General features: G+C 45.3%; 4 protein-coding genes, 1 long non-coding RNA gene and 1 other non-coding gene across 18 annotated transcripts; 4 read left to right on the top strand and 2 right to left on the bottom strand.

The window, feature by feature from the left end:
* Positions 1 to 57,044: 57,044 nt before the first annotated feature.
* On the bottom strand, positions 57,045 to 166,303 carry LOC119161482 (rac GTPase-activating protein 1). Of its 5 annotated transcripts, none has more exons than XM_037413980.2 (17): positions 166,128 to 166,303; positions 161,867 to 161,963; positions 160,263 to 160,407; positions 140,638 to 140,698; positions 140,449 to 140,570; positions 138,695 to 138,866; positions 137,155 to 137,457; positions 108,899 to 109,088; positions 100,828 to 101,063; positions 99,337 to 99,512; positions 98,704 to 98,776; positions 98,488 to 98,596; positions 92,451 to 92,686; positions 85,292 to 85,388; positions 77,077 to 77,149; positions 72,214 to 72,285; positions 57,045 to 57,237 (listed from the first exon to the last, which is right to left on the bottom strand). In XM_037413980.2, the coding sequence occupies exons 2-17, from the start codon at positions 161,955 to 161,957 to the stop codon at positions 57,186 to 57,188; spliced, it is 2,208 nt and encodes a 735-aa protein (XP_037269877.2). In that variant the 5' UTR covers positions 161,958 to 161,963; positions 166,128 to 166,303; the 3' UTR covers positions 57,045 to 57,185. The 5 variants fall into 5 exon arrangements, with proteins under 5 accessions (XP_037269877.2, XP_037269876.2, XP_075735315.1 ...); XM_037413979.2 differs by having other exon boundaries at positions 92,451 to 92,689; positions 166,128 to 166,300; XM_075879200.1 differs by lacking the exon at positions 72,214 to 72,285 and having other exon boundaries at positions 92,451 to 92,689.
* Positions 166,304 to 166,515: 212 nt separating this feature from the next.
* On the top strand, positions 166,516 to 170,292 carry LOC142776132 (uncharacterized). 2 transcript variants are annotated; one of them, XM_075879203.1, is made up of 8 exons: positions 166,516 to 166,624; positions 167,536 to 167,665; positions 167,796 to 167,971; positions 168,429 to 168,488; positions 168,560 to 168,619; positions 168,684 to 168,788; positions 168,844 to 168,957; positions 169,260 to 170,292. In XM_075879203.1, the coding sequence occupies exons 1-8, from the start codon at positions 166,567 to 166,569 to the stop codon at positions 169,493 to 169,495; spliced, it is 939 nt and encodes a 312-aa protein (XP_075735318.1). In that variant the 5' UTR covers positions 166,516 to 166,566; the 3' UTR covers positions 169,496 to 170,292. The 2 variants fall into 2 exon arrangements, with proteins under 2 accessions (XP_075735318.1, XP_075735319.1); XM_075879204.1 differs by lacking the exons at positions 168,429 to 168,488; positions 168,560 to 168,619.
* A 2,559-nt stretch (positions 170,293 to 172,851) lies between these two features.
* Positions 172,852 to 365,610, top strand: LOC119161481 (uncharacterized). 8 transcript variants are annotated; one of them, XM_037413976.2, is made up of 6 exons: positions 172,853 to 173,009; positions 173,387 to 173,509; positions 173,950 to 174,086; positions 185,863 to 185,903; positions 209,283 to 209,425; positions 258,096 to 258,399. In XM_037413976.2, the coding sequence occupies exons 2-6, from the start codon at positions 173,390 to 173,392 to the stop codon at positions 258,186 to 258,188; spliced, it is 534 nt and encodes a 177-aa protein (XP_037269873.1). In that variant the 5' UTR covers positions 172,853 to 173,009; positions 173,387 to 173,389; the 3' UTR covers positions 258,189 to 258,399. The 8 variants fall into 8 exon arrangements, with proteins under 8 accessions (XP_037269874.2, XP_037269873.1, XP_075735323.1 ...); XM_075879208.1 differs by lacking the exons at positions 209,283 to 209,425; positions 258,096 to 258,399 and adding exons at positions 341,221 to 341,379; positions 365,406 to 365,610 and having other exon boundaries at positions 172,870 to 173,302; XM_075879207.1 differs by lacking the exon at positions 258,096 to 258,399 and adding an exon at positions 199,350 to 199,568 and having other exon boundaries at positions 172,871 to 173,302; positions 209,283 to 209,420.
* On the bottom strand, positions 220,516 to 223,125 carry LOC142776133 (uncharacterized). The gene is made up of 2 exons (XM_075879205.1): positions 221,058 to 223,125; positions 220,516 to 220,925 (listed from the first exon to the last, which is right to left on the bottom strand). The coding sequence occupies exons 1-2, from the start codon at positions 221,512 to 221,514 to the stop codon at positions 220,777 to 220,779; spliced, it is 606 nt and encodes a 201-aa protein (XP_075735320.1). The 5' UTR covers positions 221,515 to 223,125; the 3' UTR covers positions 220,516 to 220,776.
* Positions 365,611 to 382,632: 17,022 nt separating the features above from the next.
* LOC142776134 (uncharacterized) lies at positions 382,633 to 404,334 on the top strand. Its single transcript, XR_012887332.1, has 4 exons — positions 382,633 to 382,972; positions 383,492 to 383,570; positions 388,406 to 388,601; positions 396,252 to 404,334. It is a non-coding gene; the product is annotated as an uncharacterized LOC142776134 (long non-coding RNA).
* Positions 404,335 to 474,128: 69,794 nt separating this feature from the next.
* On the top strand, positions 474,129 to 474,201 carry TRNAT-UGU (transfer RNA threonine (anticodon UGU)). Its single transcript has one exon. It is a non-coding gene; the product is annotated as a tRNA-Thr (tRNA).
* The last annotated feature ends 94,125 nt before the right edge of the window (positions 474,202 to 568,326 follow it).

A 568,326-nucleotide genomic window follows, 5' to 3' on the forward strand; every position in this document is an offset into this window, starting at 1 on the left:
TAGCTGTTAAGGATTGTTTAGTTTCAATGAGATGGGCTAGTCTGCTATTCATTCTCTTAGCGGGAGGTCTGTGTTGATAGTCTTCGTAAAGCTGAAAGCATCCTTTTTTATTTGTTTTATCTGTGCATCAAGCTCCGGCGATGAGAGCGAGAGGACTGGTCTCTGTTGTTTCTAATTCGGCGAAAGAGATCCCAGTCTGTCCAAGCAAATTATTTTTGTTGTTTGCGATGTGAGTGAACTGGAAACTGTGTATTCAACGCGTAATGATCGCTGCCTAAATTTATGGCCGAGTTTCTCCACATCGGGTCCGTGACATTTTTGACGAACATCAGGTCCGGTGTGGAGCCTCTACAAGTTGAAGTGCCTAATCTGGTGGCGAAGGCATTGCCAGTGACCAGTGTTAGGCCCAGGTCAAGTGCGGCCTGCCCCAGCTCAACCTCCTTGCGAGTGTAATTATGGTGATATCCCCATGTTGAATGTGGAGAGTTAAAGTCACCACCGATTACTAAACAGTTTGCTGACTTCATTGCCAACTTCATGGCCAAGTGTTTGCCAACTTCAGAGCTTTTTTTTTTTTCAGAAGAGCTTTAAATCTTTGTCTGGTGTTGTTAGGACTACTGTAGAGATTAAGGATAAAGGTACTTTGACCAAACTTGGAGTGGTGAAGCATCCTATTCATGCTTTCGTTTCCAGACATTCCGGACAGCTGGCGTCCATTTCTCACGCAGCGCCTGCGGAGAGAAAAGTCTCCTGCTTTGACGGCATTCTAAGCAAAGCGCGGAGATACGCGGTCATTTTTGTGACATGATCTATTGAGAGACGTAAGGCTATCAACTTGAACTAAAGGTACTATGCTCACAGTAAAATACATACCAGCTGTAGACATGACGTTTCCTGTTTGTTGAAAAATTGTGGAAAAATCGCGGTGTCAATCTGCCCTTTTCTTAGGGCGATCAATGCAATTTTTTTTTCAGGAGAGGGAAAAAATGTACTGGCTCGGTTGCTCTCAGGAAGCGATGTCAAAACACACGCTTATTGGTTTCTTTTTGCTGTAGTCGTAAACGTTTTGGGACGGCTTTTTGCTCTCCCATAGTAGAGCGCCAAGTGCGCTAACTCATTACACTCCTTCCAAACACACATTTCACCAGGGTAATAGGACAGCTTAATGCTCTCCCATAGTAGAGTTCAGCGTACTCTAAATCGTCGAACATTTCTTTTAAACAGAGCAGGGCACCTGCTGCACCCAGGTTGTTTTTTATGTAGTCAGTGAGTGACGTGTCGCATTTTCACGACAGATGTATATGGTAGTAGCACATGCGCTATTCTGTTAATAGTGGTATGCGCCATAACATAGAGAGTATCGAGCGTTCTACCAAGCTCAGCTAGTAATGCCGCCTAGTTCAATGAAATATAACCAATAAAATATGTCTTGTTTTCATGCTGTTAGATCCTTGTATCGGAGCGTCGCTATCGCTCAGCCACGCGCATATGTAGCGACCCGAGAGAGGAAAGGGAACTGCATAATATGGCGTTTTTGACAAGTGCGAAACCAAGTGCATGCACCTTCACCCTCCGATCAATCGACATCTTCATTTGAGCGAGATATGCGTTGCACGTTCAGCCGCTCGTACGATCGTTCTGCGCACGTGCTATAGTTGCTTCAACGCGTCTTTGTGAAAATCGCTAGTATACGCAGGTCTTGCCGGAGCGGATCATAAACGCTTCGCGAAAGGTGCTTATTCCCGTGCTTCTATTGTAGAGCTCGTTTCGGGAAAATTCCGGCATCGGCGTTGGTGTCGGCGTCATGTGTTGTGAGCGAAAAATCCATTGCCGAAAAAATTGAGACATTTTTATATAAAATAAATGAAAATTTTCGGTTCGATTGAGAACGCAGCCTTGACCTGCGCGACAAGCAGGTGTCCGAATCTGCCACACAGTCATGCCCCTGCTTACAACTGCTTTGGAGAAGAAGAAAAAAGCACGGTCTGAGCCGAACACGCACATTATTCACAATGAAAGCTGCAACACCGTCCTTTGCACAGCCCTTTGTAGGCTAGTTCTTGTTGCCCTTCACTTGTGGCTCATACCCACTGCGGGGGATCAGCCAATAATTGAGTGGTCTTAAAAAGTATATTTCGATTTTGGAGTAAGGAAACTTGCATATTGAAAACGTTACAAACTTTACAATGAAATTTTGATGATCACTGATCTGTACTTAATATAGAGCTTTCGTATTAGTAATAGATAATAAGCGAGATCAAAACCTAACTTGAAAAAAAAAAGAACAAGAAGGGGAAGTTATGCGTATATCGACACAGAAGAATAATATCAGTTTGCTAGTCTTTCCGTTTCATTCAGATAATTCCGCACTGCCTCGCAAACTTTCGCACTGTCCAACCCAGAAAGGCGCGAAAGCACGTGGTTAAACCAAAATCAACCTTTCAAAAAGCATTAAATGTTATCTTCCGTAAAACTGGCATGCAAAAACTGAGTCGTCACCGACATGAATGTTGTGACAATGTTACTTATACTCGGGTTTTTCATGAAACATTCGAGTGCATGTGGACCCATACGACGAACAGCCACTGCTCTGGGTATCGTAGAGACTGCCGAAAAACGACCGTATGATTTAATCGTGGTTTCGATACCTCTCTTTGTAGTTCACCAGTAGCTAGTAATGATTTAGCGCAGCTAAAAGCGCTGCTTTGAGTGAGAAGCTAGGCAGATCCGTGCAAATTCTGATTTTCGATGTGTGTGTGCGTGTGTGTGTTTGGGCAGCCCCTTGAAACAGTCAATGTCCCGCGGCAATTTGGGCGTACCTGCATATTCACTCGTGCACCATTGCGCGTAGAAGCTGTGCATACACTGATTAAAATTCAGAAACCCATTAAACGCGCTAAAAACGAGCAACTACACGCTTTCGCAGGCTACGGCGCGCTCGCTCCTGATGCAGATGTTCCTGAGATATTCAGCACCATGTGACTACAGCGCCGCCGCTACTGTCACCCACCGGAGAATCAGTCAAGATATGACGCGGCCAGAGAACCATAAAGTTAATATGCAGAGAACACCTACCACTTTCATCTGCCGTTGCTCATCCTTGCATAAGGACATTTTTTGAAGGGCCGTGAATACAAGAAAATTGATATAATGTAACAAGTCTTTATTGATTGTGAAAGCTGATGGGCAGTAGAATGAGTGGGGAAAGTAAAAAAAAAATCAAAAATAATTTTTTAATCGTCGTCAGAAGTCTGCCTTACAGGCTCTTTTCTTGAAGTTAGCGCGATTATACATTTTATAGAAAAGTGATATTGATATAAGGTTTGGCAGTATTACAAATAAGCATGCTGACTAAGTGATGATGAATTTTCACCCCTCTGCTACGCACCCTTTGTGAAATAAAGGCCTGCAATCTAGACAGAAACACTTTTTATGTTAAATTTGAGAATTTTTATAACAAAGTATACATTACGCAGACACTCGAAATATTGCCACGTTCTATTTCTCAAGTTTTGTTATCGCCCCAAAACACTGCACAATTCTCAGCTCAAACCGTGCCTAAAGTTTTCGAGAAGCTTCCGTACTTTAGTAGATCATTTCGATAAGATCACGCCCACTCTGTGAACTCTACAGATTATTCTGGAACCTACGCCACCGCCAGCGATAACGCTAAAACATTCGATGGCAAGAGTATAAATGCCGACGCACTTCGCCGCTTGTGAGTAGTTGATCGACGGCCGACGCTGCGTTCGCCGCTTGAGGAGGTGGGCTAGAGCTTGTACCAATGTGACATTACAGTGTGTATTTTTCTTTTCTTCTTTAGAAACATGTATTTTTGTGCAATATTGTTCTTGAGCGCGAGAGCAAATTGTCCTCACAGGTGAATGCAAAACATCACCCTTCACTGTGAATGACCTCCCCTTGTTTGTTCATATAGCCTTACTGTTTATTTAAGTTTAATCTCGAAGGCAAGAATGTCCTGTCTTTGTTGAACAATTTTCGCATTGTACGTTACTGCATACACTATAAGTACTTTCGCTGTATATAAGAGCTTGCATTGTACATACGCATTGTTCAACATTGTCCATTTTTCATAGGCTTTGCATGATATATCCGGAAATCAAATTCTCTTAAACCAAGACTGCTACTGTAATCGGATTTTCCGTTTACCGGGCACAGGTTCGCCCAAATAAACAGTCAAATTCCAACACAAAGTTTCCTGTCTTCGGCCACGTCACGACCCCGTGACAATATACTTCAGCGTAAGGACCAGTATACGCCTATAGCCAAACAATTTTGAGGTACGTAGTATAAATATATTTTGTGTAATTATTTCATAGACGAATTCGAAAAACGCAGCACAACAGATATTTGCCATCTCCATCATTATTGATTTACTGTGTGTTGGGCTCGAACTTCGTGCGTTCCCCGAATACCTTATGTTACCCACCCCGCGGCCGGCGACCCCTCGCCAACAAGGAAGCAGGGCCACCGGAATGCGAGACGATGACTGTCTGCTGGCCACAAAGGACGCGACAACTCCCGTGCCGCTGTCGGGCTCAATGATGGCGCCTTACAGGAGACCAAGTCAGGCTGCAGGTGGCCGGTACACGTGGAAGGTACACGTACGCGTCCGCCGGACAATCAGAATCGGCGGAGGCGACGGCATTGGGGCAAGGGCCAATTGTATTGATGGCCTGTCAGCCCGGCATCGCGGGAACTTACTCGGAGGCGCTTTTCCACGACCTGGCAACACCCGTCGTCGACCATTCCGGGAACCGGTGTGAAAGAAACCCGAGCGACGGCGGAGAACCGATGAGTGGGCAAGAGGCGGTGGGTCTTCGAAGTTGTGGCGAGGAGAGACACATCTGTGTAGGCACTGCGCCGTGCTCCCGACCGGGTTGCAGAAATTAGGTGCCTGTTCTCTTCTTCTAACCACTACCACCACCACCATCTGTGCGTTCCGATTGGACTGTAAGAGTGGTTGAATGGGGAGACAGGGGATAAAACCAGGGGTGCAGGGACAGTGAAAGGAGGAGAAAAAGAGACGAATAAACGTCTCTATATCCAGATGATGTCGGAGCAGTCGTTTCCTCAAGGTATCAGCAGATGAAAAGTTCTCGTCTTCGGCTTCCTTGGCGGCAGCAGCAAATGTCGCGCAACAAGCGAGTGGAAAGAACCAAACGGAACGTAACTCTGTGCTTCCAAGAGAATTTTTACAGCAAAACCAATTGCGCATATTTTCTTTACCCAGATCAGGCAACAATATATAAAATTTTGAATGAAATTAAAGAGGTCGACCAACCATGCTGTGTTCGATCTTACGTGGAATCACGCAGCTTACGCCAGCTGCGTTGAGCGGACGAATCTATAGACGAAAAATGTCGGGGCCTGCAGGAATTGCGCCCAATCGTTCTGCGTTGCAAACAAGTATTCTGCCGCCGTCCGCGCCGGCTCAAGCGCTACATTTATATAGCTTCCCACTACTCGTGTTGAACATCCGTGTCGCTGTTGGCATCGTTACGAACAGTACACATTTGACTTTTTAACATGTCTGCGTACATTTGTACATATCTTTAGCCAGACAAAAAATACAACACAGCTATTTTTCATTAACACTCATACTCAAGGCACGAGTTACCTTCCGAATTTGTTTCGCAATCGGGGCTCTACGATTCGAGATGTATACCACGCATATATGGTCGCAACACATAGCACCTTCCTGTGCACAAGTACGCTGCTCCGAGAGCGTCATACCACGTACATTACTCCAGAACAACCACGGATCGCATTACCTCGCGGAATTCATAACGCTGTTCCAATTCTGTCATGAATACTTCATCCCTTACCAGGGACATTACGCCGTAGAGATTCACACTATATGTCAGACAGAGACGCGCGCACAAGGCGGGCCTCCAGAACTGGTTTATGAGAATTTTATTTCCAGATATATCTTGATTGATTGATATGTGGGGTTTAACGTCCCAAAACCACTATATGATTATGAGAGACGCACAAATATATCTTACATAGCTAATTATGTGCACACAGAGAGATAGACAGTGAAAAATCATGCGTACGTATATACGTGCCAGCTGTACTTACAGCGAAAATAATATATTTGCGAACGCAGTGATGTACAATGCAAAACATTGTACAACAAGGACAAGACATTTATTAGCATCGAGATGATTAAGCTTATATAAACAGGAAGGCCATATGCAGAAACAGCGGTTCACATTGGTTCATGGGGGGGGGGGGGGGGGTCCCGAAATCAAAAGGACACTGAAGACACGGAGCTATCAGCGAGTGTAAACTTGGGTGTTAAGAATAAAAGATTAACCATTGGGAGTACTTCGTACATGTGTTTGGATAGAGAGCATGGTGGGGGGGAGGGGGTAGAATAAGTGGGTAACGATTTAGAGTACTTTGTACTCTACTATGAGGAAGAAATCTTAAAAATTAAGTGTTCGCAAAAAAAAAAAAAGTTACTGAAAACAGCCTCAATCAAAATGATTATCACCCACGTCCACAAATGTGGTGCAACTTTTTTTCTTTTAAAACTAACAAATGCAGACAATTTTGTTTGCTACTATGACATTCATTTTTAATGTGCAATAATGCGTCGGTCACAAAGCGCAAACCTTTATATACAAGTATACTTTATATTTATTATCAGCGTGAAACAAGTTATGTAACTGCCTGCGCTTTTAAACCCCTAATGAGCGCAGCCTCTTATTTCTTCACAAAATCTATCCGGGTAATTTGGATCCGGAGAGGTTGTGTGGTAAAAAACAACAACGAACTGATAAGCTAACAAACATACACGCTAAATGTATATATTTCTGTTCACTTTTTTTATCGGAATAAGTTTTTAAAAGAAATAAAAAATGAAGCATTTACTGTGCGCGTTTTGTAATTTGTATACTGTCTGTAGTAGCACTGCTACTTGTATGGGCTGAATGTTTTTATTAGGAGATATGACCAAGTTCAGGGTAAAGAGACGGTTGCAGCGAAAGTTCTAACGCCATCGACGTGAATTTTCCAACCTTTCTTCTTCCTCCATGGTTCGAACCAGCAATAGAGGAGGCGCTGTTCGAACCGTCGGCCATGCGGAACCTTGCAACTTGGGCGAGACCCTTTGTGAGCGGTAATGTGATAAAGCAGGACGTTATATTGAGCTGTATTCTGGAGATGCGATTCGCCCTTGCCGACACTTGCGAAAGTGGTGAACATACCAGTGCCGCCTTTTTGCATTCTGGCTACCCAAAACATATCTGGAAAGCTTTGTGAAGCTGCTTAGATGTTGCATCTACAGATCAGTGACGAGTGCCGCTGCTGAAGTACTACGTTGTGTTGTGCCAAGTAGTGAATGTGTTGTGTCAGTTCAAAGTACAGCCGGCCATTTTTCTAACCTGAACGCGCGAGCGTTGACCGTCCCGTCGATAAGCGCCGTATAACGAAGCAGGGCGGCGAAAGGAAGGACAATACGCACATGTTCCTGATGAACAGCCATGTGCGACTGCTTTCTGCATGGCTGTTCAGAGAACAGGATGCCGGAAATCGGCGTTTATTGACCCAGGTCTAAAAAAAGATATGGGCGGCTGTATGTACCATTGTGGAATTCACTGTTGTGGATACCAACGCATTTGAATTGCAAAGTCCCCCCGCCCCCATAGATATAAACAGGGTTCTGCCGGGACCAGCGCGTCGGTTCAAGTTGACTGCAAGTTCTAACTAGCCGGGTTGGAATTGATGAGTTTTTTCAGTAATGGTGATCAATGTTGAAATTGTTATTTTGCTAAATGAGCACAGTAGCCTCCTTACAATAGAATAAATGATATCTATCTCAGTGCAGAAAGAGAGAAACTTCAAGAAATGTGAACGGTGAACATAATAATTTTAATTGTGTCGGGAAGCAAAAAAGTACACTGCATTTCATAATGTTCCTCCTGGATGTTTTCATGGTGTCCGCTGAGGCCTGGCAGATTTGATTGCCGCAATTGACCTACTTGTCTACTCTGGCAGAGCGAAAAATGATATTTGAGCACTACTTACTCCCAGTGCCTAGCTGGGATCACTCCAGGGTTCAGTGGCAAGTCACCGTCCCCTACTTAATTTTTCCATTGTTTCTGTGTTTAATTTCTTAAGGGCTGTCTCTTTCCATTAAGTAACATTGTAGCATGATTCCTTTTCACAGGGAGAGCTGTTATGAAATCACAAGAAGGGTCGCGTGTGGTGCCGTAGTTTCCTGCTGCCGTTGTTTTTAAGGACTATTGCCTGAAATAATAAATAAAAAATGGAAACAATAACACGGAGAACAGAGCGAGATTCGAACCCGGGTTCCCTGCATCACATCCCAGCATTCTACTGCAGAGCCACCCCGTGCCCGTAACTTTGTTGCAAGCTCTCCTTAGGCAGGCTTCATGTAGGGAAAGGAATAGCATTGGTATGAATAATAAAGCGTTTTAGAACAGCAAAGGATGTACCAGGCATCACAGCGTACGAATTGCATAACGAGTGCGTTGTTCAATGCTCCAACTCATTACAAAAGCTTGTTCTTGATCACCTATCAAGTGTGGTGCATACCCCCTTCGTCGTCACCAGCCACTCCATAAAAAATTTACACAAATTCTTTGCAAGTGTGTAGGGGATTTCACGCTTCTTCGAAGAATGACAAAGGATAGCATAATAAAGGCCATTCAAAACCGTGGGCCCGCCTACTGCACAAAATTTATAATTATTTGTGGCATAGTGGGCACCTATCTAAGTGTGCTTCTTGTAGTTACCCGAAAGAGTGTTTAGAAAAGACTCTGACAGGCCGCTCTTCCAGTCTTGGCCGTGACTATGTTGCATGTTCCGCGCAGATCTGGCGGCCGTAGTGGAAGTGCTGCTCTGACTTGCTTCAAACTGCTCCAAACAGTAATTTTTGTTAGGAATTGCTCCAAACCTGCTCCGAAATGACACCTATAGAATGAGAATAACGAATTTTTGTGTTTGATCGACTAGAGAAACTGAAAAAAGTATGTGTACTATCCCAGTGTGCTACATGTGTGCAGCATTATCAGCTCTGATCTCATTTGCGTGACAAAAGCTGGCATGTTAAAGCATATATCTCATTTGGCTGTTCTTTTTTTTTTCTCTGTTAGACATGCAGGCTAGTGTGGTGAAATGTGAAAATTAGTAGGATTGTGTTTACCTCATGCCGATTATCTACTGCTTACTTGGCAACACTTATATTGGACTGTGTTCACTTCTAAAGTATGGCACTCAGCTTTTTCAGTTTTTATTTGATTTGTGCCACAAATACTAGTATTTTTAATTGTAGCTTATTTCAGAGCACTTTTTTGACAACCTGCGATTGTTTGCTTCATGAAATTTATATTGATTGTTGTCTCTTGAATATACCATTAGCATTTACCAGATGCTTCGACGATGCTCTGAACTTCTTTATAGTATGGGCAATTTCCTGCTCCTAAAATACCAGTGGCTACTCTTAATTAGCATTTTTTTCTGCTCCGTAAACATTTACGGCTGCTCAAAAGTAGTACTCTTCTTGTGAAATATTAAATGTCACTTCCATCACTTCTAGGGTGCACGCCTTCGGACTTTGAGAATAAAGTTTTCTCAAACCAAACTTCCATCACTGTGGCTTTTTTGTTCTTTTTTTCAATGACCGGGAATGCTTGAAGCACGTGTTTAAAGCTCAAAGAGATCTCTGGAAGATTATTCAGCAATAAAAAGTTTTTTCTTTGTAGTAGTTTACTTGAGTGAATTCTGCCATGAAGGGACAGACAAAATCTAGCAGGGTAAAAGGAAGAAAGCACATCATATACTCATTCAGCAGCATTTGCCCTAGTTGTAGCATGTCCTTCATATATTTTATGTGTTGAAAGGGTTAAAATTGCATTTCACTGTCTAAACTTAGCAGACAAACGTTACTTTTCGAGCAGCCCCGCCGCGGTGGTCTAGTGGCTGAGGTACTCGGCTGCTGACCCGCAGGGCGCGGGTTCAAATCCCGGCTGCGGCGGCTGCATTTCCGATGGAGGCGGAAATGTTGTAGGCCCGTGTGCTCAGATTTGGGTGCACGTTAAAGAACCCCAGGTGGTCTAAATTTCCGGAGCCCTCCACTACGGCGTCTCTCATAATCATATAGTGGTTTTGGGACGTTAAACCCCACATATCAATCAATTACTTTTCGAGCAGGAAATACACTATCCCATCTTTCTTTCTGGTAATGAGAAAACATGAAGCCAGAAAACAATAAAATTTTCATTTGATGTTATGCAACCCTCATATGCAGCATTTCAGCACTATAAAGAAGAAAATATGTCCTACATACAACTGCCAGCGCACTTACTGTCCTCCATTGATCGAAGGACTTCTCAGTAACCTCGAATGGGATGTTGACACATGTCAGATGGACCACTTTGCCTGTCTGTCCTGCTATACATGTGATTCTCTGTAATGCCGAGAATATTTCAAGCAGCTTCTTGCCACTAGCTCAATAAGTAATATAAATTTTCGCTTGGAAGTGCACTCTTGATTAGACTTAAAGAGGTGTGTCATTGTTTTCATTTGCTTAAACTTGCCCTTTGTGGTCGCCATCTTTGACGCCAGTGGTGATAAAGATTAGTAAGTTTGGTCCCAACTAAGTTACTGTGAACGCTGCTTTGGTATTGTTCTGTCTCAAATCACGTAGCCTATAAATGTTTGAACAAATGTTGCCTGAAAGAAAAGAAAGAAAGGCATGCATTATAATGGGACAAAAGCCGTCATTTTTCTATGTTAGCGTATCCGTTCTTGTGCTAAAATCTTCCTGGGGCATTTAAAAAAAAAACGATTGAAGATGATGATGTGTGATTAATGCATTCACTGTTCGTCAAGCAGCTGGTTGCAGTGCGAACTTGGCTCAAAGACAAAAGGAGGCACAAAGAACACGGGCACACCAACTTTAAATGCAGGAGAGTTGGATGCTGCTGCTACTATCAGAACCATCGTTTAACCCCCAATTGAGGTCAGACGCATGCTAGAGAACCAGCCAAGCGCAAATTATATAGCAGAGTATATTGCCAGGGTCAAAATAATATATTTTTTCTCATGAAATTGTATTTTCTGGGATTTGGGGTGTGCTATTTTATTCAACCAGTATTCTGTCTATTTGCTATGAAAATAGTCACTGAACAAGTTTTTCCACAATGCTCAACAGCATGACATTATTTCTGCATCATCAACTGAGATAGGGAGTGCTCCTAAAATGGTTTGGTTCCATAAGGTTTGCAATCAAATGAAATATTTCTAGCTCTTCCCAAGGGCCCAAAATAATTATTCATGTCCTTTATGTAAATGTGACTTGCTTCTCCTGAAGGATGTAAAGTTACCTGCTCCGGATTTCTCCAAAGTTGAAAATTTTTCTACTCCAAAGTGCTCCAAAATGCAGATTTTTCTGTTGCAAAGTGCTCCAATATATAAATTTTTTAGTTCCAGAAATTGCTCCAAATCAGCAGACCTCGGTAGCATCACTGTATTTGTCTCTAGCAAACTTATTGAAAACAAAAAATTTTTACTGTTTTGCTTGTCAGCCTTTTTTATCCAATTTTTGCTGCTGTTATGCAGCCAGCTTGTACAGGTATATAATCTATACTTATTAGTATTCATCCCACAGGAAATGTGTGGTTTGCACAAAATGCGTTCAGTCATTCATTTCTAGATGTCTCAGAAGAATTGTCATTTGGGCTAGTTAAAATTGGTAATGTATGTTGGAGCGGATGGCACAAAAAAATGGGGGCATTAGGTGTATTACACAGTTTATCACATCATCAGTGCTGTGCGGTGTCTAGTACTTCCAGTGTCTTCGCTTTTTGTACTGCCCATTCCAAAATGCATGCAGATTTTTTGTGCACCACGAATTACTCGTTCACAGTGGTACTGGCAAAGTTAGTGGGCCTTTTGTTAAGGCGAGTCTAGTGTGTCCTCCAGTTGGTTTTTCTGTTCCTTTCTTAGCACCAGGAAGCACATTGCTTCGTCCAATCTATGGTTCTCTTGGTAGAAAGAGCTCTCAAACGACACTGAAAAGGTAAGCATTTAGTACCTACTAGTATATTGCGTGTTTGTATTTGACTTCACCTAGATTATCAAAATCTTAGTTATTTGTGTAACTCCGTGTTTTTAATACTTTACATGCATGATATGCCATAGTTTTTTTACTGCATCATTCAGAGGGAAATCTAATGCCTCAGTCAGTGTCGTAATTTATGTTGTACATTTCAGAGCACCAGACCACGAGCTGAAATGTTAGTGTGAGGCTTGTGTCCCTTGATAGGGTCCTGCGCAGCCCCTTTAGATGAATAAACATTGTGTAAGTTGGTATAGTAAGGAGCTGTGAATAGTTTGGCAAAGCTTAGTAAAGATAAGCTTAGTAGAGTAGTTCGTAGAGATAAGCGGTATGTGTGAATAGCTCATACTTCCACAGAAGGCTGCTACTCTCAGTTTCTGAAAATACCAGTTGACCGGTGTTCCCATAAATTCAAGCCATACGGTAAACCTTGCACATTACTTCTTGGCCATAATATTTCCCACTGAAATGTCTCGCTCTGTCCTTGTTTTCAATGATCCTTTTTCTAACTGGAGTTGTTTAATCAAAATAGCCAAAATGTAGACTTGACTACAAGTTAACCAGTGAAGACTGGTATTGTCAGTCCATAAAATCGCAGCGAGCCGATTGAGGAATTTCACAGTTGCGGCACCAGCAGTCTTTCATTTCTGAGTCGTCTTTATTTATTCTTCTGTATAATTCCTCAGTTCACTCAGAAGTAGTGTTAAAGTATGCATTGCACCCAGCTTGTTACACCTTTAATATATGAATCTTCCATGATGAAAATACGAAAACATTCTTAATAATGACTCTTGGTATATGTGCTGCTTTTGTTTTTCCTTGTCTTTTTAGCACTACTGTCAAATCTGATCATAGAGAGCCCAGGTACAACGAATTCTGCTTTATATTTATATTCAAAGCTGTAGTATCTATTTATGTGAAATGTACATTTTGTAATGATCTGTACTTTGGGTATATCGACTTTACCAAATCCGTAAGCACAGTTGTAGACAATGGCGAGTTTGTCCGTCTTTGAAACGAAATCGCTGGTGCTCCTCGCGCTGTGCCCCGAGCCTTCACTTTGAAGATTTTGTCATTGTCGATGAGGAGGTAGCAATGATGTAAGTCAGCTGGATGTGAAAATTGTTGCTGACGGGTTGGTTTCTGGCGACATGGAAGACATGGCGACATGGAAGAAATGCCATTTGAAAACGTCGCCTGCACCCAACATTTGCTGGAGCTATCTCTGCATCACATGTGCTGCAACACTGTATCCAAAAAAATGGACTTGAATTGCTCGATATTTCGCGAGTTGAAAATGCAATCATCATGGGTGTAGCAAGGCGCACAAAGCAAACCAAGAGAACCTGCAAATAACTGCTCATTGCACTGTACTGACTGTACCATTGTGGCAGACCAACTAGCCTGAATTTCTGGCTTAGCCACTCCTTTGTTGCTTTTTTGTACAGCCACTTCAAATCCACCACTGTGACATAAATGCGGCAGTCGCAGCTACCACAGCTGAAGGAAACTAAAGAGCCGAGAAGTTTCAAGCTGAGTAAATGCAATATCATTCATATTAACCCGTGTCAACGTTAGCAAAAGTGTTAAGGTACGCACTCACTTGGATAAAAAATTCTTGAATAGGGAGTGCTGCTAGAGCCAACTCTGTGACAAGTGGCCTTGTTTTCATAGCAGCTGCCCTGAAAACGAAGACAGGAAGTCAAAATTTTTACTCTACCGACACCCCCTGTTCAGATTTTTTTATCCCTTTAAGCTTCTCTTCTCCTCGACTACAGCTTTTATTGTGCTCACTCAATGTTTCAAGGCACAACTACTGATAGCGTATTTCAATCAGTGGCATAATTTGTGTGAACACCTCATTTGCATAAACTTAGTCGAAAGCATTCAGTTAGTTTGCTCATAGAAGGTACCAACTTTGTTTGCTCTATAATACACAAATATGGCATACTGTTTAAACTATGGGTGTAATCACCACGAGCACGAGCAGGTGTGGAACTGCTCGTTTCCCGACATGCAGGCCATGTCGCGCCAGACGTGGCATCGAGGCCATGCTTCCAGTTCCGGCTTGCGACGGACTCGCTTGGATGTGGCACCGAGACCACGATCTCCGCCGGTTGAACGGAAACAGCTGCTCGCCGGAAGAGCGAGTGTATTGACCCGGCATAGCAGTGCTGCTCCTGCGGTGAGCAAGCGAGCAGCCGGGCGAGCAGCTGTTGTTTCCGTTCAATTGGTGGGGATCGTGGTCTCATTGCCACGTCCAAGCGGAGCTGAAGCTGAAGCCTGGAGCTGAAAGAGTAGTTTTGGTGCCACGTCGGGTGCAACGTGGCCTGCGTGTTGGGAAATAAGCAGTTCCACATCTGCTCGTGCGTCGACGCATGACGTCGTCGTGCACACTAGTGATCCTACTGCTTCGCGCGTCTTTTGTCAACCTCCTGGTACTGTGGACACGTCCGACGAACAATTATTTTGGGATGGACCGATTGTCGCGCTTGTGTGGGCTAGGAGCATAGGGTTAGAACTTTCGTGACATTTTTAGTGTTTGGCCAATCAGAGTGTTTGTGATTGTATCCAGTCGATAAATGTTTCGTGTGTGTGCCTCAGGGCCCTGAACCACCACTTATATTTTAGTTTTTGTTCATATTTTATGTTTTGGCTTAGTGGGGAAGGTCATCTGTATTTGTGCAAATATGGCATTAAAGTGAAAACACTTTTGGTTGAGTATATTTCTCATTACTTCATTTTTATGTTTTATGAAAATGTCAGGATCTATTGTACATACTAGTAATATTAAGACCTGACAAATGCAATTTTTGGGAGATTTGAAAAGATTTGTAGAAACCTTTTGTAAACACTAGCAGACTAAAAGCTACATTAGAACCCATAGTGTTTTGAAAGGATAGTTCACGTCATGCTTACTTTTTTGCAAGTAGTTTACCAAACTAACATTGTATTGTAGACATATTGTGTAGCTCTCAATTACGTCAGTTGTTGTAGTTGACAACCATTGAGAAGGTATGCATTCTGCAGGGCTACAATGATTTTTCTATTCTGAGGAGCGAGGATAATTGTGCAGTTAGCATAGTGCCATTCTTGCAGAAAGGCCATGTCTGCATGCTGTACACAGTGATACGGAGAGCACCCAACTATTTCTGTCAATCTTGAAGCTAGCCTTCTGGGTGCATAAGCAGTTATAGCTCTCTAAAAAGAAAAAAATTAACATGATACTGCAGCATTGAAAACTGTGCCAAACTGAGTGTGTGTTGTGTGCGTGGTATTCAGTTTTTTTTTTTCTATCGTTTGTATACAAGACTAACACCATGTAGATGCAGCAGACTTGAAAGTAGCACAAGTGCTGAAAACCAGAGAAATATTGCAAAAAGGTTATTGTGACTTGTCCTGTCTGTCTTGATTTTCTTTCTCTTCATTCTCTCGCATGCATATTCTGGGGAGGTCACTGTGCTGCGGAAATTTTATCTAAACAACCTTGCCATGAAAGTATTGGACACAGTAGAAAGGGGAAAAAAACTATATGGACATGTTGTACAAAAAATGCCTTTATATTTTCTCATTGTGGGTTCTTGCATCTAAGGGCAACTGTAAAACTGCTGTTAGTATCAAGAAAACTATTGGTGTATCGAAGTGGGTAGTTTTGGGAGTACTTATTCTCTTTACACTCTGTCAGAGAGCTACACTTTTCAAGCTAAAGATAACAAATCTACGTGTTTTTATTGCAACAGTTACCGAAATGAGAATAAAACTTCGAAATATTCAATTCCAATTGATAAGTGTAAAACATGTTTGTTGCAAAATCTTATCTTAACATAGGAAAAACCAATGTGTGCTGCTGCTATCTACACTAAATGTTCTCTATATGCTCTGCCTGGTGTGGCACCCACTTCTTCTCTCTCTTGTGGTCATAGAACACTTAGATCTTTGTATGGGCTCATAGTTGCATGAAAAAAACAGTAGATATAATTGAGGTGTATGACAGATAGCAAAATTGTGTAAACTGTGCAAAATATTATACAAACTGAAAATAAAAAAGTTGTTGTGGCAAAAAAAGTAAGAAATGTTCTATCTGATATTCAACATTTATCAGTTCTAAAAGAACAGTTTTTTCTATTCCGAGTCATCAAATACATCTTTGTTCACCAATTACCCAGTCAGTACATATTAAGAAAGGTAAAAGCACACTGAAAAAGAGGGCACAAGGAAGGTACACTCGCACATAGCACAACCTGTGTGTGTGTGTCCTCGTTTTAAGTGTGCTTTTACCGTTTTTAATCAGGGAATAGGAACTTGCCCAGATGTCCACCTCAGTACATACTAGTGAAAATATTAGTAGTCTGTCTTAATATGTCCATACATATCTGTTTCAGTGTGTCACAATAGTCTGTGTCTATTATAACTGTCAAGTGAGTTAGTGTAACCCACATTAGTAACCCACATTATTTCCTTTGCACTGTCTTCAGTTCGGGTCATATTGGCATCTTTTCAACTCGAACGAGTAGATCAGAGCCAAACTTATACTTAGAGAGCAGATTGGTCGTGACGGTTATCACGAGCAATAGCGCATGCGAGTCATGATACCAATGTCTGGTTTGAATCCATGAGTACTGTACATCAAGCGTGCTGGCTGTTCCATCACCTGCTGCTCATTGACACGGTCGGAGCACCTAACGAAAAAAAATGTCATGGCTTGTTGGCTGTTAATAAAATCTAAACACTACCCATATGTGGACGCACCTGCACGTATCTCTACAGATGATGTGCGAAAGCAGTGGTGCAGTCAGGGTAGGTATTGCACTGTACAGGATGTAGCCGTTAAACAGCATGAGAGTTGTATCATGCCGATACGTGCAGCCAAAACATGCTGTCATGATCATGTCGGATGGCACACTAACTTCCTAATTATTCATTGATTACTTGTTCACAAACTAAACAATTATTTGTTCATGATTGGGTTGAACCAAACTGCAAAGAAGTGTTATAGTGTTCAGCTATATAGATGATAATCTTATTATCATTGACAAGTCATGTGCTGTGCAATTAAGTGAGCGCATTCTAAATGTGTCTAAAGCAAAAGGGATGGGACTAGAATTCAATTGCAAGGTATCTTGCTTTGATAATTTGCAGTTTCTTGACACATACTTTTTAAGTTTCACTGTGAGCATGTTTGTGGGCAGTATTCTTCGGGTTCTGCAAAACAAGTTCTATTTCGTGTTGGTGCATTCGAATAATGTGAAACGAGGAAAAAAAAAAACTTGTACGCATAAGATGAGCATTGTTTCTAGCTACAAATTGATCATCTCAAATTGGCAAGGTGATTCATACGTGTCGTTGCATCGGTTTGTGAAAATGTGTTTGCATGGCAAAGAAAGATAAATACGGATGTTCTCCACCCATGATAAATGAAGAAACTGGAAATATTGCAGTTATACCTTGTATGTATAAGAAGTTGCATAAGGACTGAGGAATAGAGGGAAGCGATGTGTGGTGAGGGTTGTGTTGCTGTCTCAAATAATCTTAGTCGCATTTGTTCCATAGTGCACAAAAGGACTTAAGGGTCTGCATAGGGCAAAAGAAAATGGAGTTAAAGGCGTGCCAATGACCACTTTCAAGCAATCCCAGAAACCCCCGTGGGCGCGCAAAACACGATGGGAATAGTCTCTACGTTGAGTGCGCCGGCTGTTTCGTCACCCTCGACTTGTTAGTGCTGGGAGCACCAAACGAAAATTGCATCACCGCTTGTTGACTACTATTAAATCATAAGTACTACACATGTCTGAAGGCATATGCATGTATCTCGACGCATGAAACTCGAAAGGAACCATGCAGTGAGTGTAGGTGTAACCGAGCGTATGTATATGGCTTTATACGCATGCGAGTTGTCACATGCCGATACATGCAGTCAAAACGAGCTATCGTGAGTAATGTGAGCTGCAACATCGAATTCATAATTATTCAATAATTACTTATTCACAAACTGAACAATTAATCATCTGTGATAAAGTTTAACCCAACTGCAGACAGGTGTTAGTGTTAATTAATAGATATTATTGCTTGATTTAATTGACAAATTATGCTTTGTGCAAATAAGTGAGCTCATTCTAAATGTGTTTAAGAAAAAAGGGATGGGACTACAATTCACATGCGAGGTGCCCTGCTTTGGTAATTTGTAGTTTCTTGGTACATGCTCTTAAAGGGACACTAAAGAGGAACAATGGGTTGGTTGATGTTGACAAACTGAACTCTAATGCTATAAATTTCACTATCATTAGTCCATTTTTTTGAAAAGAAAATCAAGGTTGAAGCTTCATTTTTCAATTTTGCACTGAAATCTCTGTGCGTTACATTCAAAATTTCTAAATGTATTTTCGTATTTTCACTACATTGGCTCAATGAAATATCCTCAAACTTCATATTCTAGGTCTATGGCATCCACAGATGTCATTGTGCTTCATTTTTATCGATTAGGAGCCACAGAGAATCCATTAGCTGCCTTCAAAATGTATGACGTCACGATGACTTGGTGTGGGACATTCAAGGTGGAGTCTCCACCTGTATTTTCTTTTCATGCATTTTCTAGCTTGCCAAGCCTCTTGTTGTAGTAAGAGTGGTGTTTTGAGCATCGTGAAACTGTACTTGACTAATGCGTGGAAAATCGTTTTGCTCTTTATTATCTCTTTGCTTCACTGTGCGCATGTTTGCGCACCTATAGTCCGAAGACAGCGAAACCATGGTGTTTAATTTTACACCGGCGTATCCGAATGTTCTTAAACAAGAAACATTGGCGTCATGCTTACGCATGGCATCAAGTAAAAAAAAAAACTTGTGCACATAAGATCAGCAGTAGTTTCCAGCTGCGAATTGATCGCCGCAAAGAGGCAGGGTATCCTGCGTATCATTGCATCAGTTTGCTGAAATTTGTTCGCATGGCAAATAAAGATAAGCACTGTGTCTGCTGCTACCAGTAAAAATTAAACCAACTAGAAATATCGCAGTTATTCTATGTATGTATAGGAAGTAGCACAAAGTGAATATTGTATACTGAAGCGACATGGAAATCTGTACGAAAGCGTTTGTTTGCCCAAATAAGTTTAGCCACATTTGTTCCGTAGTGCACACAAGATTGCAAAGGTCAGCATTGTGCTAAGAAAAATGCGGTCAAAGGCATGTCACTTGTTTCGTCAATATTTGTGCACAAGTTAAGTGCAAATATCCTTCTTTTGCCCACATCACATTGACCAGGTCGATGTATTAGCACGCACCTCAGCGAGCATCTAAGTTCATTGAATGGAGCCTGTGATTTTGCCTCTCTAAGTCAATAATGCAAATGTAATCCTATCTTCGAAAGCAGTGATTTTGTCACTGTGCTTTCAACAACGCAAGAAATTTTGGAGGCATATCTGGTCACAAATAACGCTACAATCTGTCCAAGTCTAATTTCTTGTGTAATGATAGAGAAGGTGAGCTTCATTAATCAACTGTAAATGCGCAGCTTGGTTGTTTGACTTTTATGCATTGGGGTGCAGCGTGTGTCATAAAGACGCACGCTGCACCCCCTTTTTTCAGATACTTCTCTTTTTTTTTTAACACGTGCAATACTTTTATAGTTGTGAGTGGGTGCTAGATGGTGTGTGTATTCTCGTACTTGTCCGGCTTCTTTATTTTTCTTCTCTAAGTATTATTCCAACCTGTAACTGTATGTACCAGAGTGGGGCATTATCGAAGATACTATGGAGTCTTGGTTTGGAAGACCTTTATTAGGCCCGAAGAACCGGCAGCCGACAGCTGAGATGATCGGACCAAGATGATGATGCTACGTGACAACGATGAGGATGCATGAGCAACACATGATAATGATGATAATGTACAGATGAAGAGGATTGGTATACTAAATGCCCACACTAATTCCCCCCACGTGAAAGCGGCCAGCCTGGCCGCGGCAAGTCAAGGGGACAAAGAACGTCGCATGAAGGGCTTCATACGGGAGACATGGACGACCTCAGTAGTTCGATAACGGCGATCAGCCGGGGCTACAAGTGGCGTCACGCGATAATTCACTGGTGAAGGTTCTTCAAGAACTGTGTACGGCCCGATAAACCGTGGCTGGAATTTGTCGCACAAACCAGGTGTGCGAATAGGCGTCAAAAGAAGCACTTCGTCTCCAGGTTGAAAGGATACAGCACGATGGGATTCATCATAAACCAGCTTTCTGTCTTGCTGTCGGGCTTCAGTGTTTATACGAGCACGTTGGCGGCTCTCTGCGAGCCGTAAAATGTATTCCTCTGAAGAGGATGGAGATGAATTCACATAGCAGGTAAAGAAAGAGACGTCCAGGAGAGAAGTAGGGGAGCGTCCATAAACTAGGTAAAATGGTGAGTAGCCGGTTGTCCGCTGAATAGCCGTATTGTAGGCGAAAGTGACGAATGGTAGGACTACATCCCAGTTCTTGTGGTCTGGTTGAATGTAGGCGGCGATCATGTCAGAAAGAGTGCGGTGAAATCGCTCAGTGAGGCCGTTAGTTTGGGGATGATAACTAGAGGCAGTCTTGTGAGTTGTGCCAGAAGCGCGAAGAAGTTCGTTCACTAGTTGTGAAAGGAAGGCCCTTCCACGGTCACTGAGCAATACACGTGGAGCACCATGACGCAGTATAATGGCTCGGAGGATGAAATCGGCAATTTCAGAAGCTGAACCGGTAGTGACGGATGCCGTCTCGGCGTAGCGCGTCAAATGGTCAACGGCTGTTACTATCCATCGGTTTCCAGCAGCACTGACTGGAAGGGGGCCATAAAGATCAATGCCTACAACTTCAAAGGGTGTGGCTGGGCACGGAAGAGGCTGTAGTGTACCGGCTGGAGCAGATGTGGGTAGTTTTCTAGATTGACAGGTAGTGCAGGACCCAACGTACCGAGCTACACTAGTGGTAATACCTGGCCAATAAAACCGACTTCGAAGGCGATCGTAGGTTTTATGATAACCAAGGTGACCTGCCGTCGGATGGTCATGAAGTGCTCTGAGGACTTCGGACCGAAGCGATCGGGGTAGAACGGGAACCCAGCGCTGACCGTCAGGATGGTAAATTTTGCGGTACAGCACCAAGTTGTCCAGCTTAAACTGCGAGAGTTGGCGACGAAGCCTCGCATTAGGTGGACGGGAACTGCCAGTGAGGTAGCCTATAATACGTCGACAGTATGTGTCAGCCAGCTGTCGAGAAGAAAAATCGTGCGGGTCGTCCGAAGGCAGCTGGTCCATAGAGGCGAGAAAGGAAACCGCCGTAGACGTGGTCTCCGAGGGCGTGTTGTGCAAAGTGATTGCGGAAACGCTGAGGGGAGCCGCTGGTAGTGGGCAGCGAGAGAGAGCATCGGCGTCGCTATGCTTTCTGCCACACTTGTATACGATGTCAAAATCATATTCTTGTAGGCGTAGAATCCAGCGGCCGAGGCGTCCCGACAAGTTCTTGAGTGTCGAAAGCCAACATAAAGCATGGTGGTCGGTCACGATGGTGAAATGGCGGCCATGAAGATAGGGACGAAATTTCTGCACTGACCAAACGATGGCGAGGCACTCCTTCTCGGTGATCGTGTAGTTCCTCTCGGCTGCGGAGATGACGCGGCTGGCGTACGCAACGACTCGCTCTCGCGAAGAGTTGTCGCGCTGGAGGAGCACGGCTCCTAAACCGTGGCCGCGAGCGTCTGTATGGAGGAAGGTCGGTGCACCATCGTGAAAGTGAGAAAGTACAGGATCGGTCGTGAGGGCACTCTTCAATTTGTCGAAAGCCGATTCACATTCCTGAGACCACTGAAAGGGCGTACCAGAAGCAAGTAGCTTATGTAGTGGTGCGGCTATGGAGGCAAAGTTTTGTATGAATCGCCGAAAGTAAGAGGCGAGACCAAGGAAACTTCGCAAATCTTTCGGCTTGTCAGGGCAAGGGAATCGAAGCACCGCAGCAGTTTTCTCAGGGTCTGGACGAATTCCGTCCTTGCTCACAACATGACCGAGGACCTTGATAGATCTGCTGGCGAAATGGCACTTCTTGGTGTTAATTTGAAGACCAGCGCCCGCAAGGCAAGTCAGGACCTCGTCCAAGCGTTGCAGATGTTGAGGAAACGTCGATGAAAATACAACAATGTCATCGAGGTAACATAGGCAAGTCTTCCATTTCAGGCCACGCAGTACGGTGTCAATCAAGCGCTCAAAAGTTGCGGGCGCATTGCATAGACCAAACGGCATAGCATTGAATTCGTATAGGCCGTCCGGGGTTGCAAACGCAGTTTTTTCTTTGTCCTCTTCGTGCATGGGGATTTGCCAATAGCCGGAACGCAAGTCGAGGCTTGAAAAGAATTCAGAACCTTGTAAAGAATCGAGGGCGTCGTCGATACGTGGCATGGGGTATACGTCCTTCCTAGTGATCTTATTGAGTGCTCGGTAATCGACGCAAAATCGTACGGAACCGTCTTTTTTACACACCAAAACCACTGGAGACGACCAAGGACTGGTTGAGGGTCGGATTATCTCCCGTTGCAGCATATCGTCTACGTTTTCCTCAATGATTTTTCGTTCGGCTAGGGAGACGCGGTACGGACGACGATGCACAATGGATGTTCCGTCGGTCTGAATACGATGTGCTGTAGCAGTTGTCTGACCCAGGCTGGATGAATGAACGTCAAAAGAGTTTGCATGCTTTTGCAACAAATCAAGCAGCTGCTGCTTCTGCGAGTCTGTCAAGTCCTTGTTGATGGCTGCTGTAAAGGCCGAGGAAGCAGCATGATCTCCAGGATGGCCTTTAGAGGAGGCAGGGGTAAGAGGCACGACGCACACAGGCTCCAGATCGGCAACGCAGGCGACAGTAGTGCCCCGCGGCAGTAAAATTTTATCTGGTGTGGTGTTCGTAGCAGCGAGGACAGCTGATCCATCGTTGAAGCGAGCCACACCTGATGCGAGAGCTATGCCTTTATTAAGGCAACGGGGCGATGGAGTGACCAAAATGTCACCAGAGTCGACGTCGTTAGACAAAACTGTGACTAATTGATGTTCGTTCGGGGGTAACTCGATGTCTACAGCAGCGATGAGTCGAAGTGGCCTGTAGGTTTCGTCACTAAGCAAGTGGTCTGTGTCAGTAAGATGGACGACACGTTGTGCACAACAAATAGCCGCGGAAGCAGACGAAAGAAAGTCCCAGCCTAAAATGAGTTAGTGGGAGCACGGGGATAGCACAGCGAATTGTATGTGATGAAGAATGTCGTCGATTAGCACACGGGCAGTACAGAGAGCGGAAGGGCGAATCATCGTTCCCTGGGCTGTAACCAGTGTTGGTCCATCATAAGGCGTCGTGACTTTTTGAAGACGGGTACACAAATCAGCACGAATAATAGAAAACCCAGCCCCAGTGTCCACCAAAGCATCAACGTCTACTCCCTCAACTGAGACTGCAATCATATTGTAAGGGCGCGCTGGAGGAATTGGAGTACTGTGTAGGAATGCAGTTTGTCCTCCAAAAACTGCATTGCTTAGTTTTCCGGACGCCGATCAGAAGCGAGGGAAGCAGGCTGAAGAGGAGAAGAGGAGCGACGGTAGGGCGATGGTGAACGGCGTCTGGTTGATCGAAGACTACTGCGCAGTTCACCGTATGCTGGCGGAGATGGAGACCGACGCGGCGGTGACGAATAACGACGGCCCTGGTACAAGGCTCCTGCGATATAGTCTCGCTCGCGTATGTCGTACCCTCGGCGCTCATCTTGCTGGCGCTTGCGGCAAAAGCGTGAAATGTGACCACGATAGCCGCAATAATAGCACGTAGGGCGAGTCGATCGATACGGAGGGTGGTAGCTTGTGTTAGATGCACCGGGAGAGAGAGCAGTGAGAGGGACAGATGATGGCTCAGGCGGTGGTGATGCAAAGCTCGTGGGAAAGCTTCTGGGAGGTGCGGCAGCAACCGACGCGTACGTTCGTGGTGGCGACGTCGAGCTGACGGTGCCTGATGGTGCGCCGACGGCATGCGAGAACGATGGGAGAGTACGATCGACAGTGGGCTGCAGGTGGGCCATATGGGTCATTGACGTAAGCTCCTCCCTGATGACATCCCGCAATGACGTTGAAGAAGGCTGAATGGTACATACTGAAGGTAGTGTGAATCCCATTGATTCTAATTCTTCGCGTATTATCACCCTTATCGTTTCTCGTAGGTTTGGATCAGTCGTAATACGGGCCGCGTCACTGTCCGGTTGTAGGCGCATCGACTCAAGTTCTTCGAGGCGCTGACAGGTTGTCGCAACGTCAGCAACGGTAGCCGGATTCTGGATTGCAAGGGCATTGAATGCGACGGGTCCAATGCCCTTAAGAAGCTGGCGTACCTTGTCTGACTCTATCATTGGGGTGTCAACCCGGCGGCAAAGTGAAAGGACATCCTCGATGTAGGATGTATACGACTCCCCGATGTGCTGTTTCCGAGTCGCAAGAGCTTTCCTTGCGAGAGCTGAACGGACAGCCGGTGTGCCAAAGACATGGCGAAGCTGATCTTTGAAGGCTGACCAGTCGGGGATGTCCATGAAGTGGTTGAGGAACCACGTCTTCGCGACACCCGTGAGGTAGAATGACACATAAGCCAGTTTGTAGGTGTTATCCCACCGGTTAGCAGCGCCGACCCGTTCGAAATCGTCCAGCCATTCCTCCACATCTTCCCCGCGCATACCAGCGAAGGGATGGGGCTCACGCTGGAGGCTGTTAATGACGTGAAAAGGCGCGGCACGCGGTGGCGGAGTGGGAACGGCTGCAGCACCAACCTCTTCTTGGTGCGACATATTTCCGGACACCTGGCCCAAGCGGCGACCTGAACGTAGCTCCAGGGGGTAGAGTGGTCGAGAGGATGGCGGGGGATCCAACAGCACCTCCACCACGTATGGAGTCTTGGTTTGGAAGACCTTTATTAGGCCCGAAGAACCGGCAGCCGACAGCTGAGATGATCGGACCAAGATGATGATGCTACGTGACAACGATGAGGATGCATGAGCAACACATGATAATGATGATAATGTACAGATGAAGAGGATTGGTATACTAAATGTCCACAATACATGTATTTGAAATATTATCTTAGATACTCTTTGAGTATCTTGTATCTGTATCGTAATACGTTTCTCAAGACGAGTATCTGTATCTGTATTTCCGATACATTCGCTAATGTATCGTGTATCTTAACATACAATTTACAGCGGTCGGAACGCTATACTTTGCGAAACATTAATCGCTGACCTAACTCCGCTGTTCAATCTGGTGCTGGTGCTACTAAGGCACCTGAATAAAAGTAAGGGCAATGACATTTAATCTTTTTGTCCCACTCCGACAGTCAGGGTAGGCAATGAGGTGTGCACGTCCCTTTCGGTGAAGCAGGGCTTGCGTAGTCTTTTTGTTTTCGAAATTTCTTCTCTCGGTAGTTGCGTTAGAGCCATGAAACTTAGCATTGGCCACTTGAAAGCGCCTCTTGCGTGCGGTTATGACAGCACCATTTCTAGTGCCGCTTTCTAGCGCCGAACTATAGCTCCGCTGGCACTGATGATGTATCTAAAATAACAAGCACTTACCTATCAAACGATATCTTGGAGGTCCATGCCGCTTTCCTTCTGCTGTTTCTATTAAAAGAGTTCTTGAAATTATAATAGGATTGTTACCACAAGTGCTTTTTCATTTGATTCGCTTGCATCTGATATTCACCTAGTGTTCTGAACTTTTTTTTCCGGTCTCGTGATTGCAATATGCTTTTTGTAATGTAAAGCCAAAATATTATCTCTGTTTTATCTTTAAATTTATTGGTCTGCTTTATTTGTTCTACTACTTATACATTTGTATTCTCTCAAGTTTGCCCTTCTGGCAAGGCGATTTGGGAAACAAATACGTCTTTATGTGGGCAGGCGTTATACATCACCAAACATTCTGCTTAATTCTTCATAACATGACCACATTCAGTTAATAATATTAATGACAATAATTAGAAGCTACCGGAAAGATCTTGGAAGAGGTATTCGAAAAACATTGTAAGGTCATATTGTCTGTTTCCTAAGAACGTCCCAACAACTCATTTCAAGTAACTTTTCAAAGGGACTGATTTCTTTATGCTCTTACTTTAACAGGTACGTTGACCATACTTGATGATTAATTGCCATAGCTATGAGGAGCGCCACCTATATCGGGTATCTTAATTTATTCACCATGACTGCTTGAAACGGAACGGCTTTTCTATTTTGATTGTAATTGTTTTCTTTTGTTAGTCTACCCTATATTATTTTTTATTTTTATTCTTGTTATTACTAACTGCCAGGTAATCGTAGCTATGGGCAGCTGTAAGTGTTATTGTCCCGTGACAACGTGTCTAACTATACGGCCATGCACTATTTTTTTGTTTGTTTGGTTGGTTGTTATGGGGTCTAAGACAAAAAAAACTTAGGACCGCTCGGCGCAAGCCACCCGAAATGTTTCGTAACATTGAGATTGTGGCGGATTGTGCTGCTAAAATTACGCGCAAATCCTGCTGCGACAGCCGCATGCCGATAGAGGTGAAATGCTAGAGCCGCATGCACTTCGATTTGATTGCACGTTGAAGAATACCACATGGTAAAATTTTCCGGATCCCTCACTTCGGTGGTCCTCATAATCGTATCTCAGTTTTTGGACATCAAAGCTGAACTATTATTTTTCAGATTACGTGCACTACACGTACTCTTACTAATTGGTGAGCTTACTCGTGTAATAGCGATAACACTGGAAGGTGCAATCACTGCTGTATAAATACGAGACGCGTTCTGCTGATATTCAGATTACCTAAGGCCTACAACACTTGATGTCGCTATCAGAGTACAGTGAACTTCCTTTGTACTTTGAATTGCATAGTTTTCTGGGAACAAGTCAGCTTATGGGGAATTTCATTTTTACCAGAGTGACTGGTGCTTTATTCAGAGTCACCATCACGTGACAACACAGTAGGTCTGAGGCGTTTCTCAGGTACACACGTCCTTTCACTCAAGAAAATTGATTGTACCTTAGTGAATATATAGATAATGAACGATTTATGCCAGCAGATACTCCGAATAAGAAAAGGAATAGCAGCCTCATGCGCTCTATGCAGGCCTCTCTATATACGCAATGTTCCATAAAAAATATCGCAACCAGCATTTTTGCTGCTGTACTTTAGTGATTCGGAATTGCAAGACGGTCATTTATGAACAAGCTGAAACTGCACACTGGTATTTGCACCATCGAGCGAAAACTTCTAATTGAAGCTCGTGTGGCGATCCGCAAGCTGGTAGGCAAGCTCAACAAGGACTCCCAGGAATTCCAGAAAAATGAGTGGTTCTTAATAAAGAGAAAGGAAGAGAAAAGTGAGCCCCGTTATTGTCTGCTTCAGTGAGCGACACTGCCACAGGGCTCACAAGGGATGGGGGTGAGGAGGGATAAAAGAGGGTAGAAGTAAAGGTATAGGAAAGAGGAAGAAGAAGCAACAACCAACTGAGAGGATAGGAGAGACAGGAAAGATGGAAGCACGGTCACTGGAGTCCGAGGATGGGGTACACTTGCGAGAGATGTTGTCGCCGTCTGTAGATGGCGTAGAGCAGGTCCAGTAAGTCAGAGCTTCACTGTCGTCGAAAGCCGTCGGCGGCAGGAGGTGATGTAGGGCGAGCCCAGTAGGCCAGAGCTGATTGATTTGTGGGGTTTAACGTCTCAAAACCACCATATGATTATGAGAGACGCCGTAGTGGAGGGCTCTGGAAATTTCGACCACCTGGGTTTCTTTAACGTGCACCCAAATCTGAGCACACGGGCCTACAACATTTCCGCCTCCTTCGGAAATGCAGCCGCCACAGCCGGGATTCGAACCCGCGACCTACGGGTCAGCAGCCATCACTTCTAGGGTGCACGCCTTCGGACTTTCAGAATAAAGTTTTCCCAAACCAAACTTCCATCACTGTGGCATTTTTTAAATTTTTTTCAATGACCGGGAATGCTTGAAGCATGTGTAAAGCACAAAGAGATCTCTGGAAGATCATTCAGCAATTAAGAGATTTTTTTTTTGTAATAGTTTACTTGAGTGAATTCAACCGTGAAAGGACAGACAAAATCAGTTGGTATATCTAGTATGTTAAAAGGAAGAAAGCACGTCATATACTCATTCAGCAGCATTTGCCCTGGTTGTAGCGTGTCTTTCATATATGTTATGTGTTGAAAGGGTGAAAATTGTATTTCACTGTCTAAACTTAGCAGACAAACATGACTCTTCGAGCAGGAAATACACTATCCCATCTTTCCTTCTGGTAATAAGAAAACATGAAGCCAGAAAACAATAAAATTTTCATTTGATGTTAAGCAACCTTCTTATGCAGCACTTCAGCACTTTAACAAAGAAAATATGTCCTACATAAAACTGCCAGCGCACTTACTGTCCTCCATTGATCGAAGGACTTCTCAGTAACCTTGAATGGGATGTTGACACATATTAGATGGACCACTTCGCTTGTCCTGCTATACATGTGAGTCTTTGTAATGCCGAGAATATGTCGAGCAGCTTCTTGCCACTAGTTCAATAAGTAATATAAATTTTCACTTGAAAGTGTACTCTTTGTTAGACTTAAAGAGGTGTGTCATTGTTTTCATTTGCTTGAACTTGTCTTTTGTGGTCGCCATCTTTTGAGGCCGATAGTGATAAACAATAGTAAGGTTGGTCCCGACTAAGTTACTGTGAACGCTGCTTTGGTATTGTTCTATCTCAAATTGCACAGCCGAAGGAGTGTTTGAACAAATGTTGCCTAAAGAGAAAAGAAAGAAAGGCATGCATTTTAATGGGACAAAAGCCGTCATTATTCCATGTGAGCGTATCCGTTATTGTGCTAAAATCTTCCTGGGGCATGTAAAAAGAAAACGATTGAAGGTGATGATGTGTGATTTACGCATTGACTGTTCATCAAGCAGCTGGTTGCAGTGTGAACTTGGCACAAAGACAAAAGGAGGCATGAAGAACACATGCACACCTACGGTAAATGCAGGAGAGTTGGATGCTGCTGCTGCTATCAGAACCATCGTTTAACCCCGAATTGAGGTCAGGCGCATGCTAGAGGACCCGCCAAGTTCAAATTATATAGCAGAGTATATTTTCAGGGTCAAAATAATATAATTTTTGTCCCATAAAATTGTATTTTCTGGGATTTTAAATGTGCTATTTTATTCTCTTTTAATCCTTCGTTCGTTTTATGCGTGTTGCCGATGGTTTTTAAGAGCCTCTCAGCCAAGGTAGTAATCAAAGCTTCAGGGTAATCATTGTCCCCGAGTCTATCAACTTGCTTCATCAAACTTCGTGCTACCATGTGGTCACACGACTTTTGGCAGCTGTTTAACATGCACGCATATGCGACACTTCTTTTCACAAGCTTGGAGTGACCCGAGTTATAGCTCAACAAACTTTTATCACCTCTAACATCATATTTTCAGCACGTGTGTCCTTCGCCTTGCAAAATCATCATGTCTAAACATTTTATGCCAGAACTTTCGGGCAACTCGTAAGTGAAATCAAGACCATGATATGTCGTTTTAAACATCTCGACGAAATTGTCAGGTTTTATGCTGGGACTTTTCGACCTATGAAAACAGAATAAGAAATCATCAACGTAACAGAAACATGCCATAGTGCCGTACCTTTGCAACCGGGGTTGTAAATCGCGGTCTCTTTTCGCTATGTACAAATTCGATAAGATCGGCGCCAGGCACGATTTGATGCAGATACCATCCTTCTGAACAAATATGTATCCATAAATTCCACGTACAGCAACTGTAGTGTATATATATATATATACCGGTGCAGCGATGGTGTTGTGGTTAGAATATCAGCCTCGCATGCAAGAGTTCCGTGGCTCGAATCCCGGTGCCGCACAGTTCCCAACCGAATAAAAAAAATCCGCGTGGTGATGCAATAGCATTAAGAGGCCTGGGGTGTAACCTCACCGGTTTCCACCATGGGTAACGCACTCTCTCACCAGAAAAGGATCGCCCAGCTTGGTGCAGTATGTGGCCACTGCCTCCCACAGGCATACGTCAATTAACTCGTTGCCCTCAGTCCCCAGTGGCTGCGAACCAACTGACCAAGGCGGGGATCAGATCTGCAACGCAACAGAGGGTGCTAAGAATCTCTGGATCCAGACAGCCCGCCATTGGAATCTGAACTTAACGACGTTTTTACGCTAGAACCTTATCTAGTGAGGCAAGTCTAGCTGGGTATTTGAGGAACTAGAAAGTGTTAAATGGGATATAATAGGGCTCAGTGAGGTTAGGAGGACAGATGAGGCCTATACAGTGCTGCAGAACGGGCACGTCCTTTGCTACGGTGCTTGGCTGACAGAAGAGAATGGGGAGTGGGGTTCCTTATCCACAGAAACATAGGTGGCAACATGGAGCAATACTATAGCATTAATGAAAGGGTGGTAGGTATCGTAATTAAACTCAATAAGAGATACAAGATGAAGGTGGTACAGGCTTATGCGCCTACGTCCAGCCATAATGAGGCGTCAGTTGCAAGCTTCTATGAAGACGTAGAATCGGCATTGAGTAAGGTAAAAACACAGTATACTATACTTATGGGCGACTTCAATGCGAAGGTAGGGAAGAAGCAAGCTGGAGACCAGGCAGTAGGAGATTATGGCGGTACGAATCTGAGGTCCGGTCCATTCAGTCATCACTTTCTTCAGCTTCTTTGCAGAGCATTGCTGACAACAGAATAGTCTGTACCAGTGTCTATTAGCGCAATGGCCTCGACGTTGTCGATCGTGACTAATATCTCTGAGGTAATGTTGCTACTACTGCACTTGTCCGTCGTTGCATAACCGCCGCCGTCCTGTCGGGCTAACAATGGAGAGTCTTCAGTAGGCGGTATATCAGCAGCCTCACCTCCAGAGGTCGCTGGCTCTAGTTTTCCCGCCGCGGGCTAGGTGAACGTGGTCTTCGGAGATTTGATGATGGACGAGGACTCGGCGACCGATAGCGCTTCGGTGCTGTCGAACATGACTCCCGTTGTTGCGTGTCTTGAGGTGAATAGCGTGAAGACAAGTACTCTTTGACTTCGTAGGGCCGTTAACCGTTCCGCGGGCACAGTGCATTGACTGGTAAACCACCAGTCCCGCTCGACGATACTGGCACGCCAGGTAAAGGTGACCTGCTTCTCTACAGTGGTAGCAGAGGGGCCGCCGGTCTACAGTGTGCCATACATCGCTCTTACGTTGTCTTGCTTCCGGCATTGGTAGCGGCGTACACGGAGAAAACGTCAAAGGCATTACAGCAGTCGTAGCCATCCGATTCATGCGTCCGAAGTCCTGTTGTACAACTTGCGCGTACGACAACTGAGGTGGAGGCTCCGGTTGTGCGTGCTGTAGTACCTGAGATTGTGGTATAAAAACCGCTTGCCGCACTTCTTCGCGCACAACGTCGGCAAGTGAGGACATCGCTGGATGACCTTGAGTCATTTGTATTTTCTGAAGTTCTTCCCTTACGACAGTCTTCATCATTTCACGCAAGAGGTCAATGTTACTTGTGAGGGTTGTCGACACCGCGCTAACAGATAAGACGCTTACGTCCCTGTTGTATTGGCGCGCGCGCTGCTGCAGGGTCTTTTCTATCATTGTCGCCTCTGATCTGAACTCGGCAAGAGAGCGGGGTGGATTACGCACCAGGCCTGCAAAAAGCTCCTCCTTCACTCCAGGCGTCAGGTGCCGCAACTTCTTTTCCTCAGCCATGTTCGGGTCGGTCCGGCGGTACAGTTGGAACATGTCTTCAATGTACATGGCGACGCTCTCGTTGTTTCGTTGGTTTCGCGTCTGAAGAGCGGCCTCTGCCTTTTCTTTGCGGTCCGTGTTTGGGTATGTAGCAAGAAACTCTCATCTAAACTCGTCCTTCGACAATAAAAACGCTTCGTGGTTTTTGAACCACGTACGCACAGAATCTTGCAGCGCCACATAGATGTAGCGAAGTTTCCTGTTTTCGTTCTAACCGTTCAGTCTGGCGACGCGTTCGAAACCGTCGAGCCAGTCTTCGGAATCCTCGAAAATATCACAGTGGAAGACCTCTGGTATTCGTGGCGGGTCCATGACGATGTGATATGGAAATGAAGTCGCTTGGGCAGCCATTGCAGGGGCTCCAGAACTTATGTCCTCCACTGGTCTCGAAGAATCGAAGAGGGCACCAAACTCGGGCTGCTCACCTCGTAGGTGGCGACTCGTGCGTTGGTGTATGGGAGTCAACTGCGTTGGCTCCAACCTTCGGGGTTCTGGGCCACGTTCCCCAACCTGAGATGGGCTTGGAATCATTACAAGCACCTCCACCAGTTTGTAACGAACAAATACAATGCCGGAAGCTAAAACAGCTATTTATTTCTGGCAGACTTGTGCTCGTCAAATGAATACACAAAGGTTGTCCTGAGCTCGCTAGTGAAAACCTCGTCAACATCTTCTTTATGCGTCTCGCCGCGTGCCGCTACTTCGAAAAACCACCAGCCTACTTTTCCCAGCGCGTGGTGTGGTGACACGTATAGCCAGCATTGCATGGCGAGTTTAGCTTGGCGCATTTGGCTTGTCAGTTGGTCTGGCAGAATTCAAAAGAGCAGGAAGCGGCGCAAGACTTCAGTAGGTGCCTAACAACATGCGGCAATATCTACCCAAAAACGGGGAGATCACTCATGGGTATTTTCAACGCACGAGCATAATGAAAAAGCTGACATTGGAAACATTGACCCAATGAATGCAAAAAATCAATTTCAGTGTCCTAGCAGGAATCAAACCACAGCATTCTGCGCACGGCAATAAATATTCTACCAGAGGCCTGCACACCAGGTTTCGAAACTTCTTTTCAAGTAGACCCTAAAGTTTGTGAAATGCATGCTTACAGTACTGGCTATACCATTATATAAACATTAGATGCACTCCTATGATACAGCTAGCTGTCATGTCGGGTGAGTGTCAATTCTAGTTAGGTGCCATCCGCTGAAGTTCAGTTAGCAGTGTCCAGGGCTACCTTCCTCGCGAGCAACAGCGCTTTTTGATATCAGCTTACTGCTGTGTTGCTAATATTCTTGTTAATATTGTTACAGAACTATAAATTGGCATTGTTACACAACTATAAATAACTCGTTAGATAAAACATATGTGGCTGTTTAACATACGTCTATGAGTGCATTTGTACACACCTTTAGTGCCATTTTGTAACGTTTCACTCAATGAAAAATTACAACACAATAATTTTTCAGGCGCATATTTTGCATAACATTGATTCTCAAGATATATGTGGGATATGCCAAATTTTTTACTACGATTAAAAAAAGAGGCTTATTTGCATATCTGCACCAGAATACTTGCACCCTTGTGCTGAAGCACACCACCCTAGCAGCTAAGCCCCTAAAGTGGGATAGTTTTGTCGGATAGTTTAAACTTGAAAGCAATACCAATTAGAAATGCTAAATCATGTCCTATTCTGATAAACTATTGTTCCAAAACTACCTTTCTTCATTTTACATTAATAAGCCCACTACTGGAAGAGAATGTTCACATGAATATGCTGAATAATTTCATGCGTTGTCCCAGAATCGGTACCACGCAATGTCGTAGAATTCAAAGTAGGCTAGCACTTGATCTTTTTTGTATTCAGATCATTGTAGCATACAAAGGTTTTGAAGCTTGCCAAGTTGAAGATTTGGTCAAATGGCCCATCCTGATTGATAAGTTAATTAGGCTTGAGCAGATGCCATCAAAATTTGTATTGTCATGGATAGCATACTTTTTTTTTTGATAACGTGAAATCCTGAACAAGAAACCCCATCCCCTTATGGTGATGAATAATTCAACATTTGGAGAGGAGGATCTTGCTCAGTCGAGGATCAAAATTGAAGCAGGCAGTGGAAGAGCCACTGATAATAAATAATACACACCCATGATTCTGGTGTTGAATACACACACACACACTTTCATTCGCCCTGATGATGATGATTAGTGAAGCTCTGTGGAGCAAGGGCCATGAGTAGCCAAAGAGTGCCATATCTTTTATACGATGTAAGCGATGACCAGTGATTGCAACGACAGGGTGTATTACAGCTGTTAGAGGCCTAAAACAACACGCGATTTAGAAGCATAAAAGGTGTGAATAAAAAAACTATAAAACTATGGTATGATGATGTGTGGTGTTCTATGGCGCAAGGGCCATTTGATGACCAAACAGCGCCACTTCAGTAGAATAGAGATGTGAACAATGATATGCTACGTGGCTGTATAGAGGCGTTAAAATTCCTTGTGCTAAGGCAGGTATAAGCATAGAAGTATTAAAATCATAACTGACGTGAAAGATGTGCAGCGAGAGTGAATGGCAAAAAGTGTTCATAGTCAAACAATGGTGGGGATGTATAGCCACTGCAGCAGCGACCTCTCTTTAGAGGTTGTGCTACGGAGTGCCTGGATATATGGCATTAAAAGTACGCATGTCTTTTAAAAATACCAGCAACAATTTACACGAGAAAAGTGGTTCCCCACCCTGCCGCGGTGGTCTAGTGGCTAAGGTACTCGGCTGCTGACCTGAAGGTCGAGAGATCGAATCCCGGCTCTGGCGGCTGCATTTTCGATGGAGGCGAAAATGTTGTAGGCTCGTATGCTTAGATTTAGGTGCACGTTAAAGAAGCCCAGGTGGTCTAAATTTCCAGAGCCCTCCACTACGGCGTCTCTTATAATCATGTGGTAATTGTGGGACTTTAAACCCCACATATCATCATCATAAGTGGCTCCCTACCGATGAACACTAATGGATGAAAGGGTGTCTGTTGTCGGTAGGGAAATAAAAAAGCTTCATACTTTCTGAGCTTATCTAACTCATTGCACTGAATGAGGATGTGGAGAACTGTAAGTGGTTCTCCAAAATATATCACGCAATGGCAGATCGCCACCGGACAAAAGATATGAATTTGTTGAGTGTGTCTTATTTATAGCCTGGTAAGTGTTACTCTTGTGTAGTATGATCAGCGCGACAACTCTTCGCTCTCGCGAAGAGTTGTCGCGCTGGAGGAGCACGGCTCCTAAACCGTGGCCGCGAGCGTCTGTATGGAGGAAGGTCGGTGCACCATCGTGAAAGTGAGAAAGTACAGGATCGGTCGTGAGGGCACTCTTCAATTTGTCGAAAGCCGATTCACATTCCTGAGACCACTGAAAGGGCGTACCAGAAGCAAGTAGCTTATGTAGTGGTGCGGCTATGGAGGCAAAGTTTTGTATGAATCGCCGAAAGTAAGAGGCGAGACCAAGGAAACTTCGCAAATCTTTCGGCTTGTCAGGGCAAGGGAATCGAAGCACCGCAGCAGTTTTCTCAGGGTCTGGACGAATTCCGTCCTTGCTCACAACATGACCGAGGACCTTGATAGATCTGCTGGCGAAATGGCACTTCTTGGTGTTAATTTGAAGACCAGCGCCCGCAAGGCAAGTCAGGACCTCGTCCAAGCGTTGCAGATGTTGAGGAAACGTCGATGAAAATACAACAATGTCATCGAGGTAACATAGGCAAGTCTTCCATTTCAGGCCACGCAGTACGGTGTCAATCAAGCGCTCAAAAGTTGCGGGCGCATTGCATAGACCAAACGGCATAGCATTGAATTCGTATAGGCCGTCCGGGGTTGCAAACGCAGTTTTTTCTTTGTCCTCTTCGTGCATGGGGATTTGCCAATAGCCGGAACGCAAGTCGAGGCTTGAAAAGAATTCAGAACCTTGTAAAGAATCGAGGGCGTCGTCGATACGTGGCATGGGGTATACGTCCTTCCTAGTGATCTTATTGAGTGCTCGGTAATCGACGCAAAATCGTACGGAACCGTCTTTTTTACACACCAAAACCACTGGAGACGACCAAGGACTGGTTGAGGGTCGGATTATCTCCCGTTGCAGCATATCGTCTACGTTTTCCTCAATGATTTTTCGTTCGGCTAGGGAGACGCGGTACGGACGACGATGCACAATGGATGTTCCGTCGGTCTGAATACGATGTGCTGTAGCAGTTGTCTGACCCAGGCTGGATGAATGAACGTCAAAAGAGTTTGCATGCTTTTGCAACAAATCAAGCAGCTGCTGCTTCTGCGAGTCTGTCAAGTCCTTGTTGATGGCTGCTGTAAAGGCCGAGGAAGCAGCATGATCTCCAGGATGGCCTTTAGAGGAGGCAGGGGTAAGAGGCACGACGCACACAGGCTCCAGATCGGCAACGCAGGCGACAGTAGTGCCCCGCGGCAGTAAAATTTTATCTGGTGTGGTGTTCGTAGCAGCGAGGACAGCTGATCCATCGTTGAAGCGAGCCACACCTGATGCGAGAGCTATGCCTTTATTAAGGCAACGGGGCGATGGAGTGACCAAAATGTCACCAGAGTCGACGTCGTTAGACAAAACTGTGACTAATTGATGTTCGTTCGGGGGTAACTCGATGTCTACAGCAGCGATGAGTCGAAGTGGCCTGTAGGTTTCGTCACTAAGCAAGTGGTCTGTGTCAGTAAGATGGACGACACGTTGTGCACAACAAATAGCCGCGGAAGCAGACGAAAGAAAGTCCCAGCCTAAAATGAGTTAGTGGGAGCACGGGGATAGCACAGCGAATTGTATGTGATGAAGAATGTCGTCGATTAGCACACGGGCAGTACAGAGAGCGGAAGGGCGAATCATCGTTCCCTGGGCTGTAACCAGTGTTGGTCCATCATAAGGCGTCGTGACTTTTTGAAGACGGGTACACAAATCAGCACGAATAATAGAAAACCCAGCCCCAGTGTCCACCAAAGCATCAACGTCTACTCCCTCAACTGAGACTGCAATCATATTGTAAGGGCGCGCTGGAGGAATTGGAGTACTGTGTAGGAATGCAGTTTGTCCTCCAAAAACTGCATTGCTTAGTTTTCCGGACGCCGATCAGAAGCGAGGGAAGCAGGCTGAAGAGGAGAAGAGGAGCGACGGTAGGGCGATGGTGAACGGCGTCTGGTTGATCGAAGACTACTGCGCAGTTCACCGTATGCTGGCGGAGATGGAGACCGACGCGGCGGTGACGAATAACGACGGCCCTGGTACAAGGCTCCTGCGATATAGTCTCGCTCGCGTATGTCGTACCCTCGGCGCTCATCTTGCTGGCGCTTGCGGCAAAAGCGTGAAATGTGACCACGATAGCCGCAATAATAGCACGTAGGGCGAGTCGATCGATACGGAGGGTGGTAGCTTGTGTTAGATGCACCGGGAGAGAGAGCAGTGAGAGGGACAGATGATGGCTCAGGCGGTGGTGATGCAAAGCTCGTGGGAAAGCTTCTGGGAGGTGCGGCAGCAACCGACGCGTACGTTCGTGGTGGCGACGTCGAGCTGACGGTGCCTGATGGTGCGCCGACGGCATGCGAGAACGATGGGAGAGTACGATCGACAGTGGGCTGCAGGTGGGCCATATGGGTCATTGACGTAAGCTCCTCCCTGATGACATCCCGCAATGACGTTGAAGAAGGCTGAATGGTACATACTGAAGGTAGTGTGAATCCCATTGATTCTAATTCTTCGCGTATTATCACCCTTATCGTTTCTCGTAGGTTTGGATCAGTCGTAATACGGGCCGCGTCACTGTCCGGTTGTAGGCGCATCGACTCAAGTTCTTCGAGGCGCTGACAGGTTGTCGCAACGTCAGCAACGGTAGCCGGATTCTGGATTGCAAGGGCATTGAATGCGACGGGTCCAATGCCCTTAAGAAGCTGGCGTACCTTGTCTGACTCTATCATTGGGGTGTCAACCCGGCGGCAAAGTGAAAGGACATCCTCGATGTAGGATGTATACGACTCCCCGATGTGCTGTTTCCGAGTCGCAAGAGCTTTCCTTGCGAGAGCTGAACGGACAGCCGGTGTGCCAAAGACATGGCGAAGCTGATCTTTGAAGGCTGACCAGTCGGGGATGTCCATGAAGTGGTTGAGGAACCACGTCTTCGCGACACCCGTGAGGTAGAATGACACATAAGCCAGTTTGTAGGTGTTATCCCACCGGTTAGCAGCGCCGACCCGTTCGAAATCGTCCAGCCATTCCTCCACATCTTCCCCGCGCATACCAGCGAAGGGATGGGGCTCACGCTGGAGGCTGTTAATGACGTGAAAAGGCGCGGCACGCGGTGGCGGAGTGGGAACGGCTGCAGCACCAACCTCTTCTTGGTGCGACATATTTCCGGACACCTGGCCCAAGCGGCGACCTGAACGTAGCTCCAGGGGGTAGAGTGGTCGAGAGGATGGCGGGGGATCCAACAGCACCTCCACCACGTATGGAGTCTTGGTTTGGAAGACCTTTATTAGGCCCGAAGAACCGGCAGCCGACAGCTGAGATGATCGGACCAAGATGATGATGCTACGTGACAACGATGAGGATGCATGAGCAACACATGATAATGATGATAATGTACAGATGAAGAGGATTGGTATACTAAATGTCCACAATACATGTATTTGAAATATTATCTTAGATACTCTTTGAGTATCTTGTATCTGTATCGTAATACGTTTCTCAAGACGAGTATCTGTATCTGTATTTCCGATACATTCGCTAATGTATCGTGTATCTTAACATACAATTTACAGCGGTCGGAACGCTATACTTTGCGAAACATTAATCGCTGACCTAACTCCGCTGTTCAATCTGGTGCTGGTGCTACTAAGGCACCTGAATAAAAGTAAGGGCAATGACATTTAATCTTTTTGTCCCACTCCGACAGTCAGGGTAGGCAATGAGGTGTGCACGTCCCTTTCGGTGAAGCAGGGCTTGCGTAGTCTTTTTGTTTTCGAAATTTCTTCTCTCGGTAGTTGCGTTAGAGCCATGAAACTTAGCATTGGCCACTTGAAAGCGCCTCTTGCGTGCGGTTATGACAGCACCATTTCTAGTGCCGCTTTCTAGCGCCGAACTATAGCTCCGCTGGCACTGATGATGTATCTAAAATAACAAGCACTTACCTATCAAACGATATCTTGGAGGTCCATGCCGCTTTCCTTCTGCTGTTTCTATTAAAAGAGTTCTTGAAATTATAATAGGATTGTTACCACAAGTGCTTTTTCATTTGATTCGCTTGCATCTGATATTCACCTAGTGTTCTGAACTTTTTTTTCCGGTCTCGTGATTGCAATATGCTTTTTGTAATGTAAAGCCAAAATATTATCTCTGTTTTATCTTTAAATTTATTGGTCTGCTTTATTTGTTCTACTACTTATACATTTGTATTCTCTCAAGTTTGCCCTTCTGGCAAGGCGATTTGGGAAACAAATACGTCTTTATGTGGGCAGGCGTTATACATCACCAAACATTCTGCTTAATTCTTCATAACATGACCACATTCAGTTAATAATATTAATGACAATAATTAGAAGCTACCGGAAAGATCTTGGAAGAGGTATTCGAAAAACATTGTAAGGTCATATTGTCTGTTTCCTAAGAACGTCCCAACAACTCATTTCAAGTAACTTTTCAAAGGGACTGATTTCTTTATGCTCTTACTTTAACAGGTACGTTGACCATACTTGATGATTAATTGCCATAGCTATGAGGAGCGCCACCTATATCGGGTATCTTAATTTATTCACCATGACTGCTTGAAACGGAACGGCTTTTCTATTTTGATTGTAATTGTTTTCTTTTGTTAGTCTACCCTATATTATTTTTTATTTTTATTCTTGTTATTACTAACTGCCAGGTAATCGTAGCTATGGGCAGCTGTAAGTGTTATTGTCCCGTGACAACGTGTCTAACTATACGGCCATGCACTATTTTTTTGTTTGTTTGGTTGGTTGTTATGGGGTCTAAGACAAAAAAAACTTAGGACCGCTCGGCGCAAGCCACCCGAAATGTTTCGTAACATTGAGATTGTGGCGGATTGTGCTGCTAAAATTACGCGCAAATCCTGCTGCGACAGCCGCATGCCGATAGAGGTGAAATGCTAGAGCCGCATGCACTTCGATTTGATTGCACGTTGAAGAATACCACATGGTAAAATTTTCCGGATCCCTCACTTCGGTGGTCCTCATAATCGTATCTCAGTTTTTGGACATCAAAGCTGAACTATTATTTTTCAGATTACGTGCACTACACGTACTCTTACTAATTGGTGAGCTTACTCGTGTAATAGCGATAACACTGGAAGGTGCAATCACTGCTGTATAAATACGAGACGCGTTCTGCTGATATTCAGATTACCTAAGGCCTACAACACTTGATGTCGCTATCAGAGTACAGTGAACTTCCTTTGTACTTTGAATTGCATAGTTTTCTGGGAACAAGTCAGCTTATGGGGAATTTCATTTTTACCAGAGTGACTGGTGCTTTATTCAGAGTCACCATCACGTGACAACACAGTAGGTCTGAGGCGTTTCTCAGGTACACACGTCCTTTCACTCAAGAAAATTGATTGTACCTTAGTGAATATATAGATAATGAACGATTTATGCCAGCAGATACTCCGAATAAGAAAAGGAATAGCAGCCTCATGCGCTCTATGCAGGCCTCTCTATATACGCAATGTTCCATAAAAAATATCGCAACCAGCATTTTTGCTGCTGTACTTTAGTGATTCGGAATTGCAAGACGGTCATTTATGAACAAGCTGAAACTGCACACTGGTATTTGCACCATCGAGCGAAAACTTCTAATTGAAGCTCGTGTGGCGATCCGCAAGCTGGTAGGCAAGCTCAACAAGGACTCCCAGGAATTCCAGAAAAATGAGTGGTTCTTAATAAAGAGAAAGGAAGAGAAAAGTGAGCCCCGTTATTGTCTGCTTCAGTGAGCGACACTGCCACAGGGCTCACAAGGGATGGGGGTGAGGAGGGATAAAAGAGGGTAGAAGTAAAGGTATAGGAAAGAGGAAGAAGAAGCAACAACCAACTGAGAGGATAGGAGAGACAGGAAAGATGGAAGCACGGTCACTGGAGTCCGAGGATGGGGTACACTTGCGAGAGATGTTGTCGCCGTCTGTAGATGGCGTAGAGCAGGTCCAGTAAGTCAGAGCTTCACTGTCGTCGAAAGCCGTCGGCGGCAGGAGGTGATGTAGGGCGAGCCCAGTAGGCCAGAGCTGATTGATTTGTGGGGTTTAACGTCTCAAAACCACCATATGATTATGAGAGACGCCGTAGTGGAGGGCTCTGGAAATTTCGACCACCTGGGTTTCTTTAACGTGCACCCAAATCTGAGCACACGGGCCTACAACATTTCCGCCTCCTTCGGAAATGCAGCCGCCACAGCCGGGATTCGAACCCGCGACCTACGGGTCAGCAGCCATCACTTCTAGGGTGCACGCCTTCGGACTTTCAGAATAAAGTTTTCCCAAACCAAACTTCCATCACTGTGGCATTTTTTAAATTTTTTTCAATGACCGGGAATGCTTGAAGCATGTGTAAAGCACAAAGAGATCTCTGGAAGATCATTCAGCAATTAAGAGATTTTTTTTTTGTAATAGTTTACTTGAGTGAATTCAACCGTGAAAGGACAGACAAAATCAGTTGGTATATCTAGTATGTTAAAAGGAAGAAAGCACGTCATATACTCATTCAGCAGCATTTGCCCTGGTTGTAGCGTGTCTTTCATATATGTTATGTGTTGAAAGGGTGAAAATTGTATTTCACTGTCTAAACTTAGCAGACAAACATGACTCTTCGAGCAGGAAATACACTATCCCATCTTTCCTTCTGGTAATAAGAAAACATGAAGCCAGAAAACAATAAAATTTTCATTTGATGTTAAGCAACCTTCTTATGCAGCACTTCAGCACTTTAACAAAGAAAATATGTCCTACATAAAACTGCCAGCGCACTTACTGTCCTCCATTGATCGAAGGACTTCTCAGTAACCTTGAATGGGATGTTGACACATATTAGATGGACCACTTCGCTTGTCCTGCTATACATGTGAGTCTTTGTAATGCCGAGAATATGTCGAGCAGCTTCTTGCCACTAGTTCAATAAGTAATATAAATTTTCACTTGAAAGTGTACTCTTTGTTAGACTTAAAGAGGTGTGTCATTGTTTTCATTTGCTTGAACTTGTCTTTTGTGGTCGCCATCTTTTGAGGCCGATAGTGATAAACAATAGTAAGGTTGGTCCCGACTAAGTTACTGTGAACGCTGCTTTGGTATTGTTCTATCTCAAATTGCACAGCCGAAGGAGTGTTTGAACAAATGTTGCCTAAAGAGAAAAGAAAGAAAGGCATGCATTTTAATGGGACAAAAGCCGTCATTATTCCATGTGAGCGTATCCGTTATTGTGCTAAAATCTTCCTGGGGCATGTAAAAAGAAAACGATTGAAGGTGATGATGTGTGATTTACGCATTGACTGTTCATCAAGCAGCTGGTTGCAGTGTGAACTTGGCACAAAGACAAAAGGAGGCATGAAGAACACATGCACACCTACGGTAAATGCAGGAGAGTTGGATGCTGCTGCTGCTATCAGAACCATCGTTTAACCCCGAATTGAGGTCAGGCGCATGCTAGAGGACCCGCCAAGTTCAAATTATATAGCAGAGTATATTTTCAGGGTCAAAATAATATAATTTTTGTCCCATAAAATTGTATTTTCTGGGATTTTAAATGTGCTATTTTATTCTCTTTTAATCCTTCGTTCGTTTTATGCGTGTTGCCGATGGTTTTTAAGAGCCTCTCAGCCAAGGTAGTAATCAAAGCTTCAGGGTAATCATTGTCCCCGAGTCTATCAACTTGCTTCATCAAACTTCGTGCTACCATGTGGTCACACGACTTTTGGCAGCTGTTTAACATGCACGCATATGCGACACTTCTTTTCACAAGCTTGGAGTGACCCGAGTTATAGCTCAACAAACTTTTATCACCTCTAACATCATATTTTCAGCACGTGTGTCCTTCGCCTTGCAAAATCATCATGTCTAAACATTTTATGCCAGAACTTTCGGGCAACTCGTAAGTGAAATCAAGACCATGATATGTCGTTTTAAACATCTCGACGAAATTGTCAGGTTTTATGCTGGGACTTTTCGACCTATGAAAACAGAATAAGAAATCATCAACGTAACAGAAACATGCCATAGTGCCGTACCTTTGCAACCGGGGTTGTAAATCGCGGTCTCTTTTCGCTATGTACAAATTCGATAAGATCGGCGCCAGGCACGATTTGATGCAGATACCATCCTTCTGAACAAATATGTATCCATAAATTCCACGTACAGCAACTGTAGTGTATATATATATATATACCGGTGCAGCGATGGTGTTGTGGTTAGAATATCAGCCTCGCATGCAAGAGTTCCGTGGCTCGAATCCCGGTGCCGCACAGTTCCCAACCGAATAAAAAAAATCCGCGTGGTGATGCAATAGCATTAAGAGGCCTGGGGTGTAACCTCACCGGTTTCCACCATGGGTAACGCACTCTCTCACCAGAAAAGGATCGCCCAGCTTGGTGCAGTATGTGGCCACTGCCTCCCACAGGCATACGTCAATTAACTCGTTGCCCTCAGTCCCCAGTGGCTGCGAACCAACTGACCAAGGCGGGGATCAGATCTGCAACGCAACAGAGGGTGCTAAGAATCTCTGGATCCAGACAGCCCGCCATTGGAATCTGAACTTAACGACGTTTTTACGCTAGAACCTTATCTAGTGAGGCAAGTCTAGCTGGGTATTTGAGGAACTAGAAAGTGTTAAATGGGATATAATAGGGCTCAGTGAGGTTAGGAGGACAGATGAGGCCTATACAGTGCTGCAGAACGGGCACGTCCTTTGCTACGGTGCTTGGCTGACAGAAGAGAATGGGGAGTGGGGTTCCTTATCCACAGAAACATAGGTGGCAACATGGAGCAATACTATAGCATTAATGAAAGGGTGGTAGGTATCGTAATTAAACTCAATAAGAGATACAAGATGAAGGTGGTACAGGCTTATGCGCCTACGTCCAGCCATAATGAGGCGTCAGTTGCAAGCTTCTATGAAGACGTAGAATCGGCATTGAGTAAGGTAAAAACACAGTATACTATACTTATGGGCGACTTCAATGCGAAGGTAGGGAAGAAGCAAGCTGGAGACCAGGCAGTAGGAGATTATGGCGGTACGAATCTGAGGTCCGGTCCATTCAGTCATCACTTTCTTCAGCTTCTTTGCAGAGCATTGCTGACAACAGAATAGTCTGTACCAGTGTCTATTAGCGCAATGGCCTCGACGTTGTCGATCGTGACTAATATCTCTGAGGTAATGTTGCTACTACTGCACTTGTCCGTCGTTGCATAACCGCCGCCGTCCTGTCGGGCTAACAATGGAGAGTCTTCAGTAGGCGGTATATCAGCAGCCTCACCTCCAGAGGTCGCTGGCTCTAGTTTTCCCGCCGCGGGCTAGGTGAACGTGGTCTTCGGAGATTTGATGATGGACGAGGACTCGGCGACCGATAGCGCTTCGGTGCTGTCGAACATGACTCCCGTTGTTGCGTGTCTTGAGGTGAATAGCGTGAAGACAAGTACTCTTTGACTTCGTAGGGCCGTTAACCGTTCCGCGGGCACAGTGCATTGACTGGTAAACCACCAGTCCCGCTCGACGATACTGGCACGCCAGGTAAAGGTGACCTGCTTCTCTACAGTGGTAGCAGAGGGGCCGCCGGTCTACAGTGTGCCATACATCGCTCTTACGTTGTCTTGCTTCCGGCATTGGTAGCGGCGTACACGGAGAAAACGTCAAAGGCATTACAGCAGTCGTAGCCATCCGATTCATGCGTCCGAAGTCCTGTTGTACAACTTGCGCGTACGACAACTGAGGTGGAGGCTCCGGTTGTGCGTGCTGTAGTACCTGAGATTGTGGTATAAAAACCGCTTGCCGCACTTCTTCGCGCACAACGTCGGCAAGTGAGGACATCGCTGGATGACCTTGAGTCATTTGTATTTTCTGAAGTTCTTCCCTTACGACAGTCTTCATCATTTCACGCAAGAGGTCAATGTTACTTGTGAGGGTTGTCGACACCGCGCTAACAGATAAGACGCTTACGTCCCTGTTGTATTGGCGCGCGCGCTGCTGCAGGGTCTTTTCTATCATTGTCGCCTCTGATCTGAACTCGGCAAGAGAGCGGGGTGGATTACGCACCAGGCCTGCAAAAAGCTCCTCCTTCACTCCAGGCGTCAGGTGCCGCAACTTCTTTTCCTCAGCCATGTTCGGGTCGGTCCGGCGGTACAGTTGGAACATGTCTTCAATGTACATGGCGACGCTCTCGTTGTTTCGTTGGTTTCGCGTCTGAAGAGCGGCCTCTGCCTTTTCTTTGCGGTCCGTGTTTGGGTATGTAGCAAGAAACTCTCATCTAAACTCGTCCTTCGACAATAAAAACGCTTCGTGGTTTTTGAACCACGTACGCACAGAATCTTGCAGCGCCACATAGATGTAGCGAAGTTTCCTGTTTTCGTTCTAACCGTTCAGTCTGGCGACGCGTTCGAAACCGTCGAGCCAGTCTTCGGAATCCTCGAAAATATCACAGTGGAAGACCTCTGGTATTCGTGGCGGGTCCATGACGATGTGATATGGAAATGAAGTCGCTTGGGCAGCCATTGCAGGGGCTCCAGAACTTATGTCCTCCACTGGTCTCGAAGAATCGAAGAGGGCACCAAACTCGGGCTGCTCACCTCGTAGGTGGCGACTCGTGCGTTGGTGTATGGGAGTCAACTGCGTTGGCTCCAACCTTCGGGGTTCTGGGCCACGTTCCCCAACCTGAGATGGGCTTGGAATCATTACAAGCACCTCCACCAGTTTGTAACGAACAAATACAATGCCGGAAGCTAAAACAGCTATTTATTTCTGGCAGACTTGTGCTCGTCAAATGAATACACAAAGGTTGTCCTGAGCTCGCTAGTGAAAACCTCGTCAACATCTTCTTTATGCGTCTCGCCGCGTGCCGCTACTTCGAAAAACCACCAGCCTACTTTTCCCAGCGCGTGGTGTGGTGACACGTATAGCCAGCATTGCATGGCGAGTTTAGCTTGGCGCATTTGGCTTGTCAGTTGGTCTGGCAGAATTCAAAAGAGCAGGAAGCGGCGCAAGACTTCAGTAGGTGCCTAACAACATGCGGCAATATCTACCCAAAAACGGGGAGATCACTCATGGGTATTTTCAACGCACGAGCATAATGAAAAAGCTGACATTGGAAACATTGACCCAATGAATGCAAAAAATCAATTTCAGTGTCCTAGCAGGAATCAAACCACAGCATTCTGCGCACGGCAATAAATATTCTACCAGAGGCCTGCACACCAGGTTTCGAAACTTCTTTTCAAGTAGACCCTAAAGTTTGTGAAATGCATGCTTACAGTACTGGCTATACCATTATATAAACATTAGATGCACTCCTATGATACAGCTAGCTGTCATGTCGGGTGAGTGTCAATTCTAGTTAGGTGCCATCCGCTGAAGTTCAGTTAGCAGTGTCCAGGGCTACCTTCCTCGCGAGCAACAGCGCTTTTTGATATCAGCTTACTGCTGTGTTGCTAATATTCTTGTTAATATTGTTACAGAACTATAAATTGGCATTGTTACACAACTATAAATAACTCGTTAGATAAAACATATGTGGCTGTTTAACATACGTCTATGAGTGCATTTGTACACACCTTTAGTGCCATTTTGTAACGTTTCACTCAATGAAAAATTACAACACAATAATTTTTCAGGCGCATATTTTGCATAACATTGATTCTCAAGATATATGTGGGATATGCCAAATTTTTTACTACGATTAAAAAAAGAGGCTTATTTGCATATCTGCACCAGAATACTTGCACCCTTGTGCTGAAGCACACCACCCTAGCAGCTAAGCCCCTAAAGTGGGATAGTTTTGTCGGATAGTTTAAACTTGAAAGCAATACCAATTAGAAATGCTAAATCATGTCCTATTCTGATAAACTATTGTTCCAAAACTACCTTTCTTCATTTTACATTAATAAGCCCACTACTGGAAGAGAATGTTCACATGAATATGCTGAATAATTTCATGCGTTGTCCCAGAATCGGTACCACGCAATGTCGTAGAATTCAAAGTAGGCTAGCACTTGATCTTTTTTGTATTCAGATCATTGTAGCATACAAAGGTTTTGAAGCTTGCCAAGTTGAAGATTTGGTCAAATGGCCCATCCTGATTGATAAGTTAATTAGGCTTGAGCAGATGCCATCAAAATTTGTATTGTCATGGATAGCATACTTTTTTTTTTGATAACGTGAAATCCTGAACAAGAAACCCCATCCCCTTATGGTGATGAATAATTCAACATTTGGAGAGGAGGATCTTGCTCAGTCGAGGATCAAAATTGAAGCAGGCAGTGGAAGAGCCACTGATAATAAATAATACACACCCATGATTCTGGTGTTGAATACACACACACACACTTTCATTCGCCCTGATGATGATGATTAGTGAAGCTCTGTGGAGCAAGGGCCATGAGTAGCCAAAGAGTGCCATATCTTTTATACGATGTAAGCGATGACCAGTGATTGCAACGACAGGGTGTATTACAGCTGTTAGAGGCCTAAAACAACACGCGATTTAGAAGCATAAAAGGTGTGAATAAAAAAACTATAAAACTATGGTATGATGATGTGTGGTGTTCTATGGCGCAAGGGCCATTTGATGACCAAACAGCGCCACTTCAGTAGAATAGAGATGTGAACAATGATATGCTACGTGGCTGTATAGAGGCGTTAAAATTCCTTGTGCTAAGGCAGGTATAAGCATAGAAGTATTAAAATCATAACTGACGTGAAAGATGTGCAGCGAGAGTGAATGGCAAAAAGTGTTCATAGTCAAACAATGGTGGGGATGTATAGCCACTGCAGCAGCGACCTCTCTTTAGAGGTTGTGCTACGGAGTGCCTGGATATATGGCATTAAAAGTACGCATGTCTTTTAAAAATACCAGCAACAATTTACACGAGAAAAGTGGTTCCCCACCCTGCCGCGGTGGTCTAGTGGCTAAGGTACTCGGCTGCTGACCTGAAGGTCGAGAGATCGAATCCCGGCTCTGGCGGCTGCATTTTCGATGGAGGCGAAAATGTTGTAGGCTCGTATGCTTAGATTTAGGTGCACGTTAAAGAAGCCCAGGTGGTCTAAATTTCCAGAGCCCTCCACTACGGCGTCTCTTATAATCATGTGGTAATTGTGGGACTTTAAACCCCACATATCATCATCATAAGTGGCTCCCTACCGATGAACACTAATGGATGAAAGGGTGTCTGTTGTCGGTAGGGAAATAAAAAAGCTTCATACTTTCTGAGCTTATCTAACTCATTGCACTGAATGAGGATGTGGAGAACTGTAAGTGGTTCTCCAAAATATATCACGCAATGGCAGATCGCCACCGGACAAAAGATATGAATTTGTTGAGTGTGTCTTATTTATAGCCTGGTAAGTGTTACTCTTGTGTAGTATGATCTGGATACTGGTGGCCACTTTCGAAGTATCGGTTTGATAACATGTAGTTTGTTTTCCGTTAGCCTATACCATAAGTACTGCCAGCATGCCCTGCGCACCACCGTAGGAAAGGTTTCATGTCATGTGCAGAAACGACCATGGATGTATTGGCGGGTGCGTGGTTGTGCGCAGATGCAGCTATAGGTGGCCCGCCACCACGTTTCCAGTGATCTCGCAGTGCACTGGCACCCAGCACACAAAAACAAGTTGTTTGAGGGCGTACATCGTGCATAAAAGAAAGGGACATAAGGACAAAATTTTTATGTTTTTCAGAGTTTTTAACGTTACGATGTTGAAGGAATCTGTGTATATAACTATGCATTGTCACTGTAATTCCTTGATATGCTTAACGGCCACAGATATTGCATGGGCTTCTGCAGTGAAAATGCTTGTTTAGGGGTGCAGAAAACCAGAATTTGAAAAGGATGGGTCAACAGCTGCATGGGACAGACCAGTATAAAACGCATCTGTAAAGAATTCTGAGCAAGTGTATTTATGTTGAAGTTCCTGGAAGTGCGTGTGGATGTGTGTAGTAGGTGTATGTTTAGTAACTACCACATTAGATACTTTGCAGTCAATAATCTGCCACGGCAGCGGATATCCTGCAGGAGCCATCAGACGGTCTTACAGAAGTTCCATGGCTGTTTCCTCAGAGCTCCTAACATGGAGTGAGTACGGCTGTCTGAATGAGATGTGGGTAATAAGAGCATTATAATAATGTTAATAATTGCATGCACCAGTAACACTTTTTGGACCATTAGTAAATAAGCTAAATTATCTTATGCACAATCCTCAATATATGTGAGAAAGTGTAATACTTATTATGAAAATAAAGTATGACAGCAGTCATTCACTGAATTTAAGATAACACGGTTGATCCTTCCATCCCGCCCGTCATAGGAATTGGTATAGCACGAAAATAAAACGCGGCTGTACAGACGTAATTGAATGTTTACTGTACCTTCATAAAGGAGGTTTTTCCAAATGTCTGTTTTAATGGTTGACAGCTACAGCACCATTTAATGTGGAATGGGACGGAAGAATGGGACAGATGGGCAGCTGTACGCTTTGAAGGTGCTAGTCGCAAAGGCCACAGTAATGATGACTTACTTTACTGCTGCAAGTGGGTGACACTACACCGCTAAAGAAGAGCACTTTAGGAAGAAAGTGCGAGATATATGACGCGTTTGTATAGCAGTTACAATCTGTGGCTGTTGTGTAGTGGATAGCGTGCTTGGAACTTGTGGTGGCGGATCGAGAGGTGATCGGTTAGATGCCCGTTGAAGGAACTTTTTTCGTTGACATGTAATTGGGTCTATTTTTTCAACGTCGTTTCCGTGATGGAAATGCATCGCTGAAGTCTTAGTGGACCCCGGCATGCTATGTGTTCCGCGTTAAAATTCGACAGATCCCATAAACTGTGGGAATCAGTTTCATACGAAGCTGTCAACGAGTCTATGCCACATTTCTTATTTTATTTCGGACATGCATTACGGTGTGTTCATGTAGATAGAGTAGTAGTGGTGACGTGATGCAACCTCAACATTCACGTTCTGGCACGGATGTGAATTTGATAAAAAACAAAGTACCCGCTATTGTGCGATGATGTGAACATCATTTGTTAGTTCATTCCTGCATTGCTGAGCAACACTTGGTTATAGCTTGCCGAGTCAAATGAGTGTGTATGTAATGTTTACGAAGTTATTAGAAGTGAAGCCAACGCTGAAGCTACAATTGATGTTAACCGGACATGACGTGCAGCACTATAACAGGAGCACATATGCAATGTTTATCTCGTTGTTATAAAGTCAGATGGCTAGCATTGTCACCATAATCACTTTGCACTGACTTGATGACTGCACAGTACCTTTTCCAAAGCAGATTCAATACCTGCATGTTTCTGTGGTAGAATACCTGACTGCTGCACAAAATACTTGGTTTCTATTCTTGCTGGGATCCTGATTTTTATTCTTTGCAGTTGTCGGCTGAACGCTGCCGATGCCGCATATTTTAAAACGTTGTCGCGTTTAAATTACCGATGTCATTGATTGATTTGTGGGGTTTAACGTCTCGAAACCACCATATGATTATGAGAGACGCCGTAGTGGTGGGCTCCGGAAATTTCGACCACCTGGGGTTCTTTAATGTGCGCCCAAATCTGACCACACGGGCCTACAACATTTCCGCCTCCATCGGAAATGCAGCCGCCGCAGCCGGGATTCGATCCCGCGTAAATTACCTATGTCTGTTGTCGCTGTTGCTATAGGTATAAATAAAAATTTTAAGGCGTATACCCACATACCACAGCCTGTGGTATAAGGGTATGTGACACACATACCCTTATACCACACACATACAAGAAAGAGTTTCATGGCACAAACATAATTTTCATGTTATATCAAGATCATATGCATATTCTCATACCCTTGCACCCCCTATGACCGATTTTGGTCTATACTAAAGTGATGAGTCAGCTACGATAGCACCAAGACGTTGCTGGCCGGTAGAGGAGGAGATAGAAATGCTCAAAGTACTTTGTGGTTTTATAAGGCCTGTTTTGCATTTAGAAACACATCTTTGTGAGTTACTATAAGTCATCATTAAAAAATCATTAAATGATACAAATATGTACTATTCGGGAGGCCGCCATCAATATATTTGTATTTATGCAAAAAGTTGCGAGGTAATGCATAAAAAGCATCGCGTGTTACATGCATTACGTGCACATGTTGTCTCACTGCATGCTGCTAAAGACCGACTCCCTTTTTATGCCATTGAACAAGTGCTCTGGGTATAAAAAATCACATGGAAGTGTGAGCGTGTTGATAAAATATATATATATATGTATACACACACCTATAGGAAGGCAGTAACTGATCGTAGAGGTAGAGAAGGAAGAAATAATTAGGGAACCCTAAAGCTTTGCCTTTAGGAGTTGAACGCGATACCGACATCCTGTTCTTAGTGCGTACTTCAAACACTTAGTGCATGAAACCTTTTCGAATTTGCTATGCACCCGCTACGTGGCCTTAAGAAAATAGGCGCAGCAGCTTATGTCCCTTTTGTAGTGGGGTACTGGCTTTCAGCCACGGAGAAATTATGATAATCAAATATTCTGACACCCGTTGGCAATGGACACTTGTACCACGCATTATTTCTGAAAACTTTCATGTTGCATTGCGAAGCATGTGTGTAGGATGTGCATGTTTGTGAAGCATGAGAGCTAATTTCACTGCATTTCTAAGCAGAGCAAGTTCTTCTCGATGTTTTCGCAAGCAGAGGCATGGTTGTGTAGTAGAACATCTGCCTGCCATGCAAACGACCAGGGTTTGGTAGCCACTTGGACCCAAACAACCCTGGTTTGGCCCCCGCTCTGCTCCAGGAGTTTTTATAATTTATCTATTTTATTTGCATTGTTCTCGATTTTTCGATCATGCATAAGATGATCATTTTTCGTTCAGAGCCATCGGTGCTGACGCCGGAATTTCTGCGAAATGTGCTCTCTAACGCTATCACATTAATAAACACATGGCGTATAAGCCAGGCCATGTCCCCAAATCATCATAGTGTCATATAAGCCGTCAGGACGAAAACCTGCCGGCCACTTCTTCCGCCGAAATCATCGACGACGTTTTCAACAAGACACCCAGACAATACACGGTCTACCAAAGCATATCCTAGCTGCACACAATGACAAGCATTTCCAAGTATACTGGAGCAGCAGACGATCGACCCGTACAAGACTGGTTCGACCTGTTAGAGCTCCTCACTACCGCTGCACCTTGGTCGGAATGAGAGATGATCACCAACTTTACTGACATCTTCAGAGCTTTCAAGTTCTACCTCACGCATATATTTGAAAACGACAAATCATGGGTAAAGATATGAGATGATTGCTTGTTTTAACGACTACAAGTACTTCCTTATTACCAACAATCTGGAGACAATCCAACTTAGCCGCCGCATTTCACACTCTTTTCTTAAGGGAAGATGCGGGTCGAAAAACGCGAGTTTTTTTCAAAATTACCGATTTTTTATTTTCGCCCGTTTTGATAAGGTTAATACCTCTACTGTTATGAAAAAAATAATACAGGTCGAGACCTAACTGTAAATGCTTTAAAATTACATCTAAAGCGCACAAGGTGCCTGGTAAAAGGTCAAAAGTGTGCAGTCTTCGAGCATCTTGCCGCCGATAATGCGCTGCCGCTAGCCATTGTTGATCGCATGAGCCGAAGAGTCGAGCCTCACTCTTCAAATAACAACAGTTTCTCTCGCTGATGCAGCACAATAAATAATAACTAGAATCACTCTTCTGCGCGTTTTTCGAGCGCCGCGACAGGCTTATCACATGGTACGAATCGGGGACCGCCATTGGCCGCTGCGCGCCTGTATGTGCTGTGAAACCTATCTGCGGGGTCCATGTCTTGTCGAGCAGCGCAGCTGAACAATGCTTTTCTCGTGTAATTATCTCTGTTATTAATGAAAACAGGCATTGCTCGCAAGTGAAAGCAGTTGTGTGGCGCGCTCTGTAGGAATAGGCTACTAGCAGTTGATCCGATTTGCGGCAGTTGTTGGCTTGCAAGAGCCAATCAAAGTCATTCACACCCATCAGCAGGAAAGTTCGTGACGCGGCAATGGATGACGTCAGCGCCAATTTTGAGAGGTCGAAAGAGCTCGCAGTGAGAGAACTTAGCAGGGACGACATTGCCATTATGTACGACGGTATGTGGCACAAACATGGCTGCAAAATGGCATGACACTTGACTTAGTTTGGATTTCGCAGTCCTGTCGAACTTCTTCCTGCACAAGGCTCTGCCAGATGGAGCGGAAATTTGGCAAGCATTTTAGGGCCCTGTCTGTGAGCGAAATGTCTGTGAGGAGTTGGCTCGAAAACGTTGAGAGGGACAAACTCGTGGTGCTGGGGTATTTTAGTCGCAGTGGCCACTACAAGAAGGATTGTTCTTTTTGGGGTGCAAATTTCATCTGATTTAATAACATCTTTTATAAACAACAACTCAATTTTAACTTTAAAACTCGTTTTTCTCAAAACAAATTTTGCCATTTTTTCCAATGTGCCCCTCTTTTTTTGGGCACTTCTAGTGCTCTGATCTGCATGAAATTTTGCCCAAATTTTTTCCAAAGTATGACAAATGCAATTATCTAGTTTAAATTTCAATACTTTAGTGTATAGTAAAGAAATTGTATGTATACCTTTACTAGGGTAGGTGAAATATAGACTTTTTATATCTATTATTTTTCACGCGTATTACATATTTTGTATGTGCTTCCTAATTAGTTATTTGCACTCTACACTTTATTCAAAGCATAATGAACTATGAATGGTTAAAAATTACAGAATTTTAGGGATGAAAAGGCAAAAGGGTTAGGGTTTTCACTTTGTCATGTTGCGGAGCTAAAAGTGTGTAACTTGCAAGAAAACTAATTATATATTTGAAATCAGCATAAACAGCTCAAGTTTCATTGCTCTAGGGTGAATATTAAAGAAAAAGTGTCTTCGAGTAGCATCTCTCTTTAAAAGACATAGCTTGCCATCAGGTTTCTCTTCTGCACGAATGTCGGCATTGTCAGTCGTAGCTCCAACATTGACCGATGTTGCTTACCCTACTGATGCCCTTCGTGCTTCGTCTCGCATACATAGTCTGGCTTGAAGACTGACCATATAGAAGCTCTTCAACTGCTGCTAACTCTCACCATTCATGTCATAAGGAAGCCTTGTTCACAGTAGACGAACTGATGCATGGAGAAAATACCGAACTACGCCATGACTACTCGAAGAGTCGAAACGAATCTTTACGCATTGGAACAGCTCACTCCCAGTCTCACACTCTTGACCCACCTTCTGGTTTTCCATTGTTTGGCTCTTCCATCACTCACAACACCCACCTGACATCTCACACGCCAACTACAGTTGAGATATAGCTGCCCAAATCGGAAAATACTCAGTCAAGCCCTGAACCTACCGTCCAGATTCATGCGCCAGAACAGCTCAAATCATTAGTTGCCCAAAAATACAGCAATTCTCAACTGAAATTTGACCAAACGATGCCTGTTGCGGTGTCACCATTTAGTGCGCATCACTATTCAGTGCACAGGCACCTAAAAATCCAAACAGAAGAGGCTAGGAAGCACCACCCCTCACAGGGTGCCGGGTGCCAGAAGCCTCCGTAATGAACGGTGGTGCAGGCACCACAGATATTCCTGCAGTAAAGTGTGTCCTACTAACTTCACTGCCCGAAAAGCATTGCAACAGCTATCAACTGAGCACTAAGTCTATTTTTCAAGAAAAATAATGTCCTCTTCCAGTAGGGCTGACACCTCGGCATTTTTCACAACACCAGCAAGGTCAGCATAAGCAAATTGACCAGGTTAAGCGACATGTTATCCTACAAGGACAACCGCAGTAATCGAAAGACCACTCGCAGCTCAAGGAAAGACATTTGCAAGCGAGTCAAGTGAAGCAACGACATTCAACATGTCTTGCTCATGGCAAAGATAGCATCAAACCCAGGACATTTTCGCAAGGGATGTAGAGCAAGTTTTCTTCAGCAGAGGTAAAAACAGAGCCTACAATCAATGCAATTGGAACAACAGGAGACGAAACGACACAAACGGCATAAAACCACACCCCGTTTTTCGGAAAGAGACAGGCATTGCCCCATCAGCCAACGAATATGCAATTTGGTAGTGCCCTATGCATACCATTCAGGACAAAGAACACGACGTCTGCGAAGCTCCAGCTACGAGTGTACCAAAGCGTGCCACCTTAGTTTATTCCTCGCCAGAACTGCTGTGTCATCACCAATTTCTCTATTCAAGCTGTGCTTCTGTTGGCCAGGACACAACAGCCAGCCTCGCCCATCAGAGCTCCACTAGATATCACCAGACTGCTGCCCTCTCCAGTGAAATGTTTGTGCAAGTTTATGTAACTCTCATGTGACATGGAACTACTGCATTTTTTGTGATTTATTTCTGATTGTAAGATTCCACTTGTTCATGTTTTATAGTTTATAGCTTGTGCACTCTTTCGGGGGGAGGGGGAATCCTGTGAAGTAGGAAGGTGGTAACTGATGGTAGAAGTAGAGAAGGAAGAATCGCAATAGAATAAACACATGACGAATAAGCCAGGCCACGTCTCTTAGTCATTGTGGCGTCATTTCATATATATATAAATTACGGCTGACGAGTGGGGTAGGTTCGCTCCCCCTACTCGCGAAAGAGTTGGTATGCCACTGGGCACTACACTCCTCAAGTACATTCCTGCCTTTCTCCAGCAGCGGATGACAGGCACCTCGCACACCAGACTGCGCTACTGGGAAACAATATTGTAGTTAATGGACCTGTTCTCCATGAAATTGTGCAAACAGGGGAACCTAGACATTCTTGTTGCATCAAATGTAAGCCTTGAAGCACTTATAAAATGAATGTCAGAGCTGCGTAATATTACAACTGAGTACTGACCAGTGCACTTGACTATCTTCTATCTCTCAAAAAGAAACTGCAATATTAGTAAGACTGCCCCAAAATATTTGAAGTGGAAGAAAAAAAATGTACGTGTAACTCAAATGGCACCAAATGAAGAAAAGGTAATAAAAAAAATCTTGTACTTCTTACTATTCACAGAACTTAACAATGGCCCCATTTATTAGTTGACATGTTTATTAGAAAACAAGTACAAGAGTCTGAACTTTTTTTTTCTGCTGTTCGATCTGAGATAGAATGATTGATCATGGAGCGTGGAGTATACCTTTAAAAAAAAAGAGAGAGAGAGAGAGCAAGAGAGAAGAAGAAAAAGAAGGTGAGGAAGCTAATAAACTGAGAGAACATTCCACTCTGAAGGAAATGAAACTTCCATTGGACACAAGCAGCTAGTTTCTTGCACTCATGTTTAAAGACTGAAGATTGTTCAAGATGTTTCTTTTTTTTTGTCGAACATTATGAACATGTGTAGTTACATGTGGTAAAAAGAATGAAAAATGAAATAGATTCTTCTAAAGAAAGGTCCTGGTGATCTAAACATTTGCATAAAAATCAAGACGAAGAAGCTTGCCACCACTCTAACAGGGGCTAAATTGGTGCAGAGCTAAACAGGTTGACATATTACCCTTGCAATTAATATAAAGTAGTTGCGCACTTACTGTCCTGCCAGAGCTAGACTTCAAAATTTGAAGACCATAAGCCACGCAATACAATCAACACAGGTGCTGGGTTATTGAACTCTACAGACAAAGCCATGAAAATTAAAATTCAATAGTGGTGCTTTTCCTTCAGCAACATGCTCATTATGCTAATACATGGCTTGATAATTAACTTACAGCCTTTTTTGCAGCAGTAGATGAACCATTAAATTGAGCATTGCTAAGTAATAAAACACTGAAGATAGCAAATGTGAAAAAAAAGGCACGACCTAGTTCCAACACTGGCTTGATAATGTAGGGAAAATTGTTGATGCCATGTTTTATTGAAACAAAGCCACGGATTCATAGCATCGGTCCTTATACACAGTCAATGCAGGCACTGGAGGGTGCCGGGTCACTTCACAAGGAGAAAAAAAAAGTAATGCAGGCTCTTGGGGTGCCCAGGTCATTTCATGATAGGTGAATAAAAACTTATCTTCTTTGGCCCTGACGAAGTCCTGAAAGTTGGAGGAAACAACCAGTCAATGTTAAGGCATCGCAGCCACTTTTATAAAGCAGGTAGCAATGGAAGTCGTACGATAAAATGAAGCCAATCAAAACATTGTCAGTCCAATTTTTTTTAGCGCGATGCAAAACATGCATTGTTTAAACAAAACTGAATGTGCACCCGCATTTAGTAAAATGAAGGGCAACTCTGAAAATGCGTGATCAACTGAATAAAAAAACTTCTCCAATAGCTGGCTCAAATATGTAGTTTAAATATGTAGAAAAAAAAGCAACATCCCATAGGCTTACTGAACGTGGAGAGCCATTTTTTTCAGCAAGGATCAGCATAATCTTGCGTTCAAAAACACTGTGCACTTGCAGAGCTCAGAAAGTATATTCAGTGCTGTTCCCGTAGACATTGCAAGCTTTCAGAATCTTAAAATGGCATTTGTCTAAGATGTTTCTGCTAAGCAGCTATGTTTACCACAACACAGAGTAAACAGAATCTGATACTTTTCAATCACAGTGAAATCTGTGTAACTGTAAGGAGCTTGTTAAACAGAGGACAGACTGCTTCAAATTCGGCTGGCTTTGTATTTTGATGCTGTACTCCTATAGTACATCTGTCCCTATAAACGAAATTCCTGTTAAATGGAACATATCTCGCAAGCGCTTTGAGGCCCTGTTTGAAAAGATTCGACTGTTTATTACCACAAAGTCTCATTTCAATAATAGAAGTGTAGTTAGAAGTTCAATAAGTTGACAACTAAACGATATTACTATAGCTCAAAAAACTGAAACTTAGGATCTTATGGTTGAAATTTACATAGCAGCATTAACTATCACCAGCTGATCGCAATTATTAGAGTGCAAGTTAATATACCTTTACTGTCATAGTGTACATCTGGATGGTATTCATAAAACAATAAAGGCAATGCTATATAATTTATCTATGCATTGAAACACCCACACCCATGGAATATCTTTGCAGTGATAACTTACTCTAAAAGCAGTAGTTTAGAACATTGTATAGAAATGCAGCAAGAAGATTTTCTACTCAGTGACCAATGTTCACAGCTTCAGTTGGCAACTAGTGCAATATACCTTCTTAAAGTAGACAATTGCCACCAACGGGCGTGCAAGCGTTCATAAAAGAAGTGTGTACACCGCAGCAGCTACCGTGATGAGTGCATGGGCCTTGCACTTTCGCTTGCCACTCGTGCCAAGCCAAAACTTTTTAGACTGTGAATTTGAAAAGGTGCAACTTAGTATGTACTGTGGCATTCAACCACAAACTTCAGTGTTTAGCTGAGACAACTTCTGAACAATTTTCATCAGTCCTACTGTAGGACCAGATGAGCAGCTCAGAGAATACTTTTTTTTTATGGTGCCAGTGCTTTACAGCATAAATGAAAAGAAAAACTATCTACGATTCGTGGATGCATTTGGAAGCGACTTACATCGACAGTGTCGATGAGCACAATGTGAAGTCTATATTAAAAGAGTACTCTAGAAAGTATAGTCTGCATTTAGTAAAATAAAATGCATCTACTAATCGGCATGTGCACTGCTCGCACCATATGTGTGACAGACGATAAATGCCTATTAACCTCCGTTAGCACAACAACTATAGGTTGAAATAATACTATGAGCGAAAAAGAAAAAGCAGGACAAAGAAGTGAATACACACACCATGGCTGTCACTCAACTGAAGGGTTATTGCATGTGCAAAAAAAAAAAAAAAAAAAAAAAAAGAGGGGGGAGGGTTCAGCATATGCATCAAAGAGGCACAAAAATTTAAGCAACCGAGGTGCACATTTCAAGTTGATTAATAATGAATTTCATGTCTTGTAACGACCGAGAAGGTAGACTTATACAAAGTGACAAAGAGTGGCATTATTTGTGACATAATATATCGCTAGAGGCCGGAATATAAGCAAATGCCTATTTCGTTTCTTGCATTTCTATTGTGCCACTTTGATATATGAGCATGAATTAGAGGTTGAGAAGGTCTTTCTTAGCGTTTTTATAGTGCCTATGAATGCCTATTTTTTAGTATTGCGCCTAAAATCCTATAAATGCTTATAAATACGCAATTTTCTAATTCGATGCCTAAATGAGGATTATTTGATCTTGAATTTTGTTTTCAAGTATAGGGAGACCAGTATTCATGTTATCAGGCAAAATAGGGCTTTCAGAACTCTATGGGGTGCAACCTATACTCCATCTTAAAGCTCCTGTCAGCACTGTCAAGGCTAGAAGGCTCCTTAGCCAATAGGAAAGCCTATTAACCTCTACACATGTATTCATCTGTGTCGCGTCACCTGATCAGCACTTCTTTGGCGTCTGCTCTCATGTGTAAGGAACAGGTCACATGAGAAATTTCAGTAAGACAGTGTACGTTGTTGCATGCCCAAAGAAAAACTTTGTGCCACAAGAATTCTTTAACTGGTTCATTACGCACTGCGAAAGCAGGATGCGAGGAGGTGAGCTTGAAAACTGCCACTCGATGCGGGTACGCTTTGCAAGCCAAATACCTTTCCTGCCGACTTTGGTATTGAAGCAACGCGGAGCCGAAAGATAACATGACACAGACGCATCAACATTTCATGCGCCTGTTAGGTTACGTTCGCAAAGCATGACAAAACCAGGTTGTGCACGCAAGCAGTGTTGTTTCAGTGTTCTCTGTATTGTACTGCCTGTTTATGTGGAATTAATCCCTCTATGCATACATGTTTGGAGAGGCTGGCATAGACCATGTACCTTTACCACGATACACAGCGTCGCACCGCTAGAACTGCTCTAAGAGACGATGCACCAGAAACACGCCAAGAATTGTCAGAGCAGGCACTAGCATGATGCGAGAACGACGAGAACACCAATGCAAACGAAAAGGAAGCAGCTTAGTCTAACATCTCGCTCAATACAGAGGTAAAAATAATTACGTGCACAGATTTCATTTGTATGTTTTAATAATTCTATCAACCTTGATACTTCTATTCAAGCAACAGATTCCACAAATTACACGCGTAGCATCGAATATTTCTCGCAGTGTCACATACTACTTTGATGTACAGAGAACCATTCCTTGCGGAGTCTGCCATTTTACCTCTTTACGGGGCGCGTAGTGGTGCAAATCTTGGAAGATGACACTGTGAGTGCCCAGTGCATGCATTTCTCTTGCCTGCTCGTAATGCTCAAACCTGATGAGGGGCCCATTAATGTGTTCATACACAGACGAGAAATTGATTGTGTGCGATCATACCTGGTTAACACGGTGCTACAAGAGCCTTCTGGCCTATGAGCGGTCTGGTTATTTGCTCCTTCTGCCCTTCTCAGCCATGTCGGAAATAAAGACACCCAGGAAGCGTGTTTAATCGACGATTGACACTGAACTAACCATGCTGGACAATAAAAGGAGAGATCGTGTTCTGCGAACACTGCGGAAAAAAAAAAGAAAACACAGCTATGCGAAACTGCAACTTTGCACCATAATAAAGTAAAGCATTGTTGCTTTCCAGTAGTAGACATAGGTCCCGAACATATTTCTTCGAAAATGGGAATTATTGCAAAAATTTATTGCGGCTATGTTTAATATATTGGGGGCCGAAAATTATGTTTTGTCTGCCTGTTTTTGGTGCCTAAAAACCCGATTTCGTAGTGCCTATAAATCCGGCCACTGTATATCACCTATGAAATTTCTCTCAGATAAGGTTGATGGTGCAAATTTATTGTGCTTTACGTCGGTTCCATTCAATTAATACATCAAACAGACTGGCTAATGCACATGCGAACGAACGAAAGAGAAATTGGCATTTAACTCCAACACAATAACTGGTAAAACAATAGACCATGTTCAAGCACATGAGCGCCACCAACGGGCATGAGAATCGTTCATGAGAATCGAGTTCATGAGAATCGTGGGTATGCCACAGAAATGGTCACAATGAGCGCGCGGGGCTGACGCTTTAGCCTTGCATTTGCGCCGTGGCAGAACTTTTTAAGTACAGTGAATTTTACAAGGTACAACACATCACTGTACGATTCAGTCATAAACTTCAGTGCTTAGCTGAGATATCTCTCAACAATTTTTATCAATCCCACTGTTGAACCAGTTGAGTGTCTCAGAAGTGTCAGCCGCCCCTTTTTTTGGGTGTGTGTGTGTGTGTCTTACAACATTTTTGGGGTATGTGTGTGTGTGTGTCTTACAACACACATACACAACCCATTTGCCTATGAACTGCAGGAGTGGTCTACGATTCATAGATTAATTTGGAATCAACGTCCATCAACACTGTCGATGAGTACAAAGTGAGGTTCTGATATTTAAAGAGTATGCTAGAAAGTATTGTCGGCATTTAGTGAAATAAGATACACTCACTGAACAGTGTGAGCATTGATCAAATTACAGTGAAACCTCATTATTCGAACTCTGTTATTTCAAAATCCCGCTTGATTCGAAGTAGTTCAGCGATCCCGTATTTTAAATGTAAGGTTGAGCGAGCAATTTGAAGCTGTGGTCAGCACCATTTCGGTTAATTTGAAAACTTTGGATGTAGTGTACCGATTCCCGATCCCAATTTAGCCACAGAACTGCAGAAACGACAGCCCTTAAGAGCCACTTAGTGATACTACTGAGTAGCAGCTGAAGCACCCCAGCCTCGATACTTCAGCAAGAAAAATGAAAATGTAAAAAAAAAAAACCTCTCGTTATCAACTGAAATGTGCGCCTGCCGAAAATAAGATGTGCTTCACTGCAACACAACGATGACTCGTGGGAAGCATATTGCATGCTTCTCACAACGTCAGCATGTCATGATTTACCCATTCTTTCTGGGAATATAATTAAAGGACAGTCTGGCAGAATTCACGATGTATGCAAACATCCGAGTGCCAATTGCTCCAGCAATTTGCGCACTTGCAGTGCTGGCAGAGTTCTTGCCTCCTACGCCTCCTTCGGAAACTTTGTTCGAAATATTCAACGATCATGTTTTCCAGCCAAAACATAGTGAATTTCGTCACACTGCCTATTATTAAATTCTTTATTTTACTAGAAAGAATAGGCGAATAGTCGCATCATGACGTGCTGATGCACCGAAAAGCGGGTGACACGCTGCTTGCGTGTCACCACTGTATTGCAGTGAAGATGTATAAATTTTCGCAGGCACACATTTCAGTTCATCACGACAATGTTTTTCTTTCTTTTTCTTCTTTTTTTTTTTGCAATTGCAACAGTGAGGCTCGGCGTTCCCAGCGAGGCTCGGCCTTTTTGCGGCGACCAATTCACAGCTGGAAACTACTGCTTATCTTATGTGTGCTTTCCCCCGATGCCGTGCGTAAGCATGACGCCAGTTTCTAGTTTAACAACAATCAGATCCGCCGGTGTAAAATTAAACACTGTGGTTTCGCTGTATTCGGACTATAGTGGCGCAAACATGCGCACAGTAAAGCAAAGGGATAATAAAGAACAAAACGATCTTCCACGCATTAGTAAAGTACAGTTTCACAATGCTCAAAACACCACTCTTACCGCAACACGAGGCTTGGTAAGCTAGAAAATGCACGAAAAGAAAAACGGGTGGAGACGCTATTTTGAGATTCCCACACCAAGCCATCACGGCGTCATTCATTTTGAAGGCAACTAATGGATTCTATGTGGCTTCTAATCGATAAAAATGAAGTACATTGCCATCTGTGGGTGCCATAGACCTAGAATATGAAGTTTCAGAATATTTCATTGAGCCAATGTAGTGATTGATTGATATGTGGGGTTTAACGTCCCAAAACCACCATTTGATTATAATGGACGCCGTAGTGGAGGGCTCCGGAAATTTCGACCACCTGGGATTCTTTAATGTGCACCCAAATCTGAGCACACGGGCCTACAGCCTTTCCGCCTCCATCAGAAATGCAGCCGCCGCAGCCGGGATTTGAACCTGCGACATGCCGGTCAGCAGCCGAGTACCTTAGCTACTAGACCACCGCGGCGGGGGCCAGCCAATGTAGTGAAAATACGAAAGTACATTTGGAAACTTTCAATGTAACGCCCAGAGATTTCAGTGCGAAATTGAAAAATGAAACTTCAACCTTGATTTTCTTTTAAAAAAATGCAACTAATGATAGCGAAATTTATAGCATTAGTGTTCTCAGAGTTCAGTTTGTCAACATCAACCAAGTCATTCTTCCTCTTTATTGTCCCTTTAAGAACATGTACCAAGAGACTGCAAATTACCAAAGCAGGGCACCTCGCAAGTGAATTCTAGTCCCATCCCTTTTTTTCTTGAACACGTTTAGAATGAGCTCACTTACACAGAGCGTAACTTGTCAATTAAATCAAGTGTGATGATGTTTATTAAAACGGAAAAGTCGCTACGAGGTCGCGACGGAAAATGACCGTACGGCAAGCCTCGCAAAGGCGGCACTGGTTCTCGCTCAATCAGAGCCCGGGGTTGTTTATTCTCTTCAGAAGGCGCATACGCGTTGGTGCGTATGCTCCACTAAAATACCCCCGTGGTTAAGAGTAGCCATCCTGGCGACTCAGGCAGTAGGCACAATGAGGGGGTCATCGTAGGGCTTGAGACGGTCGACGTGTACGGTCTCGCGTCCACGATGGCGCACATCTGGCAATTGTGTTAGGGGCTCGATGATGTAATTCAGCGGCGAGGTCGCTTCAATGACACGGTACGGACCATAGTATCGGCCAGAAGTTTAGAAGAAAGGCCAGGAACGTGCGGGGGCGCCCAAAGCCACACAAAGAAGCAAGCACCAAACGTAGGAGCTATGTGGTAAACATCGTCATGTCGGGTCTTTTGTAGACCTTGAGCTTCACTTGTCAGAGACCGAGCCAACTGACGGCAGTCTTCAGCGTATCTGGAGACTTCCGAAAGCGGGGAGCACTCAGATGCATTAGGGCGGTACGGGAGTATAGTGTCAAGTAGATGGGAAGGTTCGCGGCCGTACAACAGAAAGAACGGGGAAAAACCGAGAGTCGCTTGCGTCGCGGTGTTGTAAGTGAAGGTAACAAAAGGTAACACAGCGTCCCAGTTAGTGTGGTCGGAGGGGGTGTACATCCTCAGCACGTCGCCTAGTGTGCGGTTGAACCGTTCAGTGAGACCATTCGTCTATGGATGGTATGCGGTAGATTTTCGATGGATGGTGTCGCATTCAGCGAGGATAGCTTGGATGACCTCCGACAAGAACACTTGACCCCTATCGCTGAGTAATTCTCGTGGAGCACCATGGCGTAGAATGAAGAGAGCAACTTCGTGGGCGGTCGCTGCCGGTAGAGCAGCAGTCTCAGCGTACCGTGTCAGATGATCGATGCGGATAATAATCCAGCGGTAACATGCCAGTAAGGTGCCGCGGAGGTGTCTTGTTCTGTTGGCAAGTGGTGCAAGACCTAACGTATTTCTGCACAAAGCGATACTTTCCTCGCCAGTAATATTGTTGGCGCAGCCTTTCGTAGGTTTTCAGGACTCCTGCCTGAGGACTTTGGGGATCTGCATGGATATTCATGCAGATGTCAGAGCGCATATGAGTTGGGACAGCAAAGAGCCACTTCCGACCACCAGGCATGTAGCTGTGGCGGTACAGAATGTTGTCTCGCATGGAAAAGTGGGCTGCTTGCCGGCTTAGCGCTCTCGTGGAAGGGACAGCAGACGGATCGGTAAGGTAGTCGAGTAAAGAGTCAAGGTATGGACCTTTACGCTGCTCCGAAAGCATGTCAGTGGTGTCGAGTGGTGACAAGGTGGTAAAAAGGGGTGACAGAGAAGCCACATCTGGTGTTAATGGCGATCGCGAAAGTGCATCGGCATCCGCATGCTTGCGACCGGAACGATATGCGACACGGATGCCGTATTCCTGCAATCGAAGTGCCCAACGCCCCAGGCGTCTGGACGGGTCTTTCAAGGTGGACAGCCAACATAGAGCATGATGGTCTGTGACCACGTCAAAAGGACGGCCATAAAGATATGGGCGAAACTTCGTCAACGCCCAGATTATGACCAAACACTCCTTCTCTGTTACGGAGTAATTCAATTCAGCCTTCTTGAGAGCGCGACTTGCATAGGCGACTACGTATTCGGCTTGGGTGCCTTTCCGTTGTGCCAAAACTGCACCAAGACCGATGCCACTTGCATAGGTGTGAATTTCTGTGGCAGCAGTGGGGTCGTAGTGACGAACAATAGGTGGCGAGGTCAACAGGTGGCGCAGCTGGCGAAATGCGTCACATGCTGGGGACCACGCAGATATACCTTTGCTATTGGAAAGCAGACTCGTCAGCGGTGCGATCATGGACGCAAAGTTGCGCACGAAGCGACGAAAGTAGGAGCAGAGGCCAACGAAACTTCTTAGGGCTTCCAGTGATGTGGGCATTGGGAAGTCAGCGACAGCTCGAAGCTTATCGGGACCGGGAAGAACACCGTCTCTTGTGATGACATGTCCCAAGATGGTTAGTTTTCATGCTGCCAAGTGGCACTTCTTGATGTTAAGTTCTAGGCCTGCAGAAGTTAGACATGTCAGAGTCTCGTGGAGATGAACAAGATGCGTCGGGAAATCAGCTGAAAAGACTACGATGTCGTCCAGGTAACACGAGCAAGTTTTCCACTTGTGGGTACGCAAAATGGTATCGATCATGCGCTCAAATGTCGCAGGCGCGTTGCAGAGCCCAAATGGCATGACTTTGAACTCATATAGGCCATCCGGCGTTACAAAAGCTGTTTTAGGGCGATCACATTCAGCCATTGGCACCTGACAATACCCAGAACGCATATCCAAGGATGTAAAGTACTCGGCGCCTTGTAAACAGTCAAGAGCATCGTCTATTCATGGTAGCGGGTAGACATCTTTCTTTGTAATCTAGTTTAAGCGGCGATAGTCCACGCGAAATCGAGCGGTGCCATCTTTTTTTTTTTTACCAGAACTACAGGTAATGACCAAGCGCTTCGAGAAGGCTGTATGACTCCACGTTTAAGCATGTCATCTACTTGCTCCGTAATGACGCAATGCTCTTTGGCGGAAACGCGGTAAGGACGCTGTCGCAGAGGCGAATGTGAGCCGGTGTCAATAGTATGAGTGATAGTCGTGGTGCGGCCCAAAGCAGGTTCTTGAAAGTCTAAAGAAGAGTGAAACTTGTTAAGAAGAGCACTAAGTTGGCGGCGATGCGAGGGGAGAAGGTCTGCATCAATAGCATTGTCGAAGGCTGATGAACTTGATGGCTCTGACGCATGAGTGATTGCGGCAATGTGACATGAGGGTTTCGTCGGGAAGAATAATATCATCGATATGGTCGGCAGGCTGTACATATCCTAACGTTTCGCCACGAAGTAAGCCAATGGGTTAGTTGCAGTGGTTGGTAACTAGCATTACAGTTAAACCAGATGCAATTGTAAGAACGGCAAATGGGAAAACGATGCCCTTGCGTTCAGTGAAAACCGAAGATGGCGTTAACACCACTGTGGGGTCAGGTTGCGCCACACATAGGAACTGAAGCTTCGGGAGGCAAGGTAATGTTGTCGTCAGCAATGAGTTTGCAGAGCACAGGAGAACGGTCAGGCGATGGAAATTTACATGTTAGCACAAGGGACACTTTCGCACGGGAACAATCGATGATAGCTTCATGACGTGATTAGAAATCCCAACCCAGGATAAGTTCATGAGAGCAAGATGATAGAAGAAAAAAATTGGACAATGTACAAAACATCTTGGATGACGACGCGCGCCGTACACACAGCCGAGGGATGAATGTGTTGCGCGCTAGCTGTGGACAGCACCATGCCACAGAGAGATGTGGTCACTTTCTTTAGTTTCCGCCAAAATTTTGCGTTCATCACAGAAACGGCAGCCCCGGTATCAATTAACGCTAGTGTGGCGACTCCCTCAACATCGACAACATTTTGCGGCGAAAATGGAGGCCTTGAGAATTGCGCACAAGTTGCAGTTCTTGCCTCCTGAACTGCACTGATTAGCTTCCCTTCTCAGGAGGAGGTCGACGACGCATAGGTACGGACGATCGGCGATGAAGGGATGGGAAACGAGCAGTTGATAGACGGCGATCCGAGTCTGAGTGCCTCTGTTCATATGCAGACGCGGTAGGCCTGCTGCGGCGCGTAGGTAGGAGTTCCGAAGTATGCGTTTGCAGGCGTGGGACGGAGGCGGCAGAAGCGTGCAATGTGGCCAGCGATGCCACACGCGAAGCAGATAGGACGGTTGTCTTGGGTGCGCCACTCATTAGATGGATGGAAAAGGCGAGGTGGGGGCCTGTAAACTGGAGGCGAGGCTGAGGAGGTGGAGCCGATTAGGAGACTGGATGCGGTGGGGGCCGTGCGACCACAGCTGCATAGCTGAGAGGTGAAGGTGGCGCAGGTGGTTCATAGCCGGCAGTTGAGAGATCAGATGGTACCGAAGTGCATGGGTAAGGGGCCGGAACTGTGGGAGGGCATCGCAAATTTCAGTGCGTATGGCCTGCTGCAGTGTCAAAGGCAGGCTTGTGGTGGGCGCGTTGCTATGCAGCAGCAGGGAGAGCTGTCGGGCGACATCCTCCCTGATGAAGTCTTTAATCTAGTTTGACAGAGTTCCTTGGCGAACGTTGCCATTTGCGAGTGCGACGGCCGAGATCGAATCTGGTGGTGGGATACTCTGTCAAGCGATGGAACATTGACGACGTAATTCATCGAAGCTCTAGCACAGGCTTACGAAGACTGCCACCGTGGTCGGGCTTTTCGCCAGCAACATCTAGAATGCGCCATCCTCGATGCCCTTGAGAATCTGTCGAATTTTCTCTTCTTCAGGCATAGATGGGTTAACACGCCTGCATAGGTCGAGCACATTCTCAATATAACTAGTAAACGTCTCGCCAGGCTGCTGGGCTCGGTGGTGTAGATACTGGTCAGCGCGGAGCTTGCGGACCTCTGGTCGCCGAACGCTTCGGTCACGAGGGTGTTAAAGGTGGACCAGCTGGCGATTGTGGTTTCGTGGTTGGTAAACCATAGCTTAGCGATGTCAGTCAAGTAAAAGATAACATATGCGAGCTTAGAGTCGTCGTCCCACTTGTTGCTGGCACTTACGTGATCGTACAAGGAGAGCCAGTCTTCGACGTCTTTCTTACCACTGCCGCTAAAGATTAGTGGGTCCCGCTGACGGGTAGCGCCGGGGCAGGTCGACGGGGCAGCCGATGGAGCTGGCTGTGCTGGGATGGGCTGGTTGGCGACTGCGTCAGTCATGTTGTACGGTGGTCTTTCGGCCAACTTGCGAGAGCGGCGCTCCAGGTCTGCTTAGGGATCTCAGCAGCCTCCACCAAATGTGATGATGTTTATTCAAAAGGAGAAGTCGCAACGAGGTTGAGACGAAATATGACCGTACGGCAAGTCTGGCAAAGGCGGCACAGGTTCTCGCACAATCAGAGCACGGGGTTTTTCATGCTCTTCCGAAGGCGTGCACGCGTTGGTACGTATGCTCCACTACACATGTAATAATCTCTATATATGAACACCAACACCTCTCTGCAGTTGGGTTAAACTTCATCAAAGATGATTAATTGTTCAGTTTGTGAATAAGTAATTATTGAATAATTATTAATTCGGTGTTACAGCTCACATTGCTCACGACAGCTCGTTTTGACTGCATGTATCGGCATGCGACAACTCGCATGCGTATCAAGCCGTATACATACGCTCGGTTACACCTACACTCACTGCATGATTCCTTTCGAGTTTCATGCACAGAGATACATGCAAGTGCCTTCAGACATGTGTAGTACTTATGATTTAATAATAGTTAAGAAGAGGTGATGAATTTTTTGTTCGGTGCTCCCAGCACAAACAAGCATAGGGTGACAGAACAGCCGGCGCACTCAACGTACAGACTATTCCTATCATGCTTTGCGCGCCCACGGGTATTTCTGGTATTGCTTAAAATGGTCTATTGGCACGCCTCTAACCCCATTTTATTTTGCCCTATGCAGACCCTTGAGTCCTTTTGTGCACTATGGAACAAATGCGACTAAGATTATTTGGGGCAGAAAACACAACCTTACCCCCACATCGCTTCCCTCTATTCCTCAGTCCTTATGCAACTTCTTATACATACAAGGTATAACTGCAATATTTCCAGTTTCTTCATTTATCATGGATGGAGAACATCCGTATTTATCTTTTTTTGCCATGCAAACAGACCGATGCAACGACACGTATGAATCACCTTGCCATTTTGAGATGATCAATTTGTAGCTAGAAACAATGCTCATCTTATGCGTACAAGTTTTTTTTCCCCTCGTTTCACATTATTCGAATGCGCCAACACGAAATAGAACTAGTTTTGAAGAACCCGAAGAATACTGCCCACAAACATGCTCGCAGTGAAACTTAAAAAAGATGTGTCATGAAACTGCAAATTATCAAAGCAAGATACCTTGCGATTGAATTCTAGTCCCATCCCTTTTGCTTTAGACACATTTAGAATGCGCTCACTTAATTGCACAGCACATGACTTGTCAATGATAATAAGATTATCATCTATATAGCTGAACATTATAACACATCTTTGCAGTTTGGTTCGACCCAATCATGAACAAATAATTGTTTAGCTTGTGATCAAGTAATCAATGAATAATTAGGTAGCGTGCCATCCGACATTGATCATGACAGCATGTTTTGGCTGCACATATCGGCATGATACAACTCTCATGCTGTTTAACGGCTACATCCTGTACACAGTAATACCTATGCTGACTGCACCACTGCTTTTGCACATCATGTGTAGAGATACATGCAGGTGCGTTCACGTATGTGTAGTATTTAGAATTTAATAACAGCCAACAGGCGATGACATTTTTTTTTGTTAGGTGCTCCCATCGTGCCAACGAGCAGCAGGTGACGGAACAGTCAGCACGCTTGATGTACAGCACTCATGGATTCAAACCAGACATTGGTATCATGACTGGTATGTGCTATTGCTCGTGATAACCGTCGCGACCAATCTGCTCTCTAAGCATAAGTTTGGCTCTGGTCCACTCGTTCGAGTTGAAAAGATGCCGATATGACCCGAACTGAAGACGGTGGAAAGGAAATTATGTGGGTTACTTAGCCGTACACTGTCCTGTTTCAATCCGTAAGTACTGTACAAACTTTTCTCAAAGGGCTCCATGTGCCCTGCGTGACAAGGCATGCAAACAACGAAATGGAGCATAAATGAAATGGTTCCATGCATTGCAAAAGGAGCCTAAGGCTGAATACTAAACACTAACTCACTTGACAGTTATAATAGACACAGACTATTGTCACATACTGAAACAGATATGCATGGACATATTAAGACAGACTACTAATATTTCCCCCAGCATGTACTGAGGAGGACATCTGGGCACGTTCGTATTTCATGATTAAGAACGGTAAAAGCACACTAAAAGCAAGGACACACACACACAAGTTGCATTATGTGTGTGTGTGCCCTCTTTGTGTCCTCCTTTTTAGTATGCTTTTACCATTCTTAATATGTACTGACTGGGTAATTGGTGAACGATGATATATTTGATGACTCGGAATACAAGAAACTGTTTTTTCAGAACGGATAAATGTTGAATATCAGATACATTTTTTACAATTTTTTGCCGCAATAAAACTTGTTTAGTTTCAGTTTATATAATATTTGTGCGCTGGTTTTTTTTAGGGGCGAAGCTCCTTAGGGCGTGGGCTGTGCGTCCCCTGTAGCCTGTATGTAGCCACCTCTAGTTTAGTTCTTGCAGTGTTCACTAGATGGCGGTACCGTCCCCTGTATGTAGCCACCTCTACTTTAGTTCTTGCAGTGTTCACTAGATGGCGGTACCGTCTCCTGTATGTAGCCACCTCTCGTTTAGTTCTTGTAGTGTTTACTAGATGGTGGTACTTGTGGCTGATGATGAAAAGATGCAAGATGTTATAAACTAGAAAGCGGTACTTGTAGTTGATGAAAGACGCGAGATCTTATAAAATAGGAATGATGTCACATATGGCGCGTGTCATTGGTTGAAGGCAATCGTTCGATTTAGTGCGGCGACGTACGCTAGGGGGAGCGTTGTAATAAAATCCGTTCGCTGTTGGCGCGCGCTCGGAGTCGCCGGATGGATAAGGCTGCACAGCGGAGAGAGCGCAAGGCGGCAGCAGCGCGCGCTCGCAGACAGAATCCCGATGTGCGAGCGCGCGAGGCAAGGGACATCGCAAGCCATCCATCGTCTAAGAACAAATAAAAGTTGATTTGTGTATATACACACACAGCGTTTCTCACGTCTTTACATGATGATCGACTGGGCGAATTACACGGAAGATTCACAGTTTACCGATGAATCCCTCCGGAGCTTCGCCCATTCATCATCATTCACCCCGTGAATATGCCGTAATTTTTTTTTCCTTTGACACCGCTGCCGTTTGATCTAAATGAATCATTTACTCGGTAATGTTAAAGATGCTCTATAAATTTTTTTTCCCACACAATTTTGCTATCTGCCATACACCTCAATTGATATCTGCTGTTTCTTTTATGCAACTATGAGCCCATACAAGGTTTAAAGGACACATTAGTTTTTCCTACATTAAGATAAGATTTTGCAACAAACATGTTTTATACTCATCAATTGGAATTGAATATTTCGAAGTTTTATTCTCATTTCGGTAACTGTTGCAATAAAAACACGTAGATTTGTTATCTTTAGCTTAAAAAGTGTAGCTCTCTGACAGAGTGTAAAGAGAACAAACACTTCCAAAAACTACCCACTTCGATACATTAACAGTTTTCTTGATACTAACAGCAGTTTTACAGTTGCCCTAAGATGCAAGAACCCACAATGACAAAATATAAAGGCACTTTTTGTACAACATGTCTATCTCAGTTTTTTTTCCCAGTACTTTCATGGTAAGGTTGCCAGATTAAATTTCCACAGCACAGTGACCTCCCCAAAATATGCATGCAAGACAATGAATAGAAAGAAAATCGAGACAGACAGGATAAGTTGCACTAACCCTTTGGCGAGATTTCTCTGCTTTTTGGCACTTGTGCTACTTGCAAGTCTGCTGCAACTAGATGGCGCTGGTCTTGATTACAAAAGATAGAAAAAAAAACTGTATACCACACACACAACACACCAACACTTAGTTTGGCACAGCCTTCAATGCTGCAGTATCATATTTTTTTTTTTCGTTTTAGAAAGCAATAGCTGATTAGGCACCCAGAAGGCTACATTTAGGATTGACAAAAATAGTTGTGTGCCCTCCATATCACTGTGTACAGCATGCAGACATGGCCTTTCTGCAAGAATAGCACTATGTTAACTCCAGAATTATCCTTTCTCCTTAGAATTGAAAAAAAAAAAAATGTAGCCCTGCGGAATGCATACGTTCTCAATGGTTCTCAACAACAACTGTTGACATAATTGAAGCATGACGTGGATTATCATTTAAAAACACTATGTGGTGTAATGTACCTTTTAGTCTGCTAGTGTTTGCAAAAGGTTTCTAAATTTTTTGAAAGCTCCCGAAAATTGCATTCGTCAAGTCTTAAAACATTCTAGTATGTACAGTAGATCCTCATTTAGACATTTTGATAAAAAATTAAAAATGAAGTAATGAGAAATATACTAAACCAAAAGTGTTTTCACTTTAATGCCATATTTGCACAAATACGGATGACCTCCCCAGATAAGCCAAAATTTAATATATGAACAAAAACTGAAATATATGTGTGGTGGTTCGGGTCCCTCAGACACGGGCACGAAACATTTATCGACCTGATACAATCACAAACACTCGGATTGGCCAAACACTACAAATCGCACGAAAGTCCTAACCCTATGCTCCTAGCCCACCCAAGCACGACAATCATTGCGTCCCGAAATAATTGTTTGTCGGATGTCACTCATAGTACCAAGAGGTTGATGACAGACGCACGAAGCAGTGGTATCACGAGTCATACACGTGTGCACGATGACATCGTGCGTCGACGCACGAGCAGACGTGGAACTGCTCGTTTCCCAACATGCAGGCCACGTTGCGCCCGACGTGGCACCGAGGCTACATCTTCAGCTTCGGGCTTCAGCTTCAGCTCCGTTTGGCTGTGGCACCGAGACCATGATCTCCGCCGATTGAACGGAAACAACAGCTGCTCTCTTTCTCACCGCAAAAGCAGCACTGCGACGCCGGGTCGGGAGACTCGCTAGTCCGGCGAGCAGCTGTTCAACTGGAGGAGATCGTGGTCTCGGTGCCACATCCAAGCATTTCCGGCACAACCGGCGGAGATCGTGGTCATGGTGCCACATACAAGCGGGTCTGTCGCAAGCCAGAACTGGAAGCACGGCCTCGGTACCACGTCGCGTGCAACGTGGCCTGAGTGTTGGGAAATGAGCAGTTCGATGTCTGCTCGTGCGTCGACGCAAGACATCATCGTGCACATGGGTACGATTAGTGATTCTACCACTTCGTGCGTCTTTCGTCAAGCTCCTGGTACTGTGAGTGATGTTTGACAAACAATTATTTCAGGACGCACGGATTGTCAGGCTTGTGTAGGTTAAAAGCATAGGGTAAGGACTTTCGTGATGTTTGTAGTGTTTGGCCAATCAGAGTGTTTGTGATTGTTTCCAGTCGATATATATTTCGTGTCCGTGTCTGAGATCCCTGAACCATCACAATATGCAACTCAAATGTGTGATTATAAGTTTCTCATAGAGTAACATTCTGTCACACATTACACATTCTTACACAATATTTTTTTTTTGTAATCCACCTGTCATATCTGGCACCACATTACACTTTTGTGAACAATACTACAATAAAGTTTAAAGTACGACAGAAGCCCACCTGATCGGAATGACAAAAGGTAGAAGGAAAGAACAAAGACAACATATGAAAGGGTTTAAGACAATGCTTTGACTACTCCACAGAAGTCTTTCTCAGAGAGTAAAAACCCAGCATAAAGCTACGTTTCCTAGTGTGGAGCATGTCATGATTGCTCGCTGCAATTAAGAGCAATTGGCGTGGCTTGGATGAACGGTGACTTCAAATGAGGATGCATTTTCTTCCTGGCAATCATGTGTTCCAGTGTGCTTCTCCACAGTAAGCAGTTGCACAGTGCTTGGCTAGGGCATTCAACGCAATCAGTTTTTACAAACGTTACTTCTTTGTTCAGTGTCCTGGCCCTTTCCTTGTACTACTACAACCATGCAAGGCCAACCAAAAATGAAGCCAAAGACTGTGGTTAATTTTGCTGAAGTTCTTTCTGAAATTTGTGCTGTGCAAGTATGAATGAAGGCTAAATTTTCAGGAACTTTCATCCTAAATGTGGAATGCAATAGAAGAAAACTTTTCATAAGACTTATAAACATCAATTTCCTTAGTTCCACTTCTGGCTCATAAAAATGTAGCATTACAGACAAAAAATCACCATGAAGTATTGTACTAGCTTTCCTCTGTTCTTGCAAGCCATACAAAAAGAGATAGTACAGAGTGAAAATGAAAAAGAGGACCAAAATCTAAACAGTGGATGGAGCAAGCTTAGAGCCCAGCTCACGATCTTCATCATCTTGTTCAAAGGCTGCTTGCAGTATTTTACAAAAAAGCCCTTTGAGCCAAAGGGAAAGAATGTTGTTCAGCTCAGCGGAAAAATAGCATCACTTCGAGAAAAAAAAACGGGTGACAGAAAGCGGAAAAGAGGGGATTATGGGCACTGTTGGTTTGCAAACATTTTCATTTTTTCCGCTCTTAAATGAATCTTAAATGTGTGCTATCAGACTGGCCGAGAGAGCTCCAAACACATCATACATGTACCAACTATTATTCAACACAATAGTACTATGCATGCATCTCTAGCTTATTACACCCATTGTTTAAACAATATGCTATATTTGGGCATTTTAAAGCAAAAAAAAAATGGTACCTTCTGTGAGCAAACTAACTGAATGCATTCAACTAAGTTTATGCAAATGAGTTGTTCACACAAAATAAGTCACAGATTGAAATATACTATCACTAGTTGTGTCTTGAAACACTGTGCGAGCGCAAATAAGGCTGTAGTTGAGGCGAAGAAAAGCTTAAAGCGATAAAAAATCTGAACAGGGGGTGTCGATAGAGCCAAAGTTTTGACTTCCAGTGTTCGTTTTGAGGGCAGCTGCCTTGAAAAAAAAAAAAAAGACCATTTGTAATAAAGTTGCCTCTAACAGTACCTCCTATTCAAGAATTTTTCATCCAAATGAGTGCCGTACCTTCACACTTTTGTTAACGTTGACATGGGTTAATATTAATTGTTATCAAGTTGTTGCATTTACTCAGCTTGCAACTTCTCGGCTCTTTAGTTCCCTTCAGCTGTGGTAGCTGCTTCTGCCACATTAATGTCAATGTGGTGGATTTTAACTGGCTGTACAAGGTGGACCTTGTAAGTCACCTTAGAGCAAGAAAAGAGTGGCCAAGGTAGAAATTCAGGCTAGCTGGTCTGCCACAATGGTACAGTCAGTACAGTGAAATGTGCAGTTATTTGCAGGTTAGCTTGATTTGCACTGTGTGCCTTGCTACACCCATGCTGATTGCATTTTCAACTCTCAATTCAAGTCCATTATTTTGGATATCAACAAAGTGTTGCAGCACATGTGGAGGCAGAGATAGCTCGAGCAAATGTTGGGTGCAGGTGACGTTTTCAAATGGCAGTTATTTGTCTTCCATGTCGCCAGAAACCAACCCGTCAGCAACAATTTTCACATCCAGCCGACTTGCATCACTGCTACCTCCTCATCGACAATGACAAAATCTTCAAAGTGAATTCTCAGGGCATCAGTGCGAGGAACACCAGCGATTTCGTATCAAAGACGGACAAACTAGTCATTGTCTACAACTGTGTTCATGGATTTGGTAAATTCAATATATCTAAAGTACAGAACATTACAAAATGTACATTTCACATAAATAATGATACTACAGCTTTAAATATCAATATAAAGCAGGATTCGTTGTACCTGGGCTCTATACGAACAAATTTGACAGTAGTGCTAAAAAGATGAGGACAAGCAAAAGCAGCACATATATCAAGAGTTGATTATTATAAGAATGTTCTTGTTTTTTCATCATGGAAGATCCCAATAATAAAGGTGTAACAAGCTGGGTGCAATGCATTCTTTAAGAGTACTTCTGAGTGAACTGAGGAATTATACAAGCAGATTAAATCAAAGACGACTCAGAAATGAAATACTGCTGGTGCTAAACTGTGAAATTCCTCAATCGGCTCGCTGCGATTTTATGGACTAACAATAACTGTCTCCACTGGTTAACTTGTAGCCAAGTCTACATTTTGGCTATTTTGATGAAACAACTTCAGTTAGAAAAAGGATCATTGAAACTTACAAGGACAGAGCAAATCATTTCAGTGGGAAATAATATGGCCAAGAAATAATGTGCAAGGTTCACCGTATGGCTGGAATCTATGGGAACACCGGTCAACTGTCATTTTCAGAAACTGCAAGTAGCAGCCCTCTGTAGAAGTTTGAGCTATTCACACATACCACTTATCTCTACGAACTTCCTGTATCTGAGCTTGGCCAATATATTCATAGCTCCTTACTAAACCAACACAATATTTATAAATTAAAGGGGTTGCTCAGGACTATCAAGGGACACAAACCTCACACTAACATTACAGCTCGTGGTCTGGTTCCCAGAAATGTACAACATAAATTATGACACCGACTGGGGCACTGGATTTCCCACTGAATGATGCAGTGAGAAACTATGGCATATCATGCAAATAAAGTATTAAAAACACGAAGTTTCACAAACAACTAAGATTTGGATAATCTAGGTGAAGTCAAATACAAACACACAATATACTAGTAGGTACTAAATGCTTACCTTTTCGGTGTTGTTTGAGAGTTCTTTCTACCGAGAGAACCATAGATTGGACCAAGCAATGTGCTTCCTGGTGCTAAGAAAGGAACAGAAAAACCAATTCGAGGACACGCTAGACTCGCCTTGACAAAAGGTCCACTAACTTTGCTAGCCCAACTGTGAACCAGTTATTCGTGGTGCAAGACACATCTCCATGCATTTTGTAATGGGCAGTATAAAAAGCGAGGACACTGGAAGTACTAGACACCACACAGCGCTGTGTGATGTGTAATACTCGTAATTCCCCGTTTTTTTTTTTTTTTTTGCGCCGTCCATTGAAAAATGCATTACCAATTATAACTAGCCCAAATGACAATTGTTCTGAAACATCCAAAAATGAATGACTGAATGCATTTTGCCCACACCACACATTTCCTGTGGGATGAATACTAATAAGTATAGATTATATACCTGTACAAGCAGACTGCATAACAGCAGCAAACATTGGACAAAAAATGCAGACAAAAAATGCAAACAAGCAAAACAGTAATTAAAAGCCTCGTTACCCATTACATTTCCCATTACCCACTTTTCTTGCTTGAGCAAATTTATTTGTTTTGGATAAGTTTGCTAGAAACAAATACAGTGATGCTACCGAGGTCTGCTGATTTGGAATAATTTTTGGAACTAAAATTTTTACATTTTGGAGCAGGAAAATCTGCATTTTGGAGCACTCTGGGGCAGCAAAATTTTCTATTTTGGAGCAATCCGGAGCAGCTAACTTCACATCCTGAAGGAAAGCAAGTTGCATTTACCGTACATTCAAGGACATGAATAATTATTTTGGGGCTCTTGTTCAGAGCTAGAAATATTTCATTTTATTGCAAACCTTATGGAACCAAACATTTTAGGAGCACTCCCTATTTCAGTTGACTATGCAAAAATAAGGTCATGCTGTTCAGCATTCTGTAAAAACTTGTTCATTGACTATTTTCATAGCAAAGAGACAGAATACTGGTTGATTAAAATAGCACATGAAATAACATTCTAAATACACCCTTGCGGTTATCAGCAGATTTGGTAGATAAACACTATGACATACAATGCTAGCGCTACTGCGGCCCTTGTCCCCGTAAGGTCCATCATGTTGGCGATCTTTTTGAAGGCGTGCGCGCAACGCAGGGTCCGTACCGGCATGGCAGTCGCGATTCGCCAACAAGCACGCAGCTGACGGAGTCGCAACAGCCACAAGTCGGCAGTGTTTCAAGCAGCGTGTCAGCGATGATGTATGCCACGTAAGATTGGGGGGGCGCTTGGCAAGAAGATACCATGAAGGGGTAGCGAAAGAGAGAGAAAAAGGAGTGATCGTTGCGGTTTCAATAATCAAACGTTTCCAAGTCCGCTATTCCGGCACAGTTTCAGAAATTCTCACGGCTCCGTGTTCGTCGTACACTCATCCACAGTTTCCCTCCACAACTGAATTTCGACCTCTGGGTGGTTTAGGAGCCCTTTAAAGGAGTATGGTAGGGTAGGTCGACTAAGAAAGCAAATTTTTATTTCATTACTAAAAAATAATACACACTCCGAGGAGTGAACCCATGCTTTAGCAAGCACGTTATAATGCTCAAGCCCTTTAAAAATGGTACCAGAGATCGCATCCCCTGATAGATATGCGGACTCTTTTCCATCATTGTTTCCGCATTTATGCTTTTTTTTTTAAAAGTAACTATGGCTAGAATGGTTCAATGTATTCACTAGATCTCCCACCATATTGCATTTGTAGCAGAATTATTGTTGTTGGTTGTGAGCCCATTTCACCTGTTTTCTTATACAAAGGCCCATTCTTCTCACAATCAGTTTTTTTGAAAACTTTCCAAACTTGATCTACCTTTCATGAAGAACTACCTAAGCAATTGTGCTCGAATTTTCTGATAATATACCTAATTTCCTTCCAGATAGTCTGAAGCTAAATCTTTGAAAAGCTGTTTAATTTGCAAATAAGAAAAAAGATTGATGGGGAAAGTCTCTTTCCTGGCATCCGACAACTGACGGCAACACGTTTTTTTTTTTTTTTTCTACATAAATTTAAGAGTCACTTTTTATAGATTCAGATTAATACCAATATCATGTCGAATAAGCGCGCCAAATATCACGATCATACAGTTTTTGGTTTTTGAGAAAAGGTACAATAAATTTTGTGCATCAGTCGGACTAATCAGCTAACAAAAATACTGCAATATGTTTTGTTACATGTGGCTCGAAACGAGCTTCATCTGTTTTCTTGAATTTTCTAAAAACAAGCTCTTACTCGCAATGCTTGTTTGATGCGACAATTTCTCGAGCTCTAGGATAACTACAGCTGCAACATCTTTTGCAGCATAAAGCTAAATGCATAAAGCTTGAACTGCTTCAAGCAGGCTCTACAATTTTTTTAACGTGCCTTTCTTCTTGATCATTAGTAGCTGTACAGCAAATGCTGAATTTCAATAGGATGCAAATTAAATTGCTAATTGTTGTAAGTTCTGAAAACTGCCACAAGTTTTTGAATCCTTATTCATTCTGCTTTTGACTCATGCATTAAGCATAACGTTCTGCCCTGTTTATTATTATCTATTGTGCCATCAAACAACAGTAATTAACAACTATCTAAATAATTATTTTATTCTAAGCAAATCTCTGCATTTTTAAAATTGACACAAAAAATGCATATCTATATGCTTGAGGGCAGACTCATCTTAGACTTTTTTTTTGTTTATTTTTTCAGTGATATTGATCAAAGTGCACAGGCTTATGTGGTTTCTGCTACAGATTTCAAATATGTAATTACTGTTCCTGTAACTCATTTTGTTCCTGAAATAACTTAAGTTCACCCCCTAGTGTTTAAGGCCACCATAGAAAAAAAAGTGCTTTTAATTAAACATGATATTTCAGATATGCCAACATAGTATAGTGACTAGAGATTGAAAGCATGCAAGAGGGTTTTTTTTTTGTTTTTTGGACTTTCTTGGTTATTTTACAGCAAAATGAACCTTTCAGTTTCAAAAGTAGTTGGAATCGCGTTACAATTTTGATGAGTATTTAATTAGTAACACTTCTGCTCTAAATTCTGTACAGGTATAGGTTTCCACTGCAAAAAGGAAGGAAAATAGGAAGAAAAGAACGGCAGGGAGGTTAACCAGCATTGCAGCATTGCACAAAAAATTATTGCTGTGCCTGCCCTAGCGGCAGAGATATTGAGGCCTCAAAATTGAACAGTTGTAAATTTACTTTTCTGAGAAAAATGAAAAAAACTGAGAACACCTAGTCTGAGGTTCGAGTACTGCCAGTAGCAAAATGGCATACATAAAAAGATTGCTGAAGAACATATGCGTTCTTGTGGCAGGATCATTTAGTGCCACATGCGGAGCGAAGGATTATAGGTTTGATTATTGGTAACGTAACTTTTTCTTCAAGTTTTTTTTTTTTGTCATATGTTCATAGACATTTTACTTGGCTTGTGTGAATAGTGAATTGTAGGTTCGAAGCAAATAGTGATTTGGTTTGAATAATTTCAAATCGAATAGTATATGTATCACACATTATAAAAAATATTGCATATTTGTCATGACCCAACAAACCTGCACAATACTTTTTAATAATTGAAACAAGGCCTGCGCAAAAGCCATTCATTTTGGTTCAAAAAAAGGGGAAACAACTTTGAATAGTAGCTGGATTTGACTTTTGGTAAAAAGCATGTGATGACCTATAAAACATGCAAGTGATAAAACGTAAAATTAGTCAAGTTTTAAAATTTGCTATACTTGGAGCATATAAGCCGGTATAACAAAAATACGAACTTAATGAATGATGAATCGATGTGAGCATAATATGTTCATTTAACTTTGAATAAGGCTTCGTGGCAGAGTGAATCTTCCCTAAATAAGTGTATTCATGGCTTCACACCCTTTCACTGCAGTGAAACCACCTTTACAAAAAGTTGCATGTGAACATATACACATTTGGGCAAATGTTTTCACAGCTTAGCACACCTCCACCGCCGTGAAACCATTTTTACAAAGGGTTACGTGTAGACTAATGTAACATATATATTAATTAATTTCGAATCCTTTGAAATTCCCGATAACTTAAATTCGAACAGAATATTTGAAAGAATATTGCAGTATTTTAATTCGTTTTGAAGTATTTAAATATTTGCACAAGCCTACATTTTGCATAGTATAAGTGACAAAAATACGTCGGTGAAGTTTTGGTGTACGCCAGCATAAAACACTTTTACAAGAAAAAAAAGAAAGTAAAGAAAAAAAGGAGGGAGAGAGAATGAGATTGCGCTGTCCAAGTCAATGCCTGAGAAAAGCACCTGCGGCACAGAATCTGGCTCGCACAGTTGAAAATGAATCGCACTGACAGAGACATCTTTATCAGTCATGAGGCAGCACTCTTTTACAAGATGTTGCCGAGGCACAGTTCCAAACAGAAGGGTGTAGCGTGTTCAGGAGGGAATAAGCAGAAGGACAGTTATTGTCCTTTTCCAAGCCAATGCAACAAGTGATGAAAAGCTGCCTTCACTGATAATTGGCAAAGCCTAGCTGCTTTCAAAATGCACAACTGCCAAATGGAGTGATCTGTCGTGCCAATAAAAGAGTGTGGATAACAGCAGCTCTGTCTGACGAGTACGTTAGCACCATGGATGGCAATATGGCCAACGATAATAGGAAAGTTCTGTTCGTTGTGGACCATTGTCAAGGCCATGGCAAACTAGATAACTGAGGTATCTGCCGGCGAACATTACTTCTGTGCTGCAGCCGACGAATCAAAATGCGATTGAAGTTGCCCACAAGAGCTACAGAAAGAGCCTACGTCGTAGAATTTAACTAAGGAAGCAAACGAAACAAAGATTACTTGCTAGGAACACTACATCTCCCCTGATGTACTTCGCAGCGAGTTCATATGGTGGCTATTGCCAATTGCTTAGCACAACATGCACTGTCATATGCTGCCGGATGACAGAGGCAGCGACAGATGAATGCACAGAGACTCTACCAAGAGGTGATAAAACTAACCAGTAATAAATAATGCCACCAAAAGTGATGAGACCTTTCACGAGTATGCACTATCAGGGGTGCAACAGCCAAAATGGGACTTGGAGTAATTCTAGGGGCAGCAAAATGCTGCTTTTGGAGCACAAAAATCCAAATTTTAAACAGGTAACAGAAAAAAAATTCTAGTTTTTATAACGAAATTCGAAATTTGGAGCAGTATAACAAAGAAGGCTTGCTTTTCAAAAACAAAAATATATACCGTAAAAACCCGCGTATAGTTCGGACCCGCGTATAGTTCGAGGTGTAACTCGGGGATAGCAAACGTGAGAAAAAACATTTTCACGCGAATATTGTTCGAGGAAAACAGAAAAAATGCATTTATTTGCCTGCAGCAGCTCGATGTGCACAGCGAGTTGTGCAGCTCGTTGCTCCCGAACAAAGTCCGTCAGTTCTCGTTCCACGTCTGGAAATGCTCCATTTTTCGGTCCCCGGAAACTTTTTCTCTTGCCGCAGCATGCAAAAAGGGCTTCCTTCTGCTTCCGCCAACCGCAAATGCTCCGCTCATTCACGCCGAACTGCCGCTCCGCGGCACAGTTGCCGATGGTTTCGGCAGCAGAAATAACTTTCCTCTTAAAGGCAGCCGAGTACTGCCTGCGCGGTCCCGACATGGCTTAAAATCACGGAAGTAAAATTGTGGCCGTCGTGATGTGCGCCAAGTGATTGCAATGGCCACTGTTGCTCGCCTGATGCACGCCTGTACCTGTAGGTCTCTAGGACTAACGCCGCTCACGCTACCACGCCACCTAACGCAGAAGTGCGCAGACACCTGATAATGATGATAGCACCAACCAATGCCGAAACCAAAACTGAATTCGGGCCGAAACTTTTTTGAGATCCGCATATAGTACGGGGCTGAAAATTCGCACCCTAAATTTTAGAAAAAAACCCCGGGCTATACGCGGGTTTTTACGGTACAGTCTACCAGAAAATTTTAAGGTCCATGCGAACACACGGCCAAAAGCCTCTTCGCGACACTTCCGCTACATCAGCGGCGGTCGACAGCACCGCAGTTCCCAAGAAGCACCCCTCCCTTAATCTATAGCCTGTCTCTTTTCTGTCTGGGTAAAAATTATTTTTGCCTTTCACTTTTTAATGCAACGCACTTCTTGTCTATGTGCTTCTGCCTCGACAGCAGTTCATGAGCATAACTGTTATCAGTCGCAATCTTCATCAGAAAGTGACACCTAGCCAATGAAATTCCGTTTGAGGCACGCCGTGATAGCTTTGATCCTGCTAAGAAAATAGAAATGTGAAGGTCATATTGCAGATGAGCGCTTCACGTGAAAACTGCTAACAATGTGCTACGCGACAGTAGAAAATTAATTGAAGGGCCAGTGAACAACAAGACCCATTTCCGGCCTAGCACTGTGGTCGATGGTAGATGGCGCACCACTAGGTGGGGTGAATAGGCAGTTTGGCACGCGTTCGCGTGCCAAACTTTTGTGGTTCGCAAACTTTTGTGGTTGACTATACATACAATTCAATATCATCTAAATCATGCACAGTGCTTATGAGCACTGCTATTTAAATAAAAGCACTAATTTGAACCTGCCCACAGAGCAAGCAATGATGAAACCCTCATTAGCATTAGCAGCACCTTTAAAATCCTTTGACAGACTGTGCAAGTACAAATGTGAATCTGCAAAGCTGGTTACCTTAAAATTTGGGAGATTCGTAAAGCAGTAACTAGTGGAAGTAGAAAAAAAAAGGCATATAGTTTTTGTTCATTGTTTCCGAGGGTTTCAGAAATATCCTACGCAGCCACAAATATTAGTTGTCAATTTTTTAGACATCAGTGACCTTATTAGTACTCCCAATTATGCAGTAAATACAAGACTGAGTAATTTAGGAACTAAATCATTTTAAAATCATCGAAAGGGGGTATTTGCATGCTACTTGCAACGTTGCCTTTCTTGTGGCAGAAGGCATCTTCAGATGTGCACAAACATTAATTACAGCAGTAAATATAAAAATTAACACAATTAATTTCTTAACCAGAGGTGATAGCCGGTCGAGTCAAAATGGGCGAATTCAAGCCCTTCCTACGAATAGGCTATAGCCACTTTGAAATTTTGGAAAGTCGGCCACTGGTAATTACCACGGAGCGATGCAATCTGGTCAATTTAGCTGGCGAAACCAAACCCAACATGCCAAACAGCGCATCTACCATTCACTTCGACAAGGCCCTCAGTGACGACCGTTATGAACCGTCAATTTAGACATTTCGCTTCAAGGCTGCTTATCAGCGCTAGCTTATTCTTCGCCTCCAATGCGAGGGAAACAGTGTCGTCACTGAAGATGTTGTCGAAGTGAATGGTAGATGCGCTGTTTGGTGCGTTGATTTGGGTTTCTCCAGCTAAATTAGGCTTCGCGATGATTACCAGTGGACGCTTTTTCAAAATTTCAAAGTGGCTATGAACTATTCGTAGGAAGGGCTTGAATTGGCCCATTGGACTCGACCGGCTATCACCACTGGTTAAAAAGTTATTTGTGTTAATTTTATGATTACTGCCATAATTAATGTTTGTACCTCTCTGAAGATGCCTTCTGTCACAGGAAGGCAACGCTGCAAGTAGCACGTAGATACCCCCTTTCGATTTTTGAAGAATATCGGACACATTTCTTGAAACACCCTGTATGTGCCTTCAGCACAAAGCTCTCTATACCAGTTGCGAAGCATCACAGTTTACCATGGGTGTGCTTCATTTAAAACTTTTGTTTACAAGCAAAGCCTTTTTCCTTGAAGGCCTGAGGCACTTATTTTTCATTTTCAGACTGTTAAGATTATATAAGTACACAAACTTTCTAATAATAGTGGAAAAGCAGCAGATGTTTTCTGGTATGGAACTCCAAGAAGTATGAATTAAACAAATGACAGAGTTTGAATTAGAAGGATTTTTAAATACATTGAAAGAATAGAGGGCCAACCAAAAAATTGAATTTTGTTTGCATTAACTAAAAGTATATATTATCAGAGTTTGAATTATCACGAGTTTACTGTAAAGGGGTCTGCTAAAATGCCCCAGCAATCAGAGGCAATAACGAGAGATATTTAAATGATAGGACACACTTTTTTGCCCAATATATTCACTTAGAGTCTAAACAAATGAGAAGGCTTGCACTACTGATAATTAACTTGCCAGCTCTTATCTCAGGGGTGCCAATATCCTCATCAGAGTCCACATCCAACAGTTGTTCCCAATAGTCTGCCGGCACAGTCATGAGAGCTTCCATCACCTGAAAGCATGAAAAGCAGCGAGTCTCAAAAGCCTGTACCATGCAAAATGCCTTCATAGCCAAGTGCTTGTGACTTGCAAAATTTGTTATACTTTGCAACAACTTATCTTGACATGGGAGCGAAGGCTACAAAAGCAGACCTTCCGCACACTCGCGTTGCTCCGCAAGTAGTGTGGCAGCTCACAGCCGATTACGGCAATGCTCGCTAACATTGTTGATGTGTTTTAAGGGGGCACACTGTTCTTTAGGACCAAAAAGTGACAAAAAAATTCATAATTTTTCATACTGACACATTTGATTCCTGCAAGTATTTTTCTATCTCTATGCAAATTTTTACCAACCAGGAAGTGGTATTATTTTGTAATGTCATTCTGAATGCAGGTGCTGCATTACAAAATGCAGAACCTTCAAAAAATGGGGAACCTACTTCAAGGCTTCTTTATAATTAACCAGCACCTTGTGTCAAGCTCTTTTACCAATTTGAGAGCGCCTTTATGAGCATTGCAAAACATGCACACCATGAATGGTGTTTTTTGAAGAAACTAGGTGTTGCCAGTTTTTTTCCATTTTTCTCAGAAAAGTAAATTTAGGACTCTTCAATTTTGAGGCCTCAACATCTTTGCAGCTAGGGCAGGCACAACAATAATTCCTTTTGCAATGGAAACCTGTATGTGTGTAGAATGCAAGTAAGGGAGCAAAATTTAGAGCCCAAGCTTTTTTAATTAATTACTCATCAAAATTGTAACACAATTCCAACTGCTTTTGAAAATGGATAGTTCATTTTGCCGTAAAATAACCAAGAAAAGCCTAAAAACAAAAACTTTTACATGCTTTCAATCTCTAGTCATTATACTATGTTGGCATATCTCAAACATCATGTTTAATTAAGCACTTTGTTTTTCTATGCTGGCCTTAAGGGGAGATGCGGGTCGAAAATTGCCAGTTTTTTTTTTTTTTTTCAAAATTATCGATTTTTTATTTTTGCCTGTTTCGATAAGATTAATACCTCTACTGTTATGAAAAAAAAATAATACAGGTCGAGACCTAACTGTGAATGCTTTAAAATTGCATCTAAAGAGCACAGGGTGCCTATTAAAGGTCTAAAGTGTGCAGTCTTCGAGCACCTTGCCGCCGATAATGTGCCTCCGCTCGCCATTGTTCATCGCATGAGTCGAAGATTCGAGCTTCACTCTTCAAACACCAACAGTTTCTCTCGCTAATGCAGCGCAAGAAATAATAAAAATAAGCACTCTTCTGCATGTTTTTTGAGCGCCGCGACTGGCTTATCACATGGTACGAATCGGGGACCGCCATTGGCCGCTGCGCGCCTGTATGTGCTGTGAAACCTATTTGCGGGGTCCATGTCTTGTCGAGCAGCGCAGCTGAACAATGTTTTTTTCATGTAATTATCTCCGTTATGAATGAAAAAAAAAACAAGCTTCGCTTGCAAGTGAAGGCCGTTGTGCGGCACGCTCTGTAGGAATAGGCTACGAGCAGCTGGTTCGATTTGCGGCAGTTGTTGGCTTGCAAAAGCCAATGCATGCAAAGTCATTCACACTCGTCAGCCGGAAAGTTCTTGATGCGGGAATGGATGACGTCAGCGCCAATCTTGAGAGGTCGAAAGAGCTCGTGGTGAGAGAACTTAGCTGGGACGACATTGCCATTATGTACGATGGTATGTGGCACAAGCATGGCTGCAAAATGGTATGACACTGGACTTAGTTTAGATTTCGCAGTCCTGTCGAACTTCTTCCTAGCTTGCAGTTGGCACAAGGCTCTGCCAGATGGAGAGGAAGTTTGGCAAGCGTTTCATGGCCCTGTCTGTGAGCGAAATGTTTGTGAGGAGTTGGCTCGAAAAATCAGAGGGGGACAAACTCGCAGTGCTGGCTTACTTTAGTCGCAGTGGCCACTACAAGAAGGATTGTTCTTTTTGGTGTGCAAATTTCATCTGATTTAATAGTATTTTTCATAAATAAAAACTCATTTTAACTTTAAAACTCATTTTTCTCAAAACACAAATTTCGCCATTTTTTCCAATGTGCCCCTCCTTTTTCGGGCACTTCTAGTGCTCGGATCTGCATGAAATTTTGCCCAAATTTTTTCCAATGTATGACAAATGCAATTATATAGTATAAATTTCAATATTTTATTGTATAATAAAAAATTGTATGAATACCTTTACTAGGGTAGGTGTAATATGGACTTTCTACGTCTATTATTTTTCACGCATATTACATATTTTGTATGTGCTTCGTAATTAGTTATTTGCACTCTACACTTTATTTGAAGCATTAAAGCTATGAATGGTAAAAAATCACAGAAGTTTAGGGATGAAAAGAGGGGGGCAAAAGGGTGAAGGTTTTCACTTTGTCATGTTGCAGAGCTAAAAGTGTGCAACTTGCAAGAAAACCAATTATGTATATATTTGAAATCGGCATAAAAAGTTCCATAGACAGATCAAGTTTCATTGCTCTAGGGTGAATATTAAAAAAAAAGTGTCTTCAAGTAGCACCTCCTCTTAGACAATGCAGGTGAACTTAAGTTATTTTAAGAATGAGATGAGTAATAGGAAGACTAATTAAATATTTGAAATCCGTACAAAAACTGCATAATCCTGTGCATTTTGATCAAGAGCACCGAAGAAATAAACAAAAAAACGTCTAAGATGAGCTTGCCCCCTTAAGAAACGTGAATGGGAGAGATTGACTGTTCATTGTACATTTAAGTGTTATATTACAAGTATATTTTTCTTAGACAACTAAACGGCATGTTTGCGGCCATTACTGAACCACTACGTCACAGATGCAGAGTTTAACTTGGGAAACTGGTGTGCTGAAAAGGCGGCGCTGTCTAAGAAATTGAAAGGAAGGTATTTTTGTAAAGTGAACAATAACTATTTTTTACCCATAACTTTCTGCAACTGTTCAGTCTTGTAATGAATAAAACAGTCGCTATTCAGCAAGGGCACTCTGAAAACTATCAGTAAGCCTAAGTACTAATTTTTAGTGAAGTGGCAGGCATGCGCTTCGGTTCTGTAGCTTCTACGGTGCTGTGAAGGAACGTTGTCGCCGAGCATAGATTGCTAAATTTGATTTAAGGATAGTGTATCATTACGCTTTCAATACATCGGTATAAGATTGACCAATAGAAGCAAATTCTTTAAACTTGGATGCCTTGTGGACATCGCATCTGAGAGCAATATTGTACCTTTCATGGATGGAAGCGAGTTTCAGTCTATTGGAGCAGCTCAGGGAGAAAGAATAATGCAGTTTTGGAGTGCCTTTGGAGAGATAAAAGGGGAGTTTTGGAGACATGCAAGTTAGTTTTCAAGCAGATTTCTAGGGACACGACACACATCACTGTAAATTAAAATTTGATTCATATGCCGTGGGGATCAGGAGCACTGTAATGGTTCAGAACAACTCGAGTTCAGCGGTCCGCACGTCACCTTTCACGAGATTACCTTGCACTACAGGGGCATTAGACGAGGGTTTCCATCTCCTCACTATAAAGTTAATAGAGCCGAATCTGTCACGCTGCGAATGCTCCAAACGGATTCTTACCCCTCAAAAAGCTTCTCGAGTATGGTACATGCGGAGATGGACCCAACATGCCCCAACTGCGGACAAGTTAGCGCATTGAAACACATGCTCTGGCAATGCCCTGCGTTGCATGACTGCTGTCAAGTAGCCTGGTGGACCGCTGCTACCAATGACCCAAGCTATGACATCCAGCTCCTGGCTGTACGGAAGGCCCGTGAGAGGGCGAAGAAGCTCGGCCTCCTCGTCCCAACATGGGTCTAGCCAGGAGTTGGATGTATATGCATCTCATTCTCTTTCTTGTGGTTTCTACTAAGAATTCTATACTGATGACACAACCAGACTTATTCCAAATTTATAAATATATAACATCAAAGCTGAAAGTGCACTAACTAAAGAAAACAAGACAATCGATGCTTTAGATAGATACCACACTTCGGATGAATAAAAACTCTGTCAAAATAATAAAACATTAGAAATACCGTATTTACTCGCGTAATCCTCACACTTGCATGATTCTCGCACCCCCACATTGCCCAACAAAAATACGATTTCTTTTTTTTCCTCGAGTAATTATTGCACCCCCGAAAACTGCCACAATAAAGTCGTCTGCTCGTTCCAGCCAAAGATGATGACAGCGCGCGCCATCTCGCGCTATCTTTTAAGCATCAAGCATACTATTGCACGGATTTTCAATTGAATCCAAGCCAAGCAGAAGTGGCCAGTGCGTGTTGCGGCGTGTTTTGTATGCTGTGTCGGTAATTGTGGCACGTTATGGGGCGATACTGAAGCTACACGGCTGCTTCAAGTTGCAAGTGATAGATTATGCACTGATTGATATGTGGGGTTTAACGTCCCAAAACCACCATATGATTATGAGAGACGCCGTAGTGGAGGGCTCCGGAAATTTAGACCACCTGGGGTTCTTTAACGTGCACCCAAATCTGAGCACACGGGCCTACAAGATTTCCGCCTCCATCGGAAATGCAATATAGATCATGCACTAAACAACGGCAACAGGGCCGCCGTTAGGCCCTTCAGAGTCTACGAGTTTTGTGTTCGCTACTGGTGACGCCAGCTGAAAGCCACTAAGACGCGTTGGGCCCGTTGTATGCCTAAAACTGTGATTGATGGTAAACTTTATTTCTTCAGAAGGAAACTGCAGACGATTATGTTAAATAGCCATCAACCCAATATTGACGTCCTATGTTTACCTTTTGAGGGCTCCTGTTGAGCGACAAACACTACCACTACGCCCGCAACGCCCACAAGCTTTGTGTATGGCATTCTAATTCTCGACTATTTGCTTCCACTTTTTGTGTCTCAAATAAATCTTGCCTTGTGTTGAACCTCTGCTTTTATTGTTGAGGTAAGTCTTAATTAGTACTTCTTAAAGCTTGCTGTTAATTTCTGGTGTGAGAATCCAGTTTTGTGGCCACTTCCGTTTTCTTTTTCGCTCTGTACGTTTTCGTGGAAAGTTTTCCCCGCGTAATTCTCGCACCCCCCAACTTTGTATCGGTTTTCCGGCAAAAAAAAGTGCGAGGATTATGCGAGTAAATATGGTATGAATAAAACACTGCATCTCACAGGAACAGCAACTGAAGACTAGAGATGAGCTATTAAATGTTACCTTCATTTAAAACCCGATAACTCTCTAAAATGAATTTAAAAAGCTTATGCTCTGGTCATTAAAGCACCACATCTGACATGAGAACCGCAAGCAAAATAGAGACAAGCAATGCACTCGAGATTAGACGCGCCAAATTGGGGGGGGGGGGGTATGTGCATGCAATACCCCCCTCCCTCCCCCCGAACTGCTTGTTCGACCTGCTGTTGAATGCCCATGCAGAGAGGAAACTCGCCCCTTCAGCAACAGCCGTCGTGATCAGAGGCACGCACGCTATTTCGTCAACCATCAGTGTGCCACTTGTATACCCTTGTACATTCCAAGCTCTCAATGTGGAGAGAGTGAAAAAAAGCATTTCCCCTTGGAGCAGCTGTATTCTCTTACACCAGTGTTTTGTAGAGTAACGCGATATCGAATTCAAGAGATTTATCTGTCAGCATTCCTGCATATAACATTACAATTTATTACAATTTTTCTTTCAGTTTTTAAAGTTGGATCATCTCCATTGCAGGGCGTGTGATGCACTTGACGGTTCATTCACTCATTCATTCGTATCCCTTCACTCAGCTCCTTATTTCAGACAAAATGTCTTGAATACAAGGGCAAAATGCAGACGTGCACTGTCTGACAGGGCCCTAGCATCTTAGGTTGCTCAGCAACAGTGCAGCAAATTTTCGCAACACCACTGTTGTCTTTATATTTTGACTAACAGCTTCACTGTTAAAAAATAGAGTCGTGTAAAGGTCTGCACACAAATGCCACCTTAACAAGATTCACACATTTTCTTCACGAGGTGCAAGACTGGTGCACGGTATTAAGACCATGCATGGTGTGAGAACAATACATGAGCGGAAATACGACGTGACCAAAACTACACGAGATATGGATCCGGCTACATCCTTTCTGTATCCAACGCTTGTTGCTCAGTCGATAAGACTGCGAAATTTGACGTTGGGCATGCCGATTGCCATTTATGCACAGTTTGGAGTGGCAGGTCTACCCATGATCTTAAAGTAAGACTCTGCAACATTTTTTTGAACCTGGTCAGGAAACGCTGCCGACAGGTAGTCAAGGCTCCTGAAAACACACGAGCCAAATATTATAGCGCAGCACATGTCCTGAAATTTACAATAAATTCTCATCAAAATCAGCAAGAAATCGCTTTCTCTTTTTTCGACAAATGGTGCTGCATACTTAAAGATCGCTGTGTCCGAGGCCCTAGGAATTCCATTAGCTGATTTGAGCATGGTGTGCTCGGGAGTTACTGGGGCCGCCACAGAAGGCGCGACCTGTCCGCGTCGTCACACTGAAAAGCCGCATGTTCAAAGAAAAAAGGAGAGAGATAGAAAAAGTGCTCATGGTCAAGAGACACGCGTGAAGCATTTTATTCCTCCATGCCAAGCCTCCCTGTTTAGCTTTTAGCTCTTTCGTCAGGACGAGAGAAAGCCATTGCAGCATGCGACAAATCTTTAATTCGACTTGTACAGGACGAATTCCCAAAATCTTTGTGGCGGTCACTTCCTGAGGCAATTAACTCCTTTACTAAATTCATTTATGGCTACTTGAAAAAGTGTTGGAGGGCCTCTTTAATATAGTGTTGAGTTACTGCGGCGCCAAGAGCATGAAAACGGGAAGGTAGGTAAGAGACAACACAAGTGCTGATGAACAACCGTGTGCAAATTTATAGCAACGAACATATATCAGTGCTGCTACATAAAATGATTGGAGGATAAAAATGTGGCCATCACACTTTTTTCACGCCCTGCCACCCACATTGCATATTCAGAGCTGCACAACGGGAACAAGAAAGAAAACATGCACAGCAGGAATTCCTGCAAAAAAAATGCATTTCTACAGATAATTGCAACAAAGTAATTAGCCTTTATAGAGTTTCACCTGTGCCTGCTGCTCAGTTTCTGCCAGCAAGTTGGCCACTGCAGTCATATCATTTGAAGAAAATCCCACAACAGTTGGTCCAAAGACACGTGCCAAGTTACTGATAGGCATCTTTGTCTGATGATGGCTGGCCACATTCTGCAGGTGGAGCACCAGCGCAGCCAGTGTGTCTCTGTTTGGCTGTGGCAGCTGCATCACTGCCTGCCACATGGCCCACACGCGGTCTCCGTCATCTACTTCTGTGCCGCCCAGAAAAAAAAAAAAAAAAAACATCAGCATCCGCATACCAGTACAACCAAGTTTGTTGGGCAAATATGAGAAGAATATCTAACGTCTTGGATCAGAGAAAAAAAATATGAATCAAACAATATTTCTCAAATATTTTTTTAATACTTCAAAGTAAAACTACAAAAAAAAAAAAGGTTTGAGAGGATTCAAAGCATATGTTATTGAGATAGCAACATGAAAGTGTTTCTTTTGGCTAGCTTGATCAAGCACTGGTGGGTTGGTGTTTTATAGTTATCAAGAATGAGGCCATGCAGAGGCTGAATTGTATATATGTACATGATTTGGTGCAACCAAAGTGTTGCCGACAACACTTCACACATGAAATGCAAAGATGCTATTTTTTCAACCTCTTCTTCTCGATCTTCATAGAAAGCGCAAAACTACACACGGACAGCAAGAAAGAAAGACACACATTTATTAGGCTCTCTTTCTATTTCAGCTTCTGCGGAAGCTCAACTGGTGTGGTGGAGAAGGTGTGCTCCCTTCGAGTCCAGAGCTCTAAATCTGCTTTGTAAAGCCAATATATAAGTTTAGATGCTAAATAGTTTCGGTGGTTAAATTTCTGAACTTCCTGCCCAAATTTAGATTCAAATAAGCATAAGTTGAGCCCTTATCTCTGCCACATTAATTTTTTTTCATTAATACACTTGCGACTGTAACAGAGCTTGAAAGGCAACTTTGCCGCAACACGAGAATGTAATAGGGCGAAGCATGTTGAAATTTTGAAAGGGCCACTGCCGATGAGGCGTTGACTAATTGTCTTTGGGAAGTTCAAACTGTTTGAATAGTAATGTTGCAGTGCAAATCAAATATTCAATAATATTTAAAAAGCATTCGAATTTCGGGCATTTCCACAGCTTTATTAATTAGCCTATATGAACTTGCCAACATAGAAAATGAATAAGGTGAAGCTTTTTGTTTTTTTTACAGACAAGAATTTGTATTGCGTTAGTACCAGCTTTATAAAAAAAAATGTTGAGTGCTTCAGCCTAGGAAAGTTGGGAAGGTGAAAATGCAAAAGTATTTTAAAGAAGCCCACAGTACCGCATAATCAGTAATAGTGGATATTATTGAACTAATATAATAGTAACCTGTTACAACCATGCAATTAGTACAAGGCTTATAGGTGAGCTTAAAATTAATGTTGCATCAGGAACCGATGAAATAGGTTCTGTCGAGTTGAAATTGATATCACCGCTCATTTCGATGTGTTGGCTTATACTATAAACTTCACCCCCACTAACGGCATATTTCCTGAGCAGCCACAGGTTGCAATAGTCACTGCAGTACATAAAAGTGGTGATATAGATATTTAAGCGAACTATTACCCTATTTCTGTGCTTCCAATATTAAAAATTTTTGAAAGGGGAATTTCGCATAGACTTTCATCCTTTTTTGATAAGCATCAAATAATAACAAAAAGTCAGTATGGTTCTCAAAAAATGCTAGGCCTGCGCATAAGGTGCAGCACAGTCACAGCGAAAGCTAGAAGAGTGGCCTTTCAGAGACTTTTGTAAACACTCATTAGGTATATACTACTACAATCACACTTGCTTGATACCCATTATGGCATTATAAAGAAAATTTTTTTGGTAGTATGCTAGCATTCGCTATGCCATTTTTCGTCATTTTTCTGAGAAGTGTGGTAGCCACTAAACACTTTCAAGGAAATTTGTGCCAATTGCTCATGCAGTGGCTGACGACGATGACGAATTATGGCTAACTTGGCATGCGCCACAGTTAATGGGTGAACAAGAACAAGCTTTTGCAATGGGTTGGAGCATTGAATGACCCATTCGTTATGCTTTTGCATTGTACAACAACAGGTTGTTCTTTCGCTGTTTTCAAACGCTTTCAAAAGCTTTTGCAATGGGTTGGAGCATTGAACGACCCATTCGTTATGCTATTTGCATTATGCAACAACAGGTTGTTCTTTCACTGTTTTCAAACGCTTTATAAGTTACATTAATGCAATTGCTTTTCCCCACATCAAGCCTGCCTAAATAAAGTCTGCCAACAAGTCCCAAGCACAGGAGTGGCTCAGTGGTAAAATACTGGGCTGGCACCCAGTGGATCCGGGTTCGAGCCCCACTTTGTCGGTGGCACGTGACCAGAGTTGTGTTCTCATAACAGCTTTCGCTGTAAAAAATAAATCAACTGAACAAGCGCTACTGTATATCAATGATAAGATAATCGAAAATATAGAAAAAAAATACACACTTGGGCTCTTTTTCAATCTTCAGAAGGCATTTGACACCATACAATTCAGACTACTGATTAATAAATTATCCAGGCATGGGGTGCATGGAGTCGCACTACAGTTGTTAAAAAGTTACTTGGAAGATCGCTACCTGTTTTTACAAATCAACAACACAATATCTACAAAAATAAAATTAAACCAAGGACTGCCCCAAGGGTCCATACTGCCCAGTATTGCTATTTGCTTATATAAATGATATTGTCGATATACCTCATTCCCCTAAACTTATTATGTACGCTGACGTTACAATGCTTTCTTTACATCATACAATTTATTATCACTTGAAATAAGCGTAAATAACAATCTAAGCCACCTTGCAAATTGGTTAAAGCAGAATTACCTGCGCTTAAATGTGAAAAAAGAAAAAAACAACCCATATGATATTCCGACCTATAAATAAACCTATCATTAACATAACTGTAAAATTTGAAGGAAATTGCATCGCACATGTTGGGGAACAAAAATTTCTTGGCGTGTGGTTTCAGGAAGAATTAAACTGGAACACACATGTGAACCATCTAATTACTGCGTTAGTACGATAGTTGATTGTTTCATTAGAACAATGTACTTAATTCCACTAAGGTTAAAAAAAGCATGTACTGCAAGCTTTTCCATTCCAAAGTGACTTCTGGGATGCTAGTCTGGGGAACATCGCAAAGAAATTGCCAAAAGCTAATAAATATACAAAAGAAAATACTGCATTCTTTTGAAAAATACAGAAAGACATACAAGACTTACAAACTGCTCCATTATTCATTAAACATCCCATGCTCAAGGTGGATCAATTATATTACTTTAAATTGCTGCAGTTAATTCAAAAGGACAAGTTATACGAGGAAAGTTGCACTGAAACATTACACTACCATTAGCGAGAATAAAAGAAGAAAGCACTCAAAACAAGAACCAATTATGGAAAACAATGTATTGCATATCAAACACCTCACGTGATAAATGCCTTTGCAGATAAATTGAATTTTAAGGCAAGCCAAGCAGCCTTCAAAAAACAAACAGACAATTTGTTAGTAACCGCTGGTATACATTATCAAAACTATTAAGTGGAGTTTCATGCCGATATCAATCTTTAAATCATTTATTAATTTGTATTTTGACTGTAGTATTGTACAGTTTAATCTCGGTGGATCCGAATGCACTTTCTATTCGTCACTGTCGGAACGTTTTTGTAAATTTCACTTGGTTATTATGTATCTCTACGTGAGTGATGTCTAATTTTGCAAATGAGCTATGTTGACTTATTATCTTTGTTTCTGAGTGAATTTTTGTATGTACACTTGCAAGCTACTTGTAGTCAAGTTCTATGTAACCAATGTACTGATGTTTGTTTTTGACTGTGCTCATATCGAAGGTTGCCATGAACTGCAGAGGGACAGGGGCCTTTGTCGGGCTGATTGCCTTTAGCCCTCACCCCCGAATAGTTGTATTCTGTAATGTACTTATTGTAAATAAGTACTCCTACACTTACAGTCTCGTGCACTCTTTTCACACAATGAAAATAAAGGGAGTGGATGGTAGGTCACAGTGCATTTTCAATTGGAATTATGAAGTTGGCAATTCAGCAGGCAAAAACAAAACAAACATCAAGGAGCACAACTGCCATAATTTTCAGAGGCATCCAAAATGAGGAAGTGTTGTTATATATCAGTCATCAATCCACATTGTTACGTGAGTATGGGGGCTGTGTTTGCTGCGATAGCATACATGATGCACATATGCTAATGAATTCAGCACAAATAACACCACTGCAATCGCTTTCAGAAACACTGTAGTTCGAGCCTTTGCAGAGTTATGCAATATCGGACTCAAGAGAGTTAGTCGCCAGTGTTACTCTGTATAACATTACAATTTGTTGCTATTACATATGATGCTTCGCCCTTGCGCCTACTAGTAGCGTATGGCCATTTCGCCAGTGAATATGGCCAAATTTTATCCCCGCACGAAAATTACCAGAGGCAGCTTTTTGGAGGAAAGATTAAGCGGAAAGACAGGGAGGTTAGGTTTCTGTAAATCTCAAAGCGGCAATAGGCTCTTCACAGGAAGGACTTCAATATTTTTTTTTTTTTCATTTGACCTGACCACCAGTTTCCTCTATGAAGTTTAAGTTACTTCACTGTAATTACAATGCTCATTTCACAAAGTTAAAATTAATATCTTTAGTCATCCTACAATGTGTACCACTGCAGTAAAAATTGTGAAGACAGCAAGAAAATAACACACTTCCCTCAAGTTGGAGCTTTTCGGATATTTCCTCGAAATTTCAGTATAACGAAGTAAACAGCAGCTTTGCCATGTTTGCACATCATGGTAGTATATGCAGAATGCATGATCACTGGCAGACATTACCGTAAATGTCAGGGAAATGTCACTTGACGGAAGTTTAACACTAAACCGATAGTTGAAAGAAAATTTTCTGCATAGTTGTCAGCCCTCTTCTCCCCGTCGCTTTTCAATTGCTACCATCTTGTTGATGTTCCCAACTGTCCCAAGCTTCTACAGCAATGTTAGCGACACTAATCATCAGAGCCAAAACTGGGCAACCCTTATGCTTCGCCTTCAGAAGTTTGACGCAATATATCCTGTCCCTAGTGGGCATTTCAACCACTGAATGAATACTTTTTATAGTATGATGCACCATAATTTAAACTCGAGAAGTTTAAATTATGGATTACTAAAATGTAACGAATATGCTGGAAGTGGCTTGTATGACTGGAGCTTTCGCATATGGCTGCATTCTGTGTAAAAGGTAGCATGCTTTAAACTACGAGCAATTACGTGCGTGATATATTTTCAAACTTGCTAACACCCACTATGCGGTCTTGAGGAAATTTGTGCACTAACGCGAGTGCCTTTTGTAATGGGTGATCAGGTCTAAACTACAAGGTAGTTATGATAATAATCTATTCTGATGCCCGATGGCAATGTACGTTTGTACCACACAATATTACTGCAAAATTACATGTATTCTGAAGATGCATTCATGCTTTATAAAGCATGAATGTTATTGACTATCCATGAACAGCTCACACAAATAAGTTTTGGTTACAAGTGGAAAGATGATGGGGGAAGGGCATGGATAGAAACCTGCCTTTCAATAGTTGATAGCAGCAAACTAATTAAAAAAAAAGGAAGGGTTACTTTTGTTGCAGAACACAGACCTAGCATCTTCAGACTTTCATCTCTCCAAACCAATAGCAGAAAGCCTTCAGCTATAAAAATTTGATGACACATGTAGAGACAAAGCAGCAGCTGTGATTCGAGTGAAACAGTACATGCAATATTTTTGTTTTATAAAAGCATTTTATACACAAGTCTTCACAAGTGCAGCACTGTTATGACTTCGAAAGGGGGACCATACTCACTAGTTCAGCTGCAAGATTTTGTTCTAGTTGTTAGTGTATGAAGTTGGAGTGTTCTACAGTTTGATGTCACGAAATTATTTTTCCAAATGGCTTTTTCAGAGGCCTGTGAGCTTACGTGCTGCATTGACGAACGTTTTCCACAGAGACTTGACGATGAGAGTTTCACGTAGGGACCGCAGGAAATCCTTCAGTACACCACACACAGCGTGAATGTCAGCCTTTGACTAGAATAAAAAGTTGTGTGTGAAGTAGAATTACAAAGCTACTAGCATGCCTTAAAAAAAGAAGAGGAAGAAGGAAACTGTCAATGTAGAGAAAATTAAAAACATACCATGTTGGGTACACCCTTGCCTCGTTCGAACTGCTGTCTAAGTTCACGCACTTCTCGTTCTGCCCCAGGTATTCTGTGCAAGATAAGCAGTAAGAAAACTTAACGGAAATGGCAACACACTGTCATACAGACACATGTAGAAAAACACCGTATTCTCATCCTGTCCACAGCAGTGGAAAAGCCATTCGACCTAAGGAGTGCCTGACATACATCAATGAACCGAATATTGTCTCAAGTTTCAACTGAAGCCTTGAACAGTGGAGTTGGTTTTATGAGCACCAATCAGGCATTCAATCTAGCATTCGGCAAATTGGTTTCATAAAATTAAATCGCTTTTCCTGTGGACAAGGCCATACCTACCATTTAAACTAGCAACAGGCAATATGCATTCGGCAGGCTTCATACGAGCAAAACAGAAACTACCTCAGATGGCCGTCAGCCGCAACAACATACATTTTGTTTATTATATTGTCATATGGTTATGATGGTAAAGAACCAGGCAGGAAAATTGTCAAAGATAACATTATTTTGCAAACTTGTGTACAGTGAAAAAAACACAAACAAGTGACACATCTGCAACAATAGTACAGAAGTACAATGCAATGCAATAAAAAGATTACATAAAACATTTACCGATAGAGTCCTACATCTTGCATCCCTCTTTTTTCTACCTCCTGTATGCAATGAATAACAAGAGCTGGGACCATTGGCGGTGTAGGCGGCACATAATCTGAGATTATTCGGCCGTGGCGACCTGCTGTTCCGCCTTGTGTAGGGGTCTGGCTCGCCGGAATACAAGGCAAGGGCACCTGATAAGAAGGCACATAACCCATGCTGACCATTAGATTCATAGCATATAATTAAACACGAGGCCATGCCATATTGCTCTTTCATAAACCACGAGTGCATCATATTCAGCGGCATTCAGTTGCCTATAAAAAGTGGGTGCATGTTAAGACACGAGTACATGTGCTAAATTGAAGAATAGAAGTATTTGTGAATTTCATTTTTATAAAGAAATGGGTGCCGTTACAAGAATTGAACCTCACAATTAGCAGCGAAACACCCATCATAGCCACTGGGCTAAACACAGTGGGTGAAGCATGAAGGCACAGTCCACAGTGTGGTTTTGTTGATGGAACGTGAAAGCGACTAAAGGGACCCTGAAACTGTTTTGATGTTTTTTGTATAAATGCACTGAGCCAGTAAAGCAAGGCCAAAGGATCATTTGCAGACCAGTTTAAGCTCTATCTCCAATGAGCAGTAATTTATAACTAGACATGTAAATCTCTACAGACGGTAGCGGCACAGTTGAACGAGGTTTTAATTTCCCACTTCCATTCTACATAGGATTGCTCCAGGAGCGATGACCAATCCAATTGGACCGGTCCAGTCCAAATCGCTGAGCTTCTGATAGACAGCGAGTGTTGTCTGCCTGTGTTAGAACATGCTCAGTGTCGATGAGAGCTGCGTGACGGTGTTTATCTTGTTTCTTTTTCAAGACATCATGAATTACCCTAGCTGCATTGTGTGCTGCAAATACGGTGAATGGGGACTTGTAAAGCTGCGACCTCATGCAAGGCAATGAAGGCAAGAAAGAGTCACTTCAGCTCGTCGCTGCAGTGAACACCAATCAATGGCAGGATCCACATGTCCACCGCCGCAACTTCTCTTCCGAGGACAGCCACACTGCAAGTTTACACTTATCGGCGATTGTTCGGAAATGCTTTTTGTTTGTCCAGATACCTCTTGGAGCTTGCAGATTGTCTGCATACAGGAGAATAAAATAAGAACAGCTGGTAGGGCTGCAGCAGCTGGCAGAGCACATCTCAGCTACATTACACACTTCCGTGTCCACGACAGCACACAGCTGGTTTTGATTGCAGAGGCCACAGAAAGGGTGGCGCAGCTCAAACTATCAAGTGCACTATAGTTGCCAGATACTCTTGAGAAGGAGGGGCGACATAACTGTCTATAGCCGCCTTAATACAAAGTGCATCATTTAATTTTGTGGCACGAATTATTTGACAATAATTTAGCCTAAACCCTGACAATTTCCAAAGCAGTTTCAGGGACCCTTTAATTGAGGCGTCACACACAGGATAATGAGGGATAACAACTTGCCTGATCTTTACACTCAATGTGGCATACTGAGCGACAACGGTTGCATTTGTAGGCAGTCTTGTAGAACTTGATGCGTTTGCCACACGGCCCACAGCTCTCAGCCTTGATAACAGTCTTTGGGCAAAAAATATGCTCCCTAGAAAGCAGCCTCCCAGCAGAATTGCTCCTTCTTGGTGTTGTAGCATCCAAGCCTTTCTCGCCACGACGCTGAGCGACTGGAGTGCTGGGTGCAGAGCCTTTGATGCCCACGTAACCAAAAGGACAGCATTAGTTAAAAATACATACTAAGAAAGGCACACGCACACCACCTCCACAGATCATGTTTAGTAAAACTTCAGAGGTTCTACTGTAATAGGTTAACTTCTGGAGTGGAAGAAGTGAGATTACTGCTTATTGTATGAATGGAAGAACTGTCTCTCATTTGGTTAGTTTTTCATTTGAACGCTGTATCCCCAAGTATATCTCTCAAACAAAACTCTTGTTAAAGGAACACTGAAGGCAAATGAAAATTTATGTCAGGGTGAAAGCTCGATGTATGACAGCAACTAAAACAGCAATATTATCAACAGCAGTGCCTTACTTATCAAGAAATTAAGCTAACTGTAGCACACGACGTGCACTACGAGTGAGATATTTGCAAAACGATCCAGATGACATGAGAGTGTCCGACTACAATCAATCACTAGTAATCAAACTAGCTGCAATAAAATAAGAACATTCCGTGCATCAAGAGACGTAATAAAACGCTGCTTGTTTATTTCTGCTTGATTTATAGAAAAATGAACTGCCACTATACAGAATGGTGCGAGTGCTTCGAAAATTCAGTTTTCGGCTGGTTAGGGTGGTGCCATCTAGCAGGGCCGAGTAGAACCAAGCAAGCAGAACTATGACCTTCGAGATTTCAGGAAATTGTTCAATGGCCGTTGTTCCTACTGTGGCTCCCACTAATTTCGTTCTGCTGCTACCCGTGTCGGTGACTCTGTATTAAAGACGCGCAACATTGCACACAAATACAGTGACATCTAAGAGTCCACTTTGAAGCACGCTAACTCGGTGCGAACCATTACCACGCGATTTTATTTCAAAATTAGCACTTTCTTGACACAAAAGCAGCACTACGAGGCTTCTGGACCGCTATTTTAACAATCAATGTTGACTTCATACAGTAAACTCCCGTTACGACGAATTCTTGCTTAAGATGAACAACACAGGAGTGTTTGTTTGGTTTCCCATAGACTCAATGAAAAAAAAAAAAAATCTGCTTAAGATGAACCACATAACTGGCCTCTTCTGTTAAGACGAACTCTCGCAGTGACCAACAAGGATAGGGATTCTGCGCAACGAACATTATAGTCTTGATGGGAGCATTCAGGTGAGCAAGAGAAAGCAATATGAAAAAAAAAATAATAATAAAAAATCCTGGCGCAAAGACTTGAAGCAAATCGAAAGCAACTTGCGACGTAAAGCAAGAAAGCGAGATAAGCGGAAAAGAAAGGTTGCCTCATAAAGCTAGTATCTTCCTCACCCCTAGTCTGTAGGTGGAGAAAGGGCCAGCTTCATCAGCCTAGAAAGCAACAAAAAGTGTTTGCCTTTTCATATTCTCCTCGCGTTCTTCAGTTTCCCAACAGGAGTACAGTAGACAACAGAAGAACACAATAGCTTAGCTAGAGGGAAACACGCAAATGAAGGAGGGGGGGGGGGGGGGGAAAGCCATATCTAAGTGAAAATGAGAACAAAGATTGTCTGTACATTACCATCACATGAAACGAAAACCACATATGCAGCACTAGCAATCCAATCAGAGGAGTCAGATGCATTGTCATCACTGTCACACAATGGTGCCTGAGCGCATGCTGTGGTCAGTTTGCGTTGTTTTGCATAGGGCCTATGCGTGTCATATCTGTTTCCAGTGAAATGCAGCAAATTGTGATGCACCATTTTCATAATGAAAGTGCACGACAAAGGAAGGTCATTTTGCACACTAACTATAGCTGCGTCACGTCTTTTTGTGTGTGCCCGAGGCTTGTGATCGTGAGTAGCGTAAATGGAGATCTTCAGCTGCAGGGTGTTCCGAAAAAATTATTGTGGGCTGAAAATAAGAAATTATCCGAACCCCAAAGAAAAGCTTGCAGACTTTCATAAGCAAAGTGGCGTATATTGGCTTCGTCAAGGTAGCGATATGCAATAGAGGCATATGCATAAGTGATAGCAAAGCCAGAAAAACAGCCTGTCAGAAGGTAAACAGCCAGACAACTTAATTTTCCATTCTATAAAGGGAAATTGTTCTTCTGCCTCCCTTTTTAATATCGTCGAAATAAGATCAGGCTACAGTTTTATTGTTAAAACGTGGTAGCAATTAAACCATAAAAATATTTATTATGAACTTGCAAAATCAAGTGCTCGTTAGGTTAGTCTAAATACTCTACCTGAAAGCATAGCTTTTATCAAGCTGAGCCAAATAAATGCTTTTTCTTGTCCCTTTACTCCCCATTATAAGTATACTTCATTCAGTGCTTTCAAGCAATATATTTGGGCATACTTGGCATGTTAGCATTCCTTTTTTGGAGGCGCTTCTGATAAAAAAAAACGCCTTACAAAACAAACAAACAATCGCGGTGCCTTTGAGTTTGTCTTAAAGGTGTCTACTTTATTTGCCTTTAGTGTTCCTTTAAGTGGAATGTATTTTCACAGTTTCTACAGGTTTCATTAAATGAAATTCAACTGTTTTCTATTTCAGTCATTAACCCCTAGAACATCTTCGCTTGCCTAAATCCTTCAGACTGCAAGTCAATAAACAATGTAGCAGCTAACAAAAACTGCAGGAGAGCAAAAAAATTTTCAGGTGCAGATATTAGTGAAAAATGACTATTCGTAGAGTGACTTCAGCATACCTGTGAAATTCAAGAATTCTGAATCTGGGAGATTTCCGCAACAGTTAGTTGGCGTTCCTGTCAAAAGAATCTAGTAGTGAGCAAAGCTATGACCCGCACTTGGGAAGGCACAAAAAAAAGAACAAACAAGCAAACAAAAAAAAACAATGCAAAAAACAAAAGGGGGAGAAAGGGGGTGGGGGGAATCGCAAGTGCCAACATCAGCGTTGCGGTCTTATAGTGGCTAGGAGTAACACATGAGTGTAGGGTTTTTCACTAAGGTGAGAGTCTCAAAGAATGAACACAACTAGCAGAATCTATTTCGGTCAAAACAACTCGCGTGTGTCTTCCTGGGACACACGTGAACGGACGGGACGGCGCAGCTGGCTGCCACTAAGTGCAGGTCAAAGCTTTGCTCACTACTAAATTCTTTTTAGAGGATTGCCAAAACACGTCTGGCCCCTTTTTATTGCGATAGTAATTATATGGACAGTCTAGGCTATTTTTTTTTTGCCGTCGCCACCGCCACCGTTCTTGACCGTATATGTATACGTACCTATATATATAAACACTCAAGAAAGGAAAAAAGCCGTCCACACGCTTGGCGCCCAGCTTGTCGCGATGCGCCGACGCGTGCTTATCTCTCACGTGTATTTTGCCCCATGGATGGGGGGGGGGGGGGATGCTTGTGCGCGTGCTTATTGCCGGGCCCACAAAGGTTACTTTGGTCTCTGCACAGGCCCATTTTGCAAAAACAGCACGCTTTTCATACACAGCGAGGTATAAGAACTGGGTCACTTGTTAGTTTGTACTCATCTCTACCTGTGATTACGTATCGTGCACTGTTTTTGTTTAAACAGCGCATTACGTGTCGAGCGATAAACATTGTTAGTTCGCTCTCGTCCTGCGAGTATTGTTTTCGTGTGTCCTTTGTGTGTGAGCAGCACGCTGCACATTTTGATCTGCTTGCCGTTCTCAGCGCTACATTCCAAGTTGTTGCTGTCGCATTCATTGCTTCGCCCTTGCGGCAAAACTGTAAATTTATTTAATTTTTTACGTATTTACTGCCTTTAATCTACTGCTGCATGCCTTCGGAGCTTGTAGATCGTTATCGTATCGCCACGACCGTGATTTTGTGCATGGCGGTTGCAGCAAACGGTAGTTCATTTTACAATCCCCGTGCGCTAGGCTGCACACGTGCCTTCAAACTAAGTCATTTTATGCCATCTACGATAGCATCTGCCGCAGTTTTGTCTGCATAGTTTGCGGAAAGCAGAGTCGCTTTGACTGGTTGAGCACACACTTTCGGAGTTTTGCCAGTTATGTCGTTTCCATACATTATAGTGTCAAGAGCAACCACGGTTTCGTCCACAGCGGTTGTGGCAACAACACTCACACACACTGTAGAAGACAGCGCGTGCGCCGGTCGCACACGTATTTCCGAAGCTTCGAGTACGCTGCTCTTGGCCTTCGTTCGACGATTTCTGCACTCAAGTTCGTGTCGCCCTCTGCAATAAGGAAATGTGTTCAGAACATTCGAATTGAGGCCTAATGAGAATAGTAGAATTTGGCGGACAATTTTAAGAATTCATATCTTCCGCTGTTTCACATCACTGAGATTATACTGTACCTTTATATGAGCACTTCTTGAACTGATTTATAATAAAATGAGGTAGGTTTGAAAAGCCTGGAGCGGATTGAGCTACTTTTTTGTCAATGCGGCCAGATCACGCACAGAAATTTCAATTTCCGGGAGATTTTCATGACAGCCGTACAAACGGAAGAAACGGTCGAAATCTGAGAGTCTCCCGGCCAATCCGGGAGACTTGGCAGGGATGCTTCAGGCAAAACGATGAGATAAGATTAAGGAAAATGAATAGCAGTAAGTGGAGTCAAGCGAAAGGTTGAGCCAAAATGTGAGATTGTGTTAAATTTTTTCATTCATATTTCCAGTCTCATGACAGAAAAACCATGGTATGCAATTAAGACAGCACTGTTCAAGAGACCATAAAATGAAATAATAAGTTAGTTTAGAGTGATAAATTATACTCTGAAACTCCAGTGACGTGAATATTACTAGCATAACTTTATTAAATGAGGAAATAAATGTCAAAGGTTTACTTTTAAATTTACCTCCCAAAATCTCAGATGTCACAGATTTCAAAGTGTTTTTGCATAATTCGGCCAAATTAGATCAACTAAATTTTCTGAAACCTTGTATGTAATGTCTCTGGCTCCCTTGACAGACAATTTACTTAATTTTTACAGATTAGGAACTACTCAGGCCCAAGTAGACGCTATCAAAATCTACTATGTCACCACGTCAATTGGTGCAGGAACTGCAAGGTTGCACTGCTACTAACATTCCCCCCCCCCCCCCCCCCCCCACTGAGTTTTTGGAACTTCTGGCAGCAAGCGCGACATTTTTGGTATCATAAAGAAGTAAGTTGTAATATGATGAAAAAAATTATCTTTAGTGTCCCTTCATTATACTGCACAAGTTTAATTTATGACCGCTGCCAAAGGGAAGACAAAAAGATGTGCTCCTGACCATAATGCACAGTATGTATACAAGAGGACTATACAACAACAGCCATCCAAAGCATCAGACTTCTCAACAGTCAAGTATCATCACATGGCAGACTCCTCAGTGTGAACTTGAGGGGTTTTGTAATGCCTGGCTGATGGGAAGATGCGCAAAATGCCAAGAAAAGCTTGGGTGCTGCCAAAGACACTGGAATTTAGCACAATGGCCCTATCAGGGTTTAGGATTATTAGATGGCCATTTGTTACTACAAAAAGCAATTCAAGTGGGGACGGAAAGCAATCACAACTCATACTTTGCAAGTTTGCCGACTGATGAAAGCCATGCCTGGCATCAAATTACTTCTGCCAGGTCTAGTGGTTTTGAACAATCATGGAGAAATTTTCCACAAATACTGAAGAAACAGATCATCAGTTGTGGAGTGAAGCCAATTTTCTAAGTTACTATCATATACACTCGACTAAGGGCCACTCCCCCAACTTGGCAGTCCGAATTTCAAGCAGATGGCAGTGTTGTCGTGTCTCGGATACAGCGCATTTCATGGGAGTCACCTGATGGCAATAGCAGTCTTGAGGCTTCACGCAGTTTTAAGGTCAACGGGATTTATAATGCCGTGAATGGCACTGAGGGTAATTCATTACACGAACGTGTCGGCGACCCGAGCAGCGGCGATGAGCCGAGCACGAGCAGCGATACTAATGAAGATATCTAGTGAGGATGTCCACAGCTAGACATCAGATATCTAGCTGTTAAGTATATACGCATGATTACATAAGTTTTTCCAAACGTGGATAGAAAACTTAACAAAAATTTTACACTTTCTTGAAACGTACCCCATCAAAAACGCGGACAAAAAGTGTGGCCCTTACATGAGTGTATACAGTAATTGAAGTTGTTTGTCTGAATATGATCTGTGGAATGAGTTTCCTTACTAAGCAGAAGGGGCAGTTCAAAAACTCATTAACAAATTTGAATATACAGTACAAGTTGCATGTAGTCTCAGTCGTACCATATAGCCTTGTGTCCATTGTTTGGTAGGTGTATAAAATCATTCACAAATGCAGATTTCAAACATACCTGTATGCTACTACTACACACGCAGCAGCTGAAAGGAGGTTGCATGTGTAACACCATACAGTGATAACACTGAAACACCAGAATGTTATGTCAATAAGTCTTAAAAAAAAGAACTCGTAATACCAGTGTTGCACTTTGTTTCAAAGGGATGCGAATACAGAGATATACCATTCATACATAGTTTTACCCATCAGTGGGTAAAACTATCATGGCTTCCTCCTTATGCTGTTCAATATAGAAGAGCTATGGTAAGGGCCAGTGGGTTGTACACGGGGAAAATTTTCAGCACGCTACTAGAGAACGAAATACTTGTGTGTATATATTTAGTAAAGATTCCATAAGAACCGTAGTTAGTGCTTGTTTTGTACTTTGCCAATCACATCTGTTACCATTAGTTTCCTAGTAGTTCAATGAAAATTGTCCCCCAATAAAAAAAAACATGTTTGTTTTGGTTAGTATGCATCATTAACAATGAAGTGAAATAGAAATGTTTTCTGTTCTCGCTCTAAATTCAGAAACACGTAGTTTTAATGTGCTAAAATTTAAAAAATTCTAATGACAAACGTCAACAGCATTGGTCATGAGATTTGGCTAGGCTTGTGCGAGTATTTGAACGCTTTGAATATTTGAATGAATAGTACAGTATTCGAATTCATCTCAATTCGAATTCAAATTACTGAAAATTTCTAAGTACTAGAAATGAATGATTAGGTGTATATTCCGCTTGTAACCCCCGTAAACCTGTTTTACGGCAGAGTAGAGATGCGAAGCCGTGAAAGCACCTAGTTAAATATATATTAGTCCACATGAAACTTCCTGTAAAGGTGGTGTCACTGCAGTAAAGGGGGTGCTAAGCTGTGAAAAACCTATTTAAGAGAATCCCCACTGCTGCGAAGCCCCACTTCAAGATTAAATGCACATATCACCCTCACATCGATTTGTCACTTTTGACATTTAATTGATTGATGTGTGGAGTTTAACATCCCAAAACCACTATATGATTATGAGCGACGCCGCAGTGGAGGGCTCCGGTAATTTTGACCACCTGGGGTTCTTTAACGTGCACTCAAATCTGGGCACATGGGCCTACAGCATTTTAACCTCCATCGAAAATGCAGCTGCCGCAGCCTGGATTCGATCTCGCAACTTGCAGGTCAACAGCCGAGTACCTTAGCCACTAGACCAATGCGGCGGGGCCACTTATGACATTTAAAAGCTTGTTGTACCGGCTTATATGCTCCAAGTATCACAAATACTAAAGCATGAAATATTTTACAGGTTATCACTTGCATTCTGCCAAAAGTCAAATTGTGCCACTATTTAAAGTCTTTTTCCACTTCATTTGAACTAAAGAAAAAATGGCATTTGCACAGGCCTTGTTTCAATTTTAATAGTATATATATTGGGCAAGTTAGGTCATGACAAATATGCCCATTTTTTTTATAACATACGATATATATACTATTACATTTAGATTCTAAATTATTTGGCCAAAATCACTATTCGTATTGAGTCCAAAATTCACTATTCGCACAAGCCTAGATTTTGCCTATAACTTCTAATGTCAAGCACAACTCACCACTAGTGAATTTCGGTGTGACCCTGGTTTTCGGGGCAGTTTCTGAAGGAGGTGGTGGGGGTGCGGTTGGAGTTGGCGTCAAGGGCTGAGTGAACAGTCGGGAGGTTGCGACAAGGTCCCTTGCATCCCTCAAGGTGACAGTAGTAGTAGCAATCACGTTAGCACAGCCAGAGTCATTTTCGTCATGTTCCTGAAAGATAGACTGCTTTTAGCATGCACTATGATACACACGGCTCATATAATGCGAGAAGAACCAGGGCTTTATTCTATATTTTTTTTGTTGACCAAACAGCCAGCAAACGACAGTGCAGACCCGTTCACGTGACTTATTAAACAAACAGGAATAGCAGCCAGAATAGAATAATTACATTACCTCCAAAGGGTTGCATGATCTCCTCCCCTATCCTCAGCTCAGTTAGGATTACACACTCCAGCCAACACTGGACTTCTCGAAGTAGATAAACAGCATATTAAAGATGACTTTGGGACCCAAAGTTTTTTTTTTGTCCATATCAATCTAGTCCATATCACTGGCACTGCATTCTTCAGATACAGCCAAACCTCATCATAAAGAAGTATAATCTTCATTTAATGCAAAAATACCTCCTTTGCATTCGATATTTGTTTTAAGCATCCATGCTTATGAATAGAAAAAGATGCAGATGTGCTTCCGACAGAGTCTCCTGTCATTTTGATGGACTGTATGTAGCTTGCTATGCTGATAAGCAAAACTAACCACAATATGAGTATTCATTGAGAGCAGTTGCACACTTGTTGGAACAGTGCAAGATATTGCAATATTCACTACTGGTAATGACAGACTGGAGCAGAGAATATCATGACAGACTGGAGCAGAGAATATCGTAACTACCCACCTGAAGTTGCCCCATGCGTACAGTTACTTTATCATTTTATGAAAAATTGCAGGTCACCTGCATTCATAGTGTGCTCTCAGTCTGCTGCTGTAGTTTTTTTGTAGACACTGAAATTTACAAGCAGAATGTAACAGCCAATCTAAAGCTACCAAGCCTCTAAGATATCTATGTAAAAAATTTTGTAACTTAAGCAAGGCATGCTGTACAAGTTAGTCTCGGGCTACTCTTTTCATGGTTTCAAAATTGTTTAAAACCTCTGCGCTTTGCGTGCGTTCGTGTGTTTCTATTTTCATCCTGTCTTCATCGTGCAGCTTAACACCTTTTTGCAACTCTTAGTGCAGAAAAATTGGTCTACCTAACCTATGTTCGTTCTCTTAATTCACATAGTCGCCATATTGGGATTGCTTTACGTGCATGTTCAAAGCTGTTTAGAAGTGAGCATTCAGATTAAACTATAATAAACAAGACCATCTTGCCAGCAATCCTCAGTTGTTGTGCACTACATGTGCCAACACTTTTATAAGGCCTCTTCTCACAGCTGTGCTCACATAAATAGTCTACATGTTTTACCTTCTGCTGCTTTGTTCACTAAACTACACATCACCAACCCTTTCGTGACACAGTTTCATGTGCACACTGAGTTACACACAAGCCTTTAATGCATCTGCAGTGTCTTGCAATATTGCACACTAGAACAATCCAGACCCCATAGCATCCATATTTCACCATGACACATTTTCGAATAAGCTGAGTACAATGTACTTCTGTTACTGTATAATAATAGTCAAAGCAATGAAACTCTCTTTATAACGAGTTTGTGGACATTTGTTAACTTTGTATTTGATGTGACCCCCCTTCCCCTCCTCTTTTTTGCTCTGTGTAATATGTTGCCACAGTTATTAGATGCCCTTCAGTAGAACTATGTTATTATGATTAAGTAAAAAAACTAAAACAAATTTTTATGGCGCCCGTTTTGTTTAGAACAGCCGAAACCTTGCCAGTCTGAGTGTGATTACAAAGTGGTAATGCGGGAAATGCAGTGAAAAATTTGCCATAAAAAACTTATCTGCAGCACTGATGAAGTCTTGCATGCAACACATGTTGCAAACAGAGGGTAGGTGCTACTCAAGTTCACATGCTTCAGTTCGCTATGCATGCATCAAGGCTCGACACTGTTCTATTTGTTGCCACAAAAGCAGAGCTGCTTATCAACGTCACTACACTAGATCATCCTCACTCTCAAAACTGTGGTGTCACGCAGGACTGTGGACAACGGCTCAGCACAGATTGCGAACATCGTGAGAACCTAAGAAAATTCATTCCTAATAAAGCGTTGGTAGTAGCAAGTTTTGAAACGTACGACCCGAAGCTCGGAAGCCGAGTGTTCTACCCACTGAGTTAACCCAGAGCTTTCTCGAAAGACCTCCTAACTCTGCTTTATGACATCGTGCATCCTGACAGAGATTTTTATGCCACAACTTTCATCATGTTGTTCACATGTCCTTTGCTTGCAAAAGTTCTAGCTTACATTTTAACTTCCCCTTTATATTCAAAATATTGCTACGTAGCTGACGTATCAGCAGTCAGAAGACGACAACGAGGAAGTGGTCTGTTGGTTGTGCGTGCTGCTTCCATCTTAGCCGACGCCATACACATCAGTTTAAATATAGATTTTAAATAGACACACCTTGTGTCATTTTCACGTAACATCTTTGTGGTGGAAGTGCTGGGTACTTCCCCGTCTTCGTCACCAAGCTCCGCAACGGCCGCATCATCATAGGTCCAACCATGTCACAGGTTGAACAACCATCGTCTTCGCCACCTGCCCCTACCGTGACTTCTACATACGTCGTTCTACCTCCTGCTCGTGATCCCGGTGTATTTTCCGGTCAGGATGGCGTTGACGTCGACAAATGGATCAACCGGTACGAACGGGTCAGCGCAAGCTATAGGTGGGACCCGACTCTTATGCTTGCCAATGTGTTTTTTTACCTCGATGGCCCACCGCGAGTGTGGTTCGAGACGCACGAAGCGGAGATTACGAGCTGGGACTCCTTTAAAGAGAAGATCCGCTACCTTTTTGGCGACACCGTTGGGCGGCAGATCGCAGCGCGGAATCAACTGGCGGCTCATGCACAGACGTCGACGGAGTCGTACGTCGCGTACATTCACGACGTCATCGCCCTATGCCGCCAGATTATTATTATTATTACATTAAGTTTTATTGGTGCAAGGGCATCTAAGGCCAAAGAGCGCCAGTACAAGTGTTGTTTCAATTCGGTTATTAGTTTAAAAATTAAAACAAATGATTAAAACATGATTAAATATTAAAACAAATATCTACGAACCATTTAAAATGCAGTATATTTAAAAGAATGTCACCTTGTTTAAAAAGGAATGTCACTTTGCTAAAACCTTCATTTTGTTGGCTGAAATCTGTGCTGATAAATTAGTCTGCAAGGCCCAAGACCCTCGCAGCTGAAGTCCTTGCCTGAGCAAGAACTGCGAAGGCTAAGACATACTTTTTATGCACCAGGCAGTACCTCACACTTGAGGCGCAGCTGGTGCCTAGGATGGAATGATATCATTGTTAAAAATTTCACTTTTGCAAGATAATGAAGAAGTCTCTTAAGGTCGACCACTGCATCAAGTGATAAAAACAGCGCTGGATGAAGTGGGATATGATGTCGATAGAGCTCCCTGAAATGGGTCAGTCGTGCTTGGTGAAGCACAGGACATTGTATGAGAACATGCACAACGGTTAGACTCTCTCCACAGTGTATACATGTAGGTGGATCAGTGCCTGTCAAAAGGTGTTTATGTGTGGCATAAGTGTGGCCTATTCTGAGCCGTGTTAGAGTGACTTCAGCGAACCTGTTGAGTTTTTGGGGGATAACTTTCCTCAGCTGGGGTTTTACAAGGTGGAGTTTGTTGTCGACTTCTCTGTCCCATTCAGCTTGCCAGTGGTTGCGTAGACCTCTACGTACAACAGGTTTTAGATCTACACCCGGAACAGAGGTTATATCTATGGTTTGCCGACCAGCGGCTTCTCGTGCATTCTTGTCCACTATTTCATTGCCCGCAATTCCAGAATGACCTGGAATCCAGCAAATAACAATAGAAAGTTTTAAGTTGCAGGCTGCATAGATTTCGTTAAGGAGCTTGTTGAAAGTAGGGTTCTTGCTGTACTTGCCACAAGACAGGGCCCTGACAACACTTAAAGAATCTGTGTACACTATAGACTTTTGTATCTTGTGTTGTTTAATGTGTTGTATAATAAGCAGGATACCATAGGCTTCCGCTGTGAAAATGCTGGTATGTGTATGCATGGTTCTGGTGTCCGAGAACTTTTGTCCATAGGCTGCACAAGATACAGATGTTTGAGATTTTGAGCCATCAGAGAAGAACGCGGTTGAACGATATTTGTGTTCAAGGGCCAAGAAATGTTGCTGAATAAGTGCACTTGGACAATTTTCCTTTATGATGTCTTTGAAAGACCAGTCACAAGTGACTGGACATTGCTGCCAGAAAGGGATGTGTTCGACATGGTCACTTTCCGCCAAGTCATTGAAGAAAATTGCAAGTTTTTCTACTGCAGGTCTTATTGCCAATGGAAACGGTGGGGCGATAGAAGGACGGTTTAGGTATAACTGGGTAGTAGACACATCGTTCATAAGTGTTTTACATGGGTGCTGCTTCAGAGACATAATCTTAACTGCATAGTTGACTCCTAGATACGTGCGCTGATAGTCTAGTGGCCACTGATCTGACTCTGCATAAAGGCTTTGAATAGGGCTGGTACGGAAGGCACCAAGTGCCAGACGGATACCTAGGTGGTATACAGGGTCTAACATTTTCAGTGCTGTCCTTGAAGCTGACTGATATACTATGCATCCATAGTCTATGCGTGACAGAACCAGGCTTCGAAACAGAGATATGAGACAGTGCCTGTCTGTCCCCCAGGACTGATGCGATAAAATCTTTAAAAGGTTCATGGTCTTGAGACATTTTAACTTCAGCTGTTTTATGTGCTGGATGAAGGTGAGTTTGGAATCGAAAATTACACCGAGAAATTTTTGTTCTTTCGTGATGACTATGTTTTGTCCATTCATTAGTATGCAGGGGTCAGGATGCACACCTCGTCGTCTCGAGAACAGCACACTAGTAGTCTTGTCAGTGTTAAACTTAAAACCATTCTCGTCAGCCCATTTTGCAAGTCGGTTAACACCTAACTGTATCTGGCGTTCGCATACAGTCAAGTTACACGATTTGAAACTAATTTGAATGTCGTCCACGTATAGAGAGTACGATATCGCAGGTGGAATAACAGAGCGAAGAGAGTTCATTTTAACTATAAATAGTGTGCAGCTTAATACTCCTCCCTGCGGCACTCCATTTTCTTGAAGAAATGTGCGCGATAACACAGTACCTATTCTTACACAGAACTTCCTTTCAGACAGGTAATCTTTTAAGATGGTAAACAACCTGCCACATATTCCGAAAGACAGTAGATCTTGCAAGATTCCGTATCGCCAGGCAGTATCATATGCCTTCTCAAGATCGAAAAAAACAGACAGACAGTATTGATTGTGTACAAACGCGTCACGTATATACGACTCGAGGAGGACAAGATTGTCGGTTGTGGATCTAGCTGTACGGAAACCAGACTGGCACGGGTCCAATATGCCATTGTACTCCAAGTAATAGACCAAGCGGCGGTTAATCATTTTTTCAAACACTTTGAGTAGGCAGCTTGTGAGGACGATAGGCCTGTAACTATTTACCGAAGAGGGATCTTTGCCCTGTTTAAGGATTGGTAGTACTATTGCCTCTTTCCAAGCAGAGGGTATTTTGCCGGTACTGAAAATCTTGTTGTAAAGAGCTAAAAGGCAGTTTAGGGTTTCATCAGGGAGATTTCTGATCATTTCATAAGTAATTGTATCAGAACCAGGAGCAGAACTTCCACAGGAACCAAGGGCGAGCTTGATTGCCGCCAGATTGACGAGCACATGAGTGAGTCGGAGAAAGTGGCCCATGTCCTGAAAGGCATAGCAGACGACGCATTTAATCTTCTAGTTTACAACAACGTTGCCACCGTCGACGCCATCATTAAAGAGTGCTGGCGGTTCGAAGAAGCCAAGAGCCGCCGTATTACTCAGCGATTTACCCGGCTGCCCAACACGGCCGCGACCTCATCGTGTGAAGCCGCCCGCCAGTCCCCCATGTATGACAACGTCACACGCATTGTTCGTCGGGAAATCGAAGCCGCCTGTCCGGCTCCTCTTGAGCCACCCGTTTTCGCAACGCTCGCCTCTGACCAACAACAGCCGTCAGGGGCGTTAATACAAGCTGTGGTGAGGCAGGAGTTTGCGAATCTCGGACTTCCATCAGCATGTCCCTTGACTCGCCCTGAAGCCCCGTCCTACTCCCGAGGACACGCTCGCCGTTCACCTCCAACAATGCCCTTCCGTAACCCTTCGGAATGGCGAACACCCGACGACCAGCTTATTTGTTTTTCCTGCCACCAGCCTGGAGACGTTTCTCGCTATTGCCACCGCCGTTGGTCAAACCAACCACGTCAGACTTTCTCTACCTCGGCGCTCATGCATCCGACGACCCCTCGACGTTCAGTCGCCGCACCCTTCAATTTCTATTCGTCGTCATCTTACGAGCCTTCCACTGACGCCCCTTTGCCCGGTCGCCGCTACCCTGATGCCCCTTCGTCCGGCCGCCGCAGTTCTCGCTCCCCGTCGCCGCTATGTCGCCAATCCCGCTCTCCGCCACCTCGGCGCTTTTCCTCGCCGAGCTTCTCTGGACGACCGCAGCAGGAAAACTAGATATTGCAGCTTATAGAGGTGAAGCTGCAATACCAATGACGGCCGAAAATCCTCTACTGACGCTTCCCACGCACCATAGCCTGCTTGAAGTACAAGTCGACCATGTTCCTGTGACCGCCCTTATTGACACAGGTGCGCACCTGTCAATTATGAGCGCGTCTCTACGCCACCGCTTACAAAAGATTATGACGCCGTCTACGACGCAGGCAATACGTGTTGCCGATGGCGGTACTGTACCAGTAATCGGAATGTGCACTGCTCGTGTCAGCATTGCCGGTCGTCACGCCGTGGTCCTTTTTGCCGTGCTAGCCTGCTGCTCTCATGACCTCATACTTGGCCTTGATTTCCTTTCGGCACACTCGGCCTTAATTGATTGTTCGTCTGGTACCCTCAGCCTTGATCTACCAATCTTTGCCGACTACTCTGCAAAGCCCACCAGCCGCTTGAGCCCAACCACTTTCGTTCGCCTGCCACCTCGAGCCGTCACGTACGTGTCTTTGTCATCGACCCCTCCCGTTCCCGACGGCGATTATATCGTTACGCCAATTACTGACGTTCGGCTGACGCGCAGTGTTACTGTGCCCTTACCATCGCGACCATAGCGGATAACTGTGTGTTACTTCCGCTCCTTAACTTTGGTTTCACCCCTCAAGTGTTGCCCTGCTAGATGTCTCTAGCCCAGCTAACTGCCATAACAGAGGACGATGTCAGTGTTGTCGCTCTATCTGCTCTTGATCGAAGAGCAGTCTCACGGTCACCCATATCAGACCATGCTATTTTTCGAAACATGATTGGATCGGAGCTGTCGCCTCACCAGGCCGACGCCCTCTGCCAAGTTTTGGCCTCATACAGTGACATTTTCGACACTGACGATCGTCCCTTGGGCCAGACTAAAATTGTCACTCACCGAATTAACACTGGCGACTCTGCGCCCATTCACCGTCGGCCGTACCGCGTGTCAGCGTCTGAGTGAGCAGTGATTCAGAAAGAAGTGGCCAAAATGCTTAGGAAAAACGTAATCGAACCATCAACAAGCCCTTGGGCATCTCCCGTGGTATTAGTAAAAAAGAAAGACAGCTCATGGCGTTTCTGCGTTGATTATCGCCACCTCAACAAAATTACCAAAAAAGACGTGTACCCTCTACCACGCATTGACGATGCCCTTGATTGCCTCCATGGCGCCACCTTCTTTTCATCTCTCGACCTCCGATCTGGCTACTGGCAAATTGCTGTAGATGAAATGGATCGAGAAAAGACCGCCTTCGTTACCCCTGACGGTCTTTACCAATTCAAGGTCATGCCATTCGGGCTCTGCAACGCTCCAGCGACCTTCGAGAGAATGATGGACACGCTCCTACAAGGATTTAAATGGTCAACATGTTTGTGTTACCTGGATGACGTGATCATTTTCTCACCTACCTTTGCAACCCACCTTGAACGCCTTTCGACCATTCTATCCATATTTGGACGGGCCGGCCTGCAGCTCAATTCCTCCAAGTGCCACTTCGGTCTTCGTCAGATTACCGTATTGGGTCACCTTGTTGACGCTGCCGGCGTACGGCCAGACCCGGCGAAAGTACGCGCTGTAACAAACTTCCCAGTCCCACGCTCTGTCCATGATGTTCGCAGTTTTGTGGGCCTCTGCTCCTACTTTCGCCGGTTCGTGAAAAACTTTGCGGCACTCGCCCGGTCACTCACCGACCTTCTCAAACAAGACGTCCCATTTTCTTGGGGCCCTCCTCAAGCTGACACCTTCTCTCAGCTAATCACTGCTCTAACGACACCTCCTATTCTTGCACATTTCGACCCCGATGCTCCCACAGAAGTGCGAACAGACGCGAGTGGTCACGGAATTGGTGCAGTTTTGGCACAAATTCAGCGGGGCATCATCATCATCATCATCAGCCTGACTACGTCCACTGCAGGACAAAGGCCTCTCCCATGTTCCGCCAGTTAACCCGGTCCTGTGCTTGCTGCTGCCAATTTATATCCGCAAACTTCTCAATCTCATCTGCCCACCTAACCTTCTGTCTCCCCCTAACCCGCTTTCCTTCTCTGGGAATCCAGTTAGTTACCCTTAATGACCAGCGGTTATCCTGTCTACGTGCTACATGCCCGGCTCATGTCCATTTCCTCTTCTTTATTGCAACTATGATATTCTTAACCCCCGTTTGTCCCCTAATCCACTCTGCTCTCTTCTTGTCTCTTAACGTTACACCTACCATTTTTCTTTCCATTGCTCGCTGCGTTGTCCTCAATTTAAGCTAAACCCTTTTTTGTAAGTCTCCAGGTTTCTGCTCCGTAGCTAAGTACCGGCAAGATACAGCTAATATATAACTTCCTCTTGAGGGATAGTGGCAATCTACCTGTCATAATTTCAGAGTGCTAGCCGAATGTGCTCCACCCCATTCTTATTCTTCTAGTTACTTCAATCTCGTGGTTAGGCTCTGCGGTTATTACCTGCCCTAAGTAGACATAGTCTTTTACAACTTCAAGTGCACTATTACCTATCTCGAAGCGCTGCTCCTTTCCGAGGTTGTTGTACATTACTTTCGTTTTCTGCAGATTAATGTTAAGACCCACCTTTCTGCTCTCGTTGTCTAACTCTGTAATCATGAGTTGCAATTCGTCTCCTGAGTTACTCAGCAATGCAATGTCATCGGCGAAGCGCAAGTTACTAAGGTATTCTCCATTAACTCTTATTCCTAACTGTTCCCATTCTAGGCTTCTGAAAACCTCCTGTAAGCACGCGGTAAATAGCATTGGGGAGATTGCGTCCCCCTGCCTTACACCCTTTTTGATTGGTATTCTGTTGCTTTCTTTATGAAGCACTATGGTAGCAGTTGCTCCCCTGTAGATTTCTTCCAGAATGGTTATATATACTTCATCTACGCCCTGATTCCGCAGTGTCTGCATGACGGCTGATATTTCTACTGAATCAAACACCTTCTCGTAATCTATGAAGGCTATGTATAGTGGTTGGTTATACTCTGAGCATTTCTCTATTACCTGATTGATAGTATGAATGTGGTCAATTGTTGAGTAACCTGTTCGAAATCCTGCTTGTTCCTTTGGTTGATGGAATTCTAATGTTTTCTTTACTCTGTTAGCAATTACCTTTGTAAATAGCTTGTATATTACAGAGAGCAAGCTGATCGGCCTGTAATTCTTCAAGTCCTTGTCATCTCCTTTCTTATGTATTAAGATGATGTTAGCGTTCTTCCAAGACTATGGTACACTTCCCGCCAGGAGACACCTCGTAAACAGGGTGGCTAGTTTTTCTAACACAATCTGTCCTCCATCTTTCAGCAGGTCTGATGTTACCTGATCCTCACCAGCAGCTTTGCCTCTTTGCATGCTCTCCAAAGCTTTTCTGGCTTCTTCTATCATTACTGGTGGGGTGTCATCTGGGTTACTGCTAATTCTTATAATATTAAGGTCTTGGTTGTCTCGGCTACTGTACAGATCTCTGTAAAACTCCTCAGCTATTTTAACTATCCTATCCATATTGGTAGTTATTTTGCCTTCTTTGTCCCTTAGTGCATACATCCGACTTTTGCCTATCCCAAGTTTCCTCTTCACTGCTTTGACGCTTCCTCCGTTTTTCAGAGCGTGTTCAATTCTCTCCATGTTATACCTTCTTACGTCGCATACTTTACGTCTATTAATCAACTTCGAAAGCTCTGCCAGTTCTATTTTGTCTGTTGTACTTGACACTTTCATGATTTGACGCTTCTTAATTAGGTTCTTCGTTTCCTGGGAAAGCTTGCCAGTGTCCTGTCTAACTACCCTGCCTCCAACTTCCACTGCACACTCCGTAATGATACTCGTCAGATTATCATTCATTGTATCTACGCTAAGGTTGGTTTCCTAAGAGCCGAGTACCTGTTCTGCAGTGACACTCTGAATTCCTGTACTTTCCCTCTCAGTGCTAGCTCATTGATTGACTTCTTGCGTATCAGTTTCTGTCGTTCCTTCTTCAAGTCTAGGCGAATTCGAGACCGTACCACTCTATGGTCACTGCATTGTACCTTGCCAACCACTTCCACATCCTGCACGATTTCTGGGTGTGCAGTCATTATAAAGTCTATTTCGTTCTTATTTTCGCCATTAAGGCTCCTCCATGTCCACTTGTGGTTTTCTCGTTTTCGATAGAAGGTATTCAAAATCCGCAAATTATTGCGTTCTGCGAATTCTACTAGTAGCTCTCCTCTGGCGTTTCTAGTGCCGATGCCATAATCTCCTACTGCCTGGTCTCCAGCCTGCTTCTTCCCTACCTTTGCATTAAAGTCGCCCATCACTATAGTATACTGTGTTTTTACCTTACTCATTGCCGATTCCACGTCTTCATAGAAGCTTTCAACTGAAGCGTCATCATGGCTGGATGTAGGCGCGTAAGCCTGTACTACCTTCATCTTGTATCTTTTATTCAGTTTAATTACAATACCTACCACCCTTTCATTAATGCTATAGTGTTCCTCTATGTTGCCAGCTATGTTTCTGTGAATTAGGAACCCCACTCCCAGTTCTCTTCTGTCTGCCAAGCCCCGATAGCAAAGGACGTGCCCATTCTGTAGCACAGTATAGGCCTCATCTGTCCTCCTAACCTCACTGAGCCCTATTATATCCCATTTAACACCCTCTAGCTCCTCGAATAGTACAGCTAGACTTCCCTCACTAGATAAGGTTCTAGCATTAAATGTTGCCAAGTTCAGGTTCCAATGGCGGCCTGTCCGGATCCAGAGATTCTTAGCACCTTCTGCTGCGTTGCAGATCTGACCGCCGCCGTGGTCAGTTGCTTCGCAGCTGCTGGGGACTGAGGGCCGTAAGTTATTTGACGTATGCATGTGGGAGGTAGTGGCCAGATACTGCACTAGGGTGGCCAATCCTTCTCTGGTGAGGGAGTGCGTTCCCGGCAGTGGTTACCGGTGAGGCCGCACCCCAGGCCTCTTAATGCAGTTCCATCAACACGCGGATTTTTTTTTTTTTAATCCGGTTGGGAACTGCGCGGCACCGGGATTTGAACCACCGACCTCTTGCATGCGAGGCGGATGCTCTAACCACTACGCCATCGCCGCACCCGCACCGCAATTCAGCGGGGCAACGACCGTGTAATCGCGTACGCAAGCTGTCTGCTTTCTAAGTCTGAACGCAATTATTTTATAACAGAACGGGAATGTCTCGCTCTTGTTTGGGCGGTTTCGAAATTCCGTCCTTACTTGTATGGCCGCCCTTTCCGTGTCATCACAGATCATCACGCGCTGTGTTGGCTTTCTTCTCTGAAGGACCCCACTGGACGACTTGGTCGTTGGGCATTACGCCTACAGGAGTATTCCTACTCGGTTACTTATAAGTCTGGACGTCTCCATCTGGACGCCGATTGCTTATCCCGCTACCCTGTTGATCAGCCCGACGAACCAGACATCGAGCCTAGCCTCAGCGTCATGTCAATGTCCCAGTTTCTTCAGATACGTGATGAACAACGTCGTGTTGCTTCTCTGCGACAACTTATTGACCGTCTCGAATCTGCTCCGAACGACACGTCACTTCGCATGTACGTCCTCCTGAATGGCACGCTGTACCGTCGTAGCCTCCAGCCAGATGGCCCTGAGCTCCTTCTTGTCGTGCCGAAAAATTTGCGTTCAACCGTGCTGCCCGAGCTTCACGAAGAACCAACTGCTGGTCATCTGGGTGTATCTCGGACGTACGACCGCGTGCGTCGCCGCTTCTTTTGGTGCGGTCTCGCCCGGTCCGTTCGCCGTTACGTGTCCTCCTGCGATAAATGCCAACGTATGAAGCGACCTACTGCTGCGCCCCCGGCTGGACTTCTTCAACCGATCTCCATCCCAACCGAGCCTTTCTTCCGTGTTGGTATAGATCTTCTCGGTCCTTTTTCCGAGTCGAAATCGGGCAACAAGTGGGTCGCCGTTGCTATAGACTACGCGACTAGGTATGCCATGACTCGAGCGCTCCCCACCAGCACCGCTACTGACGTTGCGGACTTTTTGCTCCACGACGTCATCCTACACCATGGCGCTCCTCGCCAATTACTCACGGATCGTGGCCGCGCATTTTTGTCCTGTGTAATCGACGATCTTCTGCGCTCTTCCTCGACACACCACAAGCTGACCACGTCCTACCATTCCCAAACAAATGGCCTTACCGAACGGCTAAATCGGACCCTAACGGACATGCTCGCGATGTATGTGTCCTCCGACCACCATGACTGGGACCTGGCGCTACCTCACGTGACCTTCGCGTACAATTCTTCGCGCCACGACACCACTGGTTATTCACTCTTTTATTTGCTTTATGGCCGTGATCCGACGTTACCACTCGACACCTTACTTCCAACCACTACAACGCCGTCAACCGAATATGCACGCGACGCTATTGCTCGTGCCGACCACGCACGTCAGATCGCCCGCTCTAGACTTTCGGCTTCACAAGCCACCCAGAAAGCCATCTACGGCAGCCGGCATGCTGACGTTCACTTCTCACCCGGTTCTCTTGTTCTCCTGTGGTGCCCAGTTCGTCGAGTTGGCTTATCAGAGAAGTTATTGTCTTGCTACATGGGTCCTTACCGTATCATCCGCCAGGTAACCGACGTCACCCATGAGATCATTCCTGCATCTGAGACCACAAGCCTGCCTGCAACCACACCCAGTGATGTTGTGCACGTCAGCAGGCTAAAACCTTACCACCTGCCTAATGAAGACCGTAGTTAATGTGCACCGAGACGGCGCTTTTACCGCCGGGGGGGTAATGCTACGTAGCTGACGTATCAGCAGTCAGAAGACGACAACGAGGAAGTGGTCTGTTGGTTGTGTGTGCTGCTTCCATCTTAGCCGACGCCATACGCATCAGTTTAAATATAGATTTTAAATAGACACGCCTCGTGTCATTTTCACGTAACAATAATAAATCTTTTTCAAATAGTGCTTGCTATTCGATTCAACTAGCACTGAAATTTTAACTATTCAAACTTCCCAATGACAAATAATGTCAACATCCGATTTGCAATGACCCTTTCAGATTTTCATTACATAGAGATGATTAGAGACCAGAACTTCAGGCAAAATGCCTATTTATCATATAAGCATGAACTAAGAGAAAGGAACCATTTTAATCAAATATTTATTGTGCCTATGAGTTCCTGTTTCAAGGATCGTGCCTATATCAGCTTTTCATTACCTAAAAATGCTCTTTTGCATTCGTGGAGTACACGTTTTGCTTAAACGGACCCTGAAATGGGTTTTTGAAGTTTTGTTAGGCTAGAGCATTATCAAACCATTTGCAGCACAAATTTAGCGACATGCCCCATAATAAGATCACTACGAAAAATTACATAGTACTCTCCTCCTCACCCTTGCCGTGCCTCGTCAGCTCATGAGACATGCCGATATCATTGGCGATCGCAAAGCTCTCGAGCGCACTTGATGATATGAGCTGCGCCCAGTCTAGGCCTCGAATATTACACGCCGACAACATGCGTGCAATCTCAAAGGCGACCTACTGCGCCTCATCCAGTGCTCCTGGCATTACGCACACTGTCTGGCAACAGAGACGAAGATCGCGAAGTGACTGACATTGGCTTTGACAGGAGCTGCCAACGTTACTAGATACTTTCAGTTGTCGAAATCAGACGCGCCTGACCCCTTTCTGTTTCACCCGTGCTGGTGCGCGCAGTGCTGTCAGCCCGAGGGCAAGCGGTGTGAGCAGTGCTGGTAGAGGCAACAGGCAAAGGCGCCGGGAATGATCTCGCTGGCTTTGTATGAAAAATTACACCAGCGGCCACTAAAAGGGACCATGAGGCGATGTAAAGCAGCACCGGTGGTATACATACGTTTGCATCTGTTTGACTGAATTTTTCATCAATGTTTCCTCTTATGTTGCATATTTAGTGTTGACGCTGTATTCAGTGTTATTTAGTGGTGTCTGTGCCGTTGAAGCCCTGGCGTAGGACTCACGTCGTCTGTCTGCAGCCGACGCGTGGGCTCGCTGCTGACACTTGGCTTCGACGTCATTGTTGCATACGACCGGGTTTGCTTGTCCGCGCTGCCATTGCGTTTCGGCATGTAGAGCCCGCATTTCATCCGTAGCAGTTTCCCGTCAACGTTGACGTTTGCGCTGGGTTTCCTTAGACTGGAGCTTGGGGTCCGCTAGCTGACGTCTACGATGCACCTCAGCACGTCGAGCTTTCCGCTTCTCCACCCGTTGCTGCGCAATCTCGCCAGGCATCTGATGCTTCGCCAGGCATCTAATGCTGAGAGCTAGAGTGTATGTAAGAGGGAGAGGCGACAGCCTCTTACACACAGCCATTTATGCAGGTTCGAACGTGCTAGCGAGTTCCAGCGCGTTCTGACTAGGCACTGCTTCATCGCCCGACTGCAGAATCTCGTTCCCTGACATAATCACGTGCTTGACGAGAGAGTATTAGGGGGCGAGACTTTAGGTGAGGCCACAGTCTTCCCTAGCACCTAACACAGGCCGGATGCGCTAGCGCATTTTGGCAGTGCTTGGGTCAGCTGTTGCGCATGCACAATAGGGGTGGTCCCGCCACACATCAAATTGAAACACGCTCTAAGATGCTTCGCGCCTAATATGCCTTTGTGTTTTGCAGGCGTGTAGCCAGAAATTTTTTTTCTGTGGCACCTCTTTGATATGGGGTCAGTTTTCGTTCTCTATGCCATGAAGAAAAGAAATGGGGGGGAGGGGGACGACACAGGCCCGGTGTGCCACCCCCTGGCTACCGTTGGCGTTTTCTGACCAGGTGCAGGAGTGGCTATGACTCAGTGCGATTTTTGAGCGAGAAGCAGTAGCGGATTCAGAGGGGGGCGGCAGGGGCGATCCCCCCTCCAAGCGGGTCGGCACCCCATTCCCTCTTTTTAGTGCTTGCGGTCCACCTGCTGTCGCCAATTAGGACAAATGATTGGGACCACTTTGACCACACGTTAACAATATTTATGCTATGCCAGAGCTTTTGTGCTCGTAAAAACAAAAAAACAATGACCACACCCCCCTTTCGGTGTTACTTCAAACACCCCCCCCTAAAATGAGTGGTTGGATCCGCCCCTGGCGAGAAGCAGCACTTCTTCAGGCCGCTGAAGACTGCTTCAGGTCTTGGCGATTGGCGTCCGAGCAAAGAACTTGCCAGGTTTTGTGTCGTGTGTGACCTGCACTTCCAGTCTGAAGACCTCGTTGAATATTTCATCCACAACGTCAATGGTGAAGTGGTCACCATACCACGTAAGTGGACTCTAAAAGAACACACTGTATGTCACTTTCCCAGTTGCCCAAAATAATTATCAAAGCCCTCAGAGAAGCGCAAGCTTCCCAATGTGCAGCCAGCCCTTGCATTAAGCACCGCACGAAACGAAATGGAGGTGAAAATGAAAACGCAGTGTCCAATGATTCTGACCACGGTGAACAAGTGTTCTCCACAGATGATGCGGTTGCCACAAAAAGCCCTGCATAGCTCGACAAGTTTTCGAACACAGAGCGAGCAAAAGAGCGCAAGACAGAAAGAAAGAGCGCCGCGACATATTCTGGAAGTTTTTAGGTGATCTCGAGGGGTTCTGCCTCCCTCTTCTTGGCTGCGCAGACCGTATGCCTGCATTCACGCACTAAGTGAATTTTTCATGTTATGTGGATGCATTTTTACGCGAGGGATATGAATTTTAGACTAGAAAACAGTCACAAGGTAGCTAGCTGTACCAAACACGAAAGCGAGCCTTTTGTGAATATTGCCACGTGCTTGTGTATTTTTATGTCACCGGCCTGTTATACGCATACATAAAATACCTCGCACGAAAAGCCTCAGTGTCCTATTTTTTACAGAGTGCACAAAGTAAGAAAGATATTCCTTGAATACTTGGTGCTAAAAAGAGCAGTACAACGTAAGAGAACGAGACGAAGAGAAGCGACATTCATACGGTGGCGTGCTGCTGTAGCAACCGAGCTGATTGCAGCGGCAGCGCAAGCTCATGAGAAAAGACGGCAGAAGGCCACATATTCGCGCCGCTACCAGGCACAGTTTGAAAACTGACAGGATGAAGTAATGTTAGGTGCTGCCTCCCTTCCAACCGATGTTACTTCCACGCATTCCACGCTACCAGAGAATGTCATATAGTAAATGGGCGGTTGAAAATGCATTTGGCTTAGCCACATGTATCTGCCGAGATTCGCAGCTTCAAAGCATTCTAATAAATCACACAGTTTACGCAGAGAGCTCAAATCAATCTAGATGACGCGGAGACATTGGTCTACCGGCCCAATGTGTTTGTACAGTCATCAAAATCACTTCAAGATCCCTTCAAATGAGCTGTTCATATGGAGCGAAACAAGAAGCACTTAGTGTGGCCATATTAACTGGGTCATTCCACGCCAACTGTCCCAACCTTGGCGCTCAACCATTTGCGATTTACTTGAAAAAAATTTAGAACTACCTACCTAAAGCCAAAAGTATTTCCCCAGAACTTTTTTTACAAAAAAATTTATCTAGTACCGGAAGCCTCATTTGAAATTTTTCGGAAAGCTCGAAACTATAGCTCGTAAAACACGTTGCCTTCGATTGATCCTTTGCTTCATCGAAATCTTCCTACTTCTAAATGTTAGCATATAGCTTGTGGTATGTTGCACAAATCGGTACCACTTTCCGGTGCTGCGTAAGCATATACAGTCGAGCCCGCTTATAACGAACCTGAGCGTGATGCGGCATCCATTCGCTGTATCCCGAAGTTCGTAGTAAATGAAACACAGCTTTTAAAAAATTTTTACCTCAAGAAGTCCGTGATGCACGTGTTTTGAAGAGCAGAAGCGATAAGGGCGGTCTCGAGTTCACTTAAAAGGGCAAGGTGCACGTTCGCCGAGGCCCGTGGCATAAGCTGCATAAGGCACTGGCTCCAAAGTTTCGTCAATCTCGCAATCCGAGTCCTCCATATCGCTCTCGCCACGTACTTCATTCACATTGCCCAAATCTGTGCACGGTTCCGCCCTGTCGGCATCATCGGCCGTAATTAAACTATTGCAACAGACGTCCCACCCACTCTCCCAGGTCGGAGTCGACGACGTGCTGCCACAAATCGCTGCCGCAGTTCGGAAGCTTCAGGCCCGTCGTCGACGAAATTGGCCTCACAAAAACCGTTTTGTGCGCATGTAACCGTCACCGCTGCCCACGAAATATTCACCATCTCCAAAGCTGAATACCGGGACGCCTGAAGCAGCTTGTTGGCTGCCAGGTGGTCAACAGCTATGAGCAGGCGCTCCGCAATGTGGCACCTAACGCGCGGATTATGCTCAAGCCAAGCGGTCACACTTTCGACATATTGTTGAGCGGCAGGAAAAAGCGTGCTAGTCCTCCGTCAGCTATCATGACCACACACGCACACCAAGAGTGAGCAAGACGTGCACACACGACGCACATGCCAGAACGCGGGGAACAGCTCTGGGCCCATTTCCAGTCAGAAAACGAAACTAATTCAAGCCAGCGTGGCGGGCGTCGCGGAGCTGGAGACGGGCGAAAAGGTTGTGATCAAGAGAGGAGAGCAGACTTGCGAGAGAAGGGCAAAGAGTTGCAATAGAGATAGGGGGGATGCGGCGGGAGGGCGACCTTGAAAACCAAAACAAACGGGAAGGAGGCAGGTTGGGTAGCTTGCTAGAAAGGTCCACAAAACTCGCACGTAAAAAAAACCTGGAACGAGTGCCTGCGCGCGCAGAAGTCAAAGCATGACCGCCTGGATCGGTGTGCGCGGCGGTGTTCGAAGAATCGGCGGCCGCGGTAAAACAATCGTTTTGTTGCGTCGGCAGGTTTGCGTGGCCACATGAACTTCGATATTTCGCGATTCGTTCCGCCTAAATTAACAGCCGTTTTCGCGCTTCCGCACATGCGGAAGGCATGCTGAGTCTAGTGCAAAGTGAGTGAAAACTAGTTGTAACACGAAACGAATGGCAAATTATCAGAGTCGGTGGGGTAAAGTATGCGCGTGCACTAGACGCAGACTATCGGATACAGTCGGTGGCAAATGTCGGTGGTGATACAGTCGGTGGCGATGGTGGCAAATGGTCTGGTCACTCTAGGCCGGCCACGCCAACGACAGTACCGGCGATCAAAAACAGGGTAGATGGCCGACCGGTCTTCGAAAGATCAGTGGCAGTGTGAAAACACGGGCCTCATCTGGCGATGCGGGGTGCTCAGAGTAGCGGGGGGGACAAAGGACGGAGAGGTGCGTAACAAAAAGCAGTCGGGGCATGGAGGAAGGAAACACTTTCCTTCCTTCATGAATTGGGGAGAGCGGCAACTAGAGGATTGCGGAGGCAGGGTCGGCGTTGAACAATAAGAATGTATGGGCACCTCGCCGATGCCTGCTCGGTGGACGAAATTGGTTTCCCGAGAAGTCGGCAGACCGCTGACTGTAGGTCCCGCGTTATTGTTAATAATAAAGGTAGGGTAATACTACCTTGTAAGTAATTTGAATCGGCAGGGACAAAACTGATTACGTTGCCAGATAATCTCCACGTCTGTACAGCTTGTACTTACTGCTAGGATGCGTTTTTACGGCTATATAAACACGTTCAAACCCTGAGAGCAGTAACACAAAAATTTAAAAATATTTTTCTCACTTAAAACAAAAGTTAATTTGATAAAACTTTGAGTGAGTAGCCAATGAAGGTTGCTACTAAATCTGCTATTGCGCATATTTTTAGTAGGACCGCCCCGTTGAGGGCGTTGAATTTACGGCCGAAGATGTGCCAAAATGAACATTTTTGCGACTTTGTCACCACTTGTAAAATTTATTACGCACTGTATATGCTTGAAACTATTTTTGGTTTTTAGTAGAACATTCTGGCAACAAGCTTATGTCAACTATCCCATTTCCCCTAATTTAGTGGTTCTATAAAAAAATCACCAATTTAAACCAGACGCTGCATATTTGAGGTAATATAAAAAATAACACAAAAGCGTAAGAGCTGGTAAAACTTATTTTAAGTAAAACACCAACCATTGTTCTAAAGGTAAAAATTTGTCTTGACCTAATATTAAAAGAACAGGTTTTTTGGCAATGTGTTTTACGAGCTAAGGTTTGGAGCTTTCCGAAAAAATTCAAATGAGGCTTGTGGTACAGGAAAAATTTTTTGCAAACAAATTTTTGGGGAAATACTTTTGGACTTAGGTAGGCAATTCTGAATTTTTTTTCAAGTAAATCGGAGATGGTCGAGCGCCAAGGTTAGGGCAGCTGGCGTGGAATGACCCAACTACAACACGCTCACAGCGCACTAATTAAGTTTTTCGTTCATGTTTTTAGCTCCTGTTAAGGCACGATTATAGCATGACATAGGGTGTACGCACGCATGCGCTGCGTTCGTCGACGAAAACGGACCATAGATCGATGCACTGCCACAGTCAGCATATAACTGGACTCTGCACAATAGAGCAGCACGGTGGTTGCGTGAGCGAGGCTAGAGCGTACTCTAACGAGTGTAAGCAGGCTAGGCTAGTGCTAGTGTCCCTCCTCTCACCTTTAAAGATCTTCATCGCTTAGTTATTAAAGGGCCAGTAAACAGGCTCAAAAAAAAACGTTTTTTAAGCCCCCCCCAAACAGGCTCGCCAATTCGTAAAAAATGGACCGTGATGATCACATTTACCAAATATTACAGCGCTGCACGCTGCACGGACCCTCCATTTTGAAAAACAATCCTGCACCCGTTTTCCTCACCTGACCAATCCACCTCGTACGCACAGTCGGACGAAAGCTTCCCATGGTGAACGTTACGCACCTCTGAGCTTGTCAATTGGATCATTGCCCTACAAAACGGCGCCTTGGCTCTGCAGCGATGCAGTTTCAGCCACGCAGTCCACCTTTGCATTTTTCTGTGCCACCCTCTCTTATTTTGTAGAGCCCGAGACTCCGAGAAAAGTGATATCGCCAGAATGAAAGCTTCCGAAATAAAAAGGCATCTCACTACTTTAGTGCGAGGGGAAAACGCTCTTCGCTCTGCATTTCCTGGCCTTGCCGCTATGACACATGCTCGTGTGGAGAAAGCCCTGTTTGGTCATTTGTTTCAGACATATCATGAACGACAGGTCGCCAAAGTGGGCGGAATCACGACAACGGGCTACCCCTTTGCATAAAAGAGTGGTCAGAGGCTGTGCAAAAATTTGAAACCGAATGAAACAGATATTCTAACCCCTGTAACTTCTTTATTATAGCACATATTCTCTAAATTCTTGCGGCAGCATGTTCGCATAGGAAAAATGTGCTTACTTTTCATTAGGACCTCGGGGTTGTTTACTGGCCCTTTAAAAGCTTTGAAGCAGACCAGAGCATGGCTTTGCGAAGAGCCCATACGATTCTACATCACGATACACTTGAATCTGACGTGAAATATTTGTGTGTTCATGTTTGCTTTCTTTGCAGAAAGCATAAACTAGAAAGCTCGGGCACCACTCTGACCGAGAGTGTAAAGACGATTTCAAATGTGCAGGAAAGATTTGCCCCGGTCTCAAACTGACCAGTCGCTTACAGGGTCACCTCAATGCCATGATCTGTCTTGGAAAGAAATCCCGGATTTTTATGTGCTAAAACAAGTGTGTAAAGTTATGAGGGCTGCAGATTTGAAGGTTCCAGATGCAATTAGAGCATCGAAAGTGCCAGACAACAAGTATGTTCTAGTAACTTCAGTGAATGTTGAGCGTTCTTTTTCCACATCCAAACAAATACTAACCGGAAGACAACTTCAAGCCCGAAAACCTTGAGATGGTGCTGGTTTGCCACTGCTAGCCTTTCACAGTGTTCAATAAGCCTAGGTTTCACCTAAATATGTTCACATAATTAAGCTTATTATTTTCATAAAAATATAAAAATAACTTTCCTAAAGCATTCGATTAGCCTGCTATGTTTGTTAGAACTCGAAGATTTGTCCTGAAACACGCTGCTGAAGTAAGTATGAATTGTGTCTATATGCCTAAATGACAGTTTTCGTGGCCTATTATAGGTGCCTACAACTATGTTTTTTTTGTGCTTGAACTTCCAGTCTCTGGAGATGATAGATGTGACAGAAGTGGGGGCTTAATTAGTAATGTTTTGAACTTGAAATTCGGGCAGGAAATCGTAAAAATCGGACGCCGAAGATTTTTAGCATCCAATACTTCAGATGTTTTTGTGAGGAAGATTTGGAACTTCAGCAATGAAGACTCGAGTCCACCATATCACTCCGGCTTTCACAGCAGTTGAAAGAAGAAATAGCACCTATATGCCCTTCATGTGTAAAGTGTTGTTGGCAACACTTCAGTCGCACCCAATCAGGCACATAAATAAAATTCGGCCTTTGCACTGCCTCCCCCTAGATAAGACAACTATGAAACACCACCCTGCCAGCACTTGACCAATCTAGCCAAAAGAAACGATTTCATGTTACTATCTCACACGATATGCTTTGAAATCCTCTGGAACTTTCTTCCAGCAATTTCGATTTGAAGTATTCAAAAAGCATAGTAGAAATACTCGATTCTAGCAGTAATCACTTGAATATTTGAATTAGTTTTGCACTCAAAACTATGCTATTCGAACAGCACTGAAGAAAAAAAAATTGAATGCATATCCACAAAGCGAATGCTAATGATGGAGCGAAGCTCCATGGACAAAATTAGAAACTATATGAAGAGACTCTTGTACCCTACAAACTCCATGAGGTTCTCTCTCTTTTGCACGGCGGCACAGGGGCCGGGCATGAGTGTTTGCCGCCAGGCGGGATGGTCGTACAGGTCGCCGCTGTGCAGTGGCTTTCGTCCCTTTCGCCTCCGGATCAAGTTGGCGCAGCCATTGTTGTAAACTCTGTCGGCCGCATTTCTGCGCCCTTGCGTCCTTCGTAGTTGCAACCCTGCTTCTCGAGATCGTAGGTCGCGGTTGAAGTCGTGACGTTTCCACTTTGCCACTGTGAGCAACACATTGTTTGCACTCTTTTCCACGGTGGTGGTCAGACTGCGGGGAGCATGTGCCTTTATCAGCGACCCCTGGTAGCAATGTGCTGTCACTGAGTTGAGCAATGTGGTTGTTTTTCGCTTGGTGCGCCACACAACTGTGGACGACACAGCACAGATTGCGGACATTGTGAGTACCTAAGAAACTTGGCTCCCTATAAGTGCTCTGGGTTTCAAGAAAACTGTGAGTTAACCTACAGCTTTATGACATCGCGCATTCTGGACAGAAATTTTGACCCAACCACTTTCATGTTGAGCTTGGATACTGAAATTGTGGTCTAAGTATCTCTACGTGATGAAACAAATTGCACAGGCCTGCCACCTAGGAGGCATTGCATCCTGCCTGCATCTCTCTGGCCTCCACTAGCCTTGGTAGCTGTTACATGTGTGACGTCCCCGCAAACACGGACTGAACCCCTGTCCTTTCAAGATGTTTTCGCTCGTTTCTCAAACCCACGCATAAAAAAAAAGAGAAAAGAAAACCTTCGGTGTAACGAATGGGCATTCTGGAGTGGAGTACCTGGAAGGATTATTTCTACTATTCTCACGGGTTCCCCCGCGTAAACACGAGGACCGGGCGGCGCCTTGTCGTCTACAGACAGTGTGACAGTGTACGGTGGAGATAATCCGCACGCACCCTTCAGATTTGTGGCATGGGGGAGCAGCAGAGCACCTTTTGTTGGTTCGGGGAATGCGACGCTGCCGCAGCGCCTGTGCCGGGTCCAGTATGACTTTCCGTCAGCCTCCGTGGCTCCAGGGCTCATTACTGCGTTCTGCGCGGATGGCCGCCCGCGGCGGTGAATGACGAAGAAGCGGCGGCTACGGAGAATTTCGCGGGAGACACCGAGCTGCATGGAGACGTCGGGACTCGTTCTGGACATCGGCTCATCAAGTACCAGAAACCGGGACAATTGGTTCGGCCGAAAACATTTTGGCACAACATTGCAAACTCCGGACGTTGGCCATTATAGACGACGCACTTTGTCGGAAGCATCGGGACCATTCTTCGCCCGTAATTAAAGTGTCTTCGGACGGCTCGCCCATCTCCATCCCTGAGGCTTGAGTTTGTACATTGTTACTTGCTCGGCTTTGTTTGGGAGAGGGTTTTCCACTGGTGTGGGCCGCGGGAGCGGCCTATGAAGATGACACACACCGACTGACAGAGAAATATGCCGCGTGGATGGTGGCGATTGGTTTGGTGCCCCGGTAGGGCGGAGTCGGGTCCTACAAAAAGGGACTACGAGACGATACGAGGGAGTCAGAGAGACGATGCGATGAGCTCGAGATGGTAGAGAAGCTAAGATGGAAATCACTGAGAGGCACGACGTAGGGGACGATGAGGAAGACGATGAAGACGCTGACGAATTGGACGGATCAGACCTCGACGCCAAGAACCAACCTTCGGCCCCGATTCGAGCAGCCAACTCCGAGGCCCCGACTACATGGACATTCTGTGAGACGAACTTCACCTCCCTTACTTAAACGAGCTTTGCGGGAAAAGATGCGGCATGTTGAGACATTGCGCGGTTTTATTAATTCATGACTTTATCATTTGTGTCGTCGTGTGTTTAGTCTGTATTGAGGCACCCTTGTAATGTCACAGTTACTTCGCTTATGTATCCTGTAACGCGTGTCACGAGCATTTGCTGATGTGTTACGATTTCGTGTAACAGAGATGTTGTTCACGGACAGTATGTGTGTGCGCCATTTGCACTTGCTATTAAATTAAATGAATCGGTAAACAGAAACAGGTCGTAGCGTCCCTTACTTCCCAGCCCCAGCACGAATCCCTGTATGTGGAAAGTGATTGAGACACGTAGCCAAGAGAGAACAGGATAAAAAGGGGGTTGAGGGCTCTTCCCTCTCTTTGGCGATTGGGGGCGTAAGGGGGACGTCTCACATGCTTCACCCCACCACACACTCGTATTGCGGCAAAGCTGCATTTGAAACTCGGCTAGAGTCGCAAGTGCATTGATTTGAGAAAACGCTCGTTCTAACATGGAGATAATGTGGCAAGGGTGAAGGCTAAATTAATGCTGTTTTGGACCTGAAGTTAGGGCAGGAAGTCCGCAACATTGTACGCCGAAGATTCCTAGCATTCAGATTTTGAGATGTTCTTATATATTAACATCTATGAGACAGATTTAGAACTCCTGACTCCAAGGGTGCCCACCCTTGTCCGCCACATCCCTTCTGCTTCCACAGCAGTTGAAAGAAGAAATAGCACATATATGCTTTTTATGGGTAGAGTGTTCTTGGCAACACTTCAGTCGTACCTAATCAGGTACACAAACACAATTCGGCCTCTGCATTGCCTCCTTCTTCATAAGACAACTATGCAGCACCACTCTGCCAGCACTTGATGAATCTAGCCAAAAGAAATGCTTACACGTTGCTATCTCACAAACATATGCTTATAAATACTCTGAAACTTTTTTTCCTGCTATGTTGATTTGAAGTATAAGAAAAATATAGTAGAAATACTGGATTCGATTCGCACTCACTTCAATATTCTAATGCGCTTCGCACTCAAAACTTTGCTACTCGCACAGCACTGAAAAAAAAATTAACTGCATATCTACGAAGTGAATACTGATGGTGAAATGAAGCTCCATGGACAAAATGAGAAACTATATGAAAAGACTCTTGTACCCTACAAACTCCATGAGGTTCTCTCTCTTTTGCACGGCGGCACAAGAGCTGGTAATGAGTGTTTGCCGCCAGGCCGGCTGGTCGTACAGGTAGCCGCTGTGCAGCAACTTTCGTCCCTTTCAGCTCCGGATCAAGTTGGCGCAGCCGTTGTTGTAAACTCTGTGGGCCGCATTTCTGTGCCCTTGCGTCCTTCGTAGTTGCAACGCCGCTTCTCGAGATCGTAGGTCGCGGTTGAAGTCGTGACGTTTCTACTTTGCCACTGTGAGCAACACATTGTTTGCACTCTTTTCCACGGTGGTGGTCAGACTGCGGGGAGCAAACGCCTTCATCAGCGACCCCTGGTAGCTATGTGCTGTCACCGAGCTGAGCAATGCGGTTGTTTTTCGTGTGGTGCGCCGCATGACTGTGGACGATGCAGCACAGATTGCAGACATCGCGAGAACCTAAGGAACTTCGCTCCCTATAAACGCTCTGAATTTCGAAAAAGCTGTGGGTTAACCCACAGCTTTCTCGAAAGACCTACTAACTTTGATTTATGACATTGCACATTCTGGACCGAAATTTTGATACCACCACTTTCATCATGTTGAGCTCGGCTATTGAAATTGTGGTCCAAGTATCTATGTGATAAAACAGAGTGCACAGGAATGCCATCTAGGAGGCATTGCATGCATCTTGCATCTCTCTGATCCCAACTAGGCTAAGCTGCTGTGCACACCTGCCAGCTTTGGTAGCTGCTACATGCTTCACCTCACTACACACTCGTATTGCGGCATAGCTGCCTTTCAGGCTCAGCTACACTCGCAAGTGCATTGATTCAAGAAAATGCTGGTTCTAACATGGAGGTGATAGATGTGGCAGAGGTGGAGGCTAAATAATGCTGTTTTGGACCTGAAGTTTGGGCAAGAAGTAAGCAACATTGTACGCCGGAGATTTCTAGCATTCAAATTTTCAGATGTTCTTATATAAAGATTAAAGAGACACTAAAGGCAACTATTAAATCTATGTTGATTGTTGAAATAGTGGTCCAGGAACCTCTTAGTGTTACTTTTGTGCCAAGGAAGGACCTATATTTAAATAAGATCACGTTTTGGTGGTCTGCATCGGGTCAACGCACTTCAAATTACCCGCCTCAAGAAACAGACGACCGGACCGACTCACGCCACTGTTGTCGTGCACAACGTTGACCGGCTCTACTGCGCTAGTAGCAGCAGACCGAAAGCAGCGAGAGCCACAGAAGCAATAACGGCCATTGATCAATTTTCCGCCATTGGCTTCAAGATTGCACACGTTTTTTGGTTCAAATGCGCTCCTCTAAATACCACCTGCCCCGTGTACCCACACAAAAATTGAATTATTGAACCACTCGCGCCATTCCCCATAGTAACTCTGGCGGTTCTTTTATCCATGAATAAAACAGAAATGCACAAGCAGCATTCTATTGCGTCTTTTGATGCACAGAAGGTTCTTTATTTAGTGCAGTTAGATTGATTAATTGTGTAGTCTTTCTGATGTCATCAGGATAATTTTGAAAAGGTCCTACTGCAGTGCATGTGTTCTCGTGCATTTACCTTAATTTTTCGGTTTGTAGGGCACTGTTGTTTATAATAATGTTGTTTTAGATGTTGTCATACATTGAGCTTTTCACTCTGACGTAAATTGTTATTTGACTTTAGTATCCCTTTAAGGGGGGACGAGAGTTTTAAAAGAGCACAGAAATGTAAAAATGCTGACTTTCAAAAATTGAAATTTGAGGTATTTATAGTCGAAAGTATGATTTAGAAATTTTTTTAATTATGACAGAATATCATTTCTTTTTGTTGAAAGCTTAATATATGAAATTACAAAGGTTTTTAAAACTAGAAACATAATTTCCTTGGCATTGTTATTTTTGTGAAGTCAATCTGCTTTATGGAAGTTTTAAGCAAGTTTCTGTGAAGATATCTAAACAAACTTGGTACCATTCTCTTCTGCAGCACTTGAACTACCGGCTAAAGCTTGTTTCTTTTCTCTCGACCTTGATAGAATTGTAATTATATCATAAATGCCAGCTATTTGCTGGAAGCTCATTTTCACCTTCCAAGTTTAAAAATTCATTCTGATCTAAGAAATAACAGTTTTGACATCTAGTTTGCTATCGCCTGAGGGATGAACCTTTTAGAGGAAACATGTAGTTTTGAAAACTAACTTTTTTATTGCGAGTTACCATAACAACCCTTAAGAAAATACCTAATTATAATGCAGAAAGCTGTCATTACTTTTTTTTTCTAAACGAGATATTTCAAATCTATTTGCAGATTTGAAATCTCTAGTCAATGACACGCAGGCATGGCAATTTTCATGACAGTAGGATAATAAAAAACGTTTTTTTAAGACCCTCATCCCCCCTTAAAATCTGCAAGGCAGATTTGGAACTCCCGACTCGAAGCGAACACACCCTTGTCCACCACATCACTCCGGCGTCCACAGCAGTTGAAAGAGGAAATAGCACCTACATGTGTTTCATGTGTAGAGTGTTCTTAGCAACACTTCAGTTGCACCCAATCAGGTACATAAACAGAATTCGGCCTCTGCGTTGCCTCTTTCTTCATAAGACAACAATGCAACACCACCCTGCCAGCACTTGATCAATCTAACCAAAAGAAACGCTTTCAAGTTGCTATCTCACAAGCGTATGCTTAGAAATCCTCTGAAAATTTTCTCCCTGCAATGTCGATTTGAAGTATAAAAAACATATTCTAGAAATACTCAATTTGATTCGCACTCACTTTAATATTCTAATGCACTTCACACTGAAAACATTGTTATTCGCACAACACTGAAAAAAAAATTCACTGCATATCCATGAAGCGAATGCTGATAGAGCGAAGCTCCATGGACGAAATGAGAAACTATATAAAAAGACTCTTGTACCCTACAAACTCCGTGAGGTTGTTTCTCTCTTGCACGGCGGCACAGGGACTGGTCATGAGCGTTTGCCCCCAGGCCGACTGGTCGTGCAGGTAGCTGCTGCGCAGCGGCTTTCATCCCTTTCGCCTCCGGATAAAGTTGGCGTGGCCGTTGGAAACTCTGTGAGCCACATTTCTGAGCCCTCGCATCTTTCGTTGTCGCAACCCCGCTTCTCGAGATGGTAGGTTGCGGTTGAAGTCGCAACGTTTCCGCCTTATCGCTGTGAGCAACACCTTGTTTGCACTGTTTTCCATCGTGGTGGCCAGGCTGCAGGGAGCACGCGCCTTTATCAGCAACTCCTGGTCGCAATGCGCCGCCACCGAGCTGAGCAGTGTGGTTGTTTTTCACATGGTGCGCCGCACAACTGTGGACGACGCAGCACAGATTGCGGACATTGTGAGTACTTAAGGAACTTGGCTCCCTATAAATGCTCGGGGTTTCAAGAAAACTGTGGGTTAACCTACAGCTTTATGACATCACGCATTCTGGACAGAAATTGTGACGACAGAAATTTTGACCCCACCACTTTCATCATGTTGAGCTTGGCTATTGAAATTGTGGTCCAAGTATCTCTACGTGATGAAACAGAGTGCACAGGCCTGCCATCTAGGGGGCATTGCATGCGGCCTGCATCTCTCTGACCCCAACTAGGCTAAGCTGCTGTGCACACCTGCCAGCCTTGGTAGCTGTTACATACTTCCTTGGTTGTGCAGCATGTGGGTGGTATGTGGCGTTGACACTGCAGTGTACTGCTGACAGCCATGCTGAGCGTTTAATTGGATAGTTTACAATTGTTAAGAAGTGCTCAGGTGTACAGGATATTGCATTTTTCTAAGCACCTGGAAACGGGATGCAGATTAAATTCTGATAAGTACAAGTGTGCATCTGCCGACAAAAAAACAAACATTAAGGGAACCTAAAGCTTCGCTTTTAGGAGTTGAATGCGATAGCGACATCAAAAACTTGCTATGCACCCACTATGTGGCCTTGAGGTAATAGGCGTTGTAGTGTGTGTGCCTTTTGTAGTGGTGTACCAGCTTTCAAACACGGAGCCATTATGATTACATAGTCCGATGCCTGTCTGCATGGACGCTTGACCATCATTATTACCATAATATTTCATGTTGCATTGTGAAGCATATATAGAGGATGCGCGTGTTTGTGAAGCATGAAAGCTACTATCACTGCATTTCCAAACAGAGGAAGTTCTTTTCACTGTTTTCACAAGCAGAGGCGTGGCCGCGTGGCAGAACATCTGCTTGCCACGCAAACGACCTGGGTTCGATCCCCACTCGTACCCTAACAATCCTTCTTCGGTCCCCACTCTGCTCCAGGCTTTTTTTATCATTTATTTATTTGGAGCGTTTACGATTTTTCGGTCACGCATGAGGTGATAATTTTTTGCTCCCAACCGCCAACGCCGACACAGATGCCGGAATTTCTGCGAAACGAGCTCTTTAACGCTATCACGTTAAAATTAGAACAAACATATGAAGTGACCAACCTTGGTTTTTTTCTTGATTGGCGATCCACTGTCCGAAATTTGCTCTGCACTAGATCGACGTTTCCCTCGACCTTTGAAACGTGAGCTCCTGCGAGGCCTACTATCGCTGATGTCCAAGTCGTCACCAGAAGGCGAAAGGGCTGACCCGATAGACTCATCGATGGTGCCCAGCCTACATACATCACAAACCAGGCAGTGAACTTGTCTGTGCAAAATGCAGCATCCTATTTTTACACATGCAAAAGGTGTTCATCAAGTGGAAGTGTTTTCGTGAAGCTTTATTATCTTTCCCAAGCTAAATCTGCCCTACGAGGCCCCATAGTGCTACAACAAACTTTTGTTGTTCGGATGCTACAGGTTAATCTTGACTGCCCGAGAGTCGTGCGTGCACGCTGCCAATGTATATGCTCCAATATTTACCTGCAGTAAAGTGGTGCAACACGAGACAAGGACAAAGACGAGGGAACAAGTACAAGCACATACTACCAACTGATTCATTCGAACCAACTTATTTCCGCTGCAATTAATTGCAACTGGCCGACAGTTTTAGTAGGATTGTAGTTTTATTTCATAGTGTGGAAAGTAGCAATAAGCTAAGACCAAGAAGCTGTTTGCAGAAATGACACAACTGCAAGTTATTTAAATGTCTTAAACATCACAATACTGAATGCGCATTTGTGCAGCAGTGTAAAACACGTGGCATAACCAGGCACATTAATTTGTTTACGTAAAACAACAACAGCAATGCGATGCATTTGGAACTTTCACATAATGAGAGAGAGAATAATTTTATTGAAAATGCCTGCTAAATGAAACACCCATTGAAAAAAATTTTAATTGCACATAATGAATAAAAAAACTTGGCAGATCCCTTGTACCATACAAATCGATATTATACGAAGCATGCGGATGGAAGGTGACTGTTCTAATTTTTTAATTGACATAATGTTACGAAACGACATTAAAGACATGTACAAATGTTTTAAACATAGACGTACTATGTAGAACAATTGCATGTTTTATATAACCAGTTCTACAAACACCAACATGGCTATTAACACTAGAAGCAGTAAGCTGGTTTGCAACACTTGGGCTCGCCAGGATGGTAGCCCTGGACACGGCTACAAAAATCAACTGTAGTACATGGAACCTAACTACCATTGACACTAATCTGACGTGACTGCTGTATCATAAGAGTACATCTGTTTATAAAATTGCATAGCCAACACTGCAACCATAATTGATGTTTCACAAATATCAGGGTCGATTTGAAACGCAGTTCCGAGACCTTGCATGGCTCTGTGGTAAAATACTTGGTTTTTGCGCAGAATGCTTGGGTTCGATTCCTGCTGGGACTATAATACATATTCTTTGCATTCCTCATGTCAATGCTGCCCAATCCTGGGTAGATATAAACTGTCAATCATTTGTGGCACATACCTGCCCATGGTATACGGGTATGTGCCATATATGTCTGGTGAAGAGGGTTTTACGACATACGCAATGGGATTGTTACATTATTCACACCATGACCAGCAAGACATATTTGGCAAAACATCTTACCCTCGAACACTAATTTCGGTTTACCCCAAGTTGAGAATGATCATGAGAGCAGCCAAACGTAGGTGGCTAAACAGACACAAAAAGTGTCAACAGTACACAAAAAAATGCTTTGCATTTTAAAATCCACCTACCCATATAAGAAGGAATAGAACAAATGATAATACAGCAAGCTACAAATGCTTGATACAGACCTGTCTGAGTAATCGTGTTTGTCTTCAGGAGTAGGTCTTAGAAATGGAAGTTTTTCTATAGTCTCATCCCGTAGTTCTGTGTCGTTCATAATGAACTCTCTAATGAGCTCTATCTGTCGGAGCTGAAAAAGTAACAAAGACGTTTTTGAACAAACACTCATAGAATAGAATTTTAATATTATGCCTTACCTTGCTTTCTTTCTCTTCTTCACATTTTTCTCTTCGGTGAATTTCCTTTTGCAAGATTTGTCTATGGTGAAAAAAAAAGTGACAGAAGATCACTTCTGCTAATCTTAACAGCTTAGCGTAGATATATTCAGGTGAACGACAAAGCATTATACCATATGAATCCTGATAACACTATAAAATACAGACGATGCCTCAACAGCAGCCGTTTTACTGCACTACTGTTTTAAATGGAGGCCACGAGTATAAACGCAGTAGGCATGGGATAGCCACTGTGGTAGCTCAGTTGGCAGAGCATCCGACACTTTATTAAACGGTTGCAAATTTGGTCCCTGATCACAGCAAGTTATTTTTTCGTCCACATTTCTTTCTACAGAAGTACATTGAAATTACTTCTAATAATGCCCCCTATACTTCCCTTGACATGACTGTCTGTTAGATCTCATTAATATTATGTCCAACAAAAAAATAAAATGAGCCCACGCACTTACTTCCTTCATTCATAACGTATTTCCTTCATTCATAGCGAGGGTTTCATTTTGGCAGACGTAGTTCCTTCAGGTAGTATACGAGAGATTATTGCTCAGCTGCCAGCTTGCAATAAAGTTCATGTGGTACGCGATGGCAAACAGGCATAAACAGTTGTAGCACCTTCATTTTCATCATCACTTCTTAGTCACAGCGCTGCGCCTCTCGCGGTGCTCGTGCTCAGAGCTCAAGGTGCGTGCTAAACAAATCGAGTCTTCGCACCTGGTGGATAGAAAGCAGCCAGCTATGGCTGCTTTGCTTTGACTTTATAGAATAAAGTGGCAACCTAAAGAGCATGCCCTTCACCGAGCATCTCACTACCATGCTTCCGCGACTCCGCCCACCAGGGAAACCTTTCCACCTGGCCTACCCGCGAGGATGGTTCATGCAGCTGAACGCAACTCTCGCACTGAATGGCATCGCGGCACAGCCAACAATGCACGCCATGTCATTCTTCTCGACACCCTCCCGGTAAAACTGCGTAATCTTGCTGCCACATCAAGCTCAAGCCCTACGATGATCTATGCTCTACTGTGCTTGCCTCCTACGGGCACACCTACCAGCCACTTCCGGGAACATACAACTTCCAGGTTTCCCCTGCATTGCAGCGCGCGGTACCAACTGACCTGAATCCCCCCATTGACTTCGATCTAACTTCGCTGGCAACGTCTCCCTCCCCCTCTTGTCCAGCCACTAGAGCAGCAATTCCCACGCCTGAATATAGACCCGACGAGGTTCAAAACATTCGTGCTGCCAACGACCAGTCCGTTACGAGGTGCGTTTTTTCGAAATCCTCGACAGATGGTCCTTCAGGTACGCTTGCTATCCACCTGACTTCTCTAACCTCTATGGCCCACGACTCCTCGGACATATCAGGCTCCACAACAGCTACACCGCTGCACGCCCTGGAGTCAGTCATGACGACGAACATCGGCACACCCGCTATTCGTCCCCAATCGTGGAGGCTTCATTGTCAAAAATGTCTGTAGATGACTATATTGTCGCGATACTGAAGCACAAAGGCTTGTAAAACCAACTTTTTTATTAGGGCAAACTTGTGGCCACAAGTTAAGGCAACTGTGAGAAAACTGCGAGTGCGTCGAACCACACAGAAATTTCCGAGAACTTTTTTTTTCTTTTCTTCACCAGAAGCCAGAGTGCGTGACGCATGCGGGCTGGCCAGGTGCTCGTGCAACCTCGGTCTCTGTGCGGCTCAGTGAAAGGCACTTAATTTGAATGTGGCCAATATATCACGGCATTGCCCCCCTCCTCGAACGCATCGTCTCGATGCGCTAGACACTGAAAGAATGCTTGCATGATGGCCTTCGTCTTGCGATCATCTGTCATAGTAGGGCTTCATGTGGACAACATGCACCACCTCGGTGACATTGTGGCATCTTGGGCCCGTATGTCCAGCAGGTTTAACTTCGTAGGTGACAATGCTTATACAATGCAGTACCTCGTAAGGGCCAAAGTATCGGCAAAGAAGCTTTTCAGAGAGTCCACGGCGACGCACAGGGGTCCATATCCATACTTTGTCTCCTGGCTAATAATGTTATTCACTACGGCGCTAGTTGTGCCGGCTAGAATCGATGCGGTGTTGGCAGCGTATTCAGTATCTTGCCATCTGTCGTGCTTCCTCAACTCTTTGCAAGAAATCCTCTAGGTCAGGTGGAATTCTGCTTTCTTCATTTAGTGGTAACATGGCATCCAGTGGTGTTGTTACTGTTTGGATGAATAAAAGGTCAAATGGCACCACTCGTGTTTCTTGGGTGGCGGTATTATATGCAAATGTAAGGCAATATTTCATCCCAGAATTTATGCTTGACATTGACATAGATTGAAGGCATGTCAGTCAGAGTTCTGTTGAGGCATTCCGTAAAGCCATTTAAGGGTGGTATGCCATAGTATTTCTGTGATCGGTGTGTGTCAATTTCATCAGACATTGCATTAACTCTGCAGTAAAGGCTTTTTCACGATCTGTAACAACTACAGGCAAAGCACCATGTCTGAGCACTATGTTGTTGAAGAACTTCACAACTTCGAGAGCTGTCATACTGTACAAAGAGTTAGTCTCAGCGTAACGGGTAAGATCGTCTGTGGCGACAACTATCCATTTCTTTCCTGTAGATGAGGATGGGAATGGTCCTAGGAGGTGCACCCCGACTTGTTGGAATAGAGCATTCGGCGGGTCTATTGGCCGGAGTAGGCCTGCTGGTTTTATGGATGGAGTTTTTCGTCTTTGACATGCTCGGAAAGTTTTTATGTAGTGCTACACTGATGATAGCAACTTAGGACAGTAGTATCTCATCCGAATTCTGCCGAACGTACGGCTCACACCCAGATGCCCCGATGTCGGTTCATCGCCACATGTGTGCAAAATTTCTTCTTGCATAAACGTGGGTACAACTAGTATAAACTTTTTGCCATTGGGCTCAAAGTCTTGTAAAGGACATTTCCTTAAAGGAAGAATGAAGGCAGTCCTCGGGAAAAAATTCGCGGGATTCGAATAATGAGTCCTTGCAGCCGTTGTATAAGCAGTCATCTCGTTGTTGAGCAATTTCTGATATGTTGCCAATGCCTAAGAACGCCAAGTCTTCTTCCGCTGACCCACTTGCATCAACAGGTGCGCGCGACAGGCAGTCGGCATCGGTGTGTTTTCTGCTGGATTTGTAGACCACTGTTTTCTGCAGATTTGTAGAATACAGTCGAGCCCACATATAACGGCCCCACTTAAAACAAACTTTCGCTTAAAATGAACAATATCCACGTGACCGTGAAAATATACATTGGTTCAATGGCACAAAATCGCACTTACAACGAACGTCTCCGAGCGCCGCTGATCGGTTACAGCGAACAGAGTCGGCGCTCTGCCAACTTCCCTGGAAACCACTTTCGACCACCAATGAGGCATCGGCGAGGTGCCCATACATTGCTTATGTTAAACGCCGACCCTGCATCCGTGCCCCTCTAGTTGCCGCTCTCCCCGACCACTTTTTGTTACGCACCCCTCCGTCCTTTGTCCACCCGCTACTCTGAACACCCCGCATCACCAGACAAGGCCCGTGTTTTCACACTGCCACCGATCTTTCGAAGACTGGTCGGCCATCTACCCTGTTCTTGATCGCTGGTACTGTCGTTGGCGTCGCCAACCTGAAGTGACCAGACCATTTGCCAACATCGTCGGCCACCGACTGCATCTACCCTGTTTTTGATCGCTGGTACTGTCATTGGCGTCGCCGGCCTGGAGTGACCAGACCGTTTCCCAACATCATCGGCCACCGACTGTATCCGATTGTCTGCGTTTAGTGTGCGCGCGTACGATACCCCACCGACTCTGATAATTTGAGACTCGTTTCGTGTTTAGGACTTGTTCTCGCTCACTTCGCAGTCTGCTCAGTATGCCCTCCGCACGCGTGCGCAAGTGCGAAAACGGCTGTTAATTTGCACGGAACGAATCGCTAACTATCAAAGTTGGTGAAGCCACGCAACCCGCCGGCACACCAAAACAATTTTTTGAACAAGGCCGCCAATTCTTTGAACACCGCCGCGCGCCGACCCAGGCGGCCGTGCTTTGACTTCTGCGTGTGCAGGCACTCTTACAAGTTTTTCTACGTGCAAGTTGCACGTTCCGCAAACCTTTTAAGCAGGCTACACAACCTGCCTCCTTCCCGTGTGTTTTCGTTTTCAAGGACGCCCTCCCGCCGCATCATCCCCTCTCTATCGCAACTCCTTTCCCCTCTTCTCTCGCTAATATGCTCTCCTCTCTTGATTACAACCCCTTGGCTCGTCTTCACTGCTCCATGACGCCAGCGAGGCCAGCCATGCTGGCTAGAATTAGTTTCAATTTCCGTCTAGAAACGAGCCCAGAGCTGTACCAAGCGTTCTGGCATGCATGTTGCACGTGCGCTTCTTGCTTGCTCTCGGTGTGTGTGTGTGTGTGTGTGGTCAGGATGGCGGACGGGAGGCCTTGCACGCTTTTTCCTGCCGCTCAACAAAACGTCGAAAGTGTGACCGCTTGGCTTAGGGCGTAATCCGCGCGTTAGGTGCCGCGTTGTGAAGTGCTTGCTCATAGCTGTTGACCACCTGGCAGCCAACTTGCCGTTTCGGGCGTCCCGGTATTCAGCTTTGGAGATGGTGAATATTTCGTGGGCGGCGTTGACGGCTACATGCGCGCCAAACTGTTTTCGCGAGGCCGACTTCGTCGACATTGGACCCGATGCCAAGCCTGATTATTCCGAACAGGACCACTCCGGCGGCGATTTGTGGCAGCGCATCGTCGACTACGGCCTGGCAGAGCGGGTGGGACATCAGTTTCGATAGTTTAATTACGGCCGACAATGATGCCGACACTGCGGAACCGTGCACAGATTAGGGCATTGTGAACTAAGTACGCGGCAAGAGCGATTTGGAAGAATCGGATTGCGAGAATGACGAAACCTTGGAGCTAGTGCCTCAGGTGGCTTATGCCACGGGCCTCGGCGAAAAGCACGCTGCCGTTTGAAATGAACTCGAGACCGCCCTTATCGCTTCGGCTCTTCGAAGCACGTGCATCACGGACTTTTTTGGGCAAAAAAAGTTTGTGTTATCACTCGCAACTTTTAAAAGCTGAGTTTCATTTACTATGAACTTCAGGATACAGCAAACGAATGACGCATCAGGCTCAGGTTCGTTATAAGCGGGCTCGACTGTATTATATTCTTGCAGCCTAAGGATCCATCTTGCTAGTCAGCCTGACGGATCCTTCAAGTTTGCCAGCCAGCAGAGAGAATGGTGATTGCCGACTGCTTTGAATGGTCTGCCATAGAGGTAAAGTCAAAATTTACTTATTGCCCAGATGACGGCGAGACTTTCTTTTTCTGTTGCAGATTAATTCGCCTCAGCTTTCAATGATGATGATGATGATGTTTGATGTTTTGTGGCGCAAGGGCCATTTCACGGCCAAAGAGCGCCAGTTCATCTTACTAAAAATATGGACAATGATTGTGATAAGCGGCTGTATAAGGGCCATAAAATTCCTCGCGGTAAGGCGGGTAAGAACATACAAGTAATAAAATCATGACCATGCCGTGAAAGGTGTGTGTGGTGTGAATAGATGACAAAAGTTGGTGATAATAAAAGACGATGGTGGATATGTATAGCATTAGCACAAGTGCCACACTCGTTCATACCCTTGCGTCCAAGGGCCGTGAGGCAAGTGCTTTCTTGTGTAGCCACCGTAGCAAAAACCTCTCTGGAGAGGTCGTGCTACAGAATGCCCGGGTATATGATATGAAAACTATGAATTTCTTTTAAAAACGCTAACAATGATTTATGACTAAAAAGCGGTTCCCTACCGACGAACATTGCAGTGTGTAAAGGTATATGTTGTCGGTAGGGTAATGGAAAATGTTGTTTTCTTAGAGTTTCTAAGTGTTTGCACTGGATTAACATGTGAAGGACTGTTAATGCTTCACCACATCTGTCACACAATGGTGGGTCGTCAGCAGACAAAAGATAAGTGTATGTCGCGTATGTGTGTCCTATCCTGAGTCTCGTTAGTATTACCTCTGTATGATGCGATTTCGATACGGGCAGCCAATGACCAAGGTGTGGCTTAATAACGTGTAGTTTGTTTTGTGTGTGTGTATCCCACTTGCTCTGCCAGTATACCCTGAGGTTTCGTTTGAGAGACGGCTTAAGATCAAGGGCCGGGATTGATATGGGTGTAGGGGCAGTGCTTTTGTGGACGGATGCAGCGAGCTGATCCGCCCTCACGTTGCCTTGAATCTCATGGTGCCCTGGCACCCAGCACACTACAACATGTTGTTTGAGTGTGTAGAGTGTTGTTACGACCGGCCCTAGGGAACCAAGCAAGAGGAGTTTGGGGGAGAACCGGTTCTTGACCGACTGTGTCGTCTACCCCCACCTCCCCATTCAGGCTCCCCCTCTCGCCGGGACAACTCCGGAATCTGCTGTGCGTTCGTGACCATGTTTGGGCATTATTTAGGGCGCCGTGACCATATATGGACATCGTGTTAGGTTGTGCCACTCCATGTGTTGTGAGGTGTGTTTCCCCCTCTCTCGTGGCCGAGGTTCCGGAGCCACCGTATTGGCTGACGATGCGGACAGTGCGCCCAGTGTCAACAACGCGGCGCTATAAAATGCCGAAGACGTTTTGTATCACTCTCACTCTTCTCTCTTTGGATCAGTTGATCACTTCTCCACATGTAAATAAATCTCTGTCGTTTGTTCGGGCGCTTCTTTCTCGCTGAATTGTTGGACGATGGATCCTGCGACGGGGCCAGCTACCGAAAACGAGACCGGCAGGACCCGGAGTCCCAACAACTGGTGGCAGCGGTGGGATGCCGATAACCCCGAAAGCGACCACTGGACGGAGTGAGCCCGAAGTTCAACAACGGGACGACAGGAGAAGGATGACACGAGCTCCGACGGGGCCAGCTACCGAAAACGAGACCGGCAGGACCCGGAGTCCCAACAGTGTGCACAAAATGGAGTAAAGTGAGACAAGGACTGGGTTTTTGTGTTTTTTAAGAGTGTGCAGAGCCGTTACCACACTGAGGGAGTCCGTATAAATTACTGCTTTTTGTATTTGTAATTGCTTGATGTGTTTAGCCGCCACAAGTATCGCATAAGCTTCCGCTGTGAAGATACTTGTGCCTGGATGTAGAGGCCCAGCATTCGAAAAGGATGGGCCGACAAACAGCGTAGGACACAGAGGAGTTAGACTTGGAGGCATCTGTAAAGAACTCAGGACGTGTGTATTTGTGTTGAAGTTCCAGGAAGTATGTTCGGATATGGGCAATAGGCGCATGTTTTGCAACTTCTAGAAAAGACACATCGCAGTCTATAGTCTGCCATTGCCACGGTGGCGGGTATGCTACAGGAGCCATTAAACTGTGTTCAAGTGAGACTCCAGTTTCCTCAGCTAGACTCTTCAGGCGAACTGAGAAGGGCTGCCTCATCGAAGGCCTGTTTTGAAACAGAATTGAGCTCGACAAATTATTAATAGTAGAGTATGAGGGGTGCTTCTTGTCTGCTTTCACCTTAAGGAAATAAACAAAGGACATGTAAGTTCTCTGCAGATGAAGCGACCACTCATTTGACTCAACATAAAGCCTTTCTACGGGGCTGGTGCGAAAAGCACCCGTAGAAAGACGGATGCCCAAATGGTGCACGGGGCCCAGCATCTTCAAAGCACTTTGAGTCGCAGACTGATAAACAACGGCCCCATAATATAAGCGGGTGCGAATGAGGCTACTATATAGGTTCATGAGACATTGCCTGTCACTACCCCACCTAGTACGTGACAACACTTTTAAAACATTCATGGCTTTAAAACATTTTGTTTTTAGATACTTGATGTGCGGTACGAAGGTCAACTTGTTGTCCAAGATTAATCCTAAAAATTTATGCTCCGTATTAACAGACAGACGTTGACTGTTCAGTTCAATGTCGGGTTCTGAGTGCATGCCTCTCTTTCGGGAGAACAAGACACGTGCTTTTTTGTGGGTTCAGTCGGAATCCCTTTTCCTCTGTCCATTTGGAGACCTTGTTTAAACCTAACTGAACCTGCCGCTCACACATTGCCAGATTGCAAGATCTAAAGCCAAGCTGGACGTCATCGACTTATGTAGAATAAAACATATTGCGAAGAATGGAAAAGCGCAAGGAATTCATTTTGATGAGAAAAAGTGTGCAGCTAAGTACACCACCTTGTGGCACGCCTGTTTCCTGGACAAATAAATGGGAAAGAACCGTGCCCACTCGGACACGGAATGTCCGATTTGACAGGTAATTTTCGATTATGTGAAACATTCTTCCGCGCACGCCAAGGTGGGACAGGTCTCTTAGAATTCCAAAACGCCATGTTGTATCATAAGCCTTTTCGATATCGAGGAATACAGAGAGAAAATATTGTTTATGGACGAAGGCGTCCTTGATCTGTGCCTCGATACGAACAAGGTGGTCTGTGCTGGATCTACTTTCTCGAAACCCGCACTGAAATAGGTCGAGCAAATTGTTCGTTTCAAGGATATGTACAAGTCGGCAGTTTATCATTTTTTCGAAGACTTTGCACAAGCAGCTTGTAAGTGCAATAGGCCTATAACTCGAAGGTAAAGAAGGGTCCTTGCCCTCTTTCAAAATGGGAATAATAATAGCCTCTTTCCAGGAGGTAGGGATAGTGCCAGAAAACCAGATAGCATTGTACAAACAAAGTAAGGTTTTTTGTGTTTCGATTGGTAGGTTTTTTAACATTTCATACACCACACGGTCAGAACCTGGGGCAGAAGTACTGCAGGAGTTTAGAGACGTTCGCAGCTCAGCTAGACTGAAAGCTTGGTTATATGCCTCGTATCTAGTGCATTTGTGTTCGAGTTTCCGCTTTTCTATTCTTGTTCTGTATTTTTGGAAAGTGTCAGTATAGTGGGATGAGCTGGACACCTGTTCGAAGTGTGCACCGAGGAAGTTTGCCTGATCTTCCAAGGTATCACCCTGAGTGTTTACGAGTGGAAGTGTGTGTACTTGTTTTCCTGCTATCCTACCGACCATGTTCCAGACTTTAGCCTCCAGAGTGTATGAATTGATCCCTGACAAAAACTTCTGCCAGCTTTCTCTTCTGGCCTGCCGACGCGTTCTCCTGCCTTGAGACTATTTTCTAGAAGGTGTCAAGATTTTCGGCTGTCGGTGAGTTCCGAAGCAGCCTCCAAGCTCTGTTTTGCTGTTTGCGCGCGTTTCGGCATTCAGAGTTCCACCATGGCACATGCCGTTTTCCAGGGTGTCCATTTATTTGTGGGATGCATTTTGTTGCAGCATCAATCAAAAATGCTGTGAAGTAGTTGACAGCAACATCAATGTTCAAAGTACATATGTCATTCCAACCTAGACGAGCGATGGTATAAAACTGTTCCCAGTCGGCTCTATTTATGAGCCACTTGGGAACAAGTGGTGGGCACTCAGTTACTGTAGTTGTGCTCAAAGCTACGGGGAAGTGGTCACTTCCGTACAGATTACTGACGACTTTCCACTGGAGTAGAGGCACAAGAGATGGAGATGCTATGCTTAGGTCTATGGAGGAGTAGGTGTTATTAGCGAGATTATAATAGGTTGTTTCTTTTCGACTTAGGCGACACGCGCTCGACGAGAGAAGGAACTGTTCGATCAGTCGACCTCGCGCGTCATACCGAGAGTCACCCCATAGCCTGCTATGCGCTATGGGGTCCAAGGAGAACAAAAAAGTATCCAAGGAGAACATAAGGCTCCGGAAGTTCATCAATTAGAGAGTGTAAATCACGTTTTTGCAGCTGATAGCTAGGAGGAATGTAAATAGTGCAGATTGTGATCAGTTTATCAAAAAGAACTGCTCGAACAGCCACTGCTTCAAGGGATGTTTGGAGTTGTAAGTGTGTGCATGCAATTCCTTGATTCACTATGATGGCAACACCTCCGAATGATGTCATGGCATCAACACGGTCCTTTCGGAAAATAACGTATTTACGAAGAAAATTTGTGTGTTTTGAATTAAGGTGTGTTTCTTGTACACGCAGCACTTTTGGTGAGTGTTCGTGTAAGAGTTCTTGGATGTCGTCAAGGTTTCTGAGAAGGCCCCTGACGTTCCATTGTATAATTTGAGTGTTCATGGTGAATGTAAAATAGTGCTGTGTGTACGAAAAGCGAGTGGCTGTTTAGACAGGGAGTTTGAGTTCACTTAACAGGGCCGTCACCAGGCCCTGTTATCTGCTTTTTTGTTTTCTTGGCGCGCTCCAAGGAGCCACGCCGCTCTTTCGGCACCAAGGGTACCGACGTATCCATTGCGTCCTCGGAGGCACTGGATGCCCGCACGTGCGGGCTGTTAGTTCGAATTTCAGGCCTCGCCTGGTGAGGTGAGGCCTTGAGACCCGAGGACTCTGGAGTCTCCGGTCTCTGTTTGTGAGTAGGCGGTGTAGCCTGGGCTACAGCCGCCTTGGGGGCAGGTGCCACAACCACCAGCTCGGTATGCGCGGGCCGAAGGAGTGGCGAGGGCTGGTGCGGCGGTGCCCCCTGACGCGCCGCATCAGCGTATGTAGGTCCATAGAATGGAGCGACTCTTCGCCGTGCTTCCTTAAATGTAATGTTCTCCTTCACCTTCAACGTAATTATTTCTTTTTCTTTTTTCCAGTATGTGCAGGAGCGTGAATATGTGGCCTGGTTTCCTTCGCAGTTTACACAGCGTGGCGGTTGTTTGCAGTTCTCAGACACGTGGCCTAGGACTCCACATTGTGCACAAGTCTGGCGACCACGACAGGTTTTAGAGCCATGGCCATACCTCTGGCATTGGAAGCAACGACGAGGGTTTGGTTTGTACGGCCTGATAGATGTCTTCGTGTACCCTGTTTGAACAGATTCCGGTAGTTTAGTGGATGCAAACGTGAGTATTAAGTGTTTTGTCGGTGTTTCCTTATTATCTCTTCTGATGATGATTCTCTGTACATTAGTGACATTTTGGCTTTTCCACCCTTCCAAAAGTTCAGTCTCAGTCAAGTCAAGTAAGTCCATGTCAGATACCACTCCGCGAGTTGTGTTCATTGATCTATGTGGTGTTATGGTTATTGGTATGCCACCGAAATCTGAAAGACGGTCTAGCTTTTCAAATTGTTCTTTGTCACGGATTTCGAGGAGGTCTCCACTAGCCATTTTGGTTACCTTGTATCCTGTGCCAAGAGTTTCGGTAAGACATGTAGAAACTAGGAAAGGAGAGACGGTCCTAGCTTGCTTTTCAGTTTTTTCACAGTGGATAACATGAAAGTGAGGATATGTTTCTTTTGGCTGGTTGAAAAAATTTATATCATCGGTGCGTGCCCGCTTTAAGCCGGTACGATCAGACAGTAGGGGGAATGCTCTATGCATGCCTGTCTTATTTTTGTTCAGCAGCGTTGGCGGCCACCCACTACGGAGCCCAACGAGGGGACGCTACAAGTTTGCGGATGCTGAAACCTGCAGACGCCAGCCGTACAACGCCACTATAACCCAATGCGCCTAGACCAAGGTAGGCTATTTTCACAGGGTTAACCCTAGCCGCCAGGAAGTTTGGAAGTAAACGGAAGAGAGTAGAAGACAGGACAGATAAATAGTAAGAGATAAAGACGAAGATGTAGGGAGAGAGAGATAGGAAAAGGCGACTGCAGATTTCCCCTGGGTGGGTCAGCCCAGGGTGCGTCTACGTGAAGCCGGGGCCAAAGGGGTGTTTGCCCCTGCCGGGGGGCCTGCCTCAGCTTTTGAGAGTTTCCGGCTGGCATAGGCTAACACTTTCTCTTGGCCGTTGTGCCACTGAACTAGGATGGCGCCGAGGCCGACATTACTAGCATCGGTATGAACTTCAGTGTCGGCTGTCTCATCAAAATGGGTGAGAATCGGAGAAGCTTGCAGAGGTTTCCTTAGCTCCTCAAAGGCTTTCTGTTGTTCGCTTTCCCACATAAAGGGCATGTCGTCTCTTGTTAGATATGTAAGAGGTTCGGCAATGTTCCAAAAGTTTTACACAAGTCTCCTATAGTACGCACATAAACCCAAAAAGTGGCGTACTCACTTTTTATCAGTGGACGTCCGGGAAATGCACGACAGCCGCTGTCTTTTCGGGATCTGGGTGAACGCCATCGGAACTGATGACATGCCCTAGGAAATCGCAGCTCTTCAAAGTCGAAGTGACATTTTTCCGGTTCAATTGTCAAGCCTGCCAAGCGAATGGCTTCCAGTATCATGCGCAGTCATTCTAAATGTTGGTCAAATGTTGCAGAAAATACGATGACGTCATCCAAATACACTAAGCATGACTGCCACTTTAATCCTGCAAGAACAGTGTGCATCATTCTCTGCAACATCGCTGGCGCGGTACACAGGCCAAATGGAAGCGCTTTAAATTCGTAAAGGCCGTTTCGGGTTACGAATGCCATCTTTTCACGGTTCCGTTCATCCACCTCTGTTTGCCAATATCCGCTCTTGAGATCTAGGGAGGAGAAAAATTTAGCGCACCGCAGGCGATCGAGTGTATCATCGATATGCAGCAGAGGGTACACATCCTGTTTAGTTACGCGCTGTTTAGTTCGCGATCGAAGCGTATTATCTTTCTTGTTAACCAGCACTATGGGAGATGCCCATGGGCTGTTGGAAAGTTGGATGACGTCATCGGATAGCGTCTTTCCTACTTGCTCTTTTATGATTTTTCTCTCCTTTTGTGACACCCGATATGGATGCTGGCAAATTGGTCTCGTAGACTTTTCTGTTATGATCCTGTGCTTCGCAACCGATGTACGTCGCACCCTCGATGAAATGGAGAAGCAGTCAGCAAACTCTTTTATCAGTGCGTATAAAAGTTTCTTTTGACTTTCCGGGAGGTTATTGTTAACAATAACTGGCGTGCCGATGTTGCAAGTGACTCGTGGAGCGTTTAATGTAGTCGTTAAGCTTTACAGTTCGGTCGTCATGCAGAACTCCTGGATAGCCGTACCTTGGGCGACGTGTTGAAATTAGTTTTCAAAATTCGTTAGTAGGACGTCTGCACGACCATTGGCTAAACGAACAAGGTCCCTAGCGACGATAACTTCCTTGCTCAAAAACAGGCTTATGTTGCCATCCGCTATACCTTCGCGGTCGTGGAATGCCTCATTCTCTACAAGCACCATTCATTATACTGCAGCGTGGCGGCACTGTTACGTCGTCATCAACAACGTGCAGAGCAGTAAGGCCTGGCTCTTCGGCTGCTTCGGCAGGCATGGCTTGTTTGGCCAAGAATGAGACACTCGATCTACGCAAGTTAATTATAGCGCCGTTGGCTTGCAGAAAATCCATTCCCAATATGAGCTCCCTTGAACATTGCAGCAGTACAATGAAGTCAGCAAAGTAAGTAAAGCCTCATATTTCGAGCCTGGCCGTGCATCTACCAAGGGGCGTAATAGGGTGACCACCTGCCGGGCGTATCTGCAACCCATTCCATTTCATCACAACCTTTCTTCAGCTCCTTTGCCATTTTCTGACTCATTATTGAATAATCAGCGCCGGTGTTGACTAAGGCATTCAGCTCATACCCATCTGCTGCAAATATGGCATCGTCACCCTGAAACCGTGATGGAGGATCTTCATAACTGTCGTTATCAGCAGCCTCACCTCCACAGGTCGCTTGATTCAGTTTTCCTGGTGTGGGCTTGGAGAATGATGCCCAGGCCGCCTGGAAGAGCCACGTGGATTAGGTGATTGGTAACACATGGGCAATGGTGATATTGTCTGACGTTGGCGCAGAGTGACTAGACTTTAGCATGTGGAGAGGTATTGTTCAATCTCTGCTGGCCGTTCACCGTTTCGAGGGCATGGTGCGTATAATGGAAAGCCCCTTAATCCAGCCTGTCGGTAAAAGCGGAATGTCTACAGGTGACCTGCTTCTCCGCAATAGAAACACAAAGGCCTGCGCTCATGGTCACGCCAGATGTCGCTTTTTCGGGCCCTTTGATCCATGTAGCGAGCTACGCTACGCGCTGGTGGCAGGTAGGTAGCCGTCGGTTCCGGTAAATGAGGAGCGCTGCGGACTGGGTAAGGAGCCGCCATAGCCACTGCTGCATTGCTGTGTGCTGCGGGTTGCCTAAGTACCTCCGAATACGTAGGGGTGCGTCGGATCGGCTGTGGCTAACGCTCCGGCTCCCATATGACCTGCCTCAGTTCGTCTCGCCTACGCAGACAGACAGTGCCGCTGTAGTATGAGGTGCTTGCAACTTTCTGAGCTCTTCCCTGATCACCGATCTGATGAGTTTTCGCACGGCTTCCATGTCATTCTGCAGGCCTCCAGCGAAGACAATGGCAGGGCCACAGTTAACGTCGCGATCGTACTGCCGGGCCCACTGTTGTAGCATCTTCTTGATGGCTGCCGCTTCGCAATGAAACTCCGCAACTGTTCGTGGTGAGTTGCGAACAAGAAGAGCGAATAGCTCTTGCTTCACCCCACGCATAAGATGACGCAGCTTCTTATCTTCAGCCATATTGGAATCCGCACGCTTGAATGGGCGGATCATGTCTTTGATGTACATCTCGACACTTTCGATGGTGAGCTGGTTTCTGGTTTCAAGAGCAACCTGTGCCTTTTAATTGCGATCGGTGCAGTGATAAATAGCCAGCGCTTGTCGACGAAATTCATCCCAGGTACACAAAGTGGTCTCATGGTTTTCAAACCACGTCTTTGCAAAGTCCTCCAAAGCAAAGTATATACGGCGAAGCTTCTCTCTCTCATCCCAACCATTCAAACTTCCCACTCGTTCAAAGAGGTCCAGCCAATCATTGACGTCTTCGTACAAGTCGCCATGGAATACCGGCGGCTGATGAGGCTGGTTGATCACCACGTGCGCCGGTGTTACCCGAGTGGTCATGGCAGGAGTGGGTATACAAGGATACACAGAAATATAACTAAAACAATGAGAACAATGCGAACAGGTAACATAATAACGTTGTGTGAACATTAATGAAAAAATATTAGGACACAGAAAAAAAGAACAAATACTATGTGCTAACAGATCAGTGCATTTCACATATATATGTTATAGATTTCGGCTACAAAACCCTGCGAAGGGCATGAACGAACAGAACCAGATGATGAATTCCAGTCTTCGATAGAACAGGGGAAAAAAACTGAACTTGAACATGTTAGTCGAGCATAGTAAGGCCTCAAACTTTGGTTGCGATAGCTACTCGTCGTTGACTGTGGGGCGAAGTTTATAAATTCCTTGTTATCTGGCAGTTCAACTGTGGAGGAAACAATGCTTAGCAAGAATTTTAACGACTATTGGGCCACGGGAATGGAGTGGAGTTAAGTGCAATGAAGATAGAGTAGGAGAAAGTGACAAATTACTTCTTAGTAACAGCGCTGCACCTCTCGTGCTCGGAGCTCGAGGCGCGTGCTAGACGGAATGAGTCCTGGTGAATAGGAAGCAGGCAGCCGTTGCTGCTCCGCTATGAACTTCTAGAATAAAGTAACAAGATCCCACATGTCTCTCTGCCTTTTGCTACAGTGTGTTCCACACTCGCCTCCGTGGCTACTTAAGAAGCTGACTGACACTCCCATGTTTAATGCACATATATACCCCATAAAGTGGACGGGGGAATAGCTGGTGTGGTAGCTCAGTTGGGAGTTCACTGGACGCGTTATTCGAAGATTGCAGGTTGGATCCCTGCCCATTGCAAGTTATCTTCTAGCCCACTTTTCTTTGTTCACATTTACATTACAACTACCTCTAATAACATCCTCTATACTTTCCTTGGCACAATTTTCTGTTAGATCTTATTAATAGAGTGTCTAACAAAGAAAAGCCCTTAAATGTACACTTTCCTTCATGCAATGACACTGCTGCTTTAATGTGAAACCTACAGAGTGGGAAAAACGGTTAAATTTACATTTGTTAAACCACAGCAGCGTCATCCGAAAAGCATGTTCGTATTTCGGTATTGTGATATTGAAACAAGGCACAGAGTAGCGCTCTGCTTTTCATATTGTATACCTTTAGTGCAAGGTTTTGTTCATGCACGGAATGACAACATTTCTGTACATTTCTCGCACTCTAAAGAGTGCTGCATATTTTAAGCAGTATCAATTGCTGTCTAGTCCAAAACAATAATGTGCCTGTCTTATAACATAGTTTATCCATATTATTACAAAGAATTAAAAAAAGACTGCATGCCAAAGAAGATGCAGGAAGCCAGCAGCTGAAACTGTAAGTGCTGTACCTTGAACACCTAACATTGAGCCCTTAACGTAAATACCTTTGTATAAGCCTTTACGAATTGCGCTTGCCCCATTGATGGAGGTACTGAGTGACAGTATTTTCCTCTGCACAAGTGATAAAGGCTTCTACTGAATTCTCTTCCTAGCAATGAAAACAAGATGGCAGCAACATCCCAACTTGAAAATCCTACCTACTACTCTTTCAAGCCCTGTTCCTATGATAAGATCATTACTTTCCCAATGAACTCGTCCAAATGGAAACACCACTGCAATGTCAACATCTTTTATTTGGATTAACTCTCATGTAACTTGCAGTGAAATGCACTTTCTTCACTAAGCACACCATCACAATTTCAGATGGTTTGTATACTGCTCCATAGATTGGCGACTTAGGTGGCAATTTCAATTAAAGTTGCACTTAAGTTCATATTGTGCCTATGGGTGGTAAGCAAACATTTCTACAGAAGGATGCATTTTATGTCCAGTATGTTGTACAGTTCATAGCGCTTAAGTGAAACAAAATTCGAGTGTTTTCAAGGACTTTAAAAAAACCTAACATATACTTTTCAAGGATCTAAAATAACACTTGGAACTGCAAAAAATGACACCACTTTTTAAAGCATAAAAATTTGTACTTTATTTTATTTGTATGGTTGCCACCATGACGCACTCAAGTTACCAAGAACTGTAGTCGCTTTTGTGTTTTCAATGTGTTCCGTACTCCTCATGTGACTTCTAAGAGGAGACTCCCCTAGCGATGACACGTCGCAGTTCCTCCTACATGGGAAGACTTTGCCTGATGAGAGTTTAATGTATCTGGTGCAATCTGCTCCCTATAAGCACTAATGCAAGACCAAGATAGCTGGAATATGCACTTGTGCGGCATAATTCTACCACAAACGGCGCGACTGCAGATATCCGCGCACACTTGCACATTCTTCACAAAAAAGCCAGACTTAGCTCCGTTGCTGCTGTAAGCAGGCAAGCGCTACCACAACTACAGTGTACTAGAACAGTACACTGTACTACAACACTGCACTATGGCTAGAGAAACGGATTGGATTGGATGGTTTGTTCGCTTGATAAAACATGGTTGCCAGGCATGCAAAAAAAAATCCACTAAACTATAGCTAAAGGAACTTCGATTGATGAAACTCAAGGACTTTTAGAGACCTAAAACGAATTAAAGGGTTTTCAAGGCCTTTAAAATTCCATTTCAAAATTCAAGGGTTTTCAGGGACCGCTACGAACCCTGGGACTCTGAAACGCTTTCGACGATTGCGTACAACCACATTGGGCCCGTAGAGCAAGTCCTAAGGATCATTTAGAGACAGATTTAAACTTTCTGCATAAATGGGCGATTTATTACAATGATTGCGCTCGTCTTCTCTTGTCCCTTCATCGTCGTTTTTCTCTCGCACTATAACAATTGTAATGCTTCAAAGCTACAAATTACTACATATTACAGCAGCTCAGCCAAACAGGTTTTCAACTACCCACTTTCAGTACACAACATTTACAAGTACGATATCACGCAGGCGGCTGATCTGATTAGATGTGCAATGTGCATCACAGGCTATTTTTTTTATACAACTGCGAACAAACGTTGGTAATCTTTAAAACTCCTTATAATTTGGTTTGGTTAAAATAAATAAAGTGAATACAGTCGCAATTTATAACTAGACTTCAGGACTTTCTAAACACAGTGAACGTTGTCAGCGTGTCGATGCATCCTCGGGTGCAATATGGTGGCAACTCCCATCTAGTAAACAAACTTGGAAACGCTTTTTTTTCCTGCACACTAAATTGCATAAATATCCGATCTTGCTTTCACAAAAGTATTCAAAGTAAACACAACGCAATATCTGAACGTTCTTAATTGTGCAAATGTTTTTTTAGGATTGATAAGATGAGTATCATGAGTATTGTTTAATGCTAATTTAGGCACATCTTTAAGGTAATGTGATGGCCACAATGACAATGTTCCTAGATGTCAGCGGTTTTGCGGTTAGAGGATGCTAACTGCGATCAGTCGAGCCAGCAGCCCAGCACGTGACCCACCAGTGGCTACTGCACTGGTGGGTCTGGCACTGAATGACCAGACACTGGCATTGAATGACTTGACATCATGTAAGCATTCTCTTGCGTCATGTCGTGACGCACAGCCTTTTGAAGGCTGAGCTTAGCCCCAAGTACTCGAAGAAAATGTTGAGGGTGAAAGACTGAGGGGAGGAGAAGGTACCTATTTATTATTCGTAGCTCTCGTCATAAAAGGTGTGGTGACTGAATCACGGTGCTAACGATTTGCTCCAGTAATGGTCTTAGCAAAAAAAAATCGTTTCAAAGATCCTTGAATGATAAATATGTGGATATTGGTGCATAAGAATGGCAGCGGGATACGGTATTAGAAAGCAAACTAATTCTAAGTGCATAGCATTTTTTAATGTACAGTGAAGTTCAAGTAAGTGAGCATATAAACACAAAAAGCCGTGAATAAACCTAACATGATGCTCAGCAACAGGACACTTTACTCGCAGACAACATTTCTTGACAAGCTAGAGGAGCAAAGCTTCTCCCCATGAACTACAACGCTAAGTAGCCCGGTATGGTATGCGTTGCGCACCACTGTGAAAAGTGGTGGCTGCATGCGATCAGTGTTTTATATTTATGCAAACGCCGCTTGGCGTTTGAGGTACACGTAAAGGGAGCGACTTTCTCACGCATGCAAAAACGCAAAGTGACAATGTATAAATTAAAACAAATACGTAAATCTTACTGGTGTGAGCTGTGTCCTGTTTTAGAGAGCTACATGCAAAAAATGAAGGCAGTATTTTTCATATTTCACGCAGGAAATAAGGGTACAATTGTGCTACTACATTCATTAAAGGTAGGATATGCACGATTTGGCTCTCTAGCTTTCGCTGTATTGCCAAGAAATGTCTGCAAGTATAACCAATGAACCCACACTATGGAAACACGTGAGCACTTAATGCAAACATGTTTTATGTGCACAGCAGATGATGTGGGACTTCCAGCATGCAAAATCCCGCTAACATCTACTACACAGGTGAAGTAGCGCACTTCACAAAAACAAAAGCACAAGAACCTCGACATTTGCTACTCATGAAGTGCAAACTGTGCCTATACACTATGATGATTAATCAACAACTCCACCAGTTTTCAACCCTGTTGAATAACAGCTCAGATTGTCAATTGCAGCACATAAAACAATAGCTTATAGCAAAGTAGGAATAAGCAAGCCCTATAACTAACAATTTGAATATAAATAGCTAAATTACAGTGCATGCTCAATGCACAGTTCGACCTTTGTCATATCAAGTAGGGAACACAGTGAAGTAAAGTTTACTTGGTATTCATAAGCTTTCTTTCAAGCTCAACGATTGTTGCATTCTGGGATGCAACAATTTTCTTCAACTCTGCGTTCTCTGCAGCAGCAGAATGCCAGCGCTTACGACACTCTTCTTGGTTCCTTACGAACTCCAAGAAACGCTCTGAAAGAAAAAAAAAGGGGGGGGGGGGCTTTTACAATAAGTGGCAAAAAGGCCATTCTATTGACAAAAAAAAAAGCATGTCTATAGCCCCATGCAGTTACTAGTTATTAACATCATCCCCGTGCACTGGCAAAAAAGCTTAAAAGTAGGCCTCTTTGACCGAGCCCTACTTCATTTCTGCACAGTGAGCCATTCACTGATAGCACCAGAGCATTAAATCAAAACCCATACTCAAGCACACAGGAGAACCATGCAATGCGACAAGTAATGATCAAACTAAAATACAATGATGTTTAAAGGGGCCCTGAAACACTATCAAGTAACCATGGAATGAATTCAATGGATTCAATAGAACAGCTTATTGCCTCATTAATTCAACGCCGCAAAAATTTTAAGAATCTGCTCAGTGCGAGTGAGTTACAAAGGTTTGTCACATGCTGCAATTGCATTCTCTCTTCTCTCGTCCCGATGAAAGCACTGGAAGCTAAGCATGAAGGGATGGCAGGGCCACAGAAAAACGTCACGCCCGCCTCGTGACCTTGAGCACTTTTTTTTTTGAATGCGTGGATTTTTTTCAGTGCGATCGCGCGTGCACGCGAGGACAAGTAGCGGCCTCCGGCGACGATCTCTACAACGAACGAGCAGGCCATGTTCAAATCAGCCAATGGCTGATAGATGGGCTTGCTACGTGTGAATTTTGGGCATATTCAGTGATTTGACGAGAGAAGAGAAAGCAATTTATAGCTCAATTTCATTTTATTGCGAATTCCAGGCCGCGTGCCGTGCTATAATATTTGGCTCGCGTGTTGTCGGCAACCTCTGCTACCGATAGGCAGCATTTTCTGACCATGCTCAAGACGTGTTGCAAGGCCCCTTTAGGTTGCCGAAATAAAACTACTATTGTTTGCAACAGCTCTCATAAGGCACAATACAACAAAATATATTGATGAGCAAATACAATATAGATTTTAAAAAACAAAACAAAAAATGCCCTATTTATGAATCAAAGGACTGAAAATTGAAGCCAATAAACTGAGTGCATAGATGTTTGGCTGGAATTTGCGAGAGATTCTCTGTAGTCAGCTTGTTCCCATTGGCTATGTTTTAATATTAACTTTGACCTCCTCCTAATAAACCTTAAAAGGTGAGTTCGTGTCACCAGTGGTCGCGTTAGTGCCTGCCACCCACTTTTGTTAGGGTAAACGTACGCTACTGACACGCATCAACAGCACTTCATGTTAAATAATGATACTGTGTTTAAGCTTAGTACACACATGCATGCGCTCAGACACACACCCAAGCAGAGAGAGAAAACCATTCAGGAATGGTGGCAGCAATTCAGAGTGGTGTCAGTAAGGTGAAATGCTGGATGAATATACCCTCAAGAAAGAAATGCCACTGGCGTAGTTCTCGCAAAACTAGCTTTTAAGGGGATTAACTTCAAGAAAATAAGCCAAACCTTCCGTTGTGGTATCAGTGGTTGCGACTCCCTTTCGGCAAAAATCATCGAATTGTGCAACCAAGGAAAGTTTGGATGGTCCAGGCGCCATGGCAGTCTGCAAAAACAAAAACGCTCACTCACTTTCTAGCTGATGCAAGGTTATTAAAAAAAATGCAGAGTAGTCTCAATAACACTGTTGAATGGGACATTAGTAAACTTAAGCGATGACAGTCAACATCACTACAAAAGGAAAAAGTACTACTATTGCAGCACCTTGAACATAGAGCTGTGCAACAAATGGATCACACCGGCAAAAATGGCAGAGGACAAAATAGCCAGCACTGGCGTGAGTAACATGAAGTCAAGAGAAAAAAAATTACCAATTTTATAGGATTCAACTTTCTGCAAATTTAAAATTTGCAGAAAATTTATGGCATTGCTGCTGCACTGGTTCATGGAAGAAAAGGAGCACAGCACAGTGTAATCATGTAACGCAACAAAGTTTTAATCGTAAATATTGCACTATTATAACGCAGTGTCTAGCGTTACGTATAGATGTAACAGTAAGAGCCATTGCAGTTACGTCTGGAGACAAGAACAAGGAGTCAAAGTTATGTTCGGCTTGATAACAATACAAATAAAGCTTTTTAGACAAAACGGGCTAACCTGTTGTTCGAGGGACGTATGAGGTTATTTGGTTCAATTCCCACAGATCATGCACTTTTTTTATAGATTTCTTTTCATCATCTTTTTGAAGCAATACTTTAAAACTATAAGATTATTGCAATGAGAGCAGTTTAATATATATATAGCAAATCACACTGGTGGCAGAAGCGTATGCTCCAGACTTTTGCGGCAGTGATGCGCGTCACTCGAGCGAAATAATGGGGGCGACGAAGGTGCACCGCAAAATGGCAGCATTCCAGTGACACAAGCCAACCACTCAGACTAACAAAGTGCAGATTACACTCAAATTCGCATTATGAACCACACGAAGGAGGTAACTGTAGCAGCTGATCACCCTTATGGCTCAACGTATAACTTGCACAAGAGTTGTCCGGACATAAGAGCTGTTGCATCTACATTTGGCATAAGAATACAAATCTAGCCTGTTAAGACTCTTGATCGGCTCTAGTGATGCAGAATCAATAAACAAACAACACCACCAACAAAAAAAAAAGCTGTAAAGTCATAGCAGGCTAACAAAAGGCTACAGAAAATTTTCTTTATGTGGTGTTCTTCGTCTTCGCTGGGTCAAGCAAAGGTGATGATTTGGCAATGAGAGAGTATGATAAGCAGAATACTGTGAAGAAATGTGTCACCGTGTTTAGTGCGCATGTGCAAATCATCACGAGCACACCGAGTGATTGCTGCTTAGAGAAACAAAGGAAAACCTTTCCTTGTAGAGCAGAGTTAAATGTGCCCCGTTCCCATTTGCCAATCACCGTGCTAAGTTGATTTGTGTGAAATAATTTCTATACCAGGGGACCAATAAAAAGATAGCGAAGGGACTGAGAGTAAGATGACTGGTATGGCTTTATTAAAACAATGCAACAGTAAAAGACTTGTAAGCACCTTGCCACACTTCTTGAGCATGAACAGAAAACGCTGCCGATTGGTAGTCAAGCTGCTGAGAACGCGTTCCAACTATCATAGCGCAGCACAAGGCCTGAAATTCACAAATTCTCAAAGTGAGCTGAAAATCATTTTCTCTTCCCTCAACAAATGATACTACAGGCTCAAGAATAATTATGTCCCACGGTCCCAGGCCAAGTACCAGCCATTGGTTGATTTGGGTATGGTGCGCTCGGTCATTACTGGGGCTACTGCTGGAGGCCGTGACTTATCAGCGTGTGCACACGATCGCGCTAAAAAGCCGTGCATTCGATTAAAAAAAAAAAGAAGAAGAAAGTGCTCAAGGTCTTCAAGAGCACGTAATGTATTTTCTTCCCTCGTGCCATCCCTTTTCATTTAGCTTCCAGTGCTTTCGTTGCGACTTGAGAAAAGAGAATGCAATTACAGCATGTAACTACGCCCATACTGGATGGATTCTGAAAATTTTTGCAGCGGTGATTTCGCGAGGCAATGAGAGCCTTTAGTGAATCCCTTCTATGGCTGCAAGAAAAAGTGTGGCAGGGCCCCTTTAAAGGATTGTGCACTTTGTCTTCTTTTCGCACCATTTTCACAAGAGTGAAAACTGTGACAAATATATTCGGCCTAATGGGAAACTGATCAAAAACACACAGGATGGCCATCAGCCAGTAAAAATGAGTTCCTATATCTCTACCACCAATTATACATTACAATGATTTGCATCAGGGTAGTTGGTAATCTTGCATGTCGAATGATTGCAGCTAATTTTAAACGTACGCACGAAGAAAAGTCAGCACCGTCCTCGTGTTTCTTTCCTTCATGCATAAGTTTAAATTTAGCTGCAACCATACGACAAACAAAATCATGCAACGCTAAATGCAAATGTGGAAAACGACCAATTGACCACCACCTCGCAAGCTTGAAGCACAAAAAAGGTATCACAGACTTGCAGTCGACACGTACAATTACGTTGGTTACGCTAAGTGAACTTTACAGGTCAGTCTCTGGAGCAACTGGTACCAACTGCAAGCCCTTTATGTGCAATAGCTCTGCAGAAAATGTATAGAGAAGACCTTCATTGACTGCCAGTATTCTGATATTTTTTTCTTTTGATTAGTTTAAGAAGTGGACCAGAAAGAAAATACTTTTTAGCTTATGAATCACTTTGAATAATGATATTAGAAAGTTAATAAAAAACTTCTGTGCTCATCTACGAAAGTTTTGAAGGCCAATCTTGGGATGAAACTCTGTCTTAGGCTGACATCACTGTGTGACACCCACGCTCATCCATGGAGGAAGGGAAAATAGTTTTTCCTTCCTCCATGCGCTCATCTGAGGGTGCTCTCCACCATAGTTTCTCACGAGTGCACATACCATGGTGTGGCACGTACCCAACCCGTCATTAATGTTGTGTCTAACAGCGCCAGCTGTCCCACCACTGAAGCATGCGTGACAGCCGCTGGCAATAAAGACAAAAAAGCGTTTGTTTACGTTTTTCAGTGCACTCTGAAAGACAAGTAACTATTTCGGCCGTCTTCCAGAACGCCTTCCGGATGCCAAGAAAAGCCACATCGGAAGATGTGACCGTTTCAAAAAATAACGGAATCCACTAGACCACAGCCGAAGATCGAAGGTGGTTCCAGCTCTAGTTATGTCTGTATGTTACGATAAAACTGCATTTGAAGTTACGTTCAATACGTTTCCTTGCGGTGCGTTTTCTTACTTCGCCATTTTTTGCAGTGTCAAAACTACTTTTGATGCTTCGCGATCCGAACTGCGGCTATAGCAGCCCCAAGCACAATGTACTGTATGACCCACAACATATTTTTAGCGCAAAAGTAGAAAACCAAAGTACTCAGAAAGGATAAGAAGAAAACACAGAGCAGGCACGAAGTTTTATTGCAGCACTGTAAGTATGCCGTGCCAGCATGACTGAACAGAATGAGAGCGTCTAAAGACCGCATATATCAGTAGACACGCGGGCCAGCTGTCCTATGGACCGTAACCCTAAAGATCATTCGATACGAGCACGCAAACCTCACGTAATTCACAACGCAACATACAAAGACAGCTAACACATGCAGCGCTGTGTGTGTTACATTCGTCAGTCCTTGTTGCGCCGTTCGTACATTCAATTATGGCTTACCGATTTGCCCAAGTTTCCATGCTTCACACCCTCACTTAATTCTGTCACATCCTGTAATACAACACGGACAGCTGCAATGGAAGAATTTTGGCAGAACACGTCCACAGTGCTGGCGGCGTCTAGACGTAGCGCTATCCTTTACGTCTGGCAGTAATACTAGCACTGGTTGCACTTACGTCTGGACGTAACCCCAAACACACAGATTAATCATTCATCCAACAATTGATCAGCACTGCGAGAGCGAAGTAGTAACGGCAAGGCTCAGTTTGGTATAGCATCACCGACGCCTAAGAATCAATGCAAGAAATTTGGCAGAATACGTCCACAGTGCTGGCGGCGTCTAGACGTAGCGCTAGCCTTTACGTCTGGCACCAATACTAGCACTGGTTGCACTTACGTCTCGACGTAACCCCAGCCACACAGATTAATAATTCATCCAACACATGATTAGCACTGCGAGAGCTATGTAGTAACGGCAAGGCTGTTTGGTGTCGCATCACCGACGCGTAAGAATCGCGACAAAAAATTAGTAATACTAACCTGATACGTAAGGGCCGGCAATGCACCTACCTTGGGCGAACGCTACGAAATCTATATTCTAAGGTTTAAACAAATAAGGACGTCACGGGCAGGACTCAAGGCGCTCAAGGCGGCCGCCCGTTACCGAACGTTCAAATTCTCGAACCAGCACCATAAAGAAAGAAAAAGATAAGAGAGGACACTCCGCGAAACCTGGCTTTAGGAAGTGCGTCACGCCTACGTAACGAACTAGTGCTTTCACCAAACGTCAGAGAACGCAAGCGCAAAAAAAAAACAGTTATAATCAATGCAACAAAATTGTTTTTACAAAGTAATAATTATACGCCCAAATTTGGTATGTTTTTCATACATAAAAAGAGTTTATTCAACACACCTTACGCGATTAATTTTCTTCAGCCGTACTGTCATAAACACCATCCACCCAGCGACAAGCCCATGCATGACTGACAGCGGGAAGCTTTCGTCAACGTCGGATGCGTCGGCGTTTTCGTGCGTAGGTGAGGCACGTTTTCAAGCGAAGCTTGTTGAATGACATGTTGTTGGGCTTGTTGGGTCATTTTTTCAGAAAACGGTTACACCTGCGTGAATGAGACACCATGCAACAAACATAGAAAGATGCACACACACACGTTGCGCCTCGTGTGTGCGAGTTTGTTTCTTACGTGGCGTCTCATTCACGCAGTTGTAACCTTTTTCTGAAGCTTGTAAGGACGGGGAGGTTCGCTAAAAAGAAAGTTTGCGGCTCTATGCGGTGGCTAGACGGGAACATTGTGCAACGTATGCAGTATAGCAAAGGCGGCACGGCGTCAAGCCGAGGCGACGCGTACTGCGTCTGCCACGGACGCGAGCGTCTGTGCGCTGAACATAGCTGCGCAGCTAGGTCATAGGCTCTGTGCAAAATATTGAGAAGCGTTCGCTGGGCCTCGCATGCTTCACGACGCGTTTCCCGAAGACTCGGAACACGAATAATTCTTGGTGTGCCGCAGGCAAATCTGGACTAGTCAAGTGGCCATCATCTTCGTTTCTTCGCTAGCCTTGTGCCACTAGTGCAAGCTGCCCACAAATTTTTTTGACGTTTCCAATATAATTTTACCGCACAAATTTCAACTACGATTTTTCTTCCCAATGTACTGCTGATACTGCGTACGCACGAAGGTGTTCTAAAGTTCCCAGGCCGCGATACCATTGCATTACAAGGAATAGCGGCCTGGAAACTTCTGAAGATCTTTGTACGTGGTCTTGACGTCTATCTTTGTAAGTCAGAGTTTTATGGGTCAGAGATGTATCACTGGTTTTGTATTGTGCATCGATTAGCTAATCATTCAAAGGGGTTTGTTGGTACACTTATGACGTGCACATATCTTTTTCGTAATTTGACAGCGAAGCATCCACTTACTAACATTTTCAGACCGCGCTGATGCCATGCCGTCCGGCGGTCCAAGCTACAGCAGCTACTGCTGTGTATCGTGGTGCTTCAACCATGGCAGAACCCACAAGAAGCCTGGGACGAGTTTCTTCCGCATACCACGGGACGGCAGGTGTGTTAAAGCTTTTGTATGGTTTGCATGTCTTTAGGCTTACTGTTCGTACTTGCTCAGTGAGTGTAACAATAAAAAAATCACTATTCAAGCACTTCCCCTTTCAGTTGATAGTTCATTGCCAATGCAGGATGAAAGCATGGATGCAGTATGCTGGACGCAATGATCTCCTGAGTAAGCCGGCCAGCCTATTGTACGCAACGTACAGGGTTTGTAGCGACCATTTTACTGCTCAAAGTTTCATGGACCCTGGGCACACAAGGCTTACAAGAATGGCTGTTCCCACTGTGCAACCAGCTGCACCGTGTAAGTGATTGACTGAAACTCAAATATGTGCAATAGCAGCCACTTGTATTGAATCAGTGGCGACAGTTAACCGCGAAGATCTTTGTAGCCGATGGAGAAACCTCACTATAGAAGTAACACTTGGAAAGTCTTAAATTTTGCGAATTGTGGGCTATTACCTTCCTAACAGCAGCTTTACATTTCTGTCGTTTTTTGATGCTCTTGACCTGCACAACTTGTTTTGAAAGACTTTAAAGGGCTATTTCACGTTATCTTCAAGCCTGAGTGCACATGTACATATACCTTTCATCAGTGAAAGCTGGCACTGTTGATAATTCCAAAAATCACAAATTACTTGTTTTCTAGTTGGTGCCTTCTCTTTTCTTCTACGTTCGACCAATTTATGCGTATGAAAGAGCTGTTTAAGTTTGTCCATGCTACAAGCTTTGTAACTTGTACCAACTGCACATATATGCAGGTTCTCTGAGCGTCGCTTCAAATAGTGACTGTGACATGACTGCAGAATCTGCACTGCAAGGTGTGGATGAGCTTCAGTTTGTGTTATTTTAAGCCTCTTACAGACACATTGTCGTAATTTCATTTCTTCAGGACCTGCGGTAGAGGCTTCAAAAAGCGGCTCCCACACATTGAGGTGCCCCGATGAGCAGGGTGCGTTCAGTGTCGCGATTTCTTTTTTTTTTACCCAAATTGACTGTTGACCAAACCTCTACAGGTGGCAGCTCCCTTGTAGCTGGTGAAAGAATTTCTGCTGACTTCGTCTTGCCGGGGAAAACCTTAACCAGTCGTTCAGCTGTCACAAAAGGAACTTGTGTGACCGGTAAGTTGTATGTTCACTTCAACACCAGAGTGGATTGATATAGAGATTTCTGCAGGCCGCTCGCAAGATTGTTCCGACAGCACTGTCCAAGGCACTAAACAAGCTTCACAAGACCCTCCAGAAGACGTCTCCACCAACAGCTCCACGCCTGAGTGCCCTAGAGAAAATGGTACCTATGCTTTTATTCCAGCTGTTTTTAATGTGCTATTTTATGTTTAGGACATTCTGAGGAAACTATCCTCAAAAGGACACTACGTGTGCACTTACAAAATGTAAGGGAGGGCTCTCAGTGATTTTCATTTTTTTTTTTTTTGTGCATTGTCAACATTGTGAATGGTTTGTTTTTAGGTAGTGGAATCGAAAACATTGCACCACAGAAAGTTGTGCACCTTGGGTCTGAAAGAGCGAGGAAATTGCTCGTATGGGATTAGTTGTTCTTCGCTTTTACATCCATATTTTTGTTTATTGCAGTACGTTCCTGTGTGCCAGCGACAATGTCTCCATCAATAAAGTACAAGCAAACCATTAAACATCTGCAAGCCAAAGTAGCAGCACAGTGGAAAACTATCAAAAGACTGCGGAGACAGCCTGACCAAGCACCGTCATCGACTTCAAAGGCCCTTGGAGTTATCCGACCGCAATTCAGCTTCTCGTCAACCTCCTCATCTCGCCCATCAAAATTTTCAAAAGAATACCCAAACTTGTAGCGTTTGATGGGGCTACGGACGCTGCCATTTTATTTTTATATAGCTTGTGAGTGATAACGTACGATGTAGAGCCTTTGTGAAAAATAATGAGCCAAAGTGGTTTCCTTCTGCTATTTATTAGCCCTGTAATACCGCTTTCATAGCACCAATTAAGGTCCACAATTCTGGATAAGTGATGACTACAATCTATTTTAACTCGCAATCGTCACAGCAGCACCCAGACGCAAATCACTTGGGATCTTAAATTTTTGATGAAAGCGACGCATAAGAAGAGCCACAAGACCTGCCAGTGTTTTAGCATAAAGTTTGTCTTTCACGTAGTGAGCAAGCTGCAAAGCCCTACCTTTCTGAGGACAAGTAGGCATCAAGTCTGCTTTTCATTTTGGGCTAGCTGTTCTTAAGCACAGCCAGCACACCGCACCTTTGCCTTCCTGCTATATAGTGTCGTGTGGTTTATGTGTGCTCTTTTTTTCTATGCATTATTTCGGTTAACCCCAGGCGTGATTCACGACTTCATTGCTGTGTATATGTCACTTCTTCCTTCTTCATCAGCATTGTGCGCTGTGTTTTTGCCATAGATCCTTACTTACCCACTGGCCCGGTGTGTCATACTTCACCAGCTTCTCGGCTTCTGCCAACTCTAGCGATGTGTGCGTTGTCTGTGTTCTCTCTGTGTTTGTTACAATATTTGTTACAATTTATTTGTAAGGCAAGATGCATTTGTTGTCTACCTTTGTCATATTGTGCCTTTTATATTCTCAGACTCTACCTTGCCTTTGAATAAAACATTGCGAATACTCTGTCTCTTTGACTGATATATACATTGATCACTTGTTCCAAAAGAAAAACACAAGCGCGATGAATAAAACCGTAGTGAATTATCATTACCTGCACCTCTTTTTATTGTAACTCAATCGAAATAAAAATTACGTCACGACCAATTCGCACGAACCACTGAACAAAACAGGGAATCGCTAAATCAAAACGACCTACAAAAACTATCCATTTGGGCGATGAAAAGTGGTCTGAAATCATGAACTTTCGTCATAGCCAAACGTCGGTTACGCAAAGTAATTCAAAATTTGCGCCAGTGAAACCGAAACAGGAAGCGCACGCCACTTGCTCTCACCAACCACCAGGTGTGCTAGGGTCGATTGGGCCGCTGGGGTCTACGGGAGTGTCCATTCTTAACCTTTTCTTTATTTTTCTATGCCAGCACCAGCTAGTTCGCGCCTAACAAGCAACCAACGCCTCCTCTAGAAAGATGCCTGCCGCATGAGACGAAAAACAGCTGCCACACCCTTTTCCTTCTTCATTTTAGAATGTTCTCGGTCACTAGCGTCGCTTGTGGCGGACGGTGCAGCAACGCAACACTTTGCATAGCCTCCGAAACAGTAATGTACAGCTACAGGTCTCGAACAACTCTCGACAGACGCGCTCCTATGGGCTGCAGATGAAAAACGCTTAGGTACCGCCTACCTAAGCGTTTAGGACCGTTAGGACGGGCGTACCGACCGCTCGTCGCCGTGATGATGGATGAATGGATATTGCTGTACCCTTAAAACTGAACAGTGGCTAGCGCCACCAAGCCGTAATACTTAATGAAATGGAAACTAGATTTATTTTTTTTTCCTTTATATAGTGACGTTGAGGATTCGTACTTTGCAGTGAAGGGCTTAATTTTCACTCGTGTCTTGACTTTAGCCACCAATCAGATAACCTCCTTCTAGTTAATTCTACCCGCTTGAAGTCTATTTTGCCATCCCTGTCCCTGAACCCCAGTGCTTTGAAAAACACTGCGCCATCATCCTGAACAATAGGGTGAAGCCCTTTACAGAACATTATCAAGTGTTCGGCAGTTTCTTTTTCCTCTCCACACGCACTGCATACCGTGTCTACCCCTTCGTATTTGGCTCGACATGTCTTGGTTCGCAATACTCCCGTCCTGGCCTCAAACAGTAGAGAACTACCCTGAGTATTATCATAGATCCTTTCCTTGGTAATTTCCTGCTTAAAAGTTCGATAGATCTCTAGTGCGGACTTCTTAATCATGCCAATTCTTCATATATTGGTCTCAGCTTCCTTCACCTTCTTTTTAACCGGTAATTCTTTTTGGCTTGGCCCCCTACTGTTTTCTAAGTATTTACCAGTCAATTTTATGCTTCGCTTCCTCCATTTTGTATCGACATTCTTCATGTACAAGTAGCTGAGTACCTTCCTAGTCCAACGCTCCTCCCCCCATTTCTCTCAATCGCTTCTCAAATTTTATCTTGCAGCTATAGCTTCCCTGCCCTCAAATAATGTCCATCCCATATCACATTGTACTCCCTGATTTGGTGTATTCCCGTGAGCTCCAAAGGCAAGCCTACCTATTCCACGTTGCTTAATTTCTAATCTTGCTTGAACTTCTGATCTCATGCACAAGACTGCATTGCCGAACGTCAGACCAGGAACCATGACGTAGTGTTGGTCGCAAAGGCCATCGCACGGCGTTTGTTTAAAACTGACGGCAGGCCAACTCCGCTGGGAGCGCGAGCCATTCCTCAGGCATCTTTCTAGAGGAGGCGTTGACGCAACAAATCACGGGATGGAACTCTCAGTCCCAAGAAGTCGCGACCTAGTACAATGGAGTATAATTTTTGCAAAGCTTTTTGTATGTTTTTTAAAGCCACTTTTTGTCATCACAACTGTAAATTTACAATTTATTAAGAAATTGTTATCAGGATTTGACACAAAAAGTAAGAATGGCCTGAGTACTTTGTTATGGTCATGACCTACTACACTCCTGACCTGCCCAGAGAGCACCTCTTCCAGCGCCCACGTTCTAGTTCATACCTTCTGCCGCTAGGGCCGTAACTTAGGAGCACTGTGGCGCTAGTCAGCACCTGTTCGCTGACGTCAGCTTGAGTGTTCGTGGTCATATTTCGGCCAACAGAGCACTCATATTGCGTAATTATTATGCACTAATGAAAAATAATTTTGAAACAAATATTTCAAAAGTCATTCACAAATTCTTTGCAATTAAATGGACGCAACATCACATATGCTGTCCTACACTATGTAAGTCTACGGATTCTCGCATTTGTCCACCAGTGTGCAATAAATTTTTCGTCACACTGAACAGCTTACTTGACCAGTCATCTAAGTGAAAAAATAGTCACATATATGCCGGCTGTTCATCACGGAATGCAGCCGTTCTTACTCTAGCGCCGTCCAAACAGCCGTAAAGTAGCAGACGAACAGGTTATAGGTAGCGCCACCTACGGCGAGCGATTGAACGAGAGCGGGGACACGCGCTCCCATAGGAACCCCGCTATCTGAACAGGTCAGGAGTGTAGTAGGTCATGGTTATGGTTTCGGTTTTGTCACCGCATGGCCAAACTGGAAGGTGTTCTGTGGCATGGCCGCGTAGCCAGACTCGCGCCGTGCTAGTGCTTGCGACTCATGCCTGCCTTACTGCAACCGAAATAGAGTAAAAATCGCTGGAATATCAGTGTTGGTAATCAAATACAAGGTAGGTGCTTAGATGTGTATGATTATGTTAGAGGGCGTGGGTTTCTTATCTTCCACATCATCGTAGATAACACTCAAAGAACACTACAGCAAAGGCTGTGGATTCTGTCATGTCCGTTGATCCGCCTATGTCTCCGCTCTGCCGTGTGCTATGGCCCACGAAAAATAGCGATGTCACACGCTTTTAATTGGATAATACTCGAGTAAGCGTGTCATGTCGACGTAACCACGGACTGGAACCATAGGATTACAAACGTGCGAATTGCATCTTATTTCTTCGAGGTAACAAACACGGTTAGTATTAACTTATGACCGTTAAAGCCACTGAGAACCTCTGAGGTGTGACAAGTTTCAGTATTTCCCATTTGTACGATGCAGATTATGGACGATGCTGCCGAGATGACACCACAAACGACATCGAGTGCCGGTGGCGGCGGCAACGACTTCCAGAATTTCGAAGAAACACATCAGCTCCTTCATCCTCTGTCTCACCACACGCAGGTGCTATAGTGATCTCTGCGATGCTCAGGCATTTTCTGTCTTGTCCAGCCGCACCACAACCGCGTCTGATTGCTACAAGTTACTAGAATAACCTAGTAACCAAGCTGTCTAATGTGGGCCGTGCGCTGCACCGCCGTTTTAGTGGCTTGAGTACATAGCTCTATATGCGGTGCTTCTCCCTTTTGCTCTTTCTAGATAATGTACTGCATAAGATGTAGAATGCTTACTTCACGTTTGAAGTTCACGTACGTTACTCCGTCAGTAAAGATGTACAGTTACTCTTATTTCAATGCGAACGTACCCAGTTGCCAGTAAGTTATTATTATTATTATTATTATTATTATTATTATTATTATTATTATTTGCCATATTGTGGCCTGTGTAAAATCTTCTACATGTACTCCTAAATGTCACCTGATTTGCATTTATTCGTTTTCAAGGTAACCCATCCACCATCTTCATCTCCAAGTCATTCGTCTTCTCGAAAGTCGAGCAAGAAGAAATCGCATAGAAAAAGGCGGCAAGGTAGTGTGTCGCAATCTGTAGCGGACAGCAAGTACAGCACCAACTCTCCTAGGTAACTTTGTTTTTTCGTGGAGTTTATTTCTTTTTTACCCACTAATGTGGGATCTGTGAAACAGCTTGAGGCTTCTGTCACTGTTGTATAGTCTGTACCTTCAGTACAGTCAATTTTTGGAGGAGTGGAGACTTGGAGGGAGAATGTCTGATCCCCCGCCACGGTGTTCTAGTGGCTAAGGCACTCTGCTGCTGACGCGCAGGTCGCGGGATTGAATCCCGGCAGCGCAGCTCTATTTTCAGACAAGGCGAAAATGGCTTAGATTTAGGTACACGTTAAAGAACCCTAGGTGGTCGAAATATCTGGAGCTCTCCACCAAGGCTCTCTTATAATCATTTGGTGGTTGAGACGTTACACCCTGCAATTATTATTATTATTATTATTATTATTATTATTATTATTATTATTATTATTATTATTATTATTATTATATTGTTAGAACATCTGATCATCAAATGCATGCTGTTAGGTACATAGCACTTTTATGTGGTCAACATGCATACACTCATTTTACAAGTATGATAACCATATTGGATGTTTTTTACCAATACAAGAGTGACTGAACCTTCCATCTCTTGAGTTTGCTTGCATGAGAAATGACATACCGTAGCTCTACTATTTTTGCAATTATATGAGTTTGCGAGGTTCGTTTGACAGTTCTTGCACAATCTTCATGTGGGAGGTTAGAAAGGCCTCCAGAGACTGGAAGTGCATTTGTTCTTAAGAGCAATGAAGCCGAGTGGTTGCACCTTTCTGCCTTTTCCCAGTCGGTGCCACTTTAGCCAAGATGGTGTTCTTGCATACACTGCTGGCACTAAACATTGCGTGCACAAACGTGAGAGTACCTGCTGAGCAGCTGCATGAGTGCACACCATATTATAATGAATTTAAAATTTAGTATTGCAGCAAATATGTTAGTGGAACCAAGCACAGAGCTTTCCGTGCCTTAGTTTATGACTGCTAGCTCCATCCATGTCAGAGTATGTGAACCTGTACAAAAAAAGGCACACAACCATTCTGTATTGGCAGAGCTGTTGATCTGAAAATGCTGCCTCAGTTGTCTGACCGAAAGAGAAACATATTGCATTGGATTTTGTTAAATTAAGAAAAGTGGAATCACATTAAGATTGTGAGAGAAAGCAGACAAAATAAATGAACCACTTTGCCTATGCAACAGTCCATTCTGAGCACTTGTTCAGTGTAGCTGATGGTAAGCAATGAGGCAATCTTTGTAAGTGCCATCTTTGCGGCTGCTTTTTTTTTTGTGCATGTAAGTTTCAACTTTTTTAATAATCTGTTGTGTTAGATTTAATTACAGCAACAATAAAATGTGAGCTTTCGCTTAAATTTGAGTAAGAGCAGAGCAGCAGTAAGGAAATTGCCATGATGCGTATGTGGTTTCAAAATGTTTTCGACCGAGTGACATAACGATAGACATATGCTTCTTCACATCCTACAAGTTGATCCAAAATGGCTCGCTACCGGTTGGGGCCAAGACGGCAATCTCAAACTTAAATTTTACTTCATGCATGTTGAGAGCCCAGTTTTCTCTAAGTGTATAGGCATATATTATGACCCTTTATATTTTCAGTTATCAGTTACCCTGACAAATTATGAACAGTTGGATGACCTTGACTTCTTTAATTCTGGGTTTTATGCATGTGCTACTAATTCAGTGATGGAAGTGCTGCTCCAAACTGCTCTAAAAGATAATTGCTGCTCCATGCGACTCTAGACAGTAACTTTTGTTAGTAATTGCTCCAGACCTGCTCCAAAATTACTCTGAAAGAATGAGAACAACGAATTTTTGCTGTTTCACCGACTTGCAAACTGAGAATAATTTGTGTACTATGATTCCAGTGTGCTACTAGTGTGCATCATTATCGGCTCTGATCACATTTGTGTGACAAGAACTGGAATATTGAGCATATACCTCAGTTGGCTGTTTTTTTTTTCTCGGCTAGACATGCATGCTAGTGTGGTGAAATGCGAAAATGAGCAGGATTGCTTTTATCTCACACTGATTATCTACTGCTTATTAGGCAACAGTTGTATGGAACTGTGGTTACTTCTAAAATTTGGCGCTGACCTTTTTCGGTTTGATTTAATTTCTGCCACAAATACTGGAACTTTAAATTGTAGTTCTCTTCACAGCACATTTATGACAACCTGCCTTTGTTTGCTACATGATATTTACATTGATGATTGTCTGTTACATACATCTCATAAAAAATAATAATATTTATGAGATGCTTTGACAATGCTCTGAACTCTAATTATTGTATGGCAAATTTAACATCTGTTCCTAAAACACCAATAGCTGCTCCTAAACTAGAATTTTTTTCTGCTCCGAAAATGTTTATGGCTGCTCGAAAGCAGTACTTTTTCTGCTACCAAGTATGTTCCATAAAGTAAAATGGCACTTACATCACTGCTAATTCAAACTGTCAATTATAAGAAGGTATATGCATGCAGACAATTCCTGTACACGTTAATTCCTTAGTGCCCTGTACATATTCGTTTTCGTCTGTGAGATAATATAAGGAACAGGGATCTTTACATCGGTACATGACAATTACCTGAAAACCATTTAAGAAAAAATGTGGTATCCTTGTGGTATTCAAATATTTCTGGTCATAAATCATTTTCATCATCATCTCAATAAATTCTGAGTCTACAGCAGGATGAACGTTTCTCCAAAGAATCTCCAGTTTGTCCCACGTTGCGCAAGCTGATTCCATTTTATATTTCCATCCGGTCATTCTCCACTGCATGCTACAGAGTCCTCAGCTTATTCTCTGGTCTTTTTGTTACCTTCCAAATTTAACCCCGTATGTTAGTACTGAAGCTGAAACTTTAATGAGTGTCCCCTTATAGTGTACTTATTGGTAATCATATGCTGCCCGGGTTGCATCTTCATGACTTCCTTCTCGTTGCTCCTACTGAACGCGAAGTTGTGCTGCTTTGCTCATTCCCAGTCATGAGATGTCGGAGCACTGCTAACTATGGTATTCAACACCAGGTGGCACCACTACACTTGCTAAGATGCAGATTGTGTTTAGGTCAGGCAGATGCTGGGAAAATAATAACGGGGGGGGGGGGGGGGCACATATTTTTTTCACTACTTGGAGTAGAGAAATTTCAATAGCTCAAAGTAAACCTCTGTGAATTTCTAGATATGAAAATGCCTTGAAATATCTTCAGTAGTTTAATCTTCTTTTTCTGGGCTTGACCTGTTTTCTTAGTTTTTTTTTTTCCTTTTCACATGTTGTGGCATCTCCAGGACACAAGCTGTTTATTGGTGTATGGTAAATATCAGTACTGATTTGTCAGCTACAGTGCTTTGCTATTCAGCTTCATGACTGTTTTTGTTGCCGTCTTTCTTGGCTGTTGTTTGGAGTGAATGAATTTCATTTTGTCTAGTGTGTTTTTGCTTTGCACTTGTCGCTGCAACAGCCTGTAGCAAAGGAGTGCCCTACAATGACCAAGGAAAATGTAGCGTTCATGGGTTTTTGAAGAAGTAAGCAGTGAGGAGAATATAGTATCGCTTGTGAAGGAGGTGAAGTTGAGAAACAAACCATGATGTATTTTGCCTTTGATCAGTGATCCCACTCCTGCATCAATTGCGCCAAAGTGTGCCAAATAAATTTACTGCGCTGTCCTGATAATATCAATGGAAATTTTGCGAAACTGCGCCAAAGTCAGATTTGGAAGCGTCTATCACGGGCAACATCCACGCCGGCGCATCAAAACGTGTGCACCTTTTTCTCAGGGCCACCAAATTCACAATCACATACCTAGAGTCATTCCGCTGAATAAACAGCAGTCACACGTGCGTCCTTAATAATCCACGATGCTATGTTTGGTTCCGGCACAACTTTTGTTGCGCAAGTCCGCTTAATGGCGAAACGCGCTTTTCGCTGGGGCTCGTGACTTCTAGTCCCATAGGTAGTGTGACACTGCGGCGGCGATTCATCGGCGGATGCAGGAACGCCGCTGATAGCTCGTTTGGATAGTTGCACGGCACGTGATTGAAGTGATGTTTATTAATAACTTCATGCGTGACGTCAGAACGTTTCTCACGTCTACTTCTGGACATCGCGATCTAATTTTCCATGCTTTGCGTCCACAGAAGAACTCGTGAACGGTGGGAACGCATTCACTGTTTTCCTCTAATACACTTTATTCTTGAAGATTCATTCAGAACAGCTTTTTCGTAATGCTTTCCAGCACATCTTGTCGCAAAAACAAGTCTGTGGTTCTCAATGGCATTTCCTCTGAAGTCGCCGCGGTTACCTCTGGTGGGCCCCAAGGCTCTGTCTTGGGGCCTTTATTATTTTTGTTGCACATAAATGACATCACTAGTGGAATCACGTCCTCTTTCAGGATGTTTGCAGTCGACTGTGCGGTATATCGAGTTACTGATTGTGATTCTGATTTCTATGACCCTCAGAGTGATTTAGACGAAGTTTCAGCGTGGTGAACGAAATGGGAGATGTCTCTAAATGTTTTGAAATGTTCAATCATTATCTTTACAAGGAGAAACGCTCACATGGGGCATATGAGTACAAATTAAATAATGTTACGTTACGCAGGGCTATGGAATATAAATACTTAGGTGTTGTTATTACTTCGAATTGAAGGTGGAATAGGCATGTACAGCCTCGGCCACATCTGTGTAGAGCGCTCAAGCAGCTGGTTTCAGCTCTGCGGGCTGAAACCTTGAGGCAGTTTCGGGCTCTGAAGTGGTGTATCAAGAGCATTCGCGGCCTAGTTGCCAGGCTGACCACGTCATAGCCTGATACTGCCCCAAGGTTTCGCCCCGCAGAGGAAAAACCGGCTGTTCGCATGTTCTACACAGACGTGGCCGTGGCTGTACAGGAAATAAGAAGAAAGACAGCACGCAAATTAGGTTTCCTCCATCGAAATTTTGGACAATTACCTAGTAACTTGCAAGAAAAGGTGTATTTCACTCATCTATATGTGATACATGAGTACGCCTGTGACAGCTGGGATCCTCATACTCAAAACTTACTAGAAAAAATTCAGAATAGGGCTGTTTGATTTGTTTTGGGAAATAACGACAAATAACTCAGTGTTTTTGAAAGTATGCGTGCACTTCATTGGCAGGACTTGAAGGACAGGCGGAAAGCACTGAGGCTCAAATTTTTTTTTACAGCATTTTTTATTCAAAAACTGCCATTGTCAGAAACAAATATATTGCATTACCATAATATATTTCTCGTAGAAGGAACTATGCTTTGAAAATTCTTGAATTTTCCTTTAAAGGTGACACTTTACATTATTAATTTTTTTGTAGGACTGTGAGCAAGTCGAATTATCTTTCGTCAAATATTGCAGAAATTTAATGTAATGGTGATTTTTACCATGCTTTGTGTGTAGAAATGAATGACAATTTGATCTAGCGATGTATATACCCCCTGCTGTAATGCCTGCAAAGGCGATGAAGGTGCTGAATAAATAAATACTGAATAAATAAATCTGCATATCAGTAGGGTTGAGAGCTGGGTTAGTTGGTGAGACATCATTTAACCATATGGTGTAGTAGCACAAATTTGACGGGGACGAAGAGGACAAGAAAGCGAGTGTCGTGTTCTGGTAGCGAGTGTCGTGTTTTCTTGTCCTCTTCGTCCCCGTCAAATTTGCGCTACTACACCATATGGTTAAATGAAATCTGCATTTGTAATAGCTATTGCTGTGAAAGCCCCCAAAAGACCCTGCCCTTTCGATCTCGAGAATGCTATGGTTCGAATACAAAATTTTCGCGTGCTTTCTTTTAAAATGTCATCTCGTTAATGAAAGCATGCCTCCTAGTCGGAGCAGCTGCTATTCGGTTTTAATATGCACAGCTTTCAGTAGTGGGCCATCGCTGCCGGCTCTTGTCGGAAGGCCCACTGTGAAACGGCTACGCCAGCTTAGACGTATGGCCCTCGCTTTCCAGGGTCAGTAGCTGACAGTAAAGGAAAAAGAACATCACGGCTTCGCATTTATTGCTTCATTTTTTTTTAGGAATTGGGGTGGGGGAGGCTGCGTCGCTCAAAGGGCACAGTTGCTGGTGTGGGCTATATCTTGAGGCATAATGAGACTGCTCAAAAACATTCTGTGCTACTAACCTCTGCTTCGCGTTGATAACTGACCACACGAAAACCACTTCGGCAACTGGAGTGGTCATTGTCCCTTTAGCCAGCGTTCTGCTGAGTTATGCGACATCATGTCCAAAAGATACAATTTGTTAGTTTCACTTAATCTCTTAGCAATGAATGTTATACGAACAAATTGTATTGTTATACCAAATGATAAGGCTTGACGTCATCCGCGAGGAGCACTAGCGGCGGCTTTGCCATTTCGGAGGACTGCGAACTCGCAGAAAACTTACTGCATGTTCGATATCCGTCACGGTGTAAGAATACACTATTCTTACACCTAGATATCCGTACAGTGACTTGGATGACTAGATATCCCCGGAATACCTTGCACGCCGACACATGAACAGATAAAATCAGACTTGCCTGGAGTGTCCAACTGGTTGCTCTAGCTGCCTTTTTTTTTTTTCAGAACTATGTAAAAAGAGACACTGTAATGATACGAAACATGGTCATACTGCGTGTCCTTGTGTTATAATGTAAAGATAACAGACGTTTGTAGCTAACATGAGATAGAAACCACGGCCAACAACAGTGTCGGCAAGCAGGTGCTCCACTGGTGTGATTTTATAAACGGTGCGTACGAATGGACCTCCAAAATGGCGCGATCATGGTGTGGCTGCCTTGCGATCAAGGCTCAGTGCACACAGCCATTCCAGAAAGTGAAGCACTTTCACCCAGTCAGTTTGCGTTGAGAGTAAAAGGTAGAAGGGCATACCAGCCATCTTTAATCCCTGCCGAAATAGCAAGCGCACCAGCGATCACACCCTCAAAGTCCAAGTTCATGTAACAACACCACCCCCCCTCCTTGCAGTCCTAGTTCCTTCCTGCTCCTTGAAGACGCACGGCGCATTCCTCTGTTGAGTAAAAGTCGATGGCAGGCCTGACATGCTGAGTGCGTGATGTCATCGCGTCCGTCCTTCATGCAAAGGAGATAGGTCGGCTCTTTTTATCTCTGTGTTTACCCGCGTCTAAAACACAATGTGCGGGAGGATGTTGTCAATTTGGACAGTACACGAAACATGATGGTGACGGGGGCCAGTGGTGTAGCTAGGGGGCCGGGGGCACATCGAGAACGCCCCTCCCCCCTTCGCAATGTTTTTTCTGCTATGGCATATATAGCACAAAATCATCCCCCCCCGCACCCGTGCAAATCAAGGTGGCCCCCTCCAAAAAAAGTAAAATATTTTTGCCTATGCCCGTGGTGACGGTAAAAACCAGGCGAGATTGTACATATAATAACTATCGCAATAAAAACAAGATGGCTCTCGCCGCCGAGTTGTCTTAAGTGAATGCATGAGGTACCCCATGTGGTTTTTTTTTCTTTTTGCACTGCTTTCAAGAGGACAATATAGGGCGTTTTTGTGTGTAGACGGAACGTTCTAGCCACATATAAAACACCACCGCATAAGTAAAACGAAGTTTGTTAAATCGTTCAGTTTCAGCTCAGCGAGATGAGTGCAGGAGGAGGTCAGCTTTATGAGACTAGCTAAGTGGCGTCATGTTACACCTAGCAATATAATCAGTTGTAAAGAAAAAGAACCTCTTTTATCCTTGAATTCATCTTATAGAAATGCAGTTAGGACTGTGTGATTCTCTAGCGTTGTACGTCACAGCATTTGTCTGCCAAATCTGCTGATAACCACAAGGGTGTATTTAGAATGTTACTTCATGTGCTATTATATTCAACAGTATTCTGCTTATTTGCTGCTAAAATAGTCTTTGAACAAGTGTTTCCAGAATGCTCAACAGCATGACATTATTTTTGCATCATCAACTGAAATAGGGAATGCTCCTAAGATGTTTGGTTCCATGAGGTTTGCAATCAAATGAAACATTTCTAGCTCTTCACAAGAGCCCCGAAATAGTTATTCATGTCCTTGAATGGAAATGCAACTTGCTTCTTCTTCAGGATGCGAAGTTACCTGCTCTGGATTGCTCCAAAATGGATAATTTTTCTGCTCCAAAGTACTTCAAAATGGAAAACTTTTCAGCTCCAAAGTGCTCCAGTATGCAAATTTTTCTGCTCCAAAATGCTCCAAAAATTTCTTCTAATCAGCACACCTTGGTGGCATCACTGCTCAAGAGATTGAAGTTCAATCTCTTGAGTTGTTCAGGGGCCCTATAATGGTGCTAATGACATTGTAAACAGGTAATTGCTTTGGGATATTGTCAAGCATGAGGGCATCTGTGTCAATATTGTGGAACTGTTCTGGGAGGTTAACCAAGTTAGTAAAAGTACTAGTGATCTGCTTGGTTCAACTTTCAAGTAGTACACGAGCTGCGTCATGTTTGCATTTTTGCCTAACCGGCTACGTTCGCTCACTTGTTGCAGCGTCCCTGTTTTATGTTACTGGTTGCGATGGCACGACTTATCAGAGATTGCACACCTTATCAAAGTGAAAACCTCTTTATGGTGCCGTAACCAAACCAGTGTGATGCTATAAACCTTTGTTAACTATGGATACTGTGGCTCAGCAAACGCCGCTGCGTCGCCATGTTTGTCAACGACAGAGACTTTTCATTGGCTGACTTAAAGTGTTGTTAGCTGTACAGTTCATGGGAATGCTAGCTGCAGAATCTAAAATGTGCTTTCATAGCTATTAAATGAACCCAGGCATGAAACAAGTTGAGATATTGAATGTACAGCCATGATGCTGAATACACACGTCAATTGAAAAATTTTCAAAAACATTTCAAGAGGCTTTCAAGAAATGGACACTATTTGCGACAACAAGAAAATTTATATAAATTGCAATGACTGCTACTTGTAAGCAGTGTACATTTAGTTGCACTACACATAAATTTTATAGAAAAATCTATTGCCCATGTAGACAACACAGCAAGTCCTTCTTTCTGCAGCTATTCCTCCCACGTCAAAAGAAATGGGGATAACAAGTCACCTAAAGTGGCTGAAGAAAAGGTTGTGCCTGACTGGGGCCTACATTTTGACAAGGTGGTGACTTGGCTTGGAGCAGAACAAGAACAGCTGTTTTCTGGATGAAAACAAGTCTCCTTGCTAAAACAATTTCATCAGCTTGAAACACACAATTAAGTATGCAGAGGATTTCCGGCAGCAATGCTTTGATGCTGCACTGATAAATGCTGCACTTTTTTTCTGGTATTGACGTAATAGTGTATGTGTGTAACAAACTCTAGGGAAAGTATTGTTCTAGCTACATATCACACCATCTCCTTTGATGGTAAGTCAAAATGACAGCACTGAGGCTGTCATTCAAGACTTCAAAAAAAAAAAGCAGAAAAACAAAAATGAGCACACTGATAAGTTGGCTGCTTGACTAAGAATTTGTAGTGCTAAGCTACCTGCTGGGAGTGAATGCATCCAATTTATATAAATTGCAGTCAAAGTAGCCCGTATGATGAAGCATCAAAAGAGGTGATTGGTTTTTTCAAGCAATTGTAAGATGGGGTAAGCACGGTTGAAATGTTCTTTAAATGCATGAGAGTTTTACTTGGCTTAGACGTTTGATTGCTTAATTATAACGTTGTTTGAGGCTTGCCACATTCGGTATTGCAAAGGTGTTTATGTGAGTAGCTTACGTATAATTATAGAAAAATAGTACAGTCGAATCTCATTAATTTGAACACGCTTAATTTGAACTTCCGGTTGATTCGAACTCACGATGAGGTCCCGTCAAAGCTGTGTGTATTCCAATGGAGGAAAACGCCCGGTAATTGGAACGCCCAAGCACTTCCGGCGGTCAATTCGAACATACCACGCTCCGAAAATGCTCCCAGCCCTTCGCCCAATCCCGTGGCGGCACCTGCGACACCTCAACGCTGCACGCGAAAGAAAAGAAAAAGGAAAGAAAAGGTTGCGGTGGTATGTTTGCTCTATCTCAAATGCCGATCTGCGACGCGCCCGTGTCATACTTCTCCCTTTTCCAACGCCTCGCGCGTAGAGAGAGAGGAAAAAAAAAAAAAAACAAAGCTGTCGCTGGGCCAACGAATGTATGGTTGCAGGAAAGGAAAAAGGCACTATCTTCTGCAGCCCTTGCCCCTTGTGGGAGCACGGATCTGCGCCTCGAGGGGGGCGGCGGGGGGTGGGGGTCTTTCACGCGCCGGTGCCACGTTTCCCCATTTTCTGTCCCTGCCACGTAACCCTTCTTTCAACGAAGCGCGGGAAGAGAGCAAAAAAAAAAAAAAAAAAAAAAACTGCCGTGGAGTGTTGGTTTTCTCTCAAATGCCGATCTACATCTCTCGGAGTGGAGAGGCTCCTCCTTTTTTCCTCACGTGCTGGCCATGCTGCGGCTGCGTAGCGGAGAGCGGGAGGCTCCGCTACGCAGTCGTTGTTGTTCTGGTCTTTAGAAAGTATCAGCGCCGGACATTTCTGCACGCAACTTCTCTTGCCAGGAGAATGCTGAAGCCAAAGTAGAAATGCTTTGCAAGTTGCGTGCGAAATTGATTGACTCGATGCAAGGCAAACGTGTGCAGACGCGCATCACCGATTATTCAATTAATAATGGATGTCCTGTGATTTGTGAATAAATGTAAGTCTTCCAAAACTTCTCCCTCGTGTGTTAGCTCAATGCACATGCGCCACTGCATGGAGAGCCCTCCGTTTATTTAGCTTTCATTAATTCGAACAAATTTTCGAGCCCCTTCGAGTTCGAATTATCGAAATTCGAGTGTAAAACCTTTGAAATGTCGCAATGTCACTCAATCATGGCCTTTGTTCAAAGAAAAAGTTGGAAAGAAAATTTGTGTTATTAGCATATTGAAATAAAAATAGGTATGCTAAAGGGAGGATGAGAAAGTGAAACTGTTTCAAGAGTTCAGTTTGCAAGTGGACTGTCAATATATTTCTGTGCAAACTTGCTGGAGAACGCTCGATAGTCAGTGGTGCTCACTAGCAGGAGTTCACCACCTTTCGGGCTCTATCCAGTCAGTGTGCCAAGGGTTAGATCCCCAACCCTCTACTAGTCTATATGGCATACGGTGCATTAAAGTGGCCTGAAACACTTGTTCAAGTAACCATGGAATGAATTCACTGGAAGAGCTTATTGCCTCACAAATTCAATGCTGCAAAAATTTTAAAAATCTGTCCAGTGCGAGTGAAGTTACACAAAGATTTGTCACATGTTGCAATTGCATTCTCTCTTCTCTCGTCCCGTCGAAAGTGCTGGACGCTAAGTAGGGAGGGTTGGCAGGGGCAAAAAAAAAATGTCACACGTGCCTCCTCACCTTGAGCACTTTTTCTTTTTTTTTTCTTTGAATGCACGGCTTTTTCCATGTGATCACGCGCACACGCGTGGATAAGTCGCGGCCCTCCGCGGCGATCTGTGTAACCACTGAACGCCATGCTCAAATCAGCTGATAGATGGGCTTTTAACGAGTGACTTTTGAGCATCTTGCACAATTTGTCGAGAGAAGAGAAAGCAATTTTTAGCGGAATATGATAATTTATTGTGGATCAGAGGCCACATGCTGCTTTATAATATTTGGCTCGCGTGCTGTCGGGAGCCTCTACAACCGATCGGCAGGGTTTTCTGACCATGCTGAAAAGGTGTTGCAGGGCCCCTTTAAAATAATGTTTCTCTGCTTGCCAGTGAAGCTGTAGTGGTGCAGTGACCCTTTACACTATTTTCCAGCTCGTCAACTGTCAACGATGAGATTTTGGTCCCTCTGACTGGTATGTACACTGACTCTTTTATAATTTTTATTTGTTTAATAATAAAATATTGGGCCTGCTTGTTGGCGGCAATATAAATTCTGGCTGGTTTTACTCTCAAACCTAATTGCTTTTGTATTATCATCATCAGCCTGGATATGCCTACTGCAGCGCAAATGCCCCTCCCATGTTTCAAAACTGCTTGCTGGGGCCATGTCATCCCATGTCATTTTACTTGCTGGCCATGTCATTTTACTTGCTGGGGCCTTGTCATCCCCGCAGCCTTCTGAATTCCATCTGCCTCCTCCTGGCATATTTGCCTTCTCTTGGAATCCGGTCTGTCACTCTTAATGACCAGCAATTATCTTGCCTTCCACCTTCTTGCTTTTGCATATGTACAGAATGCCCCTGAAAAAGTTTAAAAATTGCTTAACTTTGAAAAGTGTAAAAACTCACGCCAAAGTTTGAAAATGTGCTGACACACTCTATGATGATGTGACCAAATTCATTTTGCTGACTATCGGATGGAGTAATTCATACTATTTTTTGTTCTGATTAATTGCTTAATAAGGCAAGTTTGTCAGCCAACTTTAAAGCAGTGAAGCTGGGCATGAAATTACTTGCGAGTGTGTTGTAAATCAAATTGCAAAACTTTTTATGAGATAATTTCTCACTATCGATAATTAGTGTCTTTCTGCTCTCCGTTGATGCCTGTGTAAAAAACAAAAAAAAGTGACATGTCCGCTTGTACATCTGTGCACACCGTGATTGCAGTGCCTATCAACATTTTCTGAGTGATAGCATCTGGCCTGGTTCACTGCCACTCATAGATGACAGGGCAGTCTCCTGGTAGCACAATTGATCACTACTCTCCCTGCTTATCGCTATCATGAACCACTTTGAAGGATGCATATCATTCGGATGCTAAACGTGAGGTGCATGCTACATACACAGGCGAGCATGTCACATGGTATATTTTTGTGTTTTGTGGGCATTTATATTAGGCAGAAAAACACTGATACCAAATTTATAGAAAGTTAGAAATGATCTAATTGGACATTTTGAAAACTTATTTACAACTTTCTTATTATTATTTTCTGACCAGTCTCACTGCTTCAGAAGTTGGTTAATTAACATCTAGAACGTCATTATTATCAGCAGTAGTGCTCTACTTATCAAGAAATTAAGGTGAATGTATAACACCATACACACCACAAGTGGGATATTTCGAAGTGATTCCAATGGCATAAAAGGCTCTGACTAAAATTAACAACTAATAGTCAAACCATTTGCAATAAAAAAAGACTCTTCTGTGCATTGGAACACAATAAAATGCTGCTTCTTCGTTTGTTTGATTCATGGAAAAAAAGAACTGCTTGGTGTTACGGTGGACAATGGCACAATTGGTTCAAAAGTTCTGTTCTTGCTTGGTTAGGCTGGATGGGTGGTTCCATCTAGCTGGGCCCACTTGAACCAGGCAAGCACAAAATTTTTATTGCAGAAACATTGTGCATTCAACTTCTGGTGGGAATGCATTGCAGCAACGTAATTACAAATAAGTTGCCTTCTTAATAAATTTTTTTCTTCAAAAACGCTAGGCAAATGGAAACGTGTCTATGACTATGGTTGCACAAAACATCATAAGATGTGCCCCGCCGCGGTGGTCTAGTGGCTAAGGTACTCGGCTGCTGACCCGCAAGGCGCGGGTTCGAATCCCGGCTGCGGCGGCTACATTTCTGATGGAGGCGGAAATGTTGTAGGCCCGTGTGCTCAGATTTGGGTGCACGTTAAAGAACCCCAGGTGGTCTAAATTTCCGGAGCCCTCCTCTACGGCATCTCTCATAATCATATAGTGGTTTTGGGACGTTAAACCTCACGTATCAATCAATCAATCAACGTCGTAAGATGTCAACACAATCATCCAGTAACCCTGCATTTCTACAATTCTTTGCGTATGTCGGCGGCCGTGCAGTAAATAAGACCAACATTCGGCAACGCGACTGCTACGTCTGAGAGGCCCATTTTCAGGCGGGCGACTTGAAGTGCACTAATGCTGTGTGGACCACTAACATGCAATGTTATCTCAAAATAAGCATTTCTCTGACATTAAAGTAGCACTACGAGGTTTCTGAATCGCCATTTTAGCCATAAACAACAATGCATTTAGGCAGAACACAAAAATAGTATGATTTACTCTGTGCTTTAGTAAACAACATGTATTTAGTTGTCTCAGCATAGAGTGCATTGGCATATTTTCAAACTCTGGCTAGATTTAGCTGGACATACAGTTTAATCATACCACTGTTCATAATGTATGGCTTATGCATGCTGTCAGCATGCTTTTGCACTATACGGCATTTTTCGCTTTTTTAAATGCATGCGTTTAGTTTGTATTCTGCCTACTAGGCACAGCCGTAGTTCTGCTGAACTACTTAAATATTTACTTCTTGCTCATCTGTATACCAAGAAACATGAATAGCTTGTATGGGTGTGTGGTGTGTCCAATAGCACTGTTCACAAGAATAGACGTACACATTTTTTAATGCGATAGCGTTACAGAGCTCGTTGAATGGAAATTCCAACGTCAGTGTCGGCATCGGCGTTGTTGGTTGTGAGCAAAAAATTATGATCTAATGCATGACCAAAACTTGAGAATGATGCAAATAAAATAAATAAATGATAAAAAAACCTGGAGCAAAGTGGCAACCGCACCAGGGTTGTTTGGGCCCAAGTGGGGATCGACCCCGGGTCGTTTGCGTGGCAAGCGGATGTTCTACCACACGGCCAGGCCTGTGCTTGTGAAAACAGTGAGAACTTCCTCTGCTTGGTAATGCAGTGAAAGTAGCTTTCATGCTCTACAAACACATGCGTCCTGTATACATGCTTCATGATGCAACATGACATATTGCAGTAATAATGCGTGATACAAGCTTTCATTGCAGACGGGCGTCAGAATATGTGTAGTGGCTCCGTGGTTGAAAGCTGGTACCCCACTACAAAAGGCACACGCACTACTGCGCCTATTGTCTTAATGGACCCTTGACAGCGAAAGTTTTGTTTGAGAGTTTTTTTCAGTAATTTGTAGCTTTGTGTCTGGTAGTGCCGAAATTTTATCGTAAATGCTCTAATGCATCATATAATTAATGCTAGCGGGGATAATTCAGAACGATTTTGCGGCATCGGTTCGAAACGCCCGCCTAAATACCATAAGAAACTAGCACCCCAGAGCAAAGCAGTACCTAAAGCTATGTGCGCTCAAGCTTCGATGACGCTGAAACATGCTGTTTTCAAATAGGGGTACCCGCGGGCGGTGAAGAATGAAATAATGTGGGCACTTTGAGCATGTCTCTCTCAGAAAAAGAAAAACATGCCTGGCGTATGAAGGCCAAACCACCTCGAGAGCTGTCTGAAAAAAGGGCGAGAGGGGTGACGAACAATGGTCCTCTCCAGGTGCTACTTGGGGTATTGTGCATGCTCCACAAATGTTCTTGACTTCTGCAACATCACAAGGGAATTCCTCGTCTACGTGAAGCCACAGAACATGTCTATTGTGCCTGAATACTCAGAGGAGCACACGCCTTCACTTTAAAACTAAATTAATATATCTTCTAGGCAACGCTCCTCACTGATAATCGGTCATAGGTGGCTCATCATGCAGGACCATCAAACAACAGAAGCATCTTGAGTTTTCAAATTTGGCATCAGGGGTCTTTAAAGGCCACGTTATGGGTGCATAGTGTATTCGAAAAGGTTTCATGCACTAAATGTTTGAAGTACGCACTAGGAACAAGATGGTCGCTATCGTGTTCAACTGCTAAAGGCGAAGCTTTAGGGTTCCGTAATTTTTTTTCTATTCAATTATCGATAAGATGCAGGACAGTTTATAAGTTCACTGAGAAAGGATATACGGCTGATATAGCGCTTTAGCAATACGAAGATGCTTAACATGAATGCACTTGTTATTGCTCCAGTAACAGTATAAATAGGTAACAGTTCACCACAGAGCTTTCATCGAATGATTATGCGCATGAAAGTGATGCAAGAGAGGCACGGTTACTCAAGGGGACAAGTACTTTTTTTTTTTTTTCAAGCGAGTGATGTCTACAGAGTTCCATCAGTCTATAACAACACCCCACAAATGCTCAAGAGATTGTTTAAAAGATGAGGTATTACATGAAATAGTTTTGATGAAATGTTACACTCCTACTGAATTAATTTTAAAGGGGTACTGGACACAAAAACATTGGCCTCGCATTTTTCTGCTGCAATGCCTTGCTAGGGCCCTGTTCGTGATGACACGACACATCGTTTGCTGTAGCACATGGCAGATAATTAATTATAGGCTCCTTATTATCAATCAGTTTCAGTTTTGGTTTGAGAGAGTTCCAAAAACTGGGTGCAACTGTCGCCACCTAGCGTGTGCAGCTCTTGACCATGTCAGAACACAGAACTGTGACGCACTTCCACACGGTCCACATCAAAAATTACTTTCGAATAGGAAATGGGACTGGAATGTCGCCAAACACAAAACTTTCTAAGCGTGCGGCACGGCCACGCACTCGCAATCAGCCGCCGAGAAATATAGATTTCGGGAACTAACGCGGCTAAAGAAAAATGGTGGCTATGACGTCATCGTAACTTGTTTTGTTGACCACAGTGTGGTGACGTGAGGGAAGTAGAGGTCCCCTCAGGGTCTCCTCCGGGGGTGTCTATAGCGCTATGGAGTCAGTCGCTCACGCAAACTTCAAAATTAATTTAAAATACCTTCCAAGCTATATTCGCTGTTGATATTGTTACGTAAAAATGACACAAGGTGTGTCTATTTAAAATCTATATTGAAACTGATGCGTATGGCGTCGACTAAGATGGAGGACAGCCCCGCCGCGGTGGTCTAGTGGCTAAGGTACTCGGCTGCTGACCCGCAGGGCGCGGGTTCGAATCCCGGCTGCGGCGGCTGCATTTCCGATGGAGGCGGAAATGTTCTAGGCCCGTGTACTCAGATTTGGGTGCACGTTAAAGAACCCCAGGTGGTCTAAATTTCCGGAGCCCTCCACTACGGCATCTCTCATAATCATATAGTGGTTTTGGGACGTTAAACCCCACATATCAATCAATCAATCAAGATGGAGGACAGCACGCACAACCGACAGAGCACTTCCTCGTTGTCGTCTTCTGACCCCTGATATGTCAGCTACGTAGCATTACAACCCCCCCCCCCGGTGGTAAAAGCGCCGTCTCGGTGCACATTAACTACGGTCTTCAGTAGGCAGGTGGTAAGGTTTTAGCCTGCTGACGTGCACAATATCACTGGGTGTGGTTGCAGGCAGGCTTGTGGTCTCAGATGCAGGAATGATCTCATAGGTGAAGTCGGTTACCTGGCGGATGATACGGTAAGGACCCATGTATCAAGACAATAACTTCTCTGATAAGCCAACTCGACGAACTGGGCACCACAGGAGAACAAGAGAACCGGGTGAGAAGTGAACGTCAGCATGCCGGCTGCCGTAGATGGCTTTCTGGGTGGCTTGTGAAGCCGAAAGTCTAGAGCGGGCGATCTGACGTGCGTGGTCGGCACGAGCAATAGCGTCGCGTGCATATTCGGTTGACGGCGTTGTAGTGGTTGGAAGTAAGGTGTCGAGTGGTAACGTCGGATCACGGCCATAAAGCAAATAAAAGGGTGAATAACCAGTGGTGTCGTGGCGCGAAGAATTGTACGCGAAGGTCACGTGAGGTAGCGCCAGGTACAAGTCATGGTGGTCGGAGGAAACATACATCGCGAGCATGTCCGTGAGGGTCCGATTTAGCTGTTCAGTAAGGCCATTTGTTTGGAGATGTTAGGAAGTGGTCAGCTTGTGCCGCGTTGAGGAAAAGCGCAGAAGATCGTCGATTACACGGGAGAAAAACGCGCGGCCGCAATCCGTGAGTAATTGGCGAGGAGCGCCATGGTGTAGGATGACATCGTGGAGCAAAAAGTCTGCTACGTCAGTAGCGGTGCTGGTGGGGAGCGCTTGAGTGATGGCATACCTAGTCGCGTAGTCTATAGCAACGGCGACCCACTTGTTGCCCGATTTCGACTCGAGAAAAGGGCCGAGAAGATCTATACCAACACAGAAGAAAGGTTCGGTTGGGATGAAGATCGGTTGAAGAAGTCCAGCCGGGGGCGCAGTAGGTCGCTTCCGACGTTGGCATTTATCGCAGTACACGTAACGGCGAACGGACCGGGCGAGACCGTGCCAAAAGAAGCGGCGACGCACGCGGTCGTACGTGCGAGATACACCCAGATGACCAGCAGTTGGTTCGTCGTGAAGCTCATGCAGCACGGTTGAACGCAGATGTTTCGGCACAACAAGAAGGAGCTCGGGGCCATCTGGCTGGCGGCTACGACGGTACAGCGTGCCATTCAGGAGGACGTACATCTGAAGCGACGTGTCGTTCGGAGCAGATTCGAGACGGTCAATAAGTTGTTGCAGAGAAGCATCATGACGTCGTTCATCACCAGTGTGAAGAAACTGGGACATTGACATGACGCTGAGGCTAGGCTCGATGTCTGGTTCGTCGGGCTGATCAACAGTGTAGCGGGATAAGCAATCGGCGTCCAGATGGAGACGTCCAGACTTATAAGCAAGGGAGTAGGAATATTCCTGTAGGCGTAATGCCCAACGACCAAGTCCTCCAGTGGGGTCCTTCAGAGAAGAAAGCCAACACAGCGTTTGATGATCTGTGATGACACGGAAAGAGCGGCCATACAAGTAAGGACGGAATTTCGAAACCGCCCAGACAAGGGCGAGACATTCCCATTCTGTTATAGAATAATTGCGTTCAGGCTTAGAAAGCAGATGGCTTGCATACGCAATTACACGGTCGTTGCCCCGCTGAATTTGCGCCAAAACTGCACCAATTCCGTGACCACTCGCGTCTGTTCGCACTTCTGTAGGAGCATCGGGGTCGAAATGTGCAAGAATAGGAGGTGTCGTTAGAGCGGTGATTATTAGCTGAGAGAAGGCGTCAGCTTGAGGAGGGCCCCAAGAAAATGGGACGTCTTGTTTGAGAAGGTCGGTGAGTGGCCGTGTGAGTGCCGCAAAGTTTTTCACGAACCGGCGAAAGTAAGAGCAGAGGCCCACAAAACTGTGAACATCATGGACAGAGCGTGGGACTGGGAAGTTTGTGACAGCACGTACTTTCGCTGGGTCTGATTGTACGCCGGCAGCGTCAACAAGGTGACCCAACACTGTAATCTGACGAAGACCGAAGTGGCACTTGGAGGAATAGAGCTGCAGGCTGGCCCATCAAAATATGGACAGGATGGTCGAAAGGTGTTCAAGGTGGGTTGCGAAGGTAGGCGAGTAGGCAAGAAAATGATCACGTCGTCCAGGTAACACAAACATGTCGACCATTTAAATCCTTGTAGGAGCGTGTCCATCATTCTCTCGAAGGTCGCTGGAGCGTTGCAGAGACCGAATGGTATGACCTAGAATTGGTAAAGACCGTCAGGGGTAATGAAGGTGGTGTTTTCTCGGTCCATGTCATCTACAGCAATTTGCCAGTAGCCAGATCGGAGGTCGAGAGATGAAAAGAAGGTGGCACCATGGAGGCAATCAAGGGCATCGTCAATGCGTGGTAGAGGGTACACGTCTTTTTTGGTAATTTTGTTGAGGTGGCGACAATCAATGCAGAAACGCCATGAGCCATCTTTCTTTTTTACTAATACCACGGGAGATGGCCAAGGGCTCGTTGATAGTTCGATTACGTTTTTCGTAAGAATTTTGGCCACTTCTTTTTGAATCACTTCTCGCTCAGACGCTGACACGCGGTACGGCCGACGATGATTGGGCACAGTGTCACCAGTGTTGATTTGGTGAGTGACAATTTTAGTCTGGCCCAAGGGACGATCGTCGGTGTTGAAAATGTCACTGTATGAGGCCAAAACTTGGCAGGGAGCGTCGGCCTGGTTAGGCGACAGCTTTGATCCAATCATGTTACGAAAAATACCATCGTCTGATCTGGGTGACCGTGAGACTGTGCTTCGATCAGGAGCAGATACAGCGACAACACTGACATCGTCCTCTGTTATGGCAGTTAGCTGGGCTAGAGACATCTGTCAGGGCAACACTTGAGGGGTGAAACCAAAGTTAAGGAGCGGAAGGAACACACAGTTATCCGCTACGGTCACAATGGTATGGGGCACAGTAACACTGCGCGTCAGCCGGACGTCAGTAATCGGCGGAACGATATAATCACCGCCAGGAGCGGAAGTGGCCGATGACAAAGACACGTACGTGATGGCTCGAGGTGGCAGGTGAACGAAAGTGGTTGGGCTCAAGCGGCTGGTGGGCTTTGCAGAGTAGTCGGCAAAGTAGGGAAGATCAAGGCTGAGGGTGCCAGACGAACAATCAATTAAGGCCGAGTGTGCCGAAAGGAAATCAAGGCCAAGTATGAGGTCATGAGGGCAGCAGGCTAGCACGGCAAAAAGGACTACGGCGTGACGATGGGCAATGCTGACACGAGCAGTGCACATTCCGATTACCGGTACAGTACCGCCATCGGCAACACGTATTGCCTGCGTCGTGGACGGCGTCATAATCTTTTGTAAGCGGCGGCGTAGAGACGCGCTCATAATAGACAGGTGCGCACCTGTGTCAATAAGGGCGTTCACAGGAACATCGTCGACTTGTACTTCAAGCAGGTTGTGGTGCGTGGGAAGCGTCAGTAGAGGATTTTCGGCCGTCATTGGTATTGCAGCTTCACCTCTATAAGCTGCAATATCTAGTTTTCCTGCTGCGGTCGTCCAGAGAAGCTCGGCGAGGAAAAGCGCCGAGGTGGCGGAGAGCGGGATTGGCGATGTAGCGGCAACGGGGAGTGAGAGCTGCGACGACCGGACGAAGGGGTGTCAGTGTAGCGGCGACTGGGCATAGGGGCGTCAGTGGAAGGCTCGTAAGATGATGACGGATAGAAATTGAAGGGTGCGGCGACTGAACGTCGAGGGGTCGTCGGATGCATGAGCGCCGAGGTAGAGAAAGTCTGACGTGGTTGGTTTGACCAACGGCCGTGGCAATAGCGAGAAACGTGCCTAGGCTGGTGGCAGGAAAAACAAATAGGCCGGTCGTCGGGTGTTCGCCATTCTGAAGGGTTATGGAAGGGCATTGTTGGAGGTGAACGGCGAGCGTTTCCTGGGGAGTAAGACGGGACTTCAGGGCGAGTCAAGGGGCATGCTGATGGAAGGCCGAGGTTCGCAAACTCCTGACTCATCACAGTTTTTATTCACGCCTTTGACGACTGCTGTTGGTCAGAGGCGAGCGTTGCGAAAACGAGTGGCTGAAGAGGAGCCGAACAGGCGGCTTCGATTTCCCGACAAACAATGCGTGTGACGTTGTCATACGTGGGGGACTGGTGGGCGGCTTCACACGATGAGGTTGCGGCCGTGTTGGGCAGCCGGGTGAATCGCTGAGTAATACGGTGGCTCTTGGCTTCTTTAAACCGCCGGCACTCTTTAATGATGACGTCGACAGTGGCAACGTTGTTGTAAACTAGAAGATTAAAGGCATCGTCTGCTATGCCTTTCAGCACATGAGGCACTTTCTCAGACTGCACTCAAGGGCAGTGCAGGAGCAAATAACCAGACCACTGATACACCAGAAGAGAGGCATGCTAGGTCTAATCACGTAGAGCCAATTTCTCCCCTATCGGTGAACACCTTAAGGGCCCCTCACTAGGTTTGAGCATTTCGAGCTGACAAGCGTAATAGTGTACTGTGCACTCCGGATCATTCCTGTTAAGATTTGAAAAATTACATGTCGCGGAAAAGCGCTCAATTTCTAATGAATGTCACTTGCCCTTCTCACGGGCGTGTGCCCCAAGATGCAGGGAGTGACGTACAGCAAGAAATGGTCCTGTTTTTACGTCGCTCCTTTACGTTGACATTGGTGGACTGACGTCGCATACTGTATGCTCTTCATCAGAACTTCATTAAATGCTAGCTGTATCTATAAAAACAGACGAAAAATGTTCCGTATCCTGAGTATATCTAGCATTTTAAACAGTACCTCATTAAAAGTGTTGCACATGACATTATTCTTCTTGGCATATGCAATTTGTGTGTTCTATTGTGTAGCATGAATGAGAACTTTGATTTGGGCTAGCTGCTTGATATCATTTTGAAAGGGAAGTGCAAAGACAAAAGAAAAAGAAAACAGCACTCTTTGTCTCTGTCTTTCTTTTTCCTCAGTCTTTGCACTGCCCTTTCAAAATCATTATAATGAATGAACGCTGAGAAAAATAATAAAATGTGCAAATGGAATCTCAGCTTGTTATTATTTTTATTTTGTTTTGAATAGCCTCGAGATCCTATTCACTAATTGGCCCTCGTTTAGCATCCGCCTCGGTGGAGCAGTCGCTATAGGGTGCTCCGCTGCTGACCGGAATGCCGCAAGTTCGATTGTGGCCGCGGCGGTCACATCTAGATGGATATGAAAAAAGTAGATGCCCGTGTACTGTCAGGGCACATTAAAGAACGCCAGTTGGTCAAAATTTGCGGAGACCTCCACAATGGCGTCCCTAGTATTCCTATCATGTTTTTTTTTACGTAAAACCGCACATACTACTACTACTACTACTACTACTACTACTACTACTACTACTACTACTATCCCATTTCGCTTGCGTTCGTCTTCTCGTCGTTCCTGCATTGTGCCTTTGGCAACCTTGGCAACGTTTAGCTTGTGTTTGTTGCGTCGTCTCTGACCGCACTTTCAGCGGAACGACGTGGCGTATCGCGGTCACAATACATGATCCTTGCCAGCGTCTCCTAAAGTACACGCACTGAGTGATCCATCCCACAGAAACTGGTAATACACAACAGGGAGCATCGAATTGACACAACATTGATGGCGTACGTGCACGAGTAGGCTGGGGCACGTCATGCACGCGTGATCTTGCTTATGCATGTTGTTCTTGGTACGTATGTGTCATGTGATTCTCCAACCTCGATACCGAAGAAAACGGGGAAGGAATAAGGCTCACGATGGCTACTGGGGATGAGAGGCAAGTAATTCAAGCTTGCTTTTTCGTATCATGCTTTGGTGGCTTGTAGCGAACCAATTTAAAAAATCACCATGGTGGAACGCTTTTAATTGGGCACGCAAGAACGACTAGTGTCTAACTACAATTTATTATGTCACCTGGAGAGAGACACTTAACATGTAAATTACAAACAAAACAAAAGCGTGTGCATCACATTTTTTACCTGAAGGCGCTGCAGCAGATGAGTAACAATGTCAAAGAAAACAAGTCGTCATTGACAGAACACACTTTGTTCTCTTTATAAGCCATTTCATTCTGTCATGAAACTAACAAAAAACAAATTATTAGAAAAATATATCTGATACGACATTCTAAAATTTTATTTACCATGGCGCAAAGAGGATTGTCTAGGTACATTCATTTTCGAATGTGAGTTTAGCATGAAATGCTTGACATAGCTCTAACCACAGTTCAATTCGATGCGATGATAGTAATTCTCATCCTAGTTAATATTTTATATTGTTACAGCTGTTATTTTTAAGTAATAGCTGAGGACAAACCTTGAAGCGCTGTTCTGTATTTTTTCATGTTTGTCCCTTGAAGATATGACAAGGGATCTCATACGGAACAAGCATATATATGCATACGGTGAATGTACGCTAAATACACCGTTGATTGTAAACATGCCGGCGCCTGTCTCAGGCTTCACGATAAAAAGTATAACGATTTGGCCAACTTCGCCATGACTGAATCAACAAGAGCATTCCATGAGTGGTCCTCCATAGTTTTTCAGTCGTTCTCCAGCTACCCGCAGCTGCCCAGAAAAACCTGCTCTTCCTTTCCCACTGCAAAACCCAGGTTTTTAGGGTGGTTCTTCAGTTCCTTCAGGACACTGGACAGTTATTTGTAGAAGGTGGTCGCCACGTGCTCGGCCACAGATGTCACCTTTATTTTCTTACCCAATATTTAATTCCCTCTCCTCCTTCCCCTGCAGACGCTGAGACGTTCTTCCACTTACGGCTGCGGCGTCTCTCATAATCATATGGTGGTTTTGGGACGTTAAACCCCACATATCAATCACTTAGGGCTGCAGAAATAGCGTCTTTTGCACTCCTCATGCTCCTCCTACAATCGCTCGTAGCATGCCAGCTTTGTCTTCGTTGAACCTGATAGTGTTTGGAAATATCGATGCTGCCATTTTTACATAAATAATGGTTTCACACCACACTCAAAAACGAAATTTGGGCTTGAATAGCGCTCATATATGCGCTCATTTGGAAAATGGGTATTTATAGGCATTTATAGGCATTTAGGCACAAACACCCAAAATAGGCATTTATAGGCACTATAAAAACACCATAAATGCCCTTCTTAACCTCTAATTCATGCTCATATGTCAAAATGGCACGATAGGAGCGTAAGGAACAAAATAGGCATTTGCCTATAATCCGGTGTCTATCACTGGTGTCTGTGGGCATATTCCATCCTATATTACAGTTTTCTGACCGGAACCGGCTGTCCCTCTATTTCGCTTTTTTTTATGAAACCCATTTATGGCAATTATCAGTTATAACTATGGAATTTTCGTGGCACTTGAGTATTGTTATAAGTGGGTTCGAGTACTCATGATAACAATGTGAAAGTTGTGGGGTCTCGGAATGAAGCACCACACTCTCGGAGCGAATGAAAATGCCAGATGCAGCTGGATCAAACCAAACAAACATACATTTATTCGATTAAATTTAAACGACGATATCACCAGCCGAATCTAAATACATCAGTTGTGATCAACACTCCAAAACAACTGTTGTTATGCCACAGGCATGATCCTTGTTCGGGAGCGCTTCTCATGAGATCAAGCGCTGTTTCGGCAAACTCCCCTTCCCCCCTCCCAGTGCCACTTTCCACGCAGATGGCGGCGGGTCACCATGCAGTTCTGGGTAAAAGCATCACCTCCTCCGCCGAGCCGCCGTACAGTTCTGGGGAAAGTTGCGTCTCCTCCGCCGAGCCCCGGAAACTGGTCTGAGAGAAAAAAACCAAAAACTCTATTTAGGGCCGTGCCGGCTCGATGTTTGGGGATTTTCGCCCCAGCTGACTTCATCGTGCTAGCTGGCTTTGTACAAACTATAACCTGTTATAGTAAACGTTCTTACCTGTTGGTGTTTTCACAACGATTGCCTCCATATTCCGCCTCTGGGCAAAGGCTTCAGCAAAGTCTATTCGACTGCTCGTCGCTCTTGGCTACCGCTATTATCGCAACACAGCGGAAATCCAAACAGTGTTTGCATTGGTGGGATGCCATCAAACCCGAATTCGTAACAGTGGTGGCAGTGGTGGGATGCCATCAAACCCACATTCGTAACACTGATTGGCAGCTTTGGGATACGCTAACCCTGTCCTCAACATTTTGCTGCTCTGGGACCTGCTACCCCTATCTCAACGACTGAAAAGTTGGATTGGATGCCTGGAAGCCTGAGGACGACTACCCTGATATCAGCATTTGGATATGCTGGAATACACTACCCCAGTCAACAACGTATCACTGCTGTGGAACCCGCCACCCCGATCTCAACGGTTCGGAGTTGGAGCGAATTCCTGCAGGCTCGAGGACACCCACGACACTGTTCGACAGCAGCCAGGAGTTGGACCATCGTCGGCTACTTTAGTTGGGTGAGTGCACAACATTTACTGTTCATTTCTCCAGACCTCTCTAGCACAAACAGATGTTAGGAGTGTTTTGTGTTTTTTGTTGGCTATAATTTAATATTCACGTACTTTAAACCATGAGATTGGTTTTAGAGTACAGTGAATATCAGTAGTACAGCATCATGATGAACGAGATAGCGATGGAGCGGTACCTTGTGCAGGACCTCCTTGAAATTTGTGGAGCCATGGGGATTTCCGCCGGGTCCGCTAAAACAAGGAAAGCGATTCTCGAGGTGATGCGGGCAGAGAATGTGACGGCCGAGGAAGCTGAGGAGTTTTGGGAGCTCATTTGTGAGCAAAAGCAAAAGGCCGAAGAACGAGAGGCCGAGAAACATTGCGAAGAGCGAGAGGCTAAAAGTCGCAGACAGTGTGAGGCTGAGGAGAGTCGCGAAAAGCGAAACGCCGAGAAACATCATGAAGAGTTCGAAGCTGAAAGACGCGAACAATGGGAGGCGGAGGAGAGTCGCAAAAGGAGAGAGCATGCACTCAAAATGAGGGAGCTTGATTGTCAAATTCAAGCACTTAAGTGGCAGCAAGCAAAACGCCAGCTCCACAACTTTCCGATAGGCGCGAACATCGTCCATTTTCTCGGTTATTTTGAAGTTGTCTGCTCTAATGTTGGTGTTAGCCATGACCTTTGGGTGGAGAGGCTCGTCACGTTTTTGCCGCGCAAAATTGCTCACATTTTGCATTGCTTACCCTCCGAGGAAGCAGGAGACTTTAGTCATGCTAGATATGCTTTGATAATATATATATATTTTTAAAGTCCTGCTGACTGGGAAAGTCGGAGTGATAGAGACAGCGCTGAAGCGCGTCGTAAGGCCCTAGAGGTAGATGCCCGCCGAAAAGAGTGAGAGGATAAGGTGCGTCGTAGAGCACTGGAGGACGACGTGCGCCGTAAAGCGATGGAGGCCTGTCATGTAGTGCTTCAGAATGAGGCTCGCTGAAAAGCGTTAGATGAAAAGGAGAAACGGAAAGCGCAAGAGGCTGGGGAGAAAGTGGGACGCTGTGGAAAGTCGCGAGGCATCTGACGTTGAGGCCCCTCACAAGGTGGAAGACGCCGAAGTGCGTCAGACAGAGCCAGACGCTGAGGTGTATTGCAAGGAGTTAGGGGCCGAGGCCCATCACATAGCTAAGGACGCCGAGGTGCATCATAAGGCACTGGAGATGGAGCCGCTTCGCAGCACACATGATCATGATGAATCGCGTCAAAAAGAGCTTGACAACAAGTCGCTTTGCAAGGCGCTAGAGGTTGACACCTCTCGACGAGAGATTGAGGGCAAAGCGCTTGAGCAGGATGTGCGACGTAAAGCACTACAGAATAAAGCTTGTGAAAGAGAGCATGAGGCCTACCTTAAAGGCCAGAAAACAAGAGCTATTTGTGACAGTGATAGACCCTCACCGATAGAGAGTACTCTAGGCGAGTGTGTTAGCTTTAAAGTCATCGGGACTCCCGTTCTGTCACAGGCAGAGACAGCTAGCAACGGGCCCGAGGAAACACTAGCTAACGAATCTGGTGCTTTGACTCCACACAAAGAAGGCAGCACACTTGGGAGTGTGTCGAGGCTGCCAGTATTGCGAGAAGTCCCGACAGAAAGAGGTGTCTGCGTAAGCGTAACGCGGTAAAGACGACGGGTGCCAAGCGCGCTAAAGCCGCTGTCAAGTTTCGTGACGTCATCCATTGAGACGCCAGGTTCAGGGCTTGGCGTAGGATCGCGAAAGGGCCCTGTGGGAAATGTTTGAAGCTCAGACCATTACTGAGATCAAGATTAGGCAGGAAGCGCATAAAAAAATGAATTTCAGGGAAATTCGGACGCCGAGATTATTGCCTGGTCTCATCCTTTTCACTGCCGCGTAGAGGCAACCATGAAGAAAAGCATTGCTTACGCCTGAGCCGTAACACAGGCTGTTGTTACCCATTGTAGTGAAAGGGTCACAGGTCGAATGGGTGGGGTAAAGGACGTAGAGCGAATGCTCCCTTGTTCGAGTTAAGCGGCTGTACGTCGGAAGTTGCTGCTACCAAGTTCGGCAAACACTTTTGTTCGTTGGGCTTTCGTCAAGACCGGATCTCTCGAAAGGTATGGGGTGCACGACTCCCCAGAGTTCGTCTGAGAGGGGCCCGTCCTGTCATTACTAAGCATGGATCCTGTATTCAGCTTTGGGAATTATTTGTCTAGTTTTGTCATCTGTTGACGAGCAAAGAATGCATCTCAGTTTTTGTAAGTTTTACTTTTCTTGTCATCGGAGAAGCAGACATGATATGTTTGTTTGATCAATTTTGTTTTCATAATATTTTGAAAGCTTTATTACAACAGGGAAGGCTGAGTAAAAGCCCCTGTTTAAAATACCTTCTGTGTTTTGTATTACGTGTTATGTGCGTCAGTGAAGGTTAACTTTTCACTTCGTTTTGTATAGCGCGCACAATTTTGATTTTTAGTGTTATTTTCTTACTATTCAAGCGTGTTTTATCTTGTTGGGATGCTCATTTGCTGAGCGCCTTGAGCGAGAGCTTATGGAAGGACTTCGTTATGTTTAACGGTCTGATGCTTGCAGGTGACACTAATCTATAAGATTCAGAAGTGCTTGTTGTACTAAATTGTAGTTTCGGGGCCAGCTTGAGCTATCATCAGCAGCTTCGATCGTCCCCAATTTGCGTGGGTCACAATCGAGAATCGCTAGCAGAAATGAAGTTTGTTTGGTTTAGCAGTGTCATGCACTGACACTTAGCTAAAGGTGTGTTCGCATTGTGTATTTCTCCTGAGATACGTTGCTCGTGATGCTATTTTTTGAGCTCAGCCTAACATTGAGGAAATATTTTCGTTTCTGCTGGTCTGGGGATTTGATCAGAATTTGGAGGGTGCTTGCTTTGGCCAGAGTGGTTTGCCTTTGTGCTCGACTACGTCGTTCCAGTGATCCCCTGTACAGCTGTGAAAGTCACCAAGGGTGGAGAGAATGGAGCGGCTACAGTTCTCAACGGTCAATCAGCATCCCATCTTCCAAGCCGTGCTAGACGGCTCAAAACTCCCGATGCATTGTCTGGCGGCGAGGGTGCTGTTATGCCACAGGCATGGTCCTCGTTCGGGAGCGCTTCCTCTCACGTGATTGAGCACTGTTCCAGCGAACTCCCCCCCCCCCCCCACATGATGATGATGGTGATAATAAACGCTCGCCAGCACAGGGCCACCTACCACTCTGTAGTTGTGAACACGAAACGTGGCCTACGCCTGAAACATGTGCATCCTGAGGCAAAAACGACTTTACAGGGGGTGTTAGCACTTCCACATCTCCCCAGCCTTAATTCAAACTATATGCCGGAAAAAAAAAGAAATCAGCTACACAAGCTCTAGCGAAAGATGACAACACATTTTCCAAAAAAATGTCTGTGCACCACAACACCTCTGCCGACCAACACTGCTGCACTGTTCGACTCGATTTCACGTCAGTAGTGGTCGTCCCACAACAGCAACGGCGCGACTGACAGCTCCTCGCGCCGACACGTCTTTTGGTTGCGACCAGCACTCACGAGGGCGCCGTACTACAGGCAGTTTCACAGGTCCCAGGCATGTCCATCGCCTGACTTACGGTCAAATTTCTTGCCAACAACGAAGACAATATGCAGATGACATCCAGCCGTGGGTTACATCACTCCTGCTGCATACACTCTTAATACTCAACAAAACACTACAATACGACAAAGGAGCTTCAGGCGCAATGCCCCTGTGGTACAATGGTTGGTACGGCTAGCAAATTTATCACTGGCGACCGATACGCCTAGCTAAAATACAACAAAGGTTGTGTGCATCGCAAAATAAAAAAATAAAATGAGAGAAACAGAGTGCTCACCTCAATGCCATGATCCACCTAGTAGTGCCATGCGTGACAGGTGGCTGCACAGAGCCTTAGGCCTAATGAGTCGCTTGACAACAACCAGCATCCACCCAGCACCCAGCCTAGGCGCAGAAGAGGCAGCCGCAAGGAGACATCCTAATGTAAGGTGGCCCTACTTGCTCACCGCACATAGCAGCTTACCGAGCAATCGGCGTCCACTGTCCCTGAGGGTGTCACGACGCCCCGGGGTAGAGCTTCAAGACAAGATAGCAATGACGCCCGACTCTTTGAGCCAAAAAAATAGACAAAGGTACAGTCAAGCCCGCTTATAACGAACCTGAGCCTGACGCGGCTTCCGTTTGCTGTATCTCGAAGCTCATAGTAAATGAAACACAGCATTTAAAAACATTGGGAGTGAAAACACAAAATTTTTTCCTGTTCAGAAGCTTCAGGCTCGGCATCGGGCCCGACATCGATGAAGTCAGTTTCGCGCGCATGTAGCCGTCACCGCCGCCCACGAAATATTCATCTCCACAGCTGAATACCGAGACGCCCGAAGCGGCAAGTTGGCTGCCAGGTGGTAAACGGCTATCAGCAAGCCCTCGGCAACGCGGCACCTAATGCGCGGATTACACCCAAGCCGCCAAGCGGTCACACTTTCGACGTTTTGTTGAGCGGCAGGAAAAAGCATGCAAGGCCTCCCGTCTGCCATCCTGACCACACACGCACACCGAGAGCGAGCAAGACGCGCACACGCAACACACATGCCAGAACGGGTGGTACAGCTCCGGGCCCGTTTCTCGTCAGAAAACAAAACTTCTGAATTCGAGTCAGCGTGGCTGGCGTTGCGAAGCGGTGGGAAGTGATTTTTAAATGAAAAGAAGATAAAAGTGAGCCCCGTAACTGTCTCTCAGGGGGAGGACACCTCAACAGTAGCTTACGAAAGAGGGGGGTAAGGAGGGATTAAAAAAGATAGGAATTAAAGGTATAGAGATAGAGAGAGGAGCAGGAGGAGAGAGAGGCACAGGGACAGCCACATACGGAAAGGAGAAGATAGGAAAATGGAAACGGTTACAGAAGTCCGAGGACGGGCACCACTCAGCGAGAGCTCTTGTCGGCGTCAGTAGATGGCGTAGGGCGAGCCAGTCGGCCAGAGCTGCGCTGTCATCAGAAATCGCAAGCTTACGAGTGGATTTCGGGGTCAGAGAGGAGTCAGGTCGTGTCAAGAGAGGAGAGTTTGCGAGAAAAGGGCAAGGAGTTGCGATAGAGCGAAGAGAGGGGAGGATACGGCGGGAAAGCGACCTTGAAAATCTAAACACACGGGATGAAGGTAGGTAGGGCAGCTTGCTTGAAAGGTCCGCAAAACGCATAACTCGCACGTAGGGCAAAGCACAGTGCTCTGCTCTGGCTGGAAGCGACAGGGAAGCAAGTTGAACTTCCAAGCTGAGCAGGCGTGTCTTCGCGCGCTCCACCAGCTCGGCAGATTTTCCTTGATCACGCAGCGATATGGGTTCACCCCATCGAGGAAGAAGGGCAAGAAGAAGGCCCCGTCTTCAACCGCAAGCAGCTACCAGTCCGAGCTGCTGGACGACGATTCATGCTCCACAGTCTTCACGATAGAGAAGCTGCGTGGAGACTCGTCTATGCCCACGACAGAGACTGACGAACTTCGCCGCCAGCGCCGCGAGCTCTGTATCTAGGACCTACTTGACATGGACCTGATGATGCAGGATCAGGAGAATAAGCGACAACAGCTGCTTCAAGAGCAACAGCCAGTGGCCTCCATCGGCAGGTGGACGGAGAAAAAGATGTACGAGGTTTTCCTGGAATTCGAACCTCCGACACCTGCCCCGAACACTGTGACAGCAGCCGCAACCACTCACGACCACATGGATGTTGCGGCCACCACAAGCTCTGCTGCCGATGAATCCGCTTCGTCCGCACTGCCTAGCAGCTCAGATGAGGACATGGACACATCGACTTCCACGCGGAAGCGAGCTTTGACGATGACGTGCGGGAGGGCCCGCGAAAGCAGGTTCAAGCCACCACCACACCGACGCGCACACCGGTTGGCCCTGGCTCCTCCCAGGAGAAATTGGCGCCTCTCATTGGTTCATGCTCTCCACCAACTGCGGCACAGCGCATCTCCGATAGCGAGGAAGTCACTTCGGCAGCTGCTGTTCTCATTGTTGGCACGCCTGCCTGCGGAAAGAAGAAGCAAGGAAATCTGAACAAGTGCCGGCTGTCCCGAGATCACCGGTCTAGCTCGTCCGAGGCCCCACCAGCTCGGAGGCGGCGGAACACCTTGATTGCTATGCCGTGCCTTCGCCCGAGCCCTCCGCCTGCCGAGGAAGACTATCATCAGATGGTCATTTCGTAGGCAGCCCGGCGGCGAGCAAGGGCACTGGAGGCCGCAGCGATTGCAACAGATCCAGCAGTGGCGGGGACAGTACTCTTCTGTTTCTTCATCTCTGGCGGCTCGTTCACGGGATCGCTGTGCCTGATACTCACGGCGGCACTCGCTAAGTGGCCCGGTGTGATGGCGGTGCACGTTAACCACCGCTGAAACATCGTGGCTGCAGACACCAGCGTGCATGCCTGAGCTCCTGTCCATCAAAGAGATTAGCGGCGTTCTCGTCATTTCCAGGGAGCTTGTGGATCGTCGCAGCAGCATCGGCATCCTCCATGACATGCACGACGACCTCACCGACTCCGAGCTGTCTGCGGGACTCGGGTCGCCTGTTCTGGTCCTGGCTGCAAGCAAGGAGGGGCAGACGGGGAGGTGAGCAGCCAGCAGCCGACCACCGGACCGGGTCACTTTCTGCGGTCTGCAGCTGCGGGTGCGGCACGCCAGGCTGCGTCCCCAACATGGCTGGCAATGTGGGCACTTCGGAAATGTGTCCGAGGCATGCTCGCGTGCCGGCGCCTGCACCAGATGCGGCCGCCAACACCCGGGCGCCGATACTTGCCGTCCCCACTGCGCCAACTGTGGAGGGGGGCATCCAGCCGACACGCCGACCTGTCCTTGCTGGCAGGAGGAGCGGAAGGTGGCCACGCTGCTGGCCACGGCACCAATGCCGCGCTCGAGATCGGCGGTCAAGGCCGCAGAACGCGAAAAGTACCGAGAGGTTCGCTCCTATGCTGCTGCGATCAAGGCCAACCTTCCCGATAGCTCCACCAAAGATCCTGGCTTGCAGTGCCCAACTTTAGCGCCGCGCCACTCCTCCCTGCCACCGGTGAGTTCGTCCGCTATGAGCCCATCGCCTGCCCCACCTGCCGAGCCTGCCGAGGACCTGTGGGACGTCCTCATCGCCTTCCTGCTTGCTGCACTGCCCGCGGGCAGAGATGCGCTACCCGCGGACCACCCGTAGCGCGCTGTGTACCTTGCAGCACTCAGCGGACAGCCTGGAACTACTCAGCTCAACTAAGAGCCCTGCTGCTGGGGCAGGAATGCCCCGCTACCATTGAGACCCTCCACAAAACTCTCGTTCACTACCGGCTGCTGTTGTTGCTATGACAGTTGCCCCTTCCTACTGACTTACTGCTCCTATTCCTATCTTCCACTTTGTCCCTCTTTATTCCCCTTCCCCATCTCCCCTACAAGACGCTGCGCCGTGCTCCCTCAAGGGCTGCAGAAATTAGGCGTCTTTCCCTCATCCAACCACAACCACCACCACCACCACCACCACCACTCGCACGTAAAATTCGCGTGCAAAGGTCTAAGCACGGCCGCCTAGATCGATGCGCTCGGTGGTGTTCGAAGAATCAGCGGCTGTGGTCAAAGAATCGTTTTGTTGTGCTTGCGGGTTTGCATGGCTTCATTGATTTCGATGTTTCGTGATTCGACCTGGGCAAATTGACAGCCGTTTTTATGCTTCTGCACACGTGCGGATGGCATGCTGAGCTGAGTGCGAAGTGAGGGAGAACAGGTCCTAAACATGAGAAGAATCGCGAATTATCAGAGTGGGTGTGGTAGCGTTAGTCGTGCTTGTACTAGAAGAATACGAGAAGACAAGACGCAGGCGATGTTGGCGAATGGTCTGGTCACTCTAGGCCGGCGACGTCAACGACAGTACCAGCGATAAAAAACAGGAGAGATTGCTGACCGGTCTTCGAAAAATAGGTGGCAGTGTGGAAACACGGGTTGCGTATGGCGATGCGGGGTGCTCAGAGTTGTGAGGGAACAAAGGATGGAAGGGTGCGTAACAAAAAGTGGTTGGGGAGAGCCCGAGGCAGGGTCGGTAACACATTTATTCAATTACTTTTACAACGATGGTATCATCAGTCAAATTAATACATTAATTGCTATCAACACGCTAAAACAAACATACACAATATTCAATATTCCACAACACTCAACAACATAACAAACACAAGGCAGCGTTGCGAACGCTCGACTCGCCACGAGGCCTCACAAGGGACAACCCGCGGGGCCGTCCTCATGGGCCCACTGCGAGAGACGACAGTTCACTACAACCGCCACACGCCAAAAAGGAGCGCTCATTCATGTGCTGCCACCCAGGCTTGCCGCCAGGTGGCACTGCCGAAACTACTGCGCTCATGGAGTTTTCTAAATTGACTAGAGGGGGCTCTGACACTGCGATCGTTCAGTGACCATGGGAATTATGGGTATGACATGGATTTGCCTAGTATTCATGCTTGCAGGTGGCAAACGCACTTGTGGCTTCATTTATTTTTGTGTTTTGGTTTTGGTTCGAATGAAAGAAGAAACCGTTTTCCACTTCATGACCCGATTTTAAGCGGTAAGTCTAAAAGACAAAGGGGGTGAAGCGTAACTGCCGAACATTTGCCGATTGTTGTTTCGTGTCAAAGCAGCATCCAGGAGCCATGCAAAGCCAGGAGGAACATAATGTACGAAGACTAGGCAAATCCATCTGCTACCTATAATTCCCATGCTCGGTGAAGTGCCATGTGTTGCAGGTCCCATAGGCACTATCGCCAGAGTTCCCTCTAGTGTATATATGCGAAACCATATGAACCCGCTCACCATGATGACTATGGTGGTAATAAACACTTGCGAGCACAATGCCACCTACTGCTCAATAGTTGTGAACCCGAAATGTGGCCTATGCGCGAAACACATGCGCCACGAGGTGCAAATAAGTTTACAGGGGGTGTTAGAATCTCTACCACCGAGTCACTAAACTGCTGCGTTCAGATACTATTTGATACGCCTCATGTTCGGGACAATGCCAAGTGCACGTTACGATGTGCTTTAATGAGTTGCGGCACCCACATTGAAATGATTCTGGTGAACCAAGCATATGACAGTACATAGCATTCTCAAAATTTCCATTCAATGACCTTATCAAAGGGCTTATGCAGTCGAGCAAGACAAAATTTTCTTGTACATCGTGATTGGCACACTTACAAGCAGATAACCTTTTCTAACATAACAGGGCCAACTCCCCTTTCAGGATATGCATCACATATGCACGCATGCAAACACAACGTGGCTGGGAGATGACACAGAGAGCAATCCACACTAGGTGCACTTCAGCCAATAGCTGCTCGGCGCAACTATGCTTGATCTCTTGGCCAGTAGGTAGGTCATCACTCCAAATTGTGATGCCACAATTTGGAGTGATGCTTTCTCTGAATTATTTATGCAACTTTTATTATCTTTCCTGGCTAGCTGTTACCAATGGTAACAAAGTGGTGTGTCACTGATGAAGTGTAAAAGGAATAGCATCAGAAAAAGCATCACTACAAAATTGAGTTTCTATAGTTTAAAGGGCTATGTTGTATTCAATATAAGTGATTTACATAGTATTTTGCCAGGGCAAGCTGTTTAGTATGCTCACAGCTCTTTTCTTTTTTCATATTTAGACAGCAAGAGTTCTGCTGCAATTGAACTGACCATCTTGGAAGCACCATCTATTGATTCTTCTGATATACCAACTGTTCTCGTTCAACCACCATCATCAACACCATCAATAAGTGCTTCAAAAGACGAGCAAATATTAGAAGCTGTAAGTATTGTGTCTTGAATGGTACATAGCTTTAATGAATTTGCTTTATCATCTAACAAAATATATGTTAAGTTGGAAGCGACAGTTTACAGAGCTCAGCTACCACATTTCTTTTTTAATTGGTCTATGCAGTTGTCGCTGGCACACACATACTTCAATGCTTAAATGTTTAAACTTCCCCCTTAGTATGGAATGTGGGATACTACTTGTGTGGCCTTCAATGTCATCATCTGTAATAATTCCTGCATGACTTAAGACATATAGCTTTCTTTTACATTGAACTAATTGGGGTGACACATAATGGTGTTGTGAGCACATGTATAGTACCTTGATAATATATTTGTCATGGCAGCAACCTTTGAGTTTTGTAAAAGCTATGTTAAGGGGGGTGCGGCAATGGGTACGGTCAATTTGGTCAAAATTTTCGAATTTTGCATTATTCTTTTTTCGCGATTCTCAGACCTTCTTCTACCTCGTGGTGAAATATTATAACAAAATATGCAATACTAATTCAGAAAACAGCACTTTATCTGTGTGTTATCATCAAAAACCACCAGAAAATCTGGCTTCGAAAGGGGCCGCTGCGCTGAAAATTCCATGGCTCTCGCACGGCGGAGCGCCGCCATCTTGGTGTCATTGTAAAGAGGAGAGATCGGAGCTCAAGATAGCCACAGCGCCGTATTTCTCCAACGAAAAATAAAACCAGCAAAAGCGAGCAAAAAAAGAGCAAAAGTAGCATCGTGTTTGGCTGCAATAGTTACGTGGGGGCACATGGTGCGCTCCTGTTGGTTGTATAAGTTTTGAATGGCTTTCGCGCGCATTTGCGCGGGAGTGAGCTGCGCGTTTTGTTCACTCCGGTCTTGATTGTTGCAACCAGGCGCGTGTGTTTTGCGATGAGCCCCAAAGGAGCAAAGTACCGAATGGCTCACGCGTACGGGAAACGGCGAAAGCCATCGAATAAAAGGAGAAAGCTTGACACAGAAGCGAATGCCGCTGACCTCGCCGAGCAGGAAACGCCGGAGCATGTGGGAGATTGGGAAAGCTCGCCCGTGTGTGACCGTGACAGTGCGTGCGTATACGCTGGTTACGACCTGACCGCGGGCCGGGCTCGACGCGTCCGCGTGTGGTGTTGTGTTCACGTGTCGAGTCGACGGGTCCGCGTGCGGTGATGTGTCCACGTGCCGAGTTGAGGAGTCCGAGTGTGGCCTTGACGCGTCCACAAGCAGTGGAGACTGCGCTTCTGCGAGCAACAGAAACGTGACATTGGCAACCGCAGATGTTCGCGCATCGAGTATTAAACAGCGGATTTCGGCTCCAACTCTTACTGCTGAAGAGATTGCGTGACGAAAAGAAATGCGAGTGGACGCTTTGAATGCGTTATCTGATACCCCAGCCACGAAGAGGAAACTTCAACTAATGAATGATGGTGAAAGTGATGATAATGTTGTTCCTGGGGCATCATTTTTTGTTGCAAAGTGTGATGGACAAGGTGCTGTCCGAATTTCGCTGTCACCAGTGTGGGAGGGCCCCAGTTCATTTTCAAACTGGTCTATGCCTCGGGCTCGCAACAAAAATGGCAGTGGTATGCGACCACTGTGGGATAATAAGTAATGAGTGGTCATCCCCAAGATGTGCTGGTCCTCAGCAGATAAATCCATTTGAAATAAATGTTCGTGCAGTGAGAGCTGTGCAGTCTGTTGGCAAAAATCGAACTGCACTGAACGATATTTTTTCCCGCGTGGACATTTTGCGTAGAGGACTGCATCATAATTCATACAGGAGGCTGCACTGCAAGCATAGTCACCCTGCCACTGCATCTGCAGCGACAGCAGTGGAGGCAGCAAGCGCAGTGAAGGTGCGTCAGATATTTAGGAACCTTGGATGGGCCCCAGGGAACACTGACGTCATCTACGATGACACTTGGATGACAAGGGGCCACACAAGCCACATCGGTGTTGGCTGTGTCATCAAGTTATACTCTGGCCTTGTCTTGGACCACTGTGTGCTCTCCAACTACTGCCAAGGCTGTGCTCTTGGACCAAAGCCTCATGACAGTGAATACTTGGAGTGGTATGAAAAACTTGAACCACAGTGCCAAAAAAACACGGAGGCAAATGCAGGGCAGATGGAAACAATTGCAGCAAAGACCATGTTTCAGCGATCACTCCAAAAATATTAGCTCCGTTATACAAATATCCTTTGTAATGGCGATAGCCTCACGTATAGTGTCCTCAGTGAGGATAACGTGTATGGATTCACAGCCATACAAAAGCAAGAATGTGTGAACCATGTAAAAAAAGAGAATGGGCACGACTTTGCGCAACGTTGTTGAGAAAAACAAGAGCACGGACCGAGAGCTCAGCATGGAAGAGGCTGCCTCACACATGGCTTAATTAAAAAGCTCAGCAACTATTATGAATGAGCCATCAAAAGTAACCCAAACAATGTGCCAGCCATGGAAAAGGCCATCATGGCTACTTTTTACCATGTTACATCCACTGATTATGAGCCTCGCCATGAGCACTTCTCTACTGGAGTGAACTCGTGGTGCAAGTTTAATGCTGTGGCAGCCTCAGTGGAACCAGCACCTGCACACAAGATGCAGCTTCCTGCACATGTTCGGGCAGCACTCCTGCCTATATATGAGCGCCTTTCAGCAAGGAAACGTCTGGAAAGGTGCCAGGAAGGCAGAACTCAAAATGTCATTGAGTCTCTCAACAATGTTATTTGGTCGCTCCAATCCAAAACACTGTTTGCCTTTCTCCTAACTGTTGAGAGTTCTGTGGCAGATGCAGTTTGCCGTTTTAATGCTGGCTGTGGAAAAGCACTACAAGAGATCACACCACAACTTGGGTACACTCCAGGATCGTGCTCCCTGCGGCGCGCTGCTGAAAAGGACGCACGGCACATGAAAAAGGCGACAAAAGTGTATGAAACTGCTTTAAAGAAGCAAAAAACTGCATTAAAATCAAAACAAAATGCCTCTGTAGAGGCAAAGGACTACATCCCAGGCGGGTTTTAGGTGTTCAAAGTTAATATTTAACTCCTTTCATGAAATAAAACTTTGAGCTCCGTTTTCTCACCTTCCATTTTTTGTGCAGTTGCTGTCAGTCATCCCAGTGCTACTTCATAGCTAATGAAGATAAAATCATTCTGTTTTTCACACTTAGATCCTGAAACATTGGTGAGCACCGTAATGCTATTCATTTTTATCTGGCCGTCATAAAAGTTTTTGTAACTCTATTTTTGCAAAAGCTGTCGTTAAGAAAATATCTATAGGACATCTGAAAAATTTTTTCTGTGCTCGTGTGGACATTAAATAAACTAATAGCTTTACGGCACCCAGTGGGCCTTGCTGAATATGCTCAATCAAAAATTTTGATGAACTTTTGTCTAATTCATTGATTAATTTGGGGATGACATTGAGACTATATCAAGTGCTGTAACTCAAAAACTACAAGAGACAGCTCAAAACTGATTTCAGTTATAATATCAGCATAACAAATCACATCGGTGTGCCAAATTTCATCATTTTAGCCCCATAAATTAGAAAGATAGTTTTCATTGCCACGTCCCCCCTTAACTGAAGGTGTGCATGACAGTTGCATCTGTGAAATAAAGAAAATTTTCTACACATTAACAAAAGACAGAAATTAATCATTTATTTTTCTTTGCGCAGAGTGCTGCAATTGGGTGCACTCACTAGAAGTAACGATAAAGAGACAAAATCCAAGTTTTCATTAAAGTTATCTCAATTGGTTTTTGGTTTATAGCCCCGCCGCGGTGGTCTAGTGGCTAAGGTACTCGGCTGCTGACCCGCAGGTCGCGGGATCGAATCCCGGCTGCGGCGGCTGCATTTCAGATGGAGGCAGAAATGTTGTAGGCCCGTGTGCTCAGATTTGGGTGCACGTTAAAGAACCCCAGGTGGTCGAAATTTCCAGAGCCCTTCACTACGGTGTCTCTCATAATCATAGCGTGGTTTTGGGACGTTAAACCCCACAAATCAATCAATGGTTTTTGGTTTATAATAATTTAGAAGCTTTTTTCTTCTGAAAAGCCTGGTACAGATATGAAACATGCATGGTAATTGGACCTCCTTATGTTTGCTCAAGTAATGTTTGAACACAAAGGCGGAGTTATATTTTTTTCCTGCCTTAATTTTATGGCACTTGTACTATGCATGTGACCATATTTAATTTCATAATGGTGCATTGTAATTGTTAAATTATAAATCAATGCAGATGCAAAAAAAATTTTGGAGATCATTCTAAAAAGGAGGACTGTCTATTGATGCCAACAGAACAAATGGGAATAAGATCAGTCCAGCCGTCGTTGTGCTATGCTTTCCACAATTGAGTTAGTGGGCACCAAAAACACTTTTGAGAAAATGGGTCACAACATTTGAATGCAGTTTAATTACTGAATTGCATTGAATCTTAATACTTGGTGTCCTAATTAGAAGGTGACCTTTTGAACCTTTGCTTTTGATTTGTCAAAGGTTATGGGGTTCAGGAGCCTTTATTATTTGCCACAGTTGCTTTTCTGCAACTCTGTGGGAGTGCAAAAATACCAGTATTTTTTTTTTTCATCGTAGGATATGCTCAATGGTTGCGCCACTTTCGTGGCAGCAAAATGTGTTGCCATATAGACTAAATATATTTGTATTTGCATAACTGCAACATGCCACAAAACTGAATCCTTGTCTGGCGGTTCAGGGCTGTTTCCAGGCGTTTCCAGGTTTTTAAAGAAATATACTGCAGGTTAAGTTTTTTACCTTCTTTGCTCAGGGGTGGGAGTTCTGAGCCATTTGCACCATTTCGCACCAATATGACCTGCAGTGCCAAGCTGCGCCTAAACGGGAATTTGCGTGTGCAATGCCAAATTAAGTCTGATTTCATCATTGACCGAGCAACACGGGTGGGCTACACAGAGGACGTACCCGCGTTCATGTCAGATTAGTTCGGTCACATCGTATTTCGGTTCATGCATGAATCTTGTTAAGATGGCGTTTGTGTGCATACCTCATTTTGCGACTCTATATATGTTTTAACAGCAAAGCTGTAAGCTCGCCCCACAGCGGTGGTCTAGTGGCTAAGGTACTCGGCGGCTGACCCGCAGGTCGCGGGATCGAATCCCGGCTGCGGCGGCAGCATTTTCGATGGAGGCGGAAATTTTGTAGGCCCGTGTGCTCAGATTCGAGTGCACAATAAAGAACCCCAGGTATTTGAAATTTCCGGAGCCCTCCACTACGGCGTCTTTCATAATCATATGGTGGTTTTGGGATGTTAAACCCCACAAATCAATCAAATCAAAGCTGTTAGCTAAACCATATAAACTAAAAAATGAGTTTCACCAGTGATGCAATGACTGCAATAGCAAGAATTTGTAATGTTGTAATGGTAATGCCGCACGTGCTTCTTTCTTTTTATTTTTCCTACTGCACCATTACGCGTGTAACGCTGCCTTGTGCAAACTGTGCCAGAATGACTGGGAACAATCTAGATAATCTTTTAGATCCTTCCGATGGGATTACGCGCACAAAGCGTACATTAGAGTTTGATCTAGAACTTACACAGCCGCTACCGATATCGCTGGAATCTTCGATGGCACATGTATAAATAGCCTATGCACTTTGCTGCATGGAAGGTTATCGACGGACGATGCTCTGGTTTGCCGCTATCAGTCTATAGCATGTATTGCTTGTAGAGTGACATTTCGTTGTCCGGGTACAGGTTCGCCCACATGAAAAGTTCACTCATGAAAACAGCGGCTGCTGCCTTCACCAACATTATGACCCCGTGGCCATACCAGAGTCCTTCAATGCTTTTCTGGTCACGAAAGTGTCGCCTCAGCTTCATATGGAGCCAGCACTGGCCGCTAGGGGCGCAGCTGTGCTCGTGAGGGCATGCTGCCGTCCGCTACCGCTGCGGTAGTGTGTTGGTCTGCTTTGATTTCCAAGCTTTCTAAACTTCTGCAAAAGTCGTTTCACTTTCCCTCATTTACTTGGAACATTCAGCGTGCTTCGGTGACTGCGTGAACGCGCCGTCTGCCTTGAAATGAGCACCCGGGAGAAAAGAAACTAACAGCTCTGGACAAGCAGCTCGCGGCAGTCGCAGTCGAAAATGACAAAAATTCGGGGTTTGCCGCACCATAACGATTATATGATTTTCATACACGTCGTAGTGGGGGATTCTTGATTAATGTTTAACAGCTGGGGTTGTTTTTATATGCATGTAAATCAAAGTGCACGCCTTTTTTTTTCCGCTCTTGCGTTTCGCCTCGTCGAAATGCAGCCGTCAGGGTCGGGGGAGCGCCGCTCGTTCGTCGCAATACTGCAACTGGTCCAGCTTTTCAAAATTTGCCTGAAATCGGACACTGTACATTCGCAATAACGCACTTGCTGTGCCACATGTAAACAGAGGCGAACATACGAGTTGTTACACGTCCATTCGCCCGGAAGTGAGCGAAATCTCTCGACTGCGCAAAGTTGTGCATAAGGCCAGATGGTTCGCACGGCACGGCCTCTCAATTTCTATTAAACTGTGAACAATATCAGACTCCTGGTGTCATTTTATTCGCAACAGAAGAACCCAAACAATTAAACCATTACTGCAAGAAATGCTTCCGTAGAATGCCTTCTTTTCATGACAAGAAAAAAAAAACACCTGTTCTATGCGCTTCAAATTTCTGGACCGAACGATTAAATCCCTCTACGAGCCTTAGGTACAATATATGTAATATCAGAGTCCTTAAATGCCAGCAATACTAACCTCATAGCAGTCTTCGGTGCGGCGTGTTGCCCCGCCACGGTGTTCTAGCGGTTATGGCACCCGGCTACAGATCCGAAGGTTGCGAGATCTAATCCCGGCCGCGGCGGCTGCATTTTGGTTGAGGCGAAATGTTGAGGCCCGTGTACTTGGAGTTTGGTACACGTTAAAGTGGTCAAATTCGTTCCGGAGCCCTCCACCACGGGGCGTCTGTCATAATCACAGCTGGTTTTGGGATGTAAAACCCCATCAGTCAACCGGTGCGACGTTTAGTTTATGATCATGACGAACGTGAAAAGTAAGGTCGAACACAGTTGACAGTGTATTGTAATTAGGCCATTGTTTTATAAGCAGTCTCATATAGAAGAGACAGTAAACCAGTAACCTAAGCCGCTCGTGATTTCGACAAAAACACACAAGAAGTTATTTTGATTCTTCTAATGGCCGACTATATACGAGGGGTTAAGATATTCCAATCATCGATGCTAATATTGTTGTCAGTGTCAGAAGGAAAAAAATTATTCAACAAGAAAAATACATACAAGGTGCCTGTGCGAAAGCAATGTGCAAGCACAACCATTTATTAATTTTATTTAAAACAAACCACATACACAGAACACCAGTGCACCAGTTCATGAAAAGCTAAATAAAAAACGTGAAGAATGGACAGCAACATATGTGAGATATGGATTGGGTGCAGAGTTACCTTTGAGTGTTTGGTTTTTTACCACCCCCTGCTGGACATGAAGGGCACCCTTTCGCTTGCATCTGTTTGTTTCTTTCTCTCGTAAAAAAATGCAAACGCACCTTGAGAAAAAACTGAACAACTTCTGCAGTCGTGCTCACAAAATGTGACTTGCAACCGACAGCAGCTGAAGCAGTCCGAGGGTCCATCAAAACATCCTCCACAATATTCATGTACACACCAGAACAAGCAGTTTTTTCAACTGTGTGCGCTTCCATGTGATCCTCCACAATTTGAAGGAGTGTGACGAGCTGGCTGGAGGGCACAAGGAGAAAACCTTTAGACTTAACAAGAATCAGGCCAGTTGCCGGTCGTTCTGAACTCCTCAGACTTTCTACGCAGCTTGAGCATCTCAGCGAGGAAAACTTCTTTGCAACGTATCCAGCGAGGTAGTCCAAGATCTTCTCCTTAGGAGACTGCTGATGTTGCAAAAGTGAAGCCTGCTCCACAGTTTCTCCTGGCTCCAAAAGTACTTCATCAAAGAGAATAGCCAAACAGTCCGCCTGAAATGCAAACACTGTATTGCTGGTGTGCTGAACATAGAAAGTGCACCGAACGAAAAAGATGTACTGAATGCCTAGTATTGCTTTACACCTCTTGTATGACGAAATCCAGGCTTTATCAGAAATCAGCTCGGCTTCTCCAAATTAATGGCTGCAAAATCTTTGATACTGCCTGCACTGCACAGTCCCCTGGCACATATGTAATGCTCATACAGCTTAGTGTGGCTAGAAATGAGAAAATTCACACCTAAATGCATGCAGCCTAAAAACTATCCTGAAAACTTAGTTAAAGAACTAATACGCTTTGATCAGTTTCATCCTATTCAGGAGATATCGCTCCGCAAAGCGTTTGTACTGTGTTCTTCCTTGCCTGCACTTTTTTTTTTCATTTTGTTTTCCCTGACGAATTCTTACCATCTGGCTCAGATTTCTACCCTTTCAACCCCTGTTAATATATTCTTGCTCACGTGACAGGCAGCAGGTTTTTCCTTCTGGAATAGGTCTTGGAGCTTCAGGAGGAGTTGTGGGCCGTCTCCTACAACTGATGCTCGCTGAGGCGGCTGGACAAGATTTCTGACAGAGAGCATTCTATAAATGAACAGAAATTGCTGGACTGTTGGTTGTCCTCCGTCACCAGCCACGTGCCTGATAATGCCAAAAAATCTCTGAAAGAAAAAATAAGGATTACTATTTAACTATCAAGCGAGAACGTGCACATGCTTACCTCTAATGGGTCCTGTCCAAACTTTCCCACTAGTACGTAGCGAAACCCTGAGGCAAGGAGGTTTTCAACCAGTGATATTGTGCTGAGCAAAGTTATTCTCAGCGCCTCACAGGTGGGCTTGCTTAAAAAGCAGACCTGCCTTTGCTTTGGCAGACTTTCGATGTATTTGCAGCACCTGTCCAACCATGAGATTCCCTCTTTCAGTGTCTATAAAGTAAGAAAGAATTTAGCCTGAGATCAGAAATGTGTGCAAGAGCAAAGTAATAATTCTTACGTCAACATGCTCAGCTTCACTGTACTGCACGTGTTCAGGCCTGCGAGAGTTCAAGCAGTCAAACAATCTGTTCATTTGTCTGGTGAATTCAGATGTTCCCGCAGACCCGTGAAGCTTTTTGCATGATTCCTGCTCACTGTAAAATATCATGGCTGTAGCTGTGGATTCACAGAAGAGCTGAAAAGAAATTTTTTGTATTGCATTTCACTGTGAGTCACATCAAAAAGGCAATTTTTTTTTGTTTTCTAAGTGCACTTGAGTGTTGGGCACCTTACTTGAACAGCAAGTTTGACGCTCATTTTCTGAAAAGCGTTTGGGTATATATGTGCCCTCGTCAGCTTTGGTACAGCACGCAGCCCTGACTGTTGCTCTTCATACTCTAGAAGTGCTGCATAATGATCATGATACACTTCCCGACCTTGAGGCAGCTGTAGAAAGAAGGAATGTCAGAATGTCACTCGAGATGAGATCATATGAGTGACTATATCACAGGAACAGTAATTATTTCACTTACCAAAAACTTCCCAACTTTCTGCAGGTTATTTCTAATACATTTAAATATGTGTGGTGGATCAATGATAGCATAGATCACCTTAGAGGGGTCGCATGGGTGCTGAAACGACACCTGCTGGTCTTTCATGTCACCACGAATTCCTGAAAGAAATGAGCAACTAATAAATTATACCTTTCCAGATAGTCTGCAGCAGAGCTTGTGTGTTAAACACTTACCTAAGGACCTCAAGGCACACCGATTGGTAGTTGAATTATCACATGTCACAGCATCTATAACTGCGCCAGCATTACACAAGTGTACAATGCACTGAAGCACAAGCTTTGCAAGTATTGACCCCGGGGCAGCACTTGATGCACAAAAGGTACCCACAGTCTGCGACCATCCCCCCAGAAAGGGTCGAAACAGGAAGACCAAAACATGATCAGCATCCTTTTCACGGTCTGCTGGCCTGGTATGTTCTCCAAAGTCAACCTTACCAACGACTTTCATGTCAGACTCTCGGACGTGCAAACTTTTCCTGACACTCATTTCGTCGAACATGAGCACACCTGAAAGAAAAAAAAAATAATTTCTATCACTTCAGAAAGGCAAAACCACACAGAATTCAGGTTAAGTGATGTGCTTTCAAACCTTGTCGTTCACTTTCAGGGGAAGTGAGCAGCTTTTCCTTGAGCACAGTAAATACATGCGCATCAAAGCCAAAATCGGCTTTCAAGCTCTTCATATAGCAGTAGAGTGTGCGTGGATTTGGCAAGGGTAGAAAGTTGTTCTCTTGGAGATATGTATACACAGATGTGGACTTCGTTTTCAAAAGCAGGCAGTCATATAACCAGTCTTTCTTATACCTGGTAAGGAAAGGGTGCAAATCTCATTCACATGCACAAACATGCTAGCACAGTGCTTCCATAATGCTATCAAGCATAAAGACACATTGCTGTTAACCAAGTGTAACTGCATGCCAAGGGGTAATGTGAACATGCACATTGCACTGTGTACACAGTGGAAACCTGATCAACATGCAGGCCAAAACCTTCATAATGAGAGCAGGCCACTATAAATGACACAGATCTATGGTGCATTCTCAATCCAGAACAATTAATAGAGAAAATAAGTGCACATTGGATCTCCAAGTTTTCAACGAAACTGCGCATAAGAACAATCATTCACTGTCTGTTTATAAACGTGCTCAAAACAATAGCAGTAAGGTGCGAAAAAAAGATCAACACATCACGATAACATGGTTATGAGGGTGTGAATAAGCCACTCGTAGTAGTAAAAAGGGCACATTTTTTATATGGACGAAAATCATTGTTTCATGATTTAAAGTATTAGAGTCAGCGCAGTAAAGGTGGACTCAAGCAGAAAACGTATTTCATGGTAGTTTTGAACGCTTAGCTGATTTTGAATGGAGCCGACACTTGCTCAGAAAACAACGGATATGTAGCTTTTAATTTGGTGAATATCTAAAATTACCACGTGAATATTCCATCGCCTTTACACGTAAACCATATTCGTTAAGTAGTGCTTGAAGCTTACCGTACGGCTCTTGCAGACTTCGCGTTTGCCTTCATCACGCACTGCTCAATAATCAGTTTCTCGCTGTTGTAGGCCCGTGTGCTCAGATTTGGGTGCACGTTAAAGAACCCCAGGTGGTCTGAATTTCCGGAGCCCTCCACTACGGCGTCTCTCATAATCATATAGTGGTTTTGGGACGTTAAACCCCACATATCAATCAATCAGTTTCTCGCGATCGGAAAGTCTTTGAAGGCTCTGCTGTTGTCGTTCGTACTTGGCAGTCTTCTTTCCGAACTCGGCGAGTTTTGTTTAGCATTGCCGAAGCTGCTGCTTCGCAGCTCGAAGTTGGCACCTCAACTTTTGCACTGCTGCACAGCTGGCGCAGTCAACCAAGCGGTCTGTCTGACAAGCTGTGTCCGTGTGGTAGGTTTCGACCGTTTCACTGGTCAGTGCCACATCTGCTAAAAAAAGAAAAAAAGGAAGAAGAAAAGGAGTGAAGAAAAACACGTCATGCAGTTTCAAATTTACAGGCTCAGACGATACACTCATACACGACGACACGGATGTAATCTGGCCTAGCGCTTACATACCTTCATTCACTGATGCAGCATCGGTGCGGTCTGAACAGGTCGTCGGCGATGCTCGTTGCTCCTCCGTCTCGCACGACGACTCGCGTGCTCGTTTGCGCGGTGATCGATTTGTCGATGAGCGGGGTCGAGGTTTACGCTTCGTGAGATACGAAGGAAGGCCACCAAAAATACTTGGGACAGCGTCAGCCTTCAGCGTTGGCTTGTCGCGCTCCAGGGACACGGCGTCGCCGTTGATATTGAAATCATAAGTAGTGACAATGTCCGAGGCGTCGAAATGCTTCGCACACACACGTGTATATTTGGACTCAAAGTTGAAGTCGCCACTTTCCTGCCGCGGTATGGCCCGTTTCCATTTCTCGCGCTGGTCCTTGTCAGGTGGAAAAGAAAACAACGACACCTTCTCGGTCGTTCCTCTGTAGCCGGAACGGCACCCCGGCACGCAACACGTGTTAGGCATCGTCGTCTCACAACATTTTGGCTAACTCGGACACGCACGCACGCTTCTTCCACCAGTTTGTCTCGCTGTGCGCACGCGTTTCAGTCTGTTTCAGTACGCGAGCAGCCCGAACAATGCCTTCCACGGAGGAAGCAGTCCTCCGTGATGCCCTCTGTGGCGCAGTGGCGCCGCATCGCGGCAGTTTTGGGCAGCGTATGAAGCTCTCCCATAGAGTGACGGCGGAGTTTCGTGACCAGAAAAGCATTGGACTCTGGCCATACTAAGGCTGAAAGCTAACCCTATTGGATCAGACATCGCGACACTCTACAAAACACTGGTCTAAGAGAATACGGCCTCTCTAGGGAGAAATACTGTTATCGCACAATCTTTTTCCGTGGAAACCTTGCCACGTAGAACGGTTTACAAGTCGCGCGCTGATGCTTGCCGATAGCGCGTGCGCCAGCTTATCGCAACCACGCCCTTAGAATCTTTTTTTTAATTCGAAAGACTGCCCTTTGGCATAACAAACATACATGAAAATGACAATGGTTTATCACACATAAATAAAGAAGTTACACTCATGCACAAAGTTCAACAAGGATCAGTGGAAAGGTCCTCTTATCCACTCTTGTAAGTTTGGAGCGCGACCGGTACGGTGAGCCATTGTTCTAAGATGATGAAGGCGTGCTTGCTCTAAGCCCGGCCATGACCAGAGCAAGTGTGTCACGTCCACGGCAGTTATGGGAGCGTTGCGAAAGGGGCACATGGTTCCATATGCTGCGCGGTACTGTTGTGGCCAGTGGGCAATGACTGCCGGTGTCAGAAAAACTCTAACTCTAAGTCTCCAAAGCGCTACCTGACCAGGGAGGTCAGAACCACACGGTGGTATGAGTGCTCGTGGGGTGCGTCGGAGGCTTTCCTTTTGGCACGGCAGTTTTCTGCAGTTGTCTTTGGGGAATAGTGGCAGTGGGTAAATTATGACCAGGGAGCACGCCCTTAGAATCACAGTTCACCGCTGCTGCTTGAGTGACCCTCCCTCTTTTTCCCGCGTCTTTTTTCATGCTCGTTCCAAGATGGGCGGCATATTTCATCTCTGCTTGAGCATTTGACGGCAGGTCTAACACGCGGTAGGATGCTATGGCGTGTGCCCTTCGAGCGACGGAGATCGGCCGCCTCGTTTAATCTCTGCTTGAGCTGCGCTCACCACCCCAGCTTGCACAACTTTACGCCCGGGTAGGATGTACGATGCGCAGGGAACGTTACCAACTTGTAGTTTGTGTGGAACATGGCGGCGGTGATGAGAACTCGAGTGTCCATTTAGTTCATATTGTAATAAAAAAAATTTACTTAATTATCTAGCAATGGCGCAGTGAGCCTATCTAAATTTCTTCATGGTTATCATGTCGGCTGAGGCACTTCAATGAGCGGAACGTGAGTTTTCTTTTTTAGATGCGGAGCATCTTATACTCGCGCCTTGTAGTGCGCCGTCCGCGCCGTCCGCACCGCTTCTCGAACATTCGACAGCTGACGCGCGCGCATGCGCCGTCGCGCCGTCGCCCACTCTTCCACCATCTGTGCATCCCTTCCTCCTCTACACACCGCGCGCGCTTCACTCCTCCACCATCTGTGCACCCTTCCTCCTCTACACACCGCGTTCGACATCTACAATTCTCCTGATTCTCCAGTGGACGCGCATGTGGCGTCGCGCTTCGAGAACATTCAACAGCTGACAGTGCATGCGCCGTCGTGCTGTATATATACTCAAGGTCGGCGCTCGCTCGCTCAGTTGCCGCTCGTCGGTTGGTTTGTACGGCGCGTCGACGTCCAAGGTCGCGGTGAAATGAATTCCAACGAATCCACAAACACAATGATCGACGTCCCTTCGACCAGCGCCGCCCTTTCGCATACGTGTGTACGTGTTCACTCATTTAACACCCCCTCCTACAACCACGTTAACCAATTTAGCCATCGACCCAAGTAAGTCGCAATTTAACACCCCATTTCACAACCACGTTAACCAATTTAGCCATCGACCCAAGTAAGTCGCACTTTAACACCCCGTTAACCAATTATATGGTCCGCATCCTCCTCAGTGTTCCCCCGAGGGAAGCTGCGGGCAATTTTTTACAATTGATTTTATAGAGCCATATTGGTTTAGTATGAAGATAACTTTTAATGTATTAGTTCATCCTTAGTCTTAAGTTGCTGTTTATGTGGGATGCGGTATATTAATCACATTTCAAACATTGCAACATTTTAACATTCAATTTTTTCATTCGTCTAAGGTCTAGTAGCTGTCCAGTGTGCTGCTTATGTTTTTTCTTTGATTTGCTGTGCTTTCAGGTTTGATTTTGTAAGGTTTAATATATATATATTGTGATGCAACGGGGAAGGCAATCTTTACTAGGCCCAGAAGACACGATGAAGCGACCACACCCAAGGCACAGAACTCGGGCAAGCCAAGTCCCCACAGCAGATGAAGATGACGGCCACTCATGATGATGAACATGTGTAAAGATAGTAGATGTGCTTAATGAATGCCTACACTAACTTCCCCCCCCCCCCCCCCACGTGAAAGCGTTCATCCTGACTGCAGTTCTTGGCTGCAGTTTAAAGCGAAAAGGAACGCTGTATGAAAGGCTTCATGCGGGATACGTGGGCTATTTCTGCTGCCCGGCAGCGGTGGTTCGTTGGAAGAACGGGTGCCACGCGATAATTGACAGGAGATGTTTGCTCCAAGACAGTGTAGGAGCCAATGAAACGTAATTGAAACTTCTCGCACAGGCCGGGAGTGCAAATGAGTGTAAGAAGAAGGACTTCGTCGCCAGGGCTGAAGGACACAGCACGATGAGAGGCATTATATTCAAGCTTGCGATCCTGTTACTTGGCTTGAGTGTTGACCCGAGCCAGCTGGCGGCAATGAAGTAGACGAGACACGTATTCTTCATTTGAAGATGAACATGGTTTAACAGGCGCAGAGAAGAACAAAACATCGAGGAAAGAAGAGGGCAAGCGACTGTAGACGAGGTAGAACGGCGAGTAACCGGTTGTGCGCTGTACAAAGGTATTTTACGCAAAAGTGACAAATGGCAAAATGGTGTCCCAGTTTCTGTGGTCCGGTTCGATATACATTGCTATCATATTTGACAGTGTTAGATGAAAGCGCTCAGTCAGGCCGTTCTTCTGAGGATGGTAACTGGAGCTTGTTTTGTGTGTAGTGCCAGATGCCTTGAGCACTTCTTCGACGAGTTCTGAAAGAAATACTCTTCCACGGTTGCTCAGGATTACACGAGGAACTCTGTGACGAAGGATTATTGTTGAAGGATGAAGTCAGCCACTTCCAAAGCTGATGCAGAAGGCACGAGAGCTGTTTCGGCGTAGCCGGTCAGGTGGTCGGCAGCTGTAACTAATCGATTGCCCGTGACAGTCATAGGAAGCGGACTATACAGGTCAACACCAACTACCTCAAATGGTTGCAGGGGACACGGTAGCGGTTGTAATTGTCCACTTCGAGTTGATGTAGGTGGCTTGCAAGGCTGACAACGGGCGCATGAGGCAATGTACTTCGCGGCACAGGTGGACAAGCCCGGCCAGTAGTAGTGACATCTTATGCGGTCATACGTTTTCTGGAAGACCATGTGTCCAGCAGACATGTCGTCGTGTTATGTCTTGAGGACTTGAGCCTGAAAAGAGCGAGGTAGAACGGGCACCCAGCGTTGACCATCAGGATGGTAGATAGGACGGTACAGGATGTGGTTGTTGAGCTTGAATTGCCTCAGTTGTCGGTGAAGACGGGCGTTAGGGGGCTGGCAAGTCCCATCAGGACGGTCCATGATGCAGCGACATTAAGGGTCAGCACGTTGGTGAGATAAAAACAAATCACACTCGCTTGAAGAAGTTGGGTCCACAGTTGCTAAGGACGAAACATGTAGGGAAGAGACGGCCGAAACCTCCTCGAGTGCGGCAGTAGCGGGTTTGTTAAGTGGCTCCGAAGAGAGCGGGCAGCGCGAAAGTGCGTCGGCGTCTTGATGTTTGTTTCCCGACTTGTATATTATCGTGAAGTTGTAATCTTGTAAGCGAAGAATCCAGCGACCAAGGCGGCCGGACAAGTTCTTGATTGTCCAGAGCTAGCACAAGACATGATGGTCCGTAACCACAGTAATGTGGTGGCCGTGGAGATAAGGTCGAAACTTTTGTATCGACCATACGACCGCTAGGCACTCCTGTTCGGTGATGGTATAATTCTTTTCGGCAGGGGTCAGTGCACGGCTCGCGTATGCGACGACTTTCTCACGGTAAGATTTGTCTCGCTGTAGGAGAATTCCACCAATGCCTTGACCACTAGCTTCTGTATGCAGGAGCGTAGGCGCGGTTTCGTCGAAATGGCAGAGGACTTGTTCGGATGTGAGTGCACACTTCAGTTGGGCAAACGCTGCTTCACATTCAGGAGACCACACAAAGGCGACGCCTGATCCGAACAACTTGTGCAATGGTGAAGCTATTGAGGCGAAGTCTCGAATGAATAGGAAAATAAGAAGCGAGGCCGAGGAAACTGCGCAAATCATTGACTTTTTCAGGACGCCGGAAGTGTTAGACAGCGGAAATCTTGTCTGGATCGGGACAAATACCGTCCTTGCTTATGATGTGGCCTAACACTTTAATTGTCTTGCTCGCAAAACGACACTTCTTAGTGTTCAGCTGAAGGCCTGCGTTTGGAAGGCACGTGAGAACTTCGTCCAGTCGTTGCAAGTGCTGAGGGAAGGTTGACCAGAAAATAACAATATCGTCTAAATAGCACAAGCAACTCTTTCATTTCAAGCCTCGTAAAACTGTGTCGATCATCCGCTCGAATGTTGCTGGAACATTGCAAAGGCCGAATGGCATGACGATGAATTCGCACAGCCCATCTGGTGTTGAAAACCCTGTCTTTTCTTTCTCATTCTTGTGCATGGGTATTTGCCAGTAACCCGAACGCAGGTCTAGGCTTGAGAAGTACTCGGCACCTTGCAGGGAATCCAAAGCATCGTCTATGCGCGGCATGGGGTAAACATCCTTGTGGGTAATCTTATTAAGTGCTCTGTAGTCCACGCAAAATCGCACGGAGCCATCTTTTTTCCTTACTAAAACAACAGGGGATGACCAAGGACTCGCGGAGGGACGTATAATGTTCCGTTGTAGCATATCGGCTACATTTTGTTCAATGATCTCACGCTCGGACGAAGAGACGCGATATGGTTGACGGTGTACGATCGAAGTGCCATCGGTCTGGATACGATGCCTAATAATGGACGTCTGTCCCAGAGATGAGGAATGGGCATCAAACAATCTCCTATGGTTTTGTAGCAAGGCAAGCAACTCATCTGTCTGTGAAGAGGTCAGCTCTGGACTAATAGTCGTAGCAAGAACAGAAACGTTTGATGAACGTCCAATCGAAGGAAAGTCAGAACACGCTGGCATAAGTGGGACAACAGAGACAGGTTGGGATTCGGTAACGCAAGCCATTGTGGTTCCTTTAGGAATGAGAATTTTCTCAGACATCTGGTTTGTAGCATAAAGAAGTCCGGAGCCATTGCGGAACCGTGCTAGACCTGAAGCAAAGGCTATACCTCTTGCGAGACAGCGTGCAGATGGTTGGATAAACACGTCACCAGAGTCGATCACATTAGAAGTGATGGTGACTATTCGCTGATGACCAGGTGGTAGCTCGGTATCTTCCGCAGCGAGCAAGCAAATGGGCTTGTCATCCGCATAAAGGGCATAGCCAGTTTTCATCATATGAACAACATTTTCTCGACAGCAGATGGAAGCGTTCGCCGTATAGACAGAAAATCCCAGCCTAATATAAGCTGGTCGGCACACAAAATCAGCACGGCAAATTGCACAAAATGGAGAAGACCAGCTATGAAAACACGAGTGGTGCACATAGCGGCAGTCCTAATGGCGTCCCCTTGAGTAGCGAGCAGTGTAGGTCCATCATAAGGTGTGGTGACTTTTCGCAGACGTGAGCACAAAGAATGATCAATCACAGACGAACAAGCACCAGTGTCTATTAAAGCGTCCACGTACACACCTTCTATTAAAACAGATATCGTATTATATGGACGCACTGGAGGAATTTCTGTCTTTTCGTTCTACGCAGCTTTTCCTCCAAAAGCTGCACAGGTTAGTTTTCCGGGCATTGGTTGGTGAATTGCGAGACAGGTCGCAATGGAGACGTGGAGCGGCGGAGAAGTGATGGTGAGCGGGGTCTAGTAGAGCGGTAAGAAGCGGTTGGCTCAGATGTCGCAGTTGGAGACGGTGAGCGACGTAACGGCGGATCATAAGGACGATGTTGGAAAGCGGACCCGCTTGTCCCATCATCCCGTCTGAGGGGTCGAATGCACGATGCTCGTCCTGCTGACGTTTCTGACAGAAGCGTGCATTGTGGTCCCGGTAGCCGCAGTAATAACAGATCAGACGAGATGGCCGCCATGGTGGGTGAAAGGGCTGGCCAGGCGCACTCGTAGTTAACGAAGCCAGTGGGACAGGCGTCGAGTGTGCGGGCATCGGTTGTACGACGGGTGGTGAACCAGCGAGGACTTGTGCGTACGTCGGCTGGAGTCGAGGTACCGGAGAATCTACATACGCTGGCCCGGTCATGGACGCCAACTCCTCTTTGATAACGTCGGGCAAAGCAGCGTTGGAGGGTGGTGGTGGACTTGGTGTCGTTGAGAGGCTGAAAGATTGCAGCTCTTCTCGTATAATCGCCCGGATCATAGCACGCAATGAGGCATCAGTCGTGGTGCTATTTTCAGCGCTGTCCGGCGGTAACCGTTGGGACTCAAGTTCCTCTAGGCGTTGGCACGTAGCAACAATGTCAGCGACTGTGGTCGGGTTTTGTATGACCAAGGCATTGAGCGCGACCGTGCTGATCCCTTTCAATATCCCTTTCAATAGATGACGAACTCTGATTCAGACATGGACGTGCTGAAACGGTTACAGAGAGCAAGCACATCCTCTATGTACGAGGTGTAAGACTCATCGCATCGTTGCTTGCTAGCATCCAGTGTCTTCTTCGCGAGAGCTGAACGAACCGCCGGGGTGCCGAAAATTTGGCGAAGCTGTTGCTTGAAATGTGTCCAGTCCGTGATGTCCGTTTCATGATTGAAATGCCATGTTTTCGCTATGACTGTCAGATAAAAAGAAACACGGCGAAGCTTGGTAGGATCATCCCAGTTGTTAGTGGAACTCGCTTGATTGAATTGGTCCAACGAATCCTCCACATCTTCACCTCGAAATCCGGCAAACGTGGGTGGCTCACGCTGGTGCGCGGTGATAATCCAGGATGGATAGGCCGCGTTAGCCGGGGCCGTGGAGGTAGATGTAGAAGTGCCGGTTGGCTCATCCTGAGGCATGTTACTGGACACCTGGCACAGACGACGACCTGAGCGGAGTTTCAGGAGGTAAAGCGGGTTGGGAGAGGACGGAGGATCGCAGAGCACACTCCACCACTTGTGATGCAACGGTGAAGGCAACCTTTACTAGGCCCAGAAGACACGATGAAGCGACCAGACCCAAGGCACAAAACTCGGGCAAGCCAAGTCCCCACAGCAGATGAAGATGACGACCACTCATGATGATGAATATGTGTAAAGATGGTAGATGTGCTTGACGAATGCCTACAATATAGCTGTTTTGGGTTAGTCTAGTCACTTGATCAGCATTGAATGCTTAGTAAAAACCACCGAAATTTTTTGTGTTTATAAGGGAGCAAAAATTCAAATTAATAGTGATGTGTGGCCCGAGAAATTCGCTCCTGAAATAAATTTCGATGCTCCAAAACATGCCTTTTGGTGCTCCATAGCCTCTCTAAAACTTCCTTTTTACTGCTCCAAAGCTGCTTCAAAATTGTATTAGTCCTGCTCCCAAAGCTGCTTCAAAAGACTGAAGCCCGCTTCCACCCCTGTTTTCTTGTCGGAGAGCAAAAAGTATATTGTTTCTGCTAGTGATGCCTGACCATTGTCATGACGGTGTGGTGTGGCAATATGTGCTAGCTGGTATAGCGCACATACAGTGGACTCCCAATAAACGAAACTCGGTTAAATGAAAATGCCTCATTAATGGAACTAAACAGGCTCATTTGGCTGGATTTCTATGTGTTGCACAGTAAAATTCATCACTTAATCGAAACAGTGCTTATTGGTCACCTACAGTTAAACGGCACAAACTCTAAACACAGCATAGACTCGCTCATACCAAAGGTAGTCTCATAAACATGGCAACACCTTGAGATCAAGACAAGCCAATCCAGTAGCCATTCGTGCTTGTGGCTGTGGTACATGGAGGAAAGAAAAACTGAGGAGAGGCCCTATCCTGTCCCAATGCATTGGGAGAAGTGTGGCAGAAGTGCATCAAATTTATGGGGCAAACAAACCGGTATGGGGCAAACAAAATAGCAGGCGCTTCGCAGCGTGCTCTCAGCACTGGTTCGCATCTGCGCAGACTTATAGCCCCGGCGTAATGTTAACGTGTATTGTATGGTTTGCATGCAGTAAAATGTTGCGAGCACATCTTTCCGAGACTGTTCGTGTGTGGCAGGCCTGAGGGCGGCGTGCTCAAGTACTTCGTGGAGTGTTTTTGTACAACAGCAGAGAGCACCGGTACGTGTCGTAACCGAAATAATTCAGCTCCTACATCATCGTATTTGAACTCATCCAGCAGTGACTTGCACGTTCTTGTCGCCGCAAGGCCTTTTTTTTCTTTGCCAGATTTCATGATCTACAGGCCGATTAGCAGTTATTTGCTCGTATGTAGTGTCAGTGTCGCAATGCACGATTTTGAGAGCTTGCTTCGTAGCTATTCTGTGCAATGGCAGCCTAATGCTGGACGTACTTCACGTCAGTAAAAAGGCACCACTGTATTGTACATGCGATCGTGCACGTAAAGTGTGTAATTCTAAGTGTGTACAAAACTAACACACTGCGACCGCACACCGTACAATACATACACCTTTATTCTGATAACTAGAAAAGTTTATTGTCCCTCCGTATGAACGACACAACTTCTACAAATGCGACACCATGCCTACAACACTAAAAACGAAAGCTCACGTGTATTCTCAGTTGACACAATGAATAAGAACAAACGGCGCGTACAGCTGTGAGCTCCACTTGCAAATACCATGCATTATTGATCAACAGTGAAGTGAACATACGTGAAAAGTGCCACCAGGTACATACGGCAGTGCATGCGAATCGCACCGCATAAACGCTACAGCTGGGCATCGCACAGCTTTTTTTAAAAAACACGCAAAAAAAGCAGTACTCATGAATTGACTCGCTGCCGGCAGAGAACACCTACCAGCTTCCACTCCTTCTGGCGCTGCTTCCAAGACGGCTGCTCGCCGAAATCGCGAAGTGTTTATCTACTTTTCCGCTAGGAGGTAGTGTGGGTGTTTGCAATGCGGCAACTTCACGAATATGACGTCATGGCCTTTCCTATATTTTTCCTTCCTCCATGCTGTGGGAGCCAATGGTGCGTTAGGCCTATTTGTGCGGCGAAATGCGGTAGATCACAATGTTATTTCAGCCTGATGGAAAAGAAGCGGCCGCACTCTCGCTTGAAAAAAAGCTGCAAATTCTTCAGAAGCTCGATCGAAGCGGCCTGCCCAAGATGGAGGTGGCGAAAAAATACATCCCGAAATGGATGCTCTCGTGGATATGGAAAAACAGAGAAAAAATTGAAGGTACTGTTAAGAATGGGACCTTTACATCTAAGCGGATGCGAATGCGGATGACGCCTTATGAACAACTAGAGACGTTCTTTTTCTGTGGTTCAAGCGTGCACGGAGTTCTGATTTGCCCATAAGCGGACCAATTTTCGAGCAGAAAGCTCGAGAGATCACCATGCAAAGGGGTGTTAAGAACTTTGTCCTAAGCGACGGATGGCTGAGCCGCTTCAAAACACGCCATGGCCTAGTCTTCAAAGAAATCTCTGGTGAGAGTGGTGCAGTCAGCAGGGACATTTGCACCAACTGGCAACAGGGCCGGCTTAAGAAAATTTTGATGAGCTTTGAGCCACGAGACGTCTTCACCCGTTGATGGAATGAGTCTTTTTTATAAGACGCTTCCATCAAAGACTCTCACCTTCATAGGTGAAGCCTGTAGTGGAGGAAAACGCAGTAAAGATAGCATCACTGTGCTGGTGGGTGCAAACATGGTAGGAGATGAAAAATTGAAGCTGTTGGTAATAGGAAAATCAAGGCACCCACGTTGTTTCAAAGGCGTTCAACACCTTCCTGTTGCATACCATGGGAACGGAAAAGCGTGGATTACTATGGCCATTTTTGAAAACTGGCTTCGGGAGGAAGACGCAAGATTTATGAGGCAAGGCAGGAAGGTTGTCTTCATCGTGGATAATTGCCCAGCCCATGGTCAGGTTCAAGTACTCCAAGCCATCACTCTGGAGTTTTTGCCAGCCAATGCAACAGTAGTGATCTAGCCAATGGATCGAGGGGTTATTCAGAACATTAAAGTTCATTACCACTGACAATTGCTCCATCAAATGCTGCGTAGAGCAGGCAGTGAGAAATGCTACAGCATAGATTTATTGACAGCCATTCTCATTTTGGCTTGTGCCTGGGAGCAAGTGAAGACAGATGCTTTTATCATGCTGGCTTTCAAGCGCAAGAAAGCAGTACCTGATGAAGAAGAAAGCCCTGCTGATGCCAACATTGAGACAGTATTCAGTCAGGTCGTACCCTCTGTCCCTTTCACGCTGCAGGACTATGAATCAATTCATGAAAATGTCCGTATCTGTCGTGAAGAGACTGTCGAAATGATTGCCGAAGTGCAAGATGAGGATCAACCTTTCAGCGATGAATGTGATGACAATACTGCCAACGCAGTGGTGGCTCCAGACCAATCAGCTAAAGAGGCTGTTGAACTTTTGCAGCACTATTTTGAGCATGAGGCTTGTCCAGAATTTCTAGCTAGTTTGTTAGGCATGGGTGCGTACCTTGTGAAAAAACAACTCAAGCTTGCCCAACAAACCACTCTTCACTCCTTTTTTTTCTCCTACTCATCCTCATGAGTAAGATGAGGTTTGTGTGATTCAAATAAAAGTGTGATTCACTAAATAAGTGTACTTGAATGAAACTTCTGATAAATGGAACAGTTTTATGGATCCCCTTAGAGTTCCATTTAGGAGGAGTCGACTGTACATATAAAGATGCAAAGAACTGACTACACGAGCACTCCCAACAAAATTTTTTATTCAACACAACAATACATGTAGTGGAAAAAGCAGACATATATACTACAACACTTGTGTCGTTGGTTCTTTGTAGTGTCCTTTGTGCTCGCACCGTTTAAAGATGTAGGAAGTGAGATGAGAAGAAGTGTGCCACATAGTCTCCCATCTCGGAGGTAAAATAGCTCCCAGTTGTCATAGGATATGCATTAGATGGCTTGATGATGAAGGGGAGTGCTTTGCATTGTTTTCACTTTGTTGATGATGTAGTTAATTCTGTGAAATGCAATGTCCAGCTCGTCTGATCCTCGTAATACTTGCATCTTCTTTCATTTAAAATGCAGATGCTTGATTTATGCTTTTTATGTAGGCATCACGTTTTTCAGCAGTGTTTTTTTTAATGGGTGCCAATATGCAGCTTGTGATCACGGTGTGAACAGCAAAGAAATTGTGGATCAATGCAGCTTTTGTGAAAGGGTCAAGTAGCCGAGCATCGATACAGCTTTTGTGAAACTGTCAAGTAGCTAAGTATCGATACGTTTTTTGTGAAACGGTCTAGTAGCCAAGCACTCCACTGGTAGTGATGATGGAGCATTTGCCGCAGCTATAGCCTTATAGAATGGTGTCTTAGCATGCTGGTGTTGCAGATAAAAAAGGGGGGCTACAGACATTGGAAACTATTTCAGATCTTTATGTCTGATTAATGTATGTTTGTTTGCATATTTCCTATTTAAGTATTGTAGGCAAAAAGAGTGATATGAGAAAGGCAAGACTTTGAGTTTATGAACAATCTAAGCTGGAGATTCTCAGTGGTGGGAAAGATGAGTGATGGCTTTGTAACCTCCTTGTGTCTTTGTTTGCTATATGGCTTCTTTTTCAGGATGAAATAATTATTTTTTCGGGCGTATAGGGTGTGTTCGTAGCAAAATCATTTTAATATGACATAGATTGACATTGTAGATAACAAAGTGAGCTGTTGTAAATGAATGATGAGGATGGACCTATTGGAACATTGACATTGTAGATAACAAAATGAGCTGTTGTAAATGAATGATGAGGATGGACCTATTGGAACATGAAATAAAGAAGATGATGTTCATGCATTAGAAGCATTAGTCCTATGCAGTGAAATACCATTATAACAAACCACAGATTAACGATTGTTTCAGAATAAGGAATATTTTGAAAATCCTCCTTCCCATGTCCATTGATTCAATGTAAAAGTATTTCATTACTACGAATTTCAGAGCAACGAATGGAATTTGATTGCCCGGCAATCTTGATTGCACTTCAAAATAACAAATTACTTGTGGCAATCTGCCGTATTTACTCGCATGATCTTTGCACTTTCTTCGCGCAAAACTGATGAAAAGTTGGAGGGGTGCGATAGTTATGCGGGGCAAATTTTCGTCAAAAATGTACAGAACGAGAAAGAAAACGAAGTGGTCGCAAATTGGGATTCTCACGCCAGCAACTACAAACTTTTAAGTACTGATCGACTCTTAGCTTAACAATAAAGCCACAGGTTCAACACAAAGGGATTTATTTGCAGACAATAAAGTCACTGTCCACTGTTTCAAGGGCCTTCATGTGGAGACCCTTGACATAATAGAGAAGTTCTGCCTCAAGCTGGGGGTATTTTGCACTCAGGTCCACGGAACATATGATGCGTGTGGGTGGCCTCCAGCTTCTCGTGCTGCCATCGCCAGTAGAGAACACAAAACTCGCCGACTCTGAAGTGCCTGTCGGCAACCCTATCGTTGTTGTTTTGTGCATGGTCAACCACTTTCAACTTAAAAGTAGCCATGTGGCTTCCGTATCAACACATCACGTTACCACACACTGCACAGACTTTACTAACACGCCGCAACGGGTGCTTGCCACTTTGGCTTGGATTGGATTGGGGCTCTGTGCGTTGTTAGTATGGAAAGTTTTTAAGAAATGGTGCTTGGCTGTGCGTTATCATCAGTAGTTGAAAGTAGATATCACTACTGCAATTGTCGCGAGTGGGATAATCAGTACTCGTGGAAAAATAAAATCATATTTTTCTTGGCCAATTTGTGGAGGGAGGGTGCGAGAATCATGAGAGTGCGAGGATTACAGGAGTGAATGCGGCAAATGCCCAGCTCTATACTATGTGGCACTATTATCATCATCAAAGCTTTCGAATCATTTCTCCATACGTTGCTCTATGCTACTGTAGTACCTCCTATCGTTTTTGTATCTCCGTTCAGTGATTTAGCCAAGTTGAGTCTTGCCTGCTGGCTTAGCCTGGCAGTTTTTGTTCAGGTGACTGTCAACGCTATTCGATTGTCATTTAATGATTAGTGTTAGGCCAACGGCTACGTTTGCCGTTCGCCATGAGCACCAGGAGCAGCACAAGAAAGAAACGAAGGAAGTTCTTTTTGCAAGAAAAAGTGGACGTCATTTCACAAATAGACGCTGGTAAAAAGCAAATCCACATTGCGAATGAGATGGGGGTCGCACCATCAACCGCCGCGACCATCCTGAAGGATCGACAGAAAATTATGGAGATGCATTGAGGGTCCCAACTTGCACCGTCAAGAAAATGGCTCTAACTAGGGAACTTTCAGGATGTAGATGCAGGAGTGCTCACGTGGTTCCAAGACGCACATTCTCAAAATGTGCCGGTGTCGGGACCCATGCCGCAGGAAAAAGCCCGGCAATCAGCTTTCGCTCTAGACATCACAGGCTTCGAAGCAAGCGCGATGTGGCTCTATCGTTTCCGTGAAAAAGAACGAAATTGCCTGGCAAGCAGTGTCAGGCGAACAAAATGCGGCAGACGCAGCAAGCACTGCTGCATGAAAAGTCGAAAAGTTATGCAATTTCGTCGCTTTGTACTCTGAAAATGATATCTTCAATACGGACGAAACGGCGTTCTTCTATCAGATGCTTCCCGATAAATGATGCATTTCAAGGGGAGCAGCTGTAAAGGCAGCAAGCAATCCAAAGTCTGTATTTCACTGTTGTTCTGCTGCAATGCCACAGGCAAAAAGAATCTGAAACCGTTGGTAATTGATATATACAAGAAGCCTCGGTTCATAAAGAACGTTGTGTCATTGCCGTGCGATTATCGCGCCAATTCACGTGCATGGATGACGCAAGAGCTCTTCTCTGAGTGGCTAATGAACGTGGACGGCGAGATGAGACAAGCAGGCAAAAAAATCTTTATTGCCGACAACTGCTCGGCACATCTTGTGAATGCTAGGCTGACTAATGTGCAGCTAAAATTTTTGCCGCCCAACTGCACTTCGTTGCTACAGCCATTCGACCAAGGCGTCATAAAAAACGTCAAGGCCCATTATCGCAAACACGTCCTTCAGGGATGGCTGATTAATCTTCGGCTGAAGCTGCCTACTTCAATCAGTGTGCGACAGGCCGCAGAAATGGTTGCCGTGACTGCTATGTTGCAGCAACTATCATCCAGAACTGCTGGAGGAAGGCAGGCTTAGTATCAATTCCACATGAAGTTGACTCCGAACAAGGCAGCAAAGAAAGCGACATGGGCGGCATGTGACAAGAAGTCGCTGAAAGACTTGCGATAGATGCCTCGGTGACGTTTGAGGACTGTGGGGTGCGACAATGAAGCGTACACGTCAGCCGAACTGAGTCCGAACTGACTATGGATGACATCGTCAGCACTGTTCGTGGTGACAGGACGCCAAAGACGAGGATATCAATGGCAAAGATGACGCTGAGACCGCGTTCGTGTGCCAGCCCGAAGAATCTCTTTCTAATGCCGACATCATGGAATGCGTGCGAAAGATGTGTACCTACCCTGGCAGGTGCAGCAATGCCACCGACGAATTGCATAAGAATGTGGACAGCTTCGAAGCATTCGTCCTGCAGCAGTTGAGCGGTACCCTCCAGGTCAAGATCACTGACTTTTTCAAAAAATAAACGTGGGTTTTTTGCGGGATATTTCGCGTTTTGTGTCTTTTCTCAATCTTCATAGAAGCATGTGTTTGCGGATATACACCTAGCAAAGGTTGGTAGGTGACTTTTGTTGCATTTGCAATTTTTAGTGGCAATTTTCAATGTTTTCACTATAAGGATGTTTTAAAATAACGAAGGATTTTCCGCGGTCCCTCCAAATTCATTGTATTGAGATTTCACTGTATGTTCCAAATACAACATATTGTAGATGAGGTTTCAACTCATGCAAGAGCAAGATTTCAGGTGATTCAAGCTGCATCACTACAGTGAGCTTTCTTGGAATGGAAGCATAACTGCCTTTCCTGCCTTCGCCTGGTCTATCTGTCTGTTCCATGGAACCAGTGGAAGCAGGCCTTTTAGACATGGATAGTGGCTTTGGAGTTTACAGCTAATTAAGTGATCCTGCTTTCATGTCTTGACATGGAGGGACAGTGGACTGGCAGCCTGGCTCTGCTTGCACTATTACTGTCGGCCCTTCAAGTGCAGGTGACACCAGGTCTATGAACAACACGTATTACTCTGGAGTCGCTTCGCTTTTGGACCATTTCAAGCATTTAGTCAACATCCACATGGCTCAACGATGGTGCAGTCACTTTGCTCTGTATGCAGGCGAGAGAGCGGAAGAATACACCGATGCTCTACAAATCCCGATTACTGACTGTAATTTTGGAAGCCTGGTCTTGAAAACAACTAACTGTCTATTACGTGAGCTTTTTTTTAAGCCTTTTTGAAGGCTCCTTACTGATGCTCTCAAGAGCTACCATAATCGCAAACCAATACAAACATGCTGCGAGTCAAAGTGAGAAATTTTGTGACGATGCTACCGTTCGTCATGTTAAAGAAGCACACAGATCTTCTCAGTCTTCAGGAAAAAACAAATGAATGCATGTGTTTTGATTAGTGCAAAGCCAAAGTATTAAGGCATCCACTGCAATGCACCACAAATTTTCACGCTTGCTAAGGTTGTGGAGAGACTGATCATTTTGCAAAAAAAGTCCTGCATGAAAGGCCTGCAAGCACAGATGTCATCACTGCGAGAAGATTGAGCATGTAGATCTTATGTGGTCATCTGAATATTCATTGAAAGTTCAGTAAGTTGTTGACAATGATGACACTACCTCACACAATCGAAAAACTTTTTGTTGCAGTGTTCGAAATGCTGACTGCCTTTCCTATCGAACAGTGGTGGTGCTTTGTGCGTGAATGTGAGTTTAGTGCTGTGCGTGACATTGTTCTTTAAAAGCGGGGTGCCTTCTATTGCTAGCGGCTTTAGGAACTTTGAGGCGACCCCTTGCGACGTGCGGGGTGAGGGCGCATGTGAAGCCATGACTCCTCCTCCTTGTGCCTGGGCGTGAAGAGGACCAGGACTTCACGCCTTGGTCCATCTTTGTCTGCTCAAGAAAATGCACCACCTTTTTACAATGTCGAGTGCCCCATCAACCTATTTATCTATTGCTTCTTAATCCTTAAAGAAAGTCACAGAATTAAAAGTTTTGGTTAAAATGGATGGTCCAATTTGACTCATTGTCTGGCTGGCTAGCAACAAGCTTTTTCTAATTTTGTTAGAAAAAAGTCACCGTGAGGTCAGCACAAATGGCATTTACGCATCCATTGCTGTGGATGGTCGGACTATCTCATTTCTACTTCATATGGTATCATCACTCACTACATGGCTGAAGAACTCTATCAGTTTCTTTGTTTTTTCCAAGCACTTCCCCTTGAGCCTATCTGAGTGCAACTTTTAGACTACTCCTATTGAAAGATAAGAATTCAAGAATGTTTTGTTACTTCCGCTGCAATCCAAAACGGAACTGCTTGTGTTCTTAAGTATGTTGTATCTGGAGGCAACACTGCACTGGACTTGGACACTGTTGCAGCACTATAGATGAATATTGAAGGTAAATCGCTTCAATGCCTTGCATTGACCTCCAGCACTTCTATAGTGCCAACTGGGCTACATTTAAAATACAAATATTTCTTTGACAAACAGCTCGAACTTGCCATAGGATTTAAACATAAAGTTATGGTTTGTGGGTTCATTCCATTATTCATTGTCAGGAAGCTGTGATGGCCGACTTTTACCTTCCACGAGCAGCTGTTTGGGGGAACTGCAGAAACTTGAAGCTGAAGTTATAATTGAGCGCGTTGGCACCTTTCAACAGGTCTCTCCTATAGTGGTTGTTTGGAAAGAGGGTTCAGTATAAATGAATGTTGATATGCGAGAGCCCAATAAAGCTTTACTTGTTTATAGCTTTCAACTGCCACAGACTGAAAAGCTGCTATGCAGCATAGCTGGTGCCAAGCATTATTCCAAGCTGAATGTGGATTCTGCTTACTATCAACTATAACTCTATTCTGATAGTTGTCATCTGACTACTTTTATTTCACATGACTGGCTTTTTTTGCTTTGAGAGGATATATTTTGGCTTGACAAAAGCCCCACCAGCATTCTAGGAGATGATGCATTCTATACTGAAAAGGTACGAAGGTGTGCTTTTCTGTATTGACAAAATTATCTTGTGTGATCGTTCTCAAGAAGACCGCTTTTCATATCTTTACACCATTTTGCAATGACATTATAAAACAGACCTGAAACTCAACAAGAAGTGCATTTTCGATGTCACGAAACTTGCATTTCGGTGTCTGAGACATGTTGAGAATGGCAAAAGACTTTTTACTAGCATCAACTATTGAAGCTATGAAATAAGCTCCAGCACCTCCAAACATGTTTTAGCTTTGGTCCCTGCTTGGTCTGGAGGGATTTTACTCCTAAGTTCATTCTCTATTTTTGGTTGTTTTGAAACTTTTACGGGCATTTCTTTATGGCAATAAACTATTTACCTGGGCGTCAGCTACCGAAGAAAGTTTCGTCTGTTTGAAATCCCTGCCGACATTTCTTTGACCTGAACCTTCATGTCATTGTCATGACTGTTGCCTCCGGATACAGGTCGGGGAATGTGGTGTAACAAGACAAGAGAGTTCTATAGACAGTTGCTTTTGCCTCCTGCACCTTGAACCCACAAAAAGGAAATACAGTGAAATCTCGGTATAACAAACTTCAGGGGACCGTGGAAATTTGTTTGTTATTTTGAAAGATCGTTATAGTGAAAGCTCAAAAATTAACCACAAATACTTTTCACCAACCAAAACGACTTAGCTTTACAACGGTGGGTCCTTGAACTCATTTTTCACCGACCAAAACCACTTACCTTTACAACGGTGGTTCCTTGAACTCGTTTTCACGAGAAAAAAACAAATGCACAAGTAAACACCAAGAAATGCATGTTTACTTTAAAAAAGTCTGTGTTTTTGTTTTGTTTTTTGACACAAGCAGCATTAACTTCGCAGCGCGAAGGCCTCCAGCTCATCCACATTTCTTTGGTACGATTCGGTTCTTTGGTCATAACAGCCTGCTTTTTGCCTTCCAGTTGCCGAAAAATATTCATTGTCTCGCTTAGTAAAAACTGCTTCCGCTTCTTCGTCGCAAGCAGAGATGAACTCATTTGTGGTATCATCGCAGCGCAAACACAGACTTGCTTTGCGGACGTGATAAGTAATCACCGAAAAGAGATGAACACGACTGAAAAAACAAGGCCTCCAAAGAAAAACTGAAGCGTCACGGCTGTCATCGCCTCTTTCGAAGAAAAAAAAAGTGTTAAAAAAGAAAATTTCTCGCGTTTCGTTTTCTGCTCTCTCGCGTTCTCAGGTTTTCAGCGCCCATGCTTCCTGCTCCGCAACTCCCACTCTGCTTCGCTGACCTTGCCCTCCTGTGTTGCCCTCGCCTCTGCACCCGCTTGTAAACCTTCAGTGTTGCCGTTTCAACAAAAAGAAAGAAAATAAAGTCGCCCTTTCATTTTTTTTTCCCTTCACACCGTTGCGCGTCTTCCGAGAAGCAAGACATCCGTTCGCTTTGTCGTCTGCTTGCGTACCGCTCTGGTAGTCGCAACGGATTTCACAACATAAGTTCGTAGTACTGAGGCGTTGTTAATATAACGTAGAACTAAATTAATGCTCGTTATTCTGAAAAGTTTGGTATTCTGAAGTACATAGTAGTGAAATAATTTTACATTGAAACTATTAGCAGTACGCGTGGGATTTTTAAAAAGTTTGTTAATCTGAAAAGTTCGTTAATGTGGGGTTTGTTCTAACGAGATTTCACTGTACTCTGCAGGCAAACATGAAGCCTTAGTATGCGTTTGGGCCTGTGAACATTGGCACGTGTACCTGTGGGGGTTGCCCCCTTTGTCTTGGGAACTGAACTCGGTGCTCTTGTCACCTTGTCATTAGCCAAGGCGTTGAACATAGGCCATTGTGCATTCCATGTTGGTCAGCATGACTGCTTTGTTACAACTGTATAATACAGTACCGCAAAGAGAGAGATTAGTTTGTTTACCTTATTCTTATGGTGCTAACCATAGTAGAATTAAAAGCAGCGAGTGCATTTGATTGTGTAATCACAGAAGTCACGAACTTCATTTTGTCATCTTTGCCAGATAAAAAGATCTGGAAGTGAGGTAGTGAGATATTTTCATGTATGGGCTGGACTATTCATTGTACATACAAGGGCTAACTTCTGGCCTTGTTGGTACGACATATAAGATATGTTTAGCACTGATTTGTACAAAACACTTCAGACATTGTACACAACTTACTTTAGCATAGTGAAAGGATAGTGATTTGAAGTATCTTCACTCATTGATTGATAGAAGTCATACACTTCACTCATTGATTAATAGAAGTCACACAAAAACCACATTCGGAGATCAGTTGTACAAAAAGCAGACCGTGAGAATTGTACTGGTGGCCATGAATTGATGATCACGTAGAATGACTGGTTAAACATACTGCTTGCCACTTGCTTGACAAATTGGGATGACCAACTGCAGCACCTATGCAGCCAGTAGCTTTCCCTGACAAATTGGGAGAATGTTGCCACTGATATAATTGGACCATTTGAACAAGCTTCTACCTAATGTCATTATGCAGTGATGCTTATCGATTACTACAGCAAATGGCTTGAAGTATTTTTTTAGACAACTCTCTGTGATGACAGTCAAACATTTTCTGCTACAAGTGTGTGCTCGTGAAGGCTACCCCAGTGGAATAGTTCTCGACCATGGACCATGGAGTTCAGCCTATTTGAATTTGAAAAGTTTCTTCAGGAATGTTGCATATGGTATTTCTATTCTTCATTTTGCCACCTGCAAGCTGAAGTCTTCAAATCTGTTGTTCACATGGCAGTATATATGAGCGGCGTGATACCTGTGTCCATGACTAGACTATTTGGGCATCTACCACTGCACACCACGTGCCACTATGGGAGGCACACCCACTGTTTTTCTGCATGGATGACTGCCACTAGCACGACTTAACGTTGTTGGGCTGGATCATTCATTTTAAAATGATCCAGCACAGGCTATAAAATGGCTGCATTAGCATGGCAGGCAAAAAAAAAGTGTCTTCAAAACTTTACTTACACTACCATCACAGAGCTTGGGCAAGACACTTTGCCTTAGGCAGCTACATCCACGTAACAAAATTGTCAATTTATAGGAAAACAATATCATCACACTTTTTGAACCAAAAATGATTATTTTGCAATGTGGGCGAGTTGCCTTTCTTTTAAAAGGCTGTTGAGTGTAGAATGCCTCCGAATTTCTCAAGTGATTCACCTAGAAGCTGCGGAGAAAGTGACAAAAAATCGTCCTGATATTCTAGAGTGTGTGGGCTCTACTCCTGGCCGACAAGCTTCTCCTAGGTAGTGCATTTCCTATGGGTGAACAACTTGCTGACTCTCCATATACATCACGGCAAGAGATGTAGAATCGCAAGGCAACAGTGAATCAAGTACAGTGGCATTTTTACTGCACGACAAATTGACTGGCCAACCACCATGAAAAAGCAGAAGCTTGGGGACTGTGACCTATACAAAGGAGTTTTTTTTAATTAACATGGGAAATATTGTATAATAACTAAGATGAGGATGGTCGCATAGGTACATGAAATAATGATGTTCATTCATAGGATGCATCTTTCCTCTGTCTTCTAAATACAACACTAGCATTTTCTCAAAACCTTGTTTTTTTCACGTTTGCCCATGTCCATCGTCAAACCTCAACAGAAGTAACAGGCCCTGTTCATTTGATTGTGCTATGCTGATGTGCAGCCCAGTGAACATTGTGGCAGTGGAATTGTTGTGACATGTTTGAGTCAGCCTATAATAACATTAAAAATTGTGATGTGTTAAAATATGAGGATGTAACAAAAAGAGTAACCAGTTAGTTCTTATTTTTCACGAATTCATAGTGATCACTGAAAGACTCCATTATTGGTGGGTCAATTCTGTCCACATTCTTCAAATTATTGGGGGCTTGAATCCGTCTATAAAGAATGGATGTAAGTTCTGTGCCTGTTGTGCTATATTGTGCCCAACCTTCAATGACACTGATATGAAAAACTATTTTTCTGTTAGTAAATTACCTTTTCACAATATCAAGATCACTGCGCTCACTGCGAGAAGGCGCTTGGTAAGCAAGAAAACATGCAAAAAGAAAATGTGGGTGGCGACGGCACCATCTACATAAATGTTGATGGTGTTTACTAAGGCTTGCATAACTCCTAATAGGTAAAAATGAAGCGCAATGTCTACTGATGAGGCCAGAGACTAAACCTACCAAGTTTCAGTAAATTTTGTTGAGCCAATGTTGGCATAATACTACAATGCACTTTGAAATTTGTGACGTCATGCAGACAGATTTCGACGTGAAATTTTGAAAATGGTACTTTGACCTTGATATCCTCCTTTAATGATGAACTTATGATGGTCAGATTAACAACGTTAGAGTTCTCAGAGAACACTGTATCAATATGAACCAATTCATTGTTTCACTCCCTTTCATACTGTACCAAGCGCTAATATTGAATGAAGTCTCTAAGTTTAGTGTTACGTGCTCATTGAGTGGCAACCACGAGGCATGTGCTGGCTAGCATTTACCTTTGAAAGCAAGCCTAAGCAGCCTGTTCAACATAATTTTTGTAGTGTTGGTATGTGGCAGGGCATTGCAGCTAGATTGCGAAGGAGTAAATTATTGTTTTATCATTGTGGGTTTGATCCCATCGATGAAGGTGTATTCCAAAAACTAGTTCAAATTAGGTGGAAACTAAAGGCAAACGTAACTTCAACGAGCATATATAAACGGGGTGTGTAGAGGAGCCAATAGTTTGTTCGCATAAGTTTCCATTTATAGCATCTGTCAGATGAGGCATTACTTTCATCTACTCAAGAACTTTCCAAGTGGGCTAAGCTGAGCATGCATATCTGCTCACACTTTTAACATGTGCATTTGCACATCGTCTCCACTCAAAACTTTTGATGGTAATGAGCAGAACTACGGCAATAGGCGTAAACAATTCGGTCCAGCTCGCATAGATTGAACGGCATATACAATGAAGGAAGGAAATTTTGAGCGTTCGGTTTTTACCTTTGATGCACCTCTTAATGGATACCACCAAATAATGAAGCCAAGGAAGGACAATAATTGTGCTGTTTTAGGGGCATTGTAGTGAAGTGGATAAAGAAGCAACTTGCCTCGGCAGGGACCTACAACTTCCGGATTCGAAGGTTGCAGGTTCGATCCCTGCCGTGGCATTTTTGTTTGGCAAACTCAAGCTGCTAACATACTGTAGCAGCTTTTTGTTCTTATCCTTTCATTTTCTTTTCCGCAATTTAGGTATAGAAAATGCAAAAAATGTGTGTATGTGCACAGGCACGTGTGCGCTGTATATGCTCATGTTTGTCTTAGCACCGACCTATGAACGTATTATATTTTAAAAAAGAAAGTAGATAGCTTTCTTAGAAGACTGATATATGTAGAGTGCTCCACCACCTGAGTAATTATGATAATTAAATGTAGAAGAACTTACAAAAATACGGATCTTGTTGAGTCGCCGTAGGCATCAATTTCTTAAGTTATTTTCAAAAAGCTTTGATAACGTCCAGGTAATAATGCCTACTTATGTAGTGTTGTGGCCATGTGATCGCTTAATTGAGGCATCATTCTGGTACGCCCCATTTATTTGTACTTACAGATTAATATCGGGGAGTATGTCACGTAGGTCGCTCCCGGAGATCGCCAGCATTTTGCTCTAAAAGCTTGTTTGGAGATACCCATCATCATGGCGACCGCGCACTATGCACTCACTGTGCATATGCTGTAAGAAAATAGTGCTGGTAAATTCTGTGTTTCATTTTGTTTCATAATAATGTTAGGAGAAAGTTCCCTCGTTTCGAAATTTACTCATGTAAACTTCCTGGGAGGCCTCCTCATGATGTTTTCATAGACAGCTCAATGTATGAGGAGTTATCCTACGTAGCATGCAAGAGAGGCGTGCCAGAGTGATTCTGCATTTCCTCACTCCAAACACAGGCGTACCTTTCGATTTCTTTTTTACCGCCTTAGTGCATCTCGTTGAACTTGTGTCCATCTTTTTATCTAATTTGCTGCCTTTATTTCTCGTCTTTATTTCTCTTTACTTTTTTGTTAAAACGTGTTCTTTGTTAACCTGTACTTTGTTGCCAACTTTCTTGAACTTTTACTCCATTCTTCCAACTTCCTTGGCCACCGTAACCTGATGTCATAAGAAGAAACCTCAGATGACCTGCTGAGGACACTAAATGCTTTTGGTAGGTAGCGGACTTTGAAGACTTCAAAATCTGCTGCCATCATTACAGGTTCCAAAATGCCAAAACAATTACAATTACAGGCTGCCAGTACAGCTTCGCTGATCTGGCACTGCCTTTGCTCCCTCGTGAGGCGCCATCAGGTGCTCAAAAGGCCTCGGCTCTTGAAGCAAGGCCCACATTAACAACTAACACACCGCAAGCGGATTCTGTTGTGGAATTCATCGCGACGTGTGCTATCCCTATGGTACCCTTACCTACGGATAAAGCACCACCAAAAAATGCTGCGCCTACAGACAAGCAGCTTGAATGAACACCTTCAGTGTCTAAGCTTCCCGATGAATAAATGGACACGATGACTACTACATCAAGGACACCTGCCCCGAAACAACCTGGTTTGCCTCTTGGTTGAGGTAAATCAGGTCGTCCACAAGTTGCTGCCCCTGGAAAAGGGAAGTGACTAGAAATGTGTTTCACCTCTATTCTGAAACCAACAAAAGAGCAAAACTTGAGTTTTATATCACCTATTACATATGTCACTGTACAATAAAACAGTGACGATGCTAATGCCTAATAAGAAAATGACACTCATTATTCACTGGAACTGCCGTGGATTCCTGCACAATCTAGGTGATATAAAAGACATTTTAAATCGCTTCTCTCCTTTAGCTTTATGCGTTCAGGAAACAAATCTGGGTCTTAAAAACACGTTCTTAAACAGTGCAAAGTTGTTCGCCGAGACCCTGACACCATAGGTCGCCTATCCGGGGGCGTTACAGTAATGAAATGCAATACTACATCACAAGACATCTGGTTACAAACCGTTGTGGAATCTTAAACGATAGCTCATCGATAGCTCATCTTGGACATCCGTTCGTGGGTTTCGCATCGCCTTAGTGCGCGGTAACAGAGCGAATAGAATGCGTGATGGTGGAAGAGAATGGCATTAAATTTTCGTAAAATCCAAATTTTCCTGATATGCAAGGTCCTCCATGCAGGCTTTACGTGCCGTGCTAGGGAGGGCTGTTATTTCATCACCTCCTCGATGACGATATGTCTTTTGAACGAAGCCTTCGTAGAAAGGCTGAAACGTTGTTCTAAATTTGTTTTGTACCACAGTTACGGTTCAGAAAATGTGCTTAGGGTACACTCGGCCTTGTTCGGAACTCTGCATTGCCAAGAAAGTTTTTGTTTTATAAATTAACTTTTATAGCGACTGTGACAGACGGACGTACAGACAGTTTTTTCGTTCAGTCGCCGTAGAAATGCTTACGCATTCAAAAAAAAAAAACTTGGATTGATTGATTGATATGTGGGGTTTAACGTCCCGAAACCACCATATGATTATGAGACGCCGTAGTGGAGGGCTCCAAAAATTTCGACCACCCGGGGTTCTTTAACGTGCACCCAAATCTGAGCACACGGGCCTACAACATTTCCGCCTCCATTGGAAATGCAGCCGCCGCAGCCGAGGTTCGATCCCGCGACCTGCGGGTCAGCAGCCGAGTACGTTAGCCACTAGACCACCGCGGCGTGGCATTAAAGAAAAAAAAAAGGCTTTCTTACAAGGGAGGTGATTGCCGCCAGAGGATTCTTGGAATGAGAAAACCTCCAAGCTAGAGTGACCCCGAGCTCACGAGCTCGGCAACATTGTTTTGGGACAATGAATGTTTATTTCATCATCATAATCTAACTGGGGAGTCCAAAACGCCCCTCGGGAGTAATATGTACAGAAATATGTGCAACATTCTGTGAAAACTTGGGCATCGGTACTTTTGCCGTGTGTTTGTTTTATGAGCTACAGCTAGTGGGGTGTTTTCACAAGAGATCGTCACGTACGGGTCCAAAAGTTTATATTTTTTATGTTTGAATATTTTGTATTTTATGCCCAAGCCACCCTGATTATTTTATATTGTGTGCGCATACCATCCAACAGCCCGAAAGTAAACTCCGTTTTTTTTTATTCACTGCAAAAAAAATATCGATGTTATTCAACACGAAGGGACCGATTTCGTCTATTGTCATTCTCGAAAGTTAACGAAAATATAAAGATACAAATATTAACGTTACGAAGACGATCTTTTTTTAAAGAAATGTACGCGTAATGAAGAGTGAAGCAGCATCATTTGGAGCCTGTGTGACAAAACTAAGGTGTAGCCAGAAATTTTTTTCGGGGAGGGGGGGGGGTTCACACCAATCAGACAGGGGGGGGGCACATGCATCAGCTTTCCTTTGTGACGTCACTAGCGGCGGTAGATTGAACAGATGTGCATGTATATCAAGCCATTCCCCTTTCCCCATGCGTATGAATGCGAGAAGGGTAAGCAAAAATACAGTAAGAATGATTTATCGATATGTGGGGTTTAACGTCCCAAAACCACCATACTATTATGAGAGACGCCGTAGTAGAGGGCTCCGGAAATTCCGACCACCTGGGGTTCTTTAACTCTGCACCCAAATCTGAGCACATGGGCCTACAACATTTTCGAGTCCAGCAAGGAGTATCGAGCCCGTTTACCTCAAAGCACGTTAGCGTTCTGGATAGCGTTGTCATATGCGAATAATTTTTCATGATGCCATTGTTGATATAACTGCAAGAGTCTTAGACACGTCAAAACGATATCATTATACTCGCATGGACTAAAGGTGTCACTCGGTCATCGAGCCAGCGATCGAGCATGTGTTTCTTTCTGCGTGGGTATGGTTCATCGAAGTAACAGCGAACGAAAGAATGAGTTAGACTATGCTTTTTTCCTGATTATATGCGGCTGCGATGACACACCTGACACAAATGTATTGGAGAGGGCTGTTCTGGCTCTGGTGCGCTTCGCTATATTTTCACGTCTGTGCAGTTCACAGAAAAAGATCACGCGAGAAACTTGCTCAGTCATCCGAATATCGCGGCGTAGGCTTGAGCGTGCGAATTGATCCGTGGACCTTACAACCGCGTAACCGTATTGTCCACAGCATGTTTTTGAAGCATTATCGCAAGCGTATTGCGGATGAAAGTATCGCCATGGTTGCTCTGGTCATTTGCATGGATAACTTCTCTGGTTCATTATTATATGCGAAGATTTACCGTAACGATTCATGGCCACGTATTTTTACCACACATTCGCATATTGTACTTAAGAGCCTTTTACTGAGATAGGTCTGTCCTTGCATTAGTACAAATTAAAATGTGCACGTGTGATGTAGGCTGCAGCAACGACGATGACATTTCGCAAATGAGCTACATTGCCGCAGATGAAATACCTGATATGTTTTGATGAGGTTCTGAAAGCTAGAGCTACACGTCAACATAGCTCATATGTTCATTTCAGAACAGCTCTACAGCCACGGCAACTTACTCTGTTGCGCCCGCCGCTTGTAAACATGCGAAAGGAGTCTCGACGCGCTTTTCTCGAAAGCAGCCTGCGCACCTGCTGTGCTCGTCGTCACGTGGTCATAGAGGCTGGTGTCGTGCTTTCAGCTGGGAACACTGGGCGGAGCCAAGGTGCCGTGATGTCACTCGGTGCCTACCATGTTTACAAACATGGAATAGGTCTATACTAGTTTACAGTTCAAGATCAGTAAATAAATAGACGTCATGACAGCAACGTACAAATTTATGCGGGGAGAAGGTGAATTCGATGGGGGAGTGTGCTTGGAGCTATTTGGTTGATACCTTTTCCAAGAGTTATGACATATAATGGTCAGAAACGATCTTCATTTGATTTTGCCCTTCATCCCCGCCTTGAATTAACGTTCACACGATTCGGGGCGAGGAAAGGCGATATAATAAATAAATGTGTGAAGAAGATGTGCCTGCGGCGAGCAGCATCGCCAATGCCCGGCTCTCTCGGCTCGTGCTTTGGCTCGCTGCTGTGCTGATCTCTGCTGGACGGTTCTTCACGCTGTCTCGCCGTTATCGTTATCGACTAATAAACCTCGTCACATTTGGTGAAGAGTGCTGTTTATCCCCGTCGCTACACCCTGGAACTGCGAAGCCGCACGCTACCGCCCGTCATGACTGACAACGCCAACCCATCGGCATCGTCGCCCCAGTTCAACTGCCCTGGCCATCCTAGGCTACAGGACCCGAAGGTCTTCAGCGGTGCGGATGGGACCGACGTGGAAGACTGGCTTGAGCACTACGAGCTGGTGAGCGCCAACAATAAGTGGGATGAAGCCGACAAGCTCGGCCATGTCATATTTTATCTCACCGGCGTCGCAGAATTGGGGTTTAACAACCTCAAACACAACATCCCCACATATGGAGCGTCTTCAAGACGTCATGTGCTGAAGTGTTTGGTCGGCCGGCTGTCCACAAGCAGTGGGCAGAACAGCGCTTGCGTGTCCGCTCTCAGCAGACTGGCGAAAATTTCACCAGCTATATTGAGAATGTCGTCGACCTTTGTCGGCGCGCGAATGACACCATGCCTGAGTCGGACAAGGTCAAACACATCCTGAAGGGCATCGACGATGGCGCATTTCAAATGCTCTTGGCTAGAAATCCGAGCACAGTTTCTTGATTGATTGATATGTGAGGTTTAACGTCCCAAAACCACTATATGATTATGAGAGATGCCGTAGTGGAGGGCTCCGGAAATTTCGACCACCTGGGGTTCTTTAACGTGCACCCACATCTGAGCACACGGGCCTACAACATTTCCGCCTCCATCGGGAATGCCGAGCACAGTTTATGAAGTCGTCAGCTTATGTCAGAGCTACGACGAGTTGAAGAAGCAACGCTCTCTGACACGACAACCTCAGCGTGGTGGTGAGTCGCTGTCCAGTTTCGACACCATGCCTGACAATTCACCATTGCTTCAGCAAGTCCGAGCCTTCGACCGTGAGGAAGTTGCCCACCAACTTTCTCTAGTGCCTTTTGCTCACGAGACCACCACCCGTCTACCCGCCCCGCTTCGCGCTGCTATATCGGAAGAGGTTGCACAAGCTGTTTCCCTTGCGCAGTACGAGCCGCCTCTATCTAGCTGTGTCCACTGCCCGCGTGTCGCACAGCCGGTAGGTGCCCCTGTCGCCTATCCGCCAGCGATTCAGCCTGTGGCCGCGCCCCTAACGTATGCAGCGCAGCCTGTGGCTCCTCCTGTCGCCTGTTCGCAAGAGATGCAGCCCGTAGCCGCCCCGCTCACATATGCAGACGGTGTGCGTAGGCTTCCGCAACCGCCCTACACCACGCGCTCTCAGCGCGCACACCCGGCTGCTTATACTACACCTTGGGCGGCACCACCAGTCGCCAATCCATGGAGGACGGCCGTTAACCGACCGATTTACTACGCCTGCTTCACTCCCGGACACGTTGCCCGCTACTGCCGCCGTCGACCTCAGACGTTCGGCAACTATGCCCGCTCGTCGCAACCCGGCAGCCAACCCTTCGACCAATACGGGCCGGTCTCGTCACCTCGCTATGCCCCTACTGACCACCTTGAATTTGTGGTGTACACGTATTCCGAAGGAGTACGGCCACCAGCGTGGGTCCGGTCTTAGCGAGCCGCAGGGAACGCGTAAACCGTCGCCGTGGCGAGAACACGATACTGCTCAAAGTCGCAACACTTTATTGTGGCACTTTATTGTGGAAGAAGCAAAGGTTGGGTTGCTCGTGCATTCACGAACGACCCGGAAGCCCGTTTTGCTGTCTCGCAGGAGGCCTGGATCCGGTGCAATTCTTGCTATGTGCCCTCTTTCACGGCAGCGGTAACAGCGCACTCCATCACGGTCTGTATTCCCAGACGGAGCAGCTTCGAGCTGTCGTGATCGGCTCGCTACGTTATCGTAGGATACGTTTCTGCGAGCCACACCTCCCACATTACGTTGGGTCGGAAAGCGTCCCTGTGTGGAGGTTTCAGGTGGAGCAGCGCAGGCTGCCCGCCTTGCATGCGTAAGGGGGTCAAGAGCGCGATCGCTCAACTCCCACGCACAGCCGGTTGCAGCCGCAAAGGCGGCGCCGAGAGGCTGTTGCCGTTGGGGAAGACTCATGGCCCCTCTCCAAGCCCAGCGCGGCTTAAGGGCATCGCTGGCTGGCGGCGGCGGGCGATAGGCACGCGCGGCGAGAATGTCCCCGTGGATGCGCTTCAAGTCCCGGAAGCGGCCGCCGCGCAGGTATGCCGAAAAAGTCGGATGTGCCTGCCGTATCACCCGTTCGACGCGTTCCTCGTTCAAGGCTCAGCGATAGGAATAAGTTCATCCATTGCACGTACATACTCCTGTAAAGACTCGTCAGGAGATTGTGTACGGAGCTGGAGCTCTCGCCGCATCCTATTTTCGTAGTCAGCGGGTAGGAATTCGCGCAAAAAGACCGCACGAAACTCCTCGAGGGTTGCTGCACGGTAACCGGTAAGCCGATACCATCTTGCCTCCGTGTCAGTCAGTGCAGCTGGAACAGCACGTTCGAGCACCACCTTATCATCCAAACCCATCGCTCTCTGATAACGTGACAGAGAGTCGAGGTAATCTCGGGCGGTGAGCTGATCACCGTATCCGCTGTAGGTTGGCAAAGGCAACATAACAGCGGGGTGACCGCTTTTCGGACCAGCCGAAAGCGTTTGCACAGCTCCCGAGAGTGCTTGGATCATCTGCATGGCGTTTTGCAGCAACGTCTGCGTCATCGCACCGGCTTCGTAGGAAGCCGTTGGTGCGTTAGCGGCGCGGTCGAGCGAAGGCGAGCAGTCGCCCAGCTCGATCAGTGGGGCGGTTTCAAACAGACCACCGCCCTGCGTGCCATTGCCAGAGCAAAATAGGCTCCTTGTGGGATCGGCCTGTTGTCGAACCAAAGGCGCACTTAGGCCACGTTCACACTGAGCATTCCGGCCGCCGAAAATGCTCCGAATCCGGTTCGGCGGCGGCGAGATCCGCCGAAAGGGCCCTCTCCGCGCCGATCGCTCTCGGACCGATTTTTGCGGCGTCTGCCGCCGAATCGGTCACCGCGGACCAATAGGAGCGCTAGTCAAGAAATTTTGAAAAATGGCGGCTAAGCCCTACTCACTTGTTATGTCGCAGTGCACGTAACTGAATGTTGAAACCAACGGGAGTTTAACCTACTCTGTGCCTACTTCGCCTCCGTATTTCGTGAAAAAGGTGACCGAGCTTGCTGTTGGCGTGACCGAGCTTGCTGTTGGCGTGACCGAGCTTGTTGCGGTCTTGCAGAGCAAAACGAACCCACCAACGCCGCTGGCGTCGGTGGTTTTTCTGCTCTTCGTGCATTACAAGACAGCCACTTGCCAGCAAAGTAAGCAGTACTGTCGTTTCTTGCTTCTTGCGTACGAGAATCGTCCAAGTATACACCAACGGATAGCGTAGTGGCGTTTGCGAGCCGCGACAACAACCGGGTGACAGCGCATCCATCCCGCGTTCGCCCCGAGGTAGATTGCATATTCGGCGGCGCGGGGCGCATCCAGAGCGAACAACGCTGCGTTTCGCCGGCAGGGGAATTCCGGTCGCTGTAGAAAGCGGATGTTTCAGTGTGAACTAGGCATTAGTGCGGCTACCATCGACAATTCAGGCACCTGCTCAGCGTGCGTTTGAAGTCTCGGTTGCATGGCTGATAGCGGGCAAAAGTCGGCGAGGGCCAAGGCCTGCGCCCCGTCAATTCCGCAGCGAACCGACTGCGAGCGCTGTGCCGACGAACTGCCATGCATGCCGAAGGGCGCATTAGCAGTCGGAGGCGCTTGTGCGTAACGTTCGGGTAGGGCAAGAGGCCCATTCCGAAGCGACGCGCCATCTCCAAAGGGAGCGGCTAGGCGCCTCGTGTCGTCACCGCAATATGGGGTGCCGACACGGACGGGTGCCGAAGGGTTCCCGTCAATAGAGGCAATGGCCTCCTTATGCAACGCGGCATCCGCCAACAGGGACAGCGGACAAAAATCCCGCGAAGCAGGGATGTTGCGACGAACCCGAATCGCGCAGGCGAACTGACTCGCTAAGAGCAGTCAAAAGCTAGAACTTTTGATACCGCGTTGGGCGCCAGTGTGGTGTACAGGTATCCCGAAGGAGTATGGCCACCAGCGTGGGTCCGGTCTTAGCGAGCCGCAGGGCACGCGTAAAGGGTTGCCGTGGCGAGAACACGATACTGCTCAAAGTCGCAACACTTCATTGTGGCAACACCAAACGCAGTACAGCCCGTTGCAATGGCGCGACGGGAAAGCAAATAGGCTTATCCACGCCACGGGCACAAAAGTACTACACAGGGTGCCACGAGCACGTCTCCGCGGTAAAGGTGATCCACGGAGTGATCAGAGACGGGTCGGCGTCGTAGCCAGGCCACGCACTAGGACACCGTACCGCCCTTCGGCCGTGCGTACGCAGCGGGGCAACAAAAGGTGAGCGTTCGCATCGGGCGCGAGGCGCCGTCAGCGAAGTCCGACGAGCCCCCGAGCGACGGGAGTCGACGGACGGAAAAGATTGCGTGGCTCACCGCTTGCAGTCCCGGAGAGTATCTGTGTGCCCGCTCCCGACGCAGTGCGCGAAAACCTCTCGGGAGGCTCCACGCGCGGCGCCACAGTCAACATCCGCTACCGGGTGAGGGAGTTAAACGTCACTTCGCTCTCTCAGCGCGGCAGACAGCAAAGGAGGGCAGACATGTCGGGACATGAGAACGGCAGAAAAGACGGCAAAGCCCGCGCAAAGGCAGCGGGCTAGCCTCAATTCCCACTACTTCCAACCGCAGCGCGCACCGTCTCCTCGTCGGCAATCGCCCTCCCCCATGCATCACCGGCCCGGACCTTCCGGACAGGAAAACTAAGCACCGCAGTTCAAGAGGCAAGAAGTGCGCTGTTTTTGAACTGTCTAAGCCCTCGCCCCCCTCCTGCTAACGTGGTCGCAGTAACTGTTGAAGGTTATTGTACTTACGCCCTTGTGGACACCGGCGCAGCTGTTTCCGTTATTGCCGCTAATCTCTGCCGTTTATTGCGCAAAGTCACGACGCCGCTTTTGGGACTGTCGCTGCACACCGCAAGTGCACAGCAAGTAACGCCTCTCGCAGCCTGCACTGCAAGAGTGTCCATCGAAGGCAGTCTTTACATCGTGGAATTTATTGTTCTCGCTGTCTGTTCGCATGACGTCATCCTCGGGTGGGACTTCCTATCCCGCCATAGTGCCGTCATCGACTGCGCTCGCGCCGAAGTTGAGTTTTCACCCTTGTGTGATGTCCCATTACTTGACGCTCTTCAGCAGCCGGCGAAGTTGCTCGTTCATGAAGATACCGATATTCCACCTGGAAATTTTGCCCTTGTTCCCGTTTCATGCAACGCCTACACTGATGCTACATGCCTTTTTATGCCTTCCGATATCTTCAAGAGTCGTCGAGCTCTACCGCTGCCTTTCGCAACAATTGACCTTGCCGCCGGAAGAAGCAATATGTTTGTAAGCAATCCGCTTTCCACACCTGTCACTTTGCTTGCGGGGGAATGTCTCGGCCGCGTGCAGGATCTCGACCCTTCGGCTTTGGTTGATGTCCCGGATGACTACTGCGACCACCCAAAATCACTGTCGGCACTCGAGGAGTCGTACAAGGATACGTTTTGTAGCGCCATTGCCGACACTCTTCCTGCCACCGAACATGCCGACCTGCTGGATCTTCTGCAAGAGTTCAGGAGTTCTTTCAATGTGTCGCAGCCTCAACTGGGCCGCACTTCACAAGTCGAACATCATGTTGACACCGGCCTACACCAGCCACTGCGTCAAAGACGATACCGTGTCTCCGCTTAAGAGCGCCGCGTCATCAACGATCAAGTCGAAGATATGCTTCGTAGAGACGTCATTCGACCATCTCACAGTCCCTGGGCGTCTCCTGTCGTCCTCGTGCGTAAGAAAGACGGATCTATATGATTTTGCGTGGACTATCGTCGTTTGAACAAGATAACCCGCAAGGACGTCTATCCTTTGCCGCGCATTGATGACGCCATCGACACCCTTCACGGAGCGTAATTTTTGTCGTCGCTATATTTGCGGTCTGGCTACTGGCAAGTCCCAATGGCTGAAGCCGATCGCCAAAAACGGCATTTATTACACCAGACGAACTATACGAGTTTAACGTCATGCTCTTTGGGCTTTGTAACGCGCCTGCTACGCTTGAACGTCTTATGGATAATACGCTACGTGGCCTCAAGTGGAATATGTGCCTCTGTTACCTCGAGGATGTCGTGGTTTTCTCCCATGATTTTCCTACGCACCTCCTTTGCCTCAGGCACGTTTTGACTTGCCTGAGCAACGCTGGCCTGCAGCTTAACCTGAAAAAATGCCGCTTCGCTGCACGCGAGCTCGTCATACTAGGCCACATCGTGTCCAAACACGGCGTATTACCTGACCCGGCAAAACTTGAAGCAGTCGCAGAATTTCTCAAGCCGACGACCATGAAAGAACTTTGCAGTTTTGTAGGCCTATGCTCGTATTTCCGGCGCTTTGTTCGCAATCTTGCATCTATCATGTCACCATTAACCCAGCTTCTTCGCGGTGACGTGAACCTCTCCTCCTGGTCCCTTGCATGTGACGTTGCCTTCACTACTCTACGCTGTCTGCTCACCTCCCCACCTATTCTTTGCCACTTCGACCCGACGGCTCCTACCGAAGTGCACAGCGACGCCAGCGGCGTCGGGCTAGGCGCTGTCCTCGCTCAACGAAAGCCCGGCTATTCAGAATACGTTGTAGCTTACGCTAGCCGCACTCTGACGAAAGCCGAAACTAATTACAGCGATACAGAAAAAGAGTGTTTGGCTCTGGTGTGGGTGCTTGGAAAATTCCGGCCATACTTATACGGCCGCCCGTTCGATCTAGTAACTGATCACCATGCGCTTTGCTGGCTCTCCACTTTGAAAGACCCTTCTGGCCGCCTTGCGCGATGGGCACTCCGCATCCAGGAGTACGACATTCGCGTCGTATACCGCTGCGGACGCAAACACTCTGACGCTGATGCCCTGTCCCGCTCACCTTTATCACCAGATCCGACGTGCGGAAACACTCGCCTCGAGACCTTGTCATCGCTAAATCTCGATTCGATTGCCACCGAACAACGTCGTGACCCGTGGATCGCATATCTTATCAAATATCTATCTGGCACGCCCAACCTTCCAGTATCTCGATCCCTCCGACGTCAAGCTTTCTTTTTCGCCATCCGCGATCAACTCCTTCGTCGATGCAACTACGCTCCCGATGGCCATCGGTGGCTACTGGTCATTCCACGCACTTTACGATCACAAGTATGTGCCTCTCTTCACGACGAAATGCAATGTGGCCACGCCGGGGTGTTCAAAACATATGAACGCCTTCGCCACCGCTATTACTGGCGCGGCATGTACAATTTTGTACGCAAATTCGTGCAGTGCTGTCCTGACTGCCAGCGACGCAAATCAACAGCGCCACGAGCGACTGGCGCATTGCAGCCACTTCCATGCCCTGCCAAGCCATTTGATCGCGTCGGCGTTGGCCTCTACGGCCCCTTTTCATTGACATCAAATGGTAATCGGTGGATTATAGTGGCAGTTGACCACCTGACACGCTACGCCGAAACAGCCGCTTTGCCGAGCGCTACAGCTCAGGATGTCGCCTCTTTCATTTTACGTCGCTTTATCCTTCGACATGGTCCACTTCGAGAGCTCCTTAGTGACAGAGGCCGCGCTTTCCTCTCCGAGGTCGTCGAAACTCTGCTTTCGGAATGCCACGTCATTCATCGGAAAACGACAGCATACCACCCGCAGACTAACGGGCTAACGGAACGGTTCAACCGCACGCTGGGTGATATGCTCTCAATGTACGTAGCATCTGATAATAGCAACTGGGACCGTGTTCTCCCGTACGTCACATTCGCATATAACACGGCAGTTCAAACCACCACGGGATTCTCACCTTTCTTTCTTCTTTATGGACGCGAGCCTCCCCATACAATCGACACCCTACTACCCTACCGTCCTGATGCTTCCGAGTGCCCACCTGTCTCTGATGCTTCTCGACAAGCCGAAGAGTGCCGCAAGCTCGCCCGTGCGTTCACCTCAAAAGAGCAGCAACGCCAGAAAGAACACCGTAGCACCGCCCTTTCAGATCCCAGCTATGCCCCAGGGTCTCTTGTGTGGCTCGCCATTCCACACCAAACACCGGGACTCTCCTCGAAACTTGTCCCCCGGTACGAGGGGCCTTACACCATTTTGGAGAAAACCTCTCCGGTTAATTTTCTAATTGAGCCAGTTTCCAGATCGGACGACATGTGCCGGCGCGAACGTGACATCGTCCATGTTTCCTGATTGAAACCATACCATGAGCCTCTGCCTCACACTTCTTAAGTCGCCAGGGTGGCTCCTTTTTCAGCGGGGGCGACTGTGAAGATGTGCCTGCGGCGAGCAGCATCGCCAACGCCCGGCTCTCTCGGCTCGTGCTTCGGCTCGCTGCTGTGCTGATCTCTGCTGGACGGTTCTTCACGCTGTCTTGCCGTTGTCGTTATCGACTAATAAACCTCGTCACAAATGAAAATAACTAAGAGTTACGACATTTTCCTGGAGCGTGTGAGGAAAACTTGTACGACCTAGTACATGGTACCAGATCATCACTCAAAAAACTGGCAAATTTATCTTATGTATTATATAGGTTTGAAAGTCACAGTCTGGTGGTCTCTCATTGCTGCTCAAGTTGTGTCTTATGTGTCAGCTTGATTTTTTGTTTTTCGAATCTTGGCCTTGTTGATTTGGGTATTTTACATGTAGTGAAGATCAAAGTCTTGTTTCTATAACTCCTACTTTGTCTTCTGTTTCAGCTCAGAGAGGTGGTTCGCAATTGTTCTGTGCAAGACCCTGACAAAAGAACATCAGCTGCCGAAGTTCATGCGATGCTGAGCAAGTTTTTGTGAAGAAGCAAAGCTGCTTACCAGTGGCAGAGCGTTGTGCTTGGATAGTGTTGACATAACATTTGAAACCGCGCCCTCAGGTGCATTTTCGCTAATTTAGATTTGTTTCCTGGATCAACTGTATTTGTGCCATGTACTGCGTGATCTCGTCGTTGTAAATAAACATTTAGGAGTTTTCGCCGACGAGCTGTGCAATAAAATTTGGCACCTAACACGTACCGTCTTCTGCCCTTCCATGCTCGAAGACAACTTTTCTTGGCAATCTAGTGAGGGCTACAGAGCCACAGAGTGAGGGATGCAGTGACTACGTCCACTGCAGGACAAAGGCCTCTTCTATGTTCTGCCAGTCAACTCGCTCCTGTGCTTGCTGCCGCCATTTTATACCAGCAAAATGTTTAATCTCATCTGCCTACCTACTTCTATAGATATCCTTTAAGTGCTTAGCGACTCCAACCTCCACACCTATTGTGTTCAGTTCTCCCCACAATTCCTCTTGAACCACGCTATCGTATGCTCCCTTGATATCCAAAAAAGCTAGCCACAGCGGACTGTGTTTCCTTTCTGCAATTTGCTTAAACTTGGGACTCTATTCCTTTATCAGCATAATTGGAATGCTATCTGGGCCTGTTGGTGTACTACTGCTAAGAACCCCCTTCTCAGCCCTTTCCCACTCTCGTGAAAATAGAGCCACTGCACCACTTGATGCATTTTTGTCTATTAAGGGTGCATAAGGCACTTCCTGGTTGAAATTTTTCTACCATTCTTGTTCTTATATATTCAATAGCTTCGTCCCCATCTAGCCTAACACCTTGAGCTGTAGTTATAAACCTCTGCTCTAGGCTTGTCTCATTTTCTAGGGAGTTCAGATGGTTCTGAGATTTTGCAGCTGCCTTTCTATTCTTTTTATGTACTTGTGCCAGCCACTGAGCACCTTTTCTTCTAATCTTTTCATTGATCAGGAGGGATGCTTCCCTTCTATCACTTAGAAAGATGTCTCATTTTCTTTCAACATCATCTGTCGGTTTACCCCGCTGCTTAGCATGTCTGTGTTCCCTAGAGGCTTCCTGACGTTTTGCTATGGCTCTCTTAACTTCCTCATCCCACCAACTCTTGGGCTTGTGTCTTCTTTTCTGGGGTGACTTGTCACGTTCCCTAGCAAGCTCTAGCTCCAACAGTCAAATTAGAATCGTGTATGTCCACACTGATCTACTGTTTTCAGTGATTACTTTCTCAATTTGTTTAGTAGCAATTTCTGTTTGCCTTTCTAAATAAACATTCCCCTGTAGTTGCTCATTTTGTCTCCTTTCTACTTTCATTGCTCTTCCAAAACTTAGCATGATACCTTTGCGATCACTACCCAGACTTCTGGAGCCACATTGGTCTCTGTGCATTCCCCTGAGCCTATCATACATCGTATGTGACAGTGCATAATATATTGTTGACTGCAACCTTCCTACTTCCGATGTTATTTGCACTTCACACTTTTCAGTACTGTTTCTAATGATCAAATCATGCCTTTCACACATGATGATAATTTTGCTAGTTAGGTCAATATACCCATCTATATCTTTTATGTGTGCATTCATATCTCCTAGTATAACTATCTCGTACTTTTCTCCTAATTCCTCAATGTCATTTGTTATACTTTCCACGATTTCCACTCTGGCCTTTGCTCCCGTCCACAAGTACACCAAAACAAGGAGTGTCATCTGCCTTGCTATTTTTCCTTTTAACAATAAATGTTCTGTGCATTTCCGCTTGACTCTTTGCTAAGCTATACTTCTATGTGTAAATGCCCCAATTCCACCCCCCTTATTGCTGTCTTCTGTTCTATTGCAATATTCCCATACATAGTCGGGATTTCAAGGTGGTTGCTCCATGTTCCAAAGATGCGTCTTCACAACCCCATATACCATCAGCTCCTCCTGCCTTAACTACTTTTCTATCTCTTCCCACTTTAACCAATTTTCGTCACCCTGCATGTTAATATAGCCTATGTCTGATTTAGCTCGGCCCTCCTGCTTACGTCGATTTCTTCTCCCACGGATCTCATGTGGCTTGAATATTGGTGCCCCTTTAGAATTGTCTTTGGCTACACTGTTGGCTTCAGGGCTCTGGGTCTCCCTAAAAAAGCTGTGGCTTGACGACCCATTCTATTACCGGCCCTCCTGCCCGTCGCACCACTGTTGTGAATGCCATCCTGTGCAAAGGGGCTAGCGCCAGGCTCGTACACGTCTTGGTTCACCTCCATTACGCTGTGTCCGAGCTGCCGGCTCATACCCCTGATGATACCTTGAGGAACTAGCGCCCCACAGTGGAGCAGCGTCTGAGGCTACACGTGTGCTCAAGCTTCGGTGACACTAAAACCCGCTGTGTTCATATAGGGGCAGCCACGGGCGGTGAAGAATAAAACAATGTGGGGGCTTTAAGAGTGTCTTCCTCAGAAAACAGAAAAACATTCTTGGCATAAGCAGCCCAAATCACCTCGAGGGCAGCCCTACAACATATCGAGAGGGGTGATGAACAATATGCCTCGCCGGTTGCGAGTCTGTGCGCTGCGCAAGTGTTCTTGACCTCTGCAACGCCATAAGGGGATCCCCGGTCTTCGTAAAACCACATAAAATGTCGATTGTACCTGGATACTTGGAGGAGCACACAACCTTACTTTTAAAACAAATTAAAATATCTTCTAGGCAATGCTCGCCATTAATAATCAGTCACAGGTGGACCCGCATTCAGGACTATAAAACAACGCAAGCATCTCAAGTTTCTAAAATTTGGTGTCAGGGGTCCTTTAAGGTCCTACCATCTTTCTTTCCATCGCTCGCTGCGTTGTCCTCAATTTAAGCTGAACCCTCTTTGTAAGCCTCCAGGAGAACTTGCTGTTGGGCTAGTTGGTGCATGTCTTGATTAAATAGTCAACGTCATGCTGAATGAATGGCCGCACGGAGAAAGAAACACAAAGAAGCGCCCGTGGTGGCTATGTGTGTTTCTTTCTCTGTGTGGTTGTTCATTCGGCGCGACGTTTACTATTTAATCAAGCCTCCAGGTTTCTGCTCTGTAGGTAAGTACCGGCAAGATGCAGATGTTATATAGCTTTCTCGTGAGGGTTAGTGGCAAACTACAATTCATGATTTGTGAATGCTTGCCGAATATGCTCCACCCCATTCTTATCCTTCTAGTTACTTCAATCTCGTGGTTCGGCTCCGGGGTTACTACCTGTCTTAAGTAGAAGTACTCTTTTACAACTTCAGGTGCACTGCTACATATTTCGAAGCAGTGTTCTCTTCAGAGTTTGTTGTACATTACTTCCTTTTCTGCAGATCAATCTTAAGCCCTAGCTACCTTTCTGCTCTCCTTATCTAATTCAGTAATCATCAATCGCAATTCGTCCCTTGAGCTACTCGGCAATGCAATGTCATCGGCGAAGCGCAGGGCACTAAGGTACTCATCATTAACTCGTATCCCTAACTCTTCCCATTCTAGGCCTCTCAAAACCTCCTGTAAGCACGCGGTAAATAGCATTGGGGAGATCGTATTCTCTAATCTTACACCCTTTGTTATTGGTACTCTTTCACTTTCTTTACGGAACCCCGCCACGGTGGTCTAGTGGCTAAGGTACTCGGCTGCTGACCCGCAGGGCGCGGGTTCGAATCCCGGCTGCGGCGGCTGCATTTTCGATGGAGGCGGAAATGTTGTAGGCCCGTGTGCTCAGATTTGGGTGCACGTTAAAAAACCCCAGGTGGTCTAAATTTCCGGAGTCCTCCACTACGGCGTCTCTCATAATCATATAGTGGTTTTGGGACGTTAAACCCCACATATCAATCAATCAATCAATCTTTATGGAGCACTATGATGGCTGCTGATCCACTGTAGATTTCTTCCAGGATGTTTATATATGTTTGTTGATGCCATGATTCCATAGGCTTAGTAGGTGTCGTTAAAAAAACAGCTTATCTTGCCCATAACAAAACAGCCAACCTGATACTTTATTCTGATCTTGAGATTGCACGAAGTGATAGCTAATTACAATGTCGTTTGTTTCTGTGAGCGCTCTGGGTTTGTGTCAAGGACAAATTTGGATCGTGTCTGCACGGGAGCTGCAGTGTTGGAAATCACTGGTGCCCGCTGGTTTCGAGGCTACTCTTTTACCACCACCGTGAAAGAATTCGTCATACGCCATTGCCAGAAAAGACCTCTCCTGAAAAAGAGATTGCTCTGTGGTCGTGTGTATGTGCGTGGAAATCTTTTTCAGAAAATGTCTTCTTGCTTAAGTTTATTGTAGTGACACGGATATAGCTTGATGATTTACCTTGGTAATGTAAGCATGGCTAGGAATTTTTGTTCATTGTGCCTTTATGAATGAACTTGCCCTATTTTGTGCAAGTTTGAACGGTGCTATATTGTGTTTCTCCCTCTTCAGCTGACAAGTCAGGATAAATGATGAAGCTTGCAAAATACTGCTGAATCTTGTCAGCACACAAAGTGTGGAACTGCATTGCAAAGATAGCATTGTACATTATGTACTGTGTGTGCAAAGCCTGTCGAAGGATGGTGACCTAGTGGTGCAATTCAGGCTGCGTCTTCTTTTTTAATTTTAGTCATTGGTTTCCAAGTTCATTTTTTTCTTGAAATGCTTGGGCATGTTAGTAATTAGGAGGAAGAGACCAGTGTTTGTTAGGAGGAAGAGACCAGTGGGTAAACATGAATGAATGAAAGTAAATATAGCGATACAAGCAATTGATGTATACACTCCGCAAGTAGCATCGAGCAAAGTCATAATAATAATAGTAAGTTGTGTGTCGCGACTTCAATTAACATAAGGTTTCTTGTGTGTGTTGTTGTTTTCCCCTGTCGGCTAGCGCGCGTGCAAATTGATTTCCTCTCGGTCGGACTGAAAAGCCTTCGTTATACGGCCGCACAAGTGAGTGAAAGTCCGCACAATTCGTCGTGGGGTGGGGTGGGGGGAATCGAAAGCGTTAGGTTATATTGTTTAACTGGATGACCAGGTTCACTTCTGTTATAGCTTTATTTTCAGTGTGGTCATCTTGTCAGCGGTGCCTATATACTATATTTCCAGGTATATATTGCGCGTTTACCAGACAGTTGCGAAAGGCACGCTGCAATACTGGACCCTTCGAAGACCAGTGATCTTCTAGAAAAGAGGAAATGCATTGCAGAACAATAGAAAGCTGAGCTAGTTGGCTATAATTACCTTAACAGTTATCCTTCACGTAGACCCCCATGCCTGCCGGATCGATAGGCCCGCCCGGGCGTGCGCAGATAAGTTTTCGTGCCATCTGTTTCGCCGTTTGGCACTTTTACTGTTGTTGGTCGGCGTTGAGGTGTCTTGACTTTCTTGATTGATTTGATTGATTGATATGTGAGATTTAGCGTCCCAAAGCCAGACTTCTTTCTTCACTTCGTGTTTGGACGAACTCTCATTTAGAATGAAGAAGCGCATTAACCGACTTAACGGTGCGCACAGAGAGAAAGAAACATAGTGCAACCTCCGTCCCCCTGTGCGTGAGTGTGTGAGTATGCGTATGCGTTTTCTTCACGGTCTCGTGGGAAGGCTAATGGCCTTTTTTCAGTGCTCTGTCCTTTTGCCCCCCCCCCCTCCATCTCTCATTTTCAAGTACGCCCCCCCCCCCCCGAAGTATACACGCCATCGTTGCGCCGTTGTTGCGGCATTCCTGAGCGCAGCCGGAAGCGTTACGCCGCACAGTGCCCTTCGAACACAAGAAACGCAGATAACTACCGGCGCAAAACGAGTTTGCAAAAAGCATGCACGAAACTGAGGCTCAAAGAGATGCTGTGCCGAGCTTTTTCGCTGGTCGGTCTGGGTTTGATGCAATGGCCTTGCGGATAGGATGCGCTAGTAGTGTTGGCGGGAGAGAAAAAGAAGTTGATACAAATACGAGTTCGTGCAGAAGCAAAAAACAGTGCCTCTTTTTCTCTCAAACCCTTTTTCATGTGGGAGGGAATGCAACAGCAAAATGAAAGTATACATGTAGTATCTTTCTAAACAATGAAATTCAGCTTCGTAAGCCGCTTGAAGATGGCGTACAGCGTCTCGACTTCAAGCGTTCTGTTAGGCAATGTTCAGGAAGTAGGGGAGACGGTGGGCGCTCTGGTTGCGTTATTTTCGTGAGAAAAAAAAATGTTGAAATTATGCCGAGGGCAGTAGCCAGGAATAATGGTCGAATGTTTGGTTAAACAGCATGGTGAACCATACTTTTCAAGCGAAGCATCAAGTGAAGATGCTATATATATATATATATATATATATATATATATATATATATATATATATATATATATATATATATATATATATATATATATATATTCTTACAGCTGGAACCAGTTTACTTCAATACAACAAATATAGCAGAAAAACTTCATTTTTGCTGCATTATTTGCTACATTGTTTTTAAGTACTCACTGATGAGAGAGGTTTAATTTGATGCTGTCCTGCAATGACGCAGCTGAAAATCATTTGCCTAATGTCAAGTGCCACCGTGTAAAGGTGTCAAATTGATACATTAATTCGAGGCACTCGATACTCGGTTGATGGAAAAAAATAAGGCCATAATGGGCTACTTTATGTGTGTTATAGTTACTAATCCCAATTAAGCTGTAATAATGAAATATGAAAAATGAAAAAGATAATAAAAGATATATATATCTGTATTCAAGCCATTAACATTGTTTTGGCATAAATAGAATCAAGTCAAAGCATAAGACTGGTTAGGGTCAAAGCGTAAAACTGGAGGTCAAAGCGTAAGACTGGTTACACACTATGACTACAAGGGACGAACGGGTGCCGCTATAAGGAGCTTCGCCTCTAAAATGCTTTGGGGAAGACGGAACGATGCCTTCATATCAAGGAAAGTGTAAAGGATCACCACAACCTGATTTAGACAAGCCTTTTACGGATGCTGAGATAAAAGCAGTCATATATAGTAACAAAGAGGCCTGGGGTGCGGCCTCACCGGTAACCACCGCCGGGAACGCACTCCCTCACCAGAGAAGGATTGGCCACCCTGGTGCAGTATCTGGCCACTACCTCCCACACGCATACGTCAAATAACTCACGGCCCTCAGTCCCCAGCAGGTGCGAAGCAACTGACCACGGCGGCGGTCAGACCTGCAACGCAGCAGAGGGTGCTAAGAATCTCTGGATCCGGACAGGCCGCCATTGGAACCTGAACTTGGCAACGTTTAACGCTAGAACCTTATCTCACTTATCTAGTGAGAAAAGTCTAGCTGTACTATTCGAGGAGCTAGAGGGTGTTAAATGGGATATAATAGGGCTCAGTGAGGTTAGGAGGACAGATGAGGCCTATACTGTGCTACAGAATGGGCACGTCCTTTGCTATCGGGGCTTGGCAGACAGAAGAGAACTGGGAGTGGAGATCCTAATTCACAGAAACATAGCTGGCAACATACAGGAATACTAAAGCATTAATGAAAGGGTGGCAGGTATTGTAATTAAACTGAATAAAAGATACAAGATGAAGGTAGTACAGGCTTACGCACCTACATCCAGCCATGATGACGCTTCAGTTGAAAGCTTCTATGAAGACGTGGAATCGGCAATGAGTAAGGTAAAAACAGAGTATACTATAGTGATGGGCGACTTTAATGCAAAGGTAGGGAAGAAGCAGGCTGGAGACCAGGCAGTAGGAGAGTATGGCATCGGCACTAGAAACGCCAGAGGAGAGCTACTAGTAGAATTCGCAGAACGCAATAATTTGCGGATTTTGAATACCTTCTACTGAAAACGAGAAAACCGTAAGTGGACATGGAGGAGCCCTAATGGCGAAAATAAGAACGAAATAGACTTTATAATGACTGCACACCCAGGAATCGTGCAGGATGTGGAAGTGGTTGGCAAGGTACGATGCAGTGACCATAGAATGGTACGGTCTCGAATTCGCCTAGACTTGAAGAAGGAACGACAGAAACTGATACGCAAGAAGTCAATCAATGAGCTAGCACTGAGAGGGAAAGTACAGGAATTCAGAGTGTCGCTGCAGAACAGGTACTCGGCTCTTAGTGAGGAAACCAACCTTAGCGTAGATACAATGAATGATAATCTGACGAGTATCATTACGGAGTGTGCAGTGGAAGTTGGAGGCAAGGTAGTTAGACAGGACACTGGCAAGCTTTCCCAGGAAACGAAGAACCTAAATAAGAAGCGTCAAATCATGAAAGTGTCAAGTACAACAGACAAAATAGAACTGGCAGAGCTTTCGAAGTTGATTAATAGACGTAAGGTATGCGATGTAAGAAGGTATAACATGGAGAGAATTGAACACGCTCTGAAAAACGGAGGAAGTGTCAAAGCATTGAAGAGGAAACTTGGGATAGGCAAAAGTCGGATGTATGCACTAAGGGACAAAGAAGGCAAAATAACTACCAATATGGATAGGATAGTTAAAATAGCGGAGGAGTTTTACAGAGATCTGTACAGTAGCCGAGACAACCACGACCTTAATACTATAAGAACTAGCAGTAACCCAGATGGCACCCCACCAGTAATGATAGAAGAAGTCAGAAAAGCTTTGGAGAGCATGCAAAGAGGCAAAACTGCTGGTGAGGATCAGGTAACATCAGATCTGCTGAAAGATGCAGGACAGATTGTTTTAGAAAAACTAGCCACCCTGTTTACGAGGTGTCTCCTGACGGGAAGGGTACGAGAGTCTTGGAAGAACGCTAACATCATCTTAATACATTAAGAAAGGAGATGACAAGGACCTGAAGAATTACAGGCCAATCAGATTGCTCTCCGTAGTATACAAGTTATTTACAAAGGTAATTGCTAACAGAGTAAAGAAAACATTAGAATTCAATGAACCAAAGGAACAAGCACGATTTCGAACAGGCTACTCAACAATTGACCACATTCATACTATCAATCAGGTAATAGAGAAATGCTCAGAGTATAACCAACCACTATACATAGCCTTCATAGATTACGAGAAGGCGTTTGATTCAGTAGAAATATCAGCCGTCATGCAGACACTGCAGAATCAGGGCGTAGATGAAGTATATATAAACATTCTGGAAGAAATCTACAGGGGATCAACTGCTACCATAGTGATTCATAAAGAAAGCAACAGAATACCAATCAAGAAGGGTGTAGGGCAGGGGGACACAATCTCCCCAATGCTATTTACCGCGTGCTTACAGGAGGTTTTCAGAAGCCTAGAATGGGAACCGTTAGGGATAAGAGTTAATGGAGAATACCTTAGTAACCTGCGCTTCGCCGATGACATTGCATTGCTGAGTAACTCAGGGGACGAATTGCCACTCATAATTACGGAGTTAGACAAGGAAAGCAAAAAGGTGTGTCTTAAAATTAATCTGCAGAAAACGAAAGTAATGTACAACAACCTCGGAAAGGAGCAGCGCTTCGAGATAGGTAATAGTGCACTTGAAGTTGTAAAAGACTGTGTCTACTTAGGGCAGGTAATAACTGCAGAGCCTAACCACGAGATTGAAGTAACTAGAAGAATAAGAATGGGGTGGAGCACATTTTGCAAGCACTCTCAAATTATGACAGGTAGATTGCCACTATCCCTTAAGAGGAAGGTATGTAACAGCTGTATCTTGCCGGTACTTAGCTACGGAGCAGAAACCTGGAGGCTTACAAAGAAGGTTCAGCTTAAATTGAGGACAATGCAGCGAGCAATGGAAAGAAAAATGGCAGGTGTAACCTTAAGAGACAAGAAGAGAGCAGAGTGGATTAGGGGACAAACGGGGGTTAAGGATATCATAGTTGAAATAAAGAAGAGGAAATGGACATGAGCCGGGCATGTAGCGCGTAGACAGGATAACCGCTGGTCATTAAGGGTAACTAACTGGATTCCCAGAGAAGGGAAGTGGGTTAGGGGGAGACAGAAGGTTAGGTGGGCAGATGAGATTAAGAAGTTTGCGGGTATGAATTGGCAGCAGCAAGCACAGGACCGGGTTAACTGGCGGAGCATGGGAGAGGCCTTTGTCCTGCAGTGGACGTAGTCAGGCTGATGATGATGATGATGATGATGATGATGATGATGATGATGATGATGAAAGAGCCAGATGGCGCTTATTCTACTGCTGATAAATGTAGTCCCAAAATTGTGTCCTCATTTTATACGTGAGATATGAAAAATAGTGCCTTCATTTTTTGCATGTACTTCTTTGACACAGGATGCAGCTCACACGAGTAAGATATTCGTGTTTGTTTTAATTTATTCATTGTAACTTGGCGTTTTTAAACGCGCGAGAAAGCCACGCCTTTTAAGTATACCTCGAACGCCAAGCGGCGTTTGCGTCGATATGAAACGCTAATCGCGCACAGCCACCACTTTTCATATCGGAGGCGAAAATGCTGTAGGCCCGTGTACTCAGATTTGGGCGCACGTTAAAGAACTCCAGGTGGTCGAAATTTCTGGAACTACGGCGTCTCTCATAATCATGTGGTGGTTTTGGGACGTTAAACCCCGCATATCAATCATACCATACCGGTCTACTTCGCGTAGTATGGACGGAAGCTCCGCCCCCGTAGCTTATCCTTCATTGCCAAAAAAAGTTGTCCGTGAGTATGAAGTAGTGTGTTTCCCGGACTTTCGACATGGCGTTCTGCGGGCCCGCTGTGATCCTGACCGTTCGGTGTACATGGTTCCACAGGTGTTGACATGTTCTCAGGGTCTGAAGTGCAGGTGCCCTACAGTGCATAACGCCAGTGCTGGTATTAGACGAAACGATAAACCGTTTCTGCAGCTTGGTATAAATGTTACGGCGAACTGTTGAACTGGATGAAATAAATGTTAATTGCAAGTCATTTACATTGCTTAATTTATATATACACGCCATTCTCAAGCTATGGTTACATTAACCCGATAAAACATGCATACCGAGCGCAAAGCCGGCCGTCAGGTTCGTGTAAACGCTAGCGGGTCGGGCTGCGCAGGCGTCGAGCGAGTTTGGTTGAAGTGCGGAAATGCAGATAAGGAATGGCCGAAGAAGCGAAAGAAAGACGAATACGAGCACATGGTGTTCGCTTCCTCAGTCCTTCCTTACTTGTATTTCCACACTTCTGTACTTGGCGCTGCTCCAAGATTCGCACGGAATATTTTTGCCTTATGCACTAAAAACACGTATTGCTTCTCCAAAATAGCATTTTTTTTGCTGATTCAAAAACACTTATGGCTGCTCCAAAGCAGTATTTTGTATGCTCTGGAAACGGCTAAAAAAACAAACAAAATGTCGCTTCCATCACTGAGAGCAGCACTTATTGAAAACAACTACATGCATCGTAGAGGTGCATGCAGTTTCCGGTACTCTTCACAAGTGCTGGATCGCTCCAGCGAACACGTTTGAAATAGGAATGAGGATGCGAATACTGGTATTATTGTACTCACTCCACGGCAGAGCAAAGGCTACTTTTAATAATCCTTTGTCGCCCCGCCGCGGTGGTCTAGTGGCTAAGGTACTCGGCTGCTGACCCGCAGGTCGCGGGTTCGTATCCCGGCTGCGGCGGCTGCATTTCCGATGGAGGCGAAATGTTGTGGGCCCGTGTGCTCAGATTTGGGTGCACGTTAAGGAACTCCTGGTGATCAAAATTTCCGGAGCCCTCCACTACAGCGTCTCTCATAATCGTATGGTGGTTTTGGGACGTTAAACCCCACATATCAATCAATAATCATTTGTACAACATCAGCTCAGGGACTGTTCCCTGTGCCTGGATGTTTCCTAATCTCGTCACTGAATATGATCGGTCATCAAAGCTCCTAGTAGCCTTTCTGTCGCTATACGATAGTTGATGACTATCTACTGGGCACTCTAGGTCGCCTCAAGTTGATTATCTTCACGCAAAAAGGCACTCACTTTTCACCGTATTGTCGTTTGAGCGATACGCTAAATTGAATGCGAATGTTTGTCAGTGGTGATTGCGTCTTACATTGGAAAGGAACGAATCGCTCACATTGTTTATCAACTCAGGTGGATCTCGGTAACATAGTGGTATCGTATATATACATGCCGCGTGGTACTAAACGGTGGAAAGTGTAAGAGTATGAGGAGTTCCCGTGCTAACGTGGCTTGTCCTACGTATACATGGTTTTCACGGGACGCCACATTCGGGGTGCCTGACCTTCGTTTGGCTGTCGTCGCCTTTACAGGGCACCTCCGAGCAGTTGCAAGGGCGGTGAACGTATCTTCAGTGCGTTTTCCGACGGCGTTTTCCCGCGTAACATTTGTGACATACACAGGATTTTGTTGCGGTTTCGACGTGCTTGTGGGGCCCACCAGAGCATGGTATCAAGCAAAATTTGCCACGTGCTGTGGTGTGGACCCGTACAAGTTGCGCTTCGGAAAAGATGCGACTACGGACGCTGAGTTACTGCCATCCACGACCTAAGTTAAAATTATACACTACTCAATGCTGTCAACTGGCTACATTTCTTTGAAACAAATGAAAGCTGCGGCGAGATCGGGCTATAGGTGGCAGCACCATCCCCGCGCAAGTGTGGATAGGCCTTCCTCCGTTGGATAGGCGGTCGGCGGCGCGTATACAAATACACGCAGCGGCGGGCGCTCTGAGCAGATTGTCAGTGGATAAAATGCGTTGACTACAGTTTACTGTTAATATCTACACTCTTCTACACTGAATCGGTGCATGACGCCAACACAACGTTAACATTACCCGCGAGTAAAGTGCATTCTGTGTTTCATAGGGATGCTCGCGCTGGGTGACCCTCTTCACGCTTTCGCCCTAAATTACGCCTTTGCTGTGTTCGTTGTACGTGGCTAGCTTGTGTTCCGCCTTCTACGCACTGATGTAGCGTGATCTAACTACTTATTTACATCTTTGTCATCTGCTTATTACAAAAATAGAGAAAGGAAGATCGTAGAAAGGCCGCATATCTCTGTGGTTAGTTAAGTACCACCGTTCGCACCTTATACGCATATGATTTTTTCTTCTCTCATTCTGTTCACGATAAAATGTTGGACAGCGAATAAGTCTAGTCAGGAAAGCTTAGTGGTTGACGGCACTTTGCGCCACACTGCGTTTACCACGTGTACGTACATGTTCTTGCACCAGTAAAAATCTTATATACGAGTTCAGCGGAAAGTTTTCATCAATGGATTACGGGCATTACAACAAGCCTGGTTGATGGGGCAAGCATGTTTTTTTTTTCGGCAAGAGATTACCACTGCCTTCGTTCGGTCACTAACAATTCCACACAAACGCTGAAAACAATCTAAAAAAGATGAACATTTCAGTGAAACTATACGACATTATATATAAGGCATGCCGTCTGAATTAATTTTACACGTCTGGGCTCTTTAAAGCGTTCTCACATTTAAGCACACGGTTGCGCACGGTAACTCTGTTTTAAGTACAGTGTAAGTACCGAAATCTCACAGTTTGTGTGATAGTATTATTTATATTAGTGGTACCACGGCCAGATAAACACAGCCAAGGCTCCTCGCTTGATCGATAAACTACAGTGCCATAGTTGTACACCTACCAACAGGGCACAAGTGCATCTCCTAGAGCCTGTTTTTTGTTGTTTTTTTGGTACAAACGAGTCGATATAAAACGCTGCATTCACACACCATTTAATAGTTCTCATGTTTGGGAGGATGCCAAGAGCACTTGAAACAGAAAGCGGCACCCACTCTGAAATTATTCTGGTGAATGGAGGGTACGACGACAATAAACAGCACTCTGGAAAGTTGCACTCGCAGATCTTATTGCAATGCATTAGCAGCTGAGCAAGACTAAATGCTTTCGTACGTTGTTTCAGGCATACGTAGAAACAGTTACACTCGCGCTGATATGACCGGACAAACCACACTTTGAGAACGTGCATGATCGACGTACACGCTCATAGAAACACGACGTGGCTAGCAGACGACGAAGGAGCAATCCACACTTCGCTGTTTCGGCCAGTTGCCACCAGGTGGCGACTCTGCTTGATCTCGTGGCCAATAGGCCTTAGACGGTCACAATTACTTCACTAGGGTGCTTGTGAAGAATATGGCAGCAAAACATTTGATGGCACAATGTGTCGCACGCAGTCAACAGCTCGGGGTGATTTTCGACGAGTCTGCATATGCTTACGCTTACAAAAAGCAGGATAATTTTCGCTTTTTACACAAAATGCCGTATGCTGGGATTCACCAAGAATTCAATTTCTGTAATGGATGTGACGTTGGTAAAAAGGACATGAACAAATCACAAAGGAAAACAGCAGAAAAAAATGTTAACTTAATTTGGGTGACCTCGGAGTCGTACCCATGACCTCTTGGTCAGCGACGATGGGAGCCGGGCGCTTTTACCATTGCCACGCGGACGCACATGCATGGGCCTTGGCAAACGCGCTTCTTATGTTTCTAATCTCCATTTCACAGTGACCTTTGGTGGCGGGGGGGGGGGGGGTGTCACCATTTTGGAGTGGTGAAGTGAAGTGCTGCGTTATGGCACTAATGATCGCCGACAGAGCACTCTTCGGTAGTCTCAGCGCAGCGGATGTTGGCTCCCCGATTACCACTCCATTCTAAGTGTTTTGTTGCAGTGATAGACGCTAGCGGGCAGTGTAACGCCTTCGCAAGTTCACGGCTCAAGCTACGTACGACCTCTGCCTCTCGCGCTCCTGAAGTGCTGTGTGGCAGGGTATGCATGAAAAGGGTATACGTTACCCAAACGCCAGAAGAGGGCACTCCTTGCCATTTTTCTCAAATGACGAGAGCTTCAGTGAGCGCATATTGAGTAATAGTAATAATATGCTTGTGGACGTCATCTTTGGGCGCGATTGCCCGTATGATGTGCCCGGGTTTATATTACAACGTCAGCAACCAGAAAGTTTTAAACTTGATCATCGACGTCACATGTCAGTCGCCTGGAGATGCGGCACCAGGCGTCAGCATAACGTGCTTCCATCAAACGGTACTATCGCCACCAAACACAAGCAGACATTGTTAAAGCTCTCATTATCAATGTAGAATGAACATTGATCTTCAGCGTCAGTTCTAACTTGTGAATTCGCGATAAATAGATATGTGGTGTTCAACGTCCCGAAAGCACCATATGGTTATGAGAGACGCCGTAGTGAAGGGCTCCGGAAATTTCGACCACCTGGTGAATTCGCGAGGCGTGTGCCCATTTTTACGAGTGCAAGCGTGAAAATTATTTAAGGAATTGCGAGCGTATATAGACATCGAACAAAAAGAAGTAGAGCTTAAACTCAGTGCTTTAGCACAAACTCAACTGGCAACTAACATCCGAGATACGCTGTCATTCCTACTTCCCCAATCAAGCCACAAGTAGCGTTTCTGAATTCATATTAAGTGATTAATGGCTAAATTACCCACTCGATCTCAGCGTCTTCGGGAGGCACTTTTGAAGGCATGGATCCTCGTGCCTGAATGAAGATGGCAGCACTTTGACTGCTCACAACGAAAGAAGTAATTTAAAGTAGAGCACTGCATGGGCCCGGACCCTACCCGAACCGCGGGCTGGGCCGGGTAAGGCATTGTTGGATCGGGCAGGGCTCGGGCCCATGAGCTTCGGACTCGGGTCAGGCCCGGGCCTGAGGCAGGCCCAGGTCTCATGTACCGTGTGTTTGAAAAAAATACTGAAAGGAGGAATCCACATGCTATAGCTGCGGCATTAACCCTTTACTTTGACAGAACGTATTTTAAGATATGCAGAAACATTTTTTGCGAGTAATTATTTAAATTGAAATGTTAACTTTTTACACAATTTAAAACCGGCAACTGATCATCGAGGGTGTTTTTGAAGTGAATGGCAGATTTGCTGCTTGGTGCACCGGTTTCGGTTTCGCGAGCCAAATCAGCCAGATTTCATTGCTCCGCGGTGATAGCCAGTGGCCGCCTTTGGAAAATTTCAAAGTGGCTATAGACTATTCGTAGGAAAAACTGCAATTCACCCATTTGACTCGATCGGCTATTTACAGTGGTTACAGTAATTGTTTTATTTCTGTAATTGCTGTTATAATTAGTGCAGATAGAAGCCGTCGTCATTCCTTTCATCCACGGCGACATAATTGAATCTTCAAAGACGAATAATCTTCACGAAGTCATCATTGCAGAAGGTAAATCATTGGTGGATGCCGTTGTTTTCCCAAGCGCCACCTGCGAATCCGGAGTAACCTTCGTATCCAGAAACACTCCTTCACTTGAAACCGCCTTCAATGCAGCGCATTTGAAACGCATTTGTACGTTTCTGCTGTCTTGGCACCGCCTAAAGACAGCGCGTTCGCAACGCGTTTGTGCTGCATTGAAGTCGGTAGCTAGTCAAGTTCAAGTCAAACAGCGTTTCTGAATACGGGGGTAAGTCTTCTGATTGGATCGACCGATTGTGAAAAGCACAGTGCAAGAATACTTTAGGTGAACGAACGCCGCCGAGCGAGCGCTTGGCGGGGAGAGACCGACAATGTTCTCGTTTGTGGCATGCCGATAGATGGCTCGCCGAACTGAGGACCGTAATTCCGCAAAGCACATCCGGCACGTGGGCGACGGTTTCCAAATGTGACAAAACCGGGTTATTACGCGATATCAACCACGGGACACGCATAGAGTGGCGCCCTGAAAGATGGGTTGATAAGGGAGGAGGTTGATGGTGCGGCGGGAGTGTAGTGGCGACGAAGAATGAGCGCCGCTACTTTCCTACATCACGGGGCTTTCCTACACCAAAAGGGTGGGTGGGGGGGGGGGGGAGTTGGGGCAAAGTTTGTAGTGCCATCTCTTGGGTCCTTGCGAAGCGGAACATTATCGGCCCCGCCGCGTTGGTCTAGTGGCTACGGTACTCGCTACTGACCCGCAGGTCGCAGGATCGAATCCCGGCTGCGGCGGCTGCATTTCCAATGGAGGCGGAAATGTTGTAGGCCCGTGTGCTCAGATTCGGGGGCACGTTAAAGAGCCCCAGGTGGTCGAAATTTCCGAAGCCCTCCACTACGGCGCCTCTCATAATCATATGGCGATGGGAGGCTAAACCCCAAATATTAATCAATCAGCAGAACATTATCGGGCAGCGGATAGTGTCGGAGTTCGCTCACCTAAATTATTCTTGCACCGAGGTAAAAAGTAATGCCAAATAACAGTGGAGTCCGTTGCGTGTCGAATGGCAGAGCGTTAATCGTCATTCGACTCTCCAAGGACCGTCATCCATCGAGGAGCAAGTTGGACCTTATGCGAGCAGTTGTATCGGCGGCCTGCGAAGAGATGTCTATGAGAGGAGGGTTTCTCTTCCTTGTCACAACGGGTTTCAGAGCCCGGTACCAGTGGTATTACCGGAAAGACATTACCGAAGCAGAACATCGACATATGAGGGTAAGACAGAGCCATCGATTTCCGAAATGGTCGCGAAGAAGTTGCTCTACCAAGATCATCAACTAAAGATCATGGCAGTCCTGCGATTTCTTTGAAAAAAAAAAAATCAACAGTTCACGCTTGTGCAACAAGTGTGAAGTCACACTAGAAAATATAGTTTACACCAAGTCCTACTGAAGGGAACCATGTGAAGATGCCAATCAGAGGGGCTAACGCTCACACTGACGGCGACGTGGACGCTAGCGCTCAGCATATATTGCACAGGAGAGAAACGTTGAGAGGCGCAAAGCATGCAATCATAGACCGGTGTTTCCTACTGGAACAAGCTAATCACTGCTAATAAAAATGAGAGACAGAATACTCCTAATGGACACAGAGACCCGCAGTCTGCTTTTAGATAAACTGCGCGCTGTGGATTTTCATTGTTCAACATGGCACAGGAGAAACCTCCCATTGGCATTACCTTGAAGGTCAAGATACAGTGCCTATATACAGGGTATCCCACGTAATTTTACCCAGTGTTTGAAAATATGCCGGAACACGTAATTACGACGCGACCAAATGCATGTTGCTCACCGTTGCCTGGAGTTAGACTATTTTTTGTGTTCTCAAATGTTGTTTAATTAGATCTGTTTAAATAACTAACTTTTGAAGAAACGAACACGGATAAAAAATTCAATGAGAAAATTGTAGATGGATTTTCAAAACGTCCAAATAGATAGTTTTGAACTTCGTATCTGTTAAGTATTAGTGTTTTTCTGCTAATTACAAATGCCCGCGACATACAAAAATACCACGTGACAAACCCGCTCGTGTGTCAGGGCGCACGATGATTCTTATTTTTTGGTGACTTGTATAAAATACTGCAATACTACATGTCCTTACCTTCCCCCCTCCCCATGTGATGACCACTTTACCTTTGTGATTTCATGGAATAAAATGTTGTTTAAAGGTTTGCAATTTGTACTGCGACATTTTCTCACCTTCAGCGCGGTGATCTTAGTGAATACTTGCAAGCGAATGCACCATTATAACATAAAGGTGGACTTTAAAATGGTTTTTTCGCAGCACTGACACACTAGTTTTCAAAAATAAAAAGCGCTCTCCACAAAAAATGTAGAGAAATCTGAAGATTTTTTTTACTCCAGAGAGGGAAAAAATCGCTCCGCAGGTTGGCAGCACTGTTACCCACTGTTCCTAAGTGATCAGTTGTCCCGCAGCCGTCAAAGTACGGCGGACACTCTCATAGAGCCTCGCGGCCGAGCAATAAATTAATAAGTATGTTTCTCTATGGCCGAGCTACTGGGGACGAGCAGCTGGGCAGATCCAATATGTCTTCAGAATAAATAAATAAAACAAAAACGCTTCCTTTTGATGCTGGGATTAAACTTATGCCCTCATTCTCTGCAAGCGGGTGTCTTTACCACTAGGCATCATTCACACCCATGCTTCCGCAAAATGATTACATGTACAGTACGGTCTACTGTTATGGGGAACACGCGGCCCGCGTGGCGCGAACTGGTGGCGAGATTCGTAAACGTGGCACACGCACATAAAAGCGCAAAGGCGGTGCTTGACGGGTTTCGTCTGCTACTTTCCGCCCCCGTGCTTGCCGAGTGCTTTCGTTTTTTGGCGGCGCGATTTGTGCCGCCGCTTTTCTGCCGGCGCCCCGTCAGGTACTCAGCAGGCACACAAAAAGTCCAGCTCGTTTCTTGTTGTGGTATCACGCCAGTTTTGAAACGATGCAATTCACACCCACAGCCATGCGGTTATGTGTAGAAGCATGTTAATAAACGCTTAATAAGAATAAACGTTGGGGTTTAACATCTCAGAACAGCGGTATGAATATGAGCGACGCAGTGGAAGGCTCTAGAAAGTTAAACCACCTGGGGTTTAAATCAAAGTACACGGGCCTCGAATATTCCCGCCCCCATCGATAATACGGCTGCCACGGCCGGGATTCGATCCCGTGACCTGCAGGTCATGCGGTCGAGCACCATAAACCCTATACCATTGTTGCGAGGTAAAAAAAAACAAAAATAAACACTTGAAGATGAAATTTTTTCGAAAGATCAGTACGGCGTGATCCCTAATAATGTTCCGGCTCTGGCTTGCTATATCCCGGTCAATATTAGTGTTAACGTTCTAAATCATGTTAGTTTTTTATAATTGAAGCAACTTCGGAAGTATCTCCACATTTTGAATTGCGATAGCATGCACTTTTATGAACACGTACTGCGCTTTCTCAATATGTGCGCGCATGACAATTGAAGTGCGTAAAACAATACATTACAGTAAACATGAAAGAAAATTTATTCATCATATCTTTTCGTGACAAAAGCTGTACCAGGCCAGATCTACAACCTCTTAACGTTGGAAGAATCAAAAGCTTCGTTCATTATCGGTTGATGTCACCGTCATCGTCGAGTACGGCCTTAATCCCTGCAGGCGGAGCCCTGTACAGAGCTTCCGTGAAGGATGAATGGCCCACTCTTCGTTTATGGAAGCCTAGAGGTCATCCACTGATTTGACTGGGATAGTTTGACGAGAGAGAGAGATGATTTAATTCTGCCCACACATTTTCAAATACGATTAAGTTAGTTGAAGTGGTGGGGGGGGGGGGGGGGGCACATGAGCACTATCACGGTTTTCAGTGGCTCGTTTACCACGGCAGCGACAGCACGCTGACTGTATTCTTTAGTGTAGAACTCGACTACGAGACGCCATTCATCCTCAGGTGCCCTGGCGTTGTCACATATAAGGGCTAGTAACACCGGAACGTCGTTCTTCGAAAAATTACGACCCCAGCTGTGGAAATCTGTGAAAGCGATAACGAAGCCTATTACTTGCGTAACCTATAGTGTCAATGCTCACAGAAATGTTAGTCGTAAGCTTTGTACAATGCTCAAACCAGCCGGCTGCCTTTTATAATAGACAAGGAAATTGATGCTTGGTGCAACGGGCATGGTCGGCTTCTCCTTCCCCCCACTGAAACATAGCACGACGTTAGCGCGCGTCGAGTGCTAGGGCGGGGAAGTAGCAGATGACGCAGGGAACGAACCACCCTTACGATTCTGTGCGTGTGCTCCGCGTTTCCAAATCTCGCCAGAAGTTAGCGCCCCGCGGACCGGTGGCCACGTGCTCGCGTGTTCTTCCTAACAGAGGACCGTACTGCACATCCAGGTGAATGCTTCGTAAAACCACGTGTATGTTTACTCTTGGTGCAAAACAAATGCAGAAAGACAACACCTCCTAGTCAGACTTCACCAATTTTTGTGGTAGCGCATTAAATGTCCTCAGCTGGACACGATGCAGAGTCGACATAGAGAATTGCACAAATGATATAAAATGTTTTATTCTAAAAAAATTCAATGCCAAGCTAGTGTCTCAGTCGTCTTCCTGAGACGGCTGCTGCGTGTGTTGAGGAACGATTAATGATGATGATGATGATGTAGTGCCGTTCCTTTTAAAACGGGTCGCCGCTTGTATGGCGGCTTGGCAGTAAAAAAAATACGGCAGTATATAAACCTCAGCTAAAGGAAAAAGAAAAAAAAGAAAAAGAACGATTAAAGAGGATGTGAGGGACGACCTGCTCTAAAGAAGGAGGGGAGGGGGAGAGTCCGTTCACTTTACGACTTTCTGAAAAGATATGATTCTCCATCTTTCCAAGCGCCGCTTAGTGTGCTCCACCGCTTCTCTGTTCATCTCACCACCATCCCCCTCGAAACCCAGTGCGAAATGCAACGAAGTGTCTCCTTTACATTGGGGTTCGATTCCACTGCACTGCACCACAATGTGTTCCATAGTTTCGTCCGCACACTCACAGACCTATACACAACACATTCCGCTGCTCACTATCTATAGTCCGCTGGCGTTCCAAGGTGCGCAGGGCCTCAGCTCGCGCCTCGATCAAGGAGCAGGCTGCTTCCAAGGCCATTGTCATATATGAACACCGCGCCAATAGTCCGCTTGTGTTGTTCATACAAGACCATAGAGCTCCTGCCCTCTATCCCCTGCAGCCACAGCTTCTCTTCCTTCTTCTGGACACGGTCACGGACATCCTTCACATATTGCTGCCATGTGGCCGCCTGTATAGGTGCAGTGAAGAAGCCATATTTTTTGCCAAGGCGGTATATGCGGTTTGTCTAGTTGGTGCGCATACACGTCGCTGAGAGGTAGTCAAAAACCTATCGGGCGAGTCGCTCTTTCCGCAGAAAGGGCAAATGGCCACGGTAGGTCAGTTTGCTTGCCGCCTCCCGTGCCTCGAAGGTGGACCGCCCGAAATCTCCTTGAACAGCTTCAATAACTACTGCCCCATGCGATCCCAAAGCAGTGCGGCCGGCCTCTCGCTGCCGTTGTTCCCGCTATTCCCTGGTCATATGAGACAAGCAGACAATGGCGTTGCAGAAAGTCAGTGCCTGCACATTCACAAGCTCCCACACATAGGCGTATCAGCCGGAGGGGGAAGGGGGGAGGCGCGCGCCCCTCCAACTAAGAAAAGTTTGGGGGGATGAGCCTCCTTTCCCCCCACTTTTGACAGTAGTCACTGTCGGCTGCACGCTGCAGGAACCAATAACTAAGGCAAAGTTTTCTTTCACCACAGTAATCACTCAATTATATTGTTACGAGGAAATACAGTAAACAATTTTCTGAAATTTTTGCTGTGACGATTTTTCTTGAAGTTTCTTTGCGGTTCGATACTGACGCTACAACTGATGTTAACCGAACATGACGTGCATCTGTATAGTAGGAATACACATGAAATGTTTGTCTCCTTGTTATAAATTTAGATAGCTAGCATAGTAACCGTAGTCACTTTGCACCGACTTGATGTCTGCACATTACCTTTACCAAAGCAGATTGAATACCTTGCGTGGTTCTGTGGTAGAATACATCACTACCACACGAAATGTTGGATTTCGATTCCTTTGGGGGTCCCGATTTTTTATCTTTGCACTCATTGTATCAACGCTGCCGATGCCAGATTTTTGAGATTTTTGAAAGGTTCTCGGGTTTTTATTACCGACGTCTGTTGTCACCGCTCCTAGGTCGATAGAAACTTTGAGGCGCAAACCCACATACCGCAGCACGTGGTATACTGGTCTGGGACACAAGATTGAAAGAAAGAGTTTTATGACGTACTCATGAGTTTCACGTTATGTCGGCATCATACACATGTTCTCATACCTTCGTGTCCCCCCCATGCCGATTTTGGTCTGTACTAAAGTGAGGAGGCAAATACGAGAGTACCCGAGATAGGAAGAACTTATTGAAAGGCACAACGAGGCCGTTGACTTCAGCGTGCATGTGGTGCGGAGGGTGGTGGCCAGTAGCTTGCCACGACTGTTTCCGCCCAAGTAACAGCTTCTGCCTGAACACGGTAATCAGTCTACAATAGGAGTGATTCCCACTCCTCGAGGGAGGAAGCTGGCAGAAATGTCTTTGGTGGAGGGTTCCCCTCACATTGCCAAAAAAATGTGATTTTGGGTAGTCCTCAAGCAGCCGCATTGTTGGCAGTGTGGTCGAATGTCTTCGAGGTAAATTATAGACAGCCGATTAGGGCTCGGAAAAGAATTTGTTTAGATTTGCCTCCAGATCGTAGCCTGTTCCCTTGTGAGGTCAGTATGTGGGGCCACGTATGTTTTGCGGTTCTCTCTGTAATAGGCAGTAATTTGGTTACATGTGGTGATTCCCTCCTGCGGGAAGTCCACGGCTGAAGATTCCACCTCACGATTGATTAAACTTCGGGCTACATGGTGAGCCGCCTGATTCCCCGGATTCCAAGCTGAAAGCGCTGGTTCTCGTCCCGCTCATACGAAAATACCAAGACGGATCTAACCGGATAAGTAGATAGAAACGCTCAAAACAGCTTTGGATCTCTAGGGATTGCTCTGCATTTAAAAGTACATATTCTGGGAGCTGCTTTTAGGCATTAAACATTCATTCAATGATGCAAATATATACTGTTGGGGAGGCCGCCATCAACATAATTGTATTCATGCGGAAAGTTGTGAGGCAATGTATAAAAAGTGTCTCATGTAATACTATGATGTGCATGACACAAGACACACATATATACATGTGTACATGTGTATATATATATATATATATATATATATATATATATATATATATATATATATATATATATATATATATTAGATGGCGCTGACTGTCACTCCTACTTCTAAATTCACATATAAACCCCAAAAAAGTGGATGGAGGAGGCCGCTGTGGTAGCTCAGTGGTTAGAGCATCGAACGCGTTATTCGAAGGTCGTAGGTTCGATTCCTGCTCACGGCTGGTTATTTCTTTTCTTTTCTATCCACTTTTCTTTCTTCTTATTTACATTCCAGTGGTTCTAATAACTTCCCCTGTACATTCATTGGCGTTACTGTCTGTTAGATCTCATTAATATTGTGTTAAACACGGAAGAACGAGCCCTAGGTATACACTTATTTCCCCTATTTTCATTAAACGAGGGTCTAGTACTGGCAGACTAGGTGTCATTAGGTCGTATACGAGGGACTATTAATCAGCTGCCCGCTCATAATAAGTTCACGTGCTTCGTGACGCCAAACATGCGCATAAAAGAGTGTTTTCACACTCGTCGCTTGGCTTATAGATGGCCGTATATCCGTTGGCCGTATAGACGTATATCCGTTGCCACGCATAGTTGATGCCCTGGACTCCCTACAAGGCGCAGAATATTTCTCCAGCCTCGACCTACGATCCGGGTATTGGCAAATACCTATGCGCGAAACAGACAAGGAGAAAACAGCGCTTGCAACGCCTGACGGGCTTTACGAGTTTAACGTCATGCCTTTTGACTTATGCAACGCTCCAGCAACATTCGAGCGCATGATAGATACTGTCTTAAGTGGTCTCAAGTGGAAAACCTGTTTATGTTATTTAGATGACATTGTAATTTATTCTTCTACCTTTCCTCAGCACCTTAAGCGTTTGGACAAAGTTCTAAAGTGCATTTTGAACGCTGGCCTACAGCTCAATACAAAGAAGTGCCACTTCGCCAGCACACGCATCAAAGTATTGGGTCACCTTGTCAGCAAAGATGGCGTTCGACCCAACCCCGACAAGGTTGCTGCTGTAATTAGTTTTCCACGTCCGAGCAATCAAAAAATTGCCCGCAGCTTCCCTCGGGGGAACACTGAGGAGGATGCGGACCATATAATTGGTTAACGGGGTGTTAAAGTGCGACTTACTTGGGTCGATGGCTAAATTGGTTAACGTGGTTGTGAAATGGGGTGTTAAATTGCGACTTACTTGGGCCGATGGCTAAATTGGTTAACGTGGTTGTAGGAGGGGGTGTTAAATGAGTGAACACGTACACACGTATGCGAAAGGGCGGCGCTGGTCGAAGGGACGTCGATCATTGTGTTTGTGGATTCGTTGGAATTCATTTCACCGCGACCTTGGACGTCGACGCGCCGTACAAACCAACCGACGAGCGGCAACTGAGCGAGCGAGCGCCGACCTTGAGTATATATACAGCACGACGGCGCATGCACTGTCAGCTGTTGAATGTTCTCGAAGCGCGACGCCACATGCGCGTCCACTGGAGAATCAGGAGAATTGTAGATGTCGAACGCGGTGTGTAGAGGAGGAAGGGTGCACAGATGGTGGAGGAGTGAAGCGCGCGCGGTGTGTAGAGGAGGAAGGGATGCACAGATGGTGGAAGAGTGGGCGACGGCGCGACGGCGCATGCGCGCGCGTCAGCTGTCGAATGTTCGAGAAGCGGTGCGGACGGCGCGGACGGCGCACTACAAGGCGCGAGTATAAGATGCTCCGCATCTAAAACAATTGCGAAGTTTCGTGGGCCTTGCGTCTTACTTCCGCCGCTTCATCAGTCACTTTGCTGCCGTTGCGGGGCCGTTACACAAGCTTCTGACGTCAGGAACGGCCTTCACATGAACTGACGAGTGCGAGTGTGCTTTACAAGCCCTTGAGCGTGCTTTGACATCAGACCCCGTCCTCCGTCACTTCGATGAGAGTGCACCCACTTTCCTGCACACAGATGCCAGCGGCCACGGAATCGGTGCTGTCCTCCTCCAGCACGACGACACTTGACGTGAGCGAGTAGTTGCGTATGCCAGCCGCGCACTAACGCCTGCGGAGCAGAACTACTCGATGACAGAGCAGGAATGTCTCGCTGTCGTTTGGGCCATCCAGAAATTTCGACCTTATCTGTATGGACGCCACTTCACTCTGATTACTGACCACCATGTCCTATGCTGGTTGTCCTCGCTGAAGAATTTGTCTGGGTGCCTCGGTCGCTGGGTACTCCGTTTGCCAGAGTACACTTTTGACGTTGTGTACAGGTCTGGCAAACAGCATCAGGATGCCGACGCTCTCTCTCGCTGCCCTCTGCCACTTTCATCTCCAACCACGCATCCTCAATGCCCCTCAGGTGATCAAGCGGCTTCCGCTTCACTCACGTTATCGCTCCTGGTAGTTGCTGGGTCACAATCTTTGAACAGCAGCACTCAGTTTGCCGCGTGCCAACGTGACGACCCCTACTGTAACCGCATCATCGGATACTTGAATGGCTCGCCTTCCCAACTAATGCCAGACTACGTCGTCAGCTACGCGGGTCAAGCTAGAGAACAATATCCTGCAGCGCTATACTTACAATGCATGCGGATGGGCATCGGTGGGTGCCAGTACTTCCCCGTTCGCTGCGAAAACAAGTTCTCGAAGCATTGCACGACGACCCATCAGCTAGACACTTAGGATTTCAGAAGACCTACAACCGCGTTAGGAGCCGTTTCTTCTGGCCTGTTCTTTCTACCTTTGTGGCTAATTATGTCGCTTCTTGCGCACTTTGTCAACGCCGGAAACAACCAACTTCAGCTCCTGCTGGCTTATTACAACCAATTCCATATCCCGATACATCTTTTGTCGTTGTCGGAATAGACCTCGTCGGACCACTTCCCGTAACACGAGTGGGCCACCGCTGGATCGTCACAACCGTCGACCACCTCACGCGATACGCGGAAACCACTCCTCTACGCACTAGCTCTGCCTCAGACGTTGCCGCCTTCTTTTTAGAAGCCATTGTGTTGCGTCATGGTGCACCTCGCGCGTTGTTGAGTGACCGAGGCAAGGCCTTCCTGTCAACAATTCTTGACGAAATTCTAAAAACTTGTGGCACAGTTCATAAAACGACATCCGCTTACCACCCGCAGACAAATGGCGTGACAGAGCGATTCCACCGGACTCTAATCGACATGATATCCATGTACATCGGACTGAACCACGATAACTGAGACAAAATCTTGCCGTTCGTAGCGTTTGCACACAACACCGCTGTTCAACGAACCACCGGGTATTCACATTTCTTCCTCGTCTATGGTCGTGCGCCGACATTCACCATTGACGCCTCTTTCTTCAATGTAACGACAAAAGCGTCAATGACTACGTTAGAAAATTTCGTCTCTAGGCTCTCTGACGCACGGCAACGTGCTCAACTCAACACGGAGGCCAGTCAACAAGACCGCAAGCAACACTGTGACAGCTTTCGTCGAGACGTCACCTTCCGTCCTGGAGATGAAGTACTACTTTGGAAGCCAGTTCGTGCATTCCGATTGTGTGAAAAGTTTCAGCCACGCTTTCTGGGACCTTACGTTGTTTGTGAACGAACATCTCCTGTCAATTACCTTGTCACTCCCGTCGAGGGTTTCTCGGACCGTCGTTACAGTGCCTCCGAGATAGTCCACGTTGCACGTCTTCAACCCTTTGTTCACCGTACCTTCCCGACTAAGTGCCGGCTGGGCCGGCTGCTCAAGTGTGCGGGGAAAATAAGTGTGAACATTATTTATGCGTCCCATCTTTTCATCTGTACAACACCACTCAAGTTTAGGTTGTGAGGCACATACTCTAGACAATAAAAAAGGGTCTTGAGGGTACTGGACGCTATCTTACAATATATATATATATATATATATATATATATATATATATATATATATATATATATATATATATATATATATATATATATATATATATATGCTAGGTTCAAGAAGATTTGCCTCGCCATACTGACGTACGATAGACCAATTTCATGGCATGTTTCAACTGTACCTCCACTGCCACAAATAAATGCTTATTGGACTAAAGGTTTGGTTACTCTTTCGAGAAATGTGCTGCTGCATTTGTGTGGGGAGAAACCTACTTGTAAGAATGAAAGCAGAGTTGTAAGATGAAAAAGAATCTACTATAAAAGTGGGCTTGTTAAAACTTCTAATATCAACTGAAAAAAAAAAGGCGGGGGGTATTCTCACTATTGTCTAAAATCAATCCTGGGGTTCACGCTTAAGAATGCAGTGAAATTGGTCTATTCAGTGCATACAGGTGGTTGTGATGGTTCCTACGTTTAGTGCCGCTTTATTCTGGTTCCGCAAAAGCACGAAAGCGCCGATTGTAGACGTGCTGATGAGATTTTCTGGAGCCTCTTAGAAAAGTGTCTTCGGTTGCTGCTTTAATGATACTGCAGTGTTTGTGCTCTGCTGCAAAGAATGTGCAGACATGCTACAGTAGTGTCCTTTTTGTGCCTGTTGTTTTTACCTAATGCTGCATTGTTCTCTTAACAAGTGGCCAGCTCTAGTCCCTGCTTACCATTGGAAGAAAAAAAAGAGAGAAAATTGATCATTTAACTAGTTGCTTTTAAATAGAACTGTTTACAATGCCCCTCTTTTTCTGTGTTTTGCAATAACACATGTGTAATGAGCATGGCAGGCTTCAAGGAAGCTAAATGGACATATACCGGTGTCACACAGGCACTTTTAATCGTGATCAGGGCGGTACGGATCAGTTTTCTCGATCCTTTAATTAACTGATTAACTTTATGACCGCTGCTACACGGCCCAAGCTAATCTGGTTCAAGCTTGGGTCAGAATAAATGCCCCAGATGGCAAAACATGCCACTGACAAAACTCGGCACGTGGTGTATGTATATATAGAACCCTTTATCAGCAATGTTATTCGTGCAAGAACCGCTCTAACGTCACAAACTGTGCGTGCCACTACAATAGTGATTCTATAAAATCCATCATTCGATAAAATTTTCCTAGTACTTACCTGTATTGCTATGTGAGATTCTTAACCTTCGCTTTTTTTCTGATGGCCCTCGTTCGTAGCCGTGTAGTCGCAGGGAAGCGTCAATCTCGTTGTACGTGCCAGTGTTTCACCTCTGGCGCCTCAAGTTTGTTCCAGTCGCTCCTGCCAGTGGTAAATAACTGTAAAGATCTCTTCATTCGTCCACGAAGTGTGCATACGTTGTGACGTAGTCGAAATGCTTGCGACACATAATCAGTGTGCTTCGAGGTGCTCCAACAGCTCCGACAGGGCCAGAGTTTAACTAAGCGCTGAAGGCAACGGTCGACTGCTTTTCGTCTGCTTGTCCTCTGCTTCTCCCGCAACTACATGCGATCGATGCGAATCCTAAAGTATGTACTACTTCAGATATTGTTCCAAATCAAACAGTTGATAATTTGCTATCTCATAAAAATCCAGTTTTTCGAAAGCGTTTTTATTGACCTGTTCTCGATTTTCTTGTTTATTGTGCTTTCGACAAGCTCTGCTAGGGGGTGCAGGCGACAGCAAAATCGCTATCTCTCGGGCAGATCGTGAATCGCGATAGTCTTGATCCCAATCACGCCTCATTGTGATTAAAAGAGGCCGTGTAGCAGCACCTAATCTGGATCGTGGTCAATCCGGATCGACACTGATCGCGATTAAAAGTGCCCGTGTGACACCAATATTAGCTTCGTACAGCAGCATTCGAGTGTGTGTGCAATTTCTCATGGTTGCCGTTGTTTGAAGGGCGTGTATTTAACACGGAGCCACTTGTATGTACTGTTGATTGTAAATAGTGAATGTCAGACTAGTCTCTGGGTTTGAAGAAAGAAAAAAAAAGTGACCTTGTTACAGTTGCACAGAACGTCGTTGCCACTGTGAGATTACAACTTATTATTAAGAAAATGTGAGAGGCAGAAGATGACTACTGTTCACTTGCTGTGGTTAACCTAGCTTTACACAAGAAAAATAAGCCATGTATATTATTTCACTGCAGTGTTGAGCACATGGCCTTCCTTCTTTTTACTGCAAATGGCATTGTAATAGTGTCCATTAGTATCTAAGCATATTGCAAATCCCTAGCGGCCATGCCACTCCCATAGCTGTAAAGTATGTGTAAAGAAAGAAAGCAAGCAAGCAAGCCATGCTTTTTCTCTCTCGCGTGCGTAAATCTTTCCTAGCATACTCTTAGCTTTTATTTATGTATATACTATAGGTAAGGTAGTGCGGCGATGGCGTAGTGGTTAGAGCATCCGCCTCGCATGCAAGAGGTCCGTGGTTCAAATCCCGGTGCCGCGCAGTTCCCAACAGGATTAAAAAAAATCCCCTTGTTTATGGAACTGCATTAAGAGGCCTGGGGTGTGGCCCTACCGGTAACCACCACCGAGAACGCACTCCCTCACCAGAGAAGGATTGGCCACCCTGGTGCAGTATCTGGCCACTACCTCCCACATGCATACGTCAAATAACTCATGGCCCTCAGTCCCCAGCAGCTGCGAAGCAATTGACCACGGCGGCAGTCAGATATGCAACGCAGCAGAAGGTGCTAAGAATCTCTGGATCCGGACAGGCCGCCATTGGAACCTGAACTTGGCAACGTTTAACGCTAGAACCTTATCTCACTTATCTAGTGAGAAAAGTCTAGCTGTACTATTCGAGGAGCTAGAGGGTGTTAAATGGGATATAATAGGGCTCAGTGAGGTTAGGAGGACAGATGAGGCCTATACGATGGTACAGAATGGGCACGTCCTTTGCTATTGGGGCTTGGCACACAGAAGAGAACTGGGAGTGGGGCTCCTAATTCACAGAAACATAGCTGGCAACACAGAGGAATACTATAGCATTGATGAAAGGGTGGTAGGTATTGTAATTAAACTGAATAAAAGATACAAGATGAAGGTAGTACAGGCTTACGCGCCTACATCCAGCCATGATGACGCTTCAGTTGAAAGCTTCTATGAAGACGTGGAATCGGCAATGAGTAAGGTAAAAACACATCATACTATACTGATGGGAGACTATACTGATGGGGGACCAGGTAGTAGAAGATTATGGCATCGATACTAGAAACGCCAGAGGAGAGCTACTAGTAGAATTCGCAGAACGCAATAATTTACGGATTTTGAATACCTTTTACCGAAAACGAGGAAACCGCAAGTGGACATGGAGGAGCCCTAATGGCGAAAATAAGAACGAAATAGACTTTATAATGATTGAACAGCCAGGAATCGTGCAGGATGTGGAAGTGGTTGCCAAGGTACGATGCAGTGACCATAGAATGGTATGATCTTGAATTCGTCTAGACTTGAAGAAGGAACGACAGAAACTGATACGCAAGAAGCCAATCAATGAGCTAGCACTGAGAGGGAAAGTACAGGAATTCAGAGTGTCGCTGCAGAACAGGTACTCGGCTCTTAGTGAGGAAACCAACCTTAGCGTAGATACAATGAATGATAACCTGACGATTATCATTACGGAGTGTGCAGTGGAAGTCGGAGGCAGGGTAGTTAGACAGCACATTGGCAAGCTTTCACAGGAAACGAAGAACCTAATTAAAAAGCGTCAAATCATGAAAGTGTCAAGTACAACAGACAAAATAGAACTGGCAGAGCTTTCGAAGTTGATTAATAGACGAAAGGTATGCGATGTAAGAAGGTATAACATGGAGAGAATTGAACATGCTCTGAAAAACGGAAGAAGCGTCAAAGCGGTGAAGAGGAAACTTGGGATAGGCGAAAGTCGGATGTATGCTCTAAAGGACAAAGAAGACAAAATAACTACCAATATGGATAGGATAGTTAAAATAGCGGAGGAGTTTTACAGAAGATCTGTACAGTAGCCGAGACAACCACGACCTTAATACTATAAGAACTAGCAGTAACCCAGATGACACCCCACCAGTAATTATAGAAGTCAGAAAAGCTTTGGAGAGCATGCAAAGAGGCAAAGCTGCTGGTGAGGATCAGGTAACACCAGATATGCTGAAAGATGGAGGACAGATTGTCTTAGAAAAACTTGCCACCCTGTTTACGAGGTGTCTCCTGACGGGAAGAGTACCAGAGTCTTGGAAGAACGCTAACATCATCTTAATACATAAGAAAGGAGATGACAAGTACTTGAAGAATTACAGGCCAATCAGCTTGCTCGCTGTAGTATACAAGCTATTTACAAAGGTAATTGCTAACAGAGTAAAGAAAACATTAGAATTCAATCAACCAAAGGAACAAGCAGGATTTCGAACAGGCTACTCAACAATTGACCACATTCATACTATCAATCAGGTAACAGAGAAATGCTAAGAGTATAACCAACCACTATACATAGCCTTCATAGATTACGAAAAGGCGTTTGATTCAGTAGAAATATCAGCCGTCATGCAGACATTGCGGAATCAGGGCGTAGATGAAGTATATATAAACATTCTGGTAGAAATCTACAGGGGATCAACTGCTACCATAGTGCTTCATAAAGAAAGCAACAGAATACCATTCAAGAAGGGTGTAAGGCAGGGGGACACAATCTCCCCAATGCTATTCACCGCGTGCTTACAAGAGGTTTTCAGAAGCCTAGAATGGGAACAGTTAGGGATAAGAGTTAATGAAGAATACCTTAGTAACCTGCGCTTCGCCGATGACACTGCATTGCTGAGTAACTCAGGGGACGAATTGCAACTCATGATTACGAAATTAGACAAGGAGAGCAGAAAGGTGGGTCTCAAAATTAATATGCAGAAAATGAAAGTAATGTACAACAACCTCGGAAATGAGCAGTGGTTCGAGATAGGTAATAGTGCACTTGAAGTTGTAAAAGACTATGTCTACTTAGGGCAGGTAATAACCGCAGAGCCGAACCACGAGATTGAAGTAACTAGAAGAATAAGGATGGGGTGAAGCACATTCGGCTAGCACTCTGAAATTATGACAGGTAGATTGCCACTATCCCTCAAGAGGAAGTTATATATTAGCTGTATCTTGCCGGTACTTAGCTACGGAGCAGAAACCTGGAGACTTACAAAAAAGGGTTTAGCTTAAATTGAGGACGACGCAGCGAGCAATGGAAAGAAAAATGGTAGGTGTAACGTTAAGAGACAAGAAGAGAGCAGAGTGGATTAGGGGACAAGCGGGGGTTAAGGATATCACAGTTGAAATAAAGAAGAGGAAATGGACATGAAGCGGGCATGTAGCGCGTAGACAGGATAACCGCTGGTCATTAAGGGTAACTAATTGGATTCCCAGAGAAGGGAAGCGGGTTAGGGGGAGACAGACGGTTAAGTGGGCAGATGAGATTAAGAAGTTTGCGGGTATAAATTGGCAGCAGGAAGCACAGGACCGGGTTAACTGGCGGAACATGGGAGAGGCCTTTGTCCTGCAGTGGACGTAGTCAGGCTGATGATATATATATATATATATATATATATATATATATATATATATATATATATATATATATATATATATATATATATATATATATATATATATATATATATATATATATATATATATATATATATATATATCCCGGCTGACGAGTCAGTTAAATGGTTATTTGCCCTCCCTCCCCCGCCTCTAACCCACTCGCGAAAGAGTTGGTGCGTCACTGCTTCCACATGTCGCGAACCATGAGATATCTGTTGAATCCTCACATGCTTCTGCGCCGAAGAACACTCCGTGCCCGCAGGGTCATCCGTTTGACTATTTACTTGTGTTCACTATCATTGTCGCCTCCTGCACACAACGTCACTCCAAGATACTTGTACAATGAGGCAACCTCCAGTGCCTTTCCAGACAGTGTCAGGGTTTCGTTTCCCAGTGTCACACCCGTCTTCTCGGCGTTATAGCGAAGCCCCAACTTTTCGACTTCCGCTGCACAGATGTTGAGTAGTGCCAGGAAGTCGCGATGGTTTTCTGTCAATAAAAAAATGTCATCTGCAAACGCTAGTCCCTATCGGCGATAGTGGGCAGCCCTGATGGAGACCCTTCGAAACCTCCCCAGATTCTGTCGTGAGCCCAGCAAAGGGCGTCGTAACTGTGTTGCCGCTGCACAACTGCTTAATTATTGTCAGTTGTAGTTCCGGGAGACTCAGGTCTCTCAGGCAGTTAAAGAGACTTGCATATGCAACATTGTCATGCTTTCTCTACATTCAGGAAGCAGCAAAGTAGTTCACGGTTTTCTTTTCTTGCAATTTCGGCACACCGTGTAATCACGAAGAAGTTATCTTCTAACTACCTGCCCCTTCGGAAGTCATTCTGTAGCTCTGTGAGGAGACCTTTGGACTCTGGCCACCTGTAGAATCAGTCTTTTATCACCTGTCCGAAGGCTCTGTATTGGCCGCGAGATCGAGCAGAGTCGCCGCCTGGCAACAACTGTCCGAAACGGGGAAATGTGCATTGCTGCTTGCGTCGTCTGCTAGCCACGTCGTGTTTCTATGTGCGCGTACGTCGATCATGCACGTTCTCAAAGTGTCGTTTGTCTGGTCATGTCAGCGCGAGTGTAACTGTTTCTACGTATGTCTGAAACGATTTACGAAAGCAGTTGGTCTTGCACGGCTGCTAATGTATTGTAATAAGATCGGCGAGTGAAACTTTCCAGCGTGCTGTTTATCGTAGTTGTACCCTCCATTCACCAGAATAATTTCAGAGTGGGTGCTGCTTTCTGTTTCAAGCACATAGCAAAGTGCTCTTGACATCCTCCCAAGCATGAGGACTATTAAATGCTGCGTGAATGCAGCGTTTTATATCAACTCAGTTGTACAAAAAAAGAGAAAAAAAACAGGCTCTAGGACATGCACTTGTGCCCTGTTGGCAGATGTACAACTACGGCACTGTAGTTTATCGATCAAGCGAGGAGCCTTGGCTGTGTTTATCTGGCCGTGGTACCACTAATATAAATACTACTATCATACAAACTGTGAGACTTTAATACTTACACTGTACTTAAAACGGAGTTACCATGCGCAACCATGTGCTCAACTTTAAGAACGCTTTGAAGAGCCCAGACGTTCAAAGTTCTGTGTTCTTTGGACGGGTACTCGGTTATATCCACGCCCGATGTGGTGGCGAGCCTCTGTAACCCATCTTCTGAGGGCGAGGTACCTCGCAAAAGAAAAAAAAAAGAATGACGATCAGACGAATGGACACTGGTCCACTCTGCCATGGTGTGTTCCAAAGGAAGGCTAACACCATAGTTCGCTATGTGAACAAAACAGTGCCGGAATGACTGGGATAATGGTAAGCTCCTGTAATATGAGGACTCAGAAGCGCTGGCATTACGAACGCATTCCTTGAGACAGGATCAGACAGACTAGGCAGCTTTGGCAAGCGGTGCTTGCGTCCCTCTGTAATCCTGCGTATGTGGATGCCGCGGCTAAGCAGTCGGTCCTTGCACGCCAGGCAGAGAAGTTTCCGGTCCATTCCATGATCCAGGTGCCTGGACGGTATGGGTGGTGGTGTGCCCACGTAATCCAGCCTAATTGGAGCCGCGACCTCGGATCATGTCCTCCCCACCTCCAAGAGGTCCGCCACGGGCAACGTGTGAGTTGAGTCAGATGCTCACACGGCTAAGTGTGAGGGAACAGCGGGTAGTCCATCTCGCCTCCACGGTTCTCGTGTAGAGGTTCCCACTGGCGTGGCGTTGCTACGCAGACTGTGGCCAACTAGGGTCGCTTGTCTTTGTTGGCGCCAGTTTGGGGAGCGCGGCGCTGGGCTTGCGGCCCAAAGAGGCTTGGCTATTTTTATAATGGAACATTAAACAGAAAACCGCCGCCAGGGGGCGGCGGCACCATGCTACTGGATCTCATCAACATCCTGTCATAAAACGAAAAAACGAGCCCTTAAGTATACACTTCTTTCCCTTATTCATTAAACGAGGGTCTCGTACTGGCAGACTTGGTGCCGTTAGGTTGTATACGAGGAACTATTGGTCAGCTGCCAGCTCGTAATAAGTTGCCGTGCTACGTGACGCCAAACAGGCTCATAAAGAGTGTGCCACACTCGCCGCCATAGCTACAGATGGCGCTGACCGACACTCCTACGTTTAAATTCACATATAAACCCAATAAAGTGGCTGGGGGGGATAGCCGCCGTGGTAGCTCAGTGGTAGAGCATCGAACGCGTTATACGAAGGTCGCAGGTTCGGTTCCTGCTCATGGCAAGTTATCTTCTCACCCCCTTTTCTTTCTTCACATTTACCTTACAATTGGGTCTAATAACCTCCCCTATACATTGCTTGACATTATTGTCCGTTAGATTTCATTAATATTGTGTCAAAACACTGGAAAACGAGCCCTCAGGTATTCACTTTTTTTCCTTATATATATATATATATATATATATATATATATATATATATATATATATATATATATATATATATATATATATATATATATATATATATATATATATATATATATAAGGAAAAAAAGGAAAATATATATATATATATATATATATTGTTAAAGCGCTTATTAGCCGGTAACCAGCGATCATACACTATGGCGACAGAGACGGTCAAGCACGGACTCCCAGCTCAACCAGCGTCCTTGTTGGGTAGCCCCACTAGAAGGTACTCAAGAGTTTGACCCATTTCAGAGTTCGGAGGCTTCGCTACAATTACCCCGGGGTCGAAGAGGGAGCCGCCTGGCGACCTAACAGCTTGTTATTATGCGTGGGTCGTAATAAGCTTTCAGGTGCTCCACGTTGACAATGTCGTGCCCGCGGTGGCGCATGTCCGCAGATTGTTCGACGGGTTCGATCAGATAGTTGATGGGAGATGTGCACTCGATCACATGGTAAGGGCCTTTGTATTTGGGAAGTAGTTTGGAAGAGAAGCCAGCTACAGAGGTCGGGATCGAGAGCCGTACAAGCGCACCAGGAAGGAACGTGGGCTCAGAAGTGGTGGAGCCGTTACGAATACACTTCTGCCGCTCTTGCTCATGCGTCGTAAATGTCCTGGCAAGCTCGCGACACTCTTCAGCAAGCCTGGCTGTCTCGAAAATAAGTGTACACTCAGATGAATCCGGCGTGTATGGAAGTATTGTGTCCATAGTGTGCGACGGGCGCTTTCCGTAGAGCAAGAATAAAGGTGAAAAACTGGTCGTGCTCTGAGGGGCAGTGTTGTAGACGTAGGTGACGAAGGGCAGTATATTATCTAAATTCGTGTGGTTGGCGGCGATGTACATCGAAAGCATGTCACCGAGGGTATGGTTAAAGCGTTCGGTGAGGCCATTCGTCTGCGGGTGGTAAGCAGTAGTTTTGCGGTGGACAGAATGGCACTCCGTCAGAGTGGCTTCGACGACTTCCGACAAGAAGACACGGCCTCGATTCCTGAGAAGCTCTTGGGGTGGTTCGTGGCACATTATGAATTGATGCAGCAGGAAGGACGCAACATCACGCGCAGTAGCTGCAGGGAGAGCGGCGGTTTCGGCGTATCGCGTTAAATGATCTACGGCAGTGATAGCCCAGCGGTTACCAGCCGACGTCAGAGGAAGAGGTCCATACAAATCGATACCTACACGCCCAAACGGACGGTCAGGGCAAGGTAACGGTTGCAGACCGGCATGCGACATTGGTGCTGACGGTTTGCGGCGTTGGCAAGCGAGGCAAGAGCGTACGAACTGCTGCACGTATACCGGTACATCCCACGCCAGAAGTCGCGTTGTCGAATGCGGTAGTAAGTTTTGGAGACCCCAGAGTGCACGCATTGCGGATCAGAATGGAAAGATTCACATATCTCCGACCGCAGACTGAGGAGTATCACGAGTAACCACTGCCGGCCATCAGCGTCGTAATTGCGTCGGTGTAGGAGGCCGTCACGGATGGCGAAATGGTGAGCTCGACGACCCAAGGCACGCGTGGATGGTGTTGCGGACGGATGAGAGAGCAAGTCGATCAGCGGGGCGATCCAACTATCCTTTCGCTGTTCGATAGCGAGGATGTCAACATCGATGGCAGGAACAGCAATTGAGGTTACTGAGCAGGGCACGTCGTCTTCAGGTAGAGGGGAGCGTGAGAGGGCGTCGGCGTCAGCATGCTGGCGTCCGTTGTGGTACATCACGCGGATGTCGTAGTCTTGTAAGCGAAGAGCCCAACGGATGAGATGGCCTGAAGGATCCTTCAATGATGACAGCCAGCATAGTGCATGATGGTCGGTGACGACATAGAATGGGCGACCATACAAATAAGGTCGAAACTTTGTAAAGGCCCAGACGATTGCCAGGTACTTTTTTCCGTGACGGTGTAGTTTGTCCAGGCTCTCGTGAGCGTACGGCTTGCATATGCTACGACATATTCAGGAAATCCGGGTTTGCGCTGCACCAGGACAGCGCCGAGGCCTACACCACTGGCGTCCGTGTGCCCCTCCGTTGGAGCCATAGGGTCGTAGTGGCGTAGAATCGAAGAAGACGTCAACAAATGGCAGAACTTTGCGAACGCGTCTTCGCACTCGGATGACCACGAACTGAGGGGCTCGTTACCTCCAAGGAGCTTTGTCAGGGATGATATGATCGTGGCAAAGTTTCGTACGAAAGGTCGGAAGTACGAGCACAGGCCCAAGAAACTACGCAGTTCTTTGATGGACGCAGGTTTGGGGAATTCGGCCATGGCGCGAAGCTTGGCCGGATCAGGAAGAATGCAATCCTTGGACACGACGTACTCTCGGATGGTGAGTTGCCGTGCTGCAATGCGGCACTTCTTCAGATTTGGTCGCAAGCCGGCATTGCTCACACGTGCAAAAACTTCTTTCAGACGTTGGAGATGCGTGGAAAAATCCGGAGCGAAGACAACGGCATCGTCGAGGTAACACAAGCACGTGTACCATTTCAAGTTGCGCAGAACGGCGTCCATCTTGCGCTCAAAGGTCGCAGGTGCATTATATAGACCAAATGGCATGACGTTGAACTCGTACAAGCCGTCGGGTGTGACGAAGGCGGTCTTCGGTCGAGCGTCGTCAGCCATGGGTACTTGCCAGTACCCCGAGCGCAGATCGAGAGAAGAAAAAAATTCGGCTCCGTGAAGGCTGTCAATCGCGTCATCGATGCGCGGCAGTGGATAAAAATCCTTGCGAGTGATTTTATTGAGCCGTCTGCAGTCCACACAGAACCGCACAGAACCGTTTTTCTTCGCAACAAGAACAACAGGAGACGCCCATGAACTGTCCGAGGGCCGAACGACGTCGCGTCGGAGCATATCGTCAACCTGCTCCTTAATTACCCGACGTTCAACAGGCGACACGCGATATCGACGTTGCCGTAAAGGTAGATGGGTACCAGTGTCGATGCGGTGCGTAACAGCGGACGTGCGACCGAGAGAACTTCGCCCGACATCGAAAGAAGAACGATATCCTTGCAACATGTCCAGAAGCTGGGAACGCTGTACCACCGTAAGGTTGTCAGCAATGGAGGGGCCAAATACTTCAGCAGATGACGGATCAGAAGTGGAAACAGCATTGATAGTACGCGAACTGGGACAACGTGAGTCATCGGGTACGTCCAGGACTTGTGCGTCGTCGACTGATTCTACTCTGCCGAGACATTCCCCTCGAAGCAAGGTAACAGTGTACGGAGTTGGGTTGGTTACAAAAATAGCAGCGTTGCCCTGGGTGACTTGCACAGTCACGAAAGGTACTAACAACCCTTTCCTGCTACAAGCGCGGTCGGATGGCGAAACAAGTGCAATTGTGTCGGAGAGACCAGCGCAGTAGACCGACACAGCCGTCGTTGAGTTTGGAGGCACCGTTGTATCATTTTTCATGAGAATCTTGCTCAGGGTTGAGGGATTGTCTTCTGGTGTCAAATGCGAGAAGGGTGAAAGTTCAATTTTGGCGGAGGCACAATGGATGACGGCGTCGTGGCGGGAGAGAAAGTCCCATCCCAAGATGACGTCATGAGAGCATGTCGGAATGATGATGAACTGGGCGACATACAGAACGTCCTGAATGACAAAGCGAGCTGTGCACCCTGCTGTAGGATGAAACGACGCAAACTAGCAGTATGGAGGGACAACCCAGAAAGTGGCGTCGTCACTTTTCGAAGTAAGCGGCAAAGTTTTTTGTCCATAACTGTTACGGCAGCTCCAGTGTCAATAAGAGCCGATGCTTGAACACCATCCACAAGCACGTCAATGACATTCGAGGGGCTGCTCTGAAGGCTTTCACATAGCGATAGCGTCGCAGTCCTTGCCTCTGGGACTGCGACGATTAGTTTTCCCGCTCATGAGCAGCCTAACTTGGCCGCATGGGGGACAGGGAACGACGTCGTGGAGACAGCGACCTTCGAGGAGACGGACCTGGGCGAGACGACAGTGGCATAGACGGCAGTTCGTCGTTATACAGACGGCTAAGCTGGCCAGCAACAGGCGAAGAAATGGGAGCCGGCTGTACTCGAGAGCAATAACAGGCTACGTGACCGGCGTAACCGCAAGCAAAGCAGATGGGCTGGTTGTCGGGTGTGCGCCATCGGTTCGCCGGGGTGGGTATCGCCCGGAATGGTGGCTGGAAAGGCTGCATGGTGGGCTGAAAATGAGGCGGAGGGGTTGCGCCAACATACGTAGCGGGCATACCCGCTGCAAAGGACGGAGGTTGAGAGGCAGCTTCGGCGTAAGTCAGAGGGGCCGGTGCTGGAACGACTTGAGGCGGCCTGGCGACAACTTGGGCGTAGCTGAGGGGCGCAGGAGCCGGAGGTTGTTGTGGGTGGTACGCAGGCATGACCTCCGCTATTTCCTGCTCAATCGCCCGACGGATGGGAGGGAGAAGTGTAGTGGCCGACTGTTGAACAGCCGGTGGGTGGGCAAAGGGCAAGAGAGAGAACTGACGCGCGATTTCCTCACGGATGAAGGACTTGAGGTCTGTCATCAATGCCACTTGGTCACAACTGGCCTCCAAGCCAGCAAGAGTTGCAGCTCGTGGTGGGGAGCGACGTGTAATCGCACGCTGCCGGCGGAGCTCCTCGTAGCTCTGACACAATGTGATGACCTCAGCCACTGTGCCGGGGTTTTTGGCAAGCAGCATCGTGAAGGCATCATCGTCAATGCCTTTCATGATGTTTCGGATCTTGTCAGACTCGGACATGGTTTGATTGGATTTTTTGCACAAGTCCAATACATATTCAATATAGCTGGCGAATGACTCACCAGCCTGCTGAGCGCGTTCACGCAAGCGCTGTTCGGCTTGCAGCTTACGAATGACAGGGCGACCGAAAACGTTGATTACAACGGTCTTAAAATTGGACCAAGTTGCAAAATCAGACGCGTGGTTGTTGTACCACAAACTGGCTACACCCGCGAGGTAGAACACCAAGTTCCTCAGCTTGCCGTCCTCGTCCCATTTGTTGGGGAGGCTCACGCGCTCGTAAATGGTGAGTCAGTCTTCCACGTCAGTGCCATCGGCGCAAGTGAACATGGGTGGATTGCGGATCCTGGGGACACCAGGACAAGGGGGTGCCATGGGAGGAGTCGTTTGCTGAGAGGCGTCATGGGGCATGGTAGATGGAAGGGTACGTGATCGAAGCTACAAGAGCATCGAAAGGGAACGCAGCACGCTCCACTAATTTGTTAAGGCGTTTATTGGCCGGTAACCTGCGATCATACGCTATGGCGACAGAGACGGCCAAGCACTGACTCCCAGTGCGAGCGGCGTCCTTGTTGGGTAGCCCCAGGAGAAGGTACTCAAGAGTTTGACCCATTTTGGAGTTCGGAGGCTTCGCTACAATATATATATATATATATATATATATATATATATATATATATATATATAATATATATATATATATATATATATATATATATATATATATATATATATATATATATATATATATATATATATATTAAAGCTATTTTCTTAAGGTCTACAAACTTGAAACAGTATGAATTCATTCTTAATTACACATGCATTTCAGGTAAAAAATATCTTCCTTGAAACAAAAATATTTGTCTTTTTATAGCATCTGCAATTTTCGAGAATGACAGGTGACGAAATTGGTGCCTCCGTGTTGGTGAAGTTTGATAGTCTTTTTCTCGTAAGTTATGCCGTTAATCATAAATTGAAGTTGACTTTCGGGCTACCTGGTGAGAGGTGCACGAAATATGAAATACTAAATGAAATCTAAAATATCAACTTTTGGACCCGTGCGATCTCTCGTGTAATCACCCCGTTGCACAAAAGCAGTGATAGCGAGGCAGCGTTGCTACTGATAAATTCATTCATTGGCTGTTGGACGCAGCGGGGTCACTTTAGCGGCATTGCCATGCTTGCAAAGCAGAAGGGTAGTTTTAAGCCACCAGTTCTTATAATTGATAAAATATTTAGGTTGTAAACAACCGCTACATATTCGAGCGTAGTTCGAATATGCATTCAGTATTAGTAGACCAATTATCCCGCCTGTTTACCGCAAGCACCTTTCCTCGAACACCAGCGGCAGCTGTAACATTGCGGAACGACAGCCGTACAGTGTATTAAGGCGAAAGCCTTAAGTACCTCATCAAAACGGAAAAGTGATCGCCGGCGGCGTCCGGCGCCGTCTCGCGTCGGTGGCGTGAACACGAGTGATGCAAGATTAAGTCATCATTACGTGAAGACGTCATCATATGACGTCACAGATCATAAAACTTCGGGACATGTCGAAAGGTGACATTACTTCACGGCATCATATTAAATCTTCGCATGGTTGAAATGGGCCACTCACGGGGGCAGTGCATAATCCGCTGTGGGGCAAAAGCTAGCTTTGTCACCATCCCACCCTTGAGGCAGTGAGCAAAGCACGTTGGGCGCTGAAATACTCTGGAGAAAAGCAGGAATGATTCGCCGCATTGAGTGCGAAGAAAACAAACAAGATGGTTTTCTTTTTTCAGTCGTCTCAGCTGAATCCATAAGCGAACCTGTAAGTTCTTTTTTTTTCTATCACGAATGAGAAAAAAAACTCTCTTCCGTCACATATGTAGAGTGATACACCATTGTATTACAGTCGACTCTCATTCATTAAAACTTGAAGGGGCCTCTGAATTTTGTTTGAATTATCACGAAGTTCAAATAGATGACTCTGGGTGAGGTGAATGCTGATGAGGGGGGGGGGGTGAAGCGTCCAACCGTCCGTCTGTCTGGTTGTCTGTCTGTCCACTCGTGAGCTATAAGAAATCGTCTGTCTGTCTCTCTGTCTGTCTGTATCGCTGCCTGCCTGCCTGCCTGCCTGCCTGCCTGCCTGCCTGCCTGCCTGCCGGCCTGCCTGCCTGTATGCATGTCTGTCAGTAAACTATACGAAATCGTCAACTATACGAAAACTGCCAAAGAAACTGCAAAGAAAAGACAAAGAAATTTTTGACGTGCTCTTGCTCTCTTTTTGCTTTTCTGTCCGCGTCTCGCTTGTTTCTAGATTTCGCATTATTTGCGAACCCGGTTCTTGTCATCAGTGTTCTGAGCCACGTCGAGAATGTGCGTATTCCCAAAGGTCGGGCCAACACGCGTTATACTCGCTAGGAGAAACAGCGATGAAACGACTGCAGTGCTCTAATTCAAAATGCTGCAATTCAAACTCTTACACGTTACTAGAGTCTTTTAGCAAGAAGACGTTGTCAAAAATTACTGTTTGGTTGCCATGCATCATCGATGATTGTTAGCTTACGCATTGTCAACGAGGAACCTGAGGTTCAAGGGAAGCGCTGGCATTGGAACTGGGAAGTGCTTTAAGGCACAATGAGGGAGAAAGAAGGAGGGCAACGGTAACACCTTACGGTCCCTCCGTATTTGTGACCGCATTGCCGTAACGTTTCGAAAGGTTGGCGACCACAGACGCTACGTGAGGAGACCAAGTCTTTCATATTTATACGAGCCAAGCAAACGTGATGTCACTGAAACGGGGAAAGTACCGCGACCGTCCGGTTGGAAATAATAATAAATTATTATTTCCAACCAGCATCACCTAAGAACGTTACAAAGATTTCCTTACGATCTCACTTCGTAGTTTTATTTTATAATAATTATTGTGACTAACACAGTTCTCTATATAGTACGTGCTGATTATTTCCAAGTTATGTCCTTCTTTTTATATTGATTTATTTTGTATTCTGAAAAGATAATGTAACATGCCTCAAAACCAATGTGATATACATTTTGTTACACTTGTCATAGTTTATTTCTTTTATAGTACATGCGCCTGCCGCAGTTGCATGGGGGTGGTGCGAAATGGAGGCTGAGAGGAGGAAAGAGCGGAACGTTATCTCGACGCACAGTTGGGCGGAGTGTCCACACTTACACTATTTTTCTTACTCCGTGGAGCTACTAATACAAGAACGCTTGCAAGGTACCCACTACACCATAAGTCATAATCATAATTTTGTTAAGTTGGGAAGGGCTGGCTGCTCCATTAATAGTCAATCTACGGAGAGGCAAGGTACTCGTACGCTATGCATTTGCAAGGCATGATTATGCACCAAGTTGGTGCGTTGGCTGATGACGAAGAATAATGGCTGAGTGTTTTGTAATGGATTGGAAGCATTCAGCGACTCTCTGGTTACGCAGTTCGTTTTTTGTGACATCCTGGCTACACACTTCGAATTTTGTGACACCTGGTTGTTATTTTACTCTTCTACCGCTCAGTATTACACACGCCATCGTGGTTCCTTCACGACATAACGCCTGCATTGGTACTTTTTGCGAAGGCGTTTCGAGCATCGGCAGGACTCTGGTAGAATACTAGACCACCATGCAGAGGACCCATGCTCGAAGCCCATTTGATCCTGTAAATTTTTTATTTAGTTTTTTTTATCTCGCGCGATAGCGGTTACGGACACCGGCAGCGGCGGACAACTACGGCGCCAATAACGGTCCTTGTTTTGATCTCGGAACAGCTTGCGCAGTAAAAAGTAAAGTGCTCAAGGTTATGACGAGCGCTGACGAAGGGACGAATATTCTTGCTCTCCGCCTTTCTCTGGGTGACTTTCAACGTGCTCGCTTGTACAAAAGAAAAGAAAAAAACGCTCAAAGCGTGAGATAAACTGCGATAACTCCGTTCACACTTGACAGATTGTAAAAATTTTTGTGGTGGCCGATTCGTGAGGCATGAACCTCCTTTAATGAAGCCATTCAAAGATTTCCAGGAAATATCTCACAGGGCCCATTTAATACAAAATATCTCTTCCTCCTCCTCATGATCAGCCCGACTACGTCCTGTTAGATGCGGGCTGCGCACCATTTCAGTGTTCGGCTTTTCAGCGCATAAGGGCAATATTTACCCCAGAGGCCTGACACTGTGAGTCATCCTCTGAGCGACGCCTTCGTGCCATAGCCGAGGTGGTTCATGTTCCACGTTCAACGACCCGGGGGCGATGGCCTCGCCGAGGTGTAAGATGACGCAAGCTTCCAATTTCCATCTGCACGCGCGTGCTTGCGCAAGAGTAGACCAACTCCGCCTGGAGTACAGCCCCCAGCAACACAACCATGGGTCTTTCATTGTTTTAAAAATGACGCCATCTGTTTGAAGCTGCCGATTGGACGAACATGACTTCACTCGCGCCAGTTCGTGATTCGCTGGAAGTGATGTGGTTTAAAGCTGTATATGTCGAGCAGCCATCGAAGAAGTGGTCGTCTTCATCTGGCCGAGGTCAGCAGCGTACAAGTTGCTGCCGACCAAAATGATGTGTCTAAACGACCGATTCGTCTTCTTATTTTACTCATCTATCTATCTATCTATCTATCTATCTATCTATCTATCTATCTATCTATCTATCTATCTATCTATCTATCTATCTATCTATCTATCTATCTATCTATCTATCTATCTATCTATCTATCTATCTATCTATCTATCTATCTATCTGTCTATCTGTCTGTCTGTCTGTCTGTCTGTCTGTCTGTCTGTCTGTCTGTCTGTCTGTCTGTCTGTCTGTCTGTCTGTCTGTCTGTCTGTCTGTCTGTCTATCTATCTATCTATCTATCTATCTATCTATCTATCTATCTATCTATCTATCTATCTATCTATCTATCTATCTATCTATCTATCTATCTATCTATCTATCTATCTATCTATCTATCTATCTATCTATCTATCTATCTATCTATCTATCTATCTATCTATCTATCTATCTATCTAGATGCAATAGTCCACAGCAGGGCAAAGACCTCTCCCATGATCTACCAATCAACCTGGTCTTGTGCTTTCTGCTGTCGCGTTATACCTGCGAACTTCTAAATCTCATCAGCCCACCTAACTGTATTCCTCTCGTGTGTTGGCCTTCTTTCGGAATCCAGTAAGTTACCCTTAATGACCAGCGGTTATCTTGCCTACGTGATACGTGCCTAGCCCATGTCCATTTCTTCTTCTTCCATTCAACTATGATATCCTTAACTCCGGTTAGTTACCTGACCCACTCTGCGCTTTTCTTGTCTATTAAGGTTACACCTATCATTTTACTTTCCATAGCTCACTGCGTCGTCCTCAAGCTAAGCTGAATCTTCTTTATAAGCCTCTAAGTTTTTGCTCGTAGGTAAGTACCGGAAGGATGCAACTGTTGTATACCTTCCTCTGAAGGGTTAGTGACAGATCACCATTCAAGATTTCAGAATGATTGCCGAATGTGATCTACCCCATCCTTATTCGTCTAGTTATTTGTCTCATAGTTTGACACCGTGGTTGCTACCTGTCCTAAATACACATATTTCTTTACAACTTCCAGCGTCTCTCCACCTATCGCGAAGTGTTGTTTTCTGCGGAGGCTGTTGCAGATTACTTTAGTTTTGCGCATATTAAATTTCAGATCTACTTTCCTGCTTTTCGTGTTCAGTTAAGCAGTCGTGAGCTGTAATTCGTCCCCCGATTTGTTCATCAAGGCGATGTCATCAGCGAATCGCAGGTTACTAAGATACCCTCCATTAATTCTTATCCCTAACTCTTCCAAATATAGGGTCCTGAAAACGTCCTACAAACACGCGGTGAATAGCATTGGAGAGATCGCGTGTTCGTGAATTCCTTAAATGTCACAATTAAAAAGGTAATAATTTGGTTGTGTTAATTCATCCTCAAGGGTCACTTTAGCTGCGAAAAGTATTTCCGCCTCGACGTACAGTTGATGCGGAAAAACGATATGAGTTTGTCATAGAAATTTTATTTAAAATGGCCACTGTAAAAAAACTGTCATATGTGATGAGAAATCATTGAACAGGGAATGTCGCGGGAACAAACGTTTCGACCAGCACATTTTTATACGATGAGAAAGGCTTGACAAAGACACGTCCACTTGCCTCTTTGAGGTGTTGTCTTCTTCATGGCAGTAACTGGCTTGATGAAAGGAAGTCCATTTGTCCCATTGAAGCGTCTTCTTCGTGGCAGCAACTGGCTTGATGAAGGCATTGCCGCTTGTCCCCTTGAGGCGGCTTGATGGCAGCAACTGGCTTATGAAAGCAAGTCCCTTGACGTGTCTTCTCCCTGGCATCAACTAGCTTGATGAAAGCAAATCCACTGGTCTCCTTGAGGCCTCTTCTTTATAGCAGAAATTGGCTTGATGAAGGCAATTCGACTAATCTCCTTGAGGCATCTTCTCTATGGCAGCAAGTGGCTTTATGAAAGCAAGTCCACTTGTCTCCTTGAGGTGTCTTTTTCGTGGCAGCAACTGGCTTGGTGAAACCAAGTCCACTTGTCTCCTTGAGGTGTCTTGTTCATGACAGCAACTGGCTTGATGAAAACAAGTCCACCTGTCTCCTTTATAAGTCTTCTCATGGCAGCAACTGTCTCGATGAAAGCAACTCCACTTGTCTCCTTGAGGCTTGTTCTTCATGGCAGCAACTGGCTTGATAAAAGCAAGTCCACTTGCCTCTTGGAGGCGTCTTCTCCATGGCAGCAACTTGCTTGATGAAAGCAAGTTTGCTTGTCTCCTTGAGGTGTCTTCTTTGTAGCAGCAACTGGCTTGATGAAAGCAAGTTTGCTTGTCTCCTTGAGGTGTCTTCTTCATGGCAGCGACTGGCTTGATGAAAGCAAGTCCACTCGTCTCCTGAGTGACTTCTCTTTGGCGGCAACTGGCTTGATGAAAACAAGTTTTCTTGTCGCCTTGAGGTGTCTTCTTCATGGCAGCAACTGGATTTATGAAAGCAAGTCCACTCGTCTCCTTGAGGTGTATTCTCCCTGGCAGCAACTTCCTTGATGAAACAAGTCCACTTGTCTTCTTGATGCGTCTTCTTCATGGCAGCAAGTGGCTTGATGAAAGCAAGTTCGCTCGACGTCTTCAGACGCGTCTTCATGGCAGAAACTGGCTTGATGAAAGCAAGTCCACTTGTCTCGTTGAGGTGTCTTGTTTATGACAGCAACTGGCTTGATAAAGGCAAGTCCACTTGTCTCCTTGAGGTGTCTCCTTCATGACAGCAACTGGCTTGATGAAGGCAAGTCCACTTGCCGAAACGTCTGTTTCAGCAATATTTCCTTTTCAACGATGTATCCTCACTTAAAGCCTTCTGTTACCCGGAACTTTTGTCTTGTTTGGATACATAGTACATGTGTGACACAATTCATTTTCTGGTCACGAGAATCTCGTCACAGTGCCTTACGCTGCCTCGCTGTGAACCTTAATGCTTTAAAATACCTCTAATGACCTGTGGCTTCAAGGGCAAGAGTGTGGAGAGAGATTCAGCCACGTCTCCTTCCGTGATCACGCTCCTAACGGAAGACTGAAACCGCCGGAGCGATTTCGCTCGAAATTTCGTAGGCTTTGCTAAAGCAGCTGTTTCGTGATCCAGCTATAGAATCGCCTTTAAATGAAACGCAAAGTTGTGGATAAATGACAGAGTCCTGAGTGTTATAGGTTGAAAAGCAGCGCGCTTGAAGCACAGGGGTGGAGGTTCCGCCGTCACCGCTTTACCAGAACTACCATGCAAAGATATATATATATATATATATATATATATATATATATATATATATATATATATATATATATATATATATATATATATACAGAACGAGATTTTGGAGGGTAAAAAATACACTGATTTTGGGCAAGCCCAGTAGCCGAGGGCCTTACAGCAGCGCCCTTTCTCTAGGAGTGAGGACAAGTGAGCCTTATGTCGAAACACTGTTAGTTCCAATGGAAAACAATAAATTATTGTAAGAGCATTATTACAGTTTGAGCTGAAACATTCATTCAACTGTTAGTAAAGCATAAAAATAAACCGGTTTAAGATTTTTGCAGTAAAAATGGGATATTTGTTACAACTGACTTACTTATGGTAATGTAGCATTTAAGCGTTGGCGTAGCTAATTTAAGTCTCTTTTTATTTTTTTCCAGTGCTCGGCAAACAAAAGAACAAACAAACAGAGAAGCGCTCAAAAGAGCGTACAACAAAAGACAGCCTGGCATTGCACAATAGCTGTCGTCAGATAACGCACTGCCAAGTAAACAGAGCGATGTGCGACCATGTCCTAATATCCAACATTGTCCTATCTGCAATGAGGCCGTTACATGCAGTACGTATACAAATAAAACGAAACAGTTGACATTTGCGCACGAACACGTTCGGTCGATGTCACCATCACGCACTCAAGCTTGTTGAACGCTCGATGTTCCTCGCATGGGTAGCCGTACACGGGCTCTCCCATATTCCCAGAAGAAGCGCCCCCCTTGCTACAGCCCTGCAAATCCCAGTTTAAGTTCAACCACCAAATCGTGTTTTTGCAGCCCCACAAAGGGCTGCTTCTTCGACGACACACACTACGTGTCGTCCCATAGGATTATTTGGCTCGTTCTTTTCTCTCATATCTCTCCGTCTTTGCTGTCATTTGTTTGTGTCTGCGGTGATTCAGTTCATACTCTGCTGCGTGCGTGCGCTCGGGTGGGAGCAGACCCAAACTCTCTCTCGGTTGGTCGGTCATTGATCGGCGGGGCGGCTCAACAGCGAGCAGCGTCAAGTTGATCACGATGTATTGCCACTTTCAGCCTGCAGTGCCTCCCTCTCCAGGCTATATATATTTTCGTATGGAAGAAAACGAGGCAACTGGGTGTGTGCGACCCCGCTTGATTTGGCGATGTCCCATCACTGCTAGAGCGGAGCATTGTCCCCGAGTCTATATGGTGCTCTTTTCGTGAGTATTCAAAGGTTTGCTACTAAAGTTTATCGTTCGGGAAAAATATCTCGATAAACAAGTGTGTGAAGTTATTACAGCACACGAGGAACGCGAGAAAAGGCGTTCGTCATTTAAGACATATTTACGCGAAAACGAGATTTGACAGCGATCCCATCACTGGCGTAGATGAAAACACTGGTGCTATAGTGATATGCGTCCTCTTACACCGTGATACGTGTTAGCTTGTGGGCGACATTTTCACAAATAATTTGTTACGATTCGCAAAACGATGATGCTGATTACGCCACATATAAAGGGAGCAACTGACGACATATGCCCGGCGCCTCCTTTTCACGCTACATGAATCTGCCTACGTTAGTTGTGTTTTAGAGGTATCTTGTTGATCGATTGATTGATCGATATGTAGCGTTTGACATCCCAAAACTACCATATGATTATGAGAAATGCCGCAGTAGAGGGCTCCGTATATTTCGACCACCTGGGGTTCTTTAACGTGCACCCAAATCTGAGCACACGGGCCTACATCATTTTCGCCTCCATCGGAAGTGCAGCCGCCGCAGCCGAGATTCGACCCGCGACCTGCGGATTAGCAGCTGAAAGAGGTATCTTGTATTGTTGCAGTTAGCTTTGGGCGTGAGCTTGCTGCATGCTCATGAAAGTGTGCTGCTTCATAGCGGAATAAAAAGAAATGTTAATTGGTTTCCGTGGCAGGTAAAGGAAGTGACACAGTATACGACAGATGCGCTGTACTAAAATGTGCACCCGTTGTTGGGAGCAAAACGTGAATGGTGTGCCGCTAACATCGTTTATCATCGCGACAGCAACGCTTCATCTAAGTCCTCCGAAATGCAACTCGAAATTGGGGTTTCAATTAGCCGGGCCCACGAAACCTATAGAATACGCGCATCGTGCGGGCATCAGAAGCGGCGCAAGTTTGTGCCGCCTGTGCACATCGCATACACTGGGGCCACCTCAATTTCTCAGCCGGCATGCCAGCAGTTCAAAAGAAGAAAAAGAAACCCACAGTATACATATGCATTCCAAGCGTTTAATTTTAGAGCTGTCTATAACAGTTCGCTTGATGCGCACGGTAAGTGAGGGGGAATGAAAAAGAAAACAAAAGCGGCAGTTTAGTTTTGACTCCGCGAGAGAGATGTTCGTGGGGATGAAAACGAAGTATATATACACGAACCGAAAGCCATTCGCGTTTAGAAACCCCCTTTTACGCGGAGCGCGCAAACCAACTCACCAGCTCGCGCCACGGCTCGAACATCGCTTGTATGTATAATAGTGGCACAGCGAGAAGCTCATAGAGCTGTAGCCCGTGTGCGCTCAGCGGCCGGGCACATTCGCGAGAATGCCGCCCCGCAATTCGCCGGTGACAAACGGAGACTGTCAAGCTGCGCGAGCAGGTGCGGCCGGCACGCGCGTGCATTCATGCAAATCATGGAGCGTCGTCTCTCCTTCCAGTTCGCTCGCTTGCCGCCCGCGAGTCGCTTGAAAAATGCCAGCCGCTCGACGCTTGCTGAACAAACGTTTTCACTCCCCGCGCTTGAAACTAGACGCCACCAGTCGCGCCAAAGAGCGCTGCGCGAGCAAATGTGGCGCGCTTCAGGCGCGGTGAGAGACCGCGCGCCGCGGCGTCTTTGGCTTTTTCCGCCAGCGCCTTCGCAATGTGCCCGCCAGTTTTGTTATTACCAGTATTATACGTCGGCCTGTCCGCCCCCTCTCTGCTCTGCGCGTGTTCCATCTCGGGATGTCGTTCCTTCCGTTTATCCCGCGTTTTTTTTTCTTAAATGTATTTTTTTCTTCGCGCCCCTCCTCCACGAGCACCTTGCTTCTTTCTGGTCCGCGCTTTACAACAATTTGTTTCTCCTCTCCCTTTTCTCTTTCCCGGCCATCACCAGCGAAGCCAGCATTAGTCATCTTGAACGGCGCCATCAGCGAGGAAGCTCCGCCGCTTTGCCGTCAGCGATTCGCGGGCCTGCGATGAGTTATGCCCTTTACTCCTGCGATTATTGAAGTATAAAAGGAGCAAGAAAGGAGGAGGTCACGGAAGCCACTGCCTTCTCTCTTTACCGTCGAGCATGTGCAAAAGTCATGAAAAGAGAGAGAGATGGATAAAAAAAAAAGAACCACGGCACCACCCACAACCCCGTGGACATGGGGAAGGAAAATTAGATCCACGTGCGGGAACTTATAGCCATATTGTGCACGCCTTGTATTATACTGTGTGCGTGTGCGTGCGTGCGTGCGCGCGCGCGCGCGCGTGTGTGTGTGTGTAATATATGTACGCACTTCTTGCTCCTTTCGCGAGCCTCCATCATTACGGAAGGTGTGACAGTATAAGGGCCCGGTGCGCTCTGATTAAGAGCATCGTTAACGAGCATTACCGGGTGGCAGAGAAGCACATTTGCTTTCCAAGTCGGCGATGATAACACCGTCTGGCCTGTTATTCCAGCTGAAGTGTACTTTTTGCGACGACTGAATTATGGGATTGTGAGGAGAACTGGTGCGTTGGTGCAGACCCAGAATTTTTTTCCCTGGTCAAATCAAGAGTAACTAAAGAAAAGAGTACGGATTCATACGTAAGCAACCAGCATGTTTTTTAATTATATATATGGTATTTTATATAGATTTATTTTGAAGAGCGATGGCAGTAAGGTACTTGTCTTCATAGAAGAATTAACTCTACGTGGAGGCGCTAGTTCCTTGCCGCAGCGGAAGTTGCTTAGTAATGACTTGTTAATAAAACCTTGTTAAATAACTTATATTATCAACTAAAGCAGTTGTTTATAAGGAAATTTTGTCATATCCCTATTTATCATACTATAAATATTGCGCATAATTTGAGATATTCATCAGCGAGTTTTAATGACTATATCGAAAGAAGACAAAACAAACTAACTTTAGACCATTTTGAACCATATTGCTTTATTATTATTATTTGCTTCTTCACCACAGCCAATGAACTATTTCGCAAACTATCTGTTTCTAAGCATTTTCAAAGTGTTTAATAATTTTATTTATAAAACAAGATACCATCGGTACTATGACCAGTCCCCCGTGGTGTGTTGTCATGTCACTTATAAGTGTAGCCATGGTAAATGGCAAGTCATATGAGATGAAAGAACGGGCCGCTTAATTTTTGCTTTATCTTTAGTTCTCGGTAATTATATAATGATTGTAACGTCACATACCCGTCCACGGGTATGTGCCGCTGTTTTCAATGCGAACAATTTGTAAGCGAACTTCTATATCTATCTATCTATCTATCTATCTATCTATCTATCTATCTATCTATCTATCTATCTATCTATCTATCTATCTATCTATCTATCTATCTATCTATCTATCTATCTATCTATCTATCTATCTATCTATCTATCTATCTGTCTGTCTGTCTGTCTGTCTGTCTGTCTGTCTGTCTGTCTGTCTGTCTGTCTGTCTGTCTGTCTGTCTGTCTGTCTGTCTATCTATCTATCTATCTATCTATCTATCTATCTATCTATCTATCTATCTATCTATCTATCTATCTATCTATCTATCTATCTATCTATCTATCTATCTATCTATCTATCTATCTATCTATCTATCTATCTATCTATCTATCTATCTATCTATCTATCTATCTATCTATCTATCTATCTATCTATCTATCTATCTATCTATCTATCTATCTATCTATCTATCTATCTATCTATCTATCTATCTATCTATCTATCTATCTATCCAGCCGCATATGACTTTTAGCTCTCCTGGCCGTCTCGATCATGGGATTTGTACCGAAATTGGCACGACATAACATGACTGTATGACGAGCATAAGGGACTAGTCAGAATATAATAATAATGACGTGTATGTCATAAATGTCACGATTTACATGTCATGGTTATACTGCTTTTGCGGTGGTTCGGTTCGCATGGCATATTGCAAAACAGGTTAGGTATGTAACGACTGCATAGCGAACACAAGGGACATGCCCGAACGTGGAAATCATGACATGCATTTAATTTAGGAACATCACTATATACCACGCTCATGATGCGCTCGCGGCCATTTCGCTAGCTTCAGATATACCAAATTTGGTATTACACGACGTGAATGAATGACGAAGGTATATATATGACTGGTGCAAACATGATAATCATGACATGCGTGTAATATAAGAACATGACTACCTACCACGCTCGTGATGTCTTCGCGGCTGTTTCGCTAGCTTCACGCATACCAAATTCGGTATTACGTCACGTGAATGGGGGACGAAGGTGAATGACACGTACAAAATGATAATCATGATATGTGTGTCACGTAAAACATGGCTACATGCTATGCTCATAGCGCGCTCGCGGCAGTTTCGATGGCTTCACATATACCAAATTTGGTATTACGTTACATGAGTGGATGACGAACACAAATGCCAGGCGCAAGCATGATAATTATGACATGGAAGTCATGTATATGGAATAACTTACATGCCTACCACTGCTTAAGCTGGTATTGTAAACGTTAGTAGTGCCGTCGTTATGCGACTAGAAACAACATACTTGCATCTCGTTTAAATACCCGAGTGCACATAACATTTCTACTTGGATTTACTGTGTACTAAGTCCGTCCGCATAGTAACGTTGTGCTAATATTGAAGTGACATATTTGATTGATATGTGGGGTTTAACTTCCCAAAACCACCGTATGATTATGAGAGACGCCGTAGTGGAGGGCTCCGGAAATTTCGACCACCTGGGGTTCTTTAACGTGCACCCAAATCTGAGCACATGGGCCTACAACAATTCCGCCTCGATCAAAAATGCAGCCGCCACAGCCGGGATTCGATCCCGCGACCTGCGGGTCAGCAGCCGAGTACCTTAGCCACTAGACCACCGCGGCGGGGCTAAAGTGACATATCAACATTCCTCATTCGTGCTTTGCATATCATCGATTCCCACTGTACGTGGGACCTGCCATTTTTTTGGAAAGTGTTTGGTGACGTAAGCGACCACATTGTGGAACTATTCATGTAATGACCAGCGAATCGTAATCGTTAAACCGTCTTACCCTCACGCACAAATTTTTGTGTACGCCAAGCTAAGGCGGTGATCATCAGAGCACGCAGACGTAGGTGGCTAGATAGATAGATAGATAGATAGATAGATAGATAGATAGATAGATAGATAGATAGATAGATAGATAGATAGATAGATAGATAGATATGCAGATATACTCCAAAAGTGATTGCAGTACGCAAATAAATTCTTGACATTTTAAAAACCTATTTAATTATTTTGTGCAGCGAAAGTATGCGTAACTATGAATGAAATCACATATTTACTTATTAACATTGTCTCCAGGACATTCTCCGTATGAATACACGTTTTTTTCAATGCTTGACTGCTACTTGTTGGTTCCCTCGTCTTATGTTTGATTTCAACGGTCAAGTACTGAAAGTCATTGATGAAAGCGCCATTAGAGAACAACAAACACGCCTTTGGTTTACCTTACAATTACTAAGATATCTATAGTTTCTTTCAAAATGCATATCATTAAAAAATGGGCCCATACCACGTACAGTGGAATCGGTGATATGCGAAGCACGAATGAGGAAGGTTGATATGTCACTTTAAAATCAGCACAACCTTACGAAGAGGATGGACGTAGTTCACAGTAAACACTCGTAGAGATGCTATGCACACTCACGTATCTTGATAGGACCCAAGTGAGATGTACATTCGCAATACCAACAACGGCAGTGGAAGGCAGTAAATTATGCCGTACATGGCTACCATTTTATGATGATCATGTTTGCGCCTGGCATTTGTGCTCGCGTGAGCGTGCTATGAGCGTAGCATGTAGTCATGTTTTACGAGACACACATGTCATAACTATGTCAGACACACATGTCACACATGTCACACATGTGTCACACATGTCAGACACACATGTCACTGGCCACCATGCGCCACAGACCTGACATCCTGTCAGCGATTGGAGGAGGAGCATGAGGAGTGCGAAAGACACTATTTCCGCAGCCCTAAGTGGAAGCACGTCTTTGCGCCTGCAGGGGAATGAGGAGAGAGAAATGAAGATGGGTTAAGCAAATAAGAGTGGCGTCTATGGCCGAGGACGCGGCGATTATCTTTTACAGACAGCTGTCCAGTGTCCTGAAGGAACTGAAGAACCACCCTAAAAACCTGGGTGTTGTGGTGGGAAAGAAACAGCAGGTTTTTTTGTGCAGCCGTGGGTAGGTCGAGAACGAATGAAAAACCATGGAGGGTCACTCACCGATTGCTCATGTTGATTCAGGGGTTGCGAAAGCCGCCAAATCGCTATACTTTATACGGCAAAACCTGAGACAGGCGCCGGCATGTTCACAATCAACAGTGTGTTTATAGCATACATCCACCCTATGCCTGAATACGCTTGTGCCGTAAAAGATCCCTTGGCGTATGTCTTTAAGTTACAAACATGAAAAATACAGAACAGGGCTGCAATGTTTGTCCTAAGCCATTACTGAATAAATGACAGCTGTAACAATGTGAAAAAATGAACTAAGATGAGAATCACTATCGTCGCGTCAACTTAAACTGCGGTTGAAGTTCCTATGTAAAGCATTTATTGGTAAAACTCACATTCGAAAATTAATGTACCTAGACAGTCCTCGTCGCGCAATGGTAATTGTTTGAAGATTTTTATATCCAATTGTTTAGATGTAATTTTCATAATAATTCACTTTTACAGGAAAGCCGTTATCAGATCACAAATCGGGTCACGAGCACCGCCGTACTTGTCCGCCGCCGCCGCCGGTGTGCGTAGCCACATCGCGCGAAATTAAGAAAAAAAGACTTAGATACAATGAAATAGGAGGGCTCGAACCCGGGTCCGCTGGGTGCCAGCCCTGTATTCTACCTCAGAGGCATGCCGGTGCTTGAGGCTTGTCATCAAACTTGCCTTAGACAGGCTTGATGTCGGGAAAGCAATCGCGTTAATACGACTTCTAAAGCTGTTCAAAACAGGGAAAGAACAAGCAGTCATCGCACAATGCGAATAACGTAACTAGTGGGTCGTCCAATGCCCCAGCCCATAACAAAAGCTTGTTTTTTGTTCAGCTATTAAGTGTGGTGCATACCCACTTCAGGCATAATTCCTCATCATCGTCAGCCACTGCATGAACAATTGGCGCAAAATTCCTCGCACTAGCTGATACCACGCTTCTCAGGAGAATGACGAAAAATAGCATAGCGAATGACGGCCTACTACACTAAAATTTTTATTGTTTATGCCGTAGTGGGTATCAAGCAAGTGGGCTTGCAGCAGTTACCCAATGAGTGTTTATAAGACTCTCTGAAAGGCCGTTCTTCTAGCTTTCGCTGTGATTGTGCTGCTCCTTCCGCGCAGGCCTGGCGTTTTTTGTTAGTTTCATGACTAAATGAAACGGCTTATAAAGGGAACAAGTGTGGTATAAAAATGAAGGCGCGTTTTCTTTGACAATGTTAGCCATCTGCTGGAGCACCTTCAGGTAAAAAATGTCATGTGCACGCGCCTTCTGTTATGTTTGTAATTAAATTTTTAAGCACCTCTTTCTAGGTGACATAAAAAGTTGGAGTTAAACACTGGAAGTTCTTGCGTGTCCAAAAAAAAGTGTTCTACCACGGTAATTATTCAGTTTGGTTCGCTACGAGCCACAAGAACATGATGCGAAGAGGCAAGCTTGAGTCACTTGCCTCTCGTCCCGTGTAGCCATCGCGAGCCCAACTCCTTCCCCGTTTTCTTTGCTATCGGGGCTGGAGGATCACATGATGCATACGCACCAAGAACATCATGCGAAGCAAGGTCAAGCTCGCATGATGTCTCTCAGCCTATACATATGCACGTACGTCATAGATGTTCGGTCGTTTCAGCTTTCTCAGTCGTGTATTACCCGTTTATGTGGGATAGATCAGTCAATGCGCATACTTTCAGAAAGGCTGGCAAGGGATTATGTATTTCGACCACGATACACGACGTTGCTTTGCTGAAACTACGGTCAGAGACGACACACCAAACACAAGCTAAGCGTTGTCAGGGTTGGCGAAAGCACGATACAGGAACGACGAGAAGACGAACGCAAGTGAAAAATGGTAGTAGTAGTAGGAGAGACAGCTCTCTGTAGTAGTATAGTGGTAGTAGTGGTAGCAGTTTGTGTGGTTTTACGTGAAAAAACCACGATGCGATTATGATGGTCGCCGTAGTGGAGGTCTACGGAAATTGCGACAATCTGATCCTGAGTGCGCCGTGCGTCCATTACGTTTGTCAGCTTGAAATGCCCAAAATTAATGAGGGACTCTCTAAGGTATTCACCATCAGGCGAAAAATTGATCCTACGCAATTAGACCTGACATCCATCCCTTCTGGGGTATCAGTGGCCTGCTTATTTGCTCTTGCACTGCCCCTCCCAGCCACGACGCAACGAAAGAGACCCAGGAGTGTGTTGATTGGATGGTTTACACATGACTCACAATGCTAGACAACGAAACGAAAGACCGTAATCTGCATGTTGCGCGGGAAATGTATGCCTATGTTCTACCGTTGGTGCCTTTGTGTTATCTTAAACAATATAATTCCTTTTTTTGCTTCTTGACGTATATACAAGTCACCGACGTGTTAGTTTTAAATTACTTCAATTTTCGTAGAAATTTATTGTGCCTATATTTATCGTTTTGAAAGCCTAAAAAGGTGTTTTTTCTGCCTATCTTTGGCGCCTAAAACGTGCTCTTTAGTGCCTAAAAATTAGGCCTGTAGTCGACTCATGACTTACATGACATGCCCCATTAGAGCCTGTCACTCATGTTCGCCAGACAGTCATGTCATACTATACCAGTTTTGCAATATGTCTTGTGAACGAAACCACCGCAAGAGTAGCAATACCGTGACATGTAAATCATGACATTCATGAAATACGTGTCATGAATTTCATGTTATGACTAGTCAGTTAAGCTCGTCATACAGTCATGTTATTTCATACCAATTTCGCTATAGATAGCTCTATCGAAACGACCAGGAGAGCTAAAATTCGTAGGCAGCTAGATTGGTGACAGATAGACAGACGGACAGACAGACAGACAGACAGACAGACAGACAGACAGACAGACAGACAGACAGACAGACAGACAGACAGACAGACACAGACAGACAAACAGATAGATAGATAGATAGATAGATAGATAGATAGATGATAGATAGATAGTTAGATAGATAGTTAGATAGTTAGATGGATAGATAGATAGATAGATAGATGGATACGGGCAAAGTCACCGAAGTTCACTAATAAATGGTTCGCATTTAAAACACGACAAGCGACTAGAATATTCCACACGCAACTAGGCGAAAAAAAAAAAAAAGACAGATCCCACGTAGAATGGGAGAAGGAAAGAAATAAAAGGAAGAACAGGGAGGTTAGCCAGTTCTTAGACCGGGTGGCTACCCTGTGCAGGGAGAAAAAGGGAGGGGAATAAAAGATGATACAAAGAAGATGTTACAAAGAAAGAGATAGATAGAGAGAGAGAGAGAGAGAGAGAGAAAGGACAAAAAAAGAAAAGCAAAATCAAAGAGAATACAACACTGAAGTCTGTCCCTAAGGCGAGTTGTCTGCAGAAAATGGAATAAAGCTTTCAAAGTCTTCTGGGCTAACGATGGACTCGGCCAATGACGCAGAATTTTTCGTTCCGACACAGGCCGATTATCTAGTCTATCTAGAGCTTCAACATATTTTTGGGTTGACGCGTTGAAATGGGTACACTCACACAGCAGATGGGTCGTTGTTTCTTCGTAGCTGCACTAATAGCATGTAGAAGAGCTGGCCATTCCAAAAAGAAAGGAGCATGAACTCGTAACGGCCATGCCAAGACACAGGCGGCACGAAGAGTATCATCAGTTCAAGACATTCCCAAGGGAAGACGAAGCTTCAGATCAGGATCCAACCTATGCAGGCGAGCGTTTGTGAATTCCCTCAAATTTTGCTGTACCAGTGTGAGGTCACGTGCACGTGAACGAAGTTTTGTAGCTGCGTCGGTTTTCGAGAACGGGATGACTGTGTATTGAGTACCGTCAAGAGCAGATCTAGCGGCCTCAACGTCACGGTCGTTGCCATGTATAACGAAATGACCTGGCATACACTGACACGCAAGGCTGTATTATTTCTCGATTGCTTGGTGGTGAAGAAGCCTTATTTCAGCGACTAACTGTTCATTTGGTCAATGGCAGAACGGTGACATGAGACATTGAAAAGCTGCCTTTGACTCCGAGAAGATGGACCAAGTTTCCGAAAGTTCTTCATCTACAAACTCCAGAGATGCACGTATGACGGCGATTTCTGCAGCTGTCGATGACGTCACATGCGATGCCCCGCCATGGTGGTCTAGAGGCTAAGGTACTCGGCTGCTGACCCGCAGGTCGCGGGATCGAATTCCGGCTGCGGTGGCTGCATTTCCGATGGAGGTGGAAATGTTGTAGGCCCGTGTGCTCAGATATGGGTGCACGTTAAAAATCCCCAGGTGGTCGAAATTTCCGGAGCCCTCCACTACGGCGTCTCTCATAAATATATGGTGGTTTTGGGACGTCAAACCCCGCAAATCAATAAATCAACGTCACATGCGATGTCTTGAATTTGATTTTGATGGACTACACGGGATTAACCACCAACCGTGCTGAGCTTACTGAAGAAACAGAGCCATACGTGTAAATGTGAAGGCGTCCGTTGTGCTTCTCGTGCAGGAACAGTAATGAAACCTGTTTCAGGGCGGGACGCGATGACTGTTTTTTATTCCGGATGTCAGGAATTCTAAGAAAGGCTTTGAGTGGGTGTAGGCGCCACAATGGTAACGGTGGCTGTGATGCATGCGTGAAGGGCAATGCAAGCACTGCGCAATGCAGTGGGATCGAATCGATGATATGCGAAGCACAATGACCAAGGTTGATATGTCACTTTAAAATCCGCACAACGGTACGAGGCGGACGTCAATTATGCCGTACATGACTTCCATGTCATGATTATTATATTTGGACCTCTTATCATATTTGGACCTCTCATACTTGGACCTCTTATTTACCTTCGTCGTCAATTCACGTCACGTAATACCAAATTTTTACCATGTGAATCTAGCGAAACGGCCACGAGTGCATCATGAGCATGGAATGTAGCCATGTTCTTACATGACACGCATGTCATTATTATCATGTTTGCACAAGTCATACCTTCGTTATCCATTCACGTCCCGCAATACGAAATTAGGTATATGTGAAGCTAGCGAAACAGCCGCAAGCGCATCATGAGTGAGGCATGCAGTCATGTTGTTACATGACACGTGTGTCATTATTTTCATGTTTGGGCGTGTCATTTACCTTCGTCGTCCATTCGCGTCACGTAATACCAAATTTGGTATGCGTAAAACTAGCGAAACGGCCGCGAATACATTATGAGAGTGGTAGGTTGTCATATTCTTACATGACACGCATGTCATGATTATCATGTTTGCACCAATCATATACATTTGTCATCCATTGAGGTCACGTAACACCACAATTGGTATATTTGAAGCCAGCGAAACGGCTACGAGCACACTATGAGCGTAGCAAGTAGTCATGTTGTTACATTACACGCATGTCGTGATTATCATGTTTGGACGTGTCATTTACCTTCGTCATTCGTTCGCGTCACGTAATACCAAATTTGGTACATGTGAAGCAAGTACAACGGCTTCGAGCACATAATGCGCGTGGCATGTAGTCATGTGGTTACACGGCACGTATCTCATGATTATCATGCTTGCACCAGTCGCATACCTTCGTCATCCATTCACTTTTCGTAATACCAAATTGGGTATATGCGAAGCAAGCGAAACGACCGCGATCACACCATCAGCGTGGTGTGCAGTCATGATTTTCACGTTAGGGTCTGTCACTCGTGCTCGCCATGCAGTCATGTCATACCATACTAGTTTTGCAACATGCCATGTGAACGAAACCACTGCAAGTGCAGCAAGACCCTAAATTTTAATCATGGTGTTGATTACATACATGCCATAATTTTCATGTTATTACTAGTCACTTAGGCTCATTTCACAGTCATGTTATGCCATACGAACTTTGGTATTGATACCTTTATCGAAACGGCCAGGAGAGCCAGAAGTTGTAGGCGGCTAGATAGATAGATAGATAGATAGATAGATAGATAGATAGATAGATAGATAGATAGATAGATAGCTAGATAGATAGATAGATAGATAGATAGATAGCCAAAATTCGCTAAGAAATGCATTTAAAATAAGCGGAAATCCGCTTACTACGAGAGGAACTGGTAACTCTGCCCCTTGTTATGTTTGTGTTCCATATTATGTTCCAGGAGTTATGTTCCATCGATTGTTTATCTACTTACACCACAGCTGTTATGCTTAAGGTTTCGCAAGCGTCAAAGATGTAAAAATTATCACTATTATGAACGGACTTATTGTTGTTGTTGTTGTTGTTGTTGTTGTTGTTGTTGTTGTTGTTGTTGTTGTTGTTGTTGTTGTTGTTGTTGTTGTTGTCTTCCACTGTACCTGGCTCGTACCCAAAGGAGGGGATTGGCCGATTATAAGGTGAATTCCCTATACGTTCTGCATTGCTTCATTCCTAAAAACGCTATAGTTATTCATTCATAATTAGAAATGCCTATTGCGAGTTTGAAAAAAAGTAATGAGCCCACAATGTAGCAAGAAAATCGTTTAGTCGCAGTGATGTATTCCTGAACGGCGAATAAAACATCCCTGTGACGGCACCACGGTAAAGAGGCTCCAAAAGAATGAAGCTTGTGCTATCTTCGTCCTCTTCTTCATCATCATCTTCTTCCAATTCTGCTTCCCTCCCGCCAATTTGTGTGACGTGGCATGCGATAAATGATGGGTAGGAGAATGAGTGCCACGTGGCGATTACAGAGAGAACGACAGAGACAGAGAAAGACAGATACAGAAAGAGAGAGACATAAATAGATAGAAGGAATGAAAAAGGAAGACATTCTTGGGGAAATAATTTCTCCGCGAGGCGAGATTGAAGCTGAAGTGCCCACTATACGCATGCGAGCGTTGTAACCACTCGCGTATCATGGTTTGTTAGCAGAGAATAGCAACGTTACTAGAACGAGATTAGTTTCGGAGCTCCCCGTAGGCGCGCGCTTTCCGAAGCGGCCGTGGTTTCCAACGCGAGAACTACAGGCGCTGCTGTGCCATTTTGGCTTTAATTTTGCTTCAGGCCGCTCGCATCGTCTGCTACAGTGCGAATGATCCACGCTGTTGTCGCAGCTGCCGCCAGCCGTGACAGCCGAGATTCACCATTGGCACTTGCGCAGTAAACCCAACTCCTTCAAGAGCGAAATTTGTTAAACATTTGCTCCACAATCACCACTAAAATTGATATGTGATTGATATGTAGCGTTTAACGTCCCAAAATCACGATATGATTATGAGAGACGCCGTAGGGGAGGGCTCCGGAAATTTCGACCACCTGAGGTTCTTTAACGTGCTCCCAAATCTGAGCACACGGGCCTACAACATTTCCGTCTCCATCGGAAATGCAGCCGCCGCAGCCAGGATTCGATCCCGCGACCTGCGGGTCAGCAGCCGAGTACCCCACTAAAATTCAGGAGCCTGTCCCAGACGGGGAACTTATTTATTTACTTAGTTATTTAGCGAAAGCCCCCAGAACGCTGTTTTCGGGCGAAATGGGCTGGGCCTGAGAAGCTTGTGTTGGGCGCTAGTTCGTAAGACATGTTTAAAAAAGTGCGCTAAAGACCAGACACGAAAATATCACAGAAGTACACATGACGAGGTGTTAGTCTGCGATCGTCCTTCTATTTTGGTGACGCGTCTTAAGCGCACTTTATTTTTCTAATCAGCTAAGCATCTTTCACGTTCTTTCCGGTGTTCCTGGGCCTGTAAAATTTTCGGAGTGGCCGCTGCGCTATCGCGGAAACACTGTTTATAAATCCAGTGTGTTCAAATTCGCAATTGTTTTGGTATGCATAGTTGTTAGCAATCTTTCTCGTGAGAGATTTCTCTCGTTAGGGTAATTAGAGAACGCAGTTATTAGCCACCTCTCGTGAGAGAGATGAATAAAATATTATTAATCTCTCTCGCACACTTTTACTGGGTTATTGCCGAGCACTCACTATTTCCGCTATTTCATAAATGATAGCCTTTGCAAAGGATGAAGCTCAGCAAGCGCATCTTCGATTTCCTCATTCGAAACTGTGGGAAGCTTTCGCTTAAGAGCCAGGATCTCCTCATTTTTCTTCCCTTTTATGGTGGCCACACGGAAAAACCTTCTTGAGAGGTTGCAAACCTTTTGTATTCTGGTTTTCACAACCTTTTCAGGCTTTCTGGCACGCAATTGTCTCCGTAGACACAGGCAGAGAAAGCAAGTGGGCCGTTTGTAAACACTGTGCAGTCTTTACGATGAAAAATAATGGTTGTGGGCACATTCTCAGCTTGTGATATACCTCCACAGATGGTGAGGCTGTCTACCTCTTTTAATACACTTTCCGAATGCGCGACAGTGGTGAAAGTGTGCAAGGCGGCGGCTGCATTTTTGATGGAGTCGAAAATGCTGTAGACCCGTGTGCTCGAATTGGGGTGCACGTTAAAGAACCCCAGGTGGTAAAAATTTTCGGAGCCCTCCACTACGGTGTCTCTCTTAATCACGGGGTTATTTTTGGACGTTAAACCTCACATATCATTCAATCAAAGTGTGCAACAGCTGCTTGCGCACTTTGTTGTAGCCGTTAATAGTGCAGCTGCCATCTCGTTCAACAATAACAGTTTTTTTGTACAAGCATTTATTCTGGCACAAGGTTTCTGCAGTAGAAAACAACGCATGTCATCCCATACATGTCGTTATCGAATAATTCTTGGCGCGGAGACGCGTAAGGCAACGAGACGTTCATCGCTTCATTGATTGCGAACGGTGTAGCTGACGTGACGTCTGAGATGCCCGAAGATGCGTCATCGCAAGAATCACTCGACCGGCTCTATGAAAGCCCTGTTTTATTTTCTAGCATGAGGTCATCCCCACCCGTCTTTTTTTTTTGGCGACCTCTTTGTCTTTGTCATCACTTGTGGCTTCGAGATGCGCTTCGAGATGCAGACCAGAAAAAAAGGCGAGGTAATGCTCTTAGCGCCCATTTTCCTTGAGGTAGAGGTACTCTATTTCCTTTTATAAAGTGCTTCTAATATTTGACAATGTTGTCCACCTCGCAATGTCGCTCACATACCTTGCGCTTGTGAGTGAGCCGCCTATTGTTGCGGCGCAGCATTCATTTACACTTTGAATGAGATAGCGTAGAAGAGTTCGTTTCCCAGAAATTCTGGCGTCGACGTCGGTGTCGTTGGTTGTGAGTGAAAAATCATCATCCTGTGCGTAGCCGAAAAGTCGCAATCGATGCAAATAGATAGATATATAGATATATAGATAAATAGATAGTTAACTTTATTCGGGTCCTGAAAAACCTTCACCCCGTTTTTATAGAAGCAAATAAAAATAGAAAAATTGTGGGTATGCGTAGAGATTGAACGAGAGCGTTTGCGTGGCATGCAGGTGTTCTATCACGAAGCCACGCGTCAGTTTTTTATAACTATTGTATTTAAAAAAAATACGTATTCATAAAAACCACATTGGTCTACTAGACCATAGTGATGGTTTAAAAACACTTCATTTTCATCTAGTCATCAAACACCTCCATACAAACTGCAGGTTCATTCAACGTTTGATATATCTTGCGCACATATATATTACACATTCAAGGAAGCTTTCCCGTGCCGACTTTGCTTTGGGATCCATATTCCTTCCAACCATGCATGATATCCACACTGTAAAAAAACATTTTGCCAAAATGACGGTGAATATACCGGCAGCTCTATTTCCAAGCTTATGGCCGTCAAAATGACGACAGGCCGTCATTTTCAAGTGACAGCACAATTTTATCATTTTGATGTGTTTCCCGTTACTTCAACATACAAGCGAACCGTCAAATTGACATTTACATTAATATAACGACAGGCCGTCATTTTCAAATGACGGCACAATTTAATATTTTGATGTGTTTCCCGTCATTTCAAAATACAAGCAAGCTGTCAAGTTTATAACATTTACGTCAAAATAACTAAAGGTCATCATTTGCAAATGATGGTATTATTTCATCATATTGACGTTTATTTAGTGAACGTGATACAAAACTGAACTGTCCGATTGACAACCTTTGACCATCAAAAGTTGTCAATTTTAGATGAAAGTAATTACTAAGTAGTGTCACTTAACGTCTCTTTGTGAATTAAGACTATTATTAGACCATCAATTTAGTATTTTTTTGTAAGGTGACAGCAGGCTCTCAATGCACTGTCGATAATGGCTCATGAAAAGTGTATTCTGTGTCATTATGAATTGTAGTGTTGTCTACGTCGCCATGCCATTGTAATTCGACATGGGTAGCACTGCATAAAACATGCAGCAAAAGCTTTTGTGAACACTTGCACATTTATTCTTCAAAGTATTTTGAGAAGGCTGAGCACCCTTCGAGCTACTCCGCTGACTCTGCCTTTACCGCAGCGTTTAATCGAGATGATCTGCCCCTTGTACCTGGGAATTAAAATAGAATGACAAAATAAATCCATGCTCCATAAACTGTGCCAATCACATATTTAGGCTTCAGAAGTGAAACGCCGAAAATGTGTCAACTGCACTAACTTGTGTGATACAGTCACTGCAATATGAAATTAAAGAACACCAGGCAGAAATTTTTCGCAGCAAAGGTAATGGTTTTTGTCATATGCTAAAGATAGAGGATCATATAAAACAGAAAACATTAATACATTACAGTACTGCGGAAAAGTTGTGCTGTTTATAAAAAGCGCTAAGCATGTAGCATATTGCAACTTTTTGCCAAGGCAAAAATAAAGATAAAATGAGTAACATCAAAGTCTTGAATGAGTAGCACCGTGACATTAACGAAAACACTGTAATATTTAATTGATCGAACCAGCAATATTATATAAATTGTTTACTGTGACACAGTTTCACTTGGGTGCCTAAAGTTTGAAGTGTCATCTACTAGGCAACACAAAATTCTTTTGATAATTCAAGGGGAAGCACTTTACTGTTCGAAGCGAGGTCGGGTCGCCTTAGAACACTTAGTCATTAAGCGACATTCAATAAAGAGGTAGAACAATGTACATGCTGTGGAATAGCCAAGAAAACGATGGAACAGGTTCTGAATAAATGCGGCGATATCCACTCAGGTACACGTGTGGGCACAAGCCTACATGAGGCTTTGGGTTGTAGGGACAAGCATGGAAAGCTGAACACGTCCGAGATAGAAGCAAGTAAGAGACGATTAGAATATTGGTGACAGAAATGTAGAGATAAAACACAGAAATGGTGGGAAAGTGAGATCACTCTGCCTGTAGAGGCAGAGATAGAACATAAATTAATTTTTTGTTATAAGAAAATCAATTTAATCGAAGTAGGCCAGACAAGTAGCCAAAACAAAAAGAACGTTTTCTTTTCATTTTTTTCTTGCGAGCCTGGTGGCACACATATCACCACCCTGTTTTATAGGGGATGCTCAAAGCATCCATGTCGGGTGCCTAGGCGTGCTCCTCTGCAACGAGGTGGAGATTGCTTTTGAGGACGCATTCAAACGTTTGCGTTCGCTGACATTGTCTGCCATGCAGAGAGGAATTGCTTTCAGCCAAATGCACGGTGATTTGGCTCAGTTTATTCCTTTGGTAGTAGGGCTTGCTAATATAATGTTGGTAACAAATATATTAGGCGCTAATTATTACGCACGAATCCTTTGATTGTGAAAAAATAACATTTACATCATGTCTATTGGCCTGTTTATGTAGGTGGCTGCGTAGGTCCTTGTGTTCTCGCGGTCGATTGATTCAGCTGACGAGTATCAAAATTGACATGGCATAACGATAGCATGTGAAAAAATTGGCAGATCCCACGTACAGTAGGAATCGATGATATGTGAAGCACGAACGAGGAAGGTTGATATGTCACTTTAAAATAAGCACAACGTTACGAGGCGGACGTAAATTATGCCGTACATTACTTTGATCTCATGATTATTGTGTTTGGACATGTCATTTACCTTCATCATCTATTCACGTGAACTGACACCAAATTTGGTATATGTGGACCTAGCGAAACGGTCGCGAGTGCGCTATAAGTGTTGGATGTGGTCATGATTTACATGACACGCATGCCATGATTATCATGCTTCAACGTGTCCTTTACCTTCATCGCCTATTCACGTCACGTGATACCAAATTTGGTGTATGTTGAGCTAGCGAATCGCTCGCGAGCGTGCTATGAGCGTAGCATGTAGTCATGCTGTACATGACACGCATGCCCTAATTATCATGTTTTGGCCCATGTGCTCAGATTTGGGTGCTCGTTAAAGAGTTCCAGGTGTTCGAAATTTCCGGAGCCCTCCACTACGGCGTATCTCATAATCATATTGTCACAGGCATAGAAAGGTACCTCAGGTATGGGCGCAGAAATGACATAGAAGGAATGAAGAAGATGTTGTGGGGCTGTGTCTGGATACCCTGTTGTCCTGCATCCTTGCACACTGTGTGCAGTTTTAGCTCAACCGGTGTCAACTTAATAAGTACTCCCCGTTACATATTTTTGGTGGAGGTGCTGCGTAACATTCTCCGTAGTGAACGTCAGCTTCGTCGAGCCACGATGCCTGAACGCAGCACGTCGTCCGTTCAGTCAACGCCTGCTCCATCACCTGTGATCCCTTCCCGTCTTCTCGATCCGGGTACTTTTTTGCGGCACCGATACAACTGACGTTGACGAGTGGCTCGCCTTACACGAGCACATCAGCAAGCAATACAGGTGGGATGAGACGCTTATGCTGGCCAACATCATCTTTTACCTGCGAGGTACTGCACGCGCCTCGTGCGAGACGCACGAGGAAGGCCTCACGAGTTGGGACGTGTGCAAGCAGAAACTCTGTGAGATGTTTGGCCGGCCAGTTGCTCGACAAATGGCAGCCACACAGGAACTCACATCACGAGTTCAACCTTCCACCTAGTCAAACGTCACCTATATCCAGGACATGCTCGCCTTGTGCCGGAAGGCCGACAAGGACATGACCGAACTAGACAAGGTCAGCAACGTATTGAAGGGCATAGCTGATGATGCCTTCAACGTTGTAATCTGCAAGAACTGTACCACTATTGCCTCAATTGTCAGTGAATGTCGGCTGTTCGAACAAGCCAAAAGCAGGAGAATCACTCAATGATATTCCCGATTCCCGAACATTGCTGCGACTTCTTGCTGTGAGGATCCTGTGGCACCACGTACATTCGTGAATTCTCCCAACATCACAAGAATTATCCACCAGGAGCTGAAAGCCATGGCGCGTTCCACTTATCAAGCCCCTGTGCCGGACAACTTGGCTCCAATTTTTCTTATTTTGGCTGTTGTGCGACAACAGTTTGCCAACATGGGCGTCTTTGTTCCCCCAAACTCCAGTCCCACACCACAGTCTATAAATCCTAACGCTCATAACGCTCATTACCATGCCGCCCCACCTGTTGCTGCTGCCGCGTCGGTCCCGCGGTTCTTATCGCGCTACCGAAATCTATCTGAATGGCGTACACAAGATGATCGACCGATATGCTTCTCTTGCCATCGTGTTGGCCACATTTCCCGCCACTGATGCAACAGATGGTCTTTCCGGCAACGTTTTCTAGACGACCACCGACAGGATCGGGGGCAGTATTCGCCACCTCGTTTTACCGATGACCACCTTCAGGACCTCCCACCTAGCCATTCTATGCTACGCTCTGAACCATCCTACGACCATGTCGCTGGCCAGAGAACCCAATACAGTCGCTCCCCGTCGCCTCAGGGCCGCCGGCCGCGCTCCTCTCAACGCCGTCGCTCCCCGTCACCGGCGTATTATGGGTAGTTCTCGGGAAACTAACAGATGCAGCCCCTGGAGGTGGCGTTGAATTGACAACTTGGACCGAAAAACTTCTACCGACCACTAATTCCAGACGAAATTTACTTAGTGCTATCATCGATGGTCTGACTGTTACAGCTCCAACAGACACTGGTGCCCACATATCCGTTATGAGTTCACGTCTTCGATCCCACATGAAAAAGTTCTTACCCCTGCCATGTCTTCGACTGTGCGAGTAGCCGATGGCAGCCGAACATCTGTTCTTGGTATGTGCACTTCCCGCGTCATTGTTAACGGCCTTCCCACTTCAGTCCTCTTCGCTGTTCTAGACACTTGCCCACACGACGTGATTCTCGGCGTTGACTTCACCGCGCATTCAGCCCTGATCGATTGTTCAACCGGCACTTTACAGCTAGAATTGCCTTTGTACTATGATGTGCCTCCTGCAGTTCGCACACGGCTATGGTCCGTGGAGTCTCTACGAATACCGCGTCAGGCCGCTGTGTACCTTTCTATGTCACCGTTCCCACCTGTTCCTGATGGCGACTACTTGGCAGCTCCACTCATTGACCTGACCCTTTCCCGGAACATCATACTTCCTTATACTATAGTGAGGATTAGCGACAAAAAGACGCTTCTTCCTGTCCTCAACATCTCTGTGTCAACCCTGGTCATTACTCAAGGTATTGCCTTAGCAGAACGCCTCCCTCTGGAGCAATATACAATTTCATCTCTCACTCCTGACATCAAGACCGTTGCCGAACCTGTTGCCACCGCACAGAGTAGAGCTTTCCTAGGCAAAATGATATCAAACGACCTGTCGCCGTCCCATGTTGAAGCACTCCGTGGTCTTCTATTTTCTTATCTCGACATTTGTGATATCGATGAGCACTCCTTGAGCCGCACGCGTGTCGTAGCCGAACGTATCAACACTGGCGATGCCAGTCCCCTTCATAAGCATCCTTGCAGTGTGTTTCATTCAGAGCGCCAAATAATCTAAAAGGAGGTAGAGAAAATGCTCGACAAAGGTATAATAGAGCCTTCAACTAGTCCTTGGGCATCACCTGTTGTGTTTGTTAAACAGAAGAACAACACCTGGCGGTTAGGCGTCGACTGTCACCATCTCAATCGAATAACCAAGAAGGATGTCTATCCTCTACCTGAAATTGATGATGCGCTTGACTGCCTTCATGTTGCCAAGTATTTCTATTCCATGGACCTACGATCTGGATATTGGCAAGTTTCAGTCCATGACCGCGACCGCGAGAAGACGGCATTCATAACAGCCGACGTGCTTTATCATTTTAGTCATGCCTTTTGTGTTGTGAAATGCGCCAGCAACTTTCGAACGCATGATTGACTCCCTGCTTCGCGGTTTTAAAGGGTCGACGTGCCTGTGCTATCTAGACGATATCATCCTTTTCTCGCAAACCTTTCAAAGCCAGCTCCCACGTCTGTCAGCCATTCGTGACGTTTTTCGCTGTGCTGGCCTACAACTTAACGAGTCTAAGTGCACCTTTGGACGCCGTCAGATAAAGCTACTTGGCCACCTTGTTGACGCTACTGGTGTACGACCTGACTCTGATAATGACCGCGCTGTGCGCGAGTTCCCGGCTCCACGTTCCACGCAAGAAGTCCGCAACATTTTGGGGCTCTGTTCAGACTCCCGCCGTTTTGTCAGCAACTTCACGGAAATTGTTCGGCCCTTCACAGATCTCCTAAAAAAAACGTGGCATTTTCCTGGCGTGAAGACCAAGAACATTCCTTTGCGTCATTGATTTCTGCGCTCACATCACCACCTGTGTTGGTTCATTTTGACCCAGCCACTCGAACGGAGCTTCGCACCGACGCAAGTGGCCATGGCATAAGGGCAATACTCGCGCAAATGCAGAACGGCACAAACCGTGTCATAGCGTACGCTAGCCACCTACTTTCTCAGTCGAAAAAGAACTATTCAATTATTGAGCGAGAGTGCCTTGCTCTCGTCTGGGCTGTCGCAAAATTCCGTCCGTACCTATATGGACGCACGTTCGCAGTCATCACAGACCACCATGCGCTCTTCTGGCTTTCAACCCTTAAGGGTCCTACAGGAAGACTCGGGCGATGGGCATTGCGATTGCAGGAGTACACGTTCTCTGTAGTGTACAAGTCTGCGAAGCTTCACAGCGATGCCGACTGCTTATCTCGACACCGTGTTGATCCATCCAACTCCTCTGAGTTAGAAGCTTAAGCAGAAGTTGCTTCGACGAATTGGAATATAGTGTGCGCAGAAAGAGATACAAACCGGGCTTTCAAACTTTTTATTGAGCAACTTAAGAGCATATATGACCGCGTCTTTCCTTTAACGAAAAAGCCTTCGAGGAAGAAGATACGCAAGCCGTGGATTAACAACGCACTGTACGACCGAATACAAGAACAAAAAGAAAATGTATCACACGTTTGTAAAATATCGCGATTTATCACTTCTTGAAGGCTACAAAAAGTTCCGCGATAAGCTAAATGCTGACATCAAACGAGCCAGGATATCATATTATTAATGTACATTTTAAAAAATCTGCGATAATCCCAGGAAAATGCGGAATGAGGTAAATAACTGAACGTAACAAAAAAGGTTATGTTATTATCACTGATTTTGCAGACGATAAGGCAGATGTCAAAGCACTGTCAGCCATGAATGAGTATTTTGTTAACGCTGGCGACTACACAGACTCATCTTGTGGGGTAACATATCCGCCTGTAGCAGATAGAAAGCGTCTATCACACTCACTCTTCCTTACTCCGGTTACACCTTGTGAGGTTGAAAAATTAATCTGTAAAATACGTGACAATGTTGCTGCAGGTGTTGACGAAACAGCAGCCAGCCCGATAAAATATGTAGCGTCACTAATTTCACACCCTCTTTCATACATCATGAACACTATGCTAGAAACCGGCATTTTTCCTTCAGAACTAAAAATAGCCCGCGTTTGTCCGATTCATAAAGGGGGTGCCAAAAATGTATTATCGAACTACCACCCGATATCGGTTCTACCAGTACTCTCCGAAGTTTTTGAAGGAATAATACACTCCAGACTTGAATGCTTTTTCACTAAGCACCTGATCATCAATAAAGCACAGTATGGGTTTCAAAAGGGTAAGTCTACGGAGTCGGCGCTATTAGATACGAAAGAGGAGATATTAAAAAACATGGAAAACAGAACCTACACCATAGGTCTTTTCATTGACTTGAAGAAGGCCTTCGACATAGTAAAACATGCTATTCTGATATCTAAGTTGCATGATTATGGTGTAAGGGGCGTGGCAGCTAAACTAATAAAAAGTTATCTTACCGAAAGAAAACAATTTGTTAAGGTGGGTAACCTTGTTTCCCCAACGAAAACTGTAGAAAATGGTGTACCGCAGGGTTCAATCCTTTGACCGTTACTATTTATAACATATATTAATGATCTGTGTGACATTCCACGATCCCCAAAATTAGTTATTTACGCTGACGACACCAACATATTTTTTACAGGTAGAATACTCATGCACCTTGAAACTGAAGTAAATGATTACTTACTCAAATTAGAAAAATGGCTTCATCAAAATAAGCTCATGCTTAATATATCTAAAAGTAAGTACATAGTATTTCAGCCTATCAACAAGCCCTACGAGGATGACTTTAACATCTTTTTCAAAAAGCAAAGACTGGAGCAGGTTAAATTGCAAAAATTCCTCGGAGTGTGGTTCCAAGAAAATTTGTCTTGGAATACCTATGTTGATAGTCTCGCATCCGAACTAAGTAAGACTGTTGGGTGTATATTTAAAATAAATCCACTTATACCAATTTGGCTAAAAAAGATATACTACGCTCTTTTTTTATTCGCATTTAAATTATAGTATGCTAGTATGGGGCACTACAAGTGAGAAGAATTTAAATAAACTAGAAATCTAACAGAAAAAAGTTCTCCGCCTATTCGATGATTATTATGGCAACCCAAGCAAGATGTCTAGTGGTCCATTATTCATAAAACGTGATATACCCAAAGCAAGACAGGTGTATGAATGTACGAATATATGAGTGTATTATATGAATATATCAATATGTAAGTATGTGTTTTTTGGATATGTAATGAAAAGAGCCTCGATGTCTGATCCTGTGTGTCTATGCAGCCTATTTTTTGTACTTATATATCACCTACTTTTGCTTTTGTGCTATTTCTGTGTTCTGTTATTATGCTGCTCCTTGTATTGTGATAATTATTATTCAATGTAGTACTGTGTGCTGAACTTTTTTCGCACAGCGAAGCAACGTCAGGCCGAATGGCCTTCAGCTTCGCTTCGTTTTTCTGTACCTCTTCAGAAATAAAATCTGTTCATTCATTCAACATCCTAGCCATAACAGATTTTCTGCACATAGCCGACGAACAACGCCGAGATCCATCGCTGCTATTGATGACTGACCATCTTCAATCCGGCCATAAATATCCTTCACTGAGCCTGTTTTCGCTTCAAGACAATGTTTTGTGCCACCGTAACTTACAGCCCAATCACGCGGAACTTTTGCTCGTCGTCCCACGTCATCTGCGCATCTGCGCAAGGACATTTTGCAAGAACTTCACAACGCCCAACTTCCGGTTATTTAGGTGCCTTCAGAACCTATGACCGCGTCTGCCGACGGGTATTCTGGAAGGGCCTTTATCGTTCCATTCCCAACATCGGCAAAGAGAAACAAATGAATAGCAGTAGCTACGGATTATGCCACTCGGTATGCACTTACTGAAGCGCTACCGACCAGCTGCGCGACGGACGTCACAGATTTCCTACTCTATGACATCATCCTTCAGCATGACGCTCATTTTCACCTACCCACGGACCGTGGCCGCTGCTTCCTGTTTCGTGTGTTTAGTGACCTCCTTAGATCCTGTGCTATGTGGCACAACTTTACGACTTCTTACCATCCTCAGGCTAACAGACTCATTGAACGCCTCATCCGCACACTAACAGAAATGCTTGCTATTGTTACGCACAAAAAGGACCAGGACGTATACGGCTGAAGGGGCCGTTTATTTTGGTCACGTAGAGAAGCGCCAGAGTGGCCAACAGGTTCATGATCGCAGTGTCATCGTCTTTCTTCTACCTCCAGCCTGGGGCAGCCAGCACGTTCACCCATCTTCGTTTTCTTCCCAGGCATGCGCAACGTTCCTCGCCTCGCAGACGAAGCACGCCGGGCGAAGTGATTGATTCACCTTGGTGTATACAACTTCAGTCGAGCGACATGGACTGCTTGGGTTTTAGTGGCTCTTCTACCACTTCTCGTGAGTTGAGCTATTGTGTACGTGACTTCCGTGATTTTGTTGAGAAGTACAAATGGTCCGTCGTATGTGGCCAAGAACTTTTGGCAAAACCCGCGTCGTCGTACCGGAGTCCAGAGCCGCAATAAGTTGCCTAGATGGTAAGTTACAGGCCGGTGGCGGACGTCGTAGCGTGCCTTCGATTTTTCCTGTGATGCCAAAGTGCGTAGACAAGCAATACGACGCGCCTCTTCTGCAAGGCAGAGGATTTCGGCGACTGAGAGGTTCTCGTGCGCCGAGAATAGCAAAACTGTGTCGAGTGTGTGCCGTGGCGGTCGTGCGTGCATCAAGAAAAAGGGGCTATAGCCTGTTGTCTCGTGCTTGGCGGTGTTGAACGCGTACGTTATAAATGGTAGGACGTCATCCCAGTTCTTGTGGTGAGATGCCGCATACATAGAGAGCATGTTTATAATTGTTCGGTTGGTGTGCTCCGTGAGCCCATTTGTTTGCGGATGGTATGGCGACGAGTGACGAAGGCGGGACTCACTCAATCGAAGCAGCTCTTCTACTATATCTGCCATAAATTGTCGTCCACGATCACTGATGATCACGTGAGGTGGGCCATGTCGGAGGATACCGTGCTGCAGCAGGAACACAGTGACGTCGCTGGCAGTTGCGGTTGGTATGGCCGCCGTCTCGCAGTTGCGCGTAGGATAATCGACGCATACAATTATCCAGCGATTGCCCTTAGCTGACTTTGAAAAAGGGCCCACGAGGTCAATGCCAACTTGTTGGAAAGGTGTGCATGGAGGTGTTAAGGGCTGTAGAAGACCAGCCGGAGCAGTAGATGGGCGTTTGTGGCGTTGACACTGCGTGCAGCTGGCCACATACACCTCGACTGACTGTCGCATTCCCGGCCAATAAAAGCATTCCTTATGTAGTGGAGCGTACGCAATAACGCGTATGCGCCTTTCAAACAGAACGGAAAACTTCGTGCTCTGATTGCGCGAGAACCTGTGCCGCCTTCGCCAGACTTTCCGTACGCCCATTTTCCGTCGCGACCTCGCTGCGACTCCTCTGTTTGAATAAACATCATCGCACTTAGCACGGTAAAGCGTCCGCGCAGAACCTGAATGTCCGGACGTAGGATCATCGTGCATAGCACATAAAATCGCTGTCCGAAGGCTTTCCGGCACTAGCAGGAGGAAACGTGCGCCAGTGCTGGAAAAGTTCTTATACAGGAGTCCGTTGCGTACACAGAAATGGCATGCCGTAGGAGCTGTGCAGAGCGATGATAGCCTGGTGTCCTTTCGCTGTTCACCTTTGAAATACTGAGGTCGGGAAAGTTTGGTGACACAGAAGCTACGAGGTGATTGGGGTCAACGGCGTCACACTCTGTAGTGTTCAGTGGCATGCGCGAAAGGCAATCTGCGTCGGCGTGTCGTCGACCACTTTTGTACGATTGATATGTGGGGTTTAACGTCCCAAAACCACTATATGATTATGAGAGACGCCGTAGTGGAGGGCTCCGGAAATTTCGACCACCTGGGGTTCTTTAACGTGCACCCAAATCTGAGCACACGGGCCTACAACATTTCCGCCTCCATCGGAAATGCAGCCGCCGCAGCCGGGATTCGAACCCGCGCCCTGCGGGTCAGCAGCCGAGTACCTTAGCCACTAGACCACCGCGGCGGGGCGACCACTTTTGTACGAGACTATGAAGTTATACTGTTGGATCCGAAGTGCCCAGCGCGCTAGACGGCCGCAAGGGTCACGAAGGTTGACGAGCCAACAAAATGAGTGGTGGTCGGTGACGACTGTAAAAGGGCGTCCATATAGGTAACACCAAAACCACTGAATCGCAAATACTACCGCGAGGCATTCTTGTTCGGTGACAGTGTAATTCTGCTCGGGCCTACTAAAGGAACGACTTGCGTATGCAATCACGTGCTCGCGGTTACCATAACGTTGAACTAGGACGGCACCAATTCCTATGCCGCTGGCATCCGCAAGCAGTTTTCTTGGAGCTGATAGGTTGAAGTGTTGAAGAACAGGCCGCGACGTCAGGAGGAACTTCAGTTGACGAAAAGAGGAGTCGCACTCCGGAGTCCACTCGAAGGGAATATTCTTCCGTAACAAACATGTCAGTGGTTACGCGACATCAGCAAACTTAGGTATAAAGCGGCGAAAACAGGAGGAAAGCCCAAGAAAACTGCAGAACTCCTTAACAGAGCATGACGCACTAAACGTTTCAACGGCTGCTGGGGATCTGGACGGATGCCATTCCAATAGACTAGGTGTCCAAGAACAAGGGTTTGTCGGTCTCCGAAGTGGCATTTATTTGAGTTAAGAACAAGGCCAGCGTTTCTTATGCAAGTCAGTACAGTATCCAGACTTGAATTGTGTTCGCTGAAGGTGCGGTCAAAGATGACGACGTCGTCGAGATAGCACATGCAAATGCTCAACTTCAAGCCATGAAGAACCGTGTCCATAAATCGCTCGAACGTCGCCGGTGCGTTGCACAGTCCAAATGACACCACGTTGAATTTGAAAAGGCCGTCAGGGGTTACAAATGGTGTCTTTTCTTTATCTTCAGGATGCATGGAAATTTGCCAGTAGCCCGATCTTAAGTCTTCAGAGGAAAAGTAAGAGGCTGAATGTAGACAGTCTATGGCGTCATCAATACGTGAAAATGGGTACACGTCTTTTTTGTTACAGCCTTCAATCGGCGATAATCAACGCAAAATATTCAGGATCCGGCTTTTTTTAACGAAAATTACTGTAGCTGCCCATGGACCTACCTACTATTGAATGACTCCGTTTTGAATCATTTTATCCGCCTGCTCATTAATAATCTGCCACTCGGATGGCGAAACACGGTATGGCTTTTGTCTAATCGGATTGGCCAAACCCATGTTGATGGTGTGACATGTCCGAGAAGAAGGGATGAAGGGTATTTTGTCTTTCTGCGCAAAGTAGAATGCAGAGACGTGCTTCGAAAGTACATTCACCAATGTTCGGCGTTCACTTGTGCTCAGCGACTTATTCACAATTGCCATAAGAGCCATTTCCAAACTATGACTACGATTCTCTTCCGGCGCATCTCTAAGCTCGTTCACCAGTAAGGCCTCGTGTTGTCCACTAACGACGGCTAACTTAAGACCATCTGGTAACATCACGTGTTCTGTGGAGCCATTGACAGTCCATAAACCAGCGCGTCCACGTCTGATCGACACCACACAATGTAGGATCAACCCATTGTTTTTCATGCAGTTGGTGTTCACTGGTTCTACGTTGGCATAAAAGTTGGCGGAATAGCTGTCGCTGCAACCAACAGGTACACGAACGGTTGATAACGGTGGTATGATAGTGTCAACACAGACACACCATGCCGTCTCACCATCCACAGGGTTTTCCAAGAGTGCTGGCGGAACGTGATAACTCAAGAATATTGTCCCTGTGTGGCAGTCGACAATTGCACCACACTCCCTCAAAAAGTCCATACCCAAAATAACATCATGTGTCACCTGCGTAATAATCACGAACTCAATTGGGATAACGTGGTCTCCGAAAAACACGTCAGCTTGACACACATCAACTGGATGCAGTGGCTCACCACTCACTCCGCAAAACTTCGAAGTTTGATTCCACTTAAATAAAACCTTCTGTCCCAAAGGTATCTTTAAAACACACATTCATGTCAGAAATTGTTGCCCCCGTGTCCGCCAAAGCCGTCACAGGCACATCGTCAACAAAACACGTACTTTGTTCTTGAGCATCAACATAGAAGGTATTTCTGTAATTAGCACGTCTCCGGTGACCTCACCTCCATCGGCCACGCTCGCTAGCTTTCCTGTGGCAAAGAAGACGTGTTGCGACGCCGTGGTGAAGGAGAAGGGGGAACACGAGGCGGTGGAGGCGTCAAGCTCCTGTCAGATGTAGGGGAGTAGTTCCGGAAGCTGCGTGTCCGTTAGTCTTCACGAGGCAGCAGGTGTGTTGCCCTAGGGCCGTCGTGTGGTCGATCAGACGATCGTGTGGAGTGTTGTGGTGGGCCATAGTACGTTGCTCACGGGTCGTCGCGAAGTCGTTAGGAAGGCCGTACAAAGTGTGGTTGGTGGCCATACCGTGGGGCTACACGTCGATGGTGGCAAAATCGCGAAATATGTCCTGGGACACCACAGGAGTAGCAAACTGTGAGAGGTCGAAACTCTGTTTGTTCGCCGATGAATAGAACGTCGTCTTCCCTGAAGTAGTGGGTTGGTTCATCCCGTACATTATAGGGATAGACCTGGCGTCGCGAAGAAGGCGGACGCTGAGGGCGCCAATCATGGCGAGGAGCTGGCAAGTGTGGTGTTCTCTTTGGCCGTGGGGGTGCGCTGTACTCAACAGCTTCTGCACTAATCATCGATTGCCAAGGGGTAGTAGAAGGCGGCGGCGCAGTCACAGCCTCACATGGTACATATACCGAATGTTGGTCGTTTACAGAATGGTGATCAACTGTTGAATGTGTCTGTTCTCTATAGCGAAAAAGTTCTTCGCGAACAATCTGTCGAATCGTCGAGGACAGGTCTGGACAGGAGCTCGTGTCGATGCTGGCAACCGTTGTAACATTTGTGAGCCGGCTGAACTTTGGAGAAATCCTGCGAATTTTCAGCTGTTCGAAAGTTCGGCAATGCTGAATGACGCCGGAAACCGAGCTCAGGTGCTCTTTTCCAATGAGAAAATTATAGACATCCTCGGCTATGCCTTTCAGCAAATGTCCTACTTTGTCTTCTAACATCTGATCATTCACCACCTTGCAGAGCTTCAGCACGTCCTCTATATACGGCGTACATGTCTCACCTGGAAGCTGCACGCGTTGAGACAATGTCTGCTCAGCCCGCTTCCTTTTGACGCTCGAGTCACCGAAACACACTTTCAGCTCCGCAACAAATACGTCCTACGTCGTCAGTGTGTCCTCGTGGTTTTCGTACCAAACGAGCACAGTATTCGAAAGGCAGAAGACCGCATTGCTCAGCTGAGCGGCGGCATCCCAGCCGTGGGACTTACTGACTCGCTTGTACTGGACGAGCCACACGTCGACATCTTCTCTCTATTTTCCTTCGATAGTTGGTGGGGCTCGGTAATAGGGCACGGAACCTATTGGAGTTGGCCTTGAAGCGTTAGATGGCTGGTCTTGGGCCATTACGATCGGCGCAGCTTGGGGCAGCTTGGGCTCCAGCTTGGGGCAGCCAGCACGTTAACCCATCTTCGTTTTCTTCCCGGGCATGCGCAACACTATGTATGTTTCTGACGACCACACCGATTGGGACACTGCCCTTCTGTTCGTAACATTCGCCTACAACTCGTCGCGTCATGAAACTGCCGGCTACTCACCATTTTATCTTCTCTTTGGCCGTAATCCCTTACTACCTTTCGATACCTTACTTGCGCATGACCTTCCGTCCACCACTTCGTACGCACAAGATACCATCTCCCGTGCTCTCATCGCACGTACAGTAGCCCGCGCCAAGTTCTCATCGTCCCAGATAGCACAAAAGCCGCTCTACGACAGCCGACATAGGAATGTCTATTTTCTCCGGGCTCTCTCGTGCTACTGTGGTTCCCATCCCGTCGTGTCGGCCTCTGCGAGAAACTTTTATCACGATACGTTGGGCCTTACCGAGCTCTGCGCCAAGTCACACCTATCACCTATGAAATTTCCCCTACTACGAACTCCACTGTTACATCCAGAAGTGACATTGTTCATGTTTATCGCCTGAAGCCCTATCACAGTGATATGTTCGTCTAATAACAGCAGGCACCAGGACGGTGCTTTGCCACCCGGGGTAATGTCACGGGTATAGAAAGGTACCTTAGACATGGGCGCAGAAATGACACAGATGGAATGAAGACGACGATGTTGTTGTGGGACTGTGTCTGGGCTGCCCTGTTGTCCTGCATGCTTGCGCACTGTGTTCAGTGTTAGCCCAACCGGCGTTAACTTATTAAATACTCACCGTTACAATATGGTACTTTTGGGATGTTAAACCGCACATAACATCATGTTTTGGCGTGTCATTTACCTGCGTCGTCTACACACGTCCCGCGATACCAAATTTGGTATATGCGGAGCTAGTGAAACGGCCGCCAGCGCGCTATGAGCATAGCATGTAGAGATGTTTTCCATGACACGCACGCCAACATCATCATGTTTAGACATGGAATTTGCCTTCGCCATCTATTCACGCCACGTAATTCTAAAGTTGTTATACGTGAAGCTAGCGAAACAGCCGCGAGCGCATCATGAGTGTGGCATGTAGTCATGTTGTTACACGACACGAATGTCATGATTATCATGTTTGGACGTGTAATTTACTTTTGTCATCCAATCACGTCCCGCAATACCAAATTTGGTATATGTGAAGCTAGCGAAATGGCCGCGAGCGCATCATAAGTGTTGCATGTAGTCATGTTACATGACACGCATGTCATAATTTAAATGTTATGGTCTGTTATCTTGGGTTCACCATGCAGTCATGTCATACCATACCAGGTCTGCAAGATGTCATGGGAACGAAACCACCGGAAGAGCAGCAAGACCATGAAATGTAAATCATGACATTCATGACATACATGTGATGATTTTCATGTGACGACCAGCCAGTTATGCTCGTCATAGAGCCATGTTATGCCGTCCCAATTTTGGTATTGATACTATTATCAAAACGGCCAGCTGATCTTAAGGTCGTAGACACCTAGATAGATAGATAGATCGATAGATAGATAGATAGATAGATAGATAGATAGGCTCAAAGTCACTGAAGTTGTCTAATAAATGCTTCGCACTTAAAAGATATATGTCTGCTCATTACATGAAAATCGTGATATGCTTTTAATATACGCCATGGCAAACATGGCATGTTCAAAAAGCTACGACATTCGTTTGGTGAACTTCATGTATACCGAAATGTACATGGTATGATAACAGCTAGAGGAAATTATACATAGCTGATCATAACACGAAAGCCTTGTCATGCATATCATATAGGCCATCACATGCATGACCCGGTCGTGGAGCTCTTACAACCACTTTAAGAACTTGATGCGTACCAAAACTGACTTGGCATAATAGGAGCGTATGGATGACATGAATGACTGGTGATAACACGAAAAATATGTCATGCATGTCATGTGCGCCATGAGACACATCACATGGCTATAATGTTCTAACGGCCATTTTATTAACTTTATGTATACAAAAGCTTACTGGGCATAAGAACAGTGTAAGATGAAAAATATTACTGGGCACAACACCAAAAAGATGACAAACATGTCTTGTCCGTTATGACACATATGGCCTGGTCATGGAGCTATAATGACGGTTTTATTCCCTTGAGTACTAAAATTTACTTGGCAAGGTAGGGAAACATGAACAACATAAATAGCTGATTATAATACGGAAACCATGTCATGCATGTCATGTAGGCCATGGTGTGATTTAATCTCTACAGTCTTACTGTGGCCATATTCAGTCATATAAATTGCTAGGCAATTTCAACTTACTGATGAGAAATTTGCTCAAACTTAGCTTAGTTTGGATTAGCTTAATCTGGCGTAATCTGGATGACGCTTAACGTGACCATGCTCTGGCATCCAACAGGCTAGACAATCTCAACTCATTTTATATGCACTTGCTCGTGATTAGCTTAATCTGGCTTAACCCACATTGCCTTATTGTGGCCGTACTCTGTTATCCAACTGGCTAGCCAATCACAGCCTTTTCAAAATTGGATGCTTCAAAATTAAGATCACCTTAATTCAGCTTAATCAAGTTTATTCTAATTTGCTTAATGTGACAATGAGAAGTCACCCTAACGACTAGTCATTCTCAATTCACTCAACTTTGAGTTGTTCAGGATTAGCTTACTGGTTTAGCGTGATACGTGCATAATCTCCACTTTGCTAGCCTAATCCCACTTGGTAGGTATTTATCAGTATAGATTGGTATCGACTAGCATGAAATCGGCTTGTGCAAACTTTCTTATGCGGCAATATACTTCATTAACTAGGATTTTTTCAAGCATACCGTGGTTCAATCCAGCGGCTTAATTGATATCAATGCGTATCAATCAGTATTAATTTGTATTTATTACTATTGATTGTTTTGACTATAGTTAACTTGTATTACTTAAACTTATCTAAGCTTATTGGCAAGGTAGCCGAAGCATCTATTCACTCCGCATGACATAACACAAAGCCTAACCTCCTTTTTATTCCACGCAGTGACGTGCGATGGAGCTATTGGCGAGACAAGCAAGCATTTCTTCAACAGCATGGCCACTGCCAGCGATAAAAAATGCACGGCCACATGCTGGACGAGTCGGCAACGAACCTCGCATGTCTTGGTGCTGTCGGTCGGATGCCAGCGGTCGCCTTTCACCGGTGCTTCCCACTTTTTTTCTGCACTCGCTGTTACAAGGGAAGCGAAACATTCGCCAACCTATCGCATGTGAACTAAGTGCACAGTGGCACAAAGCAGCCTGTCATAGTGGCCACAGAACCGATCTCAATACGTCGAGTACGAAATATTTACAGCACCTTTCCCGTGGTAGCCTATGCACTGCTTGACACCTTTCAACCAATATAGCCGCTGGGTGGCGCGGAATCTCTCAAAAGGTGTCTCCACCCTGAAAGTGGAGGCGCGCGTACATGCAGACATCTTAGGTTTATGCTTCGTGCTCTTTCAATAAATTCCAGTTCAGAATCAGCTCATAGTTGCGTCGTCTACTCATTTGGCTGTCTGAGTCCTTTGCGCTGTTGATTAATAATGTTGTCAAACCATTCCGTTCATCTGTCTCAACTTTTACGCTGCCCACGCATCCCATTAATAATTCTGCTGCTGTGGCCTCCCGCGATACGACGCTGACCACGTCGACCCTTCCGTGAGATTAATAATTTTTTTGGAGAGCTATGAACGTGTTTGTTGCATGATTGAGAGAAATACGAAGCTCGTGCGAATGTGTTTTGAAAGGTGAAACAAGTTCAATAAAAATGTGCTAGTGTTTCGCTAAGTAAATAGCAAGTATTCAGGCGCTAGAACTTAGCGACACTAAGTTTCCTGCGGAGAACCCCAGATTCGCCACCGGGTGAAGTTGTCCATGAATCAACCCCCCCCCCCCCCCCGGTCATCCGCAAAAAAAACAAAAAAACACACACAAAAATAAATCAACAAAGAAAAGGTGCTTTTAAAGGTTGTATATGATAGATATGATCATGTTTACTAAAAAATCTAATTATTCACCCGGATTGTTAAATGAAATCAATGAATAGTATCACCACTCTTATAATATCGCATATACAAACTACATAAACGAATAGTTTGATTCACTCTAAGCTAGCATGGAAAATGACGGTTGGTGGGACCACCGCTAATGTTGGGTTTGTTTTCTCGTGGGTGGAGAATGGTCTGCGATTTTAGCTCTGCGACTAGCGCGCGAGCAAGGTTGATTGCTTGCTGCCGTTTGTTGTGGCAGACACTTGATAATTTTTCAAGGCGATGAATGCGAAATTTGCGCATTGCGATCTAAGTAACTTCTCATGAACGATATCTAGAAGCATGTGTGCTTTGTCATTTAACAATACTTTCCAATATAAATTAGTTTTAAAGAGTGACACAGCAGCCATCACCAACATACACACATAAACGCAATTTCTATTGGACCAGACCAAGAAATGGCTGCGTCGCGGCGAACAGAGCGAAAATTTTCCAATGTGTTGGTCGCACACCGCTGACTGCTGCGGCGATAGCGAACAGCCGTTTTTTCGTGGCGAGTGAATCCGCAGCCTGATAATAGCTTCTTTTTGCGTCACATGAAACGCTTTAAGTATCATTATTTAGGGCTGAATTGTTTGTATACAGTAACATCGCTAGGTTTTCAAAATTTCATCTGAGTTACGCTGCACGTGAAGATGTATGAGCCATTCGCGGGCTGGCTCGCCCACGCCCGGTGTCTTAATGTATGCATTCCCGTCGGAGCAACGTAGTCTTTGCTTCAGGATCCTCAACGTCATTTTTCGCCATGGAGGACGACCGGCGTGCTAGGGGCGAAGCTCCTTAAAGCGGCGCCCGTTCGTCTCTCGTAGTCGTAGTCGTAGTGTGTAACAAGTGTTACATTTTGACCTGCAAGGTGCCGGTGGGAGATTTCTCCTGTGCTTTATTGAAAAATAAAAAGTTCGCGGCGTGCGCGTTCACTAAAAGCCGAATGCTCCTGTCTCTCATTCCCCATTAGCAGCCATTGGCACGTACATTGAGCACTATCTGACAAGAAAGGGTTGCTACGTTATACTCGCTGGGTGTAACCTCCTTAGTTTTAGAAAGGTTTAGCGAGCGTTGAGCCGCAGTGCCATGAATACAATGAACTAGTATATACCATGAACTCGAGGTGGTTAAAGGTGGGAAGTAGATACGAAGCGCAAGCCGTAAGAAAGTAAAAGCCGAATTCTTCTGTCTCTCATTTCCTATTAGCAGCCATTGGCATGTACATTGAGCACTATCTGACAGGAAAAGGTTGCTACGTTATACTCGCTGGGCGTAACCCCTTTGGTTTTAGAAAGGTTTAGTGAGCGTTGGGCCACAGTGCCATGAATACAGTGAACTAGTATATACCATGAACTCGAGGTGGTTAAAGGTGGGAAGTAGACCCGAAGCGCAACCCGTAAGAAAGTGTGCGTGTGCCACCTTTAGTTTAGTCCTTGGAATGTCTGCTGGGTGGTGGTGCTTCTATATGGGGAATATATGATGAAAACTTACGAGATGGTGGTACTTGGATTGATGAATAGATGTACGAATGGACACACAGACAGATGCATAAATGGACGCATGAACGGACGCAGGGGTGGATGCATGGACGAACGCTGGGACGGACGCACGAACAGACGCACGCACGGACAGGCGGATGGACGCAAGGATGGTCACACAGACGGACGCATGGACGGACGGAAGCAAGAACGAATGGACGGACGAATGCTTCGCCCCACTCTCCATCATTCACTCCGTGGATATGCTGCCAATTTTTTTCTCTCCATTTTCACTCGAACCATATAACATACCTTACTTTATTTGTTTGACAAATACTGGGAGCCTTGAGGAGGCCATTACAGGAAGCGGATTTGAGGGTGCACGTATGAATACAGCGTACTAAAAATAAAGTACGCATCATCAATGAAGTCAAGAGATACAACAAGCAGTTCACAAGCCTCGTAAGCAAGAAATAAGAGAAGTGGAAAACATCAATACGCTGCATTGGAAGGTAATATTCCACTTTCTCTGCAAATGCGTCCGCACTATCCAAGGCAATAATTTCCAACACATTCCATATTACAGCAGAATTGAAAAGAAAAGAAAATTTCGAGCGTCTCATTGGAATTTATAGGGAACCTCACGGCGACGGCGAAACACACATTTTCCGGGGGCGTCCGTATAATTGGTAATGATATAAAATAAAATTGCTACTAATTTTACAGCTATAGGGCCAATCAGATCAGGAACGACATCCACCAAGGCCGGCAGGCCACGTAAAGTTAATATGATTTCTTTTTAATTAGTTAAAGAAATAATCTCGTCACATAGCATAACGTTATTCTGCGATTTTACCGCTAATAGAAGAGTCTGTGTTGTCTGTTTATTTTGCGAACTTTGCCTAGTGACAAGTACATGAGTACAACTTTGCAGAATAACAATGTATATTGTACGGAAACACCTATTCAAGTGGCAAATTCCGAAAACAGCATTTTGTGTGTTTACAGCCCCACCGCGGTGGTCTAGTGGCTAAGGCACTCGGCTGCTGACCCGCAGGTCGCGGGATCAAATTCCGGCTGTGGCGGCTTCATTTCCGATGGAGGCGGGAATGTTGTAGGCCCGTATGCTCAGATTTGGGTGCATGTTAAATAACCCTAGGTGGTCAAAATTTCCGGAGCCCTCCACTATGGCGTTTCTCATAATGATATGGTGGTTTTGGGGCGTTAAACCCCACATATCAATCAATTTGTGTGTTTACAGGCGATGCACGGAATTCAAGTGGCTGCAAAATACGATACGTGTAAAACAGCGTAACATAAGAAGCAGTTTATAAGGCTGTCAAAGATTTCAAATAATAATAATAATAATAATAATAATAATAATAATAATAATAATAATAATAATAATAATAATAATAATAATAATAATAAACCGCAAAGCATGCTGTAAATGAAACTATCGAGCAGCTTGTAGTTTTTTTTTTCAAATACTGCATTTTTTACTGGAGTAATGTGGCATGGTCAACTAAACAGCAGCTGCGGAAAGACATTACAGGAATATGCCGGCAGCAGGCATTGACAGTGAAGTCCCATAATAACAACGAACAACTTTTTACCGTGAGTGTTTATGCTGTTGCGTTTGCCACGCATGGCAGAGCAACTGGATATACGCTTGAGTAACGATGAGGAAAACATTGCAGAAGTGAAGACGATGAGAGATAAAAGAAGACAGAAATAAGAGAGTGCTTCAAAAGGCAACGCACGAAAGCTGAACAAACCATTCCGGTTGTCATTCAGAAAGCAAATGTCAGTCGTCAATTTATTGATTGAATTGCATTGTCGCCGAGAGGAAAACAGGGATAAAATGGAAACAAAATAACACGCCTGCACGTTAAGGCTGGACTTTCAGGAAATGGGGGAGAGACGTGGTGGTGGATCAGAGGGGGCAGAGCTGTGGCTGCGTGATACAAACTGTACAAAAAAAAAAGAAGGAAAGAAAGAGAAGAGAGCAGGGTTTGCTCCGGGGCTTTACACAAGGAGAATAAAAACGTGATCGAGAAGATGGCGGAAGGGTCTTACTGGCTTGCCAGTGACTTTCGGGAGTGCTCAGTCAAGTGCACCGTCCGAACCCTGTTTTTACGTCCTTCCGATCGCGCACATCGATGGCACCCCGCAACACCGAGAGAAAGAACCTTAGCTGGACTGTACTGCGAAGGCAGGTCCGATGGGTTCATCCCCTGGATTTGCGACAACCACGCGTAGCGCGAATAGATCGCCGGCTGACAGAAACAATAACGCTGGCTTCAGCCGACAGGTTGGCCGGCTGACCGTCTGTTGCGTGACCTCAGACGCGCACACGCATGTATTGCTATCGCTGACGGATGACACCGTCAACGTGTTGGCCTGGTCCTCAAACAACTCCATTCACGTCTCTCCTTCTGGTGAACAGCAGCATCGATGATTCGGGCGGGCTGCTGAAACGTGCGCGGAGCAAATTCGAAACTCGCGTGGTTCCGGACAAAATGCCGCGCCATATAGCACACTTTCAATATTTCGTTCGACCCAAAATGCTTCCCAACGTCATCGCTGAAGCTTCTGCGACAGCACAACTTGAAAATCACATGGCCTCCTCACCGGAAAATATAAGAATATTTGGCAGATCGGCTCCACACTTCGCGTTTTAGTTTCATGCAATTTCTCTGTCATATGCAGCAGTCAACAATATTGGAGGAAGTTGGGATCATTTACGCCTATTTTGCATATTAAATGAAAAATAAAAAAAAACACCACATCAGGGAGGTATGACAGGTTGCAGATGCGACCACACGAATGTAGCGGCAGAGAACTAAATAACCAAACAAGTACCCAACACTTCAAGTCAAGCCACTATCATCCACGGGTACTGTTGTGTTGCTGAAACAAGAATTTTAGTCGTATCGTTTTGGGGGCACTCCTTTGTTGAAGCAACTGAAAGTAAAACCAAACGTGAGATGATGTGCGTTGCGAGGCGTAGTCTTTCCTTTAAAAAAAAATGTGGCTAAGTGGCCCCGGTTGAGAGCCCAGTTCACGTTGCTTTTTCACGTGCTTGTCTAATGAGTACTGAACTTCTGGGCGATATTATTTGCCTACAATAGTATGCAAAGGCCTATGACTACCGAGGCATATGCTTGTGGCTTTTGAAACAGAGCCACTTGTACTAGTGCAGGACCGCAAATTGTGCGTGTCCGCGTAGCTTGACACGATCTTCTCTATTCAAGCAACATATTAAAAAAACGATATAACTTGTTCGCACCAATAGGTAATGATCATGAAATGTCGTCGTGTTTCTTAGATAGCATGTTAAAATCTAGGTTGTGGGTTTCACACAAACTTTGAATCAACGCGACGAAATTCGTGGCAGCGCGTGAGTGTGGCATAAACCCGTCTGCAAAAAAGCATGAAGTCGTTGAATGTCGAGATCAATAAATCTTATTGTACTACAGAATGAGAGAGGAGAGGCTTTACAAACGCTCATATAGATTAGGCTACTTTTCAGCATTGAGTTTGGCTGCCTTCGAAGTTATTGACTGTCGGCTTGATTGATCCAGTGATTGATTGATTGAACAGGTTTTGAACGCGGTGGTGCTATATGACATCCGCGTGAGATGAGGAACAAGCAATGAAAGGCAAGACAAAGGAGCAGTCGCTTCGCTTCACAACCGATGGTCGACGCAGGTCAAATCTCCGTCAAAGCAGAAGATCATAGAACTGTGAAACAGCGGTAAATGTGCACTATGAATAACAACACCACTTTTGGCTTTTTTAAGTGAGAGTGACCTCACCTTGATATAAATAATAATTGCTGAGGCTTCACGTCCCCAAAGAACGATGTGATTATGAGAGACGCTGTATAAAGGTTTCCGAAAATTTCGACCTCCAGGGATTCTTTTAAGGTGCATCTGAATCTAAACACTAGGGTCTCTAACATCTTTGCCTCCATCAGAATGCAATCGCAAGGGATAGGCAGTGTTCCAAGGTTCGAATCCCGGTTCTATCGGACCTCTCCCGCCAGGATGCAACTTCACTGTGCCGCCTGTGGTTAGGAGTAGCTTTTACAAAGGCGTACTCATTTCGCATAGGAATGGCGGATAGCTCCCGATGTGAATCGTGTGACACTGACGAGACAATAGAACCTCTACTGTGTTCATGTGAACGTTTTTCGAGCGAACGCAACTTGCTACGCGAAACGTTAGAGACACTAGACAGTAGACCTTTGTCCGAAGAGAAGGTCCTTGGTTCATGGCTGTACGCGTCGCAGGCCAGCAAAGCGACGTGAGCACTGCCAAGTTTTCTAAAGACGACCGGACTACGCGATCCCTTATAAGCGTGCAATGGACAAGGTCACATCTACACACACGTTGCCCTTCATTTCTCTCTCTTTTCTCCTTTAATCCCCTCACTCCTTCCCCCAGTGCAGGGTAGCAAACCGGACGTGCGTCTGGTTGACCTCCCTGCCTTTCATTTCTTCCCTTCCTCCTCCTCCTCCTCCTCCTCCTCCTCCTCCTCCTCCTCCCGGGACAAGGACCAATTTTTTGGCAACCAGCTTTTTCTTTCTCAGAAATTCATACGGATTTTCTTGTGGTTTAATGCTACAAACGGGTGGTTGTCTATTTTTACTTTCTTATTAGAGGTTCATCTGTAGTCCACCACCATGGCGTCTCATAAATATATTGTGGATCTAGTATGCAATACCCAAAAATTATTTTAGTAGCAGAATAGCGTATGGTTGATGTTAATCACCGAGGAGAGAAACGCAGCGCCTAGCCCGAGTATGTGCCACAAATTTGGCAAGCCTCATTCATTTCTGGTTCACCAAGAACAAAGATGCTGTCTATAACCAGAGTTTATCAATTACACCAGTTTCGAAACTGCGTTGCTAAACCCGAGCATGGCCTTAGCCTATTTGCAGGTGCCTGCAGCTTGTAGCATTCTTAGAGCAGTAATGGAAAACAGTAAATCACTGCGACGTCGCTCTGTGTGGGCTAGCTGCTGCACGGGCAGTTTCGCACCTTGCATGAATGAAGAACTCTGGTCTATAACAAACTCAGCACGTATATGTCGGGTATGTGCCTCAGGAATTGGGCAGGCCTCAGCACTCACTTTCGGTCCTCAAAACGACGTGAATTGGTAATTCGAAGCAGCTTTCTTTAGAATCACAAAGACTGGACAAACAGTGCACATGGCGGCAAAACTATCATAGAGCAAGGTCTTTAGAGAAATGAATAGCAATAGAAGGCCGCTAGTTCCGCTGTTTAACCAGCCTTCGCAACATTGATACCAATATGTGCATTGAATCTAGGATTGGAACAGTGTCGTGAGTGACAGAAATTAGGTGTTGCATGTGTTTAGGGTAAACTACACTGTTCATAAAATGCGTTTTGTAACAGGCTCCAGAGCGTAATACTACGGTCACCCGCAATCTTTCCCAGAGTCCGAAAACAGCTGTACATGGAACCTACCTAATGTCAGCTGAAAGTAGGGTGAGTGTCAGTTTCTGCATATGGCAAAATTTGGATGCTAATGGTTCATCGACGCTAAACTTTAACAGCGGTGAACAAAACTAAAAAAAAAAGAACCTGGGGTAGGAGTGGGATGGAGCAGTGTTCTGTGTTCTCTTGCTGGATACGCAACCCTGGTGTAGACGTGTAGCTTGGAAAGATCATGGGCTCATTCGGCGAAAGCGTAAAAAGTTCTCTATTTTGTAAAGTTCGCTTGTAACCGCGAAAAAAAGGATAAACACATTCAATATCCTTCAGGCCGTGTTTAGATAGCATCTGATTGCGTCAACCTGAGCTACTATTGTGGCCAAACTACCGTTTTAAGAGCCCATTTTCGACACTCGAGACCAACCTTATCCCCCATAGGGTATGATATGTTGGGTTTAACGTCCCAAAACCACCGTATGATTATGAGAGACGCCGTAGTGGAGGGCTCCGGAAATTTTCGACCACCTGGGGTTCTTTAACGTGCACCCAAATCAGAGCACACGGGCCTACAACATTTCCGCCTCCATCGGAAATGTAGCCGTCGCAGCCGGGATTTGATCCCGCGACCTGCGGGTCAGCAGCCGAGTACCTTAGCCTCAAGACCTCCGCGGCGGGGCAACCTTATTGCCCAAACTTTCTGCTTCTTGTAACGAGCAAGTTTATGCGATCAACACAGAATTTAAACCACTGCTCTGTAAAACAATCAACGCCACCGAAAACCTAACGAAAGTAAGAGGAAGGGAGCGCGAGTTGACATTAAAGTTAATATCCCTGCGAGTAAAATGCGCGCAGATGGAATGTTTTTCAAACAAAAATAATAATGCAAGAAAAGCGCTTCAAGAATGTTAAAATAGTCTTGTGGTACACAGGAACTGTAAAAGTAGATGGTTTAATACAAGTGACTGAAAGTCTCAGTATGACTGCTGAAAAAAAATGTAATAAAGCAACGTTACAAAAAAAAAAAGGCTGGATAATTCAACGCCGCACAAGTCTGATGTTTTTTTTTTGGCTGCAAAATTAGACTGTCAATTTCTGTCTACTGACACGCCTCCGCTACCTTAGCTACCCTTCATGAAATCAGGCTGCAATAGTATGAAGGAAGTAGGCTTCGCTCAAATATCCCGTTTGTACAAAAAAAAAAAAAACTCCGTTGACACTAGAAGTCCGAAGCGTTGCTTGTAGCAGGGTGTTTAACAAGATCATCAATTACACGGCAACGAAAACAAAATAGACCAAAATACTTCCAGAATTTTAGTTTGAGGCCATTGGTATTGTTTCTATACCATTACATAACGCTTTGATAGCCTCAAATTTGTTCGCTTAATGATGCGTTTTCCTCTAATCTCCGCAATTTATCTGTACATAGCAGAAAGGTAGTCACTATACAACGCGTTAGATTGCGGGCTCCTACAAATTTCTTTGTTGTTCGTGTCAAGGACCACTCATGTTTGGGTGCCCCAGATTTCTTCACTGTGACCTGTTAACGTAAAATGACACCAGTCATGTGATTTCCCTCAAAAAGCAAATTAACGTGAGCCCTGGCGCGGACTTTCATTCTCGCCGAGATCGCGGAAATTGTGCGCTCAGTCTTGTTGTTCATACATACCGATCTTATTATCCCATGTTATCCCATTTTTCCATATTTTTGGTGACGCGCAAATAAAATCAATTGTCTCCATTTCGATCGCATCAGCTACCTATTTCGAATGTTACGTGGCGGCTACAATGCTCAATAAAACATTCGAAAAGTTAAAGAAAAATGACGAACGCTTCATGAATTGCAGTAACCCTTGATTTGACATAATAATAATAATAATAATAATAATAATAATAATAATAATAATAATAATAATAGTAATAATATTAATAATAATAATAATAATAATAATAATAATAATAATAATAATAATAATAATAATAATAATAATAATAATAATAATAATAATAATAATAATAATAATAATAATAATAATAATAATATTATTATTAATAATAATAATAATAATAATAATAATAATAATAATAATATCTGGGGTTTTATGTCCCAAAACCAAGATATGAGTACGAGAGACGCTGTAGTAGAGGACTCCGGAAATTTGGACCACCTGATGTTCTTTAACGTGCACTGACATCGCACAGTGTACGGGCCTCTATATCAGTTAACCTTAATCAAAAGTCGACCACCGGGGCTGGGATGGAACCCTTGACCTTCGGGTCAGCAACCAGTGGGTCCGAGTAGCCAGTGGGCTGAGACGATCGGTTGGTATGCATCTGGAAATTAATTTTAAAAATTGCTTTTGCGAGTAAAATGTATTTTACGTTTTCAGCCGTATAATTCTTGGATGTAAACTGAGGTCCTGCGGAGCTTGGTTGTCACGCTATTGTAACATACATACGAACGCGTGCTGCAACTTCAAAAAAAAAAAAAAGAACTCGCAAAATGTGGCAACGATGCAAGATGTTTGCACGGATGATCTTCCGAACTTGCTTGTGCTGTAACTGGCCGCAACAGGGAAACTACTGAATTATCAGTGGTTTGCCGCCTGTGGGTTTCATACTCCGAAAACCAAAAAGAGTAAGTATATTGTCTATTAGTAATTGAAACGACGCTTGAAAATTTACGAACATGACAAGAATGCTTTCGTCTCTCTGTGGCTGTATACAAAGATAACGGGCTCAGAGTTGGGGAAATCGTGCGCAAGTAATGAAGCCGAAAATTCGCAGGTGTTAGCGGTTCATTTGAGAAGCGTTAGCTTTTCGAACGAACACGTGCACACTGAGAAATGAACACACACACGCACGCGCACTGGGAATGAAAATAAAAAAGTTTTCTCCGTTATTCCGGACGAATAGCTTTTTTTGTTTGCATAACAAGGAAGTGCTGGCGCGATAAGTTCTCAAGATCAAAATGTGTTGGTGCCATTTGTAGGAAGATGGCTCTTCGCAGGGAGCGGAGGGGTGAAGAAAGTCAGCTCAGGGGCCGGTGTTCGGTCGCAGAGCATGAATTATTGAGGGCAGCCGCAGTGCTCGAGGAAGAGCAAGGCGGCATCCGAGCTGCGCAAGCTTGTCTTCGTTTGACGACGGGCGTGATCGATGCTACGCTTTCTTGCTCCAAGACCACAGAGGAAAGAACTGTTTGTCACCGGTGATCGATACACACACCACAGTGCAGGCCGGAGAAGAGAGAGGAAAAAAAGAACTGAGAGAGAGAGAGAAAAGGGAAAAACCAGGGTGAGAGTCCGCTGCTGGAGTTTTCGTCGACGTCCAGCCGCAGAATGAAGAGGCCCCGTGACCCGTCCGAAAGCGAGACGCGAGTTCGCCTTTGGTTCACCACCATACGCACAACTGCACAAAAGTTTTTATTGTTTTACACGCACTTGTCCTCACCACGTAAGCCCCCAGCTACCCCAAGTATGAACTTCCTGTTATATTCGTTTGCATGCAGCTGATGACTCTCTTTACGCATAGCGGCTCGTACGATGGCACCAGCTGCGACAAAAAAAAAGGCATTAATTGAAAAAAATAGCTTGACTACGAGTAGAGTTGACATGGGAAATGCAAACAGGTGGACTGAGGTAAAAACACAGACAGGCCAAAACTCATGAAGGCGGGCTTGTTGGTAATACTCAAAAGTAAAGTTGAAGCTTGAATTTTGCCTCGCTTAGGAGGTGCTCCGTTTTTATTTTATGATTGATGTATGTCAAGACAACTACATCCAAAATATTTATGCCCATTTTAGTCAAAAAACATATGAGGAGAAGTAACAAGACAAGAAGAGATGGAGTGTCCTTACGTCAAGACTGACGTTGAAATGTTCTGATTGTACACAGTGTGTCTCATCTCGCTCAGTTCAAGTTAAATAATTTTTAAAAGAATGGTAGAAGAACAAAGATAAGCGAAAAAGGTAAGTGGAGAAGAAAGGTACGATGTTCGACCAGTGGTATTTTTCTAGCTACCTCCATGAGAAAAGTAGTTTATTTTTTGTTTCACATTGATTTCGTATAGTAGCCCAAATTAGTTACCGAAATGACCAGTCACGTGCGTAATTGCGTGATGTGTCATATCAAGTTGTGCATTATAATTAAAGGCATAATCCAATTGTTTCCAGCTTGCTGCATCAGTTGAATTTTTTTGTGGCTTCAAAGTTCGAAGTGTGAATAACGGGTGAAGTAGGGATGCGTATGCAAAGCTTTTGATTGGGTTTCCATTAAACAAACTCAACTAAGTGCCTTTACTCTGTGACCGCAATAACATAACAAGGAAGGGGTTTCTATAGAAGCAATGTATCTTTTTTAAGTTCTGTTCGAGAGCGCAGCTGCCACGAGCTTGGTTTGTCAGCTATTCGGATCTTGAACCGTATCTCATAAAAAATAACTAGTACAAAATGACACCCTCTCCCAATTAAGGGAACCATGTGTAGATACGAAGCAGCGGGCGCTAATACTTACACTAGGGGTGACGTTGACGCTGGCACTCATTGCGGCTTTGTGCCGGCGGAAAGCATGAAGTGATGGATCGGCGTTTCCTGCTGGAACATGCCAATCGCTGCTAATGAACATTGAGAGACAGAAAACTCCAATTGGACACTGAGACCAGCTGTGGACGCAGTCCACTTTTAACACGCGCGCTGCGAATTTTTATTGTTCAACAACGCACAGGAGAAATCTCTCACCAGCGCGACCCTGAAGATGAAGATCCAGTGCCTATATATATGGCACTGGATCTTCAATCAACCATTCCATGGCCACACCATATATATGGGGTGGCCATTGAATGGTTGTGTAGAGCGAGCCGTGGGTTTTTTCAATCAAGGACCTGGGTAGCTGATGCTGCCTGCGTCAGCGTTGCGAGGCGAGAGAGGGGGGAGCGTAGGAGATGAGGGCGGTGCATGCGCAATTGGGGTGTAGACACCGCGGAAAAAACTGCCCAAAGGAGAGATAGAAGGAGCGCAGGAAAAGAGAGAGAGGAAGAGGACGCACGTGCGAAATGAGCCGCGGGGAGGGATGCCTAGAAGAGAGAGGGGGGAGCGAGCGACGTTCCTTAAACCGTTGGGATCGAGCGTAGGCCAGCAGATACTGTCTGCGTCAGCGTTGTGAGGCGAGAGAGGGGAAGAGCGTAGGTTAGGAGAGTGCGAGAGAGTAGGCGCATGCACAGTGGGGGGGGGGGGGGGGACGGCAGCAGATCAAGCTGGCTCATGAGATGCTTCGCATCTAAAAAGTATCGAGCTAGAAACAAGTGGACATGATTTGTCTGAATGTTATACACCATTTGTCATATACAGGTTTAGACAATTACGCAACTTACCCCCGTATTCTAAAAGGCTCCTAACTTGAACATGATTTTCCAACTGCCTTCAATGCGGTACAGACGCGTTTCGAACGCGCTGTCTTTAGGGTGTGCCAAGGCAGCATAAACGCGCTTTAAACGTATTGCCATGAGGCAGTGGCAGGTCAAAGTCAAATCAAGCAGGGTTGCTGAATACGTGGGTAAGTAGTCATTTTCGTAGAAAATTACCGTTAAGTATTCAATGCTAGAAGAAATATTTTCCAGTAGGGGCAAGTCGGTCACTAGCAAAACATGTAATAATTATTGGGGTTTGACGTCCAAAAAACGCTATATGATTATGAGAGACACCGAGCTCCGGAAATTTTACCACCTGGAGTTTTTTAACGTGCACCTAAATTTGAACACACTCGCCTAAAGCATTTTCGCCTCCATGGAAAATGTGGCTGCAGCGGCTGGAATTCGACCCCACAACCTGGCAGTCAGCAGCCGAGTGCCCTATAGCCATTAGACCACCGCGGCGGGTTTCTCTAACTCCAGAGTACACGTTGTTAGTGTGTTGTAGATCAGGCCGGAAATTACCTTCTTTGTTCCCTGCCATAGCAACGGAAATAAAGCTATTCTAAAATTTTTATGGTAGTGCGAAAGAAGACGAACACATCAGATACGAGAGCTGGCAAAGCGCTTGTCCCGGTGACTATTATGTGTTCGCCTTTTATAGCATTGTTATGAAGATGTCGTCAAGTATTCTTGAACTCGCCCAGCAACGAGTTATAACTCAGCTACTTTTGTCTCGTGGGCTGTCAGCTTTGACGCTGATTGTACGAATGAGTAATCCACCCGTGTACCCCACCTGTGAAGAGGGTAGAACAAAGGTGGAAGAAGCAGAGAACCGAGTGCTCCCGTCTTCGAAGCAGCACGGCGACGGTGTGGCAACAATCACTCAGCTTTAGTTAAACAACCGCACGTCATTTTATCTGAGGACAGCTGGAAGACCGAAAGATAACAAGTCAGTGACGTTGAAACTGGTTGAAATATACGTTTGTGTCAACGCTTTTGCCGAAGCCCGACGTTCGTCAAGAAGTCTTGATTAACTTCACAACATCGCAATAATACTGAGAACTTACAGACAGTGAGCCAACAGACATGGTCTTGAAATTAACAAATATAAGCACAAATTCCCCACCGAATTTAGGCTTTATTTTTGTGCAACTTTTACAAACTACATGAAAAGTAATTTAATCTTCTTTTTTAAAATATTGGGAGCGAGGGCGACCACTAGAGATGCCAGCGCTGCTGTCGCTGTTACATCATCTCGTGACTCGCCTTTGCCGTCGTCAGGGCTTGCTTCCAACCCCGAGCCAGTTCATTTTATAGCTTATAAGTTTGTTTATACACTCGTTGATGCAGTGCCGGATGCATTCGAATGAGCCTTAGTGCAAATGAGCCCATCCAAAACGTCGTGGCACCGATACATTTGACTGATGAAACTGAAATTGGCGAAACAACTAGGCATTCATTCTCACGTGTACAGCTGACTCAGTGGCCACGTTTTTTTAGCGTCCGTATATTCGCAAAGGTTTTGTGTCTAGAATTCGAGATAAAATGTTCGGTATGTATGACGGTGTACTTTACTGATGTATATGCATAAGAATTTACTGCATTTATTTGCACCAGGTGGGAGAGAACGATTTCTGAAGCGTGGAATCACATCAAACATTCTGTTAGGACCTTGTATGGTTAAAGGAACGCATGACGCAGTCTCTACTCTCCCCCTTCCCCCCCCCCCCCCTGGTGGGAATTGTCGTGCATACGCTGAAACTAAAAAGCGGCGGGATGCATGTACGACAAAGCCGAAAATGGGGAAACTACACAGCAGTGATGATTGCGTGCGTGGCTAGCACTTTCGCAAAAATATTTTGTGTGCTGCGTTGAGGTTGATATCTGGGGAGCATGACGTGGACCTTTTCGAAAATGTACACACAGGAATTCGGGACGTTAACTGAGACCGGGCCGACATGCCTTTTGCAGCTGTCCGCAGCTCAAGGTCGGTGAGAATGATTTTTTCCCGATGCTGTCATTCTTCGTTGCATATTCGGACGTCTCTTCTTTTGTTAGCAGTCGTGATGTTAGAGCTAGCTGCTGGTGGATGCCAGAGACCAGCAGAGTCCTCGAAAACAAGATACGGAAATTGTAAATATTAGTTGAACAAATGATGCGAGTAGGTATTATTGCAACGTTGGTGCATCCCATCACACAAACCACGGTTGTTGTGAAGAGTAACGTATTGTGGCAAAAGAGCTGTATAGATACCCTTATGAAAAGTCAAGCGAACTTGATAACCAATGCCAAAGCATCGCTTCCCTTCGGCCACTTGATGCCGCTCTATAAACTAGGGTCAGGTGTTGCCGTGAATCCTGCACGGTAGTCCTCACTGTTGAAAACGTTACCTATCGGACGCACACTTTCAGCTCAAAAGCAAGAGACAGGTGTGGGCCATTGCACTGGCCTCAATAAATACAAATGTTCGCGCAATGTGACAATGCTTTGATTGAAAGATTACTAGATGATTTTGATAAGAACTTATCTTTTACCAGAGCACTTCACGTTGTGCGTCTATGGCGCCTTGCGCCCGTGCTCCATCGAAAGTGCACGACGCGGTGATTACCATGCATTGGCTCACTAAAAAAATAATATATATATATATATATATATATATATATATATATATATATATATATATTGTAATGAATTATTGAATCTGAGTAACGGACGCTCTGCTGGCAACGAAGAAGATGATGATGATCGGTGGCTGCAGTAGTAGCTCGCGCACGCCGCTCGCCATTAGCCAGACCTGCCTGATAAAGGACATTTTGCCAAGCTACGTCTGAACCTTTCTCGACGTACACCACCTCTATTTTAAGTGGTGGAGGAGCCGGGGTTCCCATCAACCTGGAACTTCGCAATCGGACGCTACCCTCACCGTTCACCATGACTGCTCCTGGCCCTTCTCAAGCTGCCTCACCAACGACAGTCTACTGTACTGGCGCGCCTCGGCAACGTGACCCACCAATTTTTTGCGGCAACGATGAACAAGACGTTGAGGACTGGCTCGTCGAGTACGAAATCGTAAGCGCTTCCAACAAGTGGAACGCCTGCGACCAGCTCACAAACGTGTGCTTTTACCTCGCTGATGTGGCCAGCCTCTGGTTCAAGAACCACCAAGGCGAAATTACCAACTGGTCCGCCTTCAAGACCACCATCTCCGCGGTCTTCGGCCGTCCCGCCGTGCGCCGGCTTCGCGCGGAACAGCGTCTCCGTAGTCAAGTCCAGCGCAAGGACGAGACCTTTACGAGTTACATTGAAGATGTCTTGTCCTTTTGCAAGCGCGTCGATGAATCTCTAACCGAACGCGACAAAATCAAGCACATCATCAAAGGAGTTGACGACGACACCTTCCAGATGCTCGTCGCTAGGAATCCACAGACCGTCACCGATGTTGTCCACCTCTGTCAGGAGTACGACGAGTTGCGTAAGCAGCGTGTCTCGACGCGCAGGGCCGCAGAAGATACGGCTGAAGTTTCCGCCCTCGTACATGACGTCGCTGCTGATCACACCGTCTTACTCCCCCAAATCAAACAATTCATTCGTGAGGAAGTTGCGCGTCAGCTTTCTCTTGTGGCCGAAGCATCCGCGCCAGTGACCTCGTTAGACCCACGTCTACGCCAGGTCATTGAGACACAGGTCACGCAAGCACTGCCTCCATCGCCACCTGTCCCTACGCCGCTGACCTACGCTGCCGTCGTTGCTAGACCCCCAGCCCCACCTGTCTGGTGCATACCGGGGCACCGGGTCCTCCTACCCTACGACGCTGCCTACATACACGGCACCCCATCCCGTTTCGCCCCCTGCACCTTCTGTCGTTAACCCATGGCGCACCTTGGATAATCGACCCATCTGTTTCGCATGCGGTTTCGTGGGACATATAGCACGCTACTGTCGCCGTCGCAACTTCCAGCCTCCAGACCATGGGAATTCTGCAAATTACCAGGCTGCCCAGAATCCCCAGCGACCATCTTCTCCTATCACCGACTCATTGTCCCCACGACGCCCCGTCGATTCTCGCCGGTCATTACCACCCCGTCGCCGATCTGTCTCCCCGATGCTTCGGCGCACGAGCCCCGCTCGAGAGGAAAACTGACAGCCGCAGTTCCGGAGGCAAGAACTGCGTCGTCGTCGAACTTTTTAAGACCTCCTCTTTGTCCGTCCAACAAAGTTGATGTGCTAGTAGAAGGTGTTGCTGTACGTGCACTTGTCGACACAGGCGCCGTCGTTTCTGTTTTAGTGAGAAACTGTGTCGCGATTTGCGAAAAGTTACAACGCCGCTTACGAATCTTGCTCTGCGTACAGCCACCTCCCATTTCATCGCGCCGACAGCTCAGTGCACAGCACGCGTTCTTATTCAAGATGTTTGGTACGCCGTCAACTTTGTTGTTCTCCCACGTTCATCTTACGACGTGATACTAGGATGGGATTTCCTTTCTACCCATCAGGCTCTCGTCGACTGCGCTCGTGCTGAACTCACGTTGACGAATCCGTGCCTTGATATCGACCACCACAGTCCCTCGAAAGTGTTTGCCGCAGCTGACGTCCGCATCGCGCCGTTGTCCGCCGTCCTAGTGCCTGTGTTTTCCCCTGCTGCCACTAACTCGACGCTCCTGTTCCAACCAACTATAGCTTGTGTGCAACACCTAACCATCGTCCTCCCGTTTGCCGTCATCAACTTTTCCAATGGTTCGGCGGTACTTTATGCGTGCAACGTTTCTGCTTGCCCGTACATCCTGCTACGCGGTGAGTGTCTGGGAAGCCTCGAGACCTTAAATTGTATTTTCGAAGACCCGATCTATCCAGACAAGCCATTTCTACCGACTCGTGCCATTACACCCGCAACTGACGCTAATGAACCTATGGATGTATTCCGCAAGTCCATCGATTGTAACCTCACGCCTGGGCAGCAGAAACAGCTGATCAAGCTCCTACAGAGTTTTCGAGCCTCGTTTGACCACAATCAGCCTTCCTTAGGTCGAGCGTCATCTGTTGTACACCGTATAGATACCGGTCAAGAGACGCCATTACGGCAGCGTCCATATCGTGTGTCAACTACCGAACGCCGTGCCATTAATGAACAGGTTGACGACATGCTGACACGTGGCATAATCGAACCGTCAAGCAGTCCCTGGGCCTCTCCAGTTGTGTTGGTGAAGAAGAAGGACGGATCCATCAGGTTTTGCGTGGACTACCGGCGTCTCAACCGAATCACGCACAAGGATGTCTATCCGCTGCCACGCATTGACGATGCCTTGGACTGCCTACAGGGAGCCGAATTTTTCTCTTCTTTAGATCTCCGCTCTGGATACTGGCAGGTACCCATGGCAGAGGCCGATCGTGAAAAAACTGCTTTCATCACACCCGACGGGCTTTACGAATTCACAGTGATGCCCTTCGGCCTCTGCAACGCGCCAGCTACTTTCGAGCGGATGATGGACTCTATCCTTCGAGGCCTCAAATGGAACGTTTGCCTTTGTTATTTAGATGATATTGTCGTCTTTTCAACTGATTTTGCAACCATTTTAACCCGCCTCGAGAAAGTCCTCGCGTGTATTTCTGCCGCGGGGCTGCAACTGAATCTTAAGAAGTGCAATTTCGCCGCTCGAAAGCTTACGATCCTTGGCCACGTGGTTTCAAAAGACGGCATTCTTCCTGACCCTGCCAAACTTACAGCCGTTTCAGCGTTTCCCAAACCGACCACCATGAAAGAGCTCCGAAGCTTCATAGGCCTTTGCTCTTACTTCCGGCGCTTCGTCCGCAATTTCGCGACGATCATCGCTCCTTTGACCAAGCTCCTCGCCGGCTCCAGAGACCTTTCAGCCTGGTCTGCCACCTGTGACGACTCTTTCAATGAACTGCGCCGCCTCCTCACGTCGCCGCCAATTCTGCGACACTACGACCCACCGGCACCCACAGAGATCCACACCGACGCTAGTGGTGTCGGGCTAGGCGCTATTCTTGCACAGAAGAAAGACGGCTTCCAAGAGTACGTGGTTGCCTACGCAAGCCGAACTCTTAGCAAAGCCGAAAGCAACTATTCTGTCACTGAAAAGGAATGCCTCGCCATTATTTGGGCGATAGAAAAATTTCGACCTTACGTGTACGGGCGCCTTTTTGACGTCGTGACTGACCACCACGCCCTCTGCTGGTTGTCGTCATTGAAGGATCCAAGCGGTCGCCTCGCCCGATGGGCATTACGCCTCCAAGAATATAATATTCGCGTGGTCTATCGCTCCGGCCGGAAACATTCGGACGCAGACGCCCTATCCCGTTCGCCTCTACCCCCTGACCCGGACTGCTGCGAAAGTATAACCTGTGATGCCACTGCCGTCACCATCGCCGACATGCCATCTGAGCAACGCAAGGACCCTTGGGTTGCTTCGATTCTAGACATCCTGGCTGGGCAGACGGCTTCCCCCTCTTCTCGCACGTTGCGTCGGCAAGTGGAGCACTTCGCCACTCGCGACGACGTGCTGTACCGACGCAACTACGCACCCGGTGGACGTCAGTGGCTACTCGTGATTCCACGTCATCTGCGATCCGAAATTTGTTCCACGTTTCATGACGACCCCCAATGTGGCCACGCAGGTTTCCTGAAGACTTATTCTCGCATACGTCTCCGATATTACTGGCGTGGCATGTACCGTTTTATACGACAATACGTTCGGGCCTGCTCGACGTGCCAGAGACGAAAAACTCCCCCTTGTCACGCCAGCGGTACCTTGCTACCCTTACCATGCCCATCTCGACCATTCGACCGCGTCGGCGTCGATATCTATGGTCCCCTTCCCAACACTGCTGACGGTAACCGCTGGATCATAGTTGCCGTCGACCATCTCACGCGGTATGCCGAAACTTCATCCCTTCCCTCGTCTACAGCAAAAGACGTTGCGACTTTCGTTCTTCACAACATCGTATTACGTCATGGAGCACCTCGGGAGTTACTGAGCGATCGTGGTCGCGTATTCTTGTCAGACGTCATCACAGCATCGCTGCGTGAGTGCCACGTCGTTCACCGCACTACAAGCGCCTATCATTCCCAGACCAATGGAATGACAGAGCGCTTCAACCGCACCCTTGGTGACATGCTGTCTATGTATATCTCGTCAGACCACTCAGATTGGGACCGAGTGCTCCCGTTTATCACGTTCGCTTATAATACCGCCATTCAAAGCACTACTGGGTTCTCTCCTTTTTTCCTCCTTTACGGACGCGAACCTTCTTGCACTATGGACACCATTCTTTCGTACAAACCTGACTCCTCAGAGTCCATGACTTTGTCTCAAGCCGCTACGTACGCTGAGGAATGCCGCCAGCTGGCAAGAGCATTCACAACCCAAGACCAAGGACGCCAAAAGCACCACCATGACGCATCAAATAACACCACTTCCTACGATCCAGGTTCACTCGTCTGGCTGCATGTTCCCTCTGCTACACCTGGCCTTTCTACCAAGTTGGTCCCCAAGTATCACGGCCCATATCGTGTGCTACAAAAAACGTCACCGGTGAATTACCTCATCGAGCCACTGGAACCATCTTCTGACCAACGTCGTCGTGGCCAGGAAATTGTCCACGTCTCGAGACTTAAGCCCTGCTACGACCCTCCCGTGTTTACTTGTCCATAGGTCGCCAGGATGGCTCCTTATTTCGCGGGGAGTAATTGTAATGAAATAATGAATCTGAGTAACGGACGCTGTGCTGGCAACGAAGAAGAAGATGATGATCGGTGGCTGCAGTAGTAGCTCGCGCACGCCACTCGCCATTAGCCAGACCTGCCTGATAAAGGACATTTTGCCAAGCTACGTCTGAACCTTTCTCGACGTACACCACCTCTATTTTAATATATATATATATATATATATATTTGGAGCAAGGGCGACCAGAGCCCTCCACTACAGTGTCTTTCATAATCATATGGTGGTTTTGGGACGTTAAGCTTCACTCAATAAATCAATCAATCACTAAAATATTAATAGGCAAACAATCTAGGTTGCTTCGCAACTAATATAAACACAACGCTTCTGAAACGAGAACAGAAATGGCAAAACAGATCATAGGTCATGAGTCATAGGAGTTGAACATTTCACACAGCCGATACACGGGATGTCATTTTATACGTGACAGAAGGATTGTGGCAGATGGCGCCCTGGTATGTCCTCGCCACCAATATAATTTATTTCGAGCGGCAGCTGTGATTTAAAACTCTAAAGGTGCGCTAGCTGTCGCACGCAATTATTTCTTGCGGATATAGGCATGCGGTAACGGATTTCATGGGCGCGCTTGAGAACATAGCTACGAGAGAAACTTGGTGAAAAGAGACCTGCCAAGTGAGTGTGTTTGACCCGCCGGTCAGACAAATTCGGTACAGGAATTTACCAGTGATTTCGACCTGCGCCCCAACTATCTTTAATTGCAGCAAACACAACATGCCCTACGCGTGGTGGCGTTGGCTTCAGTCTAAGTAAGGTGCCTCGATGTGCGCGTGCCTCCACTTCCAGGGTGGAGAGTGGAGACACCTTTTGAGAGACTTCGCGCCACCTGGCGGCTCTGTTGGTTCAAGTTTGTCGGGCGGTGCGCAGAAGCTTGCGCGGGAACGGTGCTATAAACACGTTGTTCTTGACGTATTTACATCCGCCGTTTGGCCGTTTTGAGAGGCTGCTGTGTGCGACTGAAGTAGTTCACACGCGAAAGGTCAGCGGATGTTTCCATTACCTCGGTACAGCCAGCGAAGAAAGAAATGCGAAGCAAAAGTGAAATGGTATACCTCCGCCATCCCAACGATAACATCAGGATATGCGAGGTTAGATATAGACTTGTTCAGTATGTGGTTGTGCATTTTTGAATCGCTAGCAGTGAGCATGCTGATAAGGAAACCTTTGCTTATCTCGCGATTTGCTGGATCACGTAATCACCACGTGCAGCTGCTTTCATTTAGAGAATGTTTAGCTTTGCTTAAAGCCATGCGGAGTGAGTAGATGCTTTGACTGCCTTGCTATTAAGCTTAGATAAACTTGCTCAGTACAAGTTAATCATAGCTCATGCTAAATGAGTATAGTCTCAACAATCAGTAGTAATTGATAAAAATCAGTATTGATTGATATTCACTGATAAAAATTAAGCCATATATCAAACCAGGGTATGTTTAGAAAAAGCCTCGTTAAGCCAGTATATCGCAGCCTAATTCAGTTTAGACAAGCTAATTTAACGCTAGTCGATTTCACTCTATACTGATAGATACGCACCTATCAAGTGGGATTAGGCAAGATTAGTAGAGATTATCTCAGAACATGCTAATCCGATACAAGATGAGATGGAATAGCCTTGCGGTAGATTAGACCTGACTATAGGCTATGTTTTTTTGGATTAAGCATGACTAAGTAAACCGGGTTGAGCTAATCTTGAATAAGTAAATTCTGAGTGAATTGAGAATGACTAGCCATCAGGGTGATTACATGTGGGCACATTAAGCTGATCTTATTGAAATTGATTAAGCTGGATTAAGGTAATCTGAATCTTGAACCATCCAATGCTGTGTAAATTGAGATTGCCTAGCCGTCTGGATAACAGAGTATAGCCGCGATAGGACAATGTAGATTGCGCTGCATTAAGCTAATCTATATCGCTTTATCACAAACAAATGAATTTAAAGTTAGTTGATATCGTCTGGCCTGTTGCATGCAGGAGCATGGTCACGTTAAGCCCACCCGGGCTAAGGCAGATTAGGATAATCTGAATCAAGCCAATCTTGAAAAAGTTTTTCATATGTTCAGACTGCCTAACCATTTGGATGACTGAGTGTGGCCAAAATTAGACCATAGAGATTGAGCCGGATCAATCTAGCTCGGGTTCAACCAGATGAAGCTATTTCAGACTAATGTAATCTTGAGCCCGCCATATTGAGTGCATTTAGTTTGTCTTGTCAATTGGATGATCGAGTATGGTCACGGAACAATTTGGATTAAGTTATTCCGCAATAAGCTAAGCACAAACAATCACATTTGAAGTGAGATTGTCTTGCCTGCTGAATGCCTGAACATGGCCAAGTTAAACCAGTTGGATTAAAGTGAATTGAGCTAATACGAATAAAGATAATTCTAAACAATGACAACAATATGGCAATAGGTATTAAACCTTATTAAGGAAATCGACACTAAGCTAATTACGAGTAAGTACATTTATTTACATGTAGGACACGCTGCTATCATGCCGTGTCAATTTTGGTATACTTAAAGGCAATAAAAGAGCCTTTAGATCTGGATACCGAGTCATGTATATCATGACCTTTATGGCCTGCATAACACGGATTACATGTTTTGTGTGTTATTACCAGTACTTTATGTTAGTCATACATTCTTACCGCTCGTAGTCAACAAGATAAAAATCCGCCAATAAAGTCACATGACTTAGTCATGTGTGTCATGACGAACATGACATGCATGACATGATTTTCATGTCAGAACAAGTCAGTTATAGTAGTTATGCTGCTTTTCCTTAACACACAACCACCTGATGCCGTCCATTGCAAGCTGTCAGTAGCAGCACTTGATAAAGCGCGTTGGGCACTCACTCCAGTGTTTTTATTTCATATTTCTTCTACCTGCCCTCGCGCGGCGCTTTTATTTAGATGCTTCCGAAGATTAAGTTGATTTTGTTTTGACCACCAGGGCTGCAAACGCGCATGCGAATCCGAGCGCATTTAGTTCTTTTAAAAAGTTGGTACTCGTATGTTCATCAAAGGTTTGCTGGCTTGTGCAGGTGTGTGCGGACCATTTCGACGCTTCATGCATTGAGAGGAGGACATCGTACGCAGACCCAAGGACCGGGAGGTTTATAACAGCCGCACCAGGGGGTGGAAGCTCCCGATACCTCTCATGTATTCGGTCTCGGCAGCGGCCGCGCCACTTTTATCACTGGTTGTTGCCTGGCATCCTACAAAAATAAATTAGGAACAGAAAATTTCTTTCATGACGTCGCTTGTGATATCCCGAAATAGAGGGAAGGAAGGAAAATAGAGGGAAAAGAAAGGCAAGGAGGTTAACCAGCCTATAGGCAGCCGGTTCGCTACCCTGCGCATGGGAGAGGGATGGGAGAGATGAAAGAGAGCGGAGAGGGAAGATAGAAACAGCACATTCGGCAGCACACGCGGAAATAGAGGGAAAGAACGAAAAAAAGTTAAGGGTTGCCGCGGAAGCCCTCCTTTCCCACTTCGCATGCAAGCGGAATGAGCTCATGCCTTCTTTCAGGTTTGCTGGCCGCTTGGGCGATGCGGTGATTCGTGAAAATTTTGTTAATTTTGTTTTTTGTTCCTGTTTTCTGAAGAGGCGAAAGGTGAGCTGACTGATTTCTCAGTAAGATGAAACTTTATCGGCATAAACAAAATAAACTTTCTTATTGCACGTTTTGTATAAATATACAGACATACACGTAGTGCGAAAGCGTAAATCGATAAAAGAGGAGGAAATGTTGTAGGCCCGTGTGCTCAGATTAGGGTGCACGTTAAAGAACCCCAGGTGGTCCGAATTTCCGGAGCCCTCTACTACGGCGTCTCTCATAATCATATGGTGGTTTGGGGACGTTAAACCCCTTATGTCATGTCAAATCGATAAAAGCAGCTTTAACTTACAAATGACATAATGAGCGTCGAACCCAGAATATCCGAGTCAATGTGAAAATTATCAACAATCGCGAGTAGAACACAACGTACTTGTCTCAATCACGTTTGTTATGACAGAGCATATAGTTGTCTTACAGAACTTGAGTACCAAACGAGACTGAAGTTCAGAGGCACAGACAGGCTTGGAGCGATCAGAAGGTTTTCGAGAAAGGACGTCGCTGGAAACAGTGTTTTGGCAAGTTGACTTGTCTTCACTAGGGCAACAGCATTGTCTTGACGAATAAAAGTTCACTTGTCAAAATGTTGGCTCCATTGACATCCTCTGTACAAGTTTTTAGAAGAATTTAGTCCATCACGTGTACTTCAGTGACACTATTAGCAGTAAAGGCTCACAAATTTTCAAACCACGGCTACAAGAATTTCATGAGCAGGAAGGAACCTATAATTACTTGGCATCATTTGAACTACCCGCCGAAAGTTAAAGAAACTAAATCTATGTAGCCGAGCCAACTCGTATTCAAGCCTTTCAATAACCGCTTTTTACCGGTAGTAACTTGGCTGCTGTCTTCACCAATTAGTCAAGCGACACTGCACTTCTGTCAGTCCAGTCAGGCTTGCACAGAACTGGGTTTATTCACATGAACTCATGCGAAATCAGTACCTGCCGAAATAATGGGTTACAATTCTTGTGCTCACGCGTTGCCTTTAGGAAACGCTGAAAAAGCTTTGCGGAACTAGAAATCACCAGGTTAGCACAGCGTAGAGCCGCCGAAAACATGTGTTGCCTGATTAAGTCATCTTCGACGAATGCATGGTTGAGTTGTTCGGCGTAGCTCACTGCAGCTTCCGTTCTCTGCCCGCCACAACTTGCTGTCTTTATCTTTCCCGTAGTTGATACGCGAACCGAGCGAGATAACAGTTCGATCCAACTTCTCATATCGCTGAGCGAGGGGCGAGAAGGAGCGGAAGCAAGTGCTACAAACGCAAGTCAATCACTTCCCGCACTTAGCCTGATTTAAAATTCACAAAATAAGGAATAAAAAAGTTATATAAAAACAAAGAAAATTTTTTTAGGGAATATTGCCGCGTCTATTATGCAGCCCCAAGAGAACAACGAAGAGCACGTGCAGCGAAAGAGAAAGACGAGGTTCTCATCCGATCAGTTTGCCAGTGTTCTGGTACAATTAAAGTGAGTTGTCCTGTATTCAACTCCTGCTGTTTCTGCGTTGTGACACTGGTGGATGCGCTGGGTACATGTTCGGGACACCTGACAACAGCCCCGCATCTAGCCCAAAAAAAAACTTCCGCGCATCGACCCCCCCTCCCCCCCCGTTCACCGCAGCAGCCGCCGCCCGTTAGGCCTCAGCCCTGAGTTCGGTCCATTTTCGGCAAGCGCGACCATGCCAGAAAGCATGACTGCGCTTGGAAGCACTGGTCCCAACATGTTCAGCCCAAGCACAACACAGGTGGCTGTTTTGAACCCTCAACTTCCGGTTGACTTCCACAGAAACATATATGAGGACGCACATGACTGACGCGAAGAATTGGAGCACACAGCGAACGTTAACGGGTGGAACACCACACAGAAATTGGGCTACGTGTATTTTCCGCTCAAGACGAAGCCCGAACATTATTTACAAATCGCGTGTGGTCGTCTTGGGACGAGTTCCGGCAGAAGTTTCTCGATTAGTTCGCGAGCACCGAAAGACGATAAATCGCACAGCGTCTCCTCAAATCACGGATTCAGAAACCAAATGAATCCGTTACGATGTTTGTTGAGGACATGGCACGGCTGTTTCGTCGAGCAGATCTCAATATGCCGAAGCCAAAAAGGTTAGCCACCTCATGCGTGACGTTAAGGAGCAGCTGTTCGCTGGTCTCGTGTGAAACCCGCCTACAAGTGTTGATGAATTCTCCAAGGAGTAAACATCCATCAAACGCGCCATGCATCTACGCTACCGGCAGTATGACCGCCCAACCCACAATGCACCAATCAGCGCGGCAGCCACGGCCACAGCAACGACACCCGACAAAGATTCTTTGCGCCAACTGATACTAGATATCGTACAAGAAGAGGTCAAGAAGCTCGTCGCCAAACCGAATAACTGCGCAATTGCCTCAGTAACAGAAATTGTGCGCCAGGAGATGAGGCAAGCGCTCTCGCATCTTGGACTGAACACGAGCACCCCCAGGGCAAGCTATGCAGACATAATCCGCCGACAGCCAGCTACCGTACCGACACCGCATCAGTACCACCAGCAACATCCGCCGACAGCGCCTTGGTACTGCAGAGAAAATTCAACGCCGAGGCGGCCACCACTTCGCAAAACTGACGTCTGGCGTACCCCTGACCATAGGCCCCTGTGCTTTCATTGTGGGGAAGTACGCCACATCGTTCGGTATCGCCCGTATCGCGTCGCAGGGTACCAAGGATTTCCTTCCACTATTCCTCAGTACCATTTCAACAAAACGCCTGATGTCGACCCGAGTGTCTTGACCCCGTGGGATGTTCCCCTGGGTTTCGGTCACGCTCACCCTCTCCTGGGCGTTATTCTCCATCTTCTAAACGGAGCACCACTGACTGACATGCCGAGAGGGAGATCTCCCAGTCCACGCCGGGGAAACTAAAAGCAGCGACCTCAGGGGGGAGGTTGGGAATCGTTGAAGTGCTGAAAATCCCCGAATACTGCCGAGCGAAGGGACACAAATTTTCAATGATTCGACGAAAGATGGGGTCGTTACTGCCGAAGTTGCAATTACGATTGACGGACATGACGTCATGGCATTGGTCGACACTGGCAGGCAAGCTCAGGAAGCTTGGAATGGAATGGACGGGACCATGGTAGGTGGGAGTAGCTGGAGGGCAGCTACTTATGCCTACCGGAAAGTGCACCGCAAGAAGGAAGATAGGGGATGCATCCTTCGTCACAACTTTCGTTATTCTTTCCGAGTGTTGCAAACAGGCAATCTTAGGGATAAATTTCTTGCGTTAATATGGTGCCACCATCAATATACCGGACGGTGTACCCCTATATTTCTTCTTGCGGTGCACTTTCCTGAAGGCGCGAGTAGTAGCTGGAGGGCAGCTACTCACACCTACCGGAAAGTGCACCGCAAGAAGGAAGATAGGGGATGCATCCTTCGTCGCAACTTTCGTTATTCTTTCCGAGTGTTTCAAACAGGCAATCTTAGGGATGAATTTCTTGCGGTAATATGGTGCCATCATAAATATACTGGACGGTGTACTGACCTTTTGAGCGGATCAAAGTGCAGAGCTACACCAGAAATCTCTGCGCGTCATTGACGACGTGACCGTACCTCCGTTATCGCGCCACCTTGTTTCGATCACGTGCAGCGCGCAGTATACTGGAGAAGGAATTGCTGAACAAGTATTGACGCTTCTACTCTCTCACGGTGTCAATTGCCAGAAGTATCGGTAATGTTGTGTGCGGTGAAGCGGAGGTTTTGTTGACGAATGTTACCAACGAGTGACGACACATTACACAAGGCACTACAGTTGCCTACTTCGATGAGATCACCGAAATCCGTGAGTGCTGTGTAGTACAACAGGACAAACTGCAAGCCACGTCAGTGCCACTACCTATTGATGTAAGCACGGATTTATCACCAGCGCAGAGAAAGCGTCTAGTAGGTCTTCTTCAACAGTTCAAAGACTGTTTTTCATCGACCTCGAGGGTCAGTCAAACGTCACTAACGAAGCACCGGATAATAACGGAGGAGATGGCAAGGCCAATACGACAGAACCCATACCAAGTAGCACTGAAAGAGCATGAAGTAAACCAGGAAGAAGTAAAAAAATGCTCAATGATGACGTCATCCAGCCGTCAAGAAGCCATTGGGTATCGCCGATAGGGCTGGTTAAAAAGATGGAAGCTTGCGATTTTGTGTCGACCACCACAAGCTGAACCATGTGACAAAGAAAGACGTATACCCATTACCACGCATCGATGATTCACTCGACAGGCCGAGGTATGCACGCTACTTTTCGTCAATGGACCCCAAAAGTGGGTATTGGCAAATTGAGGTCGACGAGCGAGATAGAGAAGAAACGGCTTCTGTAACGCCTGACGGGCTTTATGAATTTAAAGTCTCACCCTTCGGATTGTGCACAGTCCCCGCAACAATTCAGGGACTAATGGATACCGTTCTGTCTGGCCTCAAGTGGCAGACATGTCTGGTCTACCTGGACGACATCATTTTTCTTTCAAAAACATTTGAGGAACACCTGAGCAGGCTGCTATCAGTATTCAGGGCAATAAGGTCTGCAGGCCTGACACTGAAACCCGAGAAGTGTCATTTCGGTTGCAAGAAGCTCCAATTTTCAGGTCATGTGGTGAGCCATAAAGGTGTTCGACCTGATCCTAATAAGATTGCAGCCCTGAGAAAATTTCCAGTGCCAACAGATAAGAAAGCAGTCAGGCGTTTTCTTGGCCTATGTGCATACTACCAAAGGTTTATCGCCAATTTCTCACACATAGCCTCGTCGTTACCACGAATCACAAGAGCAGACGTTTCGTTCATATGGGGCGACGATCAACAAGCGGCATTTCACGATATCCGACAACGCCTGCAGACACCGCCTGTGCTTGCTCACTTTGATAAGGACGCTCCTACCATGGTCCACACAGAAGCCAGCAACGTGGGTTTAGGCGCTGTACTCGTCCAGTGGCAAGACTCATCCGAGCGGGTGATCGCATATGCTAGTAGGACGCTTTCCCGCGCCGAGTCCAACTACTCCACAATGGAAAAGGAGTGTCTTGCTGTCGTATGTCCTGGGACACCACAGGAGCTACCTAACTCGTCCACGCTGTGCAGGAATAAATGGCATCATATGAAGCGGAGCAGCAAAGAGACTGCTTTTCGCCCTTTGAAGAACTAAGGCGTCGTCTGCAAGAAATATCAGTGTTGTCAAAGTGCACTGTGTCAGAGGTCCCGTTAATTCGGGAGGCAATCGCCGGGCTAATTTCAAGGGCCGAAGTATCGGCCCCCCGAAGCGCACAACGAAAGCGTGGACAATTTAGAAGTGGTCCTTTTTGGCGCATCAGCGGACGCCGGTTGTGGCCCAAAGAACAAGTCAGAGCGGAGAGTTGATAAACAAAACAAAATTATATCCTCAATAATGGCAGATCAAAACAATACACAAGTATGCACACTCCACAATAGTTGCATACAATATGTCACCAATAAACAACATACTTCACAGTACAATCAGCCACACGCAAAACAACGGACACACACAACAATATGCACTACAATGCAGTCACATGCATTGAACAACCAAGACACTTAAAGACTAAAGAGATAGAAAACCCATTCAGTCCAAAGTCCTTGGAACAAAGTCTGGATGATACTCCTCTGTGAATCACTCACTCAAAGTTCAGCGTTGTTGTCGTTCCGCTGCCCCCGAAGTTTCTCTTCCAGGAAACCTCTGTCGTTCCACTGCCCCAAAGTTTCTCTTCCTGGAAACCTCTGTCGTTCCGCTGCCCCGAAGTTTCTCTTCCAGGAAACCTCTGTCGTTCCGCTGCCCCCGAAGTTTCTCTTCCAGGAAACCTCACCGAAGTTTCTCTTCCAGGAAACCTCGCGTCTTCAATTAGCCACTCTCCAAGCTTCAAACTTCTTCGCCGGAAACACGTCGGCTTCACACACACGGCTGTTGCCACGCGTCTTCGCTCGATAGCGGTAGACACACGCTCTTGCCTGTAGCTCGAGCCTTCACCCCTCAGGTGGGAATCCTCTTCTTCTCCTGCTTTCTCCCTACGGACAAAACCTTCGCCCACTACACGGCGGAATCCCTACGCGCTTTGGCGCTAACTTCCGTCTTCTGATCTCTCATCTCGGCTGCTCGATTAAATACCTCCCGCGCGAGATTCCAGAAAGTTCTCATCCTTTCGTCGGCGCGATACGCAGCGAAGGCTGGGGAGAGGGCGAGACGGTTCGAAGGTCATCTGCGACGGATGACGCAACCCGGCATCACCACGTCCCTTTCCATCTAGAAAGTTCCAGTGCTTGCTCGGGCGCCGATGAGAGGAGGTTCGTCGGCGAACCCACGCTTCCGAGGGAGAGAGTCGCGCGCCCGGGGAGTCTTTGGATGTTTGTTTTCTTTTTTTATTGTTGGCCTCGCGGCTCACTCCGGCGTTTCGTCGCGAGAATTTGGCGGCGCGCCCTTTTTGAGTGCTCGTTCTGTGACAATGCCCCCACTTTAAGAATATTATCTCATAATATTCAAAACCACACAAACGAGCGCGAACAGTCACCACACACTCTGAAAGACTGTAACACAAACCGTCGCTCATGACACTTCACATTCACAATAGATCTCTCAATACAACTGTACATTGCAATTCAATCTCCCAACACATAGAATATAGCCACAGGTACATGAATACAATACTCCATCACATCCCTACTGAAAAAACCTATATAATTCCATACAGGATCCGTATGCTTCAATACAGGGGTTACAGGAGCTAATACAGGAGCTGTACAAGAACCAAATGGGGGTAGATGGGTCTTATACAGGAGCTATATGGTGGTATGTAGGAGCTGAATGGGACCTGGGCAGGACATATAGGGGTATGTAGGAGCTATACAGGCATTATGGGTTTGGTATGTAGGACTCTCATCTAGCACAATATAGGAGCTAATGGGGCTGAATGGGGGCCATACATAGGACTTGATAGGGCTCAATGTCAGCCTTGATAGTCAATGTAGTACATCAGTAAACTTATTAGACCAAATACCTAGGCATGCATAACATTTTTGTTTTTTTTTGTGTGCGTTGAAAGGGCTAAAATACTAAGTTTTTCAGCTCCGTTAGTTGGCTGTACACAACCTCAAGAAATAACCAATTTTAACTAGTTCATATCATGAGATGCAAATATGTGCAAATGTATAACAGATAAGTATATCACATAATTACCAAAGAACTTTATTTCATTTGATCACCTTAGTTGTACACGTGTTATATTTGCACAAATATTGCTGTTCAATTTATGAAAAAAAAACAATATTTTAAATGTTGTATTTGTGCAATGAATATTCTTTCTAATAGAAATCTCTAACAGAAAATAGTGAGTGAGTAATTTTCTATTATATGAACATACACAAGAAGATAAAAGACAATTAATCCTTATATTCAGGAGAGATAGACCAAGCCTCGCTCACGTGCTCTGTCATTGAACCAAGGCACAAAGCACAAGGTGCCATGCAGGACTGCCAAGGAAGAGTGCGAATGAGCTCTACGAAGCTTGGACCTCGAGAAAAAAGTGCACACGACACAGTCGAGAGGCAAGGCGTCTCTGTTATGACATAGCAATTGCGCTCTCTGGTCTAAACACACACAATGAAAGATATCGATGAAGTCTTTAATCTGTACAAGTACAAAATAATTACATACAAACACATTAAAAAGGTTTTGCAATACTGGTATTGTTGAAAGAAAACTACTTCCAATATTCAGATCAATTTTCCATGCACTGCTTAAAACGGTCGATCTGAGAGTTTGGTTGGCTTCGCACAAGCTTGCTCACTTGTGAATGGTACTTGACTGTGTTTATTCCTCAGAATCAGAATAAGAGCAAATAATTATCAAAACTTCGTTTGGTGTGCTTCCATCTGAGCCTTTGAAAACGGCTTATTGTACGTCTGCATGAAAGTATCTTCACCACTGGCCAACTAAGTATTTCTAATGCTACTCCTGTCTTACAACAAAATTGATTCAAATATACAGTTTAACTTTCAACACATTACTTTAAATAGTTGAATAAGTGTTTGGGTGGCACAAGCTTGCTTGCTCGTAAAATGTACTTGGCTGTGTTTATTGCTCAAAAGCTAAATAGGAGCAAATAGTTCTCAAGATTTTGTTTCGTGTGCGTTCATCTGAACCTTTGAAAATTTCTTGTTGTACGCATTCATATATCACATCATTCCAACTCAACAGCTAATGGTCACGATACTCATGTCTTGCAAACAAGAGTTGCTCGAGTTGTTGTTTTGAGCTTCCATGCATTACTTGAAAAGGTTGACAAGAGTGTTTAGTGGCACAAGTTTTCCTCTGCGTGATACTTGGCTGGGCTATCACAGAGAAGGTGTACATCAGCAAATATTTCTCCACGATTTGTTTTGTGCGCTTTTGACTGAACCTTTCAAAACGGCTTGTTGTATGCTTGCATATACAGCATCATCCCCATTGGTCAGCTATTTGTAACAGTACTCTTGTCTTGCAAATAAAAGGGGCTCAATTTTTCATTTTGAGTTTCCATGTATTGCTTAAAATGGTTCATGAGAGTGTTTTTGTAGCACAAGAATGCTTGTCTGTGATACTTGGCTGTGTTTATCACTCAGAAGGTGGACAAGAGAAAATAATTCTCCACGCTTTCTTTTGTGCGCTTCCATCTGAACCTTTCAAAACGTCTTGTTATATGTTTGCATGTACAGCATCATGCCCATTGGACAGCTATTCGCAATGGTACTCATGTCTTGAAAACAAAAGGGGCTCAATTTTTCATTTTGAGTTTCCAGGTATTGCTTGAAATGGTTCATGAGAGTGTTTCCGTGGCACAAGAATGCTTGTCTGTGATACTTGGCTGTGTTTATCACTCAGAAGGTGGACAAGAGGAAATAATTCTCCACGCTTTCTTTTGTGCGCTTCCATCTGAACCTTTCAAACGGCTTGTTGTATGCTTGCATGTACAGCATCACGCCGATTGGACAGCTATTAGCAATGGTACTCATGTCTTGCAAACAAAAGGGGCTAAATTTTTCCTTTTGAGTTTCCAGTTATTGCTTGAAATAGTTGATGAGAGTGTTTTTGTGGCACGAGAATTCTTGTCTGTGATACTTGGCTTTGTTTATCACTCAGAAGGTGGACAAGAAGAAATAATTTTTCACTCTTTGTTTTGCGTGCTTCCATCTGAACCCTTCAAGACAGCTCGTTGTATGCATTCATGAACAGCATCATGCCGATTGGACAGCTATTTGCAACGGTACTCATGTCTTGCAAACAAAAGGGGCTGAATTTTTCATTTTGATTTTCCACGTATTGCTTTAAATGGTTGATGAGAATGTTATTGTGGCACAAGAATTCTTTGATTGATTGATTGATATGTAGGGTTTAACGTCCCAAAACCACTCTATGATTTTGAGAGACGCCGTAGTGGAGGGCTCCGGAAATTTAGACCACCTGGTGTTTTTTAACGTGCACCCAAATCTGCACAAGAATTCTTGTCTGTGATACTTGGCAGTGTTTATCACTCATAAGTTGGACAAGAGGAAATAATTCTCCACGCTTTGTTTAGTGCGCTTCTATCTGAACCTTTCAAAACGGCTTGTTGTATGCTTGCATGTACAGCATCACGCCGCTTGGACAGCTATTAGCAATGGTACTCATGTCTTGCAAACAAAAGGGGCTAAATTTTTCCTTTTGAGTTTCCAGTTATTGCTTGAAATAGTTGATGAGAGCGTTTTTGTGGCACAAGAATTCTTGTCTGTGATACTTGGCTTTGTTTATCACTCAGAAGGTGGACAAGAAGAAATAATTTTTCATTCTTAGTTTTGTGCGCTTCCATCTGAACCTTTCAAAACGGCTTGTTGTATGCTTGCATGTACAGCATCACGCCGATTGGACAGCTAATAGCAATGGTACTCATGTTTTGCAAACAAAAAGGGCTAAGTTTTTCCTTTTGAGTTTCCAGTTATTGCTTGAAATAGTTGATGAGAGTGTTTTTGTGGCACAAGAATTCTTGTCTGTGATACTTGGCTGTGTTTATCACTCAGAAGGTGGACAAGAGAAAATAATTCTCCGCGCTTTCTTTTGTGCGCTTCCATCTGAACCTTTCAAAACGTCTTGTTATATGTTTGCATGTACAGCATCATGCCCATTGGACAGCTATTCGCAATGGTACTCATGTCTTGAAAACAAAAGGGGCTCAATTTTTCATTTTGAGTTTCCAGGTATTGCTTGAAATGGTTCATGAGAGTGTTTCTGTGGCACAAGAATGCTTGTCTGTGATACTTGGCTGTGTTTATCACTCAGAAGGTGGACAAGAGGAAATAATTCTCCACGCTTTCTTTATGCGCTTCTATCTGAACCTTTCAAAACGACTTGTTGTATGCTTGCATGTACAGCATCATGCCCATTGGACAGCTATTCGCAATGGTACTCATGTTTTGCAAACAAAAGGGGCTCAATTTTTCATTTTGAGTTTCCAGGTATTGCTTGAAATGGTTGATGAGAGTGTTGTTGCGGCACAAGAATTCTTGTCTGTGATACTTGGCTTTGTTTATCACTCAGAAGGTGGACAAGAAGAAATAATTTTTCACTCTTTGTTTTGTGTGCTTCTATCTGAACCCTTCAAGACAGCTCGTTGTATGCATTCATGAACAGCATCATGCCGATTGGACAGCTATTTGCAACGGTACTCATGTCTTGCAAACAAAAGGGGCTCAATTTTTCATTTTGAGTTTCCACGTATTGCTTTAAATGGTTGATGAGAATGTTATTGTGGCACAAGAATTCTTGTCTGTGATACTTGGCTGTGTTTATCACTCAGAAGGTGGACAAGAGGAAATAATTCTCCCCGCTTTGTTTTGTGCGCTTCCATCTGAACCTTTCAAAACGGCTTGTTGTATGTTTGCATGTACAGCATCATGCCCATTGGACAGCTATTCGCAATGGTACTCATGTCTTGCAAACAAAAGGGGCTCAATTTTTCATTTTCAGTTTCCAGGTATTGCTTGAAATGGTTCATGAGAGTGTTCCTGTGGCACGAGAATGCTTGTCTGTGATACTTGGCTGTGTTTATCACTCAGAAGGTGGACAAGAGGAAATAATTCTCCACGCTTTCTTTTGTGCGCTTCCATCTGAACCTTTCAAAACGGCTTGTTGTATGCTTGCATGTACAGCATCACGCCGATTGGACAGGTATTAGCAATGGTACTCATGTCTTGCAAACAAAAGGGGCTAAATTTTTCTTTTTGAGTTTCCAGTTATTGCTTGAAATAGTTGATGAGAGTGTTTTTGTGGCACAAGAATTCTTGTCTGTGATACTTGGCTTTGTTTATCACTCAGAAGGTGGACAAGAAGAAATAATTTTTGACTCTTTGTTTTGTGTGCTTCTATCTGAACCCTTCAAGACAGCTCGTTGTATGCATTCATGAACAGCATCATGCCGATTGGACAGCTATTTGCAAAGGTACTCATGTCTTGCAGACAAAAGGGGCTCAATTTTTCATTTTAAGTTTCCACGTATTGCTTTAAATGGTTGATGAGAATGTTATTGTGGCACAAGAATTCTTGTCTGTGATACTTGGCTGTGTTTATCACTCAGAAGGTGGACAAGAGGAAAGAATTCTCCACGCTTTCTTTATGCGCTTCTATCTGAACCTTTCAAAACGACTTGTTGTATGCTTGCATGTACAGCATCATGCCCATTGGACAGCTATTCGCAATGGTACTCATGTTTTGCAAACAAAAGGGGCTCAATTTTTCATTTTGAGTTTCCAGGTATTGCTTGAAATGGTTGATGAGAGTGTTGTTGCGGCACAAGAATTCTTGTCTGTGATACTTGGCTTTGTTTATCACTCAGAAGGTGGACAAGAAGAAATAATTTTTCACTCTTTGTTTTGTGTGCTTCTATCTGAACCCTTCAAGACAGCTCGTTGTATGCATTCATGAACAGCATCATGACGATTGGACAGCTATTTGCAACGGTACTCATGTCTTGCAAACAAAAGGGGCTCAATTTTTCATTTTGAGTTTCCACGTATTGCTTTAAATGGTTGATGAGAATGTTATTGTGGCACAAGAATTCTTGTCTGTGATACTTGGCTGTGTTTATCACTCAGAAGGTGGACAAGAGGAAATAATTCTCCCCGCTTTGTTTTGTGCGCTTCCATCTGAACCTTTCAAAACGGCTTGTTGTATGTTTGCATGTACAGCATCATGCCCATTGGACAGCTATTCGCAATGGTACTCATGTCTTGCAAACAAAAGGGGCTGAATTTTTCATTTTCAGTTTACAGGTATTGCTTGAAATGGTTCATGAGAGTGTTTCTGTGGCACGAGAATGCTTGTCTGTGATACTTGGCTGTGTTTATCACTCAGAAGGTGGACAAGAGGAAATAATTCTCCACGCTTTCTTTTGTGCGCTTCCATCTGAACCTTTCAAAACGGCTTGTTGTATGCTTGCATGTACAGCATCACGCCGATTGGACAGGTATTAGCAATGGTACTCATGTCTTGCAAACAAAAGGGGCTAAATTTTTCTTTTTGAGTTTCCAGTTATTGCTTGAAATAGTTGATGAGAGTGTTTTTGTGGCACAAGAATTCTTGTCTGTGATACTTGGCTTTGTTTATCACTCAGAAGGTGGACAAGAAGAAATAATTTTTGACTCTTTGTTTTGTGTGCTTCTATCTGAACCCTTCAAGACAGCTCGTTGTATGCATTCATGAACAGCATCATGCCGATTGGACAGCTATTTGCAAAGGTACTCATGTCTTGCAGACAAAAGGGGCTCAAGTTTTCATTTTAAGTTTCCACGTATTGCTTTAAATGGTTGATGAGAATATTATTGTGGCACAAGAATTCTTGTCTGTGATACTTGGCTGTGTTTATCACTCAGAAGGTGGACAAGAGGAAATAATTCTCCACGCTTTAGTTTGTGCGCTTCCATCTGAACCTTTCAAACGGCTTGTTGTATGCTTGCATGTAGAGCATCACGCCGATTGGACAGCTATTAGGAATGGTACTCATGTCTTGCAAACAAAAGGGGCTAAATTTTTCCTTTTGAGTTTCCAGTTATTGCTTGAAATAGTTGATGAGAGTGTTTTTGTGGCACAAGAATTCTTGTCTGTGATACTTGGCTTTGTTTATCACTCAGAAGGTGGACAAGAAGAAATAATTTTTCACTCTTTGTTTTGTGTGCTTCTATCTGAACCCTTCAAGACAGCTCGTTGTATGCATTCATGAACAGCATCATGCCGATTGGACAGCTATTTGCAACGGTACTCATGTCTTGCAAACAAAATGGGCTCAATTTTTCATTTTGAGTTTCCACGTATTGCTTTAAATGGTTGATGAGAATGTTATTGTGGCACAAGAATTTTTGTCTGTGATACTTGGCAGTGTTTATCACTCAGAAGGTGGACACGAGGAAATAATTCTCCACGCTTTGTTTTGTGCGCTTCTATCTGAAGCTTTCAAAACGGCTTGTTGTATGCTTGCATGTACAGCATCATGCCGATTGGACAGCTATTTGCAACGGTACTCATATCTTGCAAACAAAAGGGGCTCAATTTTTCATTTTAAGTTTCCACGTATTCGTTTAAATGGTTGATGAGAATGTTATTGTTGCACAAGTATTCTTGTCTGTGATACTTGGCTGTGTTTATCACTGAGAAAGTGGACAAGAGGAAATAATTTTCCACACTTTGTTTTGTGTGCTTCTATCTGAACCCTTGAAAACAGCTTGTTGTACAGATTCATGTACCGCATCATTCCAACTGAACAGCTAATGGTCACGGTACTTACGTCTTGCAAACAAGAGCGACTCAAGTTGTTGTTTTGAGCTTCCACACATTGCTTAAAATAGTTGACAAGAGTGTTTAGTGGCACAAACTTTTTTGTTCCTGATACATGGCTGTGCTATCACAGAGAAGGTGCACAATAGCAAATAATTCTCCATGCTTTGCTTTGTGCACAAGATGCTCATGTGCTGTGACATGAGTATCGTTACAAATAGCTATCCAATGGGGATGATGCTGTACACGAAAGCGTGCAACAAACCGTATTCAATGGTTCAGATGGAAGTGCAAAAAACAAAGCATGGAGAATTATTTGCTATTGTGCGCCTTCTCTGAGATAGCCCAGCCAAGTATCAGGAAAAAGAAAGCTTGTGCCACCAAACACACTCATAAACCATTTAAAGCAATGCATGGAAGCTGAAAACAACAACTTAAGCTACTCTTGTTTGCAAGTCAAGAGTATTGTGACCATTAGCTGTTCAGTTCGAATGATGTGGTGCATGAATGTGCATTGTTTGAATTGTGTTATCTGAGTAATTGTGTGACACAAACTTGTGCATTTTCTGCTTGCCCATTTTGAGTTTTCTTTAAAGGCCTAGAAAACGTCATTGGAAGACATCTCTCTCATTTTATTGAGGGACGTAATCTTGCAGTGCCATGCAAGCATGGTTTAAAAAAAACGTTGGTGTAGTGTAACTGCAGAGAGAATTCATTCTTCAAAGAATTGAAGAGAAGTGTCTAGTGTTAGCCCTCTTTATTTACTTTAAGGAAGTCTTACACTTATATAAGAAAACCAATAAATACTCTCTGTCAAGCTTGTATTTCCATATTATGATGGCAATCGAGTCTTATAACTTGTGAATTCTTGTGCGTCGCTTCGACTTCAGCATGTTAATATTGATTAGCACTCAGAAGAAACACTGGATCCTACGCCAGCTAGGAGTCACATAGAGAAGCATACTGGGTTGTTTCCTGTTTAACTTATTATTAACAAGATTGTCAGTATCTATTACTCATTTTATTTTGCACACTTATGCATGGGCGTCAGTAAGGGAAAAAATGGGGTAGTTGTCCCCTGCAAGCCTCACTAGCACTTGCACCCACCCAAGCTATGGCAGTGTTTTCGCCCTACACCAGCCATTTGCACCCCTCAAGAGAGAATCCTGCCGATGACCATGCACTTATGGCACTGATCATACAGTTGTGTGTGAGAGCTGATCTCAAGGCGTGTGCTCCTGGGTCATGTGGCTTCGCTGTCTGCGTTGGAGGCGTAACAGATAGATCGAAGACGAGAGAGTAAGCGCGGAGTCTGTAGATATCAAGAGCGACTGCAGCCTCGTTTTCTTCCTCAGTCACGCAGGCTGTCTCCCCACCCCTCGCTTTCGTTGCTTATGGGTGAAGTTTGTGCGCATGCAGTGCGGCAGGCTTTGATTGTGGTAAAGTGGCTGTAGGCGTTCCACTTATTTCGTGGCTCCTTCAACGCACATAGTGTTGTGCGTGAAGCTTGAGCACTGGCAGTTTTAGTGGCAACATGTAGCGAATTAATTATATGTTTCTACAACTGTGGAGTGCATGGGGCTGCAGTTAGCACTGCTTCAACAAGAAGCTGCGCGTAGAATTTGCGTTAAGTAATATCGTAATCTTCGTAGAATTTTTGGTTAGTAAAAATGAAGCGTGACTGGAAAAAGTGCACTAGATATTGTTGTGGCTAATACGAGAGGGATCACTTACTGGCCACGGGGTAAAGCATGTGCTATGACAGGAATCACTGACTTGCAGCTCTAGAAATATAAAAATTGTGCCAGCCATGTAAAACTCTAGGTGTTTGGTTACAATAAATGTTGCTGAGGGATGTGCAGGCCAGTCTCGTGCGTTTAGCTGTCTCACGTTTTAATTGTTCTTCCTACTAGCAGCACTTTAAAGAAGCTCCACGTTATTCAAAACACAGCTTTACGCATAATTTACAACTTAGCCAAAGATAATTCTTCTCCACAGCTCAGCTGTTTTTATACTATTACTTACGCTGAATTCTGGCATATGCATATACAAGATAAAGAATATATTAATGCTTACAGATACAGTAAGGTCAGCTGAATACTCATCTATGTAACACTTACGGCTCGTGAAAAAATTCTAAACACCACACACTAATTACGGGGCCCAGACGAGAATATCTCTACCATTACCCTGTATATTGAACAAAAAATAGTCAACATCTCGCAGATCTGCGCTTTATGCTTTCGTCGTTAATCTAGAATAACACGGATGAATTTTATCTTTGATGTGTTTTTTTCCGTTGGTCTCCTCGAAGTTGGGTGTACTGGTCGCGTTCTTTTGGCGATTATGCATGCTTATGTACGCCAGTTAACGTATGCCGTCACGGCATGATGCTGAACAATAATCCGCTGGAAAGCTTAGTGAAGTTCAAAAAAGCTTTTTTTTTTCACGTGCTCTCCGCTGTAGGTAGGTCCAGTTTGTTACTGCTTCGATTAGAATCAATGGTATCATTGCAGAATGCTTAACTGCCATTTGCAATTTCGCGCGACCGGATGTTTACGAGCCATAAGTCAACACCAGCTGACAGCTGCACTACGGAAGCCAAAATACAAATTTTTGGTTGCGTGAAAAAAAAAGTAATGAGACCAATCAAATTTACTGCAGGCTTTTTTATGCGCGCGAAAAAACGTGAATTTATGGATTTGAAATTGTGTCAACGAGTTTTTTCTTTCTCGCCAGCTTCAAGTTTTTTTTTCATTGTAACTTCAGGAGAGTCGGTTAACGACAAGCTGCCAAGACAAGCCCGTTTCGGAGTCATTCGTCGTCAATATGGCGCTTGCAAGTTGTGCGATGAGGTTTGTTGCTTTTCTTGTGCTACCGGGTTTAAACGTTTTCTGTGTGCAGCCTCTATGCCTCATCGAACTGTGCGGCAGGTGTGAAACAGATGTGGTTCAGTAAAACCGTGAAGGGTCATTTGAAATGCGGGGTGCACCAAAAGTCACGTTCGTCGTTTGCGAAGACGGTTACCGCGCCGTTGTGGACAACCTCGAGAAATGCTTCATTTCGCTGAGCGTTGCCGATATGGCGAAAAAGGCCTTTATCGACAAAATGAGCCGGGTAAGGACATCAAGAAGAGCTGCTATTACAGGGATGTCCACCTTCTTTGAGGTGAGTGTCATTTTATTTTCCATGACGTTTTCGCTGGCGTGCGTTTAGGCGAACAAAGGAAGGCACAACGATAACATGTTTGAGTGCGTGTGTGTTTTATTTGTTATGTGGCACATTTTATCCGTGTGTTGTGTATGTTGGAACGCTGCACCTGATACCGCACGCTCGTGTCCCATGGGATCTTTCGATCGCAATCATGACCGATCTGGATTAAAATGTATGTGCGGCTGCACAGTGACATAAGTTGTAGCTGGCACTGTTGATCGCGATCAAAAACCACATTCGGGTCGGCCCTGATGGCGATGGAAACGTCCGGTGTGACACCGGTAGAGTTATTAATATATGAACAAGTCGACGTCGCTATTCCTGATGGCCAACCTGCACTACATTGCATTTATTTATTGTTCGCATGTAATAGTCACACATTCTACGTTTTCATTTCTGTGTGGTTATTTATAGTAGCCTGCTCTCCAACTTTATGTGTTCTCTGATTAAAGTATTTTTACTCACCTCGTGCAGATGGAGAAAAAAACGACTCGCCGTGCAACACAATCGTTTCTACCAGAGTGACTGTGAAAGAAACGTCAGAACTTGGAAGGTAACTGTGGTTTAATAGTAAAACTGATTTTAACAACATATACGAAATGCTAACTTCCAATGTCCTGGTTGCTTTCACAAGCCGCACGTCTATACAATAGTCGCTCATTCAAGTACATTTGTGCTAATTGGCTAGGCAAGGGCCATTCATTCTATGTTGCATTTTTTTCAAGTTCTGTTCGGTCGTGAAGTAGTAACCAGAGCGAAAATGAAGACTGCTTCATTTGAAACGTTTAGGTACGTATACCAGCTACATCTGTACATATTTGCCATTTTGATTCAGACATTTGTCAGTGTGTAGCACCAACTCGTTAATTTATTTATTCACAATACTGCAGTTTAGCATAGCCCAAGCTGCAGTGGAATTACAAGAAAGGAGAATGGTACAGAAATAATTAATAACAATACTGGCACCACACATAAATAGGTCAGTTTTGCCAGGATGATTCTTACAAAGAAAAAGAACAGCACTAATACTTAGCAACCACACTTTTGACTTAGTAATGTAAGAGTCTCAGTGATTTAGTATTCAGCCCAACAAATGTTGATCAAGGGCTTCATCAGAACTGGCTGCCTTGCAACTTCCTTTACTCTCCGCCTAGAAGTTCAGTAAGCGAGTCTGCATCAAGCAGCAGAGCGAATAACAGGACTGGGTGAAAGCACAGGCCTCCTAGCCAGCATTTCATGTTAGCAAAAATTTGGCAATCAGAGATAGCTAAGTTAGGTCTGTAGGGTGTTGGGCGACTGAACTTCCCGCTGCTTCCTCTGTGGCCCCATGTTGTCATGAAAAAAAAAGACAGTGTCACTTATGACATCTCTCTTTGCTTATTCTTAATTGCACTCTGTAGACATTTGAGAGTTAGACCTACAATACTGCAGTGAGGGTCATGCCATGTCCCATGAATTAGTGAGGCATAAACTTGCAAAGGCTCGTGGGATGCATGCAGTCTGCACCAGCTACCATTTCAATGGCTCTCCGTGTGCTGCATCACTCCTTGAGTATTGGCTTTTATCCGTGTCACTCGCTTTCTTCATGGTAACCCAACGCATATGCTGCAAATTTCTAGCACACAATAGCACGGCTGCACCTACGACTGACCACAAAAGAGAAGCATGTGCTGTGATTGCGAAATAATATTTTCATTTGAAGTGGCAAACAACTGACTGTATGTGCTATCACAATTATGTGTTTTCTTTTAAGTGGCGTGGCCTTGGTTGTCACGTCTTTGAACTAATTTTACACTTGCTATTAATGCACATCACCGACTAATGTGCTTATTTTTACGTGTTTGCTTCAGTGAGGGCGCTCAGCTGTTTTTGTATTTGCAATTGAAACACTGTCGCTGTCTCAGATTGTTGGATATATAGTATCTTGTATCAACGTTCACCATGTGCAATGAGTATCATATGTTACTAAAACTACGTGTTCAGCGGTGACGGCCTGGTAAAATGTTCAAATGTGCATGAATGACAGCGACTTTTATTTAGTAAAGTTGAGCTTCTTAGGCGTTTCGGCATTGCATCGTTTTGGTGAACAAGCTGGTCTAGGCGATGCTCACCTCATAGTCAGGCACCGTGTTTGTTAAGCCTTGTTACCTGTCCTGCTCGCATGTGCACCAGATCAGGTATGAATAAATTGACTACTACGGAATGAATCCTTGGAGGAACAGTTGAAATCACTAGAAACACATTGTATACCTGTTCTATAAATAGGATAGTGGAGCGCCCTTTCTTGTCTACATAGAATTACTGACACATCATTTTTTCCAACTGGTGCGAAGTCATCGCCTTCTTAACCACTACTAATTGTGTATACATCACTGCAGTTGGTGCCGTGGATTCCACGGTGTCACCCCTGGCATGATATCGTGTGGCTGTTGGCTGCTCTGTCTTGCTATTTTCTGTATCGTGCTCAGAGCTGGCTGCACGTTGCATAGCGGCCGTGCATTTTAAAGCAAATGCCGTATGCTTGTCGTAGCTGTGTAGATAGTGATTGTGGTTGTGATGATGAAAACTACACATCCAAACAACTTTTGTACTTCAGTCTTGGCGCCTTAGATTCTCTTTCGACGTGCCAATATGTTGATGGCACGTAGTCAACCTGCCATGGATCTTTTCTTGGAGCGCCTGTATATAAATACCAAATGTATCAAACGAAACCATCCATACAGGATTGTCGATGAATATTACTCACCTTACGCTAGGCATCCAAAGGCTATACCACTCACCATATCTCTCCACAAAATCCACTTCAATTTTATATCTTTGTTCCAAGGAAATCTGAACATTTTTTCCCATTTGGCACTATTTTCGGCATCTGCACAGCCGACTATGATGGTGCAAATGACTAGATTGCAGCACAATTGAAAGAAAAGCCCTGTCTACGTCTCCAAAACGCGGCCAGCGAAACAGCGTGCCTCGGATATCTTTAACTAGGAGCCGATGCAGATGGCAAATCTCATGAGCCTTTGTGGGTTAATGCCTCACCTATTTTATCAAGGAAACACCACCATTTATCTCCCCAAACACAGCAGCCATGCACTTCTTCTTGAAGAAGGTTCACTTGAATTTCTTTGCGCTCATCGGAATGCTTCCACTGTTTGTATTGCATCTTCAGTTCTGGAGTACATCATGGTAGTTCCAGAGAAATGTCAAAATGGCACCCGTTTATCGTTTTGTTTTCATGACCAGTCAGCATTTTAGGAACTGACTGCACGCAGTTTGCAGCACTAGAGTCTCACTCTGTGTCCAACCATGGTATACCATCTGTGCTGTATTGAGCTGACTGCAATATTTTGGGAAATGAATTACTCAGCTCAAACATTCTGACCCAATGATTTTCCCGAATTATCTGATCCGTTCAGTCAACAAAATCATTGTTTTACACTTGCTTCATTCCCAGTCAGTCTGCATTGTAAATATTGTGCATCATGCTTCTAATTTCCTACACTATTGTAGTGCCTTGCTGTTATGTATTGAAAGTGGTGCTGTACACATTGCTCAATATTCGATGAATTTCAGCTGCACTGCACTGCTCAGAACCCTGAAATTGAATTCTAGCACACACTTCACACTTATCCGAAGCATGCTTACATGGGTGCTTTGCGTAAAGAACTGAAAGCTGGAAATTCATAAGATAGACGGGCACACTAAAGAAATCGTACAACACATATGTGTTGCATCATGAAATTTTAATTGCTTTTTATTCGGGGGCCATTTTGACTTTGAAAAATATAGGCATTGTATTTTATGAGCTGAAATGTACCTCTGGAGTGTCAACATGCCAAAGCAAGCTTCTCAAGTTATACTCATGCTGACTGTATGTTTGTTACGTTCATGAAGCAGTTAATTTTGTAATGATTTGCATAAATTCATGTGGCTAAATCACTGCATAAACATCAGTCTGCAAATATGATGTGCAACTATTGCATAGTTATAAATTAAGGAGCACATGCAGCTGTGGCGGTCAGCAACACAGCAGACAGTATAATATTCAGGTGAATATTCACGGCTACCTATGAAGTAATATATGACTTAGTAAGGTAGTTACTGCCACTCTAGTTTTGAGGTACGTGTTACTGGAAAGTACAGACTTCGTAGTATGTTGTGTTTATCGAAAAATTCTCAGAAAGTGCTCCTGGAGAGTGAATGATAATTCGACAAGGTTTGAAGAGTAGGCCCTTGCTCAGTCATCGGTCAATATTTAACATGGAAGTGGAAGAATCACTGAGAATAAAAAATGCACATCTGTGCATCTACTTAAGCACTTTCTTGAATGCCCATGCATACACGGCTTTATTTCGCATTTACTCGGCAAATAGAAACAGGAAAGATGGTGGTAGAGGAGAAGAGGCTACTTATTTAGCACCTCTTGAAAAAAGTGGGGAGGTGCTTGCTCTGTTAGGAGTGCTTACCCTGGATTTTATGGCATTTAGAGCATCTCTACTGAGTGGTAATATTTTGGGTTTATATATACACTCCCAAGACCACCCCACCCCTCTAAAAAAAAAGTCGCAGAAGGCAGCGATTCAAGAAAAAAAAAGAGCCCTGTAAGATGGCTCTGGCAATTAGAAGCTTGTTTGATTGAGCCTCCTCCAGAAAATTTTTACAATGGAACGAGTGAATTGAGCAACAAATAGAGGCTTTGGAGGAAAGGAATGACAGACCTCAGAATCCCTCTCAGCCATAGGTCGGCAAACTCCCTCACAAGCCGAGTCACTCAAACTCGGATTGGGCCATATATGAGAATCTGAATGAGCCATATGTGCAAATACATTTTTTGATTGAGTGAGCTTCACATTTTTTTGGTCGGCCTGTGCTTTCAACACACCTTCGACAATTTAAAGATAGAATTTTTGGTGAGCCTGTATTTCGCGCTCTCTTCTTTTTTCATTCATCTATAGTTAACACTGGCCCATCTGCCCTATGTAGGTATGGCCGAAGCTAAAAGGAACATTTTACTTTACGCCTGTATGGTAATCAACAAAACTTTTGGTGTGTTTACGAAACAAATGTGAGTCCAGCTTCTTGTCCCCTCTCATTGTTTTTCAGCATGACATTATATCTCGCCTAGTACCTAGTCTATTGGTGGCCATAATTCATTGATGTTGTGTCTATTTATCACTTTCTTTAGCACCTGAGCTATGTTGTGAATGTAAGGACTACCCACGACACACCCGTTACATGCTACGCTTCTCGCTTATTATGTTCACAAAAGTCCATCATAAATCTCTACCAACAAGCTCAGCTGTCCATCACTCTAAGTTGCAAATTTCTACAATGTAGTGAACATTCTTTTTCATGATTTCTTAATACCTACTATATGTCACCCCTTAGGTTTCAGTCATATCCTCCAGGTCAGGCTCCTTCGGCACAAACACTACAGCTGCTGTTACCACCACCACGGCCTATATTTCACTTCAGCCATTGCTGCATCACAACCAGTATTACACTTTCTGAGCCGCTACCACAGTCCTTCCCAATGATGCCTCACCTTGACAGGGCTTCACATGCTTCCAAAGGAAGCTATCAGGCAAGTGTGTACTGTTAAGAAATTTAGCTTTCATTAGCATTGATGTTTTCAATGGGCAGATTAATTTACAAGTCTGCCAACTTCATGCTTCTTGAACAGGGTTGAACCTACGTGTGTCTGTCAGTGTAGGGAACCAAGTTTATGTGAATTTCAAGGTAGCCTATTTCTATTTTATTTTACAATACTGCAGGCCTCTTCTCAGGCCCATGCAGGAATGGGTTGAACTTGAATACACAAAAATGTGAGGAAAATAAATAGACCTTATGTACAAAGAAAGTAAGAGCAATAAATATGCACATTGTACAGTAAGCAAGGTGTTCATATAAGTTCTGAATTCTGTTCATAAATTTGACAGAAGAGGAGTTCACAATATCAGCGGGCAGCATATTCTATTGCGAAATGGTGTGCAGAACTGAATAATATTTGTAAGGGTTATGTTATTATTTCTGTGTATGAAGAAAGCAGGGCAAGCAAAAATTAGAAGAAAGTACTTTTTCATTGTTTGCTAGATATGAAAGCAGATTCTTTTTCCACAATTTTCGTGTACCGTGCAATCCTGAGCAAGTGCTCCCACTATGGTGAAGGTGATGAGAATCGGAGGGGGGGGGGGGGGTTCTATCTCGGTCTTGCATCAAAAATCAAGATTGTGGTGAAAAAGTCGCATGTGCTTCCAATGAAACTGATACACTTTAATAAATATGCATGAATTCACTATGATTCTGCAACCTCGTTGCGCTTCTAAATAAAGAAAGTGAAGGAGACTGCAGAAATGGCAGGAAGGCGGGGGGGGGGGAGTGCTTGCTCAGTTGTTCATGCATGTTTTAAATATCTTGAAAGAGAGAGGATGGAACTCGCTTGGGTGGGGGCGCTTGCTTGAGTTATTACAGTATTGTCCTCATCCTGCGTATCTTTTTTTAATCAACTGAAACAAGCGACCTGAAAGTAAATGGCCCTTTTGTAGCTTATTGTAGCATTTGTAGTTTATTTTCTTTGTAAATTGACGAAAAGCATGAAGTTTAGCATTCTTTAGCGAAAAGAAAAAGCTGTCCAACTAGTAATGTTTACGCATTTACTGAACTCAGACACAGTGAAATAGATAAGGTGGCACAGTAAAAAAATAGGTCAGCACAGAAAAAACTGCAATTTTCATTGCATAAGTAGAGCTCCATCTTCTTGAAGTGCCATTTTTCGTTATGTCAGTATGATCATTTTGAAATGGCAAAAGATTTCATGCTGATTGTTTGTGCACATACTCAAGCAACACACGGTGGTGTACTGAATTGAACTTGATCTTTTAGAATAACTTTCATTTGATCTAAAAAAGTGTGCAAAATGTCCAAAATCATGTACAGGAGCAAAAAATGCAATTTTTTAAATAAAATAAACCATTCTTTGGTTCGGTCAATAGAACACAAGGCTCTGAACAAATTAGTATAAACTTCTGGTTGCTCTCATTATTACATGCTTAAAAATGATTACAATAGGGTAAAAAATACGTGGAAGTCTTGGACTTGCCGGTCTTCTCTAATCGACACAGTGCTCTGAAATAACGCAGTGTTTACATACACACGCAGAGCTGCCTTATTCAGTAATGGCAAAGTAGATACATGGTGCAGAAAAGTTATTGTTGCTACCCCTTAATTGGAGGCAGTAACCGGGTAGACTCCAATGGCTGACTTAACAGCCCCCAAAATGCACTGCTAAAGCTTGAACAGTTTAACATCAGGTCCTTTTAGCAGGGGTGCAACAGCTGCGCCTATCGCGCCAATTTGATACAATTCCCGATTGTTGCACCGAGCTGCGCCAAACCCGTGAAATTGTTAAAATTGCACCACGCTGCGCCAAAATGCCCAGCCAGCCTCAATTTTTTTTTCAGGTGTACTAATTGCGGTGAGCAGTGCAGGCCATGTCGGCCACCTGCAGATTTGCGCCATCAGTCAAAGCGCGCAGACCCGAAGTAAAGTGCCTAGAATATACCTAAAATAATCTAGCCACCCACCCTATGTTCGTGAGACGTGATCGACCAGATAAAGTAACAAAACTGCATGCCTATCGGTCCGCTGACCACAACAGATACGTATCGGCGGGACGGCAGAACTTTAAAACAAAAATGTGGTGGTGTAGCCACCAACCCTTCGCGGAAAATGTAAGTTCTCTTGCCAGAAACGCGGCTATGGCTTATTAAGGCTCGAACAAGCTCGACGTGCTGCAAATGCCGGCATTGATTACCTTAGCAGTGGCACATAACAAATTTTGGCTGGAAGCTGAGTCCTTGCCACGGTCTTGGCGATAGATATCTAGTACTGTCGCCGGGGCAACAGGCGTACGCCGTTGTTACTTTATCTGGTCAAACTCGTCTTGCAAGGTAGCCGAAGCGGCACATAGCCCCATGCTGAAAATAGTGGGTTCGAAGGGGGTGGTGAGTGGTTAGCAAACTTGTTGTCTTTGGTTCTAAAGCTGCTTGAGTCACCTTTGCCGCGCTAGACCGGTGCCCGCGAAAAAGCGTGTTGAGATTTACAAGGGGCTGTTCGCGATACTGGGACACCTCACATTTTGCTCAGTTACTAATGCGTTTGTACACCGTTAAATTCTGAGTACCAGTATAATTACCGACGTATAAATAAGCTACTGGCAATCATTTGAAGCAGTGTGTGACATTTATGCTTCTCTACAGAAATAAACTAAATTGTGCGCCAATTTTTTTTTCACCACCTCTAGTTCTCGTTTTTACTAATCTTCCAAATTTCAAGCTCACAATATCGGCAGATTGATATTGAAATTCTCAGAGTTTGTCAATTGATTTAACAGGTGCAGTAAATGCTAATATGGACTTTATCATGGGCTCCTTAGAGAGGTGGTTCAAAATACTACCTTAATTAAAACAGTAGTAAATACTATGCTCACACTACATAATTTAGGTTATGTTGAATTGTTTATACATGTTTTTTCTCTAAATGTAAGCCGCCTTTTTTATAGTGCTCCAAATTCGCTATGTCATGATAAAAATGCATGTCTTTTTTTTCATAACCATCTCCGAACTTGGAATTTAGTGCTCCAAAAGTAACACTTTGCTGCTCCAAAAATTGCTCCAAATGGTATTTTGGCGGTTGCACTCCTGTTTTAGCATGCCAGCAAATGCCGGTTGGGGTCCAAAGATAAAGTCTGAGCTCAGAGTTTTGTTACAAGCATGAAGCAATGAAGGAAATAGGAGCAAATGGGAATGCTATAGAAAGATTACCACTTAACTCTTCAGATTCAATTTCACAAAACGAAACACTGGTTAAAGTCAATGTCGGTGCTTCTGAGAGTGAGTCGGTTTTTGTGCTGTCGGTAGTCTCAACGAATAGAAAGTGCTGAGAGCACACCACGTAAACAAGCCGTGTAGTGATATTTATCCAAATAGCACGCACCAGCACTCGTAACTGCGCCCTTATGTTCAATGGTAGCAGCTGTTGAAAGTGTCCATATAATTGCCATTGCAATATTTTATTCTAAATGAATGGCTAGTTAAATCACTGGACAACTCAAATGGGTTTAACAATGATTGTGAAACAATCAAGTATTGCTCATCACAAGCATGAAACTCAGGCACTACAGATTATTCAATGCTTCAAGCAATGATTCCGTCACCAGCCCGACTAGTCCCTCCATGTAGACTGCAGTATTGACCAGGGGCTCCCCTGCTGCAGTCGGTGAATACTTGTTACTCCTCAGTGTCTCTGTGTGAGACTCTCTTTCAAAACACCTCCTCAGTGACTGCACAGCATCTATAAAATCTTCATCATAGACTGACTGACTCATGCCCTAATAAGGTGCTATTAGAAGCTGTTTGGTATGCAGAACATCACACTGCATTGTTTCAAATTTTTTCTGGCCAGTGTTTTTCTCCGCAGTGATGTAAGATGATCGATGGTACTACTTAATAATGTAACACTTCTCTGGACAACCGAGAACTCTTCTATATCATAACACATTGCCTTACCAACTGAACCACTTCTGCATTTACCCTGTCTCTGCGTGCTTATATTGAGCAGCACCCTGCATAGGTTAAAAAGAAATCTGCGAATCATTCACACTCACTCATAAAATATCTTTTTTTCCTTAGGCCTTACTAGTAGACTCAGACTCGCATTGATTGACTCAGACTCGCGGCTCAATGCAAGTCTGACAAGTCTGGTGAGTCGACTTCCGAGCCCGTTAAAATATGATGATCTTTTTCACACATGGTTTCAATGCTCCTTAATAGCAATATGTTGTATAATTGGTGCTCCAGTTGATGATCTTTTACACACATGGTTTCAATGCTCCTTAACAGCAATGTGTTGTATAATTGGTGCTGCAGTTACAACCTTTCAATCTCAGACACCTTTATATAGTGCCTGCAACCCAGTAAGGTAATCTCTATTCAAAGAGATGGCACCTCAGATACTTTATGAGAATGTCCCGGGAAGAAATTCACAGGAGGGCATGTCAAGGAACCTTGACTCCCCCCCCCCCTACTTGTAGTTCCGGCCTCTCAGCTATAAATATTGAGTCGGTGCACAAATGCTTGTGCATTGAGATATGTGTGAGCTGTGAAAATTGAGAGCTCAAGGCGCAAATCCATGTGGAGGGAGGCCGCTACACTGCCACGAGACACTGCAAGGTGCCAGCTGGAGCACCTATTATGCAATATATTGCTTTTATGGAGCACTGAAACTATAGGTGAAAAAGATAATCATATTTTAATGGACTCGTAAGTTGACTCACCAGACTTCGTCATTAGTCACTAACAACACAAAAACCCTTCACTCTTGGGAGCACTCACATTTGCTTTAACCAGCGTTTTGTTTTCTTTAGTTAAGGGAGATTGAATCCAAAAGAGGTAACTGCTAATATCGATTTTCAATTGCTATAATTCTTGAACAAGGGTGCCAATAGTTGCCATTTGCACCCTGGTTCGAGGAATATTGACATGACTCATCCATGCATAGCAAAATAAAGGCAAAGGCTTGAAATGAATAAGTTTCTTGCATGCTTTTCTCATAGCACTGTAGCGGCTTCCACATGACGTTGTGTCCCGAGTTCTCATTTTTTTCGGGGGGCTTTTGCACCAGCATTTGGTGTGAAGCATGCTGGCTACTGCGCGGTGCCTTCTTTCAGAGGAGGGTGCAGGAGCATGCATGCTTCAGAGAAACAGCTATTGATAGCTCGTGTAGCTGCAAAGGGCTCATTAGGGGCTGTGCTTGGGCGCTTCTTTTTTAATGCTGTTTAAGTGCTCATTTGTGTCAGCTGCGGTTGCATGCTTGTGTGGAATCACCTTATTTTATGGCTGACTTAATTATAAATTTTTTTTTGCTTTTCGGGGGGCAGCACCCAGTGGGGAGACTGCCGCTTACAGTTCTGGCCCTCATAAATAACAAAGTAGGCAGCTGTGCTTTTTTTTTGAAAATTTTTGTTTGCTGTTGATGCATTAATACTAATCTCTACCAGTTCCACGACATTCCTCATGCATGCCATTTACACTCCTGCTGCTTGCACTTATCTTTTTTATATCCATGTACTGTATTTGCTCACATAATAATTGCATTTTCTTCATTTTTGAATAGTTTACTGATTTAAAGGTGTGGTTTGTACAGTGGGTAAAGTTTTGGAACAGGTCGACTAAATTTAAAACTGGAAGCTGGAATTGTGATGACTACGTTGTGCCATAACAAAACCATATGAGGTTGAAGAGTTCCTACCTTCATGTTACAGGCACATGTTCGCATTGCCTTGTAATGAAGAAGCCCTGAAAAGCCTTTCCAAGTAATCATCAAATGTCTTCATTAGAGAAACTTATTCATCCCAAATCGACTGTTGGAAAAAATTTTGCAATCTGCGAAGTACTAGCGGAGCTACAGGAATTTGTCACATGCTTTACGTACTTTCTTTTACCTTTCGTTCGAGTGAGCTCACTCAAAGCCACGCGGGAGGGGATGACTGGGGACAAGAAGCTATGCCTTTTTATCAACGTGCGTTCTGAACTTGAGCTCTTTTATTTTTATTCCCCCCCCCCTTTTTTTTCTTCAAACATGGGGCTTCTTCTCAGTGTAATCACGAACAGGTGCACGGGCATGTGGCAGCCTCCGGTTTCGGTTGTACACATTGCACTTGAAGCGCAGTCAGTTGAATTTGGAGCCTTATTTGTTCAGGGGAAACAGCGTTTTTCAGGTGACTGATAATAAATTATGAATAACAAGGTGCGTGTTGCCCTATTATGTCTGTCTCACATGCTCTCAGGTGCCTCGACTACCCTCGGCAGCAATTTCTGACCATGCCCGAAAAGGGTTGCTGGGCGACTTAAATTGCTTCATGGAGAGTGTTGTGTATACTATACTGAATTTGTGAAAGAAATGCCCATTTTAGCATGCCTAATTCCTGTATATCTGCCATCTGCTACACTTTATAAGAACAATTTGAAAACGATTTAAGTGATGACAGTAGATGATCGGGGCCCTTAAATTGCTGGACATTAAATGTTACCGTCAAGGCATTTGAAAAACAGGAGGAAAAGCTCTCTCTGGTGCAAGTGTGCCCTTAATTGGCTATGCTTCATATGGTTTTGCCTGCTTCAACATCATCAAAGTGCTTGAAGAACAAGGAGAATAATTCTCTGTGGCACGAGTGTGCGATAAAATGCTCAACTATTTCTGGTTTTCCCACTTCTCTTGAACTTTATTGTTATAATATGTGTGCCAAAGTGAATTCTAATATTGAAGTGTGTGTGCAAATTGAATATTTTTCTGAAATTTCTTGAATACTTCTAAAATTTTTTTCAAATACTTCATGTGAAATTCTAGAAAAAAGTTGGAGAGGCTTCCAAAGTTTATTCTTATGAGATGAAAGTCTTCCTTTTGGCAAAATTGATAAGTGTTGGTAAGGTGGCGTTTCGTAGTTGCCTTATAAAGAATAAGGCACTGCACAATTCAATTTATGTAAGCACGAATGTGTTTATATGCACGATTTCATGCAGCCGAAGAGTTGATCAAATTTCAGGTCAAAAACCACTATAAATAAGCCCTTGCCTCTGCCATACCTATCATCTCCTTCTTAGGATCAACCTTTTCTAGAGTCAGTACATTTGTGACCGTAGCAGAGCCAGAAAGGCAGCTTTCACGCAATACGAGTGTGATGAGGTGAAACATATTAAAAATTTGGAGGGTCCCTTTCAGTCAGACATTGACTTTATTTTGTCTCTGGTAAGTTATAATAGTTCAAATAGCAAAATTTGCAGTACAAATTGAATCGAATAGCAAACATTACTAAAAAGATATTCAAAAATATGAATATTTGTGTACCCCTACTTATTGTTTACTTCACATTTTTCACCCCATTTTTCGTTCTCAGTAGAAAAGACATGTGCCCTTCTAAATGCTGTGCTAAGGCCACAGATCACAACTTATGCACGTGCCTAGAGCTCCACGCATATTCTTCTGTGAGACCTTCTATTCACCTGTTTGAATTCAAAATTGTGGAACCTCTTGGATCAATTTTCACTATTGAAACTTTGTTTTTTGAAGTAGTTGTGCTAGTAAGTTTTAAGTGTTAAAGCAATAATTTGAGAGTGAGTGTAACGATGTTAACTCCCACACAAGAAAAAACGATCACAGAGACATTTTTCCCCTGCAGGTTCATTTGAGAGGCAGAAGAAGGAGCAGTGGGCTTGGCTGCGGTCGTGATGCGAGGAGGCCACAAAGCTCCTGTGGAGTGTCCTTAAGGCTTCAGAACAAGAGCCTCATAGTAGCCCCGTGTTGGAGTATTTGTGCATCAAGAGGACAAACAGGTGCCCCTGAACGGGGCCCTGACAGTGAGAAATTTGGAGGTTGTGGCTAGTGATTATTGCTTAAAGAGGTACTGACGCAAATTTTTGTCTTGCAATATTAGCATTGTTGACAGCCTATTAGTCACAATGTGGCGGATTGCTTGCTGCAGCATGGGACAGATGGACAATTGCTGTCTGTTTATTACAGACTAGTTTTATCTTGGCACAGCTCTGAGAACACGAGCCACGGAATGCAACAAATGCCAGCTAGTGTGCTAAATGGTACACATAAACGGGGCTTCCAGGTGTAAGCACTTGCACAGCAGGTCTATCAATAGTGAAAGTGGGCGGTGACAACCGACACAGTAATCAAGCCGCTGGGGCAAACAGCTCCCGCTCGGCGCTTCTGGCTTAAGAGATGGTCCACCATGGCGTATTGTTCTTCTTCCTCCTTACACACAGAACACTAACGCACTTCCGTGCTGCCTGCGTTATGTGCTCACATTCTTTTGCTGCTGCATATGCAGCACAATGTCGTTGTCGTCAAGTTGATCGTTCTCGTTTGGGTGCAAAGATTTTCTTGGGGCATCCTCACGTTTCACATGTTTACATTAGGCATGGACACAGCAGTCACTGAATAGTAGCCTGCTAGCACAAGTGTGGCCAAAAGGCAACAACGACTATGATGTCAATAATGTAGCTGTGCCAACTCTGAGCTCGGCAACAATGGGGGCACCTGGAAGTTGGGACTCAGCTTCAGGTCACTTTCAGTGATTCAATGATGCGAGATGCGGCATATAGCACTGGTTCAGGCACGCAAACTTTATTATTCATATAATTGGCCGTCCGAGCTATAATTGTTCATCCAATTTGTAGATATACGCATGTTCAAGGGAATCGATGTCGTAGGCTATATTAGCCACAAAATTTTGTGTCAGTACTCTTTATGGTATTTTGCTTTATGTTTTAACTTACAGTTAAACAAATAACTAAATTATTTAGTAAGTGCTACATGTATTTGCCCAGTACTAAGCAAATGGTTTTGCAAAATTTGTGAATCGGCCAGCAGATATGCATGCACCTAGCAGGCTGAGAAAGATAAACACATTTCCTTGCAAAATGTTTCATCATATAAATAAATTCGAGGATGCAAAAATATTTGTCTTGTTTTTCTCAAATGTCCCGACACTACACTACATACAACACTTCCACCCCTTTATTCAACTGCACTTTCGAAGCACCAGTGAATTGCCCATTGTGGCATATTCATATTTTTTACACTTTATAAACTGGCATAGCCTTATTACCATGCTTAGGCAAACATTACTTATGACCCTTACTACTTGCCCAAAGTAACCGGGGTTGTTCTGCTGAAGGACTTGTTTTCGGGCTAGTTTATGCTTGCTTAAAATTATATGGTGTGTGGTTTTGTGTGACTGTTCTCTCTTTTTTGCACTATATTATGATTTTCAGCAGGACCAGAGAATTCCTCGGACCCCTATCACCTATATTACCCACAAACCCTATAACTCCTGTATGGCCCATATACCCCATATGCCCCATAAGCCCTGTATCCCCCATATGGCGCGTAATCCCTGTATCCCCCGTATGGCCCATAATCCCTGTATCACCTGTATCCAATAACATCGTATGATACGGGTCCTATCTGTACAGGATTTTTCAGTAGGGATAATCCAAACAATACAAATATACAAAGTTCTCTCATTACCACAATTGTGCAATACTATACATCACATCATCGCAACAAACATTTTGATTCACTCGACATACAGTTGTGACACAGGATAACAAAACACAACACATTGAGGCTAAACACAGCCAAACGCATTCTGATTTGACCTCAGCACTTATTCTGTGCATTTCGAGCGGCGCTTGCGCCCTTTCTTGCGGTGCTCTCTCGATCTCTTCTTATTGTTTTTCTCGTTTTGTTCCGGCGAGCCCCTTCCAACGACGGTATCTGAGGCGGCGTCTCAGCCATCGTTGTCACTTCCGACATTGTTAACGGGTCGTGACGCTCAACCGATCCTGCCCGGTTATTCACCCGGTTGTTCATGTCACGACATTAAGCCTGGCTGGCCGACTTCGTCACCTTTACACTGTCGCTCGGTTGAGGTCGTGCCGACGTAAGTCCAGCTGCTCAGCATGTGAACTCAGTCAACACGATCATCTTCTCATTCACTGTATCTTGCACCGCGGCTTCACCTTGGACTCGAGTGAGATGCGTCACGAAATGCTCCTTCATTGTATCTCGCGGTCGTTGGGTTGGCGAGGGCTCCATCTTCGGGTCTTCTGCCAATCGTTCTGGATCATTCGACCGTCGCGCCCCGTCGATGTTTCCGATGACGAGGTCGTACAGGGGGGTCGTCATGCATAGTGCAGTAACCTTCCCACGTAAGTACGGGGTTTCAACCTCAATCTCTGCTTCGGGAAGCATCCGAACCGTACTGTCAATTAGACAAACCGGTTTCGTTCTGCCTGTTAACTCACTTTCCAGTACCAAATTTCTCCGCATGATAACCGTGGAGCTACCGGTATCTCTTAACACTGTAACCTTTTTGCCCGCAACTTTTCCAGGCAGCGTTGGCATTCCCTTCGTAACACTGGTTGGCTGTTTTGACATTACAGCACCCACAATAGGAAGTTTCTGCCCATTTTTCAACTCTACGAATCCATCGGTGACGTCATCAACGGTTTTTGGTGCCTCTTGCGCACAGGATACCTGGTGAGTTTGACTCGCTCTGTTACGACATGCGTCTGCCTTGTGCCCAGTCTGACCACATTTGAAACATTTTACAATCTTAGGGCTCGTGAAGTTAGTTCTACAGTTGTTAGCGCGGTGACCCACTCGGTTACACAGAAAACAATGCGGAATGCTCTCCGGTGCACGCTTCTTTTGTTCGGGTGTCAAATTTTTTGAATCTTCAGGACACTCCTTCTTGACCTTGGCCAAATTAGTTCCACCTTGCGCTTCCAAGAATTGATCAGCCAATTCAAGCATGCCTTCAAGTGACTCAGCCTTCCTCTCTTTCAAGTACAGCGACAGGCTTGGGTGGCAACTAGTAAGAAATTGTTCTCTAATTAGGAGCTCTCTAAGCTCATCGTACTCCTGCACTGTCCCTGAAAGTTCAATCCCTCTGTCGAAATAATGGCTAAGTCGGGCGGCGTACTGCGTAGCCGTCTCACCATCAGCTGGCTTTCCTGTCCGAAATCTGTCCCGGAAACCTTCCACAGTAAATCTAAATCGCTTCAGCAAAGCAGCTTTCACCTTTGCATAGTTGGCTGCATCGGTCGGCGTCAGCCTACCGTAAACACTGAGCGCTTCACCACTCAAGCAAGTACTCAAAGCAGTTGCCCATAGATGTTCCGGCCAATTCTGGCTTCTCGCAATCGTCTCAAATCGGTGAAGGTACGCGTCAAGGTCTTCCTTCCTTTCATGAAACGCTACGAGCAGCTTGCTTGGGTTCAAGCAGAAGCCGTGGTCCTCCCGTTCGCTGCTTTCAACTCTAGCTTGGACCGGGTTCTCACTTCGCTGTTGCAAACGGAGCCCCTCGAGTTCGATCTCGTGCTGTCACTGCCGTTCCCTTTCAGCCATCTCCGCTTCTCTTTCTTCTTTCAGCTGTCGCTCCTTTGCTTCTCTTTTTTCTCTTGCCCTTTCAGCTGCCAACTTTTCTCTCTCCAGCTCCAACTTCAATTGCTGCTCTCTTTCTTCTCTCAACTGCCGCTCCTTTGCCTCTCTTTCTTCTTTCGCCATTTCAGCTGCCAGCCTTTCTCTCTCTAACTCAGCTGGTTTTTTTTCCTTGGCCCTCTCTTTTTCTTCTTTTTCCTTCTGGGTGACCCACTTCCGTAGTTAGACGCCAGAAAGACCCATCTTCTCACCAAGAGCGACTAACTCTTCGAGATCCATGGTGTCTCGCAAATAGAACCTTGCCGCGTGCAAAAAGTATCTGCCTAAATTAGTCTATCGGAACACTCCCCTGCACTCAATAACGAGAACACTGAACAACACACAAAATCGTTCCGATAGCAGTATCAACAACTCGAGGCTCTTTCTCACTACTTTGGACAGACTGTGCACCAAAAGGTCCTGTCGCGGACGCCAGATTAATTGTCACTCGTCCCGTTCATTCGGGAGGCGATCGCCGGGCTAATTCCAAGGGCCGAAGTATCAGCCCCCCGAACCGCACCACGAAAGCGTGGACAATTTAGAAGTGGTCCTTTTTGGCGCACCAGCGGACGCCGGTTGTGGCCCAAAGAACAATCCAGAGCCGAGAGTTGATAAACAAAACAAAATTATATCCTCAATAATGGCAGATCAAAACAATACACAAGTATGCACACTCCACAATAGTTGCATACAATATGTCACCAATCAAACAACGTACTACACAGTACAATCAGCCACACTCGAAACAACGGACACAGACAACAATACGCACTACAATGTAGTCGCATGCATTGAACAACCAAGACACTTAAAGACTAAAGAGATAGAAAACCCATTCAGTCCAAAGTCCTTGGAACAAAGTCTGGATAATACTCCTCCGAGAATCACTCACTCAAAGTCCAGCGTTGTTGTCGTTCCGCTGCCCCCGAAGTTTCTTTTCCAGGAAACCTCAGTCGTTCTGCTGCCCCGAAGTTTCTCTTCCAGAAAACCTCTGTCGTTCCGCTGCCCCCGAAGTTTCTCTTTCAGGAAACGTCGCCGAAGTTCCTGTTTTAGGAAACCTCGCGTCTTCAAGTGGCCGCTCTCCAAGCTTCAAACTTCTTCGCCGGAAACACGTCGGCTTCACACATGCAGCTGTTGCCACGCGTCTTCGCTCGATAGCGGTAGACACACACTCTTGCCGGTAGCTCGAGCCTTCACCCCACAGGTGGAAATCCTCTTCTTCTCCTGCTTTGTCCCTACGGACAAAACCTTCGCCGACTACACGGCGGAATCCCTCCGCGCTCTGGCGCTAACTTCCGTCTTCTCCTGATCTCTCATCTCGGCTGCTCGATTAAATACCTCCCGCGCGAGATTCCAGAAAGTTCTCATCCTTTAGTCGGCGCAATACGCAGCGAAGGCTGGGGAGAGGGCGAGACGGTTCGAAGGTCGTCCGCGACGGATGACGCAACCCGGCATCACCACGCTCCTTTCCACCTAGAAAGTTCCAGTGCTTGCTTGGGCGCCGATGAGCGGAGGTTCGACGGCGAACCCACGCTTCCGAGGGAGAGAGTCGCGCGCCCGGGGAGTCTTTGGATGTTTGTTTTCTTTTTTTTAATCGTTGGCCTCCCGGCTCACTCTGGCGTTTCGTCGCGAGAATTTGGCGGCACGCCCTTTTTGAGCGCTCGTTCTGTGACAGACTGTGAATCATAAAGAATAGTGTTCGATGTTTTTGAACTTATAGACTTTCGTGAACCTTGATTGAATGCGTGAATGCGTTATTGACAGTGTCTGAAAACTTTCAAGTCGCTGCCTGCTATCAAAGATTATCAATCAAGAGCCTTGGTACCGGTTTTGTACGGTACTCAGTTCAAAAAGTAAGTTCCTTGTTGGGAATTTCAAACAACTTGTGAATGCTCTCTGCAGAGTGCTGCAGTTGTCGCCACCTGTCACTTGCAATACATTCCTTTACATTCTTTTCTCGAAGATCATCATCATCATTATCATCATCACAATAATTATGACTACGTCCACTGCAGGACAAAGGCCTGTCTACAGTTTCTCCAGTCAACTCGGTCCTGTGCTTGCTGCTGCCACTTTATACCCGCAAACTCCCTGATCTCATCTGCCCACCCAACTTTCTGTCTCCCCCTAACCCACTTGCTTTTTCTGAAAATCCAGTCAGCTATCCTTAATGACCAGCGATTATCCCGCCTACGCGCTACATACCCGGCCCATGTCCATTTGTTCTCTTTGATTTCAACTATTATATCCTACCCTATCATAACCAATCATTTTCCTTTCCAGCGTTCGCTGCGTCGTCCCCAATTGGAAGGTAGCCAACTGAAAACAGGAAAGAGGGAGTAAAGTTTGTGAAGGCGTAGCTTCTAATGTTTTCTGCCGAACGTATTCAGTACAGCTCACAGGTGGTGGTGTTTGCAGGCATCTTTCATACAATATCACCACATGCATACACTTTTCTGAGAAGAACAAGTGTACTAACCTTGCCCCACCCAAATACTATTATAAATGTGTGCTCATCTATTATAATTTTAAATGTGTGCTCAGCTACACGAGCACACCGTGACGACAATGCTTGACCATATTCACATCAATTAGGCCTTGTTTAGATTACATGAGTGGGAACATATGTGGTGCAGCAGTCAATGCAAATGAAGCGGCCAGGTCAGTGGACGTATTTATGATGCAAAGTCTCCTGAAGGCGTTCAAAGGGGTTGCACACATTCTTCTTGTTAAACCCTTTTAAGGTGACGATCTTCATGTCATGCCCAAGAAGGTGATCATGCGCTTACATGAGATTGGATACAGGGTTATAGCTGTTGTCCGTGACAACGACTCACTAAGCAGGAGAGCAACGAAGACGTTTCTGCCAAAACCAAAACTGAGCCCTGTTTACTCGCATTCGGCAGACCCAGCTCGACCATTATTTTACGTCGTAGATGCAGTTCACTTGTTTAAATGCATACGGAATAACTGGCTCAATCAGAAAAATGCTGGAACTTGCTTTTGTGTCGAAGTTCATCACGCTGTCCTCGATGAGCCTTGTATGCTTGTCATGGACTGCCATTTTTGCGACCCTGCGTCACGACAATTAACGGGCGCCGTACTTCCCCACTGACAGTGGGAACGGCGGGCGCATGAAAGAGAGCCGAGAAGTGCAGAATGGGGTGCTCTTCTTTGAATGTCGCCCCCGACGTTTGATCCTTTGTAACGGCGGCGGCGTCTGCAGGGTCGTGGAAGGCCGCGATGTACTCCGAACAAGGATTAGACTAGGGGACGCACCGGCTGAGAGCCAAACAGTTTGACCGTTCCCACGGGAAAACCGTGGGAAAACCCCTGGTGGCCAAGCCGTATGACAACACCCCAACAGGTTGTCACTCTCGCTATTTGAGAGCCCTCTCCTAATTAAAAAGGGGTGAGGTCAATATGTTTTTGCGGCGGAGTTTCCATCAATGAAATGTGCATGATTGGACCCATGTAGAGGTTTCTTTTTCCCAAGGAAGAGAGCGAGGGGACACGAGGAGGATTTAAGCGCAGGATTTTGCCCTGCTAGGCAGTCTAGTCACTGACCAACATGGTTTAGAAACAGATCAAGAAGTATCTCTTCTAGAAGTTTTTAGTGTGGCTCTGTATCGGCTGGCCACCTAAACTTAGCCATTCGTCTCGTTGTGACGCGATATTAACGTCTGCAACGTAGACATCGGGACTTCGCCTCGAGTTAGCTCAACCTGCCCGAGGTCACCTGCAAGCACTAGCCTCCCGGAGCCACCAGCGTTGCAACAACGCCGACATCGCAGTCATGCCAGAACTCTCTTCGAATTCTCGCATCCGATCTTCGGGGACGCAACCCTGCCGGTCATCACACGTATGCCTTCACCTGTTTATATCTTCGAACTTTCTCGTCCGTAGTTCTATTGTTGTTAGTTTGTGTAGTTTGTAATGTTTCTCTCTCGTAAGCAGATTTATAGTTTTTTATATGTATTTTTTAGTTGTATCAAGTGTTGATGAATTTTGTTAGTTGTATTGAAGTGTTGTACTAGGTCCCGTGTGCTGCAACATCATTAGAGTAAAGTTTGTTTTCTTTTCTCACGTCTCTGATCTCTTCACTGTCTCTGCTTGCGTACGGAACGAACTAACCTGCTGTCATTCCCGTCGCCGACTTCGCGCTGGCGACGCTAGAGTGGCAGCTTGTAACAATGCTCATGTGCATTCTCTGTGCAGTTATATTGTGTAATGTGATTTGTGTTTTTGGATCGTTGTGCATATTGTTTCGTACAATATGCAGCATCACATGCAGTTTTTCTTGACTCATTTATCTTGCGGTCGTTTTCACACTTTAGTCAACTGTCTTTCATGTATTGTGACATTTTGGCTTGTGTTGAACCTACAATGTTGTGTTTTGTGTTGCTACAACTGCGATAAATGAGTCGTATATTTTCTGCTAACCTACTATGTAATTTGGAGATTTCCATGTTTCAAGGTTTGGGAATGTTTGAGCATGTTTGGGCCGTTCAACATGTTTTGTTTTATTTCATTGAAATGATACCTTCACAGTGCCTGCTTTCACAAAAAACGAATATGTCTCTGATATGATGCACTGTGTCAGCCTCTTATAAATGCAATAACTTTTCAGCATCAAGTGCAATATCTTTTGCTGGCTGCTGTCTGTCTTGGTCGAGAACAGTGTGCACTGTGATGCTAATGCAAATGGCATCTGCCTGTGATAAATAAACATGTGTTACGCCATTCATGGCGTTCGTAATTTTGCGCTACACTGAAAAATTGTACGGACCTGGCGATCGAAGAACCTCGTCTAAGGCTGCAACTTGCGTGAGGAGCACGCGCGGCAAGCGCTCGCAGATGGAGCAGCCACGCAGCCGCCGAGCCAAGGTAGGCCGGCGCGACGGGACGTCTTCGACGTCACATCACATGACACGCAGGCGTGAGAAAAAGTTTTGCGGGAGTTTCGGTCGAGGTCACGCGGCGGAGCATTCGAGTTAAGCGTGCTGACGTATGTATGTATGTATGTATGTATGTATGTATGTATGTATGTATGTATGTATGTATGTATGTATGTATGTATGTATGTATGTATGTATGTATGTATGTATGTATGTATGTATGTATGTATGTATGTATGTATGTATGTATGTATGTATGTATGTATGTATGTATGTATGTATGTATGTATGTATGTATGTATGTATGTATGTAAAATTCGCGTTGAAAGACAGAGAGTCAAAGGTTAAGCGAAAGGCAAGGAGGTAAAGCAGAAGACAAATGTTTTGGTTTGCTACGTCGCCCTAAAACGGGTAAAGGGTATAGAAAAATAAAGACGGAAAAAGAAAAAAAACACCATCTCCGGCTAAAGGGAACCATGTGTAGAGGCGAAGCAGCGGGTGCTAACGCTTACAATGGCGACAGCGTTGACGCTGGTGCTCACCATGACATGTATGTCATGAAGGTCGTGATCGACATTTCATGGTCTTGCTGGCTGTGGTTTCGTTGACAAGACATGTTGCAAAACTCATATGGTATGACACGACTGCATGGCGAACACAAGTGACAGACCCTAACGTGGAAATCATGACATGCATGTCATGCAAATCATGACTGCATGCCACGCTCATGATACGCTCGCGGCCGTTTCGCTGGCTTCACATATACCAAATTCGGTATTACGTGACGCGAACAGACGACGAAGGAAATGACACGTCCTAGAATGATAATCACTTAATGCGGGTCCTGTAAAATATGACTACATGCTAAGCTCATAGTGCGGTCGTCGCCGTTTAGCTGCTTCACATATAGCAAATTTGGTATGTGACGTGAATGGACGACGAACACAAATGCCAGGCCTAAACATGATAATCATGGAATTGAAGTCATGTACGGCATAATTTACATGCCTACCACTGCTGGGCCCGGTATTGTAAACGTTAGTGGTGCCGTCGTCACGCGACTATAAGAAACTATACCTGCATTTTATCCAGATACCTGAGTGCGCATAACATTTCCCCTTGCGTTTACTGTGCACTACATCTATGTGCCTCGTAACGTTTGTGATTTTAAAGTGACACATCAACCTTCCCCATTCGTGCTTCGCATGTCATCGTTTCCCACTATACGTGGGATCAGCCAATTTTTCAATCAAGAAACTAATGAGATTGGCATGCATGCGCAATAGGGGCGTAAACAACGCAGGGAGGGAAGCCTAAAAGATAGAGAGGGGGCGAGCGTTTGCTAGCAGACGCTGCCTACTTCGGCATTGCCAGGTGAGAGAGGGGCGAGCGTAGGAGATTATGGGGAAGGGGCATGCATGCGCAATAAGGGTGTAAACGACGCAGGGAGGGAAGCTCAATAGATAGAAGGCCCGTTTACATTGACCCGACGAGGGCGCGTTGAGTCGAAATAAACAGGTTTTCTGGACTCGCCCTCCCCATGTATAAGCGGACGCGTCGGGCGGAGAGTCGTCGCGGCGAGTCCCGTCGACCCGGAGACAGGGGGTAAGTTCACCGAACTCGCCGTGCTCAGAAAGGGCATGTATAACCGGTCACGCTGAGTTGACGGCTCGTGACCTCTCCCGCCCGTCGCGGTCTCCGCTTCCCCATCACTCCGACGTTGCTCTTTCTCTGTCGGCCGGTACGCGCGGTGCGCGCGGAGGACATCGTTCTGTTATGCGGTAAATGCAGATTCATCATCATCATCATCAGCCTGACTACGTCCACTGCAGGACAAAGGCCTCTCCCATGTTCCGCCAGTTAACCCGGTCCTGTGCTTGCTGCTTCCAATTTATACCCGCAAACTTCTTAATCTCATCTGCCCACCTAACTTTCTGTCTCCCCCTAACCCGCTTCCCTTCTCTGGGAATCCAGTCAGTTACCCTTAATGACCAGCGGTTATCCTGTCTGCGCGCTACATGCCCTGCCCATGTCCATTTCTTCTTCTTGATTTCAGCTATGATATCCTTAACCCCCGTTTGTTCCCTAATCCACTCTGCTCTCTTCTTGTCTCTTAAGGTTACACCTACCATTTTTCTTTCCATTGCTCGCTGCGTCGTCCTCAATTTAAGCTGAACCCTCTTTGTAAGTCTCCAGGTTTCTGCTCCGTAGCTAAGTACCGGCAAGATACAGCTGTTATATACCTTCCTCTTGAGGGATAGTGGCAATCTACCTGTCATAATTTGAGAGTGCTTGCCGAATGTGCTCCACCCCATTCTTATTCTTCTAGTTACTTCAATTTCGTGGTTCGGCTCTGCGGTTATTACCTGCCCTAAGTAGACATAGTCTTTTACAGATTCAAGTGCACTATTACCTATCTCGAAGCGCTGCTCTTTGCCGAGGTTGTTGTACATTACTTTCGTTTTCTGCAGATTAATTTTAAGACCCACTTTTCTGCTCTCCTTGTCTAACTCCGTAATCATGAGTTGCAATTCGTCCCCCGAGTTACTCAGCAATGCAATGTCATCGGCGAAGCGCAGGTTACTAAGGTATTCTCCATTGACTCTTATCCCTAACTGTTCCCATTCTAGGCTTCTGAAAACCTCCTGTAAGCACGCGGTAAACAGCATTGGAGAAATTGTGTCCCCCTGCCTTACACCCTTCTTGATTGGTATTCTGTTGCTTTCTCTATGAAGCACTATGGTAGCAGTTGATCCCCTGTAGATTTCTTCCAGAATGTTTATATATACTTCATTTACGCCCTGATTCCGCAGTGTTTGCATGACGGCTGATATTTCTACTGAATCAAACGCCTTCTCGTAATCTATGAAGGCTATGTATAGTGGTTGGTTATACTCTGAGCATTTCTCTATTACCTGATTGATAGTATGAATGTGGTCAATTGTTGAATAGCCTGTTCGAAATCCTGCTTGTTCCTTGGGTTGATTGAATTCTAATGTTTTCTTTACTCTGTTAGCAATTACCTTTGTAAATAGCTTGTATACTACAGAGAGCAAGCTGATCGGCCTGTAATTCTTCAAGTCCTTGTCATCTCCTTTCTTATGTATTAAGATGATGTTAGCGTTCTTCCAAGACTCTGGTACTCTTCCCGCCAGGAGACACCTCGTAAACAGGGTGGCTAGTTTTTCTAACACAATCTGTCCTCCATCTTTCAGCAGATCTGATGTTACCTGATCCTCACCAGCAGCTTTGCCCCTTTGCATGCTCTCCAAAGCTTTTCTGACTTCTTCTATCATTACTGGTGGGGTGTAATCTGGGTTACTGCTAGTTCTTATAGTATTAAGGTCGTGGTTGTCTCGGCTACTGTACAGATCCCTGTAAAACTCCTCCGCTATCTTAACTATCCTATCCATATTGGTAGTTATTTTGCCTTCTTTGTCCCTTAGTGCATACATCGGACTTTTGCCTATCCCAAGTTTCCTCTTCAATGCTTTGACACTTCCTCCGTTTTTCAGAGCGTGTTCAATTCTCTCCATGTTATACCTTCTTACATCGCATACTTTACGTCTATTAATCAACTTCGAAAGCTCTGCCAGTTCTATTTTGTCTGTTGTACTTGACACTTTCATGATTTGACGCTTCTTAATTAGGTTCTTCGTTTCCTGTGAAAGCTTGCCAGTGTCCTGTCTAACTAACTACCCTGCCTCCAACTTCCACTGCACACTCCATAATGATACTCGTCAGATTATCATTCATTGTATCTACGCTAAGGTTGGTTTCCTCACTGAGAGCCGAGTACCTGTTCTGCAGTGACACTCTGAATTCCTGTACTTTCCCTCTCAGTGCTAGCTGATTGATTGGCTTCTTACGTATCAAGTTCTGTCGTTCCTTCTTCAAGTCTAGGCGAATTCGAGACCGTACCATTCTATGGTCACTGCATCGTACCTTGCCAATCACTTCCACATCCTGCACGATTCCAGGGTGTGCACTCATTATAAAGTCTATTTCGTTCTTATTTTCGCCATTAGGGCTCCTCCATGTCCACTTGCGGTTTTCTCGTTTTCGGTAGAAGGTATTCAAAATCCGTAAATTATTGCGTTCTGCGAATTCTACTAGTAGCTCTCCTCTGGCGTTTCTAGTACCGATGCCATAATCTCCTACTGCCTGGTCTCCAGCCTGCTTCTTCCCTACCTTTGCATTAAAGTCGCCCATCACTATAGTATACTGTGTTTTTACCTTACTCATTGCCGATTCCACGTCTTCATAGAAGCTTTCAACTGAAGCGTCATCATGGCTGGATGTAGGCGCGTAAGCCTGTACTACCTTCATCTTGTATCTTTTATTCAGTTTAATTACGATACCTACCACCCTTTCATTAATGCTATAGTATTCCTCTATGTTGCCAGCTATGTTTCTGTGAATGAGGAACCCCACTCCCAGTTCTCTCCTGTCTGCCAAGCCCCTGTAGCAAAGGACGTGCCCATTCTGTAGCACCGTATAGGCCTCATCTGTCCTCCTAACCTCACTGAGCCCTATTATATCCCATTTAACACCCTCTAGCTCCTCGAATAGTACAGCTAGACTTCCCTCACTAGATAAGGTTCTAGCGTTAAACGTTGTCAAGTTCAGGTTCCAATGGCGGCCTGTCCGGATCCAGAGATTCTTAGCACCCTCTGCTGCGTTGCAGATCTGACCGCCGCCGTGGTCAGTTGCTTCGCAGCTGCTGGGGACTGAGGGCCGTGAGTTATTTGACGTAATCATGTGGGAGGTAGTGGCCAGATACTGCACCAGGGTGGCCAATCCTTCTCTGGTGAGGGAGTGCGTTCTCGGCGGTGTTTGCCGGTGAGGCCGCACCCCAGGCCTCTTAATGCAGTTCCATCAACACGCGGATTTTTTTTTTTAATCCGGTTGGGAACTGCGCGGTACCGGGATTTGAACCACGGACCTCTTGCATGCGAGGCGGATGCTCTAACCACTACGCCATCGCCGCACTAAATGCAGATTACTTTTACGTTTAAATCTTGCTTGGCACGTCCTACGAGAGCTTGTTGGTTATCGTTCTCACGACCGGCTATTTTGCTCTGCCCGTAGCAGGAAATCGGCTTGTGGGCCAGAAATCTCAAATACGTGCACATGAACGCTTTAATAAAGTTTCTGGTCACCTCGCCATCAGAATACATTTGCGTAAATTCACAGAATTGTCTACTAATGCGCAGCATTCCAACTACGCTTGCATTTATTTTGCGTTCTTCACAGCCAGGTTCTACTATGAAAAGGCAAATACTTTCGGGTATTTCATTCTTTGTAAGTTTTGTTTTGGGTTTTTTTGCAAGTGGTGTAAATTGACTTTATCACAAAAATTAAGTGCCTTTACCAATACATGTAATTTCCCCCAGAGGAAAAGCGTAGTCCAGGGTTGGTTTCGCTCTTTTTAATTCGTGTTTCATGAATCCCTGAATGGACTTAGGCATTTCGAACGTTTTTTCGGGTTTAGTGTTCGGGTTTTGGAGGAGATGAGGGTCATTCCACGCCAAATATCCCAGACAGTACGCTAGACCATCTATGATTACACTCTAAAAAGTAATGGTTGGTCACTTTACTACACTATTCAGTTTTGGAACCAATTTTGTAAAGAAAAATTTAATTTCTTAAATATGGTGGCAGTTAGGTTGCGACGAAACTTCGAAAAAGTGAAATATTATACGCAGCACGGTAAAACAATTCTAGTCGGTAGGAAAAGAACCGCATTTCCTTGTTAAAACGAATTCACCACTAGTGTATGTTAATGTGCTTTGCGGGGAAGCAATGCAGTGTTCTTGACCAAAGTCAGAAATTTTTACAGCTTTTCAACTTTTCCAGAGACAACGCAGCTGCATAGCTTGCTTGCATTGTTGACGGTAAGTGGGGGAAAACACGAGTCGTGAAGACAGTAGTTTGGAAGCGCTGGCACATGAACTTTGAAAAATTTGCAATATTGTTCATGTTCAGGCACTTATCGGTCTGTGTGGCACTCCATATAAAAATATACACTTTGGATCATTTCAAAGGGTGCAGAAACGATATTTATTTCTGTAAGTTTAATACGAATTTTTGTTTTACGCGAGAAAATATTTATATTCGGTACGGCTAATTCCTGGAGAGACCAGCCAGGGGTGAACAGGGGACGGTGCGTCAGGCTGCGGATACGCCTGCGGCGAGCGCTGTGACGCAACAAAACCACTGCTGCCATCGCGTTGTGCAGTGTTAGCCAAGACACCAACACAACCATAAAGTACAGCTGGTGCAAACTGAAAAAAAAATACCAAGACAGCCATCGCGGTGGCGGAGCGACAACTGCGTAAACAACCGCAGCCCACAGCGGCGAGAGCGCATGCTTGGAGGAGCGGAAACCGGTACCGGAAAACGGGCTTTCGGCTCACCTCGACGCAAAGCGTCGCTGCGATCACCGCTCACCTCAACTCGTCCGTGCGAGTTCATATAAACTCGGGCGCGTCGAGCTAAGCTGAACCCGCCACTCAACTCAGCCCGCCCCCGTCGCGTCCATGTACACGGGGCTAGAGTGGGGGGCGAGCGTTTTCTAGCAGACGCTGCCTGCTTGGGTGTTGCCAGGTGAAAGAGGCAAGAGAGGGGATAGCCTAGAAAAGGAGAGAGAGGGGGTAACATGCATGAGCAGTAAGGGCCGTTCTATGCGCTAGCCGCACAGCCGTAACGTACGTGCCGGCACACCTGTCGCATGCAAGCGGAGGGTGAAAGAGCGTCGCCAATTGGCTTATTTGTACCCCGCTTGCGTGCGGGAGGGGCCCCGGCACGTGCGTTGCTTGCGGCTGTGCTGGAAGTGCGTGGAACGGCCCCAAAGCCCCTTGATCTGCCGCACCGAAGCAGAGGGTGAAAGAGCGTGCGGCAGGGGTCCCGGAACGTGCGTGGCGGCTTTGCGGGCGGCGTGTGTAAAGGCCCTAAAGTTGGTCACGCCATGCACCTGATTGAGTACGACTAAGAGACGCTTCGCATCTAAAAAAGAATACAAGAAAAAAAAAACGCGTGTGCACAGATGCACGGAAGTATCATAGTCATTTATTGAGTCTGGTTGACCACAAAAACTCCAGCAGCACGTTCGTCATTTTCTACTTGGAAGTTTGAACGTTCCGGCATTGAAAATTGACTGCTTGGAAAGCGGCCGGTCATCGAACCGTGCTAAGGTTGCTGAGAGCTGCTGTCTTTCGGAGCTGTAATGAGGATAGTCACAAAGGGCGCCTGCAATAGTTTAATTGCTGGCACAGTGATCACTTGCAGTACTGCCTGCCATGCTGATTTGGTTAGAAAAGCTGTTTGTAAATGACACTCCAAGTCACAGGCGGCAGAGGACTTGTTTCGGATCGGGATAGTCCGGGTAGAATTTGAAGTTGAAGTGACAGAACCAGACGGTGAAGGCAGATATGCGAAAAACCGGTAGAGTTCCACATTGAATATGTTATGTCACGCGTCAGTGAGTGAATCTTCGATGCTGCATCGGTTCTTGATAATAGAATGGTTGCCTGTGCGCCCTTTTCATGAGGATTCCTTGCAGAATTATTGGCATGTTCGTTAACATCGATGCCGCAGCGCCCTGGATGCCATGGGAAGCCTCTCTCATGCCTGTATTTTTTTGTTGCCGACTAGTTTCTTTCATTTACATTACTAGTTGTTCTTGTGCCGCACAATGTAAAGCTGTGCAGGCACTGCAGGCACTGCAGGGCTGACTTGGAGTCAATGAATATACCCCACTTTAGTAGTGGCTCTAGTTGAATCCATCTATGTGCACTGCTGAGTGCCGCAAATGTTAGGTGCCTGCATTGGGCCAAACTTTGTCTGACAGTGCCAGAGATTCGTTAAGCTCTTGTTGCCAGCTTCAAAGCAGCTATCTGCGCTGATGCTGCATGACGAATACAAAGACCATGTCAAACTCAGCACCGATGGCTCGACGACTCCTGCGGGACCTGCAGGAGCTGTTAATTCGTCACAAAATGTCGAAAACTGGAGTTGAGAATAGCAACAAGCCTATTGAGCTTATTTATATATAAAGAACAGTATTGTCGGTAACGCGTTACAAACACTGTTACCGGTAGTGCGTTATTTTTGGGTCAATTAGCAACGTTCTCTTTACTATTTTATTTCGAAACTGTAAGGGGTAACGCACTTGTGTTAACATTTTTCGGCAACGTGTGGTGTCGTGTTACTCGTTATTTTTTCATCTTGTAGGTTCTATTTTCTCAAAGCTCAACCAGATTTAATTCTTTTGTCGCATGATCGAACCGCTGGTGACCTGCCAGTCATAGAAAATATTTCGAGGACGGAATCAGTTTTGTTAACGTGAATGATGGGTAGAAATTAGGACACGCCGATTTCTTGTTGGGAAGGTTAGGTCATCTCTACATAAAGCTTGAGGAATGCCTCGTAATCCGCCGCGAGAAACCGTACGGACATGCTTTTTGTGGAAGTAGATAGCAGCAGGTGGATTGCTGCAGCTGGCTTTACTGTGTCCAAAAGACAGGCTGCCCGAAGGGTAAGCGCACGGGTCAGTTTACTTTATATACATGTATTCATTGTGACGCTTCTTTTGGAGGGGGGGGGGGCGAATGAACTTCTTCGACGGTAACGTAAAAACGACATCTGCAAGTTCCAGTGAAAAATGAGTACACTCGCGAAGCACAGCGTGGTGAACGAGGACCGCATCGAGTTTGACAAGTTTTGCTAGAATTCTGTCCCACCTAGGAGACAGCCGGTAACAGTGATAGAAGTGCCGCTCCAATTTATTCAAAAGAGAAATGCTGCTGTATTCTGCTCCAAACAGTAATTTTAACATGAAAGTGTTTTATGCCGAGGTCCACCACGGTTCCGCTGACGTACTTCCATCATGACGTTGAAAATTATATACTAAGGTATTGCAAATAAATCGGAAGGCAGACATCTATCGCGCGGAATCAAACCACCAAATTCTCAATTCTCACCGCGTGGCGCTAACCACTTTTTCGTTTTCTGTTCTGCTGACACCAAGCCATTTATAAACACCGAACATCGTTCGGCAGTCCTCGAAGCTTCAAAACTTAACTGCGTTTTCATTATCAGTGGCGAGATGACGCGATGGTCTCGCGTTGTACGTGCTCTCAAGCTTGCCGCCTCCACAAAGCGCGTTCCTCACGGTCACAGGAAGCGTGGTCTCTCTTGCGCGCGCGCTTACCAGACTCGCACTTCGGGAGAGGACGGAGGTCACTTTGCCAGCTGCCACGGCCGTGTTTACGAAAGGTACGCACTGCTGACACCCGACGCAGGAATAAATGTGACAGTCGTTAGTCCGAGCTCGTCCTGTGTATGATAATTTCGTGCGTGTTTTCTGCTTGAGGTGTACGCTGCGAGTTTCGAGCTGCTTGCCGTTCCTAACGTGACATTGAAATTGGTTTCCTTGCGGAAACAATGCGCAGTAAACGCTCAACTACCATTGTCAAGACACGTTTAGCCTGTTCCACATGCGAGCGAACGAGCGGCGGCGGTCGCGGAGATGAGCGGCGGGAGGACGCGCGGACGCGCGTTCGTTTCACATGCGCCGCTGCTGTTGCGCGACGCCCGCCGCTCTAGCGGGCAGTGTTGTCCGCGGAAGGCGCCGGTCAACCGCTGTTTTCAGTGGTATCTGAAAGCCGCGCTCTCCTCCATGTCCTTCATTTGGCGCCCCTGTGCTACGAGGTTCATATTCAATAGCCGCTCGACTTTTACGCGTCTGTACACTGATTGAACTAGTTTCAACATGTATCTTACAACAAATAAGCAACGTTTGCAGTTGCTTTTTGTTTTGTCCTGGCTTTTTCACGTATGATTCTTGTTGCGCGCTCATATAACTGATATAACTGACCATGGAGAAGCAAAAAAAAGAGTGTGCTTGTATGGTTTTATTATACAGCTGTTCCAGCTAGGTGAATGCTTAAGAACTGCGAGCGCGTTTTGCGCAGCACTTCCCATGTTTCTCCGATTCATTGCTTTTGCTTTCAGCGATTTAACATTGGGACACTGAACAAGGTTTCTGTCAGCCCAGTATACACAACTCGCCAAAATTATATTTAAATTTTTGTACCTGTTCGCTCGAGTCAAAATAAGAGTTTTTATAAAAACTTAAGCTTCGGCAGTGTTTGTGGTCACCCTTTGGCTCATGCGAACACATCCTTCATTGGGGTTTTCTGAATGGTCTGCATCTCCTCTGGCGCTCGAATTCGTATGCTTCCACCCTAAAGAGTAAGCCTCTTAGTTTTTTCAATAATTCAGTAAAGCACTCCAGGATGAAGAGTTTCATCAATGGCAGGTAGCATAATATACGTGATACGCTCGTTGTCCGGGTTCTTTGACTGCTGTATATACACTTGTGCGCGGTGCAGGTAAGGGACTACACAGAAATTCTTGCTTTAGCTTGCATTTGCGTCCATAAATGCTGCGGTAATAAGCAGGAAAGCCGAAGTATCACATCATTTAACACAACACACCTTTGCTGTCGGGACATAGTGACATTCAATTGGTAGCATTCGACCGTGTAATTTAGATGCATGTTTCTAGGCATGTGTTGCTGCCCTGGTGCCTGAAATCAACAGCTGTTCTTCGTTATTTACGCAGTGCATGTTGTGCTCACGACCGAACATCTATTTTCGCCTAGCCAGCCGCCCATTCCTGCACTGAATGTCACGGAGAGCAGCTGGCCAGTGTGGCAGGACCTGTCGACAGCCTGCAAACTTGAGCATTATGTGGTGCAATCGCTCATTGCGGACAAGTCAGCCAGTGTATTAGTGAGAAATCGAGGTGTCGTTGAAGGGGAGAACAAAAATGAAGGCCCCTGATGAGTGCCTTATTTCCCCGAACCATGACAGGAAGCTTCGCGCCCCTTCTTTGTTGAGTCACATTGAGAAATTCCTTTTCAGTGACCTGTGTGGAATGCTACTTCTCATGTCCACTACCGTAGAAGCCGTCCTTGCTCTCTCGTTCGTGTGAAGCCTTTCATCTATGCACCGCGACACCAAATGTCATCATTTGTTAAACCAGCAACAATTGCTGCGACTTAGAAGTACGGCGTGCCATGCGGCTCCTCTACGTGAGAATAACTTTCGATGAAAACGCAAAAACAGAAAAAAGAAAATATTAATATTGTTATTGAATTGAAAAAAGGCACCGCACTCGATCGTCACTACGGCGAAAGCATCGTCGAGAGCAACGAAAGGAAAACAGCTGCACTTTGACTTCACCAGTGAACATGGCAAGTTCAAGCCGCGACATTTACATTATGAAAGTATGCGACTTCGGCAATTTCTTCCCAAAGAATGCTCTTCTTATGGTTCTTGCGGAAATCCTCCATCTTGACGTCCCAAAGAAGAGATCGTTTCACAACTTCCATCAGCGACTTGTTGAAAGCAGTGCGAAACATTTGTGAGCCGGGGAGAGGACGGATGTCGTCTGCTACTCAGTCGGAGTGAGTTGTTCTGTGGAACCAGTTCCTCGCAGCGCGCGCGTCAACTTCCCGACTCCACCCCCGTCATCACGTGTCAAACGACGTCACTGGTCGCTCTGCCGCTTGTGCCGCTAGCGAATTTTTCCAACTCAGGCGAATTTCACAAGGGCGTCTAGTCGCCGCGGTAAAAACCTGTTTTGGCCTCGCGCGGCAGCTGCCGCTCCGCTTTTGGAGCAAAATCGCTCGCATGTGAAACAGGCTTTTCTCTTTCGTGTCATACCGAATCCTATACAGGAGGATAAGACACGTTTTTGTTATTAATTGCTCCAAACCTGTTCCAAAATGACACTGAGAAATTCAAAATGACAAATTTTTCTGATTGACAGACCCATAACTCCAAAAGAAACTGAAAAGAATCTGTGTGCTATCGTACCACTGTGCTACTAGTGTGCAAAATTATCGGATTTGATCTCATTTGCGCAAGAACTGGCATATTAAGCACATAGCTCATTTGGCAGTTTTTTTAAAGACGATAGTCTTGCTTGGGGACGTTCGACGGAAAAACTTTGGCCTGTCTGTCTGTCTGTCTGTCTGTCTGTCTGTCTGTCTGTCTGTCTGTCTGTCTGTCTGTCTGTCTGTACATTAGTATGTTTGTCCGCCCTAGCGATACCTCAAACTCCGTGACTGGCGCGCATCTTTCTCCGCGGTCACTCACGCCTTCGTTTTTGAAGAAAACTGCCAGATGGCGCTCGTGTCTAACGTGCCTAGATGCGCTAGTTCACCTCCGTTACATGCCATAGGTACTCTAACGCAGTGCCTTCAGAATACCTTCCACCAATTTTCCTGCGCGGAACGTCAAATAAACAATTTGTTCCCTCTCTCCAGATACAAGACTATCGTCTTTCGACGACATTTACAGTGTAACATGTAGATTCCGGCCAATTTTTTCTCATGTAGTCATGTAGGCTAGCGTGACGGATTGTGAAAACGAGAAGCATTGCTTTTATCTCAAATTGATTATCTACTGCTCATTTCGTAACAGTTATGCGGGAATATGGTTTCTTCTAAAAGGTGGCACTCAGATCTTCCGTCTTGATTTGATTTCAGCGACAAATAGTACTATTTTAAATTGTAGCGCATTCACGGCACATTTCGACCATGTGCCATTGTTTGCCTTATAGAATTTACATTGATTGCTGTCTGTTAGGTATATTTCATAAAAAATATAATTAATTTTCGTGATGCTTCGACAATGCTCTGAATTCCAATTGAAGTATGGCAAATTTGATATATTCTCCTAAAACACCTAAACCTGCTCTAAACTAGAATTTTTTTCTGCTTCGAAACCACTTATGGCTGCTTCAAAGCAGTACTTTTCTGCTCCAAAGTATGGTCCAAAAAAGCAAAAAGTCACTTCCATCACTGCGGTAACTACAACAGGTCTACAGTATGTGTGCTTCCGATCTACAGTATGCCCCAACAAAATTTTGCGCCACGGGAAATACGATCCTTCGCGATCGCCTACTAGAGCGTGGCGGGCAATTCCGAAGGACAAAGACGACTACTTTCGATTTCTAGGAACGATATCCACTGGAGGTGCTACTAGTACCCGAAAAAAGCTGATTACTGTAAATTTTTGAGAGTTCAGCGATGAATTCTCATCTTACAGCGTGGATGATTGAATGTGATTTTGCGTATAACGTCACATCGACAGGAATGGCATCACCATGTACCACAGTCAGAAGCTGTCATATATAACTCTGCAGCCGTCTCTAAGCTACTATAAAAATATTTGATAAGGTCCGCTACATAAAAATTTGTACAAATAATTTTTGTTATTTGAAAATGAATGGTTTGGTCGTAAAGAGCGGGGCTCCACAGAGCCTCACGGAGCATCGACGAAGGGGTCATGGCGTTAGTGTGTGTGTACATTGCCGGGCACTCCCACAGCATGTGCGGAAGCGTAGCCGGGTGAGTGCCGCAGCACCGGCAGTGGGAGGCTGTGTACACGTCCGGGAATATGAGGTGAAAGCGGGCAGGTGAGAGATACGTGTTTGTTTCAAGTAGACGCAAAGTGGTGGCTTGTGCCTGCTTGAGCTTGGGATGAGGTGGGGAAAGGCTCAGCGTCTCAGGTAAAAGTTCTTAACCAGATCATTGTAGGTAGTCAGGTTGTCCCTGGTGTATATCTCGAGAAATGTGGCCTTTGCTGTAGTTAGTGACGGCTGAGCGAGAGTCGCATACGATGGTGTCACAGGTGGGATCAAGAGTGGCCAGGGCGATGGCCACCTCTTCAGCCATCTCGGTAGAGGAAGTAGTGACACTGGTTGCATGGTGTAGGATTTCATTGCTTGTGGCGACAGCTACAAAACGTGTGCCTTGATGATACTGAGCTGCGTCAACAAATGTGGCACCAGGTTCATGGGCAAGGGCTTTCGTGATGGCTCTAGCGCGAGCTTGGCGCCGGGCTGTGTTGTACTCAGGATGCATGTTTCTAGGGATGGCATCCACGTGGATCCAGCTGCGGATGTTATGCAGAATTGATTTTTTGGGGCCCTGTTGCTGATGATACGTGAAGCCAAGCGTAAAAAGAATAGAACGTCCCGTTTCAGTGAGTGCGAGTCGTTCTAGCTGACTGCGTTGTTGGGCTTCGATGCGTTCTGCGAGGGTGTTGTGAACTCCCAGTTGATTGAAAAGTTCAGTGCAGGTGTAGTGCGGGAGGCCAAGTGCTTGCTTGTAGACTTTTAGTATGAGGGTATCAAGCTTGTTTTGTTCCACACGATACCAGTTCAGATAAGCAGCAACGTAGGTGATATGACACAGGACAAAAGACTGCACGAGGCGGAGAAGGCTCTCTTCTTTTAGACCACTTCTTCGGTTGAATATACGTTTGGGAAGACGTAAGGTGTTGTGAGATTGAGCGGAAATCTTGCTGAGAGCCAAGCCGTTAGAGCCATTGGCTGATATAGTGAGCCCGAGGACCCGGATACTAGGGACGTGCGGGATAGGCCTGCCATTTTGAAGGTAAAGGGTGATGGTGTCACAGGGTCTTTGCTCATGTACGTGTTTTGGGGTACGTCTCCACTGAATCGGCTTGTAAAGAATTAGCTAACTCTGATTTATTCGGTGAACAGCACAGTCTGGTTCTCTGGAGATAGTCCTCACCATGTCAATCGCCGTATTCAGGGCTGTCTCCACTTGACCATCACTACCTTGGCACGCCCAGATGGTGATGTCGTCAGCGTAGATAGTATAGTGGATGCGGTTGACCTGTTGTAATTGCTGTGCAAGGCGAAGCACGACTAAGTTAAAAAGAGCATGGGAGAGATGACTGAACCTTGTGGTGTACCTACACTGCCAAGAGGATTCAGGGCTGATCGTAAATCTCCGACCGAAAGAGTGGCCGTGCGGTTGGAGAGGAAGTCACGAATGTAATTGTAGGCTTGCTCTCCCAGGTGGAGGAGACAAACTTGTTCGAGAATAGCAGCATGGGAAATGTTGTCAAAAGCTTGACTAAGGTTGAGTCCGAGAATAGCTTTGGTGTTACGGGAACGATCGTCCAGAACTTGGTGCTTAAGTTGCAGCATAGCGTATTTTGCTGAGAGGTGAAGTCGAAATCTAATAACGGTATTGGGATAGATAGAGTTGTCTTTGAGGTAAGTGTTGACACGTGCCAGGAAGGCATGTTCCATAACCTTGCCAACGCATCAAGTGAAGGAAATGGGTCTTAGGTTGTTGGGGCTAGAGTGTTTGCCGGGCTTTAGAATTAAGATGACTTTCACAGTTTTCCAGGCAGGCGGAAGGGAGCCATTGCGCCAGCAATCGTTTATGTAGTCAGTCAGATGGGACACGGACTCGTCATCTAGATTGCGAAGGGTTTTGTTTGTGACCCCGTCCGGGCCTGGAGCAGAGCGACCATTTAGCTTACAAAGGGCAGTATGTATTTCGGGTTGGCTGAATTCTGCGTCTAGTGTGGGGTTGCGGTTACTGACGTAATTGCTGTGTGGACTGACTTATCCCCTAGAGATGTACCTGGTGCAGAGATAGTCAAGCTCATTTTGCTGGCCCTGCTGAAGGGTCTCCGTATAAAGGAGTTTCTGCAGCTGACCCTGTTGGCAAGTGCGGGTGTTGGTAGTGTCGAGTAGGTGTTCCAAGAATTTCCACGAGGATGGGCGGTGAAGTTGCCCGTCCATTGCGTTACACACCTCAGTCCATTGTTGCTGGCTGAGCGTTTGACAGTGCTCCTCTATGGCTGTGTTGAGTTTAGCGATCTTGCATCTGAGGCGATGGTTTAGGCGCTGCCCCTTCCACCGAGCTACGATAAAGGCCTTAGCCTCCAAAAGGTCGGCTAGGCGGCTATTTATGCGTTCAACCGGGGCATCTGTGGTTATAAACCGAGTGGCCATCTTCACATCAGTGCGTAGCGCTTGCGTCCAGGTGTCAATATTGGTGATGCGCTCCGCTGAGGTGGCGCCACTGCGTAGCTTACGAAATGCATCCCAGTTGGTAATAGTGAACTCTTTTTTGGGGACAGGCGCAGCAACGAAATGAAGTGAAGAGATATTGATGAGGTAATGGTCACTCACTAGGTCCTATTGTGTGTTAGTCCAATGTGCATTGCTTATATGGTAGGTAAATGTGAGGTCTGGAGTAGAGTCCCCGGTAGTGGAGGTACCAAAGCGTGTGGGTAAAGATGGATCTGTCATAAAAGTGAGGCCTAAGTCATGGTAATCTCGCCAGAGGTTGCAAGCTGCAGCTTCGGTGCGAACGTAGCCCCAACCACTACGGACAAGGTTAAAGTCACCGCCGATAAGGAGAGGGTGCGTTGCAGCAACACGAGAGCAGGTTTTATGTTTTTTGTCATGCTGTTAGGCGTTGGCATAAACTATCGTCATCATGAATGGCATCTATCTTTGTGGCACACGCAACACAATAACTCGGCCGGTGCGCGCACTGTTCATTTTCTGATTTCCTGCTTCTCCGAACCTAATTGTCCGGCGTGTAATAAATTCACTCGGATGGGCGAAAAAATAAGTCTAGAGGTAGAGAAAGAAAGATAACGAGAGAGAAAGAAAGATGGAAAGGAAAATGAATTGAAAAAGTTTGTGGTGGAATGTTGTACTTGAATCCGTATTCCCACGAGCCATAGGTGAGCGTGCTAACCACGAGGCTACCCAAACACACTTTCAGAGCTTAAGAGAGCCTTGTATGTCATAGCACAGCAACTTTGCAAGATGTGGGAAAGGTATGCGAGAGTGAGTAGAAGGGAAAGGAGAAAAGAGATTAGGAAAAAAAGTAAACCATAGCATAGATATGGAGAGAATCAAGAGAGAAATACACTGAAAGACAGAAAAAACAGAAAGTGAAAAAGATAGAAAGAAAGAAGAAGCGAGAAATACGAAAAGACAAGGAAAGGGAAAAGATGAAGGAAGAGAGAAAGAGTGAGCAAGAGAAATAAATGTATATATAGAGAAAGAAGGAAGTGGGAAAACACACAGATAAAAAGGCCAAAATATAGAGAGATTAGAGAATAGTAAAGGAATGCATGAATAAAGAAAAAAAGAAACAAAGAACGCTGCCCAGCTCCACGCTCCCTTCAGGTTGGCCACCGCTGGTGCGGAGCTACCTTAATTTTTTGTGGCCTTGTCATCATACGAAGTGTTTATTAATTGCTTTAAGTTGCGGCTTCAAAAGATAAAACTGCTTCACTCACCTCGGTGGTGTAGTGGTTACGGTGCTCTCTAGCTGACCCTAAGGCCGCGGGATCGAGGGCAGGCGGTTGCGGCCGCCTTTCTATGCTGGAGGGCCCATGTACTTGAATTTACAAATGCTCGCTAAAAAAAAAAACACCCGACGGCCAAAGTTTATGAAGTCCTGTACTACAGCATCTCTCATCTTGTGGGTTGAGACGTAAAACCCTAAAATTGTTACTGTTAATTATAAAAGTACCATTGCAGTCGAGTACCTTTTATCTTTGCACGTGATTTACATAGAGGCTGAAATACCTTTCCGCATCTAAAGCTACATTGAAAGCGTTATTCAAGAAAAAAACGCGGAAAATAACTTTTTATGGATCAACTTGTGGGCAGCTCCTTAAATTAAACAGTGAATGGACGTGTCAGTTCATGGCATATTAATATTTTCAGAAATCCTGAAAGGAACGCGTAATTGGAGATATTATACATCGCACTTGACTGATGATTGATATGTGGGGTTTAACGACCTAAAACCACCACATGATTATTATGAGAGACACCGTGTAGTTGAGGGCTTCGAAAATTTCGACCACCTCGGGTTCATTAACGTGCACTCAAATCTGAGCACATGGGCATAACGTATTTTCGTCTCCATCGACAATGTAGCCACCACAGCCGAGATTCAATTCCGCGACCTGCGGGTCAGCAGCCGAATACTTTAGCCACTAGACCACCGCGGTGGGAGATCATCGCACATAATGTTTCCTCGTAGAGGTGATACTGAAACAGAATTCACCGGGACCGCAGGAAATGCCACCGCTGTGTTACATTAGAGAGAAATGTCGCGTTCCAAACTTTAAAAACTATTAGTTGTTCCTTGTACGAATACAACCGATGAGCAAAGCTCCTTAAAAATGGACGCAAACAACCCTGCGCCTGATCTCGCTGCTGGCTTTCACGAAGACGATAGGGTGGGGAGCGGATGGGGAGTGGGTGGGGAGAGCGTCTGGTGCGCTCGGGGGCGGAAACGACTGAGTGAGTGAGTGTGCAGTGCGCGCAGCGCAGTGTAAGTCAGCCCAGGTGACGGATCACCCACAAAGCCCCGAAAATGCCACGGGGTTGAACATGACAGGGAGAAAGCGATTGTTTCGCGCGTTCCCGGTTTAGCGAGAAGATGGCAGAGACGAAGAGAGAAGGATAAGGAGACAGGTGGGACAGGAGGGGGAGAGGTGATGCGGCTGAGAGCTTCGACAGGGGCGACGGCGCCGTTGGGGTTCGGGCCTAAGCAGCTGCGCTCCTAAAACAGAAAGGCTCGTAGCGGCTGAATTTGGTAAGTAAAATTGGCAAGTCGTCTGAAATGCGCTAGTGGGCCCCTAGTGGGTCACTGTGTGCGACGTTTCGTGCTTATCTGATGCTTACCTTGTTGTCGCTGATTCAGATATGAGACAACCACGCATTTTTGCCGCCTATGGCTCGAGGTGTCATTCACGAACACCTTCGCTTTCCTCAACAAAATGGCAGACATCGCTGCCTGTGACCACTTTGGTAGCGAAGGAAGCATTGCACACATCCCATGTTATTTTCTTTGCCACACAAATGAGGGACAGTGCCTTTGAGTTAACGTGCCCTAATGACCAGCCGATTTCCGAGTAATCACTCTTGGAATGTCAGAAATGTTCGCGCTTTAATTCACATTTGAAAGCAACGATAAAGTTTGCACGATAAACGGGCCTCGCTGAACAACTACGACTCTGCTGTCTTCGTGTACATAAGCTATTTCGTTAACCTGTTTCATTTTATACGTTAACTTCTTTATGCCTATTCGTCTTACGTGACGGGTGGCCTAGCGTTTTTGTTTGCTGGTAGGCGTAGAAATGAATGTGCATAAAAAAAAGCAAGATCTTCCGAGAAGAAAATGTGGCGAGCCAATGGCGCGGAATAGCATAACGCGGCCGTCCTGAACCTTAAGGCTCACGTATGCCCGTATGGAAATCTCGAACCCAAACCTCGGTCGAAATGAATTTGTTCGTTTGACACAATAAACGAAATAATCCCAGCCCAAAAAGCCCCACCGAGATCATAATTCCTTCTTTCTTCAGTTTTTTTTCCCCCAGGACTCGGTAGGATCAATACGCCACGGATATATGCATGAGAACTTCTATTTCCCCATAAATTTTCGCGCTGATAACATCTTTGCGGGAAGGAAGAAAGAAAGGGGGATTCCACGGGGAATACAATATATGCCAGTTATACGCCCGTCGCAGGCAAAAACCAATATATTTTCACGCTGAGACCTCAATCGCTAGAGTCTCATGCGTTTTCGCTTCTCTGTACGGTGAGGCTGATTAGGCGGCGTTCTATAGCTCAGTTTTCCGTTCCTTTCCTTCCCTTCATCCTTTACAGAAGAGGTCTTCCTTACAAAATTTATAGATTCGAGTGTAGACAGCATATTCATCGCTCTGGTGGTGCACCAGTCTACGGCCTCTCGGGATAGAACGTGATCGGCACCTCTGCGCCGTATTGAGGGCCCCTTCTGACGCGTTACACGTGTATGCCATTGTGCAATTGCCGCTCGCCGACGCAATGTAAACTGTTAAGACAGTAGAAGATGCTTTTTTTTTTGCAGAGTAAGGAGATACGTCGCTTCTTTTACAGGAATACATGTCACAACCTCATCAAGATCGCAAGATGCATTAAAAAAGCGGCCGTTCAACCCTCAGCTATCTGGTATCTCACCCTGCGACTAATACGTGGCGTGGTGGTGATCGGACGCGATAAAATTTATCTTGTGGTGCAAACTCAAATGTCAGGGGCACTGTAAGAAATTTTTTGGGAGGGGTGGGGGGGGGGTGGGGGTTCACAGGCATCAGCTTTTCTTAATGACGTGACTATCGGTGGTAGTTTGAGCAGATTGTGTACATGTATATAAGTCATGAGACCCCCTTCTCTCCCCACGCGTATATACTTGTGAAGAGAGTAAGTAAGTGTAAAGTAATCTGAGTAAAATACAGTAAACGACAGGTACAGTGGCCGTTTAGAGCAACGACCTCTCGTCAAACCATCGAATGGACTAGTCTTCGAAAGCGCATCATTGCGATGACCCGCCCGATCAGAGAACGCATCGTTAATTGGTAGTCTCTGTTAAGCGTAGATGGCGTAGTCCTCGCCGTGGCGAAGCGCATTGCATAAGTCAAGGATGGGTCCGCTTATAACGAGGAATGAGAGGTATACGCAGCATGTTATTGCACATTCATAATTACATTTAGGTTTCACTTACTTTGCTCAGCAAATAATTTTCTACTGTCGAAGTTTGTGACTGCCTGCCTATGTGAATGATATTTATGTTAAGCTTCATTTGTCTAGCAGGCCTAGTCGCAGTGATAGCTTTTAGTCAACTTTTTTTTTTAATTTTACAGCGCGCATGTAAGCATGCTTGCGAAACGCAATAAGTAATTTTTTAAAGTTTTGCTGCACGTTGACAGCACAATTTCGCACACGTTTTTTTTTCGGGCAGACTTTCTCGCAACCTTGGTTGACATTGCATTTGCACTTCGACTTAGCAATGATACTCCAATGGTAGAGGTTTTATTGCGCGATATGCGAAGACAAGGTAATCGTTGTTGAGAAATGTTCACTTAGTCTCCATTGAAAATGCACGTTTGAGCAGACTATGCCTTATTCACATAGAAATAGCTTATTCGCTGCGTATCTTCGCTAGAAAACACAAATATGTAAAAAAGTGATGTTCTCGTAATTTTTTAAAGCTTTCGTCGCTCTGCTCTAGAAACAATAGGATTGTGGCAAGGTGTCTGCCGTTATTTGCAAGCGTAGAGCCGTAATTTACGCTTGCGTCAACAGATTCAGAACCGTACAAAATATTTCACCGCGCAGCCTAGATATGTCATATGTATTCATATTTCTAACCAGTACAAGCATTCATGTTTGCAGCACTTACGCGGGCGTGAACAGGAGCAGCCTCGTACCACACAAAATTTCGAGTGACCGGTTCACTAGTGAGGCAGGAATCAACTCTGGTCGTGTCCACAGCACAGTGCACCATGGTAAATTTTTCGGAACACGTGAACTTCGACGAGAACTGCCAACGCATGCAACACTAGTTTACTTATACGCTGTACTGTGCAATTTCACTGCTCAGTGCTGACATCAATTGCTCAGCATTCATTCACACTTGTGGCACGGGATCACAAATCAACAGAAACTACCAGCCTTCTGTAGGGGCGAAATCACAAACGCGTGACGCTTCGCGCGTAGAGTAATACATTGGACCTGGCCCCACCACGGTGATCTAGTGGCTAAGGTACTCTGCTGCTGACCCGGAGATCACCGGATTGAATTCCGGCTGCGGCGGCTGCATTTTCGATGAAGGCGAGAACGCTGTAGGCCGGTGCGATCAGATTTGGGTGCACGTTAAAGAACCCTAGGTGGACGAAACTTCCATAGCTCTCCACTACAGCGTCTCTCATAGTCATATGGTATAGATTTGGGATGTTAAGCTCCGCATATTAACGCGACAGCGTTAGAGAGCGCGTGTCGCAGAAATTCCGCCGTCGGCGTCGGCACCGTTGGTTGTGAGCGAAAAAACGTCCATAAGCGAAAAATCAAGAAAAAAGCAAAAAAAAAAACAATGAAACGTTCAGTGCCATCGAAGACCGAACCAGGGCCGTTCGCGTGGCAAGCAGGGGTTCTACCACAAAGCTACAATGTTACTTGCAGTTGCCCCGAAAAAAAAAAAAACACACTACATAAATGCCATGTAGGGGAAGTAGTCTCCTTAACGCATTTTGTTCGAGAGGTGGCACGACGAAAACGAGCCCATTCGGTGATTTGTAGGCGCATTTGGGAGGTCATCAAACTACGCCGAAAAAGGCCGGGATAGTGCAGCCATCGCCGCTTAAAACACACAGGAACTTCCAAACTGCTCTAAAAATGGTCAACCATGTCCATCTAGCGGAAAACATAATATGCCTTTCTAGAGTTGTTCATCAACAAACAGCAAACGCCAAATAATGAGATGTCATCTGTGAGGCATTGTGAGACTCTTTATAGCCTCCGAGATGGCGAGCACGCGGCGTGTATCTTGGAGGCCATGCAACTCTTGCTTTAGATCAAAAACCTGTATGTACCATTCGCGCGCGTGCCTGTGTGTGTGTGTGTGTGTGTGTGTGTGTGCGCGTGTGTGTGCGCGCGTGCGTGCCATCTGTGAGACATTGTGAAAAACGTGTCTCGACTACAGCAGATCACCGTTCTAGCTGAGAGAAGTGGCCACACTGCACAGCCACTGCATTACTATAGAAACGTGGCGCTTGCGCGCGCGTGTTTGTGTGCTTGTGTGTGTAACAAAACATATTAATATGTATGAACTTAGCGGTTGAAGGGCGCACTAGGGGCCAGCTTTCCCTATCACGTTCAACTCCTAAAGGCGAAGCTTAAGGGTTCCCCAATTTTTTTTTATCAAGATACTGGGCCTGCGCGATGACCGGTACCTAAAGGGAAGCGGGAGAAATGTATAACCGCGAATTTTTGCGCTCGGGGAGAAACGAGCGCCAGTATTCAAGGTGGCACTTTGCCAACTGACATGAATCATCGCCAAAGTTTTTATTTCTCGCATTCAGGGTCACTGCGCCAACTTTGCTGAGCGCGCCGCTTCCTACAAATAAAAGTCACCCCCTTGAAATACGCTGCCTACATGTATTGCTGGGAAGTTCGTGTTCTGTGTCAATGAACCCAGCTGTAGTTCTACACTGCCCGAATTTGACTCAAGAGCTGAAATCTCCGCGGAAAACTGATTGGAGTGATGCATGCACAGAAACCACGATTCCTGACAACCACATTGGTCTTTACGTATTTATGTGTGAAGACGCCAGTATTTTTTAGACGACGAGACTAGACGACGTTTGCCGAAGACGCCATAGATACCAGGCGCTAACTACAGCTTTCGCTCTGTTAGTAAGCACAAACTGAAGTTCCAATCTGACCATGGCAATAAATGTTTTCCTGGATGGTGTACTCCAAATATCAGCAGGGAGCTCCCTGCAACACATGTGGACTTTTTGAAGAGAAAGTTCAGGCAAGGGGACTCACCAAGTTTGTGGTGCCTTGATCATCTCTCCGTTCACACGTAAGAAAAACGCGCTCGAAAATTACAGAAGCCACAACGAGTTTGACTACAACAACACCACGGCTCTATACACGACAAATTTTCTACGAGCACTCAAAGACGAGTCATTCGCTGAAAAGCTAGAGTCATCAGCGCAAGCACAACCAATATAAACAGAAAAAAACTGATCATCATAGACACTGTGATATTCTGTGGGCTACAAGGTGAATATTAGATACGATTACGAGAACCATAATACGATTCCGAGAGACGCCGTAGAGGGTCGCTCCGAAAATTTCATGATTTGGGTCTTTAACGTGCACCCAAATCAAAGTGGACGGGCCTCGAGCATTTTCGTCTACATCGAAAGTACGTCAGGGATTCTATTCTGCGACCTGCTGGTCAACAATGGAGCACCACCCACTGGACCACTGTGGCGGGTAGTACAAAGACGGTTTTGCTAAAACCCCTATGCGCTACTTTTCGTCCATAACTGTAAGGGGGCAAGTTCAACTGATTGAGATATACTGCTGAAAATCACGTTAACATCCTGGCACAGTGATTCTGTTCTCTCCCGTTGCCCACTCCTTGCTTTTCGGTGGCGCTCTTCACTTGCAGACTTGGTTAGCGGATACGAAAAGTGTGAACGGCAATCAATGCAACAACCCATGTTTGCATGTAACGATTCTCGCAAACTTTGGGTAACATAGGTGGCGTGTAATTTGACATGTAATGCGCAGGATAATCTTTGTGATAATTCAGAAAGATAATCAAGAGTATCCCACTATGTAATGTGTCCGTTTGCCGCGTGAAACATTGCTTGCATAGAGATTATTTCATTGCCCCGCCGCGGTGGTCTATTGGCTAAGGTATTCGGCTGCTGACGAGCAAGTCGCGAAATCTAATTCCGGCTGCGGCGGCTGCATTTCCGATGGAGGCGGAAATGTTGTAGGCCCGTGTGCTCAGATGTGGGTGCACGTTAAAGAACCCCAGGTGGTCGAAATTTCCGGAGCCCTTCACTACGGCATCTTTCATAATCATATGGTGGTTTAGGGACGTTGAACCCCACATACCAATCACTAAGTTTATTTTATAGCTGATATATATATATATATATATATATATATATATATATATATATATATATATATATATATATATATATATATATATATATATATATATATATATATATATATATATATATATATATATATATATATATATATATATATATATATATATATATACAATTTTGTCATAGATTTTCCAGCTTTATGCTTCTTATTGTGTATGTATGCGTGTGTTTCTGTGTGTGTGTGCTTAGATGTCAGCAGAACGCGCCAAAGTTCACCAGAAATATGAGTCTCTGCCTTGAGTTTATATCAGGACACGTTCGAAGACTCACACTGTAATATGCTTGAACATGACCAATCAGACCTTGTAACTGTGTCTGGCTTTGACCATGAAAACAAACCTCTGCCTAGGGAAGTTTATCGTATGGATCAAATTCGGCGAGATCTGTTCCGGCGGGTACAAGTATGACGACCGCTGCCGATCCCGTCACCGAGCCAACTTAAAACGCTCGCTTTCAAGATTATTGCCCAAAATCTCACAGAGTGCCAAAGCCCTGACAAAGACTGTGACAGGTTTTTCCGTATGCAAACATTATTCACTGTAAAATCACCAAGAAATAATCCATATTCATTTGGATCATATGGACATATTCCATATTCAACTCACAGCTGACCGATCTATTTATATCCTGTGAGCATGTGTAAAGGTTGATTTTGCAGTTATAACGGAGACCGAACGACAAATAAGCAGACATTCAGACAATATTTTGCAATCTCCGGCATCGGTCTGTCATCTTTGTCATATCTGCCAATGTTTAACGACCAAGGGGAAGAAAAAAAGTTGGCCTCGTATCTGCATGTTACACTGCAAATGTCGTCGAAAGACGATAGTGTTGGGTCTGGAGAGAGTGATCAAAACGTTAATTTGATTTTCTGCGCAAGAAAATTGGTGAATGATATTCTGGAGACGCTGCGTTACAGTGCTTCGAGCGTGCAGCGGAGGCGAACGAGCGCATCAAGTCACGTCACACGTGAGACATGAGTGCTATCTGGCACTTATCTGCGAAAACAAAGCGCGTGGCGTGCGCGCCCATCTCACAGGCGATAAGAGGTAGAACGGAAGGCGATGGGTAGGTGCCACCACCATGTCGTCTTAGCAAAGCGTTGGAAACACTTGCCTTTTCGTGCAAGCGTTGCATCGTCAGCGCAGCGTGATTAGCGCTACGGCCCTCAGAATTGCTCACGCATGCCTTTTCTAGTAAAGAGACACGCATACATGATATTGACGTGTTGTTATGGTGCCTCAGATATGCGCAATAATTGCTTTTTAATTGACAATCGCACAAGTATGAACACTAAATCTTGAGCAATATTGGTGGGCGCTGTGGATTAAGTCGGCCGTTTAGAGTATCGTTTGGTCGCTTTGGTGCCGTTTAGAGTATTGTTAAGGGCGGACAAACATACAGACCACAATTTTTGCGTCGAAGGTCCCCTATCGTCGTTAAAAAAAAACATTACAGCTAGGGGCTAAGCACATCGTGGCCCCGCGGCAAATTTGCTTCATTTTGTTATTTGTTGAGAAACTTTTCGCACTACCCTCAGCCACATGCAAATTAGTTTAACGAAGCGGTGGTTATAAATAGCTTCTTTCGTGTACCACTCTTGAGAAGTCCCCAGTCTGTCGAAAGAATAAATTTTGTATCACCTTTTCTCTGCCAGTTACGACATAAAAGTGCTCTAATTGACTTCCTCGTAAGTAAAGGACGGTAACGAGGGCTGGCCTTCGTCTGTGCGGCTGCGTAGCAAAAACTCGGTGGCTGAATGCGAGCAAAGTGCAGGGTCGAACAGCTATGCTCAAATTAGCGTTATATGCACGTCGGTTCCTTTGTGGATCAATGTTAAAGGAAGTATTAGCTCAATATGATTACGCAGTAATGTTACGCATGCCAATGCACGTACAGCTGAATCAATTTCGCAGATAGCAGTCGGTTTTATTATTATTTTTCATGCGTCCATATATAGAACCAGCGCATGTGTGGTCTCCCTTTTAAATAAAACTTTCGTAGACGATGATCATTCCTCTATGCATAGCGTTTGAAGTATATTAAATTTTATTGACCACTGCCTAATTGAGTTTTCGCCTTCAAATGGAACATAGTATGTACAATGAATTTATTACAACACTCTATACGCCCTCACTCGTTTCTGGAAGGAGAACTTCTTACACATTTGAAAACATCGTCTTTGCAGTGAACGCGACTGTTTCGAAGAGTAATTTGCTTAGCAGCTTTACGTAAGTCCACGTGCAAGCAGAATAAAATGCGTTAGCTACGCCCTAGGGCTGCGAAGACTTGGAAAACAGTCGAGCTGGTTCCGTACTTCTCCTTTCCCATCTCCTCAGGTTCATTTCTCTTTCTCACCCCTTGCTATACATATATACTGTATAAGAGTCCACTATGCTTTAATCTCCTGTTTTCCTTCCTCGCACTCACAACACTCCTCCCTTTTAATTCTCTCATTTCCTACGTGTTACTATACATAAACTATACACAAGGATATATGCTATGGTTGACTTTCCCCCTGCTCCTCCTAACCCTTACGCCACTTCTGCTCATCCTCACTTCCCTTTCGCACTCCTTGCTTTACTATGCTACAGAATACAATCAAATAGAAAGAAAGGTAGGGAGTTCAACTAGTCTAGAAAGACCGGTTTGCTATCCTACACATGGTAACATGATAGGGGAGATCGAAAGACGGACAGCAAAGAGAGGAAAGAGATAGAACGATAGCACATCACAGAGCACGTGCTCAAGCACCTATTGAGTAAGGGTCCATCAATCATATGTGGAAAGCGACGTCACTATCGCAGCCGCTTGTCCAGGTCCGTCTTCCACAAAAACCTCAGCAGTTTCTTGGTCGGCTTCTGCTACAATGTCCTTTGTTGACGACTTGCTCGAACATATTCAAGAGACATTTGTCTACTGTCAAGGCGTGTTATACTGGACGCGAATGATTGTCTCTGCACATTGTAGACCGGACAGTCACCCAGGATGTGGCGTAGCGTTTCCTTGAAACTAAAGGCATCGCAGGGAGCATTGTCGGCCATTCCGATGAGGAATGAATACTATTTCGTAAACGCCACACCTAACCAAAAGGATAAAGCAGTGTGGACTCTCCTGGATGAAGTACCCTTGGCATATGAAGATATATCAAAGAGCGCAGGCGGTGTTGGTTGGTCCGGTTGGTCTGGCTGCCTGGTGGCCACCATAGAGAAAGCGTTATCACCTGTGCAAGCCATCGAAGACTGCTGGCTGCGTCAGACCTCGAAGTGTCGTGGTATCGTCATGTGTGTCGTCAAGAGCAGCCCGAGCGGCATTATCGGCGTGTTCATTTTCTATGACGCAGCAGTGACTTGGAATCCACTAAAAGGTCAAGTGGTGCCCTTTCTCATTTGATGTGTAAAGAAGATGCCGAATTTCATACACAAGCTGTTCGTATGGCCCGCGACGCAGAGATGGTAGCACAGATTGTAGGGCTGCCTTAGAGTCGGTGAATATCGACCACTGTTGAGGCCTCATGTAAGACGTTATCGTATGCGCCTTTCACATAAAAAATAACAATGCTGCAGATAGTCACTTACGGGAGTTTTCGTGCTGAACCTACGAAACGAGGTCGACCATGTTGTTGATGGAAGAGCAGTCACGTCAAAAATCAGCTATGGAGTTCGGATATGTCTTGTGGTGCTCAACGTACCACTACAGGCAACCAAGTATCATGCGTTCCATGATCTTTCCTACACAGCTGGCTACAGCTAATGGGCGCTACGAGGCAACCTCGAGTGGGGATTTGCCCTGCTTCAAGACGGCCACCAAACGGCTTACTTTCCAGTCATCGGGGACATTGCCTTACTGCCACGAGGAGTTGTAAAGGCGCAGCAATTCTCTCCTTGCACATTCTCGGAGATTGCACGACGCGCGGTATGCAATACCATCGGGTTCCGGAAAGGTAGAATGCCTGCAGAGAGCTATTGTCGCCTCCAGATCCTCTATTGTAAAAGAGAGAACCACGCGGCTGTCACGAGAATGGGGGATGTCACCTCGAGCTGGAGAATCTGTACGAGTAGTTTGGTTGGTGATCCGCGCACAAACATCCTCTGCGACATCGATGCCTTGCCGCCATTGAAAAAGCGCGGACACTTTGAATGAAAACCGTTGATCCGGAAGGCGACTCAGACCTTGTACCGTTTTTTAAATGTGAGAAAGTGGCTTGCGGGGATCTAGTGTCTGGCAAAATGTTGTCCAACATTCCGACGTTAATCTATCCATGCGACGGTCAATCTTCTTTTGCATCCTCTTGGCTAACCTAAGCTCGTGGACGTAGCAAAGCGAAATCAGTATACTATGCAATATATGACTTTACTATGCTCCAACCACTATTATTTCACTTTTCCCTCACACTCACTCTCATTTCACTTCTCCTCCCCTCCACTATTCTTTCTCATACCTTGCTATGCTGTACTATTTTATCAGCATCGTCGTCTAAAAGGAAGACAGCGGCTCATGGGGAAAGAAACCACGGTCGGAAGAAAATTGAAGCAGGAGCGTAGCTCAAGACTGAAACAGCTGGGGCGACCTTTCATGGGGTCTTTTTCCCCAATGAAGATGGACTGCCACCTGAAGGTTTTAAAGACGACAGTATTTCTTGGGGACCTTCGACGTAAAAAATTTGGCCTGCCTGTCTGTCTGTCCACTCTAACGATACCTCAAACGGCACCAAACGGCCAACCCCATCCGCAGCGCCCATGAATATTGCTCAAGGTTTAGCGTTCATAGTTGTGCGATTGTCAATTAAAAAAGCAAATATTGCGCATATCTGAGGCGCCATGGCAACATGTCTATGTTTTGCCTGCCTTTATACTAGAAGAGGCACACACAAGTAACTCTAAGGACTTTACCGTTTAACGCGCTGCGCTCACAGTGCAACGCGATGCTCAAGAAGGTGTTTCCAACGCTTTGCACGACGGCACGGTGGTGGCACCTGCCGTCGCTTTGCATTCTACACCTTATCACCTCCGAGACTGGAGCGCATCTTTCTCCGCGCTCACGCACACCTTCGTTTTCAAAAGCAACTGCCAAATGGCGCTGGTGTCTAACGTGCCTAGATGCGCTTGTTCGCCTCCGTTACACGCTCGAGGCACTCTAACCAGCGCCTTCAGAATACCATTCACCAATTTTCTAGCGCAGAACATCAAATAAACGTTTTGTTCACTCTCTCCAGACGCAAGACTATCGTCTTTTGATGACATTTACAGGGTAACATGTAGATTCGGGCCATTTTTGTTCCAGTAGTCTTCTTTATTGTGGTTCGTCGTTATCGCTTCCTTCGCACGCCATACTATACTATACATGAATACGCTGTGCCTTACCATCTCCCCTCATCCCCCCCCCCTTGCTGCACTACACTATGTGGCTATGCTATGCTAAAAGCTGCTTGAAATTTTTTTCTCCGACCACTTCAGAACGCCGCGCTGCGCTGCGCTGTACACATAAAGTTGCTCCCCACTCCAAAAGCCGCGGGCTGGCAGGCATGAAACACAGCCCACATCACTCTACATCTATTCCTTTCGTTTTCCGCGCTCGTAAAACGTGCCGTGATTTACGCATTCCGGCGCCGGCTTGTCAGCGCATTAAAAGCGTTTCGTATTTCGCAAACGGCGCCACGTGGCTGTCCCATTCTCTTTCTATCTCTCAAGTGGGCTGTTTGGTTACCGGGTCGTGAGGCATCGGACACTTCGAGCAACAAAACTCTCGTGCGTTGCGCCGGAGGCTGCCAAGTGCTGTGAGCGTGGCGCTAGCGGATCACGTGAAACGTCGTCATTGGGGGCTCGCGCGCCCAGTTTGCGGCGCCATGTAGCGCAACTGCCCGCGTTGGCGCACGCAGCGTAATTCGATATGCAAGATTCACGATGAAGGAAGTGAGTGAAAGGAAAAGAGAGAGGTCATGGCGGGTACACTACACCGAGGAGTGCCCGCACAGTGTGCGTGAGGGCGCTTGCCGCTTGGCCAGACGGACGTTATTCTTCGAGAAATTGATATGCATTTTGCAGTGACAAGTGCAGCAGAGGCGCCGTGGCGTTGCTAAATATTTCGCTTACATGGAGCGCTGGAGTCGGCGCTCACTCCATTTTCTCATTTTATCTCCATCTCGCGCCCGTGTACATGTGTCGGCGGAGTCGCCGCTATTTTTACCAAAGGGACCGCGTTTAGCTTTATACTCTCGGCAGCCAGCTCTGCACAATATAACACTCAATACGTAGCGCTAAAGGCATTCTTTCGATTGGTGAAAACAGAAATAGCGAAAATAAGGTCTACCTGTTTGGTTGCATGTGTTCGTTACAAAAGGGAAGCGCATAAGAAGGGAGAGGCCTTCGTCCTGGAGTGGACGTATAGTCAGGTTGATGACACACACACACACACACACACACACACACACACACACACACACACACACACACACACACACACACACACACACACACACATATATATATATATATATATATATATATATATATATATATATATATATATATATATATATATACATATATATATTTATATTTATATATATATATATAGTGGTATGCAGAAAGGCAGGGAAGTTAACGTGATTGCCAGTATCTGTCCTGCTACCCTGCAACGAGAGTTAGAACAGTAAGGAACAGAGAATGAGAGAGAGGGAGGGAAGCAAAAACACACAGACTGTAATGTCACAATCATTTGACGAGGCGGGTCGCTCGGATAAACTTATAGAGGGCCTTTGTCGCTTTTCCGCGTGAATCTAGATCTTTCCGGCATTCTAAAATTGATTTTTCGGAAAGTGGATGGTCGTCGAGGCGTGCAAACACTGCTGACAGGGAGTGCCTCTGGCAGCTGTACTGAGGGCGCTGACACAAGATATGTTCGACGGTTTCGTCAGCGCGCTGCAATGGTGACACGCAGCGCTGTCTGCCGATGCGATGCTGCAAGCAAAGGCGTTCGTGTAAGACACCCCAAAGCACATGCAGCAGAGAACGGTTGTCTCAGCTCGGGATAAACCAGATGGAATGGTAAGTTGTAGGCACAGATCTAGGCGATGAAGACGGGTGTGAAGAAAACCGAGCGTGTTCCACAGAGGCCTTGCGATTTTGTACGCGAGCGTGTTAATCAGTGCTGATGCATCGCTTCTTGATAGTCGAATAGGTTCAATGATACCATTTTCGTGAGCGTTCTTTGCTGAATCGTTGGCATGCCCATCACGCCAAAATGGCCTGGTAACCATTGAAACGTTACATCATGTTCTTTCTCCATTACTTGTTGACACAGTCGTCGTCTTTCGAGCACCAATACGTCTGGACGTCTACGACGTAGCGCAGTTCGATTAAATTGCAGAGCAGGTTTCGAATCAGTGAAAATGCACCATTTTAGAGGTGCCTCTCAATCAATCATGTGAAGTGCGCAGTGGAATGCCGCGAACTCTACGGTTGTCCATGTTTTGTGAGACGTTCGGAACTGGGTGGTTTCGGCTTTTGCTGGGAAGATCACAGCTCCTGCCAACCCCTCCACATTTGTCGAGCCATGCGTATAAAGTTTCTCGTGGTGTTTGTATTCTTCGTGCAACATAAGCAGAGTCAGCTGCTTCAAAGCTGCCATCGAGAGATCCGCCTTCTTTTGAATCTTTGACACTGTCAAGCGTAAGTTTGACAAACGCCAAATGGGTGTCAGGATACGTTTCGGAGGCGCGTGTCCAGCTGGAAGGCACTCTCGGTAACTCAATATTCTCTTACAGAAGGCGACACTCTGTCGGTCTTCTGGAAGCAAAGTGAGGTGGTGGGCAGGGGCGCGAGCGAGGTGCCTATTATGCGCTCGAAGCACCTCCAGAGTAATGTGCATTGTGGCCGGATGATCTTCGGCGATTGCGATGGTCTCCGCTGTAGATGTGCAGCGTGGTAGTCCAAGACAAACTCTGAGTGCCTGACCCTGGGCGTTTTCGAGTGTGTGTAAACTGCTATTGCACGCCTTCACCAAAACTGGCAGGCTGTAAAGCAGGTACCCCAGAAGCAGCGTTCTGTATAGCATCAACATTACGTGCGCTGACGTGCCCCACTTTTGTCCTTTTGAAAGTTGAAAAGTTTTGGATTTTAAAAGTTAAGACATGATTGTGAGGCGTTTCTTTAGAGTGGGCACATGGGGAATCCAGCAGAAATTTTCATGAATGGTGGCCCATACGAACCTGTATGTTTGAGTGTAGCAAACAATTTTTCAATTAATGGTGATAGGATATGACGTCAGTGCTTTCGACTTGAACGTAACCAGCGGCCGTTTCTCTGAAGAAATCTCGAGGCTTTGTTCTCTAAGGTAGGCCGAAATAGAGGTCGCTGCTTTCTGGCGTCTCGCACGTACCTGCGGACGTGTTACACCTGACGTCTAGACACAAATGCCGTCTGCATAGATAGATATCTGCACCGACCCTGGTAAGCTCTCCACGAGGCCGATCACACCAAGTCCGAAAAAATGTGGGCCTCCATACATGTGCCTACCGTTGGGGAAGACCACGGTATAGACGTTGACCCATCATCAGTTTGCACAAACAATGATGTCATAATAATGTAGCAGCAAATCCAGCGGTACACTCGTTCTCCCGAACCGACTTACTCCAAAGCGTCAAGTATAGCTTCGTGAGAGACGTTGTCAAACGCTCTTTTGTCATCCAAAAACAATGCTACAGATAGCCGTCTACTCATTTTCTGGTGTTGTATGTATGTCACCAAGTCAATGACGTCAATAGAGCTACGAAGACGACGAAGTTGGGCCATGGCATCCGGATATACTTTGTAGCATTATAAGAACCACTCGAGCCTGGTAAGAACCATTGGCTCCATTAGATTGCCTACGCAACTAGCCAGTGCCATTGGGCGATATCCTGTGAGCTCTAAAGGTGATTTTTCAGGTGAGAGAAGGGGAACCAAACGGCTTGTTTTTCATTCTTTGGGAACAGCACCAGCTCGCCAAAACTTATTGAACGTTTCCAGCAAAACACTGTGTGTGCGATCGCCGTATTTGCACAATAGGCGGTATGAGAAAAGTATGAGCTGTAACTCGTCTATGTAATTTTTCCAGCGTCCCTCATGTGCGACAGAGGGGCAAATATTTTGAAATGCCTTGTGCATGGTCCAGGCTACTAATATCTTTTAACTTAAATCAAAAGCAAAATTTCGCGCATGTTCGAACAGAAACATTGTGATGAAGTGGGAAACCAGCGTTCTTGTGATTGTGCCAGCTCCCGGACACCTGAATATTGCCCTTTCGAAACAAAAATGCTTGTCATAGAGCTCTTGTTATTACATCAAAGGAGCCTAGATTCTGCTCTGCGCACATTCTGAATTTCAAAACGTGTGCGTGCAGAATAAAAAGTATATAAATATAGTCGCTTTTAAGTTGAAGGCTAGTGAAAGGAAACGTGCGTAGTTATTTACTGCAATAGAAAGTGCCGACGTTGAATATAGAATGATGTTAAGAAACCCGGAGGAAAAAAAAGCTCCCTTGGGCGTAGTGTTTCGTTCGCAAAACACCTAGACGGTACAGTTCAAAGATTGAGTACAGAGGAGGAAACCATACGCGCGCATATAATTTACAAAGAGAAAAAAAGGAGGCACATCTCATTGGCGTGTGAATTTTAAATGTGGCCTACGAACGTAGTGTGCATGCATTAAAATTCAGGTGGTAGGTGGAAGACCCTTTTCTTTCTTGAATCCGCATAGTTAATATGCCAGCCGTCGAAGCGTGGGCACTTCCTTGTTGTACGCTTTGGAACAGGCCATAATCAGACCACCGGTTTGGCGTTTTTGTACAAGATAAGTTCGTATGAGCTTCCTTGGAACATTTGTCAGCAGTCAAAGGAGTTATTTTAGATATTTATACAGCATTAACTACGAAAAAATTATGGGCGGCACCTTTGCTGCATTCTTTTGAGTAGTTTTTCTTTAACACTTGGTGAAAAAGGTAGTGATTTCTTTCTTTCATCTTCTGAATTAGGTTAATTTGAATGACAAATTTATTCGGGAAACCTGGCTACAGCACTCTGGTCGAAGGCCGACAATCAAGTTAAAATTGACGTTTTTTTTTAAAAAAGTGTTTTCTTTTCTTGGTGGCGTACGTGTCTTACTCAACCAGTTTGTTTGGAAGGCTTTATACCATTCATATGCCTTGCCTACAGAGTTTTCCTTCTGTTAGTATCGAACACTGAAAGACACCCGAAGCATTGGACCGATTCGCATCACTTGAACTGCGAGGGGTAGCCGGTGTCTGCATGCAAGTGACTGCAGCGCAAGATTTGTACAGCCATACAGCAGTGATCACCAAATGTTTCTCTCGACCCAGAAGCGAAAAGAGGACATAAAGCGCCCGCTTCGTGTGGGCGCGTCGTTTTCTTTTCAAACATGTTTATGTATGTATGTATGTATGTATGTATGTATGTATGTATGTATGTATGTATGTATGTATGTATGTATGTATGTATGTATGTATGTATGTATGTATGTATGTATGTATGTATGTATGTATGTATGTATGTATGTATGTATGTATGTATGTATGTATGCATGCATGTGTATGTATGTATGTATGTATGTATGTATGTATGTATGTATGTATGTATGTATGTATGTATGTATGTATGTATGTATGTATGTATGTATGTATGTATGTATGTATGTACGTACGTACGTATGTATGTATGTATGTATGTATGTATGTATGTATGTATGTATGTATGTATGTATGTATGTATGTATATATGCATGCATGCATGCATGCATGTATGTATGTATGTATGTATGTATGTATGTATGTATGTATGTATGTATGTATGTATGTATGTATGTATGTATGTATGTATGTATGTATGTATGTATGAGTCACACGTCCACACCTTTAGATGAGCCTAGCGAACACAATGATTAAACTTTCATCAATACGTTTTGGCGTATTTCGCTGTGAACTATCATAACACAGATTAGGACCAACTAGTGCATATTTGACCGTGAAACCACGTGCGAAAACAAGACAATGGAGAAATATGCACAGGCACATTACTAATATCTATAATTCTAGTATCACTTGACAATTGATAGGCAGGAAAGAACACGTGACATAGAAACAGCTCATCAGATAGATTATCCGGCGTCAGGTCTTCCCTGTGTTATCTCAGGGGCTCTTTTTTGAGGCTGCAAATGTGAGTAATTTACCATAGCAAATCTATTTAGTTTCAGATAATATTGTTCATATCACTGTATAACTCTTCTGTTAAATTCATGCTTAGACATGTGCTTGAACTACCAAAGAGAAGTTCGGCCCTCGTCAAGCATACAGTGACACACCTTTAGCCCGATTTCCTCGGTATGCAGTGTTCGGCGGCTGCACTTTCAATGGAGGCGAAAAATGCTGTAGGCCTGTGTGCTCATATTTGGGTGCACGTTAAAGAACCCCAGGCAGTCCGAATTTTCGGAGCCCTCTACTACGGCGTCTCTCATAATCACATGGTGGTTTTGGTATGTTAAACCCCACATATCATCATCGGTATGTAGTGCTGGCGGTACACCAAAATAAAGCCTTTTGGTTTTGTTTGATTTGAATAATGATGCAAATGTAGAAACCAATGCGGATAGAGCACAAATAAGGTTACACTCTGTTATTGAAGAATATATGGGGTTTTACGTCCCAAAACCACGATATGATTGTGATGCATGCCGCAGTGAAGGATTCCGGAAAAAGGCAGGACACTGTAGACATGTAGTTTGTCCGTTTACACCAAAACCACTACATTTCCACAAGTGATCGAAAATCGGTGATGTGAGTGGAGGTTTCACGAAAGTGGCGGATTGGCTCCAATATGCAGAGTCCCACAATTAGGTTCGTAGTTAGGTAAATTTGAAGAAGAGCCATAATTTAAGTTAAAGGTAGTGAAAGTAGCCGCGTTGTTTAAATTTGTCGTGAAATTTGTAGCAAAATAGAAGAAAGGGGACATTATGACTGTTTTATTGTTCTACAATAAATTTGATATCAATATGCAAAAACCGGAAGTAAATAAGAGCACAATGTCTTGCTCTTTCTTGGTTTGCAAGACACAGCTGAGTCGCACATTAATTCATTTATTTACAATTTTACTTATTTATTTGCTTATCCTTAAGGCGAAGGACATATGGCGATAGTGGATAAAAGATGAACAAAAATTTGACAGAGTACAATCAGTAAGGAGAAAACGTCGCCGGAATTCCAACAGACTAGTACTCGTGTAACGGTGGTTACTGCCTCGCGAAAATGATGATTTTCACCGCTTCACCAGCAAGGATCGCAATTGCAGTCGTTTCTGCGTGCAGTGAAATATCTTCGTGTTTTTAGAAATTGGAATGCCTACATCATATCATTAACGAAAGGAATGAGACATATTGCGGTGATAAAACAAAGGTGTCGTGAAGTACATTCTATAAAACAAGTTCAAGCGGCAAAAATTTCAATGAGCTGGTAAAGGCGAAAGGCTGCATTTCATGTCTTTATGCTGTCAGTACGATTTCAATTAGACAGAATATTTTATTCTTTCTGCTTGCGTTAGATATTATTTGACAATATATATGTTCACTACAAGTAACGTAGTTTACAGACATAAACAATGATTTACAGACATAAAACATCGTTTACAGAGAAAAACCACAATTTCCCGCACGTGGCATGGCAACTCTATGGGAGCGGTTAGTATAACTTCAGTGCACCTGTATTTTATGAAAGAAGAACAGCAAGCGATCGAGGCAACTACGCCTCGACGAAAAGCTCAACCACTTTCGCAAATACTTGCAGATTGGCACCCCGTCAGGATACCGGCCGAGGAACAAAGTATCGCACCGTAACGGGCCAATGCCACCCAGAAAAAATATTTCAGGCTTGCTCACTACTCGGGGCATGGCCTCTGACGTCACTCAGTTTTCACACTCGTTTCTTGTCGAGTAGGTGTGTGCATGCATGCTTCTGCCGTTCGAGACAGCAGGATTGCTAAGCCTGACGAAGCCTGTCGTGGAGGGCTTGTGTTTCTTTTGACGACTGCGTATAGATGAATGCGTTTTTCAGCTCCTGTGAAGTGCTGTGGGGTGATGTGAAGGGCTTCGTTCACTGAACGTTCGCGTATTGTACACCTGCAAGCTCTTGCAATGGGGCATTGCTGCGGGCCCAGCTGTCGCCGATATTGACCATGTGCCGAAGGTGTAGCAGTGCTTTCATCCCAACGTATGACCAAAAAAGCAAAATGAGAGCATGCTGTTCATCGGAATGACACTCGTTTGAGTTCTCTCCGCCATTCTAAGGTATGTGTGTGTCAATACCACTTGCTTTTGAGTTGTTTTATAGGCACCACCTTTAGCACGTTCAGTTCTTGCTGTAAAATGGTGTCGTGTGAGCTTTTGACCTGTTAGCGGAAGCGTTAATCTTGGACACTTTCAGATGAGCGGCGCTGGCGCTCACCCCCGCGATAACGTATCGTACCGAGACAATGCTAGGAATTGCATAGATTTCGCGTTTTTCACGAGCGCATTTGCCGAGGCACGGACTTCTTGGCTGAAAATGACGGCAAATTGAAGTAGACCCAGCTTCACGCTCCGCTCAACTGCGTTTTAAGTTCCGCTGCTCACCGCGCAAACACATCAAAATAAAACAATAATCGTGCGTGGCATTGTACCGTCCGAACAGGCGTTATTCCTTTAGGGTCGGTAGACATTTCGCTACTTGCGCATAGCACCTCGGGCTTATCGTAATACATCTGGTCCCTTTGTTTGGATAAAGGAAAGAGTGTTGGTGCGTGGTGTCCTGCATCTGCTGTATGAACTACGTAGTATTTCTTACCGCTGCTCCGATCATTCTTTGGGTTTATTTTAATTAGGCACCGGTCTCCTTAGTACATCCACCTAATTTATTGTACCTGGAGTATGTGCTGCTGCTCTTCAATTGCAGTCGCAGTGTCTGTACATGCCTAAAGAATTTTCCTGTTCTATAGCTTCTCAATAAGGCACACGTTAAGACGAAAAGCTGTGGTACAACGCTTTTTTGAATGTCTTTCCGTGTGGAAACTTCATTTCAAGACAAAATACTTGAGGACGACTACCAAGTACACCGATCCACAAACATGCACAACACAAAAAAAAGCACACACTCAGCAGAGAAAACTGCAGAAGCTTAGCAAATATTAGAAACACATTGTGTGCTTTTTCTGGACTTTGTGTGTGGGTAAATAAAAATTAATAACATATACCTTATTTATTTCGCCTCTTTGTTGGGCCACCAAACTTTACTCTTATAAATTGGTCACGTGTTCTATAGCACACAATACTTTTTTTTTACGTCCAGAGGGAATAATATATGCTTACAAAAAACATTATACACCAAGGAATTTAAAGTACAATACATTCCTTATATCAGCGCCAATCTAGACACCAACGCGAGAATGGAGCTGTTGTATACATGTAAAACTCGCCGCGAACGTTTTATCTTTTCACGGAAGACAATGGTGGTAGTGGCTTCACAGCCTCCCGTGCGCTCTCGTTTAGTCTAGACGCGTGACGTGACGGCAGCAGTGAGCAGGCCTAAAGCAGAGGTGGCCTTAAACTGGCGCAAGCTGCAGTGAACGAGTGCTTATCCTGGAACCCATGGCCACAGACAACACCTGCGCCAGCGCACATCCAATCGACATCTGCACCGACCACCACCAGCCAAGACCGCAGCCTATCAATAAGCACCATACCATCACTCCGGGCAACCTATCCAGGCAACCTCGCCTCGACGAAAAAATCAGCCATTTTCGCAAATACTTGCACGTGTGTAGCATTATTTTCCTACTCCTGTACAGCCGTCAGCACCTTTAACTTGAACGCTCCAACGTGGGGCCTCGGCTAACGGATGAATGGATGGATGGATGCATATGGCTGTACCCTTTAGATCGGGCGGCCGTAATACTTAATGAACCAAAAACTAGATTTATTTTTTTTCCTTAAATAGTGAGGTTGAGAATTCGTACTTTGCAGCAAAGGGTTCAATTTTCACTCGTGCCTTGACTTTAGCCACCAATCAGATAACCTCCTTCTAGTTAATTCTACCCGCTTAAAGTCTATTTTGCCCTCACTGTCCATAAACCGCAGTGCTTTGAAAAACTCTGCGCCATCAACCTGAACTACAGGATGAAGCCCTTTACAGAACATTATCAAGTGTTCGGCAGTTTCTTCTTCCTCTCCACACGCACTGCATACCGTGTCTACCCCTTCGTATTTGGCCCGATATGTCCTTGTTCGCAATACTCCAGTCCTGGCCTCAAACAGTAGAGAACTACCCCGAGTATTATCATAGATCCTTTCCATGGCTATTTCCTGCTTAAAAGTTCGATAGATCTCTAGTGCGGACTTCTTAATCATGCCCATTCTCCACATATCGGTCTCAGCTTCCTTCACCTTCTTCTTAACCGATAATTCGTTTTGGTTTGGCCCCCTGCTGTTTTCCAAGTATTTACCAGTCCATTTTCTGGTTCGCTTCCACCATTTTTTATCGACATTCTTCATGTACGAGTAGCTGAATACCTTCCTAGCCCAACGCTTCTCCCCCATTTCTCTCAATCGCTTCTCAAATTTTATCTTGCTGCTAGCTTCCCTGCCCTCAAATGACGTCCATCCCATATCACCTTGTACTCCCTGATTTGGTGTATTTCCGTGAGCTCCTAAGGCAAGCCTACCTATTCCACGTTGCTTAATTTCTAATCTTGCTTGAACTTCTGATCTCATGCCCAAGACCGCATTGCCGAACGTCAGACCAGAAACCATGACCCCTTTACATATTCCTCGCACATCATACCTAATGTAATTCCACAGTGCCCTGTTTTTGATTACCGCTGCATTCCTGTTACCTTTAGTCGACACGTATATTTTAGACTGAGGTCAGCGCCACCAAGCGTTGAAAATGATATGATTGCTGCAGTTCAAGATTGATGTCACGTGCGTTGGTTTCACTAGTAAATTTGTTTCCAGTATATATATATTGTGAGGAACCGGTTTATTCGGCCAGGCTCGAGCTCAATTACGCCGATGATGATATTCTTAGATGAAGAAGATGTACAGGTGATGATGATTACAAAGAGAATAAAGAGTCATTCGCTTGTCGCGCTCACACTAATTCCCCCGCGCGGTGAAAGCGGCCGCCTGGTCGCTTGACAGTATTATGAAATGCGTCGCGCATAAGGCTTTAAACGAGATACGTGCACTATCTCTGTTCATCGGCAACGATGATCAGGACTAGCGCTAAGAGGAGAAACGCAGTAATTGACAGGAGATGTCTGTTCGACCACCGTGTATGGCCCAATGAAGCGACTGATGAATTTGTCGCATAGGCCGGGGACGCGTAGTGGAGTCCATAGAAGAACTTCGTCACCAGGGGAAAAACTCACAACACGGCGAGACGAGTCGTAGCGAGATTTTCGAGTGTCTTGAGAGAGGCCGGTGTTAACACGGGCCTGGTGACGGCAGTGTGAGAGACGAGATAGGAATTCTTCAGAGAAAGGAGCCGTCGATGGTGCAGGGGCCGAAAGGAAAGAGACATCCAGAGCGAAACTCGGCGAGCGACCATGGACGAGAAAAAATGGAGAAAAGCCGGTAGTGCGTTGAGCAGCCGTATTATAGGCGAATGTCACGAAGGGTAGAATTGCATCCCAGTTCGTGTGGTTGGGGTGAATGTACATGGCGATCATGTCCGATAGGGTCCGATGAAACCGTTCAGTCAATCCGTTGGTCTGCGGGTGGTAGCTAGAAGTGGTCTTGTGAACAGTGTTCGAGGCACGCAAAACTTGCTCGACAATGGAAGACAGGAAGACTTTGCCACGATCACTGAGGAGAATGCGTGGAGCTCCATGACGCAAAAAGATGTGGCGAAGAAAGAAATCGGCGATCTCAGTGGCAGTCCCAGATGGTATAGAAGCTGTTTCTGCGTAGCGGGTAAGGTGGTCGACTGCCGTGACAATCCAGCGATTCCCATTGGATGATATAGGAAGAGGGCCATACAAGTCGATTCCAACGACTTCAAAAGGTGAGGCGGGACAAGGAAGAAGTTGCATTAAGCCAGCCGGAGCAGTTGTCGGTCGTTTTCGCCGTTGGCAATGGACACAGGAGGCGACGTACTTAGCGACGGCTGAAGAGAGGCCAGGCCAAAAACAACGACTTCGTATTTTGTCGTAAGTCTTGTGGTAGCCTAGATGAGCAGCGGTTGGATCATCATGAAAGGCTTCCAGAACTTCACGTTGCAGAGAACGTGGGATGACGGGTACCCACTTGTTGCCATCGATGTGGTAAACGTAGCGACATAAAGCATCACCGACAAGCTTAAATTGTTTAAGTTGTCGACGGAGTCTGGCGTTTGGAGGAGTAGTAGAGCCGGTCAAGCGGTCAACAATGGTGCGGCAGTATGGGTCGACACGTTGTTGTGAAACAAGGACGGATAGGGTGGCAGGTGATGAACTTAGCGCTGCGATTGGAGAGGTGCTATTGTTTTGGAGTATCGATGGTGAATTGCTTCCGCTGGGCAAAGGACAGCGCGATAGAGCATCAGCATCTTGATGCTTCTTCCCAGATCTGTAGGTGACATCGAAATCATATTCCTGTAAGCGAAGCGCCCAGCGACCAAGGCGACCCGATAAGTTTTTCAGCGATGAAAGCCAGCATAGGGCGTTATGGTCGGTCACGACGGTAAAATGATGGCCGTGAAGATATGGTCGGAATCTTTGCACTGCCCAAACAACAGCAAGGCACTCCTGCTCTGTGATAGTGTAGTTCTTTTCTGGAGCGGTAAGAGCACGACTTGCGTAAGCAATGACGCGTTCGCGTGAGTTTTTGTCACGCTGCAAGAGTACCGCACCGAGACCATGACTACTTGCGTCGGTGTGAAGGATGGTGGGTGCGGTGGAATCGAAGTGGCACAGTACCGGATCCGACGTGAGGGCTTGCTTCAATGCCGTGAAAGCGCTTTCGCAGTCTTCGGACCAAATGAAGGGGACGTTCTTTGCGAGGAGTTGATGGAGCGGAGACGCACGTTCCGCGAAACCACGTATGAAGCGCCGGAAGTAAGAAGATAACCCAAGAAAGCTGCGCAGGTCCTTCTGACGTAGTGGACGAGGAAAATCGAGGACAGCGGCAAGCTTCTCGGGGTCGGGCCGAATTCCTTCTTTGCTGACAAGGTGGCCGAGAACCTTGATTGTCTTGCTAGCAAAGGTACATTTCTTGGTGTTAAGCTGTAGACCGGCTTTTGCAAGGCATGTGAGGACTTCGTCAAGACGTTGTAGATGCTGCGAGAACGTGGATGAAAACACTACTATGTCATCAAGATAGCACAGACATGTTTTCCATTTCAAACCACGCAATACGCCGTCTATCATGCGTTCGAAGGTGGCGGGCGCATTACAGAGTCCAAAAGGCATCACATTGAACTCGTACAACCCATCTGGCGTTGAAAAGGCGATCTTCTCTTTATCAGACTCCGACATTGGTATCTGCCAGTAGCCTGACCTTAGGTCGAGGCTGGAAAAATACTCTGCGCCCTGTAATGAATCCAGTGCATCGTCGATCCGAGGGAGGGGATAAGCATCCTTGCGCGTTATTTTGTTTAGCGCACGGTAATCGACGCAGAAACGCACTGTCCCATCTTTCTTTTGAACGAGAACAACTGGGGATGACCAGGGACTCGAGGAAGGACGTATGATGTTGCGTCGTAGCATGTCTGAGACGTTTTCCTCGATGATCTTGCGTTCTGCCTGAGACACGCGATATGGACGCCGATGTACAATACGAGAGCCGTCAGTCTGGATGCTGTGAGTAGCGGTGGTAGTCATGCTGAGGGCGGGCGAGTTCACGTCAAATAGAGAACGGTGTCTATTTAACAGGGCGAGCAAATCTTCAGTTTGATCAGGTGTTAAGTCATTGCTTATTGTCGCCGACACAGGTGTGGCAGAGGCATTGAATGGCAATGATTGCGACTTCGGAACATCGTTGTGGTTGTTGTTCGGAAGAGTAACAATCGCAACAGGCTCACTGTCGACCGCGCAAGATACTGTTGAGCCACAGGGGAGCAGTACACACTCGGGCGTTTGATTTATGGTGGTTAGGTACGTACACCCATCGAAGAAGCGAATAAGCCCCGGTGTTATCACAATGCCCCTACGTAGGGTATGACCGTAAGGGAGAATTAGTACGTCGCCATCCACAATGTCGGTGCAATTAACACTTATAATTTCTTCGATGTATGGCCGAAGTACATAATCTGACTTGGTGAGAAGGCGGATGCGTCCATCTTGTTCAAGCGGAGAAGAGTCAGTGGCGTTTAGATGCAGGAGGCGCTGATCACATGATATGAAAGCGGACGCAGAAGACAAGAAATCCCACCTAAGAATGAGAGCGTGGGTGCACTCACGAAATACCGCGAAAACAATGTGATGACGAATGCCTTCTATGCAGACACGAACGGTACACTGTGCAAGTGGACGAATGAGAGCGTTGGTCGCCGCACGTAGAGGTGGGCCGCCATAAGGTGTGGTGACTTTTCGAAGGCGGGAACAAAAATCAGCACGAATAATCGAAACGGCAGCGCCAGTGTCTACAAGAGCCTCAACACGTACACCTTCTACAAACACTACTATCAAATTCGATGGCCGCTCTGGAGGAATTGTTAGCTGTCCAAGGAATGCAGTTTCCCCTCCTAAAACTGCATCGGGGAGTTTTCCGCGTGGGCGTTCGTGGAATGGGAGGCGGGCCGTAGAGGCGACACTGAACGGCGACCTGGCGAAGGCGACCTGCGGCGAGACGTACGGGAATTCCCAGGCATGTCCGTATGGTAAGTAGGTGACGGTGAACGGTAATAGGACGATCGGGGGGGTGGCCGTAAGTAGTTTATGGTCGGACGGAAGCTTCGATGTTCATTGGGAGCGTAGCCGCGTTGCTCGTCTTGTTGGCGCCTTCGACAAAACCGAGCGATATGTCCTCGATAGCCGCAGTAGTAACAGGTTGGCCGAGGTGGGCGCTGAGGTGCGTAGTAAGGTGGTGCACGCACTGGCGGTGATAACGAAGCCACAGGCGTATGGTCTGCTGTTGTAGGCACAGAAACGGTGGGTGCGGCAGAGAGCGCGGCAACTTCGGCGTACGTGCGCGTCTGGCGCACGCAGGGACTGTTGGAACACGTCGCACGCGATGTGGAGGCGATCTCTTGTTTAATCAGGTCTCGCAAGCTATCTTTTTCAGGAGGTGAAGTAACTTCCGCAGCACAGGAAGAGCAGCGCCCGTGCAGCTCTTCACGAACGATGTCGCGAATAAGCGCACGCAAGTCGAGGGGTGCAGGCAAAGGAACGTCGGTGGCATCGTAGCAAAGGCGAAGAGACTGAAGCTCGTCAAGTCGCTGACAGATGGTTATCACGTCCTGGGTGGTGGCAGGGTTTTGCGTGGCGAGGGCGTTAAAGGCGACGGTGTTAATGCCTTTAATAATGTGGCGTATTTGGTCGTTTTGAGACATGCCAGTGTTAACGCGCTTGCACAGTGCAAGGACATCCTCAATATAAGAGGTGTAAGATTCACCCGGCAGCTGCGTGCGTTGAGCGAGTTTCTTCTTTGCTGCCTCAGTGCGAACTGCAGGGGCACCAAATACCGGACGAATTTGCTGCTCGAAAGTGTCCCAGTCGGGAAGATCTGGGTGGTGGTTCCAGAACCATGTTTTCGCAACATCGGACAAGTAAAATGGGACGCTGCGCAACTTGTGTGGATTGTCCCACCTGTTCAAATCTCTGACGAAGTCGTAGTATATATATATATATATATATATATATATATATATATATATATATATATATATATATATATATATATATATATATATATATAATATATATATAGGGTCAAATGCATTCACTTCGCCCCCGCAGGGGCGCCTGCTCAAGTAGGCGTTTGGTGTGTAGCGACACCACGGACTCGAGCTAACGGGGGAGTTTCTACTCCCTCCCACGCCTAGCCGTGCGTGGCTTTGCCGTGTCCGGGGAAAAGGGGATCCTGGGCGTTGAGCCGACGCTGGGTGATTGGACCTTTAAGGCCCCCTGGCAGAGGCAACACACCTCTTTGGCCCCGGCTTCACGTAGACGGCACCCCTGGGCTGACCCACCCAGGGGAAATCGGCAGTCGCCTTTTCCTATCTCTCTCTCCCCCACATCTTCGTCTTTTCACCTCTTTGAATCTATCCTGTCCTCTAATTTCTTCTGTCACTTCCCCATTTTCATGGGCGGCTTGGGTTAACCTTGTGCAACTAGCCAACCTTGGCCTACGCGCATTAGGTTATCGTAGCGGTGTACGGCTGGCGTCTGCATGTTTCTCGTTTCATGAACCTTGTAGCGTCCCCTCGTTGGGCTCCGTGGTGGGTGGCCGCCATCATTACTGAATTACATTCCTCTATCATGCAGAGAAGTTTTCCACTCCTCAATGATCGTGCCGCTTCAAAGCGCGTACGCACCGAAGAATTTTCCTTTTTCAGCCGACCCAAAGAAGTATTCCCTCGCTATCATGTTGTACACAGTGAGAAGCCCAACAAAACAGCCAGAACAGTGTCCCCGTTCATAGTATCGCGGTCCCTGACAGCCACATTAGGTGATGGCTACAAAGTTACAAAAATGGCTAGTGGTGACCTTCTTTTAGAACTCCGTGACAAAACACAATTTGACAAACTAAAGAACCTTGCAATATTCGGCGACATCCCCATCAGCGTAACACCTCATCGATCCATGAACTCTGCACGTGGAGTTGTTTCTGACACAGACCTCCTTGACCTGACGGAGGCTGAACTCCTCGAGGGCTGGAAAGAACAGAATGTGACCAACGTGAAGCGAATCACTATCCGAAGGAACAATCAGGAAACCCCCACGAAACACTTGGTACTGACCTTTGCCACCAGTGAACTACCACAAACAATAGAAACTGGCTATACAAAGACACCGATCAGACCCTACATACCAAACCCCCGCCGATGTTACCAGTGTCAAAGGTTCGGCCATGGCTCTCAGAGCTGTCGTGGTCGACCTGCTTGTGCCAAATGCGGTGCCCAAGGCCACATCTCTGACAATTGTAAAAAAACCCTACATTGTGTAAACTGTGACGGAGACCACGCATCATATTCACGTTCTTGTCCTCAGTGGAAAAAAGAAAAAGACATTATTACACTGAAGATTCGCGAAAATATCTCATTCAAGGAAGCACGCCGAAGGTGTTCGGCTTTTCACGGCACAACTTACGCTGATGCGGCGCGTCAGGGGGCAGCGTCGCATCACCCTCCGCCACTACCTAGGCCCACGCAAAGTGAGCCATCGGGTGTGGTGGCCGCCCCCATGGTGGAAGCAGCCAAGCCTGCTCCACCTACCAAGCCAGAGACTCAAGTGACTCCAGGGTCGTCGGGTCGACCGACCACGTCTCACCAGGCGAGGTCGCAAATACGCAGCAGCAGCTCGCGTACGCGGGCGTCCAGTGCTTCACGTGAGGCAATGGACACAAACACGGTACCTCAGGTGCCGGAAAAGCGGCGTGGCTCCATAGAGCACGCTAAAAGAACCAAGAAACCAATAACAGGGCCCGACAACGGCCCTGCTACTTAAGTTACAACTTCCCACTTGAGCAGCCACTTCATTTTCGTACACACAGCACCACTTTCCATCAAATATGGAAACACAGATTCTACAATGGAATGTCAGAAGCCTTCTCACTAACCTTGACGATGTCCAAGAACTTCTACACATTCACTCACCAAAAGTGCTGTGTGTACAGGAAACACACTTAAAATCTAAACACACCAACTTTATACGCAGTTACATTATTTTCCGGAAGGAACGTGATGATGCCGTGGCATGTTAAGCAAGGTTTAGCATGTAAACAGTTGAAACTCCAAACGTCTCTTGAGGCAGTGGCTGTTCGAGTGGTGCTTCTAGGCAGACTTGTCACCGTTTGCTCTATATACATACCTCCACACATTCAACTACGCAAACATGAATTCCAGTCTTTGATGGATGAACTTCCCGAACCCTATCTTGTTCTAGGGGACTTTAATGCACATAACAGGCTATGGGGCGACTCTCGTTGCGACGCCCGAGGTCGTCTGATTGAACAATTTCTTCTCTCTTCAAGCGCTTGTCTCCTGAATCGGAAAGAACCAACTTATTATAACCTCGCTAACAATACCTATTCCTCAATAGACCTGAGCATAGTATCTACATCGCTTGTGCCTCTACTTCACTGGAAAGTCATCACTAATCCTTATGGAAGTGACCATTTTCCCGTAGTTTTGAGCACACCTACATCAACTGAATGCCCGCCCCAGGTTCCAAAATGGCTATTAAGCAAAGCCAACTGGGAACAGTTTTACACCATCACACATATAAATTGGCGCGACATATGCACTTTAGACATTGAAGCGGCTGTCGACTACTTCACAGCATCTCTGATCGATGCAGCAACAAAAAGCATACCACAAACAAATGGACATCATCGAAAACGACGTTTGCCATGGTGGAACTCGGAGTGCCAAAATGCACGCAGGCAGCAAAACAAAGCATGGAGGGTGCTTCGGAACTCACCGACAGCCGAAAATCTTGCCACTTTTAAGAAAATGAAGTCTCAGGCCAGGAGAACGCGTCGGCAGGCCAGAAGAGAAAGCTGGCACAAGTTTTTATCGGGGATTAATTTTTATACCCAAGAGGCTGAAGTCTGGAACATGGTTGGTAGAGTAGCAGGAAGACAAGTGCATTCACTCCCACTCGTGAACACACAGGGTGACAGCCTGGAAGATCAGGCGAACTTCCTCGGTGCACACTTCGAGCAGGTCTCTAGCTCGTCACACTATACTGAAGCTTTTCTAAGACACAAAGCAAAAATTGAAAAGCAGAAACTGGAATACAAGTGTACAAAATACGAGGCATACAACCAACCTTTCAACTTAGCTGAGCTACAAACATCCCTAAATTCCTGCAGTAATTCTGCCCCAGGCCACGACCATGCAATGTATGAAATGTTGAAAAACCTGCCGCTTGAAACGCGAAAAACTTTACTCTCCCTATACAATGTTATCTGGCTTTCTGGCACCATACCTACTTCCTGGAAAGAAGCCATTGTTATCCTTATTTTGAAACAGGGCAAGGACCCTTCCTCTGTTTCAAGTTATAGGCCAATTGCACTAACCAGCTGCCTTTGTAAACTTTTTGAAAAAATGATAAACCGCCGACTTTTATATTTTCTTGAAACACACAATCTGCTTGACCAATACCAATGTGGGTTTCGAGAGGGTAGATCTACCACCGACCATCTGGTGCGTATTGAGGCACAGATCCGAGACGCTTTTGTCCACAAACAATACTTTCTTTCTGTGTTTCTCGATATTGAAAAGGCTTACGACACAACATGGTGTTTTGGCATATTAAGAGACTTGTCTCACCTGGGTGTGCGCGGTAGAATGCTTTCCATAATTGAGAGTTACTTGTCCAATCGGACATTCCGTGTCCGTCTGGGCAGTGTGCTCTCCCAAACATTTGTCCAGGAAACAGGCGTGCCACAAGGTGGCGTGCTTAGTTGCACACTTTTTATTATCAAAATGAATTCTTTGCACTTGTCCATTCCCTGCAATATGTTATATTGTACATATGTTGACGACGTTCAACTTGGCTTCAAGTCATGCAACTTGGCCATGTGTGAGTGGTAGGTTCAGCTGGGTTTAAATAAGGTCTCCAAATGGGCAGATGAAAACGGATTTCGACTTAACCCACAAAAAAGCACGTGTGTTTTGTTCTCTCGAAAGAAAGGCATGCACTCGGAACCTGACATTCGACTGAACGGGCAACGTCTGTCCGTCAAAGCCGAGCATAAATTCTTAGGCCTAATCTCGGACAACAAGTTGACATTCGTGCCGTACATCAAGTATTTAAAAACAAAATGTTTAAAAGCCATGAATGTTATAAAAGTGTTGTCACGTACTACGTGGGGTAGTGATAGGCAATGCCTCATGAACCTCTATAGAAGCCTCATTCGCACCCGCTTAGACTATGGGGCCGTTGTCTATCAGTCTGCTACAGTGCCTTGAAGATGCTGGACCCTGTGCACCATTTGGGCATCCGCCTTTCTACGGGTGCTTTTCGCACCAGCCCCGAAGAAAGCCTTTACGTTTAGTCAAATGAGTGGTCGCTTCATCTGCAAAGAACTTACATGTCCTTTGTTTATTTCCTTAAGGTGAAAGCAGACAAGGAGCACCCCTCATACTCTACAATTAATGATTTGTCGAGCTCAACTCTGTTTCAAAACAGGCCTTCGATGAGGCAGCCCTTCTCAGTTCGCCTGAAGTGTCTAGCTGAAGAAACTGCAGTGTCACTTGAACACAGTTTAATGGCTCCTGTAGCATACCCGCCACCGTGGCAGTGGCAGACTATAGACTGCGATGTGTCTTTCCTAGAAGTTACAAAACATGCACCTATTGCCCATATCCGAACATACTTTTTGGAACTTCAAAACAAATACACACGTCCTGAGTTCTTCACAGATGCCTCCAAGACTAACTCCTCTGTGTCCTACGCTGCTGTCGGCCCATCCTTTTCGGATACTGGCCCTCTACATCCACGCACATCAAACAATTACAAATACAAAAAGCAGTAATTTATACAGACTCCCTCAGTGTGGTAACGGCTCTGCACAGTCTTAAAAAACAAAAAAACCCGGTCCTTGTCTCACTTTACTCCATTTTGTGCACACTCTACACACTCAAACAACATATTGTAGTGTGCTGGGTGCCAGGGCACCGTGAGATCCAAGGCAACGTGAGGGCGGATCAGCTCACTGCATCCGTCCATGAGAGCACCGCCATTACATCCATATCAATCCCGGTCCTTGATCTTAAGCCGTCTCTCAAACGAAACCTCAGGGACTACTGGCAGAGCAAGTGAGATACACACACACAAAACAAACTACACGTTATTAAGCCACACCTTGGTCATTGGCTGCCTGTATCGAAATCGCGTCATACAGAGGTAATACTAACGAGACTCAGGATAGGACACACATACACGACACGCACACACCTTTTGTCCGGTGGCGATCCACCATTGTGTGACAGATGTGGTGAAGCATTAACAATCCTTCACATTTTAATTCAGTGCAAACAATTGGACACTGTAAGAAAACAACACTTTCCATTACCCTACCGACAACATATACCTTTACACCCTGCGATGTTCGTCGGTAGGGAACCACTTTTTAGTCACAAATCATTGTTAGCGTTTTTTAAAGAAATTCATAGTTTTCATATCATATACCCGGGCATCCCGTAGCATGACCTCTCCAGAGAGGTTTTTGCTGCGGTGATTACACAAGAAAGCACGTGCCTCACGGTCTTGGACGCAAGGGTATGAACGTGTGAGGCACTTGTGCTAATGCCATACATATCCACCATCGTCTTTTATTATCACCAACTTTTGTCATCTATTCACACCACACACACCTGTCACGGCATGGTCATGATTTTATTACTTGTATGTTTTTTACCCACCTTACCTCGAGGAATTTTATGGCCCTTATACAGCCGCTAATCACAATCATCGTCCACATTCCATGTCCCATGAACTGGCGCTCTTTGGCCATCAAATGGCCCTTGCGCCAAAAACACCATATATCATCAGCATTCACTTCGCATCCCATTTTCGCTATCGCGCGTGTCCATGACGTTCGTTGTCGTATACTTATCTCGACAATGAACCATTGCTTGCGACAGCTTACGCACCTTTTGTGCTTAATGTCGCAGCTGCTGCTCAAAAGGTGTCACATGTATAAAAAGCAGAGCAAACGCATGTTCAACGTAGCCAAAAAGTAGCCCTGGCACCAACCTAAAATTTAAGCACCAGGCGGGGTCCAAAAGTAGCCAATTTGGTGAAAAGTCGCCACCAATGGCAACCCTGATAGGGTTGCCTTTGGGGAGCTTTGGAAAGTAGCCAGAACACGAGCTAAAGATGGCCAAGGTAGCCATCCCACATAAATTTATCGCCAAATTTGTAGCCAAATAGAACGAATGTGAGTGAATGGACATTCATGGTTGAACCACAAATAATACATTATAGTTCAAGGAAAAATTTAGCAATAGCACAATTTGTTTTGCCCATTTCTCCGTCTTTCAAGTCGCACGCAAGTAACGAATAAACTGATGAATGACTGTGAGTTCAGTGCACCGGCTATAGTGTACGAAGTCCAGATAGAACTTGTCCCAAAAGACAGCGTAATTATGGAAAATGAAAGCCGGTGAAAATATTAAACGATGACGCAGTTCTTATTTGGAGTCGGAGACCGAACTTCATTCGTAGAGTTTCCATGACACTAGTTCAAATTCAAGTATGTTGAAATGTGGTGAAGATGAACAGCCCTATTTAATTTTTTTTTCTGCGCATATCTGTTTGTTGTCAGATTTGCGTGAGAACACCCGCTATGCATCAGCATTATAAATCAGCACGCAGTGTAAGCATAAATGGTGAGTAGCGTACTATGCACACATTTAGCCAACATGATCGTAACTTTGTCACTCCATCTTTCGATGCACGCCGCGCGCTGCTTTGCGGTGCCTCGGGGTTGCCATCTTAGTGGCGGGCGGAAGGGTAAAAGCACATCGGCTGATGCCAAAAACACTTTAAAATGTTGTATATTAGGCGTGCGGCATCTTTTGAGCTCGCTCGATAAGTGGCGTCCATGCTTCACAGCGCACGCGCGTCCCCTCGCCTCTCTCTCTTCTCCTACGCTCTCCGCTATCTCTCCTCTAGGCATCCCTCTGAACGGCGTTCACGCCTCCCCCCCCCCCCCCGTACATGCACGTCCCCTCCCTCTTTTTCTTCTGCTATGCTTCCTTCTCTATCGCCTCGCAACGCAGACAGCGTCTGCTAGCGAGTTCCTTGATTGAAAAAACCGACTGCTCGCACTGCACAACCTTTCACTGGTCTCCCCGTACGCTATATAAGCACTGGATCTTGACTTCCGAGGTATTGCCGGTGGGAGATTTCTCCTGTGCATTGTTCAACAATAAAAACTCACCGCGGGCGTGCTAACTAAAAGCGGACAGCGAGTCTCTGTGTCCAATCAGAGTCTTCTGTCCGTCATTGCCCATTAGCAGCGATTGGCATGTTCCAGTAGAAAACATCAGTCCATCACTGCGTGCTTTGCGCCTCCCCAGCTTTCTCTCCTGCGGAACGCCACAATGAGCCGCAGCGTCAACGCCGGCGTTATTGTGGGCGTTAGCAGTGATTGCTTCACATCGACACGTTGTTAGCGAGAGATGCTGTACTTTTAGCCACAAAATACAAAAATGGCTGCTAAATGTGCCAAAGCAGAAGTTCGAAGTAGCCAAGGCACCAACGTGAAATCTTTGTCGCCAAACGGGGTCGTAAAGTAGCCAATTTAGCTCAAAGTAGCCCCCAATGGCAAGACGATAGTTATAGCGCGAGAACAAAACGACGACACTAAGACAAGAAGGACACGAAAGACACGAGCGCTTCCTTCTTGTCTTTGTGTCGTCGTTTTGTTCTCGCGCTATAACTATCGTCATGTCGTACCAACTAGCCCAAGATGCCACACTCCCAACGGCTACCCTGCGGGACACAATGCAGCGCTCTGCCGAGCATCTATCCTGAAATGTCCGAGTCGCCAAGGGTCAAAGCTTCATCAAGAGACTGTCCGTCAGTGCAGAAAGAATACACGGTAATAAAACAGATTGTAAGGAATGACTTAGTGCACAACAAGTCGCTGATATTGTCAAAAACTGACACCTACGTTCCCTTCATCGGTGAAGGTTTAGGAATACTGCTGCACAATTCAGACCATCACTGCGATGCCGTAATCCAGCGGACCAGCAGAGTTCTTTTTTCTGACAGCTATACCACCCCTGCCGCCGCCACCACCACCAGCCAACGCGTTACATTCAGACAGTCAAAACACGTAGAGTTGAAAGTGATGGTGAATGTCGCACCACGCATTTGGAAAGAGCACAAGATAGCGCTATTGATTTCTGCGACTAAGACCTACGTGTCTTCGCTGCGTTGAGGTCATTGATAACCACAGATAGCACACTCCTATCCGGGTTGACAACGCCACGAATTCAAAGCGCGCGGCAAGTTCTGGATACCTGAAAGCCAGTCGTTGAAAGCATTCATTAACATCACGGATTGCGGTTTAGTTCATCTAAGACAATGGAAGTTGAACTGTACTCTGTGACAAATCCCAGTTTAATGGCCTTCTATGTATGCGCAATGGGCGCTGCTATGCGTAAAAGCAGTCTTTTCTGTTTTCTTGTTACTTTCTCTGTTTTTCCCTCCTCTTTACCCTTGCGGAGCTTAGGAAACCAGTTTAACTTACTTAACCTCCCCGCCTGTGCTTTGTGTAGTCTCGAGCTGACTATTTATCCATCTCTTTCTTACTCCTTTTCTTTTCTCTGCATCCATCTCCTATCTAGAATTTCATTCCCTCCCACCCGAAATGTAGGGTATTCAACCTGGCCAAGCTTCTTAACTTCCGTGCCTTTCCTTACTCTCTCTTTTTTCTCTCTCTCTCAATCCGGAAATTTGGATCACACGGTTTTCTTCAGCCCTTTCAGCTCTTGACTTTTTATTCTGGTTGGATACTTAATTTGTGCGTGTTTACGTAATAGATAACACCTTACAAGGCCACAAACAAGAAAATTTAGTCACTGACACAAGTACTTATGTATTAATGAACATGGCGTCAAATTATTGTAAAATGAAAAAAAAGGCTGCTTTATTCCTTCTACTTACTAGTCTTATTAATCAGTGTGATACTCATTGAATTGGCGTCGGTACGTCGACCCGAAAATGACGCATGCCAGCCTCACTTTACGCGCCTCGGCTTCAACCAAGGCTGTGGTCAAGTTTCTTTTTTTGTGGACCCCAGTTCCGCAAGCATGGCAAAATTTTGATATTAGTCGCAGGCATTTCGTAGCGAACTTAGGCTACTTTGAGCATATCGGCTACTTTGAGCATATCTATCTATCTATCTATCTATCTATCTATCTATCTATCTATCTATCTATCTATCTATCTATCTATCTATCTATCTATCTATCTATCTATCTATCTATCTATCTATCTATCTATCTATCTATCTATCTATCTATCTATCTATCTATCTATCTATCTATCTATCTATCTATCTATCTATCTATCTATCTATCTATCTATCTATCTATCTATCTATCTATCCAGCTGCTTGTCTACGTCTGCGTGCTTTCCTGATCGCCGCTAAGCACGTGCAGACCAAAACTGATATGAGAGGGTAAGAGAGTTTGAGGATATGACACTTTTCAGGACATGATTATAGTGAAATTCCTGTCACGAATGTCGTCAAGCCATTTCCTCCAAGCACGTGTGGCACCCGTATTCTACGCGCTGCGGTAAGCGGATATGCACCACAGGTGATTGACTGTTTACGTCCATCGTGGAACGGCGAGGACAGACGTTAGTAACCGAAATGTGAGAGCGTTAAGAGAAACTGACGCCGGCAGCGTAGACCTGAAGAATACATAAATAAAAAATCAGGATCTCGGAAGGAGTTGAACCCAAGCACCCTGAATGGCAATCGGGTACTCTACGATAGAGCCATACCAGGTCTTGAAACTACTTCGGAAAGAGACAGTCAGCAGGCGCAAGGCTGGTGCAACTTAAATGGTGCATGGTTGCAGTGCTGGCTGTCAAGTTTTATAACGAAACATTAAGCATTGGAAATGTAAACCCATGAGACATACGTTATGCCGGGTTAACGTCGATTAGATTTTCAAATTTAACTGCACTTTTATAGCAGTTGATATAAACATTACGTATGCATTCTTGATTCAGGAAGCGTTGCTCGACCCCGGGGGATTACGCTATCAAAAATTACGTGTGATATTGATACATCACACCGTAAAACGAACTTAGTTTCAATAACACTGACGTCAGTGCGCTGACGTGAGCGCTGTAATTATGTCAGACCACATTGCACAATGTGGTCACCAGTGAACGCCAGTGTAGTGGGCCTTTTTGGTAAGGTCACCATATGTACAGAACTACTGAAGTTCGATTCAACTCGTAACAGTTGCTTCAAAGCCAAGACATTGAGAATATGCATCTGCATCACGCTGCGAATGGCCAACATGACGAGTAATACAAGAACCTTTCAGCATACCACTTCTGCGAACGTTAGTAGTGGCGCGGCCGCTGGATGAAATAGCGCTCTTTCATCCAGCGGCCGTGGTGGGGACATCGTTACGCAACAACGAACAACCAGTTCTCACATTTGCATGTTTTTTAGATACGTCAATGCATATAAAATGTCTACATATTATAATGACAAGTAACGCAGAGGCAGCACCCGTTCCTGGGCCGGTTGTTTTATATTCTGACTTCGTTCTTCTCTTTTACCTCGCTCTACATCCTCGCGTGCCTGTACATTGGCGTCTTTCTTACCCATCCCACTCGGCCATGGCTGCGAGCCATTAGTATGTATGACAGGCGGTTTTGGCTGAATCGCGGTGGTCAGTCCAGTGCACGCTGTGACTTGTCTGGTGGATCTCCCGTGAGTGAGTTTGGTGGGTGACTTTGGTGAAATCACAGTGACGCCTCGAAATCGCTCATCTGACGCCTCGACCACGCGGCGTCAGATGAGTGGCACAACATGCTTCTAGCGGGCGAAAACCTTTTGTCATTAGGATTGAAGTTCTCGGCCCCGCTGGCATTCGGCATAGAGAGTTGCCGATGACGACCCCAGGTGGTCGGAGTTTCCGAAGCCCTCCACTACGGCGTCTCTCATAATCATATGGCGGTTTTGGGACGTTAAACCCCACATATCAATCCATCAATCAGTTGCCGATGGCGACTCTGGCAGGCACCCTTGGCTGTGCCGTAGTGGTTGAGAACCTTGGGCACGCTGCGACTTCGCAGGAAAAGCTGTCTTGTTCTGTTCTAGCCTGCGGATTCAGACGTTTTGAGGTACTCGAGTTTTGTGTTCCCGGACATCAAAATGCTCAGCATAAAAGCTCGGCGATACTTCTGGCGGGTAACACTGACTGTTCCGGCAAGGTACCAGACCAACCAGGAAATGCTGGTGTCTGTCCCACCACCGCTGGTGGGGCAAACTGCAGCCGGAAGCCCTGCGAGGCCTCCATTGAACGCATGGGCCATTTTTCGAAATGAGACGTGACGCAGCTTATGGTCGCGCAGCAATACCGTCGCGAAACTCTCTGACGTGGTCGAGCCGGTGGATTCTGACGAAGCGTCGCATGCGCACATGCTGTCGTGGGAAGCAACAACAAAAGAGCTGGTGGGCGACAGGTTCTCAATGAAAATGGCCTCAGCCTGACTAGGTATGTCGGTTTTCTCCAAGAAGACATTCCTTGGGAACCGAGTGTCTGCGACTGAGCGTGTGCGAGTCTTCAGAAATGAATTTCTGGGGCCTCTGCAAACAGGGCTGTGTCTGGTCAGGGCTCATCTTGTTCGCATCCTCAGAAAGGCCTGCTTTGTGAAGCGGTCAACAGGACATTGTGTTACTGACGATCGTGTCTAGTCTGGTTCAGTGGTGTTTGGCACTGCAAGGGTGAGTGCGTCCGTGTCCTCAGACAGCGACGAGCGCGAGGGCCGTACATCCTGACGAAGTCCGGGACCTGCAGAGTAGGACTTTGGCCACTCCAGTCAGGGTCAGCAGCAGAGAACTCCTCGATGTATTCATTCCAGCCTCGAGGCGCTGTCAATGCTGAGCTCCGTCTGGGACTCGCTTAAGGCACCATGAATCTGGCCGAAGGCAGCTATGAACTTAAAGCTCCACTTCATCCAGGACTGCTGTTTTACGCATTCATAGCTGCCCGAAGGCGGTCCACGGCCACCGACCATTTTTGTGGCTCCGTCCAGGCTTCACGCGCTGCTAAAGCATGAATGATCCCCACCCAGTGGTTGGCGTTCTTCTGGAGCCCGTAGAATTCCGGTGGTCCGCAGAGTGCAGGTGGTTGTTAGATGGCAGGTGAAAATCCACAGTGTGCCTACGCCAAACCACTAAGTTGCTGTGAGAGCTGGGCAAGGACACAATGAGCCCTCTGCGGTTCTCGGCTGAGGTGCATTCAATTTCTTGCGAAGCGGCCGCAGCCAGCAGGGCTTTCATTGCACAGAATTTTGGTACAGCAGCAGGACATATAATCGAGTTACGCGCTATGAAGGCGTTAAACTCAAAGCGGAGTCGCGCGAGGGTATACCGCAGCTGCGGGGCGCTATCCGATGACCCACGCGCGGCGCCAGTAGCAGTGTCGGGAAAGTGGGAGGTGTTGGTTGTGGCCACGGTAACAGGTTGCTTGTCCGAGGTAGCTTGTACAGCATCCCAAAGCTGCTGAGGGTCTATAGATCATTGAACGAGAGGATTTCGCGACGGAAAGCATGCACAGCGTTCCCAGGCCATGGGAGACCGCGCGGTCTTGGCGACATTGGGGTACGCGAAGAAAGCTCGACCGATGTACCTTGGATGCTGTCCCGTAAGAAGAGTCTTGGGCACAGAATTCATATTAGGGGAAGCGTAGCGACGTTTCTGAACGACCGGAGCCTGTGCGTCTTCTCTGACGAGAGTGGTAGTCCCAGACAGATCGTACCCTGTAACCACTGTAAAATCTCCTATAAGCTTGTTTTCTGTAGTCATCTGGCAACCATGTAATCTGAAACTCTTGCCATTGTCCTTCTCATCACAAGAAAGATCAGTTTTTCGAAAGCATCAACGATGGCGTGTGGCGCATTTTTAGTCTCCCAGTAGTTTCTGTATTTTGGTGCCAAAACCCGGGAGCTGAAGCCACTATCAGTTCAGCATTACACATAGGCCATCAGGCATCGGCATTCAACGATTCCTGGAGATGCAGCCGCCTCGGACTTCACGGTTCAAACAGGGAGGCCTAACTACACCACACCCACGCTGCTGAGAGCAACGCAACGACGGAGGAGGGCGCGACTAAAGAAAAAACGAGGCGCTCTGAGAACCCTAGCGACGAAGTTGATATCCGAAACCGATTAATCGCTAGAAGCACAAGCAGACTAAGCGACATTAAACGTGCTGTCAGGAAGACTTGGCGCCCTCCTAACATAGCTAAATGAGGTGGACGCTGCTGTCGAGCCACTTGTGCCAAACGAAGTCGACGAGAACTACGCACGCACAATCGTGTAGAACGACAGAATAGTAAACTGAGTCGCAAGGCTCCACCAACAAGCCGGAGCTCAACGAGCGAACGCCATTACAACAGCGGAGGCGTCTCGGGCCCCTCATAACCGGAACCTGAGAGCTAACGGCCCAAAGGTGAAGTGGCCGAAACTCGAGCTGCAGCGGTTTAACCCGCCGCCATGGGGTGTCATCTCTTCTGGGAGCAGTACCAGCAAGCCATACACGACAACGACGTTCTTTCCGACGAAGAGAAGTTTTTGTATTTGCACTCGGCGCTTTTTGAAAGGAACTGGAGCCCGGCAACCCGGAACTGGAGCCCGGAACTGAAACGCGGAACTGGAGCCCGGCAACATGCCTTAGCAAAGTTCATTTCTGGAAGGGCAGCAGAGCCAGTGGCTGGTATACAAGCGACCAAAGCCAAATATAATACGGTCATTGAGCTTTTGAAGAAGCGTTTTGGATGCACGAGTCTGCTCATTCCAAAGCATGTTACGCAGTTGCTGTACCTACCGACCGTACGAAGTCGGCACACGCCGCTTTCACTCGAAGAAAGAAAAGGGGCACTCCTCAAAGCTGGCCGATGCTTCCGCTGTTCTATTGAAGGGCCCACTTCGCGAGAATGTCACAACAAAGAAGTAAAATATAAAATATGCAGTAAGAGGCATCTTACTCAAATGTACAATCCTGCGTAGAAGCCTGCTGCTAACACAGCAACCGAATTGGACTCTGTGACAGCAAAATTGACCAAACGACCACTGTACTGCTATCAGACAGCTCAGATATGGGCAAAGGGTACTCGGCGAACACTGCTCACCCGTGCACTATTTGATGGCGAAACTCGGAGAGCATTTGTGGCAGAAGAACTGTCACGTCAGCTGAATTTGGAAGTACTTGGTGAGGAATACATTAGCATATTTCCCTTTGGAGGAACAGACAGTGCCATAAGAAAAAGCGAAGGCAAGGAAGGTTTTGGTTGAGGAGTCAGTATGACAGAAAAGAGCACTCCCTCGATGTGGTGGAGGTACCTGAGATGTCTTCAGACGATCTTCATGTGCCCGAGAGGGTGATAAAAGGTGTCAAAAAGAAAGTGGCTGGTCTAGCGGATGTTAGCTTGCCACCCGCAAAATTAGAGCAAAATGGCACTAGTATTTTGATTGGCGCTGAGTACTAATGCAGTTTAGTGACCGGCGAAGTGCACAATCTTCAGGGGTGCCTAGTTGCAATTAATAGTCACTTGCAATTAATAGTCACTGCAGGGAACAGTGCCATACAGCAACATGAGTGCAACAGTAGCGGTCCTTCGAGCTGTTGTAGCGGAAAACAAATGTGCATACAACCCGGCTCAAAATTTCCTGGGAGCTCGAAAGCATGGGTATTGTGGACCAAGTTCTACATAATCAGGAGCACGACGAAGTTCATAAGGCTTTCGAGTCCTCTATTAAGTTCCCCAACGGAAGGTACGAATCAGCTGTTCCATGGAAGCCCACGGATTCTCATCGTGCTGACAACGAGGGAGTTGCAAAGAAACGTTTCGCCAGCATCACAATGAAATTGTTGAAAGAGGAGGCAATGCTGACGAAGTACGACGAGACCACACGTCAGTATATTGAACAAGAATTTGCCGAGCGACTTCCGAAAAACGCAGTAAGCACAGAGAACAGATTGTATTACATGCCTCACCGAGCTGTGTTGCTCCCTGCTAACCTGTCAACTAGCATCAAAGTGGTCTTTGATGTGTCATCGAGGGAAAGAGGTTGCGTGCCACTGAATGAAGCTCTGGATTCAGGACCAAACTTAAACCCAGATATCTTAAAGGTCATGCTGAATTTCAGAACGCACGGCATCGGACTCAGTGCAGGTATCGAAAAGGCGTTTTTATAAATATCACTGAGAAAGTAAGATAGAGATGTCATACGCTTCCTCTGATATAGAGAAGTATACCACTAAAAAAACCGAATCCGCCACTTGAAGTTTGGAGGATGGCAAGAGTCTTGTTCGGAGCGACCAGTAGCCCATTTCTACTTACTGCCACGATACATCACCATCTCAGCATGATGGACAGCTGTTCGGGCACAGCACGAACACTGGCTCAGAGCTTCTAAATCGACTACCTTATTGCAGGTGCTGACACGAAAGGAGCAGCTGAAAAATTCTATTGAGAAAAGCGGGGCATAATGAAAGGGGCAAGCATGTCCCTTCCAAAGTGGAACTCAAATTCCAAAACGTTGCAGAAGATATTTCAGAATGAAGAAAAGGGGTGTCCCACGAATACATTGCAGTGCCCCACAAGCGGTACTGCGCATGTGTTAGGACTTATGTGGCGTAAAGAAGGGGATCACCTTGCCTATTCTATAGAACCTCTTTTAGATTTCCTTGACAGAAACTGCAACACCAAAAGACTCATTCTTCAAGCCTCAGTGCGTATTTTCAATCCCTTAGTAGTTCTGCTTTCTCCAGTCACAGTGACTGCCAAAGTGCTGTTCCGAGAACTCTGGGAACTAGGCGTTGGCTAAGATACAACATTGTCCGAATAGGTGCAAGCAGTGTGGACGCAATGGCACAATGCACTGCATCATTTAATTGCGATAACCATTCCGAGATACTGTGTCAGTGCTGAATACGACGAGATGGAGATTCATATATTTACTGATGCAAGCCACAAAGCATACGGAGCGTGGCATATTTGCGTGTTTGTCGACTGGGCATTCACAATGCAAATTGTATCTTGTCAAAATCGAGAGCCGCCCCACTAAAGAGGCTTTGCCTTCCAAGACTTGAATTAACGGGTATGCTAATGGATGCCAGACTAAAAGACTACTTGGCCCGATCATTTACACTACAAGTGGAAGAGTGCTTTCTGTGGCCAGATTCAACCATCACACTTCACTGGCTCCAGGGCTCAGCGACACAGTGGAAACCTTTCGTGGATAACCGAATGATGGAGATCCAACGGCTCACAGATACAGATCAATGGAACCACTGCCCAGGCGCAGAAAATGTAGCTGACCTCTTAACATGAGAAGTTTCACCTAAAGCGCTCAAAACAATTTTAGTTATGTGGCATGGACCTTCATGGCTCTCCTAGCTTTCTGCTAATTGACCACGCAGTGAAACTGTCTGTGAAGACATAACTGTGGAAGAAGAAAGAAAGCCAGTTCACGTTCACATTGTTGCGCAGTGGGTGGGAAAATCAGCCTTGCTTTTTAAGCAGTTTAGCTGCTTGACTAAACTGATCACAGTTGTCGCATGCATGCACCCATATGTGCACAACGCCAGGTGTCCCCTCGAAAAAGAGCAGAGATTACAGACCGCCGAACAAATAGACTAGGCTTAGATAAGTCTGATCAGAGCGATGCAACGTGAGACTCAGTTTCCCGAAGAACTAAAGTGCATTTTTCACTCAGCATGAATACCGCAGGACTCACTCTTACGGGATCTGAATGTACTCCTATAGACAGACATGGAGTATTGAGATTTGAGGGACGTGCCCCGCCACGGTGGTCTAGTGGCTAAGGTACTCGGCTGCTGACCCGCACGTCGCGGGTTCAAATCCCGGCTGCGGCGGCTGCATTTCCGATGGAGGCGGAAATGTTGTAGGCCCGTGTGCTCAGATTTGGGTGCACGTTAAAGAACCCCAGGTGGTCGAAATTTCCGGAGCCCTCCACTACGGCGTCTCTCATAATAAAATGGTGGTTTTGGGACGTTAAACCCCACATATCAATCAATCGAGATTTGAGAGACGTCTCAAAAATGCTGAAGTACCTACAACAGGCATTTGATTGTGCTCTTGTCGAATCATCCTTATGTTGACATATTTATTGAAGAAACGCTTACATAACTAAGACAACATTTCTGGATCTTGAAGGGCAGGCAGGTAGTCAAAAGAACGCTGAAAAAATGCGTGATCTGTGGCCGCTTCAACTGCAGAGCTGCCACTGAAGTAGCAGCTTCTTTTCCTCCTGAGAGTGTAACAAAGGCGTTGACTTTTGAAGTGACAGGCATAGGTTTCGCTAGTCCGCTTTACACAAAAGATCAGGGCAAAAACAAGAAATCTTACGTTCTCCTTTTTACATGTGCGGTCACAAGAGCGATACACCTTGAACTGGTAACAGACATGTCAATCGACAGCTTTCTCGAGGCATTCAGAAGATTTGTGGCCATAAAAGGAGTGTGTCAAGCTATTTGCTCAATAAACGCAAAAACATTTCAGCGAGCGTCACGTGATCTACGGAGGTGGTGGAAAACCATACGTGGGAAAAAACTCTAAAATTATTTTGCTCAGCATCGCATCCAGTGGAATTTCATCGCTGAAAGAGTACCATGGTGGGGAGGCTTTTGGTAGAGATTATCACGATCTGTGAAGGCCTCCCTGAAGCAAGTTTTGGGAAACAGCTACTGCACATTCGAGTAACATGCGACGAACCTCACCAACGTTGAAGCAGTCATCAATTATAGGCCCCTGACATATGTTTCTGCAGAGACCACTGAAGTGGAACCTCTCACCTCTTCTAATTTTCTTGGTGGCAAGCGCCTGACGTCACTAAAAACATCGACGTGCGAAGACGCTACGTCACAGCCTAACAATCTTGAAAAAAAGTGCAAATACCGACAAATAATGACAGATCATTTCTAGCAAAGATCGCAGAATGAATACCTATACAGCCTTCCTAGAGCCCATTACTACGTTACCGACCTCATCGAACACCATGTAAGAGGGAACGGTGTTGCCTGTCTACGAGCATCTATTGCCACGACAACTATAGAAGATGGGAGTGGTCGATGAGGTATTAATCGGACGTGACGGGCAGATCAGGGCCTGCGTGGTGCGCCTGCCAAGTGGGACTATGATACGAAGACCAGTAAAACGTTTGTATCCCCTGGAATGTTTACGTGAATGAATGGGGGAGAGTATGTAAAATCTCCTATCAGCTGGTTTTCAATAATCGAGAGTTCCGAGAACGCGCGAGCTAAATATTTTAACGCTCCATGGGGCTTGAAATTTACTGTAAATCTGAAAGCCAGCTAAAAAAATCGCCTTATTTAAAAAAATGAGGGACCCCTAAGCTTCGCCTTTAAGAGTTGAACGCGATAGCGGAATCCGGCCTCCTAGTGAGCCCTTCAACCACTAAGTGCATGCTTTTTAATATGTTTTGTCACACACACACACACACACACACACACACACACACACACACACACACACACACACACACACACACACACACACACACACACACACACGCACACGCACACGCACGCACACACACACACACACACACACACACACACACACACACACACACACACACGCACACACACACGCACACGCACACGCACACGCACGCACACACGCACACACGCACGCGTGCGCGACGTATCTATAGTAATGGTACAGGTTTTCGATCTATTGAACAGAAGTTTTATAACAACTTCATGAAAATATTATACAATGATATAGTCGCATGGTCCTGTATTATAAACTGCGCTTAGGCGTGACACTTGTATTCTTTAACGGTCACATTCTGTCCTCCGTCTTTCGTTAGTTATCTGGCAGTTGTTGGACTTATTCTTCTGGAGACCTCTTCCGGCAAACCGCAAGAAGCATTGCCTTATGGTTGGTGAAATGACAACTGCAGTACTTCACTTCTTTATTAGTGTCATGAGAATAAGAAGCTAAATCTATGCAAGTGTTGTGGTTTGTTGAAATATCATTTTCTTGAAGGGGCAAAAAGAGTCTCACAATGCCTCACAGATAGCAGCACATTACCTAGCGTTTGCTGTTTGCTTGGTGAACGTCTCTGCAAAGGCATGATATGTTTTCCGCTAGATTGGCATAGTTGTCCATTTTTAGAGCTGTTGGAAAGTTCCTGTGTGTTATTAGCGGCGATGGCAGCACTATCCCGACCTTTTTTTACGTAGTTTGGTGGCCTCCCAAATGTGCCTACAAATTGCCGAATGGGCTCGTTTTTGTCGTGACACCTGTCGCACAAAATGCGTTCACGAGAATCCTTCCACTACATGGCATTTATGTAGTGTTTTTTTTCCGAAGCAGCTGCAAGTAACATAGTGGCTTTGTGGTAGGACACCTGCTTGCTACGAAATCGGTCCGGCTTCGATGCCCATGGAACCGGAAGTTTCATAATATTAGCTTTTTCTCTTGATTTTTCGCTCACAACTAACGGGGCTGACACCGATGGCAGAATTTCTGCGACACGAGCTCTGTAACGCTATCGTGTTAATAGTTGCGAAACCGGCCCAAGTCTCACGCCATTGCCTTATTTGAGCATGGCCCGCATGGGAATTACTGCGGCCACCGCGGTAGTCCACCGCGTATCCGTGCGCGAGCTCGCAATGCACTGAAAAACCGCACGTTTGAACATGGCCTCCGAAATAGCGAGAGGGCGGCGAAGTTCTCTCCGGCCGTCCCAATCGACGCGCTCCCCAGCAAAACCAGCGAGCATGGCTTCACGCACTCTGCTACCGCGAGGGGGCGCGTATAATGTGGGTTTCCCGAGCGGCGGAGACCATGGCAGAAAGCAGAGCGCACGGTTTTCAGCGTGCGCATGCTTTTAGGGGCGAAGCTTCTTAAGGCGTGGGTCTGTCCATCCCTTGTATGTATGTATGTATGTATGTATGTATGTATGTATGTATGTATGTATGTATGTATGTATGTATGTATGTATGTATGTATGTATGTATGTATGTATGTATGCACGTATGTATGTATGTATGTATGTATGTATGTATGTATGTATGTATGTATGTATGTATGTATGTATGTATGTATGTATGTATGTATGTATGTATGTATGTATGTATGTATGTATGTATGTATGTATGTATTACGTAGCCACCGGTGGCACATACTCGCTCTAGAGCGGGTATGTGCCACAGGGGATGCGAGACGAGAGATGGCGGTACTTCGAGTGTTCACTAGATGGACGCATGGATGGACGGACAGACAGACTAGCAGACGGTTGGACGGATGGATAGGCGCGCGGACGTACAGACGGATGGACGCATGAACAGACAGACAGATGGATAGACGGACTCACGAACAGATGGACGGACGGATGGATGGACGCACGGATGGTCGTGCGGACGAACGGAAGCAAGAACGAACGGATGGATGGATGGATGGATGCATGAATGGATGCACAGATGGTCGTGCGGACGGACGGAAGCAAGGACGGGCTTACGGACGCTTCGCCCCACTCATCATCATTCACTCGGTGGATATGCTGGAATTGTTTTTCTCGCGTGTGAGCAGAATAACCGACAAATCTTCTTACTGCACTGATGGCAAGTATTTTTTCTCTTACTGCTTTTATTTTGGTCCAATTGGCGAACGAAAGCATGACAACTGCTTAATTTTTCTTATATATATTATTGCAAGGAGGTATTATTTCGTTTTTGAGCGAGGAATTCTAGCATTCTCCCTTACTGGAGACGCGTATGTGGGTGAAGACTGGGCTAGTTATTGTCGTTGAATCACATTGCTCTTCTATCATTGGAGATCGTTTTAGCATTTTAACACGTACCGATATTTATCAGGTGGTAAAACGAATGCTACTTGCGCTCTAGATGATGAAGTGCGCTGATCGTGCCATATATTATTGTGATAAGTAATTTTTCCAGAATATTGTGAAAGGCGTCGATTAGCCGACCTGCATTTACTCCCTACGTCCTTCACAGTGAAAGCGCTTGAGTTGTCATAATCTCCTTTTTTGTTATCTGCACTTTGATTACGATTTGGTAGCACAATGGCAATATCAGTATCGTGTTAATTTACAATTATCTCTACTACATCCAAATGAAAGCGTTGCACATGCGGCTGAAAAGTGTCTTTCAGAAAACCAAGTATATGTCGAGGTAGGCTACTTGAGAATAAAAAAAAAAATCGGGCTGCCATTTTTTTTTTATTTTTCGCAAGTGCCTGCCCCCTTACTACACAGCCCGCGAACTTCAAAGTATAGTTTCGAGCACATGTGGATCTCTTGCAGAGGCATCGCATTTTTAACTGCTGTAATATGGGCAGCGACAATCTACAGCAAAATAAAAACCCGATTTGAAAATAAAACACCCCAGCGTTTAATTTGCCTCTCGTACACTTTGACCTGACATTTGCGAATACGTACAAAGTTATATAAAAGCGCAAAACCAGTTTTTTCTCGCCACATAGAAGCTTCGCCAACAGCGCCGCAGCCTTTTTGACCGTAAGAGAGAGCGCCGCGGGGCGGAGAAAAGAGCGGGCCAAGCCCACCTCCTGAAACGTATGCTCTCCGTGCGATCGGAACGGCTAGAGAAAACCCGCCGCGCACCCGAATCTCAGAGGCCATGGTTAGAAGAGCAGTGTTCAAGGTCGCGAGGCGCGTGTGACGTACGTTCTTCCTCCATGCCATTCCTCCGTGCCATCCCTCCATGCTTACCTTCCAGTGGTTTCATCACGACTAGAGGAGAGAGAAATCAAGTACAGCGTGTGACGAATATTTGTTACGCAACGCTCGCATTTGACAGATTCTAAATCTTTTTTGGCGCGGTCTATTCGTGAGGCAATTAGCTCCATTTGTGAAACCATTCCATGGCTTTTTAGAAACGTGTTGCAGAGCCCTTTAATAGTGTCACGTGACAAACTTCTTGATGCATTATTCCCACATCATTCATTCCGACCAATGGGAGGGTGAGGAGAAGAGATGTGAGGTTGATAAGGAGTAGAGAGTAAAGCATATCATACAAATAACAGATCAATAGAAAGGGAAGAAAGACACAGAGCGAAAGAAATAGATATAAAAGTAGATAGAAAGAGTAAACGAGAAACAGACATACAAAACGAAAGACAAGTGTAAAAAGGGAGAACAAAGAAATAGAGAGAAAAAGAAAAAATGGAAATAAACGGAGACAAAAAATGAAAGCAAGTACAGCCATGGGTAGGAAAGCGAGAGGAGAGAGAGTAAAAGCCTTGTCAAGCAAGGATGAGCTAGGAATAAATAGAGGGAAAACTGCGATTTGGCGTAGTTGGAACATATTCATCGTGAAGTATTTGCGCAAGCACACGGGGACAAAGATGAGAAACACAAACTGGCGGAACATTTGCTCTACTTTGCGTTTCTCTTCTTTGCCCAGCGCCGTTGCGCAAAAACTCAAAGATGGAGAAGCCATACGTGCCTACCAGCTCTCCTGGGACACAACGTTGGAGCGACTAAGTGCAAGGTGCGCTAATATTTTATTCATAGGAGCACATTGTTGCGCAATGCACGTATGCCAATCTCAGTGCCCCGGGTATCGTGAATTTTGTAGTAAATGACTGATACTAATTTTGCGACGTGCCGCAACATGAAGTGCTGCGGACATCGAGTGCATTGTCGCCATTGAGGCTCCACGACCAGCGAATCAGCTCCCTCTGAACGAGGTCACGAGTGGCAGCAGAGGCAAGCACAATTGAGCTGTTTTAGCGAACGTCATTCTCCGACTGCCCGGAAGGACTCGCCTTTTGTCACGAGCAAACAATGCCTCGCTTTCGCTTCGGGCAGCTCGCGCTTCCTCCGGCGTCGAGTTCTCGGGTGTCACTCGCTTCTCGCAGATTACTGGGCAGATGCACGCTTCACGCAGTTCTGACACGCTCCGTAACGAAATCCGGACCTCTCGTGACGCGAGCACGTAAGGGTCGCTGGCGTAGACGCATCAGCAGGGAGGGGGGAGGGGGCAAAGGGGGGCGCAAGCCTTGTCATTGAGAAACGTTAGGGGGGGGGGGGCTGAGCTCCCCCACTTTTGACTGTGGTCACTGTCGGCTGCACACTGGGGCAAACAACATAGGCGAAATTTTCCTTCACCACTGTAATCACTCATTTCAATTGTTACGTGGAAAAGAAAATATTACGAGGGAAAGTTACAATATAGTAATGATTTTTTTAACATTTCAGGAGTGACGATTTTGTTAAAGGCTCTTTACGACGCTTTACATCCTGTGCTCCAGCACAGCAGAGAAGGCTAGCGCTGAACAGAGGCTCTATAATGCTACATCATTTCTTCATGTTCTTATTCTGTTGCGACTCGGCGATGCAGTTAAAGATGGGAACGGAAAACTTTTTATGGACGGTCAAAGCACTTGCTGCTTAAGAACAATCATTTTCTTCGTTAAAGAACCCCAGGTGGTCGAAATTTCCGGAGCCCTCCACTACGGCGTCTCTCATAATCATATGGTGGTTTTGGGACGTTAAGCCCCACATGTCAACAATCATTTTCTTTATTCGGAAAGCATTACCATCACCGCTGCTTTGTCGAAGCTGCTGTGAGCACACGATTGCGACAAATTTTTCTAAATATTTTAGTTGTGTCGTACTGGAAGGCCAAGAAAGGTTTCCGCTTTATTCTCCGATAAATCTTATCAGCCTTGCTTATGGCAACTTGAAGCGACGGTGGCATGATTGCAAAGTGGACGCCACAACTGTCGTACTCCACTCCTACTTCTAAATTCACATGTAAACTCAAAAAAGTGGATGGAGGGAAGGCCGCTGTGGTAGCTCAGTGGTTAGAGCATCGAACGTGTTATTCGAAGGTCGTAGGTTCGATTCCTGCTCACGGCTGGTTATTTTTTCATCTACTTTTCTTTCTTCTTATTTACATGCCATTGGTTCTAATAACTTCCCCTGTACATTCCTTAGCATTACTGTCTGTTAGATCTCATTAATATTGTGTTAAAACACAGAAAAAACGAGCCCTTAGGTATACACTTCTTTCCCTTATTTCATTGAACAAGGGTCTCGTACTAGCAGACTTGGTGTCATTAGGTTGTATACGAGGGACTATTAATCAGCTGTCCGCTCATAATAAGTTCACGTGCTACGTGACGCCAAACATGCGCATAAGAGTGTTTTCACACTCGTCGCTTCGCTTATAGATGGCGCTGACTGTCACTCCTACTTCTAAATTCACTTCTAAATTCACATATAAACCCAAAAAAGTGGATGGAGGGAAGGCCGCTGTGGTAGCTCAGTGGTCAGAGCATCGAACGCGTTATTCGAAGGTCGTAGGTTCGATTCCTGCTCACGGCTGGGTATTTTTTCATGCACTTTTCTTTCTTCTTATGTACATTCTATTGGTTCTAATGAGTTCCCTTGTACATTCCTTAGCATTACTGTCTGTTAGATCTCATATATATATATATATATATATATATATATATATATATATATACACCTGTGAATGCTTTATTCCTATCGGCCCACCTAGCTTTCTGCCTTCTTCTCTGGGAATCCAGTCAGATACCCTTAATGACCAGTGGCCATTCTGCCCACGTGCTACGTGCCCGGCCCATGTTCATTTCTTCTTCTTAAATTCAACTATGATATCCTTAACCCCGGTTTGTTACCTGACTCACTCTGCGCTTTTCTTGTCTCTTAAGGTTACACCTCTCTTTTTCTTTCCATCACTTGCTGCGTCATCCTCAATTTAAGCTGAACCCTCTTTGTAAGCCTTCAAGTTTCTGCTCCGTAGGTGAGTACAGGCCAGATGCAGCTCTTACATAATTTCCTCGTGAGGGTTAGTGGCACATTACCATTCATGATTTGAGAATGGTTACCAAATGTGACCCCCCTCTCCATTCCTATTTTTCTAGTTATTTCACTCTCATGGTTCGGCTCCGTGGTTACTATCTGTCCTAAGTAGACATATTTCTTTACAACTTCGAGTGTACGTCTCTCCGCCTATCGCAGAGTGCTGTTTTATGCCGCGACTGTTGCACATTACATTAGTTTAGTACATATTATTTTCAGACCTACTTTTCTGCTTTCCGTGTCCAGTTCAGTAATCATGAGCTGTAATTCTTCACCTGAATTACTGATGAAGGCAATGTCATGAGCGAATCGCAGGTTACTAAGGTACCCTCCATTAACAATTATACCACCTCTTCTCATTCCAGGGACCTGAATACGTTCATGTAAACATGTGGTGAAAAAACATTGGAGATATCGTGTCTCCTTTCCTTACACGCTTCTTTATTGGGATTCTGTCGCTTTTTTTATGGAGAACTATGGTGACTGTGCATCCTCTGTAGATTGCTTTTAGTATGTTTATGTACGGTTCTTCGATGCTTTGATGCAATAGTATCTTCATTACTGCACGGTGTCTTGACTGAGTCAAAGCCTTCTCGTAATCTTTAAAATTTATGTATAGGGGTTGCTTGTATTATGTACATTTCTTTATTATTTGATTGTTAGTGTAAATGTGGTCTATTGTGGAGTAGCCGGTACGAAATCCTGCTTATTTTTTTTGGTTGATTGAACTCTAATATCGCCTTATTTCTATTAGCTAATATTTTTGTAAATATTTTGTAGAGAACGAACAGTAAGTTGATCGGCCTGTAATCTTTCAAGTCTTGGACGTCTCCTTTCTTATGGGTGAAGATGATGTTGGCATTCTTCTACGATTCTGGTACCCTACCCGTCAAGAAACAGTTCGTATATAAGGTGGCTAATTTTTGGCATTTTCTCCGTGATCTTTCAAGAGATGCGTTGTTACCTTATCCTTACCAGCGGCTTTTCGTCTTTGTATTCTTTCTAGGGCTTTCCTTACTTCCCCTGTAGTTACTGGTAGGATGCCGAATTACTCTGTTCCTATATTGTTTCTCATATTATATTCCTGGTTCTTTTGACTTCCGCACAGCTCTCTGTTGAACTCCTCCACCACCTCGAATATGCTATCCATATCGTGCCTTTGTTGCTCCTTAATGCATGCATCTGATTTTGCCTATGCACAAGTTTGCCTTTGCAGCTTTTAGGTTTTTGTCGCTTTTTACAGCCTACCTGATTCTCTCCATGTTATAGACGAGAGCTAGCTTATGTCGCACTCAGGCGCCTTCGGTGGCATACCGTCGCTCCCAGAGACACCATAATTTGTTTTGAACTGCCAAAGCATATGCCTCGCTAGCATGGCAAGCAGTGGCTCTGGGATTTTGAAATGTGAAAAACGCGTCTGTTTACGCTGTGCCAGCTTATAAGAAGTCATCTGGGTAACCCTGTGCTGACTTTGGAGGCGAAAACAACAAGCGCAACAGTAAGATAATACTCAGCAGTATCTAAAGATCCCAACACGATGCGGCAATCGTCCTAGTGCGGTGTTTTCCGATTGCACAGATTTCCATCTACCACGAAAAACGCTGAGCTCTGCTGCCAGTGTATATAATTGCAATCGGCTGGAAAAACTACGAGTCCAGTAAAAGTTGTTCAAGTAAACATAAATGTTGCATTTGTTCAAGCGCACCGGCAGCTGTTCCGCTTTACAGCAGCGATTTGCGTGCACTATTCCTATATATACTATGCGGCATCAAATCATTGCTGGCCGTACTCGATCGCAGGATGGATGCCAGTAATAGGATATATTACAACTCACGCGTGAATGAAAGCACCATGCACGTATACAGTTGTAACGGCATACGATAGCAATGCAAGAGACGTGAACGGCGCGAAAAGCATAGCTTTTGACTCAGTCGAACTGCGGTATGCCTTGACTCACTAGGCGAATCTGTGTTCTCGGTCGGCGTCACCGTAGCATTTTAAAATCTTGTTCTGGTTGGCACTTTCGCGCCGCATCTGTGTTCCCAGTGCCCGGCATGAGTGGCAAATGATAAACACACGCAGTGGTTGAGTGCCAATTGGAGCGAGATTCTAGCGCTATATGTATACGTTGACGCCGACTTACGGCACAAATTCTGCCTTGCCACAGCCAAGGCACGCCGCAGTGCGACTGAGTCGTAAAGCAGTACTTTCCGCTGTTCACATTTCTTTCAATTGCAGTAGTACGCACCAGAAGAAATTGCTTCCGGAGACTGCAATGCACGTTCTGTAGACATTCCGGACAGTCGAGGAAGATCTCCTCGACGTTTCACATGGAATCAGCATAAAATTAGAAGAGTGGAAGAGCGTGAATTATCCTTACAGCTGGACTCGGGTTGTGCAGTTTCGCGTTTACCTAATTTGCGGAGTGTTTGCTCGTCTGGCAGTGCATGGGTGTTGCTTCGTCACACTTGCAACAGATGACGCGACGCGCTTTTCAATATAGCAGCACGCAGTGAGCTCACAGTGTTCTGGTGTATACCTTCTGACGTCAGCTACCTTACGTCTATTGCATAACTTCGAAAGCTCTCCTAGCTCTACTTTGTCGGTTGCATTCGAAGCTTTCATGGTTTGTCATCTCTTGATAAGATTTTTCGTCTCCCAAGATAATTTGCCAATGTCCTGTCTAGTGACTTTACGTACGACTTTCATTGCACACTCTTTGATTACACTAGTAAAATTATTGTTCATTGTGTCAATGGTAACGTCAGTTACCTCATTTAGTGCCTCCAAGCTATCCTGAAGAGTGGCAACGGAAAGCACGAGAACTGATTGATTAGCGGGGGGGGGGGTTATGGGTTAGGCCTTGACCCTGCAGCGAGTGTAGTCAGGCTGATAAATTGATTATATATATATATATATATATATATATATATATATATATATATATATATATATATATATATATATATATATATATATATATATATATATATATATATATATATATATATATATATATATATATATAGATGAAATAGATGATCAGAGTTTCTTCCGGCTACCGTAATAAAAGTTATAAACTTCGAGAATAGTGCAGTATAGGAAACAAAACAATAAAATATTTATTTAATCCTAACAGTTTCGGCTGGTGGACCAGCCTTCTTCGGAGGACATCCTCCGAAGAAGGCTGGTCCACCAGCCGAAACTGTTAGGATTAAATAAATATTTTATTGTTTTGTTTCCTATACTGCACTATTCTCGAAGTTTATAACTAATATATATATATATATATATATATATATATATATATATATATATATATATATATATATATATATATATATATATATATATATATATATATATATATATATATATATATATATATATATATATAGTGTCACTACATGAAAAAACAAGACAAGCGTGGGTAGAGAAGAAAATGACGTTGATTCTATGGTGATCGTGGTCTCAGTACCCATTAAAACCCCCTTAAGTTACCTGACCGTACGTAACAGTTAGGTGGAAGGTGCTGGCTAGGACAAACCCAATGACGGGAGCTTCATTACCAGGACTTCGGCACAGCCAACGGCTTGCCGGGCTCCCACTTTCGCTGATCGTAATGGCCCAAGACCAGCCATCCAACGCTTCGAGGCGAACTCCGATGGGTTCCGTGCCGTACTACAGAGTGCCACCCAACTTCAGCAGGACCTTAGGAGATGTTGACGTGTGGCTCAAGTACTATAAGCGGGTGAGCAGAAGCTGGAACTCGAATGAACAGCTTAATCATGTTGTATTCTCATTAACTGACACCGCCCTCATGTGGTACGAGAACCACGAGGACATGTTCACAAAATGGGAACGTTTTGTCGAAGAAGTGCAGAAGTGCTTTGGGGATTCTGACGCAATGTAACGCGTGGACCAGACATTGTCTCAGAGGGCACAGCTTCCAGGGAAAACATGTACAATTTTTATGATAAGGAACATGGGAGCGCGTGGCCTGCGCGCTCCGGCTGCTGCTGGCAGCGCGTTCAAGTGGGAGTGAGAGCAACCACAGTCTCTTCTCGCGTCATCTCCGGGCGAGCGAAACAAGGCGTCATTGCTCGTATGGAACCACTGGCAAGATTGCGACCCCCTTCCCAATAAAGGCGATTACGCAAAAGACGGTAATCGCATTGAAGGGTGGAATCTTGCTGCTGGTTCCATATCAGCAAGGAATGGTTGTTTCGCTCGCCGCGAGATGACGCGAGAAGAGACCGTGGCTGCTATCGCTCCCGCTTGAACGCGCTCCCAGCAGCCGCCGGAGTGCGCAGGCCACGCGCTTCCATGTTTCCTATCCTAAAGATTGACACTGTACATTGAAGAAATCTTGAAGCTGTGCAAAATCATGAATGCAAAGATGTCTGAAGAAGACAAGGTTGGATACGTTCTCAAGGGTATAGCTGAAGACGTGTACAAATTCTTAATTGGGAAAGACAGCCTGAACTCCGTGTCCGACGTGATCAAGCACTGTCGTACCTTTGAATTCCTCAAGATGCGACGGAGCTCTTCAAAATTCTTCCGCCTGTCCAACTGTGGCTCCCACGGTGGCTAGTGTTGAAACAGCGCTGCCTAATGACCTTGCTTTGACCATACGTCAGATTGTGAGAGAAGAGCTGCTTCGATGTCATCCTGAAAATGGCAGGGGCGATTTTCAGGATGCCTACGCGAGCGAACCAGAACGTGTGCAGGCTCTGGTTACTCTTGCATCATGGCAACCATCGATCAACGCAGCAGACGCGTATGAATACCAAGAAACACGATAGGCTAGTTGGCCACGTCAACCACCTCCAAATTACGAAGTTTTCGCCCACCTCGTTACGCAACATCGCCTGCCTACGGTACCCCTGAAGAGCGGCACCACTATCTAATGTCGAGGGTCACTGCGGAGCCACGTGACCCTCGACCGATTCCGGTGTGTTGGTATGCAAACTGTGGCGCCCCGGGTCACATCGCACGTTTTTGTGACCACCGCCCATATCAGTGACAGCCTTTGTACACGTCTCACCAAGCTTTCGACCGTCCGCTCTTCACGTCACTGAAACCACGCGCAACAATCGGGTCACGCTACCCCTCACCGGCCTTTGACCAAAATTTGCCGGAGCCACCAGCTCCACGTGCTCCACGATCGCCGTCGCCACGGCGACGCACACGGTCACCGCCACCGGAAAACTAGTCGATGCGGTCAGTGGGGGTGAGGTCGCGAGATCCCAGGCACTATCTACATATATACCCCCTTCAGTGTTTATGTTGAAAATCAGAGGTCATGTAGTTGTTGAAGGAGTGGCTACTATGGCAGTTGTGGGTACAGGCGCCACAGTCTCAGTGATGAGTATAAATTTGAAGAACCTTCTTGAACCTAAAGTGATGTTTTGCCTGAACCGTGGTGCGGCATTTCCTGGTGTATGCGGCGGCGCGTTGTGTCTGGTGGAATATTGTACTGTGGACGCCTCACTGTGTGGCAAGATGTTGTGCACAGAGTTGGTGGCTATTCCGGGGTCTATACATGACGATATCTTGGGTGTCGACTTCTTGCGGGAGTGTAAGGCAACTGTAGACTGCAGAAGTGGGCACCTTTTCGTACACGGTTCTTTCAGAGCGGCGCTATTATAAAATTTCTGTCGTGATGAATGCATCTTTTTAGTCTCCGTGGACACAGTCATTCCGGCATTTTCTGCTGTGTGTGGTCCCGTGGCATGTTCCAGTAACAACTGTGGCACGTTTGACGCCATGCTCGAACCAATTTTCTTCGCATGCCTGAAAAAGAACAATCTCATTCCCCATTGTGTAGTGTCAGTCGTTGATGGACAGGCGGGTGTGTGGGCAACGAACAGTTCCATGGAGCCTGCAATTCTGCCAGGCGGCATGAAACTTGCAGTATTTAGACCTGAATCACCTACGACGCTGATTGCGCTTGTTGATGGTACAAGCCAAAATGAGCATCTAGGCTCACAAGGTTCAGAAGATGCCGAATTGCTCCAAATGGCCAGCAAGTCACTTGACCAAAGCGAACGTCATACACTGTTTGACGCTCTATCTAAGCACTCAAAGGGGTTCGATTTTTTTATAAACAGTCAAAAGTCTTTATTTCCAGTGTCCGGATACATCATCACATCCACACCGAGTCGGCACATCCCATTAGGCAGAATATTCACCAAGTGACACCATCAGAGCGCAAGATCATCGACGAGCAGGTCCAAGAAATGCTGTAAAATATAGTAATAGAGGAATCAGCCACTCTGTGGGCTGCTCCTGTCTTTCTAGTGAGGAAGAAGGATGGTACGTGGATATTTTGCGTTACCTACCACCGACCGAATTCTGTTACGAAGAAAAACGTCTATCCACTGCCGAGCATTGATGACGCTCTAGACTGCCTGCATTTCATGTCTTACTTTTCTTCTGTTGACCTGAAATCAGGTTACTGGCAATTCCGATGTACGAAGCCGACAAAAAAAAAACGACATTCGTTACGACCGACGGACTTTACGAATTCAATGTAATGCCATTTAGGCTATGTAATGCTCCTGTGACATTCGAAAGATTTATGGACTCTATATTGCGTGGTTTAAAATGGCAAATATGCATGTGTTACATTGACGATGTCATTTTTGGACCTACGTTGGAAGAGCACAACACTCGCTTAGACCTCGTGCTCAACTGCATTGAAAAAGCTGTCCTCGTATTGAATTAAAAAAGTTCCACTTTGGCGAGAGACAGACATTGATGTTGGGCATCTCGTCGATAAAGATGACATTAGACCTGACGCACAATATACAGCGGTCGTTGAATTGTTCGAGTGTCCTGAATCTGTGAAAACACTGCGTAGCTTTAACTCTGCTCGTATTTCTGCCGGTTCATACCCAGGTTTGCGGAAGTCGTTCACCCCCTGACGAACCTTCTACGCAAGAACAGCCCGTTTTAGTGGACCTCCGAGTGTGATGCCCCTTTTCGCCAGCTGAAGTGTTTGTTAACTTCGCAGCCAATACTTCGGCAGTTCACTCCTTCGTCGCCCACGGAAATTCGCACAGACGCAAGTGGTATCAGCATCGGTTCCATTCTCATTCAGAGCTCTGGCAAAAGGAACACGTTGTGGTGTACGCAAGTCGTTCTTTAAGCAAGCCTGAACGCAACTACACAGTGACCAAACAGGAATGCCTAGCGCTGGTCTTTGCCGTGAAACGGCTTCGCTCATACATCTATGGTCGCCCTTTCGCTATCGTCCTAGATCATCATTCCCTGTGTTGGCTGGTCGACCTTCGTCACCCTTCCGACCGCCTCACACGATGGGCCATTAGTTTGCAAGAACATGTCTTCACAATTTCATACAAGACTGGCCCTTTACACGCAGATGCGCATTGCCTCTCCAGGTTGCCACTACCGACGACAGATGGTGAAGCCAATAACTTTGACCCCTGCTACGCCTGCGAGTCCACACCAAACGTCCATGCCTCTGAAAAAGGCAATCTGTGTCAAGGCCAGCACGCGGGCCCACCTGACGCGAACCACTCAACGGCGTCATCACGCGGCTGTGCCTTTCTGTCGCGCACGCACAGCGAGCCCGTTGCAGCAATAGGCGCCTTCCTGTCTGGCGAGTCTTACGCAATGCGTGGCGACGTCACTCGTCCTTGGCTGCAACCACGCGCAGCGGCTCCGGATTCGATGAGAATGACGCGGCCCAGCGGCGACCCCATTGGAGGATTCTGACCTCACGGCCAGCGGCGCTTCTGGTTGGATATTAGGTTACTCAAAGAATCCTCCCGGTGCATTAAAAAAAAAAGCCCTGCGGCACGTAGCAAGCAGTAGACCTATATGTCAGAGAAGAGAGCTCGGCTCTTCGAGTCTCTAAGCTGTCAGCCCCAGTGCCGAATTTGTAACGCCTCTGTATATATGCTGTACATAAACCTTGTTTAACTCACCGTCGTCTCGTCCGCTCGTCTATCAGCTCTGCGCCGGAGCAGTGGCGAGCTGAGAAACCTACGCTACCAAACGGCTGGTGACTTTCCCGGCGGAATTCGAAGCAGTGACGCCTTTGGGACCGTGTTGGCGTCACCGTCTTTCGTAACAGTGGTGGCAGCAGCAAGATTCGTGGCGCCCTTCGTAACGTCGTCGGAGGCGCGCTTCGTAACAGTGGTGGCAGCGGCGAAGTTCGTGGCTTCCTTCGTAACGTCGTCAAAGGCACGCTTCGTAACACCACCTAATCGCTCCTCTGTCGTGTGGCGTTCCCGATGCCATGACTTTCGCCGCTGAGCAGCCTAATGACCCAAGCTTGAAAGCTCTCTTCCCTGGAGTAAGAAAGTCAATCAACGAAGGCCGATTCTGCGTCCGAAATGGTCTTCTTTACTAGAAAAACTTGTCGACGACGGGCGTCCGCTTTTTGCTGGTTGTTTCTGAGTCCCTTGAAACGTGTGTTCTGCGTCTCACGCATGACGACCCGACCTCTGGCCATCTAGGAACCGCATGATTACTTATTGTCAGAAAACAGCAGTTCTATTGGCCGAAAATGACCAATACAACTCAAAACAACGTGGCCAGCTGTACTCAGTGTGAGAGCCACAAGCAGCCCACCTCAGGTCCAGTCGGTCACCTGCAGCCCGTAAAGCCTCCCGGCTCTCATTTTGAAAATGTCGGCATTGATCTGATGGGACCATTTCTACGCTCCTCAAAAGGTAATCGGTGGATAATTGTATGCGTCGTCTACCTAAAGCTGCACTGCGAGACAGCTGCCTTATCCTCCGCCATGGCAGTCCAGGTTACGGAGTTACTGTTGCATTCAGTCATCCTTCGACACGGGCCACCTCGCGTGATAATAAGTGGTCGGGATCGCCGATTTACCGCTGATATTGTGGAATCCTTACTTCGTTTGTGAGCCTCCAAGTTCCGACACTCAACTGCGTATCATTCAGAATCGAACGGCCTGACCGAGTGCACAAACCGAACAACGTTGATGAACATGTTGTCATTGTACGTCGCTTAAACCACAAGAACTGGGACGAAGTATTACCATTCGTCACGTATTCCTTCAACACAGCGAAACACGAAACGACAGGCTACAGCCTTTTCTGCCTGCTCTACGCTCACTGACCTCGACATACGCTAGACACTGTCTTTCCTTTTGTCCTCCATAAGGATTTCATCATTGCAAAAACTTTGTGTCGTGCAGAAGAGGCATGTCGACTTGCATGCTTACGAACACTGGCAGCGCAAGAGTCCTCCAAAACTCGCTACGACAGTCAACACCGGCATGTAACCTATGCCCCCGGTAATCTACTGTGGGTGTGGACCCCAATATGCAGATGTAGCTTGAGCCACAAGCTACTGGCACTATACGCCGGTGCGTTCGTGATACTTTATCGTTTCAGCGAGGTTAACTATGAAATTGCACGTGTCACCACTAGTGGCTGACGTTCATGCAAGACAGAGGTGCCGCATCTTGCTCGCCTGAAGTCGTTTACGCGAAGGACACAAGAACGACTCACCCAGAGGGCTTCTTCTGAGAGAGGAGTAATGATACGAAATGTCACTACCAGGAAAAAACAAAGGAAGCATGAGTAAAGAAGAAATACGACGCTGTTGCCACGGTGATCGCGGTCTCAGTGTCCATTAAACATTAAAAAACCTCTCAAGTTACCTCGCAGTACGTAACAATATATATATATATATATATATATATATATATATATATATATATATATATATATATATATATATATATATATATATATATATATATATATATATATATATATAGAGAGAGAGAGAGAGAGAGAGAGAGAGAGAGTTAGATAGATAGAAAGATAGATAGATAGAAACGCTCAATCTGTCGGCAGAACGCAAAAAATGCTTCACATTTCTTCTAAGGTGGTTAGGTGCGCAACATGTAGTACAGTCACGTAACCATTCTGCGTTACTTCGGGACGAGACAGATAATTCACCCAACTGGCGCCGTAAATGAGAGGCCGATTCCGGGGATCAATGTAAGGCTAGAAATTTCTGGAACACCCACTACGGCGTGCCTCATGATATCAGAGTACCGTGGTTTTGGGACGTCCCCAACTATTAATATTATCATCAATGTAAGACTACGCAACACTCGCATACGAAGTGAGCGCTACAGTTATTAAATTTTCATTCATGTTCTGAGAGCGTTGGGATTTTATGGAGTAAAGTGCTGCTATGGAATTTACATCAATTGTAAGGACATGACGGATACAACAAACACGTATACACTTCACACACGTCCACTCCCGAAACACAACGCTCGTGGCTGGTGTGTGTTTCTTGAGCGGAAGTGTGAGCATTTTGACGGAATTCTAAGTGTCGCTAATTCACTTACATGACGAAATCCCAACTAGCCCCAGAACAAGTTTTAGTAAGTATACACTCTTGCTAATCACAAAAAATGACACCTTTTTAACGTGTCATTGTTTCGCACCTCAGCCTGTTTTGACAGACCAATTTTTTGTAATTGGAATATTCCGCGGAATTATAACGTATATGGCAAAGACCTGTTACCTTTCAATGGTATTCAAATCTAGAATTCTATAGCTATTGAAATAATATGTTTCAAAATTTTGAAAAGCACTGAAAAATCCCTAATTACGACAATTAACTCATCTGTGCATATCACGTCATGTTTAGTCTCATTACATGTTTGTGTTTTTATTATAGATGTACATAGGACTCCCTTTTTTTCTTTGCGCAGTTATTTCGTGTGCTTTATTGTTTGTTTATTGATTCTTCATTTGATGCTCTATAACTTCATTGTGTTGCGCTTTGTCTAAGTGCATTTATCGAAAGTTGCTTTTTGGATTTAATCTAACCCGTTGCTATGAGTCCTCATTGTGCCTCTCTCTATCTCTCACCTTTAAAAAAAGGGGAGAGATAGAGAGAAAATCCAATTCAGTCCAAATCAATTTAGGGGGAAATTCATTCATCGATTGATACCTACGTTGTTGTGAGACAACATGAATCAAGATTCGCTGAAACACTAATGATTAGCTTCACAGCATCAACATTGTCAGCGCAATTAACAACGTTTGTATCTCGGGCTTCTGTCACATTATTGGCATCAGTATAGTGCAATCGGCGCGCTTCAAGCGCCATTGTGACGTCTTGCTCACAGAACCTAGGAATATATAAAAGCCAGAAATTGAGACTTAGCGATGCTGGTATCCGGGGGGGGGGGGGGGGAATGTTATCGCACTTAAAGTCCGTATAGGATATTGCGTACATGTTCGGTTATTTCAGTTCAGGTCAATCGGGTGCTTTATACAGCACCAATCGCGAGGAACGAGACTAATGGCTTGCATGCTTGTGGAATCGATATGTTCTGTATGAATTTACAAATACCGAGACAAAAGCCTAATGGATGTAATTATTGTGGTAGTAAAGCTTGACCCAGTCACTAGCCCATTGACGTCTATATTATAGGGATGGTAGTTGCAAAAAGCTAACCTAATCAGAAACTACACTGACAGTGTCATATTTTCATAGCGTAAAGCTAATCTCAATACTCGTCCTATCAGAGAAATGTATGTTGCAAAGGAGAAAATTCAGAGCTATCCATTCACTGTTCGCGATAGACAAATCATTGCGTACAATTTTACTGAAACTATTGTCGTTGCTCAATTAGCGCAACGATTTTTTTCTCGCATTACCTAGGTTTGATTAACGTGCACGGTCACTCTAAATGCTCGAATGAACGATTACATTGAATATGGAGCAAGAACAACAACAAAAAAAGAAAAAAATTTTTTGAATGCAAAAACTATTTGAAATTGTGGTCTAGGTCAGAGCTATGGCAAGGAAAGTCACGGAGAGAAATCTTGAACAGAAACGAAGTACAAGACGTAGAAACCTGTGGTCGAACTTTTTGCTCGAAGCAAACGCAAAGAGGAGGTCGTTGCACGTGTCACGTGGTGACCCACCGTGGAAGCTATTACGCAGATGGTGCCATGGCACGCGCGCTCGGGGGGGGGGGGGGGGGCTGCGGCTCGTCACTTCGTTTAGTCGTTCTTTTTCAAGCGGGCACGAATCGTTCCGACGTGGTAGCCAACGGATAGAAATGGCCATATTGGACTCGGGCCGGGAATGACCGGAAGCCACGCGCGTTTCTGCGCGCACCGTTGCCCCCGGTACATCCATTCAGCCACCAGCACGCGTCGAGCGCTGCGGAAGAGAGCATGTATTCCGCGTGCCTGAGCAGGCCCTGTCTGCCGGGGCATGCAGCGAGGAGTCTCAAGCCACGGGGTGCGTTGCAGTCCGGGGAAAAGGCTTCCTCCTTGCTGGGCTACTTTTTTTCCCCCCGCGGCGGCAGAACAATGAGGCGCAGCCCGCTGTTGCCACGATTTATTAAAGTCTCCCGACGTCCAACCCCATCTGCACTACTTTCTTTCCGAGTTTGTCCCCCCTCTCTAGCCCGTTTATAATAGAGGTATTTGCGCATTAATATAGCCGGCATAATGGACGAGGCAGAGTGGCTGCACTGTTCGTCTGACTGCGTGTGCCGCTCGTGTCAGATACTGCCAGAACCAGCCTGCGATAAAAAAGTTAGGGAATAGAGACCATCGCCTCACCTTTCAAGTGATAGTGATAAGTGATATAGGCCAATATGAAACCACTACAGCCTGTATAAATTATACTGTAATGCATGTCGAATTCATTACTTTTAAGCAATCGCCGCCGTCTATATATTTATGGCGAAAAATTATATTCCTAAACTGTATTTTCAAGCGGATACACAAACATTTACACCACCAAGAGTAATGTTGTAACACTATATTACACACTATCATGCATTGCGTGCAAAGCATCTTCAAGTGCTTTAACAGGGTGCGATGGTTGTTGTGAGCCAACATAGGAGTATGGTTCTAAAATTACATATTTTGGGGACTTCCTTTCTCCGAAAAAATGTGATTATGATAGCATGCAAGACCCAGAGAATACATACTGTATAAACTCAGCTCTTCATTGTCACCTGTGCCCGCTAATATATGCAGCTAGCAGCGTAAGGTTACTGAACACGGAACTGACAAAAAAGGCAGTTAATATTCATTTCGAATTCACCCCACGGCCTGAATGAATCCTAAATGTAAGCGTTTGGTGGTTGCGGAAGACGGAATGCCCAATGCACCTTTCCATTCGAAGGGTGCTGTGGCAGCGAAGACGCATCGCTTTTCTTTTACTCGGACCTCATGTTCCTCCGAAAACTTCGGTAGTTTTGCCGACAGTACGCTGGCAGCAAGCACTACACTAGGGAAAGACCGAGCAAAATAGCGAGCCTGGGGAAAGTTGATGTCGCTCCCGAAGCTCTCCCTCGCTGCTCTGGCTGCGCGGTGCACAAAGGGGTAGGGAAATATCTTGCAGCGGGGATAGCGTCAGTTGGGGGAGCAGCCGAGGCAATGCCGATGCTGAGTCATGCTTGGGTGCGTAAGCCCTGTAGTTCAGGGCTCGCGATACAGGAAGGGTTGGACGGCGCTTCCTGGGCAGCAGCGGCCGCTTCAGCAACATACGCTCCCCCACTGCGGGAGCCAATTATAAGGCGACCGGCATGCGTGTGCATGAGGTGCAGCCGCAGGCGTTTTCGCAGCCCTTCTCGAATGCCATCTAAAGGCGTGGGTTGGCTTGATCTGAGGCTGGCCCGTGTCTGTGCATTTTGCTGCCAATGTATCTACAGCAATACGTGCTTGTGTGATTCACGCTGCGCTTGCCTATACGCCTCCTCGGTCGAGATTACAATCGATGCGCTTGATAGACCCTCTATTGTAAGCTTCAGAGAACTTGAACAAAACGCCATAACCCAAGGATGCGTGTCTTTATGCCACACGCAAAAAAAGCTTCTTGTTGGGCTAGTTGCTAGATCATTTCTAAAAGAGTAACGACTGCGCAAAATACACATCAGATTCACACATACACCCAGGCACCAAACACGTACCGCACTTTGAGCTAGAAGGTGTCATTCTGTCTATAAATATCTAATCAGAAGATGAAACAAGTGAACGCGCGAACACAGTGAAGATCAACCAGACAGGGCAAGCGCTGAACTTACATCTGAATGTTTATTGAATAATTTCACACGCCCCCACACATGAATCCGTGCCGCATGCGTAGAAACCCTTCTGAGCCATGCCAAAGTTACACACCTAACAGTACAGGGCATGTAACATGCGAAACACCGATGAAAATTCAATGAAAAAACTTACCAGCTATCTTGAAACGCGAATTATTTATCTGTGAGGAAAACTGAGTGTTCGCTCACATATGACACTTTGCCTTGCTTCTTGAATTTGAAGGCCTCGCAAATTTCACGTTCACTCTTGTTTCTCTCTTTGCCAATGACGATCGCTAATTTGAAATATGGGACACAGCCGCAACCTTTATGATGCAAAGGCAAGTATCCACCATTGCCTGTGGGAACGAGATAGCAATTCACGCAGTCTGTCATTCAGGTGTCGGCTCGTCTGACCGATGCAGGCAAGGACGCAAGACAGGGGAATACAGTATAATACCGAAACAGCACATTTTGTGGACACGTTTACGTGCTTTTTTCTACAAATTCTGCTCGAATAATTGTTTTACGTAGCTATGCGATTGCAAAGCCTGGAGAGTTTGCACGATGCAGACAACACGAGCCTACCACCATTCCTTGTGGCCACCTCCTTGAGTCCGTGTGCGATTCCATGCAAATATGGCATCATCGCTGTGCTACACGCTTTTGATAGACCACCAGCTGAGTTGTCTGTCTTCTTAGTTTTTCCTTCTAGCTTTTTGAAGGACGTTTCTGCTGCAAAAAGCAACAAGAATTTAGTGTAGCCTGTGGACGTCAGCCTGGCTACTTGCTTCTGGAGCCTAAGGTGCGTTGAATGCACATTTATTTAGAGCTCACAAGGCACAGAGAAACAATACTTCTCTTCACAAGCTTTGAGTGGCATAATTCAAAGGGAGTAATGTTTCTTTATTTGTCCTTAGTGCGTAACTTCAAGGAACATTATCATCCATTTCAGATCTATCATTAGGTGAAGAAAGCAAATCGAGCGATCTTGGCAAAGTTTGTAAGTGAATTTTAAGTCTTGAGAACATGCGGCAAATGTCATTAAAGTTACTGTAACAAGAGATTAAATGCTGTCGCCTTCACTAATTTTCGTCAAGTAAAACGACAGAAGTTCTACAAAAGTCAATGATTAAACAGCTAGAATCGATAAACTTGGTGCCCCACCATGTTGAATTAGTTCACGAACAGCCGAAATGAGACCACTTTTTGGAGCATAATAAAAAAATTTCCTCGATATCTATCGGAAATCGGGTGTGCGCACAAAAATTGTTTTACTGAAACACTTCTACCACACTCAAGGAGCACTTGACACGAAAAGAACTGTGATTTGCAAGCCAGTCAAGGCATTCTGTAGAAACCCGCACACCAACTTTTGCCGCGAGCCGTCTTTCGTCTCAATGGCCCCAAATAGAACCTCCAGCTTATAAGTTTTGGCAGAAGGTTTACAGTTTTGCACTCCTTTGGACAAAACATTGAGGTTAATTCAGCAGCCTTGAAATATTGAAGGCACCGGGTAAGTCCTATACGCCCCCCTTATTTTTGACCATTTTGAGGCATCGATTTCTCAGTAACTAAAAACAACAAACCGTTTTGAGGTAACGATTTCTCAGTAACTAAAAACAACAACAAAATATTCACAATATACATATATCATTTTCTTCCACATTTTGTGGTCTTTTAACTGAAACAGAGTTATCTAAATCTGAATAACAGTAAAATTTCGGTGAATGTTTTACCAACAGAACTTAAATATTGAGTTGATTCATATTATAGAGACTTTTAACTCAAAAACTGTCGATAAGTAATAAATTGAAAAATATGTAAGAATAATCAGTAAGAATAAAAAAAGCGCTGACAGAAAGTCAGCACTTTTTCTGTCTTTGTTTCTTCTTCTGTAGTTACGTCGTCACTACTCGTAGTCTTGCACTGAGCAAATATGTAGTATTTAGCCGTTATGTCACAGGCCACACTTGGACTGATACGCAAGAGAAGCTGGGCAGCGATCACTTCACCATACGTGCCGAACTACCCAACATATCAGCCTCACTTCGTACATTCACGTTAACGGACTGGGATGCATTTAGTACCCTCCACAAAAACGACACACAGTAATACAACACATTCACGGAACTACTGACCTCACTTCAGGAAGACACAGCCAAAACAACGAAAACCATATAAACAGAACTCATGGTTCCGAGAATGGACCTACACCTCGCACATTTGCTCGAGGCAACAGATGCTTACAAAAACGTGTATCAGTACTAAACCAAGACATTACCATATATTGCTCGGAGCTCACAACGGCTCCAATGGCACGAACTCGGCTCGGTGGTCGACGGCCACCCGCGAACTGGGCGTAAATGAAACCTCCTAAAATACATCTTCGACAACCACCAAACAAAGGACAACCAGAGCCTTGCGATAGAGCATCTCCTACACTCGCACAAAAAGACGGGAGGAGCGGCATTACCCTTTCTTGAAGTAATTGCCAAACGACACCTCCCCCTAAAGACTGCGCAACCCACCCACTATCCAAAAATAGAACGAGACACAATACCCGAACTTGACGACCACTTCACGTAATCTGAAATTCGGGAAGCATTACACAACTTTGACAGTCGATTGACCCCCAGTTCTGACAAGGTAACCAACCGGCTGTTGCAAAATTCAGACGACCAAGCCATCAAACTACACTCAAAAGACATTAACCACATGTGGAAAACCGGCCAGGTACATGAACAATGGTGCATGGCCACGGTACTCCTTCTCTCAGAGCTAGGTAAACTACTCAACTTTGGCAATATACGTCCTATCTCTTCAACCTCATGTATAAAAAAAAGCAGGTGAACATGCCATCCTAAATCATGTATCGCATTACATATAGGATCATGAACTCTTTTCATTCAACATGGTCGAGTTCCGTCCACACCTATCAACACAAGACGTCATGTTATTACTAAAGAAGCAGATATTCAAATAAAAACGAGAAATGTCCGTGGCATTGTCACCCTAGACCACACCAAAGTATTCAACAGCGTCTCCCACTGCTTCATACTGGAAGTCATTGCCAGCGTAGGTCTCGGTAAAAGATTCCAGGCATACATTCGTTTTTTTCCTACAAGACCGAGAAGCCCAGCTACGAATATCGCAACTTGCGTCAGACACTTACATATTGCGTTCCAACGGAACACCACAAGGGGCAGTAATTTCTCTACTCCTCTTTAACATAGTAATGAAGGGACTGTCTGACAAACTCCGCGATATCCCTAACATAAAACATGCTATATACGCAGATTACATCATTATCCTCATCTGGTGCCCGTGAGGTTCCTTGGCCGAGTTAGAACATGCCCTTTAAACCATTGTCGATACCACAGAAGCCCATATAGAGAACACTGGACTGCGACTGTCGCCCATGAAATCAAAGTTGCTAATGTACCAGCAATCTAGCCAAGGCGTTTGTAATTTAACACCCTTATATGAGCTTCCCATAGCGCTACACACTAAAGACGGCCAACAAATACCCCGTATAGACTCCATACACATTCACGGCCTCCTAGTCGAGGCGACTGGCGCCATGTACGAACAATAACACACATCACAGCAGAAACGGAAAACATGCTCCGACTCATTCAGCGAGTCTCGGGTTGCAGACGAGGCCTTGAAGAGCCCAACCTTCTGCACATATACCACGCGTTCTTGATGAGCCACATCAATTACGCCGGCTCTGCCCACAACTGGACAAAGGCGTAAAAGACGAAACTAAACGCACTCATGCGCAAAAGCATTAAACAAGTCTTTGGTTTACCACAAAACACGAGTACTTCCCGTCTCGACCAACTAGGCATGCACAACGGCATCGATGAAGTGATCGAGGCCCAGACCACGGCCCAAGTGGTCCGGCTGACTTCTAAGCGAGGCAGGCATGTCCCCACATCCCTACCTTGAACGCGCAGTAACCCTCCCCAGAGCTGTCCGTGCTACCTACATGGTAACCCCATTTCCATGAAATGTTCACCCACAACACAACAAAAGCAGATGTCTGGTCCGCGCTCGTGCGATCCTCGACCGTATCGCTATGAATCGCAACTCTGCCGTATTTGTAGATGCGTCTCAAAATACGGTGATGAAGTAGGGGTTCTTCCTAGAGGACAGGGGCCAGCCAGAGCCTCGGGGAGATATTGAGGAGAGGAGTCCGGAGCTGTTAACAGTAACTATTATTTAGTTTATATACAGGTAGCGTGTTATTGCATGATAAGAGCAGCATCATGGAAGCTCTCGACAGAAGCATGATGGGAGCTTCTGCGAGCTTGTGAGAGCCTGTCAGGAGCGCCTGGGCACTCGCGTTTTATGTCCTGGCTTTCCCAAGATTCTCCGCAAAAAAAACAAAAACAATGGAAGCCAGGACAGTCCAATGAAGTTTGTCATCTTCACCTTCACCCCCGAAAGGGGAAGTTGAAACGCCTCCTCCTTCCTAACCCACAAAAGGGGGAAGAGGCACGCCCAGTTCAGCCCATGGCGAGGGAAAAAACACTGCGCATCGCGCATGACACAGCACAGCGCGAAGACGTCGAGTCTTACGTGGAAGTCAGTTTCGTAGTCTGTTGCAATGATGGGCATGCGGCGCCAGGCAGACCACAAATTGTGAAAACAGCAGCATCAAGGCGCCACGGAGAACGTGGAAAATGCATCCGCGGACAGTAATGAGACGCTGGGCCCTTTGCCCGGGGCACCTTGACGACAAAGCAAGCCGCATCGACGGCCAACAACTCTTCCTAATCCGTCAGTCGGTCAGGCGTGTACAAAGGGTTTTACGAGAGGCGCCGATGACCTGGGATAACTAGAAGAACAATTTCTTTGTTGTCGCCGCTCTTGGTGCATCTCTGGGAGCGCTGACTCAGAAGAAATCAGGGTAGGCTCAGCCACAATGTCTCATGCGACAAAGCGGCGTCCACCCAGGCCGGCCGATCACAACAACGGCAACTCCTCCACCTTCGCTCTCGCGGTAGTAGATGGCGACGGAGCCCTACGCTCAGCCGCCTCAGTTAGGCTAGTAACAAGCGCCATAGCCTAGCAGGTTGTATATAGCTTTATCGATAATTGACCCCTCACCCACCAATGTCTTCACAGACTCTCGCGCCGCCATTCGGGCTTACGGAACCGGCAACATCGCTCGAGAAGCAGCCCACATTTTACAAACACGTAAATAAATGGGCTTGCACTATACCTCTCTGGGTTCCCGGCTCACATGGGCAAAGACGTCCACCCACAGCAACTCAACCTATACAAAATGGCTTACGATCGAGCGTGAGATCTGTCCCGTCACGGCGATCAATCAGCCACCGAAGAGCTGAGCCCAGACGTACAGTCTAATGACGCTTTATTCACAATCCATGAAATTACCTCTCACTACCGAAACGATAGCAGTCAGTACCCTTTATCACATGCAAAGCTCAAACGTGCGCAAGAGGTGGCCATTCGCATGCTACAAACGAGTTCGTGTATACCCGTCACGGGGTCGACTCAGCCGTTACAACTCGGACATAGATTCACAATGCTCAGACTGCTCAGCAGTGTACTGTTCTCTCACACACATAATCTGGCGATGTTCCGTGTTACCTCTGGGATCTGTCACTAGTGAGTCTGACTGGGAAGAGGTGCTCAGGTACCCAAGTTTCAACGCCAACTAAAGGCAGTCCAGAGGGCCCAAGAACTGGCGGAACCACCAAGTTCCCGCCCCGACTCGGGCATCGCCTACAGTAGCGGCTGCTAGGATGTGCCTCGTGTACACCCTTGTGGCCTAAACTCCTCTCGACCTTCTAATAAAGTTCTTGACTGACTGGCTGATAAAAACTGTGAAGTGCATAGCTTCAGTTCTGCTTCAGTAGTTGTATGCATTTACGCAAAATAAAAGAGAAATGAACAACTTGTTATTTTTGAACACAAAGAAAATAATGGTACCTAAGTAAATAAAAAATATAGTTATGAGATAATCGAGTTTGAAGTTACAGAATGGCGGAAAAACAAACATACCTTGTTACAAACACTATTTTATTTAGTAGCTGCAAGCTTGCTAATTTTTGAGACTGTCAATTTTTTCCCGTGCAGCCTCTATAGTACGGCTTCAATTGTTTCTTTTGTGAGCAGTCATGCAGCTCTATTCAAAATGTGTCATCAACTCTGGTGAACGTTTTCCAGCAAATTGACTATAGATTGACCAGACTTCAACCTCAACTATTTCTAAACTTCGGCTCGTGTGATACTGCCATCATTAAATAAAAAAAAACATCCAGTGACGAAATACTTAAAGCTCCAAACCTAAACAATGACAGCAAAGACTCTGCGACATAACTCCTACTAGTGTAATTTGCACCACGCGGTTTGCACGTGCTATCGATTTAATTGCGTGATAAATAGTATTACGAGATAGCGTTAAATGGCTCGTTTCACGGAAATTCCGGCGTTGGCGTCATTGGTTGTGAGAGACAAATCATCACCTTATGCGTGACCAAAAAATCTAGAACAATACAAATTATAATGACGGAATCCTGGGTCAGAGGGAGATTCAAACCCCCCGGTCGGCGGTTTGTGTCCCAGTGGGGATCAAACGCGGGTAGTTCGCGTGGCAAGCGGATGTTCTACCACACAGCCATGCCTCTGCTTGTGAATTCTGTAAAAATAACTTCCTCTGCTTGAAAATGTTGGGAATATAGCTCCCATGCTTTACGAAAACACGCGTTCTGCCTGCATGATTCACAATACATGACAAAATATTGCAGTAATAATGCGTGGTACAAGCGCATATTGCAATCGGGCGTCAGAACATGTAACTATCATTATGAGTTCATGGTTTTAAGCCAGTAAACCACTATAAAAGGCAGACGCGTATAGTTACTGCACCTATTTCTTCAAGGTCACGTGGAAGGTGCATGGCAAGTTCAAAAAGATTCTATGCGCTAAGTGTTTAAAATACGCAATAGGGGCAGGATATCGCTGTTGCGTTCAACTCTTAAATGCGGACCTTAAGAGCCCCGCAATTTTTATGCCCGTTACACCTTACCTGTTGTAACCCTACACGTGATTCACCTCGAAAGACGCTGAAAAGGCTGAGAGGTTCATGAATGAATAGCTTGCTGGTTCAGCGTTCGGTGCCTTAGCACATCACGGGAATTTACTCGCGTTCACATGAGAACGGCATTGGATGCCGCGAAGTTTGTATACTTGCTGAAGGCGTATTTCCTTAGCATTTCAAATTATCGACGAGCACCACAAACCCAATGTGTAATGAAACTAGGAGTTGAAAGTGTGCGAGCCGACGCGCTACGAAGACCAAGTGTGAGTACGAAGTGAACGCCAAGCATACACAGCTTTCTCGGACTGCGGTAACCAAAAATTTACTATGCACTGGCTCTAGAAAAGCATTTCGGCTTACATACAAGAAGCTTTTTCAAGAAGAGCGTAAGCACGGAGTGCATACGGCTGGCTTGCCCTAGGGTGCGTGCTCACTCACTACTTTCTTTTGGAAAAAATGGTTTTCAGTCACAAAAAAAAAATGCTGTTTAAGAAAAGCACGAATGTGGAAAACTTGCAATACGGTACACTCTTCTCATACTGCAAATCAAAAAAAGTTTTTAAAATACTGCGCCCTCATGCACTTTACTGTGTCCCCATACTGTGCCCTCATGCACGTTAGCCTTTGCTCGCTACGGCAACATATTCAGCAGTATGAAATTTCTTTCTACGGATTCGGCAGCTTTTCCTTCACACGTTTTTCGCGGGGAACAAAGTACCCGCATTCCTTATCGGATTGCACCAAGGTAAGCTTGTTGCTCGTGAAATACTCAACCACGAACTGTAACACCCACACACCCTCTCGTTTCACAATTCGTTGTGTTCCGCCTTGGCAAGCTATCCATATCTTTCTATACTCTTTTCGTATTCATGGGTTTTGTCTGCACTGGCGCACATCGGAACACAACTGATGAGCCGTAACGCTGGGCAATAGAATGAAATTTGGTACGTTCTGGAGCACTCTATCCACATACAGAGGAACTAAAGGATGTGCAAGGTGGATGACTCCCGACACGTTATCTTATCACGACATGTTGTCCCGACGACAAGTTATGGTTTTGGGACGTTAAAACCCACAAATAAATCAATCATAGTAAGTGTGAACGCTGGTTCGGCTATATTGTCCGACGTATGTAAAACGTTCAGTGCAATCTTCTTGAAAGCCCCGAGGGATACATTAGACCTTTTGTCAAAAATCCTGTATCCTCAACGTGCAGAGGAGAGTTTTTTTTTTCAAACATCAGAAGGGGAATGGTGTTCTTGGCTAGCTGGTTCACTCTAAGAAAAAATGGAGTATTCGGGGAGTAGTTCTGCTTCACAACAAGAATCCTCATCTGACTTGCTCGCATTTCCTTTCTTGAAAACTCGGTGCTGGCCACATTCCTGTCGGGAATGCTATGTCACATTGATAACGTGCGAGTAGTTCGTAATTGCGAACTACCGTCACCGTAATGATAGCGCGAGGAAAGCACTCGAAGCAGATGACGATTATTGTTGTGTAGCAGAAACACTCCCCACATACTCAATTCTTTTTAGTGTTGGCTTATGGGGTAAACAACTCGAAGAAATTTAGGCTATGAGCGACACCACAGTGGAGAGCTTGGGCTAATTTCGATCACCAGGCTTTCCTTAACGTGTACAGGAATCACACACAGCCTGGGCCTCTAGCATTGGCAGTGATAAAATTCGCGACCTTCGTGTCATCAGCCGAGCACCATGTTCAATTGGCGACCGCAGCGTCGGATGGCATTCTTGCAGAAAGGATATAAATGAGAAATAGGAATGAATAGCCGGAACAACGCCTTTTTTGTTGTTTTAACGCAAGTGCGAATGCGCACTCCTCAACGGGAGCCGTCGGTCCACCTTAGTTCAGCGAGTGGTCGTGATGCGACGCTGCATGAGGGCTAAGGCTGCTTGCATCACGCGTGCGTCCGAGCGCTTTCCCACGGAGATGCGATAGACGCGTTTTCCTCTCCAATGTCGTACATCTGTCAGATTTGTTCTTTCTTGCTCCATGTTTGTCGCTCGAAGAATTGCCACCGCGCCTCACAGCACTCTCAGCGCGCGTTAACACTTGGGAAGTGAATAGAAAACGAAAATGCCAGAGTGGCCGGAAAAACCACGACCGCGCGCGTCGATATTGTTCACATTCGTTCTGCCCCATCCCGCCGCCGCTGTCGTCGCTACCTTGATATATAATTTGATTTTGCCTGCTTTCCGAGAACTAAAGTTTGTATTCTAGTTATTGACACATGTAGTGAAATGGAAACGCTCGCACCTTTTCAAACGTTGTTTCGAGAGATACGCCAGTAGAAACGACACGAGCGAACGCACCAGCAGCGGCGGCGCGGTTTCAACCAGCTGTACACGAAAACAAGAGAAATTGGGGCATGTCGACTCACTGTCGCTGCACCGTTTACTTCCAGAGCGCTCGACGAGCGCAATCCAAATCAGGCTCTCGATTAACGCGTCCTCGTTGAGGCCATCAAGCTTCGTCGTGCTGCATGGGTAGTTTGCGATTTGAGCCGATGCGAGCCACCGCCGACGCCTGTGCCGCCATGTTGAATATGCGGCTGGCTGGTTAGATCATGTGTGTTTATCCAGCGCAGCAAGGCTGTGAAGCGGAAAGCGGACCTCGGACCAAATTGGTCTCAGAAAAATCGGTCTCGGAAAATCGATCTCGGAAAAATCGGTCTCGGACCAAATCTTGCGCGCCAGCCGCGCGGCGTGGTTTTCCGGCATCTTGTGCGGCGAAACGAGCTAGTTTCCGGAGAGTTTCGCCGGTTTCGCTCTCTTTCAGGCCAAGTGTGAACAAGCCCTTCGAGGCAGAGTGTAAACGTGCCCTTAAAGTCAGCGCATGCAGCAGCGCCGCAGTTTTGTTTCCCCATTGGAGCTAGTTTCCGGAGAGTTTCGCCGGTTTCGCTCTCTTTGAGGCCAAGTGTGAACAAGCCCTTCGAGGCAGAGTGTAAACGTGCCCTTAAAGTCAGCGCATGCAGCAGCGCCGCAGTTTTGTTTCCCCATTGGATGGATGGATGGGTGGATGGATGGACGGACGGAAAGAAGGAAGGAAGGAAGGAAGGAAGGAAGGAAGAAAGGAAGAAAGGAAGAAAGGAAGAAAGAAAGAAAGAAAGGAAGAAAGGAAGAAAGGAAGGAAGGAAGGACGGACGGACGGACGGACGGATGGATGGATGGATGGATCCGGTTGTGCCCTTTAAATCAGGTGGTAGCTCACGCCACCTAGCCATCAAGTACTATCACTGTTTGTTTAAGGATTGAATTTCACTCAGGCCTCAATTGTAGGCACCAATACGTTAGCTTCTGCTCCTGGTTATTTTTACCCGTTTAAAGACTATTTTGCCTTCACTGTCCCTAAACACCGATGCTTTGAAAAATTAGGCGCCATTATCTTTGATTATAGGGCAGAGCCTTTTACAGAACATTATCAAATGTTCAGCCATTTCCTCCTCCTCTCCACACGCACTACATACCATGTCTGCGCCTTCGTATTTGGCTCGGTACGTCTTGGTCCGCAATACTCCCGTTCTGGCCTCGAACAGCAGAAAACTACCCCGAGAATTGTCGTAGATATTTTCCCTTGCAATTTCCTGCTGAAATTTCGGTAGGTCTCCAGTGATGATTTCGTAAGCATTCCAATCTTCCACATGTCCATCTCTGTTTCCTTCACCTTGTGGCCTGGTATTCTGCTGTTGTCTAAACACTTGCTGGACAATTTTCGAGTTCGCTTCCTCTTTTAGTATAAACATTCTTCATGTACAAGTAGCTGAAAACTTTCCTAGCCCAATGCTCTTCTCCCATTTTTCTCAATTGCTCATCAATTTCTTTCTTACTGCTAGATTTCCTGCACTCAAGCGATGCCCATCCCATGTTACCCTGTACCCCCTGATCTGAGGTATTCCCATGTGCTCCCAAAGCAAGTCTACCTATGCCATCTTGCTTAATTTCCAATCTTGCTCGAACATCTGATTTCATGCACAAGATCGCATTGCCGAACGTCAAACCCGGGATCATGACACTTTCCAAATCCCTCTCACAACGTCATACCTATTTTAGTTCCACAGTGCCCAATTTTAATTACAGCTGCATTCCTGGTGCCCTTAGTCATTACGTATCTTTAGTGCTCCCTCACATACTCAGCCCCGTTATTTACACATACGCCCAAATATTTGTATTTATCCACTATTTCTAGCGTGGCTTCCTGAATCTTATTCACTGCCTTTGTTATCATTAAAAATTATGACTGCCGATTTTTCTCTGCCGAACTTCAAATTTAACCTATCTCTCTCATTACCACAGATGTCTATCAATCCCTGCAGATCTTCCTTGTTATCGGCTATTAATACGATATCATCTGCACGCATCGATGCTGGTCATGACTGTTCAATGTGTTTTCCTTGCTTGGCAAAAGAGAGGCTGAAGCCGAGTCGACTCCCCTCTAATTTGACTTCTGGTTCCTGTAGATACAACATAAATAACAAAGGTGACAAGGGACATCCCTGTCGAAGCCCGCGTTTATCTCTATTGGTTCAGATACCTGCTCTTCCTATTTGATAACTACGTTGTTCCTTTTATATAAGGCCTTTAGAAGATTAAACATTCCATCTTCCACATCTAGTGTGTCCAGTATTCCCCACAAGTTTTTTTAAATCACACTATCGTAAGCTCCCTTGATATCTAGAAATGCCAGCCACAGGGTTCGTGTTCTTTTTCCCGTATTTCAATACACTGTATCAATGAAAACAGATTGTCCTCCAACCTCCTACATTTACAGAACCCATTTTGTAGTTCTCCCAGCACCCCCTCATTCTCCACCCATGTCTGTAGTCTTTCCTTTACTATCTGCATCACCAGCCTGTACACTACTTAAGTCACTGTTATAAGATGGTAGTTGCTTATCAACTTTGTCTCCCTTTCCTTTATAGATCATGCTCATCTTGCTTAGTTTCCACGATTTGAGAGCCTCACCATCCATTATTGCTTTGCTCGCTGCCTCTTTTAATGTTTGTTTAGAGTTTAGTCCTAGTTTCTTTATTAGCATTATTGGGAAATAAAATGATGCTTTATTAGCATGATTTCAATACACGTGCTATATATTCCCGCCTATATAACGCACCTAATGGTTAAACGCTATCTCAAAACACCGTATCTCTTACAGAGGCAGCTTGACCGCCAAAATTGTGAAGACGACGAATGCAAGGCACTGCCACGTGGATATGTAAACAGCTGAACACAAAATTACTTCATATTATTTCCATCGTGAGGCACCACATGTTGGGTTCTCTCTCTCTCACGGCCTCAAAGCACATGTGAAGGCTAGGCTAGGCGAGAGCAGTATAGGGCTAGAGGTGGTCGTGAACACCTTGATCAGGCGCATCTCGTTGGCACTGGAAAAAAAATAAGGGAGGCGCTAGCCAGAACTATTTGGAGAAAAGCTACCTTGAGTCATTTATCTGGCAAGCTATAGTGAGATATCGGTCAAGAACTTTGGATTTATGGAGTATATGGCAACACGTGTTATTTTGATGCGTTCGAATTTCAGCCGCAAAAACTGTTTGCAACGGCCCCGCCACGGTGATCTAGTGGCTAAGGTACTCGGCTGCTGACCCACAAGTCACGGGATCAAATCCCGGCTGCAGCGGCTGCATTTACGAAGGAGGCGGAAATGCTGTAGGACCGTGTACCCAGATTTGGGTGCACGTTAAAGAACCCCATGTGGTCGAAATTTCCGCAGCCCTTGACTACAGCGTCTCTTAATAAGATATGGCGGTTTTGGGAAGTCAAACCTCACAAATCAATCAATCTGTTTGCAACGCTAGGTGCAGACTACGCCACAATGTTCCGAAAGCTTCGAGATTGCTTAAAATTCCCTAAAATTTCGTGCAGCACATGAATAGTACAGATCTAACTCGGTCATTAGCAATGACACTCGAATCTTTGATGGTACATGTTTTAAAAACAGATAGCTTGTTTTAGCACTTTTCAGATTATCGACGGCTGACTCTGTTCGTGCTGTTAGTGTAAAGCGTTTATTGCTGTAGTTTCCCGGATATTTCTCGGGCACAGGTTTGCTCATACAAAGAGTTTAATATTGAACACGCCAGCTGCACCCTTCGTCAACGTCACGGCCACATGACATCTGGTGTAGGCGCTGTTTGTTTATGTTCCGAACACCACCGTGGAACCATGACCCAATCCAAGTCGCAAAGAAGACATCGAGGCCAAACCTGAACAGTGAGCCAGCCGCAGACAAGAAGGTATGGTACCACAGCACAAGCTTTTATTCGATAAGACCCGGAAGACAAATGTTCTTAGCATGAAGGCAGCAACGAGAAGAGCCCTTTTGCCACCACCCATGACAAACGTGCTAAAACAACGCAAAGAGCCGCTAAGCTACCGTGAATCATCATTCGAAGTCCTTGAAAGCGGGGTCGAAGCGTTCGACCACGTCACCATCTTCAATACTGGGAAAAGTGAGAGGAAAAGCTACTTCATTTTCAAAGACTTCGCTCGGACCTGGTTCGAGGATAACCAAGAGAGAAACCTCACACTGTAAAGAAAAATATACCCAGTTGGGAGGAATTGTGGGATTGGGTCACCCGCTCTGATTTGGTGACCTCACTAAAACCGGAATGTGCCGGAGCATATACATTCATTTTCCACCATTTTCCTTCGGTGAGTGACGAACGAAGAAAACTGGAGGAAAACAGGGCCAATTCGCTGATTATTCTTCAGTGGCTACTCCGCAACTGCTCCGGCGCATCACTCAGCAGCTTTCATTAGCTGTTTGAGGAGTGACATAGGCAGCCTCGCTGCCGGGCAGCCGTCGTTCCCCACAAACCAAGATGGCGCAGACCAAGCCAGTGCTATAGGGCGTTTTTTTAAATATAAAAGGAGCAATTAATTGATTGATTTGATTTGTGGGGTTTAACGTCCCAAAACCACCATATAATTATGAGAGACGTTGTAGTGGAAGGCTTCGGAAATTTTGACCACCTGGGGCTCTTTAACGTGCACCCAAATCTGAGCCCATGGGCCTACAACATTTAAGCCTCCATCGCAAATGCAGCCGCCACAGCCGGGATTTGATCCCGCGACCTGCGGGTCAGCAGCCGAGTACCTTATCCACTAGACCACCGCGGCGGGGCGAAAAAGGAGCAATTAGTTCTCCGCAAGACTGTCTTCTAATCTCCCGTTTGACTTGACTGCCTAACCTCATTAATTAAAAAGGTAACTAAAAACGTTTATAATTACTGTTTTGAATGATGTCTTCAACTCTTGTAAGATGTCTACTGCTGCAGAAAAAGCAACTGTGATGACAGCGAGCAAATCTCAACTTTTTCCAATTTTGCAGAATATTGGACAGATTTCTTGAAACACCCTGTGTACTGAGACACCATTGGCTTCAATATGAACAGAAATTGATAGTATTGCTTCGATCAAAAAGAAAAGTTATTAAAAAAAGAGCAAATCAGCTAAGATGGTGTTTCTGCCCTCACCGACATAAAAAGGTAAACGAATTGCCGCAATGTAGCGAAACCTCGCAACCCTACAACAAAAAAGGTGTTCCTTGCCAAGATTTGGGCGACATCCAAGTGTCACTCTATGACAGGCCCTTCAAAGTTGTCAGTGACCACTGCGCCTTGTGTTGACTAGCTAACTTGAAAAACTCTTCAGGTCACCTTGCATGGTGGAGTATAAGCTTCGAGAATTCGACATTAGCATGGTTAACAAGTCTGCAAGAAAACATTCCGACGCTTACTACCTGTCTTGTACACTCATCGACCCACCACTGCAGTACGACCAGGATGATGACTGCTTTTTGGAAATCATAAGTTCTGACGATTTCACTGAATGACATCGAGAGAGAGAGAATTATGAAGACAGAAAGACAGTGAGGTTAACAAAAAGAAGACTCCGCTTTGCTACCCTCTGCTTGGAAAGGAAATAAAGGGGGTGTAAAAGAATGACAGCACGTCGACACGGATATAAAGGGCCTTGTGGAATACCTCTTTGACAAAACTACTTTTATTCCGAAAGTATTCAGCTGAAGATTTCTGCCATTTTCTTGAAAAACGGCGTCCTCATAAACAACTTCAGCCCAGGCCGACTACCTCATCGTTGTGCCTTTGGCGCTACAAGTAGAAGCTCTGCAGGTCCTGAACAGCAACCTGATGGCTGGTTACCTCGGTTTTTCCTGCACGCTCGTGAGGGTACAAGAGAAGTACCAGTGGCCACAGCTATCCGCCAACATGGCTCATTAAGTGAGGACATGCCAGGACTGTCAGCGATGCAGGCCAACCGCCGACAAGGCCAGCGGGACCTCTGCAGCTGATCGAACCACCTCATCGATCATTCAATGAAATTGGTATGGACATGCGGGGGTCGTTCCTGACATTGACTCTGGGAAGCAAGTTGGTCGCCGTAGCTACCGATTACCTCGTCCGCAATGACGAAAGAAGGACCGTACCAAAGGCAGCACCCCCGAGCTAGCCAAGTTCTTCAGTGAGAGCATCGTTCAGCGTTATGATGCCCCAGTGGTCTTCATCACCGACAGAGATACAACCTTTACTGCTGACTTTAGTGAGGTGATCTTGAAGTACAACCAAACAAGCCACCGCGAGACCCTAGCCTGTCACGCACAGATCAATGTCTTCCCCGAGCGTCTAAATAAAACCATCGCTGACATGCTGGCCATGCATTACGTTGACGTCGAACACAAGACGTGGTATGGAATCCTTCAGCATTAGCAGAAATGCTCATTACCCGTGCTCATTACCCTATCTCCTTCGGTGATAAAGAAATCCTGTTCCTAGAAGTCACACACAGGCAGTAAATAGAATGTAGTACCTTTATTTTTTTCCTTTTGCCCATAATTACTTTACTTTGCGCATGCGGGTACGCGTCCCCACATGCACTTGTATCGTATGCGATAAACTTTCAGTTAAAGCATCGCTGTTCATGTGTGCTTTTTCGTCTTTGGTCCAGTATTCTGCGCTGTGTACAATTGCATACGTTGTGATTCATGTTTTCTTTCACATCGAGAAACATCGTAACCGATATAAAATATATAACCGATATATATAATATATATAACCGATATAAAATAACCGATATATAAATATATAGTCAAGTAGATGCTCCGTGAGCGATCGCAACGTGGTTTATTTCGACGTTTCAGCAAAGAGTCTGGCCTTCATCAGGATTGAGGGTACAGTTTGTTGGTGCTCAGCTTCATACAATCCTAAATCAGAGGGAGAGAGAGAGAAAGAGGGGAAAAAACGAAAGAACAACAACCAACAGCAACCCTGTGCACAGTCCGGAGGCCCCTACTGCACGCGTAATCCCGAAGCGGGCAAGAATCGCCTTTGCACCCGCTGTCCAGCGTCTGCGGCAATACGCGGCGCCCCTCTTTCTACGACGAGATGCCGACGGGGCGCTGAGTAGTTAAAGGCCTAAACTTCTTAAAAAAGCTCTTTTTCCCCGACACCTAACCGCCAGAGCCAGAAAGCGCCGTCTGGTCGGGAACAATGCATTAGTGAAAGGAAGGATACACAGACCGCAGACATCCTAAAGGTGAAAAAAAGAAAAGGGAGAGAGATGGAGGGGAAGGGGAAGGAAGAGTAAAAGGGGGTGCCCTGGGAAGTCCACCTTATATTCTCGTTTTTCTCTTTTTTTCTTTTTTCTTTTCTTCTTTTTTCTTTCGTTTTTTTCTCTTTCTCTCTCTTCCCTTCTGCTTTAAGATTGTATAAAGCTGAGCACCAACAAACTGTACCCTCGATCCTGATCAAGGCCAGACTCTAGGCCGAAACGTCGAAATAAACCACGTTGTGACAGCTCACGGAGGATCTACTTGACTGCTTGCAACGCTGCGGCCACTCAACCACCATGCCTGCCTATATATATATATATATATATATATATATATATATATATATATATATATATATATATATATATATATATATATATATATATATATATATATAATGGGAGTAATAATTCAATGGGCCAGTCTCATCCCCTGATGAAGGGAGGTCCCCTCCCGAAACTGTTGGGAAATAAATATATTTATCCTTGTTGACAACGCTCCCGTTGTGCCATATCCCATACCTTCATATATATATATATATATATATATATATATATATATATATATATATATATATATATATATGCTTGTAGTGGTTCTCTAGATGAATGGATCTCAGGAGGTCCAGGATTATTTGGTCAAAATAGAAGTGGCCTCTTCGAGCACGACAGCCATGGTTCCAGCATGGATACGTATATACCGGAGTTAGCCATAGCTGGGGGTGTTCGAAGAGGTGGCTGCTGTTTCACTGCTTGACCTAGCACAGTAGTAATGAATGGCGCTGTCCATATGTGTTGGAAATGTAATAAAATTATTATCCTCACAAGCTTGTAACAGCACTCTGAGCACCTCAATACATTGTGGTTTCCCAAGTACCCTTGGAACCTTGCGAGAATAATTCTTTTTATTGTGGCTTTTTAAGTTTTCACGTACTTCTAGGGTACATAGAGGATCGCAATACATGCATTGATGCGCTCCGAGTACCCTTAGAGGCTTGTGAGGATAACCCTTTTGATTACCTTCTTAACGCACATTCCTCCCGATACATTTGGACAGTACGATTGGTTGGTAGGATGCTCGACCGAGCGGCGACGTACCAAGGAGGAGTATGAAGTGACTGTACTTACCATATTAAAAAAAGTTTAATTATAGCATTACTGGTTGTGACATTTCAGTAGTTTACGTCGTCTATCCTCTCCTATAGGCAGCACAAAATGGCGTATGCGAGGAGCGTCCGGCTCTAACGATAGTGATCGCTTGGAGGAGGCCATAGTGGCGTTCAATTTCTGGAATAACAAGGGCGATTTATTTGATTGGTGCACAGAATGTATCTATCTTTCCAGGCTGAGCACGCTCCATACAATTTATTCGAGTTCCTTTCTCAATGTTGCCCAGTACTAACTTGGGAAATTTGATGGTTGTCCTCAATGCATTAACTCGACCACTGGCAGCCACTTATAATAGAAATAATATTACGTATGGTATATATTTACAGATTACAGAGCACATGGCACCACAAAATTATAATGCTGGACATTATTTCGGGATGTGTAAAGTAAGCAAACGAAAAAGAAAAGTTATAAAAGAAACTGATTCAATGATATGGGGTGTTAACGTCCCAAGACCATATGATTATGAGAGACACCATAGTGGAGAGGTCCGGAAATTAGGACCGCCTGGGATTCTTTAACGTGCACCTAAATCTGAGCACACCGGCCCCCAAGATTTCCGCCTCCATCCGAAATGCAGCTGCCGTGACCGCGATTCGATCCCGCGACCTGCGGGTCAGGCAGGGGGATAGGGATAGGGACCTTAGCCACTAGACCACCGCAGCAGGGCCTTATAGAAGAGATAACGTGCACCTAAATCTGAGCACACCGGCCCCCAAGATTTCCGCCTCCATCCGAAATGCAGCTGCCGTGACCGCGATTCGATCCCGCGACCTGCGGGCCAGGCAGGGGGATAGGGATAGGGACCTTAGCCACTAGACCACCGCAGCGGGGCCTTATAGAAGAGACTAGGAAGTCATGACACGAACCTCCTCACACTGCAGATATTGCTTGGACCATAGTCTAAAAAGCATCTACCTGAAAGACATCTTAGGGGACACTGGACTAGATAAGCGCTCGTGATTTGTTGCTATATACGAAGTAATGAGAGTATCTATATACTGTGAGCAGAACTTGAAACGTGTGCGTGTGGGTGCTTTATTGTAACGTGAATTCCAGCCCAAAAACTGCATATTATCATGTTATTTTCAAACTTGTTTCAGTGTACAATAAGTTTTTCATTAGTTCTTCATATATTATTTTGGGCAACCATTTTATTTGGTTGCATAGCTTATATATATAGAGTAGCCAAGATGACTGAAACCTCAACATCTAAACCAGTTAAAACAAAAGAAATTTTGTGACCCATTGAATCGTGGGGAGGCGATCGTGAACACTACGTAGCACTTGTGTGAGAGCTTTCTTAGTTTTGCACCGCCCACACCTTCGAGTAAGAAAATAACCAGGAGGGAAAATTTTAGAACGTGATCAAAACCAGACAAGTAGTTCTAACACATAATCGTCTTGTCTTGGGGAGCGGTAGGTTTCAGTAGTCACACTCTGTAGGTGGAAGAACGGAAGGGTAACAGAACAAGCGTACATTGATTAAAAACAGCCGGAAAGTGAACGTTATCTCCCAATTGTATGTATCCCAGAAATCACTCATGGAGTCGGAACTCCGGAAGCAATAGTGAAGGGAATGGCTTCATGAAGGATCCAGTTGACGAGGCTGTCTGAATTTATGTAATGCTTCATCCTAGTTCACTTTATTTCTCCGTGCACGAGCGGCAGCCATTCAAATTGTTTTCAAGATTGGAGTATCTCCATACAGGAAATGAAAAGTAATCTATAGAGACACTTGTGATGACAAATCAAATCGCGCTGCAGGTTTGCAGAACCTAAAAAAAGAAAAGTAGGGCGCTTTTCAATGAATTTCAAGTGGTTCTGTCGAAATTATGCCAAGTAAGTTATACCGAATTGATGCTTTCGACCTTCCTGGCTTTTTATTGTACTTTTTTATGGCACAAGAAATCTCACAAAAAAAAAAAAGAGAGAAGGCAGTTTATGCTCGAAGCTATAGTGAAGTGGTGTGTTTCGACACAGCAAGTGGAATAAAGCGCTCAACCACTTATTTTACGCTCTAAGTTTTTCTAACTTTGCTATATACAAATGCATCACTCTTGTTTGTTAATCAACTGAACTGACGAGCAAAAAAATTACAACTTGGCGTTAAGCGAGGTCCAACACGCTATAACTAAGCTGCGTCGCGTGTAATGGAAGTTCTTTGTTGCGTGCACATTGTCATCTATCAGCCGCCGCTTTTTTTTTTGCACGCCAGAGGTAAAAACAAAACGGCCATTGACCCACGCGACACGAAACACTTTGTAATCGTCCCGTTTTTACGAGTGAATTTACTTTCCGCTCCTCCCAAAGAAGAAAAAAGAAAGGCAGGATGGGAGAACACGTTAAATGCTTTCAGAAAGCTGCAGAACACACAAAATAGGATCCCGCAAAGTGGAGTTTAATTAATGTTGCACGGAATAAAATGCATCGATAACGAAGGCGCTCGCGACGAACCTCCAAGTAACTATGTAAGCACTGCCCCGAGGGAGAACTTGAAGAAAGGCCAGTCTTTTTCCATTTCATTTATGTAGTTGTTTCGTCGATGCACTCTTCAGGATCGACAAAAGGCGGTGCCGATGTCAAACCACGTGTTTATATCAAGAGTTTGTTCTCTGAGGCAACGGTGCGCGTCGTGCGCACATGAAGGGTACATTTGAATGAAAATCTTACGCGGAGGCTTCCAGCAGAAGTTTTCGTGTGCGGAAACTGCGAAAACACGCGTCACATGTCGGAGGCTCTGGGCTGAGAAAATAAAAGTTGCGAGAAAAAATAAAGAAATGATTAAGAGAACATCGGACACGAGGCAGGCTTGTCCACATCTCAAGCTACGATGTATCAGCAGTACCAACGGCGTGAGACATATATAGAGTGGCTGCGCTATAGCCTAGGTGCGCATGAGTGAAGGTGAAGACTTGCGCGATGAAAGCGACCTAATGCAGAGGCGACGAAGATAAGGAGAAAAGAAGTCTAATACTTATATGTATACCTTCCGTCAGTGCTGTCTTTCCTCATCGAGTCGTCTACTCACGGACCACCGAACCGTTTGCAATGCCCGCTATCGCAATGGCGTAGTTTGTTTCTGTTGTCGAAGGTCTGCGGGAGCTCTGAGAGAAAGCGGAGCAACCGCCGTTAGTCCGCACGTATCCCGAGGGGCACCTGTCGCCGCCTCTAATCATCCGTCCGTCACTGATCAGGCGTAAAACGAGGAGTACCGTTCGAGACTGCGTAATCTCGGAAGGTTCGCCACCCGCGCCGGCCGTCTTAGTCAGGGTGACGCATTACGCGGACAAATGCCCACTGACGATGGATAGAAACATACATTTGTCGAGGACCACCAAAGTGCTCTTGCAGTGTACACGCTGGACCGCACGTACATAATTAGGTGACCGCAGAATCAAACGCAAATGAACGGCGAGAAAAAAAAAGAACTAAACGAAATAACCAAAGGAAGAGTACTAACACAGGTAGGGAGGAGGCACGCTCGAAGGCTTTCTTTTGCCACGCCGGCTTACCGCGACTACACCGAGGAAATTTCTCGGTGAGTTTCATCGACCAAGAAGGAGCAGTGCTTTGTCTCCGGTAAAGTTCACGTTAATTATTCCCGCACGCAAGAGCCTTAGGAAAGGAAAAGCAAAAAAAGTCGGAGAGAACAAAGATAAAAGGAAGTGGTAAAGTGCTGAAGTAAACTGCTCTCCCTGGAGGCCCGTGTTTGCTTTTCGCTTCAGAGTGCCGTCCCCTCCGCTTTGAGTCTATAGGAGGACAGGGACAGGATCACGAAAGCGCAAGAGGCACCCGTAAGCGCGGACGCTTGAAAGACAGTTTACCAGAGCACAGCGCGCGCGGGCTACGGTGCCCTATTGAGTGCAGCAAACTTTATTGACAACAGCAGCAAGCATCCCGCGCTCTTTAGCACGTTCTTTTTTACCTTCCGTTTGTCGTTTTCTATTGTGCCATCGGTACAACCACGTGGAAGGGTTTTTACGAGAAGGCACGCTCAATGGTGCAGCCTCGGGTTCGTCAATCAAGGGCACCACCGATGTAAACAAAGCCTGGTGGGCTCACAGCCGTCCGTGGCTTGTAATTGAAGGCTCTCTGCATGCGGGTCCGCTCACCAGCGCGAGTATACCTTGACGCACGGAGAAGAAGCGACCTCTAGGTTTGCCGGCTAGAGTCGCACCCCCAATTCACTCTCCCATGGACGTTCGTCGTCACCGGGGCAATGTTTGTTGCGGCAGCGCCAATCGAGCAGTCAATCGGGGCAGTCCTTTGCGGCCGTGACGCGGTTGACCAGCACAACACGGGTGAATTGTAAGACCCCAGACCTCGCGAAGAACAAGTGTATCACGCAGCTCCTGTTCGTTCTTTTAAGGTGTGCCGTAACATACCATAAATCATAAAAATTAGAATATCAATAGTCACTTTTACATTGTTCAATGTGAACAGCGCAACGACGAAGTGTAAACAAAGACTAGACAATACAAGCTCGGACTTTGCTGTCTGCAAAAATGAACGCGAGTGTGCTAGCCCACCGTCTATCTCATTACTTGATTACAAGCTGACGTACTTGGGGAAGACATATTGATGCAACATATGTAGTTTTTCCTCACATGCACAGGTTGCGCGAGCATGTTTTGTTGTTCTTTCTTTCCTATCTTTTTTTTCTTTCGCTTGAATGAAGCAACCAGTTGTAAGTCAGCGCTCATGTTGTGCAGTCTCTCTTTGTGCTTCGTCATGACGCTGTTGCAATGGGAACGTAAATGAACTAGGGAAACTCTCCCTTTTGCCATCTTTATACTGGCCACGCCACGTCACCCCACATGAAGTACACAATAGTTGTATTCATATCTAGACCAATGGTTCAGTCGGGACTGGAAGTTCAGCTGCTCCAGTATTATTTCATATACAAGGTCGACCAGAGTACAACTCGATGCGTTTCACACAACATCAACCATGCACTGTTCGTCGTAGCTCTTTGCGTTGCTCTTCAGTTTATCATAGAGCAACCATAAGTTCATGGCCAGTATTCTGCGATTGCAAAGCAGCCCTTGAAAGTTAACTCCACGCGATACGTCCCAGCACCATTGAGCAGCTAATTGCAAAGATGGGGAAGGTCAACCTCCAATCAATAAAGAAAAAAAAAACTTGAATAATACGTTAGGTCACTCAAAGGTTATCCATAGTAACTGTCACTCGACGAAATGATTTTAAGCCGGTGAAGCTGCCAGCGTCAGCTGTGTAGCTATTTCCCTTTCAAGATGTCACGCACCAGAAGAACTTCATGTGCTAGCAATTAAGTCTGCCGCGTTGGTGTAGCGGTTAGGGTGCTCGACAGCTTACGAAGGGCGCGGGTTCAATCTCTATGACGGCGGTCATATTTCGATATAGGCGAGCTGGTAGAGGACCGTGAATTGTGTGATGTCAGTAGACGTCAAAGAACACCCGATGCTCGAAATTTCCGGAGCCCTTTATTACGGCATCCCTCGTAATGAAGTCGTGGTTTTGGGACAATAAACACCAGGTAATATTAATATATGCTAGCACGTCATGTAACGTTGAAGCTGTGGAATTTTTCCACCTTGAAGCACTGGCACGAAAGTAATCTTGGAATCGTCCTTCTTTTCTCTAATGTTTCAAGAAGAGTGGTTAAAATGAGCTAGAGTGGAATCTTCGGTGTCTCAAACGACACCATGGTTCCGCAGCAAGTTGCCTTTGAACATTGTGCATTGTCACCACTTTTAAACGGTTCCTGTTGGCCACGAACACACTGTAAATATTACGTATAACTAAATAAAAAAAGTCGGCACGAAACAGTATGGCCAAGCTTGAAGGTGGTACGCCAAAGGTGATGACAACTTTAATAAGTTATTCGCGAAAAGGACTCCATTCTGCACAGAAACCGCAACTGTTTCTACTTTGAGGCACAGCGACTGGTGATTTTGAGGCCGCACTCCTGGTTGCAGGTTTGATTCCTGCGTGCAGCGGCCGCATTTCATTGGGAGGAGGCGCGGGGGTGAAGTGCAGCAACACTGAAGTTGTTATTTTCAGCTCCGCTATGACGCTGCTGATAGTCCCAGCTGTTGATTTAGGGCGTTCAATCATATGAAGGAATCAACTCATGGTTGCTCATCGCCATTAGTTTTTTTGTATACACAATTCCTGAACTTGAACAAAACGTTGTGTTCTTTATTCCAAGTTCCTCTTTAGGTGGCACAAGCACTGTTTGTCTACAGATTCACAAGCACAACCAAAACATGTTAGTGGAATGAAAGTGAATTGCTAGCTTTTTCATGTAACTAATGGCATACAATAATAATGACAACTGACCGACATTTCTGCCAAGAAATTGTCTGTCAGTTGTCATTATTAATGAAACCATTCTGGCATACCTTGGAAAAACGGCTTTTACCCTGAATTAAAGAAATGCCACTTCGGTGACCCTGAGACTATAGTCCTTGGGCACCTCTGGACAAGCACGGCGTCTGACCTGCTCTACGTAAAGTGAACGTGGTGAGCAGCTTCCCTCAACCAAGTTCAATACGAGAGCTTTGGAGCTTCTTAAGCTTGTGCTAATATTTCAGACGCTGTGCGCCTAACTTCGCTCATGTGTCCGATACCCTTCTCGTTTGCTCAGCAAAAATGTGCCTTTTCTGTGGACGAAAGAGTGTGAACATTCATTTTCTGGGCTAAAGTGCCGGCTAAATTTCAGCCCTATTCTTTGCTATTTTGATGCATCCACCCCAAATGAAGTGCACAGTGACGCCAGTCGAATCGGCGCAGTCTTATGGCGTATTCGGTTGGTCGCTCTGGTCTTCTGGCCCAGAGTTGTCAGATGCAGAGGCAGTTCGAAATTGGAGTGCGAGAGGCAGCGTACCAACCGAATACATCGGCGCTCTCAGAGTGCTAGAGCAGCGCGCCTGTAGCGTGACCGTACAGCCAGCGCGGGAAGCTGCCGGGTAAACATTCCTGCACCGCGTCATAAAGTGGTGGCGATCACTTTAGTGAACACATCTGACATGTCTGACCTTTGTTATATTCTTTCTCTCTCTCTCTCTCTGACATGTCTGTATGTAGTGAAAGGCTTCTGAGCTCAGCACAGAATTCCTGCAATCGTCCTCGTCGGAGCTGCTACCTTCAAGGCAAATCACGAGGCTGACTGTGAGCTGCTTTAACGACAGCATTGACCTTTCGTCCACTTTCGCTAGCCGCCTCGTTATTGACATAGTGCAGTTATGGCTCCGCAGATGTGAGTTCGGCCCGCACGTGCGCAAGAACGCCATTAACAACGCACGTGCAAGATGTATTAGGCGCCCGGCGATACCCCCTTTCGAAGTGCACGCTTACGCTCCTCACCTCATTCGCCTGCCTGCAGCCACGTGATGGCTGGCTTGTCACGTGATCCATCCTGCCGGTCAGATTGCGCCACTCTCTCACTTCGAAGTCGGAGCGGTCGGGAGCGCTCTGAATCAAACGCTGACGCTCTGAAAGAACCAACCGAAGGTAGTCCGAGTGCTCGAATCCTACCAACCGAAGGCACAGCCACTTTTTAGAGCGCTCAAAAACACCCAACTGAATACGCCATCAGTTCAGCGCTACGGAGCAGCCACACCTCTTATTGCCTGCGCAAGCCAGTCTTTGAGCAAAGCTAAACGCAACTACACCGCTACAGAGCAAGAATGTCTGGCGGCCATTTTTTGCGGTGCACTAGATTCGACCGTACCGCTACGGCCGCCGATTCCCCATGTTGTCACCTACCACCACTCACTCTGTTGGTTCGCTCGTCTACGTGGTCCTTGTGGCCGCTTTTTAAGACTGGCTCTAAGTTTGCAAGAGCATGGCTTTGATGTCTGTTTCAAGAGTGGTCGCCGTCACGCAGACGCTGACTGCCTGTCACGGCTTCCCCTTCTCTCGACGGAATGTGACGCTGACAATTTTGACGACTGCCTGGCAGCTCTGTACTCTCCGTTTCGAGATTTTGCTACTTTCCGGCTGAACAACGCAAAGATAATAGTTCGGCTTCTTTTTTTTAATATGCTGTCTAGAAGCCACGTCCGTCTCCTTTCGTTATGGATGACATTGTTTATAGGCGAAATGTTTCTGCAAAGGGAACCTGCCTACTTTTGGTTCTTCCTAAATCTTTGCGATCCAGCGTGCTGCAAGCTATGCATGACGACTCGACATCCGGCTGCTTGAGATTTGCCAGGACCTACCATCATGCATTGAAACGCTTCTGTTGGCCAGGCATGAGTCAAGCTACAGCTAAGTACGTCGCAGCGTGTGAGCATTGCCAACGATACAAACGTCCAACTATAGTGCACCGCCGGGAATTCTCCATCCCATACCACCACCATTTTCCCTTTGAAGTCATCGGTATCGACTTGATGGACCCTTTTCTGCTTTCGATCACGGGTAACCGCTGGATTGTAATACGCGTTGACCACCTCAATCGTTATGCTGAACCCCCACGTTCACCGCCGCAACGGCTGAATACGTTTCATTCTTCCTTCTACACTACATCATCCTCGGGCATGGATGCCCCGCCGCGGTGGTTTAGCGGCTAAGGTACTCGGCTGCTGACCCGCAGGTCACGGGTTCGAATCCCGGCTGCGGCGGCTGAATTCACGAAGGAGGCGGAAATGTTGTAGGCCCATGTGCTGAGATTTGGGGGCACGTTAAAAAACACCATGTGGTAGAAATTTCCGGAGCCCTCCACAATGGCGTCTCTCGTAATCATATGGTGGTTTTGGGATGTTAAACCCCACATATCAATCAATTATCATCATCAAAACCTCCGGCATGGATCTCCTCGCGCCATCATCAGTGATCGCGGCCCACTGTTTGCCGCCGACATCGTGGAAGAGCTGCGTCACATAGCTGCTTTCCAGTTTTGACACGTCACTTCGTACCATTCACAGACTAACGGACTCACTGAGCGCGTCAACAGGACGCTCATTAATATGCTTGTTATGTACACTGCAAAAATAGTTTCCCTTGATTACGTAAAAGGCGTAGGCAACATGCTGCCAATCACTTTCGTAAAAAGAAAATAGTAGACTAGAGATCACGTACAACACATGGAACGTACAGCTTTCACGAAGCCCGTACAGCTTTCACGAAGAGCTTCGTAATGAATAAACTAAAGGTTGCTATGGAACAACAGCTGCTCCGTAGGGCCCTTTCTCATACAATACTGATAATAATAACGCTATATGTCCGTAAAAAAAAACAAACGTGTTTTCATTAGATTCAACTTGAGGCATGCGCAATAAGCAGATTCATCTTCTGCAAATACAAGGTCATTCGAAATTTCCCAGGCCAATATTCCAACTAATCCTCTGGTAGCGTCACCTGGGCACTTTTTACTGCACCTGCTTATTCTAAAAAGTTTGCGAAGTGAATTCAAATGTTTAAAAATCAAGGACATGTTTCCTATTCACTGAAATTGAATGTTGTTTTCCTATGATAATATAACAAAGTACAGCACAGACATTCTACAAATTGTGTGAACAAAAATTGTCAAAAATTGATTTGATTTCAGCGTCTTTGTATCTGGAATTTATAATATGAAGAAGAAATATTTTAACTTCCAGATACCCATAGCACCTCTGTTGTTTTCCCATTGTAACAGTATTGGGTAGACTTCTTTCCTGAAAAAAGAGGTAAAACGTTTTGTGAGCACTACCACACCAGGTGAGTAGAGAGCAAGAAACAGTGTGAGCACTATTATTTATTTATTTATTTCAAGACTCCTAACAGGCCTTGTTAGAGGCCCTGGGTTGCAGCACAAAAATAAATGATTGCACACAATAAATAATAATACATATCATGCAGAATGAAATGGCTGAAAACACAAACAACTTCATAAACACACCAAAATATTGGCTAACAATATTAGTAGAGGCAAAAAAGAGCTAAGGAGTAATTCATCATATTACACAATACAATTAGGTCATGCCATGCCAAATCACTCAGCGTTTTTTTGACCATCACGAATATGACGGAAAATTTTTTGACATGTTGCTCGAAGTGCGAAACTCGTCCTCGTCATTTATTTTGTTGCCAAAATTTTTTCTCCCTATTTATGTGAGTCTCTTGTATGGCGCCAAGTAAGATAAAAGTCATGAAACAACAATTTTTTCAAAAGACGTCTTGGAATGCACTCAATAAATGGCATTTCCGGCAAGGTAATAAAGTGATCTAACAAAAAATAATGACTTACTTTTGTATATCAATTCTTCAAGAGCTTTTCCCACGTGCAATATTGAATAATGTTGCCAGGTTTGTTTTTTTATGGGAACATGGCAAATTGTAAGGACATGAATAAAATAGGTACTGGTGGCCAGTTTGGCATACTATAAATTAAAAATAACTTACGCACTGACGTTTAGCAGATAGTCTGAAAAAATTGTGAATTTCACTTTGTTTTAGACAAGCTCTGCATTCAGAATCAAAAAGCTTGCCTTTGGGGTCAGACAAAAAATATGTACAACATTCGATTTTAAAGCTATATGTACTACCTAAATATAGGTGAAGTTATTATGTATCACCAACAGCTTTACGCCTACGTAACTCAAGTGACATGACACACTTGCAAGGGCAATGTTCAGCAGAATCCTACTGACCGGGATACAAAAAGCAAATTTGGTGCTCTCTACAGAGCAATTGAAATGGGAAAGGGGTTATCATCTGCATTATATTGCCAACAGATGTGTGCTACAATGAATGTGGCCAGGGTGTGGAAATCAGTAGCGTAGCAAAAAAAAAATATATATTTTTCGCGTGCGGGTGGTGTGTGATGGAAAGGCGACTTTGCTAAGGCTTTATGTACATTCGTGTGTGTTTGTAGTGCGCACGAATGTATGCACATGCAAAACTAAGAAAATCACAGCACACCCATAATGTGAATGTGGATGTGTGAGGTGAAGCTTCAGAGGGTTTTATCGGTAAACCATAAATCCGTCTGTCTGTCTGTCACTCACACTAGCGCCTCCAGCTGAGTCATTCATAAACTAGGTGGTCACAAACCGGTCACAGTGAAAGAACAAACCCATGGCTTAATGATAAAAAATACCTAGACTGCGCTGGAAGGAGGGGGTAGTTAAGCAGTTCATCCTGCCTTCTTTACTACGCTACAAGTGATGACTCCCAGGTGAGCCATCGAGCCATTAAAAAGTGCGCAGTACACAATAATACCTTACACACAACATAAACGAGACTATGGGCTTGGTTACCAGCTCTTAATGTCAAGTTTTTTTTCGCTTCTGTATTCATATGACAGGCTTTGGACTTCAGGAAGCAGGCTGCTTTCCTGAAAGCTGAAAAAATAAGAAATGTTTGTTTTACGATAGCATTTATCAGTGTTCTGCATCAATGCTACTAGCATGCTTTAAGACGTATATAGTGACTAAATATTGTTATGAAGTGTAAAAAACATACCTAATGCATTTGCAGAACTCCCCAGGAAAGTAGGATTTCTGACTTTTTATCTGTAAAGCTGCATGGCTCATCTGGAAGTCACCACACTGATCCCAGTCTGTGATGCAGGTTTACGGTCGAGTAAATTGTTGCTCGGAGAGAAAGCCTCAGAGCTAAGAAACGACGAAGCCGTTTAAAGTAAGAGAAGAAAAGTAGAAACTTTAAGCATAATTAAGGGGGAAAAAGAGATAAAGTTGCATTGTATACCCACCGAGTCTAAGCTGACAAACTAAAAATTGACCTATAAGTTGCCCAGATATAACGTTTGGGAAAATTCACAGTCTCCAGTGGCGTTGATGGTGGCGGTGTCTTGGTGGGTTGAGGCGGCGGACGCTGGCGACATCTCAGCAACTGGAGTCACGCGCTGACCAGCACGTCGAAACTTGGCGGAAGACGCGGTAGCCCTTGTCCTCGCAAGAACTGCGGCTGCTTACCGATGCTGGCTCATTCCGAGGAGGTGATCACCACCCGGAAGGTTCCGCCCTCCACGGGCGGTTCGGGACCGGAGTCGACGCCCGGACACCTGGGATGTGACCTTGAACAGTCATGGCCAGAACTCTGAAAGGCCGCGTACCTCCGAGTACACCATGGGCAGCTGGAGCGTCCTGGCTTTGCCTGACATCACGTGTTCAGGTCCGGAATCCGACACCGCAATCGCGGGACACCCAGGATCTTCACTCCAGCCTGCTCAATCTTGTTCCACCCTCGACTCGTCTTCTACTGTTCTCCTCTTCTTCGTCCTCATGCCTTGGCCGCGCAAACTTTCTCTTCCTTTTGGCGGGCCGCAGTTTCATGCGGGACGTTTTGCGCCGACGTCATCATCGTCTCTCCGCCGCTCAATCGAGAAGCACCGCGGCCGTCGCCTCTGAGCACGTTGTACAAAACACCATGGTGCCACCACACGTCACAGACACCATCACGTCACTATACTACACCACAGTCCTTGTAGCACTCCCCTGTTGGCAATGGAATGCAGATGATAACCTTTTTCCCATTTCAATTGCTCTAAAGAGAGTACCAAATTTGCTCTCTGTATCCCAGGTCAGTGGGATTCTGCTGAAGATTGCCCTTCCAAGTGTGTAATGTTGCTTAAGTTAAGTAGGCAAAAAGATGGTGCAAATACATATAAAATATTTTTCGAAATAAAAAAATACTCACTAGTAACTTCTCCTATAAATAGGAGTAACTTCTCCTATAAAGCTCGTACTAGAGCTAGAAAATGAAATATTGTGCAGAATGTTTGACTGACCACCAAGGCAAGTTTTTGATGCTGAATACAGAGCTCTTTCCAAACAAAGTGGCACTCACAATTTTTTTCAGACTATATGCTATAACATCAGTGCCTAAATTACTTTTATATTTTAGCAAGTTGATGGGCCAAAACCACATACTTTACTTTTGTTCTTGAAACTTTCTATGTTCCCCCCGAAAAAACCCAAGTTTGTCATGTTTATTCAATATTGCTCGTGCGAAAACCCCTCGAAGAATTGATATACCTAAGTAAGTCATTCTTTTAAAGTTACATAACTTCATTAACTTGCCATAAATGTCTTTATCGAGTGCACTACGAAAATGGCTTTTGAAAAAAAAATTATTGCTTGATGCTTTTTACCTCACTTGGCGCCAAACTACAGACTCATAAATAGAAACGTTTTGGCAACAAAAATGAATGACTAGGATGAGTTTCGCACTTCGAGAAACATGTAGAAGGATTATCAGACATATTCATAATTTTCGGAAAACGCTGGATGATTTGGCATGGAATGACTCATTAGAGATAACATCAACAGGTATACAGGGTGTTTCAAGAAAATGTGTCAATATTCTTAAAAAAGTTGGAAAAAAGCATTATTTGCATGCTACATGTGGCGTTGTCTTCTTGTGGCAGAAGACATCTTCAGATAGGTACAGACATTAACTATGGCAGTAAATAGAGAAATTAACACAATTAAATATTTAACCTGTAGGAATAGTCGGTCAGGTCAAATGGGCAAATTTAACCGCTTCCTAAAAATAGTCCTTGGCTAGTTCAAAATTCGGGAAAAGCGGGGGGGGGGGGGGGGATGAACAACAAGAAAGAAGGCAGGGAGGTTAACCACGCACATGCCCGGTTTGCTACCCTACGCTGGGGGAATGGGAAGGGGGCATAAAGATGAGAGAGAGGGGAAAGAGAAGAGAAAGAGAGAGAGAGGGAAAGAAAGAGGATTGTCAGTCAATCGGCTGGCGCGTATGCAGCGGTGGCACTACACAAAAGTTAAAGGTTGTCACGTAGGCCTGTAGTTCTCAAAAAGCACAAGACAGCTTTGACTACTTTCTGAGCCGACGAAAGGCGAGGGCGGTTTTCCAATAGCACCTGCATAGAGAGTGGCCGATCGTCCAATTGTCGCAATGCGTCCGAAAGCTTCTGTCTTTCGGAAGCAAATCGAGGGCAATGGCATATCAGATGGTCTATGTCTTCTTTGGCGCAGCAGACGTCGCATTCCGCATTGTCGGGCAATTCGATGAGGGTTCTATATGCTTTTGTGAAGGCAACCCCCAACCAAAGGCGACAAAGAAGCGAAGCTTAACGTCGGCGAAGTCCAGATGGTCGAAGTTCCAGTCGAGGGTTTATTTGGTAGAGTCTCGTATGTCTTATGCTTGGGGTGTTCCACTCCTGCAGACTTAGACTACGTGCTAGGTGACGAAGTTGTTTTGCAGCGTCGGTCCCTGACAAAGGAATCGGAAGGGTGTGTTCTTCTTGGTGCGATGTGCGAGCCGCGTTGTCTGCGGAATCATTGCCACTGATCCCACAATGGCCAGGAAGCCACTGAAACTTGACCTCGTGGCCTGTTTCTTTAACGTGGTGAAGAAGCTTGACAACTTCGTAAGATAACTGTTCACGGCAACCTCGTCGAAGGACTGACCCCATGCTCTGTAGGGCCGGTTTCGAGTCGGAAAACACAGCCCATTTACTCGGTCTCTGAGATTTGATGTACTCTAGGGCGCTACGCAAAGCCGCAAGTTCTGCCGCCATAGACGTAGTGGTGTGCGACAGCTTGATTCGCAGAGGGATTCCTCTAGCTGGAATCACCACCACACCACCAGAACCAGACGCTGTGGTTGAGCCATCGGTGTATATGTGCACGTGGTTATTGTACATTTCGTGCAGAAGGTTCAAGCTCAATTGTTTTAGGGCTGATGAAGGCAAATTTGATTTTTTTCTGTATTCCTGGAATTGAAACACGTACTTCCGGAAGTGTCAGGCACCACGGAGGATACACCAGTTTCTCAGCAGGCGTAAAACCTGACGTAAACGACCCACGATGTGCACAGACAATTGCACTGCACGAAATTAGGGAAAAGCGGCCACTGCCAACACCGCAGAGGAATGCATTCTGCCCAATTTAGCTGGCGAAACCGAAACCGACTCACCAGACAGTGAATCTACCATTCACTTTGACAACGCCCTCAAGGACGACACTATTTCTCTTGCATTGGGGGAGAAGAATAAGCGAGCGTCGATAAGCGGGCACGAAGCGAAGTGTCTTGATTGGCGGGTGATAACGGTGAGGGAAACAGTGTAGTCCACGAGGATTTGTCGAAATGAATAGTAGATGAGCGGTCCGGTGCATCGGTGTTCATTTCGCCAGCTAAATTAGGCAAATTTCATTGCTCCACAGTGATTACCAGTGGCTGATTTTCCAAAATTTCAAAGTGGCTAAGGACTTTTCGTAAGAAGGACTTGAATTCGCCCGTTTGACTCGACTAGTTACTACCACTGGTAAAAAAGGCAATTATCTTAATTGATATTTTTACTGCCGTAATTAATGTTTGTACACCTCTGAAGATTGCTTCTGCCAAAGAAAAAGCAACACTACAACTAGCATGCGAGTACCTTCTTTCTGTAATTTTTAAAGAATATTGGACACATTTTTTGAAACACTCTGTATTTCGTACACATGCAGACAATGCGAGGTAAAAGAAAGTGTATCAGAAACGAGCAAGTAGAAATAATAGACTCACAAAGAGACAGCCCCATAGCCAGCAATTTCTTTCGGGGGAGAGCTCAAGTTGATAGGCACGAAGAAAGGCTTTGTTCATTACTTATTCTCAGTAAGACAACGAACACATGCGAATTCCAGGGGTGGGAGACAAACTCCTGGGGCACCCCTTTGGCTACAGGCCTCCACTGAGCACACGTCCTTGAAATACAGCAGATGTCACATAAGCATACGAAAAGTTGTCATTTTCAACAGATGTAAATGGAGTTCTGCACAAAATAAAGTCTTTAATCCAAGTGAGCACATCAAGAGAAATGTTTTGCTGTGCTAGTAAAATATGTAGTTAAAAACCCTATGAAGAACTTAAGAAAAATATGGAAACAATGCGTCAACTTCACAGCCCATGACAAGTTACAAATGTATACAGTTAAAAAGGCCAGCAAGTCCAGTGTCACATAAAAAAACTTACGAAAGCTGCACTGATATTTAAAAATAAGGTTACTAACTTCCAGCTAGAGGCTTTGCCTTGCAACATGAAAGCTGCTACTCATCACAGATTAAACTTCGTGATCGTTATACAAGTTGGCATTAATGAATCAGATCTTACTAGTTGAAAAGCGGCCTAAACATGCACTCTCAAAATCAAAGGTATAGCGGCTGACCTTTATACAAACTTCTTCATGGCACCGCCACTCATCCTATTGAAGTAATGTAAAATTACGAACGAAAATTCGAATGCCCTAGTGGGTGCTGTTTGAACTTTTTGTGCTCTAGCTGACTAACTTGGTATGCTGTAAACAGAGTAACAAGATGAGCAATGTTTACAATACTCTTGCTAGGTTGCCAGCACTAAATGTTTGCACTCACTACGGCTTGAGGTTGTCAGTGTCAAATTCAACACAGAAATTACAGCTGCGGGTGTCGAAGGTCACCTTTCGAAGGCTGTGTTTTGAATGCGCAGTGTCGAAAGCAAATTTCAAACTGGATAACGACAACAAAGTAAACATCATCTAGATGATACAGCCTTGTTTCACACTCACTAACGTGGTAGAACACACCACCTGCACACTACTGCACACTACTGCACACTACTGCACACTACTGCACACTGCTGCATACCTGCACGCTACTGCCTGTGGGATGTGGGCATAACCCACATGTGATTCACTGCCTATGTTAACTCAGGAACAGCAAGAATCCGCTTTGGTAATCTTTGAGTAAACATTAAGGAGACAGTACAACAGAACATCTATTGCCAATAGCAACAGCTTCACAATGAGTGCAAAATTTCAATTAAAATATAAAGTAATTATCATAGTTGTGGCTGCATTTGAACCTTGGAATTCCAGGTGGTGTACATAGCCACACTAGTGGTTGTAAATGCTCCAGAAAAGACTAATCAGGCATCGTATTGGAGCACCGTCGAGTGTTTGCAGTGTTGGCTATCCTCATTTAAAACAATGTAATAAACAATAAATATGCACTCATATATGACTCAACAAGCTACATTGAAGTTATGTTTTAAATGGCAGAAACTATGATATGCACATCATCGCACTGTGTCATGCACCTGAATTTGATGAACCTCAAGTCTGTGCTCTTAAAAACACAGATGTCAGTGCAGGCATAATATCGCACCACCAGCTACTCCTCAGGCATCAGTGTGATCGACATGCCTCGTATGCCCTTGATATGTTGTAAGTTACTAAGTTTACACAAATATATCTATCAACCTAGTAACAATTGACTAAAAGAGTAAAAAAATGCAGCCAAGGCAACTTGCCATTGACTATTTCACATGGAATCGATATCCACAAATCACGAGATTTACTTTATTGTATTTGGATTTAGTCCATGATAATGTGTAAAAACCACAATTTTTGAAGTTATTTGCATGCCTTCTACTGCACTGTGAATAATAAATGTATCCCAGGTATAACGCCAGCAGAACCTAAATAAAAACAATATGTTCAGAATAAGTGTGTCAAATCAAATATATGCAACAAATAATGCAAATAAGCGTATTTAGGCTTCAAAAACATCTCGACACAAATCAACCGGGGCCAGTTACTTGACCTGTAATATTTAAGTTTTCTCTGAAAAGAATATGAGCTTTCCAATTTAGTATACAAAAGTTGGCACTATTGCAACCTATCACGTAAACCATTTTACGTTTAGAAGCTAGTAATGACCAAAGCACATAAACTTGAGAGTGTGGAAGAAAGGCAACCCTTCTGTGAATGTGAAAGCTTCTGCTGAAATGAATTGTGACGTTTGTTTTCAAATAAAAAAAATAATTTATTCTAATAATTGGCACTATTAAGGTGTCAACTCTGTCTCTAAGTGAAAAATGGATAATTTTATATGAGTAACAACATTGAAGTATCGACTCTGTCCCTTTTACGATGGAAGTGACATCAAAGATGGCAAGTAGTTCTCACCCTGCAAACTTCAAACAGCACTGAAGAAAAGAACACAACTTCTTAATGAAGATTCACCTTAAAAAACAACTACCTTTATGATAATTGCCTCCCTATGGTTTAAATAGTTTTCATCTTTCTAATCTTTGTCAAGCAGTTTTTAACTGCAGATAACAGCAGTCATATAATCTGCAGAGGCTTCAATAAATTCCAGTAGTTAGCAGTGTCTTCGTATTCCTTTTCTTCATTCCTGCGTCTAAACTTTGCTGCAACTACTTGACATGAATTATCACTTCAATACAGCTGTATTGGTTCATGACTAAAACATATCCCTTTTTTTCCGATTTCAATAGATCCTGTTCTTAATTGTGGTGTTCTCCACTTCCAAATTTTATCGTAGAGGTAATGGGTTAACTCATGCATCGGTGTCACCAGTGCTGCATAAGCACACTGTTTGAACTGTCGGAAGATAGCTGTATGTGGTTAAATGCACCCTAGTATGGTTTGGATCTCTAATTTACTCATGCAAGCTAATACTAAATAGTAAACTACGAAAGTAAGCACGGATGAAACTGATATGTTGTCTAAATATTCCTCATGCCCTGCAGTTAGTACCCACCAATTGGACGCATTGCTTCATGGTATAAATACGGGCAAGCACAGAGTACAGCAGCCACATCAAAAAAGTTTTCATCTCTTTAAATAAAAAGCAATTTGCTGACTTTCTCAGAGAGTATTTAATGGAGGTTACTACTAAATGTGTTATTTACCATATTTTTTTTACTAAGACCACCTCCATGCAATATTTACCAAAAAATATTTACAAAAACCAATATCTTTTCAACTTTTTCAGCAGCTGTAAAAATTATTTCGCACTGTACACATATCAAATTATTTTTGCCTACAGAAATAAAACTCTGATAACCAGCCGAAACATCATACTTCACTAAATGTTATCTTTCTGTAACAAAAAAATTCCGAATATAGACCATATTCTTCATATACTGAAAATCCTACCAATGTTCTACACAGAAAATTTGTTTCTAACTGCATTGGGGATTAACAGATGTTTGAATAAAATTCCTGGGGTTTGATGTCCCAAAACCACGATATCATTATGAAGGACGCCGTGGTGGAGACCTCCGGAAATTTTTCCCATTAGGTCATCTTTATCGTGCACTCATCTTGCACAATACAAGAGCCTTCACCATTTCCCCTCCATCAAAACGTGACTACATACCACGGTCGGCATCGAACGCGCGGTCAGCATCCGACCACCGTCGCCACAATACCACCGTGGCAGACGAAGCACAGATTTTTTTTATAATTTTTTAGAACGCACTTCACGAGTCGTGGTTTCTAGCATTCTGGAAGAATTGACATGCCGCTTCACATTTCTTCAGTTAAAGTTCTCTCTGGCTGTTCGCACCTTGGTGCTACCTGCCTTCAGCCGCCTTCAGCCACCTTTTATTACACAACGCGGAGGAGATGAACTTCGGCCGGACGGGGAGAACACGCGTGTAGTCTGCAGCGCACCAAGATTTCACGGTAGATATCGCCTCGTCTTTCAGCGCAGCGGCGCACCGGCAGCGTAAAAAAAAAAAGCCGCCAGAATAAAGGGAGGTGCCCACATTAAACGGCTGCACCACAGCATTGACAAGGCCGAACACTGTCTGCATAGAGTAATGCGACCACTGTGGACAAGTAATCAGAGCGCAATGAAAATGTCACGCTCGAAATGTAAACACGACCAACAAAATCAATCGGCGATGCCCGTGAATGCTGTATTTTCTGCTCTCGGTACGGACTCCGTTTCAAAAAAAAGCATGCATGATACAAGCCGCTCGAAAACGACATTGACAAAGGAGCACTGCGTTTATGGCCTTGACTTTACCCGAAGCGGACTGATCTGAGATATTGCCTAGGTACTTACTACATGACACAGATCATTAGTGGCACGAGCTGTATCCCAAACGACAAATAAATGAGAAGTTATGCACTCACCTGCAAGATTGAGGCTGGATAAAAAAGCAGCGTCAGCCGGATCCTGCTCCATGCGTGCGTCCTAACCGTTGAGGACGATAGTAAGGCTATGGTCCCCATAGTCAGGCTAGTGACCAGAGTAGTGACTGCCGACGGATGAGTGACGATGGCGGTGCGTCCCCACCCCGGTTGAATTATTTTATTTAAAGCCGATACTCCTTCTTTGGGACCTTCGACGGAAAATGTTGGTCTCTGTCTGTCTGTCTGTCTGTCTGTCTGTCTGTCTGTCTGTCTGTCTGTCTGTCTGTCTGTCTGTCTGTCTGTCTGTCTGTCTGTCTGTACATTTGTCTGTTTGTCCACTCTTAACGGCCCTGAGTACTTGAAACGGCCGACCCCATCAGTAGCGCCCACCAATGTTGCTTGTGCAATTGTCAATCAAATCATACTTGTGCAATTTTCAATCAAAATGCAATTATTGCGTATGTCTGGGGCACCACAACAACACGTATATATTCTGCATGTACCTCTTTTACTAGAAAAGGCACACATAAGTAATTTTAAGGATGGTAGCGCTTATCACGCTGCGCTGACCATGCAACGCTTGCACGAAAAGGCGAGTGTTTCCAACGCTTTGCTCAGAGGAGGTGGTGGCACCTAGCCATCGCCTTGTGTTCTACACCTTATCACTTCTGAGATGGGTGTGCGCACCCATCTCAGATCCATGCGCTTCGTTTTCCCCAAAAAAAAAAAAAAACTGCCAGATGATGCATATGTCTCACGTGTGACTTGACTTGGTGCGCTCGTTCACCTCCACTGCACGCTCGAGGCACTCTAACGTAGCGCCTCGAGTATACCATTCACCGATTTTATTGCGCAGAACATCAAATAAATGTTTTGTTTGCTCTCTCCACACGCAAGACTATCGTCTTTCGACGACATTTGCCGATTGCATGCTGATACGGGGCCATTTTTTTCTTTCCGCGATGAACGCCTAAACCTCCGTTTAAGAACAAATACAGTTTCGAACAAAAGTGGTGCAGAACACATCGCGGCGATGAATGCGCTGATGGTATGCGACGGCCATATTAGTATACATTTCTGGAGGTCATCCGTATCGCAAATGATTACTTTCGCCTGATTTTTTTTTGACGAAGGAGACATTTGTTTTTTGCACTGTTCAGCAAAACATCATTGGTAAATGTGTGCTGTATCTATTATATTTGCCAAGTGGTGAAGTCTGTGATTCTTAAACGTGTGCTATCCTTGATGTTCGCGAAGGGGTGGAGTGTGTTTATTTCCTGGACTCTATGTTTGCTTTTCTGTCCGTAAATACGTGCCATTTTTTTGGCAGTGTAGGTTGACTCGAAGCACAAAAACTGGGACGCAATTTTACCATTATGACATACGCCTACAATACTGCTCTGCCCAAGACCACTGGTTTTATCTCGTTCTCCCTGCTGTACATACATCCGCCAAGCACAACTCCTGACACCCTTCTGCCGTTTTCGTAGCAGGAACAGCCACCTTTTGCTGAGGTACTTTGTCGCATAAAGAATGCGAGGCGCATCGTACGTCTCCGGAATATTGCATCCCAAGACCGTTCAAAGGCTCGCTACGATAAGCGACATTGACATGTCGCGTACAACAAAGAAAATAGGGTGTGGCTGTGGATTCCATACCACAAGCGTGGCCTCTACCTAAAGTTTCTGGCCCACTACACGGGTCCCTCCGTGGTTTTGTTTTGCCTTAACGAGGTTACGTACGTCATATCATGGCGCACATCTACCCGCCATCGCTTCAGAAAAACTAACGGTGTGCATGCCACCCGTTTGAAGTCATATTGCGTGCGATACTGACCGATTCACCCGGTGGGTATCGTTCGCACCAGCAGGGGAACTGACACTGTACTTCGGACGGAGCGTCGAAGAGAAAGAGGAAGCGTGATTTTATTCTAGCTGGGCTAAGCCTTCGGTGATCATCTATCACCCTCGCCCCGTAAAACAAACACATCTCACCGTAAAAATACTGTGTGTAAGAAAGAAAACGAGCCCTTCAATTGACCCTTTTTTCCTTTATTCATAGCGAGGGTCTTGTTTCGGCAGACCTAATGCCCTCAGGAGGTATGCGAGGAAATGTTGGTCAGCTGCCAGCTCGTGTAAACACCACGTGCTACATGACGGCAATGGGCAGAAAATGAGTGTCCCACACTTGCTGCATGGTAACAGGCGGCGCTGACTGACGTTCCACGTTTAAATGCACATACCTACCCAATATAGTGGACGGGGCGATAGCCGCCGTGGTATAGCTCACATGATAGAGCATCGGACGCGTTATTCAAAGGTTGGAGGTTCGGTTCCTGCCCACATCAAGCTCTATTTCATCCAATTTGATTTCTTCCCAATTACATAACAATTACTTGTAATAACATCTCTATAGTTTCTTTCGCATAACTGTCTGTCAGTTGTCATTACTATTGTGTGTAATAAAGCAAACTAGCCCTTCAATTTACCGTTCTTCCCTTCATTATTGTCACACAAGGCATTAAAACATTGCTGAAAGTATGACAGATAATAGGAGATTTAAGAACGTCTTATAATTCGTCTTTTTTCACGCAGTTATCTAGCAAAAACAGACTGTGGGTCAAACTAGCTTTGATGTTGCAGGAGATTACGTAACTGCTTAAAAAAGGCTTTATGATGCGTGGAAAATGTCCTTATCCATGTGCACGCTGTAGTTTCGTTAATCGAAGACACCGCTTTTGGCTTATTTACTGTATCATACTATGTAAGCGTATTTTTCGCGATAAAAGCCTAAACCTAATTTTGGGTCTGGCACGCCGATGCTACGGCAGTGTTTGCGTTATGAACAATGAAAAAGAACTTTCGCATTGTTTTTTTTCTATGCATAAATTACGAAGGCGAAAGCCTCATATGCTCCAGGAGGGGAAAAAATTAAAAAGTGCAGTGTCTGGTGCCATCGAGAACACGAGTGGTGCCGAAGGTCACGTGACCTAGTGGTGATGTCAGATGATGTTTTCAGACGGCATTGTCATGGTCAAAGGTGTCCAAGCACGGAGATAGTGACCAACTAGAAGAGGTGGAGAGAGCTTTCGAGGGAGGTTGAGGGTGGCATTCAATCGAGTGGGAAGGTAGAACCGATTAAACGAGTTTCTCGTGAGAGCATACTTTTGGGCCTGTGCTCTCCACAACGTTATCCACTGTAAGGACGGTGAATAATTGCGGCCTTTTCTCCATTTCTCCGTAACCATCTGGCAGTCACAGAGCGCCTGTTTGAGGGCTGGCAGATATCTTAACAAAGACACATCAGCGACATCAGTATAAGTTTTAAGACGCTAGTCGTACACGCCTCATCAAAGACGAAAATTGACTGCGAGTGTCAGCCTTCCGCGGCGTCGGGGGCTAGTGATGCAAAAATCATCACGTTCAAACTTCACTGTGTCAGGCAGGAGCGTAGTGTTACGTTCGGCCCAGCAGTTCGTCTTCTTGGCAGACACCATTGTGCGTAAGCTAGTCTGCTAGGATGCTTTCAACGCCATCGGTGCCGAGTCAGCAAGACGCTGTCCTGTGGGTGTTCCGGGTAGTTCTCTGTGGTCAGGTCAACACGAAAGCTTCGCGAGACAACCCTTTTGTTGAACGGGTTCGGACAGCGTGGGACGCCGCCACTGTAGCCGTTCTCATGGAGTCAACCTCTCGACGCGGCTATTGTCGCCGACGCGAAATCGTCACAAAAGCACCGACAGTTCGGAAGCGTGGAAAAGCGTCGCAGTCGCTGTTCTCAGGGGTTGAGCACCTGGCTTTCCGAGTTCGGGATACTTCTGGAAACACTGTAGCAGAACGCTGCCTTGAACCACTGCTGACGTTCATGTCAGTGGTCATCTCCCCCGAGAAGTTCAACTTTCCCCGTCCACCGCACTCTACCTCTTCGCCCTTCGATGTCTTCAAGGCGTGGGCCGGGTGCGTCATTGTGTGGTGCGCTCGCGCTACCTCTAGACTTTTCCGCCCGTGCTTCTCCCCAGCCGAGTGGTCCAATATTTGCACCCTTTCTGATGGGTAGACCACTGAGACTTCGTCATCTGATTTGTGGCAAGAGTGGTCACCACCTTCTTCGGACCTCTATGTAAGAAGACTACGGGCTATAAAAGCCGACGACATTTTGTAAATAATCGCAGAGTCTGAGCTGAATCACTGTACAGTTACATCTCATTACATCATGTAAATAAACATTCGTTCCCTCTCTGAGAACGCGTCTCCTCACTGGTGAGCATCGGCTATGCGGACGACGGCGGGGAGCCAGCTACCGTAAAGATAACCATCGAACTTGCTATCAAATTTCGACCCTTTACAGTAGCCAAGGCGGGAGGGGAATTTATCTTTCCCTGAAATTTTAAAACTTTGTTTGCTTATATATACACGCACACATAGAAACGTACGCACCATCATACGAACATACATGAAGTATAGTTCAACACCCCTCCCCGAAAGCCCCGATTGTGAGGTCATCATGACATCACAGATCGCTAAAATTTGTGGCATTATTGCGACTCTATTGTAATGTCACTTGACGTAAGGTCATGTGATGACGTTATCTCATGACATCGCAGCTTGGTCAACGGTGGGCTGATCACGGAGGCAGTGGAAAACCAGGTGAGGCTTGCCCACGATCCTAGAGGCTGTGCAAAAGAACGTTAGGTGCACAAAATCTATCGGAGGGTCCATACGATGAACTTAGATGAAACAAAAATTGTTTTCGCCTTCAAGTCATCTTAAAGGAATGCATAAGAAAACCAAGTGAGTCGTTTTTTTCTCGTTATGTGTTTCGTAAATACTGTTACGCGCAGCAGATCGCCTTGAGAGAACATTCGCTTCTGAACATTACGAATACGCTGCGAAAGGCACAGGCTCGCAAATCCTGTTTCCTTCACGCGGAGACGCCGGCACAAGTTCGCAGTCACAGTTCGGGAAGAAAAAAAGGCCCGAAAGGGAGAGGGGGAGAGAAAGAATGCGCTGTTTGGGATCTCGCTCCCATAGGAACGACCGATAACAGATTGGTGTTTGCTTGAAACGTAGGCATTTATCTACTTGCTTCATTTATTTTACTGTTTTTTTCTTTCTCAGCGCATGCAGGGACAGAATCCTCTTTGTATACGAACAACATCTGGTTGTTGCGCAAGCGATATGGAGTTACGTAAAGGCATTCTGCCTTCCGGTGCTCCGCCTAAGTGTATTCATCTACTCTCTGTCTTCCTTTCCTCTAGCCCTCGCTTTCTATACGGAAGGCTCGTTATGCTAAAGGGTTTTCATGGCATGTCTCGTTCGTTTGACGGCGAACGACCTGACGCGTGAAGCTCTTTATCACAATGTACTCGGCTCTGTCCCCTCCTTCCTTCATTATTTGCTTTGGCTTTTTTATCCATCTCCTATTTTCGTTATTTCATGATACGTTTTTTTCTTTTTTGGTTAACTCTCATAGCGAGGCACAAGTCTCTCTTCTCGGCTTCGCTTTCTGCTCTATTGCTTTCCCGCCGTCTGTAGCAGCGTCGCGAGTCGCGCCCGAGGCTCGTACTGTCCCTGGGAAATGACCTCATTACAAAGGCGTTAGCGCGCTCCAGCCGATACTTGTGCTCTCATCGAGGCTTTTTTTGTGTGCACTCACAGGAGTGTGCGGGAAGATCGAAACTCGTATACACGAAGCACAAAACGGGGGAAACGAACTGCACCTGATGGTTGTCATCAGGAGAAATCATCGTGCCACGGCTAAAGTGAAACGAATGCACTATTGAAGCGTACTCTGGAGAATGGTGGAGCACGACGTGGTGTGTGACGCCAAATGGAGCGTATTGAGAGCGCAGAAAGCACCAGCTCCTCGCAGTAAACATTGTCGCGGTTGAGCCGTTTTTGCAGACAAGACTTGGGATAGAAAATAAATAAATAAATGTAAAAATATGTGAAAACATGAGTACACGTCTCGATGTCTTCCTCAGGGACTAGATAACGCTATAGCGTAAGATCGCTGTGTGACGCACGGAAACATTGCAAAGGGTAAGAATGCTTTCGCGTTCTATTCAGGCAGGGACGTCTGCGCAACAGGCGTTTGCTGCGTGGTGACACCACAGACCCGAGATAAGCCTCGCCTTGCGTGGGTGAGACGTGTCCGGGGAAGAGAAGATCCTGGCGATTGAGACGATGCTGGGTGAGTGGGCCTTTAAGGCCCCACGGCAGAGGCAAGCCACCCCTTTGGCCCCGGCTTCACGTAGACAGCCACCCTGGACTGACCAGGGGAAATTGGCAGTCACCTTTTCCTGCCCCTTTATCCCCTCATTCTCTTTTTTGCACTTCTTTATCTTTTATGTCTACTTTGTTTTCCGTTTACTTCCGATCTTTCCTGGTGGCAGGGGTTAACCTTGTGTGTATGCCCAGTCTTGGCTATTCCATATTATGTTATAGCAACGTTGTACACTTGGGGGTGGCAGGATTTGCCCAGCAGAACAGCGGAGTACCTTAGCCACTATAGACCATGGCGGCAGGATCTGGTGGCTCACTGTTCAGAGGACAACACCGTTTGACGTGTCGCTGATGACGACTTGCTGAACTTAATCGAAGCTAATACCCTCGACAAATGGCAAGAGCAAAACTTTCTAAACGTTCAAAGAATAAATATCTGAAGGAACAACAGAGAAACACAACCAAAAGACATTATACTTATATCTGAATATAGTGAATTGCCAGAACACATAGAAACTGAATACATTAAACTCAGAGTACGGCCATACGTATTGAACACGCGAAGGTGCTTTAAGTGTCACCGATACGGTCATAGCTCCCTTGCTGGCCGAGACCAATTAACACGTGCCAAATTTGTATCAAAAGACCACACCTTGGAAAGCTGCAATCTTCATCTCACTGTTCCAACTGCGGTGGTGACCTCTCAGTATACTCCCGTTCTTGCCCAGCATGGAAGAAGGAAAAGAATATATTTACATTGAAAGTGACCAAAAACATCTCCAGGGAAGCTAGGAGGAGGTGCTCACCGTTTTACGGCAAAACCTATTTTGATGTGGCACGTTAGGGGGTGGTGCCACACCAGCCTCCACGACCTACCCGGCCCGCACAGAGCGAGCCGATGGCTGTGACGGCTGCGCCCAAGGCGGCAGTATTTGTGCATACTCCGTCAAAGTGTGCTCAGGAACCGGCGACTCCAGGGCTGTCGGGTTCCAAGGCCTCGTTACACCAGGCGAGGTCTCGAATTCGAAGTAAAGACCCACACGTGCGGCCTTTCAGTGTCTCTCAGGAGGCAATGGAAACAACACCGGTGCCTCTGGTGTCGCAACATCATGCAGTGCTGTTCTGTGGACCAATCCAAGAAAACGAAAAAGCCAATAACGGGACCGGAGCCCCGACGCGGTGGTCTAGTGGCTAAGGTACTCGACCCGCAGCTCATGGGATCGAATCTCGGCAGCGGTGGCTGCATTTATGATGGAGACGGAAATGTTGTAGGCCCGTGTGCTCAGATGTGGCTGCACGTTAAAGCCAGGTGGTCGAAATTTCCGGAGTCCGCCACTGCGGTGTGTTTCATAATCACGAGGTAGTTTTGGGATGTTAAACCTCACATATCAATGATGAACGGAACTGGACGATAGTCCTGCCTCTACCCTCAACATTTTCAACTACCCTCGACATTTTCTCAAAGAACACTCAGCAGTATTCTATGCTCATTTTGCAGACACAAATGCTGCAGTGGAACATCAAGGGCCTTCTTCGAAACCTCGTTGACATACAAAAACTGCTCCACAAACTCAATACACAAGTGCTGTGTGTACAAGAGACCCACTTCAAACCAAAACACATGAACTTTCTACGGAATTATGAAATTTTTAGAAAAGATTGAAATGATGTTATGGCATCATCCGGTGGTGTAGTTATTATTGTTAATCAAGGAGTAGCATGCACGCATTTGCCTCTTCAAACTTCCCTTGAGGCAGTAGCTTTTCGAGACGTTATATTTTATAAACTCATCATAATGTGCACTGTCTGCATACCCCCACACCACAATCTACAAAAACATGAATTTCAGTTCCTAATAGATCAACTACCAAATCTTATCTGTCCTGGGGGACTTCAATGCACATAGCATTCTCTGGGGGGATTCTCGTTGTGATGTGCAAGGACGCCTAAGTGAACAATTTCTTTTTTTTTCTCTCTTCTGGTGCGTGTCTTTTGAATCGGAAAGTCTCAACATACTACAGTTTTGCTAACCGAACATCTCATTCATACATCTCAGCATTGCATCTCTGTCTATCCTTTCCTTCCTCAACTGGGAAGTTATTGGGAATCTCTGTGGAAGTGATCACTTTCAATAATTTTGAGCATACCAATAACAAATTCATGTCCTCCACACGTTCCCAAATGACATACTGATGCACCACATTGGGAAAAGTTTCGCAACTTTACTCTCCTAAGTTGAACTGATCTGTGCACCTTAAACATAGAAGCCGCTGTGGACTACTTTACAGCATTTCTGATCGATGCGGCCACCAAATGCATCCACTAACAAATAGACTGTCGCAGAAACGTCGTGAACCAGGGCGAAAGGACGACTTTCAAAACGCGCGCAAGAACAAAACACAGCATGGAGGTTGCTGGCGGACTATTCAACAGCAGAAACCTCACAAACTTTAAGAACATAAAGCCGTAAGGCTGGAGGACGCGCCGACAAGCGAAACGGGAAAGTTGGCAGAATTTTTATTGGACATCACTTCATATACTGATGAATGTAAAGTGTGGAATAGGGTCAGTAGGACAATAGGAAGAGAGACATGATTACTCTCCCTGGTAAACACACAGGGCGACAGCTTGGAAGACTAGGCACACTCCCTGAGCGAACACTTCCAACAGGTGTCGAACTCGTTGCATTATTCTGAGCTACAAAACAAGAACAATAAAACAGAAACTGGAGTGAAAATGTACAAGATACGAAGCATACAGCGAAACTTTTTCTTAGCTGAGCTACAGGCATTTCTAAACTCCTGCAATTATTACGCCTCAGGTTCAGACCATTGTTACGTTTGGCCCAGCAGTTAGTCTTAGCCGACGCCATTGTGCGTGAGCCGGTCTGCAAGGATGTTTTCACCTCCATATTGGTGCCCAGTCGGAAGCACCCTGCACGACGCTGTCCTGCAGGTGGGCCAAGCAGTTCGCTATTGTGTGGGTCAAAATGAACTCGGCAGAAGCTTCGCGAACAACCCTTTGGTTGAATGGGGTCGAACAGCGTGAGACGATGCCACTGTGTTAGCTCTTATTGAGTCAATTTCTCCAAACAGCCATTGTCGCCTATGCGAGGTCGTCACAGAACACTGACAGTGCGAAAGCGTGGGAAGGCGTCGCAGTAGCGGTTCTCAGGAATAAAGCACCTGGGCTACCATGTTCTAGACGGTTCTGGAACTCTGTAGCTGAACGCAGCTATGAACCGCTGCTGACGTTTGTGTCAGCAGCCATCTTTGCCCCAGAGAAGCTCAAATTTCCCCTCCACGAGATTCTACCTCCTTGCCCTGCGATGTCTTCAAGGCGTAAGCCGGGTGCGTCATTGTGTGGTGCGCCCGCGTTAACCATTGGACATTTTCACACATGTTCTTCTTCTGACGAGTGTTCCAATTGTTTTCCCCAGTCGCTTAGCATTATGAACCGACTTGTGCAGCTACGAAATTTACTGGCCTAATTTCTGCATCCTTCCTGGTGCGTGGACCACTGAGACTTCATCATGTCACCTGATTCGCGGCAACAGTGATCACAGCCTTCTTCAGACCTCCGTGTAAGGAGACGACGGGCAATAAAAGTCGAAGACATTGTGTACATAAGAGCTGAATCACTGTACAGTTGCATTTTTCTCATCATGTAAATAAACCTTCGTTCTATCTCTAAGAACGCGTCTCCTCTCTATGTTGACGACGGTAGGGAGCTAGCTACAATAAAGAAACCCGTCGTACCTGCCACTAACCTCCGAATCCTTTACACCATGTAGACTATATATGTCATGTGGTTTATGAAATGTTAAAAAACCTACCTCTCGAAACCACAAAAAGTCCTACATTGAAGAAGAATGGCTATTTGGGCTAGTTGGTTTAATTCATGGTAATAAGGGCTGCAGCGCGAGCACGAAGGTGCTAGAAGAAACAGACGAAAGGCGGGGCAAGAAAAGAGGACAACACAGCGCTCGTGTTGTCCTCTTTGCTTTTCTTGCCCCGCCTTTCGTCTGTTTCTTCTAGCCCCTTCGTGCTCGCCCTGCAGCCCTTATTACCATGAACAAAAAGTCCTACTTTTCTTTCCCTGTACAATGCAATCTAATTTTCCGGAGAGATGCCTACTTTTTGGAAAGAGGCTATCGTCATTCACATTTTAAAACAAGGCAATGATGTATCCTCCATCACCAGCTACAGGCATATTGCACTAACAAGCTGCCTATGCGAACTTTTTGAAAAGATAATAAATACAAACATATATTTCTCGAAACAATCTGCTTGACTGATTCCAGTGCATGCGGGTTTCGAGAAGGTCGATGTACCACTCACCACCAGGTACGTACCAAGGCACAGATCGGAGATGCTTTCATATACTACCAATACTTCCTTTCTGCGTTCCTCGATATGGAAAAAGGCTTATGACACTACATGGCACTTTGGAATATTAAGAGACTTATCCAACGTTTTTGTGTGTGGTAGAACGCTTATTATAATTGGAAGTTAGTTGTTATACCCAAGATTTTGTGTTCCAGTAGCTAATGTTTTGCCTTGAACATTTCTCAAACAGACCGGAGTTGGAGTGTACTCGAAGCTATGAGTGGGACGAGCAGCTGGCTCTGCGCGTGCTTTGCAGCGAAGCGCGGTTCGTTGACAGTTGGCGTGGCGGCGCTGCGGACGCAGTGGATTGGTGGTGTTCGTGCGTGTTGCATATGTTACAAGCAGCTCCAAGTGTGTTCTCTCGTCAAATGCTGCTATTAGCTGCGCTGGCACGTAATGTGGGCGACAGCGCTCCTGCTATGTGTCTCTGTGTGCTACTGTGCTGTGGTGGGAGCCTCGCATGTTCAAATCAGTGAGTGCCAACGACTTCGGTATGCCTAAAGCTAGGCTTCGCCATTGCTACGTGCCAGGATGCCGCACAGGCTATACCGGCGTCAAAGCAGAAAGGAAGCTGTCGCTTTTTAGCGTTCCAAAAGATGAAAATATGAGAAACGTCTGGGAAAGAAACCTCCATCGCAGTGACAAGAGGAAAACTGTGCAGTGTGCGAGCTTCACTTCGAGGACCGCTACATACTGCGTGACTATGTCCACATCATTGACGGCAAAGAAGTGAGGATTGCCCGCGGTGTACCTGCGCTGACGCTAGACGCAGTGCCTACACTCTTGCCCAACGCTCCGAAATATTTGAGCTCGAAACTGCCTCCTAAACGTGTCCCTTGTAAAGGAGAAGCGCCTACAGTGCCGGGACCCCAGAATAGCAAGAAAGCCTGCACGAACACGCCTGTCGACGAGGACTTTGAAAGTCAAGACGACGTGCACGACGTGTCGACAGCATCGGTCAATACAGAAAACTTGCGCGAACTGAAGACTCCGTCTAAATATTGGTCGGTACACCAGTTCCCTGGCTATGAAGGATCAGTTTATACACTGTCGAAGATGGATACGTGCTCTGGCACTGTCACTTCAGAAAGGGAAGTCCTTTTTCATATGAGCTTGATTGAGCAGGCTTGCTACAAAACATTTCTAATTGGAAAGGTAGTCGCTGAAGGACTTGCAAAAACTGTATTGCAAGCAGAGGAAGCCCTTCTTCAAGCATCGAAATTTCTGAAATGTGCAGGTGCACTCAGCACTTCGTCTATTACCAAAGAGGATCTAACGACGAAGCTTCTGGGTCAAACAACTGTGTTAGACGGCTTATTCTACAACAAGAAGTGTGCAGGAATGACGGCTGCTGAAGGTAAACTTGGAATAAAAGTAGCATGCAAAGTGGTTTTTTTTTAAATGCATCAGCTGTTGCAGGCTTCCCAAAATGTGAATGCTTCATGTAGCCAAATAGATAATAACTTAATTTCAGTGCGAATAATGATAGAAATATATTTGTGTTCACCTATGTGTACAGCCTCGTGACATGCTCAGAAATATGTAAATCAGAGTCATCCCTGCAACACGTACTTGCTAACATAGCTTTTACTGCATACGTATGTAGTCTGATGGCTATCCGTCGCCCTAATGAGGCTCATTTGTGAGGGAAGAGCACTATTTACTTGGTCGAATGCATCTGGGATACTACATGTCTTGCTGTTATAAAGCTTGCATGCAACTTGCTGCTGAAGTCTAGGTTTGGCTGCTTTGCATATGGATTGATGTCCTGCTTTGTAATGACAATAACCCCATACATAAAAATCTGGTTGGTCTAGATACGCATGGTGACAAAGGTGTTTTCGCCCTTTTTATAAGGTTGTCCACTAACGAAGTTAGGATAATTTATAACACGTTGCTTTTATGTTGTTCAGGAGCACCATGCCTACCATGTCGCTACCTACGCAAGTCCCTGCTCACACGACTATCTCGTCTGAGGAATCATCGTCACAAACAAGCCATCACAGCAGCGCAAAAGCTCAGATACGTATTATAGAGGCAAAGACGCTTGTGTCGGAAATTGTTAAGCTTAAATGGCCACATAGAAAGAATGAAGGTTCAAAATTCTAAAATAAAAATGGAAATGCTTGAAGAGAAAATAGCCATGCTACCACAAAAGCAGCGAGAGAGTGTGCGTCACTGCTTTGCAGTCTCAAAACGCGAGAGTACCAGAGGCATGCAGTTTATGAAACAATGGATGCTTGAATGCATACTAATGAAGATGTAGAGCCCCAAGCTTTATAGGCATATTAGAAAACAAAATATCCTTGTACTTCCCAGCAACACTACACCGAAGAAGTACACAGCAGCATATAAGACAGGCTTTGGTTTCTGCGAAAAATTGTTGGATACCATAAAAGTAAAAACAAGCTCAATGGACACCTTCAAACCTCATGGTGGACTTCTCATTGACGAGATGAAGTTGTCGGAACACTTGTCTGTTGAAAAAACTGGTAAGCTGCGTGGCTTTGTGGATTTAGGACCATTCACGCCTGCCAAGGATGCTAGCCTTCCATGCGACCATGGAATGGTCGTAATGTTTGTACCGTTTGCCGGAAAGTTTTCCCAAATCCTGGGAGTTTTCGCCGCAAATGAAAATGTGAAAGGGGAACTTCTGTGCAAAATTCTTGTTGAGGCGACAATTCTGGCAGAGCAAGCGGGACTCTTTGTACACTTCGTGACATGTGGTGGGGCGACATGGAACAGGAAAATGTGGACTGTTGGAACTCCGGGTCCTGCCGGTCTCGTTTTCGGTAGCTGGCCCCATAGCAGGATCCATCGTCCAACAATTCAGCGAGAAAAAGCGCCCGAACGAACGACAGAGATTTATTTACATGTGGAGAAGTGATCCAAAGAGAGAAGAGAAGGGATACAAAACGTCTTCGGCATTTTATAGCGCCGCGTTGCCGACACTGGGCGCACTATCCGCATCGTCAGCCAATACGGTGGCTCCGGCACCTCGGCCACGAGAGAGGGGGAAACACACCTCACAACACATGGAGTGGCACAACCTAACACGATGTCCATGTATGGTAACGGCGCCCTAAAATATGCCCAAACATGGTCACGAACGCACAGCAGATTCTGGAATTCCCCCGGCGAGAGGGAGGAGCCTGAATGGGGAGGTGGGGGTCGACGGCACAGTCGGTCAAGAACCGGTTCCCCCGCAACTTCTCTTGCTTGGTTCCCTAGGGCCGGTCGTAACAGTCTCTCGCACGGGGGGGGGGGGGGGTAAAGATCTCGATGGGTTGAGGTTTGCAGCCACTGTCCGGAGAGATCAGCGCCGGCAGTCGGTTTGGTGACGACCGTCTTTGATGAAGTAGAGGGCACCACCTGCTTCATTGTGGGCTCAACAGACATCACATACGCACATGAAAACACAACTACTCAGCCGGTGAGCACCGGACAATTCCGCTAAACTCCACCAGGCAATTTTCCCCTTTAACTGCTATTAAAGCAAATACACAATTTATTCAAAATGTTACTCACACGTTAAGGTGACACAAAACAACAACACTGGAAGCACGCCGAACCCGAAACCCTGGATAGCCGTGTCTTCAATGTTTTCAAACAAGTACACCTAAAAGAGTAAAAAAAAAAAACAATCACTAGCTCTTGTCTAGGTCAGGAAAAAAAATGCCAGAGTTCTCGAGACATCCTCTCGCATCAGGGCATCAACTTAAGCCATCAGCGTTGCCATGGAGTACACCCTTTTTGTAGCGTATTTCAAACGTATATTGTTGCAAAACGAGGCTCCTACGCAGCAGGCGGCCGCTCTTAGAGGACATGGTCTGTAGCCAGGTGAAAGGACAGTGGTCCACTTCCACAATGAACTTGCTTCCGGCAATATAACAAGCCAGTTTCTTGACTGCCCAAACCAAGCACGCACATTCCTTTTCGCTAGCGCTGTAAACCGGCTCGCGAAGGGTGAGTTTCCGGCTAACATAGAGGACGGGATGCTCTTGATCCCCCTCATCCCTTTGACTAAGAACTGCCCCCATGCCTCTATCACTAGCGTCGCATTGGACTATGAAAGGCCTCGAGTAGTTCGGTGAACTAAGCAAAGGTTGGCTCGACAAGGCCGCTTTCAAAACGCGGAAAGCCTTTTCTTTCTCCTCATCCCAGTCGACCATTTGGGGCTCGGTCTTGCGCAACGCGTCAGTAAGAGTGCTGGCAAGGTCGGAATATCTAGGGATGTACTTACGATAGTAACCAGCTATTCCAAGAAAAGCCCGAATATCGGTTTTCGTTCGGGGCGGGGGAAAGTCTCGGATAGCTGCCACTTTCATTTCAGAGGGACGGCGATGCCCTCGACCGATAACATGCCCGAGGTAGAGTACCTCTGCTTGTGATAGCTGACACTTGGGCGCCTTTACAGTTAAACCTGCTTCGCGTAGGCGTGTCAGTACTGCTCTCAAATGCGCCAAGTGTTCTGGCCAGGACGAGGAAAACAAGGCAATGCGAAGTCCTCTTGACCCCGCAAAACCTTATCCATTAAGTTTGAAAAACAGTAAGGCGCGTTCTTTAGGCCGAAACTCAACACTTTAGGGCGGAATGTCCCCAATGGTGAAATAAATGCAGCATACCGGCTCGCCCTCTCGGTGAGCGGCACCTGCCAGTAACCTCTTACTAGGTCTAGCGTTGAGATAAATTGCGCGCTGCTTACCCTCACGACGCGTTCCTCAATGTGGGGAATTGGGTATGTCTGATCCTTGGTGATGAGGTTTAGCTCACGATAGTCTACGCAAGGACGCGGATCTTTGCCGGGTACCTCCACAAGAATTAACGGGGAAGTGTAATCACTTTCACACGGCTCAATCACGCCCAATTCCAGCATCCTGTTAACCTCTGCTTTTATTAGCTCAAGCCGGCTAGGTGACACCCGATACGTCTTAGATTTTACCGGTTCCGACGAGGTAAGCTCTATGTCATGAGTGAGGACGGATGTCCGACCTGGCTCGCTTACAAATCTGTCCTGAAACTCGGTCAAAAGACCACGCAATTCCTGCTTCTGCTTCATTGTCAGTTGTGACTTTGATACTAAATCCTCAACTCTTTTCTCGATCGGGACTTCGTCCGATTCGGGAGCTAATTCAGGAATTTCTGCCGGAACCTCTTACGGAACATTTAAAGTCATGTTCACGATGGCTTCCCTCTCTTTATAGGGTTTGAGTAAGTTGCTATGATACACCTGGTGTACCTTACGACTTCCTGGTAATTTTACCACATAGTTGGTGTCAGACAATTTTCGAGTAATCTCGGCCGGGCCGACCCATTGCACTTCAAGCTTATTCTTTTGGGAGGGCCTTAACAACATGACCCTGTCTCCTACAGCAAAGTGTCGCGCTTTAGCTGTCCGATCGTAGTAAAGCTTAGCCTTCTGCTGTGCTTTGGTCATCGCACTCTCGGTCAGTTCTTGGGCTTTTGTTAGACAATCCAATAAGGTGAGGACATATTCCACTACTACAGGATTATCACCCTGACCTTCCCACGACTCTCTCAGCATACGAAGAGGAGACCGCAATCTGTGGCCGTAAACAAGTTCCGCTGGCGTAAACCCTGTTGTCTCATGTGGTGCAGTTCTTAGTGCAAACATCGTTGCAGGTAAGCACATTTCCCAGTCAGTTTTTCGTTCAAAACACAAGGCTCTTAACACTCGCTTCATCACGGAGTGAAGCTTCTCTATCGAGTTTGACTGCGGATGGTAGACTGAACTATGCAATAATTTCACGCCACACCGCTCTAGAAAGGTTGTCGTTAAGGCACTCGTGAAAATGGTGCCCTGGTCTGATTGTATCTCGGCAGGAAAGCCTACCCGGGCAAACACGGACAGAAGTGCGTTCACTACTTCCACGGAACTTAGCTCTTTTAGCGGGACCGCCTCTGGAAATTTAGTAGCTGGGCAGATTAAGGTTAGGATGTGACGGTAGCCTGAAGTTGTCTTGGGCAAAGGACCTACTGTGTCAATTACCAACCGACGAAAGGGCTCCGTGATTACGGGTACCAGCTTCATTGGAATTTTCGCCTTATCTCCCGGCTTACCCATTCGCTGACACACATCGCAAGATTTTACAAACCTCTCTACATCTTTAAAGCATCCAGGCCAGTAGTATTCCTGTAAAAGACGATTTTTCGTCTTCTTTACGCCTAAGTGGCCTGACCATGATCCTCCATGCACCAAACTAAGCAAATCCTGACGATACGCCTGAGGTACGACTACCTGGTCAAACTCTACTCCTCGCCTATCTAGATATTTTCGATAGAGTATGCCGCTCCTCTCTTGGAATCTCACATTTCGTTTGGCGATTCCCTCTTTCGAACTGTCTTGGAATTGCTTAAGCGTCGGGTCCCCATTTTGTTCGGTTATTAATGAAGCGGGGCTCACCTGCAGCAGCCGACTGAAATTATTTGAAGTTGGCATGACACACAACTGTTTTGTATTTCCTAGTACCTGGAATGTGTCACCCTCTGTGCTATCCTCTGTACTACCAGGAATCGGCTTGGGAGCAACGGCATTTTCTATTTGCTCGGTCAACGAGGCGTAATTGACCCCTTCCAATTCGGGAGGAGGTTCATCGTCACCTTTAGGAATGGTTGCCTCCGCAACTACGGCTTCTGCAGCCTGTTCTCGCGCAAGTCGATTTGTTACCGTGGTGTCCAACTCGCAACCAGGCCCGTTGTCGATTTGAGGCTTGTTTGCCTCAGTGAATGTTGCTCTCGCAGCCAGCGCACGTGCCTTCGATCTAGTCAGTGCCTGCACTATGCCTTCTCCCAACGTTAGACCTTTTTCCTTCAGCATTTGATCTGACTTATTTGAAAATAAGTAAGGATACTGAGGGGGTAGATATGGCGATACCGCGGCTTCCGTTTCCAACGTACCAAATGCGCCTTTAAGGACAACTTTAGCTACGGGGAGGCACTGACTGTTTGCTTCTACGGCTTGTCTAATCCAGGCACAGTCTCCTGAATACTGTCCGGACTGAACAAAAGACGGATGAACTACGTCCATAGTGGCTGCGGAGTCTCTAAGAACCCGACACTGCTTGCCGTTCACGGTAAGGTTGTACATATAGGGCTCTAACAACTTCATGTTCTCGTCGGCTTCATTTATAGATAAAAAGGCCACCTTTTCTTTCGGGCAGTGTTTCGCGAAGTTCCCTGTTTCGTGGCAATTGAAACAAGCAGCCGGTTTTCTCGCCTCAAATTTCCTTTTGCTTTCCTCTGCCGACGCCCCATGGTTAGATGAATTGTTTTCCTCACCCTTTTGTGCGAGACTTGTCGGTTGTTTTCTAAACGGCGCCTTATTCGGTAGTAGGAATTTTTCCCTTTTAGGCTCGCTGTTTGCCCCGAGGGCGCGGCGCGTAACGAATTCTTCAGCGAGCTCTGCGGCTTTCGTTACGGTGTTCACGTCCGGTCTATCCTGCACCCAGAACCTCACCTTTTCTGGTAACCTTTGATAGAATTGTTCCAGACCGATACACTCGAGCACCTTGTCATGATTCACATACGCCTTTGCCTCTTTGAGCCACTCCCCCATGTTGGCCATTAACTTGTAAGCAAACTCCGGGTATGAATCATTGTTCTTTTTTACGGCGTTGCGAAATTTTTGTCTGAAACCTTCGGCTGACAACCTGTATTTCTTGAGAAGGCTCGACTTCACCTCACTGTACTCGTCAGCCTCCTCTTTCGTGAGGCGCGCGATTACTTCTGAGGCCTCCCCCGGAAGTAGGGACAACAAGCGTTGAGGCCATGTATCCTGGCTGAAACCTTGCCTTTCACAAGTTCTCTCAAAGTTGACGAGAAACAGCCCAATGTCCTCCCCTAGCTTGTACGATCTCATTAGCTCCGTCATTTTGAACCTGACCCGCTCTGCGGTACCGGATGCCTCGCTGCCTCCTGCTCTACTATTATGGCTAATCTCTAGCTCGAGGCGCTTCATTTCAAGCTCGTGCTTTCGCATCTTATCTGCCTCAGCTTCTGCCGCTTTCCTTTCGGCCTCCGCTGCCTTTCCTTCGGCGTCGGCCGCCTCTCTTTCGGCCTCTGCCGCTTGCCTCTCCTGAATCTCCTCGACACATTCTGACAGCTCGTCATCCTCCGCCCCCAATGCGAGAATTGCCTCTATCAGCTCTGGCTTTCTTTGAGAGTCCGACACTTCCAGATTCAACTCCCTTGCAAGTAGCAACGACATGGACTTTCGCAGGGATTTTACATTCATGGCTGCCTCCAGTACCGCTGTCTGTGTTCCACAAAGATTCCTGTCCTGCAACTAATTAACCTTGACGGCAACGACAGCTCTAGGTTCCTGCCTTGCCTCAAGTTTTCCGTTAACTTAGTCTACAAATAAAGCTTCAAAAAGCTCTTATACGGAATCCTGCCCTGCCACTGTTAACCTTTACGCCACTGACAGAAGGAGCTTAACCAAGCTATCACACAATTTCTGCCTGACGCAAGTTACCTGTTAACCCAATGACCAAGACAGCTCCTCTCTACCAGCTTTTACTTAACACATAGAGTAAATGCCTGGTAAAATTTAACAGAGAAAGCCGGCACTCACCCAGTTCGCAGTCATGTCTCCGGCGTCGTGCCTCTCAGAAGTGCCGTTCGATTCCCTTTGGAAGTCGATGAGCTCGTGTCATCCTTCTCCTGTCGTCCCGTTGTTGAACTTCGGGCTCACTCCGTCCAGTGGTCGCTTTCGGGGTTATCGGCATCCCACCGCTGCCACCAGTTGTTGGAACTCCGGGTCCTGGCGGTCTCGTTTTCGGTAGCTGGCCCCGTCACAGGATCCATCGTCCAACAATTCAGCGAGAAAAAGCGTCCGAACGAACGACAGAGATTTATTTACATGTGGAGAAGTGATCCAAAGAGAGAAGAGAAGAGATACAAAATGTCTTCGGCATTTTATAGCGCCGCGTTGCCGACACTGGGCGCACTGTCCGCATCGTCAGCCAATACGGTGGCTCCGGCAACTCGGCCACGAGAGAGGGGGAAACACACCTCACAACACATGGAGTGGCACAACCTAACACGATGTCCATATATGGTCACGGCGCCCTAAAATATGCCCAAACATGGTCATGAACGCACAGCAGATTCCGGAATTCCCTCGGCGAGAGGGAGGAGCCTGAATGGGGAGGTGGGGGTCGACGGCACAGTCGGTCAAGAACCGGTTCCCCCGCAACTTCTCTTGCTTGGTTCTCTAGGGCCGGTCGTAACAGGACCCTAATGGGCATTCAAGGACCTGCCAGCAAGATAACATGTAAAGTCAAGCACCCTTTTGATTCAAAGAGGGAACTTCATTTCCTTTCGGATTTTCCGCATCTGATCAAGTGCCTACGTAATTCCCTGCTGAAGGACGGCTTCAACACACCAGATGGACGGGTAGGGCTCTTTTCTCCTTTTGTGGAGTTGACCTTAAGTTTGGGAAGAGGCTCACCATGGCTTTCTTTAAAAATGCAGGTCTCTACATACTTCGTCAAAGAAGCCTTCAATCATGACAAGGATAATGTGACGCTGAAGGCAATGCCACGGTTGACCGCTAGTGATTTGAATCCAATTGGATTTGAAAAGATGCGAGTCTCCCTTGCATTTCAGCTCTTTGGAGACTATGTGTTGCGTGGTCTATACCACTACAAAGGCACTATAGAGTCAAGTTATGGGAAAGGAGCCATAGATGCGACAGAAGCATTCTTCAGGTATTTCGGTTGACTCAGTCACAAATATTACAGCCTCCTCAACTGCTAGGCTGCTGCTGTTTGCTTTGTTTTCTTAATCTACATACTGATGATAATCTCATGCTGCTTTATGCGATTTATTTGTTTCAGAATGATGAATGAACTGATTAAGGTCATGACGTCTCGCTTCAAATCCTAAGCACTGTGGCCCAACTCAAAAGGAGCTGCTGCATTGTCAAACTTCCTCAAGTACATCACAAACTGGGAGCAGCACGCTGTCAACGCGGTGTTGGATTAATCAGCAAATCAACAGCTGTTGGCTTCCGGGTGACGCTGTCTAGCGTACTGTCATTACTCCAGTATGTCACGAAGGAGCTTCAGTACAAGTACCTGATGACTGCAAAGCTAAGCCAAGATCCGGTGGAAAACTTGTTCGGATTGTGCGGTAGTCATCAGGCTGCAATGAACATCCGACACCAGAGCAGTTCCTGATTACAGTCAATTGCCTCAGTTTTTATAGTTTGGCAAGACCAGTGAGTGGTAGCAGTGTGGAGTTAAAGGTGTTGACTGCACTTCTGGACACTGGGGATGCACAGCTACAACAAGCAAGCTTGCAGGAAACAATTTAAAAGCAGATGGCACTAGGTGACCTCGACAGTTTGGATGATGCTGCCTGCCAGAAGCTGACTTTCCCCATTGAGCATCACAGCCTCGTGCAAAGAAACAGCAACTCTCGTCTGGTTTACCACATGGCAGGCTATGTTGCCAAGAAGTGTGTGGAGATGACTGGGTGTGATACGTGCCACACCCTCCTGCTTGTTCCTGCGTCAGAAGGCACAGCGGATACACAGTCTGCATTTACAAGTTTTTGCGACAAAGGTGGATTTCTCTATCCATCCAAAGAGCTGTTTGAATTCGTCAACTACCTAGAGGGCGTCTTCACGGGCTGCTTTAGCATGAACCACCTGCACGCCGACAGCATTTTGGACGTGCTGTCACTTGTGATGGGCAAGGAGGAAATTATTGGCTGCGCTGCACATGAAGCCGAAGTGAAAGCAAATATTGTGCGCTTCTACATTGTCACTCGTCTACACTTTATAATAAAGGGTGTAAACAGGGCAAAAGAAAAGAGACGTAAAATGGCACAGCTTTTGAAAATGCGCAGGTGCACATGACATCACAGGATTAGTCATAGCGTCAATTTCTGAGTAGCATAACATTTGGATGTTGTGAATAGACAGATTGACCTGCAGTTGCTTGTTCTGTTGACACGAATGATCGAAAAGTTTGTAGACTTGGCCCAGAGCCAATCTATAATAAAGTAGGACCTTCTGCTGCAAATCTGGACCCTTACTCATTTTTTCCTAATGATGCAAGTTAAGCGATCTTAGAAACCCTTGTTTTCAGCCTTCAAATCTGTCGAAGCACTTCTCTCAGGCATTCACTCTCGCTCTGCGCTCGTTCCTACCTTGGTAACCTAACCATAGCATTTATTATAACATTTAAGCTCCACATATTTTTTTTTCAAACTCTGGTTAAAAGCACTGAATTCATATAAGTGTTAGCACTGGTAGTTTATTTCTGTGTAGTGCACTCTCAGCATATCTAAGTAATTTCGCGAGCAGTCGCTGCATGCTCAAATTATTGTAATTGCGATAATGGAAGAGGATACTGAAGCATCAAGGCATATTTGAGGGGTGTACAGAAGTGCGAAAAAACGTCAATGGCAGCGATCACTCTCGGGCGTTCAGACTGGCTCACGATGACCGCTGAAAATTTTCATTGAAAAAGTTGTGGAGCATTGGTACTGCCTTCACTTCTGAACTGCGATGGCTGCCACGGCACTTAGGTGATCCATTTCTTAGAGAAATGTGACCCAATCAGTCGGTTGGTATCATTGACGCATCGCTGTCCGTGTTCTAAAGGAAACACAGAAAATACACGGCGCGCATTCGTTGGAAAGCCTTGTAAGACACTTCGAATTTATTCTTTCTTGTTTTCTTTTATAATAGGGTCTGTATGTAGATCCTGTATATAGTAAAACACACGGAGAAATGCAAGAACGCGCGACCGACGCGCGTTGGCACGCTTGGTCGTGACCAATCCACCTCGCCCGCAGCGCTCCCTGTTCAATCAACGACCACCGCCTCAGCAAGAGCGCTCCGTTCGTCCCACTCAGACCATTCTAGTACACTATACCGGAGTGCTTCAAGGTGGTGTACTTGTACACTTTTTATCATCAAAATGGATTACTTGTGTTTTTACATCCTACGCATTGTGTTTTATTGCACATATGTCGACCATGTGCAAGTTGGTTTTAAATCATTGAATCTTTCAAGGTGTTAGTCACAATTATAGCTAGGTCTGAACAAGGTAAATGTGGGTAGAAGAGGATGGTTTTAAATTTAATGGTCAAAAAGCATCGGCATCCTGTTCTCCCGTAAGCGAGGCCTCCATTCTGAATCAGATATTGACCTACATGGTGATGATCTCTCCGTGAAGACGGAGCACAAATTTTTAAGCCTAATCCTGGATAGTAAACTAACTTTCGTATCACACATAAAGTATTTAAAAGTAAATATATAAAAACAATCAATGTTTTGAAAGTTCTGACACGCACTAGCACTACATGAGCTAGTGACACAAAGTCTGATCATGTTCTTGTGGCTAAGGTACTCGGCTGCTGACCCGCCGGTCGCGGGATTGAATCCCGGCTGCGGCGGCTGCATTTCCGACGAAAATGCTGTAGGCCCGTGTGCTCAGATTCGGGCGCACGTTAAAGAACCCCAGGTGGTAAAAATTTCTGCAGCCCTCCACCATGGCGCCTTTCAAAATCATCTATTGGTTTTGGGACGTGAAACCCCACATATCAATCAATCACAAATGTCTGGTCTATCTATCTATCTATCTATCTATCTATCTATCTATCTATCTATCTATCTATCTATCTATCTATCTATCTATCTATCTATCTATCTATCTATCTATCTATCTATCTATCTATCTATCTATCTATCTATCTATCTATCTATCTATCTATCTATCTGTCTGTCTGTCTGTCTGTCTGTCTGTCTGTCTGTCTGTCTGTCTGTCTGTCTGTCTGTCTGTCTGTCTGTCTGTCTGTCTGTCTGTCTGTCTATCTATCTATCTATCTATCTATCTATCTATCTATCTATCTATCTATCTATCTATCTATCTATCTATCTATCTATCTATCTATCTATCTATCTATCTATCTATCTATCTATCTATCTATCTATCTATCTATCTATCTATTTACGTCTGGGTGCTATTGTTATCACCCCATTAACTTGGCGTGAACCAAAATTAGAATGGGAGGGTAAGAGGGTGTGATGAATATCGCGCACTGTTTCAGACCTGAATATTGTCCCAATCCTGTCACGTGCTTCGTCAAACACTTGCCACCAGACAGTGGTACTTACCCACGAGCGTGTATGTGCCATGGGTGACTGATACCTATTGTCTGCCCAGGAACAACGAGTACACACATCAGCAACTTTAGCGCGTGAGCGTTAAAGGGGCCCTGAGACACTTTTTTTTAGAATTGGCTCACTGGAAAAGAGTATTGCCGCACAAATTAAACGCCACAAGAATTTCGAGAGTCCGTCCAGTACGAGCGGAGTTACGAAGATTTGTCACACGCTGCAATCGCATTCTCTCTTCTCTCGTCCCGACGAAAGCGCTGGAAGCTAAGCAGAGAGGGATGGCAAGGGCAAACAAAAAACGTCATGCGCGCCCCCTAGCATTGAGCACTTTTTCTTTTTTTTAGAATGCGCGGGTTTTTCAGTGTCATTACGCGCGCACGCGTGGTCAAGTAGCGGCCTTGCGCGGCGCTTTTTGTAACGACCGAGCGCGCCATGTCCAAATCATCGAATGGCTGAATGGGCTTACTTTGAGTGATTTTCCGCTTATTCGGTAATTTGTCGAGAAAAAAGAGGGCACTTTTAGCTGAATTTATTAATTTAATGTGAATTCCACGCTGCGTGCTGCACTATATCATTTGGCTCGCGTATTGTCGGGAGCCTCTACTATCGATCAGCAGTGTTTCTTGACCATGCTCAAAAAGTGTTTCAGGGCCCTTTAAGGAAAACCTGAAAACCCAACGAATTCAAATAATAAATGTCAGGGTTTCAGCAGAAATTGAACACAAGCATTCTGCGTGACGATCAAGAATTTGACCACTGAGTCACGCCAGGCCTAAGAGCTGCTTTTCAAATAGACCCTACTGTTCATAAAATGTCAATTGTGGTTGCAGTGCTGGTTATTCAATTTTATAAAAATTACACGCGTACTCCTATTATACAGTCGTATCTTCGGTTTGACGTCAGTTGTACTTAGGTGCTATGCGCTGAAGTTTAATTATGTAGCAGTGTCCAGGAATACCATCCTCGCTAGCACCAGCGCTTCATATACGTTTATCGCTTCTGGTATTGCTAATACTCATGCTCCTGTTGGAATCGTTGCGCAAGTGTAAAACGACTGGTTACAAAAACATCTGCACACTTCAACATATGTCTGTTTAGGCAGCATTCATACATATAATTAGCGTCATTTCATCACGTGTCGCTCAATAAAAAAAGTCACACCTTTGCCACCTTTGCCGCGAATAAATGAACGCGATAGCAACAAATTGGAAGATCGCGCGCAGAATCACAAGCAGATCAGAACGTGCCCCGCGTTTCTCACGCACAAAGGATAGACTAGACGATCGGCCTTTGTCGGAACAAAGAATGCTGGGTCATTGGCCGAGCCCATCCTCAGCCCAGAAGGCTTTGAAAGCTTTGCTGCGCTTTTTGCGGACAACTGGCCTCAGAGACAGACTTTAGTGTCTTATACTCTTTTATGTTGCCTTTCCTCTGTCGCAATTTTTTTGTAATTTCTCCCTCTCTTCGCAACATTTCTTTTTAACATCTTTCATTCCCCTCACAACTTTCCCCAGCACAGGGTAGCCAGCCGGTATAAGAACTGGCTAACCTCCCTGTCTTTCCGCTTAAACTTTCTTCTCCCTCTTCTTCATCAACGGACGCACGAAATGTACTCACAGGTACAGATTAACGCGAATAAGCTTCTCAGTTGTTACTTCGCTGTGTCTGAAAAGCGTGCTTTTGTCGCAAAAGGAGGCTGTGTAACGATTGCAGTGACCTTTGTACGCCCGGTAACCACAGCAGAATCGTTTCGATGAAACTCAAAGGCTAGCCAAAACGTACGATTCTCACCACATTAAGATAAGGGCATGCGATCGAGCGTACACCCCTTCTTTCCTACGCTGGCCAAAGTACGCGTGAGAGAAGAGAGCCGCCGTGAGCTCACTGCTCCATCTTGCTGATAATGCTGAAAACATGATTGTTCCCCCCAGAGATGCCCGCCAACAGCGGTAAGTGGTAGATTTGAATAGCTTGCCGTTTGAACGTTGAAGGAGGTACCTGTAGGTTGCTCAGTGGTTAACGCCGCGCATTTACGACGCGGAGGTCCCACGTTCAATTTCGCATGCTGGAGTACACATATACATATACGGTGCATGTTGGTTTTAGGACGTTGAACCCCATTTATCAATAAATTATACTGTGCATGACACGTATACGTGTACGCTGCATGACATCTACGCCTACGTCGACGCTGGCGGCAAAATCTAGCAGAGAGTGCCCTTATAATTGCTATCGCAATAGAAATTACAACACAATTACCCCCCCCCTCCCCCCTATTCTTCGCTTAAATTGATTATCAAGGTACGTGGGATTTGCCGATTTTTTACGTTATTATAAGTGCATATAGTAATAATTGTGCCTAATGTATGCAGATCAAATGCTTTGAGTAGCGTTGACTTCCACATGCTTATAAGATCTTCACCCCCCCCCCCCCCCCGCCAACGTGAGCCACTATCCGTGTGCAATAGTATTATCAGTGCCTACGAGAAAACAGGATGTTTCTTTGCACAATTAGTTGTAGTGCTGTAGAGCACGCTTTACAAAAAGTTTGAAGTTTGGTGTCGACGCGAAAAATACGGTATTCTCATCAGCCATGAGGTCACACTGCCTGCTCATTGTAATCAGGTGGAACCGCGCTAACCATGGATGCAACCACCACGCTAAACCGTGGTGGTTGCATCCATGGCGTACACTACCAAGCAAGAAGTTGCGAGCTCCATTCCTGGCAGCGACGGCTCCATGTTGATAAGTATGAAATGAAAAATCTTACGTGTACAATTTTGGGTGTTATCTACATATTGGACCTGAATACGTGCCTTTACCGGCTGATACCAGCAGCAAACGTCACTGCATACCTTTAGATGATTATTCAGCCTCAGACAACATGCTTGAAGACTTGACCATTGTGGATAGTTTGAGAAATTTCTTATCTGAGTAATACTTTTAAAAATTAATAAGAAGTGTTCAGAGGTGAGAGCGAAACTAAATCGTCTTGGGGAAGTTACGCTGATACTTGGGCAATGCTGTCACAAATACTTGATCAACGTAAAATTCAGGAATGAATAAGTTTTTGATTACTGTGCATAAGCCTCGAATTTGAAATTTGGTACAAAAAACAAACATGCTGTAAGGCAATAAAAGTTTGTGTTTTCCACTCTGATGGTGTTGTTTCACGGAACCATGCAGAGACGTGCGCACGTGTGCACATGGTGGCCCCCATATTCTGGGAGCACGCTGCCCATAAATGAACAAAAACATGTCATTTCAGCATTTTGATTACACGAGTCCTGAACGAGTGGTTGAGCGGTTCTCGCATGATATTGCCGCTTTGCTGCGTGTAGCGCTCCTTTTATTCCTAATATTGTTTGTTTTCAATCCATGGCACCATATGGCATGCCAATCAGAAATTTAGTTACTGCAGTTGTGTTCATCCTCCACTGTACGTGGCCAGATGTGAATCTAAGAATAAACAAAATATAATTTCATTCAGAACGTCGTAGTTATCGCGCACTGTTCATCGCTGAGGCAGCGAAACCATTTCAACTGAGCATAATATGCTGTTTATACGTGACATTAGGTAATGGGTATTGCTTGTTTTTTTTGTAGATTCAGCACCTGTTTCTGTCATCGCTTACAAGTCACAGAACACAGCTAACAGATATTTACATCATACAATATTTGCATCATCTATAGACGACCTTTACAGTTATAAATTGTTTTTTCCTGTACACATCACAGTGTATACAGCACGCATTTTTTATTTGGGTGAGAAGGTACATTCAGTAGGCAATTAATCCACAACACTTTCTAAACTTGAGGTGAAAACACGTCACCGTCCAATGGCCCTTGATTTCCGGATCGACAAAGTGCTTGGTTGCTCATGATGATACTTTTCCTCGTTTAACGAAGCATATTGACACGTGTACTTGTTTTTTATTTTATTTTTCACTTCGAAACAAAATAAAACTTAAGTACGCATGTCAATATTTTAAAGGTGCAGTGCATTGACAGAAGCTTGCTAATGTTGTGAATGATGGTAATGCTTCACATTATTAGCAAGGTATTTGTTAAATATGTTGTATTTTATTAAATTTGCTTTTATATCTACTAATTTTATTTGATTTAGCCTCAACAACTTAATAACGAAAAATCATTGTTGTAACCCAACTACATTCAGCACATACATAGGCGTGTGAGAAATGCTAAAATGTTTCCCTATCCCCAGTGTAGGGTAGCATACCGGTCATTCCAGACTGGTTAATATCCCCGCCTTTCCTTTCCCTCTTGTTCTTCTCTCTCTCTCTCAAATGTTTTAGAGTCTCAGCGTGTGGGCAATTTGATGCTCATTCACGCCAAATGGGCGTTGAAAGAAATGAATGAAGGACTTTTAAAATGACAAGTTGCTTGAAATAGATTTGTAAGGTAATAAAAGCAGCTAAAAGTTGATTGCTTATTCATGTTATTCAGTCAAATTGTTCGTGATGTGTTGTGGAAGTTTTCTGCGCATTGCAGCCTGTAATGTCGTTGACGGACGTTGTTTATCTGTACAGAGCGTTCCAAATCAGTCTCACGTTCTGAAAATGTCTATACGTGCGAAACGCACAAAAACCAGTTAAACGTTGCACCCAGAAAATATAACAGCATCGCATGATCAAGTCGCTGTTATTTTTCACTCAACGCGTTCTGGTATGTTGGTGTGTCGATAGGCTTTTTAGGGCGGAAGGTGGCCTCAAACACAATAAACAGGTGACAGGTGGCTAGTTGTGACTTAGATCGATAAGGTTACGCCCATGGTTTACATGTTCCAACTAGACATCTAAATACGCAATGTCACATCAATTAACGCTTTGACTCGTCGGTGCTTCGAACAAGCATCAAATAGTTCAGCTTTCTTCTCCATAGCGGTGACAGTAGAATAATAGGGCGTTCTTACGAGTCAAAAAAAATTTGGCCCCATATCTGCATGTTAATCTGCAAATGTCATCAAAAGGTCATAGTCTTGCGTGTGGAGAGAGTGAACAAAACATTTATTTGATGCTCTGCGCAAGAAAATTGGTGATTATGGTATTTTAGAGGCACTGCGTTAGAGTGCCTCGGGCGTGCAGCAGAGGCGAACAAGCGCATCTAGTCACGTCACACGTGAGACATGAGCGCTATCTGGCAGTTTTTTCGGAAAACGAAGCGCGTGGCTCTGAGACGGGTGCGCCCGTCTCAGAGGTGATAAGGTGTAGAACGCAAGGCGACGGATGGGTGCCGCCACCGTGTCGTCTTAGCAAAGCGTTTGAAACACTCACCTGTTCGTGCAAGCGTTGCATGATCAGCGTAGTGTGATGAACGCTGCGGTCCCTAAAATTACTTATGTATGCCTTTTTTAGTAAAAGACGCACATACAGAATAAATACATGTTCTTATGGTGCCTCACATATGCGCAATAATTGCTTTTTAATTGACAATCGCATAAGTACGAACGCTGAAACTTCAGCAACATTGGTGGGCGCTGCGGACGGGGTCGGCTCTTTGAGGTATCAGGTGGTGTTGTTTGAAGTACCCATAGCCGTTAAGGGTGGACAGACAGACAGACACACAGACAGACAGACAGACAGACAGACAGACAGACAGACAGACAGACAGACAGACAGACAGACAGACAGACAGACAGACAGACAGACAGATAGATAGATAGATAGATAGATAGATAGATAGATAGATAGATAGATAGATAGATAGATAGATAGATAGATAGATAGATAGATAGATAGATAGACCCACATTTTTGCATCGAAGGTCCCCAAGAAAGACTATCGTCTTTTAAAAAAATCGTGACCGCGCAGCCTTGTGAACGAGATTATCTTTCTTGTATAGACGTCACCATGTAGTTAGCGAAAAGACGGCGGGGATGCGAAAGCTGCTACCGCGCGCACGTATACATACCGTGGATGAGCTCCCGGTTAGGGTGGCTAGAGCTAGACACCCTATCTCGGCGATGCCAGAACGCGGCCACGCCACGCATATTGCGCAGTCATAAAGGCTGCACCGACGCGAGGCTATGTTTGCCGCCAACCCACATTGTATGACATACATACATACATACATACATACATACATACATACATACATACATACATACATACATACATACATACATACATACATACGCAGTTTGCATACGTAAAAGAGCACTTGCGACGTTGGTCGTTTTGGCGAAACTGTTAATGGCCGCATTTCGCTGCTGCGCGCCTCGTGCGAGGCGGATCGCCTGTTTATGCTTCGCTCGCCGCGGGAAGAGGCCGTCCGAAACGGCTCAACGCCGTTCCCAGCCATTAGACGAACACAACTGCACGCTTATTGCCGCGTCGTTCTCTTTCGTTTTCTTTAAGGCAAGCAGGGGGCGGAGGACGAATGTTGGTGTTACGAATACCGGCTTGCTTTGATTGCGACCTCGTGCGGCTCTGCGGTATCGCGCTTCTTGCGTCCGGCGCGGAGCGGGCCATCTTCTCGGAGTGTTTACTCGAAGGCTCACGAAATTCTTGCGGGGGATTTCCTGACCACACCCAGATCATCATCGCTCGAGACCACCGCGGCATCGCGCGCTGTACAGGGATACTCTGTCGAGTATACGACCGGGTTTCCCTTGCGCTCACATATTCGCTGTTACGGGCGTTAAGGAATAAGCAAATATTCGGTACCAAAAAACACAGAGTAGGTAGACGTAACAGATGCTAGCTTTCCAAGTAACGTTAAAAATCCCCACGAGAACAACACTGCGCCCACAGGCAGAACTACCTTTTTGTGAGAAGTTTTACAGGCTAGCGCTTAACTTCTTTATGCCGTTTTTAGACTTTTTTTGCCCATTAAAGAAGTAGACAATAACAGGAACACGCGCTTCACATCTACAGATTTTAGTTCATGGCGACGAACTCCGATTCTGTTCTTCGTTATCCTCCAAGTATTTCTGTTGCAGCGAACACCTATTTAATATGTGAAGCATTTCTTAGCGAACTTCGGCGACTTTGAGCGTACCTATCTGTCTAGCCGCCTACGACTTTTAGCTCTCCTGACCGTTTCGATAATTGTATCGATACCAAACTTGGTATGGCATAACACGACTGTATGAAGAATATATTTAATTAGTCATAACATGAAAATCATGACATGTATGTCATGAATGTCATAATTTACATTTCATGGTCCCGTATGCGGTAGTTTCGTTCACATGGCATGTTGCAAAACTGCTATGGTAAGGCATAATTGCATGGTGAACACCAACGACAGACCCTAACATGAAAATCATGACATGCGTGTCATGTAACAACATGAATACATGCCACGCTCATGATGCGCTCACGGCCGTTTCGCTAGCGTCACATATACCAATTTTGATATTACAGTGCGTGAATGAATGACGAAGGTATGTGACTAGTGCAAACATGACAATCACGAGATGCGTGTCATGTAACAAGATGACTACATGTCACGCTCATGGTGCGCTGGCGGCCGTTTCACTAGCTTCATTTATACCAAATTTCGTATTACGGGACGTGAATGGATGACAAATGTATGCTACTGGTGCGAACATGATAAACATTAGATGCGTGTCATGTAACAACATGACTACATGCTACATTCATGATGCGCTCGCGGCCGTTTCGCTAGCTTCACATGTACCAAACTCGGTATTACGCAACGCGAACGAACGACCTAGGTAAATGACACATCCGAACATAATAATCACGACATGCGTGTCTTGTAACAACATGACTACATGCCACGCTGATGATGCGCTCGTGGCTGTTTCGCTAGCTTCACATATGCCGAATTTTGTATTACGTGACGCCAATGGATGACGAAGGTATGTGACTGGTGCAAACATGGTAATCATGAGATGCGTCTCGTGTGAGAACATGACTACATGTCACAGTCAAGGCGCCAATACATTTTGACGTGACGCGGTGCGCGTGCTCTCCGGCGTTCATTTCGTCGCGTTACGCCGGCGTTGCCACGCCAGGCGCAGGTCCTGGCATATACTCGCAGACGCGTCCGCGCTGCGTTGCTTTGACGCATGCGCGTTTCAGTGCGTCTGGCGTCCCTCCGTCTCGAAAAGAGGGAGACGCAGTGCTATCTGGGTAACGCATTGGCGCGAGATGCAGCACGTCGCACTTCGCACCGGTTGCCGTCGGGCCGCGCCGACGGACGCTGGTCGCGCCTGGTGTCAGACTAATGAGTGCTCGCGTTTTGCTAGCGTAGCATCGCTGTGCCCAGCGTGCATATGCGTCAACGCTACATTGGAGTATATTAGACCCTTCATGATGCGCTCGCGCCTGTTTTGCTGGCTCTACATATACCAAATTTGGTGTTACGTGACGTCAATGGATGACGAAATATATGACTGGTGCAAACATAACAGTCCTGACACGCGTGTTATGTAAGAACTTGACAACATACCGCGCTCATAGCATGCTCGCGGCCGTTTCGCTAGCTCCACGTATACTAAATTTGGTATCACGCGACGTGAATATATGACGAAGGTAAACGACACATCCAAACATGATAAACATGACCGGGAAGGCATGCACGGCATCATTTACCTCCGCCTGTAACGTTGTGCTGATTTTAAAGTGACATATCAAAATTTCTCATTCGTGCTTCGCATATCATCGATTCCCACTGTACGTGGAATCTGCCAATTTTTTTGCACTTTTTTTAAAGAACATGAATACTCCTCGCATTCTCGAATTTTAGAAGGAAGATATATTGCAGAAAAAGTAAGGCGCCACATGGGAAAAATGTGGTTGACTACTCCCTTAAGAAATCGACAGAACACGAAAGTAAAATGGGTCTTCACAGAGGTAGTTGAGCGTTAATATTGCGTTGTTTTGCCACAAAAGGAAAGGAATGAATGCTACAGCAACAAACTGTAACTTCGCGCGAAGAACAGCAAGCAGCTAGAAACTTGCAGCGCGCACCTCAAGCACAAGGCACGCACGAAATGCGCTTACAAGGAACGAGTGCTGAAAAACTGTCAAAGATTGACACTTATAGCATGGTGCTTAAAAAGGCCCGGCAACACTTTTTCAGAATAGTCAGAAAACGCTGCCGATCGGTAGTAGAGGCTCCCAAGCAACGCGAGCCAAATATTATAGCGCAACACGTGGCCTATTATTCACAATACATTATCAAAGTCAGCTAAAAATTGATTTCTCTTCTCTCGACAAATCACGGATAATAAGACCAGTAAGCCGATCTATCAGTCAATGGCTGATTTGAACATGGTGCGCTCGGTTGTTACAGAGGTCGCCGAGAGAGGCCGTCACTTGTCCACGCACGCGCGCGTGATCGCACTGAGAAAGCCGCGTATTCTAAAAAAAAAGAAAAATGCTAAAGGTCCCGAGGCGCGAGTGACGTTTTTCGTTTGCCCCTCCCATCCCTCTGTGCTCAGCTTCCAGTGTTTTCGTAGAGACGAGAGAAAAGAGAATGTGATTAACTCTGCTCGTACTTAACGGTTCTTAAAATATTTGCGGCGCTCAATTTGTGAGGTAGTATGCTTTTCCAGTGAATTAATTTCGTGGTTACTCAAAAAGTGCTGCAGGGCCCCTCTAAACATAAAGAAAGACGCACAAAATGAACGTAGAAGTATACACGGGACGAGTGCGAACAACTGTCACAATTCTTACTTCTTTGCGTGTGAGCACCGCGCTCCTTTAGTTAATGGGACCGAGCCGGCGAGCGATGTGACTTTCGTGCTCTATTTAACTACTGTAGCTTCAAAGAAAGCTTGCGGTGGACGCGCAAGAAGTACAAAGCGCCGGAATACCGAGATAAGCGCGCAAGCGAGTGAGCCACCACGCTAGAGAACATATATACGCTCTTTGAGCGCGTTATGTGGAGACGCGCACGCAGAGCGATGCGTGGGGTGGCGTGGCCCGACGACCTTTACAGCGCGAGTCCAACGCGCCCGTCATGCATCTCGCTACTGACGACGAAAACATGGTAAGGTTGCTGACATCTCAGGACCGCCAGCGGTACATGCTATCTATCTATCTATCTATCTATCTATCTATCTATCTATCTATCTATCTATCTATCTATCTATCTATCTATCTATCTATCTATCTATCTATCTATCTATCTATCTATCTATCTATCTATCTATCTATCTATCTATCTATCTATCTATATATATGACCACATTGGAGATGGTTCGCTTCGTGGCGTAGGGGTTAGCGTCGCGTGCAGGGGAGCTCGAGGTCACTGGTTGGACGCCTTGCTGCGGAACGTTTCCATTACATTTTTAAAGACGATAGTCTTTCTGAAGGCAATTCAACGCAAAAAATTTTGGTATATCTGTCTGCAAATTTGTCTGTTTATCCGCCGTAACAATACCCCAAACGGCTCCAAACGATACCCCGAACAGCCAAACCCATACGCAGCACCCACCAATAATGCTCAAGTTTAAGCGTTTACACTTGTGAAATTGACAATTAAAAACAATTATCGCGCATGTCTTAGGCACCGTAAGCGCGTCAATACTCTGTATGTGTGTCTTTATACTAAGAAGGGCAAACATAAATAATTCTAAGGACCGTAGCGTCTATCACGCTGCGCTGACAATGCAACGCTATGCTCAAAAAGGCAAGTGTTACCAACGTTTTGCTAAGACGGGACGGTGGTGGCACCTGCCCGTCGCTTTGCGTTCTACACCTTATCGCCTCTGAGACAGGTACGCACGCCTTCCTTCGTTTTCGAAGATAACTGCCAAATAGCGCTTGTGTCTAACGTGCCTCAATGCGCTCGTTCACCTTCGCTGCACGGATCAACAAACTCTATTGCAGTGCCTCCAGAATACAATTCACCAACTTTCTCGTGCAAAACATCAAATAAACGTTTTGTTCACTCTCTCCAGACGCAAGACTGTCGTCTTTCGACGACATTTGCAGTGAAACCTGCAGATACGGGGCCAATTTTTTCTTTGCACTCTTTTTACAACCTCATATCCGGGACGGAAATACGTGAACGAAGCCGTGGTGAACCATGGCATAAAACACTGTAGTGTTAAAAAAACATTCAGGGGCATGGCGACTGAAAAACCTTCGCAATGAGCGTAGCCGTATGGGAGAACACATTACAGATCCGTTGTGCGCATACTCTCCCTGAGTAAAAGCGATTCTGTAAGCCACAATGTTATGTCGCAGGCACCTCATAAAATAAATATACCTCAAGCATGGGTGCTTATAATATGTAGCCCAGTTGGAGAGATTCATCGGCTTAGGCAGCTGGACACGTTGTGGTAATATTATGTGCAGTGACGCGCACAGGGCGGTTAGAAAGAAGAGTTCTCGACATGGCGGAAGCTTCCATTACTACACCTGAAGTGTAGCAGATTGTTTAGCTACGTGTTCAATTTCGAGTCGCACACTTTAAGCTGCACCTAAAGACACTTCCTGCATCTGGGGGGGGCACTTGCGTAACATAAACATGCGAATTCAAGCAAGTGTTAGGAAAATACTTAACCGTCAAGATTCCACTTCTATTCAGGCGTTGTCACTATTTATAACGCTAGCAATCCGTATGCATTTTAGATGTGTGGCTGACAAAACGAAAACAAGAAAAAAAGCATACGATCCTAAAATCATTTATTGGGCGCTGTTTTGTTCTTACATTCCTCTCCCTAATCAGCCAGCACCCATGTGTGTATAATAATTGTACGTATACGCAGGAAGAAACAGAGGGACGTCCTTGATTTTAATGGTCAATAGCTCAAAGAATACATGCGTCACGGGGCGAATTCTGGTGACAACACTTCGTGCTGTAAAAACCGGCAAGGTGACTAGACAAAAATATAAGCAGACCATGTCGGGTAAAGCAGTCTCTCATCTGCGCACGGAGCGTCTTCGCATCCACTGTTTTTCGCTGCATATCAATCCTCGCATCCTGTGTGTCAGCGAAGAGTCCAAGAGCAGACGCACATGGTCACTACAACAGGTTCGCCCACGCAACAGCTCTAAGTGTCCGTGGTGAAGAGTTACGCTTGTGCAAGAGACGTATTTACAGGTGAACATTCTCCGAAGGAATGGCTCTTCCTCATCAAGAGAAAGGTGGTGGGTCCCGGAGTCTGGACGACGGTGACCGGACATGTGTTCGGGTCTATGTACAGCAACAATCATGGACAGCATTGTCGACACATCTATGCGTATTTGAAGTACTCGCTCGCTTTGCACACAGCAAAAATAATCGAGACAGGAAACGAAACAAAATAATGACAGTGGGGTGACAATTCATGAAAAATTCCACTTCAAAAAAAAAAAAAAAAAGATGTCAATCAGAGATAAGCATGCTAGCAAGAGCTGGAGACAGAATGGAAGATGTTCGTTCTTTTCAGGGCACTCGTAACCAGCCTGACAAAGAGAACACGATGGCAATTTCACGAACAAATCGTTTTTGCCACGTTTCTACACGAAGGAATGTATTTTGTACACATTAACAGGCATAAAATAGAAATCAAATAAATGACTTCATGACATTTGCTTTACTAGTGGTACAGAAACAGGCTGTCACTTTAACTTTTATGAAAAAAAAAACAACGCAACCGAACCTATTAATGACATCATAAACAGGTTGTCACACGTGCTCTTGTGCGAGTTTCGTGACCTTGGGTGAATGCGTTGACAAGTTACCACACATTACCAACAGCTTCGTCTCATAATTGCTATAGTTAATAGCCAGGCCATGCTTCGAATAGACGTTCAACAAATCACAATGCTGTCATAAATCAGAGGGTAAAGGAGTACATAGCAGGTCAGTCTGCCTAAAAATATACAAATAAATAGGATAAAACAAGAGCTAAACTTCAGTTCACATAAAGCAACAGAAGTTGCAGAAAGATTATAGCTGCGCATCCTGACCAGTTCTCTTTTTTTCAATTCACCCATGATTGGCTTGAAAAACATTGAACATTAATATAAATGTCGGCGTTGAGATGGACAAACGCTATCAACACATGGTACTCGAACAGTTTCACTTGATTTTGTGTTTGACATACGTGGAATTTAATCGAGTATCCACTTAAATGCATGTTTGAAGATGCACCTCGGCGATTAGCACTCCCTCTTTTTCTCTCCAGGAAACGAGTTTGAGGGTGTCGCAACGTGTAGCTGCGCGACAAAGTCGTTCTTTTTGAAAAAACTCTCGCAACATAGTTGTCTGACCCTTGCGTGTATATTGCATTGAAAAATGATAAATGTATCCAGGTACGCTGTTTTTGTGTGGTTTTGAAAATCACCGCTTTCTGTGGACCGCAGTGTCGATGTGCTTACAACTGCGGTGTTATGATAGCCCTAACCCATTCCAACAAAATTGCTACACAGTTTGCACCACAGAATGTTAGCGTTCAGTACAAAGCGTTTCTTTCACCGGTAATGTCGACGTCACAGTTGTTAAAACGGAACAACAGCGGCGGTTAAGTAGCCCAGTCAGTGTGTATTCTAAGCCAGCACGCGGCGTACGTCGTCGAGGCGCGTTGGTCACATGAACATGCGCTAACTTTTTTTCCACAGTGAAACCTGAACTTCATAATTCTTCATCTTTCACCCAATGAAAGCAGAGTACGCACGTTGATGTGCATGAAACCAATAATAATGCATGCGCAGATATTTTTTCTGAAGACTAGTGTACCTATGCTTTTGCGACATGCCATACCTTTTTTTCTTCAATCCTTCAAGACCCATCCTAAAAAAAGCATAAAACAAACAACTATAGAAAAAATCAAGCTTCGCTTCGGGTGAGCTTCATCTTAACGCCCCTGATAACCGTATGAAGGCAAACTGGCGAGAACTTCAAAGCACACTGAGCGAACGTTTTGCCATTCACCGCGATGCTCCCAATTATTTCACTTTTTTTTCACACGCGCATCTATTGTCACTGACATTTACAATACTGCCTTTAAATTTGACTAAATAACGCTTTTTATACTGCTTTTTATTAATGAAGTTTAGATGGCATTTGACATTCGCGTATTTATCAGGTGTTCGAGGCGGCAACATTCGAACGGAGGCGGAACGGATGCCGAGGGCGCTCGTGTCGTGGTTCGATTTCAGTGCGCGTTAAACAATACCAATGGGTTGAAAGTAAATTCCCATTCCTGCACTTGACATGCCTCCTAGTTGAATTATGGTTGTGGCATGTTTAACTAAATGTTGCCGACCGTGTATATAGTAACAATAACTAGGTCACTGTTGAAAAAAAAACCAGTCTTATGTAAGCACTGCATATAGTAAAGGCTGATCGCAGCTCGTTTTCTATTCTGATGGTTTGGTTTGTGCGGCTGATAATGTTGGCAAGCTACAAGAGCAAATAATGCGGTTTTTGAAGCGCATCGGTACTAGTGTGAGCAAAGGGCTGATTTCGTTCACGATTCGTCGACCGAGACCATTGGCTTTTCAAAGCAAGTAAGCTGGAACGGAGTGCACAGCTGAACAGAGCCTGAAACAAATTTTTTTTCGAGTATAAAGCGAACAGAGCGCTGCAGCTTCATGACTTATCTAAGCTGCAGATATGGCTTCTGCTGGCGGTTGCCTGCTTCTATTTTCGCTTTTTGACACAAAAAGGTGGGCAATCAGGCTTCGCGCCAGGAGGCGCCTTTAAACTTCCGTGTGTATAAAATCCACGATGTCTGACGTTATCTCATCTTCAGAAGATAGTGCCGTATTTTTAGAGAAATAATTTCATGTTACGTGCAGCACATTTCTGAAAGTCTGGCTGGATGTCAAACTCGCTATAAACTCTGACTTTAGGGTTTCTTCCTAAAATATAGAACCGCTGCTGTGTATACGTATAGGCAACAACAAAAATTAGAGGGGTTCCTAGAGTTAAAAAAATAAACTACTTGAAACTAACTCTAACGTGGGCGTGAACTTTTGTAATTGTGGTTTGTAGATCTACCAGCTGTTTTAAATACCATCCACCTTCTACAAGGTGGTAAACCGTTACTGACTGCACTTAGCGCCGTAAGATAGCTACTTTATTGAGCTGTTATTTTGCTTATGGTATGAGCTAGACCTGGAGGACTCACTTTCGAGCTGAGATCTAACGTGTGAGCCCTTCTCCAATGCACATTTTTAAGGTGAATATTGGACAGCACTAGCGATGTTCCTCATCAGACGCCAAAGAGATGGGGTCGAGTGTCCGATACACGTGACTGCCCCACTTTGCTTGCCTAGGGTCTTCCGATTTGACTAGAAAATTCGTAGATATTTATTCGAGCGTATTTGACATGAGATGTATACTTCGCGCAGCCTAAATATTAGTTATAGCGACATGTCTGATAAGCTGGCTAGTTATTGCTTTAGGTGGTTCGCGTCATTTTCTCGGTACTTCAGTCGCCAGCAGCTATTCGAGAAACAAGTTATTTAAAAAGTTTCGAAAGTTTGTTTGCATTTTATCCGCTTCAGTCACTTTGGATGACTCAACATTTGTGATTGTAGCAGCGAAGAGTCACCGGGCCTATACGAAAGTAGTGACGCTAAAGATCGCGTAACCTTCCCTCCAAGATCCAGGCGGACAAGCATTCTAAATGACTTCTGATAATCTCCATTCATTTCTCGGAATACGAGGGCGTCGCTATGCGATAAAAAGCAACGCTTTCTACGGGCCGACGGATACTCCTTTCGATTTCTTCTCTGTGGACTGTCACAACGTCCGAAACTATAAGCGCGTTCTTTGACTTTGATTCGTAAACACGACAAGTAAGCAAGCCGACTTTGCGCCTCCAATGCGCAATCACAGGGAGAAAAATATACATTTGGAGCGTTGACAGGGCGATGGTTGTGTAATGCTTCATGCAGACCCCTGCATGGTGCACGCCAGCTTACACTCGCATGCTACATTCTTCCATTATTTTGGGAGATTAAGTGACGCATATAACGAGTAGATCCATGCACTGGCTCGTTTGCATGCAGGAACACACCCCCATCACCTGGCATGCATGCATATATATATATATATATATATATATATATATATATATATATATATATATATATATATATATATATATATATATATATATATATATATATAATGTCATTTTTGTTTTACTTATATATACACATATGTATACTTTGTTGGGAAAAAATTGGGAAAAAGATGAACATAACTTCTCAGAGAAAGACATCGGAGAAGAGGCCACCTTTGCTTGTTTTCATTCGATGTTGCATTCATCACCAAGCAGGCCTAAAAGTATAGAGCTCATCTTTTCAGATGGTCTATCATCTAGTAGCCGGCAGCACGTGCGACACACTTACTCTCGATGAGCACAGGCGGACGTATCAGTTGCTTTCCAAGAGAGAGGGACCGCGACAGCGTACAACAAACGCGGCATTCTAACACCGCATCCCCAGAACACGATTGAATCGCTAAGCAGCAACGTATTCTGAGGAGCGCGAAACGTACTTTGTTCTTTGCTTCCCTTGTACTATGTAGACTTCAGCGGCATATACCTCAATAACGGAACACTTATTTAGTGCGCAAGAATGTGTCAGTTGTATAGAGGGGTATGCCATGTTGTACGCGGCATGCATACGCTGAATGTAAGCATTGCGTCTTTGTTTGAACTTCACTTCACGACCAGAACACGCATGGTACTAAACTGAACGCTAGGTGGTCGACCGAAATGTAGCACTGAATATTCAAATGAAACATTCAGTTGTTATTACATATTCGACTGGGAAAGACTTCAGCTGAAAAATACAAACAAAAGAACCGCGGACACACTGAGGTTCATAAGCAGTGGTGGCAATGCGTGCGCGCATTGATTTTATATGTATATTTCCTGTTTCAGCACGTTTTTTTTATATGATGTCACTCGCATACACTCAGCGTCAAATGTTTAAAGTCCAGGAGACACATAAGAGCGGAAATTCGAGGCCAGCTCCACTCTTCTGTGAAAGCCGTCGAAACTGAGAAGCTGGTACCCTTTCCAGAGGCGATTGCATTTCTGTTTTGCAAGTCTTCTCTAGGTATTTTTGTGTTGAATCATTGTTATTTATTTTCACTAAATCATTAGCTATAAGGTGGTCGTTGCGCTTTATTGGAATATCATATCTGCTTGTACTATTACATCGGTTTTACCCACTGGCCTTTCGCATGTACAATACCTGGTTTTACGGAATAAACAGCGGAATAAACAGTTGGAGGTCTGCTTTTTAGTCTCTCTGCGTTATCCTTTCCAGTTTCAGGTGCTGTTAAACTAGCCCAGCAAGCAACCACCCTACTGTGACTCTTTTGATCAAGCAGTACAGTTTACTTCCAAGTTTCGACAGTTTTCGCTCAGGATATCGTTGGGTGGAACGTTGCGGTAGCGTTTCAATACATCCAGCCACCTACCCAAAATACGTGTCCCTATCATGGCTGCGCCGAAACGCAAGCAGCATTGCAAGTGCTGCTGGTGTGCATATCTTGCCCACATAGCCAAGAAATTTCGCTCGAGGCTTCGTTCCATGCACACCCTTTGACCACTCGAGAGAGCGTACAACGACGCCTCTCACCATCTACCCCTCCAAGCGAGCCTCCCTTTCACATAT

The sequence above is a fragment of the Rhipicephalus microplus genome, chromosome X, assembly GCF_043290135.1.
Source record: "Rhipicephalus microplus isolate Deutch F79 chromosome X, USDA_Rmic, whole genome shotgun sequence".
NCBI classification, from domain to species: domain Eukaryota; kingdom Metazoa; phylum Arthropoda; class Arachnida; order Ixodida; family Ixodidae; genus Rhipicephalus; species Rhipicephalus microplus.

What these genes read in the sequence shown, in the direction of transcription:
- LOC119161482 (XM_037413979.2), bottom strand. Translation starts at nt 161,957, where the DNA reads ATGGCGCCTGGACCATCCAAACTTTCCTTGGTTGCACAATTCGATGAT. An exon ending in AAGAAGAGAAAGAAAGCAAG is followed by an intron (nt 140,571 to 140,637) that starts GTAAGGCATAAT and finishes TTACTTTTTCAG; the next exon opens with CTCCGACAGATAGAGCTCAT. An exon ending in CACACCGAAATTCACTAGTG is followed by an intron (nt 101,064 to 108,898) that starts GTGAGTTGTGCT and finishes TGGGCATCAAAG; the next exon opens with GCTCTGCACCCAGCACTCCA.
- LOC142776132 (XM_075879203.1), top strand. Translation starts at nt 166,567, where the DNA reads ATGACTGACAGCGGGAAGCTTTCGTCAACGTCGGATGCGTCGGCGTTT. An exon ending in GTCGGCGTTTTCGTGCGTAG is followed by an intron (nt 166,625 to 167,535) that starts GTGAGGCACGTT and finishes TAACATTTTCAG; the next exon opens with ACCGCGCTGATGCCATGCCG. An exon ending in CGCATACCACGGGACGGCAG is followed by an intron (nt 167,666 to 167,795) that starts GTGTGTTAAAGC and finishes TTGCCAATGCAG; the next exon opens with GATGAAAGCATGGATGCAGT.
- LOC142776133 (XM_075879205.1), bottom strand. Translation starts at nt 221,514, where the DNA reads ATGCCTAACACGTGTTGCGTGCCGGGGTGCCGTTCCGGCTACAGAGGA. An exon ending in TGCTGCATCAGTGAATGAAG is followed by an intron (nt 220,926 to 221,057) that starts GTATGTAAGCGC and finishes TTTTTTTAGCAG; the next exon opens with ATGTGGCACTGACCAGTGAA.
- LOC119161481 (XM_037413976.2), top strand. Translation starts at nt 173,390, where the DNA reads ATGGACGATGCTGCCGAGATGACACCACAAACGACATCGAGTGCCGGT. An exon ending in CTCTGTCTCACCACACGCAG is followed by an intron (nt 173,510 to 173,949) that starts GTGCTATAGTGA and finishes TTCGTTTTCAAG; the next exon opens with GTAACCCATCCACCATCTTC. An exon ending in TACAGCACCAACTCTCCTAG is followed by an intron (nt 174,087 to 185,862) that starts GTAACTTTGTTT and finishes ACTATTTTCCAG; the next exon opens with CTCGTCAACTGTCAACGATG.